We start from the raw sequence: 576,716 nt of genomic DNA on the forward strand, positions 1-576,716 counted from the left end.
GTTACTGTTTAATAACAGTTAACTGTTAAATTGTTTTACATATTAGAGTTTCTGGCCAATACATGAAGAGAAGGAAATATAAAGGTTGGATGAGCAGACTTAATCAACAGACTAAAATAAGGGATTTCAAAAAAAAAATAAATAGGGCTTCCCTGGTGGTGCAATGGTTAAGAATCTGCCTGCCAGGGCTTCCCTGGTCGTGCAGTGGTTGAGAGTCTGCCTGCTGATGCAGGGGACACGGGTTTGTGCCCTGGTCCGGGAAGATCCCACGTGCCGCGGAGCGGCGAAGCCCGTGAGCCATGGCTGCTGAGCCTGCGCGTCCGGAGCCTGTGCTCTGCAACGAAGAGTAGCCCTCGCTCGCCACAACTGGAGAAAGCTCACGTGCAGCAACGAAGACCCAACGCAGCCTAAATAAATAAATTAATTAATTAATTAAAAGTAAAAAAATAAAATAAGGGATTTCAGTAAGGATGGTGAATATCTGATCAGTTTTTAAAAGTTATTAGTCTTTATCAACTTTAGCAAAACCATCTAGAAAATCCAATAGAAAATAAGATAGCATTTTTACAGTATAAAGCATGTAGGATATAACAAAGTCTTTCCTGAGAAAATTTTAAACTTAATTACATATTTTAAAAGAAGAGCTGAAAAAACAGAAAGATATACCATATCTTTGACATTTAGTTTCCCTTAAAATTACCTATAAATTCAGTGTCAAAATTATGGCAAGGATTTTTTGAGGCCTCGACATACTTACTCTAAATTTATACAAAGGAATAAAGGTTCATGATACCTAAGTCAATTTTGAAAAGGAAGAGCAAAGAGGAGGGATTCACCTTCCCAGATAAAAACAGTGTGGAACTGGTGCAGAAGCAGTCAATTAAATCTATCAAAAAAAAAATAGAACATTAGAGATAGAACCAGGTCTACATGGGAGGCTACGGGGATAAACATGGTACCATAAATCAGTGGGAAAAGGACGAATTGTCTAAAACTCACTACTTGGTAGTAGGGAAACAGCTCATTATACAAAGAAAATAGATTCATTCACTATCTCAAGCATATACAAAGGAGAAATCCAGTGTGAAAGTAAAAATATAAAGCTACTAGAAGAAGGTACTGGAGGTGTTGAAGAAGATCCTCCAAATCTAAGCTATAAGTTGAAAATTTAGTAAATTTGACTACATTTTAAAAATTAAGAATTTCTGTTAGAGGACAGACACAATAAGTAAAGTTAAAATGTGACAGAATGAGAAGAGATTTGTAATATCTAAAATTCACAAGAGATTAATATCTAGAAGACAGTCAAGAAGCTTCAGTTTCCCCATTTTTAAAATGGAGATTGCTGTACACCTGAAACAAATACAACATTGTAAATCAACTATACTCCAATAAAATTTTAAAATAAAATAAAATGGAGATAATAATAATAGAAAGTGAAGTGCTCAAGGCAGAGCCTGGCATTAATTAATGCTTACCATTTGTTTTTATTAGTTTATCTGTTCTTGTCCTCTCTGACAAAACATATTTTTGTGGTGAGCCTGAATTTCCAGTTTCTGCGTGGTTTTATGTTACTAGTTTATGGAGTTATGGAGAAATGTATGTGCAAATATCTAGCTAGTCTCACTGTCCACAATCCTGTTTGATAAATATCCCTGGATAAGCCAATGGTTAAAAGAAAAGAAGGGAGATATTAGTCGCAGCTCCCATGACACGGAGGTGAGCAAAATGCTACATGCACCACTGCAGCTGTGGAACCAGCTGCCAAGGGCACCTGCCAGGTGATGTAGTAAGAAGAGTATGCTTCATGGCTTGAGGTGTGGATCTTGTAACTGTCATGTTCCATCCTGCCTGAGGCTGGGACCCGAGACTGCTGTGGGCAGAGGATGGAAAGACTAAGTGAAGCAGCTCCCCACTCCTTAGCTCTTTGTCCAGGTGTCTTGTATGACTGTGGTTGGTGGGAGGACCACATGGATCAGCCCTGTCCTGCTGGGTTTCCTGGGGACTCCCATCCCGGGGGGACAGGCTGGCCACAGAGAGATGGCTTTGCTCACGGCCAACCAAACCTGCTCTCTGAAAGCAGAGCTTTGTCTTTTTCTGCTTTATGACCTCAGCTTCAGGGAAGGCTTTGGCTCCACAAGTGTGGCCCAACCAAAAACATGGATGATGACACACAGGACAGAAGGCAGTGAGCTCTACTCAGCGGCAGTGACCTGAGCTGGGTTCCCTCCTTGGGCTTGGGGGGGAGATAAAGCTGTCCTTCTGAAAGGGAAGAAAGGGAAACTAATGATAACTCTGTGCTGGACACTGTTCCACACACTGTCTCCTTCAATTCCCTGCAAACCTGTAGGATGAATGTTCTTATCCCCATTTTACAGATGTGAAAACAGCAGCTAGAAAGGGAAAATTTCCCAGCTTGTAAGTGACCCAGTGAGATTTGAACCCTAGGTCTGTTTGACTCTGAGACTCACGGTGATTGTTTTGTTTGGTTTCTTTTTCACTGCACTACTCTCTTTATCTGTGGACTTGGGCTGGAGCAGGTGGGGCTGGGATGGATCTATGGCTTGGTGGAGTCCAGGTAAGAATGTATGGGTAGTCCCATCCGTATCTGATCTTGGCGGGCAGTTCAGTTAGGTTATAGAAAGATAATTACACTTAGTGCTAGTTTTAGCTGTGGCTTTGATTTCTCAGCAAAAACTGTGTTCCTATAAAATAACGTCATCCTTGAAGTGTTGTCCTTTGCTTGTCATTCAGAGAAGCCCACACTTCCAGGAGACACTCTGTATCCCAAGGATGGATTCCCTGCCCAGGAAGGAAACCAAGCAGGCCTTCCAAGACAGAAAGCACTTGCTCCCAGGTGGAATTTCATTTCTCTGTACTTTGGGGATCTGACAGGTGCTTTGAAGAACTGGCTTCACTAGCCATTAACAGAGACGTCTTTTGTCCACATATCTGTAACTGACTTTTCTTTGCGCTTGAGAGATCACATGTTTTCTGTACTGTGCTTTTTGGAGGTCAGCAGGGTTGCCAGAGCCACACGTTCTTGTCCCTGTCTCTAAGGCCCAAGTCAATGACTAATAACGATAACAATCATGATAGGGATCACTGCAAACCATTGACTGTGTATTTGCTATGTGCTGGGCCATGTAGCAAGTTCACTTTATATTCACAGCAACCCACTGAAGTACAGGCATACCTCAGAGATATTTTGGATTTTGTTCCAGACCACTGAAATAAAGTGAATATTGCAATAAAGTGAGTCACACGAATTTCTGGGTTTCCCAGTGGATTGAAAAATTATGTTTATACTCTACGGGAGTCTATTGAGTGTGCAATAGCATTATGTCTAAAAAAAATACATACTTTAATTTAAAAATGCATTATTGCTAAAAATGCTAACCTTCATCTGAGCCTTCAGCAAGTCATAGTAGTAACATCCAAGATCACTGATCACAGATCACCATAACAAATATAATAACGAAAAAGTTTGAAATATTGTGAGAATTACCAAAATGTGACACAGAGTCATGAAGTGAGCAAATGCTGTTGGAAAAATGGCACCGATAGACTTGTTTGATGCAGGGCTGCCACAAACCTTCAATGTGTAAAAAAATGCAATATCTGTAAAGCCCAATACGTGAAGCCCAGTAAAACGAGATATGCCTGTGTGTATTGTTTAGGATTGGCTTGATTGCAAGTAACAGAAATCCAGCTTCAATGGCTTAATCAAATGAGGGATTTGTAAATAAATAAATAATCTGCAGTCTGTAAAAAAACAATGAGGGATTTGTTTTTCTCATGTGATAAGAAGTCTAGCATCAAGCACTTCAAGGGGAGTATGGGGGCTTCATTATGCCATCAAGAACCAAGACTCCTTTTCTGGGGGCTCTCTTCCTCATATTTGCAACATGGCTGTTCTACTTCATGCATTACAACTGATTTTTAGACAGAAAGAAGGAAGAAGGGAAAAAGCTAAGTGGGAAAAACTAAAATGGTGGATGTAAGCTGAATTGCCCCCTCTAACAAGCTTTCTCAGAAACCCCAGCTGACACCTTCAGTTGCACCTCACTCTCACTGTCCAGAACTGTAATGCGTGCCCACATCTAGCTGCAAGGGAGTCTGGCACCCAAGATTATATAAGTGAGCACCTTGGTTGGGAAGGAAGAAAGGAGGAATGGGTATTGGCTAGGTAATCAACAGTGCCTGACTTATCTAGTTAATACTTGTTCAAAACTTACAGATAAGAAAAATGAAATTAGAGAAGTAACTCTGTTACTCCTAGCTAAAAAGTGACAGAGCCCAGACCCAAGTCCAGGTATGTCTGATTCTGAAGCCACATTTCTAAAAGTTCTGCTAGAATTTGTTCCTGATGCTTGGGGGTATCTGTGCTAGAGAACAGAGGACTTTAGGGGGCTCTGTTATGGAACAGAAGAGGGATTGATTTGTCAGCTTCTTGAGAATAGTGTGAAGATCAACACGTGAAAGATATGAAAAGGCAGATTGTGGCACAAGGTGAGGAAGTGATTTCTAACAATTAGTAATTAATTGTTCTATGGGCTGGGTAGCAAACTCATTTGTGTAGAAATTAGATTACCCATCAGAGGAGATCCCTGAACTGACTGCAAGCTTGGGTCTAGGAAGCAAAAGCAGCTGAGATAGAATAATCATGATTAGAGGAAGACTTCTGGATTAAATGTAGAAGACTCCTGACTTGTCAGAGCTATAGTGATCATACAGTTAATTTATGGTCCAACCTAGGGCATTTTTTAGAGTAAAAGGGGGATTTATTGCTAATTACACTGGGACAAATGGCATATCCCAGGATCATCACAGACCTGTGGGTTCCCTAGGCAGAGGCTTCTGATGGATAAAGGAATGGAGAGGCCTGGACTTCATAGCAGGAAGCAGCTAGGGGAATCATCAGAAAGGTCAAACACCCCCAAGCCAGATCCCATTTCCATAGGCTGGATCTTCTGAGAGGCCCTTCTTTGTCAGTGATGGAGTTTAGGGATAGGTGTTGGAATCTGATGGGCGGGACAATGTGTGACATTGAAATATTCACCTGACACAGACGCTTGTGCCTGAGTCTCCTCTAACATGACTCGTTTTTAAGAGACATTAAGAGACACAGACCTACTAGAGAATGGACTTGAGGACACGGGGCGGGGAAGGGTAAGCTGGGACAAAGTGAGAGAGTGGCATGGACATATATACACTACCAAACGTAAAATAGATAGCTAGTGGTAAGCAGCCGCACAGCACAGGGAGATCAGCTCGGTGCTTTGTGACCACCTAGAGGGGTGGGATATTGAGGGTGGGAGGGTGGGAGGGCGGGAGACACAAGAGGGAAGAGATATGGGGACATATGTATACGTACAGCTGATTCACTTTGTTATAAAGCAGAAACTAACACACCATTGTAAAGCAATTATACTCCAATAAAGATGTTAAAAAAAAAAGAAGAGACACTGAGCTTGGATCATGCTGTGTTCCTTCCTGAGTCATGAACCAGAACCGTTCTAGGCTAGGAAGGAAACTGGATTTCACATATCCCCAAATCCTTCTGAGCCTTTAAAAACTGCCTTTCTACTTAGCTCAGTGACCTTGGGCAAGTCACAACCTCTCTCTATGCTTTGGTTTTTCCTTTAGTGGAAATAGAATGGAAATAATTGTTACCCAAGAGAAAAAAGTGATTCAAGATTTTCCAATGAAAAATGCCACATGGAGCCAAGTGATATTATTATTTTTACGATAGTTATTAGCAGAGCTGCTTCTTGTCCCATCCCCTCTCATTAGGCCACTGAGCATGAATAAACATGTGTTCAGCCAGTGGCTGGTATTTGATGATGTTGGCACTGGAGACGAAGGGAAAGAATTTCTCTCTGGTTTGTGTTTCACTATTAACCTCCTCATGCCTGGATCTCAATGTCTACTTAGTGTGGAAACTGGAGACCAGCGGGAGTCTCAGCTAGTGGTTTCATAACAGAAGCAGCCTATTCAGGAAAACTTTTAATAATGATGCTATTAAAATATTGTCTTCAACCCTTCCTTAATTCCTTTATTCGATAGACATCGATTGTCTCTGTGTGCCACGTTCTCTTTCCCAAGCATATGACAAGATGTATAATGGCAAACATTAAGCTCTCTGATGTTTGTTGAATCAAGGAATATGGCGGACATGTAAGGTTCAGAGAGCTGGTCTTCTGCTGTAATTTTACATCTCTCTTACCTATCTTGATGCCTGGAAACATTTCTAAATGCAAAACTGCTTTTTTACCCATTTATTAAAGAGTCAAGACCAAATTTCTTTTTTTTTTAAATTGAGTTATAGTTGATTTATAATATTATGTTAGTTTCAGGTGTACAACATAGTGATTCAAAATTTTTATAGCTTATACTCCATTTATAGTTATTATAAAATATTGGCTATATTCCCCGTGCAACACTTTCTTGTGGCTTATTTATTTTATACATAGTAGTTTGTACCTCTTAATCCCCTACCGCTATCTTGCCCCTCCCCCCTCCCCTCTCCCCCCTGGTACCAAATGTCTTAATACAGCATAAAAGAACCTTCAGGATTTGGTCCCTGCTCCCCTTTCTGTCTCATCTCTCACCAAGCCTCTTTTAGGACCACCAAGGTCCAGCAATTGGGACTGTCCTACAGGCTCCTGAATATTTAGTAAACATACTAGATTTTGTGCGTCTTGTGGTCTCTGTTGCAACTAATCTCGGTGGTGCTGTTGTAACGTGAAAGCAGCCATGGACAAAATGTACATGGGTCGGCATGGCTGTATCCAAATAAAACTTTATTTACAAAAACAGGTGGTAGGTCAGATTTGGTCCATGGGCTCTAGTTTGCTCAACTCTGCTTTAGATCTTAGCTCATGCTATGTTCTTTCACCTCCTACATTAAAGACCTCTTCCTCCCCCATTTATCTGGCTGCTACCTATTTAATGTCACCTCAAGCCTGAGGCCTTTCTCTACTACCCTGGGTAGCACTGACCACTCACACCACTGTATTCTATATCTACCACCTGCCTATCTGTGTTTTCTCCCCTTACTTGATTGTAAGCTTTATTCCTTCATTCATGCATTCATTGATTCATTCATTCAACATTGTTTAATGAGCGCACGCTATGGGGCAGAGTTGATGACTTCTTAGTCTTTGTACAGCACCTAGATGAAAGCCTAGCACATAAAACGTGACTAATACATGCTTGTTGAATAAAAGGATGTAGAAAATAAAGACGTCCATTGCCAAAGAGATACTTGTGTCTTTGGTGTAAGTGCCTAAAAGTGGGGAATGGTCTTGATTTGGAAACCTCTCCGTTGTGCAGAAGGATTAGGACAGTTGATTGCACTTGGAGTGTTCCTTTCAAGGTTTCTATAGCCTGATCTGGCATAGTTTGGTGGCTCCTACCTGTTGTCCAGCCTCATGCCCTTTCCTAAGTCCCCAGGGTCCTGCTTCTGGTGACCCTGTATGGCAGGATCAAGGGCAGCAGCACCAACTCCCAAACTCCTTCATGGGCAGGGCTCACGTGAGTTTGAAGTTTACCAACAAGGTGTCAGCATAGTGCAGTGGTTTTTTTCTTTCATTTTAAATAGAAGATCTTTTAAATGGAAGCATTTCCATTGCTTCCTGAGCAAGCAGGGCTATAAGAAGCTTAAACAGCTCACAACATGGGTATATTGACATTGCCTCCTTGCAGAGTCTGAATCAAATTTTTTTTTCATCCACAGTCTCTGGCTCTTTGAGAATGACCCTGAGGTAAATGTAAAAATGAAGCTCCTTGGTTACTCATACTACAGCAATTACTTCATGGTGCCATGGACCCCAAAATATTTGAAGTAGGGCATGAGCCGTTTTCTTAAATTTGCAACCCATCTAAATGTAAGCAGAACATTTATTTAATTGGTTGTCACCAACAGAACCAAAATGACTTCATTCCGTTCAACCTGGTCAGATGTAGCTTTTCAGTGGTTACCGGAAGGTTATGGGTTTGTAGTCAAGAGGCAGAGAAAAGAAAATGGTTACAGCTGGTGACAAAACAAACACAAAACCTCTACACGTTTCTCATGTTACAAGAGCAAATAGGAAAGGAGCCCCATCTGGAGATTGTAGCACAGAGTGTGTGCTGGGTAAATACTAGAGAAACTGGAGAGAAGGTTCTGGGTCTCTTCACCTATTTTATTTAATTTATTTTTTTTAATACAGGAAGGCAGCAAGGAAAGTGGCAGCTGAACAGAGTATGAGGTTGTCATTCATGAACCCACTCCCACAGGTAATAGAAAATTAAATAAATCAAAGTTCCATTGTGACAGGGCCCCTTTCATGGATGCATCCGTAACCTGCCTGACCTGACATTTTAAGAATGGTTACTTTTGTGAGGGAACGCTGGTGAGAAGAAATGATGTGCCTGGTGATTCGGAGGAGGAAGGGAGGGAGCAGGGTTGTAAACTGACCTTTGGTTACAGAAGAAAAACAAAGCAGTGTTGCTAAATGACCAAGGCCGCAAAGGGTAGTAAACACAGCAAGGACACAGTGGAGAATGTGTGGTATTCGTGAGCTAACCCCATTGCAACACTCACGCACTGTGGTGGTAAGAAAGTTCTGGCAAGTTCCTCCTTTAGTGAGTTGTTCCCAAAGCACATTTTGAATGGATTCATAATAACGTCTGTGTGTGTGTGTGTTTAGGTGGGCAAGACATTGGCAAACGAGTTTCATAAAAAAAAATGAGCTGCTTGCCTGAGGTATTAAAAAGTTTAAAATAAAATACAGCCTTTGCCTTGTTTCTGGCATGAACAAATACTTTACTTTTGGCAATTCTCATCAAAATTTGAGTGTCACTGTTTGATAATGTCTATCAGAATTAAAATTCACATATCTTTTGACTGCGATTCCATTTTAAGGCGTTGATTCCTCACTCGATTCAGATATGTGCAAAAATACGTTTGTGGGAACAAAGGATTGGAAACCACCCATTTGTCTATCGGTAGGGGGCTGGGTAAATTTTGGGACATCCATACAATGGAATATGGTGCAGCTGTTGAAATGAAAGAGGTAAATCTAAGTGTAAGGATTTACAATAAACTCCACAATATCTTGTTAAGTTTCACTAAGGAACGGAGGAGTATGTATAAGAAAGGGAGGGACACATATGCTTGTATATACATAGAAAATTTCTGGAAGGATACCCAAGAAATATAATAGTGGATGCCTCTATGGAAAAGACTGTGAGACTGGGTTCCAGAGGTTGATAGAAATTTATTTTCCACTCCTAATGTTTTGCACTGTTTGAAATTTTTATTGGCCTGGTATGCAAATCATTTTTAAAAAAGAATTCTTCCCAATTAATTAGGGTTTTGCTGGTGGTGATATCAGTGCCCAGTGAAACAGGCTGAAATATATGGTTTGATTCATGGACTAAATGGTTTAAAACCCTACAGAAGAAGACATCTTTCAGTTAAGTGTGCATTTGGGAAGAGGATTTCAGTAACTAATGAATAATAAAAACATTGATTGGGGGGTGCTATTTTTATGCTGACAGTTTGGAATCCTAGAGAGCTGTGTAGAAAGCCCAGTACCTCTCCCCAGTAAGTCATGGCAAATGTCCTTTCATGTTGAAGGGTCACCCTGACCTGCAAAATCATTAATTAAAGCCTTCTAACTTCTCATACATTCTAATTCCATAGCTATTAAAGAGTCATCATTGCCATTTCTTTCTTTGCCTGTGGATGGCTGAAGAATGATTGAGAGGATAAACACCCATTGATTTATCTACATTAAATAATACCCTGCTCGTTCCCAGGAGCTGATAAACTTGGTGGCCTTTAGAAACTAGTCATATGACAGCAACCTAGCAACCTCCCTCTGAAGTCGGGCTCACGGGTTGGGTGGGCAGGGTGGGTGGGGTGGGGGTGATGATAAGTGCAGAAGAGTGGCAACTAACACAAATTCTTTTCTGCTGAATCAACACATTGTGTTTTGGGAGAGGGTATATGACAGTATACCCTTCATTTAACCTTTGGTAGCCTGTGTTATCTCTTGTAGGTTTACTGTTCATTAATGCTTCATTTGTCTATGCCTTCTCTCTTCTCAGAGTGTGAGCTCTTTAAGTGCTAGACTGGTGTCTTCATTCATTCATTTGTTCATTTATGGAACAAATATTTAATGCATTGCTGCCACATGTGGATCCTTCGCTAAGCCCTGGGGGATGTAAAGATGAATAAGACATATTCCTTGCTTTCAAGTCACTCACAGTCTACTAGTCTCTTCACAGTCTAATAGTCTCATTCAGATTTGTATCTCTCAAAGTTACTGACACAGAAATGTTCAACAAATGTTGAGAAATTGAGAAACTGCTCATGCTATGAACCTATGACCGTGCCATGATACTGTGGGTGCACATTAAATTTTTACTGATGAGATTTCGGTAAATCACCAATTTCTTGAGACCTCTTCAATAATAGCGTTTAGAAACACAGTTTCTTCCATAGGTCAGACATTTCTAGACCTGGGAACGAATGCTTTTAGGGCTGGCATTGAGGACAACAATTATTCTAACCCAACAATAACCAGGGCTATAACCTCCTGAGGAAGTGGGTTCATTTTCACATGGACAAACAGCTACACCAACAAAGAGCACAGGAAGAGGGAAGGCGATCAGGGAAGCTAACATTTCCTGAGTGCTCACTCATAGCCTGAAACTCCACATGCTTCACTTCATTTAGTGAACAAGACCCGAGGAACACAGTAATACTGATGTGGAGAATAAGAAATGAGTGTTTTCAATATTGGCCTGGGGTTAATAGGTCACAGATATATTTGTAGGTATGTATACATATACTTATAACTTAAAATTAAATATTTACCAAGCACTCTTCTAGATGCTGGGTGCCTAAAGAGGTATAAGCCATAGTCTGTGCCCTCAATTAGGCAAATGATATAAAGAAACACATACGAAGGTAAATAACCACATGAAAATTATATAACAGTACCCGAGAGGATTTTAGAGCTGCTGGATCCATAGTGAACATTTAATCCAGAGTTTGCTAAAATGGTGTGTGCACCTCACAGGTGGCCTGCAAGCTGATTTAGATGTTATAAAAGTATTTTAAAATTTCATTAGGTATTTATTTAAACACGTGTTAGAAAAATCTATAATTACCATATCTAACCCTTGGCTATACGGATATTCCCTCTTACTGTGAGGCTACATATGAAAGTGAGTTGATTTGAAGATTATCTGAAGGAAAATATCAAGTAAGAGCCAGGATGTGATTCGGGGATATGGTAATGATTCTACAAGTGTTATTTGAATAACCTGAGTTTGGAAAATGCAGATAAAGTCCAATTTCTGGGCTGCAGAGAGGTGAATGAGTTCTCCAAGGTCAGAAAGTCAGTAAAGAACACAGACCAGAATCTGGTCACCTGACTGGTCCTCTGCCCCCACATCCTCATTCAATCACTGCTTCCTATTTTGCAGATGACGAAACTACAGCACTGAATTACATGTCCTCTTTTGGTGCAACAACTCACCTGAGAATCTGCAATGTAGAAAGGATAGAACTGGTCCCATGAAAAATCAAAGTTGACATATTTCTAGAGTACTCAACTGTGCATGCCAGTATTATAAAAATATCATACTTACTAATTTATGGTCATCCCCAAACCACCCTGTGAGATATACTTAGCTATTTCTACCATCCCTCTTTTCATAGGGGGAAATTAAGGAACAAAGATCAAATACCTTTCCTAAGATTATAACTTGCAAAGCTGGGATTTGAACCTACATCGTTCAGCTCCAGAATTTATTCTTTCAACCACCACACACAGAGTTCACCAATAAGTGAAGAGGTGGAAGAAGCAACGTCTCTCCCTGGTGAAATGGGAAAGAGTCTGCTCAGACAATATATTACTCCCTGTTTCAAATTCCGTAGTTAGACCCTGGTTCGCCTCATGAAACATATTGTTTCTTCTAACCATCACTTTTTAAAGTGCAGAAACTCCCAAGAGGAAGCAGTGATTACCAAAAGCAACACTCGTATAAGAAAAATTTGTTAGATCACTATGATAAGGACTATAAAGAAATAGCCCCACCCCAAAAGGGAGGAGAGGGAGAGAGTCACTGGGAGGTGAATGGAGAGAGGGATAGTTTGGGGACAGGGTGGGGCTGAGAGCGACCCGGGAGAGGAGGCCCCTGAAGCACTCGCGTGCACTGCAGGGGGGTCACCGGGTGCTGTGAAAGCCCTGCCTGGTGCCCAGCGCTCGGCACAGCACCTGGCACAGAGCAGGGGCTCAAAAGCTTTGTGGAGTGAGTGGAAGCCTGGATGGAAACAAAAGCCAAACCGGGAGGCAGGCACGGGTACAGTGATTGGAGGTGAGAGGGCATAAAACCCGCTACTTTATAGCTCTGCTCCAGGTGGGCTCGAGGAGAGCACACGATGAATCTGTCATCAGACAAAGGGGCTGTGTGCTAACCATTTAACAGTGCTCCTGGCATGTCTAGGATGCCTTGCCCTATCAAAGCAGTCCCAGTTCAATCTTCTGGCCTAGACTTCCTTCGATGAAAAGTCCTCATTCCCCCTCTCAGCACGGTGCTTCATGGTAGACCGAGGCCATCTAAGGACCAGAGCCAGCCTTCTCTGTGCTGCCGCCAAAGAGGGATCAGCCCCTGGCAATCGTCTTCGCCTCACCGGCAGGTGCCAACACCTAAGCCGTTTCACGCGCCTTTGGGGCAAAGAACTGCCGCAAACCAGAGCCAAGTTCGGAGCCTGAAAATTCCTCCGAAGGATGCGAGGAGAAGCCTGAGGGCGTGCTCATGCATTACATAAGCTGTGGGTTTGTGGAGCCCCGCTGGTGCATGGAGCCCTGGGCCTCTCGGAATTGCACAACGCTTACGCAGGAGCACTTGTTAAGTGTTGCAACATGACTCCACATCTTTATCAAAAATGTGAAACATCCACCCAGCACACACTTAGAAAACACTAAAGCTCTTCACCAGGTGGTTAAGGCTGCTTGATCCAGCTGACAGGAGAGGAGCAGCCTGGGCGGGAGTCGGGCGGGGGGGGGGGGGGGGCTTACTTACTGTAGCTCTTGGCCCAGGAAGCTGAACACGCAGTACCTTGGACCCCACTAGCCTTGGGCAGCGCAGGCTTCTGATAAAATGTACTTTTTTGTGTGTTTGTTTCTCCTGGCAGTCTCATTTTGGGTTATAAATGGCTCATTATTTCTATCCCATAGATCCATTCTTGCCTCTGTTGTGTTCTCATCTTGCTTCCGAAATAACTGAAAGGTTGGTAAAATCATCATTGGTGATTTTAGAACTGCCTGTTCTGACCTTGAGCGGAGGCTGAATTTCCACATTGCTCAATGCTGTCTACAGTTGCTCCAATGCGGGAGCGGTTGGCTGGAAAGGCCCCCCGAAAGCAGCGGATATCATTCTATTTACACTAAAGTACTTGGTGCCCTTCAGTGCCAGGAAGCGGCATGGATTTTCGTTTGCTCCAGTTCTTCAACCTTTTCAGAGGACTGTCGGGCAATCGTCAGAGGTTACAAAGTTGGTACAGCATTCCCCCCAGATAGGTCATTTTCCCTGCAGGACAGCCTGGAGGCAAATTTTATTAAGTATCACGTAGCTGACCCAAAGCATTATAAATAGCAAGAGAGCATATGACAAACTCAGAATTGAATGTGGTTAAACCCCAGGCTGAATACGTGTAATGTGTTTACTGTCATCGGCACCTGCATGGAGATGTTTGCCCAGCAACCATCCAGGAAAGGTGTTGAACCGTAGAAATGGTTCAATCTTAGAAAAATAATTTTCAGGTTCAGTCTTAGAAAAATAATTTTATCACTACGTTTGAAAGCTTGCTGACTATACAGTTATCCCAGGGAAGGCACCTGCAGATAGGCTGAATGTGTTTTTTTTTATAGATAAAGACTGACCCTTGTAAAACTCCCAAGTTCATCCAGGTAAGAGCCAGGGAAAAGGGATGGAAGCCTAGTTTATAGTGGGTAGGAACCGTAGGCAGTCATTATCAGGCAAAATGGACCCCAAAATGAGAATTTTTCAAGGGAAACCTGGGGAGAATTTTAATTTCCTGTTTTCCCCCGTTGTTCCCTATCTTTATTTTAAGGAAGCAACACAGTATAAACCATGCCCTAATGGATTGATCAGACCACAGATGATTGAGTGGTGAGAGGCCTCTGAGCTTTCCAAGGCCAGTTTCCTAAACAGGCTGCTTTGTCCAGTTCTGTCCCTACTGGCTGGAGTTGTTGACATTCCAGAAGATAATCTTGTGTTCTTATAATGATGGAAGGAAGTTCTGGGAAGGCATAGTGTAAGACTGATGTACAATGGAATCTGTTGAATGTTTCTACTCAGAGACAACAAATTTCCAAGGCCTCCCTGGTCTTTCCTGCAACTGCAGTTTCCAGTATCCCTCGTAAGGAAAGACTTCTGCATCATAGAATCAAAACTCCAAAACTATTTTAAAGGGTGACAGCACTGTTAGGGTCTAACCCCTTTGAAGAAGATAGTAGCCTCCTGAATATATCAATTCTTGTGTGTTTATTAAAAATCGGTATCTTTACTTTGTATCTAGAACCGAGGCAAAAAGAGCCATAGGTGTTCAGAGGCCAGAGTGACCATGAGGGGCTGATGTAGTTAAGAAATGCTGCTCGGAGGGTGTGGAGCCTGGATGAGGCCCTGTCCTTTTCCCAGGCTCACTCTGACTCCTGCAAAGACTGTCGGCTCTTTAGCCAATATCCTCATTTCTTCCTTAGTAAAACAACTCTGTCCTGGCTGAAGACTGCATTTCCCAGCCTCCCTACCAGTAGGGGTGGCTAATGAGGCCTAAAGAGTTGTCGGGAGGGCAGCATTGCCAGATAAGATATTAGTTTCCCAGTTAAATTTGAATTTCAGATAAACAATGTATAATTTTTAATGAGTATGTCCCATGTAATATATTAGTATTTTCATTTACCAAATTGGCAACTCTATGGATGAGGCTTCTGAGAAGCAAGCTCGAACACTCCTTTTGCCCTTTTCCCCCTTTCTCTTCTTTCCCCTTTCTTGGGATATGGATGGGATATCTGGGACTTCAGACCATCTTGGATCATGTGGTTAAGGATGGCAGAAGACAGAGAAGGAAGTCTTGGGTCCCTAATGATTGAACACCTTCCAACTTGATGTGTAAGAATAAACCACCGACTTGCTTTAGCCACTAATAGTACCTCTGTTATTTGCATCCAATTGCTATTCCTAACTGATATAGTCATAAAAACAAGTGCACTGTTAATTTTGGTGTTAAGTCTGTTTACCATGTGTCATCTTTGATAAACCACTCCACCTTCACTTACTGTATTTTTTTAGGACCCCAAGAGGGATGGATGGTGCTCCTTATACCCTTTAAAATGACAGCCCTCAGCATGAGTTTCTACATGGCATTATTGCCTGTTTTGCAAATAGCATTTAGGTATTTTGAGTACTTGCTTCAGGTGATTAATAATAGCATTTCTAAAGCAGAACAGTTCTTATCTCAGCACAAAGATTTGGTCGTCTGAAAACTCAAGTCCCATAAAATGATACTCTGAAACTCCAGAACCATTATTTCAAAACAGTAAAATCACATTTGAGTTTTGACCTTCTGCTTTGAGAAAAAAAAAATTATATAAAAAAAAATTATATAAGTCTGCATTGGCCCTTGCACTGACAGCCTTTCTTCTATGTGGTAAAGTTTAGCTGAGGATAGTCACGTGCACAGGTAAAGCTGATTGGCAAAGCTCCATCAGTAATTCAGGAATGATGTAAAACCTAACTCCTCCAGCCTTGTTAGCAAGTCGGCTTCTTTGAATGTTCACTGTGAGGCATGCGGGGAAATGCAGAGGGTCATAGGATTGGCTTCTTTATGTATAAGACCAAGCTAAATAGCTTAGCTCGGCTGAGTATGCAGAGGAAAAGACGTTCCTGGGCTGTGAACTGTATAAATACCTGCCCTTCCTTTTGCAGTCGAATCTTTCGAAGGTTAAGTAATAGTAAATAATCAACTAAGATTTCTCAGATTGGCTGTGTTTACCTTTCTCTGAAAAAAAATTTTCCCCATGAAGACAAAGCAACTTTGGAATGAGAGCAATATTTCCTTTTAGGCCTCCCTACTTCAGGCATTCAGAGAACAAGATCAGGCCTGGCCTGGCTGGCAGAAGCTGCCTGAGGCAGACAGCTAGACTTGCCATGTGGGTGAGGGGAGGTGAGTTAGAATTTAACAGAAGGGAGGGAAAGAAAACTCCCATGTCATGTTATAAGTTTCTGCAAATGATCAACTCCTGAAATCTGACTTCTATGTATATTTTGTAAGATATACATTGATGTATATAATTTTATATGTATATATGTGTGTGTGTATATATATATATATATATATATATATATCTCACACAAAGGAACAAGTAATACACAAATGGAGTAAGACTGACTTAGAAGATCTGGCCTTGGTGTTTGGTGACAGGTCACGATGTCGTGAGTATTAGCTCAGCAGAATTGACAGATGAGCCTATTTGTATACATCCATGCTACAGATGCAAATAAAAGTTGCACTGATGTGAGCTGGGGAAAATTTAAAAGCAAACCTGTTTATTAGTATTATCTATACAATGTTAAGGGGGAAAGAATGTGTTTTTTTGGTTCAGAGCACATTGATTTCTATTCTGTCCACAGTATACTGATTATATATATATTGAATACCCGTTCAGCAAGCATTCATTGAGTGCCTACTATGTGCCCGGCACAGTGCTGGGTGCTGGGAATGCACCCAGTAGTATAGTGCCGATAGCAGAAAGGATAATAATGCCTTTGAACTTCACAGGTAGGTTAGAATTTTACAAGGCCCCTCTATTCTCTTCCCCTAACAAGAGCACAGCCAGAGCCAGCCATCTACCTCTTACTGTGACCTCTTAAGATAATGACAATTGCTGTTTAAAACAAAAGTGCACAATGGGCATATTTGCAATTTTTTCCTTTCTTTTAATAGCCTTATTAGAAGCCCTGTAGTAAAAAATTAAAAGACCAAAAATTAGGAGACCTTTTTATGATAGAAATCTTTTCTCTGCTAGTGAATAATAACAACTTTGGTCAAGTTTTTAAATTTCTCTGGGACTAACTTTAAATATTTATAAAATGAGATGGTAGAAACTAGGACTAGGTTGAGTTAATGATTCAGTTTTAGAATAAGCAATAAGAGTAGCCGCTAACAAACTGTATGATCTCAGGGTAGTTACTCAAACCTCTTAAAGTCTCAGTTTCCTTATCTGAGAAATGGAAATAATGTGCTATTTTTGTTAGGATGAAATGGATTAACAGGTAACACACCTGGTTCAATGTAAGGCATAGCAGAAATCCACCTGTGAATATAGCTATTTTTATCCTACTAAAAAATTATTTGACTCTTGGTCTATTGTAGGTATGTATGTATGTATCTCTCTCTCTTGCTCTGTATTTATCATCTATCATCACTGATATCCTAGTAAGTGGTTAACTGAAGGATGTCAACATATTAGGGCACAAACGTGTAATGGATTCTTTTTTTTTCCGAATCAGTACTTTCAACGATGCTGTATCTAATCCCTTTTTCTATCCTTCAACAAAATCTAGGGCAGACTGTAGAAATTTACAGCTTAAAAAGCTAGGTCCATATAGTTGGAATCTTATTCTGCTTCCCAGCTTCTCTCCTCCACCCTTTCCTAGGCTCGGGCTCCTCCAGTGCACTGGGCAGGGAGGAGGGAGAGAGGAAGGGACCAGCACCTCTTAGCTGCCCACCCACGCCTGTGGTTCTCTCACCACGGTGGGTACCGTGTCTCAGGCTACCCCTGCTGGCACGTCGCTGCCCAAAGCTGGCAGCACACTGTGGGTCTTTGGAGGCCTTGTGGGCGTTCTGACTGTGTAGATCAGTGACCTGCAAGACCTGGCCCTGAATGGGACTTCCTCCACTCCTCAGCTCCCGCCCTGGCTGTTACCCTCCCAGACTCTTCCGCTACAGCGCTATCGTCGCGCCAGCGTCTCGCGAGTAGTCTCCACGCTCGGGCGTGATTTCATTGGTATTTGAACCGTGTTGCAAGAATGTAACTTTTGCCCTTTAGATGCTTAGAGCTCCCATGGGTATCTACTTCTGGCTGAGACACAGTTAATTGAATAATGACATGAGGGGTTACATTGTGGTCTTGATTTAATCCCAGTGATTTACTTGTCTTTCATTAGTTTGGATTCAAAGTCCTTTATTAAAAACAAGGGAGTTAGGACTTCCCTGGTAGCGCAGTGGTTAAGAATCCACCTGCCAATGCAGGGGATGCGGGTTCAAGCCCTAGTCCGGGAAGATCCCACATGCCACGGAGCAACTAAGCCCGTGCGCCACAGCTACTGAGCCTGAGCTCCAGAGCCCGCAAGCCACGGCTACTGAGCCCACGTCCCACAGTTACTGAAGCCTGCGTGCCTAGAGCCCATGCTGTGCTACAAGAGAAGCCACGACAATGAGAAGCCCGCGCGCCCCAACAAAGAATAGACCCTGCTCACCGCAACTAGAGAAAGCCCGCACACAGCAACGAAGACCTAACACAGAAAAAAAACCCCAAAAAACCAAAACAGTGATCCCAAAGAGGCGGAGTAGGAAAAAAGGGAATGTGACAGGGAAAGAGGGAAACCCAATACAAGGATGAGTTGTTGGTTTGACCACTACTGCAGACAACTCTGTTCTATCTCACTGGAACCTTCTGAGGAGCCTTATGAATTGTGTCTCAAAAATGCCTACCTGGAAGACAAAAAAAAAATAAGGAACTATGTATTCATTAGCTTCTGTCATCTGTTGGTCAATGGTGGGCCCATGGCATTATTGACCCTCTTACTTCTGGGTTGCAATGTGGTAGTGCCAATATTCCCCTTGGTATATTGCACCTGGCATAAGAGAAGCCTTGGGATGGGAAGCAAGAGGTGTGTGATGGAGGCACAGGTGAGACACTATCAGATTTACACCCATGGGAAGCTGGACAAAGACTCCATGGGACTTGATGCTGCAGCGGTGGGGGCTGTAGTAGGAGATGGGGCTGAGAGGATGTGAAGTGGTGTGTGACAGGTATCCAGTACACACACCATGAATGTTTTGGTAGTGTAGACCAGACTGGGAAACAGTTTCCAGTAACATGCCTCTTCTTGTAGCAGATATTTCAACCTGAACCCAGGCCTCTTCTTTTGCTGGAGTTCATGTTCAGGCATGTTTGGCAAACTAGTAAGGCAGACCTGAGAGAGTCTATTTGTATGCATCAGCATGGAAGAGCCTAGAAAGAGACATTAAGAGATGGAGGGAATCAGATGGTATCCCATGACAAAGTCTGAACTCTATGGAAAAAGGGGCTCAGGCAGAAAGGGCAGGATCTGTTTTAAGAGGGATCCAATACCTTCATACCCAGCAGTATAAACTCTGCAAAGGCCCTGGTGATAAACCAGTAGGGAAGTTGAGCATTATTCCCACTTCTGCATGGTTCCACAGGGAAGATCAAATGTTTATAGTGCAATAAACACAGTTTTGGTGCTTCCAAGAATGCTGTTCTATGTGGCCCTGTATGTTTAGGGACTGAGGAGGTTTTTTTAGAGATGTTAGTAGCTGTCATAACTGGGGATCGGCCAGTGGGTGTGGAACTCAGAGTCTGAACCAGCCTCCAGAGGTAGCACAGGGTTGGTCCAACCAGTAGGCAATAAGAAGAAGGCTTGACAAGTGTGTAGAGATCAGTATTTGGTTGCAGATAGCTCTAGTACAGGTGGCTATTCAACTGAAGAGTGGAGACCCAGTGATGGGAACTTGGTAAGGAGGTTACACCGGGGTTTTTCCAGGCCCAGAGGAAGTAGCACGCAGGGTGCTAATCTAAGATGCAACTCAGCAAGGCATGAAGAGGAGTCAAATAAAATCCCAAATGGGCTGAATCCAGTCACCAGAAATAATGAGCCTTGAGACTGACCGGCCCATGGCTCCATTTAGTTCATCTTCCTGGGGTTTGTCTGAATGCCCAGAGGGAAGTAAAGAGGCTGTTTACTAGCTAAACAGGCAAGTGGGCAGCAGGGGCAGTGAGTCAAGCTGCTCCTCAAAGTTGAATTATCGATAAGCTCTGTGTGTCTGAATCCACCAGGATTCACGAAGCAGGGCCCAATTTGTGAAAGCCTGTAAAGGCCTTATAAAAGAAGACTTGAATCACTTATCCTCTTCTTCCAGCAGAGCTACTTTTTTTCCTTTTTCTTTTTCCTTCCAGTTTTATTGAGATATAATTGGCATACAGCACTGTATAAGTTTAAGGTGTACAGCATAATGATTTCACTTACATACATCATGAAATGATTATCACAATAAGTTTAGTGAATTCCATCATCTCACATAAATACAAAATTGAAGAAATTTATCATGTACATTACATCCCTAGCACATACTTATAACTGGAAGTTTGTAAACTTTTGAGTGCCTTCATCCAATTCCTCCTTCCCCCATCCCACCTCTGGTAACCACAAGTCTCATCTCTTTTTCTATGAGTTTCTTTGTTTGTTGTTGAAGTATAATTGACCTACAACACTATGCTATTTCCTATTACACAGCATAGTGTTTTGATATTTCTGTACCTTTCAAAATGATCACCATAATAAGTCTAGTTATGATATATCACCATACAAAGTTATTACATAGTTATTGACTGTTTTCCCCACACTGTACGTTTCATACCCATGAATCATTTATTTTGTAACTGGAAGTTTGTACCTCTTAATTTCCCCTGCTAGTTCAATCCTCCCCCCAACCCCCTCCCTCCTGGCAACCGTTTGTTCTCAGTATCTATAACTCTGTTTCTATTTTGTTATGTTTGTTCATTTGTTTGTTTTTTAGATTCCACATACAGTATTTGTCTTTCTCTGTCTGACTTATTTCATTTAGCATAATACCCTCTGGGTCCATCCATGTTGTTGCAAATGGCAAGATTTCATTCTTTTTTATGGCTGAGTAGTATTCTATTCTGTGTGTATGCATACATATATATGTCACATCTTCTTTATCCATTCATTTATTGATGGACCCTTAGGTTGATTGCAAACCTTGGCTATTGTAAATAATGCTGCAATGAACATAGGTATGCATATAACTTTTCAAATTAGTGTTTTCATTTTCTTTGGATAAATACACAGGACTGGAATTGCTGGATCATATGGTAGTTCTAATTTTAATTTTTTTTAATAAATTTATTTATTATTTTATTTTATTTTTGGCTGCGTTGGGTCTTTGTTGCTGCACGTGGGCTTTCTCTAGTTGTGGCAATCAGGGGGCTACTCTTCGTTGTGGCGTGTGGGCTTCTCATTGCAGTGGCTTCTCTTGTTGCAGAGCATGGGCTCTAGGTGCACAGGCTCAGTAGTTGTGGCTCGTGGGATCTAGAGTGCAGGCTCAGTAGCTGTGGCGCACAGGCTTAGTTGCTCCACGGCATGTGGTATCTTCCCGGACCAGGGCTCAAACCCGTGTCCCCTGCATTGGCAGGCGGATTCTCAACCACTGTGCCACCAGGGAAGCCCTAATTTTAATTTTTTGAGGAATCTCCATACTGTTTTCCATTGTGGCTGCACCAATTTTCAATCTCATCAACCGTATACAAAGTTGGTGGAAATGTACACATATTCCCTTTTCTCTGCATCCTTGCCAACACTTGTAATTTGTTGTCTTTTTGGTAATAGCCATTCTGACAGGTGTGAGGTGATAGCTCATTGTGGTTTTGATCTGCATTTTCCTGATGATTAATGATATTGAGCATCCTTTCATGTATCTGTTGGCCACCTGTATGTCTTCTTTGGAAAAATGTCTATTCAGATCCTCTGCCCATTTTTTAATCAGGTTTTTTGTTTTTCTGATGTTGCGTTGTATGAGTTCTTTGTATATTTTGGATATTAATTCCTTATCAGATATATTGTTTGCAAATATCTTCTCATTCAGTAGGTGGCCTTTTAAATTTGCTGATAGTTTCCTTTGCTATTCAAAAGCTTTTTAATTTGATGTGATCCCATTTATTTTTGCTTTTGTGTCCCTTGCTTGAAGAGACAGACATATCCAAAAAAAAAAATAAATCAATAAAACCTATGTCAAAGAGAGTACTACCTATGTTTTCTTCTAGAAGTTTTATGGTTTCAGGTCTTATGTTTATGTCTTTAATTGATTTTGAATTTATTTTTGTGCATGTTGTGAGAGAGTAATCCAGATTGACTCTTTTGCATGTAGCTGAAACATGACCTAAGCCCAGCCAATCAGAGTGCTTTCTTTATTCCCTTGGTTTGGGGAAAGGCAGGAAACCTAGAAAGGCCAATCAAATTCTTCCTTGAGATTTGATATTCAGGTGCTTAGACAGAGAGCAGAGCTCTCTCAGTCTTGGTATTACAAGCTGTAAAGACAATGTAGATGGAAGTTATTTTCTGTCACCTTTCCTGGATGCATGAGGAAAACCATCTACAGTTAGAGAGAATGAGTTCAACATTCAAAGAAAATAAGAAATGAAGAGAGATGAGAGAGAGGTAGAGAGAGACAGGGTCCTAAGGACGTTACTTGGGCTCTGAATCCAGCCATGCCTGAAGCAAAAGCAATCCCTGCTCTTTCATGCACCAATAAGTTCTCTTCTACTTAAACTAGTTTCTAGCCTATTTCAATCGGGGTTCTGTCGTTTGCCACGTACGGGAATCAGACTAATTTATGCATTTATTCACTGCTTCATAGCAGGTACATAACTATTGCCTCCATTCATAGCTAGCCTGAAATTTAGAGTTTGGATAGAAAATACTCAAGTCTGGCCTCCATTGCTCTTCACAAGGACACACTGACCACTTGGGTGAACATATAGCTAATACTTCCTATCTGGCAAAATCTCTGTGATATCATATCTTTGTCATTGCCCGGCACTGCTTTCTTTTTTTTTTTTACATATTTATTAGAGTATAATTGCTTTACAATGGTGTGTTAGTTTCTGCTTTATAACAAAGTGAATCAGTTATACATATACATATGTTCCCATATCTCTTCCCTCTTGCGTCTCCCTCCCTCTCACCCTCCCTATCCCACCCCTCCAGGCGGTCACAAAGCACCAAGCTGATCTCCCTGCCCAGCACTGCTTTCGACATTTGCTTGTTCTTTGGAGTTCACTCCTCCCTTTTTGCCCTTGGTCTTCTCTGACTGTGGATGAAATCCTCAGCCCTTTCCACTTTGAATCTTCCTTTTTGCCCATGAGTTTAAACCTACGACTCAAATCCTGACCTTTCTCCTGAAACCAGGTACCTGTTTTTAATTATTATTTGTGGGTTCAATGATCAGCTCACACTCACCAAGTCTGAGACAGAGGTCAGCAGTCTCCTGGTAGTATTGATGGCACCACCATTGCACCTATCATCTGCTCCTGACAAGCCCGAAATTATCTGGGCAGGACTTCTTTCTCTCATCCTCATGTGCACTGAGTCAAGGAGACACCCTTCATGATGTCTGTATGTGCCAGGAGCTGCGTGAGGTGCTGTAGGGAGAAGAAAAATATCAGTCATAGTCCCTGACCTGAAGAGTTTGCCTTCTAGCAGAGGAGCAATCCAAGGCAGAAAGTGCTGAGTGCCAGAATAGCGGCAGCAAAGAAAGGATGGAGTCAGCCTGACAGAAGGCAGCATTCATGTCTCCTGCTGGGGAAGAATTTCCACAGTCCATGAAGGGACAAGGACGTCATGAGAAAAGGGAGCCGTGAGAGCCATTGATTGAAGTGCTCTTGGAATGATGACTTGTGTTTGCTGGTTCATGGGCGTGGCTGGGGAAAGCGTTGGGGAACCATGGTTGAGGTCAACAGTGTGAGTGTGGCACAGAAAAGCCAGTCAGAGCCCCCTTCTGTCTTGTCTTCCCATATTATGGAGCTAGAAAACTGAAATACCAGCTTCCCTTGCAATTATGCATGACCAACTAGTGGCCAAAGAGAGTAAAGAGAGTGTAAGCTGGTGGAAGTCGTGGGAAAGCATTTAAAAAGTAGACAGGCTGTGCTGGCATACTCATCTTGGGTTCCACTCCCCACTTCTTCCTACTTAGGAGCACACATCATTATTTGTGGGTACAGCAGCCATCCTGGCACCATGAGACCCTCTAAGAATGAGGATATGTTTGCAGGATGGCAGAGGAGAAAGACAGAAATATCCTGCTTTCTCAATGACATCATCTAGCTACTGTTTTCCCCCACATGCCTTGTGTATTAATAAAAAAAAAAAAGTCCTGGGACTTCCCTGGTGGCGCAGTGGTTAAGAATCCGCCTGCCAATGCAGGGGACACGTCTTGACTCCATCATGTAGATCATAGGGTTTGAGCCCTGGGCCGGGAAGATCCCACATGCCACAGAGCAACTAAGCCCGTGAGCCACAACTACTGAAGCCTGCGCACCACAACTACTGAAGCCCACACACCTACAGCCTGTGCTCCTCAGCAAGAGAAGCCACTGCAATGAGGAACCTGCGTACCACAACGAAGAGTAGCCCCTGCTCGCGGCAACTAGAGAAAGCCCACATGCAGCAAGGAAGACCCAACACAGCCAAAAATAAATTAATTAATTTTTAAAAATCCTTATTTGAGTAAAATCAGTGTTAGTCAGATTTTCTTTTGCTCACAGCTGAATAAAAATGCTAACTTATAAGCCATATGTTAGAAATACTGCATGCCATTCTTGAGAGATTGAAGTTTATTCTATAAGCAAGGAAGAGGCAGAAAGCTCTTTACATAGAAGTTAGGAGGATGCCATTAACAGAAACCCCTCTCCTTTTGCTATTCACTGTCCATACCCTTCAGAGCTGAGTTCAGTCTCCTCCTATTCATGGAAGCTTCTGTCTCTTGTCTTAGCCACATTTATCCTCACTCCCTGCTGGGCAATTATCAAGTGTAGCTTAGTGACATGTACTGTTACTGATTCTTCATGAATGTATGTTATGCATGCCCAGTAGGACTGTAAGTGCCTTGCAGGTAGTGGCCACGTTTTATCCTTTCTCTCTTGAAGTGCCCAGGCTGGAAAAAAAATCACACAGTGATTAGGTGCTCAGGCACTGGAGTCTCGGGTTTGAATCCTGACTCCATCATGTAGATCATAGGCAAAATTTTAAACCTCTCTAGGCCTCAGTTTCCTCGCCTGGGGAACAAAGACTGATAGTAGAACTTACTCACAGGGTTATTGTGAGGCTCAGATGAAATATTTTCATGAATTCCTTAACATCATTTTAGTCATCGTTACATACATAGTTGATGGATTGCATTAATGACCTCCCTGTGTCCATGTGTGTTCCAGTGTGACTTTGCTGCTCTTCCCATCATGAGGTGGACTCCACTTCCCTGCCTTTGAATCTATATTGGCCTTATGACATTCTTTGGCCAGTAGAATGTGGCAGAAGTGAGGCTGTGCTAGTTCTCAGTCTAGGCCTCAAGAGGCCTGGCACATCTCCACTCTCCCTCTCGGTGCCCCTGACTTTACCATAAGAACAAGCCCGGGGGGCTGCTGGAATTGAAACACCTCATGAATTAGACTTGGGTCTTCCCAGAGGAGGCTCTTCTAGACCAGCCAGTCTGCCATTTAGCTACATACACATGAGAGGGTCCAGCCAAGATCAGAAAAACCACTCAGGAAACCGATACACTTATGAGCAATAATAAATGCTAATTGTTTTAAGCCAGTAAGTTTGGGGGAGGTTTGTTATACAGCAAAGCCAGCTGATATAAGTTAGCTAAGAGATATGTGGGACTTCGCCTGTTTCATTCACTGCAGTATTTCCAGCACCTAGAACAGTGTATCACACAATCAGTTGCTCAATAAACATGTTGAATAAATTCTTGAATGTAATTATTACTATTATTATTATCTTAAAGGACCATAGTGACAAGTAAATGAGATGATGCAGGAAGAGCATTTAGCATTGTTTCTGGCGCACAGCAACTTCTCGATAAATGTTAGCTATTAATGGGTGGTCCACAATGATCAATTGACGAACACATTTTGTATTAACTAAGACTAGCTGATGAATAATGCGGTCCTAAGCCCAGTAACTCAAGCAATCCTGTCTTTCAGAAAACCTAACACGAACCACAGTAGGGTCTTTAGCTTGTAACTTTAAATAACTAGATCATAGATAAATAGATAGGTAGATACATAGGTAATAAATTAACTGCCCCAGGCCACTATGTGTTGAGTTCCCAACTCTTCTCAGTATGCTGCTTCTTTCCCCCAGATGGTGGGGAACTCTCTCCCCTGTGGCACTGCTGGTGACCATGGGGGTAGGTGGTGTGTGTGGGGCTGGTCGGATGGGAGGTGGGGCATGAAGCCTGTGGTAATTCCTCTGTAACTGTGCTAAGGGGCTGGTTCCGCTTGTTAGCTCTGCTTTGCTATTGTGAAAAGAGGCCTTTTCTTCCTCACCAAGCAAAGGTTCACACTTTGTAATCACTCAGTGACCTCCCTAGTTCCCAAATTACATTTGGCTGCTAGAAAGATGAACACATTGTACCCTCTCTGTGGGACTCATTATTTCCATTCTGGAGACTGTCATTTATGAAATTCTGGCTTTTTTTTCATTTTGTATTTACACTAGACAAGGCTAAGAATATTGTAATTGTCTGCAGTGTTTTGAAAACACTTGTCACAAACCGAAGCCAAATGCTGATTAATGTTAAGTGTTTTGAAGAACCAAGCTTTTGGCTCATTAACTGGACTTGAATGGCATTACCCATCAGCTTCAAGTTCTGATAATTGCTCATCACAGATTGGTGCTAATTTAGTAAAAATGGTGCTGACAGATTTGTATATTTTGCCCACACTGAACATTATGTACATATAAAGGCTAGTGTGAATGCCAGACCCAGAGTGAGAAGACCCGGTCCCAGATTTGCCACAATATAAATGTGAGCAAGTCAGCTGACCTATTCTGTCTCCATTTCCTTATGTAAAATAAGGGACTTAGAGGAGATGATCTTCAATATCCTTCTTACCAAGATTCAGTGGTGTCAATATTATGTGGTTTGGTCTTGAGTCACACAATAAATACAGATTCATTTTAGGAAAGGCACAAACATGGGGCTAAACTGATATACACAGAATATGGGCAAGGATGTCAGTTTATTTCCTTTCTGCTCTGCATCTTTTCTATATTAAGAGGGAAAGAAATGTTCCCTGTTGGGCATGCAGGATAAGCCTTTAATCAAATGTTACATACCATCTGTTTGAGACAGTATTTGGTAAGTCAACTTAAGTAGCTATAATCACTGTGGAATCTGAAACTGTTTCCTGTTATCCTGTCTATTTTCTAAAGCAGAGGGAGGTAATCTAGTTCCTTAAGCCAGCACAAAACAGTAATATTCCAAGGAAGAAAGACCCTTTTTTTTTTTTTTTTTTTTGCGGTACGCGGGCCTCTCACTGTTGTGGCCTCTCCCGTTGCGGAGCACAGGCTCAGCGGCCATGGCTCACAGGCCCAGCCACTCCACGGCATGTGGGATCTTCCCGGACCCGGGCACGAACCCGCGTCCCCTGCATCGGCAGGCAGACTCTCAACCACTGCGTCACCAGGGAAGCCCAGAAAGACACTTATTTTGAGGTTCATATTAATACTTTGGAACTGCTTATTGAATTTGCCTTTCCTTTTCTCCCTCTTCTCCCATTTATTTACACTGCTTCTTCCCCTCATCCTTCTGTATCAAAGTTATCGACCCCCTCAGTGCGACTCACTGTCTTCCTCTCTATTCCCATTCCTTGGCATAATCCTTGGGGATTTAATGTACTTGTTGATAATTCTTACCCTGGCATTAGAAGGGGGCCAGGTTCAGAGATGTTAATGATTGGGTCAAGATGGCATCTCTGGTTCACGCCAAAGGATGGTAGATTGCCATAAAGATTAATTCAGTGTATATTGAGTGTTTCATGGAGTGTGGGCCCACAACATGCTCCCCAGGTGTTAGAATCACAGAAATACAGAGCTTAGTCAGGCCTAAGAGTTGTTCTCTGTAACTCTCTGCTCTGGGAATTTATTTCTCTACTTTGAAGATTAGGAAAGTAGCTTCAAAATCTGCCTTATTTTTCGTTCCAACAATAGACATATTTTCTTAAAGGCCCTCTTTCTCTTCTACTGCCTGGATAACATGTAACATACTACCCTTTTCTATTTGAAAGCCTGGGGTCATCCTCTGGAGTCACTGGCTATTTCCTGCTGGTTGGGGTGATGGTGACAGCCAAGTAAATGGTGGAGATCATCTTGAGTTTACCACTGGTCCAAGTCCATGGGGTTGGGTTACCTGGGTATGGGCATCCTCATAAGTCCAATGCCTTCCAGGATATTAAGTGTCATGTAAACACAGCCTCACCACTGCTGCCCATGAGAGTCTTGTCATCTGTCAGAAGGTAATGCCATGGGCTGTTTACTTGATGTAGAGACAAGATACCGCCTCTTCCTGGGGCTTTTCAAGTTCTTAAATTCTGATCCTGGACAGCAGTAGTGCTGCAATATCTGGAACTACCAAAGAACACTGATGCGAGAATGTGGGATTGTTGAGGACATGAACTCGTAGGACTTACCTTGCACATTTGGGTGTAGTAGGGATGGGTGAAGATGGGGGGTCTGGAGGTACAGATTGCCTTTCCATGGTCAGAGAAAGGTCCTGGGGCTGAGAGAACTTGATGATCTGATCTTCTGTACCATGTTATGCTGTGTGTATGGGGAGAACTACCCTCTATGCTAGTGCCTGCCCCAAGGGCCGTGTCAGCTTTACTTTAAAAACCAACTTAAAATGGTGGATACTAGGTAGACATTGTTACTCCCACTCCAAAGGTGAGAACACTGAAGTCAAGGGTCTGGCCCAAGGTCACCCTGCAAGGTCTTATCGAAGGCAGAAATAAAATCTGAGTCTCGACTCCAGATCCAGATCTCATTGCTCATCCCAGAGTGCCATGGCCAAAGTGACACGACAAGGCATTTAAATGTGAGAGCCAAGTGCTAGGTTCAGGTTATGTCCTTCTGTTCTTTAACTTGGCCTATTGCTGCTGGTTCAGGGCAGCTCTGTGCTCTGACTTACTGCTTGTAAATTTTGGAGATTAATCCTTTGTCAGTTGCTTCATTTGCAAATATTTTCTCCCATTCTGAGGGTTGTCTTTTGGTCTTGTTTATGGTTTCCTTTGCTATGCAAAAGCTTTGAAGTTTCATTAGGTCCCATTTGTTTATTTTTGTTTTTATTTCCATTTCTCTAGGAGGTGGGTCAAAAAAGATCTTGCTGTGATTTATGTCATAGAGTGTTCTGCCTATGTTTTCCTCTAAGAGTTTTATAGTGTCCGGCCTTACATTTAGGTCTTTAATCCATTTTGAGCTTATTTTTGTGTATGGTGTTAGGGATTGTTCTAATCTCATACTTTTACATGTAGCTCTCCAGTTTTCCCAGCACCACTTATTGAAGAGGCTGTCCTTTCTCCACTGTACATTCCTGCCTCCTTTATCAAAGATAAGGTGACCATATGTGCGTGGGTTTATCTCTGGGCTTTCTATCCTGTTCCATTGATCTATATTTCTGTTTTTGTACCAGCACCATACTGTCTTGATTACTGTAGCTTTGTAGTATAGTCTGAAGTCAGAGAGCCTGATTCCTCTAGCTCCGTTTTTTTTTTTTTCTCAAGATTGCTTTGGCTATTCGGGTTCTTTTGTGCTTCCATACAAATTGTGAAATTTTTTGTTCTAGTTCTGTGAAAAATGCCAGTGGTAGTTTGATAGGGTTTGCATTGAATCTGTAGATTGCTTTGGATAGTAGAGTCATTTTCACAATGTTGATTCTTCCAATCCAAGAGCATGGTATATCTCTCCATCTATTTGTATCATCTTTAATTTCTTTCATCAGTGTCTTATAATTTTCTGCATACAGGTTTTTGGTCTCCTTAGGTAGATTTATTCCTAGATATTTTATTCTTTTTGTTGCAATGGTAAATGGGAGTGTTTTCTTGATTTCACTTTCAGATTTTTCATCATTAGTGTATAGGAATGCCAGAGATTTCTGTGCATTAATTTTGTATCCTGCTACTTTACCAAATTCATTGATTAGCTCTAGTAGTTTTCTGGTAGCATCTTTAGGATTCTCTATGTATAGTATCATGTCATCTGCAAACAGTGACAGCTTTACTTCTTCTTTTCCGATTTGGATTGATATATGTTTAATTAAAATCCCTCTATTTGTAATACACTTAGATTGGCAGTGGGCAAGTGGACAGATGCAAAACTATGTGGCTTAATTTTGCCCTCAAGGAGCTTACACTCTGGTCAGTCCTTTGGGAAATAGCCCAAGTAAACTTGGCCAGAGCAATTGCAGGAAAGTAGGCTGTTCTCTTTCTGTATCCATCTGTTGGTCTCTCACTCTCCCTCTCTGTAAAATAGGACATAAGTAGTGAATGGAGAAGCCAGCTAATGTTCATCCTCAAACTGAATCCTAAATTATTGAAAATAACTAGGCTTTTATCCCAGAAGTCAGAAAAGAAATAAAAGTGCAATAATTATTTTAAAATTGTACATTAGGGCAAAGCAGCTAAAATTCTAAATAATCATTATACATACCTTTTAGGTAGAAAACAGTAGATATTCGTTTATGTATCTACTGGAAAAGTAGGGCTGCCCTTCCAGGCTATGACATTCCAAGTTCTCATTTGTATACAGGCAGGTACAATGAATGCCCTTCTAGTTCCAGGTGTAGAAGGGGATGGTGGGCCCATCAAGCATGTCAATGGATATACTAAAGGATCATCTGGGCATATATAAGTAACAGGCATTCCTTCCAGCCAGAGTACCCAGCTCATATTCATAAAAAGAGGAAGAGAATATTTCCAGTGTGCTGTCAGTAAGGCATGAACTCCTAGTTGTTTTTCTTTTATTCAATTACTTATTGACTCATTCATTCATTCACTCACTCATTCAGCCAAGGTGTTCCAAGCCCTATACTAGGTGCTGAGCTTCAGAGATGAATGTGATACCATAGCCGTCCTCGGTGAACTAATAGTTAAACAAGAGTGCTTGCCCTGTGGTCCATAGATTCCCAGGGTCAAAGCTGGACTTTAGAGAATCAAGAAATCCCTTGAAATTAAATGAAGTCATTGGTTTGAATGTGTGTATAAAATTTTTTCTGGGACAGGAGCCCATATCTTTCATCAGATAATCAAAGGGCTTGAGATCCAAAAAAAAGTTAAAGAATAACTGGCCTAGAAGGGAAGAAAACCCAGCCCAGCTCCAACAAACAACCAACCGCTCTGTAACCCTGGCTGGAAGCCAGGTAGGAGGTTTCCCTTGTCCCCTGCTCTGGGGCTCTACCATCAATGTGTCTCCATCCATGGATCTCTCTTCTAGTTCCTAAGCTACCCTCTCCTTATATCTTCACTTTGAATTCCTAATAAGCAACATTTGATCAGTCCCATAAATTCCCATCATTTCTATTAGGGCAGAGCCTTCTTGCCAGGACACCTCAAAGGTTTTTGGCTGCCAATTGACTGCCTTTGGGTCAAGCACCAAAATGGCTCTAATCAGTTATGCCAGGTTGGGTGGGGGAGTGTCACTGGGAACAGATCATGGCCACTGCTCTCAGCCCTTGTCAGGAATCCTCCCTGGAGAGCTAGTAGATGAGGACATTCCCTGATAAGTTATTTGTAGGTGTGACAGTCCCTGCTCTCATGTATATGGAGTCCTAAATCCATCCATAAAAAAGGTATGGTTAGAAAAGTTGGATCAAGCTATCCATTAACTTGCCAGATCCCTGTTGAGATTGGTTAGTAAGGTGATTAGTCGTATTCCATTGTATGGCTATGGAATACAAGAAAGCTAACTGTGCTATGCATATTTAAAACCTGGAATTTTGGCCTTCTTAGTCTTAGCTCAAGCCAGCTAACTGGTAATAGTAACTGTGAAAAGCACAGACACTAGAACAAAGTGTCGTTATTACGGGTCCACCGTAAACTCATACTTGTCCCAAGTCAGGGATCCAAAACCAAATAGGATTTGCAACCTGTCCTTTCAGGGATCACATAAGAATAGAAGTTATATTGTTTGGCATAAATAGCTGAATTGAAATGCCAATGGGCTGGGGGCCAGAGGGCCGGAATTCTGGTGTCAACTTTGCCGCTTACTGGTTGCATAGGCTTGGCTCTACTATTTGAATGCTCTGAACCATAGTTTTCTTACTTTAAAATGGGCATAATGAAACTCACTCTGCTTGGCTCTATGGTTATCTGAGGAACTAAATAAGATAATATATGTGAAAATGCTTTACTTAAAATTGCCAAAGCAAAACAAGGCTTTAAAAAATTATTGCCTTTGTTTTGGGTATTGTTGGCAGAACCGAACCATTCATTACTGGTGCCATGCTAGCTCCTATCCTTAAACACCTTCTTTGTCCTCTCAAGGTCTTTGCAAACAGGTTTAAAAGACATCTGATCATATTGGAAACATGTGTATTTTAGTGGTGTGCATTTGGTTTCAAAGAACATCTGATAAAGGCTTTAAAAGTTTAAAAGTACAAACTGAATATTAAAACACCAGTTAAAGTTAATGAAGCAGGGCCCATCAGGAAAAAGAAGCTGTTTGCTGAGGGTGAGACAGTGCCACTGTCTTTTGCAAGAAATTTCAGACTCTCAGAATTGTGCTAGAAATTTCCAAAGGGATTGATTGGATTCCAGTCGTAGTAAATTTCATAGAAGATTTTTTGACCATGGCACCCAAAGTTCCAGAACAATTATGGTTCTGAATGGTTTATTTATGCTGAGTAAAGTGTATGAACAAGAGTTCCTTTTCTGATTTTAGTGGTAGGATGAGGTCTGTGAATTGGTCATTCACATCGCAAAGCAGAAAGTGCTTTGTTTTGAGGACTTTTGATTGTCCACATATTCTTAGTACTGTCTGGGCCATTGAGGGCTTAAATTGTTTATGTTCTTGAGTATTACTGAACTTTCTGTTTTCAGTATCCCCGGTGGGAGAGTGAGATCCTTGGGGACAGGAACTGTATTATATTCCTAAAAATACTTAAAGTACTATACTGGATATCACATTAAGAGAGCATAAGCCGTGTCAAGGCAAAATTCTGAACAGGAGATAGTTATCTATTTTTGCCCTTTCTGAGTTTCCAGAGTCTCACTGAAAATAGATATGGTTTGCTGGATCAGGTATCTGTATGTAATAGCACCTGAAGTGGTTTCTTAACTTTGGGTTTAATGAAGCCAACAAAAGGATCTCTGGAAATACCTATGTCTACGCATTGAACTGAGGATTGTACATAGTTTACTAGTCATATTTAGAAACAGGGAACTAAAAAAACACCATAGTGTGGTGGTATTCATCACCAGTTAACCCTTTACTAAGGACTGGCTGTCATGATCAACCAGCATTGGGGTTAAAGAACTTAGGGCCTGGAGTCAAGCAGACTTGAGTTTGAATTTCAGCTCCACCACCAATTAGCTGTGACCTTGGTCAACTTACTTAATTCCTCTAAGCCTCTGTGTTGCCATCAGTAAAATGAGGACAATAATAGCACATTCTTATTAAGAGCTGTTGGGAAGATTAAATGAGGTGATATATGCCAAAGTGCTCAGCAGTGTGCTTGGCACAGAAGATGTGATTAATGCCTGGTAGCTATTACTGTTAGCCGAGAAAGTAGTCTTTGAGCTGGTCCAGGTTATAGCCCACTTAATGTATTCCTAATTGTCCTTGTCTCAAGGGTTCTGTGCTTGGGCTTCTATTCTTGCTTCTTCCTTTATTAGTCACTACATATTATTCTTCTCTTTGTGTTTGAACCCTGGGAATGGCTGCACAATGAAAGATCTCTCCCTACCCTGAGTTAGGATTGGATACGTCTCATCTACTGACTGCCTGCCTGGTCAGCAGAGTCCGCATGCCATTGTGATTGGAGAAGGATTTAAACCCCTGTAGGCCAAAAGGAGTCACTTTCCACTGGGAATGTAAACTGAAAACAGATTCCCCTTCAACTCAGGGTTGGTGATGTATAGCACCATTAAATAACCCAGGAGTAGAGGCTCTGGACGTGATAGTTTAATCACTTCATGCCCAAAGCCATATGGTGGCAGAAAGCAGCTCAACACTGGATACTGAAACTGCTCCATTAAACAAATGCCTTTTAATTTAATAATTATGAGCATTACATAGTTGCTGACTTCAAGTATGGGCTTGAGAGAGAGGTGAAATCTGGAATGCTTTTTAAAGTTCTTTGGAGATAAGCTTCTGTCTGAATTGACATCTCTTGAGCTAGCCCAGAGTGAGTGTACTTTTTGGCTTTAAGGATTATTTACCTCATAGAAAACCTGGTTACTTACTGGGCTAGTGTGCCACTGCTGTGAGCTGGATGTCAGAATCTCACTATGGGCTCTGAGGTTTATGCCAAACCTGGTTAGTTTGGCCAGGAAGAATGTTAAGAGAGAAGATGTGAGTCATCTCAAGTAAGCTTGTAATGGGTTGATACAGCTCTGCTGTGGGAAAAACCTAATCCCGGGAACATGGTATCTTACCCTAGACCTGTTGAATTAGAGGAAAGCAGAGCTCTCTTTCTATGAATTTATGCCTGTTCTTTGCTGAAGTACCAGACTTCTTCCAGTCTTCCCTCTGCTTTCTCTCCCAGCACTGTAGGCAGACTGAAGGCTTCTAGATTCAGATCAAGGAATCATAGTTACATCTTGCCCACTAGGTTAGTGTTACAAATATGTCAGCAGAGCCCTTAAGCATGGAGGAATGATGACGGTCCCTGAGAATTTTAATATAGTATGAAAATGCAATAAGGTCTGTAATGTTGCCAGATGGCTTCCAAAGAGTCTAGTTCTGACTAAACTGACAGAGTGAAGATTGCTTTCAGTGTTTGTATTGGCCACATCTAGGCAATGGCAGACCCACTATACATGTTTATTGAATGGATGGATGGAGCTTCTGTAATGTGCTAATAAAGGTACTGTAGTTTACATTTGATGGAAGAAGCAACATGGAAAGGAATGAAATGGCTTTCCAGAAAGACAGTAGTACCAACAAAGCAACATGGAAGTATTCAGGGAAGGTGAAGAGAAGACAATGAGGCCAAAAAAAGTAAGTCTGAGAAAATAGAAAGTCACAACTAAAAACTGAGAGAGAAAGTTCCCTTCTAAACAAAAAGTAAAGCCTATTTTTCATTTTAAAGAAATACTCTAACATGACTGAGGTTCCTTTCTTGAGTCAAAATGTTTTTGTTTCTGTTTCAGAATAATTCCCTTATTTCCATACTGTATTTTGAGCATATTTTTATCTTTTTATGAAGGAAGGGGGCGAGAAAAATGTTCTTTCTGCAGAAAAAAGACTCACCTTTTCTCATCCGTTCATTAAAAGCAGGATTTCCAAAGTGACATATTGAGACTATCCCAACAGTTTCCTCCAGAAGCAAACATGCAGAGGAAGGTTTGAGGTGAATTTAGTTCTTGAATCCCACAATTTCTACTGTTCTTGTAAATATTTTACTACACTCTAATAAAGTTCCTCTGTTTTCCTAGGATGAAAGATAGCATATGCTTCCTCTTTGCTTTCAGCAGCCTCTCTAAGAACATAAGAGGCATTAAACCTCAGTACATTGACAGAGGCTACTGAAGATTTAGTTTTGAAACCATCAATTACTCTCAGCCCCACCTTAGAAGTATTAAGTGAAAGCCATCCTGTAAAGTTATAATTAGAGATCGAAAATGCTGACCAGGAAGCTCATAGCCATTTTTAAGTTGCTCCCAGGAGCTTGCTCAATTTCAAAAGGCTATTGAAAGAACGTCATTAAAGTCAACAAGGGAAAAAATGCTCTAAGATTTTCAGGGTGGGAGAAGGGTAGCAGCCAGAAGTAATATTGATTAGAAATTTATCCCCACAGCCTTCCTCTGAGACCACCAATGAAAAGTGCTACCACATAAGACTGAAGGACATCCAGAGTTTCTTTCTGTATCAAACCTTTTGGATGCAGACTTAGGCAGCTTCATTCTACTGTGTGGAAGAGCCAAAAGACTAGTGCCCTTATGGGAATTATTTATGGTATGAGGAATTAGCAAGAGCAGGGCCCAAGCACATGCCTAAGAACTTGGGGAAAATTTGCTACAACCTCGAATAAGGGGTCTGTGATTTTCAGCACACTTGGTCAATAATTTAACTCATAAATGCATACAGAGGCCCTACTGTGTGCTAGGAGAGGTCCTACTGTGTGTTAAGCACGATGATGGCATGAGGACAAAAAGACTGGCCTTGCCCTCAAGGAGCTCCTTGTCTCATGAAGGGAGGAAGACAAGTAAATAGGAAAGTGACTGAGATGAAAGTAAGATGTTCAGAGAGGGGCAAGTACAGGGAGATAAAGCAATGGTTCTGCTTGTGTGGAAAGTGGCTGCCCTCTGATGGCAACACCATCCGAAGGAACCTGAAATACCACACTTGGTCACTTGTAACCCTTACTCTCCCAGTGAGAGGCCTGAACATACCTTGCTTCCTAATTCTTTGTCTAGAGCCTAGGGCCAGGATTGGGAGTGCTGCCTACTGGAATGTGTTAGAAAGAATGGAAGAAGAGTGTAGTAATCAATTACTGATGTCTGCCAAGGGTGTAGGAAATGGTGGGTGGCAGTATGTGTGCTATGCATTTGCCAACCCTGGACTAGGGCATATTCTCAGTGAGCTATGTTTTGCAGTGTAACTGTAGCATATAAAGCTAAAATTCATTCAGTTGTAACTCGAGCTAATAACGGTTTTGGCGATTTGCACTGACATTGAGAATTTTCACTGACTTTACCAGCACTTTGTAACTGTGACAGATACACTTTAGTAGATAGTAACAGTCTTGGGATCAGATAGATACACTCCATTGTGGAACAGGGATGGTTCATTTGGATTGTTTATATCCTGGAGAATGCTTCTTTCAAGACCTTTAAATTTCCTGTGTTCTGGTTTGATACTCAACAAATACCCTTCTCAGTTGCTAATCTGATTCTTTGTTTCTGGAAAGGAAGGATCCTGGTTGGTTGAAAGCAATATTATTGTTACTGGAAAGCTATTTCCCAAAGGGGAACCGTAACAGTATCTCCTTGAAAATTGTTGGCATTTGGGGATATATGCCAATTCTTTCTAAGTGTAAATTTTAAGAGGATTGATCACTCTTGGGGGTTTGGTTAATTAAGTTTCTCAGTTTGGTTCTCCCACCACAGGACTCCCACCCCAGGAATACTCTCTCCCATAGATCTCTAACTACAGCAACAATAGGGGCTGGTTTGCTTGCTTGTTGGTGATTGAAAGCTGATCAGTGTTCTCAGCAGCATTGATAAAAATGCTTGTCACCGCTGCTCTTAATAGTAGATGATCTTATAATTGGTGGCAAAATGATTCAATTACATTGATAGTAATATACCTTTTTTGATAATATATTTTTTAGTTCATAAGCTTTTTTGGTTAAAAATGTGATTGCAGGAAGAGTCAGATTTGGGGTGTGCCCAAAATTTTGTTATTAGTGAATTTTAATGGTCCCTTAAAAATGTTTTTAATGAGGAAACATCATTATTAATGTTGGAAATTAATTACCTTTTCGTGTTTAGCAGCAGAGTAAATGAAAAGAAGTATGAGAACAATAACTTTATATTCTAGAGTGTATAATCTAGTTGGGGACATAAAAGATAAAGATAATAATTAAACAAGGTAGTATATACTTTATTGCATATATAATTAAATATGCATGCTGGAACTGCTCATACTGGCTTGCAAGGAGCCGGCTGCTAAATTTTCCAGTTTTGAGAGCTGGTTGCTAAACTCAGCCATTATTAAAAATTAAATTATATAAACTTATGATTAAATAAATTATATTAAAAACAAAGGTAATAAAGAACTGAAACTCATCACTTCCTAATCATTCTACTACATTTTACTATCATCTCTAATCTTGAGGTCATTTATATCTACTGTGTCTATATGGTGTGCCGTGTGCATTTCTTCCAACTAGTTGGGTGATGTCACGTTGGTGGCTTGAACTCAGCCATGGTGGGAGTACTTACTCCATAGAAATTAACAAGCACTGAAAACCAGGACTTCCTCCCTCCACCTCCCACCCCCAGCCAGTTGTTAAATATTTACCAGCACACCACTGGATATAAACACCAAATAGGGAGAATAGACTCTAAGAACTATCACTGGGCAGAGGAGGATGAGGTCACTTCAGGTTTGGGGGTCAGCGAGGTAAGTTTTTGAAGTTGGCTCTGAAGCCAACTTGCATGTATATGTATGGGTCAGGGCCAACCTCAGGGGCATTTAGAACCAGGACAAATCACAGAATGCCCACATGTCCCTGAACATTTCCATATAGATGAAACCAGGTTAACATGAATATTATAAACCTCTTTGAAGACAAAACAAAGTAAATAAAAAATCAACAGTCAGCTTGAGGGGTGTGTGTGTGTGTGTGTGTGTGTGTGTATGTGTGTGTGTGTAAGGTTGTAAGCCATGAAAGGCAGTCTTGCCAGTTCTGGCTGAGGGGTTGTGAGATGGTTAGATAACCACAGTGATAGCCAGTAAAGAGTTAAAGTGCTTTCTGTGCTTCTCTTCCTGCCAGGAGCTGACACCCCAGAGATAAGGTATTCCCTTTCATCTTGCTGTATAATAGAAAAAAAGAAATTTAAATTAAAAAAAAAAAGGTAGTCTAATAGAGTATGTTTAGGTGGCTTCCTCCAAGTGGGGGAGGGACACTCTTTGAAGTAGCATCCTGGATCACTGTTCTTTTCTACCCCCACGTCTTTGCAGACCTCTACCTGCCTCCTGGGAGAGAGCAGTTACTCATTTTCAATCAATGGAAGTTTTTCTTGATGTAAAGAAAAAGAAGCTTAAGGAAAAAAACATAAAGAGTAATAATAGTAGGAACAAGATGGTGATGGTGAGCCTTAAGGAGTTTTGGAAAAGGAAAAAAGAAAAAAAAAAAAAGCTTGAGTCTTAACAACTGGCCATGGAGTAGGCCAGTGTGAGGCGTTAGCTGTGCAGCCAGCCCTGGAGGGACCATGGTGGAGCACAGGAAGGAAGAGACAGAGGAAGAAGAAGACTCCAAGGACACAGATAGAAACCATTCACCACTTGGGGCTACAGCTGCTGTCAGGTGAGGAGAGGCTATTGATTGCATGCAGTCCTCATCTCAAGAATACAGATGCTATATTTCACCACTGTGGAAGTGCCCTTTTTCTTACAATTTAACAATTTTGAAATCAGGATGCACATTATAATTGATGGTGTCAACATCACTGTTGGTCAGGTGGCAGATGTGACAAAGTGGTCATTGCTATGCATGTGGAAACTTGGTATAGATGTTTGTATTGTGGTCATGTGTTGATTTAAAAACACATATCTATATCAAATAAATTTAGCATAACAGAAAATGAAAATTTCTAATAAGAAAGCATGGTGTCATCGTTCAATGGGCATTTTTTTCTCCATGACAGATTAAATAATGGTGTGTCTTTACGATTAGTGGCACCTTAGATTCAGTGAAATACAAGTTAATTTGCTGTTTAGATATTCTAAATTAACTCTTTATGAAATTGTGTTCCATTTACACACAGTCTTAGGTCTTCATTGAATACCTCTGTTGAACCAGAAATGTGTGAGTTAGGTTGATCAAAATAATCACCCAGAGGTCACTATTCTGTATACAGAATTGGCCAACCATTTACTGAATTTGGTTGTTCATTTATAACAATGCATGTATAAGTAGGAACTATTTGGCTTGGTACTGCTGGATGCTAAAAGTTATAATTACATGGAGATAGGTGAGTTTCTGAGGTTTTTGCTTAGCATCAAAGAGTTGAGGCAACCTCTCATCTGTCCTCTTTATGGCAGTGAACTGCCACTCACTACATCAGACCAGTGTCCTCCAATGTGGGTGGCTGGGAGAAATTGTCTTCATTTTGTATCCACTCCAAAATGACTTTGCTAGCAGACTGAAGGATGTAGTGATCAGAAAGTGAAAATTGTTTTTGGTAGATGGTGGGTCGATCATTTGCCTGGAGTGGATTGGGTTTGTATGGGAGAAGGGTTACAGGTAAAGATGGTGAGTTAGACTGGTTCTGTGTATTGGACTAGGTGAGAATCTCTGGATACAATGTGCGCTGACATTCACCCACAAATCAACACACAGCAAATTTTTTGTTAAGCAGAAGGAACGGGCTAATGAGGGAAAAGAAAGCTTCAAGGCAGTGATGCAAAATTCTTGGCAATCTTTGTGTCAAAAATGAGGGCTTCTGTTCCAGGTGCAAAGTTGCAGGGCATAATCCATTTCACAGCTGGTGGCCTGTTTTATTTTTCAGAAGGGATTGGAGACGGGGAGGTGGGGAACCTCTCCCCTGATGGCACAGCAGAGGTGGGAGGAAGGGGATCCAGCTCATTTATTTCCCTTTCATTAGGCCCCTGCAAAATTAATGATGAAGGATTTAATTGCACTGTTTGCTTCTATCTCTAGAAAAGCTGAATTAGTAATTGCATTAACTTGCTACTATGCCTTGCTCTTACAGGGTAATAAAATTTTAACTATTGCTTACTAATTACAGGGTTTTCATTATTCTGAAAATCCCATTCAGCATGTGTTCCATTTTCACTTTTACGAAGTGCTTTGTGGAAAAACGGGGGCTGCATCTTTGAAAGACCCAAGCTGAGTTGAAGCTGTGACTTGCCTAAAGCCATTCCCAACTATGAAGAGCAGGGTACGACTGTGATTTTTATCTTTCTTTTGATGAATAGCGCTGTTGGCAGAGACCATATGTGCTGTCGCACTCTGGAGTCCCATGGCACTGCACAGCAGAGGGATTACCACATTGAGCCAGTGATGGTTTTTGTTGGGTGGTAGTAATGGCAGAAGTAATGGCAGTCATTAAAATCATGCTGCCAGTGGCATTGGGCCTTCAGACCACAGTTAACTCAGGACATGTCAAGGACAGGTCGCTCCCAAAAGCTCTCTGGAAGGGATTGCCCATCATGCCTTGTTCTTTCCATGGAGAGCTTTGCATCTGAGAATTACAAAGCTCGCAGGGGCAGTGATAGGCCTTGAGTCTTTGCCATCTCTTGCATCTACATTGTGGTGCTTTTGATGTTTCCTGAAGATCTTCCTTAGGTGAGAATCAAAGTGGACTCATACAAACCTGAGTTCATTCATAGAAAGGTAGCAGGAAATATCCTTGGGATGTCCCACTCCAAAGTCAACAAATACAAATTTTGCAATACCGGAATGCATATGCAGTGCTAAAAGCTATGATGGATTTGAAGATTAAAATGGTTACTGTTCTCTGGGACCTACTCTCTGGGGATGGAGGGATCTATTCACAAGGAACTCTAATGGAAAGCAACATATGATATCATATATGTGTTACAAGAGAACTGGATTAGTGGCGGGGGGTGTGAATTGGTTCAGACTACAGTGATTTGAGAAGGTATATGTGGGGTACAGGGGGAAAAATACCTGAGTTAAATTTTTCTGCAAATTTCACAAAGGTGACCTTGAACAAATCATTTAATCTCTTGTTTGTCAGTTTTGTCATCTTTAAAAAGGAAGTAGCTATCTTAAAGATTATTGGTAGGGCAAAGAACCACTCAATGCCTCCCACCGAAAATTTGATTTTAACAAAGCTCTGAATTCTAGGTAGGATTGGACAGGTAGATATGGGAGGGAAAGGAATTCCAGGTGACGGGGACAACATGGATAAGGGCCCAGTGGTAGGAAGGTGCTTTTCTGGTTGTAGCATAGAGTTTGTGTTGATATTTGTGTCTATGTGTGTCTATGTTGTATGTGTGTGTCTCCTTTCTTTGTGAGGATAATCTTCCTTTACCCTCTTCCTTTACGACAGCACCTTTAAAATATTAAAAAACCCTAAGACAGAAGCAAGTTATTTCTCTCTCTTTTTTTAACATCTTTATTGGAGTATAATTGCTTTACAATGGGGTGTTAGTTTCTGCTTTATAACGAAGTGAGTCAGTTATACATATACATATGTTCCCCTATCTCTTCCCTCTTGTGTCTGAAGCAAGTTATTTCTTAAATTATATCTGCAGAGATACTTGCACAAAAATGAAAAAATGAATAAATAGATAATTCTTAGATTTCCTGACTCATACAGAGTTATGCTTAGATGATGACTCAGGGACAAACTGAAAATGTATTGCTCTTATCTTAACAAAGGGAAAACATTGTTTATAGTAGATAGTCTGAGGTCTAATAAATGCATTTTTATAGTCTGGTTCTAACCCACAGAATTCTGCCTGTAGGAGCACAAACACTTGTAAAAGATTGTAGGAAAATAATAAGATTTAGCATAAAAATTAGAATAAATAGAATTTTATAAATAACATTACCTTACATTTATTTGGTGCTTTTTCATTTACAAAGTGCTTTCTTCATTATCTAATTTTATGGTCACCACAAATCTGGAAGAGGAGTGTTTCTGATATTACTCTGCCCATTTTCCAGATGTGGAAACTAAGTTTCCATGAAGTTGTGTGACTTTTTGTGAATTTTACACCTAACAAGTGCTAGAACTAGAACTTGAACTTTGGACTCTTGCTCTAGGATTCTTTCTAGCACATTATGTTGTCTTAGGATGATGCAGTCAGCCCACTCCCCCCCACTTTTTTTTTTTTTTGAGTAAATAGGTCCAGAGGGTTGAAGTGATGCACTCAAGATCACATAATTGATGGCTGCATTGGACCTTAAGCCCAAATTTCCTAACTTCTTGCCCAGAGCTCATTTTATAACACAGGCTATAGAGAACACAGGTTCAAACTAAAAGCACTGCAGAATCCTTCCACACAGTATGGATCCCACAGGACAATGCCTCTGTAAATGTCAGGTGGTAAAGTTCCTATAGGTAATTTCAAGGAAAGTAAATAAGAGCTGGAATATATGACACACTATGCACTGAGCTCTTGAATTACTTTACATTAACTCATTTAATCCTCCCAAATACCGTCTGAGGTAACTGTGGTTATTATTTTCATTTTTTTCATTAGAGAAACTGAGGTACAGAGATGTTAAGTAATCTGACCAGGGGTACATAGCCAGAAAATGATAGGTGGGAATGCAGAGTTAGGTAGTAAGGCCCTGGAACCTGACTCTTAGGCACTCAGCTATTAAGCCAAAATGCACCAATAGTTGGAATTGAAACAGGTGCTGAAATGAAGTCACATTTGCTTAGGAAACCCTTTTAACAAATTGAGCAAATTAATCATGAAAAAGCAGTGTAGGGTAAATGTTCAGACCAATTAAGCATATAAGTAACTAATGTCAATTATCCATCATCTTACCTAGTCACTAGCTAAATACATCTACTACTTGGTTCCTGAGATCATAGCATGTTTGGAAGCTATATGCTGTTGCACTTTTCTTTTTTTTTTTTTTTCGGTACGCGGGCCTCTCACTGCTGTGGCCTCTTCCGTTGCGGAGCACAGGCTCCGGACGTGCAGGCTCAGTGGCCGTGGCTCACGGGCCCAGCCGCTCTGCGGCATGTGGGATCTTCCCGGACCGGGGCACGAACCCGTGTCCCCTGCATCGGCAGGCGGACTCTCAACCACTGCGCCACCAGGGAAGCCTGCTGTTGCACTTTTATGTTTATTTTTTAAATTGAGATATAATTGGCATGCAACACTGTATAAATTTGAGGTGTACAGCATAATGATTTGACTTACATGTATCATGAAATGATTACCACAGTAGGTTTAGTGAACATCCGTCTCATATTTCTCATTAAAGAAATAGAAAAAAATTTTTCCCTGTGATAATTCTTAGTGATAACTAAGTTATAACTCTCTTAACTTTCATGTATAACACACAGCAGTGTTAATTATATTTATCATGTTGCACATTACATCCCTAGTAACTGTTTATCTTACAGCTGAAAGTTTGTACCTTTTGACTGCCTTCTTCCAATTTCCCCAACCCCAATCCCCCACTTCTGGTAACCACAAATCAGATATCTTTTCCTATGAGTTGGTTTGTTTTTGAAGTATAATTGACCTACAGTTACTATGTTAGTTCCTGTTACACAACATAGAGGTTCAGTATTTCTATACATTTCAAAAATGGTCACCACTGTAAGTCTAGTTGCCATTTGTCACCACAGAAAGATATTACATAGCTATCAACTGTATGCCCCACACTGTACCTTCATGTGACTCATTTATTTTACAACTGGAAGTTTGTACCACTTAATTTGCGCCACCTATTTCACTCATCCTTCCACCCTCTTCTCTCTGGCAACCACCTGTTTGTTTTCTGTATCTGTGACTCTGTTTCTGTTTAGTTATGTTTGTTTATTTATTTTGTTTGTTAGATTCTGCATGTAAGAGAAATCATATGGTATTTGTCTTTGTCTTATTTCACTTACCCTTTAGGTCTATTCATGTTGTTTCAAATGGCAAGATTTTATTCTTTTTTGTAGCTGAGTAATATTTCATTGTACACCACATCTTCTTTATTCATTCATCTATTGATGGACACTTAGGTTGTTTCCATATCTTGGCTATTGTAAATAATGCTGCAACGAACATAGGGGTGCATACATCTTTTCGAATTAGTGTTTTTGCTTTCTTTGGATAAATGCCCAGGAGTGGAATTGCTGATTGTATGGTAGTTCCATTTTTAATTTTTTGAGGAACGTCCATGTTGTTTTCCATTGCTGTTGCATTTTTTTAAAACACAGTCTATGCATTGCATTTGTGCTCATTCAAATCAGCATTTCTAATATTAGTCTGACCTACTAAAGTTTCCTATCCATTCTACACTTGACTTCATTATCAGATAGTAACAATACCTTGGGGTTATAAAGAAATTTCTTCTATGGACCATGGATTATTTTATTTAATTTATGGTACATCAGAACAGTTAAGATTGCATGGGCTGTTTCTCTCTGTGTGTCAGAGATGGGGAAATTGAATGAGGGTGCTTCAGACGCCCTGGAGTGAAATGGTCAGAGGAGAGAAGCAGGGTAACTGCTCCTGTCTCTAGGATGCTGCTGCAGGGTTCGGTGGAGGGAGCCTCATTTCTGGAGTCACACAGACAGCCGGTCATATTATCTTCTGTTCCCTGTGATGAACTCAGCTGCTATCTATAGATTCTGCGGCCAGTACAAACACTCAAGGAATTCCTCTGGGCTTTGTATGTTCTGAGGCTGGAGAGATGTAGTCCCCTTGCTAGAAAATTTTACTAACTCAACCGAGATTGAGTGAACAGTGAGTGAACAGACACCTCTGATGTCCATAAAGCATTGCATTTCCACGTGATACACCACCCAGGAAACCTCTCTGCATTGTCAAAGGTTAGCTCCTTCCTGAAGATGTGCAGCTTGTGGAGAGCTGATTACTCAAGAGTCCTTGGGAGAATGCACATATAGAGCCAGCTAGAATCACGACAAAGGAAAAGAGCCCTCATTTTTCCCTTCTTTTTGTCCCCTTATTTCCATAAGTTCAAATTCTACCAATAACTTTAGTAGTTTAGCAGTTCCTGAATTACAGGAAAGCCAAAAGCCATTGATTCTGCTTATTACTTATAAAAAGCAATAAAAATTTGAGGGGTGTCAAGATTTTATGGCTACATTTGTCTTGCCTTTACAAATAAATTTAAATGGATAAAAATAATAAGTTAATTGCTTATTTAGTCCTTGCAATGTGGCAGACACTATATAGAACCATGGTCTCACTCCTTAGCACAACCAGAAAAAGTGGCTCCTTGGACGTAGAACTGAGATCACTTGTACCAATATGATTTAGTTATTGTTCCATGAAAACTTTTCCTGGGAAAGGTAAGACTGAAAACCAATAAATAAGTTCTCTGTTTGCGTCAGGAAATTTCTGCAGATCAGTTTATCTGAGATAACAGTCTGCTTGTCATGGGCAGACTTCTTGTTCTCATTAAACCACAGTTACCTATCAAGACTTGCTTTAAGACTCTCACCTCCCTGTATGCATCAATCCTAAACAACTATGTCAGGATCTTAGCCCAATTTTAGGCTGTTCCCTTCTTGAAAGACCTGCTTGAGTTCACTTGAACCCAGAGCCTAAACCCTATAAAGATCCTCCCCGGACTTCCCTTTTCTGAGATACTATTAAGACTTTGTCCTAGGAATGCCTCCCTTATTCAGTTGTCTGGTAATATTTTGGAGAGTTCAGTAATCCTTATTTTACAGTTGAGCAAAGAGAAGCCCAGAGAGTTTCAGTAATTTGTCCAAATTCACCCACTTAAGAGGTTCCTATCCGGGACTGTCTGACCCCATCTCATGTTCCTCATCACTCTGCTATTCTGCCCTTCAGTTGGAATTAAAGTCTAATTTTTCAGTTTTACCCCTGAAATTATTTGACTTTCTAAGATTTATATATATATATATAAAATATGTCAATGATACCTCAGTTTTTTAAAATGCTCATTTTCAAAAGGTAATGAAAAACTATCATTAGGCAGTATTGCAAGAAAGATCAGCAGCAAAATGTTAACTGGTGGGAAATCTGATTTATTGCTTATCTTATAAAGCAAAACTAAACAAAATTTGCTACAAGTTCATAATCTCTGTTACATTAATTCTGCTATTCACTAATGAACTCTAATATTAATAAATTAACTTATATATAATAAAAAAAACTAAGTCATTATCTTGGTAACTGCTAAATAAAAGGAAATATTAAGAAAAAAAAATCCGAACAATGGTCTAGTTTACAGTCCCAAGAAAGGCAGTCGCTGTGTGCCCTTATGCATTTAAGTAGCCGCAGAAATTTAACACTCAATTTCAAAATAAATTCCAGCAATGGTAACTCACCAACATTCTCTAAATGAAGAATATGAGTCACGCGAGAGCTAGGAGAACCAAGCTCATAATTGGTGTGACTTTTTTAAGCTATTAGTAAATTATTCAGCTGGCATATTCACTTCCTAGGGCTACCGCAAAATTGGTGACTTAAAACAACAGAAATTTATTCTTTCACAGTTCTGAAAGCCTGTGTCAACAAAATCAAGGTGTCAACAAGGCCATGTTCCCTCTAGAGGTTCTGAGGGACAATCTGTTCCATGCCTCTCTCCTAGCTTCTGGCAGCTCCTGACAACCCTTGACATTCCTTGTTTTGGGGCTCATAATTCCAATCTCTGTTTCTGTCCTCATGTGACCTCCTCTCCTTTTCTGTCTCTTATAAGGACACTTGTTGTTGCATTTAAGGCTCAGTCTAATCCAGGATGATCTCATCTTGAGACCCTTATCTTAATTACATCTGCAAAGACCCGTATTCCAAATAAGGTCACGTTCTGAGGTTCCAAGTAGACACATCCTTCGTGGGCCACAATTTAACCCACTACAGCTGGTAACGTTTATTACTGACCCTGTGTTATCATCAGCATTATCATGTCTAAAATAAAAATGCCAACCAAAAATAATACAAGGAATAATGTAACAATATCTCCTTTACATATATGCACTCTTTGAAAAAATTGATATTAACGTACTTTCTATGGAGTATTCCAGTGATCATATGATGTTTGATTATGGAAATGCATATATGGAATTTTAAATACCTTATTCATATCACTGATTGTGATGTAGATACAATGACTTTGTGAGCAGATCATTTTTCAGAAATGTATCAAATGTTTATCTAGAGCCTTTGATGTTCCAGGCACTAAAGAGGTACCTCAATGATTACAGTATTGTCAAGGCTCTTGCCTTCTGCAGTTTGCAAAAAAGAGAAAAGTAAAAAGGAAGATGATGAAGTGGTAACTTGGTCCCAACTTTAAACCATCAGTGGAAGAAAATAGTAATGCTCAAAATATGATTCCTGTAGATGTTAACAAAATTATTTATAAAAACTCTACTGTGTTTTCTTCATGTTTCACCTCCACATTGACAGTATAACAGGGTAATTTCTGAACCACAGAATTTAGTCAATCAGAATTTTGCAAACTGTTTGACCCTGTAGAAATACATTTTACATTGTGATCAAGTATATGTATCAGTGAAATCAGTTTCACGAAACAATATTTACTGTTATAACCATGATGCCTTCTGATATTTTCTATTCCATTGTATTTCATTAGTGATCTAAATTCAAAACGTACTAATGGGTAACCACAGTTTATTAAATAACATTACCCCCTCCTCTCCATATCTACCCAACACATACATATTAACAAGACTTGGTAACGAGTGGCATTCTTGCATTTTGTGCAGTAAATATTTAGATGTAGCCTCATTCACATGACTTTGGTAGGAACGATATTTCTGGGACTTTAAAGACACAGTTAAATAGTTGAAAAAAACCCCACATTAGGTGATTTTACATTAGCTTGCATACTGTTAGAACAAATTTTTTCCTGAATATATTAAAGCCTTCACATCATTAATAAATAACACTCTGCATCTTTCCTCCATAAACCAATTTTTACGACTGCCCTATAGTAGCTTCAGCTTGCTCGCAGCTTTGGGTTGCCATGGCACTGACTCTTGCTATCTCTGGGTTAGCTTATAATTCTCCAGCTCTCTGCTGGCTCAGTCACTCAGAGCTTCTGTGACTCTATTCCAAATTGTTAGCAGAGAGGCTCTGGGTTGTTCACTGTGGTCAGCTGCTCACATCTGGTGTGGTCAGCAGTGACCTGATTGAGGGGCTCATGTAGGACCAGTGTTGCCTTTTCCCCGGGTCTCTAGGAGGGTAGGTAGCAGTCAGGGTTCCAGCAGAAGTAGATGAGGCACTGAAATTGGGAAAATTGGGGTAGATTTTAATAAAAATGTGATTTACAAAGGTCCTTGCAGGGTGTAAGAAAACCACAAGAAACAACAAGGGAGATTAGTACAGTGTCTTTAGGTTAGTAATTATGGGGTGCCACTACCATGACTTGGCCCAAAGAGGCAATGGGAGGGAGCAGTTACAAAACTTGGGGAAAGAGAGATCTGGGTGGAGAGGTCTGCTCCACAGTAATTATGACCTTTGGTCAAGTGACCCCACAGGGAGGGCACTCAACTTCACTCTCTTTCCCTCTTCCAGTTTCCTGCTGGTTCTCCCCCTATTATAAGTCCAACAGGACTGGAAGCCAGAGGGCAAGAAGGAGCACATTGCTGTGGGTCAGGATCCAGAAGCAGAGAGCAGGAAGGAGCAGGGCTCTAGAAGAACAAATGCAAAGTATCTTGAAGCATAGGAGGTACGGACAAGGAGGGAATGATTGGCATCTCAAGTGCAGGGGGAGGTCAGGAAGGTTTCTAGAGGTACTGGCATCTTTAGTTTTATATACTGCCGCTAAAGATTTAGGGGACCCCCCCACCCCCACCCAGTGTCAGGTACCATCCTAAGAGCATCATCTGTTTTAACTTTTTCCAGTCTCCACCACCCTCAGTGGTAACTACTATCCTGGTTTCTAATGCCAGGAATGATTCTTTTTTTTTTTTGGCTGTGTTGGGTCTTCGCTGCTGCTTGCGGGCTTTCTCTAGTTGCGGTGAGCAGGGGCTGCTCTTCGTTGCGGTGCACAGGCTTCTCATTGCAGTGGCTTCTCTTGTTGCAGAGCACGGGCTCTAGGCACGTGGGCTTCAGTAGTTGTGGCTCATGGTCTCTAGAGCGCAGGCTCAGTAGTTGTGGCACACGGGCTTAGTTGCTCCGCGGCATGTGGGATCTTCCTGGACCAGGGATTGAACCCGTGTCCCCTGCATTGGCAGGCGGATTCTTAACCACGGCGCCACCAGCGAAGCCCCGCCAGGGATGATTTTTGCCTGTGTTTTACCTTTATGTATTGACATCATATAGCACTAATTCTTTTGTGTGATCTCTTTGCTCAATATTACGTTTGCCACAACAGCCTTATTTTTTTATTGGAGTAAAATACACATAACATAAAATTTACCATTTTAACCATTTTTTTCCACCTTTAATGAGGTATAATTGACAAAAATTGTATGTACTTTAGTTGCACAACTTGATGTTTTGATATACGTATACATTGTGAAATAATCACCACAATCAAGTTAATTAACAGGTTCCATTATCTCATATAGTTATCATTTTCTTTCTTTCATTTTGACTGTTTTTAAGGATACAGTTCAGTGGCGTTAAGTACATTAACACTATCGTGCAACGATCTCCTCTATCCATCTCCATTACTTTTTCATCATCTCAAACTGAAACTCTCTACTCATTAAACAATACCTTGCCCCCATTCTCTCCTCCCTCCAGCCCCTGGAGAAAGCTCTATTCTACTTTCTGTCTCTATGAATTTGCCTGTTCTAGATTCTGTGAATTTGCTTGTTCTAGGTACTTCAGATGAGTGAAATAATACAATATTCGTCCTCTTATGTCTAGGTTTTTTCACTTAGCATTATGTTTTCCAGTTCCAAATTGTGATCTTCATTTACAGATGAGGAAACTGAGGTGCAGAATCATTAAGGAAGCAAATGGTGAACCCAGGCTATGAACCCAAGCAATCTGGCTCCAGAGCCTGAGTACTTAGCGCTTCATTAGGCTGTTCATCAATGGATCTTGCTTTCACAGTCAGTGATAGCTGTTTAAATCATGGGCTAGCTGGATGGCTCTGACTACTTCTGAGTCTACCCACCCAAAGTCAGACAACTTGAAATCCACATTTTCTCTCCTGTGTTACAAAAAGAAGAGTTTCTCTTTGTTGCCTGTGTCTGATTAAAAGGGCAAACTTTTCCTTCTAATCTCAGACTCTTAGTAGACTGCTTCTGCAGTCCTGGCCATTTGTCAGTTTCTAGGATTACTGTGCTCTCATCCCTAGTCTGATTTCCCACTCCAAAGCCAACATTTGGTTGTCTCAACTCCCCATTGGGTAGAACTCATCTTCCCACCACTCATAACGGCATACAATTTGCTCAGATTAGTTTGGTGCAGAACCTGCTGTTCACATGGGAACCAGATCAGTCCCTTTTGAAGCCAAAGATGCCAGTCTGGCTACTGTTAGGAATGAGGGAGCCCAGTTGGCAGACTCCAATCTGTCTCATCCAAAGTGAATTCAGGGGCCAACAGAGCCCAAGTCCAAGCTCCTCCCTGTCTTTGTGCAGTCAAACCACAGAGAGCTCATGCGAATTTACAAACAGCCCACACATGTCTGACTTTTCCATGCCAAACCCCTCGAATTCCCACATCTTAGAATGCTGGATGCCGAGAAAAGGCAGGTAGCCATAACTATCTTGGATGGCATGACCCAGTGTGCAAGGGAGCTCTCCAGCAAAGAGGTGCTGTCCTTTCAATACAGGGAAAATGCAACAGCACCATGTCATAAGTGTATTTTTTAATTTGGGAATTTTCAAACATAAGGCCCCCTACATACCTATCCCCCAGATTAAAAAATTATCAATATTCTGACAACAGATTTTCTTCTGTAATGGAATGAATTACATTATCTTTCTGGTCCCATTTGTTATCAAAGACAAGTGACAATCTAACTGAAATGCTGTATCCTCCTCCTATATTGGGTCTTTATACAGTGTGTTGTGGCTCAGTCCTCCTCTCTACACTCTCCTCTTGTGTGATCTCACCCAAGTAAGGGGCTTTAAGTGATGCTTGGACTTGTCAGAAATCACTTGGCTGCAAGTAACAGAAACTCAACTCAACTATCCGAAGCAAAAATGGGAATTCATTGATTCACATGATCACGAAATTCATTTCTGGAATAATAGCATCAAGGGACTCAATGCCACATCAGCACATTGCCCATCACCCTTGGTCACTTGAATCTGTTTTTTGCCGTGTTGACCTCATTCTCATTAGGCTATGACCACAAGGTGGTTAAAAAAAAAAAAAAAAAAAAACCCTTGTGTCTCTAAGCTTTTACTGTACCAGTTTAGCAATCCTGCCAGAAAGAGGACAGGACTTTTGTTCCTGATTATTCCATCAAATATCTTTTGGCTAATTCTTATTGAATTGACCTAATTCATTTGAGCATCCCTTAAGAATCACTGTGACCAGGTGGATGACATATGCTGACTGTCCAGTCTTGCTACTTGGCCAGAGGAGGGTTTGGCACTTTGATTAACAGCCCCATCAAGATTATTAACCAAGAAAGAGGAATATTTCCCCAAAAGAACATCAGGATACTTTTATCAAAAGACATGGGACATTATGCTAGACACCACTATTCCATCTACATGTTGATAACTCCCAAATTTATTTCTCCTTATTCTAGGCTTCAACCCTGAACTCCAGGTGCAAATACCCAACAGCCCCCTTGACATATCTCACAGACATCTCAAACTTGACCTGTTCAACGTGTATCTCCTGGTTGTGAGCACCCTGCTCCCACTATGTCTCCTTCCTGTATGCCCTTTGGTTACAACAAGAACTGGCAGAGGGAATGTATTGGAAGGCTTTGGGACTCACAGAATTGATTGGAGGCTGGAGTCCTGGGCTTGGGCAATAAGAAGCACAGCAGCTGCCTTATGAAGGAAAACTTTGTTAGGAAGCTGAATTACCATATAATCCAGCAATTCCATTTCTTCATACGTACACAAAAGAATTGAAAGCAGGGACTTGAACAGATATTTGTACACCAATGTTTATAGCAGCATATTGACAATTGTGAAAAGGTGGAAGAAACTCAAAAGTCCACAGATGAATGGATAAACAAAATGTGGTATATACATACAATGGAAAATTATGCAGCCTTTAAAAGGAAATTCTGATACATGCTACAATATGAATGAAACTTGAAAATATTACGCTGAATGAAATGTCAGACACAAGAAAACAAATACTATGTGATTTCACTATATAGGGTGCCTAGAACGGACAAATTCATAGAGACAGGAAGTAGAATGCTGGTTGCCAGGGACTGTGGGGAAAATGGGGAGTTACTGTATAATGGGTACAGAGTTTCATCTTGGGATAATAGAAAAATTCTGGAAATGAATGGAGGTGATGGTTGCACAGCAATGTGAAGATATTAATGTCACTCAATTGTATACTCAAAAACAGCTAAAAAAATTAATTTTATATTTATATATATTTTACTGCAGTAAAAAACAATGATAGCTTTCTCACAGGGTAGTTTCAAACATGAGCGAGATGATGCATGTCATCACTTACCATAGCTGGTATTCAGTTAAATTGGCGTGAAATAAGTGGCAAACAAGGACAATCTTTTAGCCTTGAAACATTTCTCAGCAGGGACATGATGTGCACACAGGACATAGTGAACAGCATCCTAGTAAAAAGTGTTAATGGATGAACTGTGTGCCTGGTGACCTTTACCAACATCCATTCTGCCATAGCCTGACCCAGGTTGAGTGGAGGGAAGTCTTTCCCCTGAGAGCACACTGGATCCTTCTCACTGTTTTACTCTAAAGCAGGCTAACAGGCCTTGGAAATAAACTCACTTTGAGAATAGTGACCAAATGCTGGGATGTCCCCCACAGTCAACAACAGAGGCCTTCACCATCTTCTTACATGGGTGGTGGTGGGCTCAGGGTTGGGATTGGGCTTCTCTGGACTTTCTTCTGCGAATGCAGCCCTGCCTGCAGCCTCTTCTGTAATTCCCCTTCTTGGCAAAGAAACGTCACCCACCCATCCCTTTAAGTGGAAGAAACTGATCCTTAACTCCAGTGCGAACAGTCTCAGGGAGTGACCAGTTCACAATATGTAATAACAGGGACTCTGAATTTAGAGAACTGATGCTTTGCCTCCCAATGGTGCCTCTGCTTCCAAAAAAGCCTCTCGATTTTCCTATCAGCTTGAGCTCTCTTGCTCCCATTCCCCAGGTCCTAGAGAAAACCACACTCTTCCTGGCAGGTTCTAGGCTCATGTCCTGGTTTAGATAAAACTGTTCTTTGATTACCTTCCTGTGTACCATCCAGAACTGATGCTCTTCCTCTTGGGTCCCCAAACCAGTTCTTCCCAACTAGTGTGGTGTTTATGTGTCCAGCTTAACCCTCCAAAGCTTCTCCTGCAGCCCCCCATGCCTTTGTTCACTGAATCACTTCAAGTCTGAACACCACCTCACGGGCTTTTCCATTCACGGTTTCATCTCTAATCATTTCTTTTACTTGTTAGTTTAGGGATGACTTCTCTACCTTCTGGTACATGTTTGCTGTTGACTTCAGTCAGGTCTCTAGCAAGCCTTGGTAGATTGCATGTAGAGCAGGGGAAGAACCCTAATCACTCATAAATATAACCCATGTGAAACTGAAGCACCTCACTTCCCCATCTCAAGGCTGTGTGAGTAGAGGTGGGAGAGCATCACCGCCTAAGAGTACAGGCTCTGGGGCTAGCCTGTCACTCATAAATTGGGTAACCTTGGGCACATATCTTTCTGTGCCTCAGCCTTCCTCTCTGAAAATGGAAATCATAGTAATAGTACCCATTTCATGGGACTGTTGTGAGGATTGTGTTAATATATGGAAAGTACTTAGAATAGACCTGGCACGTAGTAAGTCCTCGATAAATATGGCTTCATCAAAAAATTTACAGAGATCTGTCCTTAACTGTTTTGAGGCAGTGGCAATGGAAGGGTGGGGGACGCATTCACTTGTATTGCACAACACGTAACCAAATCTCTGGTATTCGGACTCTTTTGGTTACAAGTGACAGAAACTCAATTTAAATCATCCTAAGGAAAAAAGTGAAAGGAAGAATTTACACTTTTAATGATACTTTTACTCTAGTAAACATACTAGAGCAGCTCAAGGAAAAGCTTTAGGAATCTCTGTTTCAAAAACTGGGATTTTCTTTCTCCCCTCTGTCTCTATCTCTACTCCTTATGTTTTCTCCTACTGCAGATGGCATAGGCTTTTCTGCATCACAAGGACTATGTCTGCTGACCAACCTAGCATAGCCATGTCAGCAGGAAAAATGTTCCTCCTCTATGCTGTATTAGTTAAAACAGGCCAGGATGATGTAACAAACATACCCAACTATGTGGATATGTTCACAGTATGCTTCAGGGTGGGTTCTCCAAGAAGCAGACTCTGAAAGTTTGGTGTGTAGGATGTTTATTAGAGAGTATTCTTAGATTTAAAATCTGTAGAAAAGAAGGAAATGAAGCAGGATTGGGCAAGACAGAAGCTGAGCTCAAGTCAGGCCTGGTGACAACCTTGGTCATCCCCACAGAAGCCCTGGAGCTGAGGTGGCTTGTTAGTGATGCCCCGAGTTAGACTGCAGTGGCTGTACATGCACTCTTGTGTCGGTTGATCTCTGGGTGTAGGCTTCCCCCAAAGGGTATGACCTTGGGTGAGGCAACTCTCCAAGAGCTGAGGCAGTCCCTGAAGGGGCTGACCACACTCCCTCAGTTGGGATAATAAGTCTTTCATTGAAATGGAACCTGGGTGGTGGGTTGCAGTGTCCATCATACGGTAGAAATTTACCTCTTGCTCATATTATAGTCCTGGCAGGTGTTCAGCTAGGCAAGTAGGCTCTCTTCCATGCAGTTATTCAAGAACCCAGGCTCCTTCCATCTGTGGCATCACCAAAACATAGAACCTCATTTTCATCTGTATCCAGCTGCAAGAAGATGGTAAAATGTGGAGAAGCACGTGGTGGAGGATTATATAGGCCAGGTCTAAAAGTGGCACACATCACTTCTGTTCATACTCTTTTTTTTTTTTTTTTTTTTTGCGGTACGCGGGCCTCTCACTGTTGTGGCCTCTCCCGTTGCGGAGCACAGGCTCCGGACGCGCAGGCTCAGCGGCCGTGGCTCACGGGCCCAGCCGCTCTGCGGCATGTGGGATCTTCCCGGAGCGGGACACGAACCTGCTTCCCCTGCATCGGCAGGCGGACTCTCAACCACTGCGCCACCAAGGAAGCCCTGTTCATATTCTTTTGACATAGTAACGCTAACTGCAAGGGAGTCTGCGTACCAAGAAGAAGAGGAAATGGATCTTGGTAAACAGCTATCAGTCTCTACCCTCCCCATCATTCGCTGGCTTCTGACACCAGACCTTCTCACTACATAAAACCTCCTAGAAAATGGTTGTGTCTCCCATGGGCCTCCTGCTCACCACCTGCTCCAAATCCTGATGCACATGGTTCTCTCATTACTGATTTATGTCCTCCAGATCCTCTTGGTTTACTTTTCACACTGAAGACTTTAAGTCTTCTTCGGAGTAGGTAGAATCCCTTGATAATGCTTCTTCCATAAGCCCCATTACCCTCCTCTCCTGAGAGCCTTTCCAATCTGGCAGCTCCCCAACCTTCTTTTCTTCTCCCTCCTTCTCTCAAGTTAAGACATGGAACTCACACAGACACACACCTTTGTCACTGACTCCTGAAACTTGCCTTCCTCTTGACTATGCTTAAGACACCGAACTCTCATGGGTTTCCCCTTATTTTTTTTTAAATTTTTACTGTGTTCTGTCTGACTTAATGTTCAACTGCTTTCTACATCTGGTTTTAAGGGTCCAACTGGAAGGGAATCTGAGCCTTTTATACAGGTCCTAAAAGATAGGCATTGAGTAAGTTCTTCCCTCCATTTCTGCCTCCCGTCCTTCCTCCCTCTCCCTGTGGCAGAGGTAGCTCACTGACTACCAAAGGCTCACACTCTCATTCCATTGTGTGAGTTCTTATGACTAAGCAGTGCCATGAAACTAGTTTGGGCCAATGGAATGAGGGCAGAAGTCATTTGTGTCACTTCCAGCCAAGGTAGACTGTGCCTTCCCCGTGCTCTGTTTCCTGTTTGCAGCACCCTTAGAGACAGACCACATGTTGAAGATGGCAGTGTCACAGGTCAGAAGAAGGCTGGATCCCTGGGTTACCACTCAGAGTAGAGTTGCCCAGCCAGGCACATCTGCTTCAGACTTGCATGAGTCTTTGCATAAATTGGGCTTGTTACTGGACTTGCATTTAGCCTACTCTTAATACACACTCTTTCCTTTATTTCTTAGCCCCTACTATTTGTCAAGCACTATGCTGGGTATTAAGGGTGCAAAGATAAGTAAAACATAGCTCCTGCACTCAAGGATCTCACAATTTAGGGGGAGAAATCAATGTATACTTAGATAATGATGTAACACTGCATTAAGTCCTGCATTTCCGATACGTACAGAGTATTATGGGAGAGTGGAGTAAGATATGTAAGTCAGCCTGCATGGGGATGGTAGTGGGCATGGAAAGGATGGTTAGAGGTCAGCTAGGTGACAGGTATTCCAAAAAGATGGGCATGAACAAAGGTGGAAGCCGGGAAAGCAAGTTCATGGGTATATATGTGTGGTCAGGAAAAGGGGTAAGAGGATTAAAAGAACAGGAAGTTTTCACTAGGATGTGCTATTAGTGTGATTCTAAAGGAGGAGAATTTTACTCAGCAGAGACAATTGTAACAAATTCTCAACTTTAATTAAAGCTTTACTTAAAAGTAATAGTTGTCCTGTGGGACCACAATACCTCTGACTGTCCAGGGGAAAATGTTATTGGGACTCAACCTCAAAGGTTTATTTTCACATAATCCTTAAACTCTAATGAGTGCTTGATTCCAGTGGAGCATAACTCTACTCAAAGGGAATCAAACTGCTATTTTAGAGACAGACAACTACATATGTTTTTTATTTCCTGTGTGCTTAGCAAATCTGCTTTTTATGGGGTATCACCTGTTCATGCTGCTTTCCAAAGAGTTCTAGTAGCCAGTGGATGACACAAGCCTAGCTTAAGTCCTGGTTCTACTGATTGTATCACATTGAACTATATGAGATGGTCAGTATTTGACCATGTTGTACCTAAAAGATGACAGTTTCATAAGGTTCTGCCTGATATAATCATGGGTGGAGTGGAAGGTTGAATTCTCGGTCTTAATTCTTTATTCCTTGTAGTAATATTATACATTCATGTACACATTTATATATATATATATAGCACATAGTATTATGCAGTCATAGTCCAATAATAGGAACAGTATACTTCCCCACTCCCTGGCTTAGGGTCTTGCCTTGGAGTTTGCTTTGGGCAATGGAATGTTAGCAGATGTGATGTAAGCAGAGGCTTGAAATGTGCTTGTGTAGTTGGACTTCTCTTGTGCTTCTGTATCACTAAGAGAGGTACTTGTTCCCAGGTAGCCCCTGCGCCTTCTTGCTGGGCCTAGAAGGAGGGAAGTTTTATCTTGATTCTAAAAAGGGAGCCAAGATAGGGATATTCCTTTTCTACCTCTCGTGGTTATCATCTGCATGTTGATTGAATATGGGGCAGCTGTCTTGGGACCATTACGGGAAACTGCCTTAAGAAGATAAGCCATTATACAGAGGATGGTAGAGAGGCAGTACGGGAGAAATATCTGTCATGGTAAAGTCACTGAGCTACTGAATTCACCAACCCTGAAACCACCCTGTCTCCACACTCTTGCTATATGAGATGATAAACATTCCCATTTTTTAAACCACTTTGCTTGGGTTTTCTATTCCTTGTAGTTGGTATCATCCCAACTGATCACTCAAGAATCATCAGGGCTTCCCTGGTGGCGCAGTGGTTGAGAGTCCGCCTGCCGATGGAAGGGACACTGGTTCGTGCCCCGGTCCGGGAAGATCCCACATGCCATGGAGCGGCTGGGCCCATGAGCCATGGCCAATGAGCCTGCACGTCCGGAGCCTGTGCTCCGCAATGGGAGAGGCCACAACAGTGAGAGGCCCGCGTACCGCAAAAAACAAAAAAAGAATCATCATCATGACTTTTAAGTGCTAAAGATGTTTAAGGTTGTAAAAAATCATAAGTAAAAAATTGAATAATTATCTCCACCTTACAAATGGAGGTCCTTGTTAGCCATGGTTAGAAGATGATACTTGAAAATGACCTTTGAGGGTTGGATCAAGTCTGACTTCTTTTGGCCTGAACCAGTCATTTTGGTTCATCATCAAATTCTGTCTGGTGTTATCACTTCCACTCTTTTTTAAAGTCCAGTTTCCTTAAAGGAATGAAACGGGTCTAAGGGTCTAGAAGTTGTGTATCATACATTTCGTTGGTCTAGAGCTTAACAATTGAAGCTAATTCATGATTAATGTTCACGCACAGCTTTCACCCCTCTGGTCCCCACCTTAGGGAAAAGGTAACACTGCATAGTTGAAGGAGCAGAGTATTTGGAGTTCATTAGTTCTGAATTCAAGTCTTGGCTAGGTGGAATGATCTTGTGCAAGTCACTTAATGTCTTTAAGTTTCAGTCTCATTTGTAAAACAGGGATAATTATGTGGACTTTTAAGTTTGGGGAATAAACTATAAAGTATCTAATATGAAGTATAAAGTACATAATAGGTGCTCTGTAAATGATCATTGTCTTCCTCCTCCCCATCTCCCAGGGCAAAATATTTCTTTGATTATAAAGAAGACAAGCCTAAACATCATGAGTGGCTGGACTTGGAAAAGCCCATGCCTTACTGCCAAAGTCAATAACAATCATTTTTGTAAACCAGGAACAAGACAGAGCCATCCTTCTAGAAAGCACCGTATGCTCTCAGGAAGAAAGATGGAGCAGTAACAGAAGGAGGTATTATAGCTGCCCTCACTTCTGTCCCCCAAACCATGTATTTATTTTTAATGTAAAATATATAACAACCTGGACATTTTTTAATACGGCAATTTTAAAAAGATTATTCTGCCATTCACACTCAGGTTGTATGCTTGTTTTCCCCAGAACTATTCTAAATGTCAGGACATTTAGAATTTTTCCTCAGGACATCCCTCCCAGTTAGGCTAAGATTATTTTTTAGTTGTCTAGAATTTGGTAGAGTGAATGCTCTTGTGTGCGTGTGCATACACACACATACACACATACATCCTTCAAAGCTATGTGGAGGAATTCAAGCTTTGTGGACCAAAGTGAAATCTCCTGTCCTCTGTGGAATCCCTGACACTATCTCCTGCTGGTTTCTTTCTACCTTTTCTTTCATCCCCCAACACTGCCTGAAAATCAGGAATTGCCCTTGGGCTGCAGGAGCTAATGCTATAGCCCAACAGGTTAGGCAGCTCATGATGTCAAGTACAGAGTTCAAAAGCTGGGATGGGGCCTCTGGGTGGAGAATCGACTGAGGTCGAATTATCAACTTACAGACTTTTTCCAGAGGGAAAATTAAGCATAAAGAGGTAAAAATGACTGTCTAATCTCAAGCTGTCCAATGCCCATGAAAGGCAAGATGATTGTAAAGGTTTTGTAAGATCCCTCATCACACATTTATTGTGTGTCAATTACCATTACAGGCAGGAGGGATACAGAGGTGAGCAAAATCCTGTCTTTAAGAAACTTACATTCTAGGGAAGAGAGACAGATAATAAATAAAGAAAATAAGTAACAGATACAGCACAAGGGCTTTGGAAAACAAATAAAGCAGAAAAGGGGCTAGGAGTAAGTATGAAGAGAATTTTGCCATTTTAAGTGGGGTAGTTTGGTAAGCCTCACCCAGGTAACATTCGGCAAAAGACTTAAGAGGGTGAGATCTAGGGGACAAGCATTCCAGGCAGAAGGAACAGCCAGTGCAAAAGCCTTGAAGTGGGAACATACCTGGAATGCACAAGAGAAAGCAAAGAGGTCTGTGAGGCTGAAGCAGAGTGAGCAAAGGGGTATCATCTGATAGAATCAGGGAGAGGATGTGGTCCTGATGTGGGGCTTGTAGCACTGTAGGAAGCACAGTGTTTTTACTCCAAGTAGAATGGGAAACTGTTGGCTGATTTTGAGCAGTAGAGTGACATGATTTGATTCACATGTTATAAAGATCCCTCTGGCTGCTGTAGTAAAAACAGATTATAAAGTGAGGAAACCATGCAAAAATCTGAGTGAGACGTGAGGGTGGCCTGGACCAGGCAGGTGGCAGTAGACGTGGAGAGAAGTAGAGACATTCTGGGTTACATTTTGAAAGAACTAACAGGATCTCTTGACAGATTGGGTAAAGGGTGAGAGAGCCATAGAGAAGTCAAATACGACTCCAAGACTTTTGGCTTGAGCACTTGGAATGACAGAGTTGCCATCAGCTGGCATTGGGAGGACTGTGGGTGGAACAGGAGTTTGGGGGGAAGAGCAGAAGCTCAGTTTGGGATGAGTTTGAGATGCCTTTAGACATCCAAGTGAGGATGTTGGGTGGGCAGCTGCTTATATGGATCTGGAGCTCAAAGGTCCTGAATGCGAAGTCCCCAGCCCAGTGTCCAGATGCTCAGTAAGTGGCAGTTCCCACATCCCCAGTGTCCAGATTTGGTTCATAAATACTGCATGGAAGAGAAGACTCCCAAGCCAGTGCTGATTGTCACACTATGTGGCTTCTCTTACCTGTCCAAGCCTGGGGTTGCTTTATAATAAAAGAATGTCTTGATCCAAGGAACCAGTTTTTCTCTTCAACCTCATCTTTATAAAGAGGATGACATAATTATGGATGAAATTCCTTTTCCTGCCTTCCAAAGGAGTAGTCAGCAAAAAATTTCAACACCCTTACTCAGTGTTCTCTGTACATCTCTCTCTAGCCCTTACGCACTACCTTGTGCCAGGGGGACGATTTCCTCCCTGGATCCCTCAAAACAGCTGTCCTTCATTTTCTGCTTTCCCCCTTGCCCCAGTCAGTAGTTTTGGTTTCTTCTTTCTTGCCTTGAAATAACCTTCATCTTAGCCCTCTCCTTTCTCTACTGCTCCCCACTTTTCCTAAACCTAGGATTTAGTCATCCTTTGGGGTTCTTATTTCCACAGTCTTCTTTGTATATTGAGTCCTGATTTCCTTGGGCAAAGTGGCAAGGAATTTAAAAAAAATTCTTCTGGAATTGACTGCTGAGGGCAGAGCTGCTAGAGGAGTCTCAGATTGTCCAGTGGCCTGTGGGCATTTGAGTGGTGAAGGTGGTCCTAAGATACTGTGTTTCTGTTCCCAGGGACAGTATGTGCTCCCACCCTGCAGGTCCTTTTGGTTTGCAGATGCTGGTCACCAACCAAGAGATAGATACCATTCAACTTAGAGAAGTATTTCACCAGCATTTACTTTGGGGTGGAAAGTTTTACCAGGAGGTCAGCTCCTCTGGAGTTTCAGGCTGTGAAGATGGTCCTTGAAGTGTGGGGAAAAAACACTAGTGTAGGAGGAGTTATGAGGGGGCACATCTGGAGGCAGCAAAGCCCTCTTACCTCCTGACTTCTCCTCTCTGTGCAAATGGGGGAGGTGTTGCAGGAGCCCAAGGGCCCCATGGCTTTTCTCCCAACTTTCATGCTTGGTACCATCTCAGAAAAGTCCTTGTTTCCAGGGTCAGCTCCAAACAGGAGGCACAGGTTGTCTCCTGAATGGCTCATTGGGTTTTACTTGACAGGTGTGTCCCATGGCAGGGACAACAGCTCAAGTGTGGCTGAGCCTTGTCAAGAGGGCTTGTCGGCTTGGTCCTCCCTTCTGTTTCAGCTGATCCTTGGCTCCGTGCTTTTGAGCATCTGGGGAAACTGGGCATGGAAGTAATCCCACACTTTGTTCAATGACTAGCAGACACACAGGCAAGACAAGCCAGGAGCCCAGCCAATTCCCTTAGGAGTGTGAGCAGAGACCACGCCAGGGGGAGGAGCAGGGAGAGGGGCCCTCAGCGCTGCCACCAATGCACCCAGCCAAGCTGGCAGCCTCAGCATCTGGCATGGGCTTCGAGTCTCTGACCCCCATCTTATTCCATCCTTCCTGAGGATTCATTAAGGGGAAGACAGAAGGCTTTTTATAGGCATCCTGGTTCAGCCTCGGTAGGGTTGCTGAGAACAAAAAATATTTCTGGAGTGGACAGATCTTTAGAAACATCCTTGCCAAAATATTTTATTTAAATCTTCATCATGAGACATATTGATGCAAGCAGGATTTCCCTAACACCTTCAGAGCTCGGAGGGCTATTGTGTGCATGAGCTGTTTGTGTGTCAAGGAGACAGGAGCACAGGGGAGGGAGGTCTTGGCTTCAGCTCTGACACTTTTAAACCGGTGGAGATCTCTGGAATCACCAAGCCAGGTCCTGTGGGGATCCTCAGACACACTCATCATTGCCATGGAAACAATAGAGATTTCTGATATAAAATAGAAGGCAATCTATGGTCATCACCCTTAAAAAGAACAAAGGTCTGGTTTTCATCTCTGCTTCTTGAGCTGGGGCCAGCCTTTCCTGTTCTCTCCTTTATGGACTTTGGAATAAGGAGCTAAAGGAAAACTCCTAAATGGGAAAAAGACTTCCTCTCTGAGTCCAGACAGGAGTGAGTGAACCAGTTTCAAAGTAGCCAGTTTTAACTAGCAGCTTCACTCCAGCATGTTGGAGACCCTACATTGAACTTGATTTTAAGTGGGCCTCTGAGTTTTTCTTCCTGTTTTTCGTGTAACTGTCTGGGCTTCTAAATTATAGGGGGAACAGCCCAGGAACAGAAAAGCTGCTCTCATCTGCTTTCAGGCCTGCCGCAGATGAGAGAGAAGCTGTGAGTACCTTGAAATTTCCAGTGTGGGCTCTCAGACCTGCTGGTTGGAATAATCCTGACGAGATTTGGAGAATAGGCACAGGCACATGAGCATTTATACGCACTGAGTAGAATCTTTATCCCTTTCAGGTTCATCGGACTGTCAGTGTCACTACCGATAAATCAAGTGTGTCATCCTTTCCACTATCTCAGCACCTCACGTAGAGAGCATGGTGTAATGGAAGGACCCCTGCAGCTGGGGTCAATCATGGGTTCTGTTCTCAGTTCTGCCTCTGTGAGCTGTGTGACCACGCATGAGTCTGTTACCTTCTCTGGGCTTTACTTTATTCATCATTAAATTGTGTATATTTGGGGGGTTACTAGATTATTCTTTTTTCTTTTTTTAATCGTGGTAAAAAACACAACATAAAATTTACCATCTGAACCGTTTTTAAGTGTACAGTTCAGTTGGGTTAAGTATATTCGCATTTTTGTGAAACAGATATCCAGAACTTCTTCATCTTGAAAACTGAACTCTATACGATTGAACAGCAACTCCCCTTTCCCCACTCCTCCCAGCCCCTGGTAACCACCATTCTACTTTCTGTTCTGTGAATCTGACTATTTTAGATACCTCATATAAGTGGGATCATACGATATCTATTGTTTTTTGTGACTGTCTATTTCATTTAAATTAATGCCTTCAAGGTTCATCCATGTTGTGGCATATGTCAGAATTTCCTTTTCTTTTAAAGGCTGAATTATATTCCTTTGTATGCAGATATCATATTTTGTTTATCCATTCATCTGTTGACAGACATTTGGGTTGTTTCCACCTCTTGGCTATTGTGAATTATGCCGCTGTGAACATTGGTGTTCAAGTGACTGTTCAAGCCCCTGCTTTCTTTTGGAAATATATATATATATATATATATGTAATTTCTGGGTAATATATAAAAGTATATATGTAATATAAATATATATATATTTATATATATGTAATTGCATATATATATGTAATTTCTGGGTCACATGTTCTATTTTTAATTTTTTGAGGAACTGTCATAATGTTTTCTAAGGTGGCCACTCATTTTACATTCCCACTAGCTGAGCACAAGGGTTCCAATTTATCTACATCCTCATTAACACTTGCTATTTTCTGTTTTTTTGATAGTTGACATTTTAGTGGGTGTGAGGTGTTAACGCATTGTGGTCTTGATTTGCATTTCTCTGATGATTAATGATGTTGAGCATCTTTTCATGGGCTTATTGTCCATTTGTGTATCATCTTTGGAAAAATGTCTATCCAAGTCCTTTGCCCATTTTTTTTTTTTTTTGCAGTACACAGGCCTCTCACTGTTGTGGCCTCTCCCGTTGCGGAGCACAGGCTCCGGATGCGCAGGCCCAGCAGCCATGGCTCACGGGCCCAGCCGCTCTGTGGCATGTGGGATCTTCGCGGACCGGGAAACGAACCCGTGTTCCCTGCATCGGCAGGCGGCCGCTCAACCACTGCGCCACCAGGGAAGCCCTCCTTTGCCCACTTTTTAATCTGGTTATTTGATTTTTGTTGTTGTTGAGTTGTATATTAGATATAACGATTGACTGTCTTTAACATTTATAACTCTACATTCTTACTATCTTCAACCAACTTTTTCATTCTCTTTCCTTCCTTTAAAGGGACAGATAATGGTTAATTGTCATATCATATGTTTGTAAGAAATTGAATCCATCAGTGACTGACAGATTTTTTTTTTTTGCATACTTGGATTTTTTGCTGAATGTGACAGGAAGTGAAGGTGCATTGTTCAAGGTTTGATATAGCTAGATGTCCTTCGTGAAAGGGAAACTGTGGCATGGGAATCTTTTTCCTTCTGAAGGAAATGCTTCTTCAGGACTGACTATAAACTGATCAATTTTCTAAGTATTTTACATACATTAACACATTTAATCCTCACAGCAACAACAAATTTATGAGGTAAATACCAGTATCATCCTCATTTTACAATGATGAAACTGAAGCACAGAGAGAACAAGTAACTCACCTAAGGTCACACAGCTAGTAAGTTGAGGTCAGAGGTCTCTCTGCCTCCTGTCCCTCTCATCCTTAGCTGCTGCCTTGAATACAGACCTCTTTAGTCTTTGTTCTATTATACAGTATCATCCCCCGATGCTTTGTTGTCTTTATCCCCTGCCTCTCTCCCTCAACTTTCCAGCCATGCCCTCTGGAACCCTATTCAATGATAAACAGAGTCCCTGTATCTTTAACATTTCTACGAAATGTTTCCCCTAGGACTTCCCTGGTGGCGCAGTGGTTAAGAACCCACCTGCCAATGCAAGGGACATGGGCTCCATCCCTGGTCTGGGAAGATCCCACATGCCATGGAGCAATTAACCCCATGCACCACAACTACTGAGCCTGTGCTCTAGAGTCCGCGAGCCACAACTACTGAAGCCTGCACACCTAGAGCCCACGCTCCACAACAAGTGAAGCCACTGCAATGAGAAGCCTGCACACCACAACGAAGAGTAGCCCCCTGCTCAACGCAGCTAAAGCCCGTGCCCAGCAACAAAAACCCAACACAGCCCCCCTCAAAAAAAATGTTTCTGATATTTTCTGTTGTCAGCTGAGGCCCAAGTCTCTCCGGAGGTTCCTGCTTTTCTTTAATCCTTTTCAAGGGAAGGGGGCTCACTTTTACCTACCTTCTGCCCCTCAGGCTGGGAGTTGGGAATTAGTGTCTCCTTTGCTCTCCAAAGCTGTTGCCAGGCTGCAGTTCCACCCCTCTTGCAGAAAATTCCCTTTGGCTTCGAGGCTCACCTCTCATCCCCATATCATCCCTGTCATGTGTCAATCTGCTGATCGGTCTCTGTGTTCACAGAGGATTTTGGCAGCTGGCCCATGACCTCTCTGTCCCCCAGCTTCTGCCAACTGCCAACTCCAGTGTCCAAAAGATGACCCTCCTGAACCCACTGGCTCCTCTGATCTTTAGCTTCAAACCCAGTGTTTTCCACTTGGCCTCTACTTCACCATGCTGGTCTTTCAGCAGCCCTACCCTGCTGTGTCATCACTCAGGATGGCCCTATCCCGAAATCTCAAACTCCAATGTCCTTCTAGCTCATCATTCCCTCACCCCTATTAGTTAGTTCATGAAGGTGTTTAGAGCCTGGACCATCATGTCCACCCAGTCTATATCCCCTTCCTCACTTAACCCTGACCCTAGGGTGATCATCTGAGCCGTTTTCTTATTAACAGCTTCAGCAGCATTAGTCCCCATCTCTGCCTTCTTTCCTCCTGTTTTGGAGAATGAAGCATCTCTCATTCCTTCAAATTTAATACTTCAACCTGTGTCCCCTGCCACTTCTCTGGGGTCCTGCTCTGTCAATCATTCCCTCTCTGCCATGCATCTTCACCCTCTTCCTTTTCCCTGTGAACATGCTCAACTCTCTCCATTCTCCATCCTTCCCCTGACCCTGCATCCCTACCCCAGCTTCTGTTCAATCTCACTCCTTCCCCTTCTCTAAATTTCTGGAAAGAGAGTCCCTACTTACTCATCTCCTTTTCAACTCTCTGTTCATCACAATTTGGCTTCTGTTCACAGGGTATTTGGGTACATGTGAGACTGGGTTAGAAATCTTAAGTAGTGAATGGCTGATTACTTCCATTGACTTGATGGAGGGCAAGGCCACACTGATGCAAGACAAGGTGACAGGCAAACCCGAGGAGCATGGGAACATCTGTGTGCCTGTCGGAGGGGGAAAGAGAGTAGAAAAGGGCTATGACGTGCCGCTCTGTGCATCTTAATTGAGGGTTCACTTGCACAGTGCTTGGAACATAGAGGATATTCAGTAAGGGAGCCTCCCCTCTTGTCCCCTTTCTTTGGAACTCAGTTATCTTTGTACAGCGTGGGGCTGGACCAAATGATCATCAGACACCTTCCAGCTCTGTCTTCATACAACAGAATTTCTCCTAGCAATGTCTTGAGTTTGTAACCGCCTTGGAGACAAGCCTTTCAAAAACGGCTTACGAAAAGATCTCTGTTCTTTCCACAGAGCATTCTAAACAAATATCAACAAAAAATGTTTTTAAGAGACATTGAAACTCATTGCCTAATCGCCTATTACCTCATCATGCTTCTTCTTGAGTAATCTAAACCAATGTGTGTGTGGTGACAGTGGTGTTATGAGGATTAAAGCTGTGATGTGATTTCCATCCAAGTTAGTATATATGCATTTCAAAGGGATCTTTAGGGTCTAGCACATAAACCTTAAGGAGAAAATATGACTCAGTTAAATTTGGGGCTAAATAAAGAAAGGCTGATGGTTTTTAGACAGATGGGGGCTTTTGTGGACAGAGCTGGACAAAGAGTATGAAAAGAATGCAGAATTCAATCAGGCAGTAAAGAGATTGGTTGAATCCATCCTAGACTAGGGGTTGCTGAATTCCATCTACCCAAATTAAGCTTCTCTAAAAAGGGCCAGTATGTTTGCTATTTCAAGAGAATGTAGCATACTCGTATCCTCAAAGCCTGTCACTGTGATCTCAATATAAAACGGGTAACATTTTAATCTTGAGATTCTGAGTTGAAAGGTATATGAGATGTTGATTGAGTTTGTAAACAGAACTGGAATATTTGAGAACTCAATTTATTACATATATATATATTAATTAATGTATTATTTATTTTTGGCTGTGTTGGGTCTTTGTTGCTGCGCTCTGGCTTTCTCTAGTTGCGGAGAGCGGGGATTACTCTTTGATGCGGTGTGCGGGCTTCTCATTGCAGAGGCTTCTCTTGTTATGGAGCACGGGTTCTAGGTGCGCAGGCTTCAGTAGCTGTGGCTCGCAGGCTCTAGAGTGCAGGCTCAGTAGTTGTGGCGCACGGGCTTAGTTGCTCCGCGGCATGGGGGATCTTCCCAGAACAGGGCTCGAACCCGCGTCCCCTGCCTTGACAGGCAGATTCTTAACCACTGTGCCACCAGGGAAGACCTCAATTTATTATATTTTTAAGTTTATTTGATTAGAGTTGCAACAAGAGAGCTTTAAATGCTAGGGAAGCTTTTTTTTTGTTACGGTCATAAATTTGTCCTGTAAGACAGTGGAGGCACGTAAAAATTAGTTTGAGTATATTACACTTATAAATGCAGTTTAAAATTAAGACTATTTAATTGATGAAGTTTATAGATAGAACTGATTATCTAAGCAGTTTAGTCTGTCAACAAGAGTTTCTGGAAACTTGTCAGAGAAAATTTGAAGGTGATTTTCTTATTTTACTAGTTTTATAGAGTCGTAGTTTGGACTGAAAGTAATGAAAACCAGGTTTTTACATTTGTAATTTGGGAACTTGAATATTAATTTAGAGTAAAGTAACTGAAAACCCTTTCTGTGGAAAAGGTCCCCGTTAGGAATAGGATAAGCCAAGACAGGAAGGATGAAAAGGTATGGAGTATATGGACAAGGAGAGCTGTTTGGGGCGCAAGAAAATGGGTACCCCAGGGATGTAATGGCAGATATAATGGGGAATACTGGAGTGTACTAAGGCTTGTGGCCTGAAATATTTTCTCTTAAGGTGAATACTTTTTTTAAATTTATTTTATTTTATTTTTTTAGCCATGCCACATGGCATGTGGGATCTTAACTCCCTGACCAGGCATCCAATCCGCACCCCCTGCATTGGAAGCACAGAGTCTTAACCACTGGACCGCCAGGGAAGTCCCAATAATGTGAGTACTTTTAAGAATGCTCCAGTTCTAATTTTTATCTTTGTATGCCCTTTTTTGACATGATATTTGATATTTAACAGATTAAGATTAAATCAGAAGAAGGTAACACTCAAAATTGGATGACACATTAACTCCATGGGGAGTATTGATTGGTTTCTCAGTAGTTCACATACAATATTACCTCACTATTAAATGATTTTCCTATTTTGACTCTTCTAGAAATTGGGGTCCAAAAAGAGGTAAAGAAGAAGTGAGCAAAAGGTTTTAAGTAACCAGCTGATAAAGTAGAATTCGTACTCATTTCTGGCTCTCCCAACTGACTTGGACCAAATGGTGAGGGAGCAGAAGCAATTGTCCTTGAGATGCTCCAGGTTTCCCATTCTCTTTCCCCACGTAAAGTTATGCTTTTGTCTTCTCCACTCATCAGATTCCATTCTCAGGGAGAATTGGCCTATTGGTTGATATTTTAATGTGAATTTAAGATCAAGAGGTAGTTTTTCTCTAAGTCTTGTCTTTAGTCATAGAATGAAAGAAAGGCTACAACAAGGTCATCACTGTTGGGTGAATTAAGTGACCACCACCTTCACTGAGAGCACCTTAAGGGAGGGTGAGGTACATGTAGGAGAGCACATAATGTTCATCTCTGCAGAGAGATTTTTGTAAGAGAAGGGGGGGTCTGGTAATAATTATTCTGGGACTGTCCTGGTAGATGGGAGAGATGGTGGTCCTATGTATAGGCCAGTAGTTCCTAAACCTGGCTAGCCATCATAATTACTTGAAGAGATGTTTTTAAAACATACTAGGCCTGGCATTCCTCATTCAGATTCTTATTCAGTTACTCTGGGGTGCGTTTGTGGTCAGCCCTGGGGAGGGACAGCTATTATAAAACCGGTGATGAGTTTAATATCCTATAACAGTTACTTAAAGAAGTGGGTGTATACTCCATTGCTTTCTTTTTTTTTTTTAAATCTTTATTGGAGTATAATTGCTTTACAATATTGTGTTAGCTTCTGGTGTACAACAAAGTGAATCAGCTATTATGTATACATATATCCCTATATCTCCTCCCTCTTGCATCTCCCTCCCACCCTCCCTATCCCACCCCTCTAGGTGGTCACAAAGCACCAAGCTGATCTCCCTGTGCTATGTGGCTGCTTCCCACTAGCTATTTTACATTTGGTAGTGTATATATGTCCATGCCACTCTCTCACTTCATCCCAGCTTACCCTTCCCCCTCCCCGTGTCCTCAAGTCCATTCTCTACGTCTGCATCTTTATTTCTGTCCTGTCCCTAGGTTCTTCAGAACCCTTTTTTTAGATTCTATATATATGTGTTAGCATATGGTATTTGTTTTTCTCTTTCTGACTTACTTCACTCTGTATGACAGACTCTAGGTCCATCCACCTCACTACAAATAACTCAGTTTTGTTTCTTTTTATGGCTGAGTAACATTCCACTGTATATATGTGCCACAGCTTCTTTATCCATTCATCTGTCGATGGACATTTAGGTAGCTTCCATGTCCTGGCTATTGTAGATAGTGTTATAACAGCACAGTTACAATTTGGGGGCACAGATTTCCTCCACTCTTACTCATAAGCAAGCAGAAGCCCTAACTATTATAGATTCTGATGATCTCTAAGCTGTTTCTGTCTTGCCTTTTCTCTCTCTTTATGTCTGTTTCTCTGATCTTTCTCTTTTCCCCCTTGTGTTTTTCTATAACACACTTATACGCTGCCTGAGGCTCTTTTCACTGGCTCTCTGCTCATATTGTTTTTCTATTCTTCAAAATAAATAAAGCTGAATATATCCCTATTATTTATCCAGAAAAAGGGGCTAATAATCTTATCTCCCCCTCTGAGATGAAGTGATAGGACTACTTACTATACACCAGACCCAAGACTGGCAGTTTTACATATATAGCACTTCATTTCATCCTCAGCACAACCGTGGAAGACAGGAGCTATATTCAAAAAAGTTAACTCTATTGCCCAAACTGACTCTGCCCAGGAATGACTAATTTTAGTTTCTTCATCACCAGCAAACAATGATTGAGCACCTAGCACAGGAGGGGTTCCTAGCACAGGAGACCAGCCTAGGCTGTTCTGAGCTTGCTAATTAGATCATGCTGCTCTCTCCTTGGTACACTGTGTCTTGTGGTATTGATTAAAACCAACACATTAAAAATAAAACTTGACGTAGAGAATGGAGTTGAAGACACGGGGAGGGGGAAGGGTAAGCTGGGACGAAGTGAGAGAGTGGCATGGTCATATATATACTACCAAATGTAAAATAGATAGCTAGTGGGAAGCAGCTGCATAGCACAGGGAGATCAGCTCGGTGCTTTGTGACCACCTAGAGGGGTGGGATAGGGAGGGTGGGAGGGAGACGCAAAAGGGAGGAGATATGGGGATATATGTATAGCTGATTCACTTTGTTATACAGCAGAAACTAACACACCATTGTAAAGCAATTAAACTCCAGTAAAGATGTTAAAAAATAAATAAATAAAACTTGAAAATTTAACTCTTTGCTTAGCTTTTAAAAATCATTATTAATATCATATTCCCTTCAATTCTACAAATGCTACAATTTGAAAAATTAAAAAAAACATACACAAAGGAAAATCTAAACATCACCAATAATTCTATTAATCAGAGGAAATTACTGTTAACTTTTTTGTGTATCACGGCCTGCGTTTTGCTAAATACATGTGCACACACATTTATAGCATCCTTATACTTTAAAAATACAAATTTGATCATGCTAGGTTTTATGTATAATTTTATACTTTTCCACAGTGATTGTAGCATGTACAATGGCTGTATAAACCAGGATTCCATTATTTAACTGAGCATAATTTATCTATTTATCCTATCCCTGATTGTTGCTTACTCAAGTTGTTTCCATTTCCACTTTTTTTTTTTTTAACATCTTTATTGAGGTATAATTGCTTTACAATGGTGTGTTAGTTTCTGCCCCATAACAAAGTGAATCAGTTATACATATATCCCCATATCTCTTCCCTCTTGCGTCTCCCTCCCATCCTCCCTATCCCACCCCTCTAGGTGGTCACAAAGCACCGAGCTGATCTCCCTGTGCTATGCAGCTGCTTCCCACTAGCTATCTATTTTACATTTGGTAGTTGGACTTCCCTGGCGGTCCAGTGGTTAACACTCCACGCTTCCACTGCAGGGGGCACAGGTTCGATCCCTGGTTGGGAAAGATCCTGCATGCCAGACAGTGTGACCAAAAAAAACCCAAAAACCAACAGGCTGTGTTATCTAGCCCAGCAGTTCTTTAAATATTAAGACTACAGGCAGATAGCTTTAAAGATTTGAGAAGTCAGAATATATATAATCATGATCCCATCATAAGAAATCTCCTGGATGATGACCTGTATCCTATCAAGAGATGACTGGGGAAACAGCAGCAAAAGCACTGATAATGAGCACTGATTACACTTAAATGTAGGTCTAAGACTTAAATACAGATGGGGAAAAAGTGGAAGAATAACATGTAAATATTAAAAATTCTGATAAATTAGAAATAACACAACTAAAAGCAATGGAGAAGAGAAAGGGAAGATAAGACCATTGACTGGCACGTAGGTAATGCATAATATAAGTGGGAGTCAAAAGATACCAGATAAAAGTCTAAAGCAATTGTAGAAGTCCATGTAAGGAAAAATGGGATTATGACCATTAAAAAACAAAATATTAATATGAAGGTAACCATCACAATAAAAATATAAACTTTCTTAAATTTCAAAATATATAACAATGATAAAAAATGGAAAATAGTTTCTTATATTTGCAAAAATAAATATGTTAAGGATAATCTACAAGTTCATAAAAATAGCCACCTAGGAGGGTTACAGATGATAAGGGTAGAAAGGATAGGAATGGAAGTGAGATTTCTCTGAGTTTACCTTTTTATACAGTTTTGACTTTTGAACCATGTAAAAATTATGCATATTTTAAAAATAAAATTAAATCCTTTAAGTCCAAAGAATAAAAAAAGGCAAACATTAAAATTGAGTGTAAACAGAAACAAATGAACCTAATTGTATATCAAATTGTACATCAAAGGAGTTCCCTGATGGTCTAGTGGTTAGGATTTGGTGCTTTCACTGCCTTGTCCTGGGTTCAATCCCTGGTTGGAGAACTGAGATCCCACAATCTGTGCAGCACAGCCAAAAACTTAATAATAATAATAATAAAATTGTACATCAAATATAACTACATAGAAAATGGAATTAATTCAAGTACATTTTTAATATACCTTCATATAGTATATTCTATGAACAGAAAGAACTTTAAATAAATATTTTATTTTACTTAGTTTTTTTTTTTTTTTTTTTTTTTTTTCTTTACGCGGGCCTCTCACTGTTGTGGCCTCTCCCGTTGCAGAGCACAGGCTCTGGACGCGCAGGCTCAGCGGCCATGGCTCACGGGCCCAGCCGCTCCGCGGCATGTGGGATCTTCCCGGACCGGGGAACGAACCCGTGTCCCCTGCATCGGCAGGCGGACTCTCAACCACTGCGCCACCAGGGAAGCCCTTTACTTAGTTTTTATTTACGTAGTAAGTAATACTGAGATTATTTTGTGTGTGTTGAAGCATATAGCAAATGAGAAAATATCTTAACCGTTTTGGAAACTAGAGTTCTCACTCTGGGAGAAGATAAAAATATGAAATGAGGAAAGGGAGGAAGATTTCTATGATATTGGATTTGAATTGGAGGTATTAGTCTGAACTCATGATTTCTTGAAAAATTATACTTCTTGGCTCTTTGCACTGAAAGTGTCTAGAAATAGTGACATCCCATTAGCAATGAGCACAACTAGAAACCAGATACTGGTTTTTAAATATCATTTTGCATTTAGAAGAACCAGGGTTCCTTGGAGAAATAGCTGATTCTAGGTCTGAGACAGAAAAAGTACAAGGTGAGCCTAGAACCACTTGTGCCACAAAGTAAGGAAGTACTCAAAGATCAATGGGACAATGTCAAAATTATGCAGAAACCAGACTATAGGGGCTCCCACTGGACAAATCTGGGACAATTTCAGCATCTAAAAGAATAATGGTGGTGATGGGGGGAAAGAATACAAAAGAATGCCAGCTAATAAATGTAGAAAGAAGGAGAGAAATAGAAAATTACCAGACATGATAACACTGCAATGCATATACCTTAACAGAATTCTGGATTAAAAAAATATATATTATAAAGATCATTCTGGGGAAAACTGGGAAATTTTTTCTTGAATTCTGTATTAAATGATATTGCAACAATTTAAATGTATTGAATGCAGTAATTGTGGCTATGAGGAGGATGTCCTTGTTATTAGGAGAGACAGGCTCAAGTGTGTAACAGTGAAGTATCATAATGTCTGTAATCTAATTGGAATGAAACAGCAAAAAATAAGTACGTAGAAGAGAGTGATAAAGCAAATGTGGCAAAATGCTAGCAACTGGTGAATCTAAGTGAGCATGTATGGGTGTTCATAACTTTGTAACTTTGACATTTTTCAAAATAAGAAGCAAGGTGGTAGGTGAAAATTGCTTTATTATAGAAGAAACAGATCTAATAAAACAATGTTATTATGCAATTACAACATCACCATTTTAAAATCTCTAATGAAATAGTGGATCTAGGCAGTGATCACCAATCACTACTAAAACCATTAGGTGAAAAGTCGATGAGAAAGTATAAATTTGGGAGATTAGGCTAAGAGAATTTGAATCCACTAAGCAATGTAAATATCACTAAAAGTGGGGTAAACAGGCTCTGTGTGCATTTGCTGTGATACAATATGAAGTGTACAGAGCCACCTATAAAACATTCTTGCCAAAAAAGAAAAAGAAAAAAAAGAAAGGATCTGAATTCAACCAAGACTCTAGCTCTGACTTCCAGTTTTGAGGAGATAGAGGAACATAATAAATGATGCAATCAGCCAAGTCCAGAATATAAGAAATTCTACAGGACAAAATAACCTGATTTTTTCAACAAATAAATGAATAATACAAAGTGAAGAAATTGTTATAGATTATAGAGAATAGAAATAACAACTAAATCCACTATATAGAACTTGTTTGATGCAGATTTGAACAAACTGTTAAAGATATTTTGGAATTATATGTGAATGGGCATCAGATGATATTAACAAATTATTGCTAACTTGGATAGGTGAAAGAATGATATGAGGGTAATGTTAATTTTTAAAATCCTTATATTTTAGATATTCAGACAGATATATTTAAGAGTCAAATGCCAGGGATTTGCTTTAAAATATTTCAATGACAACAGCAACAACAAAGAATGGTAGGGATAAATGAGACAAGAACTGGGCAAAATGTTGATAATCAATAAAGCTGGGTGGTGGATGTATGGTGGTTCGTTATTCTTTCTACTTTTGTGTATATTTGAAATTTTACATTATAAAAGTTTTTAAGCTATAACGGAGTTTGAAGTACATGTATCTTTGTACACCTTTTTGATTATTTATTAAACTCTGAAAGTAGAATTTTGAGGCCAAAGAGTATGCTCCCAATGCAGGGGGCCCGGGTTCTATCCCTGGTCAGGGAACTAGACCCCGCACACCTCAAGTAAGAGATTCCTGCATGCCGCAACTAAGAAGTCTACATGCCACAACTAGGAGTCTGCATGCCACAACTAAGAGTCTGAATGCTGCAACTAAGAAGCCCATATGCTGCAACAAAGATCCTATGTGCCGCAACTAAGACCCGGTGCAGCCTAAATAAATAAATAAATAAACAAATAAATAGAAATAAGGCAGAGAGGAAGAGAGGAAGAGAGAATGCCTGGTTGCTATCCTGGGCTGTGTGTTATAGTCACTCATGATGCTTTCGTAAAAGTAGATTGTCTCTGAGCCAGACTGGAAGCCAAGCTCTCATGTTTCTAAAAATGACAACAAAAGTTCATTATCTTGTTTGTGCTTATTTTAATTCATGAAAGTGACTGAATGTTGACACGGAGATGCCGACACCATTGACAAATGAATTTATTACTTACATGTCCTGAAAGGAGTGGCCATGCCATGTCACACAGGTCCACATAGAGAGCACCAGGTTTGGTCAGGAGGCAGAAAGGAGACAGAGGAAAGCCTAGACCAGAGACTTTATTGGGGTTTCTGCAGAAAAGACACAGCAAGGCAGAGTAAACAGCTAAAATGGGCTAGTTTGACTAATTCTGACGGGCTTTGGGTTATAGGGGTGATCTCCAGTTGCCTGGTACCTGGCCCTGGGATGATTTAGGGCAGAGGAAATATTGGCTTGGTGTGTGAGAGTTAGATAACGGAGCTGGTTGGGGGATGGGGGCTCAGGATTGGTTAGTTTGCATATGAAAGTTGTGTTCGTGGGTAAGGTGTTATCTTCAGGAATTAGCTAGTCCTGAAAGGGGCACACTTTCTCTCTAGGTCTGTAAGGTCCCCCAAATCTCAAAACATACTTAGATACACACACACAAAAACATAATTAATACAACCATTCATCTGGTCCCTACTCTCATTCCCTGGTCCTTCAAACTTCAGCGTCCTCTGAAAAATAGATGAAGTCATAGGCATCAAGGTCAAGTGCACAGGTCAAGCAGTTTTTGGTAAAAAAGCAAATCTTGTATGCTCTGATAGGTGATACTAAAAGTAGCCTTGCATTGTCTCTCAGGTTCTGTGGTGCCACAAAATTCACAATCTGTTTATAGCCTGCACAGAGAAAAGAAAAAGAAAGACAAAGAGTTCAAAGAAAACCTATTGCAGCCCACCATATCTTTTGGTTGTGCTACCGGGCAACCAGCAAGTTCGTATCAGCCCTGCAGCTGCCTGTTAATGGTTTAGAATCTTCAGTTTGCATTTTGGAAAGGAGTCTATGTTATAACTGCAGATTTCACCATATAAAATGAGACAAAGGCAAACACCACTTAACTCCCACTTGCACAACAGCATTCATGTGAATTATTCACTGGGTCTGATTTTCTTTTATGGCAGCGATTTTTGTAGCAGGTGTAGAAGATTTAAAAGACTGAATCAAATCTCATAGTGCAGGCTTTTACAGAGACTCATTAACTGATGCACATATTCCCAAGCCTTGAGCATATTATAGAGTTATGTTGCATATCCACACTTATTGCCAAATAAACCGGAAACCCAGGCTTTGGGCCTGTTTTATTATCACAGACTCATACTTGGTCTCCAAGATGCTATTTCCACTGTAGTTTATCTTGCATGTGTTCATGGGTGACTTGCTGATATAGGTCATCAGGTTTTTGATGCAGTAAAACAAATCTTGAGACCAGCGTGTTGACAGAATTACATTTATTCTCAACCCTGCACAAGAGCAGTTTCATTTTTTCTAACAATACTACTCATATATGTTGCTTTGCTCTTTAATATATAACATGATCTTTCTTATTTATTGAGCACTTAATAGATTGTTAGGGCAGTTCATATTTTTTATATACATCTCACAAGCAGTTAGTTGTAGTAGGCACATACTGGAAACTAAAATGAGTACTTGATTAGGTAATTGTCTTACTACAATGTTTCTCAAGGTGTTCTTCATGGTCCACCTAAGGTCTGAAGGGATTCATCTGATGGGCATTGAATGAATTAATCAAACAATACAAAACCTTTCTATTCTAGAGTTCCTGGATTTTCACTATTACATACTACGGCCTATTTATTAGTAAATAAGTGAGTTTATTAAAGGTTTCTAAAATTAGGTATTCATATTTTTATTGAGTTTGTTGGGTATCCCACTAGAGAATTCTAGAGTCGATTGCGTATTCTGCTAACACAGCTTGCTCATGTGGAATACTTCTCAACATTGCAAACTCCCATTGTGTGCACACAGATGCAGGCAGGTTGTTGGACTCCCCGTTTTATTTGGGAAGGGTTTTTGTTATCAGTGCCTCACAGATTCTGCCTTGAGTTGATCATGCTTTTCAAGTGCTATTATCCTTGATTTAACTAATGTTTTCAAATTTTTGCTTTTGTAGTCTTTGTATTATTGACTTTCTTCCACTGGAAAGGGGAACTGAGTAGAATATGCAGACTGTAGAAACTTTGGCCTGGTCTAAGCTGTCCCCAGTCAAAAAATGTGGAGAGCTACTGCTCTAGACCTGAGTTTCTCATGTCATAATTGATGTGATTAACTGTGAGGTACAAAAAATTCATTACTGCTAATAATTGAAATACCAAGTTTGTGAATGATTTATATTTCTGTATAAGTTAATGAGGACTCAGGGTTAACCATGGAATAATCCTATTCTTGCTTACTGCCTTCAATATGCTTTCTTGAATGGGAAAGAAAGGGGAGAGAATTATAAAACTGGAAATAGTATCTATTATAACTTGAAACTACCTTCTCAAAGCACATCCTGCAGTGAGTGACTTGCTGATATTCATAGTAGTGGCAATTACCAATTACTGAAGTGCTTGTGAGCTTTATGCCTTTTTCAGGTTTTTTAAAAAAGTCTTTCTCCCTGAGTATGAGATGTGAGTTATTGAGGGCTTCAGGAATGTTCCCATCTCCTAGCTGCATTGTAAATTTCACTTTGGCTTGTGTGCTCACTAACACAATGCTCCATTTTCTTTTTAATTCTATCCATGGACAAATATGTAATAAAGAAGAAGGCAAGGGAACTATGATGATTTCCTAGAACTGAACAGCCATGAGCACCAAACTACAGGCATCCAGAATGAGCTTGTTCCTGAAAATTCACACCATCATTTTATTATTTCTCAAAAGTCTGTACATTGTAAATGTTCAGTTTTAAACAGTGATTTTTATATGCTTATTTTAAAATATAACTTACATCATTAACTGACTTAACAAATTTTGATTCACACATTATGTGCTAGATGTAAAATGGCCAACAAGGCAGACATGGGCTTGTCTCTCCTGAAGCTTGTATATACTGGAAGGTTGGGGTGGCATGGGGACAACAAAGTGAGGTGGAAGTGAGGGATGGGGCCAAGGATATAGATAAGGAAACAGGCAACTGCAATATAAGAGCCTTGGTAGGGTACATTTGGGATCCCATGGGGGCACATGGGGAGGGACATATAACCCCAAGTGAGGGAGTCACAGGGAAGCTTTTAAGAGGGAAGTTATGCTTAAATTGAGATGCAAAAAATGGAAGCAAATTGACTTCTGATATTACCTATCAGAGTAGAAGTCTAGAAAAAAATCAAGGCTCTTTTTCCAAAATATAGTTTAAAAATTTGAAATTTGATTTGCTATTTTCTTGTAAGATATATTTTCCCTTATAAGAGCTTTATAAGGGATTTTTAAATGGCTGATTTCATCATTCACATGTTTGTAAAATGCTTCTGAATTCCATGCTCCATTGTCATCCATATCAAAATGGCACCATTTGTTTTATTTGCCAGAAAATTAGTTTTAGAATTTGCCTGATCTGTATATCCCCCATGGGAGTGTGCCCTGCTTGAGAACAACACTATTATGTGTATCACAGTGAGAAAAGAAGATTGAGATTTGTTCACTCTATACTGACTATTTATTGAGCACTTACTATGTACCAGGCAGCGTTCTATGAGCTGGAGACCAGTGCAATGTCTAAGCCCTCATAGTACTCACATCTAGTGCGGAAGATAGAGAAAAATAATTTAATGTATAAAATGTCAGGTAGGGATGAGTATCATTTAAAAAAAAGGCAGATAGGGAGTGATGGGGTGAGAAGAGGCCATTTTTTTTTAAGAGGCCATTTTTGGTAGAGTAATTGGAGAATCTCCTATAATGAGGTGACAACTTAGCAGAGACCTGAATGAAGTGGAGGGGTGAGCCACAGTTCTCTGGAGAGTATTCCAAGTAGAAGGAACAGCAAGTGCAAAGGCTCTGAGGTAGGAATATTCTGTATTTAAAACTGACTGACCAGAGGACAGTTGGAAAGTGATGTGGTGGAACGAGGAATAACATTCTAACCTGGCATTTTTACGAGAAGAGAGAAAGATTTGAGTAGTCTTATCTTTCAAAGTTCTGTAAAGAAGCTTCAAAATTATGCTTTAAAGAAAGTAACAGTTCTGTCCAGAGTCTAGATCATTGGTTCATATACCCCAGAGTATTTTTATTTCTATTTCTGATGTTTTATATACCTAAAATAGTCCTCTTCTGCCTTTACCTTCTTCTGTTTATTTGGATGTGTGTCCAAAAACAGGAGGATAGGCATTTTTCTTATAGTCACTGGTCTCCTTCTCACATTATCTACACATATACTAATCCTACCTAACTCTTCATCCTAGCTGGACTTTACCACCCACTTTCCACACTTTTCATAGGTCAGGAACCCAAGGCTCAGAGTTGTTAGGCAACCTGCCTTAATCAGCTCAGGGGCTGCAATATCAAAGTACCATAGACTGGGTGGCTTAAACAACAGAAATTTAGTTTTTCACAGTTCAGGGTGCCTGCATGGTGGGTTTCTGGTGAGAATCCTTCATGGCTTGCAGACGGCTGCCTTCATGCTGCCTCGTGTCCTCACATGGTAGAGACAGAGAAAGCTCTCCAGTGTCTCTTCTTATAAGGACACTTATCCCATCATGAGGGCCCCACCCTCATGACCTTCTCTAAACTCTATTACCTCCCAGAGGTCCCATCTCTAAATTTCTTTATAATGGGGATTAGAGCTTCAACATATGAATTTGGGGGTGGGGGAACACAATTCAGTCCATGGCATTGACCAAAGCATATGGTGAATAAGTAGTGAGCCCAAGACTCAAACTTGGGTCTTTAGTCCTCATGCTCAGTGCTCTATCATATTGCATGTTTTTACAATACAGGCAGTTTGATGATTAGTGGAGCTGATTCAGTTTACTATGAAATACTAGATGAAGCAGTATCTTATGCCTAAATGTTAGTTCCTAATCAAGATATTTCTGTGGCTTTTTCTTTCCACTGCTCTCAACCCACTGTCCCTTGCATCTTGCGGTCAGGGGGACTCATTATGCAGCCTCTGGATAATGTACCATCAACTTGAGTAGTTCCTCTGTCTGTGAATTGCAGCAAGTAATTATGGAAGAAATAAATTCACAGTAGTAACAAGTGGTAATACTGACCATAGTTACTCAACAGAGAACAATTGTTCAATAAGAAAAATGCTTAGGTCACCTGTTGATGTTTTCTTAGCAACTGGACCAACAATGTAGTCAGCTTTTTAAAATTAACTAATTTTTATTGAAATATAGTTGATATACAATATTGTTAGTTTCAGGTATGTTACATAGTGATTTGACATTTGCATGCATTATGAAATGATCACCACGATAAGTCTAGTAACCATCTGTCCTCACACAAATTATTACAATGCTATTGACCATATTCCTTATGCTGTATATTACATCCCTGTGGCTTATTTAATTTATAACTGGAGGTTTGTACCTCTTAGTCCCCTTCACCTATTTCGACCCCCACCCTGAGCCCCCTTCCCTCTGGCAACCACCGATTTGTTCTTTGTATCTATGAGTCTATTTTTACTTTGTTTTGTTTGTTTTGTTTTTTAGATTCCACATATAAGTGTTTGTCCTTCTCTGTAAAACTTACTTCACTTAGCATACCTTCTAGATCTATCCTTGTTGTTGTAAACTGCAAGATTCATTTTTTATGGTTGAGTAATATTCCTCTGTGTGTGTGTGTGTGTGTGTGTGTGTGTGGGCATATACCACATCTTCTTTATCCATTCATCTATCAATGGACACTTAGGCTGCTTCTATATCTTGGCTTTTGCAAATAATGCTGCACTGAACATAGGGGTGCATATATCTTTTTCAGTTAGTGTTTTTGTTTTCTTTGGATAAATACTCAGGAGTGGAATTTCTGGATCATATGGTAGTTTAATTTTTAATTTTTTGAGGAACCTCCATACCATTTTTTGTGGTGGCTGCACTAATTTACAATCTCACCAACAGTGCAGAAGGGTTCCCTTTTCTCTACATCCTCACCAACACTTGTTATATGTTGCTTTTTTTTTTTTTTTTTTGTGGTACTCGGGCCTGTCACTGTTGTGGCCTCTCCCGTTGCAGAGCACAGGCTCCAGACGCACAGGCTCAGCAGCTATGGCTCACGGGCCTAGCCACTCCACGGCATGTGGGATCTTCCTGGACCGGGGCATGAACCCATGTCCCCTGCATCGGCAGACGGACTCTCAACCACTGCGCCACCAGGGAAGCCCATATGTTGCCTTTTTGATGATAGTCATTCTGACAGCTGTGAGATGGTATCTCATTGTGGTTTTAATTTGCATTTCCCTGATGATTAGTGATGTTGAGCATCTTTTCATGTGTCTGATGGACATCTGCATGTCTTCTTTGGAAAAATATTTATTCAGGTCCTCTGCCTGAACAGACATTTTAAAATCAAGTTTTATCTTTTTGTTGTTAATTTATATGAGTTCTTCATATATTTTTTGATATTAACCCCTTATCAGATATATCATTTTGCAAATATCTTCTCCCATCTAGTAGGCTATCTTTTTATTTTGTTGATCATTCCTTCACTGTGCAAAAGCCTTTTAGTTTGACATAGTCCCATTTGTTTTTCTTTTGTTTCCCTTGCCTGAGGAGACAAATCAAAAAAATATATATATATATATTGCTAAGACTAATGTCAAAGAGCATACTACCTGTATCTTCTTCTAGGAGTCTTGTGGTTTCAGGTCTTACATTTAAGCCTTTAATCCATTTTGAGTTTATTTTTGTATATTGTATGAGAAAGTAGTCCAGTTTGATTCCTTTGCATGTAGCTGTCAAGTTTTCCCAACTCCATTTATTGAAGAGGCTGTCTTTTCCCCATTGTACATTCTTGTCTCCTTTGTTATATATTAATTGATCACATAAGTGTGAGCTTACTTCTGGGCTCTCTACTCTGTTCCATTGATATGTGCCTGCTTTTGTTCCAGTACCATACTGTTTTGATTACTGTAACTTTGTAGTATAGTTTGAAATCAAGCAACATGATACCTCCAGCTTTGTTCTTCTTTCTCAAAATTACTTTGGCTATTTGGAGTCATTTGTGTTTCCATGAAAATTTCAGAATTCTTTGTTCTAATTCTGTGAAAAACAATGTAGTCGATTTTAATATAAAAGATCATACAGAAACGTTTTTGGAACTATAGGAAAAGAGAATATGTCTTCTACCTAGAGCTGTTGAGAGGGTAAAATGTAACTCAATAGCCAATAGACACTGTTTTGTCATCATAAGAGAAGTACTACCTGAGAATGGAGTCAAGCCAGAGGAGAGCGGAGCTGTGACATTGGTTGAGAACCTGGATCTGGCCATATGTGCCTCTCCTTGGTCTTTTCATTTATATGAGCCAAAGAATTTTGGCTCATATAAATAAGCCTAATATAAATTTTGATCAAAATTTACATTTTTCTGTGTTTAAAATTTTTTCTTTGCTTGGGACAATTAGGTTGGGTTAATGTCACTTGCAAGTGAAAGAGTATCATTCATTTGACTCCCTGCTGGCATGTCCCAACAGGATATTATACCATCCAAAGAATGAGAGAGAATGAGGGGAGACCTGTACCCCTCAATTGCAAAGATGAAAAATGTAAATGGTGGAGATATAATAGGATCATCCAAAGCACATGAATCAGTTAGGTCAATTTTGTGAGTTATCACATTGTTCTTTTTGCTCTACTACTACTACTGGAGTAGAACAAAATTCCTCCACAATCATGTCTAATCTGAACCCTGATCTCCAAAACTTTTTACTCTTGCAAAGCCAGTGTTAAAAATATATCCTTCAGAGAAAATACATACATTGGACTTTATTAAAATTAAAACTTTTGTGTATCAAAGGACACTATCAACAGAGTGGAAAGACAACATATGGAATGGAAGAAAATATTTGCAAATCATATATATGATAAGGGATTAATATCAAGAATATGCAGGGACTTCCCTGGTGGTTCAGTGGTTAAGAATCTGCCTACCTATAATGTTTTGTCTATCTGTCATATATCTTTCTATCACTGGCATGAATAATTAAGACTACAGTTTTCTCTTTAAACCAAAATGTCTTACTAGTTTTATAGTGAGAAAAGGCGTATCTTTAGAGAAATGAGGAGACAGAAGCAGAAGGGAGTATGATGGGTTTGGAAGTAACATTTACCCAGAACCTGTTATATGTTAAGCTCTGCGTGAGGCACTGTGCACAGTGAGAGAGGAATTCTTATTCCCAGTAGATACATGGCAAAACTGAGGCTCAAAAAGGTTTAAGTTCAGTAACTAGTGCAGGTTTAGTTACCCAGCTACTAATGAAGAAGTGAATATTTGAACTTGGGCCAAAGCCCATTCCTTTCCTCTATACAAGACTGTGTGAAATGCAAATCTAATAGTAAAGCCTTTTCAACAACTGAAAAAAAAAAAAAGAATCCAGTGCAGAGGACATGGGTTCAATACCTGGTCCGGGAAGATCCCACATGCCGCAGAGCAACAAAGCCCATGCGCCACAACTACTGAGGCCACGCGCCACAACTACTGAAGCCCGCACGCCTGGAACCCATGCTCTGCAACAAGAGAAGCCAGTGCAATGAGAAGCCCGTACACTGCAACAAAGAGCAGCCCCTGCTCGCCGCAACTAGAGAAAGCCAGCACACAGCAATGAAGACCCAACGCAGCCAAAAAATTAATTAATTAGTTAATTAATTTTTAAAAAAGAATATGTAAAGAACTCCTACAACTCAACAACATAAAATGTCAACCCAACCAGAAAAATGGGCAAAGGACTTAAATAGACATTTCTCCAAATAAGATATAAAGGTGCTCAATATCAGTAATCATTAGAGAAATGCAAATCAAAGCCACAATGAGGGCTTCCCTGGTGGCGCAGTGGTTGAGAGTCCGCCTGCTGATGCAGGGGACACGGGTTCGTGCCCCGGTCCCGGAAGACCCCACATGCCGCGGAGCGGCTGGGCCCGTGAGCCATGGCCGCTGAGCCTGCGCATCCAGAGCCTGTGCTCCGGAACGGGAGAGGCCACAACAGTGAGAGGCCCGCATACTGCAAAAAAAAAAAATAACCCACAATGAGATGCCACTTCACACCTATTAGGATGACTATTATCAAAAAAACAACAACAAAAAAAACAAAATAAGTGTTGGTGAGGACATGGAGAAATTTATATGCATTTGTATACAAATACTTGCCTTAAGCAAGTAATTACAAATATGCATATTACCAAGAAGACAATCTCATTTGGAGAAAGTGACATTTAAGCTGAGAACTGAGAAAATGAATCAGATACAAGAGATGTTGGTCAGACCTCTCACCTGCAGATTTGGGAGCAAGCTGAGGCAAGGCCGTGTATGCCTTCTTGGATTCCTCCAGCAGTACTTAGCATCTTGCCCCAAACAAAGTCTGCATTATCAAGTATTTCTTCACTCAGTTGAAATAAAGGTACTTAATTTCCTCCCTATTGCTGACTGCTTCTGGTAGAAATCTTCCTTAGTAATTGTTTGTAAATCAAAGTCTTCACAGTGCCTGTGAGGTCACAGAACAAAATTCTCTCAGTTACCTGAAACTTACAGCCTAAACTAATTTCAGTGGAAACCACGTGTATTTACTTGACGGGAGAATTTGGTCGATGGGATATTGCAGAGTAATTCATGACAATTCTAAGCCCTTCAAATGCACATCTCATATCTATAATCATTGTTTAAGAAGATTACATGCCACATGAATTAGAGGTTGTGGAGTCTGAACCACCTTCACGTTTTGGTAGTTGTACATTCCTTATCCTGTTCCCCAGTTACTTTCTTTCTCAGATTAACTCCATACTGTTGTTATTTTTTCTGACACCTTATTTTCCAGGTTTAAAAACAAGAACTAAAGCTTACGGGATATTTCAAAGATGGAAGTGCTTTCTGAATTGAATTGTAGGGGAAAAAATACCCTGCCAAATATTGCTCCCTGAAGATCTTTACAGATTGGAAGAATGGTCCATCCAGAATGGCCCAGCTGGGGTCTGTCAGCCGTGGACCCCAGGGATCCATTCTGGCATTGTGAATCCGTTCTATATTTTCTTAGCACCATGCTCAGGAAGGAAATGTTGTTGTTGCCTGCTTAGGCTGTGGTTTGGGATCTGTGAATCATCTGGGTATCTCTCTGTGTGTTAAAAAGTATTTCAAACAAAGAATGAACTTGTAAATGTTTAGTGACAGGAAGCTACAGGCTATGGCTGCAATGTATCAAAACAAAAAACTTTTTAAAAAAATCCTCTAATAATATTCTTACATACCTCCTATTCCATTTACCTTTTTTTTCCCCTTTACCTTTCTTCTCTGTCTCCTCCACTCATATTGTATGATGGAAAAATATTAAATGAAGAGTTTGGAAACAGAAGTTCTGGGATGCAGTTCTGCTATTGACTTTGGTATCAGAGACAAGTCACTGAACTTCTTTTGGGCCCGATTCCTTCTTCTGTTCAACAAATATTTGTTGAAAACCTACCACAAGCGCTGTTTTACTGGGTTTTCAGTGGTGAATAAAATATACACAGTCCCTGCTCTTGTGAAGCTGACATTCCAGTAGGAAAGTGAGATGTGGCCACGAAGACAGGAAACCCGACCTTGTAATGTAAAGTCAGATAAATTGTCCAAACTTCTATGTGTCTGTGGCTTTTTTGTCTATAAAACTGTGTAGCATTATATAACATTAAAGCATTATTGAAAATGCTGCACTTCAAAGGATCTAGAATGGCCAAGACAATATTTAAGAAGAATGAAGCTGGAGAACTTATTCTACCTGATTTTAGGATTTACCATAAAAGGTACAATAATCAAGACAGTGTGGTAGTGGCATAAGGATAGACATATGGATTAATGCAACAGAGTTGAGAGTCCAGAAATATACCCACACTGACATGGTCAACTGAGTTTTCATAAAGTTACCAAGGTAAGAAATAGTCTTCAATAAATCATGCTGGAATAACTGGATATCGATATTAAGAAAGGTACCTGGGCTTCCCTGGTGGCGCGGTGGTTGGGAGTCCGCCTGCCGATGCGGGGGATGTGGGTTCGTGTCCTGGTCCGGGAGGATCCCACATGCCACGGATGTGGCTGGGCCCGTGAGCCATGGCCGCTGGGCCTGCGCGTCCGGAGCCTGTGCTTCGCAATGGGAGAGGCCACAGCAGTGAGAGGCCCGCGTACCCCAAAAAAAAAAAAAAAAAAAAAAAAAAGGTACCTAAACCTTTTCCTCACAATATACACAAACTTTAAGTCAAGACAGATCATGGGCCTAAATCTAAGAGATAACACCATAAACCTTCTGGAAGAATTTAGGAGAAAATCTTTGTGACTTTAAATCAAGTAAAATTTCTAGCATAGAATACAAAAAGCATGAGTCATAAAAGAAAAATTAGTAAGTTGGACTTTCATAAAGACTAAAACATTAGCTTATCAAAAACACAAGAAATGAAAAGGTAAGCCACTGATAAAGAGAAAATACCTGTAAGGCATATATTTGAAAAAGGACTTGTATGCAGACAACATACCGTTCTCTTACAACTCAATAAAAAGAAAACAATCCAATAATAAAATGAGAAAAACACTTGAATAGATACCACACGAAGAAAAATACATGGATGGTCAAAAAGCACATGAAAAGATTCTCAGCGTCCTTGGTGATCAGAGAACTGCAACTTAAAACCACAATGCCACTACACCTCACCAGAATAGCTAAGATTTAAAAGACTGAAAATAACAAGAAGTGGTGACAATGTGGAACAGCTAGAAATCTCATACACTGCTGGTGGGAATGCAAAACTATACAGCTATTTCAAAAAATGAAGTTTCTTAAAATGTTAAAATACACTTACCATGACCCAACAATTCCACCCTTAGGTATCTACCTGAGAGAAATGAAAATATATGTATATGGAAAGACTTACACATGAATATTCATAGTATCATTGTTTCATGATAGTCCCAAACTGGAAACAATCCAAATGCCCATCAACTGATGTACAGATAAAAAGAAAATGATGATATACAATGGATTAGTAAAAACTAAAAAGAACGGAGTGCTGATACAGCAACATGGATGAATCTCAAAAGTATCATACTAAGTAAGAAAATCCAGAAAAAAATTTTATATATAGTGTTCTGTATGATTCCACTTACATGAAATTCTAGAAAAGGCAAAACTATAGCGACAACAAGCACATCAGTGGTTTCCTGGGGCATGGGGTAGGGATGAGGATTAATTACAAAGGGGCTTGATGAAAATTTGGTGGTGACGGAAGTGTTCTAAAATGTGATTGTGGTGGTAGTTACATGACTATACATTTACTAAAATTCATTCACAGTTAATATTGGTGAATTTTGTTGCATATAAATTATATCTCAATAAAACTTTAGAAACTGTTAATTGAGAATAAATTCTTGGAAGTTATAGAAAGCAGCACATTCTACACAGTAATATTTTGGCAGTTACAGAGGACAAAGGAGAAGTTAGTACGCAACAGGAGAATTTTTGAGGTTCGTTCAGAAGAAATTTCCATTTGTAATGGAACCTCAGAAGTCCTAGGCAGTATAGCACCGGGCTTGGGATACTGTCTGGAAGCACAGGCAGAAATGTCAGGCACCAGAAATAGGTTTCTTATCACCCACATAGAAATCTCTGTCAGAGACCACAGGCTGTGGCTTCACTGCTTTATCTGGCTAGATAAACCCTCAAGGGTTTCTCCCCATCTGCTCCCTGGAGGCCTGAAGGTGAGAAGGCAGAAAGTGTGGAACTGCCCTGTCTTCCTGGTCTGGGTTGGACTCACTGACATGTAATGTGTCCTCTTAACTGTGGACTTTCTGCAGCCTCCAGCCACTCATGCTGTTTCTTTGTGGAATGCCACATTTTGTAGGGTTCTGTCACTGCATGTTCTATCTGAGTTAGATGTATCCTGTGGTGCTGATTTCTTGAAGGAATCAACATCCCAAGCAGACAACAAAGGTTTCACTGACTGTAATTAACACAAGGGTTTTCTTTTCTTTTCTTTTCTTTTTTTTTGTGGTACACGGGCCTCTCACTGCTGTGGCCTCTCCCGTTGCGAAGCACAGGCTCCAGACGCGCAGGCCCAGCGGCTATGGCGCACGGGCCCAGCCACTCCGCGGCATGTGGGATCTTCCCGGACCGGGTCACGAACCCATGTCCCCTGCATCGGCAGGCAGACTCTCAACCACTGCGCCACCAGGGACCCCCGAACACAAGGGTTTTCTAAGAAGACCCTCCAAACTTGAGCTCGTTTCCCCTTCCTCCATTCCTCAACTCAATTTTCTGCTCTTCTCCCAACTTTCTTCTCTTCCACTGTTCAGTTGGTGGCCATCTCTCCCAGGAAGTGTTGGTGAAGGACATAATTTCTCCCTAAAACTCTCCTTACCTGAACAAGCACCTGAGAAACTCATTTCTTCTTTCCACGTACATAGATCCATAATATCACAAATTACTAGAATCTAAAAAGACTTTACAGGAAATCTGGACCACTGTTTTCCAAAATGTCATCCTTAGAAGTGAGAGGTATTAATAGAGACTCTCAGTGGAAAATAGATTTTATGATCAGTACATTTAGACAATGGCAATTAAAAACAGGTTTACATATACTGAATACCACAAGAAGTCTCAATATGCTCACTTTTTTTTTAACATCTTTATTGGAGTATAATTGCTTTACAATGTTGTATTAGTTTCTGCTGTATAACAAAGTGAATCAGCTATACATACACATATATCCCCATATCCCCTCCCTCTTGCATCTCCCTCCCAATCTCCCCATCCCACCCCTCTAGGTGGTCACAAAGCACTGAGCTGGTCTCCCTGTATGATACAGCTGCTTCCCACTACCTATCTATTTTACAGTTGGTAGTGTATATATGTAAATGCTACTCTCTCACTTTGTCCCAGCTTACCTTTCCCCCTCCCCGTGTGCTCAAGTCCATTCTCTAAGTCTGCGTATTTATTCCTGTCCTGCACCTAGGTTCATCAGAACCATTTTTGTTTGTTTGTTTTAGATTCCATATATATGTGTTAGAATATGGTATTTGTTTTTCTCTTTCTGACTTCACTCTGTATGACAGACTCTAGGTCCATCTACCTCATTACAAATAACTCAATTTTGTTTCTTTATGGCTGAGTAATAGTCCGTTGTTTATATGTGCCACATCTTCTTTATCCATTCATCTGTTGATGGATACTTAGGTTGCTTCCATGTCCTGGCTATTGTAAATAGTGCTCCAGTGAACATTGTGGTACATGACTCTTTTTGAATTATGGTTTTCTCAGGGTATATGCCCAGTAGTGAGATTGCTGGGTCATATGGTAGTTCTATTTTTAGTCTTTTAAGGACCCTCCATACTGTTCTCCATAGTGGCTGTATCAATTTACATTCCCACTAACAGTGCAAGAGCGTTCCCTTTTCTCCACACCCTCTCCAGCATTTACTGTTTGTAGATTTTTTGATGATGGCCATTCTGACCAGTGTGGGGTGATACCTCATTGTAGTTTTGATTTGCATTTCTCTAATGATTGGTGATGTTGAGCATACTTTCATGTGTTTGTTGGCAATCTGTATATCTTCTTTGGAGAAATGTCTATTTATATCTTCTGCCCACTTGTGGATTGGGCTGTTTGTTTTTTGATATTGAGCTGCATGAGCTGCTTGTATACTTTGGAGATTAATCTTTTGTTAGCTGCTTTGTTTGCAAATATTTTCTCCCATTCTGAGGGCTGTCTTTTGGTCTTGTTTATGGTTTCCTTTGCTGTGCAGAAGCTTTTAAGTTTCATTAGGTCCCACTTGTTTATTTTTGTTGTTATTTCCATTTCTCTAGGAGGTGCGTCAAAAAGGATTTTGCTGTGATTTATGTCAAAGGGTGTTCTTCCTATGTTTTTCTCTAAGAGTTTTATAGTGTCTGGCCTTACATTTAGGTCTTTAATCCATTTTGAGTTTATTTTTGTGTATGGTGTTAGGGAATGTTCTAATTTCATTCTTTTACATGTTGCTGTCCAGTTTTTCCAGTACCACTTACTGAAGAGACTGTCTTTTCTCCATTGTATATTCTTGCCTCCTTCATCAAAGATAAGATGACCATATGTGCATGGGTTTATCTCTGGACTTTCCATCCTGTTCCGTTGATCTATATTTCTGTTTTTGTGCCAGTACCATACTGTCTTGATTACTGTAGCTTTGTAGTATAGTCTGAAGTCCAGGAGCCTGATTCCTCCAGCTCCATTTTTCTTTCTCAAGATTGCTTTGGCTATTCAGGGTCTTTCGTGTCTCCATACAAATTGTGAAAATTTTTGTTCTAGTTCTGTGAAAAATGCCAGTGGTAGTTTGATAGGGATGGCATTAAATCTGTAGATTGCTTTGGGTAGTATAGTCATTTTCACAATGTTGATTCTTCCAATCCAAGAACATGGTATATCTCTCCATCTGTTTGTATCATCTTTAATTTCTTTCATCAGTGTCTTATAGTTTTCTGCATACAGGTCTTTTGTCTCCTTAGGTAGGTTTATTCCTAGGTATTTTATTCTTTTTGTTGTAGTGGTAAATGGGAGTGTTTCCTTAATTTCTCTTTCAGATTTCTCATCATTAGAGTATAGGAATGCAAGAGATTTCTGTGCATTAATTTTGTATCCTGCTACTTTACCAAATTCATTGATTAGCTCTAGTAGTTTTCTGGTAGGGTCTTTAGGATTCTCTATGTATAGTATCATGTCATCTGCAAACAGTGACAGCTTTACTTCTTTTGTAATTTGGATTCCTTTTATTTCTTTTTCTTCTCTGATTGCTGTGACTAAAACTTCCAAAACTGTGTTGAATAAGAGTGGTGAGAACAAAGGGGCAACCTTGTCTTGTTCCTGATCTTAGAGGAAATGGTTTCGGGTTTTCACCATTGAGAGCAATGTTGGCTGTGGGTTTGTCATATATGGCCTTTATGTTGAAGTAGGTTTCCTCTATGCTACTTTCTGGAGAATTTTTATCATAAATGGGTTTTGAATTTTGTCGAAAGCTTTTTCTGCATCTATTGAGATTATCATATGGTTTTTATCCTTCAATTTGTTAGTATGGTGTATCACATTGAGTGATTTGTGTATATTGAAGAATCCTTGCATTCCTGGGATAAACCCCACTTGATCATGGTGTATGATCCTTTAATGTACTGTTGGATTCTGTTTGCTAGTATTTTGTTGAGGATTTTTGCATCTCTGTTCATCCATGATATTGGTCTGTAGTTTTCATTTTTTGTGACATCTTTGTCTGGTTTTGGTATCAGGGTGATGGTGGCCTTGTAGAATGAGTTTGGGAGTATTCCTCCCTCTGCTATATTTTGGAAGAGTTTGAGAAAGATGGGTGTTAGCTCTTCTCTGAATATTTGATAGAATTCACCTGTGAAGCCATCTGGTCCTTGGCTTTTGTTTGCTGGGACATTTTTAATCACAGTTTCAATTTCAGTGCTTGTGACTGGTCTGTTTATATTTTCTATTTCTTCCTGGTTCAGTCTCAGAAGGTTGTGCTTTTCTAAGATTTTGTCCATTTCTTCCAGGTTGTCCCTTTTATTGGCATATAGTTGCTTGTAGTAATCTCTCATGATTCTTTGTATTTCTGCAGTGTCAGTTGTTACTTCTCCTTTTTCATTTCTAATTCTGTTGATTTGAGTCATCCCTTTTTTTCTAGATGAATCTGGCTAGTGGTTTATCAATTTTGTTTATCTTCTCAAAGAACCAGCTTTTAGTTTTATTATCTTTGCTACTGTTTCCTTCATTTCTTTTTCATTTATTTCTGACCTTATCATTATGATTTCTTTCCTTCTGCTATCTTTGGGATGCTTTTATTCTTCTTTCTCTAATTGCTTTAGGTGTAAGGTTAGGTTGTTTATTTGAGATTTTTCTTGCTATAAACTTCCCTCTTAGAACTGCTTTTGCTGCATCCCATAAGTTTTGGGTCATCATGTTTTCATTGTCATTTGTTTCTATGTGTTTTTTGATTTCCTCTTTGATTTCTTCAGTGATCTCTTGGTTACTTAGTAGTGTATTGTTTAGCCTCCATGTGTTTGTATTTTTTACAGTTTTTTTCCTGTAATTGATATCTAGTCTCACAGCATTGTGGGCAGAAAAGATACTTGGTACCATTTCAATTTTATTAAATTTACCAAGGCTTGATTTGTGACACAAGATATGATCTATCCTGGAGAATGTTCCATGAGCACTTAAGAAGAAAGTGTATTCTGTTGTTTTTGGATGGAATGTCCTATAAATATCAATTAAGTCCATCTTGTTTCATGTGTCATTTAAAGCTGTGTTTCCTTATTTATTTTCATTTTGGTTGATATGTCCATTGGTGAAAGTGGGGTGTTAAAGTCCCCTACTATGATTGTGTTACTGTCGATTTCCCCTTGTATGGCTGTTAGCATTTGCCTTATGTATTGAGGTGCTTCTATGTTGGGTGCATAAATATTTACAATTGTTATATTTTCTTCTTGGTTTGATCCCTTGATCATTTTGTAGTATCCTTCTTTGTCTCTTTATTTTAAAGTCTATTTTGTCTGATATGAGAATTGCTACTCCAGCTTTCTTTTATTTCCGTTTACATGGAGTATCTTTTTCCATCCCTGCACTTTCAGTCTGTATGTGTCCCTAGGTATGAAGTGGGTCTTGTAGACAGCATATGTATGGGTTTTGTTTTTGTATCCATTCAGCTAGTCTATGTCTTTTGGTTGGAGCATTTAAATCCATTTACATTTAAGGTAATTATCGATATATATGTTCCTATTACCATTTTCTTCATTGTTTTGGGTTTGTTATTGTAGGTCTTTTCCTTCTCTTGTGTTTCCTGCCCAGAGAAATTCCCTTAGCATTTGTAGTAAAGCTGGTTTGGTGGTGCTGAATTCTCTTAGCTTTTGCTTGTCTGTAAAGGTTTTAATTTCTCTATCTAATCTGAATGAGTTCCTTGCTGGGTAGAATAATCTTGGTTGTAGGTTTTTCCCTTTCATCACTTTAAATATGTCCTGCCACTCCCTTCTGGCTTGCAGAGTGTCTGCTGAAAGATCATCTATTAACTTTATGTGGATTCCATTGTATGTTGTTTTTTGCTTTTTAATTTTTCATAGTTTGATTAATATGTGTCTTGGCATGTTTCTCCTTGGATTTATCCTGTATGGACTCTCTGAGCTTCCTGGACTTGATTGACTATTTCCTTTCCTATGTTAGGGAAGTGTTCAACTATAATCTCTTCAAATATTTTCTCCGACCCTTTCTTTTTCTCTTCTTCTGGGACCCCTATAATTGGAATGTTTGTGCATTTAATGTTGTTCCAGAGGTCTCTGCGAGTGTCCTCAATTCTTTTCATTCTTTTTATTTATTCTGCTCTGCGGTAGTTATTTCCACTATTTTATCTTTCAGGTCACTTATCCATTCTTCTGCCTCAGTTATTCTGCTATTGATTCCTTTTAGAGAATTTTTTATTTCATTTATTGTGTTGTTCATCATTGTTTGTTTGCTCTATTGTTCTTCTAGGTCCTTGTTAAACGTTTCTTGTATTTTCTCCATTCTATTTCCGAGACTTTGGATCATCTTTACTATCATTACTCTGAATTCTTTTTCAGGTAGACTGCCTATTTCCTCTTCATTTGTTTGGTCTGGTGGGTTTTTACATTGCTCCTTCATCTACTGCATGTTTCTGTCTTATCATTTTGCTTAATTTACTGTGTTTGGGGTCTCCTTTTCACAGGCTGCAGGTTCATAGTTCCCGATGCTTTTGGTGTCTGCCCCCAGTGGGTAAGGTTGGTTCACTGGCTTGTGTATACTTCCTGGTGGAAGGGACTCGTCCCTATGTTCTGGTGGGTGGGGCTGGATCTTGTCTTTCTAGTGGGCAGGGCTGTGTCTGGTAGTGTGTTTTGAGGTGTCTGTGAACTTACTATGATTTTAGGCAGCTTCTCTGCTAATGGGTGGGGTTGTGTTCCTGTCTTGCTAGTTGTTTGGCATGGGACGTCCAGCACTGGAGCTTGTTGGCTGTTGGGTGGAGCTGGGTCTTAGCATTGAGATGGAGATCTCTGGGAGAGCTCTCACCAATTGATATTATGTGGGACCAGGAAGTCTCTGGTGGTCCAGTGTACTGAACTTGGCTCTCCCGCCTCCGAGGCTCAGACCTGACACCAGGCCGGAGCACCAAGACCTTGTCAGCCACATGGCTTCTGTTTAGCTGCTATACTGCAAAGGGCTGGCATGTCTTTTTCTAAATTGGAGAGCTCCTAGCACAGGTCAGGTGGTTCTTTCCGAAGCACCGGGAAGATGGGAAGACGGCCACCTCAATATGCTCACTTTGATAATGAGCATCATGTCATGGGATGGGCATGGGGAAGGTGGAGGTGGGGTTGTGATATACAGTGATGTGATCAGAGAGATTTTTTTCTTCTGATTGTAGAGCTGCACTGTCAAACAGAAATACCCTGCAAACCGTATCTGTAGTTACATACACAATTTTCAATGTCCTGGGAGCCACATTTTTAAAAGTAAAAAGAAATGGGTTGGCCTACTTTTTTATATAAAGTTTTGATTTATCTATAATTGTTTAGAGCTGTTTTAGATTCACAGCAGAATTGAGCAGAAAGTACTGCGAGTTCCCAGGTGCACCCTGCCCCCACAACAACCACAGCCTCCCATTCTATCCTAATTTTAATAACATTTTATTTAAGCCAATATATAAAACTATTATTTCAATATTAATCATATAAAAATTATTGAGATACCTTATTTTTTTTTCTGTACACTGACCTAGTTTTTACACTTTAAAATGTGGCCCCAGCTACTTTTCAAGTGCTCGACAACCATATGTGGCTAGTGGCCATCCTATTAGTGCAGAAGAGGTCAAATGTCCCAAGGCACATAGTTTAGGAAATGCTGATCTAGCCACACCCACCCATTGTACAGGTGAAGTTGAAGAGCCCTGAAAGTTTGATGTGACTTTCCTGAGTTACAGACCCAGTTAGTATCAGAGGTGAGATCAGTACACAGGTTTCCTGACCTTCACAGGGTAGTTCTTTCCACTCCATCATGACTCAAACACAAATCTTTTCCTTTGTAGGAGGGAGAATTCAACTTCCTTTCTTTGCTCTGCAGAACTGTCTTCTATTCCTTCTGGAGTGAATTAGAATGGATCTTAGTCTAGGAACAGAGATGGCCTGAGTTTGCAGTGACTATCCACAGCCTTTCATTCTTCTGCGTGCTTTTAGGAACCTGCACTGTCTCTTAGGATTTGCTCAGTATCCATTCTTATTCATATCAGGGGCTCTTTCAGGCCATAGTGCACTAGGATACCTTACCTTGGGATCATGGTGATGGCCCATGGGCACTGGGGCCCTGGATTGAGGAAGGTAGAAGGGGTCTTTCATTCATCATTGATACAACAAATACTTATTGAACATCTACCATGTGCCAGGCCCTGTTCTTGGTGCTGGTGACACATCAATGGACAAACCAAGTTGTTGGCCTCTGGAGTTTAGATTCTAGTGGTGCGAGACAGACAAAACAAATATGTAAATATATGACACCTTAAATGGGAATTAGTGTTATTGAGAGAAGATAAAACAAAATAAGGGGAAAAGAGAGTAAAGAATAGAGGTAGGTTGAAGAATGGGAGATTTTTTTTTTTTTTTTTTTTTTGCAGTACGTGGGCCTCTCACTGTTGTGGCCTCTCCCATTGTGGAGCACAGGCTCCGGACGCGCAGGCTCAGCGGCCATAGCTCACGGGCCTAGCCACTCCGTGGCATGTGGCATCTTCCCGGACCGGGGCATGAACCCGCGTCCCCTGCATCGGCAGGCGGACTCTCAACAATTGCGCCACCAGGGAAGCCGGGAGATTTTTTTTTAATTCTCTAGTCATTGTGCTTATAGATGGAAAGGGGAAATTGATTTAAGGAAAACATTCTTCTTAGCCTATATTATTAATGTATGTTTAAATGCCTTCAACCTTTATGGACATGTAGGTCCTCTTAAGTAAATAATGAGAATATTTATTAACAACTAAAGCACATGCTATTCACTAGGCACTGTGCTGAGGACATGAATGGGTTTAGCAGTATAATGAGAAATCAAGGGTCTTTGCTGTCTTAGTATTCATTCTCTAAATTTCTGTAGTTAAGAGGTGTCAGGAAAGCAAAAATTGTCATAGTGAGCTGGCCGTTTATTAAAATCAGTCTTCATTCAAATAGCTCTTCCTGTTTTACACTAGCATCTATCCTGACCAGTGGGTCAGTCACCTTTGTTGGTCACCGCTTCATTGTCAGATATTTATAACATGAGACTGTACAATGAAACTACAAAGCAGATGAATTGCAAATGGAGCAATCACAATTTCCCAAACATTTAGAATTTCATGAAATTGATGAAAGTGATACAAGAGAAGTACTAGAATTCCCTGCAAAGCCATTGGCAAATGTGGATTTGGCATGATTTGTGCTTCAAGAGGGAGGATTCAACACCAAAGGAACAGGAAAAGTTGTAGGAAGCCAATTAAGCCCCAGAATAGTTTTGCAAAATGTATATCCTGTTCCTGTTTCTTTGAAGGTCAAATATGAAATGAAGGATGTATAGTGCTATTGTGAAGTTTTGTTTGAAAATTTTAACAAAACTCTCCTAAGTAATTTATTTGTCATTTTTCTAAAATAAGTATAGAGTTGAAACTTTAAATTTGGTTAAATGTAAGACAATTTTATAATTTTTAGTTCATTTTTCAAGGAAACGCTCTAATAACACCTAGTTTTTTCAATGACATTTTGGGGCATTTATTGTCATTGATGTTTTCCAGGTACCAGTTACCCTTGAATGATAGGAAATACTCTGCAGGTGCTATTAGTATGTCTATTTTTCAGGTGAAGAAACCGAGATATGAAGAATTTTAGTAATTTTCTCAAGGTCACATAGGTAGTAAAGGTAGAGTCTACTGGAAACCTAGCTGAGCTGAATCCAGACTGCATCTCCACTGCACAGTGCTGCCTCCTAGAGGGGTCACTTTGGTTTAGCTTATTCTGGACAAAACTCAGACTAAAAGCCTTGCATAAAAAGACGTTTAGTACCCATTTCTTGTGGATCTCACAGGTAGGAATGATTCTACATTAAAATTTCATCTCGAGGTGGTTTTGAGCAGTAAATGAGCACATTGTCTGTTGTCTCATGATCATAGTTCATACTGTCTAAGAGGTCTGAAGTCTAAACCTCCTAACTGCTAGTTAAAGTCTATTATCTTTGTGTTTGCGTAACCTCTGCAGGACATATCAAGGAAGTTCAACATGTCTGTTATAAAAGTTGGGTATCTAATTGCCTTACGTTATAGCTCAGCCAGAAGGCAGACCCTAAATAAAGAAAATCACCCATCTCACAATGACATACTGTCTTTGTACATCTTTTAAGCAGAGGAAAGATAATGGCCATGTATGATTTTAGGCAAGACTGCTGATTTGCAGTCTCTTCAGGAAATTGTAGTGTTTCCAAGGACAATATTCCTAGTCAAAATAGATTAAGCCTGAAGCCAAAGTGATGACCACAGTCAAAGTAAATGATACTGTGTGTTTGGTTGGAAACAACTAGAGGAAAAATAAGTTGTCATAGCAGATGATTCACCCTATAATCCCTCTTTACTCTCTGGTCCGTATCACCAGTGGGGTGGAAGAAAGTAAAGTTTTTGTAGATAGGGCAGAAAAGTCCTTCACTGTGATGAAATTGAGTCTAGGAGAGGAGGAGATATGTTTTAGTGGAAGACTTGCTCTTACCCAGTTTCAAATTTTTAAAGACTGCAAGGCAGTCCTACAACATTGTCCTAGATACAGACAAGGAGGATGGTGTCTGCTCTCCGGTAGCCACAGACACAGCAGCTTGACAGAGGAGACAGGAGAGGAAGGCTTCTCTCATAAAGCTGAGGAATGGTCAAGATTAGTAGACCACCAGCAGTTCCACTTCTGGGAATATACTCACAAGAACTGTAAACAGGAACTCGAGAGATATTTGAACACTCATGTTCATAGCAGCACTATTCACAATAGCCAAAATGTGGAAACAACCTAAAATGTCCATTTACTGGTGAATGGATAACAAAATATAATAAAATAACAAAATATTATTCAGCCTTAAAAAGGAAGGAAATTCTTACCCATGCTATAACATGGATGAATCTTGAGGACACTGTGTTAAGTGAAATAAGCTAGTCACAAAAGGGTAAATACTGTATGTCATTCATGTGAAGTACTTAGAGTAGTGAAATGCATAGAGACAGAAAGTGGAATGGTGGCTGCCAGGGTCTGGGGGGAGGGGGGAGAAAGGGAGTTGTTGTTTAATGAGTTTGGGGTTTTAATTAGGAAGGTTGAAAAAAATTCTGGAGATGAATGGTGGTGATGAGACACAAGTGTGACTGAACTTAAAGTCACTGAACTGTACACTTAAAATGGAACATTTTGTGCTATTAATATATATAAAATGTATAAATATAATATATAATTAATACATATATATATTAGTGGGCCAAAGAGTGGTGAAGGTGGTGCTATCAAAGGTGATGGGGATGAAGGTAATAAGAAGGAGCGAAGAAGCACAGCTCTAAGATTTTTCCAACTATGTTATGGCATGAAAATTATTTAAAAGTAAAGGGAAGTCTCACTAGGTGCTAATAGTAATACTTTATTGAGTGCTCACTCAAGGATTACACTAAGGGCTTTACATGCATTAACTCATTTATTCTTCACAATGACCCCACGAGGTTGGAAACTACTGTTATACTCTTTTGGGATTTAGCAAAAGTAACCACCTGATTAAACCATGGAGGCCAAAAGAGCTAGGATTTGAACTCAGGATGTCTGATGAGCCCAGTGGTTCTCAAACATTAGTGTACCTTAGAATCACCTGTAAGACTTGTTAAACCATAGATTGCTGGGCTTTGCCTGCAGACTTTCACTGGTTCTGGGGTGGGGCCCAAAGATTTGCATTTTTAACAAGTTCCCAGATGATAATACTCATGTTGCTGATTGGGTACTGCACTTTGAAAATCAGTGTAGTAGCTTATCTTCTTAACCACTACAAGGTGATAGTAGAAGGACTTGTTCTGTCCAAGAGGAATCCTGGGGAATGGCACAAGATAACTGAGGTGTTGGAAGGAGTAGGTTGGGGGGGTAAGGAGCAGAGTTCACTACACTTTCTTAGCTGTGCCTCCCTCTTTGCTATAACACAGGGGCAGCTGCTAATGTCCATTACCAAGGTATGAGTTTTAAGGTGTTTTTCCCTGGAAAGAATAGACAAAGACTGATAGAGTCATACATTCTCATGAGTCTCCTTCCTCTAGTCTATCTAAATATTCTACATCCTTCAAGCTCAGGATGAAATCCGATCTAAGGTTGATCTCTTGGTTTTCACAGCTCAGATTGTTTTTAGATTGTGTCACACAGGTTAGAGATGATTAATCTCTAATTGACTTACGTGCTTTTGTCTTTCTTCTCCAGTTAGTTTAAAAGTTTTCTGAGGTCAAGGATAGTGGCTTATATTTATCTAGGACTTCCAATATGGCTAGAACAGTCTTAGACTAGCTATGTAATTGATGATTATTGAAAAAAATGGTTCAGTTAGTGAGAGATTACCATTATGTCAATATTAATAAAAATTACAATGACATATATTAGAATATAATGAAAATACTGCAGAGTACTAAATGCTGATTAGGTGCTGGCAGTCCTGCTGTTAATCCCAATGATGACTTTGGAGGAAATAGATAGAGGCACCTCTGTTCAAGACACTTAACTGGCATCCATACAAAGGTAAGAAGCCTGCAAGGGGACGGTGAACCCTGGAGTTGTGCAATACGTACCTTGCAGAACTCTAAGACATGCCCTGTGTATTGGGTGAATCATACAGGTTCACCGCTCCATTCCAAAGCAGGTGATGGTCTTAATAAATATTAGCCCAACAGCTCTCCCATTATATGCGGTGCATATATCTTAACTGGATTCACGCTAGTCTACAATTTTCTAATCCTTGGTCTTTCTCCATTATATTAATGAGAGTTCTAAGGGTAAGGACTGTGTCTTTGTATCCCTAGTGTCTAGGGAAGTATACTGCATGTCGTAGACCCTCATAATAAATGTTTGTTGAATGAAGTACAAAGTGAATAAGTATAAATTGTCATTGTCAGTTTATTTGAAGCTCTAAATATGATTATATGGTAAAATGCTTTGAAATTGCTTGCAGAAATAGCAAGACGATAGGCAAGTTCAAGGGAGAAAAGATTAATGGTGCCATCTGAGTTTTGGTAGTTTACCTTTGCTGAGTCCTACAATGAGTTTTCTTAGCATTCTCACCAATGATCTAGATGGCAGATGAATAGTTTCTTCCTCCACTTACACATGAGAAAATTGCTCGTCTCAGTTATATAAATTCCACAATTTTTTGGTATTATTTTTCCTTAATGATGTTGTCAGATCAGGACACCTGTTTCTTCAAACAATTGTGATGTTCATGTTGAAGGTCTTTATGGGATTACTCCATCTGAGAAATTACTGTGGAAATACAGCAGAGCTCCTAAGTGCTTTATTCTCTTGAACATACTCCTTCACTTGATGTCCTAAAAATTCCTACTTTTCCCTCTGCCTTTGTGTTAGTCATCAGTGCTGTTCACCAGGTGTTGTCAATACCCCATCTGCCCTTATCACCATATGGCCCAATTGTGCTTCTCTGTCCCCCTGGAAGTTAGGTAAGCCATGTGACCTTCTCTGGCCAATGAAATGTGAGTGGGAGGGGATATAAGTCACTTCCAAGTGGAAGCTTTAGGAGCCATGTGTGATTCCCTACTTTATCCTTCCCACTGTGCTGATGATGGATCAAACTGAAGCCTCCATCAGCCCGAGGTTTCTGAGTAATTTCTGTGAGTAATATCTTCACATTTATTATTAATGAGAAGTCAAAATGATCAAAGGAAGTGTTTCTTTGAAGTGCCTTAGTGAAATAACTGGCTTAGACGTGTATGTTTCAATTTCCCCCTTTTGCTTTGAAGATGTTACTTCATAGTGCATTATAATCTGCGTGAGCAAGGGCGGCTTCAAAGGCCTATGCAGGGTCAGCAGTCCTTCCCAGAGTAAACACAAGTCTGCTGTATCTTTGATTAGTGCCCTTCACAGCCATCAGTCCCTGTCACTGTTAGGGACCCCAGACTCACTGTCAGAATTACAAGCTTTTCTCAAAAGAAAGGCATTTATAAAATTTTATTTTATTGAAGTATAGTGGATTTACAATATTGTGTTAGTTGCTGCTGTACAGCAAAGTGATTCAGTTATACATATATGTACATTCTTTTTCATATTCTTTTCCATTATGGTTTATCACAGGATATTGAATATAGTTCCCTATGCTATACAGTAGAACCTTGTTGTTTATCCATTCTATATATAATAGTTTACATCTGCTAACCCCAAACTCCCAATCCTTCCCTTTCCCTCCCTGGCCCCTCCTTGGCAACCACAAGTCTGCTCTCTATGTCTGTGAGTCTGTTAAAAGAAAGACATTTATTCTCAGTCCAAAGAGTTATCTGAGAGTTATCTCTGTTCCCTAGTCCTTCATACTAGGTCATCTTTTGTTTCTCTTTTGTTCTTGATTTTTTCACGTTAGCTCCCTGCACAGAGACCCACTGCTATCTTTTATCTGCCTGTATCCAGAGCTGGGCTGTGAAAGGAAAGATACCCCTAAAGTACAGGTGACTGGCTAACCATTGGACTTTGTGGCTGCTAATCTTGCCTTTTCCCCTTGGGTTTGGAGCCAGGGCTAAGCTTGGACAAAGTATTAAGTAGGTTAACCTTGTTCTCAGGCTCACACACCCCTGTTCAAACTTGGGTGACAAGATTGCATTAGGCTACTGGGGATTGAATCTTGCACTACGCTTACCAGCAGTATGATCTTGAACAGACAAAATCTCTAAACCTCAGTTTCCTGGTCTCTTAAATGCTGGTATTAGTCCCGATCTCAAGAGGTGGTTGTAAAGGTTAAATAATGTAATACATATAAATTCTTAGCACACTGTAATCTCTCAATATATTTTACCTTTTATTATTATTAGTAGTAGTAGTATTAAGATTCAAATGACTGACAAGGCATAGATGTGCACCTCTTGGGCTGTGAGGAGCCTGGTGTGCAGGAGGCCATGTGTCTCCAGGGAGAGTACCAGTGACAACAGAGCACGGACACCTCATCTGACATAGTAATCATGTCATTCCTTTGTGAAAACAAAGTTTTAAAAAGGATATCAGCTGGTGCCAGTGATAAGAATAAAGGAAAAGTAATGAGCTCTGAGAAAGTGATGGTTCTTAGCCAGAAAATCATCAGAAGTTTGGGATAAATGTAAAGTGGAATATTCAGCTGGGCCGTGCCCAACACTGATGAAAGGATTAGTCCACCACACACACTCTGTAAAAAAAAAAAGGAAAACATTGTTTGTGGAACTGTTTTAGTAAGGACTCATGCTAGCACAAAAATTGCTTATTATGTGACACACTAAACTGTAGCAAAAGCTGGAAACTCAAAAGAGGTGTGAGACTCTGTGCAGGAACTATGAGTCTTGATGGAACCGAGAAGTGGGAGAAAGCACTTTCTTAACATTTGTGTTCACAGACTGAGGGATTCGTGCAGGTGTCAGGTGTGCTCCTGTCCAAAGTCAAGGGTCAGTTTTACTTTGTTGGCTTATGTCTGCTTCCGCATTGGCCAATGAGCTGCTGGAGGGGAGGGTTCTGTATTCATCGCTGTTCTCTCTCCAAAACTAGCCCGGTGCCTGGCGCATGGTAGGTGTTGGGTATTGAATGTGTTCAGTGAGTGAATAATTGAGTGGATCCATCTCAGGAACCAGGTTCCAAGGACTAAGCAGGACAAGCAGATAGGAAGTTTGTGGTCAATTATGAACAGGGTGAGTGGAGGCACCTGGAGTGAGGGGAGCCCTCCCTGAGGCATCCCAGGTGAGAAGTTTGGAGTTCTGCAGGGACCTTGAATCCAGCATTGCAAAGGCTTACTGGTTCCATTGATGAAGATGCGGGAGAAGGTGCACTAAAGACCCCTGGCCAAGCCAGCCAGGAGGTTAGAGGATACCCACAGCTCTGTGGGAAGCATGGAGGCAAACCGGTACCAAACCCTCTCAGACCTCAGAAGGGCGCCCCCCCACCCCCACCCTTGCTTTGGGGATTAAGTTCTCTGTATTTAGAGCACATTGTAAAAATCCTTGGATGAGGTACCCAAGGCTTTTGCCTGGATATGACAGTGACCACTTATTGAGCACTTCCATTATGCTAAGTGTTTTCTTTACTGAATTTAATTCTCACAAAGGTGGGTAATAATAACTCCATTATTCTCATTTTAAAGATGAGAATTGAGGGTTACTAAAGTTAACTACTACACCATAGATCAGGGATTCAAATCCATGGCTATATAACTGCAAAATTTCATGCCATCAACCATTAAGAAAAATTCCTAACTTTATTTTTAGGTTAGGGTGTGTGAGTATGTGCATAGATATAAAATACCCTCCCTCATTTTATTGTTCTCCTACAAATGCTTGCTTCTATAACTCCTTAGCCATACCCTTAAATTTCTAGGGCTACAGAGATATGGACTGAAGCAGAGAAGCTTTATGGTGGCCCCCATGATCTCTGCTTCTGATGTTCACACCCTCATATAATCCCTTCCCCTTGAGTGTAGGTAAGACCTGTGACTTTCTTCTAACCAATGGACTATGGCAAAGAGGATGGAGCATCACTCCCATGATTGTGTTAGGTTATGTAAGTTCATCTTCCCAGTAGACTCACACTGAAGTCTCTTTCCCTCTCTGTTGCTGACTTTGAAGAAGCAAATTGCCATGCATCCTACAGTGGCAAGGAAATAAATTCAACAGTCTGAGGGAATTTGGAAGCAGATCTGTCCCCAGTCAAGCCTCTGATGAGAACTCAGCCTTGACCAATAACTTGATGCAGCCTCATGAGACCCTGAGCAGAGGACCCAGCTCAGCTATGTCCAGACTCCTGACCCACAAGAACTATAAGATAATAAATGTGTGTTGTTTTAAGTCACTAAGTTTGTGTTAATTTGATACACAGCATAGAAAGCTAACACAGAGATCATAGCTTAGGGGAAAAAATCCCTGCTATTTGATGACCAGGCAGACATGTACATAGGGTTCAGAAGATGATGCAAAGCCATTCTTGGTCTTTTTTCCATTGATGGAAATTAGTCCATCATTCCATAAGAACCCTCCTTTTTGGTGGGCGACAGGGGCCTTTGTCTCTATTCTACCTCCCTTTGTTCTCAGTTGGCCCTCTCCTCCTCAGTGGTCCCTCTGGAGACCTAGCTCTCAAGCCCTCAGTAGACACGGGCAGTGGACGGAGGGTTCAAGTTTCTTCCATTTTGCCCACTGAAGGGTCATAAGAGAAAATGGTTTACCTGGTTCAGCCTCAGGGTGGAGCATCTCCAAGATGAACATCTTTAATCACTCCTAACCATGCATTGTCCTGCATTATTATGCTCGGGAGATTCTCTTCCTTTCTCCCATGTTACCAAAGACCCCTTTCTAATGTTTTAGTTGGCATAAAACAGAGTCCAAAGGAGTTGTGAGTTAATTTCCTCACCCCCAGGGGAAAGAAGAAAATTCCATCAGGCTTCCCTTCTTGTCCAGAAAAAAGGTTTATATTACTGAGAGTAGGCAAATTGCAGGTTAAAGGCTAAATTCTTTTGGCTATAATGTAATAATAAAGCTTTTTTTTTTTAAGAATCAAACAAAGCCTGTGCTTAAACCAATAGCAGGTGCAAATACAATCACTATCCCTCTTGCTGTGACATGTTTGTACTGGCTAAGTCTGAAGTATTCGAAGGTTCAACTGCACGGGGGTTTGGGTGGAGGGCTGATCCTGAGCAGAGAGGGCAGGTGACCTCCTGACTGCCTTCAAATTCCCTCCCTGCAAGCAAAACAATGGTGCCATCGTCATTCCTCCATCTGCCCCCTCGAGGGGCAGTGGGAGAGTATGTTTTGCCTGCTTTGTTGCAAGGAGGAAAGGGAAGGTTGCTCTATCCTAGATAAGGAGGCAAAGGTGGCATTCCTATATTTTTGTTGGATCTCTTTGCATGAACAACCTCACCTGTCAAAACATGATGAAAAATGGAATTGGCAAAGGAGAAAAAGGCAGGAACCAGTGAGAAGATGGATTGAGCCAACCAAGACCTTAAAACACCATCTGTAATTTCATTTTATAGCTGCTAATCTTACTGTTTTTAGCAAAATTGTGTTTGTGTATGTGCATGTGTGTTCATATATTTATCTTTTATGACAAACAATAGAATCGTTGTCTCTAAGCCAGTGGATATCATAACAGACTATTGTGGGTGTGTAGATATCATAAATGAGTAACTTCTAGACAATGAGGATCAAACATATTAACTTGATTTGTACGATGTCTTTTGTCACCTGACTATATGTATCTAATAATTCCCAGATCTTTAAAATGCAGTTTTGTAAACAAAATGTTTTCACAGTTATCTCGTTTAGTGACCTTGACATGTGCTTACCCTCTTCTTCTCTGAGGATGCCCCAGAACTGCTTCTCTTGACTTCCAGGCCCAGTCCAACACCTGTGTATCCCTTAGAATTTCATGATGTCTGAGTCTGTCCCTTGGGCTCTGCTCTCCATTTGGACTCCAAGTTCTCCCCACTCCCAGCACTTCTGGGACTCTGCAGCTGCCCTCCTGCCCCTTGCTCTGTGAGCAGCTAATGCAACAATTTCTCCAAATATTCCCTTCCCGCATTTGCCTTAACAGAAACCCAGAAGTCTCCTGAGAACGTTTCTTCCCCTCTTCCAGCTTTTCATTTCATTTGTTGTTTTTTGCTTCACTTATTGCTTTTTACCTTTCTCATGCCCCCTGTACCTTAAGACTGAGAAGTAGAAAAAGCATCCTCCTGGCTCCCCATGGTGACTGCAAAGCATTTCTCTTCCCCCTCTCCTGAAAATACTCTCTCTTGCCCCTTTCTCCCGCCTTGGACCTGTCATTTCCTTGACTCATTCAAGGAATTTACTTGAGCCCCTGACCTACACACTTCCTCTCCACCCACGCCTGCCGTCATCCTGCGACTCAGCTCTCACAGGTAACCTTCTCTACACCCAGCTCCTTAACCCCATCACCCACCTCCACTCCAGCTACACACCCTCTTGGCAGCCCCTGAACCTTTATTCACATCACAAGTAACTGCTTCCTTTCTGAAATCTCCAGCTACTGCTTCCTTCCTGGTAATCAGCTGACTTGCTTTGTAGCTACTTATTTTACCTTATGAGTTGAATCTACCACTTAGAAAGAATTATTTGTAGTCATCCTCTCATGTCTGTTTTCTTCCTCATCCATCTTAGAGTCCATATCCATTGATATCACTTCCTTGAAAATATTCTTGGCTCATTGGGCATTCATAGTCAGAAATAAACCTTCACCTAAACCTCACACCTTATACAAAAATTAACCCAAAATGGATCATAGATTTAAGTGTAAAATGTAAACCTATAAAATTTTTATAAGATGACATAGAAGAGAGTCCTTGGGAGACAGGACTTGATAAAGAGTTCTTTGATATGATAGCAAAAGCACAATCCATAAAACAAAAAATAGAAAAGTCAAACTTCATCAGAATTTAAAAGTTTTGCTCTGCAAAATCCCCTATTGAGGATGGAAAAACAAGCTAAGATTGGGAAAAATATTTGTAAAACACATATCTAACAATGGACTAGTATCTAGAATATATAAGGAGCTCTCAAACTCAACATTTAAAACATTCCAACTTGAAAATTGGCAAAAAACATGCAGAAACTTTTCACTAGACAGGATATATGGATGACAAATAAGCAGTTGCAAATATATTTGATATCATCGGCCATTAAGGGAAATGCAAATTAAGACCATCGCTCTACACATATTAGAATAGCTAAAATTAAAAAGTGACAACTTACTGATATAAATAAATGGTTGAATAAATAAATGAAGAGAATAAATAAATCTGCCATCCAAATATCCAAATAATTTATGTCAGTACTCCACCCTCCAGGAGATGGTATACTTAAGTGTGGGCTACACATAGTGACTTCCTTCCAAAGATCACAGTATGGAGAGGTGGGGAGGGGGAGTGGAGAATAACTTTACAACGGAGAATTAACAAACAAGTCTCAGCCAGGTGATCAAGGTCAATATGAGCCGAAATAAAGTTATGTTGATAGTATGTACCCTTGATAGGATGTGATGAGAATAGCCGTTTACCTGTTCTTGCCAAAACCACAACCCCAGACAAAGCATCAGAAAGCATCAAGAAATCAAATAAATGATTTGAATACAGACTTGAACCCAGTGTTTCTGTCCCTAAAGCTTTTTCTACTTTGCTTACTTTACAAACGGAAAGGTGCTTTATGGTGGATGTCAACTCAACCTACAACTATACCTACGCTCAGGCTGCTTTGGATCACATGACATTCAGAGATTCCAAGACTAAGTGCCCCACAGCAGTGGTCCCCAACACTGACCAGGGACAAAGTTTTTACTTGCCCTTAAAACCCCTATTGTAGAAATGTCCAGCTTCCCTCTGTAAGGTAGGGAGGGCCATAATGGTTCTGTCCTAAGACTGAAGAGCAGTGACTGGGGAGCATCCTTGGCTTACTTCCTGTGGCCTCAGCCACTCACCTAGTCTTCCTGTCTGCCCATTGTGGGCAAGGTGGAAGAAAGGGCTTAGCAATGCGGGAGCTGTTGTTCCTTAGAATCTTGGTTTGCCTGGACTATTTCAAATTAATTGAAACACTTTGAAGACTGATGATTTCATTTTTAAAATTCATTTTACTGAAATACAGTTGATTTACAATGTTGTATCACTTCTGCAAAGTGATTCAGTTATACATATATGTACATTCTTTTTCATATTTTTTCATTATGGTTTATCATAGGATATTGAATATAGTTCCCTGTGCTATACAGTAGGACCTTGTTGTTTATCCATTATGTATATAATAGGTTGCATGATTTCATTTTTGCTCATATCAGTATGAAATGGAATTTTTTTAAAATAAATTTATTTATTTATGGCTGTGTTGGGTCTTCGTTGCTGTGCGCGGGCTTTCTCTAGTTGCGGTGAGCGTGGGCTACTCTTCATTGCGGTGTGCGGGCTTCTCATTGTCGTGGCTTGTTGCGGAGCAGGGGCTCTAGGCGCGCAGGCTTCAGTAGTTGTGGCTCGCGGGCTCTAGAGCACAGGCTCAGTAGTTGTGGTGCACGGGCTTAGTTGCTCTGCGGCACATGGGATCTTCCCAGGCCAGGGCTCGAACCCGTGTCCCTTGCATTGGCAGGTGGATTCTTAACCACTGTGCCACCAGGGAAGCCCTGAAATGGAATTTTTGATAGTGGTAGTAATAAAAATGAAACACCAAAACAAGTTGCATGTTATAGCCCTTCTTCGTGGGTGAAATCAAATACAAATGTATCAAATACATATAGTACTACCAAATTAAAAGAAAACTTATACCAAGGAAACATAACATACATTGTATTATAAAATAAATTTTAATGTTGTAAATGTTTCTGTATTTTCATATAACTAGAAATATATCCTTTTAAAATAATCTCTGGCTAACAAATAGTGTTTCTTGGGAAGAGCTCTCTTTTGTTCTGAAATTATGAATTTCCTATGTTTTTGGTGTTGAAATTTCCTTTCCTTTTTGAAAGGATGGAAAGGTAGCTTTTTGTGATTGTTGTTGTTGGCAAAATGAACAGTTTGGCAACTCTGTGTTAGCTCTCAATTGCTTTCAATTGTTTTACTCTCCTGAGAAAGTTAAGTCTGAGAACCACTAACCTAAAAATGCTATCATTATAAAATACAGGAGGAATAAAAAGACGAAAATAAAAAGAATTCTATGTAAATTAAGAATTCAGAAAATTTGGCTGGTTTCATAAGTTTGTGTTTCACGTAATACACTGTGTAAAATTTCACTTTCTTCTGCCACTTCTTTACTAGGTTATTTTTATAAACAGCAAGTCATAAAAAGACTTAAATGGTAGAAACTGGAATATAGTATAGCTACAGAGTATATATTTTTCAAGGATTAATATGTTATAAATGTTTACTGTGGTCGTTTTCATTTGTTGCTGGTCTGTGTGTTTGCTTTGATGGTTCTGCTCTAGCTGTCACATGAATCCTATGCAGTAGTGGAGATTGCAAAATGTTCTCTATGATGGTCACAGTGGTTTCCTATGTTTGTATCAAAAAAAACTAAGCTGATGAAAAAAATGGAAATGTGCTTCTGAGGTTAGTCATTTCCCCCCCTTTACACTGTACAGTATAAGCAATATGGCCATTCCATGAATATTGAAAATAATTTCCTCATGAATTTTGTATCCTACTTGAGAAATTTTGAGTATGGGTGTACTTTTGCTCTGCTCAGGTGCTCAAAGACTTTGTAAGGATGTAAAAAATGGGGTACTTATTGGATTTTCTGTCCATGCCCCAGTTCAAATGAATCACATTTTGCCTCATTAGAAAGCAGACCCCTTTACTCCATTCCATTCCATCTCCATTTCAGTGAGCTGTAGAAGAAAAACACAATTTTCACGACACCTGTCGTTACAGAATGAGATCATTTGCAGAGGCTGAGTGTTTCACCCACATCAGGTAGTTTTACATTAACCTGGTATTAATAGCAAAGTTGGAAAAGGTACCTTGTGAGCGGTTCCCTGCTCAAGCTGGAGACGGAAATGTGCAGCATTGTGCCCTCTATTTTTTTTAAAAATTCATTCCCCTTTAGATTAGTTGGGCATTCCAAAATTTACTTGGACTGTAGTTTTTACTGTTGATATTTAGAAACAACTTAACAATGGCTACTTAGAACTAGCATGTTGCAGTTACCACAATTTAATTACAATTTAGTTTTTATTACAAATAAGTAGATGAAAAGATGTAAGTTCTTAATTTGGGTAGCTCCTTATATCCAAGCAGACAGAGAGAAATTCTTTATTGGTGTCAACTTCTTTCAAATATTGAAATATCTGATGGATACTTCTTTGTAAAAAAAAGGGATTTAGGAAATATTGGTGAGGTTGAGGACAGCAAGAAAAGATTAAGATCTCAATGATAATGAATACATGAAAATATAAGATCAAGAACATTTGGAGGGAGATCAAGTTTGGAGATGGGAAATAAATTTGTAGAAAATCACTGTAGGACACCAAAATTCCCAAACATTTTAACCTGAAATTATGTATATGTATTAAGTTCTTGCTAAAGAATAGAAGAGGTTAATATTTTTAGCAGGAAAGAACCCTTAATAGATTCACAAATTATACTTTTATTTATTCTTCCATTGTGAAGGATACACATTTGTTGGCTTAAGTAAGATCTCCTGCCTTATACAGTTTCACTGTGGAAAAAATAATATTGACCAAGTCTCTGATCCTGCCTGACATGAAATTGACTTAGAATTATGGAATTTTTCAGCTGGAAAGTACCTTTGGATGAGATTTAAAGGCATTAAATAACTTGTGACCTTCACCACAGTTATCATTTACAAGAAGTAACAATAAACGTCATAAAGATAGAAAGTTTAAAATAATTATACTGGACAATAACACAAACGGGGTCCTAGTTAATGAACTTGCAAATTCTCTTTCCTACAACTGGGTAAAGCCCTTGCACAGAATTCTAAACTTTTTGAAGTGGGCAACACTTTGGAGATGACGATCTGGCTGTGCACAGAGAAGGAAACTGAGGAAAGAGAAAGGACAGTTAACAACACGAAATCTCAGAGCCACTTAGTGATAAAGCCAAGCTCAGCAGAAGGAAAGACCATAGACTTTCTGCCAATGGAGAATGAGGGCCCCTATGCAGGGAAGCAGCATTCTGCATAGACCAGGGTAGCCTCTGAGGAGGGTGGGATATACTGAAGAACTCGAACAAACCAAGGGGTGAGGAACCCAGCCCAGACCTAACCGTACTTTGAAAGGCTCTTTGTTAATCATCTCCTTGGTGAAAAAAACTGTTAACTTATATCAGAAACTGCCAGAGTATGATTTATAACTTGCAGTATATAAAGGAACTTAAATTAGCTGTTGGAAGCCCGGAGATAGTGTACTCAAGTGGTCAGGACCTTGGGCCCTGAATGTCAGCTGTTTGGGTTTGTCTGTAGGGTGTGAGAGAGAGAGGAATCTCTGTGCTAGTCTTTGTAAATCATGCCAAAGATTTTTAGTTTTAAAATCCTAACAGCATTGAGAAATCACTTCAAACCGAGCGTTTGAAATGGAGAAGAGTGTGTATGAATTTGTACTTGAAAAGCATATGTGACTCCTACTACTGTCCATTACTAGTTGTGTGAATTAGATATAGATTTTGTCTGTGCCTTGGATTCTCCATCTGTAAACTGGCACTCACCTTTTACTGTTGTTATGAGGATTAAATGAGACCATGCTTTAGTGCCTAAAACAATGCCTGGGACACGGCAGGCACTCAACGGATGATAATGGCATTCCGCTTGGTCCACATTAGGACCAAGTGGTCCTAATGCGTGGGGAAAAGAAAAAGACTCAAGGGGAACAAAAAAGTTAATGCTAGAACAAGAAGAAGAGAGGACATTAGTTATAAGTGGGAAACTTAGAGGGGGAGATGCTCTGGGTTTTGAAACTGGACTTCAGAGAACTGTCACCTTTCATCCACAGCCCTTTGAAATACTGAGTCATCCATTAAGAGCATCCTTTGCTCTTCAGTGCTGATAAATTTTCAGCAGCTCTACTTTGAATTGGGCTGTTTGCCTGGAATGTCTAGTGCCCAGTTTGTTCTCTGAACTACAAGAAGAGTAAGCATAGAATTCACGTGGAGGAAAGACTAGGTTTGGCATATGAAGCTCACTGTAACCCAGGCCCAACCTGAATCCAATTCCTACAGCCCTCTCAACCTAAAGAATGCTTAACATATTGCACTTCAGTGGCTCAACATTAAGCCGAGGCTCCCAACATGAAGCCATCAGGACCCTCCCCATCCAGCCTCTGCCTGTGTCTTCCGTGTCATCTCACAGCGACACTAAAGGACCAGTAGGTTCTGTTCTTTCTCCCTACATGAGAGCATCTTCTAACCTGTGTTTTTGCTCAGAAGGGTCCTACCCTCCCTGCCTGCCCATTCCGGCCCAGGTGACTCCTATTCCTACTTTTCTGCCCTCCCCCACCCTGGGAAGCCTTCTCTGATGCCTGTGACTGGGAAAGGTACCCCTCCCCTCATATCCTGCTCTCACAAATCACACTCTTGGTTCCTCCTGTCGGCTTTGAGCTCTTGGTATCAATTGTATTCAGTGCCTGGCTTATAGAAGTCTTTGTTACAATGAGTGCGCCCTTTGCTCCATGCCTAATGGCTTACTTTCTGTCCCTGGGCTTATTCCTCTTGTTGGGGTAAATTTCATTTTCAGAATTACTGAAACTCTTGCTCTGTATATTTTGCGCCTCTTTGTATTGCTATTTATTTCACTATCTGTAAATTAGGCTTTTCCCATAAACCAAGTATTTGGAGAAAGACAGCAGCTTGTACATCTCTTTATCCCAATAACATTTTTTTATCCCAATAACTTTAATTTAATATCTAACCCATGGGGTGCTTGGTAAATAGTGGTCAGTGATGAAGACGCTGGTTTCTGTCTTCACTCTGGTTTCTGTCCTCCAGCCACTAAATCCCACCCATCCTTAAAGTCTTCCTCTTCCACGGATATCTGCAGTGTTTACTGCTTTTATTTTTCTTTGGAACACTTAATCATTCACTATTGTTTACTTTTATTTAGTTACTCTGTGTATCTCTTGTATCTCATACGTGTTGTTGTTGTTTTTACCAAAATTGGGTCTGCGCCTCATATTCTTTTTGTAACACTTCCCTCCCCTAATATGTAAAATCTTTCTTGTTAACCTCATTACATTGAGATGAGCAGGAAAGGAAATGATGAAAAAACAAAGGTGAATGCCTTGTGTATACATATGTTTGGGAGAATATGATGTATGGGTCTGGTTGGTTTGGGAATGATAATGGGCAACTAAAAGGACTTTTTATAGATCTATATCTAAGGATTAGTTGCTTAAATAATTGTTGTATTCATTAATGAAATGTTGAAAACACTTCAGAAAAGTGGAATTAAATTGGTCAAAAGTAAGAAGCATAAACCATTAGTTGGTTAGAGAAAGCAGTGACATGTGGTGGGTAGAGCTTGGGCTTTTGCATCAATCTGGGTTCATTCACTGTGGGACTCAGGCAAGTGATGAAATCACTCCAAAACTCAGCTCCTTTCCTGTATAATAGAACTGAGAGTACCTGCCACGCAGGATTATTGTAACAATTAAATGAGCTAACACATACCGAGCAGTTAATTCGAGACCTGGGGCAAATTAGCTATTAATTATGATGATAAGGATGAAAGATAAGGATAAGGATGCCAGAGATTGAAGGGTAGAATTATTGTTGGTTGGAAATTAAGGATGCAGGAAGCTTTTCATGGGGCCTAAAGAAGGGTATGAATGAAACTCGAGGCAATGGGGGAAAAAAGATGAATGAAACAGTGAAGAGCTGCTCACTAAAGGAGCAAGCACCTAGGGGGAGAAAAATTAAAGGAAAGAAGATCAAGATGTGAAAAGTTAAAAGTGGGGCTTATTAGAAAGGAGTATAAAGAGAAAAGGGAGAAGCAATGAACTACGGTATGAGAAAATATCCGAACTACCCAGAGCAACATTGCCACTCATTCAGGAAACACAGAGGGTGCTCTGCCCTTGGTCAGGCAGCGCGAAAACCAGCTGATCCAGAGAGAGGTAATCCAACAAGGACAGTGAGTCACGTTGCTATGGAGACTGTGGTCAGGGAGGCAGAGACAGAAGAGATCTCAAAGGTTATGCAGTGGATCATCGGGCTCTGCCCTCTTAACTCCAGATCTATGCTCCATGTCTATATAAATAAATATTTCTAGTCCAGCAATTTACCTACCAACACCCAAAGAAACAGCATGTGGACAACACTTCAAATTCTTCATATCCAAAACAAAGCCCATTATCATCTCTCCAAAGCTCTTTGGCACCACCTCCTTCTCTATCTTGGTTAATGGTGCCAATTCCACTAAACTCTAGGCTAGGAAAGTTTTCTTCATCTTCCATCTCTCCTTCTCTCGCATGTTTTGGCATCAGGTCAATTGTCTCTGCAGTAACTCTTGCATTCATCTTCTTTTCCTCTCTCACTGCAACTGCCTTAGTCCAGGCCTGCATTTGTCTAGAACTTCAGAGCTGGAAGAGACTTCATTTAACAGAGATTCAAAGTGGTGAAGTGAGTTGCCCAAAGTCACACAGGCAGCCAGTGGGCCAGTCAGACCAGTACGACGAGCCTATGGGTCAATCAATCTTTCTTCCAATTCCTGATGTTTGAGGTGTATAAGGATATGCGCACAGCAAAAGTGAGTTAGTAGTCCTCAGGGTCTCCAAGGGCAAGCTCATGGCTTTAACTTGTACCTCTCAGCAAATGACTGCCAAATCTATCCTCCATCCAAAATCTTTTCCTGAGCTTAGTTTCACATTTCCTATAGCCTGCTGGACATCTTCAATCAAAAGTCCTGCCAACAGGGCTTCCCTGGTGGCGCAGTGGTTGAGAGTCCGCCTGCCGATGCAGGGGAACGGGTCCGTGTCCCGGTCCTGGAAGATCCCACATGCTGTGGAGCGGCTGGGCCTGTGAGCCATGGCCACTGAGCCTGTGCGTCTGGAGCCTGTGCTCCGCAACGGGACAGGCCACAACAGTGAGAGGCCCGCGTAATGCAAAAAGAAAAAAAGTCCTGCCAACGCTTAAAACTCAGTATGCCTAAATGGGAATTCCTCACTTTCCTCCTTCCCACCCAGAAAGGCAGAGGGTAGCGACGAATTAAAAATTGGGATGTGGATTTTTATCTCATCTCTGCCATTTACTAAATTCACTCCATGAAGCCTCAGTTTCTTTAGTTATAAAATGGAAATAACAATAGTACTCACTTAATAGAACTACTGGGAGAAATAAGAGACCCAATAATTATATTAAGCACTTAGCATGGTGTCCATAATGCAGTAATTGCTCAATAATATTGAGAAAAGCACACCATTATCTTCAATTCTTCTTTCTTGCTTCCCAAATCCAATCAGCTGCTGAGTCCCATGACTCTAGCCCTGAGTATCCCTTGCATTCAGCTACTCCTCTCTATTCTTACTCCCAGAGAAATGAGAACCTTGGCTGATAATTTATGGACCTACAAATAATCATGCCTTGACTGCCACAAAAATAACTTTCTTCTCTACCCAGTTTTTCCCTCCCCTCCTGTAGTTTTCTCTAGGAGGACTTTGGTTGCTCAGGTGGAAGTTATATGGATTATATTTCATTTGAATAGCTTACCGTGTAGCACAGTAATGTCTCTGCACGTGATTAAATGTGTCAGGTCAGCTTTTCTGCAAGTTTTCTTCCATTGCAGCAGTAACATCCACATTTAATTTGTTGCCTTATATAACACAATTTCCTGCTTTCAGCCTAAAATAAATAAAAAGGAACACTGCCAGCAAAACACCAGTTAGCCCAACCTGCTTTGCTTTGCCCAACCCCACATTATATGTCAATTGTTTCATTATAGTCTGTTTACAGGGAAGCTGCCAGTGTCTAAGACGTAAGGCATTCAGAAAATTGTTCAATGGATTCGCAGTACCTAGAATCCCTGTGACTCAGTTTTCCACAAATGTGCTATTAGGGGAAATGCTCACAGATCAGCAACTGTGCACTTTTGCTGGCAGCACAAACATTGCTGATGTGCACAATTCCAAACTGCAAGCAGTTTCCCCAGTGGAAACAATGAGAACAGAACCATAGCATTAAACAGTTGGCAGGGAATTTTAGAGATAACTTAATCTACCCCTTTGTTTTGGACACAATCCTGCTTTAAACTATTTTGAACAGATAAAAATCCATGCAATTGTAATGGGTTTTCTTCAGATATCCCCGCCCTCCAAATTAGGGAGTAGTTCCTTCTGTTTGGAGCAGACAGTGTGGTTGCCTAGCCAAGAGCCTTTGCCCACGTTCTCCTATTTGGTAAAGAGCCAGTTTGAAGGGGTTGCCCATCCCTTCCCTATGTGTCTCAGGGTTAAATTCTGATCAGTCTGAGCTTGCCAGTGATTGCTTTGGAAAGGGCAGGTGCCCAGTTCTGTGCAATGAAATGTAACAAGAGGCCAGTGAAAGCAAGCTTCTGGGAAAGGTTTCCTTGCTCCTAAAAGAACACTTCCAGGAAAATCAGTCCTTCTTTTTGGCTGGGCATGATACTCAGAGCTGTGGGAACTCCCTTGCATCCATGAAGGGAGCCAGCCAAGGGCAAGGCCACATAGTGATAACGGCAGACCAGAGATATGGAGAGACTCTGGGTCTTTGATAATATCATTGAGCTGCTAGCTCAATGAACCTGGGGGTCAATCTACCCCAGGATTTCTTGTTATATGAGGTAGTAAATTTTCCTTATTGTTTATACATTGGTGACTATAAATTGGTGGCTTTGTTGTCCAGAATTCTGTGGGAGATGGACATTCAAATCTCCATATCCAGATAAAAGTCATTCCAGAGAATGGAACAATATTTCATATGCAAGCATTTAGAGAAACTAATGGTATAAACAGTAGGATCTACTTTGACCAAGCGTGCCAAGCTAAAATTATTTCATTTTTAATGAAATTACTAGATAGTAAATTACATATCAGAGAAAGTCATGAAAATATTTGATTTTAGTAAACTTCAGATAAAACTGCTTATAATATTTTGGTCAAGAAAATGGGAAAATATTGGGGAAAGATGCAGATGTTGAAGAAATTCAAAATGCTAAAGGAAGACAAGACTGATTGATTGGCAGGTCATGGCATTTTAAGGGTACCATGACAGCAAATAGATAATGGTACAGGCAGGCAATCAGGAGGGAGGAGGCTGACAAGTGTCTAATACAAATGGTGGGGCATACTAAAAGATGGACAGTGTACTAGGAATAGGGTGCAAATGGTAATTGGAAACCTAGGTAGGCAAGAGTTGGCACCACAGAAAAACTGACAGGTTACAGGCTTCCAATTTTTGTGTTGGATTTTAGGAGGAAAGAAGTTCTTGTATGGGGACTTAGGGGAAGCAGATGAAAAGAACCCAAGTTTTAGGAACTTCCGCAGTGGTCCAGTGGGTAAGACTCCGCACTCCCAGTGCAGGGGGCCTGGGTTCAATCCCTGGTCAGGGAACTAGGTCTCACATGTAAGCTGCAACTAAAGATCCCGTGTGCCGCAGCAAAGATCCCACAATGAAGACCCAGTGCAGCCGAAATAAATTAAATAAAAACAAAACTCTCCAAAAAAATAAAAAGAACCCAAGTTTAACTATTTTTTTTAAATGGAAGTGCTCTAATCATAGGATAACAGGGGTTATAAAGCAGCTCATCAATACAGTAATTTAAGAATAGGCCACATGGCAGAAACCTAGCTGTTACACCTTGGATGAGAGCCAATACTACACTAGGAGGAAACATGACCCAACTCTTAAGTTCTAGAGTTTAATTCTGGAGACCTTCAAATTCCTGGGATTGTTCCAAGACATATGGGCAGGCCAAGCCCATAGATGGAAATCTCTATAGCCTCAGCTATAGAGAGAGTAGATATACAGAGAGAGGGAATCAGGAAGGGCCTTACCCAAACACTGTTGATTAATTAATGGATCCATATCAGTTTTGTGGAAAATCTCTTAATTATCTGTCTAAGACCTTTGTCCATGACCCTGACCTGTTCAAATATTTTTATTATGAACTTAAATGAAAACAAAGAAGATATAAAAATCACATTTGTGGACAGCACAAAGTTGGAAAAAACTGCTAAAATTTTGGAGTCAATAATCAAAACGTTGAGTGTAGTTGAACCTGCATCTGGTTAGTAGCTGTTATGTGGCTCTTGGCAATTTTGCAATAAAATACTTAAAACGACAGAAAAATCTTGAAAACTCACAATGCAGTATACTGGGATTATGTCCAAGAACTGGTTCATTGTGAGAAATTCTCAGAGGAATTTCCATGAATTACAAGACAAAGAGAAAGTAATTGAAGGTCAGTGGTAGATCCCATTTACTCATGTGGTGAGCCATCCTGATGGAAAGGGTTTGTCTCCCATCTGCTCTGACTCAGAATCAGAAGCCCAAGATCAATCCCATCCAGAAACATATATAGTGCATTGCAGGTCTTTTGGTGTGTGTGTGTGTGTGTGTGTGTGTGTGTGTATTAGACTTATAGCTTTTATCCTGTCATATGGTGAGCCATTTTTCTCCACACCATTTACCAAAACAGTTTATCTTTTCCCAACTAGGTTTTGTTTTGTTTTGTTTTGTTTTGTTTCTTGCGGTACGCGGGCCTCTCACTGTTGTGGCCTCTCCTGTAGCGGAGCACAGGCTCCGGACGCGCAGGCTCAGTGGCCATGGCTCATGGGCCCAGCCGCTCCGCGGCATGTGGGATCTTCCTGGACCGGGGCACGAACCCGTGTCCCCTGCATCAGCAGGTGGACTCTCAACCACTGCGCAACCAGGGAAGCCCCCTACTGAGTTTTGATGCCACTTCTTTCATGGATCAAAATCTTATGGTCTGTTTCTGGACTCTATATTCTATTGTCCTATTGTCTGTTCCTGTGCCACTACCAAATTGTGTTTTTTAATTACCTTGGTTTTGTAATATGTCTTAATATATGGTAGGGGAATTCCCTCCCCAACTTTGTTCTTGTTTTTTTCTTGAGAAAAAAAATTTTTTTTTCATGTAAATTGAGCAAATACTCCCTAGCCCCCAGATTTTACTGGGCTCTTGGTGGGAATTATATTAAAATCATAGATTAGTTTGGAGAGAATTAGAACCTTTATCATGGTTAGGTTTCTCCACCTGAGCATGCCCTATATTTCCATTTATTCTTTAACTGCTTAAGTACTGTGATACTCAAAGTGTGGTCCATGGATCAGCTCCATGAGCCTCACCTGGGAGGTTTTGAAATGCTTACTCTTAGGCTCCGCCCAAAAACTACTAAATCAAAATCTGTTTTTTAAACAAGATCACCAGGTGATTTGTATGTAATTAAAGTTAGAAAAATACTACTTTAGTAGAATTTTAAAGATTTTCCAAGAGATTTTGTGGATATTTGTTAGATTAATTCCTAGATTAACATACCAACAGTTCTAAACAGTTTTTCTATTGAGTCTCTTTCAAGTTTTCTGTGACTATTTATATCACCTGAAATAATGACAGTTGAGCCTCTTGACTCTCTTTTCCTTCCTATCTTTATATTTCTTTCTTTCTCTTGATTTATGTTAGTGGCCAAGTCTTCCAATATCACATGGAAAGTAAGGGTGAGAAAAGGCACCCTAGTTTTGTTCTTAGCCTTAAAGGAAATACTTCTAATATTTCGTCAATAAATACTAAATTTGCTGCTGAGTTTTAGTGGATTACCTTATCAGGTTATGGGACTTCTCTATTCCTTGTTTTCTAAACAGCTTTTTCAAAAGTTTGAAATTGATTTAAACTTTATTTTCTGCATATATAAGAGAAAATCATGTGATTTTTGTCCTTTCGTCCATTAACATGAATTACACTGCTATAATTTCTGTCTTCGAACTGTCCTTACATTCCTAGAATAAACAATATACTGCTATAATTCACCCTTCACTCTCTCTTTTATTAGATAACGTAGAATAAAGCATGCTGCTCTTCATATTAATTAAATTGTAGGAGTTAAAGTGCAATTGAACTTAATTTTGCTGACTGAAAACATAATTTGTTCTTATTTTCTGCCTCTTTAATCAAAAGAACATGGGTGAAGGCAGACACATAAAACTTCTCAGGGAGATAAATAACTCTTGTTTGTGACCTCGATAAATATTTGGAAGAAAGGAATGAATATAATTGCTATCTTTTTCCCATGGTTTTTTGGTTCAATAACCTAGATAAACTTGGAGATTGATTCATAGAGATGAATGTTCTCTTGTGCTGCTATTTCCACAGTATAACAGGGCAGTTACCTTGTGGTCAGGCTCCCCCTTTCCTCTCTGTATCAAAAGATGATGCTCTTAATTTCAATTACCATCTCTGTATAGGTGTGGCACAGAAGATCCAAGACACAACCATTTGATATACTGCTCCTACAAGGTCTTTTCTCTACGGCTAAAACTTCTAATTAATAAAGTCCAGTTAAGCGTAGAGTGGACTGAGGCCTCCACATCAAAAGCCACCCCACTGCTGATGTGTAACATGCTAGGTAGGCCAGGGTTGTCTGTTCTCTTGATGCAAAATAGCTGAGCAAGGCCCTTGCAAGTCAGGCATCAGTGGGATCTTCTCTGTTGGCTGATTATAACAGTGCTTCTCCTCTCTTCCCAGTTTGAGTGTCTGCTTTGAGCAGGAGTTCTTAATCTTTCAAGAATCCTCTGGAAGCTCTTTCCAGAAAAATGAAAAAAAGAAAAGAAACACGTTATTTCTGGAAGTTCATAGCCATGGTTTCAAAGCCATGGTCTGAGTAGGGGTCTATGGACTATAATTTAAAACCCCTGAGATAGAGCAAGCATAGAAAAAAGGCTAAAAGCATCACAGTGGAGCTGACTTTTAGTTTCAGAGAGCCACTCAAAGGATATGCTCATTTTCTTGACAGTTCCAGTTTTGTAGGTGAATAGCTCAGCTAAACTGAACAGCAGCTTGCCATGATTTTGTGTTTGCGACGTGGTAGTGTGTAAGGAGTGCAAAGTTGCACAAAATCTTATCAGGCCTTCAGGCACTTTGAGGAATAGCGCTAACAGCCAAAAACATCCATAACTTTTTGCAGATTTACTTTGGTACGGCCTTCTAGACAATAGTTATCATGGATTACTCCTGGAAGATCGGACAAAGGCCATGGCTGACACCCAGCCTTCCCAGAACTGGGCATTGATTCTAACACCAGTTTTCTAGTCATTTGTCATATCCTGGGTTATGGCCGTCTTCATTCATCTGCTGACTCATATAGTCATTCATCTATAAAATATTCAATTGGCATCACCATAAATCCAACCATGCCCATTAAGGGTGAATATTCATCTTCTTCTTTGCCAGGAAGTGTACAATGAAACAATACCCTTTGGGGTAAAAATAGGCTAAAGAGAAAGGAATATTATTTTCATTTAACTGATTTAACTGCTATAGCATGAGTCTTCATTCAGAAAGTAGACAAGTACTGCAGCAAAGCGGGGCGTGTAAGAAAAGTAGGATGAAAGGTCTGCGATTCATTTTTTATGTCTGACATGTTGTGGCGGGAAGGACAAAATAACAGTGATAAAGTGACTTTACACCTAATCCTAATCTTAGATTTTAGATATTGAGCACTTGTATAAATTTTAAACGAAGCCAAAAAATATACCAAGGGAGAAATGCACATCTTTAAATTTTTGGAGAAATGATAGAAGTGCCAAAACATATGCCCTTTATTCGATTCTAATAAATCAAATTACACTTTAATCAAATCCATTTGTTGTTTCAAAGATCTAAAATAATTAAAACCATTGAATAAGATACCCTACTATTTATAGCCTAATGATTTATATGTTTAATTAACTTCAGAATGTGTAGTTATTTTATTTGGGTTCTGAAGAGTTTGCCCACCCTGGATCCAGAATAAAAGCACTGCTAGAAACCACCGTTGATTATATAATAGAACATCCAGCAAGGTACAAATCTGATTTTTACTTTGATTTGGTTTTGGTTTGTATGTTTGTTTTTAAATTAAAATCACATATAATTTTTGAATTGAGATTAACTTTTTTTTTTTTTCATTTTGGAAAGCTATTAGTAAAAGCTTTTTCAGGACCAGAGTATGAAGGAATCTTGAAAAGGACTGACCTTTTTTCCCTGCTCTGGAACCTTCAGGAATATAAAACTGAGATATTATACCCTCAATTAAGCTATTAATTCTACCAGTTGCTAAAATGTAATACTGTTTTTGTTGGATTTCTTCAATCATAGAAAGTACTGAACAAAAAATTTTTATATAAGAAAAAAAAGGGGAGATTAGAAATGATGTGTACACTAGAACAATACTACATGTCCTTCTCTTAGACCTGCTCTGTCTAATACTGTAGCCACTAGCCATAAGTGGTATTGAGCACTTGAAATGTAGTATCAGGAAGGAAAAACTTCCTCCATCCTTTAGGATTCAGTGACTGGGGACCTGCAAGATAAACTAACAGAAGACAGATTAATAAGAGAAAAGGCACAATTTTTACTACTATTGATGTGTACAGAAGTTCACAAAAAGGAAGTAAAATTCAAAGAAGTGATTAGATTTGGGGGCTTATATACCATCTAAACAAAGGAAAGGAAGTTTGGATTTCAAGGGATAATAAATCATGGGGAAATGACTAGGAAATATATGGGGGAACTAATGGAAGATAAGCGTTACCTAGTAAGGCCTATTGATGCAAATTCATCTCTGAGTCTCCAGTGATGAGTTGCTCTTCCCTTCCTGGTGCAGGAAGAGGAGCACCTTCACAAAGGAAAGTGTATGCTCTGCTTTTAGGCAGATTATGGGAGGGCAGAGAATTCATCCTGCATCTGTTGATTCTCAGTCGCCTTCAGTTCAAAATCATTCTTATGCCAAAGTGGCATATTTGGGGATGGCATATCTTAATTCCCTTCAGTAGGAAATCCGAATTCAGATGTGACTTAAGTATAAAATACACACTAGATTTTGAAGACTTAGTATAAAGAAAAAAAGAATGTAAAATATCTCATTAATAATTTTTTATATTGATTACTGGCTGAAATGAATATTTTTAATATTTTTTATATACTGGGCTAAATGAAATGTATTATTAAGTTAATTTCATCTTTTTTTTTCTCTCTTTTTTTAATGTGTCTACTACAACATTTACAGTGGCATGTGGCTTGCATTATATTACTGGGAGACAGTGCTGTCCTGGACATTAAATAAATGACTCAAGTTGAGGATATATTTGGTTTTTAATAGAGTGGGCTTCATTGCCAGATGTACAGCAGATGTTAGCTAATTTACTAACATTTGTTAGAATGATAGCAATTTAAACTCAAAAATGACTTAAACAATGGGAAGAGCTGCTGGCATGCTCAACACAGTGGAAGACATTTGTGTTATTGTGTTTGTTGTTTTAAACTTTCAGTGATATATGGGTAGTCTCTTTGGGGTGACACTTTTCATGTCCACTTCAAAGACAGCCCTCTGTTCTTTAGACTGTAAGACAAGGGCAATAAATCCTGAGTTGAACTGTAGGGATGAGATCAAGTTAAACAGAAGGAGGATCTGATGAAACGAAGTGTTAACTGAAGGGCATTCCCTGGTGGCTTGCATCCCTACAGAGAATGTGACCATTTATACAAACGTAATGTTGCAAACATTATCTCCCAGGTCACATCAACCTGAGACAGAGTGAGAAAGCAAGATAATAGTAATTAAAAGAAAAACTGTTACTTCACACAAGCCCCCGTCAGCTGATTCCTGGAACTTTTCCGAGACTTTCTCAATGGCTCATGATGGCTGTGGGGATGGCTGTGAGTAAAACCTAAGGGGTCCTTCGGTCCCACACATTCTCTTGGCTTCCCAATCCTGAAATGACTCCCAATCATTTCAAGGGTATTTTGGGACCAGAGATCTCTACACCTATGACCTGCCAGTCTGCACCTGCTCCCTTGGCAGTTGGGGAGCTGATGCCACTCCTCCCAGTTGCTGCCTTCAGCCAACCATGCCGGCCTCTATGTGCCCGGAGCCAGCACGTGGGAGCCTCCACACTCTACAATAGCTCGCCCCTCTCCAGAGGAAACCAGGACCTTCCTAGCTTCTTTCTGTCCCTCCTTCTATGGAGAAAGTCGACCTTGGACTTAACTAGTTTGGGCCTTGGCAACAGGTCTATCTCACTCTCAGCCTTTGTCTTGTGCTTTTGTTTGGACAATGTTGAATTTTACCTGAACGTTGAGAAAAACCTTTGCCCTTTTGTGTTCTGGAAAATGGCTTACTGCAAGAAACCACCTTTCTCAATATCACTTAAATAAGACTCACAAAGGACCCCCTGGCTTACCTGTGACAAGGCAAGACACAGACTCCAGATTCCCACTCTTTGCCTCATAAGTGACTGGTTGGACTGCCTGCCGCCACCAATCAGTCCAGACAAAGTGTTTGTCAACCTAGCTTTGCTTAAACTTCTCTCCTAATCCCAGGTCCCTGAACTTCGGCCCACCCTCAGCAGGAGCCAGCCTACACCCACTCCTTGAGGGTCCTCCTTAAAATAGGCTGGCCTCAGGGTGAAACCTCCTGTGACCTGCTATCCCATCATGCCCTCCTTTCATCCCACTTCCCCACACCCAGTTCTTGTTTATTGCTCTCCCTATCAAAGAAAACCCCTTTTTACTCACTCTGTAGACACTTGAGGACCTTGTGATCAAGGCTTCTCCCTACGACCATAGTCCCTTTCTTCCCCTTGCAATAATCCTTCTGAACAAAGCCCTTCTTGCTAAACCCAGATTTGGTTTTTATTTGATGATTTTTACAGTCAGAGGGAAGGATACCTCAGAGGAGCCCCAGCCTGAAGTTTCACTCCCTCCAGAAACCCGTGCTTACTTGCCTTAGTATGAGGTAAACCCTGAAGTTGAATCAATGTACTGTAATTTTTAAAAAAGGATTTTGCTATGTTTGCATATATTAAAAGGACTTCATAGATGTAACCCATCAGCAGAGGGTTAGTATCTAAGAATGGTGTAGTCAGGAAGTCCTAGGCTCTGGGAAACACGTGCCTGTTTTGAGTGTCACCTGCCAGCGGGGTGACATCACCTTCCTGAGACTTATATTCACCCCACTACCAAACATTGTTGAGTGGCAGTACCTGGGCCAGGTTCAGCCCCAGGTTTCCTTTATGTGGTTCACACAGTATTGAAACAATTCTTTTAATTATTTAGCACCATTTTTTAAAATCAGGAGACTTCACATAAATCTACTGGCTTCTCCTGAAAAAATGGGACCCAGAAACATTGTTTGCACCTCCCCATAGGGAACAAGCCCTCATAACTGGCCTGCTTTGCTCGTTGACGTGACTGGCCTGTGGCCTTACATTGTTAACCCTGACCATGGCATGGAGCAAATGGTACTTTCGTCTTTTAGTTGTTTTGAGGTCAAAATAAAGTGCAAAGTGGCCCCCCAGTAAGACCTCTGTGACCTCAATAATTGCTACTTCATCCTCACCTGCTGGTGTTTAGGCTTGTGGGCTTACATTGAGTTTCAAGAATTTAAATAGACTTTCTACTTTGAGTACATGGCTAATGGTTAAAAATAACAACAAAAGAAAGGTTAGAAGTGCATTTGAGAGGAAGCAAATCCTTAAGGAAAAAGAAGCAAACTTCAGAATCTTGAAAATGTGTTTGAAAGATAAACATTCTTTTTTAAGATTAAAATCTTAGACTGTAGCTATGTCTTCCAAATGAATCATTTAATCAATGAGATAGTTCATTGGGAAAATAGATGTTTGCCCTACACTGTGCCAAAGAAAAACCTGATTTAATTGATTTTTACAATAAAATTGAGGGAGGTGGCTGATTGTTTTTGCAAACTCATTCATGCCCTTTATTGATTTGGTTTAAAGTTTAGCCATTGAACATTAAAATGATTAATCTACCTTGAACTGACAAAGGCAAGGACAGTCACCAACTGAAAGCACCATACATAGTAAGCTGTGTCACAGCTGTTATGGATTTTTGAGTTCAGATTTCCTTGAAAATTTGTATCTGATCACTGGAATATGAAGGCTAGAGTACTAGGATTATGAATCTCTGCCTCAAGGTTAGCTCTGGACTACCAAAGCTGCCTCAACTGTTTCTTCATTCTAAGAGCATTCAAAAGTTTTCACAGAGAACTAACTTGCTGGTTCCATTTCCTCTCCTGAAGATTTTTTGGTGGATCCAAACCTTGAAGAGGCTTCTCCCTCTTACCAGGCTCCCTTGCGGTTCCCACTAAGCCTACTGTGACCAAGTTACCTATTTCAAAACTCTCAAGTGGCTCTTTGTCCCCCCAGGCCTTGTTGAACCCTGAAATCCAGGGTCAGTTTTAAGGATGTGTGCTCAGTTAAACAGCTTAGGAAGAATACTCCCATCTTGACCGTCTACAGGCATCTCTCCCCAGGCCTGAAAACCCTCATTTCTCAGCGTGAAGTGCAGGGTGGGGTTTGGCAGAGGTCTGCCAGCCTCTCCTCCAAGGTTTGCAACTTCTTCCAGCCTCTGGCTTCTCTTTCACAACATGCACAATATCCTCTACTTCTGGATGCTTCCCTGGCTTCTCTTCTTTAAAAACGATGCCACTTCTTTTCCCCGGGGGAGGTCTTTGAATGCTTCTGCATTTTCACAGATTGCTTTCTTTTTTTTTTTTTCTTAAACTTTGGTTATGAAGCCAAATGTGGCAAATTTAAGCATTTCATTAGTTGTTACTAAGCTGCTTCCCTGCTTGCACTTGTAAACACTTTCCAGGACCCAATGAAGTTTAGTCACTTATATTAGTTTTTTGCAGTGAACTAGCACCCTCTGTAGGCCAACCTTTTTTATGAGTATGAGACGCCACACCTCACGTAGAGTGTTAAGCTTCTGATGTCTAAGGCAAAAAAAATCACAGTGTCCAACATTACTCCTGAAAAATCCCTGAAATCATCAGGCAGCATAAAAAGCCATAAATTAGCTTCTTTTTTTTTCTCTTTAATGTGCCGGTTGCCTCCCCTTTTTCTAGAGCAGTGGAACTTCAGTGGGGGAAGAAGATTAGGTTAAATAAAGAGATGGTCTCTTTCTCCACTCCTCTTATCTCTCCTCCCCTCCACTTACTTAGAGAAGCTCATGTAGTATATTCATTCAGCAATGTTTATTGACTGTCTACTGAGCGTCAACTACTGTTATAGTTTCTAACACCTAGAGACCCCTGCTCTCATGGAGCTTGTATTCTAACACGGAGGTAAAGAAGATTAAAGTCTAGATTTTGAAAAGAGATGCTTTTTTTCTGAGAGTGAGAAGTATCCTGAGGATAATAAAACAGGAGCATGGCTTAGAGAGTGATGGGGGCAGCCGGTTTTAAATAGTTATCCCGAGCTTCCAGGAAGAGGTGACTTTAAGCAGAGATTTGGATGAAGAAACAGGTGTATAAGCTTGATGACTGTTGCAGACAATGGGGAGGGGAGTTGATAAAACTATTCTTCAAGCACTTTAGCTACCTTGTCTCTGAACTTAGTGGTTTGAGTTTGTTTGTTTATTGAACATCTTCAGGTTTGTTGAATAGCTTTTCATTTAGCTTAACACATTGTGGGTAACCATAAACAGATTGTCTTATTTACTTTAAATTATAGGATATAGTTAATAATTCTGAGCTATTCTTATCTGTAGGAAGTGAGGCTGCAGGAGTTAAGAAACAGGAAGAGCATGCCATTTCAGGATGCTCCTGCTACTTCAACCTTCGGGGTGAAACAGCAAGTCTTCCTTTCATCATCATTTGTCCCCCATCCTGGGAGCACTTCCTCAGGGTAATGTCCTGCCTTAGCCATTCTTTTCTGAGGGGACTCTTCTAGGACAGTGTAACAATGCTGTTCTGACCTTGAAGGACCCAGGGAATAGGAAAAGTAGCAGCTGAGTGCTGGTGGTCATTTGCAGGTCTGTTCCAAATTGTGTCTCTCCAACAGTGAAGAATAGAACTCCCTACCAGAGAGAGAATGAAGCTCCAGTCCCAAGGAGAGAAGTGGCAAAAGAAGAGAAAATGTTTGAGAGGGGGAAGTAGACATAAAACCATCAGAAATAAAAACATTGCCAAGTCCATCAAGAGGTCTTCTGCGATGGTACAATCCTCAAGCCCATATTCCCTGCCCCTAAGGCTGCTGTAAGACCACCCAGGGCTCTCTTAGTTTGGGATGTACCTTGCCTTAGACACCTCTTCCTATTCCACCTTATTCTTCCACCAAACATTGGCAGAGAGAACAGATTGATTGATTGACAGTATGGGCTTTGGAATCCAAGGGTCTTGCGTTCGATTTCTGACTTTGCCAGTTACTGGATACCTGACAAAACTTTCCATGCCTTAGTGTTCTCATCTCAACAATAGGGATTAAAAACAACTTCACAGAATTTTCATGCAGACTAAATGAGTAAATTATGTACAAGGCTGAGCCAACTATTTGGCCCAGAGTGAATCTGGTAGGCTTAATAACCCCCAAAGATATCCAGGTCTTAATTCCCTAACTTATGAATGTTACCTTATATGGCAGAAGCATTCTGCAGATGTGATCACCTCCTCTTGAGATGGGGAGATTATCTTGGATTATCTAGGTGGGTCCTAAATGTAACCATAACTATCCCTATATGAGGGAAACAGAGGGAGATTTGACTACAGAAGGGTCAGATAGAAGGCAATGCAATGATGGAAGCAGAGAGAGATTTGAAGATGATATGCTACTAACTTTGAAGATAGAGGAAGGGGCTATAAGCCAATGAATGCATGGAATACAGCTAGAGAAGCTACAAAAGGCAGGGAAATAGACTTTCCCCTAGAGCCTGCAGAAGGAACCAGCCCTGCCAGCATCTTGACTTTAGCCCAATGAAACTGATTTCAGACTCCTGGACTCCAGAAATGAAAGAAAATAAAGTTTTATTAATTTAAGCCACTAAATTTGTGGTAATTTATTATAGCAGCAATAAGCAATGAGCCCAGTAAATATTTGATAAATAGTAGGTATCCAATAAATGCCTATAAAAGGCAAACATGTCCCAGAGAAATATTAATAATTGTGATTTTTGAGAACTTACTATGGTCTATGTACTAAGTACTTTATTCTAAGTGCTCTACATAAAGTAAGCCATTTAATCCTTACAAAAACCCTGCGTTAAATACTATTATTATCTCCTTTCTAACATATGAAAAAACTGGGGCACAGAGAGCTTAAGTAATTTGGCCAAGGTTACACAGCTACAACCTTGACTGAGCTGGAATATGACCTCAAGAAATCTAGTCCCTAAATTTCGACTCCTAATCTCTATGCCTACTGCCTCCTACATGTTGTATGTTGAGCCATACCACGTGGGTCCCATAAAAGAAGAGATCATGAGGGACCAAGGGTAGGGTGGGAGGAATGAAAATTAAAACATTTGGCAGATCAAATTGGTCTCTTCAAGGGCTTACTTCCAGGTAGAGAGTTGCTCATGGTAGTCATAAGGCAAAATGATAGACTGATTCCCGAAAAGAAATGGTTTCTGGAAAGACATGATGATAGATATCACATGACAAGTGATCAATAAATGGTTAATGAAGAAGTATGAAAAGCAATTGGGGTTAGATAGAGTATCTGAATTATGCCATGCCATGGCTCACAATTTCTTAAGGTACTTTGAAATTGCTTTTTGAATGGTCAAGTGAGAGGTTTGCAGTGGGTTGAAATTGTATGTGACCAGAGCAAAAAGCTGCCTGTGAGATTTTTCAAGGTCTTAACTATGTCTATAAGGTGTTTTTGTTTGGGTTTTCTTCCCCCATACTTGAAAACACATTGTGTGTGAGATATTCTTTTTTGAGTTCTTGTCTTTCTTGGTGACATCTATATTCCAAATTACCTAGTTTGGGTCAATTTGGTAATTGATTGCTATTAATGAATAATACATTTCATATTATGGAATAGGCTGTCACATGCCATTTAATTGCCTAAATTCACGTCTATCTATCTATCTATGCGCAAGTCCTCAGCTCTGCTAAGAAGTGACTTGTATTCCTGATTTCGATGTTCTGGTTTTCTGGAGGCCTTTAATGAGCATATTTGTTCAATATTTGTAGTTTTTCAGGAGCAGAACTGAACCTAAAATTCTGGTTTTACAGATTAAGAGCCTTGATTATTTGTAAGTAGACCATCTTAAATATAATTTATGAATGTATGAGAAATACAAATTTACGACAGCCTTCTCAGCTGAAGTCAACACTTCTCACTCTCTGTTGCAGCTGGCTGTGGCTATGTGGCTAGTTTCTTGCTAATGGGATGTGAATAGGTGCTGTATGCCGGTTCCAGATCATGCCCTTAAAAGGCATTCCCTTGGGCCTGGACTCAGTTTACACAACTATGCAGATTCACCTACCCTCCCACTCCAGACCTTGCTATTTACCCTACTTCTGATGTGTTTCATTCCTGTGGCTGTCAGTGCCCATTTCTCATTTTCTAAGACCAATGGTTGCTTCAACCTGCCAGGCTCTGTTGTCCCCATAACTTTAGGAGCAGCCTTAGCACCCAGATCCAGAAAGGCTAGGCTTCCTCAGTGGCTGCTTGAAGGGGAAGTAATACAACTCAGAAATATAGGGGAGTGTTAACACCCCACTAGATGAACCTGACCAGTGTGAGACAAAAAGCCAGAAATTGCCGCCAGGTAAATTGCTCGCCTCTCCTACCCCTGACAGGCTGTTCTAAGACCTTAGCTACCTTGCCTTCATCTGGTAGCTTACTAGAAATGCAGGAACTCAAGCCAAACCACAGACCTATTGAATCAAATCTGTATTTTAATAGGCTCCCTGGGAGAGTCATTTGCACACTCAGTTTTTTTGTTTTGTTTTGTTTTTTTACATCTTTATTGGAGTATAATTGCTTTACAATGGTGTGTTAGTTTCTGCTTTATAACAAAGTGAATCAGCTATACATATACATATGTTCCCATATCTCTTCCCTCTTGTGTCTCCTTCCCTCCCACCCCTCTAGGTGGCCACAAAGCACTGAGCTGAGCTGATCTCCCTGTGCTATGCGGCTGCTTCCCACTAGCTATCTATTTTACGTTTGGTAGTGTATATATGTCCATGCCACTCTCTCACTTTGTCACAGCTTACCCTTCCCCCTCCCCATAACCTCAAGTCCATTCTCTAGTAGGTCTGTGTCTTTATTCCTATCTTACCCCTAGGTTCTTCATGACATTTTTTTTTCTTAAATTCCATATATATGTGTTAGCATACGGTATTTGTCTTTCTCTTTCTGACTTACTTCACTCTGTATGACAGACTCTAGGTCCATCCACCTCATTACAAATATCTCTCTAAGTTTTAAAAAGCATTGCTCTAAGACACAGCTGTTCCACAAACAAAACAAACCGAGCACCTAGACACATCATAGTCAAACTACTGAAAACCAAGGATAAAGAGAAATTTCTAAGGCAGCCAGAGAAAAAAAGACCTATTACAGAGGAACAAAGATGAGAGTTACAGCAGTCTTCTTGTCAGAAGCTATGCCAGTCAGAACACAATAGAGTGATATCTTTAATGTACTGAAAGAAAAAAAAGAAACTGTCAGAAATATCTTTTGAAAATGAAATACAAATAAAAACTTTTTCCAGCAAACAAAAACTGAGAGAATGAATTATAAAGCAATCCTGCACTCCTAGAAATATTAAAGAAATTTCTTCAGACAGAAACAATATTATATCAGACAGAAACTTGGATCTGCCTAGAGAAATCAACAGTGCTAGAAATTGCAAAAGTGAAGGTAAAAACAAAAAAATTTTATTTTCTCTAGAAAGACTGATGATTTGCTAAAGCAAAAATAGTTTCACTGTAGTATGTGTGTATAGCACACGTAAAATGAAACAGCACAAGAGTAGCACAAAAATGGGAGGTAGGAACTGGAAGTATACTGTTGAAGACATAATATTATTTAAAGTAGACTATAATTAACTAAAGATCAACCAACTTGACCTAAGTGACATTTGTAGAACACTCCATCCCAAAAGAGAATACAAAAATATGCTTTTGAGGCACATCATAAATAAACTAGATGTTAATGACAGAAAGATATCTGGAAAATCCTTAAATATTTGGAAATTAAACAACACTCTGCTAAATAACGTGTGGGCCAAAAAAGGAAGTCACAAGGGCAATTCGGAAAATATTTTGTATTAAATGAAAATGAAAAATATTGGTGACATACAATCAGTGTTATAGGGAAATGATTGAATTATGGATTCCACCCATTATCAAGGCCCTCCTGTTGGTTTCTAGATCATTTCCTAGGTTCTTCTTTGTTATGTAGAATCCAGGTAATAGGGTAAAGAAAAAAGAAAACTAAAAATTTCAAGGAGGTTCAGCTGATATCCATAAAAGTGAACTGAGGACAAGTTAAAGAAGGTGTCAAGTAGAATTTTCTGAAATAGAGGGAGACAGCGGAGAGCATGATTTTGGTGGAAGCCACTGCAGAGCACATAAGAAAACTTGATCATGAGAAAGGTGTCTAAACCCTAAAGTATACTTCAAAGAGTTTTGCTGCATATTAAAAATATACCCCAACTTCAATATTTTATCAAAAGACTGAGCAAAGATCTAAATTTCTTTTGATTTAATTCTTTTAGAGACGGCTGTTTCTTTGACTGTGAGTCTAAGACCGAATCTCATGAGGCCCAGAAATAGCCCTGTTCATTCCTCCTTTCCTTCATCCATTTCATGGAAGAGTACTTCCATCTTTTACATTCTCCTTAGACTGCAGGTTGTTCTTTTGTAATTTATGGATATTCTGGATATTCACTTTAGTTTCCTTTTTTTTAAACAAGGAAAAGCCTTCATAAGATAGAGACCCCCATGCACTCCCCTGCCTAGGAAGGATTAAATCCCCCAAACCTTCTAGGAGTGGCCCTTGACATCTCACACACACTTTGAGAATATACAACCTTTTGTTTTCATCAGGCATCTGGATGACTTGAGCATTTTGAAGTCCCATACATCCTCCTCTCACCCCCCCAACCTACCCCCACCCCTGCCAGCAAAATGATGAGGACATGACTCAAAAAGACCCAGGAATTTGAATCTAGGACATACAGACACACAGATGGAAGATGACTGGGGTTGAGTCATTTGGTTGGCAGTCTCCAAAATGTACTATTCCAGGAATTCATGGTACTGAGATCCCTGGAGCTGCCCTAGTCTGGCTCTTTCTGAGACTGGTTTTCTTCTTCAATTCTGCATTTTCTTGTATCATTTCAATCAGTTATTTAGTGCTTGAGTTAGCCAGAATCAGTTATGTTGTTTGCAAGCAAAGGACCATAACGGAGACAAATGACCACATAAAAATGGTACTGAGTGCTGTGCCAGATTCTTCTGAGTTGAGCCTGCTTGTGTTGATGTGGGCTGTGTGATGACTCAGTGCTCCTACAAGTTTCTCTACTTATTCTGCTGTGAAACCTCTGATCTTACAGTGGACAATATGTGGAGACATCATTTGTCCTTCACTTGGTGCAAAAACATTATGTTTTAAGTCCATGTTTATTCTTATTGGTCTGTGTGTCGAGCAGTGCTACTTGACACCATAAGAAACCATTTGGGTCATAAAAATAAAGAGCATCCCTCAGTTATAAAGTGGCCATTTAAATGATCCAGAATATGTTTATATATTTTTTGACATTATCATTGAAATGAAAGTACATTACTTAAAAAACATTAAAAAGTGTGCTGTGGTAGACCTATACTTTATGTTGTATTTCACAGACTTCATTCTTCTCCCTGATACATCAGAAGGGATCAGATTCAGCCTTGACAAATGTGTAGTTGAGTACCATAAGCTTAAAAAGTTAACATGCAAGGACATGAATAGAAAATTCACAAAAAAGGACATACAAAATGTCAATAGGCATAGGAAAATGTGTTCGATCTCATTAAGATCCAAGATGTTTAATGCATCAGTCAGGATGGTCTAGGTAATCCTGCAGTAACAGTCAACACCAAATCTCAGTGGCTTAAAAAAACAGAAAGGTTTATTTTTTGCTGATATCTCGGGATGGCTTAGCTGGAGGCTTTGTTCCATGGAATTAACATGGCATGTCCCTGGGCCATGGGACCCAGTCCACCTTCAGGAATATTGCTGGTAACCAACAGCCAAAGCAAAGGAGAGCTTTGTAGGATCTTGCGCTGCCAATGAAATACTCAGCTCAGAGAAATACATGTTATTTCTAGTCACGATTCAATGACTAGAACAGGTCACATGGCCCCACCGAATATCAAATGCCATGAAATTCAATCCTACTATATGCTCAGGAGGTGACAAGTCAGAAATATTTGGTGGGCAGCATTAATGGCTACATCATGTAATTTTTTTTCACAAAATATATAATTAGCTTCATCATGTAATTAAAACAATAACAAGCTATTATTTTTCAGCTATCAGACTGACAACTTTGTAAAGATAATGAAACCTTGTCTCAGCTAGTGTGTAATAATAGGCACTATTCTACATCAGGAATGAGGATTCGTACATCATTTCTGGGGGCAGTTTGACAGTGTACACAAACACACACGTGTGAGCACAAACACACACACAGTGTGCATATATACACTCTACCCTACAATTTCACTGCTAGGAATTTAACCTAAAGAGATATTCAGAATTGTGAAAAGACAGCTTTATAAAAACATTCATTACAGCATTATATATAACAGTGGGAAATGGGAACAACCCATAAATGCAAGGGCAGAGCTATGGCTGAACAGCTCACATTAAAACTGTTTGATTAAATATTATGGATCCATTAAAATTTTGCTCATGAAGAATTCATAACTAAGTAATATCTTTACTTTATAATGTTAAATGACAAAGCAGCATATACACATTCAGTAGAACTTCTCACTGCTCTCTGCAAGAGGAGAGCAACACCTCAGAGTTCTCCCTGATCTATCTGCCAACAATTACAGCTCCTTCAGCAAAACCTGTATATACCCTATTAGGGACCCCAATCAAGGTTGTCCTTCCGTGGGTGACTCTTATGCTATTTTAGAGCTCAACTGTTCCTGTTCAGCATCCACAGAAGCTTTGCTCGGAGCAGGATGGTGGGTGCAGTCTGTTCACAGAGTGGCCTCCATTTCCCTGGAGGCTCATTTATGCTCAGGACTAGGGAAGAGATGGAAATCCTGACTCCATTCCCAGAGTCTTTATAGTTGAGTTTTCCTTTCCTGAAGATCCACCCCTGCTCTCCAGGGATTAGCAGAGTACCCTGAGCTTCTCACTGAGATCTTTTCTTTCTTCCTTCCTCCTCACCTGCCTCCCTCTTCCCTCCTTCCCCCTCCCTCCCCCTCTTCCTTCTTTCCTTTCCTTCCTTCTTCTCCTTCCTTCTTGTTTCCTTGAAAGAAACATTTATTGAGCAGTTTTAAATTTGGGGCACTGTGCCCAGTACTGGGAATACCACAATGAACAAGATACTCCCTCTGCCCCCATGGAACATTCTATTTATCCACTGGGGAAAAAAAGGAAAGAAGCAATTGCAATATATCCCTGTGGTAGGAAGCTCTAAGATATCCCATGACCCCTGCCTCCTGGTATTCATGCCCTATGTAATCCCCTCTCCTGAGTGTTGGCTGGACTTAGCAAGTTGCTTCTAACAAATAGAATATGCCAGAGCAATGGGATGTCACTTCTGAGATTAGGTAATAAAAAGGCCCTGGCTTTGATCATGGGTTTTCCCCACAACCGTCACTCCCCACTCTCTCTCCCCTGGCTCTGGGGGAAGCAAGCTGCCATGTGCTTCACCACTGTGCTACACAACCAGTGTCATTTTTCAGAAATAGAAGGTAATTGTAAGTGCAATCACAAGAAAAATAAAACAATGCTGTTAAATCCTAACAAAACAAGATTGTCCCCTGAAAGCTCTAAATCTAAGATCTCCTTGTTCCCTCTCTCTGTGTCACTCTTCAGAAGAGAGGTGATAAAAACTTAGTACTAAGGACTTCCCTAGCAGTCCAGTTATTGAGAATCTGCGCTTCCAATGCAGGGGGTGTGGGTTTGATCCCTGGTCAGGGAACTAGGATCCCACATGCCATGTGGTGTGGCAAAAAAAGTATTAAAAAAAAAAAAACAACTTAGTACTAAACTGAATTTTTCTCTTTGAGGTGACATGAAGGATTAGAGAATTTAAAAAGGAATCATATGATTCTATTTTAGTTACTGCTGTTGTTCACGTATGACTAAAATTCATCTCTTATTCACGAAGCACTTTTACAACACTACCCTACCCTAATCAGCTGAGACCGTAAGCCACAAATATGGGTCAGCACTCAGACAGAGAAAGCTGTTTTTTGTTAAACTCAAGTATAGTTAATTTACAATGTTGTGTTAGTTTCTGGTGTACAGCAAAGTGATTCCATTATGTATATATATAATTTTTCATATTCTTTTCCATTATAGTTTATAAGATATTGAATATATTTCCCTGTGCTATACAGTAGGACCTTGTTGTCTGGCTATTTTATTCACAATAGCTTTGCATCTGCCAATCGCAAACTCCTAGTTTATGCCACCTCCCCCACTTTCCCCTTTGGTAACCAGAAGTTTGTTTTCTATGTCTGTTAGTCTATTTCTGTTTTATAAATAAGTTAATTTGCATCATATTTTAGATTCTATATGTGATATCATATGATATTTGTCTTTCTCTGTCTGACTTACCTCACTTAGTTTGATAATTTCTAGGTCTATCCATGTTGCTGCAAATGGTATTACCTCATTCTTTTTTATGGCTGAATAGTATTCCACATATATATATATACACCACATCTTCTTTATCCACTCATCTGCCAGTGGACATTTAGGTTGCTTCCATGTCTTGGCTGTTGTAAACAGTGAAAGCTGTTTTGTTTTGTTTTGTTTTTAAGCCAAACCTAAAGCTGTAGTTCTGTATCTGGGTGCACAGAACAGTGGTGTTCCGTGTATTTTCATTGTTTGTTACCAGATTTTGATCAATATATAAAATTGATTTCTTCCCTCCAGCTGATGATACACATTTTTATGTATGTGTGACAGGATACTATGCAAAGTGAGCTGGGCAATGTGTATCCCACTCTCCATACTTGAGAAACATCACCTCTCCCTGGGAACCGTGAATTGGAACCCTTGTCAGATCTGTAACTACTCAAAGGCTACATAGCAATAAGGGTGAACCAGGAAATAGTAAAATAACTCTAGAAAGGCGTTTCAATTTTCAAAACTTGCTTTTTTAAAATCATCATTCATCTTTTAACGTTTTTGAGCACAGTGAACAGACTTCTAGAATTCAAAAGTGTGACTAATCCTTCCACTTTAGAGTTGAGAGGCTCAACCCTAAAGTATGAAAAAGGTCATTGCTTAGAGGTCAAAGGCAGAATCCTTCCACTAGCAACCATGTCAGATTTCAGAATTTTTGCAATAAAGTCGGTGCTTTTATGGGAACAAATACTTCCTATTCATTTGTTCTGTCAAGCAATAAAATATGACTAGTGATTTGCAGAGATAAAATTCTCTCTGAAATGCTTCTTAACCTGCAACTTAATCTTTTTTTCCCTAAGATATATTATGAGAAACACTTTGAGCTTGTAAATGATTTGTTCCAAGTGACAACAGAGAATAAAATTTCCTAAAGGTACAGTGTTTTCCTTTCTCAGAATGTTGGAATCTGCCTGATATATTTCTAAATAAATGGGATCAAACAGTATAGTCAATACCCCAGAAGTGCAGAGGTGTGGGAAGAGGAGGGGCAGGGCAAGAGTTGGGGATACAGTTTTGTGCATAAGAACAGAAGAAGGTACAGGGTTAGAGAATTGTTACTACTTCTCCTCCAGTGCAGAAATGGGTCATGTTTAGGTGCCTGGAGTGAGCTTGGCAGAAAATCACTTGCTTCCTCATGCTGTTATGTTCCACAGGACTTTCTGTCCACATTACTGTCTTAGTGAATTGCCTATTTTGTAAACTAAATACCATAGTAGTTCCACATATCCAAATTAGAAGAAATATGTTGACCTGAAATATGAAAATCATTGAGATGTCAGACTTGATTTTTTCCTTGTTTAAATTTCAAAAGAGATACTTGCCTAACATCCCCCAAATGATTTTAAATTAATGTCTAACTTGGATTAAAATCTTTGAGTCCCAGACAGGGAAGAAATAAAAATAAGTCACAAGAAGAGGTTGAATATGTACCACTTCCTCTCTGAAGGAAGATGTATGACTCCCCCATCACCATTTTCTGGCCTCTAAGAAGGAGTTTTCACAGAGCAAAGTAAGTTCTATTTGCTTATAAGGTCAAATCAATAATAGGGCTTCCCTGGTGGTGCAGTGGTTAAGAATCCACCTGCCAATGCAGGGGACACAGGTTCGATGCCTGGTCTGGGAAGATCCCACATGCCGCAGAGCAGCTAAGCCTGCGTGCCACAGCTACTGAAGCCTGTGCGCCTAGAGCCCATGCTCCGCAAAAAGAAAAGCCACCGCAATGAGAAGCCCGCGCACCACAACGAAGAGTAGCCCCCGCTCGCCGCAACTAGAGAAAGGCCCTGTGCAGCAGTGAAGACCCAACACAGCCAAAAGTAAAAAATAAACAAAAATTTTAAAAAAAGTTCAAATCAATAATAGTTATATTTAATTGAGACATAACTGAGGAAAAAGGACAGATTGTCATACTCTACCAGGTCAGCCTTAAGGCATGCAGGACCTCGCTGACTGGCTGTTGAGAAGGAGGTGGAGGCTGGACCCAAGCTCAAGAATCATAATATGGCTGTGGCTCTGACCCAAAGACACTGGGTGATGGTCCAAGTTGATGTTCAAAGAGGAGGGATAAATGCTGATATCTCAGGGGGTCCAGTTTACAGACGGAGCATGTCAGCAAAGGTCTCCATACCCAGGTGAAGCTTCACGTTAACAGGGAACTAATACCATGCTTACAAATGGTTCATCTTTTTAGAGTATAACCACAGCCAGCAACTTGAGGGTCAGTGGAGTGCCTCCAGTACCCCAGGAAGGGGAATGGTGAGACTTGCCAGTGCTCTAGCAGAGTAGAGCTGGGCTCTATTCATCAGAGAAATTGAGGCAGAAGTCTAATCACACAAAACAGACCCCCACTGTGAGATTTAGGAAAGTGTTATAACTCAGTGAACCCACCACAGGCATCACAGATACTGGGTATACAGAAAGACAACTATTTCTAGAACCTACCCACTTGCAAATATGGTTCTCAGTGATGCCAGCTTTGAAGGTAGGAACCGACATTAGTGTTAGGAAACCAAGCAACTTTTCTATGGCAAGGCGGATGAGCAGTACCCATTGAGAGTGTGCTCAATGATCGCCCTGTGCTACATTTCATGGAAAGGAAGTGTAAAAGAATTTATAGAATCCCAAATGGCCAATGAACAAATGGAAGATAACCCAACCTCAATGGCAATCAGGGAAATGCAAGTTAAAACCACAACTGGTACCATTTCACACCCATCAGGTATACATAAGAATGTTACTGCAGCATTGTGAAAAAACTACAGTTACCTAAACATTCACCAATAGAATGGATGTTTGATTTAGTAACAAATATTTATTGTAATTTAAATTTTGTACTATATTTTGCAATGGAATGCTATAAAAATGCTATAAAGCAGTGAACATGGATGAACATGAGCTAGTAAAGAAAACTGAAGGCACATTTATGAAATGATATATATCTAGAGTAACACAAGCTTAAGTTATAGAGTATATCTAATACCTAAATTAATGCATAAAAGCACTTTGTTCCTACGCCTAACATAACACTCTCTAGGTTATACTGGAAATTTTTATTTAGATGCCCAGTGACCCAATACGACAGTAAGTTCTTTGAAGGCAGGAACCAAGCAGAATTCCGTAATAGAGTAGGTGCTCCATAATGTTAGCTGAAATCTTGCCGTTTGTGACAACATGGATAGACCTTGAGGGTATTTTGCTAAGTGAAATAAGTCAAATGGAGAAAGACAAATACCATATTATTTCACTCATATTTGGAATATTTTTAAATTTTTAATTAATGAATTAATAAATAAGCCAAGCCAAACAAAAATGAATACATGGATACAGAGAACAGAGTAGTGGTTACCAGAGGGGAAAGGGGGTGGGGGAGGGTAAAATGGGTAAATGGGGTCAACTGTAGGGTGATGGATGGAAACTAAACCTTTACTGATGAGCACGCGATAGTGTAGACAGAAGTTGAAATACAACGTTGTACGTGTAAAACTTATATAATGTTATAGAACAGTAAAAAATAATACTGTTAGTTGAATGAATTAGTAAGTGAATGAAGACTTAAAAGACACAATTGTGTCAGTTGCTTAACTGTCATTATTTGGACCAAGGTCAAAGCCATCATTGCTATTCCTTGGCCCCTGTTCCTCCTCCTTCCAACCTGGTCTTTTTTTGGAACCCCTGACCTTCTCTCTTTACACATTTGTTGGACCAGTCAGGGGAGTTGGGAAAGAGATGATCTGTCCCCATGGCTCACTTTCTATCCACACTTCCCATCTCAACTTGGACAGTTTGGGACTACCCCCAAGGAGAATCATATGTCTTAGAGGTGACCGAAGAATAGACCATTTTTTCTATGATATGTATTCATGTATATATGTGTGTTCTCACATGTATGTGCATAAAAGACTAGCAAGGGCTGAATGTTGAGCTTTCCCTCTACCATATTACCCCGAATTTTAAGGACACTCCAGAGACTCACACACAGAAAAGTAAATAAAACACTGTGGCTGCTCTCAAAGCACCTTGATGGGCCTTTACTATAAGAGGCGAGTCAGGGACATACCTAGAATAAATCCAAAGAGTAGCATGTGCCAGGAGGGACTGAGGCCTTTAAAAATCCTAAAAAAGGCAATACCTAAAAGAATGCTCAACCTGTATTTGAAGCAGGAGAAACAAAAAAAGGGATAAACCCACTGCCAAGGGAACATGATGCAATGTGAACAGATGGCACAGAGAACATGGAAAAACTTCATTTTGCTTTGATTTTCAAAAACAGCCTTTCCCAAAGTGGGTGCCACAAAATGCTTGTTCTTTAATGCGTTTTGCAGAAAGAAGAGTTGCATGACCAAATACATTTGGGAAACATTAGGAAAATACACAGATTTCTTTACTGCAGGACTTTTCAGATGCTTTAAGATGCTACAATGTTCTTTGAAACCCTAAAAGAGGGGTAGCGTCTTCACTGCTATTCAGACATATGTAATAATTGACACTTTTTATCTGGAAGCACCTCATGGGACTAGTGTTTGGTGGAACATGCTTGGAAAACAAGGAGAATGGTCTCTAACAAAAGTATGTGGAATAAATAGTGCAAAGACAAAGGAAACTACAGTTCTGTCTTTGAGGAAATTTGAGAGAGAGGAAAAGATTACTTAACTAGTTTCAAGGATTTCAAATCTTTCAGCCCAGAAAGTACATTCCAACTACTAAAATCAGTTTTGAGAAGTAAAAGAAAATGTTAAGGTTTCCATCAGATTGGAAATACACAAGTAATATATCCAAAGAAATGTTGTTTAAACTTGAGACCAAAATGTGATACCCATTTAGAGCTAAAACAGATTTTCATTCCACTATGATTCTTCTATTGCAAGTGACAGAAATGAATGCTGACTATTTTAAGGAAAAAGTGAATGCACTGGTGGGACTTTTACTGGGAGGAAAGATGAGAAACTAGACACTCAGGCTTAAAACCAGGGCAGGAACCAGGGAAGCCATGGGCACTGGAGCCTCAGTTGCAGTGGCTGAACTGAGTTCCTTCAAGCGTTTTTCTTCTCTATCAGTTACTCTACCAAAGATTCTAAGTCCCAGAAGAGGGAGTCAGGTTGGAACAGCTTTTTTCTCATGCCAGCCTCTTGGCCAAGGGAGAGCCAGGCATCAAGAATGCACACAATGGGGAGATATATTACCTAAAATTAAGAGGGGGTTGGTAGAAAGGGAAAATAAATGGTGAGTGCCTGAGAATCAACAAATTCCCATTATGTGTTTCCTAAGAACCAGCTATATCAAATTAATCTAATTGCCTGAGGTTGGTAAAACTCCAAAATTGCATAGAAGAACGCTATTCATTATGTTTAATTCATCCATTTATTTGTAAATCTTCAGTACCCAGCACGTAAACACAAGGCACCACGGTATACAAATCACATTAGCCCCCTCCTTAAAGCCTTCAGTGGTTTACAACTTAGGATAAAACACAAAATCCCAAGGCCCCACAGTGTCTGGACCCCTGACTCTCTCCCATCCCTCTCCCCTTGCTCTGTCCGTTCCAGCCGCAGTGCCCCAGGCTTCCCACACACTGCTGTGTCTGCTGGACATGCTTTTTTCAGTCAAGCCTGCATAAGCTGAATAACTCCTGGTTATAGTGGGCCTCCAGCTAAATGTTGGCTCCTCAGAGAAGCCTTGCTAAACGCTCAGTTCCATTCTGTCTCTCCTTTTGTTCTGGCCCCTGCCTCCCTGGTTTCTTCCTTCATGACACAATTTAACAATCTCCTATTTTGCTTGTTGATTTATGTAATGACTGTCTTCCTCAGTAGATGACACACCTCCAAAATCCAAGGACTGCATCTATTTTGTTCAATTCTAAATGCAACATGTAACACAGACCTTGACCAGTGTTGGCACACAAGAAATACTGTTTAGTAGAGATTCAGAAATGAATATGAACTCTATTTATATGGAGTCTGTATTCTAGAGACAAGAAATTATAATGATCACTGTGGTAAGCTCAATACTAGAGGCTTGTAGAGGGTACCAAAGGAAGGTTTACTTTGGCCATGAGACAATTTCACAAAGTCTCCCTGGTGTCCTTGTAGATTTCTCCAAGAGGATGGGTGAGGGTGGATGACAATACCAGGTGGCAAATGCACAGAGGGAGGGAGAAGAAGGAGGGAAGTTTGAGGGTGCACCTTTAGGTGAGTGTCACAGGATCTGGGCTTTGACCCTCTCTGTAGCATTTGTATCCAAGATTCACATGAAAACAGAATAATTATGAAATCTGCACATGACACAGAATTGGGAAGAATGACTAATGTGCTGTCTCATCCTGATATTCTATTTCATCAGGTTGGCTTTAAACGTTTATTCTACGTTGCATTCCTTAATGGAACAGTTGCTTCCTATTAATTGGTAGTGTCTTTGTGTTTAAATGTATTTGTAATTTAATTCAAATGACTTGGAATATGGGGTTCCTAAAAGAACAAGTCAATGACTTGATATTCTGGAATGTTAAATATGTTACAAAGTTAATTCATGATGGCCACAGTTAAAAACAAAAATATAAAAACCAAACGTTTAACATCTCCTTTTTCAAACGCATGCGCTGTTAGCCTTTCAATTATTACCATAACATGATTTTTATTAAACTCTTACTTTTCTTTCAGTTGCACAATTAGGCCTAAATTCAACGTTTTAACCACACCATGAAAAGGCCATTAGCAATTTATGCTTACTCAGTTGTTAAAATGAGGTAATAAAAACCAATTTCCTGGGCTGGTCTACCCTCCTTCTCTCCCTCCCCCTTCCTTCCTCCCTCTTTCCCTCTTTCACTTCCTCCCTCCCATCTCCCTTCCTTCCTCCTTCTACAAGCATTTATTAAGATCCTAATGTGAGCCTGGAGCCCTGCTAGGAGCACACATTTTGAATATATAATACTTGGATTCAGGCATATTTAACCAGCTACATCCAGAGTGAGTTTAACATGATTCCATTAGCCCATTACAGTACATCTCCAGAAGCATCTCATACTTTTTTTTTTTTTTTTTGCCGTACGCGGGCCTCTCACTGCTGTGGCCTCTCCCGTTGCGGAGCACAGGCTCCGGACACGCAGGCTCAGCGGCCATGGCTCACGGGCCTAGCCGCTCCGCGGCACGTGGGATCTTCCCAGACCGGGGCATGAACCCGTGTCCCCTGCATCAGCAGGCAGACTCTCAACCACTGCGCCACCAGGGAAGCCCTCTCATACATTTTTAAACTCCTTATTTCAGCCCAATTTGAGGTAATAGTGTTGGCCTCCCCCTATACCCCACACATTCACATATTCATCTGTAGATACTGATTGACCACCATGCTGTTCTTGGTTAGTTTATTGTTTACTCCAACTTTGGCAGAGAGCAAAATAAAAATGTACTCAGCTGACTCTTCAGTGAGTCAGTAAGCCTTCTTTTCATTTCCTAATTCAAGTTCTATTTAAGGCTGGAGTAAGCAGCTCTCCACCCAGCAATTGTAATTAAACCCATTTATTTAAAAACTACACACGGATCTTAACACATCAATTAAAATGGTTATAGGTTGTATCTAATATAACATGGGAATCAAACAGGCACACAGTTCTACGTATGACATAGACTGGGTGAATTTAATTTAGCTGATATATCACTGTGGACCCGCTTCATTGTCCTCTGCTGTTTTTGGAAATGTTTCCCTTTTCTTGCTTTGTTGTTGTTGGTATTTAGTAGACCACCCAGGTCTTCTTGAGTAAGGACAGAAGACAAGAATGTGTTTGCCTTGTGCATGGTGTTCCCCAACATCACAGTGCTACATGAAAAAATGTCCTGGAGAGTGCTGAGTTTCTCCAAATCATTCATTTTAAAATAAACTAGGAGGGAAGGAAATCCAAAAAGGGGCAGGGGGGTATATGTATACGTATAGCTGATTCACTTTGCTGTACAGCAGAAACTGACACAACATTGTAAAGCAACTATACTCCAATAAAAATTTTAAAAATAATAGGAAATTCCATATATTTAGCAGAATTACTTTACAAAGTTAAATCAAGGGTAAATCTTAGTAGACTTGTATGGGTGTAAATTGGGATTTTCCTGTTGAAAAGAGTAAGATACAACCTCAGAGGTATAAACAATAGGTAAGAAGCAGCCCCTTATTTTTTTTTTTTTTTTTTTTTTTTTGCGGTACGCGGGCCTCTCACTGTTGTGGCCTCTCCCGTTGCGGAGCACAGGCTCCGGACGCGCAGGCTCAGCGGCCACGGCTCACGGGCCCAGCCGCTCCGCACCATGTGGGATCTTCCCGGACCGGGGCACGAACCCGTGTCCCCTGCATCGGCAGGCGGACTCTCAACCACTGCGCCGCCAGGGAAGCCCCAGCCCCTTATTTTAAAGAAGGGCCCTCAACACATGTGCCCAGGTCTCACTATGAAATGGACATTCTGGTCCAGCAACCATCACTCCCACAGCCTTTAGCAGAGAAAGATGGGCAGATGCATCTTTAGGGGGACTTCCCAAGAGGAGTGAGCATGGTGGCATTTCTTCCCTGGTCTGAATGGACCATTGTTCTTCCCACTGGAACCAAGTGAAGGGAGGCAGCGAGAGAGAGCCCCTCAGCACTCTGGAGTGCCAGCCAGAAAGGGGTGTGGGGCTTTCAATCCCTGGCCAGATGCTTGCCTGGCTGGAGGAATGTGTACATTTACCCTGTGCTATTACAGTAGTGCAAGATGAGCAAGTTTTTGGAAGAATGTGACAAGGGTTCTTTGGAGTTTGACGGATATAGAGAAATCTGCACACTGAAGTCTGGCTGGAGCTGCCCCTAGTGGCTGGGTGAGGACGAGGGGTTGCAAGTTACACTCCCACCATGTGGCTGGGCAAGAATGCACAATGTTTCCCTGGGACTGGAGGGTCCCAGTGGAGACTGTCTACCCAATGGAGTGAAAGGAAAGGCCATGCTTGGCAGCTGTAATAGGAGAGGGGGGGGAGGAAGGAGATTTGAAATGGATGAGAAATTAAAGTTTAATTTGCACTTGACTGGAATTTTCCGTAGCTGAAAGTGAGACTCTTCTCACATCTGAGAGTAGCCCCAAAGGTCAAGGATCTGCCTGAAATGTCACCGGGGAGACAGGGAAGATCTGCTTGTTTGAAGGCAGTGGTGGGAGAAGACAAAGCAGTTTACTGATTATAATCACTGATTTAGCACATTTAATAAATCAGTTACAGCTGATTTAAAAAGTCAGCTATTACACCACCTATGGAGCGTTCTTGCCAAAATTTTTTTTTTTAAGTTTTTTTGAGCCTAATTTAATCAGATCTGTTGAACTAACTAACAGCTTCCAGGACAGACAGGAGATGGAAGAACCTGTTAATGACACTGGGAGGGTACCTTAGCCAAATCCAGAAGGTTAGATATTCCACAGGACAAAAGCCCCCTTTTTCTTCAACAAACACATGGCATAGAGGAAGAAAGAGAAGGGAAACTGTCATAAGTTAAAAGAAACTTGAGAATATCTGACATATGTCAGATGTTGAATTTTTATGTGAACTGTTAAAGATATTTCTGAGATAATCAGGAAATATTGAACTTGGATTGGATATTAAATATATTAAGGAATTGTTATTAATTTGGGGGCATGATAATGTTATGATGTTATTTTTTTCTTTTAGATTCTTATGCACTAGAGAAATATACTGAGGTATTTATAGGTGAAGGTTTGTTTTAAAATACTCCAGGATAAAATAATAAAAAATAAATGTAAATTATCAAAAAAAACAAACAACCCAATCCAAAAATGGGCAGAAGAGCCAAATAGACATTTCTCCAAAGAAGATTATACAGATGGCCAACAGGCACATGAAAAAATGCTCAACATCACTAATCATTAGAGAAATGCTACAACGAGGTATCACCTCACACCAGTCAGAATGGCCGTCACCGCAAAATCTGCAAACAACTAATGCTGGAGAGGGTGTGGAGAAAAGGGAACCCTCCTACACTGTTGGTGGGAACGTAAATTGGTACAGCCACTATGGAGAACAGTATGGAGGTTCCTTAAAAAACTAAAAATAGAGCTATCATATCCTCCTCCTAGGCATATACCCAGAGAAAACCATAATTAGAAAAGATACATGTAGCCCAATGTTCATTGCAGCACTATTTACAATAGCCAAGACATGGGACCAACCTAAATGCCCACTGACAGAGGAGTGGATAAAGAAGATGTGATACGTATATGCAATGCAATATTACCCAGCCATAAAAAAGAACGAAATAATGCCATTGCAGCAACATGGATGGACCTAGAGATGGTCATAATCAGTGAAGTCAGACAGAGGCAGACAAATATCATATGATATCACTTATATGTGGAATCTAAAAGAAGGGTACAAATGAACTTATATACAAAACAGAAGTAGAGTCACAGATGTAGAAAAGAAATCTATGGTTACCAGGGGGGAAGGGGGGCGTAGGATAAATTAGGAGATTGGGATTGACATATACACCCTTCTATATATAAAATAAATAACTAATAAGGACCTACTGTAGAGCACAGGGAACTCTACTCAATACTCTGTAATGGCCTATATGGGAAAAGAATCTAAAAAAAGAGTGGATATATGTGTATGTATAACTGATTCACTTTGCTATATACCTGACACTAACACAACATTGTAAATCAACTACACTCCAATAAAAATTTAAAAATAAAACAAACAAATTTCTAAAAAAGAAAAATAAATAAAATATATTCCAGGGTAAAAGAAAATAAAGTGTGAATTTGGAGAGAGGACTGATGAAAAAAGAATGGTGGAATGGGAATAATTGTTGAATTTAGGTGATGGGTACCCTGAGGCTTTATTATACCATTCTTTTTATTTTTGTAAGTGTGAAATTTTCTCATAAGATACAGCCTCAGATAAATAAATAATAAGTGTTAAAAAATAGAAATTAAATTAAAAGGCTGTTCAGATAGCAAATATCTTTTTTATTTTTTAAGGTCTGGGGGTGGTATGGTATAATGGTTAACAGCTCAAGTGCTGAAATTAAACTCAGTTTTGAATGTTGACTACAACCATTATCAGTTATAGACCTTCGGAAAATCACTTAACTTTATAAGCCCCATTTTCCTCATCTGCAAGATGAGAATAATAATGCCTATTATTGTTGCTACAAGGGTTTAATGTGATAATACGTGTAAAATATTAACAAAGCACAGAGTTGTTGCAACTAGTAATCAGTAATCTCTGCAAGTAGGCACAAAGTAAGTGCAACTATTAGCTTAGTCAAATTTCATTTTCACTTCTCTCTCTGTTTCCATTTTAAGCCACTATTTTTGATGCTATTGTTGTCTTGTTACCTTAAGTCTCAAAACTGTAATGCAGAAGTGAAAATTTGCTTAGACAGAGATCCTCAGGGGTGGGGAACTGATTTTTTATCTCCTCACCTAGGAATACATCCAGACTTGAGCTTTGATCAGTTAAAGTTCTATAATTGCTAGTTGCACAAACCAATTCTAAACAACTTAAGGGGGAAAAAAAAGGATATCTTACAGAATCCAAGGAAAATTTGAATCTGTGAAGGCAGACTCAGGGCAAGCTCAAGAACCAGAAAACTCTAGGGATCTAAGTAGCACGAAGCCATATGTTTAGTTTCTTCAGGTTACCACAATCAAGATGAATGAACTTCAACTATTTGAAGTTCCTATGTCACTTTGCTTAAGATATCAGTTTCAGAGAGTGTCTGAGTGGCTCAGTTTGGGTCACATGCCCATTCCTTGGTTGGAATGGGGAGAGGAATTGGGTACCTCTAATGATAGTCCTACTGAGACTTATATCCAAAGATTGTTTTCTCTAACAATAGTGCCTATCTAGGGAACTAGTTGTTCCCTAACGTTCATTCTTCCCTTCTTCCATGGTAATAGGGTTTTAGCTGGCCAAATACCTGCCCAGAAAAAGGCTACATTTCCAAGCCTCCCTAGAAGTTCTGTGTGGCCATGTGACTAAGTTATGACCATGGGCTATAAGCAGAAGTAATACATGACACATCCCGGTTCTGCCCTTAATAGGATTGGTTGCATGGTCCTCAAGTCTCCGTAACCCCTTCCCCTGGCTGAGAGAAGACTAGAACCTTGGATCAACAATAGAAGTAAGACTGTGCAATTTAGCAAATAAAAATACAGGACGTTCAATTACATTCGAATTTCAGGTACACAAGGAATACTTAAAAAAAAAGTATGTTCCATGCAATATTTGAACATAGAGAAGCTCAATGTATACAGTTAAGTGAGAATAGAGCAAGGGACTGAAGAGTATGTATTCATTGGTTAATGGTCTATATGCTAGTGTATGTTTAGAAAAAATCTAGTTTATGTTTGAATATGACCATCTTGTCTGTGATAAGAACAGTGATTTGGAGAGGAAGGAGAGGAAGGCAAGAGACAATGGTGGCCCAGACCAGGTGGCAGCATTAAGAATGGAAAAGAGTAGACAACTGACGTTACATACTGAGTATCAATACGTGTGTTATGAAGATATACTAAATTGTCATCAGTGGTTTTCACAGGGTGGGCAGAGTGTAAAACTATGTGGGACTTTCACATTCTAAATCATATATTTCTACAATGTTTAAATAGGAGAGACTGATATTTTTTACTTCCTAGAAATAAGAAAAATTCTGTATATTTAAAAGTACCATGATAAAAAAGAGTGGATACATGTATATGCATAACTGATTCACTTTGTTATACGGCAGAAAGTAACACAACATTGTAAGTCAACTATACTCCAATAAAAAACAAAAAGTAAAATAAAATAAAAGCACCATGAGAAGCAATGAATGAAAACTTGGGAAAATTCTTTTCAAAATACATGCTGCACAAAGGATTGATATTCCTAATATATAAAGTGCTCTTACAAATTCAAAAGACAGAGATTAACATACCAGTAGAAAATGGGCAGAAGACATGAAGAGGAAAGTGACAAAAGAAACACCTATTTCCAAAAAACTGAAAACATTCTACCTCCTAAATCGGAAGAGAAATACATATGACAACTAGATAGTATTTTCCTCCTAAATTGGCAGTTTTTTAAAAGGAACAATCCTAATATTGGCTGTGCAAGTTCCGTGAGTAAGGTTGTTATCAGAGAGTGGGATTTGGGAGTTTAATTCGTCGTCAGTGAAGTAGCTTTCAGTGATGACAAATTCAAACGTGGTCTTCCCATTCACATTGTGAATGGGAAGACTGCGGGCAAGGAATTATGATATCATGGTGTCAAGTGGGTTATCAATATTGTTCAACACAAGTAACAATATTAACCACTTGTTACTGGGTATTTAAAATGTACCAGGCAAATGCTAAATGCTCACAAAATACTATTGAAGGAGGTGCTGCTGTTCGCCACATTATACCAGGAAAAAACTAAGTCTTAGAAAGGTTAAGTAACTTAGCTAGCCTTTCTACATTTACATGGGTGGCACATCTGAGATTTAAATGACTCAGAAACACCTCATTCTTACCCACCGTGCTGTATACTTCATTCAGGCATGCAATATGCATTAATTAATTAAGCATCAAGTATTAGGCACTAAACCAGGAACTGTGGATACAATAGTGAACAAAGTCTTTATCTTTGTGTAGCTGATAAGCCAGAGGGAAATAGAGATAAGTAAGTAGGCAATTATAATACAGAGCCATATGTTGTCTACAAGAGACACCTGAAACAAGCAGTGTACTGCTTTGTTTGAAGCCAGTATTTAGCAATCGGACACCAGGAGGCTCCTAACTAGAAACATTGTTCTGGAATCTCATCTGTGAATGGTATCAGCCTTGGTCATCATGTCCTAGTGTTGTCTGGTTTGCAAGTATAGTTCTGTGCTTTAGGAGGTGTCAACAATCTCTGCCGGACTTGGAGGGTCTCTTGGGGAGGCACGGGGTCGGCTGTGGCTCACTATGGGGACAAGGACACCGGTGGCAGAGGCCCCAGGGAGTATCCTTTGGCATGACCTCCCCCAGAGGTCACCATTTTGGCAACAAGACGGCAAATATGTTTTAAAAGTAAGTGCGGGGCTTCCCTGGTGGCGCAGTGGGTGAGAGTCCGCCTGTCGATGCAGGGGACATGGGTTCGTGCCCCGGTCCAGGAAGATCCCACATGCCGCGGAGCGGCTGGGCCTGTGAGCCATGGCCACTGAGCCTGCGCGTCCGGAGCCTGTGCTCCGCAATGGGAGAGGCCGCAACAGTGAGAGGCCCACATACCGCAAAAAAAAAAAAAAAAAAAAAAAAAAAAAAAAAAGTAAGTGCGTTCCATGTACTGTTTGGGACATACTTATATTAAAAATAATTCATTGTTTATCTGCAATTCAGATTTAACTGGGCAGCCTGTATTTTATCTGGCAGTCTCAGATGGCAGTATTGAGACAACAGAAATCAGTAAATTCTGCAAATCAGACTCTACCTTTGCCTTCCCAGAGAGCTGGTTGTTAAGCATTTGCCAGCACACCACTGCCTAAACCATTAAAAAAAAGAGACAGACTAAAATTCAAAGGATGTAAAACTCGTATGCTAAACAAATACTAACCAAAATAAAGGTGGTATGACTATATTCACATTAGACTTTCAAATAGACTTTAAAACAAAAAAATATTACTGTAATAAGGTAAAAACATTGATAGAAGATTTACTTACTTCATCAAAATTGAAAAATTCTAAAGTTGTATAGGCCGCATAGCACAGCTTTAAAATACATAAAGTAAAAGTTGCCAGAATTATAAGAAAAATCAACAAATCCCCCAGCAGAGTGGGAGATTTTGATATATCATATCAATAATTAATTGGCCAATCATAAAATAGTAGGAATATATACGATTTGAAAAATGCAACAGACTTCATGTAGTGGATACATATAGACCCCTAGACCTGACAACTAGCTTACATACATCCTGTCAGGTGCCCCTAAAGCATTCATGTGAAAACTGTTCAGGTATATGGCCAAAAAGCAAGTTTGAATACGTTTTTAAAAGAACTGGCATACACAGACCATATTCTTTAAACACAATGCAGTTGAATTAGAAATGCATTCTAAAAGATTTTTTAAAACAGCGTATGTCTGAAAATTTTAAAACATACTTCTTGGAGAGGAAAATGCATGTTCTCAATGCTTATATTAGAAAGAAAAGTATACCTGAAAGTAAATAAGCTAAGCTTCAAATCTAAGAGATTACAAGAGAAAACAAAAGAATAAAACCAAAGATAGTGGCAAAAAGGGCAAAATAATGATAAACAGAAATTAAAAGGACAGAACACACAAATGAACAAATTTAGGAAAAGTTGTTAAAATTGTAAAAAATTGAATCAGTATTTAAAAATCTTCTCACGCATGCAAAGAAAACCCACCAGGCCCAGATAATTTTATAGGTGAGTTTTAACACACTTTCAAGGAATATAAGATGGGGGTAGGGGAGAAGAAACACTCTTGGACTCATTTTCAGAAGTTGGGTATGTAAAATTAATAAACAGAAACCTCAAATAAGTAGAGTCAGGAGACCAGAAGGGGGAGCTCCTACACCCTGCCACGATAGTAGAGCCCAAGGCGAGGAAGAAAGACACTGCTTTCCTGTCAAGGACTCAGCCACTGAAAAGCCATGGACTCTCTGTTTACTACAGCCCTCCCAACTTCCTTTTCCTCTCTTTAAAAGCATTCTCCTCCCCTTGCTGTGCCAGGACTTGTACCTGTCTTGCCATGGTTGCAGACCCCAAATTGCAATTCTCTGCGGATCAGGAATAAACCCATCTTTGCTGGAGAAATATCCAGCAGTCTACTTATTTCAAGTCAACAGGTATAATGGTGATATTAAAACCAAACAGTTTCAGTGTAAGAAATGCAAGTTATAGATTCTCTCAGTTTTGAACATAGATGTCAACATCCTAAAAAAATATTGGCAAACTGAATACCATAAGACATAGAAAAAGACCATACAGCCTTGCCAAGTTGAGTTGATTGTAAGGATGCAGAATTGGTTTAACATTAGAAAATCACTTAGTGTGATTCACTACATCGAGAGATTAATGGCAATATGATCATCTCAATAGATTAAAAATTCAATAAGGTTCAGCAGCAATTTGTGGTTTAAAAAGCAACCTTAACCTGATAATTTAAAAAAAAAAAGGCCTAGAGCAAACATATTTTAATGAAGTATTAAAGTCATACTTTTAAAACCAAGAACAATACCAGGATGCTTCTTATCACTGTTTCTATATGACATTGCAATGAAAGTCTTATCCAAAGCAATCCACAAGATAAAGAAATAATGACTGGAAATACATTTTAAAAACTGTCATTATTCACAAAGGATATAATAGCCTACAAAGAAAACACACAAATGTATATCTTGACTTACTTTTGGAAATAGAGTGTAACAGGATCATAAGATTTAAGTTCAAAATATAAAAGGTTAATTATATTTTGATACAGCATCTACAGTTAGAAAATGCAACAAAAATATACCTAGGAATAATTTTAATAAAAATATGTAAGACCCTTTTGTAATAAAGTGTAAGACTTTACTGAATGGTATTAAAGAAGATCTAAATAAATGGAGAGATGAAACGTATTTATGAATTAGAGGACTCTATAATTGAATATTTAATTCTTCCAAAATTGATGAAATTGTTTCTAATCAATTTCAATTAAAATCTCAACAGAATTTTTTATGTGGAATTTGTCAAAATGTTTCTAAAATTCATATGAAAAGCAAAGGGCCAAGACTAGCAAAGTTAGACTAAAAAAGAACAAGCTGATATCAAGACATATCACAAAGCTACAATAAGATAAGATGATATGAAACTGGCAAGAGATAGATCAATAAAATAGAACAGAAAACCACCCACCCAAATTACATATATGTTTATTGAAAACCCTGATATCTGGGGCTTCCCTGGTGGCGCAGTGGTTGAGAGTCCATCTGCCGATGCAGGGGACATGGGTTCGTGCCCTGGTCCGGGAAGATTCCACATGCCGCGGAGCGGCTGGGCCCGTGAGCCATGGCCGCTGAGCCTGCGCGTCTGGAGCCTGTGCTCCGCGACGGGAGAGGCCACAACAGTGAGAGGCGCGCGTACCGCAAAAAAAAAAAAAAAAAAAAAAAAAAAACCCTGATATCTGACAGAGCTGGAAATGGTTATCAGTGGGAGAAAGCAGGTACAACTCCTTATCCATGTGGAAAAATAAAAGGATGTTTAGTTTACACCATTTATAAAATCAATTTCAGATAGACTAAAGAATTAACTGTGTGGGATAGCGAGGGTGGGAGGGAGGGAGACGCAAGAGGGAAGAGATATGGGAACATATGTATATGTATAACTGATTCACTTTGTTATAAAGCAGAAACTAACACACCATTGTAAAGCAATTATACCCCAATAAAGATGTTTAAAAAAAAAAAAGAATTCACTGTGAAAGACAAATATTTTGTCTTTATAGATCTATATAAGCTGTATAATATTTTTCTATATATTGTCTATTGTCTATATAAGCTGTATATTGTCTATTGTCTATATAAGCTGTATAATATTTTTGTGACATCAGCATATTAAAGGATTTCTCAAACAATACATAAAGGGAAATATTGATACATTTAAATTCATTAAGATTAAGAAGTCCGTTTATTAACAAATAAAACAAAGACAGCGAAGGGACAAGCCACAATCTGGAAGAAGATATTTATAACACAAATGACAGACAAAATACTAATATCTAGAATATGCAAGTGGACAAAAGATAAAAATAGGAGTTTCACAGAAGAAGAAACTTAAATGTCAAATAAAACATGGAAAAATGCTCAGCCTCCCTAGGAAGTCAACAGAGACCATATGACCTGCAAAACCTAAAATATATACTCTCTGGTCCTTTATAGAACAAGTTCTCCAGTTCCTGCTATATAGTTCAGAAATGTCTTATAACAATTAAAAATAAGATCATATAAAAATATTAACATTTAAAAAGTTATTTGCATTACTACCTTACTTTAGCAGATGCCTCTAGACTAGAGATTTGAATCTACAATAACAAGCTTCTATGCTAAAGACCAAATAACATACCCTATATGTATGGTATTTTTGAGGATGCAAGGAACAATTTAGGAGCCAAATTTTCTCTAATGTGATGTGAAATAAGTCTCTGACTGAGACAGCAAAATGTTCGCACATTAAAAAGATTGTCAACTTGGATTTATCTCAATAAAGTCCTTCTTTTCACCTAATTATCAAACGGTTTGAACTGAGTTGAGTTAATATATTACTGTTAAAGTGAGTAAAGACTATTTAGGTGATAGCCTTAAAGATATCATGTCAAAAATATGACCATATTTGCAGAGTAGATGCCGTCAAGGGAGGTCAAGTGGATGGAAAATGTGTGGGAGGAAAAATCTTTTCCCTCTCCCTTCTGAGGTTCAGTGGCTGGGGCCATGCAAATTGAACTGGCAAAAGACAGATTAACAGAAGATTTATTAAATGTGCCTATCAGAGGCCTTACAGAAATGAAGTAAAAACCCTAAAGAAGCCATCAAACCCAAAGGCTTATATACCATTTCAACAAAGAGCAATACTACACTTGTGAAGTGCAAGACAAAGGAAAAGGGGTTTGAGTTTCCGGGAAGATGGAAGATAAGGGTACTTGTAAGGTCTGTCATTTAGATGGCTCTCGGTATGTCTCTGGGCTTGTGGAGCTATCTCCAGTGATTAAGATGGGAAATGATAGGTTTCTCTTCCTGGTACAGGAGAGGGAGACATTTTTACAAATGGAAATGTATGTTTTGCTTTTGGCCAAATCGGGGGACGGCAGAGAGCTTTTTTTTTTTCCCCCATGCCTGCTGTTTCTTAATTGCCTTCAGCTCAAAATAATCCTTATGCCAAAGTAGTATATTTCAGTTCTTTCAGTAACAAGTGGCTTCTTGAGGTGGAATTTATTTCATTGAGTTTTACAATCTGGATCTGGTTCTTCCCCCTTACCCCATACCCCATCACCCCAGCTCTCTTCAGAGAGCACACAGTTGTTTCCTCTCTACTTTCACCTTGAGAATGAGAGGGTAACAGATTTTCTACAGGTGCTGCTTGTTTTTCCATCTCATCATATGTCATTTCTATTAATCTCTCTGCATAAAGTTGGGCTGGAAATTTCCTCTATTCAGGCATCAATATGAGAGTTTGGCTCTCCTTTAGGATTTAGTTTACTTCTTAATTTACTTTGGGCTTGGTTACTTTACATTTCTTCCTCTTAATATGGCTTATGTTTTTATTTTTTTTGAATTTTATTTATTTTTTTATACAGCAGGTTCCTATTAGTTATCCATTTTATACATATCAGTGTATATATGTCAATCCCAATCTCCCAATTCATCACACCACCACCCCTTCCCCGCCACTTTCCCCCCTTGGATGGCCTATGTTTTTAAAGTTAAAGTCAACCATATCATGTTTTGTTTTTACTCATTTATTCATTCGACACATGATGAGTGCCTACTCTGGAACAGGCACTATTTTAGGTATTGGGGATACCGCAATGCACAAAAGAGGGGAAAAGTTCTGCCTTTATATTCTAATGGTGGGAGGAGACAGTAAACAAGGTAAGTATGTAAAATACATAATATGATAGTGATAAATGGTAAAAATGATTCTGTAGTAGTAGATGTTAAATTGTAGAAAACCAGACAGTGATTGATGCAAATAAATGTGTTTCAGCAATGCAAATAACTTTGTTTCATAGGGATGCAAATGATTTGTGTCCAGTAGAAGACATTGGGTTGTAACCCAAATATTAGTTTTATTGCCCTATGGGGCATTAACCAATTTTTATGTAATTTAGTAGTCTTATTCCAGCATTATTTTCCCTTTCAGTGACTATAAATACCTTTGTCTTCTTATGCCCCATTTGGACCAGGTTTATTATTCTGCTAATTCTCTCATTAATGAGGTAAACAACAATGAGAATCATAGTTTTTAACTTTTTGAAAATGACATATTAACATATAGAATGTGATTTAGGTAATTCTGATATGCTAAACATCTTTAATGAACAAACAAAAAAAGATATAAATATATAACATAATAGAAATTTTTTTTTAAAAAAATTGTGGGTTGATTTTTAACATTCTAATGTTGATTGAGTACTAGGCATTAGAAATGAAAATTATGAAGACCATACAGTTATAGGAGATAAAAGTTTATGAGAATGTTTTAAAAATATATAGTGTTAAAAGGTAAACTGAGACTTATTAACATTTTTAGAATTTATTTGAGCAAAAATCTATTTTAATCAGGTAATACCAAACTAGAAGTGGTTAGGAGCACTCTACCAATAGGAGCCAGGGGAAGGACTTTTATAGGGAAGAAGCAGAAGCCAAGCAAAGAAACTATTTGATTAGCCACAGCTTAAGTGTTTGCCTTATTTTGAAAAGCCTAGTTGGATGTTTGTGATAGGTCATCCTTAGATTTTGATTTCTTAACCTTAAGGCATTTCAGGCTTAGGTGTTGGTTTGCTTAGATAGGCTACTAAGATATTAGAACCACCTCAGTCTAATGGGCTCCTTATTTAATTAATTTCACAATAGATAAATAAAATAAACTCCTAGAATGATATTGCCTATTTTACTGGTTTACTAGGTATTCAAGTATTTGAAATCATTAAGAGAATAGGCTTTGGAATCAGACTACCTGGCTTCAAATCCTGGCTCAACCACTCCTTGGCCTGGGCAATATGTTCTTTTTTTTGTTTAATCTAAGCCTCAGTACCTTTTATCTTATCAGATTATTGTGAGGAATAAATGAAAAAATATAAGTAAGAAGTTCAGATAACTGCTGGTAAGTGCTTGATACGTTTTAGCTACCAGCTTTCTGTTTATTTTGTTCTTACAATGAAAAATTTACAATATACGAGGTAATGTAGAGCAAGTAAGTAACCACTGCAACTTCATATCATTATGTAAATGACTTTAAAAACAACACACAGCTCTTTCCTGGTAGTGCAGTGGTTAAGAATCCACCTGCCAATGCAGGGGACACGGGTTTGAGCCCTGGTCTGGGAAGATCCCACATGCCGCGGAGCAACTAAGCCCGAGCACCACACCTATTGAGCCTGCACTCTAGAGCCCGCAAGCCACAACTACTGAGCCCATGTGCAGCAACTACTGAAGCCCGCGCACCTAGAGCTAGTGCTCTGCAACAAGAGAAGCCACCTCAATGAGAAGCCCGTGCACCACAACAAGGAGTAGCCCCTGCTCACCACAACTAGAGAAAGCCCATGCACAGCAAAGAAGACCCGATGCAGCCAAATAAATATAATTTAAAAATAAATAAATAAAAACAACACACAATGTGCAATATTTAATAGAACAACATTATTCAATGTTGAAAAGTTTTACTTAGTGGAGAGCTTCTTTCAAATAAAAAGGGATTAATTCTTATCTACCAACATAGTCCTGTATTTTACTTCTATTTTATGGAACATTTTACAACCACAAGTAAATTTGGTTTTCTAGTCAAACCTGTGTCTCAACAACTAGTACTTCATTTGCATGAAAGAGAAACTTCTAAACTGTTGCTTGAGTAAGCAATTGACAATACAAAGAAAATACCTTGCAGACATTTCTTTAGAGGTTTAAGAGTAAATCCACTTCTTCCAAACTTTAGCAGTTATTAATTTTCCAAATAAAAGAAACAAACAAGCCAAAAAAATTAAATACAATAAAAGGAAATAAAACAAAAACAGATATAGTTCCTTTTAAACTGTTGGCACAATTATTCAAGCCAACTTTCCAATCAGGGTCAGCAAACACTATGCAGGCTTAAACAATGAGTTGGTCTTTCCTAATGTCTTCAACTTTCAAAGTCAGAGCAGATGGTACAATGGATTCCTTTATTCTATACTACCTCACAGTATTTTAAATTCACCAAGATTATCAAAATTGAGGGACAGAAATATTGATCTACCTAAAAATACCTTTAAGTTTTCAACTGTAAATTACTCCACTAAATTGGTTGTATGTGTTAAAAACAAACAAACAAACAAAAAGTGAAATTCAACCAAGTAAATCTGAAGATTCTAATTGGCTCTGTTCAACGATTCAATTAATCAGGAAGTAGCCCATTCTAGCAGCTAGAAGGGCACTCTGAGGAGTGGTACAAAATGGGATGCTTTTATAAAAAGGAAGGTGGGGCAAGGAAGTCATTAGCAGAAGAAAAGGGTTATTTTGGGCCAGGATATCTTTTTAGAGGGAGGAGAATGGTAACAGTTTTATCATGCAGATTGTCTCTTCTTCATCTGGGGGCTAGAGGGCCCACATGACAGGTTACCTCACTGGTGATGATGAGGAAATTCCAAACTGGTTGACTAAGATTACATTTCTGAGATCGAGAGCCCGGAAATAAACCCACACATATATGGGCAACTAATTTATGACAAAGGAGCCAAGAACATACCATGGAGAAAGGAAAGTCTCTTCAGTAAATCATGTTGGGAAAACTGCACAGCCACATGCAAAAGATTGAAACTAGGCCCCTATCTTCTACCATATACAAAAATTAACTCAAAATGGATTAAAGACTTGAATGTAAGACCTGAAACCATAAAATTCCCAGAAGAAAACAGGCAGTACACTTTTTGACATCAGTCTTAGCAATATTTTGGGGGGGTACCTCTCCTCAGGCAAGGGGACCAAAACCAAAAGTAAACAAATGGGATTACATCAAACTAAAAAACTTCTGCACAGCAAAGGAAAGCATCAACAAAATGAAAAGACAACCTACTGAATGGGAGAAAATATTTGCAAATCATGTATCTGATAAGGGTTAATATCCAAAATATATAAAAAGAACTCATACAACACTGAAACTGAGTACGCCTGAAACCAGGTTTCCCCTGCTGAGTTTATGATTAACCTCTCTATCCAAAACTTTATTCCCTTTCTTGTCCTGTACCTGTTCCTCTCAGGATAGAGGACTGTCAAAGAAAAGGGGAGATTGAAAATGAGCAGGATCCTGTGAGGCTCTCCTTGGTACAAAAACCTTTCTGGGACCCCCATTTCTTGCTTGTAGCAAAAGGCTTTGGTCTCCTAGGCCTTTCCTGAGTTCTAAAGAGCAGATTCAACCAGTTACTAGTTAGGGAAGTGAGGGAATGCAGAAACAAGGGAAAATCAGTGCAGAAATAAAGGAAAATCTGTCAAGAAACAATATTTCGGTGATAAAACAGTCCTAGTTCCTGCTTGACACATATCTTTGAGTTGTTCTGCAGGAGCTAAGACCCCACCCAAGTGGAAAATGGTAACTACATGCTGAGACCCCAGACTGGTTGGAACCAGAAGGTTGATGACTGAGATCCCTGGAACACCACCCTATTATATCACCACTGATTAGAAGAAAGTCATGCCCCCTGTAGCCCTCACCCCAAATGTTGCCTTTAAAAACTCTTCCCTGAAAGCCATTGGGGAGTTTGGGTCTTTTGAACATAAGCTGCCCACTCTCCTTGCTTGGCCCTTCGATAAACCTTTCTTTGCTCCAAACCCTGATGTTTTGGTTTGTTTGGCTTCACTGTGCATGGGGCACATGAACATGGGTTCAACAACAACACAACAAGAAGGAAAAACAAACAACCCAATTTAAAAATAGAGGATCTGAACAACATTTTTCCAAAGAAGACACATAGATGGTCAGCAAGCACATGAAAAGATGTTCAGCATCACTAATTATTGGGGAAATGCAAATCAAAAACCACAATTAGCTATCACCTCATGTCTGTTAGAATGGCTATTATCAAAAAGACAAGAAATAGCAAGTGTTGGCGAGAATGTGGAGAAAAGGGAATACTCCTGCATTGTTGGTGGGAATATAAGTTGGTGCAGCCTCCATGGACTTCTCTCAAAAAATTGAGTACTGTTGACTTAAAAAATGCACAATGTAAAAGCTGTGGGTCAAGTTTATTCAGTGTCTTACTGAGGACTATAACTCCAGAGTCAGACTCTCAGATAGCTCTGAGAAACTGTTCCAAAGAGGTAAGGGGGGAGGTCAGTATATATGTGATTTTGGCAAAGGGGGTACATGCAACCAAGCATATATCTTGGTAGGAGGTTGTCAGTAGTCAGGAGGAACAAATATCTTAGTTATGGTTGTAGTGCTTTTCTAAGTATGGGAAGATGAAAGAATCCAGATTTATAAAATGTTTCTCCTGAAAATATCTATTTGAAGGCCTGTTCTGCCAGTTTTCCCAGAGCACAGAGTTCTTCATTCCTGATCTCCATCCTGAACTCCTTTCAGGGTGTGTTAAAGGTAAGCTGCTGCAGTGGCTAATGATTCAATGCTTGTAGAACTGAATGGCAAGCGACATTCTTTAGTTGGTAGAACTACCATATGATCCAGCAATTCCATTTCTGGGTATGTATCAAAAGAATATGAAAACACTAATTAGAAAAGATATATTTCAGTACTATTTATAATAGCCAAAATATGGAAGCAACCTAAGTGCCCATCAGTGGATGAATGGATAAAGAAGAAGTGATATATATATATATATATATATATATATATACACACAATGTAATATTATTCAGCCATTAAAAAAAGATGAAATCTTGCCATTTGCAACAGCATGGATGGACCTTGAAGGCAATAAGGTGAAGTAAGTCAGATGGAGAAAGACAAATACCATGTGATTTCACTCATATGTAAAATATAAAAACAAACAAACAAAACAAAACAAAATGAAAACAAACAGTTACAGAGAATAGATTGGTAGTTACTAGAGGGGAAGTGGGGTTGGGGGAGGAATGGGTAAAGAAGGTCAATTGTATGGGCAGATAAAACTAGATTTGGGGTGGTAAGAATGCTGTAGTGTATATGGAATTTGAATTATAATGTTGTACACATGAAATTTATATAGTCGTCCCTCTGTATCCATGGGAGATTGGTTCTAGGAGCCCCCATGGATACACACATGCTTGAGTTCCTTATACAAAATGGCATAGTACAATGAATACAGCTGGCCCTCGGTTAACTGTGGGTTTTGCATCCTCAGATTCAACCAACAGTGGATGGAAATTTGGGTTGGTGGAATCTGCAGATGTGAAGCCTGAGAATAGGGAGGGTTGACTGTATAGTTATAGAAAAAAGATCTGCATATAAATGGACCCTCACAGTTCAAACACATGTTCAAGTTTCAACTGTATAACGTTTAAACCAGAGTTACCTAAAAAAAAAAAAAAGAAAGATTACATTCCTGGGGAAGATTAAAACTGCAGGTTGGTATTAAATCTAGGTTTAGTATTTAGCTTTAGCACAAGTGACACCATTTTGGGCTTATAGTTTTTCTTTTTAACATATGCTATCTCAGAATTTTTCTTCAGTATATAAAATGATTTAAAGATGATTTTTGTCACTTATTTTTCATCATAAGACTAAATTATTTATTATTAGCTTTAAATTTCATCCTAAGGTCTTCCAATTCAGTTGCAACATATGTAGTAGTTTCTTGAGTGAACTGTAGGGGAGGAAAAACAATTTTGCCTCTACCCTTCTGAGTTATGGGCTGGGACACTCTGTAATAAAAGGCAGATTAGCAAGAGAAAAACAAATAGAATTGTATTAACATGTATACCTCATGTACACATGGGAGATACCCAGGGAAAAATGAATAATGCCCTAGGTGGCCTAAGCTACCAGCTGAAAGATCATCTTCAGCTAAAGATAAAAGAAAGCTGTGTGAATCTGTGTCTGTGTCTGTGTCTCTGTTGGTGGGAGGAGGCCAGTTATAGGAGGTTGCCAGGAAAAGACTGGTAATGAAGGGTAAAATTTCTTATGTACATTTAAGTTGGTGCCTTCTCCATTATAAGATTCTCTTGTAATTTAGTCATTCAGTTTGTTAATATGGTGTATCACATTGATCGATTTGTGGTTATTGAACCATCCTTGCATCCCTGGGCTAAATCCCACTTGATCATGGTGTATGATCCTTTCAATGTATTGTTGAATTCGGTTTGTTAATATTTTGTTGAGGATTTTTGCATCTATGTTCATATCAGTGATATTGGTCTGCGATTTTCTCTCTTTGTGATATCTTTGTCTGGTTTTGTTATTGGGGTGATGTTGGTCTCATAGAATGAATTTGGTAGTGTGGCAAATTTAAGTTTTGCCTTTTGGAACCTTCTGGAGTTTCTTTTTTCAAATATTTTCAATCTATGGTTGGTTGAGTCTGCAGATGTGGAACCCATGAATACAGAGGGCCAGTTGAATATTTATTCAGCCAAACCTCAAATGCCAAGCCAACTCCAGGTCTTCTCACCCAAACAAGTTTGACTATATGGCCCTAGCCCATCAGATATTTTTCATTTGTCTCTTCCTTGTTCTTTATTCTTTTTTTTTTTTGCGGTATGCGGGCCTCTCACTGTTGTGGCCTCTCCCGTTGTGGAGCACAGGCTCCGGATGCACAGGCTCAGCGGCCATGGCTCACAGGCCTAGCTGCTCCGCAGCATGTGGGATCTTCCCGGACCGGGGCACGAACCTGTGTCCCCTGCATCGGCAGGCGGACTCTCAATCACTGCACCACCAGGGAAGCCCTGTTCTTTATTCTTTATTCATAAAAAATGTCTTGCTTTCTACCTCATTTTGCAGTTCTCCAAAAGGAGACTGTGAATGTCATGAAGTATTAAAATTTGTTGTATCACCTGAATTGTCTTCTTTATTTTTTTAAACAGAGTTGCCTACCCTCTTTCTTTCTGCCCAAAAGCAGGGCATACATTTATCCCCTCTGCTGTACGAGGAAGAAGAGAGCTATCCTTATTGCTTGTTCAAAGATAAACTGAGGTATATTAAAAATGATAAGGTTTATTTGAGCAAAAATTGATTTGAATTGGGCAATACCCAGTTGGAAGTAGTTAGAAACACTCCACAAACAGGAGCCAGGGGAAAGACTTTCTATAGAGAAGAGGCAGAAGCAAATCAAGGAAATTATTGGATTAGCTATAGCTTAAGCAGTTACATTGAGAAAGCCTAGTGGGCTGTTTGTGACAGGTTGTCCTTAAGTTTTGGTTTCTTAACCTTGAGGCATTTCAGGCTTAGGTTTTGGTTTGCTTATGCAGGCTGCTAAGGTATTGCCTACTGTTTCATTAACTTATAACATTGGAGATGGAGAACTGGCACTGAGATGAGTCTGCATAAACAAAACTTACTAAAATAACACTTATCCTCCATTCCTTCTACCCATATATTTTCTTGTCACTTTCCCACAATTTATCTGCCCTAGAAGCCTAAACTCCCTTTCCTTTGTCTAGTTACTTCTCTACAGTATATCACCATCTGTTAAAATGATATATAAGCCCCTGAGTCTAACCACTTCTTTGGATTTTTCACTTCTTTTTTTTGTGAAGTTATCATACACATGTAAATATTAATAAAACTTGTATGCCTTTTCTCCTGTTAATCTGTCTTTTGTTAGTTTAATTTGTATCTCCCCAGGTACTTGAGCTAAGAGGGTAGAGGAAAAGATTTTCTTTCCCTACAAGGTAAAAGGGAGAAGAAGGAGACTGTATTTTCCAAAGATTGTTCTTTAATTTTCTTCCCAGATTAATTTGTTTGCTTGTCAACTAAGTATCCATTTTATATATTAACCAAAATCTGTCAAGTAAAATATATTTTTGGATCCTATTTTTAGCCAACTAACCTGTAACAAGCATGGTTCCTAAATTACTTTTAAAGAGTGTACCATGGGCTTCCCTGGTGGTGCAGTGGTTGAGAGTCCACCTGCCGATGCAGGGGACGTGGGTTCGTGCCCCGGTCTGGAAAGATCCCACATGCCGCGGAGCGGCTGGGCCCGTGAGCCATGGCCGCTGAGCCTGCACGTCCAGAGCCTGTGCTCTGCAACAGGAGAGGCCACAACAGTGAGAGGCCTGCATACGGCAAAAAAAAAAAAAAAAGTGTACCACGTGTTATTTTTTATGTAATCTTGCAATGCTGACATCAAGTACACTATTGTAATATCATTTACAAGTGATAACATGAATGAGATGATTGCCCTGAGTTATTAGGTAGATTTTTTTCCTCCCTTAGCAAAGAAAACATTTTTTTAATACAGATAAATATAGAGGAGAGAGGGAGAGAGAGGAGAGAGAAAGAGAGTCTCTTCCACCTAGAATATTTTTTACACAATAATAATTTAACTATTAATAATAATTATATTAAGTAAAGTACTTTATCATCTCCCATTCCTCACTCATGCTACCTGTGGTGGCAAGACATTTTCAGATTAGTATTTTACAATGGACCATGTATTTGTACAATGGACCATGTATTTGAGCCCCGACCATAATACTCTGCTTTAGATTTTCAGACTATTCTAAGCGGTCTATGGGCTTAAGCAACATACTGTTTGAATTTCGATGGCCTCTGGAATCTTCTGTCACTGAGTTTCTGTCAAGTCATAAGGGGAGATGGAAGTGCAGTGGGTCTAAATTGTATACCACTCATCATTCTAATTATGCTGCCTAGGGAGGCCAGCTGGCTAGCTGTCAAGAGACCTCAGGAAGTTTATTTACATTGGTAAAATCACTGTGGTACAAGCTCTGAATCTTTGCTTTGCAGGCTCAAAACTTGAATTTCTGTCAGCACATTAAAAGTAAAATCTTCTCTTGGCAAACTCATTTTATTCAAGCGTACAGAGACTGAAATGTCATTTTATTAATTTACAATGGACAATAAAACAGTCGTGTGGACTGTTCTGCTTGCCTCAACAGAATAAGTGCATTTACTCTTTAAAGACAAAACTACCTGGGAAGCCAATTATAATTGAAAATTGGAAGGGTCTGTATTCAGAACAAGAGGAGGTAGTTGAATGATGGACCTCAGGGACAGGCTTTTCATGTAGCCTAGAGTGTTTTGAGTCTGTGATGTTCCCTTCTCACCCTTAATAGGGTTGAGTACAAAATGGAGGTACATATAGGCCATGTAGCTTAGTTTGGGGTGGGGTGAGAGTTTGGGATGAGTAGGAACTGGACAGACAAAAGGAGGGTGAACATAGGGAACATTCCAGGCAGTGGAATAGTATATGTCATGGTCTAGAAGTCAGGGAGAGACTGTGATGAGCCTGAAAACTGCAGTAGTTCAGCATGCCTGAAGCATACAGTGCAAAGAAAATAATGTCAAGTGATAAGCGGGGAGGGGTAGCCGGAGCAAAAGCATGGAAGGTCTTGCAAATCACAGTAAGGAGTTTGGGTTTTTGTCCTCAAAATGATGGGGATGGGTGAGGAATTTTAAGCAGGGGTGTAATGAAGATCTGTTTTGTGCTTTAGTAAGATCACTCTGGCTGCAGGGTAGAAAATGAATTAGATGGATGCAAGACCAAGATCAGAGATGAGTTACTTCTAGGTCAGAAAGGAGTGACTTGAAAATTGGGGCAATGTGAGACAGAATTTACAGGTCTGGGTGATTAATTAAATATGGGCAGAAATAAAAAGAGAATGGACAAAGATGGCAGATTTCTAGCTTGGGCATATGGTGGTGCCAGCAGTGGTATAGGGAAGTGAGTGAAGGGCAGAAGAGGCCCATGATGAGTCAGTTTAGAGTTGAGACATTTTGAATTGAGCTTGAGGATTCTGGGAGATATTGAAGTGAATTTGTTCAGTAGGCTGTTAAACATTTGGGTTTCATATGTAGACGAGAGAGCCAGACTGCAGATTTTAGAATCAACAGCAAATAAATAACATGTAGTAGAAACCCTAAGAGTGTCTGGTAACCCAATGAAAGTGTATGGGAGGTGGATAATAATGGTCCTGTAGCTGTAAACCTTGGTGCAATCCACCTTGTTTAGCCAAATTACTAAGATCAGCAACTAATAATACCAGTCACTCTTCTGTATACATTCTGGCAATGTCCTTTCAAAGTTGAGTAGTTCTAGTATATGACTGGGAGCTTAAAGTTTAAATTCATGACATGATTTTCCAAAGTAGGCAAATTCTTGGAAGGCATACTGAGCTAACAATCACATAATAAAGCATTCCACTTGTATTTGTTAAATAGCTTTATGCTAGCCTCAGAAGTCACACAGTGACTATTCATTTGAAGCAAATCGCTAAGTCCAGCCTACCTTCAAAGGAAGGCAAATTAAACTCTGCCTGTCGGTGGGAGGAGTGTCAAAGAATTTGCAGATATGTTTTAAAAATCACCACCGTCAGGGGAAAAAGAGGCTACATTTACACGTTTTGGAAGGTTTACCCAGTAAGTTTACTACCAACGACTGGTCTGAAATTTACATTTTCCTTTCTCCCTCCCTCCTTCCATCGCTTCCTCCCTTCCTTCCTTCCTATCTTTCAAAACTCATTTACAGATATTGACTACACACTGTGTCACAATCAATAAACTCTGAATTCAATGCTATATTGCTCATTGAAAAAAAATTTCTTTGAAAAAAAATTTCTTTTAAAAAAAGCAACACAAATTTGGGACTTCCTTGGCAGTCCAGTGGTTAGGACTCCGAGCTTCCACTGCAGGGGGCATGTGTTCAATCCCTGGTTGGGGAACTAAGATCTGCATGCCACATGTTACATCCTAAACAAACAGACAAACAAACAAAAAACACAAATTTGTTACCTTACAGTTCTGGAGGTCAGAAGGCTGCAATCAGTTTCACTGAGCTTAAGTCAAGGTATCTTCAATGGCTGGTTCCTTCTGGAGACTCAAGGGGAAAATGTTTCTAGCTCCTGGAGGCTGCCTGCATTCCTTAGCTCAGGACCTCTTCCCTGCATCATTCCAACTTCTTGGTTCTACCGTCATGTCTTCCACTTCCTCCTCTGTGTTCAATCTCTATCTCCTTTTTTAAAAAAATTGTGGTAAAATATACATAACATAAAATTTATCATATTAATCACTTTTAAGTGTATCCTTCAGTGGCATTAAGTAGATTCACATTGTTGTGGAACTATTCTCCACTATCCATTTCCAGAACTTTGTAGTGGAAAAGAGTTTTAAAATGCTGACCATTATTTTTGTATTTCCCTTCAATGGAGTATATGGAAAGAATCACAGCTTTGTAGGCATGGATAAATTCCAAACTTCTGATCCTCAGCAAACTCACCTATGATATTTAACATAGAGCTATAGACAGCAGATATGACATGTCTAGCACTGGGCAGGCTCTTTGCTCTTCATAGCTTAGATCTAGTATATATGAACATACAGAATCTAGTTTATTTTCCAACATTTCTCCAAAGGGAGGATAGCTTGACTCCTATTTAACACAAGGTCTTAACTGCTCTGCCTCTTGAGACTGAAACTGATCCACTCACTACAGTAAGTCCCCTATATACAAACGAGTTTCATTCCAAGAGCACGTTTGTAAGTCCAGCTTGTTCGTAAGACCAGCAAAGTTAGCTTAGGTACCCAGCTAACAAAATCAGCTATATAGTAATGTACTGTAATAGGTTTATAATGCTTTTCACAAAAATAATACATAAAAAACAAACAAGCACAAAAAATAAAGAAAACATTTTTAATCTTACAGTACAGTACCTTGAAACGTACAGTAGTACAGCACAACAGCTGGTGCTTCTTAGCAGTACCAGCTACATCACTGCTGCTTTTACGCTTGCTTCCGGACATCCTGGGCTTGAAATAAAGATACTGTACTACTGTACTCTATACAGTACTGTACAGTAAAGTACACAAAAGTACAACCACTTATAGAGGATGCATGCATGTGACAATATACTCCAGACACATGAACTAACTTATGTGATTGGACAGGTGAACGCACATTTGCATCTTTGAAAGTTCGCAACTTGAAGGTTCGTATGTAGGGGCCTTACTACATCCACAAGCTCCCTTGCCTTTTCGCTCCTCATTGAGTTGGGCCAGTGGAAAGCACAAGCAGGAAATCCAGAAGTTGGGAAGGGAATGAAGACAGGACATATAGTCCCTTGGTATCCTCTCTTTCACACCTAAGTGTTTTCTAAATACTCCCTACTGAAGGTCACATCTTCTGTCCTGCAGCTCTCTCTCATAGCTCTCTCTGGATTCTGGTTAACTGTTCTCTCTTGCCCCTTCGGGCACTGGTCCAACTAGATATATGGTAACTCCTGCTGCTGCTAACCTAGGTGTGCCTCACCATTTCTTACTGGTTTTCTTAACTTTTGACCATACCTATTTCAGTTGTCCCCTCCTCTAAAATATTTTCAATTATACTTTTGCTTTTGGGCCCCAGAGTGATACTTTACTTTTTTTTTGGAAACAAATCTCACTCAGAACCCTTTATGTAAAACAGGTAAAAGTGAAGCTACATCAGCTGATGCAAGGGTGAATAATGTAAGGGCCTCAATTGCTTGCTTCTCCCCATCTACTGAGGTGGCCTCTGAGGGACCACTTAGGGCTTGGAGGGACATACTTAGAAAAACACTGGACTGAGCAAATCCAAGGAAACGCTAGCCCTGACCAATGCTCAGATGACATCTCTCTACCCAATTCATTAAATCACTTCACCTGACTTCACAAACACTCTTTAGAAACATGTGAGAACAGAACTTCAGGTGTTAGTTCCATTTCTACAATTCGCCTACACCACCACCTTTTGTAGTAGTCCATGTGTTTTTTTCCATTTAGTTAGCTGTTCAGGTAGGGGGTCCACAGGTTGATCTCATTTAGAAGACTGATAGGAATGATGATTTGGATTTGATTTAACATCAATTTCATTTTGATTTACTACTGAATTTTTTTTTTCAAATAGGCAAAATAAAGAATCTTCACTAGATCAAAAAGATGAGGAGTTAACCTAGCTCCCCACTGTTTTCCTAGTTCCCCAAATGTGTGGTTTTGGAAAACCCAAGCAGAATGAGGAGTCTTTCAGGTCAGAAAGTCCCAACCATGAACTTTCTGTGTATGACTGGAGGAGTCACATTGGCACTCAAGATTTCACCCTCTTATCATAGATGGGAATTTTTTCCCCTTTTCTTTCTTCCTTCCTTTCTTTCTTTCTTTTAAAAACTTTTTTTTAATTGAAGTATAGTTGATTTACAATGTTGTGTTAATTTCAGCTGTACAGCAAAGTGACTCTGTTATATATACATTCTTTTTTTAATATTATTTTCCATTATGGTTTATCATAGGATACTGAATATAGTTCTCTGTGCTATACAGTAAAACAGTAGGACCTTGTTGTTTATCCATTCCATATATAACAGCTTACATCTGCTAACCCCAATCTCCCACTCCATCCCTCCCCCAACACCCTCCCCCTTGACAATCACAAGTCTGTTCTCTATTTCCATGAGTCTGTTTCTGTTTTGTAGATAGGTTCATTTGTGTCATATTTTAGATTCCACATATAAGTGATATCATATGGTATTTGTCTTTCTTTTTTTTTTTTGCCATGCCACACGGCCTGTGTGATCTTAGTTCTGCGACCAGAGATCCAACCTGTGCCCCTGCAGTGGAACCACTGGACTGCCAGGGAGTCCTGGTATTTGTCTTTCTCTTTCTGATTTACTTCATTTAGTTTGATAATCTCTAGTTGCATCCATGTTGCTGCAAATGGCATTATTTCATTCTTTTTTATGGCTGAGTAGTATTCCATCATATATATGTACCACATCTTCTTTATCCATTCATCTGTCGACAGACATTAAGGTTGTTTCCATGTCTTGGCTATTGTGAGTAGTGTTGCTATGGACATAGGGGTGCATGTATCTTTCTGCATTGGAGTTGTGTCTGGATATATGCCTAGGAGTGGGATTGTTGGATCATATGGTAATTCTAGTTTTAGTTTTCTGAGGAGCCTCCATACTGTTTTTCATAGAGGCTCTACCAACTTACATTAGATGGGAATTTTTGTTGTGCCACCTCTACATGATTCCATGGACTATTTTGTATTCTACCAACTCAACATGTGGTTTGAATGCAATAGGTTTAGCCAGGGCCATATATGTGTGTATATATATATGTGTGTGTGTGTGTGTGTGTGTATTCATATACATATACATATATATACATGTATATGATTTTTAGTAGCTCTTAGAACATAATTATTATTTTGGATCTTCCTTAAACCTGCTTCCAAAGAAACTCAATGGAGACTTGATACTTTTCTTGGAGTTACTCAAGTCAACTTGGAGAAAATCAGTAGGGACTTCTGTAGAATTCATGTATCTGCCCACTCCTTTGAAGTTCTCGTCTTTGCCTCCCTCCTCATCCTTCCCTCAAGGGCTGAAAGAAGCACAAATTGATACTAGACTTCAATTAGTTGGTCCAATGATGTTAACATAATTTGTTAAAAGTGAACAATTCAGTTGAGAAAAATAAAAACTAATTGCTGCCAAATAGCTGGTTAGTGGTCCTGTGTGTGTTCCTTAGAACCCCTAAACTATCTTTGCTTTACGTATACAGAGCCATCAGCTGCACTTTGCTTGCTGTGTTGTGATCTTTCATAGATTTGCTTCTAACTGGAAATGAATTATTTGGTGGTCACACATGAAATTAAGAAGGAAAAAAATTTCTAATTTACAAAAGGTGGAGAATAAGTTGTTTCTCATAAATATTGGGAAAATTTTGAAGAGTCAAGAAACAGGGCTTCCCTGGTGGCGCAGGGACACGGGTTCGTGCCGTGTCCCTGCCGATGCAAGGGACACGGGTTCGTGCCCCGGTCTGGGAAGATCCCACGTGCCGCGGTGCGGCTGGGCCCGTGAGCCATGGCCACTGAGCCTGCGTGTCCGGAGCCTGTGCTCCGCGACGGGAGAGGCCACAACAGTGAGAGGCCCGCGTACCGAAAAAAAAAAAAAAAAAAAGAAACATACACACATATATATTATATCAAAAGAAAAAAGACTGTTGAGTAGGATCAAAAGATGTTGGATCACTCTCAAGATTGTTAGATATGGACTATAGCTTCACAAGTAGGAAGATCTTAGTTTGAGGAACTCTGTAAGGCAACTGCTACAGGAATGATTACACACCCTTCTGTCTTAGTTCAGGCTGCTATAACAAAATTCCACAGACTGGGTGGCAGAAATTTATTGCTCACAGTCCTGGAGGCTGGAAGTCTAAGACCAGGGTGCTAGCATGGTTGGGTGAAGGGCCTCGTCTGGGTCACAGACCCCTTGTATCCTCACATAGAGGGACTAGAGAGTTCTTTATGGTTTCTTTTATAAGAACACTAATCCCATTCTTGAGGGCTCCACCCTCATGACCTAATCACCTCCCAAAGGCACCACCTACTAATACTGTCAGCTTTGGGGGTTAGGATTTCAACATATGAATTTTAGGTGGGCACAAACATTTAAGCCATAGTACCTTCCTTCCTTTCTTCATTCATTCATCAATAAATATTTTTTGCTAACCATGGGTTGAGCATTGTTTTAATTATTGGGGACACACAAGTGAACAAGAGACAAGACCCTTATATTCTTGTTGGGAGGGACGTGAATAGAGAAACAAGAAAAGTCAGAAATGATAGTTTTCTCTGCTATGCAGAGAATTAGAATGGGTAATGTGATAGACTGGAGACCGCTTTAGCACTTTAGATGAGGTGATCCCTGAAGCTATCTCTGAGGAGATGACTTTTAAAGTGCAGTTATGAATGCCAAGAAATTAATCACAAGATCTCAGGGAAAGGCATTTCCTAAATAGGAACTGTTTGGTGCAAAGGCAGGAGTAAGCTTTGTGCAGCTGAGGAATAAAAGTTCAAGGAAGGACTTCCCTGGTGGCACAGCGGTTGAAAATATGCCTGCCAATGCAGGGGATGCAGGTTCAAGCCCTGGTCCTGGAAGATCCCACACGCTGCAGAGCAACTAAGCCCATGCCCATGTGCCACAACTACCGAAGCCCACGTGCGTAGAGCCCACGCTCCACAACAAGAGAAGCCACCGCAATGAGAACCTGCGCACCGCAACGAAGACCACAATCAGAGAAAGCCCACACACAGCAGTGAAGACCCAACGCATCCAAATATAAATTAAAAAAAAAAAAAAGTTCAAGGAGGCTGGGGCATAGTAAGCTAAGTGTTTATAAGTGGAAGGCAGAGAAGCAGGCAGGGCCAGATCGACAGGTTGTGTGAGCCAGGATAAGGTATTTGGATTTTATTGTGATTGTGATGGGGAGCTACAATTAAGAAAGGCAGTGACGTTCTTTAATTTGCATTTTTAAAAGTTGTTCCTGGCTGCTGTGTAGTGAATGGGTTATAGGGAAGCCAAAGTAAAAGCAGAGAGACCAACCAGGAAACTATTCCAATAGTCTGGACAGGAGATGAAGGTGCTGTGGGCTGAGGTGATAATGGAAAGAAGTGGCAAATTTGGGGTATGTTTTGGAGGTAGACATGTCAGGATTTTCTGATGGATTGGATGGAGGGAGGGGATGTGATGAGATAAAGAGAGAAACCAAAGATAACGTCAAGATTTCTGGTTTGATACAACTTAGTAGCTGGGGGTAGGACATACTGAGACAGGATAACTGGTGAAGAAGCAATTCTGAAAATAAAAATGAAACAGTTTTGTTTGGGTCATATTAAGTTTGAGATGCTCATTAGACATCCAAGAAGAAATATGAAGTAGACGGTTTGTCATACAAGTCTGGAAACCTGGGGAGGTTCAGCACTGGAGATACAGACTTGGGCAGACAAGTGAAATTTACAGCCAGGAGACTGGTTGAGATCACTTCTAGGCCATGTGCCATAGACGAAAGGAGGGGCCTAGAACAGAGTCGGGGGCTCTCTAACATTAAGATATGCAGTAGAGAAGTCTTCAAACAAGTTTTAGAAGGAATGGTCATTGAGGAGAAAAACCAGAAAGTATACTGTCAAGGAAGTCAAGAGAATAAAATAATTCAAGGAGAGAGTGGTCTCTTGTTCTCAGTGTGAACAAGACTCAAATAAAGTAAAAAAAAAAATAATCAAGTCATTACTGGATTAGGCAACATGTACATCATTAGTAATCTTAATATGAGCAGTCTCATTGGAGTAGATGAGAAGGAGACTTGGTTGGAGTGGGTTAGGAAGAAAATGCAAGGTAAGACAGTGAAAGTACTATAGGTGTGAAAGCCACTTTGGGGATCTAAAAGAAGACAGGAGGAAAGTATAACAGGATTGTTGCTGGACTGTGTTGAGTGTCTGAGATCTGTGGCTGTTAATGTAAAATGAGCCCAGCAGCTTCAGCTGTATACATGTATCTCTAGTGATATTCAGCAGCTCCTGTACAGCACAGAGGAGCTGGGTAGTCAAGTTCGGGTTCTGCTAGACAAAAACAACAGAGGAAGAGAGAGCTGAAGTTAAGCATATTTGCAAAGGGTGGCAGTGCTATAAAGTTGGATCATAGCTTTAATCTGGGTTTTGACGGAAATGAGGACGCTAGGGAAATGGCTGATAGTAAGAACGTTAAGAAGGGCCAATGGACTGGAGGTCATGATGGAGTCAAAGAATTGATGGAATGTTGATGTAAAAGAATAAATGGATAGGAACTAGCAGCCAGATGGGTAAATAGGAATGTTTTGTGTGGGAAGCTGCTACATTAGTGAAGGATATTCTTACATGATTATGTCTCATCCACTGCTTATTTTCTTGGAGTTTTCAGTTCCCTAGTATATTATTCCAATGATGGAGTTATCATAAGCTGCAGGGGGAGCACACAGATTTTGAATAACCCATCTAGCTAAGCAGTAGATGAGAGTCTATTATATTAGTCAAAAGATTCCACTGGAGAATTCCAGTGGAGAAGGCCTTAGCATGTGACATTAATAGGCAGCTTTAAACTAATTTTTTTTTTTTTTTTTTTTTAAATTTTATTTTTTTATTTTTTTTTGTGGTACGTGGGCCTCTCACTGTTGTGGCCTCTCCTGTTGCGGAGCACAGGCTCCGGACACACAGGCTCAGCGGCCATGGCTCATGGGCCCAGCCGCTCCGCGGCATGTGGGATCTTCCCGGACCGGGGCACGAACCCGTGTCCCCTGCATCGGCAGGCGGACTCTCAACCACTGCGCCACCAGGGAAGCCCTAAACTAATTTTTGAAAAATAAAAACAAGTGTCACTTTAAAGGGAAAAAACTGCTTCCTTTCTCTACTTACAAGACTTATGACACCAAATGTGTGGAGTTTTTTTCCATACCAAGCAATTCTCCAATTCCCTGCACACCAACAGTGAGTCCTACAATTTAATTCAGTTCTGGCACTAACAACCCAGAGTTAGCACAGACCCCACAGACTAAAGGCTCAGTCCCACCAAGAATGCCCCCTACTTCAGATACCAGTTGAAACTTCCAGGTTGTCTTCTGTACTTTGGGCCAACTGGCTATAAATTGGGTGTTCCCACAACACTCTCCCCAGCTTTGATAATTTGCTATACTGGCTCACAGAAATACTTTACTTACTATTACCGGTTTTATTACAAAGGCTACAACTCAGGAACAGCCAAATGAAGGAGATGCATAGGGCAAGTATGGGGGTAGGGGTGCAAAGCTTGCCTATTCTCTCCAGACACTTCCTCCTCCCAGCATCTTGATGTTCCTCAATCTGGAAGCTCTCCACACCTCGTTATTTAGGGTTTTTATGGAGGTTCCATTACATAGACATGATTGATTATATCACTGGCCAATGGGGATTAAGTCTTGAAGTTCCTCTTGGCTCCAGTAGGTGGGCCAGAAAATTCCAACCTTCTAATCATGACTCAGCCCCCACCCTAAAGCTATCTAGGGACACCCAACCACTCAGTAGATCAAACATTACACCAAAAGATGCTCTTATCACCCTATCACTCAGGGGCAGAGACCAAATCTATTCAATATATTTATTATGTCACAGTTTTATTACTCTGCTTCAGTGAAAATATTTCCCATACTGTCTGAAAATAAAGTACCTGTGTCTGGAAAGGTGGAAAAGTGTGTGCTTTGCTATGTTTGCCTGGAAGTACTTAAGTGCACTATCATCAATAGTGATTAACAATGTATGAGTTGTAGGCACGACTGTTTTGCTGCACTACAGACACGACACACATTAAAAAACAGACATGTTTTGGATGGAAACAACATATTACATCATATAATGCTTTATTTACATTTTACAAAACGCTTTTACATTAAGTAATTTGAAAATAAGATTTGCTGCATTTTTTTCAGAAGGTCTGTGGGTATTTTCTGATAAGCGCTCCATTCATTGCTTGGTAGACTTCAGATCCCCACCCTCCCCTCCCACCCCCAGCAAGGTTAGTTGCATTATTCCCCTCCTCCTACTTAAACATTATTAAAGGCTTCTCTTTACCCCGCTCAGGGTAAAGTTGAACCTCTTAGCTCGTGAATACTGGCAGAATGGTAGGATTCCACAGCTGTGATTTTTGAGTTTAAATAATAACATCGTGCCTGGAAGTCAGGTCCAAGTCCACTTCCAAGTCCACGTCCTTGTTTTGGCACACTGTTTATCTGTGACCTCATTATTTTTTTCTTAATCTATGAAACAGACGCATTAAGGTAGATTCACTTCATACATCTATTGTCAGAAGAGGATTTAAAATTCCCTAGGAGAATGGGCCAAGCGTGGGCTTTAGATGGTGCAACATGTTAGCGACATCAGTCCATTATTGTTGCTATAGTCCAAAGATGACAACCGCAAACTTCTCTTACCAACTCAAATTCCAGTTTCTTCCTACCCTTTCTTCCGATTCTTTCCTTTCCCTTTGGCTGATATTAGAAGCAGGAAGGGAGTACGGAAAGGCGCCAGGGGTTGGACCAGGGGAGAAAAAAAGCCCATCAGACCGGTTAATCGTGTCTGCGATTCTCTCCTTTGCTTCCAAGCGCTTCCAGCAGAAATGAGGATCCAGTTCAGGAATGGCCAAGGCCGGGGTCACAGCGACATATTTTACAGAGTAATCTGAGGTGCCGTCGCAGGTACCCGCCCAGAGACCCCTTCTTGCGTCGCGGTCAGGGACCCCCTCCAGGTTCCCCTAGAGAGTACGCTGTCTGCGCGCGGGCGCGTCCTCTGACAGAGCGCAGGCGTGCGCTCGGCGCCCGCGTTGTCCCTCGGCCCGCCGGAAGGAGCGGCGGCGCCAGCGTCCTGCCGCCTGTCCGTCACGCAACCGCCCACGCTGCCGCCGCTTCCGATTGGCCGCAGGGGCGGGCCAGGCCCTTTCCAGCTCCGCCTCCCGCGGATGGACAGGCCGGGAGGGCGGGGCCGTGGCGGGCGGGTCCGCCCAGCTGTCAGTTACGGGGGCGGCCCGGCAGGCGGGCGGGCGGGCGCTAGCTGGCTGCCTCTTTGCTCGCTCGCGCGCGCTCCCTCTCGCCGCCTGTGGGGAAGTCGGGGCAGCCCGAGCGGCCGCCGCTACAGCCTCGCCCCGACCTCCTCCCAGTCCTTTCCTGGCTCATCCCTCCCTCCCGCGTACCCCCGAGTACTGAGTGGCCCCGCAGAAGGTTTGGAGAGTCACCGGGGCGGCGCCGGGTGGTGTTTAAACCATGTTAAGGAGGATTTTGCAGAGGGTAAGAGAGTGAAACCGTCTTTCAGGAGCACGTGAGCGGGAGAGCCGGAGCCCGGGGCCGCGGAAGCCGCCGCCTCGCTGAGTAGCAGAGGCGGCGGCGGCGTGGCCGCCCCCCCTTCAGCGCCGGCCCCTTCCTTTAGGCCCCGCAGCCCAGGCGGCGATTAGGCCTCGGTCGTCTGCTCTGGGGGCGGGCCTCGGGGGGGCAGGGGGCGGGCGGGGCGGCGGCAGGGCAGCGGGCGGGCGGGGCGGCGGCAGGGCAGCGGGCCGGGTCCCCCGCGGCCCCCGGCTCACAGGCCCGGGCCCCGCACCCGCGTGGGCTGTCAGTGCGAGCGGGCGGCCGGGCGGGAGGGTGTGGCGCCGGCGCGTTCCTTCCAGATTCTGGAATGGCAGTGAAAATGCAGAGTTAGTGCCCGCGGGTCCGGCCGGCCAGCCGCCCGCCGGGCTGGAGCACGCCGGGTGGGAGACCTCGGGAGGCTAGCTCGGCTCTTCCCCCAGCGCCCCGCCCGGCGTGCCCCGCAACTTTACCCGACACGCACCTGCTTCACGCGGATTCGTAATCTCATCTGGGCAGCACTGCAGGGTAATGTGGTGAAACCCGGCCTAACGTTGGCTCAGTCGCTGTTCCGACACAGTTTAACTGGCTAAAATCAGCTGCGAAGGAAGCTATTACTCACTGTTGGCAACTCCCCTACCCCACACACCCCCCACTTAAAAATGCGTTTTCCCCTCCCAGCCCGGTACCTTTTTGTTTGAGCCATGCAAGTATAGATCCGTTGTCAGCTTAATCCAACGGTACACTCCTTTACTTTCTGCCAGTGCTCTCTCTATGTCAAATCTGGAAAAGCCTGAAGATACAAAGATTAGAGCACTGGAAAGCTGTAGGTGTTTTGTTTAGGAATCAGTTCCTAGAATAACAAAATCTTTTCTATAGGAGTCACTGTTACTCAGTTTTCTGTTTTGGTTAGCTTTTTTTCCTCTTTTTCCCTTAATTTCCTTTTGAGACCGATGGGGTGCAACAAAATGTAAATGACTGAAAAGTTGGTGCCAAACCCATTAGTTGGTTACTGAGAGAGTAGGATAACTAGTTCCAAGGGCAAGAGGAGTTAGTGAACTTGTAGCATGCAGTCAAGGAATGTACCAAAGAGAGTTGAGTCATCCACTGTGTAGAAAGGGAGTGTCCTTGCTCCTGCATAGCTTTGGGAAATGTTCAAGTCATGTGGAACTTGGTTATATATCAGGGGGAGAAGTAGTTAACTTCTGTATCTTCCATCCTGTATTGACATTTGATGATTTTTTGCAATGTTTTGTCAGAGTTTTTTGAAATCTTGATAAGCGCTGATTTTGGCAGTAGCGAGGGCATGCCCTTTACTCTGGTCATCAGTTCCTGTGTTCAACATTAAAGACACCTGTGCGTGATTTACTTCCACTACTTAGAGATTTTTTCTCTTGTCAGACCTGACTGATTACCTCGTGCCTCAGATTGTGTTTCCGTCGCATAATTCCACAGCTGAAAATTAGTTCGCCTGTGGTTTGCTTTATAGTTTATAAATAAAGTGTTTACTGACTTAAGAGTAGCTTCTAGTAGTTGTATATTAGTTTTCAGAAATATGGACTGCTTTCCAGTACTTTCGGTTTAATGTTGTTAAGCGTCACGATTATATAAAGATCATTTTGAGGGTTGGTGCATACACATTGATGGCTACAGAAGTTTCAGCTGAAACCACAAAATTGGAATTTATTCTGGTTATTGCTGAGGTATGATAAAGGAATCATCACACATGAATAAGTCAGTTGACAGCTAAGTTTTTTAACCATGGAATTATTGGTATTTGTGACTGGATAATTCTTGGTTGTTGGGGGCTGTCCTTTGCACTGTAGGATATTGAGCAGCATCCCTGGCTTCTACCCACTAGATGTAGTAGCACCCCCAAGTCCCCTCCCCCATCTTGTAACAACCAAAAATATCTGAAGACTTTGCCAAATGTGACCTAGGGGCAAACTTGCCCTGGTTGAGACCACTGTCTTAAATTTATATACTCTTTTATAGGAAAGTTTGAATTGTTTCTCATCGTTAACCACTTAACTTCCTTTTTTTCAAAGTCCTTATATTGAGTGTCAGTAAATGCAAAGCATCTGCTAGGGGCTGGGAACCAGTTAAATAAGATATGGGCCCGCCTTTTAGGACTCACAGCTGGTTGGGGAAGTGGACATTTAAAAATAATGGCAGTTCTTTGTAATAGAAGAATGAATAGTGCCTGGGGGCCACTTTGTGGGAGGGTTTTGGGGCAATCAGGAAAAGCTTCTGGGAGGAGGGCATATTTGCTGCTCAGAAGAGTGGAGGGCAGGTTGGGCTGAGGGAACCACAAATGCCTAGACAAGAAGTTGTAAAATGGGGCAAGTAATATTAAGGGGAATGTGAACATTTAAGTTTAGGGAGTGAAATGATATGCAGGGATTGGTGGGAGGTGAGGCTGCAGAGGTGAGGCTCAGACCAGATCAGGAGAGGACTTAGAGCCACCTGGGAGGAGTTTGGCTCTTACAGATGGGTCACTGTTAATGCTCAGCATTTAATAGGGGTATTTGGATAAAGCCTTAAAGAAATCTTGTAATTTGTATTATTAGTATGAACTCCACAGGTGCTATTTACTAACAAGTATGACTTGAATCTTTAAATTATATAACATGGCAACCCATTTTATTTTACCCCACTCTGCTAATCTTATTTCTCAGCAGAGGTCATAAGATTAAAACTAAGTTTGCTGATTTAGAGATTTTGCTTGAAATGGGTCTTCATGCTTTGAAATTAAGTCGCATACCTTTAAGCATTCTGTTTTCACATGACCTTTTCATTTTACCTGTTGTAATTTTCTTCTGAATAGCGTCATTTTTTATATTTTTAAATAAATTTATTTATCTATTTTTGGCTGCGTTGGGTCTTCATTGCTGCGCAGGGCTTTCTCTCTAGTCGCTGCGAGCGGGGGCTACTCTTCGTTGTGGTGCGGGGGCTTCTCACTGCGGTGGCTTCTCTTTGTTGCAGAGCACGGGCTCTAGGTGCTTGGGTTTCATTAGTTGGTGGCACGCGGGCTTAGTTGCTCCGCGGGCATTGTGGGGTTCTTCCTGGACCAGGGCTTGAACCTCTGTCCCCCTGCATTGGCAGTCGGATTCTTAACCACTGTGCCACCAGGGAAGTCCCTGAATAATGTCCTTTAAGTAGCATTTTTGAAAGAAGAAACAGACAATGTGCTTATTAATCAATTGTAACTCAGCATCTTTGAACATCACCGATAAGGTCCTAGGGTACTTTATAGAAAATTTAGTTTCTGGTTCTTTTTCTTTTTTCCATTAGCAACTAAAAGGTGTTTCTTTGAGTCTTGTAAGAATCTGAAAAAAAAAAATGGGTGTTAGCTCCAATACTGTATGTACTGATTATTTTACTTTAATAGGCTTTGAAGAGAAATGTGGATTAAGTGCTTCATGGCTGGAAAGACATCAGCATTTAGTACTTTAGGCAGTTTATAAACTTCTTTGCTATTTCTAGATCCTTAAGTGTATTAGATTTCCTTTTATTGGTATATATCAATAAGATTGCTAAAGAAAAAAATGGGTTTAATTCTAGAATTGTGGAAATAGAAGGCTTCTTTTATGGGTAATGAGTCTCTGATTTTAAAAATGAGCAAGTAGGAAGTGAGAGATTGAGTGATTTATCTAAGGCAACACAGTTAGATGTCAAAGCTGAGACTGGAGGGCGTCCCTGGTGGCGCAGTGGTTGAGAGGTCCGCCTACCGATGCAGGGGACACATGTTCGTGCCCTGGTCCAGGAAGATCCCACATGCCGTGGAGCGGCTGGGCCCGTGAGCCATGGCCGCTGGGCCTGCCTGTCCGGAGCCTGTTGCTCCGCAACGGGAGAGGCCACAACAGTGAGAGGCCTGCGTACCGCAAAAAAAAAAAAGCAGAGACTAGAGCCAAGTTTTCCCAACTCAATCCATTTCCTTTTTTTAGCACCTTGTTGCCTTTCCTCCGCCACTCAACTCATATGGTTAGCACTATGCCAATGATTGTGGAAGATACGGGAAAAATACGAGATCTGACCTCTCTCTCAGGGAACTTATATGATTAAGTGCCAAAGTAAATTATATAGACAGTGAAGGCTGTAGTAATAACAGAGGAGGACCAGTCAGACAGAATGAACCTGTTAGAGTGAAGTGTCTCCTTGGAGAAAATGGGCAAGAGATGGGGTTTTGAAAAGGTGATTAGGAGAGGAAGAGAGTTACTTTTATTCTAGGAATGAGTTACAGTATAAACAAAGACTCAGAGGTGGGAATGATTTCATTCTTCCTGCCCTCCCTCCTGCCTTTGCTTGCATATTGCCTTTCAATAAACAAATGTTTGTAACACTGGATATGTGCTAGATACTGGAGGTACAACAGTGAGTAAAACTGATCCTTACCCTTAAGTAGCTTAAAACCAAGTGACTTAGAGAGAGAGCTCTGTTTAGAGCAGAAAGAAATTGAGAGAGAAACTTATAGATAGTGTGACACCTCATTGTGGAGATTCTTGATCATCTAGCTCTAGTCCAATGCAAATAGGAATCACATATGTAATTTAAAGCTTCTAGTAGCCACCTTTTAAAAAAGTGAAAAGAGGTGAAATTACTTTTTTTTTTGAAATTACTATTTAAAATATATTTCCTTTGACCCAATCTATCTAAAATATTTGAACATATAGTCAATATAAAAATTATTGAGATATCTTAAATATTATTGATGAGTTTTTTTTTATAGTAAGTTTTTGAAATCTGGTGTGTATTTTGCACTAACAGCACATCTGACTTTGTTATTTTTTTTAAAAATTATTTATTTATTTATTGGCTGTATCGGGTGTTAGTTGTGGCACATGGGATCTGTCATTGCTGTGCGTGGGCTCTTTGTTGCAGTGTGCGTGCTTCTCTCTAGTTGTGGCGCGCAGGCTTATTAGTCGTGGTGCGCGGGCTTAGTTGCCCCGCGGTATGTGGGATCCCAATTCCCTGACCAGGGATCTAACCAGCGTCCCCTGCATTACAAGGCGGATTCTTAACCCCTGGACCATCAGGGAAGTCCCAGCACATCTGACTTTGGACAGGCCATATTTTAACTGTTCAACAGCCTCATATAGTTGGTGGCTACTGTATTGCAGGTCTAGTTGAATACATATATAATTTTTAATTTTTTTGGAACCAATTTCAAGCTTACAAAAAGTTACAAGAATAAAATAATACAAGAAACAGCTGTATACTCTTTATCTAAATTTACTTATTAACATTTTATCCTATTTGCTTTATCATTTAAACACTTTGTTCTCCTATCCTTTTTCTTTTCTCTCTCTGTATGTGTGTACTTTTTCTTTATTTTTCCTGAATCACTTGAGGGTCAGTTATAGTTCTTCACCTGTGAATGCTTCAATGAAGAATAGGGATATTCTTTTACATAACTACAGTATAGTTGTCAACTTCATAAATTTACATTGATTCCATTTACTATTCATAATTCCATTTTTTTTTCAGTTGACCTGGTAATGTCCTTTGTAGCATTTACCCCTCACCAGTATAGGGTCAGTTTAGGGTTAGGTATTATATGTAGTTGACATGTTGCTTTAGCTTCTTTTAATATGGAACATTTCCCACAGCATTTCTTTGTAATTATGACGTTTTGAAGAATACAGATCGCCTCCTGCTTTTTTTTCCTTACAGTGTTCCTCATGTTGTGTTGTCTGACGTTTCATTGTGAGTAGATTGAGATTGTGCATTTTTGGCTGAAATGTGGCCTAGAATTTGTTGTGTCCATCTCTGGTTATTACATCTGGAGGCCCATGTGCTTTTTGTCCTTCATAGGTGATGTTAATTTTGATTACCTTGTCAAAGTTCAAGGTGTAGCCCAATTTTTTGACCTTATCATAATGATTATTTTTTCTTCCTTTGCAATAAATAGGCAGATACTTATAAGACTATGCAAATATCCTGTTCTTTATCAAGAATTTCTCCTATATTTACCATTGTTGATTCTTGCTTGATCTAGTCTTCACCATAATGACTGCAAGATGATGATTTTCCTACTGTAGAACTCCTGCACCTTTACCAATTGGTTCTTGGATTTCCTCTCCCTCCCTTGCCTCACATCTCTCCTCCCTCCCCCCCCCCGCCCCCCCCGCCCCCCACCCCTTACCTACCTTCCTTCCTTTCCTGTTGGTATGGACTCGTAAGTTCATTTTTTATAAAAATGGCCTATAACTCATCACTGTACTTAATTATTTTGGTGTTCAAATTGTCCCAGGATTTGAAACAGTGGGAGTCCCTCAGGTGGCTCCAGTGTCCTTTTTGTCATGCCCCTATCATTTTTTTGAACTCTTCCTACTTTCTGGCGTAGTAAGGTATTCCAACCTTATCCTTTACCTACCCTTTCCCAGCGCTGAAACTAGCCATTTCTCTGAGGAGCCCTATTTCTTTTAGGGGGGAATGGTATTAGAGACCAAGGTCTGGGGTAGTTTTCCTTCTTATTTATTTCTTTCAATAGACAAATCTGACATTTTGAATTTTATTCTATAGGCATTAGGAAATTAATAGGATTTTATTAAGCAGTGAAATATATTTGGTATTTAGGGGAGGAAAATTCTCCTCTACCCTCTTTGGGTCTCTGGCTGGGCCTAAGAATTAGACTGTCTAGGACAGATTAACAGCAGAAAAGCATACAAATTTTATTAAATTTTTACATGTACATGGGAGCCTTCACAAGAGAATGAAGACGTGAAGGGACCAGAGCAGGAAGTGTTTACACTTTTAGACAGAGAAACAAGATTTGTGAAGAATTGACAAGACCAAAGGGGTTTGGGCTGAGGTAGTAAATGATGAAGAAGTAACTCGGAAGATAAGGTTAGTTTAACAAAGTTTTGTTTGTACAGATTTCTCAGCCCTAAATTCTCTGGCTCTAGTGATGAGGACGTCTTCTTTACTCCTGGTATAGTGAGGGTCCTTTTCACAGGGGAGTTTTATCTCCTGCTTTCAGAAGAAAAAGAAGGGTCAGAATGTCCTTTTTTTTTTTTTTTTGACTGTGTTGGGTCTTCGTTGCTGCCTGCGGGCTTTCTATAGTTGCAGCCAGTGGGGCTACTCTTCTTCGTTGCGAGTGCGCAGACTTCTCATTGCGTTGGCTTGTTGTGGAGCAGGGGACTCTAGGTGCTCGGGCTTTAGTAGTTCTGGCACGCAGGCTCAGTAGTTGTGGCTCGCAGGCTTAGTTGCTCCGCGGCATGTGGGATCTTCCCAGACCAGGGCTCGAACCTGAGTCCCCCTGCATTGGCAGGCAGATTCGTAACCACTGCATCACCAGGGAAGTCCCCAGAATGTTCCTTCTTGTACCTACTGTTTCTTAAATGCCTTTATTAAAAATAATCAATATGCCAAAGTGACATATTTTGGTGTGATGTTCTGGTTTCCTTTAGGCACATAGTAGGAGTTAATATTTTTTGAACGAGTAAAGGAATGTTTTAGGAAGATTAATTTGTCAGTGTTGCATGAGATGTATAAAACCATAGGAGAATATAGGCAGAGATCAGATGAGATTTATTTTAATATTTTTGGCACTAAGTAATTATGATTTGCATTATGATGATGGCAAGATGAGCAGAAAAAAAGAAGTGATGAATAGGGAAGACCTTTTGGACATATCTACTTCTCAAACATCTATTATGGGTCTACTATATGCTGAAGCTGCATTGATGAGTAAAACAGACATGAACCCCTGTGGAGCTGAGTATCCAGGGGAAGACAGAGGAACTGTTGAAAGGATCACATACGTATATGGTCACATCCTTGGGTGAATGTTAGGAAGGAAAGCACAGGGAGCCCCAAGAGCGTACAGCAAGAGGGCCCTGATCTAAACTAAGATGTTAGGGAAGGCGTCCCAGATTATTTACACATTTAAGTTTGATGAAATTATTACTCATTTATTGAAGCGAATTTTAAGAAGTGGAATTTTTTCTTACTGTGTAGATTTATTTTTAGTGTGTTAAGGATAAAAAAGAGATTAAGATATAAAAGAACCAAGGCTAGAACTGTATCCTTATACTGGTGTCTTTTGCTAGAGCTAAAGAGATAGTATTGAGTTGGCCAAAAAGTGCCTTCGGTTTTTAAGTAAAAATAAAAGACACGTTTTTCATTTTCACCAAGAACTTTATTGAATAACGTATTCACCCTTTTGTTCCACTACTTCCTGCCATTTTTCAGGCAACTTCATAATTCCATCTTCCCAAAACTTTTTATCTTTTTGAGCTAAGAACTGTTTCAGGTGCCTTTTACAGTCTTCCACGGAATTGAAATTTTTTCCATTAAGAGAATTTTGTAAAGACCTAAATGGAAATCCAAAGGTGCAATGTCTGGTGAACACGGCTGATGAATCAGAACTTCCCAGCCAAGCTGTAACAGTTTTTGCCTGGTCATCAAAGAAACATGTGGTCTTGCGTTATCCTGATGGAAGATTATGCGTTTTCTGTTGATTAATTCTGGACGCTTTTTGTCGAGTGCTGCTTTCAGTTGGTCTAATTTGGAGCAGTACTTGTTGGAATTAATTGTTTGGTTTTCTGGAAGGAGCTCATAATAGAGGACTCCCTTCCAATCCCACCATATACACAACATCACCTTCTTTGGTTGAAGACTGGCCTTTGGTGTGGTTGGTGGTGTTGCATTTCTCTTCCCCACGATCTCTTCCGTTGCACATTATTGTACAGTATCCAGTTTTCATCGCCCATCACAATTTGTTTTAAAAAATGGAACGTTTTCATTACATTTAAGTAGAGAATGGCTTGTGGAAATACTGTCAAGAAGGTTTTTTCTCCTTAACTTATGTGAACCCAAACATCAAAGCGATTAACATAACCAAGCTGGTGCAAATGATTTTCAACGCTTGGTTTGGATATTTTGAGTATGTCTTTTGAGTATGTCGGCTATCTCCTGCATGGTATAATGTTGATTGTTCTCAGTTAATTTCTCTATTTGATCGCTATCAAATCGCTTCAACTGGTGTACCTGACCCTGAGCATCGTCCAGTGAGAAATCTCCAGCACAAAACTTTGCAAACCACTTTTGACATGTTCAGTCAGTCACAGTACCTTCTCCATACACTGCACAAATCTTTCTTTTTGCGTTTCGGTTGCGTTTTTACCTTTTTTGAAATAATAAAGCATAATATGTCGAAATGTTGCTTTTTTTCCTTCCATCTTCAACATTAAAGTGGCTACACAAAAATTCACTGATTTTGTTTGTTTTTTTTTTTTTTTTTTTTGCGTTACTCGGGCCTCTCACTATTGTGGCCTCTCCTGTTGCGGAGCACAGGCTCCGGACGTGCAGGCTCAGAGGCCATGGCTCACAGGCCTAGCCGCTCTGCGGCACGTGGGATCCTCCCAGACTGGGTCACGAACCCGTGTCCCCTGCATCGGCAGGCAGACTCTCAACCACTGCGCCACCAGGGAAGCCCAAATTCACTGATTTTGATAAGTTTTTTTTTAATGCATGCTGATATGACGGCTGTCACATACAGTCTAACAAAATTGTTCTGAATGAAGTTAAAGGTGACTGAGTGCCACTAGAGCCATCTTATGGAAAAAACCGAATGAACCTTTTGGCCAACCCAATATAATTATTGGTAAAAAACCTGAACTCTGAAAAAAACAATGAACAAAAAAGAACCTGAACTCTGGAGCCAGACTGCCTGGGGTGGCATCTGCACCCTATTTACTAGCTGGGTAGCTTTGGGCAAGTAACTTGACTTCTCTGTGGCTCATTAAAATAGTCATAATAATAGTACCCTTCTCATAGAGTTGTTGTGAGGATTAAATGAATTAATACATGTGAAGGTTTTACAGCTGTATCTGGCACACAGTAAACTCTATAAATGTTATTTGCTGCTAATGTTGGTTTTTTGTTATTACATACTTCAGATTTCTTCAAGGAATGCTTTTCTTATCACTCCCTTGTTATCTTTTTTTTTTTTAACTTGTGTGTGTGTGTGTATGTGTGTGTGTAGAAAGTCATTTGTCATACTGTTGAACATTCTGTGCTCATTACTGTGCTGGGCTGGCAGAGATTTAATGGGGGAGACAGATACTTAAATAATTACAAAGCAGTGTGATGTGTCAATAGATATACAGAGGAAGAATGTGAGCGCAAAAGAAAAAGTAACTAATTCTGTGGTGAAAGGAGGAGGGAGAGAGACGGAATGGAGATTGTTAAAGGCCTTACAGAAGCTGAAGAGACTCAGGCAAGGAGGAACAAGGGAGAGAAGGCATTTTTACAGACAGTGACCAGGCAAATGCAAAAACCTGAAGCAGCCTAGCACAGCATAGGGTAATTGTGAATATTTTCACATGTGGATGGGGATAGTTATGAGATGAAACTGGAAAGGATTTTGGACTTTATACAGTAAACAATATGGAGCCACAGAAGGTTTTTAAATAATCAAATTTGTAATAAGGAAAACCCTCCAAAAATATTTTCCCCTTATAATCCTTATAAAAAGTATATCAGGTGAATCAGTCTTCTGTCTAAAATCTGTTGGTGACAACTCAGTGCCCATAGGAGATGTCCAGACTCTTTACCTTGGCATGCAAGGCCGATACTGCTCTGGTTCCTTGGGAAAAAAGATTCCTTTTCAGGCTCATCTCCACATACCCCTGTACATTCACTGACCTTGCCATCCTCACTAACTGTGTTTCCCACAACTTCCCCTGATCTCTCATCCCTTCACATCTCCATAGAAGCTCTTTATTCTTGCTGTGAGTGCCCTACCCATTACTTGGTCCACACTGCTCAGTTTAGGGGATACTAGGAGTTAGTTGCTTGCTATTTTTCTTTCTCCCAAGCACCCCATACTAATTAAGAGAATGGGCTTTTGGAATTAGACCATCATTTAAGCCCTGGCCTCCTTCTATTCATGAGCGTGAGATCTTTTGCAAAATTTCAAGCTCTTTGAGACCCAGCTGTTTTATCTGTAAATTGAGCATAATATGTACTTTACTAGTATTGTAGAAGGATTAAATGAAATAATGTTCATGAAGACTCACCACAGTATCAGCATTTCAATAAAACACTTAGTGTGTAGTAGCTCAGTATACTAGAACACTTAGTATATAGATCTCTGCAAAACTTATTCCATTGTTTTTGTGATACTTGACTTCTCCACTGCTAGACTGAGCTCCCTTAGGGTGGGTGATTTTGTTTTTCTTCCTTAGTGTGTCGGACCTACATTAATGTTTGATACTTGGTGTATTTTCAGTAATACATGTTGACTTGGTAGCTGTGTAGAGAGGATGGCTCCATAAAGGGAGAGACCAGCTAGAAAGTAATAAACGTTTTAGTTCCTAAAATTGTTGCACATTAGAATCATTTGGAATCCTTAAAAAAAAAGAAAAAAAATTCCCAAGTCCCTCCATTGAATCAGAATTTCTGCATCTCTTGTTGTTAATCCAGGGATGATGAAAGCTTGAATCAGACAATGGCTTTGGGGATAGAGAAAAAACAGATTTTCAAGAAAGGAGAATTAATAGGACTTACTGACTTGTGAATAGTCTGGGTGGAAGGAACTAAGGTGAAAAATAGAGGAGGAGGAAGAACAGGTTTGGTGAGGAAGACAAGTGTGAACTAGAGGTATGGACATCCCAACAGAGATGTTCACTAGGCAGGTGGAAATATGTAGGTCCAGCACTTAGGAGACAAGTGGAGGCAAGTATTAGACCATGTGTGAATGTTGGTAGGACGTCAATTCAAATAAGGACTGAGAAGTATCCACTGAATGGAACAGTTAGGTCATACTAGTTCAGTTTCAGGAGAGGTCATGGGGAGAAATGATTGGCTGGGAAGTAAGGGGTGTAGAAACAGGGAGTACAGACTATTCTTCCAAGATATATGGAGGAGAGGAAACAGTAATTAAATATTAAATGCATGATTGTAATCTGTCATCCTTGGACAATATTCTAATGAGTGCTTTTTATTTTCAAGGATTATAAACTTCCCCAAATCAGTCTAAATTGAAAGGAGGATTTATTGTAAGGTTTCAAAGTGATCTAAGAATAAGAATTGCTATACAGTTGGGTCTCTAGACAGTAGGACCTAGAAAGGTGTCGGGGCAGAGGCAGTACTCCCCTCTGTCTCACACAGTCTCCTGGAACCACTGGCATTTTGCCTCTGCATCTCTGTGTCCATCCTCCTTGCTACTCCTTGCTTAGTATGCTCAAGACCTCAGATGGCCATCTGACCACATGATTCTACTTGCTTTTCACCTTACCTTTGCATAGCCGACTGGCCAAATGTTGCATAGCCAACTGGCTCAATTTCCAAACCCCAACGAGAAGAATCAAAAATGTCCTCTTCATCTTTCTTGTTGGGCCATGTGTAGGTCTATGGCTGGCCAGTAATGGAGTTACTTCCTCTGGGTCAGGTTGTCTGCTGCTGGTTTAGTCAGCTGAGGTTGAGAGTGGAGTGAGGTCATTTGATTCATAGGATTCCTCCTTTAGGAATTGTGATACCATGAAACATCTTTTACAGATCATTCTAGAAATAAGCTTTACTGTGGCTCCTGAAATAGTGATTATAGTTCTGGTTAGGTTCATTTGGTTGCCAGCTAATTTTCTTACCCTCTATTCTAGTTTTTTTCCTTCATAGCTTCTGCATTCTCAAGAGTCAGTGGTGTTTTGAAACTTTGGCTGGGTTATAACTTTGATTTACTTAAGTCCCTCCAGTACTCTTATTTACCTCATGACTTTGATGTGTATCTGTTTAGTGCCAGTTTGGGTGGCTAATTTTTTTTTTTTAATATTTATTTCCTTATTGGCTGCGCTGGGTCTTAGTGTGCAGCACGTGAGATTCTTCGTTGCCGCGTGCAAGATCTTTGTTGCGGCTCGTGGGCTCTTTGTTGTGGCGTGTGGGACCTTTTTTTAGTTGTGGCATTCGGGCGCACGTGGGATCTAGTTCCCTGACCAGGGATCGAACCTGGGCCCCTGCATTGGGAGCGTGGAGTCTAACCACTGGAACCACCAGGAAGTCTCTGTGTGACTAGTCATTTCTCTTCATAGTTTGCAGTTTAAAAGGCCTAAGCATGGAGCTCAGCAGTAGTCCATTGTTCACACTGGGGTTTGTTTGGTGTGTGTGTTTTGCCACTGAGCATTTTATTGGTTGCTAGTAGCTTGTGAATGGCCTGCTTTTTTGGGTCCCAGGTGATCACATTTGGTCGTATGGCAGTAGACATGGGGTCATATACCCTGGCTGTCTCTGGACTATGTCTCTCATATGGGTTGCGGTAAGAATAACTTACTTTGGGATAGATCCATGGCCATTGATTGATCTGACATATTGAACATGAATAACTTAGTTGCATAGACATCTGTTTAAGTATTGCAATGGGTCATAGCAGCAGATGGAATTTAATAAAAACCACATCCTTTCCTCGTTTCAATGTTTAATATTAGACTATGGTTAAGTTTTTACATAAGTATTGCTATATACAAGTTTTTTTCTAGCGTCTCAGTGATACTTTATTGGGACTTTATTAGCTAAATAACATTTGGAAAGTGTTTCTAGGAATCCTGACTTTGTGTAGTGCTATGCCAAAACACACTCTGTTGTGGGGGATTAAGAGTAATTGTATTGAATTGGACCTCTGATAAAGGAAGTATGGGTTTATTTTTGGTCTATAAGACATTAATTTTTCTGATAAACCTTGTTCTATCTGTTTGCAACTTCCAAATATCTCAAAGCAAATGATTTAGTTTTAAAAATAGAATATTTAGAAATAATAAAAGAATATATTTCTGGTTAGAAAAATCATGTACATCATGGAAGTCTGAAAAGTTCAGAAAAGGAAAAATTGAGAAGCAGCATAGGGCTTGTAGCATAGTGGATGTTTTAACTTTGAGAGCATTTTGTTAAGTCAGGTGGAATCTCCAGCTCTGTGCATTATTACATTTGTAATCTTAGCTAGCAACTTACTTAGTTTCTTTAACCTTATTTTTCCCCCTTGGTTAAATGGGAACAATTCCTTTAATTTTATCCAAAGGATTGTTGTGATGATTAAATGATATAATGTGGAATAAAGATCTGATGTTGTGCCTGTCACAGAGGTTGTAAGTTAGCTATTATTTTTTTTTTTTTTTGCTGTATGCGGGCCTCTCACTGCTGTGGCCTCCTCCCGTTGTGGAGCACAGGCTCGGACGCGCAGGCTCAGTGGCCCATGGCTCACGGGCCCAGCCGCTCCGCAGCATGTGGGATCTTCCCGGACAGGGGCACGAACCGGTGTCCCCTGCATCGGCAGGCGGACTCTCAACCACTGCACCACCAGGGAAGCCCAGCTATTATTATTATTAATAGAAAGATATAATATTTCATTTAGCACACTACCAATTGACATTTCTTTAGTGTAAAACTCAGGTTTCTTATGTGCCTGATTTTGAAAGTACAAATGATCTGGGAGAAGTTGATATTCTGAGCTTTACAATACGACTTCATGTCTCTGGGTTATTTTGATTTTGTTAAGTTTTTGAATGTAAAGACACCACATCAAGTAGAGGAAATCACTGAATTTGGAATCAAAAGACTTGAGTCCACGTTCTAAATTCTGCCTATCAGTGTGATCTTAGGCAAATCATGAACTTCTCTTGGCTTCACTTTCCTTATCTGTTCAATGAGGGCACCACCTCAGGTGATTTTGAAGTGCTTTTCAGGGTAAAAGTATTAGTTGAAAATCACGGAAGTACCAGAGATTTTGAGTCTGCAGACCATTTGCAACCCCAAAGTAGCATTTTAAGTGTTAATAACAAATCCTGATACCTTTTTACCCTGTTTCTTAGCCTCTTTGCTGAGAAAAAACCACTGGTCTTCAGGAAGCAAGGCTTCAGCGATAAAATCCCGTAGCTCATGTAACATGACTATCACAGCACCTGCCACATTAGTAGGCTCCAGAAGAGAGTAGGTCTCCTTTTCTGTTGAGTTCCCCTCTGCCACTCCCTTTCCCAGTGTATAGCCCTTTATGCGTGTCTCAAATGCAAGTAAGGTACATTCATTTTAGTGGATGCTTTGGTGTGGGCCATAGATTCCCCTTCAGGATAGAGACACATTCTCGTTAGTTGCTTGGGATCATGGCTGCCTCACCCAAGTTTATGTCCCCTTCTGGAAGCCGCCTGTATTTCATTCCTGGTTAATGGTGGGGGATGAAAAGAATCATCCTCTTGCCTTGATTAGAGACTAACATGATGAAAGGGTCATTCTAGCTTACAGGACTCTTTGTAGGCTTAGTTGAGGCTGCTCTTGCAACTGTTATTGATCAATACTGGTTCAGCTTCTCCCTTGGCCCAGTCATGCGGCCCTCTGTGCCTACATAGGTGTTCTTGAGAGCACTCCCCAGTAAACCTGCTTGCAGATATCAATCTCAGACTCTGTTTCCTTGGGAACCTGAATTACGAGTCATCTGCTATTTGGATAGTCTTTCTCAGGGATTTTTTGCATTGTAAAAGATGATAATATTCAGGAGGATTTTTAATTTTATAAATATTGTGTTCTACTTCTTTGAAACTGACATTCTACATAATTTTTTTATAACAGGAATCCATAGCCAGTAGATTAGGATTTTTGTTAGATTCTGAAGTTTTTACACAGTAGGTCTTCAAGCACATTTTGGGATTTTTGAGTATGGCCCACAGATTCTCTGTTAGGAAATTTTTATTATTAGCACCTTTCCCAGCTCTCTCAAGTGATTTTAAGACATTAAAAAATGAAAAGTGCCGTGTGAGGGGACGGGAGCAGGGAGTTTGGGCCATCCTCCCTTGGGTGGGGTGTAGTCGTCGTTCCACACACACACACCCCACCCCCCGCCTCTGAGACAGGTAGGAGGGCCGCTGCGGTGAGCCTTGAAGCCTAGGGCGCGGGCCCGGGTGGAGCCGCCGCAGGTGCAGATCTTGGTGGTAGTAGCAAATATTCAAACGAGAACTTTGAAGGCCGAAGTGGAGAAGGGTTCCATGTGAACAGCAGTTGAACATGGGTCAGTCGGTCCTGAGAGATGGGCGAGCAACCTTTTTTTTTTTTAAAAACTTTTATATTGGAGTATAGCCGATTAATAATGTTGTGATAGTTTCAGGTGCACAGCAAGTGAGTCAGCCTTTCATATACACGTATCCATTCTCCCCCAGGTTCTGAATTTCTATTTTGATATATTTTTGTGTCTGTCTATCCATATTTATTGAATCAAGACACCTGATGGCCTAAACTTGCTTAAAATATGTGAATCAATTTTAATTATATGTTAGATATTTAATTACATGTTAGATATTTAAAAAGTGTTAGATATTAAAGTCTTTTATTCTTTCATTTAATATGAGTTACTTGTATGATGTCTATAAACCCAGTTTAGTTGCTAGTAACTTATCTATAATTAGTTTTGGTTGTCTCAGTCTCTTATTGACTAGGCTGCCTTTTTTTTTTTTTCTGACTTGACTGCTTTCATATACCTATTAATAACCACTAACTAAATTTTAGAGTTTTGAAAGTATTGCATAAGAAAGCTAAGCATATATAAAAATTGGAAATATATTTGACTTTGTTTCTATGGGCATGCTTTTAACGTTAGCCAGTTTAAGGCCCACATGAATCATGAATGAGAATTTTGGAGCTAGAAAGACCCATGATCTTGTCCTGTCCCTGTAGTTTGTCATTGAAGAAGTTGAGATTAGAGAAATTAAGTGTCTTGATGGGTATCAGAGAGATGGCCAAGAAATATTTGAGACAGTAGAGAAGATATTGAATTAGGACTTGGAAACCTAAGTTTTAATTGCAACTCTGTCGTTAGATAGCATGATGTCAGGTAAGCAGTTGTACTTTCTAGGGCTTCGTTTCCTCATCTATGGAGTGTTACAGTTGGAACATGATTTCTGAGATGTTTTCCAGCTTTTAAATTTTGATTCTAGGTCTTTTTTTTATGAGTGCACTTAGTAATAATGTAAGTATCTACTACTTTATAGTATATCTAACAAATGCCAGGCACCGATTTAAACGTTGTATGCATACTATTTCATTTAATCCTCCCAACAGTTCTTTGAGGCTGACATTAGTTCCACTTTACAAATGGGGATTTTGGGGCTTACAGAGGTTAAGTACTTTTACAAAGCTTCTAAGTGGGTAAACTGGAAGTTGAATGCAGGTCTGTGTGACTCCAACTACTGTTTTATGAATCAGTATTCCTAGATTTAGATGTACTTTTGTTTTGGGGATGCTTGACATGCCCTGCTGAAAACAAGAGCCAGTTGCATTTAGATAAGTATATGCTTCTCACCCCCCTTCTCTGGCATACTGTATTGTATGTATCGTAGTTTATGTCACTAGGTTAGGCAGGGAAGACTTAGGATGCAGAAGTATATTGTGTGCTGGCACTTGAGAAATTTTGGAGTAGGCTGGAATCAGGTGCAACGGGGGAATATAGCCTCTTAGAGACACCTTAGAAAGACGAATAGGAATTGCACTCAATTTACCATTAGTAATTTAACAACAGGGGTGACTATTTGATGCTTATTAAAGTTGTAGATGGCTCTAGGTTAGGCGGAACTGCTCACATTTAAAAAAATAGGAATTATTTGCAGTTGAAAGCTGATGTAAATGAATTAGTGTTAAATGTGGTATATTTGTAAAGAAGCTTACTATTGTACATGGTTTTATGATGGATAGAAAAGCATCTGTGGAGTTACATGGTGGGTCAAGGTCATACTGCAACAGTCTGAGTAAGTCTTCTACATCAGGATTTGATATAGATTGGGATATATTCGGTTTTAAGAAGAAGGTGGAGAAATGAGAAGGAACTCAGAGGACAAAAAAAAAAGTAATTACCAAAAATGAGTTGTAAACAAGTTTAAAGTTGTTAGATTTGTAATGGAGATTAGAACAAAGAGTATTAGTGACCATTCTCAAGGTTGAAGATTGAGAGCAAGCAGGAAAGGACTTAAGAGACAAATTTTATATGAAGTTTGAGGCTGACAGGAGTTAAGGATTAGGAGTATAGAAGATATAAAGTGAAAAGTAGAAGGTCCTTCCCAGTAATCAGTGCTAATAGTTTCTTGTGTATTTTTCCACAAAGTTTTAATGCATATATCCATTAACATTATACTATATGAATTTGATTTTTTTCACTTAATATAGTTTGGAGAGCTTTCAGTAGTCAGCACTTTCAGAACTGCCTCTTATTATTTGTTTATTTTTAATAACTACATTATATTTTATTATATGGATTATTAAAATTTAATCATTTCTCTATTGAAGGACATTTAGTTTGTTTCCAGTTTTGCTAATAAATAACACGGCAGTGAGCATGCTTGCTATACATATATAGGTGGTCCTTTAATGAATTTGTCCACTGGGTAATTTCCTAGCAGTGAGTGAGAGAGTATGCATATTTTTTGTATTTAGTTACACTCCCATAAACAATGTTTGAGAGTGTTGGTTTTGCAATATTCTTTCCACCAATGAGTATTGTCAAAGAAAAAAAATTTTTTGTGGGCTTCCCTGGTGGTGCAGTGGTTGAGAGTCCGCCTGCCGATGCAGGGGACACGGGTTTGTGCCCCGGTCCGGGAAGTTCCCACATGCCGCGGAGCGGCTGGGCCCGTGAGCCATGGCCGCTGAGCCTGTGCGTCCGGAGCCTGTGCTCCGCAACGGGAGAGGCCACAGCAGCGAGAGGCCTGCGTACCGCAAAAAAACCCCCAAAAAACAGTTTTTTGATTTTACTCAAATACCCTGAAAACCAGATTGGCAGTTTAGTCTTATAGTCTCTTGTTTAACTTAGAAAGTTAAAAAAGAAACAATGGAAAATAGAATAATGTAAATCTTGGAGTAGTTACATTAATTCTTTTTAATGTAATGAGAAGTATTGTGTGTTAAACTCAGGGGGTATTTTTATTGTGTCCTTACTAGGAAATTTGATGAATACCTCATTCTTTATAGGGCTTCCCATCCTCAGAAAGGTTTCCTTTTCTCTCTTGTGGAGAAGATATGACATTATATCTACTGTATCTAATTGTGTCTATTGCTGCATAATAAACCATCCCCAAACTTTGGCTTAAAACCACCATCATTTTATTTGCTCTAGATTCTCTAGATCAACAGTTTTGGGCTAGGCTAAGCTGAATGGTTCTTCTGCTGGTCTCTCTTGGAGTTACTAATACAGCTGGAGTTATCTGTTGGTTTGATTGGGGTGATAGTCTAACAGCCTCTCTCATATTGTTGATAATATTCCTTGGGTCACATGTATCCAAGGTTATCCTGGGCTTGTGTGGTGACAGAAGAGTTTCCAGCAATGAGGGAGCATATCCCATTGTGCACTCTACTTGTATGTTATTTGCGACTCTGCCATCAGCCAAGGCAAGTCTCATTGCCAGAGCCCATGTGGGAGAGGATTACACGGGAGAATTGCAAGGGCATTAAAACATAGGTGTGATTCATTGAGAGTCATTACTGTAACAATCCACCACCACTTTCTTCTTCCTTGTATTGGTAAGTGTTACAAGAGAAGTATAAATAAGAGATATAACAGTTTAAAGTAGAGAAAGATTTCTTGTCTAAGGAAGGGTTTTATTGATGTCACTTAAGTTAGAAAGACTGATTCCATCAACAGTTGCAGACTGTTGATTTTCCAGATTTTTAATTTCTTCTACATATATTAACTGACATTTTTTCTGTAAAGAACTTTTCGGTTTAAACCAGGGCGATTTGGTTGCCATGAATTTCAGCGTATACTGGATGGTCAGGATAAATGCTTAATTCTTTTTCTTTAATTATGAATTTTCAGAATAAGAATCGATACACTACTCTAGTAGTGATCAATGAGGCTTGCTTATTTGTCTTTTGACTTTCTCTTTCCTTGAGGAAAGAGAACTCACGGATTTTTTTTTTTTTTTTTTGCCTTTTAATTTTTTAATTACTCAGAAAAACTTCATTTTTTTATTTAGCTTTCTGACTCTGTGCTTGTGCTTTCAACACTTTCACAACGATTTTATGTTCCTCAGTAAGGAAAGCGTGCTTGTTCCTGTCACGGACACATTTAAAACACACATGGAACCACCATAGGCCTGGCTGATATGTTTTTTTTCGTTTTAGACAACCTTGTAAGAGCTTTGGGTCTCACAGCACAAACTCCTCAAAGTTGGCCTGGGCACACGCCACATGTGGATTTTGGTGCTTTCCTCAACCTTCTTGGTATAAAAGTAAACACCAGGGGTTTGGGACAGCCTGGTTTTGTTAGAGGCTGTATTGTAGGATAGCCTACAATGGTGTCTCAAACACTGGACCATCCTGAATGCCTCTAGATACCATCCCCGGAAGAGGAAGAAGCACTCATGGATTTTTAAATATATTTCATGAACTCAAGGATTTGTATATATTTAGTGGGTTTCAGTCAATTGAAGTCAGTGTGGTTTTTTGGTATGCAAATTGTCCCAGCTTTACCTAGTAGAAGTGCCTTCAAGGTGACTTTTGTCATTTTGACAGGACCCTGTTAGTGTTTGATAACTTCCTTGCTTTGTGGCACAACATGTGCCAGGTTCATCTAGTAAAATTTCTCCTCCAGGCTGGAATCATCCATTTCTCCAAAGAGTCCTGGTTCCTTTTAATGGGGAATGCTATTTAAATACCACTGTCTGGGCACTTAGGGTTCTCATTGCTTCTGTGTTGTCATTGCTTTTAAGCATTTAAGATAAGAACTAGGATATATATATATATATATATATATACACACACACACACACACATATGTACATATGGACAGATTTAAAATGCAAAACAACATGAGTTCAAATTAAAGTATTTTTTCCTTCTTTGAGTTTGTATTTTGAAATTTTATACTGAACATCTTGGCTCTTAACGTTAACATAATTATTTTTTCCTAAAAATATATATAACATAGCTTTAAAGTAACAATACTAATATTACTGTTAATAAGCTTACTGAATCAGTTTTACTAATGTTTTTTTAGCAGTTCTTTTTGTCCTTATACTATAGCTCGCTAAGGCTATAAAGTCAAAACATTGTGTTCTTAAAACACTTGATATAATTATCTTCTTTGTGTGGCTATAGCATTAACTTGAGATTCAGTTAGGTTTAAAATTAAAAAAAATTAAAAATTGTAACATGAAATTTAGCATTTTTATCATTTTAAAGTATAAAGTTTAGTGGCATTAAGTACATTCATATTGTTGTGCAACCATTACAACTATCTATTTCCAGAATGTTTTTATCATTCCCAAACTGAAATTCTGTACCATTAAACAACTCCTTATTCCCCCTATCCCAGCCTTTGGCAACCACTGTTTTGCTTTCTGTCTCTATGAATTTGATTATTCTAGGTGCTCATATTAGTGGAGTCATACATATTGGTCCTTCTGTGTCTGGCTTATTTCACTTAGACTAATGCTTCCTGGGTTCATCCATGTTGTAGCATGTATTAGAATTTCCTTCCTTTGAAAGGCTGAATAATATTCTACTGTATGCATATACCACATTTTGTTTATCCATACATCTATCGGTAGACATTTGGGTCGTTTCCACCTTTTAGCTATTGTGAATGCTGCGATGAACATTGGTGTACAGATATCAATTCGAGTTCAGTTAGACTTAAGCTGAAGTTTTAAATAAATGAGGATTATTATTAACTAAGCTAGAGAACATAGGAGGAAAAGAAAACTTTTTTCCCTGGGGTGGTAAAGGGTTGAGATAAGTGGTTTGATTTTGGAAATGATTCATTTGAGGTGCTTTAGGAAATCAATTAGTCTCTCTTTTATAGTCCAGGTGAGAGATGATGAAGTCTTGAACTGAGTTAATGGCAAAGGAGATGAAGAAAGGATAGATTCAAAATTTATGTTGGTGATTCAATTAACTTGGTGATTGGATGTGAAAGTTGAGAAAGAGGGGAGTTAAGGGTAATGCTTTGGATTTAAAACAAGATGGGTATGTGATGTTTCTGTAAGTTCAGGTAGAGAATGCAGATGGATAAAAGGTTTATGAGAACAGATAATGAATTTGGTTTTGAATAAAATGACTGTAGTGTGCTTTCACGGCACTCTGGTAGAGATATTTAGCAGGAAAGGAAAATATGAATTTGAAGTTCAGCAGAGATCTGGATTAGATTTAGAATTTTATTTTTGTCTGCATTGGGGGATAAGTAAAGTTAAGGGAATAAGTGAGATCACCTAACAGTGTATGGTAAGCTAAGAGGTTGAACATGAAAATTCCCTGGAAGCCCTGGAATGTTTTCCATGAGATAAGAAACTTGTCATTTGCAAATATACCTTTTCAGTTCATCTGTATGTGCAAAGTTCTTAGTTCTTTTTTTTTTTTTTTTTTTTTAAACATCTTTATTGGGGTATAATTGCTTTACAATGGTGTGTTAGTTTCTGCTTTACAACAAAGTGAATCAGCTATACATATACATATGTTCCCATATGTCTTCACTCTTGCGTCTCCCTCCCTCCCACTCTCCCCATCCCACCCTTCCAGGCTGTCCCAAAGCACCGAGCTAATATCCCTGTGCCTTGCGGCTGCTTCCCCCCAGCTATCTACCTTACTACGTTTGTTAGTGTGTATATGTCCATGACTCTCTCTCGCCCTGTCAAAACTCACCCTTCCCCCTCCCCATATCCTTAAGTCCGTTCTCCAGTAGGTCTGCGTCTTTATTCCTATCTTACCCCTAGGTTCTTCATGACATTTTTTTCCCTTAAATTCCATATATATGTGTTAGCATACGGTATTTGTCTTTTTCTTTCTGACTTACTTCACTCTGTATGACAGATTCTAGGTCTATCCATCTCATTACAAATAGCTCAATTTCATTTCTTTTTAAGGCTGAGTAATATTCCATTGTGTATATGTGCCACATCTTCTTTATCCATTCATCCGATGATGGGCGCTTAGGTTGTTTCCATGTCCTGGCTATTGTAAATAGAGCTGCAATGAACATTTTGGTACATGACTCTCTTTGAATTTTGGTTTTCTCAGGGTATATTCCAAGTAGTGGGATTGCTGGGTCATATGGTAATTCTATTTGTAGTTTTTTAAGGAACCTCCATACTGTTCTCCACAGTGGCTGAACCAATTCACATTCCCACCAGCAGTGCAAGAGTGTCCCCTTTTCTCCACACCCTCTCCAGCATTTATTGTTTCTTGATTTTTTTGATGATGGCCATTCTGACTGGTGTGAGATGATATCTCATTGTAGTTTTTGATTTGCATTTCTCTAATGATTAATGATGTTGAGCATTCTTTCATGTGTTTGTTGGCAGTCTGTATATCTTCTTTGGAGAAATGTCTATTTAGGTCTTCTGCCCATTTTTGGATGGGGTTGTTTGTTTTTTTTGTTATTGAGCTGCATGAGCTGCTTGTAAATTTTGGAGATTAATCCTTTGTCAGTTGCTTCATTTGCAAATGTTTTCTCCCATTCTGAGGGTTGTCTTTTGGTCTTGGTTATGGTTTCCTTTGCTGTGCAAAAGCTTTGAAGTTTCATTAGGTCCCATTTGTTTATTTTTGTTTTTTATTTCCATTACTCTAGGAGGTGGGTCAGAAAGGATCTTGCTGTGATTTATGTCATAGAGTGTTCTTCCTATGTTTTCTTCTAAGAGTTTGATAGTTTCTGGCCTTACATTTAGGTCTTTAATCCATTTTGAGCTTATTTTTGTGTATGGTGTTAGGGAGTGATCTAATCTCATACTTTTACATGTACCTGTCCAGTTTTCCCAGCACCATTTATTGAAGAGGCTGTCCTTTCTCCACTGTACATTCCTGCCTCCTTTATCAAAGATAAGGTGTCCATATGTGCGTGGGTTTATCTCTGGGCTTTCTATCCTGTTCCACTGATCTATCTTTCTGTTTTTGTGCCAGTACCATACTGTCTTGATTACTGTTGCTTTGTAATATAGTCTGAAGTCAGGGAGCCTGATTCCTCCAGCTCCCTGACTTGCTTTGGCTATTCGGGGTCTTTTGTGTTTCCATACAAATTGCGAAATTTTTTTGTTCTAGTTCTGTGAAAAATGCCAGTGGTAGTTTGATAGGGATTGCATTGAATCTGTAGATTGCTTTGGGTAGTAGAGTCATTTTCACAATGTTGATTCTTCCCATCCAAGAACATGGTATATATCTCTCCATCTATTTGTATCATCTTTAATTTCTTTCATCAGTGTCTTATAATTTTCTGCATACAGGTCTTTCGTATCCTTAGGTAGGTTTATTCCTAGATATTTTATTCTTTTTGTTGCAATGGTAAATGGGAGTGTTTTCTTGATTTCACTTTCAGATTTTTCATCATTAGTATATAGGAATGCCAGAGATTTCTGTGCATTAATTTTGTATCCTGCTACTTTACCAAATTCATTGATTAGCTCTAGTAGTTTTCTGGTAGCATCTTTAGGATTCTCTATGTATAGTATCATGTCATCTGCAAACAGTGACAGCTTTACTTCTTCTTTTCCGATTTGGATTCCTTTTATTTCCTTTTCTTCTCTGATTGCTGTGGCTAAAACTTCCAAAACTATGTTGAATAAGAGTGGTGAGAGTGGGCAACCTTGTCTTGTTCCTGATCTTAGTGGAAATGCTTTCAGTTTTTCACCATTGAGGATGATGTTTGCTGTGGGCTTGTCATATATGGCTTTTTATTATGTTTAGGAAAGTTCCCTCTATACCTACTTTCTGGAGGGTTTTTATCATAAATGGGTGTTGAATTTTGTCGAAAGCTTTCTCTGCATCTATTGAGATGATCATATGGTTTTTCTCCTTCAATTTGTTAATATGGTTTATTCACATTGATAGATTTGCGTATATTGAAGAATCCTTGCATTCCTGGAATAAACCCCACTTGATCATGGTGTATGATCCTTTTTAATGTGCTGTTTGGATTCTGTTTGCTAGTATTTTGTTGAGGAATTTTTTGCATCTATGTTCATCAGTGATATTGGCCTGTAGTTTTTCTTTCTTTGTGACATCCTTGTCTGGTTTTGGTATCAAGGTGATGGTGGCTTCGTAGAAGGAATTTGGGAGTGTTCCTCCCTCTGCTATATTTTGGAAGAGTTTGAGAAGGATAGGTGTTAGCTCTTCTCTAAACGTTTGATAGAATTCACCCTGTGAAGCCATCTGGTCCTGGGCTTTTGTTTGTTGGAAGGTTTTTAATCACAGTTTCAATTTCAGTGCTTGTGATTGGTCTGTTCATATTTTCTATTTCTTCCTGATTCAGTCTTGGCAGGTTGTGCATTTCTAAGAATTTGTCCATTTCTTCCAGATTGTCCATTTTATTGGCATAGAGTTGCTTGTAGTAATCTCTCATGATTTTTTTTATTTCTGCAGTGTCAGTTGTTACTTCTCCTTTTTTCATTTCTAATTCTATTGATTTGAGTCTTCTCCCTTTTTTTCTTGATGAGTCTGGCTAGCGGTTTATCTATTTTGTTATCTTCTCAAAGAACCAGCTTTTAGTTTATTGATCTTTGCTATTGTTTCCTTCATTTCTTTTTTCATTTATTTCTGATCTGATTTTTATGATTTCTTTCCTTCTGCTAGCTTTGGGGTTTTTTTGTTCTTCTTTCTCTAATTGCTTGAGGTGCAAGGTTAGGTTGTTTATTCGAGATGTTTCCTGCTTCTTAAGGTGGGCTTGTATTGCTATAAACTCCCCCTTAGAACTGCTTTTGCTGCATCCCATAGGTTTTGGGTCGTTGTGTCTCCATTGTCATTTGTTTCTAGGTATTTTTTTATTTCCTCTTTGATTTCTTCAGTGATCACTTCATTATTAAGTAGTGTATTGTTTTAGCCTCCATGTGTTTGTATTTTTTACAGATCTTTTCCTGTAATTGATATCTAGTCTCATGGCGTTGTGGTCGGAAAAGATACTTGATACAATTTCAGTTTTCTTAAATTTACCAAGGCTTGATTTGTGACCCAAGATATGATCTATCCTGGAGAATGTTCCATGAGCACTTGAGAAAAATGTGTATTCTGTTGTTTTTGGATGGAGTGTCCTATAAATATCAATTAAGTCCATCTTGTTTAATGTATCATTTAAAGCTTGTGTTTCCTTATTTAATTTTCATTTTGGATGATCTGTCCATGGGTGAAAGTGGGGTGTTAAAGTCCCCTACTATGAATGTGTTACTGTTGATCTCCCCTTTTATGGTTGTTAGTATTTGCCTTATGTATTGAGGTGCTCCTATGTTGGGTGCATAAATATTTACAATTGTTATATCTTCTTCTTGGATCGATCCCTTGATCATTATGTAGTGTCCTTCTTTGTCCCTTTTAATAGTCCTTATTTTAAAGTCTATTTTGTCCTGATATGAGAATTGCTACTCCAGCTTTCTTTTGGTTTCCATTTGCATGGAATATCTTTTTCCATCCCCTTACTTTCAGTCTGTATGTGTCTCTAGTTCTGAAGTGGGTCTCTTGTAGACAGCATATATAAGGGTCTTGTTTTTGTATCCATTCAGCCAATCTGTGTCTTTTGGTGGGAGCATTTAGTCCATTTACATTAAGGTAATTATTGATATGTATGTTCCTATTCCATTTATATATTGTTTTGGGTTCGCTACTATAGGTCATTTCCTTCTCTTGTGTTTCGTGTCTAGAGAAGTTCCTTTAGCATTTGTTGTAAAGCTGGTTTGGTGGTGCTGAACTCTCTCAGCTTTTGCTTGTCTGTAAAGGTTTTAATTTCTCCATCAAATGTGAATGAGGATCCTTGCTGGGTAGAGTAGTCTTGGTTGCAGGCTATTCTCCTTCATCACTTTCAGTATGTCCTGCCACTCCCTTCTGGCTTGTAGGGTTTCTGCTGAGAGATCAGCTGTTAACCTTATGGGGATTCCCTTGTGTGTTATTTGGTGTTTTTCCCTTGCTGCTTTTAATATGCTTTCTTTGTATTTAATTTTTGACAGTTTGATTAATATGTGTCTTGGCGTGTTTCTCCTTGTATTTATCCTGTATGGGACCCTCTGTGCTTCCTGGACTTGATTAACTATTTCCTTTCCCATATTAGGGAAGTTTTCAAACTATAATCTCTTCAAATATTTTCTCAGTCCCTTTCTTTCTTTCTCTTCTTCTGGAACCCCTATAATTCGAATGTTGGTGCGTTTCATGTTGTCCCAGAGGTCTCTGAGACGTCCTCAGTTCTTTTCATTCTTTTTTCTTTATTCTGCTCTGCATAGTCTATTTCCACCTACTTTATCTTCCAGGTCACTTATCCGTTCTTCTGCCTCAGTATTCTGCTATTGATCCTATCTAGAGTGATTTTAATTTCATTTATTGCATTGTTCATCGTTGCTTGTTTCATCTTTAGTTCTTGTAGGTCATTGTTAACTGTTTCTTGCATTTTGTCCATTCTACTTCCAAGATTCGGATCATCCTTACTATCATTATTCTGAATTCTTTTTCAGCGTAGATTGCCTATTGCCTCTTCATTTGTTAGGTCTGGTGGGTTTTTATCTTGCTCCTACATCTGCTGTGTGTTTTCTGTCTTCTCATTTTGCTTATCTACTGTGTTTGGGGTCTCCTTTTTTGCAGGCTGCAGGTTCGTAGTTCCCGTTGTTTTTGATGTCTGTCTCCAGTGGCTAAGGTTGTTTCAGTGGGTTGTGTAGGCTTCCTGGTGGAGGGGACTAGTGCCTGTGTTGTGCTGGATGAGGCTGGATCTTGTCTCTCTAGTGGGCAGGTTCACGTTATGGTGGTGTGTTTTGGGGTGTCTGTGGCCTTATTATGATTTTAGGCAGCCTCTCTGCTAATGGTGGGGTTGTGTTCCTGTTTTGCTAGTTGTTTGGCATAGGTTGTCCAGCACTATGGCTTGCTGGTCGTTGAGTGAAGCTGGGTGCTGGTGTTAAGATGGAGGTCTCTGGGATATTTCCACCGTTTAATATTATGTGGAGCTGGGAGGTCTCTTGTTGACCAGTGTCCTGAAGTTGGCTCTCCTACCTCAGAGGCAGAGCCCTGACTCCTGTCTGGAGCACCAAGAGCCTTTCATCCACACAGCTCAGAATAAAAGGGAGAAAAAGTAGGGAGAATTAGTAGAAAGTATGAGTAAAGAAAGAGGGAAAGGAGGAAAGGAAGGAAGGAAGAAAGAAGCAAAGAAGGAAAGAAAGGAGGGAGGGAGGGAGGGAGGGAGGAAGGAAGGAAGGAGGGAAAGAAGGAAAAAAAGACAGAAAGAAAGATGATACAGTAAAAATAAAATAAAGTATAATATAGTTATTGAATTAAAAAAATATTTAGAAAAAAAAAAAAGGGACGGATAGAACCTTAGGACAAATGTTGGAAGCAAAGCTATACAGAGAAAATCTTACACAGAAGCATACACATACACCTTCACAAAAAGAGGTAAAGGGGGGAAAAATCATAAATCCTGCTCCCTGAGACCACCTCCTCAATTTGGGGTGATTCGTTGGTCTAAAGGAGGGAGGGAAGGAAGGAAAGAAAGAAAGAACGAAGGTAAAGTATAATAAAGTTATTACAATTAAACTTAATTATTAAGAAAAAGAATTTTTAAAAAAAGTCATGGACGGATATAGCCCTAGGACAAATGGTGGAAGCTAGAGTATACAGACTAGATGTCACACAGAAGCATACACGTACACATTCACAAAAAGAGGAAAAGGGAAAAAAAATCATAGATCTCGCTCCTAAATTCCACCTCTTCAATTTGGGATCATTCCTTGTCTATTTCAGGTATTCCACAGATGCAGGGTATATCAAGTTGATTGTGGAGCTTTAATCCGCTGCTCTGTGGCTGCTGGGAGAGATTTTCCCTTTCTCTTCTTTGTTCTCACAAGCTCACAGGAGCTCAGCTTTGGATTTGGCCCTGCCTCTTGCGTTGTAGGTCGCTGGAGGGCGTCTGTTTTTTTCGCTCCAGACAGGACGGGGTTAAAGGAGCCGCTGATTCGGGGCCTCCGGCTCACTCAGGCCGGGGGTTGGGGGATGGGGGAAGGAGGGGCACTGCGTGCGGGGCCGGCCTGCGGCGGCAGAGGCAGCGTAACGTTGCGGCAGAGGCCGGCGTGACGTTTGCACCAGCCTGAGGCCCGCCGTGCGCTGTCCCGGGGAAGTTGTCCCTGGATCCCGGGAACCTGGCAGTGGCGGGCTGCACAGGCTCCGCGGAAGAGGGGTGTGGAGAGTGACCTGTGCTCGCACACAGGCCCTTGGTGGCGGCAGCAGCAGCCTTAGCGTTTCCCGCCCGTCTCTGGGGTCCGCGGTTTTAGCCGCGGCTCGCGCCAGTCTCTGGGTTTGCGCTTTCAGCCGCGGCTCGCGCCCGTCTCGGGGGCTCGCGCCCTCAGCCGCGGCTCGCGGCCCGTCTCTGGGGTTTCGCGCTTTTTAGCCGCGGCTCGCGCCCGTCTCTGGAGTTCCTTTAAGCAGCGCTCTTAAACCCTCTCCTCGCGCACCAGGAAACAAAGAGGGAAGAAAAAGTCTCTTGCCTCTTCGGCCGGTGGCAGGCTTTTCCCCGAACTCACCTCCCGGCTAGTCGTGGTGCACTAACCCCTTCAGGCTATGTTCAAGCCGCCAACCCCAGTCCTCTCCCTGAGCTCCGTCCAAAACCAAAACCCGAGCCTCAGCTCGCAGCCCCGCCCGCCCCCGGCGGGTGAGCAGACAAGCCACTCGGGCTGGTTGAGTGCCGGTCAGCACCGATCGTCTGTGCAGGAATCTCCCCGCTTTGCCCTCCGCACCCGTCGCTGTGCACTACTCCGTGGTCCCGAAAACTCCCCCCTCTGCCTCCCGCAGTCTCCGCCCGCGGAGGGGCTTCCTAGTGTGTGGAAACTTTTCCTCCTTCACAGCTCCCTCCCACTGGTGCAGGTTGCCGTCCTTATTCTTTTGTCTCTGTTTTTTCTTTTGCCCTACCCAGTTACGTGGGGAGTTTCTTGCCTTTTGGGAGGTCTGAGGTCTTCTGCCAGCCTTCAGTAGGAGTTCTGTAGGAGTTGTTCCACGTGTGGATGTATTTCTGGTGTATCCGTGGGGAGGAAGGCGATCTCCGCGTCTTACTCTTCCGCCATCTTCAAGGTCCCCCCTCTTAGTTCTTAATAGTAAGAAAGAGGTAGTGAGGGCCCTAAGAAATCTTTGATTATTCATTTATAGTACAAGGATCAGGTAATGTATTTAAAGCACCCCTTCTTTTTTTTTTTTTTTTTTTTTTGATAGATTTATTTGTTTTTATTTTTGGCTGCATTGGGTTCTTCATTGTTGTGCACGGGCTTTCTCTAGTCGCGGTGAGTGGAGCCTACTTTTCATCGTGGTGTGTGAGCTTCTCATCGCTGTGGCTTCTCTTTTTGCGCGAGCGCGGGCTCTAGGTGCGCCGGCTTCAGTATTTGTGGCACGTGGGCTCAGTAGTTGGGGCTTGTGGGCTCCAGAGCGCAGGCTCAGTAGTTGTGGCATGCAGGCTTAGTTGCTCCAGGGCATTGTGGAGTCTTCCCAGACCAGGGCTCAAACCCGTTGTCCCCTGCATTGGCAGGCGGATTCTTAACCACTGTGCCACCAGGGAAGTCCCAAAAACACCCTTCTTAAGGTTTGAATATAATAGATGGCTTTTCAAACTTCTTGAATTTGTGAAAATTTTTCCTAATTGGTCTTTATGGTGGGAGGAGGGTGAAACAGTGGACAAAATCAATGCTGAAATTTACATTTTATAAGAAATCCTTGTCGATATCTTGTAAGTCTCCAAGGTTTTGAGGTGTATGTCATTTAATTTCTTATACTTGTATCCTTTCCAGTTTCAGAAATAATTTTGCTAAGTATAAGGTGTGTTTAGTATCTTACAACAATTTTTTTTTCAAAGATTTTCGTAAAAGCAATATTTTATTTCTAGTCAACTCACCTTTTTTCTGGCAATTAATGTGTTACTAACTCAGCTTCTGCTGGTTTGCATTGTTCCCAGTCTAGTTTCAGCTAGAGTGGTATGGGTTGTGCATTTGCTTATTAAGCATTTACTACATCTCTTCTGTGTGCAAAGACTAGTATCCTTTTAATTGGTTTTAGTGCTTTGAAGATAGGTATGATTTAGAGATGAGGTTCTTTATTTTAGTAGCAATTAGGTTGTAAAACTGAGTTATGTTTCTCAATGAAATTATTGCTCTCTTCCTGCTTGACCTTCTCTGTAGTGAAGTCATATGTAGGGGGAGAGTTATATGTAGGAAGAATATGTTGAGTTTGGAAGCTCTGACTCAGTATATCAGCAGATATTAGAAAAACTTCTGTTATTCATCTATAAAATAGGTGTTTTTTATATGCTGCTAGATGTTTGTTTTTGATTGTTTTTCTTTGCTATTAGATTTTCAGTCATAATTGGAAGACATAGCTATTGGTTGCTTTGGATTACAGCAGTGTAGTTATGATTCTCACAAGTAGATTTTTAAAGTTGTATTTAATAAACAACTAGTCTGAAATAGATAAAATGCATTTTAAAGAAACTTCATGTTGTTAAAACTCCTTTGATAGTGATACTACCTTTTAAGGTATTGTGTACAGTAAATAGTAACTTTTTTTTTCCCGGTTAAGTGCTGTTCTTTATTCAAAAACTTGTATGTGATTGTTTGAAAGTAGTTTTGGAGAGATTAATGCTGCTTTATGTTGATCTTATAGTTGTTGGTAGTAGGAATGTATTTTTATATTATCAACAACCTAAGGTAGCCAAATATATGCAGGCATCTATTCTTATTTGGTTGAAATAAATACTTTGAATACCATATAACCTTTTTCCCCCCATGTTTTCAAATTTTGACCTGTTTGGCTGACACCACTAAGCATTAATAATAGGTGTTTGAGAACTCTAATCATTTGGATCTTTTGCTAGCCCAAATATTTTTTAATTAAAAAAAATTCTGAAAATTAAAAAAAAATATGACCACACTAATAAAAATTTTTGAGAGGAGATGGGTAGGTGGTTAACTAAATCATCAGCACAAAATCTTATTCTTTCAGCAACCTAGAGGAAAAGTAGTAATAAAAAATAGCCTGACGTTAAAACACATCAGTCTTCTGTGACCTTTCAATCTGTGTTTATTATCTTTGCATAAACTGAAATCATAATATATCCAAAACTTTTGTATTTTTGCCTGTCTTTACAAATTCAACATTATATCACATGTGTTATAATTTCTTTGCACAATCTTCACCCTTGTCACTTTTAAAAACAATTTAAAAAATTAAAAAAAATTTTGGCTGTGCAGCGTGGCATGTGGGACCCTAGTTTCTTCACCAGGGATTGAACCTATGCCCCCTGCAGTGGAAGTGTGGAGTCTTAACCACTGGACTGACAGGGAAGTCCCCCACCCTTGTCATTTTTAATTGTCAGTTTTGTTGAGTTGGGTATGTCACAATTTAGTTAACCTGTTCTTTGTTTTAAACATAGTTTGCTTGTAATTTTTCACTTAAAATTTTTAAGAATTATATGTTTCAGGTGTATAGCATTATGATTTGACATCTGTGTACACTACAAAGTGATCACCACCACAAGTCTAGTTGCTGCCCATCACCATACAGTTGACCCCCTTTCCCCATTTTGCCCACTTCCCAACCCCCTTTCCTTCTGGTAACCACTAATCTGTTCTCTGTATCTGTGAGTTTGTTTTATTTTATTTGTTCATTTTTTTTTTTTAGATTCTGTGTATGAGCAAAATCATATGGTATTTGTTTTTCTCTGTCTGACTTATTTCATTTAGCATAATACCTTCAAGGTCCATCCATGTGGTCACAAATGGCAGAATTTCATTCTTTTTTTATGGCTGAGGAGTAGTCCAGTGTGTGTGTGTGTGTATGTGTATGCCATTTCTTCTTTATCCATTCATCCTTAATGGACAGTTAGGTTTTTTTTCATATCTTCGCTGTTGTAAATAATGCTGTAATGTATAGGGGTGCATGTATCTTTTTGAATGAGTGGTTTTGTGTTTTGCAGATAAATAGGCAAAAGTGAAACAGCTGGTCATATGGTAGTTCTAGTCTTAATTTTTTGAGTAACCTCCATACTGTTTTTCATAGTGCCTGCACAATTTATAGTCCCACCACTAGTTCAGGGTTCCTTTTTCTCCACACCCTCTCAAACATTTATTTCTTGTCTTTTCTGACAAGTGTGAGGTGATATCTCATTGTGGTTTTGATTTCCATTTCCCTAATAATTAGTGATCGTGAACATCCTTTCATGTGCCTGTTGGCTGTCTGTGTGTCTTCTTTGGAAAAATGTCTGTTCAGGTCCTCTGCTCATTTTTTGATTTGGTGGTTTTTTTGTTGTTGAGTTGTATGAGATTTTTGTAGATTTCAGATATTAACCCCTTATCTGATATATGACATTTGCAAATGTCTTCTCCCATACAGTAGGTTGCCTTTTTGTTTTGATGATGGTTTCCTTTGCTGTACAGAAGCTTTTTAGTTTGATATAATCCCATTTGTTTATTTTTGCTTTTCTTTCACTTGTCTTTGGAGTCAGAGCCATAGAAACATTGCTAAGACGGATATCAATAAATGTTAACCAGACTTATTGTGGTGATCATTTTGCAACATATACAAATACTGAATCATTATGTTGTACACCTGAAACTAATATAATGTTATATGTCAAATATATCTCAAAAATTTTAAAAAGCTCAATTAAAAATAAATAATTCATAAAAAACAAAAGCAAAATAAAACTCACTGCTTAAATGACAAAAAAAAGGACTGATATCAGTGAAGTTTTCTTCTAGAAATTTCATGGTTGCAGGTCTTACATTCAAGTCTTTAATCCATTTTGAGTTACTTGTTTCATTCTTTTGCATGTGGCTGTCCGTTTTCCCCAGCCCCATTATTGAATAGACTATCTTTTCTCCATGGTATATTCTTTGCTCTTTTGTTATAAATTAATTGTCATATATGTGTAGGTTTACATTTTTGGACTCTCAGTTCTGTTTCATTGATCTGTGTGTCTTTTTGTGTCAGTACCATACTGTCTTATTACTGTAGCTTTATAGTATAGTTTGAAATCAGGGCGTGTGATACCTCCAAGCTTTTTTCTTCTTTCTCAAGATTATTTTGACTATTTGGGATTTTTCTGTGGTTCCATACACATTTTAGAATTATTTGTTCTAGTGCTGTGAAATATGCTGTTGGAATTTTGATAGGAATTGCACCAAATCTGTAGATTGCTGTGGGTAGTATGGACATTTTAACAATATTAATTCATCCAATCCATGAACACAGAATATCTTTCCATTTGGTTGTGTCTTCAACTTCATTCATCAGTGTCTTACAGTTTTCACTGTAACAGGTCTTTCACCTCCTTGGTTGAATTTATTCTTTGGCATTTTACTCTTTTTGATGCAGCCATACATGGGATTGTTTTCTTAATTTCTCTTTCTTTTTCTTTTTCGGCCATGCCATGGCACACGGGGATCTTAGTTCTCCAACGAGGGATCAAACCCGTGCCCCCTGCAGTGGAAGTGTGGAGTCTTAACCACTGGACTGCCAGGGAAGTCCCTTAACTTCCCTTTGTGATAGTTTGTTGTTGGTGTGGAAATGCCACAGACTTCTGTATGTTGATTTGGTACCCTGTGACTTAACTAAATTCAATTATTATATTATTAGTACTGACATTGTGTGCGTGTGTGTGTGTGTATGTGTAGTCTTTAGGGTTTTCTATATGTATCATGTCATCTGCAAAGAGTGACAGTTTTACTTTCTGATTTAGAAACCTGTTATTTCCTTTTTTTTTCTAATTGCTTTGGCTAGGACTTCCAATGCTATGTTGAAAATAAGTGACAATAGTGGGCATCCTTGTCTTGTTTACTGATCTTAGAGGAAAAGCTTTCAGTTTTTCATTGTTTAGTGTGATACTAGCTGTGGATTTGTCATATATGGCCTTTATTATGTTAAGGTATATTTCCTCTCTACCTACTTTGTTGATAATTTTTATCATAAATTGATGTTGAATTTTGTCAGATGCTTTTTCTGCATCTATTGAGATGACCATATAATTTTTATCCTTCATTTTGTTAATGTGATGTATCATGTTGATTGATTTGTGGATGTTGAACCATCCTTTCATCCCTGGAATAAATTCCACTTGATCATGGTGTATGCTTCTTTTAATGCATTGTTGGATTCAGTTTGCTAACATTTTGTTGAGGATTTTTGCATCTGTGTTCATCAAGGATATTGGCTTGTAATTTTCTTTTTTTGTGGTCTCCTTGTCTGCTTTTGGTATCAGGTTAACGCTGGCTTCATAGAATGTGTTTGGAAGCCTTCCCTTCTTTTCAGTTTTTTGAAGAATTTGAGAAGGATAGGTATTAAATCTTTGAATGCTCTAGAATTCGCCAGTAAATCTGTCTGCTCTGGGCTTTGATTTGTTGAGAGATTTTTGATTACTGTTTCAATCTCCTTACTAGTAATTGGTCTATTCAGATTTTTCTATTTCTTCATGATTCAGTCTTAGAAGATTGTTTTAAAAAAATTTTCCATTTCTTTTAGGTTGTCCAATTTGTTGGCATATATTCATAGATCATGAGACATCCTTTGTATTTCTGTGGTGTTAGTTATAACGTCTCCTCTTTCATTAGTTATAACGTCTCCTCTTTCATCTCTGATTTTATTTATTTGAGTCCTCTTTTTTTTCCTGGTGAGTCTAGCTAAATGTTCGTCAATTGTATTTATCTTTTCAAAGAATCAGCTTTTAGTTTCATTGAACTTGTTTTTTTTCTTTCTTTTAGTCTCTGTTTCTGCTCTGATCTTTATTATTTCCTTCCATCTACCAATTTTGGCATTTGTTCTTCTTTTTCTAGTTCCTTTAGGTGTAAGGTTAGATTGTTTATTGGGGATTTCTTGTTTCTTGAGGTAAGACTATTGAATTTGGTCCATTTAAATTTTTTTTTTTTTTTTTTTTTTTTTTTTGCGGTACTCTATCCTCTCACTGTTGCGGCCTCTTCCATCGCGGAGCACAGGCTCCGGACGCGCACGCTCAGTGGCCATGGCTCACTGGCCTAGCCGCTCCTAGCCGCTCCGCGGCATGTGGGATCTTCCCGGACCGGGGCATGAACCCGTGTCCCCTGCATCGGCAGGCAGACTCCCAACCACTGCGCCACCAGGGAAGCCCCCCATTTACATTTAAGGTAATTATTGATAAGTGTGTGTTTATTGCCACTTTGTTAATTGTTTTCTGGCTATTTTTGTAGTTCTCTTCTCTCTTTTCCTTTGTGTTTTGGTGTGGTTTCTTTTAGTGTTATGTTTAGATTTTCTCACTTTCTTTTGTGTACTTACTATAAGTTTTTTCCTTGTGGTTACTGTGAGGTTCACCTATAACATTCTATGTAAGTAGTAGCCTGTTTTAAGTTGCTAGCAACTTAAATTAGAAATCATTCCAAAGCTTTATCTTTTTATTCCCTCCCCATGTTTCCTACTTTTGATGACACATTTTACTTCTTTTTATTTTATGCATCCTGTAACTAATTATTATAATTTTAGTTATTTTTAGTACTTTTGTCTCTTAACCTTTGTGCTTGATTTATAAGTGATTGATCCTCTGCCTTTATCATACATTTACCTTTAACAGTGAGATTTTTACTTTCATATGTTTTCTTATTATTAACTAGTGCCATTTCTTTTCAGCTTAAAGAAGTCCCATTAATATTTCTTGTTGGGCCAGTTTAGTTGTGATGAATACCTTTAGCTTTTGCTCATCTGGGAAACTCTTTATCTCTTCGTCAATTCTGAATAACTTTGCTGTGTAGAGAATTCTTGGTTGGAAGTTTTTTCTTTCAGCACTTTGAATATGATCTGCCACTCCCTTCTGGCCTGTAAAGGCTCTGCTGAAAAATCTGCTTGTAGAGTTATAGGGTTTTCCTTGTATGTAACAATTTGTTGCTTTTAGGATTCTCTCTTAATCACTTATTTTTACTGTTTTAATTATAGTGTGTCTTGATGTGTATCTCTTTGGGTTCATCTTATTTGGAACTCTCTGTGCTTCCTGGACCTGGATGTCTGTGTCCTTCCCCTGATTAAGGATGTTTTCAGCAACTATTTCTTCAAGTAGGTTTTCTGTCCCTTACACTCTTTTCTTTCTGGCACCCCTATAATGCAAATGTTATTCTGCTTGATGTTGCCCCAAAGGTCCCTTAAGGTGTCTTCATTTTTCATCTTTATTTTATTTATTATTTTAAAAAGATATTTATTTTTTTTGCTGCGTTGGGTCTTAGTTGTGGCATGTGGGATCTTTTGTTGCGGTGCGGCGGCTTCTCTCTAGTTGTGGTACATGGGCTCTGTAGTTGCTGTGCATGGGCTCCAGAATGCGCAGCCTCAGTGGTTGCGGCACGTGGGCTTAGTTGCCCTGTGGCATGTGGGATCTTAGTTCCTCGACCAGGGATTGAACCCCCATCCCCTGCTTTGGAAGGTGGATTCTTAACCACTGGACCACCAGGGAAGTCCCTGTCTTCACTTTTTAAAATACTTATTTCATTTTCCTGCTCTGTCTGGGTGAGTTCCATTGTTTTATCTTCCTGCTGACTGATTTGTTCTTCTACTTCACCCAGTTTGCTGTAGAACCCCTCTAGCATATTTTTCAGTTCAGTTATAACTTCTGTTTGGTACTTTCATATATTTTCTATTTCTGTTGAAGTTCTCACTGTGCTAATTTTTTCTTCATCTGAGTTTGTTTAGTATCTTTATGACCATTACTTTGAACTTTTTATCAGGTAGATTGCTTATCTCTGTTTTGTTTAGTTCTCTTTTTGAGGTTCTGACTTACTCTTTTGATTGGAATATCTTCCTCTGTCTCCTCATGTTGTCTAATTCTTTGTGTCTGTTTCTATGTATTAGGTATATCAGCTATCTCTCTTAGTCTTGAAGGAGTGGCTTTATTTAGGAGATGTCGTATGGGGCTCAGAAGCACGATCCTACCTAGCCACCAGAGCCAGGTGCTCGAGGGGTGTCTCCTATGTGGGCTACATGCAGTTTGTGGGGCCACCACTGCCGTGGGGTGCTGGTGGGTGGGGCTGTTGCTTGGGCAGCTATGAGGCCCACCTGAGGTGTGGGGGTTGGCAGGTGCTCTCTCACCCCTGGTGGGATGTGCCCACTGGTGGAGAATTCCAAAGTGGTGCCTTCCAGCACCAGTATTAGCAAGGTAGCCTGAGATCACATAAATGGCTCCTGCCAGTGACTCAGCCCGTCGGGAGCATTCCAACTGGTTCCTGCCTCTCTGGCAGATGCTTCAAGATTAGTAGGTGAGTCCCCTTCACCTATGGTCTTATGCACTTTTCAGTTTGGTGTTTTTGCACTGGTTTTCAGATCAAGTCAATCTGTGTGCAAGTCCTTTAAGAGCAGGTTTTCTATTCCCTGTAGCTTTCCTGGACATATTTCCTGTTGGTTTGCAAAACCAGGTGTTTTGGAGGCTCATCTCTCTTGTGCAGGATCTAAGGGTTGGGGTGCCTGATGTGCTCAAATCCCTCATTCCTCAGGGAAAGGATCCGTGCCTTTGTGGTCCCTCCCAATTGTGGATTGCTGAAGCTGAGGTGTGGTTTTCATATCTTCGCCTGTCCTACACATCTCATTGCTGTCCTTTTATTTCACCCTTTGTTGTGGAGGTTCTGTTCATTCAGTTTTCAGATCTCTTTCTGGGGGAACTGTTCCATATGTGGTTGTACATTTATGTCTGTAGGAGGAGATCAGTTCATGATCTTTTTATGCTACCATCTTGAACTCCCATAATTTTTCACTTTTGTAAATAATGCTTTGCTTGGAATGCCCATTCATCCCTGCCTGGAAAAGTTTTGATCAAGCTTCAAGCCCAGACACAGTGCTTGTTTGGGTTTACAGCTTTAAAAAATTGTTGTTTATGGCAGGGGGTAGTAGCTTTGGCCAACTTTCTGAGTTCTCACAGTGGGCCTGGCTTCTTTTTACCTATCACATGTAGGGTGTTTTGGTTCCTATTATCTCATTAGAACTTGTTTGCCTCTATCTACTTTAGTTCCCAAACTCTACACTCTGTGTGTTTGTTTTATTTTTTGTCCACTGAGATACTTACCTTGTGTTTGAGCATACGTCTACAATTTTAACATTAAAAAAATTTTAATCGGCTGTTGATCGTTGATTGGAGCTGAGGCAGCTTAGTTTCTGTGCTAACTGTGAGTGCAATCTGGACTGGAGTTGTGGACACTCTCTCTTTACCATGGCATATTTCAATGTTTTATATCCCTTAGCCTATTCCACATACCCTATTCCACAGTTTAACCTATTTAATACCTGTTTGTGTGTCTATTACTTTATTTCAAACATATGTATTTTTTATCAAATACAGTGTTCTTATTTCTGCCCTGTCTGCTCTTGTGCATTTTTTTCATCTATTTGGAATGATTGTCATTTTATTTAATTAAATTTAACTTTAAGAAATAAGATTTTTTTCAGTTACCACAACTTGCATTGATCTCTTCTTTCTCATAATTCTGCTCACACTCAGAGCTCCCCCCTTTAGCATTTAATTTTTTTCAAATTGTTTCTGATCTCTTTTTTTATACATTAGCTTGGTTTCACCAGCCAAGTTGTATAGTCTACCTGAAGGCTTGCTCCTTGTTTCTCTTACATTGTCCTCATACTCAGTGTCCTCCGTCTGGCATGCAGAGCTTTATAGAATGTTAGGTGCCTCATGGGAGATGGATAAATATCTATTGAAGAAACCATAAACAAAGTGAATGTGTTTTGTACCTTTTAGTCACTGTAAAAGATATCTAAATTATGTAATAATTTTCCTAAAAATCACAATTTGGAAGATATTTATCCCCTATCATTTTAAGTTTTTAGCACAAATTATTCTTATCCCATTGTATTTACAAAGTAAAACTTTTTATAAGTGTAAATGTTAGAATGATTTATATTGTTTCCTCAGGGTCATTGTTACTGTAATTGTACTTCTCATTGAAGTGATAGGATTTTGGCAGCCTAATAATAGAAAAAGAAGTTCTTAGACAATTTAGCAACAATCTGAGGGAATGAGGGAATATGTGTAAAATATGCACATCAAAAGCATCTCATGATGATTTTATTGTTTCTTCTTTTTTCCCCATGCCTCTTGGGCTTACTTAGGTCTGTTTACTAGGATTATTTTAGGCAAATTTAAGGAAGGGTATTTTTGGTGATGATAATAGGATTATGTAGATATTTCTGTGAATTGCTTGTTCTCAGGCAAGGTAAATCTCAGGTGAGAAGCCACCTGGACTCTGGAAAAACTTAGGATACAGAATGGGGAAAGTAGTTCTTGGGAGGTACAGCTTTTGTTTGCAGTGCTTTTGGGGATGGGGTCTGTAGTTTTAAAAACCATTATGATGTGAAGCTCTGAAATGTTGATGAGTCAAAAATGAATTTCTAGTTTTATACAGTTATTTATATTAAGTATATAATTAAAATTCTCTTTAATTTTTTTTACTATTTAGTTACTTTTTTGTCACATGCATGAGTATATCATCAAATTCAGATAGCAGGCTTTTATTTATAAATTCATGTCTCAAGTATATCATTTTGAGGAAGAATTTTGCTTTGTTTTTTTGGAGGAGGGTAGCTGATGTAATAGTTCAAACATGAGAATGTTGTGGATGTTAAGTAAACACAATGAAGACATACTCTGGATAAGTTTAGAAAGAGAGTTAAGTTTTGGGAAAATATGATAGGAACATAGATCATCCAATTTGGACAACTCTGATTATTTTTAATATCAAAAATTTCTCAATGTAAAAGTAATTTAACTATGAATCTAAAATTCTGAAAAAAATGTAGCAAAAACAAAAACTGAGAAACTAAAGACCAGAAAACCCATAATTGCTTCTTGCTAAAGAAATTATTGTTTGCATTTTGGGATATTTCCTTTGAATCTCTTTTCTTATATAATTAGTTTTTATACATAATTATAATCATAGTATATACATGTTATTTCATTTTTTCTATGCAGTTTTTATAATCCTTATTTTAATTGAATAATTTTGAAGTAGTATCAGTTCATCCTTCTTTGGCATTTATGTTGAATATGTAAGTGATGTACAGGGTGTTCATGTTTTGAGACAGATGTTTAGTGATTTGTTCTCAATCTTGGGTGCTTGAGGTATATCTCAGTGGAGATGTCAAGCAGTATGAGTTAGTGATTAAGAATCAGACTGCTGAAGTTAAAATCCTTTCTTCCACTTATTAGCCATGTGACTTCGGGCAAGTAACTTAATTTCTACACCTTTATTCTCTCTTGTATAACGTGGGAATAATGATAGTGTGCACCATAAATGTTTTTGGTAAGGATTATTGAGTCAGTTCTTGTGCTCTGAATCTGTCTTTTAGTCAATATTTTACTAGATTTCCAGTTCCTTTAATGTCATACCTAAGTATAATGAATAATGTTAGATGATAAATGTTGCAGGAGAGGAAAAAAAAGGCCTTTAACCCTCCAAACTGTATATTTGATGGTGGAATATTAAGTATTGGAAACAGATTGGTAATGGTTGGCATGGGTCGTAGATGGATGGGTGACTAGATAATGTGGCCTGTGTTGATCTTTTTAGCTCCCCTCAAATCATTGTAGTTCACTTGTTGTAGTGGGGAGCAATGCAAGAGGAATTAGAATTTCAGCATTTTAGTTCTGCTTCTTTCTGATTTTTGTTAACAGTAGAATCTTGAGAAGTCCCTTAGCTGCTTTGAATTTGTTTTCTCATCTATGGATATAACATTTTACCTGTCTCTTGCAGAGATGTCTTTATGATTAAATAAGATATTCTGTAAAAGTGAGGTGAAGATGATAAAGCACTATATATAAAAGTAAACTTTTTATTAATTTAAAAAGACTAAAGCTGAGAGAAGGCAGATAGAGATCTTGATACAGTATTAGGTCCAGTCAGTCTTTAATAAAGGATAGCTTCTAGTGCTGTTTGAGAGGACATCGACCTTTATGTGTAAGGCTAGCCCTGATTACTGTTTAGGTTATTAAATAGTTTATGAATATATTGTTGATATTTACTTTTTTTTCCCCCTTTCTGCTTGTGTTTCAGACTCCTGGGAGAGTTGGCTCTCAAGGTTCTGATTTAGATTCATCATCAGCTCCTATAAACACAGTGGATGTCAATAATGAAAGCTCTTCAGAGGTATGAAAATAATAATTTGGCAATAAATATTGTTTTATTTAAGGAAAATATTATTTAAGGAAAAATCGCAAATATATGGAGTAACAATTGATAATTTTAACTTTTGTAGGGAAAGGTCTCATAAATCTTTCTTACAAATTGGAATGCAATATTTGAATCTCACTTGTAGATAGATAATAGTGCTTAGTTGTGAGACTGCGAAAGTGTATATTAAGACTGAAAAATAATATTGACAATTTATCTTTAATGTTAAAGTCATCTCAACTTAATGAAGATTTAAAATCTGTTTGTAAAGAATTACCAGTTAATTAGTATCTACTTATGTGTTTGTACTGCCATGAACGACTAAGCTAATGAAAAATTAGATGAACTATAACATTTATACATTATTTGTTGTCTTCATTTATGACTTTGTAAGAACTTCTATGTTTGATAGCTTATTAAAAATTAATGGAGAAAGTAAGTCTAAAAAAAACTCAAATTTTTTGAGGTCAGCCTTAGAAATTGCTACATTACTATCATTATTTTTAACAAATAATATATACTCATTATAGAAAAAGGAGATAAGGTAAGAGAACATAAAAACCACCGATAACACTGCCCCTAAGAGATCAACACACTCACATTTCTGCTCTGACAGTTTTTGTCAATTGCCCCTTTCTCGGCCCAGCTACCCAGTCCCCTTTTCCCTATTCTTTCCCATCTCTTGGTTGGTGAGTCTATTATGTGTATGTTTCTGGGTATTTCTCTATCCATTCATTTCTCTGTTTTGTCTCTTTTTGACCATCTGTCTTCATGTATATGTATGTTAACCATAACAAGATCGAACAAGACTGTGAGAGTGAGAAGAACAGTATCAGTTGAACTTTATTAAGAGCAAGTTTAAGGAAATATCTTTAAGGAAAACATTCCAAACTGTATTTATGATATGATGAGCTCAGAGAACTAGGTTGTAACCCTGGAGAGGAATTTAGTAGTAATTGTTGACCTCATTCAGACCAAAAACAACAAAAAAATCTCCAGTGGGTAAATGAGCAGTGCCTGATAATCCTGCTATATTTTCTTATTAGGCTCCCTTTTCTACTCTCTGTGATAGTTGTACTCTCTTCTTTGTCCTCAAACTTTCCATGTGTCTTACCTTAGTCCCGCCTTCTCACCGTCACCTTCTATACCATTGAGAAAAGATGAATGTTCTCATTTTGTCCCTAAAACTATACTTGCACCTGTATTCTCTTTATTACTTTAGTACACGGAAGACAGGTCTCTTTTCCTATCAGATTTCAGTCCTTTCCCTTGTGCTCTGGATTCCATTCTCTCTTCCATTCTCATCTTATCAGCTCTCCCTCATGCAACTTTGGTTTTTACCTATGCCACAGATTATTCCCTTCAGCATACAAATACTGCTCTAGAGGTGCCACTAACCTGGGACTCCCTTAAATTAAGTTCGGTACTTGAAATTTTGCACATTACCCACTAGTGTAAATTTCTAACCTAATTGAGGGCTATTGGTGATTATGAATTCTCAGGGGGTATTGTTTTTTCCATATGCCCAGTGTTAAGGTATTGACTTGTTAAGGTCTCAGTTGATATCTCTCCCCACCTCTCTCAATTTCTCTTTTTCTCGCTTAATCTTCCCTTTTACCCTGATGTTGGCTTCCCACTTTGAACAAATTCTAGGTTTTAACATTGTGCCCTTAGCATCCATCTAAATGGGAATTTGAAATATCATGGTCTCCAGGATTTTTAAAAAATGGTCAGAAATAAAGCAGTACCTTGCTTTAGTGCTCATATCATATTTTGTATATTATTATGTATAATAATATATATATAATAGTATTTTAGTCAGTTATAGGCTGTTATAACAAAAGCACTGAGAGGCTTAAACAGCAAACATTTATTTCTCACAGTTCTGGAGGCTGGGATGTTCAACATCAAGGATTTGGCGGATTCTGTGTCTGGTGGGGGCTTCCTTTCTGGTTTATAGATGGCTGTCCTCACATGGCAGAAGGGGCAAGAGAGCTCTCTGGGGTCTCTTTTATTATATAAAGGTACCAATCCCATTCATTAGGGCTCCACCCTCATGACTTAATCATCTCCCAAAGGCCCCACCACATTGGAGGTTAAGATTTCAACATATGAATTTTGAGGGTACATAGACATTCAGTCTGTAACAAATATATAATCTGTATAATACATAATGTAATAAGTGATATCATATCATTTGTTCTCATCAGGACAGTTGTGCAGACTATTTAGTATATTGCATTGCATAAGCAAATTCTTTGTTCACTCTTTATCCATTTCTAATCTGGCTTCCATCCTTAGTACCCACTGAAACGCACTAATGACCAGCATATTACCAAATCAGGTCTTCATTTTCCTAGTCATTTGGCTAGGGAGAGCAGACTTTTCTTGGAGCTTTTTTGGTAGGTGTCCACTGAAGTTTCCAGGTAGCTGGCTTCTCCAGCAGCCAGTCCAGAATATATGAGACGAAAAGAAAACCCAGAGTACTCACCACTCTCTCAGTCCTTGGCTCCTGAGATCCTCAGCTGGTCTGCCTTCTTCTCTTTACCTTTCAGAGTTTTCTTTTTGTTTTGTTTTATATATAAAGCCTCTGGATTTCAGCTGTACTTAGCAGGAAGAATAGAGAAGTATATCTGTTCCATTTTGTCTGGAACTGGAAATCTAACCATTTTGAAAATTGGAGTATTTATCTTTATATTAAGGTATTATAAGAGTTCTTTATCCTTTGTCAATGTTTTGATTGCCTCCTATTCATCTGATTAGTGAGGGAAGGATTCCTGTCCTAGGCTTATGGGAATAGCTAAACACATAATTAGACAAATGAGATCAACAGCAGTTTATTAGTCACATATACTCACAGCCCAGAGATGGAGGACACGGTGTGCCATGCAGGGCCACATGAGGATTGCACTTGGGAACAAAATGAACAACCAGGTGTTGTTCAGAGGCAGGCATTGTAGATCAGGAAAGTAAGGTGCCCCCTGGTTTCTAAAGGAGATGTGATTGGCTTGCTTGAATAATTCCAGGGGCTGGCAGAGAACCTTCTCAGGGATAAACAGGCCCTGTGCTTGCTGCCTGTGAAGAGGAGGGCTGTTTGGCTAGAACTCCTTATCTGTGAGAGCAGAGTGGGGAGGGGAACTTGCAGTTAGGCCTTTTGAAGCCCTCCCTGTTTCACCAGTTGTCAAGGCAACACAAAGTATTGGGCCTTAATTTTAGCCCTTACACCACAATCAGAAATATATGATGTGTATATTTTTTCTCAGTCTGTGGCTTACTTTTCATTTTGTTAATGTTGTCTTTCAAAGAGAAGAAGTTTTAAATTTTGGTGAAGTACAATTTGTCAGCCTTTTCTTTTATGATTTTTGCTTTTTGGGTACTACAAAGTTTTTTGCCTACCGCAGGGTTGCAAAACTTCCTCCTGTGCTTGCTTCTGATTAAAAAAAAAAACAAAAAATCAAGCTACAAGCATATAAATCAAGCTACAAGCAACACAGAGAACATAGCCAATATTTTATAGTAACTATAAATGGAATATAACCTTTAAAAATTGTGAATCACTATATTGTAAACTGTAACTTACATATATTGTACATCCACTATACTTCAATTTATAAAAAAGACGGAAGGATTAAAAAAATTAAAAAATCATTTTAGTATGTACATTTAAATCTATGATTTATTTTAAATTATTGTATAAGGTATGATGAGATAGCAGTTGAGGTTCATTTTTTCCATGTGAATATGGAAACCACATTTTTCCATATGCTTGTTGCAGTACCATTTGCTGGAAATGTTACCTTTTCCCAATGAATTAAATTTTCACTTTTGTGAGAAATCAATTGACCTTATATATGTGGTTATATTTTTTTATGTTCTTTGATCCAGGCATAATGAACTGATTTTAAGGTGTGCCAAGTTTTTTCTTACCTTTGAACTTTTGTATATGCTGATCTCTGTGCCTTACTTAGTTTTGCTGTTTCTTTTTTCTTGGTTAACATCTGATTATCCTTCAAGTCTCATCACAGATAATTTTTCCAATAAACTTTCCTGACTCACATGTTGGATAGATGCTTCTTCCACATGCTTCTGTGGAAAAGAATTCCCTCTCCTTTTGGTAATGATTATTAGTCTGAGATTCATTTATCTATCAAATATTTATTGTCACCAGACACTGTTTTGGATGCTGGAGGTATGGCACTGAGTGAAATAGTAAAAAATCTTTATGCTGGTGGAATTTATTTTTAATTAATTTATTTAATTTTTGGCTGTGTTGGGTCTTTGTTGCTGCACACGGACTTTCTCTAGTTGTGGTGCGGGGGCTTCTCATTGCAGTGGCTTCTCTTGAGCGCAGGCTCTAGGCGTGTGGGCTTCAGTAGTTGTGGCATGTGGGCTCACATGCCACAACTCCTGAAGTTGCCTCTGAGGAGGGGGTAGCTCAGAAAGAACTGAATGAAGTGAGAAATCATGTTGATTTCTGGAGCAAGCATGTTGCAGGCATGTGGAACAAGTCTCTGAGGTGGGAGCATGCCTGGCATATTGAAAAAGCATCCAGGAGGCTAGTGTGGCTCCAGCACAGTGAATGGGGGGACGTTAGGTTATTGAGGTAATCAGGCCCACCTCATGTAGGGCCTTATAGGCTTTTGTACAGACTTTAGTGTTTTACTCTTGGTGAGATAGGAAGTCATTGGAGAGTTTGGATCAGGGAAAGGACAAAATTTATCTATATTTTTGTAGGATCACTCTAGCTGCTGTGTGGAAAATAAAGCTGTTAATGGGGTAAGGATAGAAGCAGAGAGACTGTTAGAAGGCTTTTACAGTGATCCATGTACACCATGAGGGTGGCTTGGATCAGGGCAGTTGTGGAGGCCCTGAGGTTCTAAACACATTTTGAAGGTAGTTCTAGTAGGATTTTCTGATTAGTGGGGTATTTTCTTTTATAGCTGTTTCAAGAAGCATGCAAGCTTATTGAGGATGGGGTCTTTGCTTTATTTTACCATTGCATTCTCAACAACATAGCATAATGACATAGTAATCACACTTAGTAAATACTTTTTAAAAAAATTCTTCCTTCCTTCCTTCCTTCCTTCCTTCCTTCCTTCCTTCCTTCCTTCCTCCCTCCCTCCCTCCCTCCCTCCCTCCCTCCCTCCCTCCCTCCCTCCCTCCCTCCCTCCCTCCTTCCCTTCCTTCCTTCGTCTTAGTTGTGGCATGCAGGATCTTTAGTTGCAGTATGTGGACTTCTGAGTTGTGGCATACGTGCGGGATCTAGTTCCCTGACCAGGGATTGAACTTGGGCCCCCTGCAATGGGAGCGCGGAGTCTTACTGACTGGACCAGCGGGGAAGTCCCAATACTTTTTGAACGTATGACTGAATGATGATATGTGGAAACTTAAAGTGAAGAAATGAGTAAAGAGGCAGGCAGCATAAAGATATTGTGGTAAAAAACAATGCAACAGTACATTAATAAAAAATATTATTCTGTAGTTGTTTTTTTTTTTTTTTTTTTTTTTTTTTGCAGTATGCGGGCCTCTCACTGTTGTGGTCTCTCCCGTTGCGGAGCACAGGCTCCGGATACGCAGGCTCAGCAGCCATGACTCACGGGCCCAGCCGCTCCACGGCATGTGGGATCTTCCCGGACAGGGGCACGAACCCGTGTCCCCTGCTTTGGCAGGCGGACTCTCAACCACTGCGCCACCAGGGAAGCCCTATTATTCTGTAGTTTTAATACTTGGTCCTGTGATTGCCTGGAAGACAACCCTTTCATCAGTAAAAAGAAAAAATAAGTGAATTCACGTTCCTCACTTTCATCCCCTGGCTAATCTCTTTAAAGGGTTGTTAACAAGAGGAACAATGATATTAATGATATTAATGGTAGCTAACATTTATTGAATGTTTTCTTCGTATCAGATGCTGTGATGAGGATTTAGTATGTATTATTTAATTCTCACGAGACCCCCTCCCCCATATGGAGTAGGTGTTACTGTTACCTCATTTAACAGATGAGGAAATTGAAGGTAATATAAGCTACTAAGAGTGGTGTGAATCCAGGATTCAAGCCCAAGACTAGCTCTTAACTGCTACCCTGTCTTGCCTCTTACTTTGGAACCTTGTTTGTAGTCTTCCTCTTCCTTGCTACGATCCTAACGTACATCAAGGAACATCTTAGCCTCCCAGTTCTTAATATTATCAGTGCCAATGATCTTTATTACTTTTCTTTTCTAACTACTCAAGCCCGTGGCAGTACCTTCCATCTTCTTATCAGGCAGAATAATTTTACCTGACATGTTAAAATCATATCTCTGTGTTCCTTACCTCAACTGACTATCCTCTCAAAAACTTTCATAGTCTCACTACTTACCTTCTTTGGCCTTGCTGATTATTTTAGATTTTTAATTTTTATTTTTTCTTCTAGTCTGTCATCCTTTCTTCGCTTCGTTTCCTTTACTCTCTAACCATACATCTAATGACAGTTAATACTTGTTGAGCACTTATAATGTCTCAGGCACTGTACTAAGCATTTTATACACTGCACAATAACTCTAGACAAATAGGTGCTAATATTAGTCCCATTTTATAGATGAGGAAACTGACATTTAGCAGGGTAAAGTGAATTTTTTAAAGTCATATAGTCAGTATTGGTTGAGACTCAAACCCACATCTATTTCTGACACCAAAACTCATGACGTTATAACCTTTGTAACCTATTGTCCTTCACCACTGTCTTCATTTAATTTACTTTCTCCCTGATACTCTGAACTCCTTTATTCTCTTATCCTTTTACTGTTCCTATCTGACAAAACCCCAAACCATAGATCAGTGTAACAGCCCACATTTTAAAATACATATATTGTTAGGTATGGGGAATTTGGGAGATTGTTTTAAAATGATTTTATTTGGCTCATAAAATTAGAAGGAAGGGTAACCTACTGGGAATTATGGGTATGGGCAAGAATGGGATCTTAGGCTAGTGGAATATGGTGAAGACTAAAAATTGCTTTCATTATAACAACTTTTTTGTTGAGAACATCATCTACATAAAAGTATTTGTTAAAACTGCCAGTCGTTTCTTGATCTAAAATAAAAGCTGCCTTGCCAATACTAGCTCTTGATAAGTAAGGACAAAGTATCATAAACAAAAAGAATAGTGATATTCCGACTAAAGCAACTGGTTACTCAATAAAATTGACCAATGGGAATCTATAGCATAAGGATGGAAACTAATTTCAGAGTCCTAATTTGGATAGGTCTTTCACCTTTTGTACAGTTACTACTTGAAAATTTCTCTTCCATATACTAAAAAGAAATATACTATTATTTTCCTGTTATGTCTATTTTCATTGTTTCTATTTTGTTTCATAAATAACTTTTTGTATATATCCTCCTAAAAGTTGTTATTTCACAGGGTTTCATCTGCCCATTATGTATGAAAAGATGTATAACTGCTATTGATTTGTCGGAGCATTACCAGAAAGTGCACGCTGAAAATGAGACAAGAGGACAGGAACTTCTTCTTAATGACTCCAGTGTTACTGTGGGTCCTGAATATTTTGTTTTAGCAGCTTGGTTTTGGGTTGCTCAAAATAGCTTTGTTTTTCCTTGCCTCAGTGTTGCTTAACTTTTTCTGCTATAGGGGAATGTGGATTGCTTTAATTATGCATGCTCTAAGAAGGTTTAATAAGGAAAAGAGGCTCTTGGGAAGTTGGCTGTTCTTACTGTTTGCAGCAGTCTTTTTGTGAATCTGTAAACATATATAAAAGTTTAAGTTTATATTTTTGCATAAAATTTGCCATGAAATTTGAAATATAAAGTGAATGTTTTTTATTTCAACATTTGTAAGTTATATCTTTATTATGTAGTTAATGTTTTATTAATGAATGTTTTAAAATGCTTTAGGTTAAGATGCTTTACTCTTACATAGAAAGAGGACTTTGCATGTCAACTGTTACTGTCTTTATTTGGAAAAATATACAGCATTAGAATCTGGATCTACCACTGTTTCAGTCTTTGTTTTGATTCCCCAGACCTGTTGGAAGTGACAGAATGACATACACCTGTTATTAATCATGGGTCACCCAAATGTTCTCTGTAGTGTGTGAGGCTGGTGTATACAGAAGGCTGGGAGTGGGAGCGAGTGAGGGGAAGTGTTGCCCATTTTTAATCTGGAAAAAATTTCTCAGATGATATATCTCCTTTCTTTGAAAATTACTACAGTATTCTAAAAACAAAGGGAGACATAGCTTTTTAAAAAATTGTTTTACAAATCTTTTAAAAGAATGAAACTTTTTTTACCATGAAAGACAAAAAAAATCAGACTTACTCTTTCCTATGAGTTAATGATGTATAAGAAAACGATCTGACCAAACTTTCACTTATTTAACATTAATAGAGTACCTCTTATGTGCCAGGTATTTTGGTAGGTACAGGAGATAAAAAGGTAAATAAGATATGGTATCTATGCCAGGAAGTTTTTCTGATAGATATTTGCAAAAAGAGTACAATGTCTGATTCAGCTTGAGGGGAACTGCAGAACTTGAAGAGGGGAACAATTAAACCAGACATTCTCTAGGGTGGTGGGGAAATGAGTGCAAATAGGACACCAGTTAAACTACGGAGGTAGTGTGAGCAAAGATAGAGGCATAAAAGATTCTTGGAACTCTGCTTAGCATTTTACCAGTTGTTTTTCTTACAGAACGTATGGGTCAACTTTTCTTTATGGGTTAGCCAAAATCAAAAGTGACTATCTTACCTACCTGTCACTTAAATAAGAACTTTCCTTTTAACTGAAAGGACACTTGGTACAATAGGGTATCATAAGTATCAAGTTAACCTGAGTTCTTAGCTATGGTGGATCTGAGAAAGGATTACAGATAACTGAAAACTAACAGTAAGGAATTTAATCTTAAGTCAACACTATGTGTGTGTGTGTGTGTGTGTGTGTGTGTGTGTGTGTGTGTGTGTGTGTGTATGTGAGAGAGAGAGAGAGAGAGAGGGAGAGAGAGAGGGAGAGAGAGGAGAGAGAGAGGGAGAGAGAGGAGAGAGAGAGGGAGAGAGAGAGGGAGAGGGAGAGAGTAGGTGAGATATTTGGAATGATTAAGGGAGAAAGTGTAGCTGGCTATTTTGGTGTATTATTTTTTGCTGTTTTACTGTTTGTAAGTTATCTATCTAGCAACCTTAATTCCCTTGAAGATAGTTTAGAAAAATAGAGGAGTCTCTTAATATCCAGAATTAGTATCACAAAGCCCATGAACTAAAGGTCATGTACTCTATTCATGGGACATCCCTCAGATATTCATTCTGAGCGTATTTTACTTTTTTTAAAAAAAAAATATTTATTTTTATTTTTGGCCGCGTTGGGTCTTAGTTGCGGCACGCGGCATGCGGGGTCTTTCGCTGCAGCTTGCAGGCTCAGTAGTTGTGGCGCGCAGGCTCCAGAGCGCATGAGCTCTGTAGTTGTGGCATGCAGGCTTAGTTGCTCCATGGCATGTGTTCCCTGCCCAGGGATCGAACCGCATCCCCTGCATTGGAAGGTGGATTCTTAACCACTGGACCACCAGGGAAGTCCCTTTACTTTTATTTTAAATGAGTGATGTGGTTTAATAAACTTTTTTTCCCTTAATCTGTCTTTCCTATCCATATCAGGCAAGTGCTGCTAGAAATAGCATAGGAATAATTTTTAGAAATGATTGTTGAAAGACAAAACAGGGTGTAAGAAAAACTATAGAATGTGGGTACAGGAATTAGAGACTTGCCAGAATTAATAGAGTGGAAGACACCCATTCAGTGATTAATATTTATGCTTCTGGGACATTAAGCAAAGGTTTAATATCATCTGTTTAAGTAGGTGAGGAAGTGCATATATGTATTTTAGAATTATTTTCATCAGAAATGTCCCAAAATTGAAGTTTTATTTAAACATGCAAGCTCTAATCACGTGGAAAATTTACTTAGGTGGAATATTTCTAAATATGTATTACTGAATTTCTAAAATTTCTCTTTAGGGATGAATCAGTTGTTTCTGGAGTATTAACCTGGTAATGTTTAGAAGCTTTAAGAAAGTATGGCATACCCTAATGGGATCGTTAGCTTTTTGGCATCCTTGGGTATCTCGAGCCAAAACCTGGAAGTAAAGACAGTGGTCAAAAAGCCAAAGTTTTGAAGATTAAATAGCATAATTGGGATGTGGATTTCCTGAGGAGCACTGTAATTTGCCTTCTAGTTACTAGCAGAAGCTGAGACACGAAAGAGAAATGACAAGCTAAATATTATAGGGGTTTATGTGCTGTTGCACTAAAAGCATGTTAACTAGTGTGGTACAGCAGTTACTGGGCAGAAGTTATAAGAATACCAAATAGAGCTTAATATAGAGCCATTATGAAATATGATGGTAGATAATAGATGGCTTTGAAAAAAGATAATACCAAGTACATTAAAACACAGGCTGGGGGCATTCATTCATTCAGAAGACAGTGCTGAGCATCACATATCTGGATCCTAATGGCATTATTCTGATGTCCAAAGGCGCATCCTCAGTACTACTGTCTTTGCTTACTTTAGGAGTTTCATAAGAGATCATTGCATTCATTCACCTGTAGTGCCCCTGCCCTTCACTCTGGCTCTGTGATCAGAACATACCTCTGTTTCCCAAATGCAGCATGACTGTTTCATACCTTTTCCCTTTATCTTTGTTCATGCTCCTCCATGTGCTTAGAATGCCTTTATTTCTGACAAGTAAATTCCTATTCAGTACCTAATTCCAGTGTCTCATATAGACATATGTCTACATATATGTATATACACATATACATAATGTGTGTGTGTGTGTGTGTGTGTGTGTGTGTGTGTGTGTGTGTGTGTTTAGTTTTTGGAAAGCATTAACTGCTGCTGCAGGCAGACCTGGATATTCCTCTTGTGTTCCTATAGTTCTTTATATATATCAATACTTCTGTTATACCATTGTCTGGTAATGTTATGTTCATTGAGCCTTGATTCTGCCATATGATGTGCATAAATGATGTGAAGGTATGTTATTTGTATAGCACCCAACAAAGGAGCAGAAGTTATTTGTTTATTCTTAGTTTTTATGTGTCTGGAGTACTTATTACTTAGCTCAGTCTATCCTTTGGAAGGTTTTATAATCTGCAAGCTCTTAAAGCTCTTCTGTTTTTTTGCCAAATTCTGCCCGCCAGGTTCATTCATATTTCATTAAATAAGTACACTCTGTAGAAAGTATATGGTATGTTCAAAATACTGCACTAGCCATTAGGGAAACATAGATTAAAAGCTTCATTGCGTTGTGCATTATAGTGGATGTAGAAACTTGACAAACTGATGATGAGAATGCTGGAGGAAAAAAGCAATAGATGCAAAGGCATAAAAATGTGAGATACTGTGGTGTGTTCAGGGAAACATAGGTGCTTCAGTATAGTTGAAGCATGTTATATAGAGTAAGGAATGTCCAGAGATCAGATTGGGTAGGTCATTGGGGGACTATACCTGCAGGACCTTGTATGCCATAACTATATAATGATTCTGGGATTATTTATAAGTTTTTAATATTTTATGGGACTATATATTAATTTTAAGCTTTTATAGTGTTAATCTTAAGTTAGCAAGGAATTTATTGATGAAAATACTTCTCAACCATCGTAGATACTCTGTGGTAATTATGAGTTATTTATATTACCTTTTTTCTCAATGATCAGAGTGCTTCATGTTCTTAATATTTTGGTTATTCCTGTGCAGTAGAGTGGAGCAGATATTGTTTTACTGAGGGAGATATCTAGAGAGATGGAGGATATGATGGCAAGTCTTCTCAACTAGACTTCTAGATTAGAGCTAACTTCTTAGATTAGAATTCTATACTCTAGCCACTAATTTATTCAACCTAAAAGATGGTTGTAAGGGTTTTAAAAAACGTTTTGTAAACTGCAACCAGGATAGGCAGTGATGTGCCTTTGCACAATACCAGAATTTGGGCTTAACGCTGTAAATTACAATTTACCTGTTGGTATGAATAATACATATGACTGTATTTAATAACATACAAATGGTTATTTTGCAATACTAAATACTATTTTGAAACCTTTTTCTACCTCTTTCTGTAGGGTTTCATATGTCCGCAGTGTATGAAATCTCTTGGATCCGCTGATGAACTTTTCAAACACTATGAGGCAGTCCACGATGCTGGTAATGATTCGAGTCATGGAGGAGAAGCTCTGGCTCTGAAGCGGTACAGTATAATAGTTTTGAAGTGTAATGTAGTGAATGCATGTGATATCATTGTTTTATCAAGAATACTTAGTTTTCGAAAAGAGTAGTGTTTTTATATTATTTAATTTAAATCTATTTTCTTTTAGCATAGCCTTCATCTTTTATTGTTATAACCAATCCTATCCTTGACCAAAAACTATCTATACCAGCATCTACAATATGGTTCACTGGTTTATATTTTTAATAAAGATTGTGATTTTTTAAAAGGTTAAATTTTATTTAGCAATTCTGCTTAATAAAGAACGATATGCTTTGTTTAGAAGATTTTACAGTAAGTTGTTAAAATAATGAATTTAGCAAAGAATTAAATTGAATAATTATTAAAAAAACATTTTTTTTGTAATCACCAATATAACAGCAAGCACACATAACACATTCTACTTCTTGACAATTTTGCCTGACCATTTTAAGAATTAAACTAAAATATAATTAATTAGAACAGCATTCAACAGTATGACTTTGCTTTTCTTCTTCTACTGGTAAGGACTCTTGTCTTATATTCCCACTAAGGAAGAAAACTTGATTTTATTCTACTTGTAAAAAATTGTTTTTCATGTTTTTCTTTAAAAAAAAAAGCCTCTTACTTGGTTAATATGCTATAGCATAAAGGACACCACATTAAGGAAAAGTATTATGACCACATTTTGGTTGATAGATATGTAGAACTATAAAATATGGTTGTTTTAATTTATTAAAATATGTGGGAAAACCAGAGCTTTTGGGAAATATGAATCTTCCCTTTTACAAATGACTATTAGTGCTCTTTAGGATTTTAATATATGAGTCAATAATTTTGGGTACTGTTCTTTTGTCATTTGTTAGGAGATAGATATAAAATATATACTTATATATAAATGTTTATATATTTAGTGTCAGTTTAACAGAGTTGCTTTCTCAGCTGTGAATTAGTGCCCAATACATGAACTTTCAACATAAAAAGATCCATAGTCTACCTGTGTTCTTGCTTCTTAACTTTTCTTCCAATGTTTAGCTCACTAAAACCTGGTTTTTGCCCTACGATTCTCCTGAAAATACTTCTTCAAAGGTCAACGGTAAAAAAAAAATCTGGATTATTTTCAGTTTTTATTTTACTTGACTTCTGTTTTGGTTATCTATAACTGTGTAATAGTCCACTCCAAACCTAGTGGTTTAAAACTGTAACTCTGTATTACTTCTCATGATTCTTTGATTTGACTGGATGGTTCTGCTTTAAGTTATGTAGAGTTGAGTGCTGGGAAGGCCAGAAGGTCCAAAATGACCTCACATTCATGGCTGGGAGATGATGCTGGATGCTGGCCGTCAGCTCAGCTGGGGCAGTATATTAGGGGACTCAGTTCTCCTTCATGTAGGCCTCTCTATGCAGCTGCTTGGACTTGCAGGCCAGCAGTTGGGTTCTAATAAAGAGCATTACAAGAGGAAAGAAACAGAAGCTGCCAGTTATCTTAAGGCCTGGCTTCAAAAGTTTCAGAGTGTCACTTCTGCCATATTTTATTGGTCATAGTAGCTACAGGAGTGCTCAGGAATCTGAGGGCCAGCTTAGATTGAAGAGGCCAAGAAGTAAGCTCTATCTTTCAGTGGAGGAGTGGCTTCTGTGTATACGAAGGGAAGAACTTGATGGCAGCCATCTTTGTAGACTATTTATTACAATCTCTGCACAATTTGGTTCTTCTGGCTCTCTTTCCTTCTACTCTTCTGAGACAGCACATCATTGTGATAATTCTTTCTTGATCTGTTTAATGTACTCCCTTCCTCTATATAATGTACTTGGGGTAATATCCATATCCATGACTTCCTCCTAAACTACATCTCCAACCTAGAATTACTCCCAAGTTGCCTACTAGGTATCTTCTCTTAGATGTTCCAAAGGAACATCTCCCTGTTGACATTTGAAAACAGGGTTCATTATATTTCCTTCTAAATCTTTTCCTTACCTACTGTTACATCTTCTGGTTAATGGCAACATTATCTTTCCACCAAGTTACTAAAGCCAGAAAATTGGATATGCTCATTTTTACACACTTACCCTCCCCTATTTGATCTGTCACAAAGTTTAGTTAATTCTATCTCCTTAACAGCTCTTATAACTTTTTTTTTTTCTTTTGCGGTACGCGGGTCTCTCACTGTTGTGGCCTCTCCCGTTGCGGAGCACAGGCTCCGGACGCGCAGCCTCAGCGGCCATGGCTCACGGGCCCAGCCGCTCCGCAGCATGTGGGATCCTCCCAGACCGGGTCACAAACCTGTGTCCCCCGCATCGGCAGGCGGACTCTCAACCACTGCACCACCAGGGAAGCCCCTTTTATCTTCCCTGCTACGGCTTAGTTTAGGATTCATCATCTCTCACTCAAAAATATTTTTCAGTATTTATAGTTGGCTCTCTCCCTATGTCTTGTACCTCTTGTACCTCTCTACTTAACTCTCCATGTTGCTGCCAGACTAGTATTCTTTTTCTTTTTTAAAAAAATAAATTTATTTATTTTATTTTTGGCTGTGTTGGGTCTTCGTTGCTGCATGTGGGCGTTCTCTAGTTTCAGTGAGCAGGGGCTACTCTTCATTTTGGTGCGCGGGCTTCTCATTGCAGTGGCTTCTCTTGTTGTGGAGCGCGGACTCTAGGCGCATGGGCTTCAGTAGTTGTGGCATGCAGTCTCAGTAGTTGTGGCTCACGGGGTCTAGAGCGCAGGCTCAGTAGTTGTGGCACATGGGCTTAGTTGCTCCACGGCATGTAGGATCTTCCCGGACTAGTGCTCGAACCCATGTCCCCTGCATTGGCAGGTGGATTCTTAACCACTGTGCTAGCAGGGACGCCCCAGACTAGTATTCTTAAAATGGAAATTTGATTGCTTTATTCTGAATATTAACTTGCACTAGTTTCTCATTGGTTATGGAGTAGTCAGTGTATACTTTTCCAGGTTTATTTGTTACTATATGTGTTCTTCCCATCTTCCTGTACCTCTCCAATTTCTTAAAATTACATCCTGCCCTTCTATAACATATTGGGTCGCATGTGACTATGGGCAAGATATGTTTTCTAGATCAAAGCCCACGTGACTTAGGTGGGTCATGAAACCTTTTTGTTTTAAAGCTCTACAGTTAACGTATGACAAACTGAGAATTCCATCAACATCAATCATATATATGAAACGTGATGCGTTAGTTTTCTTGGGTCCAGATTTTAAAATTAGTTGTGTGGATAGCATATGCAGAATACAAAATTCAAATGGTTCAAAAAATTATGTGGTATATACTTGGCATATACCCTGAGAAAACCAAAATTCAAAAAGAGTCATGTACCAAAATGTTCATTGCAGCTCTATTTACAATAGCCAGGACATGGAAACAACCTAAGCGCCCATCATCGGATGAATGGATAAAGAAGATGTGGCACATATACACAATGGAATATTACTCAGCCTTAAAAAGAAATGAAATTGAGCTATTTGTAATGAGATGGATAGACCTAGAGTCTGTCATACAGAGTGAAGTAAGTCAGAAAGAAAAAGACAAATACCGTATGCTAACACATATATATGGAATTTAAGGGAAAAAAATGTCATGAAGAACCTAGGGGTAAGATAGGAATAAAGACGCAGACCTACTGGAGAACGGACTTGAGGGTATGGGGAGGGGGAGGGGTGAGTTTTGACAGGGCGAGAGAGAGTCATGGACATATACACACTAACAAACGTAGTAAGGTAGATAGCTGGGGGGAAGCAGCCGCAAGGCACAGGGATATTGGCTCGGTGCTTTGTGACAGCCTGGAAGGGTGGGATGGGGAGAGTGGGAGGGAGGGAGACGCAAGAGGGAAGACGTATGGGAACATATGTATATGTATAGCTGATTCACTTTGTTATAAAGCAGAAACTAACACACCATTGTAAAGCAATTATACCCCAATAAAGATGTTAAAAAAAAAAAAAAAAAAATTATGTGGTATAAATTGACTCCTTGCCACCCTTTCCCCCTAGCCTCTTACTTATCATCAGTTTCTTGTGTATATTTACAGAGATAGTGTATGCATGTATACACATATGCTTATATCTGTGTATATATAAAGAAATATATAAATGTATGTAATTACATAAAAGAGAAGTTCTACATTGTCCTGTACCTTTTGTTTCTCTGTGTATCTTATGGATTGTTTCATATCAATGCAGGTAAAGCTATCTCGTTCTTCTTAATGACTGCATGGAATTTTATCATTCTCCTGTTCATAGCATTTAGGCCATTTCCAGTGTTTTGTAATTATAAATGTTGTGGTATATGTCCTTGTGGACATAACATTTGCACGTTTGAATATATCTGGAAGATAAATTTCTAGAAATGGAATTTTTGGATAAAGTTTCCCTTTAAAATTTTGATTGATGTTTCCTAATTTTCTTTTGTAAATATCCTAGATTGCTTTGATATATTACACGTTTCAAAAGATTTTCTTTGCTAGGCAAATTGCTTCAAAAATTTGTTAAGTGGCACTTTTTAAAAGATTAATTGGAGTAACTGAGCCCACCCAATTAGAAGTTGAATTGGAATTATCTTCCTTTATCTTCCTCGCAATTTCATTCAATTTAGTATTAGCCTTTCAAGAATATTGTTATTAATTCCTCTCTTCATCGTTTTAGTTTATACATAGAGTTGGAAGATTAATAAAGAGTAGGGAAAACTTAAAACATATATACACTTTTCTATACACATATTAAAACTAAGTGTTCCCTGTGTTCTTCTTATATTAAGACTAAGTTGGCAGGTGGTTTCTACAAATTGGGTAAGTTCATAGGGCCACATGGGAGAGAGGGAGGGGAGGGGAGACACACACACACGAAGTAAAGAAAACTAATGAAAGTGTCATAAAAAGACAAATTTTAAGAGTCAACAAAAGAAACAGGAATCTATTATCCAGTTTTACTTTTGTATTCAGAGATTAAAGACATCACCTCAAAGTTTATCTCCATCATGAAGTGCTTGTAAGTAGAAGTGATCACTATCTTTATGCCTCTGTTTTTAAAAAAAATTAATTGATTTATTTTTGGCTGCATTGGGTTTTTGTTTCTGTGTGTGGGCTTTCTCTAGTTGCGGCGAGTGGTGGCTACTCTTTGTTGTGGTGTGCGGGCTTCTCATTGCGGTGGCTTCTCTTGTTGTGGAGCATGGGCTGTAGGCGCTCGGGCTTCGGTAGTTGTGTCATGTGGGCTCAGTAGTTGTGGCTCGTGGGCTTTAGAGCAAGGGTCAGTAGTTGTGGAGCACGGGCTTCGTTGCTCCACGGCATGTGGGATCTTCCCGTACCAGGGATCGAACCCGTGTTCCCTGCATTGGCAGGTGGATTCTTAACCATTGCACTACCAGGGAAGTTCCTATGTCTCTGTTTTTATTTTTATCATAGAACTGATGGTCTGTTACTCTTCTTTCCATGTTTATACTTGCCCCATTAAACTGAACAACTTGAGAGTCTGGCATAGACAAGTTCTGTTGAATAATGAAGTAATTCTTTACATATGAATGGCTACCAAAGGTAGAGGACTTATTTCTGCATCTTTCACATTTTTCTTTGTTGGCAATTTCCTTCTTTTTCTATTATTAACCATGTTTCACAGATGAAGCTGACTCTGTTATTTGTTCTCTACCCCCACTCCCATCCTAGAGAATAATTCTTGCACCAGTATGTCCCATTATCTTTTACTTTCTGATAATGCTTGTGCTGCTGTGGACTTGGTCTTCTGAAACATTAGAACTGATCCTGTTCTGTTCCCTTTGTACTAGAATCAGTTAACTTGAGTATTCCCAATCAGCTCAGTTCAGTTTTGTGTCTTCTACCGTGGCAGCCATTGGAGTGGCATGGAGGAAGGAGAGTCCCTTTTTCTGCTATTTATAATCCAACAGGGGAAGATATGTTCCTCATATCCACAAGAATAATCCTAAATGTGTTTTCTCATGGAATGTTTTTCCTGCATTAGGTCCTTGAAGTGTCTGCTCACCATTCTTTGTCAGACTGACAGAGAATTAGGTGAAGTGAACAGAATGTGAAGTTTTGACAGGAAAGAGCATTTCAGACTCAAGAAACAGAAAGAAGCCAGAATTGTTAGAGCTAAAGTAATGAGGGTGAGAGTGGTAAGGCAGGGAGTAGATTGTGCAGATTTTATAGTCCTTGTTCATGAGTTTAGATTTTACACTACTGCAATAGGAAGCTGTTGATGCTTATTGCTGGTAAATTAATGGGAGATATTTTGCTTTGGGCTCAGGTTCTTGACAGTCAGTTTTATCATTTTCATGAGAAAATGTTCTTCCATTTATAGACAATGTGCTTTAGGAATAAAATTATTTTCCCAAGGATTTTATATATATATGTATGCCACTATACATAAAATCTATAGTATTTTTTTAAGACCTGAGAAAATTAGAATACTAATATGCAGTCACTGGCCATGATTTGTTAAAGAACATTAACTATTAATTCCTTTTTTTTCAACTTATGTTTAGAGATGACATAACACTACTCAGACAAGAGGTCCAAGACCTACAGGCTTCACTTAAGGTAAGACTAAAAATGATTATACTTGTTTATTTTCAGTGTTTCAGGTAAATAAAATCTTTTACAATTTACTAATTAAAAACTGTTTTCTTCTCTTAGGAGGAAAAATGGTACTCAGAAGAATTAAAGAAAGAATTAGAAAAATTTCAAGGGCTGCAGCAGCAAGTAATTGCTTTTAAATACTTGAAGTGTGTTATTAGTTGTTTATTTTCATTGTTGAAAATTAAGCATAATACTTTTTTGTAAACAGGTGGCCTGATATGAATAACTTCCTAATTTGTTTCTCTGTATATTAGCCTACATGTATATCCTTTGTAGTACTAATGAATGCAAACCAATATAACTAATATGTGGGAAGGTCAGATGTAACTCCTTAAAGGTGCTCCATTAAGAATCATTTACCTATGGATTGTTTAAAACATTATTCTTATTTTCTGACAATATACCTAAATGGTTAAGAAATATAGGTTCAAACAGTAGTGAAGCTCTTCAAAGCATTTGTGTTTGTGACAAATTAGAAATCACTAAAATGTCTGTTAGTAAGGACAGAACTATTAGTAGCTGCTTACAGTTTACATTAGTGGAGATTGTTTGAAAACTTGGGAAAACTGATGTATTAATGAGGTTAAAAACATTTGTGTCTTTGTACACACACAGGCACATATATACTATACAACTTTACATAAAAATAATATATAGCGAAAAGAACAAGAAAATCATTGTGGTATCAAAAGTGGTTATTTTGAGGGATTTCACTTGATATCTTAGATTCTTTATATATATATGTTCTTTATAGCTTAATGTATTTTCTAAACAATGTCTTAACCAATTATGATTTTTATACTAAAATTACTTTGACTTTTATACTAAACTTACATAAAGAATCATAGAATAATGAATTTTACCAAATACATATATAGTTTTCATTTATAAGAATAAAACTGACACCCTTTAACAATAGCTCTAATACTTTTATAAAGTAATTAGTGATCCCTGTGCACATTATCTTAGCACATTATGACTCCCAGTTGGTCTTTTTGTCTTTTCACCAAAAATTGTGATTTAGACTAGGAAAAAAACAAATAAATGGATAAAAAAGATATCAGTCTTATTACTGCTCAGCTTCTATAATTGAGGACGCATTAAAGAGGTTTTTAGTAATCCAAAATACTTATAGTTCACTTATGTGTGTCTTACATAGATGCCATTAACAATCATTCAAACATGAGCTGTATTATTTTCCACACCTGTAAACACAGAGGAAATTGTTTACTATATTTGATATGGCTATTTTACATTTATAATAAATTAAATACATTCCCACAGTGCAATTGCCTTGATAAGAAATTTACCTTTGGGGGAAAATGTATTTTAATTACTGATGATTATTAGCAATCAGTATGTCTAAATCCAATGTATAGGAAAATAAAAAGTCAGATGTACTGTGAGATACCTTATGAAACTTTTTCAGATATATGTAATTCTTTAGAATATGGGAATAATGACTAGGTGGTATATTATTTTATTCCTAATGCATGGGATAAATTAAACCTTACGGAATACATTCTTTATTTCGGCTCCTTTAAAGATAATTTATAATCTGGAATTAAAAATTTATGTTTTTAAAGCCAATTTTTAGTAGTGTTAGTTTCATGGCATATTTCAGCTTATGAAAAATTTTGACTATTATAGGATTGAATCTTGTCTGCTAACTTAAGTGTTTGCTTTAGAATCTATTTTTATAATTGTGATAGTTTATGTTACTTATTACTGTGTTTATGGAATTTAAGATGCCATCTTGGCAAGACTCATAAAAATTTAATATATGTTAACATAAAATAATTCTTAGAATCAGTGAGCTACAGTTACATCATTATTCCAGACCGCCTAGTCATACCTTAGAGATCTAGAAGAATGTGAGCAGGCCAAGATTTGATTTTCATCAAAATCTTGCTACTTACCTGACAGAATGTGGATTTCAGAGATTTTTTTCACATTGGCAATTGTAACAGTATTGTCTTTTCCTTTTAATGTATTTGTTTATGTTTTTTGTTTTCATTGAGGAGTCTAAACCTGATGGATTAGTGACTGATTCATCAGCAGGTAACTTTACTTGAAGCTGTTATTTTTTCATTTTTCTTTTTCTTCTTTCTCATCCTTTCTTCTTTCTTTTTCTGTGATGCTTGCTACATGATTTTATTTTGTGATTATACTTTCTGGCTTTAAAACAGTGAAGACAACAGTCATATTCTAGGCTGAGAGTATCTATTACCTGTGAACTTTGTAACTTAATCAGTTAATAAAATCTTAGTCCTGTTTTAGTTTATTATATTCTGAAGTTAGAAAGAAACTTCTGAAATATTACATTAATATGGTGGTTAATGAAAATTTAGATCTGTATTAAAGAGCGATGCAGTTTTTTCTCTTGAAATAAAAAAATGGTGAAACTAGCATCTTGGTAATGGACTTTAACTGGAGGAATGCGCAATGAATAATCAAAATTATATTTTGAGATTAGCTATTGTATTTAATGTCCCTCTAAAATCCCTTTTCTTTATGAGAATGAAGTAGTAGGAGTTGACTGCATATTTTAATTGATTACTTTATTTAAGACCTTGATTGTTCTTAAAACAGTTCTAATTTCATTTCACATTGTTACATATTTCATCAGAGGTGCAGGATATATTTCTTTTTGGTCAGTTGACAGATATAGGAAAATAACTGAGAAATGTGAAGTCACAATGATCCTTAAACAAATACTTATAAATTATTTGGGTATGATTGCTAAATATTCCTTTCATTTGTTTTACATGTTTGTAAACTATGACTTGAGCCTTAAATGAATTGGCTATGCTTAATTCTCTTATTTTAAAAAATAAATTTATTTTATTTTTGGCTGCATTGGGTCTTTGTTGCTGCATGCCGGCTTTCTCTAGTTGCGGCGAGCTGGGGCTACTCTTTGTTGCGATGTGCGGGCTTCTTATCGCAGTGGCTTCTCTTGTTGCGGAGCAGCGGCTCTAGGTGCGCAGACTTCAGTATTTGTGGCACGTGGGCTCGGTAGTTGTGGCTAGCGGGCTCTAGAGCGCAGACTCCGTAGTTGTGGCGCACGTGCTTACTTGCTCCGAGGCATGTGGGATCTTCCTGGACCAGGGCTCCAACCCGTGTCCCCTTCATTGACAGGTGGATTCTTAACCAGGGAAGCCCTATGCTTAATTCTTAAAATGTGAAGGTACTCTACTAGTAATTGGCTAGTAGACACATGTTGATTGTCTTTAACTTCTACAGTGATTATAAGTAATAACAATTTAGGAAATGTAATTCACATTGTATTTGAATAATTACTGTACTTTTTTGTAGAACTACAGTCTCTGGAACAGCAGTTAGAAGAAGCCCAAACAGAAAATTTTAATATTAAGCAAATGAAAGACTTATTTGAACAGAAAGCAGCCCAACTTGCCACTGAAATTGCAGGTAAATTAAATCAGAATTATTTAGCCAATATATCAGTCTCATTACAATTTTGCCATTGTATATCCTAGAAATAAACATTGTATTTTAGTGTGATAAAGCATTTGTTATAGATTGTGGTGGTGATTACTGGCATTTAATGATAATAGAGTTGCTATATAAGTTATTTTGTTTGTTTTCCCACCACCTCCTTTCAAAGGACTGATTTTCTCTGTAAAATTCTTCTTGAATTTTAGAGAAGATGAATTTTCTTTTGGGGTATGCTTAAAGATTAACAACTAACATTTTGAACAAGTTAAGTAATATAGTACACATTTAACATTTGGTTATGCTGACAATTGCATATAATTTTTTAACTACATATACATGCTTTTAGGTAATATATTGTATGTGATTAAGTATACGTTAAAATGCTAATTAGTAATTTATCGCTGTGTGGAATTTATGTAGACAAAGACATTTGATCATTTAAAGTTTATCATTTAACACCAGAGGGCAGACAGCAGAAGCAAGAAGAACTACAGTCATGCAGCCTGTGGAACAAAAACCACATTCACAGAAAGTTAGACAAGATGAAAAGGCAGAGGGCTATGTACCAGATGAAGGAACAAGATAAAACCCCAGAAAAACAACTAAATGAAGTGAAGATAGGCAACCTTCCAGAAAAAGAATTCAGAATAATGATAGTGAAGATGATCCAGGACCTCTGAAAAAGAATGGAGGCAAAGATCAAGAAGATGCAAGAAATGTTTAACAAAGATCTAGAAGAATTAAAGAACAAACAAACAGAGATGAACAATATGATAACTGAAATGAAAACTACACTAGAAGGAATCGATAGCAGAATAACTGAGGCAGAAAAACGGATAAGTGACCTGGAAGACAGAATGGTGGAATTCACTGCTGCAGAACAGAATAAGGAAAAAGGAATGAAAAGAAATGAAGACAGCCTAAGAGACCTCTGGGACGACATTAAACACAACAACATTTGCATTATAAGGGTCCCAGAAGGAGAAGAGAGAGAGAAAGGACCAGAGAAAATATTTGCAGAGATTATAGTTGAAAACTAACCTAACATGAGAAAGGAAATAGCCACCCAAGTCCAGGAAGCACAGCGAGTTCCATACAGGGTAAACCCAAGGAGAAACACACTGAGACACATAGTAATCAAATTGGCAAAAATTTAAAGACAAAGAAAAATTATTGAAAGCCAAAAGGGAAAAATGACAAATAACATACAAGGAAGCTCCCATAAGGTTAACAGCTGATTTCTCAGCAGAGACTCTACAAGCCAGAAGGGAGTGGCATGATATACTTTTAAGTGATGAAAGGGAAGAACCTACAACCAAGATTACTCTACTGGGCAAGGATCTCATTCAGTTTCGATGGAGAAATAAAAAGCTTTACAGACAAGAAAAAGCTAAGAGAATTCAGCACCACCAAACCATCTCTACAACAAATGCTAAAGGAACTTCTCTAAGTGGGAAACACAAGAGAAGAAAAGGACCTACAAAAACAAACCCATAACAATTAAGAAAATGGTAATAGGAACATACATATCGATAATTACCTTAAACATGAATGGATTAAATGCTCCAACCAAAAGACACAGGCTCGCTGAATGGATACAAAAAGAAGACCCATCTATATGCTGTCTACAAGAGACCCACTTCAGACCTAGGGGCACATACAGACTGAAAGTGAGGGGATGGAAAAAGGTATTCCATGCAAATGGAAATGAAAAGAAAGCTGGAGTAGCAATACTCATGTCAGATAAAATAGACTTTAAAATAAAGAATGATACAAGAGACAAGGAAGGACACTACATAATGATCAAGGGATCAATCCAAGAAGGAGATATAACAAATATAAATATATATGCACCCAACATAAGAGCACCTCAATACATAAGGCAACTGCTAACAGCTGTAAAAGAGGAAATCGACAGTAACACAGTAATAGTGGGGGATTTTAGCACCTCACTTACACCAATGGACAGATCATCCAAAATGAAAATAAATAAGAAAACACAAGCTTTAAATGACACAATAGACCAGATAGATTTAATTGATATTTATAGGACATTCCATCCAAAAACAGAAGATGACACTTTCTTCTCAAGTGCGCACAGAACGTTCTCCAGGATAGATCACATCTTGGGTCACAAATCAAGCCTCAGTAAATTTAAGAAAATTGAAATCATATCAAGCATCTTTTCTGACCACAACACTATGAGAGTAGAAATGAATTACAGGGGAAAAACATAAAAAACACAAACACATGGAGGCTAAACACTACGTTACTAAATAACCAAGAGATCACTGAAGAAATCAAAGAGGAAATCAAAAAATACCTAGAGACAAATGACAATGAAAACACCATGATACAAAACCTATGGGTTGCAGCAAAAGCAATTTTAAGAGGGAAGTTTATAGCAATACAAGCCTACCTCAAGAAACAAGAAAAATCTCAAACAATCTAACCTTACACCTAAAGGAACTAGAGAAAGAAGAACAAACAAAACCCAAAGTTAGCAGAAGGAAAGAAATCCTAAAGATCAGAGCAGAAATAAGTGAAATAGAAACAAAACAATAGCAAAGATCAATAAAACTAAAAGCTGGTTCTTTGAGAAGATAAACAAAATTGATAACTCATGAAGAAAAAGAGGGAGAAGATTCAAATCAATAAAATTAGAAATGAAAAAGGAGAAGTTACAACAGACACTGCAGAAATACAAAGTATCCTAAGAGACTACTAACAGCAACTCTATGCCAAAAAAGTGGACAACCTGGAAGAAATGCACAAATTCTTAGAAAGGTATAACCTTCCAAGACTGAACCAGGAAGAAATAGAAAATATGGATAGACCAATCACAAGTAATGAAATTGAAACTGTGATTAAAAATCTTCCAACAGAAGTCCAGGACCAGATGGCTTCACAGGTGAATTCTATCAAACATTTAGAGAAGAGCTAACACTCATCTTTCTCAAACTCTTCCAAAAAATTGCAGAGGAAGGAACACTCCCAAACTCATTCTATGAGGCCACCATCACCCTGATACCAACACCAGACAAAAATACTACAAAAAAAATTACAGACCAATATCACTGATGAATATAGATGCAAAAATCCTCAACAAAATACTAGCAAACAGAATCTAGCAACACATTAAAAGGATCATACACCATGATCCAGTGGGATTTATCCCAGGGATGCAAGGATTCTTCAATATACGCAAATCAATCAATGTGATACACCATATCAGCAAATTGAAGAATATAAACCATATGATCGTCTCAATAGATACAGAAAAAGCTTTTGAGAAAATTCAACACCCATTTATGATAAAAACTCTCCAGAAAGTGGGCATAGAGGGAACCTACCTCAACATAATAAAAACCATATATGACAGACCCACAGCCAACATTGCTCTCAGTGGTGAAAAACTGAAAGCATTTCCTCTAGGATCAGGAACAAGACAGTGATGTCCACGCTCACCACTATTATTCAACATAGTGTTGGAAGTCCTAGCCACGGCAATCAGAGAAGTAAAGAAATAAAATGAATACAAATTGGAAAAGAAGAAGTAAAACTGTCACTCTTTGCAGATGACATGATACCATACATAGAGAATCCTAAAGATGCCAGCAGAAAACTACTAGAGCTCATCATTGAATTTGGTAAAGTTGCAAGTACGAAATTAATGCACAGAAATCTCTTGCATTCCTATACGCTAATGATGATCTGAAAGAGAAATTAAGGAAACACTCCCGTTTACCATTGCAGCAAAAAGAATAAAATACCTAGGAATAAACCTACCTAGGGAGACAAAAGACCTGTATGCAGAAAACTATAAGACACTGATGAAATAAAGATGATACCAACAGATGGAGAGATATACCATGTACTTGGATTGGAAGAATCAATATTGTGAAAATGACTATACTACCCAAAGCAATCTACATATTCAAAGCAATCCCTGTTGAATTACCAATGGCATTTTTTACTTAACTAGAACAAATCATCTTAAAATTTGTATGGAGTCACAAAAGACCGCGAATAGCCAAAGCAGTCTTGAGGGAAAAAAACGGAGCTGGAGGAATCAGACTCCCTGACTTCAGACTATACTGCAAAGGTACCGTAATCAAGGCAATATGGTACTGGCACAAAAACAGAAACATAGATCAATGGAACAAGATAGAAAGTCCAGAGATAAACCCACGCTCCTATGGTCAACTAATACATGACAAAGGAGGCAAGTATATACAATGGAGAAAAGACAGTCTCTTCAACAAGTGGTGATGGGAAAACTGGACAGCTACCTGTAAAAGAATGAAATTAGAACACTCCCTAACACCATACACAAAAATAAACTCAAGATGGATTAGAGACCTAAACGTAAGACTGCACACTATAAAACTCTTAGAGGAAAACATAGGAAGGACACTCTTTGACATAAATCACAGCAAGATCTTTTTGATCCACCTCCTAGAGTAATGGAAATAAAAACAAAAATAAACAAATGGGACCTAATGAAACTTCAAAGCTTTTGTACAGCAAAGGAAACCATAAACAAGACGAAAAGACAACCCTCAGAATGGGAGAAAATATTTGCCAACGAATCAACGGACAAAGGATTAATCTCCAAAACATATAAACAAGCTCATGCAGCTCAATATTAAACAAACAACCCAATCCAAAAATGGGCAGAAGACCTAAATGAACATTTCTCCAAAGAAGACATACAGATGGCCAAGAAGCACATAAAAAGCTGCTCAACATCACTAATTATTAGAGAAATGCAAATCAAAACTGCAATGAGGTATCACCTTACACCAGTTAGAATGGGCATCATCAGAAAATCTACAAACAACTGATGCTGGAGACGGTGTGGAGAAAAGGGAACCCTCTTGCACTATTGGTGGGAATGTAAACTGATACAGCCACTATGGAGAACAGTATGGAGGCTCCTTAAAAAACTAATAATAGAATTACCGTATGATCCAGCAATTCCACTACTGGGCATATACCCTGAGAAAACCACAATTCAAAAAGACACATGCACCCCAATGTCCATTGCAGCACTGTTTACAATAGCCAGGTCATGGAAGCATCCTAAATGCTGATTGACAGACGAATGGATAAAGAAGTTTTGGTACATATATACAATGGAATATTACTCAGCCATAAAAAGGAATGAAATTGGGTCATTTGTTGAGACATGGATGGATCTAGAGACTGTCATATAGAGTGAAGTAAGTCAGAAAGAGAAAAATAAATATCGTATATTAATGCATGTATTTGGAACCTAGAAAAATGGTACTGATGAACCGGTTTGCAGGGCAGAAATTGAGACAAAGATGTAGAGAACAAACGTATGGACATCAAGCGGGGAAAGCGGCGGGGGTTGGGGGTGGTGGTGGGATGAATTGGGCGATTGGGATTGATACGTATACACTGATTTGTATAAAATTGATGACTAATAAGAACCTTCTGTATAAATAAATAAAAATAAAATTCAAAAAGTAAAAAAAAATAGTTTATCATTTAATGTAATCAGAAGTATAATTTTATTGTATATATTTATGGTTATTAAAGGAATGTGAATTTGAATTAGAGTGATATATAGATATATACTGGAATGTACAAGAATTTATAGAACTGTTCTTCCCTAGAGTTAATGTCATGTCATTTGTGTAACTATCCTTAATTAGATATAAAGTCAAAATATGATGAAGAAAGGAGTCTTCGAGAAGCTGCTGAACAAAAAGTGACCTATCTAACAGAAGAATTAAACAAAGGAGCAACTATAATTCAAGATCTAAAGACTGAACTGGTAATTTAGAAGCCATTTATTAGAATGTACCTTATTTGAAATTGAAAAAGTAAATGTATACACTGATGAAACATTTTTGGAAGTACAGCTTGAGTAGAATGGAGGAAAGAAAAAAATTCCCTTTTGTTTTACCACGTAAATGTATATACTTTATATGATTTTTAAAGTAAAAATGGAATTTTATGACACATAATTTATGACTTTAACATTTTTTTTGTTTCTGTCTTAATATCGTGTCTTTTTTAGTAGTTTCCATATTTGCATCTCTGATCTTACCATCCCTTGAACTTTAGTTGTATAAATTTATACTTTTCGGGTACTTCTGATTGCATTTCTAGCTTTCATTTCAAATTCAACAAGTATAAAATCAAGTCATCCTGTTTCCTCTGTAACTGTATTTCTGTCATTGGTACCATATATTTTCATCACTCTCCCCAGGCTTAACAACTTTGGATCTGTCCTTGCCTCCTTTCTGTCCTTTATTTAGCACTCAAGAAATATATGAATAAATGAATCAACTGTATTCAACCTGCAACAAACCCAAATTATGCTTATACCTGTTCCTTCTTCATGTTATTGACCAGTTTCCTAGGATAAAAAAAATGAAGGAATTTAGCATTTATCAAGTGATTGTTATCACCAGTGGGTATACTTTGTGAAGGAAAGGAAAGCAATTAAAGTGCTAAGGATAATTGTGAATTTGTGATTTTGTACCTTGAGTGGTAATACTATCAAGTATAAGATAGAGCGGGAAAAGGAGAGGGTGGTTGGGGGAAGACATCAGTGTTTGATGTTTGGAATCTAGTAATTGATATTAAAGATTGTTTATTTTGATTTCTTAGTAGTAAAACTATTTTAAAAATGTGTGTTGGCCTTCCCTGGTGGTGCAGTGGTTGAGAGTCCGCCTGCCGATGCAGGGGACATGGGTTCGTGACCCGGTCCGGGAAGGTCCCACGTGCCGCGGAGTGGCTGGGCCCGTGAGCCATGGCCGCTGAGCCTGCGTGTCTGCTCCGCAGCGGGAGAGGCCACAGCAGTGAGAGGCCTGCATACCACAAAAAAAAGAAAAAAAAAAAAGTGTGTTATTTTAGTTTCACTGTGATTTTTTATTAAAATGTGTTGTTTCACAGCTTCAGAGACCTGGAATAGAAGATGTTGCTGTGCTTAAGAAAGAACTGGTACAAGTTCAAACGCTAATGGACAACATGACCTTGGAACGTGAGAGAGAATCTGAAAAACTCAAAGATGAATGCAAAAAGTTACAAGCAGAACATGCTCACTCACAGGTAATGAAGTTTAGTGCACTTAAATGAGATTTATGTTAACTTGTTTAGTGTGCACTCTTGAGTGAAGCCAGAATTTTTCTGAGTGAACCTATCAAGCAGTATTTGCCTTTCTTTCATCTGGTCTGAGTAATATTTGTATATAGTCAATATGGTCTGATAGTCAATATTTTTAATATTTGCTCTATGAAGCTAGAGCCTTAGAGAAGAATGTTTGCATACAAGAGTATTATTCTGTTTAATAAATGATGTATATTGTATAGAAATTATATTTAAAGTTAAATTTGCTCCAGACTAGTCAGTAAGTAGTAATTAAGTTTATTTCAATTTGGTAGGGGTAAAGGAAGTATGATTTCATTGTCTTCATTTGTATAACCAATGTTGTTTAGAAAAAGTATTTAAGACTTATTTTCTATTCGACTTCTTTTTCATTTATCAGTTATTTAATTTTGTGGTTGAAAGAAGTCATAAAAATCATCTAGTCTAACACTCCATCCAGGAATTCCCTTTATAGCATCTCTGATAAGTGATCTACAACTCTTGGTAGGTGGTGTAGGGGGTGCATATTTCTTCCTAAGTCAGCCATTCCATTGAGTTGGCATTTGTTTCCCTATAATTTACATGCACTGGTTCCAGTTTTCAGGAATTAAACATAGTAAACTGTTCTTTCCCACATGAAATATTTGAAGACTGTTCATATTTACTCTGAGTTTTTTTCTTTTCCAGGATAAACATTCTCAGTTTCTTGTACTATTTCTTGCATGACTTTGGCCTGTAAATCCCTTATATAATTATGTCAGCATGTGACAGACTCTAGGATGTGTAGTAAATATATTTGCTTAAAAATGCCTTTGTCCTTCCTACTGTATCATAGGAGGTATTTTGTTATAACTAGTACTATGTGTAGTTCTTAAGCTCCCATATATTATGTGGACCTCTGTTTTTCATGTTTTCAGTTTAAAAAGTTGTTATAGTGACATTTCAACTTGCATCTCTTTCTTAGAGTTTTTCAGCTGGTGATCTAAAAGCCACTCTATTCATAATTAGTAACTTATTAATGAGCTATGGAGTATAAATATTATAGATAACCCATGTCATCCTTTATTTTAGTTCCTCCTATATCTTATTAGTGGAGGAATGGTGAAAGTTTATGCGTACAACATGCATAGGCGTGTGAGGCTTTATGATGCTTAATATTTCAGACTTTAAAGTTTATGAACTTCAGGTGCAGATTTCCCAAAAGTGATCTTTGTAGCCCAATGACACATAGTACCACAAATTTTCAGATAATTCCAGGGAGTTCATGAATTTATCAAAGCCAATAAAAAGCTTCTAATGTGTAATCAAGGAGAGGCTGAATCAAAGAAGTCTCATGAGGTAAAATCCCATCCAGATAATGCTTATGTAGAAATTTCTTTTAACCCTGTAAGTTAAGTATTAAGTTTGTTTTATATTTAAGGAATCTGGGCTCAATGAGGTTAAATAACTTGTTCAAGGTCATGCACCGAACATAAAGAAGCTTGAATTAGAACTCAAGTTTGGTCTGAAACTCGTGTTCTTTCTATATCATGTTATTTCCCATTTTAGGTGGTCTGGTGATTGCCTTAGAAGTAAATTTGTGCTATTAATCTTGATCTAATACTTATTTTTATTACTTTTTATATCTTGACATATTGTATATTTGTATTGAGTGTAGCTTAAAATACTTTTGAGTTGTGTCTAATACCATTTCCACATGAAAAAAAATTACTGTCTAAATATTCCATCTCATTTATTTGTTTATAACTGTTTTTAGCTTCTGCTTACTCCTTGAAAACTGGCATGTATTTTATTAATTTATTAAAATTCATTTCTATTTATTCTCAGTTAAGTGTGTTAGTGAATTATATAACTTGAACTTAATAGAAAAAAACTATTTTATATATTACTGCTTTACTGAACCTAAAACATTGGAATCAGAAACAAAACAGTCAAAGGAATTAAAGAAACTAAAAATATAATGATTTGTTTGGTATTTCTAGTTGAGGCTCAAGATATACAATCTGGTATTATACATTGTTAAATATGTTCCATTCCTTTCATTAAAAATATAACTTATGAATTCATTGACATTTAAAAAATCTAGATATTTTAGAAGGCATATAGAAAAATAACTCATTCTAAAGCATTTAAAAGTACTTTTAAAATAATTAGCTTTTCTTTAGATCAGAAATTAAGGTTAATAAAAGGATTATTCCTTAAAATCTACATTATTAAACATATCAAAGCTGTCATCAACTTATATTTGGTGTTGTCTTTAATGGAAATGATTTTTTAAGAATTTTATTTGTATTCCAAATATACTTATTGGAATCCCAATTTTTAAAGCTAATAAGGTTATAAAGAGATGGAATAAGTATGATTATACTCATGCATAGTTACTAAAGAGAGCATTTAAGTATCATTTAAAAGTAAGCTAGTATAAGAGATCAGATTTAGAGGTGTGTTTGGACTTTTTATTGTATGTTCAATGTGTACTTTTGTCAGTCTTGTCTTCCACCTTTCATCCATCATTTTATTTTATTTTTTTCTGCTTTCTAATGGAGATGCTTAAACTTGAGGTAATGTGTTTTTGGAAGGCTTTTAATATTAGTACTACTTTTAATAGCACCATAGCACCATATGGCAATTTTGTGTTTTAAGGCAATCTCAGAACTTCAAACATATGCTCATTTTTGTTTTATTAATCAAGCAAATTTTTAACCATCTTTAAAATGATTATTTACTAAAACTAGTAGAATATTAGGACAATAATTATAATCTTAAAGCACTAGCAGGTTTGCGTGAAATATTTTTCCTTAATTATTTTGTAATTTAAAATTTTTTAGTAAAAATTCAATGTTAAATTCAATAACGTGGCTTCAAGGAAATGCAAACTATTTTATAGGGTCTTATATACTGTTTCCTTGTGTACAGATATCTAGTAACTTCTTGGAGATAGAATCACTCATCCCTTTAGCGAGTAGTTTTTGAATGCCTGAGTGTCAGCAACTATTTTACATGTGGGGAATACAACAGTGAATAAGATACAGTGCCTGCTCTTATAAAGCTTATATTCCTTTGTGGAAACCAAATATATAAGTAAACCAAATCATGATAGAAAGTCAGTTAATGCTAAGTGCTATATAGAAAAACAAAACAGGATATGGACAGTAGTGGGGCTGGCAATAACGTGGGACAATGTTAGATAGAATGATCAGGGAAGGTATCCTCAAAGAGGATACATGGGAGAAGAATGAAGTAAGCAAGAAGCAAGGTGAAGAAATGGGAGCAGCATTCCCAGGAAGTGCAAGTGCTAAAGATTTCTAGCCACAGATGAGCTTGTCCTATTAACTAGTGAGGACTGTCTGTGTGACTTGAAGAACCTTCTTTTTGAATTTCACCCAGTGATACTGCTATAGTGAATGTATTTATTTCCTTTGAAATTTTGTCTTCAGTCTTTATTTTTTTTTAAATAGAAACATATGATCACTGTCAAAAGTTAAAACGACTCATAATGTGCAGTAGAGAGAGTGAAAGTGTCCTATAATTCACTCCTGTTCCTCCCCTTCCCCGTAACTAAAATGTACCTTTAGGTGTATACTTTTCCCACATCTTTCTTTTTTCCCCCCTTGAGTAAAGTGAAAAATTTTAAATGCTTGCTTTTATATTTTTAAAAATTCTAGTTTAGAAGCATATACATATTTAGTGTACGAAGGATACATTATAAAATTATTTTTGTTACTGTATCTAAAAGGTATAAGATATAACAAAATAATTTTGGATACATTTGCTTTACATTTTCTTTGTTTAGTTCCTTTTATATGTTGGCATTTATCAGCAAGATAGATACTAGATAGATGTTACACATGGCTAACTGTATCTTATAAACTTTAATGTGGAATCATGGTATTTTAATGAAATATACTCAAAATTTGCATTTTAATACACTGTTACTTATTTCTGTTTGTTATGTGTGAAATATTCTAGTAATTCCTTTGAAAGAGAGTTAGAAGTAGGGATTTAAATATGACAATTTATTTTCCTGTGTGATAAGTAGGCATTTGTACTACGTGATTAAAACATACTAATTTAAAGTAGCTGGATTGTTCCTAATATTTTTATTAACATCCATAATATTGCTGATGGAAAGTGATTCTGAGGTTCAAAGTTGTTAGACATAGCAAATTGAAATAAACTTCCAATACTTACATCCATTTCAACGTTACATGACCAGTTCAAGACAGAAAGTGTTTAGGATACACTTTTTACTTGAACACAGTTAAAAATACATGAATATTTAAATATTTTCTTTGAAGTATATTTTATATACATGTTTTCTTTAAAAAATCAGGTCATAAACATCTCAGACATGCTGTCATTCCCCAAAACATTTTTGAAACCTCTTTTTATTGACTTTAAACCAGTTTGGAAAGCACTCAAAAAACTAGTTTCATTAATTTATGGTTATTAAAATAAGCCCAAGTGCTTAATCATTCAGTTCAGTTACCTTGTTTACTAGTTTGTTTCTAAAACTTTATACCTTCATCCATTATCCTTATCCCTTCATCCACAGTGGATTTGGTTTTATTATAATGAGAATCCTTTAACAAAAAAAAGGGCCACACATTCTGGAAGGCTTTCCAAAAGAAGTAGCAAAAGATCACTTGGCATTATTGTCACAATAAATTAGTAGCCTTCTAAGATTTTTTCCTTGAAGATGAAAGTACTCACTTGTAATGTATGGTATAGGTAATTGCCGATGTGTTCATTTTAAAAAATTAAGAAATTTATTGTATTCATATTATAGTTTATTTACTGATGAAGAATATAGGCAATGAAAATAATTGTAATGTTAAGAATGTAAAAAGTAAAGCCAGTAAGCAGTATTAGAAATGAAAAAGTTCTCCTGTTAATATCACTTGCAGGAAACCATACTTAAAAGGCAGTACTTAGTCTCTCTAGTGGTTGAAGCTTTCATGTATAGGAGGCTTGTATTTCTAGGCTCTTTGCTTATTTCTCTTACCTTATTTATTAAATGATTAAACCATTGTTTTCATAATAGACATTAATTTTCATTTAAACAATATTAAATGCATTAAAGCAAATTCATACCCAGCTATTATTCATGGTCATAGAGTGATCCAGGTTAATGAAACTATATATAGCTTCTGTTTGATAACTTCTTTGGACAAATACTTTTCATTACAGTCCAAAAGATGAATCACCACTTTCAAAGGTATTTCTATGTTGGTTGTTGCATTTAACATGATTTTGAAGTAAAAAAAAAGGCTGTGCACAGAAACTGGGAGGAAATATAGACATAACTTGCATATCCTTTTTAAATTCAGGAGGATTAAAGTATAGAATTTAAAGCCAGTAAATTCAAGTTTGCAGTTTGGTGCTTACTTCAGACACATAAAATAGGATGTCAGCTTTTCATTTCATGTATTATTAAATAAATGAAGTTGTATATTTTGGATAAATTTTAAAAATTAATTTTCAGCCAGAAAAGATGTAGAGCTGGTAAGATAAAGAATCAGGTTGAAATTTCTGAGTTATTTCAGTTCAACAACGATGACAAAAATGTATGTAATCTGAAAACCTTTGGATGCTTTCATTTCCTTTTTCATTTTAGTTTACTCTAATTTTCTTTTTTTCCTTTTAGGCCACAATAGACCAGCTGAGGAGTGAACTTGCCAAAGGCCCCCAGGAAGTTGCTGTGTATGTGCAGGAACTACAAAAACTTAAAAGTTCAGTTAATGAATTAACACAAAAAAATCAGGTAAGAATTTAAAAACTACATATAATGGTGAATTGATTTTATAGATCTTAAACTTTAATCTTGTGTATGTTATTTACATATTGGCACAGTACAGTATGACTTGTTCTGTGTGGTTTTTTTCTAAGTGTTATTTACATTCACATTGTTATGCAACTAATTTCAGAAGTCTTTTCATCTTGAAAAACTAAAACTCAACACTCATTAAACAACTCCCCATTCACTGTCTCCCCTGCCCCAAACCCCTTCTACTTTCTATATCTATGAATTTACTGTTCTAAGTAACTCATATGAGTGTAATCATACAGTATTTGTCTTGTTGTGTTTGGCTTATTTCACACAGGATAATGTCCTCAAGGTTCATTCATGTTCCTACCTTTTAAGGTTATATTACATTGTATGTATATATTGTATTATCTATCATCTGTTGCTTCCTTTTGGCTAGTTCTATTGTCAGTAGTGCTGCTTTCAACATGGGTATACAAATATCTATTTGTGATCCTGCTTTCATTTTTGGGGGGGTAGATACCCAGAATTGGAATTGCTGGATTGTACTGGTAATTCTATGTTCAGTTTTTTGAAGAAATCACCATACTGTTTTCCATAGTGGCTGTATCCTTTTAAATTCCCATCAACGGTGCACAGGGATTCAACAGTTTCTTCACATCCTTGCCAACATTTGTTATTTTCTGTGATTTTTATTTGTCTTTTTTTTGAGTGTTAAGGTGGTATCTCCTCATGGTTGATTTGCATTTCCCTAATGATTAGGAGGTTGAGCATCTTTTCATATGCTTGTTGGCTATGTAATTTTCTTTGGATTGTTTGTGTTTTTGTGTTGAGTTGTAGGAATTCTTTATATGTTTTTGATATTAACCCCTTATCAGATATATGATTTGCAAATATTTCCTCTTAGGTTGCCTTTTCACTCTGTTGATTGTATCTTTTTATAAAGGAAAAACACTCCTGTGTGTCTCTACTCTCAATACTGTACTACACCTTCACTTCTGACATCAGATGTGAGGATGTTCCGTATATTAACAGTTCTCAACACCAGCTGGGTGTCCTACAGTTTAGCTCAGTTCTTAAACTGCTTACCTGGAGCTAGCATCGGATTCCACAGAGGAAGGGTGCAGTCCTGCAGGGCTGCCTGAGCACCCCAACCCCACCTCCGCCACACATCCCAATTCACACACCAATTGAAAGTCCAGCTTGTTACTTGTACTTCTGACCAACTGGCTATATAAATGGGAGGTTCCCAATCCCCTGCCTCCGGTGTGATTAATTTGCTAGAGTAATTCACAAAATTTGGGAAGACATTTTACTTACTAGATTACTGGCTTATTATAGATGACCATAACATAAGAACAGTGAGATGGAGGAGATGCATAGGGCGAGATATGTGTGAAAGGGTTTGAAGCTTCCATGCTTTCTCTGGGTGCTCTCCATGTGTTCACCAGCTCAGAGTTTCTCAAAACCCTTTCCTTCCTACACAGACATGATTGATTAAATCATTGACCACTGGTGATTAATTCAACCTTTAGCCCCTCTTCCCTCCCTGGAGGTCAGGGTGGGACTGAAAGTTCTAACCCTTTCTTCAAGGTTGGTTCCCCTGGCAACCAACCCCCATCCTTAGGGCTTTCTAAAAAATCACCTCATTAACACAAACTCATAGGTGGTTGAAAGGGGCTTGTTAGAAATAGCAAAGGATATCTTTATTGCTCTTATCACATAGGGAATTCCTGGGGTTTTAGGAGCCTGGTTCCAGAAATGGGAACCAGGACCAAATGTATATTTTACAGTATCACACCTTTGACGCACAGAAGTTTTAAATTTGAGAGAATTCAGTTTATCAATTATTTTTGTTGCTATGCTTTTGGTGCCATATCCAAGAAATCATTGCTAAGTTCAGCGTCATGAAGCTTTTCTTCTAATAGTTTTATAGTTTTAGGTCTTTGACTCATTTTGAATTAATTTTTTTATAGTGTAAGGTAAGGGTCCAGTTTCATTCTTTTGCATATGGAAATTGTTTTCCCAGCACCATTTGTTGAAAGGACTGTCCTTTTCCTATTGAATGGTCCTAGATCCCTTGTTGAAAATCATTTGACCATGTATATGAGTGTTTATTTCTGGGCTCTCTAGTCTTCCTCTGTTGGTCTATATGTCTTTCTTTATGCCAGTACCACATTGTTTTGACTACTGTATGTTTCAGTAAGTTTTGAAATCAGAAAGTATGAGACCTCCAACTTTGTTCTTATTCTGTAATGTTAATATTTTCCGCCTTGGTTCTTTAAAGATGAGCAACAGATAATATTTAGTTTTGGGATAGGGCAGGTATTGGTATCAATACTTTTTTTCCCCATGTCTTTACTTTTTTGGTGGTAGAGGAGTAGGAAGTTATTAAATATTTTTACTCAGAGGTATGGTGAATTTGTTGGCTTTGCTTTAATGACTTAATTAATTCTCATATCTGCTTTTACATTTAATCTGTTGTGATATGTTTGAAGCGTGTGAAGAAAATTTAGTCTCACAGATGTGTAGTTGGAAAAGGGAGGACTATCTTAATAGTCTTTTCAGATAATTGTAGCTATTTTTATTTGATATTATACTGAAACAAAAGTATAGTTTCTCAAAAGTTAATTACAGCGTAGAATCTGAAACCATAGTCATGCAGTTTTTGTACTTTGTAACAATAAAATTTTTTTCTCTGTCTTGCCTTTTGCATGGGTCTTTCCTGTGCATGATTTTGTAACGTTATGCATTAGTCATGTGGAAAATATTGGTTCACTGAGTTATGCAGATTTTATTTCCAAATATTGACACATTTCATTGTACAATATAAAACTAATCACATTTGTCAATATCACCATCAATCTTAGAATACTTTATAGGTATGAGGAAGTGTCAAGGTCATGGTGGTGGATACAAGTTTTCCAAAATTCTAAGCTTCATTTGGAAGCTTGAATTTTATCATTGGCAACCAATACTATCAGTTCTGTCCTTTGAAGTGACAGATTTTCTTCCTCCCCAAATCTGAATAGTCATAGTTTGTCATTCTTAAAAATGGTTTTTCATGGAAAAAAGCAACTAGCTCAGTTTATAATTCAATCACATAAATGTTCTTCTGTATGACAGTTATATTATTTGGTATGCAGCAGAAGTGACCCAAATATACTTCCTATTTTTTCAGTTTTTCTTTTTTCTTGCTATTTCAAATATTGCGGCTATGAACATTCACATACAAATCTCATGCATTTGCGTATGAATTTCTGTTATGTAGTCTCATGTGAAATTGCTGGGTTATAGGCTATATACATAATCAAATTTACTAGATGATCCCAAACTATTTCCCAGAGTAATTATACCAGTTTACCATTGTCCATTTTTCCGTATACTCCTGGTGCTGATTGGTTTTTAAAATTTAATCTTTTTAACGTTTTATGAAAACCTCTGTGTCTCCCTACCCCATTTTTTTCCCTCCTGTCAAGCTATATGTAGACAACTTCCACATATACTCTAGTTTTATCTTTGTCCCTCAGTTTGATTTTTAATTTCTTTGAGCTCAGAGTTGACCTTCTACCTCTTGGAAATTTACCAGAGGTGTACACACAATGGATGTTTATGATCAGTGTAATTTATTTTGTATTTTTGAAGCATTAAACTATTAATAAGGGATAATGAAGCACAGATTGTGTGTATATATATATATATATATTCACACATGCATATATACATTCACACTATTAAAGGAAGTACTATGTTTTTTTTTATGAATAATACATGGACTCAAGACGGTTTAGTGTGGTAAAATTAGGATATTTTTGATTAGGGAATAATAGTATTTTCTACTAATCTTAATAATCTTTACATAAGTAAGACTTCAAAATTTTTTTCGAAGTGTTTTCCTGTTTAGGATTTTTTTCACTGGTTAGAGCAAGCACAGATGTGCATCTACCTTTTTTTATTATCCTTGCTCCCCCACCTCTCCTCACCCAAGTCCTTGGCAAACCATGATTGTTGACAGTGGTGATATCCAAGTGTTATGAATTTGGAAATCTCTGTGCCTGGTCTTTTTTTTTTTTTAATTTTATTTATTTATTTTATTTAGTTATTTTTGGCCGTGTTGGATCTTCGTTTCGATGTGTGGGCTTTCTCTAGTTGTGGTGAGCGGGGACCACTCCTCCTTGCGGTGTGTGGGCCTCTCACTGTTGCGGCCTCTCGTTGCGGAGCACAAGCTCCAGACGCGCAGGCTCAGTAATTGTGGCTCACGGGCCTAGTTGCTCCGTGGCATGTGGGATCTTCCCAGATCAGGGCTCGAACCCGTGTCCCCTGCACTGGCAGGCAGATTCTCAACCACTGCGCCACCAGGGAAGCCCTTGTGCCTGGTCTTTTGAAGGCTATTAATGAAATGCCTTGGGCAGCTTTTGTGGGTCATAGGCAGCATCAAGGTGGATAGATAACATTATAAAATATAATGAATTGAAAAAATAGTTACTTTTTTGTTAATGTCAAGATTTTCAGCATTAAACCAGTGTTTTTTAATCACTGGCTTTGAAAACTTAAAAACAAGCCAGGAATCTTGAAGAAATTTCCTTTTTAGTTTCTAATAAGAATCATATGCTGACATTTAAACAGAATTCTGCAGCTCAATTTAATTAACTATTTCCATATAAATTCTGAACAAAATCATATGCTTATTTAAAGCTACTAATATAACCAATATAGGTCATTGTAAGAGACTGAGTTATTTTTTGGGTCTCACCTCTTACCCATTTTCCATCCTTCATTGCTCTCCGCTTTCCCACAGTCTCAGTATTAAGATGTTCATAGGCCAAAGCAGAAGCCAGATACGGCAAGTAGTTGTATTGCTGTGTATTACCACTGTATTGCAAAGTGGTATATTGAGATGAACAGCATAGTACAGTGGTGAAAGGCATGTTTAAATGCCAGCTTTGTAACTGACTGGCTGTAACCCAGAGCCTCTCAAAGTCTCTTTCCTCTTCTGCTAAGAAGTACTGTTATACTTATTTGCCTCTTAGGATTGATATGAGTATTAAAAAAAGTAATAGATGTTGAAGTGCTTAGACCACTGCCTGGCTTAGAGTAAGCACCTCAGTGAATGTTCGTTGTTAGTGTTTTTATTTACTGTAAGTTTTGTGATACAGAGTTGAGTCAAGACCAAGGTGGATGTTTTCCTAACTTATTGCCTAGTAAATCAGGAAAGACTCTTGTTGAAGACATAACTTTTTAGCTTAGTCTTGTTTTTTTTTTTTTTTTTTTTTAAATTAATTAATTTTTGGCTGTGTTGGGTCGTTGTTGCTGTGTGCGGGCTTTCTCTAGTTGTGGTGTGCGGGGTCTGCTCTTCGTTGCGGTGCGCGGGCTTCTCATTGAGGTGGCTTCTCATTGCGGGGCACGGGCTCTTGGCGTGCAATCTCAGTAGTTGTGGCGCTCGGGCGCGGGCGTAGCTGCTCCGCAGCATGTGGGAGCTTCCTGGACCAGGGATTGAACCCATGTCCCCTGCATTGGCAGGCGGATTCTTAACCACTGCGCCCCTAGGGAAGTCCCTTTAGCTTAGTCTTTAAGGATGCTTAGGAGCATGTCACATGGCAGAGGGGTTAATGGCATTTCATTTTGAGAGCTAGATACAGAAGGCATGGGGACATGTAAGAGCACAAAATATAAGATGTTGGAGAGGTACAAGTAGTTCAGTTTGTTCTTTCTCACAAAGCTGTTTTGAGGAACAAACGAGATGAGATCCTTGAAACCACTTTGTAAGCTATCAAGCAATAAAAAATGCCATTCTTTTTGCATTTCTTCTCATTGCCTGGGCTAGTAACAAGTGAATAACAGAGTCTAATACAGGGAAATTGTCTCTGTAAGGAAATATGTTGAAAGAACAATTGGTGAGGAAGTCAAAAGAGGACTGGACATTCGGAAGGAAAGAATTTTGCTTACTCAAATGATAATTATGTTATGAGTTAAGCTTAACATTCATTTTATAATTTAAACTTGAATAGTGTATGCTTTGGGAAGCCTGAATTGACTCACGGAGTGTCTGAATTGTGTTGTGAAAACTTTATTGGACTTAGAATCATCATATGTGACTCTGCTACCTGGCCAAGTCATATCAGGTTCTTTCAGCTTTAGCTTCTTCATCCACAGAATGGGGATGATAATGTCTATCTCATCTTTTGTTGTAAGGATTAATATGGAGAAGTGAAAGTGCAATTACTGTTTTCTTTAATGGATTCTACTGTACTTAAAAAAAATCAGTCTTCAAAAACCATGTATTCACTAGACTTTCTGCTTCAGATTCCATGAGAAGACCATAATAAGGATAAAAAGTTTGTGATACTAGATATAGTAAACCTTTTGCATCTAAAAAATATATAATGTGAGTGGATTAGGTTATTTAAAAATAAAGTGGTTTAGGTTCTTTTAAATAAAATTTAATTATCTCATCTGTGCAATAAAGCAGGAAGATTTTGATTAATTTTTTTAGGATAAGTGAATTTTAAAGTGAATGGTTGTAATGTATTTTTGCTTCTTAAAGAGTAAAGCTGTCTGAGGGATCCTTTATGTATAGAACTAGTAGGATTACTTGGGCACTTTATGAGTAAGCCTATGAGGAAGGCTTACTACCTCACTACTAGACTTAATTTTTGTAGCATGTTTTAAAATTATATCCCACCCAAGTATTTGTGAGCATGGTTGCATTCATAAAATTTAGTAACTTAGAATTTTCTTTGAAAAGATGCAAGGCATTTATAATGATCAATGAATAGACTTAATTTAGCTTATGAATTCTAAAATAAATATTATTTTCTTAAAAGAAAAAGTATGAAATCAAGTCAAGAAAGATGTGGAGTTACTAACGAGTAAGACAAAAAAGTGTTTATAAAAAGAGAACTTTCCTAACAAGTAGTTTGACTCAAAATTGTTATTTTTTTCTCCAGTCTTTTGGCTCTACCTCTTTTGTTCTGTGTCTGTTGGTCAGTCAAGACACAACTAATTGCTAATTTTGCTGAAAACTTCTGGGTGCTCTTTTTACTTTGTCTCCCATTTTGTCTTTCTGACATATACTTATATCTTTTTGACACTGCTTTTTCTATAGTATATTTCTACTTGGTAATTTACATTAATGAACTTTTTCTCAGGCATGTGTTTAAGAACCATTACTGCTGCCTTTCCCACTCTATTATCTAAATTTATTACTCCCCTGTGTCCCCTCTTGCAACTTGTTTGTCTGTTCCTTTGTGTCTTTTTGTATAGAGCAGATGGCATGAGTCATGTATATATACCTTGTCCTTAACTCCTCTCACTACTTTACCAAGTTCAAACTTTGCTTTCAGGTGATTTTAACTTACTAGTTAGCCCCACCTGACTTTGCTCTTTTCATTTAAAAAAAAATAGTGCACTTGAGAAATTTAACACAGCTTTTGTATTAATCTGTTTGTGCATTATGTTTTAACTTAGAAAAAAGTTTTTAAATGTTTCATTTAGATTATAGTCTGTTTAAAGGCCAGAAGTTTTGTTTCCCCTCCACTATTTCTGTAGTATCCCCTTCTAGCACACTGTATATAAAAATGAGTATAATAAATGTCCATGATTGACTCATCAGGTGCTTATAGTGGCTTCTTTTCCTGGCTATCTTTCTTACAGAGTTGAGTCAAAATTCTGATCCATATCTTGTGTGTAAATATCTTGACTAAAAATGTTCAATATTAGTAGTAAAAACTCCACTGAGCCCAGGCTTTAACATTTGATTAGGCTGGTTGATCCAGATCTTTGATTGGAGGTGTCATTTTTATATTTTGTACTTGATAGTATTGAGTAAAATAACAAATATAAGGCAGGTAAGTGATATTTTTAAAAAAGATCATTGTTTTACACACCTAGAAAGAAATTTGAGTAAGTCTTAAACTTGTGACTCTTAAAAATGATGTTTGTAAAAAAGAGCAAAAATGAGGAATCAGTAGAATCAGGCATACTAGAGCAGTAAATGGTATTGTTATTGCTAAAGCTCTTACCAGTTATGAAATTGCAAAGCCAAAAATCAGAATTGCCATATTGTTACTTAAAGTAATTTTTGATAATAGAGGGGTAGTTTCAATTTTTAACTCAAATGGGAGATTATAAATATGTTGCATAGCCTGAAGAATCTAGTTAGTAGATTTTAGTGTTTTCATTTTATGTCAAAATTTTGTTGGTAATTCTTAAATTATATTAATAGAGCTTAGTCAAGTAGACCAATAATAAAACCATAAGTTAGTATATAACAGTTTAATTCTTCTCGATTAAATATTTTCACTGTTTAGGGCTTCCCTGGCGGCGCAGTGGTTGAGAGTCCGCCTGCCGATGCAGGGGACACGGGTTCGTGCCCCGGTGGGGGAAGATCCCACATGCCGCGGAGCGGCTGGGCCCGTGAGCCATGGCTGCTGAGCCTGCGCGTCCGGAGCCTGTGCTCCGCAACGGGAGAGGCCACAACAGTGGGAGGCCCGCGTACAGCAAAAAAAAAAAAAAAAAAAAAAAAAAAGAAAATATTTTCACTGTTTATATTATAATATTTACTAAAACATTTAGTAAGAAATGATATTGCTCTAAAGATTATTTGAATAATTAGAATAACTAAAAATATTAGGAAAGGAAAAAAATTGTTAAATTGTTATTTCAGAACTTGACTGAAAAGTTTCAGAAGAAAGAACTGGACTACACTCAGTTAGAGGAGAAACATAATGAAGAATGTATGAGTAAAAAGAATATACAAGCAAGCCTTCATCAAAAAGACCTAGATTGTCAACAGCTTCAGTCAAGGTTATCTGCATCTGAAACCTCACTGCAGAGAATACAGGCAGAGCTAGGTGAAAAGGGAGAGGCTACTCAAAAGCTCAAAGAAGAATTATCAGAAGTGGAGACCAAGTACCAGCATCTTAAGGCAGAGTTTAAACAGCTACAACAACAGAGAGAAGAAAAGGAACAGCATGGATTACTACTCCAAAGTGAAATTAATCAAGTAAGAGCTGTTAACTTTTATTTATTGTAATTCCCCCTATGGTTTCTTCTTAGTGTGTTTGATGGTTGTTTGATCATAATATAGTTCATTTAAAAAGTTGTCATTTAAAAAAAAAACTCTTAATTTTCACAACCTATAGTATTGAGTCAGATCTCATTTCTGTTAATTTCAATTTCCCTGAAAATGATAGTATCTATCATATAGTATAATTGTGAAGTGTTTATGAATTAATACATATAAATTGCTTAGAATGGTACCTGGTACATGGTAGGTACTCAGCAGGTATTAGCTATTATAATAATTCAAATTGTTGATCATTTTATTTAAAAATTCTTATCTTTTTTCTTTTCTTATTACTAAATTTTAAAAATATAATTACTGTTAAACCAATAGTATAAAAATTAGATATTTTAAAAGAAGAAAACAAATTAGTCCTAACAACTATTTTTTATAGGTAAATAATATCTCTCAGAAGTTTCATGGAAGTTTTGACTTTGCCATTAACTTAATTTTTGAATTCTCTATTCTAATTATTTCTTATAGGTAACATTAAAGTTGGTAGAAAAATGGAAATTTGGGGGAGATTAAAGTCCTCAGCCACTTTCTTGTTTTGATAATTTTCAACTATTTTCATTTATAGGGCAGTGATACTTGGCTTTGTGGCATCAGTCCTCTGTCTTCTTAGCCTGAGATACTCTTCCTATTTCTCTTCTCCCTGATAAATACAACTTACTCCACTTGTCCCGTTTCCAGAAATCTTTTTCTGCATATTGCCACTTCTCACCACCACCCGCTCCAGAGATGGCTTAAGCATTTACATATCTTTTTTTTTTTTTTTTTTTTGCGGTACACGGGCCTCTCACTGTTGTGACCTCTCCCGTTGTGGAGCACAGGCTCCAGACGCGCAGGCTCAGCGGCCATGGCTCACGGGCCCAGCCACTCCGCGGCATGTGGGATCTTCCCGGACCGGGGCACGAACCCGTGTCCCCTGCAGCGGCAGGCGGACTCTCAACCACTGCGCCACCAGGGAAGCCGAAGCATTTACATATCTTGATTGTTTTACTTATCACAGTATAGTATATTATCATAACTTATGTATCTTTCTTCACTAGACTCTGAACTCTTCAGGTGCAGAGACCATGTCTTATTCATTTTTTATCCCAACTACCTGGCATTTTGCTTATTAATCAGCAGATGTTTTAGTAAGTAAGTGAATGAACAAATGCAGGCATTCATAATCGAAGGAAACAGAGGCTTGGGGATATCAATGAATAACTTAAATATAACTTAGATATTTGCCTTTCAGTTCAAATGAACAAATGGGGCATTTATGGTTTCTGAAAGACACTATGCCTTGTTTATTAGGAGATACAGAAATGAAAAAGGAAACAGTACCTACCCTAAATGATTATGTAAATCTCATTGAGGATGAGGCAAGTACTATCCTATACCAATGAATGTGAGAATTAAAATAAAATGATCTCATATACCATGGGAATTTGGAAGAGTTCCTCTCCTGTTTTCTCCCCCCTGCCCCATAGTACTTCATATTGTATAATTATTTTGTCCTGTAAATGTAATCAAAAAAAGCTTTGTGTGAGAGATGGTGCTTGAAATTGTGAATATTGGATGGGTTTTGACAAGTAGCAGTTTGAAGGCAGGATGGTCTTCCAGGCAGAAAAGTAAACTAGAGGCAGGGAAGTATTACAAGAACCAGGGAGGGACACGCATTTGCTCTGAGGATAGGGTATGTGTAATAGTAGTGGACTATTTTGAATCCAAAGAGCATTTGGAAGTTTATTATGCAGGCTTTTGAATAGCAGGCTGAGGAATTTGGGTTTCATTTGGTTGTCAGTGGGTGGAGGGGCATCAGGAATTTTTGAGAACCTACTCAATATTTTTATTCAAAGACTTGAATGTACCTAATTATTTGGTTTAGTCACAATTCTGTACAAAATAAAGAGGTTGTACTGAAGACCTTGAAGTGATACCATTTATCTTCTTCTCTTCAGCATGCTGTCTGGATTCTACCTTCAAAGCATGACTCAAATCTGTCCACTTCTCTTCATCTATACTGCTACCACCCTTAATCTCAGCTGCTGCCATTGCTCACCTGGGCTACTGTTAGCCTTTTTACAGGTTTCCTTTCTCTAGAGACCTCCTTAGTCTATTCTCCGTGTGGAAGCCAGAGGCCTTGTTTTAAAATGTGAAGGATATCACTTTATTCCTCTGCTTGACAACCTCAGTGGCTTTGCTTACACTTTGAATTGAATCCAAATATCTTACTTGGTCATGTAAGCACTTGTGTGTAGTATGGTCCACACTATGTCTGTTTTCAACATGTGAAGCAGCCATACTGATCTCCTTTCAGTTCCTCAAACACCCAACACTTCAAAGCACTTTCCTGCCTTAGGTCCTTTGCCCATGTTTTTTTCTTAGAGTGTTCTTGATTTCAGTTCTTCATAAGGCTTGCTCAGGTATTGTTTCCTCAATAAAGCTTTTCTGGACCATTCTATTTCAATAGCTTATTTTCCATTTATTCTGGACCCTACTTTATTCCAGCAAGCTTCTTCTTTATAATACTTTATATTGTATAGTTAGTTTACTTGTATATTATCTACCATTCCCTTTGGACGGTGAGCTACTTAATTTGAGGAATCTGTTTTATTCTGTACTCTATCAGCCTCTATACTTAGAGCTTTCAGTAAGTATTTATTGGAAGAATGGAAGTGAACCTCACCTTAAACCTTCTTTCAGCGTCCTTAAAGAGTGTAGGGATGAACTGGGTTTGTTTTGCTCTCTACTGTATCCTTAGCTCCCATATCAGTGCTGACAAAAATAGATAGCTGTCAATTGTCAACAAAGGACTTGAAAACAAAGTACCCCATATTATTCATATTTGTGTTCGTGAGCACTTTTAAAATAGCCACAGATATGCAGATAATGATGTTATGTAATTAAACAATTAGTCGTCAATTTACTTTTTTAATTTTTAAAAAATTTTATACAATATTTAAAGGTTTCTTTTTCTTTACAGTTATTATGAAATATTGGCTGTATTCCCCACGTTGTACAGTATGTCCTTGAGCCTGTCTAACCCAGTAGTTTGTATCTCCCACTCCCCAACCCATATGTCCAACTTAATTTAAAAAAATTATCTAACATGCCATCTCAAATAGCATAGTGGTTTATGAGTGTGGGCTTAAGAACCAGCTTTCTGAGTTCCAGTTCTGTGGCCTACAAGCTGTGTGAGCTTGGACAAGTTATTTAATTTGTACCTCAGTTTGCTTATCTATCAAAAAGAGGATAAGAATGGAACTGTCTTCATAGGGTTATTATAAGGATTAAATTAGTTAATATTTGTGAAGCATTTGGAATAGGGCCTGGCACTTAGCAAACATTAATTGGAACTTAATGAATAAAGAATTATTTATATAAGTTTACAAAAATAAATTTCTCAGAGAACATATACATGTATGTATATCTCAAAATGTAACTTTAGGATAGACCATTATATTAATAATTCCAGGATGTATTATTTTTGCTCTTAGTTTATCATTTTTTTCCCTTAACATATTTACTCTAAAATGATATAGGCATTACGGCTTCAGGGATTTTGGCCTGCTTACACCCTTGGGCAGCTTTGATTTGAGATTCATCTCTTTATTAAAGATCAGGGATTTATCAGGATTGTACAGTAAAGAATGACAGTTATTTATAATATATAATGACAATTATTTATAATATATTATATCTCTTTTTTCACCCCTTTAGTAAATCTTCGCTTCAGAGCAACAGTTATCTTTATTTATTTAATAAAAAATTTTTACTGGAGTATAGTTGACCCACGATACCATGTCAGTTCCAGGTGCACAGAAAAGTGAACCAGCCACATGCATCCACACATCCACTCTTTTCTAGACTCCTTTCCCATATAGGCCACCAGAGGAGTATTGAGTAGAGCTCCCCATGCTACACAGTAGCTCCTCACTAGCCATCCATTCCATATATAGTAGTGTGTACATGTCAATCCCAATCTCCCAATTTATTCCACCCCCCCAGCTCACCCGCTGGGGACCATAAGTTTGTTTTCTACATCCAGAGCAACACTTATCTTTAATTTGGTGGTTCTTCACTCTGTCTGCACACCAGAATCACCTGGGGAAATTTAAGAAATTACCAATATCAAGGCCTCACCCTCCACTCGGTTATGCCATAATCTCTGGCATAGGCCTGGGCATTGGTGTATTTAAATGTTTCTCCTGTGATTGTACTGTGTAGTTGAGATTGAAAACTGCTGCTTTTTAAAGTGTTGCTTTTTGGCAAATGATTCCTGAAACTAAATATCATCTGATTCTTGTTATGAAAACATGGATTTCTGGGCTTCAGCTCAATGTACTAAATCTAAACTTCTAGGGGAGAAGTCTGATTATCTTTGTGTTAATAATGATATTGGGTGATTCTTATCCAACAAGTTCAGGAACTAGATGTAGGGGATGCCTGTCTGTAAGAGATCAAGCACTTAGATGCTTGAAATATGAATTTACTTTGAAGGCCTCCTTTGCTTTCACATACCAGGATTGGATCTATTTCTTGTAGTGAGAAGGAGAGGGTTTGGGTAGTTACTACAGTGCTAATTCACTGCATTTTAAGAAGAAGAAGAAGAAAATGGAGAGATGTCAGGGTGCTGGCTTAGGACAAGAATAAAATAAATGTCTTTTCTTTAACTCTTACTGATTCCTGTTTTAGTTAGATTGAAGCATGCTTTACTTTAGAAATCCACTTTGGTTTTCTTTATTGACGATAGAATATATTTTGACAGCTGCAGGTTGCTTCATAGCATAAGAAAATAGTGGGTGTCCACTCTTCTGATAGAACTTTATTTTTTTCCTTGCCAACTGTGAATTTTTATGGAGAAATATGCAAGTGTAGAGCATATAAGTGTATATATGACACAAAGGCTATAGACTCTTAATATTTTCAGATTTAACATGAATGGGTTTGATTGAAAGCAATTGTATAGAATGCTTGTTATTAATTTCCAGTTTTGCTGAGGCACATGCTGAGATTTGATTTAATGTGTTATGAGGCTGGGGTGTAGAAGTACTCTTAGTGTGTAAGCTTTGCTGAATGTCTTGCATCTTTATCTCCATGCCACTCTTTTTTTGTTCTGTACTCCCAGCACTTGTGCAGTAATTCTTCTAAAATTAGTACAAACTTTTTTTTTTTTCATGGACCCACCCCCAGCCAATCCCACAAGAGAAACCAGCTGTTATTTCTGGTAGTATTAGTGAAAATAAGGAATTTGAGAAAGCGATAGTTCTAGCTCCAAGAAAAATTTCTCCTTTAGTTTTAGCTAGGTGGCAATTTTAAAGTTAATGAATGAGAATCACCTAATATTTTAAGAAACTATTCTTTCCTCTATTTTATTTAGAAATTGTGTGCCAGTTTGAGGACTTGAGAATGCTTTGTGCTCTATTCAGTACCCAAATATAAGAAGTCAGTTGTGGTGGTTCATAATTATGGGAAAAGTACAAGAATCACTTTGGGATTCTAAAAACTACAGTGGAATAGGTCTGAATGTGCCTTAAGTGTCTTAATTTTTAAGTTTTGTTTTATTTAAGTTCCTCAAGTGATTACAACACATATCTAAACAAGAGCCTCAGGTTTGCTGGTTTTTTTTTTTTCTTTAAAGAGTGCAAAAACCCTGAAACCTGTGATGTTTGGTTACAGTTTTATGAGTCATAATTTATGTGATTAAAATTCAATTGGATCTTAGGTTCCTCTAAAGTATCATGAAAATTAATATATTATTTTTATATTGGTGAAAAATAAAACATTGTTTGGAAAGTAGGTGGTAGTAGTAATGGTGGTGATTGTAGGTGTGTTTATACATATGTACTTACTTTTTTTTTCCTTTTCTGAAGTTACATAGCAAACTTCTGGAGACAGAGCGCCAACTAGGGGAAGCTCATGGTAGGCTGAAGGAACAGAGACAGCTTTCAAGTGAAAAGCTGATGGATAAAGAACAACAAGTGGCTGATCTACAGCTCAAACTTTCTCGTTTAGAAGAAGAGGTAAGCTCGCATTTCAAATGAGTTTACATTAGTACATTTTTTGATAGATTTGAGGCATCTTAAATATTGTTTTTAATCTTTTTATGGTCAAGAGCTTTAATTGGATTTTTTTAACTTTAAGTTGGGACTTTTATTTCTCCCCAGTTAAAATGTCCTATTTGTTAACTGCATTAAGTCATTTTGTTGTGATTGTATTCCCTAAAGTTCTCAACAAAAATGTGCAAAGAAGGCTACTCTTCAGCTTTAGGCAGGATAAATTCTTGGGGTGAACCTGTCAGGCTGCTCAAGAAGAGTCTTCCTATCCAGGAATGACCAATTCCTAATGGCTCTGAAAAATGAACAGTTGCTGAGGGCATTAATGACATGTAGTTGGTGCATATAAACTTTGAGTTTGCATTTAAGGATTTTTTTCTCTTTTAAAAATTAAACATAAGATTGTATGCTATCCTAATTTAAGCTGTAGTTGGCAAAAATGGTAACTGCTATTTGGTTAAAGTAAAAGTTATCATTAAAGTACTTCTTTTATTAGAATTGAACAAACCCTGAGAGTTAAAATCTGTAGCTTCAGCAAAAGATTTTCTTCTAGACCCAAAATCTTAGTGTGGTAGATCATGCTTTTGTTTCCCAATTAGTGATAATTATGATTGTTGTGAAAAAAGTAAAACATATATTGATACTGTTACAAAAATAATTATATAATTAATTAAAAATTAATTAAAATATATAATTAATTCCTTGATCATATTAGTATATAAAAACAATAATAAACTAAATGCCAACCTGGAGAAAGAATTTTATACTTTTCAGTATGAGAATCAATTCTTAAGGAATAATTTCTTAATCATGAGATTATGATTCTATAAGTAATGAGATATTGCTTTTAAAGTTGATTTTTATCTGTTGTTTGAATTGAATTTTCTCTTCAGACTTGAGAATTGTGAGATCTGAAGTACTACCAAATATTTATATGCTAGCATTATGCCTTTAAGTTGTCAACTGACAGTCTTCATTTTTTTTTTAAGTTGAAGGAAAAAGTAATAAATTCCACAGAATTGCAGCATCAGTTAGATAAAACAAAGCAACAGCATCAAGAACAACAAGCTCTTCAGCAAAGCACTACAGCAAAACTTCGTGAAGCTCAGGTAAATAGTATTTGAATTTTTGGCCTTTTAAACAAAAATTAACCAAATCATTATCCTTTTGTTGTGGTGAAACTAGATAATGCAAAGTACTTGATTATGAAGAGTTTTGATAATTTTCAGTATCTGGATAATCAGAAAATCTTTTTCTTTTGATTGCTCTGTTGAAAATTTTTTCTAAAATATTAAAAAATATTTATTATAAATAGATTTGTTACTTATAAATTTATATAAAAATTTAAAATTTATTAAATTTCTGTTAAAGAAATTTATTAAATTTATTTAAATACAATATATTATTTATTTAAATTGTTATTTATACATAATAAATTATTTATTATTGTTTATTAAAAATACCTTATTTTAGAAACTAAAAATGCAAATAAAATTTCTCAGTTTACCTCAGTAAAAAATAACATTTTGTATTTCCTACAATAGAACTTACTGTTTATTGGTCATGTCTTTCCCTGTTTCAGAGCTATCATATGAACATTGGAATTGTAGGTATAGAAAATGTGACTGAGTTAAATTTGTACAGATTCTATAGTATAGCTCAGAAGATTGAAATAAGTTAAGTTTTTCTTTTGTTATGGTGAGCAGAAGACGGTACCCAGATGTTTGAAATGAATTTGAATTTGGCATTCATTTATTTCTTCGGTCTTTCATTAATTCATTGAATATTATTGAGCACTGTGTGTCAGGCCCAGTGGTAAGCACTGAAATTAGAGAGCTGAGTAAGACACAGTGCCTGCCTTCTAGGAAATGGCAATCTAATGATAGACACACAGAAGCAATGTTGGAATTGAAAGGAGGCAGTAAATAATATGCCTTTCTTTCCCTTCTGAGTTTGGATAGTGGCATGGGAGTCAGATGGTTAGAGATCCAAATATTGTATTCATTTATTTGTTCTTTCATTCAGTCAACAAATATATATTAATGTCTACTCTTAGCCAAGGAAGTGATTTTGTGGATATGGCAGCAAAGAAAATAGACAAAGATGTCTGCTCTCACGGAGCTTAGTGAGGAAGACAAATACTAGCCAAGGTAAATAGGCAAAATATATAGTGTGTTAGATGGTGGAAGTGCTATGGAGATGAAAAAAGGGACGGGGAATAGAAAGTATCTGGGGATCTGGAGGTGGGACTGCAATGTTAGATATGGTTGCCAGGGAAGGCATCTTTGAGAAGATCTAAAGGAAGGGAAGGTGTACAAGAACATCAAGAAGCCAGTGAGTGGAGTGGTGTGAGTGATAAGAGAGTTAAAAGCCATAGGGATCACAGCCATAGAGATCACAGAGGATCAGAACATGTTGAGCTTCGTTAAGTAATTTTAAGGATTTTACTGTGAGATGAGAAATCATTGGAGGATTCTGAGCAATGGAGTAGTATGATCGGACTTATAATTTCGTAGGATTACTCTGGCTACTGTATTGAGAGTAGGCCATAGGGGCACATAAGTAGAAACAAAGAAATTCGCTAAGAGACTACTATAATAATTGACACAAGAAATGATATGGCTTGGATCAGAGTGGAAACAGTGCAGGTAGTGAAAAATGGTCAGATTCTAGATATACTTTAAAAGCTGACAGATTTACTGATAGATTGATGTGGGGCATCAGCAGAGAAGTCAAGGATGATTCCAAGGATTTTGGCTTGGGTAGTTGGAAGGATGGAGGTCAAACAAGATGAAGACTGGGAATCCTACTGGATTTGGCAACATGAAGTCACTGATGACATTGGTAAGAGCAATTTGTAAAGAGAAGGAGGGGCAAAAGCCTGATGGAGAGGGTCCAAAAGCAAATGGGAAGAGAGAAGTTTGATGCAATGAATATAGATAACTCTAGGAGTTTTATTATAAAGAGTAGCAAAAAAAATAGAGTAGTAAAGATGAGGTAGAGAATTTGGTATAGATTGCAGGCAAGAGGACTTTCTTATAATGTACCGCAGAATTAAATTTATTCATCCAATCACAGACAAAGCTGGAAATGACAGCCTTTTACCTTCTTATAGGCAGGTTGTCTCTTAGACTGAGGGGAGAGCAAGGGGCTGAGTTAAACATTCTTGATTCCTTATTCCAAGCTTTCTAGTTAGTTAAATTCTCAATCTCTGGGGAGGAATAAGAAAAGGATGGCAAAGAGGCCAGGCAAAGTCTCTCATTATGAAAAGTCCTAAAAACTAATTAAAGAGATGTGATGAGTATAATTCTAGGTGTATATATGTGTATAAAATTATTATGATAGCATAGAGAAGACAGTTATGTAACTCTGATAAAATTTGGAAAAGAGCAGTTACAGAAAATTTCCTTAGAAGGGGCAGTCTGTTGCAAAGTTTGTGTAGATGTTTCTGGGTTGCAAAGATGGTGATAGTGAGTAGTATACTCCAAGTAGAAGTTACAAGGAAAAGAATAGTGAAGCTGGTATGAACGAAACTGTTAGGTTTTGCTGGAGCTTAAAGTGTGATTTAGAGATGAGTTGGAGAAGAGCCCAGAGCATTAGACATGGGTAAGTTTATGGAAGGCCTTTCTATCTATGCTTGAAGATAGAAAGGTATTGAAGGTCTTTAGAAGTGCCATAGCCAGATTTGATTTTTAAATAGATTATTCTCATGGTTTTGTAAAACATAAATTTTGGAGAGAATATTCTGAAACAGGAGATCAGTTAAAAGACTAATATATGCAGTAGTTTAGGTGAAAAATAATGATGGTCCTTTTTTTTATCAATTTATTTTTGTTTATTATTTTTGGCTGTGTTGGGTCTTCGTTGCTGCGCGTGGGCTTCCTCCAGTTGCGGCGAGTGGGGGCTACTCTTCTTCGTGGTGCACGGGCTTCTCATTGTGATGGCTCCTCTTGTTGCGGAGCACGGGCTCTAGAGTGCCCCGGCTTCAGTAGATGCGGCACGTGGGCTCAGGAGTTGTGGCTTGTGGGCTCTAGAGCACAGGCTCAGTAGTTGTGGTGGGCAGGCTTAGTTGCTCTGTGGTGTGTGGGATCTTCCCGGACCAGGGATCGAACCTGTGTCCCCTGCATTGGCAGGCGGATTATTAACCACTGCGCCACCAGGGAAGCCTAATAATGATGGTCTTAGTTTAAGCAATTGCTAAAAAATATCATAGGGACAAATATGAATGCTACTTCGGAGGTAAAGTAAATACTAGTTTGGAGGTAAAATACTACTTAAGACAAATATGAATACTACTTTGGAGGTAAATTAATAGTTGTAGGGAATGACAGAGATAGGGAATGGCTTGCAGACTGATAACATTGGGTACATGGTAAATGGAGGTATCATCAGCTGTTAATGAACTTGAGAAAGATGGCCAGTGCAGTGAGTTCAGTTTCGGACAAGTCTTGAGGCACCTATGGGATGTATTAATTTAAAACCTGAAGGAGAGGACCATGCTATATATTAGCCGTGAGAGACAGTATTTATGGGGTAAATGGAATTATTACAATAAATGTGATCAACCAGGGAGAGAGTATAATGAGAAAAACAGGCAACTGGTGACACAAGACTTCTGGGAAACACTAACATTTAAGGGATGGATGAGTAGAGGAAGAACAGCTCAAAGAAAGAATGATCAGAGCAATTAAGGAGACCTTGCAGAGTGAAAGCCAAAGGACTAGGGAGAGTCAAAAGTTGGGAGTAAGCAGCAACTTCAAATGTGGGTGTGTGGAGAGGACGCCCAGTATGATAAATGAAAAATATTCATTAGGTTAAGTAGTTAAGAATTAGTGACCTTGTGAAGCATAATTTCAATAAAGTGATAGACATGAATATCTGATTTTTGATTGATGAGTAAATGAGAGATGAGGGAGTGGGGAAAGTAAATATGCGTTACTCTTGAAGTTAAAATATGAATTGCATAAAGACTGGGCAGAAGCTGGAGTGGGACTTGGTCTGGGAAGTGTTTTTGAGAACCAGAGATACCTGAATATGTTTATAATGTAGGACAAAGGGACTAGTAGAGAGGGAATAATTGAGGATATTGGAGAAGGGGAGGTGACTGAAGGAATAAGGTACTTATAAGCTATGATGTCACTGATACAATGGGTGGTGGTAAATTCAGACTTATCTTGTGAAGGATATCCTTTGAAGAAAGGAGGGGTGTGTGTGTGTGTATGTGTATTTAAATATATTTTACTTTATTATTTATTTTTATTGTATAGTTGATTTACAATATTGTGTTAGTTTCAGGTGTACAGCAAAGTGATTAAGTTATACATAAATACATACATATGCATATGTGTGTGTGTATATATATATATTCTTTTTCAGATTCTTTCCCTTTACCGTTATTACAAAATATTGAGTATAGTTCCCTGTGCTGTATAGTAAGTCCTTGTTGGTTATCTATTTTACATATAGTAGTGTGTAAATATTCTTGAATTATATATGTTTATAATTTTATAGGTAAGAGGAAGAAACGTCATGGTAGGTCATTCCTGAAGATAATATAGCACCGCCCACCCCCCAGGTTAAGTTTGAATAGTAATAGCTGAATGTCTGGTGGACAGAGATTAAGAATTTGGAGATTAAGATTAAGCTTTTAAATGGTTATTTAGGGGAATATTTGAGGATGAGAACCCCACTCAAGTGACAGGAGTGAAAAGATGATTCTGAGTATATAATAGAGGTTGGAGTCTAGAAATTTGTGGTGGCACCAATCTATGGAGGTTTGTGATTTTGCTCTAATAGTGCTTAGAAATGTAGGTGTGGAGAAAGCAGATTGCACCATTGATCTAGGATTGGGTTTTTGTTTGGAGTGACTGTATTGGAAACTTGGGGGGTAAAAGGAAATGGAGAGTGTAGATGAAAGAATAGTTAAGGTTAGTTCATATCCATATATGAGGTTCAGGAAGAAAAGCTAGGTGTATGCTAAATATGCTAGAATAAAATTGAGGTTAATGTCTCTTTGACATTGAAGAGCAGAAATGAGGTCATGAAACTGGAAGACGGTCAGGAAGTTGTGGTCACAGAGTAGGATAATTGACATTTTTTTTATCTAGAACAATTTGAGGTGATTACAAGATCCTGCATGTGAGTGATTGAATAGAATGAATAAAGGTCCAGGAATTAAGATGATATGAATGTTGAGGCTGTACTCTTAATTCTCTATGTATTTTGTATTTCCCAGGAAATTGGCAGAAATTGGGATTGAGAGAAAGACTAAATCAGGTCTCAAGTCTTCAGTGAATGAGGTAGGGATTTACAGATGATAGCAACACAGCATAGAGGGTAGAATAAATGAATACATAATTCCCAAAGCAGCATAAACCTTTTACTTGAGGGAGAGAGTAATGGCAGTGAAGAAATCTAGAAAAAGTCAACCTCTCCTGCTTGCCCAACAGAACAGTCCTTACATATCAGAGAGGGCTGATGGGGAATCAGCATCTGTATAGAGAGCACCAAACTTCAGTTAGACTTGGAAATAGAGTGATAGTTCTAGAAAAAGCTTAGCCCTGGAACTGTGTTTCCAGAAGATTGGTAGAATGTACAGAGAGGGTTCTTAGTGGTAGGAACAGAGGATGAGAGCAGAGAGATTAGGTTGCTTTTCATCGTTTCGTGACTGAAACTTAAAGGGATGAGAAACACGTTTGAAAGTGACTGATCTTACTTTTTTTTTTTTTTTGCGGTACGCGGGCCTCTCACTGTTGTGGCCTCTCCCGTTGCGGAGCACAGGCTCTGGACGCGCAGGCTCAGAGGCCATGGCTCATGGGCCTAGCCGCTCCGCGGCATGTGGGATCTTCCTGGACCAGGGCACGAACCCGTGTCCCCTGCATCGGCAGGCAGACTCTCAACCACTGTGCTACCAGGGAAGCCCCGATCTCACATATTTTAATATTGGCACACTTCGTTGAGGGTACCAGGGGGTTGCTGGCTTTGTCTCAGGAAGGTGGTGTGGGCTGCTATAAAGTTTGCATAAGGGCTTGTTAGGGCCTTGTTCTGGGTGGAGGCTCTCTGGCTCTCTTAGAATGATTGAGGCAGAGGCAAAGGCTGTGGGTCAGATAGCTCTCAACATTAATGAGTGTTGCTCTGGATGTGGGCTCTTGCATGTGCTCTGTGTAACATGATGGTCCTTGGTGAAGTAAAGAAGAGGGATCCCTTGATGTAGTGACAGAAGAGTCCTATTGGGGTATTGAAATGATCTTTCATGAGTGTATGTGCGTTAGAGTACAGTCACTTACTTTTCTGTTCATTCAGTAAATATCTTAGAACATACAGGTCTTGGATACCTTGATGAATAAAACAGATAAAAATCTTCACCTTCTTGGAGCCTATTCTTGTGAGGGGGCAGAGGGAGGCACATAAACATGAAAAATAAGTAAATGATTTAGTGTTAGAAGATAAGTGCTGTGGAAAGAAAAAATATTCAGGAGAGGGAGTATTTGGAAAGGCTGCAATTTTAAATGTAATGATCAGGGTAGGTATGATTGAGAAGGTGGCATTTGAGCAAACATTGGAAGGAGAGGGAATGAGCCATGTGACTTTGTGAGGAAGTGTGCCAGGCAGAAGAGACAATTGGTGCGAAGGCTCTGAGGTGGGCATGTGCCTGGTGTGATTAGGAATAATGAGGAGTTCCACGTGTCTGAAATGGAGTAAACAAGAGTCGTCGTAGGTGGTGAGGTCAGAGTGTTAGAGTAAGAATGTGGTTAATTGAAGGGGTATTTTGGTTAAATTCTAGTTTATTATCAATGATATAGGTTTATATTGTTAAGTATATAGTTCTAATTATTTAATTAAATTTGTCATGTTAAAATGTAATGATTAGTAAAAAATATGTAAGACTAAGAGTTTGAGTCTTAAAATTTATTTATTATCATTTTGTTTGAGGAATAACTTTTTAAGTTCTCTATCATTAAGGTAGTAGTTTTCAATTCTTTACAGAATGATTTAGAACAAGTACTACGTCAAATTGGTGATAAGGACCAAAAGATCCAGAACCTTGAAGCCTTATTACAGAAGAGTAAAGAAAATATTTCTTTACTAGAAAAGGAAAGAGAAGACCTTTATGCAAAAATTCAGGCTGGTGAGGGAGAGACTGCTGTTCTTAACCAGTTACAAGAAAAAAACCATACATTACAAGAACAAGTAAGCTTGTCAAGTGTATTCTATTTCTAAAATTTACTTTTCAAGTGTATTCTATTTCTAAAATTTACTTTTATCTCTCTAAATCTTACTAAGTGCTTTATCTAAATGATTCTTCTGTTATTTTTAGTACTTTAAAAATTATTATGTATTTCTGACAAATACTATCTTATTTACCTTAGAGGTGGGTTGCTATTGTAGTGAAAATAAGCTAACATGATTTGATGAAGGAGCTCTCAGTTCATGTCCCAGGATGTAATTTATTACCTGTGATGACCATGAGCAAATCATTTCCCCTTGTTAGCTCATTTGAAAAGTATAGTTAGCTCATATTGAAAAGTTATTAATAATATAAACTTGCCTCATGGCATTTTGTGATGTTTTGAAAAAAGTAAATAACAAATATATTTATAAACTAAAACCACTAATCAAGTGTTAGTTGTTATTATGTATTGTTTAATAACCAGGCTTAGTGGTTACCTATATTTTGATATTGTATATGTGTTTGGAATAGCTAATAATAATTTTGGTAAGTTGCCTTATCGTTCTAACATCTATGTGTTAGTTTAAGTGAAACTTATAAAATTTAGCTTAATACATTTTCGAACTGTAAAGAATTTATAGTCACTTTTTGGAAGAATTGTCCAATGAGAGAATTCTAATTATCTAAATGAGAAAGTATTAAAGTATAAGTAGGTCTTATCACTTTTCTAACTTGGGTATTAGAATATAACACAAATTTTTCCCTCAAATTTCAAAGTTAGCCTAGGTTACCAGTTTTTATGAAGAATTATTTAGACTAGCTTTTATAGTTGAAAGTTGCTCAGTGTTCAGAACTCAGTGTTCAGTATGAGTTTTGATACAGATAAGAAGGCACATGATACCTAAAAGAGACTAAAGTGATGGGGGTGTATTGATAAACATAAAGATTGCTTCCAGGATTATAGAGCTGATAATTTCCCTCATATCTTAAGCTTTTAAACTACCAGCTGCATTGATTTAGTACTCTAATTTTAATGTTGACCTGAAACAAAGATGGCTTCTTTTTTTAGGATTTTATCTTGAACACAGTGTCTGGATTTTAAAAAGGTATTGGTGGGCTTCCCTGGTGGCACAGTGGTTAAGAACCCACCTGCCAATGTAGGGAACACGGGTCCGGGAAGATCCCACATGCCATGGAGCAGCTAAGCCTGTGCGCCACAACTACTAAGCCTGTGCTCTAGAGTCTGTGAGCTACCACTACTGAGCCGCGTGCCACAACTACTGAAGCCTGCACACCTAGAGCCCGTGCTCCACAACAAGAGAAGCCACTGCAATGAGAAGCCCACGCACCACAACAAAGACCTAATGGAACCAAAAATAAATAATAAATAAATTAAAAAATATCATATTAAAAAGATATTGGCATATCCCAACGATCTATACTGTTCTAGGGTGTGATGGCTTAGGAGTGAATGTGATTTGAACCTAATAAATTTTTTTTTTTTGCGGTACGCGTGCCTCTCACTGTTGTGGCCTTTCCCATTGCAGAGCACAGGCTCCGGATGCTCAGGCTCATTGGCCATGGCTCACGGGCCCAGCCGCTCCACGGCATGTGGGATCTTCCCAGACTGGGGCACGAACCTGTGTCCCCTGCATCGGCAGGCGGACTCTCAACCACTGCGCCACCAGGGAAGCCCTGAACCTAATACATTTTAAAAGGGTGTCAAATTCAAAACCAGGCAGATCCATCTCCTGACCCTAAACGTGCTCCTAAAGTAAATTGCTTGAGGAAATTGGATCCCAAAGATTACAGGATGGAAATTTTGGTTGAAGTGTGTTCATATTCCATTGGAGATAGAAGCCCAACTAAAAGAATTGTGGGCTGACTCACATGACAACTTGTTTTTGAAAGGGCTATTTTATCTTGAAGATTTTGAGTTTGGAGGAACTAAGGTGATAGGCAGTGGAAAGAATCAGAACACTTGAAATTCCTTAAAAATTTATTGACTTAAATAATTTTGCCAGGACTTCCCTGGTGGCGCAGTGGTTAAGAGTCCACTTGCCAATGCAGGAGACATGGGTTCAAGCCCCGGTCTGGGAAGATCCCACATGCCACAGAGCAACTAAGCCCGTGTGCCACACTACTGAGCCTGCACTCTAGAGCCTGTGAGCCACAACTACTGAGCACTTGTGCCACAGCTACTGAAGCCAGCACGCCTAGAGCCCGTGCTCCACAACAAGAGAAGCCACCATAATCAGAGGAGCCTGGGCACTGCAACGAAGAGTAGCTGCCACTCACTGCAACTAGAGAAAGCCCGTGGGCAGCAATGAAGACCCAACGGAGCCAAAAATAAATAAATAAAATAATTTTGCCTATGTTACACATAATTTAAAAAAACCCTTTACACTTAAAAAAATAAAATATACTTATGGATATAAAGAAAAACTATAATAATGGAAATAGAAGTGGAAACTAAAAATTAGAACTTCTAGAGATTAAAAAAAAAATCTGAAATGAAAATTTCACTCGATGAATATAATAGATTAAGCAAATGGAAAACAGTATCAGTGACCATTAAGACAAGGTAATTGAAACTGTCCACAGTGAAGCACAGAGAGAAAAAAGGCTGGAAAAAAAATGAACAGTGCCTTAATGACCTGTGGGATAGTATCATGTAATCTAGCATACATATAATGAGTGTCAAAGAAGAGTGGAGAGGAGGAAATATTTATAGAAATAGTGGCTGAAAAAATAGTAAATTTAATAAAAAATATGAAACCACAGATTGAAGAAACTCAATGCATTCTAACCAGAGTACCTCAAAGAAACATCAGATGAATTGGGTTTCACCTAAATGAAAAATGAATGCTCTTCAAAAGATACCATTACAAAAATAAAAGCCAAGACAGACTGGGAGAAAATATGTGTAGTACATATATCTGACAATTCAGAAACATCCAGGATATATAAGGAACTCTTATTACTCAATCAGATCGGTGATTGCCTGGGGCCAGAGGTGAGCGGAGGGTGGGTACTGAGTGCACAGGAGCATGAGGAAACTTTTGGGGGTAATCGGAATGTTCTCTTGCTTGATTGTGGTGATGGTTAAATGAATGTATATATTTATCAGCTCTCCTCAAACTGTACAATTGAATTGGGTGAATTTTATTACATCTAAATTATAGTTCAGTAGAGTTGGTTTTAAAAATAATAGGAATCTCTGAATTTGATGTGATTCTTATGATTTTGAGAGATTATGTTTACTTATTTTTGGAAAGATATGAATGTTTCTCTAAAAAAAGTTGAGATAATCTATCATAGAGCACTTTAACATTCTCATGGTGCTTAAATTTGGGTTTCTTAGTTCTTGTTACATCATTTGTGACCTTCATAATTAGAGTCTTGCTTATATGGTAGGTAACTCAACTAACGGAGAAGCTGAAGAATCAGTCAGAAAGTCATAAACAAGCCCAGGAGAATTTGCATGACCAGGTGCAAGAGCAGAAGGCACATCTCAGAGCTGCACAAGACCGCGTCCTTTCCCTAGAATCCAGCATTAATGAATTAAGTAGTCAATTAAATGAAAGCAAGGAGAAGGTCTCCCAGCTTGATATACAGGTAATATCGAATTATGTAACTTAATATGAGTTTGCATGAATAAAACACCAATTTTAGGCCATCACATATTTGAAATCGTTTCTCTCTCCCTCCCCACCCCTGCCTTACTTATTAATGGAGAAAAAATTGGGAATAGAAATTAAATAAAGTTTGTATTTAGACAGTTGTTGAGCTTTCCTGTTTGCCTTTCTCCCTTTCCCTCCGTATCTTTCTCTCTCTCCCAACAAATTACTCTTCCAGAAACTACCAGATCTTTTCACTTTTTTTTCCATGAAGCCCTTATTGTTTCCTAAGTTCAAAGTTGTTTGATACTATTATACCATTAGATTTCTGTTACATATATTTGAATTATTTTGAATTTGATTTTTTAAAAGGTTTGGTTAAAAAAAACCTTTAGGTAATTCCCTGGTGGTCCAGTGGTTAGGACACGGCGCTTTCACTGCTGAGGGCCCAAGTTCAATCCCTGGCTGGGGAACTAAGATCCCGCAAGGCTCGAGCATGGCCAAAAAAAAAACAAAACAAAAAACCCAACTTTGTATGGTACCATTATGTTTTGTTTTTTTTTTTTGCGGTACGCGGGCCTCTCACTGTTGTGGCCTCTCCCGTTGCGGAGCACAGGCTCCGGACGTGCAGGCTCAGCGGCCATGGCTCACGGGCCCAGCCGCTCCGCGGCATGTGGGATCTTCCCGGACCGGGGCACGAACCCGTTTCCCCTGTATTGGCAGGCAGACTCAACCACTGTGCCACCAGGGAAGCGCCCATTATGTATTTTAATGTGTTTTCTTTCCGAGGTCAGTATGGAAGCCTTGCTCAGTGAGTCAGTCATGGTGTGGAAATTAAGACATATTTCTTTCTTCATTCTCATCATTGGTTTTTTATTCTGTACTATAGTAGAGAAAGTTATAGAAACATTTCTAGCCTTAATTTTCTTTATTTGAGGAGAATAATTCCATCGAAAATCAGAAATGACATAATAAAATAACAAGTATACTATTAGAATTTGGAAAAAGAGGATACACATTTCTTTCTTTTAAAAATATATTTATTAGATGAGTTAAAGATAATTCAATATGTGGATGTCCAATTTTAGAGAGGGGGAAGTGTTTTGCTGTTATAGGGACATCTTTTTATCATTTATTCAAGCATTATTTGGAGTATTCTCTCCTCATTCCTGTTTGGGGGATTATCACATACTTATTTTTTAATGTCTAAATCTTTATGTTTTCTGCCAAAAGATTTAATTTTTAAAAATTATTTAGTGACAAAAGTAATGTACAGTCAAGCAAGGGGAAATCAAGAAGTAAATACAAATTAAATGACTTGTAAATTTTGTTACAGATTAAAGCCAAAACTGAATTATTGCTCTCAGCAGAAGCAGCAAAAACTGCTCAAAGAGCAGATCTTCAAAATCATTTGGACACAGCGCAAAACGCATTACAAGATAAACAGCAGGTAGGAGAACCTGATGCAATTTCTTACCATAACCTAATGTTTTGGTAGATAAATTAACTGGAAACATGTAAAAATGATACTCAGTTTTATATAATATTGTGATTGACCTGCTTATTTTCCTTAATTTCTCCCTGAGTTCAGAACCAGTTGAGTGGTAGATGCAAGAGTCAGGCAGATGGAGATAAAAGTATCATCTTTGGGAATTCCCTGGCAGTCCAGTGGTTAGAACTTGGTACTTTTACCGTGGTGGCCCAGGTTTAATCCCTGGTTGGGGAACTACAAATTCCACAAGACAAGAGTCATGGCAAAAAAACAAAAACAAAAAACATCTTTTTTTTTTTTTTTTTTTTGCAGTACGCGGCCTCTCACTGTTGTGGCCTCTCCCGTTGCGGAGCACAGGCTCCAGATGTGCAGGCTCAGCGGCCATGGCTCACGGGCCCAGCCGCTTCATGGCATGTGGGATCTTCCCTGACCGGGGCACGAACCTGTGTCCCCTGCATCGGCAGGCGGACTCTCAACCACTGCACCACCAGGGAAGCCCCATTTTTGCTTTTGATAAAGCTCGACTTGTGCAGCTGTGGTTGAGCTTCTTAATATTGTATTTCTCCCATAATATAAACCTTGGTGTGGAGCTGAAATGTTTACTCCTAATTGTTGAATTGTTGCTTCATCCCATCAAGTGCCAATGACTGGGAAAGAGACAGATTTCCACACCTGTTTTAAGTAGGTAATCAGGCTATGACCCAGATATACTTCCCACTTGGAAGCAGGAAAAGAGCACCATGTATTCCATCTCAATAGTAAGAGTTACTCTCTTTTCTTGGGGGTAGGAGTAAGTAGGGCTGGAAAGCATACACGAGTTACTCTTCTCAACACTTCTGGTAGAATAAAAGCTTCCTCCTTTAGGGCCAAGCTCAAAATGCTGGTAGATTTTTCTTACCTTTGACCAGGTAGGAATTTTTAAAGTTTACTTTTTGCTTGAGAAGTAATACTGGTTGTTGGTTCAAACAGTTTTTAAACAATATAGTAGTGTATCAAGTTAACAAAACAAAATGATTTTCTATATTTACCCTTAACCCCAATCCATCTTTTCTCCTTATATGGAAATTTTGCTTTTAAATTTGGTATGTATCCTTCCAGACATATATAAACATTGAACAAAAATATATGTGTGTGTGTATATACACACAGATCTTTTTGTTTTATACATATACTATCATTATATATGTTCTGCAACTTGCTTTTTACTTTATATTGTTATTTACATTATTGCTAAGCACATCTGGAAAGTATTTTCTAAGTATTAGGTCAGTCAGGAACTATAGTGGAAAAAGTATTTATAAGAATAACCACAGGGCTTCCCTGGTGGCGCAGTGGTTGAGAGTCCGCCTGCCGATGCAGGGGATACGGGTTCGTGCCCCGGTCCGGGAAGATCCCGCATGCCCGCGGAGCGGCTGGGCCCGTGAGCCATGGCCGCTGAGCCTGCACGTCCAGAGCCTGTGCTCCGCAACAGGAGAGGCCACAACAGTGAGAGGCCCACGTACCGCAAAAAAAAAAAAAAAAAGAATAACCACATAAAAGTTTAAAATTTACCTGCCAAAAATATTACAAAATTCTAAAGCAAGTAGCAAAAGAATAAAACATTTTCTGAAGTATGTCTGATGAAGGGTTAATATTTTTGATGTTTAAAACACTTTTACATAAGAAATAAGTGACTAAAAAAAAAAGTAAATGATCAAAACTATATTAGCAAATCCTCAAGTTCATTAAGAACCAATTACAAATTAAGACAATAATGGAATATGCCCTTATTAAGGTAGAATGTTTGTGTGTAAGTGTTTAACACTGGAAGGATTGGACATGGTGTAGAAGAACAAGCCACTTCCATACCTTGCTTGCGATAGTATACATTAGTTCAACCTTTTGATGGTGGTAGGGGAAGCTGGTTGGCAATATATTTATTTTAAGACCTTTAGGATTTTTCATATTCATTAGCTCACTTTTAGTCCTTTACTCTAAGGGAATAATCGTAGTTTTAAGCATGCTGTTAGCATATCTGCAGAAAGGTTTGTAGCAATCTAAGAATATAAAATAGGACATTTGGCTAAAAAATGGTCTTTATTGATAAAATAGAAATTTACGCAGTCATGTATAATAATATTTTAGAAAATAATGTCACAGTTTCATGATGCATTGTTATGTAAAAACAAAGGAGGTTAGGGCTTCCCTGGTGGTGCAGTGGTTGAGAGTCCGCCTGCTGACGCAGGGGACATGGGTTCGTGCCCCGGTCTGGGAAGATCCCACATGCCGTGGAGTGGCTGGGCCCGTGAGCCATGGCCACTGAGCCTGCGCGTCCGGAGCCTGTGCTCCGCAACGGGAGAGGCCACAGCAGTGAGAGGCCCACGTACCACAAAAAAACCCACAAAACAACAACAAAAAAAACCAAAGGAGGGTACAGTAAAACAGTATGTAAAGCGACCTCCTTTATTTTAAAAGTACAAATCAAAAAATAGAAACTAACATACAGAAAAGACTAGAAGGAAAGTTATCAAAACAATAGTAATTATCTGTGGGTAGTGGATTTACTAGTAATTTTTAGTTTGTTTTTTCCTGTGCAACTAGATATTCCAAATGAATTATTCAAGTTTTATAATGTAATGCCTGTAATTAAAAAATTATATTAAAAAATTGTGCTTTGAACATTGAAAACATTTAATTATAGTATAAAAGTGTTATTTTATTATTAGCCTGTTTAATATTCTGTTGTATCTTTTGGCTCCTAAAATAACTCTTCCTAGAAAAAGTTATTGAGCTCTTATGTATGTAAACGTAATATCTCAGACTATGTACAACTTCAGTTCAGGTCCTTTACATTGGTGGGTAAATATAACCTGTGATATATTATTAGACTTATCTATGGTCTTACTCAAAATAGCTTCTTAAATAAAGTTAGAGTTTTCTGCTTTACTTTGAAAAAACATTTGGGCATTACAGCAAAGTAAGCCTTACCAAAGTTATCTTTAATTGTACTTTTTATAGGAGTTAAATAAGATCACTACTCAGTTGGATCAGGTCACTACAAAGTTGCAGGATAAGCAAGAACATTGCAGTCAGCTGGAAAGTCATCTTAAAGAATATAAAGAGAAATATCTCTCTTTAGAACAGAAAACTGAAGAACTGGAATGTCAAATTAAGGTTTGTATAAAGGAAACTGTAGCCATATTTTCTACTGCTGTAGCAATGGAAATTGATGACCTAGAAGGAATCAAAGATTTTAAATTTGCAAACAAATGTGAAGTTGTGATATACCAATTAAAAAAATTACTTGTAGTTTTTTCATGTCTTAACTTTGAATTCCACCTTTACTTTTAATTTCTTCACTGATGGATGGCTTTTACAAATAGCAGTTTACATATATATGGGTTGCATTGTAATGTGTAAGTGTTGTAAAGAGACAACCAACCAAGGATCTACTCTATAATTACAAGGAACTTAGTTTTTTATTGTTGTGAAGTCTCTTCTGCCCTATCATTCCTGTCTCCTTCCCTCCTTATTCCAATGTAATATTCAGGTATGGTATATTTCTTCCTTTTTTTACATTTTACATTTATACCCTTTGGATTTTGTTTCTAATTTAATATTATTAAAACTATTATAATGTACATTATGGTAAATTGCTTCTTTCTTTAACACAACTTCAAGTGAAAGTATTGATTTATACTAAAGAGATTAAATGACTGACTACACATATTAGAGGATTTGACCTGAGTCCTTTGTCCTTTAAATTAGAACTTCTATAAGTTAAAGAAAAATTTCTCAAGTTACTATATATGTAACTTATACCTTCACAGTCAGATGAAGCACTTCTGTACAATTATAGAATCATGGGCTATGTATATTTCTATATGTGCATCTATAGCAATATAACATGGAAGAAGAAAATTACATTTACAATTCTATTTATGGGTTCCCTTTTCTTTATGGTCAATGATAATGGTATGATCAATTACGTGATGTAATGGTTGAAAAGAACAGAAAAACTTTTTTTTTGGTCTTTTTTTTTAAGATGAAAGGCATCTAATGAGAATTCTATTTGAGTATCTTTTAAAAATAGTTATTTAGGGACTTCTCTGGTGGTACAGTGGTTAAGACTCCACGCTTCCACTGCAGGGCAGGTACAGGTTTGATCCCTGGTCAAGGAACTAAGATCCCGCATGCCTCGTGGCGTGCCCCCACCCCCCCCCCCCCAAAAAAAAAGATATTTAGAACCACTAGTGTCTATTGTGATCTATGACAATGTCGGATATTTAACATTTTGTAATTATTATTTTAGGAAGTATTCCACCTGTTTTATATATATATGTGTGTGTTTGTGTATATATGTAGTTAATAGAATTAACATAGTTACGTTGAATATCCAGTGTAAGTGTTGAGTAAGAGCCACAGGTACCTAAATTGGCTTATAAAATAGTATGCAAAATTTTTACAACTATACAAGAAAAGCATTGCTTATAGATGTTCAAACTATATATTTAACAGTTTGATTTTGTAAATTTGTAAAAATACATACAGTTATATGTATATGTATGAGATAGAAGCCATAGTGTGAAGAATAATAATCTCTAGACCAAGAGATTAAAGAAGCAAAATCAGAAGTTTAATTGGCTTTATATTTAGGGTCAATAGGTGTTAATGAGAAGGATGACATGACAACTCCATTTTAGTTTTGAATATTTATAATTATATAACAGTGTTGTAATCTGAATATAAAGGATTATATATTTTATTTATTTATCTTAAAATAAATTTACTTATTTTTGGCTGCATTGGGTCTTCGTTGCTGCGTGCGGGCTCTCTCTAGTTGTGGCGAGCGGGGGCTACTCTTTGTTGTGGTGAGCGGGGGCTACTCTTTGTTGTGGTGTGCGTGCTTCTCATTGTGGTGGCTTCTCTTATTGCAGAGCATGGGCTCTAGGTGTGCAGGCTCAGTAGTTGTGGCTCGTGGGCTGTAGAGCACAGGCTTAGTAGTCGTAGCGCACGGACTTAGTTGCTCCGTGGCATGTGGGATCTTCCTGGACCACGGCTTGAACCCGTGTCCCCTGCATTGGCAGGCAGATTCTTAACTGCTGCTCTACCAGGGAAGTCCCAGGATTATTTTAAGTGGGCCCATGTGTGAACCTGTTACTTAGTTTTTTCATACTTGAGTTAATAACTTTTTTTTTGAGTTAATAACTTTTACTCAAATAATAAATATAATTAAATTTATTCTCTTATTCAGAGTTCATTTTATTTATTTATTTAATTTTTTAATTAATTAATTTTTTTTCGTGATACGCAGGCCTCTCACTGTTGTGGCCTCTCCCGTTGTGGAGCATAGGCTCCGGACGCACAGGCTCAGCGGCCATGGCTCACGGGCCCAGCCACTCCGCTGCACGTGGGATCTTCCCGGACCGGGGCACAAACCCGTGTCCCCTGCATTGGCAGGCGGACTCTCAACCACTGCACCACCAGGAAAGCCCCAGAGTTCATTTTAAAAAGTGAAAACTTAGTGACTGCCTGTCATATATAAAGCCAGCTGCTAGGTCTTCTGAAAGATTCCAAGATAAATGGCTTCTTTATTCAGTGATGGCTTCAGAATGTGTTTTTTATTATAACATAAATATTTTTGGTTATTTTTGTGTGTTATGTCAACACCAATTTGAGTGTAAATAAATGTTATAATGTTTAATAGATAGATAATCGTTGACATTAAAATGGTTTTATATTATATTTCTGCCATAGAAACTAGAAGCTGATACTCTTGAAGTTAAATCAAACAAGGAGCAAGCTTTGCAGGATCTACAAGAGCAAAGACAGCTGAACACAGATTTAGAGTTTAGAGCCACAGAATTGAGTAAACAACTTGAAAAGGAGAAAGAAACGTAAGCTAAACTACTTAAGGGAGAGGATTATAAACTAAGTTTCATAAGATTTCTATTTTGCTATCACAGTGCTTAAAGATTTATTTGATTCTATAAACTACTGATATTAATGTGAACGAAAAATAAAGCCATCACAGTATGGTTAAATAGGAGGGCTTGTGACCAGTCACATTTCAGTAGACTTTATCTTTAAAGGCCAAATACACCACTCTGACAGTTGGCCGACTGGATCTGTGTCAGGATGATGAGAGTTTTTGACTCAGTAGTAAAGCTGGAAGCTGAGAGCCTGGGAAAGGTATTCAGTACCTTTCAGGGAAATGAAATAAAACCCATCAAAGTTGATGATAGTTAAATTGTTTTATGCTTTCATGGTTTCATCCTTGTTTTGGGAGTGATGACAAAATGTTTTTGTTCTCACAGCTAGTAAATTGGGTCCTGATATTGTGAACTTGAGGATATACAGATGCATTTTGTGCCTCAAGTGCCATTTCTTCTCTTAACATCGTCGTTTCCAGTGCCTAGGTGTTTGGGGAGTACATCTGATCCTTTGTATCACCCATTGAGTGATTTGTCACCTCTGGAACCCAGTCATGTGTCTGTGAAGATGACCTTTGAGTTGGTTCTTGTTCTCTTTCCCAAGGCCCCCTATGGGCCCAGTTTTTCTTTCCATTTCTACTAAGGTTTTTAAAATTTTTGCCTTTATACTTTATGCAAACATTTCTTATGTGGGGTCCTGCATTTCTAGAGTACTACCTAAGAAAGAAGGGCTGGGTAAACACATCTGAGGTCTGACTAAACCTCACCCCTGGTCATAGGACTCAGCCCAAATAACAGGGTACAGAGCTCCGCTTTCTCAAGGGCCACCTTCACTCTGCATGCAATTCTTTCCCTCCAAATCCATCTCATAATGTATTTTCATTACTCTGCGGCTTAATGTATTTTCAAATATCCTTTGTGATTTCTTTGATTTACGGGTTACTTAGGAGTATATTGTTTACTTTTCAAATATTTAGGACTCTTCTAGATATCTTACTGTTATTCGTTTCTAATTTAATTCCATTTTGGTAGGAGAACATACTCAGTAAAATTCAGACATTTCAATTTTTCATTTAGGGCACAGTGTATGGTTTATCTTGGTTAAGTTTCCATGTACACATATATGTGTTTTTGGGTAAAGTGTTCTATAAATATCAGTTAGGTTAAGGTGGTTGATAATGTTGTTCTAATCTTCTATATCCTTGCCAATTTTTTTCTCTGGTCATTTCTGTCAGTTTCTGAGAAAGGGGTGTTAAGGTTTCCCAGATTGTGGATTTACTTACTTCCTTAAGTGACTTTGAAAAAAATAAACTAAGTTTTATAGTCACTATGCAAGCCTTTATTTCTTTTTTTTTGTACTAAAGAATTTTTTATTATTTTTATATCTAGAGGTTTGTCATGAAATGTAAAGCCACTAATTTAAAATATTTAATGAGATATGTCTCAAAGGGTTTTAGTGTAATAGAAAACAGGCATATTTAAAATAAAATTCTATATGTATTTGTGTGATATATATATACACATTTCAATATAAATAGGGATCTACTTTTAACTTTTTTACATAATAGAGAGCTGGTATAGATATAGATAGATATCAAAACTGACTTTTTTTTTTTTACATCTTTATCGGAGTATAATTGCTTTACAATAGTGTGTTAGTTTCTGCTTTATAACAAAGTGAATCAGTTATACATATACATATGTTCCCATATCTCTTCCCTCTTGCGTCTCCCTCCCTCCCACCCTCCCTATCCCCCCCACAACTAGGTGGTCACAAAGCACCGAGCTGTCTCCCTGTGCTATGTGGCTGCTTCCCACTAGCTATCTATTTTACGTTTGGTAGTGTATGTATGTCCATGCCACTCTCTCACTTTGTCACAGCTTACCCTTCCCCCTCCCCATGTCCTCAAGTGCATTCTCTAGTAGGTCTGTGTCTTTATTCCCATCTTACCCCTTAGGTTCTTCATGACATTTTTTGTTTTTTTCTTAGATTCCATATATATGTGTTAGCATACGGTATTTGTGCAAGCCTTTATTTCTATTTGCTTTCTTTGACTCACATAGTCTTATGATTTTATAATAATTACTTATGGGAAAGTTAAGTAGCATAGTAAATATATCAAGTCCCAATTTTAGGGTTGCTTGACAGGGATTTTAACTATATTAAATGGTAAAGTAATATTAGTACAATGACTTTTCTATTTAGACCTTTAAAAATCCACGAGGTACAGGATCCTGTGAATGTGCCTTCATATGTTCTAGCTACTTTTTTGAAAGTAAAAGTAAGTTTCTGGGACTAAAAGTTAGAAAACTTCAAGGTATAGATGCAGTTCTGGTATTGTTTTAATACCCAACTTCAATTATGTGGCTGGTACATTTTTTAATAACCTCTCTTTAACATATTGTTGAATTTATAATAAAGTACATTGATAGTAAAGTACATTGGAAATAGTATGCATTCTAGAAATATTACTTTGCACTTGGTTTCATTTTCACTTTAAAAAATGGTTGATCTTTAATGTGTTCTTTTCTTTTAATATGTAATATGCATAATTTTATTCATTTTATGAAAGCAAAGTCTTTAACTTTCTTAAAACAATATCTTCATTTCCTCATCCTTATAACTTTTTTTTTCCTGTTTTAAAAAATTCAAGTACAGTTGATTTACAATATCATGTTAGTTTCAGGTTCTTGTAACTTTTTAATTCATTCCAGTATAGAAAACTTATATTAAAGGACAAATGATAACAAATCTTTTATATAATCTGCTAGGCTCTAGGATTAAAGTAAATCTTTTGTCTTTCCTCCATGTTTGAAATGAAATATTTCTTCTATTTTTTAACTTTATTTTTCCTGGTTACCTTATGTGTTTTCAAGTTTAAGACCTGGCAAACACATAATGTGTTTTAGTTTTTCAAGGAAAGAGTCAGAGTTCTATGTGCATGGAGACTTAAGGTAATAAATAGGTTCTTTAGGGTACATGGGAAAACATTTCTGGCTGTCATACACTAGAGGGTTTGCTATATGCACAGATTTATTTGGTGATATATTGTGGTCAACAAGACTGGATTAAGTCATGGGCTTAGATGATCTTGGCCTTACCACTAATTTATTTGACTTGAGGAAAATCGCCTTCATCTGTTAAATCATTGGATCAGATGTTCTAAGGCATTTTTCAGTTGTGTGGTTTTATGACATTAAATTATTGTTTTTACTTCTTAACTACACAAGAAAGTTTTAAAACTCAGTAATTTATTTGAATGGTAAATTATGCATTATTAAAGAAATTGTTTCTTAAATATTTAGAGTATCCAATACAAAGTTGGATCTACAGAAGAAATCTGAAGCGCTTGAAAATATTAAGCAAATGCTTACCAAGCAAGAAGAAGAAAAAAAAGTCCTTAAACAAGAAATTGAAAATTTAAGTCAAGATGCAAAGATGCAGCACAAGGAATTGAATAACAAAGTTCACACAGCAGTAACAGAACTACAGAAAGTGAAGATGGAGAAAGAAACTCTAGTAGCAGAGCTTTCTGCAGCAAAAGAGAAATTATCAGAAGTTTCTGATTCTTTGAAGAACTCCAAAAGTGAATTTGAAAAGGAAAACCAGAAAGGAAAAGCTGCTGTATTAGATTTGGTTAGTTGTTTATGTTTACTGTCTTAGGTAGAAGTGATTTTTATTTAAAATGTAGTGACTTTTCTGCTTAATTCACTGTTGACTTTTCACCCTGCGTTTAAGTGATTTTAAGTGTTCTTAGAGGAAAGGAATTGGGATTACTTAACCTGAGAAAAAGATATTGGTGTTTGTGTGTGTAATTTTCCAATGGCCCAGAAAATTTTCAGCTGAGTATATAGTCTTTCTCTATTCTGGGTCTGGTGCTAGATTTGGGAAAGACTACAGCCTGTTTGTCCTCAGGGACACTTCCACAGAGAATATAGCTACTAGTTGAAATGTTTTTCACTTGACTATAAAAAAAAAAAAAAAAAAAAAAAAGAAGACCAGAAAGATCTAAATGATTTTTAACTCTGGTGCTATAAGCTTTCTTAATTCTTTATTCAATTTTCTAAAACTCTAGATAATACCATGTCTTAGAGATACTGTAAAAAATAAACTATAGAGAAAAAAAATCTGAGTCTCAGGAAATGCGTAAAGAGGAATGTATTCTCAGAAATATTTTAACCCAGAATAACAGCAAAAGTAAAATTCTTTTGTTCTCAATATGAAGGTCAGTGAAAGTGTTGAGTACCATAAAAAACATGATTTTTGTGTTGCTTTTATGTTCCTTTCTGTTTGGAGGAAACATCTTCTATCTGTACATCTTCCCACTTAAGTTATATGTGATTATTTCTGTTTGTTGTTTCAATACTTTAAAAAAATTTGCTTCCATTTTTTGAAGCCCATTATTCTACTTTTAAAATAGTATAAGTTAATTAATTCTGAGACATAAAACTGTGGTTTCCAAAGTATTCTAAAATCTTGTCTAAATATTATCTAAAGTATTTATTGTGACTATTGGTTGATAATAGAAACTCTTAGCCTTTTCCTCTCCCTCCCCATTTACTGCTGTAATATTTGCCTGTTTTTAGTATTGAAATGGATGATTTTGTCCCATCTTAAATCATCAGTGATTCTGGTTTATTTCCTTGTGTGGATCTTACTGAGATTGTAAACCAAAATTCTTAAATTCACTACAAATATTTTCTGCATAATGTAGTTTGCATTTTTTTAGGAGAAAACGTGCAAAGAATTAAAGCAACAACTTCAAGTACAGACAGAAAGCACGCATAAGGAACAGAATGAACTGAAAAAATCACTTGAAAAAGAGAAGGAGGTAAGATTTTTTTTCTATAACAAAAAATATGTAAAGCATAATAAGGTCTTTATATTTTCAAAATACTTTCACAATACTTAAGTCAAAAGAAGGTTTTTTCATTTGTGTTCTACCTACTACTAAAAAGTTTCAAGCTAGTTTAATAAAAGGCCCAAAATAAAGGATTATTATTAATAAAGGTAGAAAATTGAGTCAACTAACTATAGAGTTATAATTAGATAATCTAGATTAAGGAACATTACTATGGATAAAAAAAGTCTTAATAGATTTTCCATAGAAATGACATTTTAAGGGCTCTTTATTTCATGGACATTTATATTAATAGCATATTTGATAATGGTTGTATAACAATTCAGAGATTTTTCTATGATTAATGCTTCTATTGTTCTCCATCAAAACCAACAAGCAAATGAGGAAATAAATGGGTATAATATATATTGTTATTCTCTGAAGACATACCTCTAGCAGCTAGAGTCCAGGCATGTAGCTTTCTAGAGATCAGATTTGATAAAGCAGCAAAACATGGTCTTGACAAGTCTTTAGTGTGATTGTGTTCTGGTTGTTGATTGAAAGAAGACGCCTGTGCTTTATATGCCAGCCATGTAAGTGGCAAAATTATGGAGGTTTAATACCCAAGCTGTGAATCCAGATTGTGCAAATTTATATTCTGACTGTGCCAGTTATTAGCTATGCTGTCTTGCCTTGCCTTCTTAGGCAGATGACTTGATCTTTCTGTGCTCCAGTTTCCTCAGCAGTAAGATGGGGCTAATAGTAGAATCTGTGTCATAGGATTATTGCGAGAAATAAATGGGTTAATATATTTCAAAGTGCTCAGAATACCAGCTGTAACAAAATAAATGGTCAAATGTTAGCTATTACTTTATTATTGGTTATCATAACATAATCATTATTAACACTACCTGACTCCTGTTTTGCACAAAAATATTTTCCTTTGTATTGGAGATAAGCTGAAGCATCCATATATAGCACTGAAACTTTTTCAAAAGTAACTTTGAATGGTCAGATGCTCAAATTAGGTTCTTAATGAAATATGCATAAAATATGTAAACATGACTTTGGCTGGACGGGTGAGAGGTAGTGTAGTTCACCTTGGCCACAGAGGAACCTCAGTGTGACTTCTATATGATATCTAATTTTGAACAGAAATATATCCTAGTAGATTGTTAAAATAAGGTAGTAGCAAAATATGCCTCAAATCTCTAAATGAGGGAACAATTGTGTGGTATAGTTTAGTGTCATCAGACAGATACTAAACATATTTGCCAAAAATTATCTTCGTTTTATCACAGTTAATATGAAGCTATCCTTTCTGATTCACTGTGGCCAACAGGCTCATTTAGCATTTTTTTAAAAAAATTATTTATTTTACTTTCTTTGGCCCCACTGTGCTGCTTGTAGGGATCTTAGTTTCCTGACCAGGGGTCAAACCCAGGCCGGGCAGTGAAAGCGCTGAGTCCTAACCACTGGACTGTCAGGGAATGCAGTTAGCATTTTGAGAATATTCAAAACAGTAGACATTTCAGCAATCTAAAGATTGATGTTGATTTTCCCTTTTTCTATGATTTAAGAGAACACTAATCTAGCTCATTTGCAAGCTCCATCCAAATGTGTAAGTTAAAAAGAAAGGCAAGATTAAACAAATATTGAAGATTAATCCAGCATGTCATCCAGTAGTGAATGGTGTCAGTTATGAAAGCTCCATGAGGGTAGGGATTTTTCTTTTTGGTTTACTACTGATTATTTGTGGCCAATAGACTCAGTAGTTTCTACTTAGAGTAGTGCTTGACATGAGTAGGTACTCAATAAATGTGTGTCACGTGGATAAATGAATGCTAAACAGGTTTTATTTTCTTTTAGACTTCTCATCAACTGAAGCTGGAGCTCAGTTCAATGCAGGGACAAGTCATACAGGCCCAGAATAGTTTAACACAAAAGGAAAAAGAAGAACAACAACTTCAGAGTAACATAAATGAGCTAAAGCAATTGACTGAACAGAAGAAAAAGCAAATTGAAGCACTCCAAGGAGAGGTTAAAATTGCTGTTTCACAGAAGGTAGTGATATATTTGTTTACTTTTTATGGGAAGAAAAACTTTGCAGTTAAAATAACAATATGATAGTAACACAGATGAGTTGCAACAAAGAAAATTTTACATGTGCTCAAATTTTTTTCTAAGTTAAATGTATAAATGCACTTAATTACATGACTAAATATCTACGTCTGGATTTCCATTCACTATAACCATGTTGTTAGATAATTCTTATTTGAAATTCTAACACTAATCATTTGTCTGATAGGCATAAAACTACCTTTTTTGTAAAATAAGATATAACTAACAATGTTAAGAGAATAATTTATACATTTCTAGTGTATTAGAAAATTTTATAGGAATTTAAAAATAAATTATCCTCATTAAGGGAATATAATCAAGAACAAAAATCACAAATTGAGATATATTTAAATATTCAGTAGTATAGGTTTCATATAGTTATAATTGTTTGGTTTTTTAAGTTATAATGGTTTCCATTTCCAAACCTATCCTGATTTATTATTAAGCATCCATTCTTCATCCTTGAGTATGTTTTTTTTTTTGGTGGTACGCGGGCCTCTAACTGTTGTGGCCTCTCGCGTTGCGGAGCAACAGGCTCCGGATGCGCAGGCTCAGCGGCCATGGCTCACAGGCGCAGCCGCTCTGCGGCATGTGGGATCCTCCCAGACTGGGGCACGAACCCATGTCCCCTGCATTGGCAGGCGGACTCTCAACCACTGCACCACTAGGGAAGCCCCTTAAGTATGTTTTAATACTTGTCCAGACTAAGAGTTGATAAAAGTGGATTGAACTTAATATTTGAACAAAATGAGGTTTTCTCCACTGTTGATGTATGCATATTAATTAGTTCATGGAGTAGAAAGATATAAGATCCCTAGTATGTAAAACAAGCAAAATATGTCATGTTATTAATAGTTGGCTTGTCACATTACTAGAGGAAAAAAAAATTAACCGCACAAATACATATTTTATGTTGACCACTATTTTTATAACTATTATTATGGCCATTTTGCAAAAGAGTAATTTTCTAATAACACAAACAAGAATAGACAAATTTGTCTATCCTTTTTTTGTGTGTGTTATATATAATTATACATCAGGATATAATTATCATAGTATGTATTTTGTTCTATGATTTGATATCTTGAGGTCATTTTTTCCCACATCTATTAGCCTCATATTCAAGTTTTCCTTAGATCTTCATTTTTATAACAGTATGACTTAGTAAATTTAAAAAAAACCAACAACTATTTTTAGCACATTTTCTTTTTTATTAACTTATTAATTATAGTAAGATTTCTTCCAGATTTATGATTAATATATATTGCCTATACTTTGCATGGCTTTACTAGATGACACCTTAAGGATTTTGAGATTCAGAGGAAATGTTCTTATTGGTAGTTGTCTTACTTGGGACTGTTATAACAAAAATACCATAGACTTGGTGGTTTAAAAAATAAGCATTTATTTCTCACGGTTCTGGAGACTGGGACGTTTAAGATAAAGGCACTGGCATATTGAGTGTCTGGTGAGGGCCCACTTTCTGGCTTGTGGACAGCTGTCTTCTTTCTGTATCCTTATATGCTGTATCCTTATATGACTGAGATTATCTCTTGTGTTTCTTCTTATAAGGGCACTAATCCCATTCACGAGGGCTCCACCCTCATGACCTCCCAAAGACTCCACATCCAAATACCATCACATTTGATCTGGGCTTCAACACGAATTTGGGGGGGGGGGTGTCACAAACATTCATAGCAGTAGTTCACTTGTGTCAGTGTATGAATGCTAGGAAAAGGAACACCTTTAACCTTGGGGAGGATAGCATTTTGGGGGAGTGTTGGGTAGATAGCCAGTCTCTGTAAATTAGACTTGGAATTTGGAGTACGTAGAGAATCACTGAAAGGCAAGAATTGTTTGGTTTTATTGAGGAGCAGTGTACTATCATGGAAAGAAGATAAATTTTAGAGGCAGGCAAATTTGAATTTAAATTCTGTGTGACACACATTAGGTTTATGGTCACAGGAAAGTGATCCATCTTTCTGGACTAAATAAAATAGGGTCATAGAGTTGTAAAGGTTGAGATAATTTGAAGCAATTATACTTCAATAAAGATCTATTAAAAAAAAGATTGCGATAATGTATTTAAAGTACCTAGTACTGTGTGTGCCGAGTGCCATGTGGAAGCAAAATAGTTGTTGGATATTATATATAAGTGTAGCAAACTATGATCTAAGAGTGTCATTTTGCCTGGTAAACCATACAGTGATGGTCTCTGGAAACTTTTCACTGGGCCACAGTGAAATAGGAAAAACAAGGATAAAGTTTAAATGGGTATAGATGTGTATGAGTACACACACAACGCACACACCCCATGTATATATATATCTACGTTTATTTATCTATCTATATGAAACACACATATACATACATTTTTAAAATGTGATTGTGATTGTTTGGAAGTCACAGGGAAATCCAGCAAGGCTATATAAGTCATCAGTTCCTGTACCAACCTTATTTGAAACCTAATGTGGGAATACAGAATGAATAGGATATGGCCCCTATTCTCAAGTAGCCTATAATTTAATGAGGAATCAGGTATGTAGGGAAAAAGAAAACTGTAGTAGAAAGGAGAATGAGAAAAATTCAAACTTAATGGAAATTTTGACTGGCTTTCTAGAGGAGCTAGCATTTGAACTGTGTCTTTGAAGACTATCCTAATTTTGAAAGATTAAAAAAAAGAGGAAATTAGATATTTCAAAGGAGAGGAAACAATATTAGCAAAGTTTGCGAAACTTAAAAAAAATGTCGTTATAGAAGATTTGCTATTGGAATACCTCGTAAGTGGAGAAGTGAGGGGAGATAAGGCTATAGAATTGGATGAAATCAGATCACAGTAGATGTTGTATAGTTGTTTCCACTTTAAATTTTTAATATTGGAAGACTAAAGGTAAAAATCTTTAGAAGGGAGAAATGTAGTCAGACCTGTTTTAGAGCAAAAACTGATAAGCTTGTGAAGGATAAATTGTAAATGATTGACCCTCCTGTATTCTCCTTTGAAACTTTGGGTTTACTTCAGTTAAACCCATTATCAAGCTGTTACACTGATCTTTTTATTTTTTTTTAATTTTCTTTTATTTAACTTAACCACTAATAGATTTGAATTCCTCAAAGTCAGAAAACAGTGTTTTCTAACAAATAAGCTATCAATGATTTTTTAAACAATGAATGAATGAATCAGCCTGTCATTTAGAGTAAGTAAAATGAAGGCCCAAATATGAACCCAGAAGGCAATTATGATCAGTGTTGAGACTTTGTAGAGGGCTTATCTGAGCCATAAAGGTGATTGAAGAGAAAGAAAACTAGATTTGTGGGGGGGAAAATGTTAAAGAAAAGAAGTAGTATTCGACCAAAAAAAAAAAATGCAGTGTAGTCTTCAACACGAAAAACAATGTCCAGGAATTCTTCATTGTGAAGACTCTAAATTGGAGGTAATGTGGGATGTTATCAGATAATGTGTGTGGTGATGAGCCCCCTTTCCTCCATAGGCAGTTAGCACTACCTCCTGGCAATCTGCTTCCTAGCTCTCTTGAATCTATCCCCTTTTCTTATTTCCCAACTGCCACAGTCTTAGTCTAGGCTATTTTTTTTTCTCTTATGTGGACTATTATAAGAGTCTCTTAATGGATGTCCTGGGCTCTATTTGTCCACCTCCCATCTGTTTGTCATTTATTCATTCAAGAAATATTACTAGGCACCTATTCTGTGCCATGGACACAGTTCTAGGTGTTGGAGGTGTAGCTGTGAACAGACAAGGAACCTATTCTCATGGACTTAAACTTTCTTGAGGGGAAGAAACTTAAACAGGGTGATGTGAAAGACAGTGATGGGACAGAGTCCTACTAAAAGGTTGGGTGATCAAAGAAGCCCCTCTGAAGAGATTTGAGCTGATACATGAAATACAAGAGCTATCCATATAGTGGTCGGGGCGGGACAACTAGTGCAAAGATCTTAAGGCTAGAACAAGCTTGGTATTTTCTAAAAACGGAGACCAGTATAAGTTAAGTATAATGGAGAGAGGAAGAGTAATATGCGATGAGTTCAGAGAAGTAGACAGGGGTAAAGGCATAAACATAGAAACTTGAAGATTATAAGATAACAGAGAATGATGTATTTTGTTCAAAGGATAATTAGAATCGATTAGGAGATTTTGAGCAGAGAATGGTGGGATCTGACTAAAGGGACATAAAGGAGCAAGCAGGAAAGGCATGGAAAAACTATTGCAGTAGTCTAGAAAGTACAAGATGATGGCATGAACTAAAGTGTTAGCAGTGGATGATTTGGGAATATCTTTTGTAAGCTGAGTCATCAGGACTTGCTGATAGGTTAGATGGTGAGAGATGATGGAAAGAGGAGTCTTGAATAATTCTAGGTTTGTGGCTTGTACAAGTGGATAGATGGCCGTTGGATAGATGGCCATATTTACTGGGGAAAGTAGCATGTTTTTCAGGAGGAGGGTTGTTGTAAGGAATCAAGATTTCTACTTGATAGATTATCTATCAATCACTCAAGTGAAGATGTCAGGGAAGTACTTGGATATAATGAGCCCAGAGTTCAGGCAGAGAGGTTGGAGCTAGAGACATAAATTCAGGAGTCAATTGTAAATAAACAATATTTTTTAAAATACTTTTTAATAAACTTAACAAGGATTTATTCACAGGAATACTTGTAAGTAGAGAAAAATAACAGAAATGCTAAACAAACGAAATGAAGAGGATCCAAACCAACTTTCACTTTGTAGCTTTTTACCTGCACCCTGTGTGCATATATCTAGGGCACAGAGGGCCACCAACATACGCCAATACAGTGTAGGAACCCTGCATTATGTCCATTAACTTAAACATATCTTTAAGATCATGCCTTGAACAAAAAAAGAAAGCTTAGAAGGCAATATGTTGAGTGGGAATAAACATTGAAATATAGCAATCATGTCTTCAGCTTCTACTATTATCTTTATGTGCCAAATAACACTTAGGCAGCCTCTTACAGATCTTTTACCATGTAATTTAAGTTTTAGAAGTTTTGATAAATCACTAGTAGTATATAGCCATGCAGAAAGCACATCACACTGACAGCACAGAGGCAAAGATTTTGCACAGATATATCTGCTTTCCACATTGTGCAGTTTACACACAATACAATATCAGTCTTATTCCTAACAGATCCTAAAAAGATATTTCAAGCCTAGCTGTAAACTACAGTACTTTATATATTCTTAATAAAAATGGGTCTAGTTGGGATCTTCTAAATAGAGACTGTATATAGAATAAAAGAGGGCTAGAGACTGAACCCTGGGGTCACACAGTATTGAGAGATCAAACAAGAGAGGAGCTAGTAAAAGATTTTAAGATGGAATGACCAGTGAGGTAGGAGGAGAACCTAAAACACAAGATGTCCTGGAAAACAGGTTGAAGAATGTTTCTAGGAGGGGGCATCATCAACTGTTTGAAGGACTGCTGGGATGTTCAATGAGATGTGGACAAGGGCATGAATACTGGATTTTGGAACAAGGGGGTCGCTGATGACTTCAACAGCAGTTTCATTGAAGTGTATTTATTTTAAAAGCCAAGTGCTTTTCATGCTATGCTTACATATATTTTATTTATGTCATAATTTGTGCATATCTCCTGAATCTTCTTAAAGACTGAAGGTTTAGAGTTTAGAGGAGTTGCACCTTTGCAACATTTTCTTCTCTTCTTCTGCCTTGATGTTAATAAAGATGACCTGTAGAAATTTCTTGTTATTCTTGAATTTCAAGGAGTAGAAACAGTATACTTCAACTTAGTAATGGCTTTTTAATTATTTCGTGTAGAAATTTCCCATAGTTCAACCTTAAATTATATCATCTTTTAAAGCATGCAGCACCGTATCTTCCATCAGAATGTAGTTGTTACTTTCAGTCTCCTGAGACCTTGGTACTTGGGATTCTCAGTGAAATTCTTTTTTCTTTATTTAATTGCTGTTTCGTTTTTTGTCTTTTAAATTAGGACTTGTTGAATTTTGTAATTCTTTAATTTTGTAACTATAAGGTAAGTTACACTTTATTAAAGTAGAATTTTAGGGCATAACTACAATTCAGTTTGTTCTTAGGAATCTTAGTTGTGTGGATTTCATTCTATATTTGTAACTGGTTTTTGGTATGCATACTGTTTTAAATAACTATTGTATGTTTCAGACAGAACTTGAGAATAAACTACAGCAGCAGTCAACACAAGCAGCACAGGAACTTGCAGCAGAGAAACAGAAAATATCAGTGTTACAAAATACCTATGAAAAAAGTCAGGAAAGTCTAAAACAGCTTCAGTCTGATTTCTATGGGAAGGAATCTGAACTTCTTGCCACAAGGCAAGATCTTAAGGTATAGTGAACTATATTATATATCATAAAAACCAGTAAGTTGTTTGTAGACATTCATTAATGATTGATTTGAAACCCAAATGGGTACAGGAATGTTAGTATTTGTGGAATACCATGCTTCTTTTCTGTTGAATTATTATATTTGGAGAAACATGCTTTTTAAATTGTTTTATATAACAAAATATATATGTAAATACAGGCATTTAAAAATAACATCTTTAATAGAAATAATTTGGAAATTGTTAATTGCTACATTGGCTTATCTAAGGACTTTGCTGCCTTTATGTAAAAAAAATAACTTTTAAAACGGACTGCTGTTAAAAAAATCTAAGGAGTTTTTAATTTTTTTATTTTTTTGCGGTATGTGGGGCTCCCACTGCTGTGGCGTCTCCCATTGCGGAGCACAGGCTCCGGACGCGCAGGCTCAGCGGCCATGGCTCACGGGCCCAGCCGCTCCGCAGCATGTGGGATCTTCCCGGACCGGGGCACGAACCTGCGTCCCTTGCATCGGCAGGCGGACTCTCAACTGCTGCGCCACCAGGGAAGCCCTAAAAAAAATCTAAGGAGTTTTAAATGTAAACCACTTGTGAAAATGCAAGCAATTTTACAGTTGCTTGTCAAGCAATATTAACTTCAGTTTTATATATTAGTCAACTTTCCAAGACTACTGGAATGCATAATGATTAAAATTAGATTATAGCTCAAAGTAAACTTAACCTTAATTATCTAAACATATATGGATATTCTGTCCTTGGCGATACTGTTTGATTAAAGTATCATTTTTACTAAAATGAAGGCTATGGAAAAAGGGTAAACAATTTTTATGTAGCATTAAGGTATCAATTCTCTAAGTGAAATGGAACATTTGTATTCTCTCGCAGAAGAGTTAGACATTTCTCTTTTTTTTTTTTTTTTTTTTTTTTTTGCGGTATGCGGGTCTCTCACTGTTGTGGCCTCTCCCGATGTGGAGCACAGGCTCCGGACACGCAGGATTAGTGGCCATGGCTCCCGGGCCTAGCGGCTCCGCGGCACATGGGATCCTCCCAGACTGGGGCACGAACCCGTGTCCCCTGCGTTGGCAGGCGGACTCTCAACCACTGTGCCACCAGGGAAGCCCCAGCCATTTCTCTTTTTTGTCATAGTGAAATAGTATGCTTTTTGATTCTTTCCTATGTTTGGGTTTTTGTTTCTTAATTTAAAATGCCTTATTGAAAAGTTCTGTTGAAAATCACAGAATATTTTTATATGTAATATACATAAATATGCTATGTCACTTTATTCATAGGCTGCTATAGGGAAGGCTTTATGAAGGAGATAGGACTGGGCCAGGTCCTGAAGGATATAAGAATTTGAATACACAGAGAGTCCTGAGAAAGATCAGTTCACTCAGGGGCACATTTGAGAAAAGGTGCAGCAATGGGAACCAGCAAAGCCAGGAGGCAGTCACCATAATTGTCTTGCTAGAGTGCTGCTTTGTGTTTGGAAGTTCAAGTTAAAAAGGTTGGGATCAAACTGTGAGGTATCTTAGATGCCTAGCAAGGACGACTGACTGGACTTTATATTGGGTTGCGGGGGGGATGAAGAGTCTAAGCAGAGGAATAAAATGAAGAAGGTATAATTTAGGTAACAACCTGGAACTGGTTTATAGATAGCAGCTTGGTTTGGATCTGGCGTAAACTAGTGCTGGGGAGATTAGTTAAGAGGCTATCTCCCTTCCTTCCTCCATAAACTCCAGTAATCTAGCTGTGAGCTGATTAGAACTGGAGTTAAAGAGGATGGAACAGAAGAGATTAATGGGAGAGAGAATATGAAACAAAAGGGCTGAATAACGTACAGGGTGCAAGGAAGTGAAGGAATCAGTGGTGACTAATGATCTGACAAAGAAACAGGAGACTGGGTAAAAGAATTTTCATAGGGCCAACAGTAGATATTATATATATATAAAGTTCACAATTAGCAAGAGTTCTTTAAAAAAAATACCACCTGACATTTAGAAAGTGTCTTACTTGCTATATTCTCTAAGTAGCTTTAAATTATTATTAGTTTTCCTTTACAATACTGTTGCAAGTCAGGGAGGGTTTGTGGAAGAGTTTGGACTTTATCCTAAAGGCAGGAGGGAACCACTGAAAGGATGTGCTCGGATTTGTATTTTAGGCCAATAACTGGCTGCAGGAGAAGGAATGGATTGTAGGGGAACGTGGCTGAACGTTGGGATGAGAGAGGAGACTTTGTGGTAGTCCAAGTGTGGATGGTGACAGCTCGGGCTGGTAGTAGTAAGGATGCAGAATGTGCATGAATTCAAAGGACATTGAGGTGATAGAGAAGATGAAACCTAATGACTGAGCAGAAGTTCTGTAGAAATCATGTTTTTTCTTCATATGGATGTATTATTTACCTAAGAGCATAACACAGTAATAAGACTTAGATCTTTTAAATCAGTATTTTTTTCATTAAGCCAACAATTATTTTTATTATGCCCGAAAGCTACATCATGTTCTAATTTTATACACAAAAGAAAAATTCAAATGTAAACGTGGGCAAGAAGAGAAAGACAGAGGGATAAGGCTGTGTGGAGTTTAACAACTGTTGAGAGGCCGTGGATAGACTCTCTTCAAAGCTTCCTTTTGCAGATGAAACTGAGGCCCTGCTTGGTTAGTGACAGGCCTAGTGTTTGCACAATAACAGAACGATGATTGGATCTCAGTTCTTCTGATTCATAGCCCTTTGTTAAAAAAAATAATTAATTTGGCTGCGTTGGGTCATCGTTGCTGTGTGTGGGCTTTTCTCTAGTTGTGGTGAGCGGGCGTACTCTTCCTTGCGATGCGCAGGCTTCTCATTGCGGTGGCTTTTCTTGTTGCGGAGCATGGGCTCTAGGCGCTTGGGCTTCAGTAGTTGTGGCACACAGGCTCAGCAGTTGTGGCTCTCAGTCTCTAGAGCACAGGCTCAGTAGTTGTGGTGCACGGGCTTAGTTGCTCTGCAGCATGTGGGATCTTCCTGGACCAGGGCTCGAACCCGTGTCCTCTGCATTGGCAGGCGGATTCTTAACCAATATGCCACTGGGGAAGACCAGTAGCCCTTTATTGTTTTACCATCATTTCACTAGAATTTTTTTTATAAAATAGGATATTGAAATTTTTAATAAAATAGGATATTGACAAATTTTAATAAAATAGGATATTGACAAAATACCCTATTTTATTTTTTTATGAAATAGGATATTTGGAAGTTAATCCTTCCAAAATGACAGGTATCTGAACTACTTAGGTTAATTTTTTAAAAAAGAAAGAAATTCCTAGGAAAGTTCAAGTAATATTTATAATAGGCCAGAATAATGGATCAGCCATTCTTTTGCTTCAGTGATTATTATATGACCTTATGTATAAGAGAGAAAGGGAGACGTTCAGAACCTTGTAACATGACACCTAAGTTAAGGCTGCCATCTGTGGGCTGATGGTGTATACCAAGACACCAGTAGAATGGAAGACCGGCTGCCTTGATCTATGCCTTTAGCCCCATCTGCTGGATTATTTATGAAATACTGAAATTTGTTGACTGGATATTTCAAACTGGCTATGCTGTGTGCTATTCTTTGTTTTCCAGGAAAGGTAGAAGTGGCGTTTAACTGTAAATTTTGCACCCTCAGTGAAGTGAAAATTCTAGGATAAAAAGTTTAGAATTAAATGTAAATCTTCTTAGCCTAGTACTGTTCTTTATGTCATTTCATCAAACATCAAGAAAAAGTAATAACTAAAAATTTTAAAGTTTTATTTTGAAAGAGAAAAGGGAAAAATTGAACAGACCCCCCCCCAAAAAAAAACCCCACCAATAGCTACCACAGAACAGTGTAGAAAATCTTTTTTTTTGCTACATTACTATAATGTGATTGGAGTATTCAGGATCAGGGTTGGTACTTGATCTACTCAGGGATTTGCTTATTCCAGTGGCAGTGGGTGGCTTAAAGATAGCCCCAGTAAACCATCTAATGGAAGAGGGAGTTCTCCAAGGGAAAAGATGCTGAGCAGATGAAAATAATATAGTCTGAAGCAAGAAAGATAAAAGGAAAATTTGAAACGGCAGTATACTGCTGAATGATATAGATTGAATATTCAGAGGCAAGGTAGAACAACATGTCTTGGCTCAGAAAATAGTGCATATTTTGAACTTGACTTTAAAGACTTAGTCACTAGGATTTTGTGAGTTCAGAATTTTATAGGCTGTTATTTAAACCATGGACTTTGGAATTCTGTGGTTAGAGATTGGGGGTATTCTTGCTTTTAGGCTCTAGCAAGTGTGTTGGTATTCTTTAGCATTAGATCAGGACCTCTGTTACCGAATTACAATTGCTATAGACAGCATGGGCTAGGCTTTGTCAAATTTTATTCTTTTTCTCTGAAATCACACTCACCTTTTGTGATACTTAGGTCAGTTCCAATATGCCCACAAAGCCTTCTTTAAACATTCCACAGAAAATACACTCACACTCGTTTTTCTGTGCATTTGGCACATAGCAAATGCTCTAATACCCTGTACAACTTCCATTTTATACCCTGGTTCTGTTTTCCAGGCTATATGGTCAGCTTCTTTAAGTCCAGGACCATCTTTTACCCTCCTGTCTACCTTAGTAGTATACTCAATTAAAGCTTAGCTGCTTGATTAGTAAAGGACTAGATGACTTTAAGTCTTTTCCAAAAAGGAAGTCTTACAGTTTTTAGTGTTCCACTGGAAACTATTGAAAATGGAAATTTGGTTTATATCAGAAAAGACTTCTGAACTGGGTTATTTGTAAGGAATAATCTCTTTCAGGAAGCTTAAGTAAAGCCCTTTAAATAAGGTTTTCATTTATTTTTCATCGATTCTTATCAAATGCTTACTGTAGCCAAGCCTAGATAGCAGTGATTCCTCCTGAATTGTATCTTCTGCCTTTTTTTCAAAGAAACTGTATCTCCAGAATAAGAAAGATAAACTTCTTCTAGATGGTGGAAGAGCATCTTAGAGTTATTTCCCTTAGCAGCTGAGTGGCAAGGTTCCTGCCATTTTCCATTCCCCACCTGTTACCATATCCACCTCCAAATCAAAACCTAATGAGTCAAAAAGTTGCTCTTTCCCCCAGCTTCAGCTTCTTGAAATATTTGGGCCTTCGAACAGTTAGTAACTATGGACTGTGTTAACTGACAGCACTACTTCTACCACACAGATGAGAAGTTAAGAGGATGGGGGTGATGGCCTTGTTAGAAGTAGAGCCTCAGATGTCTGGTTGACTTTACTCTTTTAGTTCACTTAATCAGGTTGGCAGATTTGAAATACATTTTTTCCCCCAAGACAAAAACCCCTTTCTGTTTATTAAATAAACCTTCTAGCATGTCAAGGGCCATCATAGATCCTACAAAACATGTATGCATATATAATGTCACGTTTAACTATCTTTTTAAATTGCTTTCTTCCCGTGTCTCCCCATATCTTCTCATTATGTATATGTTCTCTGAGTGTGTTTGATATGGTTCCTACTTATTTGATATTCTTCGTATCACTTAGCTAGTAAATACAGATTATTTCTAGAAGCTTTGAAATTGCTTCAGTTTTATTAAATATTTTATACTTGCCTATGGAAAATACTACAAGTATTTTGCATAGGCAAGAGAATTAGTTATCTAGCATTCTTTCTCTTTTACATCATCTTACTGAAGGGCATAACATACTTTTTTTTTAAATTTAACTTTTTTAACATCTTTATTGGAGTATAATTGCTTTACAATGTTGTGTTAGTGAATCAGCTATACAAATACATACATCCCCATATCTCCTCCCTCTTGCGTCTCCCTCCCACCCTCCCTATCCCACCCCTCTAGGTGGTTACAAAGCACCGACCTGATCTCCCTGTGCTATGTGGCTGCTTCCCACTAGCTATCTGTTTTACATTTGGTAGGTGTATATATGTCACTGCCACTCTCTCACTTCGTCCCAGCTTACCCTTCCCCCTCCCCGTGTCCTCAAGTCCATTCTCTGTGTCTGAGTCTTTATTCCTGTCCTGCCTCTAGGTTCATCAGAACTATTTTTTTAGATGCCATATATATGTGTTAGCATACGGTATTTATTCTCTTTTTGACTTCACTTTGTATGACAGACTCTAGGTCCATCCACCTCACTACAAATAACTCAATTTGGTTTCTTTTTATGCCTGAGTAATATTCCATTGTATATATGTGCCACATCTTCTTTATCCATTCATCTGTCGATGGACACTTAGGTTGCTTCCATGTTCTGGCTATTCTAAACAGTCTTGCAATGAACATTGTGGTACATGTCTCTTTTTGAATTATGGTTTTCTTGGGGTATATGCGCAGTAGTGGGATTGCTGGGTCATATGGTAGTTCTATTTTTAGTTTTTTAAGGGACATCCATACTGTTCTCCATAGTGGCTGTATCAATTTACATTCCCACCAACAGTGCAAGGGGGTTCCCTTTTCTCCACACCCTCTCCAGCATTTGTTGTTTGTAGATTTTATGATGATGGCCATTCTGACTGGTGTGAGGTGATACCTCATTGTGGTTTTGATTTGCATTTTTCTAATGATTAGTGGTGTTGAGCATCCTTTCATGTGTTTAATTGGCAATCTGTATATCTTTGGAGAAATGTCTCTTAGGTCTTCTGCCCATTTACTATCTTTTTAAAGTATATTACTTTCCACTATGCTACGCATAACTTATGTATAACTGTTAACTATTATGTTTCTGTTGAAATTTGCCAAAAAATGACATAATAATTTGGGGAAATTGTTTTTATAAGTCTGTAGAAGAGAAGCTTTCTCTAGCACAGGAAGACTTGATTTCAAATAGAAATCAAATTGGAAACCAAAATAAATTGATTCAAGAACTGAAGACCACCAAGGCTACTTTGGAGCAAGATTTAGCAAAGAAAGAACAGCAATTGAAGGAGCAGAGTAAAGCACTACAGGATATACAGAAAGAAAAGGTATTTTATTTTCTGACTAAATCTAGAATCTTAGTATTAAAAATTAAGAACCAGCTTTTTCTAAAGGTAAGTAGGGGTGTATTTTATATAAATGATGCTAAGTTATAAAGTTGAAAGCATTGTATTATGACCAGTACGTTTAAAGATCAGTTAAAATTTTATATGAGAAATTCAAATTCTAGGAAACATTTTTTGGTTTCATAATTTAAATTTTATATTTCCATCAGCTGATATTATTCTGAAGTGTACAGTTCCTGAAGTTCTTGGTGTATTTTATTTGTGCAGTTCCTGAATTATGTGTTTATTTTTTGCTGCACTGTGTGGCTTGTGGGATCTTACTGCTCTGACCAAGGATCAAACCCAGGCCCTTGTCAGTGAGAGCGCGGAGTTCTAACCACTGGACCGCCAGGGAATTACCTCTGAATTATTTTTAAAAATTGGTGGATGTTTTTGTAGCGATGGCACTGGTGAGGCTGGCATGAAATTTATGATTTGTGCCTCAAGGTTAGAAAATTCTGACAGAACTATAGTTTAGAGGCCTTTAATTACAAGGGTTTTAGATCAGGCAGATCTTGTTTTAGTTATATGGTTCTACTTTTAATAGCTTATTTAACTGCTCTAAGTCTTTGCTCCTTTACCTATAAAATGATTAAAAAGAGCTACCTGGCATAGAGATTAGATAATGTATACTCCTCCTCCCTAGGCGCCCTATATAAAGATAGTGATGATGATAATAAGCATAAGATGGTAGTTTTAGCTAAACTTTAGCCAGGCACTATTAATTTTAATAGTTACTGTAACTATTTAATCCTTATAACGATCTTATTGTTCATATTGTATAAATAAGGACACAGAGGCAAGAGAAGGTAAATAATTTGCTCAAGTTAACTAAGGTGGAAGGGGCAGAGACAGTCATAAATAGTAGCAGTCATTTTTGTTATATTACTTTTAATTTAAAACTTTTTTTAATAAATCATTTTTTCTATAGTCACTGAAAGAAAAAGAACTAGTAAATGAAAAATGTAAATTGGCAGAGATAGAGGAAATTAAGTGTAGACAAGAAAAAGAAATTGCTAAATTGAGTGAAGAACTCAAGTCTCACAAGCAAGAAAGCATAAAGGTATGTGAAGATAATCATTGGTTTTCCTTTTGTATTAGTGTTGTTAAAAATATTTGTGTATACATATTTATTTATTTTATTTATTTATTTTAGGACATACTATGTGCCAGGCACATTGTTTTGCTGTTTTTTGACAAATACTCTCGCTCTCACAGTGCTCGTGTTGCATAATATCTATACACATATTGAAACTATGTTACCTTTGTTTTCAAATTACTGAATAAAGCAGAGTAACCCTAAAAGTTTAGATTTTATTGAGGTGATAATCGACAGAGCTATCCATTATGCTTACAGATAGTAAACTTCAAAATATGTAAGAGTTTAGAATTAAGATTATAAGGGATCGTTTTTTTAATCGTCTTTCTTCCTAAAATCCTTTAATAATCTGTTGTTTAGAACATTTTTCCTATCATTAGCATGACTGGCATGCCACCTGAAAAAATTAACTGCTTATAATTTGCTTTGTAAAGTGTTTGTAAAATGTCATTTTCTTAGAGAAAGGTTGGATTTTCCCTTGAGTGCTCTCATAATACCTCTTATGTCTATCAGTATACTTGCCATTTTGCTTTATAATTACTTACCTCTTTATGTCATCATGTTCTTCCAGACTGTGACTTCCTTAAAGCAGGGACTGTATATAATTCATCTTTATATATATATCCCTAGAACCTGACACAGTGTGTGATGCCTAAATGTTGAACCAATAAATGCCTCCTAAATGAAGAAAGGGAAAATAAGGGGTAGAAAATTCTCACATAATTTAATCAAAACATATGCATGCAAAGCATCACTTGAATTTAAATGATTGTTGAGCAGGAAGTACATAATATTTCACCTTTTTAATCAACTGTTTGAAATACTGAACTTTAAGACTCTTGTAAGAGGCTAAAACTCTTTGTTTATATTGTAATAAGTTGCATAAATTTCAGCTACATTTTTTTTTTTTTTTTTACCATAAAGGATGACTTATTTTGGCCTCACTTTCTCATAGGAGGTAACAAATCTCAAGGATGCCAAACAGCTTTTGATTCAGCAGAAATTAGAGCTTCAAGGGAAAGTAGATTCCCTAAAGGCAACCCTTGAACAGGAGAAGAAAGCCCAGCAAATGCTAAAAGAGCAGATGAAAAAGGAAGAAGATGAGCTGAAGAAAGAATTTATGGAGAAGGAAGCTAAACTGGTAAGTTAGTGGTGGGAGGTGTGTTTTTTAATTGATTTTGTAAATTAATCCAGTTAGAGAGGATTTTTCTACTTAAAAATTATGATTCAAATGCTCACCTAACATTTAATTTTTGATTTAAGACAAGAGATCTGATTTGTCTAAATAGCTGACATGTGATTGGAAATATTTTATTCTGTGATTATATTTTGGTTTATATAAGTGAAAATTCAATAAAACATGATGGGGGGGGCACTTTTAGTGCCAGAAAAACAAACAAACCGATAACTATGTAGATTGAGGTAAATGGCATGAATGCTAATCATGTTAAACTCATTTGTTTGTTCAAACTGAATGTTGATAAGGGGGAACGGAAACTTCAGTTTGGAATACAATGACCAAAGTCTACTTTTCCTTCCCTAACTTGTGCATGCCAAATGGGAAGCATCTGGCTTTCCTCTGTTGAATTAAGTCCAGATAGCCCCAGATAAATTGACTGCTGAATGTTTTCGTTGAAGAACTGCAATTTCAAGTTCACACAGTGATTTGAAGTACTGTTTTTTTGGCAGGTTGATAGAGACAAAAGGATGCATTTGGAATTTGAGACATAAGAAAATGCCAGCTCTATCTCCAGGGCACCTTGCTATCCCTAACTATGTGTTCTTCCCCTGTTCTAGTGGAAAAAAGGAAAATCTCAAATTGCTTTACTTTAGTTTGATCTTATAAGAGGCTTGCTGACCACCATTTCAGTGTTATGACCACTGTCAGTTCAAATTACACAGATGTTTGTGGAATCAGTTTTATCAGTGCCTTCTTCCCTGAAGAAGTAATATTATTTATGTTGCCAATATTTAAAGTTCAACAACTAACTTAAATTTTGCACTACTTTTTTTTTTTTTTGCACTACTTTTGTAATAGGTTTTTTACCCACTGTTTTTCCTTTTCTCAGCTTTCCGAAATAAAAGAAAAAGAAGTAGGAATGAAGCAGCATGAAGAAAATGAGACTAAACTTACCATGCAGATTACAGCATTAAATGAAAACTTGGGCACCATAAAGAAGGAGTGGCAGTCCAGTCAACGGAGAGTCAGTGAGCTTGAGAAACAGACGGACGACTTACGGGGTGAAATTGCGGTATTGGAAGCAACGGTTCAAAATAATCAAGATGAAAGGAGGGCACTACTAGAAAGGTGGTTGATGTCTAGTAAAATTAGTTTATTTCCATGCTAAGTGATAAAAAGGTTGTTGTATTCCACATTTAAAAAAATAGAAGTCTTGAGAAAAGTGCTCCTGCAGGTATTTAAGTAGCCATTTAAAAATTAACCCTTACAACAGAGTTGAAATTAATGTATTATGTTTAAAGTTACTAAAGTAGTTCATTATCTGTGTTCAGAAAGGGTCTTTAATGATTTTTTAAAAATGAATTGTTTTTGCAATCTATTTCAGGTGTCTTAAAGGAGAAGGTGAAATAGAAAAGCTTCAAACCAAAGTACTAGAATTGCAAAGAAAGCTGGATAATACAACTGCAGCAGTGCAGGAACTGGGCAGAGAGAATCAGTCCCTTCAAGTGAGTCACCTGGTGTATGAGGCAGTTTTTTAGTCTAGAATTTACCTCTTAGTGAAAAGCATATTTTCAGCATTTAAAATAAATCTCATCTTTAATAAGACTTTTGAATGGCTACTGCCTGTGTAGCAGTATTGCAGGTGTTACAGGTAATTAAATATAAGATTTAAAGAACTTATCTTAGACCCCAATGATTAGAGAGCCATATCATTCATGAATTGTCATTATTGGGAAGAGCACAAAGGAATGAGTTGCTATGTGATAAAGAAGTGATCTGATCATATGCTCAGAGTTCCAAGGAAGGATTGATCCTTAGGGTTAGAATGAATGGGAAATCACCAAAGGTTAGAAATTACCAATGCCTTTGAGGTATAAAACTTGCTTTGCTTTGCTTGATTGATTGATTTGATTGATTGATTGATTGATTGTCATTCAGACTTAATTATGTAACAACTTTTGATAATGGAAGTTGACCAAAGTATTTCTGATTTTTAAAATTTTATCCATTTTAAAACTTGGCCACCAACTTAGAAATTATCAATCATTCTTTATAGCACTGAACATTATGTTTTGTTTTTTTTTTGAATAGATCAAACATACACAAGCGTTGAATAGAAAGTGGGCTGAAGACAATGAAGTACAAAACTGTATGGCCTGTGGGAAAGGCTTTTCAGTAACCGTGAGACGGGTAAATGGTTTTGTTATATTGCTACAGTTCTTGATTTTATTTCTCAGTGACAATGTTTTAACCATCGAAATTGTCCTGCATTTGACAGATTTTTAAAGTTTTGCCATTTATTAACTTTAATTTACAACTACATAGAATTAAGTTTCATGAAATCTTGTTTCTGGTTAGTGTATGTGTTTCAATTTTAGTTTTAAATTCAGTTATTACCTTCCTACTGAGTTACTCTCTTGGATAATCATTTTCTGAACCAGTGCATCAGTATTAAACTCATGTTTTAGTCACCATAGGGTTCTCTTAAAGGAAAAAAAGCAGAGATAAAAAAATCACTTTAGGGCTTCCCTGGTGGCACAGAGGTTGAGAGTCCGCCTGCCAATGCAGGGGACACGGGTTCATGCCCCGGTCCGGGAAGATCCCACATGCCGTGGAGTGGCTGGGCCCATGAGCCATGGCCGCTGAGCCTGCGCATCCGGAGCCTGTGCTCCGCAACGGGAGAGGCCACAACAGTGAGAGGCCCACATACTGCAAAAAAAAAAAAAAAAAAAAATCATTTTAAATAATGCCATTATGTGATGTTTCAAGTTTATATTCCTATTGAAGAAATTATGCCTGAAACATTTAGTAAATAGGAATAATTTTTCACCTGATAGAAGTGCTTTATTAAGCACTTTATTAAGGCATTAAAATGCCTCCTAAGGTTCTTCTGAGAATTCCAAGATAAATTCCATATTAAATGTTTAGTACAGTATCTGATTAAATAGGAAGCATTCAAATTAACTAAGGGATTAAATCGACATACTGAGATTTTATATTATTAAATGCTAATCCCTTGAAAGTTAGTATACCTTCACAGTGAAGTTTGCTGTATTCTTGTAGTCTCATAATACTTTTGGTATAGTTTTTATGCTTAAAAATGTTTAATTTTTGTCATTTACAGCATCACTGCAGACAATGTGGAAATATCTTCTGTGCTGAGTGTTCAGCCAAAAATGCCTTAACTCCTTCTTCCAAGAAGCCTGTTCGTGTCTGTGATGCATGTTTCAATGACTTGCAAGGATAATGGGTTATCGCAACTTCAGAGTAATATTACACTAACATTAGATTTTTAATAATACACTTAATAGATATCTTGGACTACTACTATTCGGTTTGGACAGTGGTTGCAATACTAAACCAAATTAGAATTCATATATTTTGGAATGTTATCAAGTAAAACTCTTCTATTTTTGTGAGACTCGAGCCCATCTTTCATTACTTTTTTCCATTTACTCCGGAATAGCTTTCATGCCAAGTTTAGAAGTAGCCAATGAAATGTAAATAAATTTTGGATGGAAATAAATTTTGGACGGAAAATAGCAATGTATTTTTTTAAATATACTTTCATTGTTCAGAAGTGACATGAATGCTCTTCCATAGCTTACTTCTTTCTCCCACATTTAGTATCAAGAAATGTACATGGGTGATGTTACCATATCAGATATGTTGCACAATAACACATTAATTCTATTAAATATTCTCATTGTGAAATGCATAGAACTATAAAGCTTTTCCCTCATACACAGGTCCATAGCTCAGTTGCATTGTTATGTTACAATTTTACTACTCAAGTGTTCCAAATACAGATTATATTTAAATATTAACTATGAATTCAAACATGGTTTTTATTTTAACAATATTGATTAAATTCTCTTGGGTGGATTTTATGAAAACCTCTGGAAAATTAATTTGCTTATTTTATGGTTATCCTCGGGTTGTATTTTAAACATTAGGGTTAATTTTTCTTTTTGTCTTTTTCTATCTCACTTTTAAACTCCCACATAGTCTTAAGAATCCTACAAAACTTCCCACCCTCATCCCCAGTTGGAAGGTGAATAAAAGAAGTTGTATAATGGTCGTATTCTCTGTTTAAGTGGGAAGTCTTCTGAGATTAGCCTTCATTTTATATCCTCATTTTGTCTCTCCAGCATCTTCAAGAATGTGAATTTGCTTTTTTAATGGATCTGCCTTTTTCAAGGTAATTTGGTTTAACCTTCTCAAGCATAGCTCAGCTTCACTGTAATTGTTTTATAGATTTTGCATCTTAAAGCTAGTAACTGATATTGCTATAGTCTTATCTGTGAAAACAAATACAAAATGGTAAGGAGACATTAAATATTCTGCTTCATATTTTCTGCTTTATATTCTCCTTTTACCTAATAGGGAAGAACTTTTTAAAGTTTTAAATTTGACTTAAATTTTAAAAGGTTCTGAATTTGGGGTTCCATATCAACTAGGTATCTGTTTACTCTGCAAAAATAATGCTATGAAATTACCTTGAAATAACAGTTGGATAATAGAGTATCGCCAAAAACAGGTGTATTTAGGAATCCCCAAATTATAACTAGAACTGAAACAGACTGGCAAATTGAGGGTAATTAAAAATTAGCTTATTTGGATGCTGAACAATGGAATTGAACTTTATCAGTCTTATTAATTTGGAAAATTGGAGAACATCTGAAGAGAGAACTCATTCATATTGGTTTATTACTCTAAGAAGAAAGTAAAGCTATATATTCATTCAGTGCAATCATTTGGTAATAGGGAAGGATGGGAGCTAATATTTCATTTACAATACATAGTTTATAATGTACACTTGCTTTCAAATATCATGCTGAAATTATGTTTATGCTCTTCCTATAATGTATACAAACAAAGAGGTTGCCATATATTCATTTAATTATTTAAAAAACCCATTTAAGTAAACTCTGTTGTCAGTGGCTACTAAGGACCCTGATTGAGTCCCTGGACTCGGATGAACATATATCCTTGAGCGTATAGAACGAAGAAATACAGTGGATCTTTATTAAAAAATAAGTTGGATAATAAAAATTGAGCTAAAATTACTTACGCATTTTCATATAAATTCTTTCAAATAGTCTTAATTCTACACTTATAAGTAAATTAATAAGCATGTTGGAAAAACATTCACAGCACCATTGTTATTACTTTTTTATGATATGAAACTTTACGGGAATTCTTCTGGCTTAGAATATTTGTTCACTCATCTCCCAGTTGGGTGCACTGAAGGCCTATCCCTGTCTTGTCCCCCCACCCCCATATTCATAAAAAATTGTGGGGACAACAAATATAACCATATGTATTTGAGTGATTTTCTATTTTTCATCTAGCTAATCTCACTTCCTAGGCCCCAAATAATTAGGCTATTATATTTAGAAATGAAACAATATTTTGCTATTAATCTCACCAGTAAGGTGTTTTGGAAACAAAAATTAAACGGTTTTCTGTTTCTTTTAATTAAAAAGTCATCTTCTGAGTGCTTACTGGTTCGACATTTTAGATGTCTGCTGGTACTATTTGTCAGTGATTTAGAGCTGGCACATATGGAGTCCCAGCTCTCAGCTCTAATGCAAAGCCTATTGGCATCACCTGTTAGTAAATTCTAAACCCAAGCACAGAAACGTGAGTTAAAATCAAGTCTTGCTGGGTTAGTGTATACTAAACTACACCTACACCTACAGAATTTTTAGTAGAAAGAAGACAAAGCTGCTGGTATAGGATTTGTTTATTTTGAAGAGGGAAACAAACACAACAACCTCAATGCAGTGTGTAATTTTGTTCAACTACCTCTTAATGTGGAATTAGCTAGTTTAATAGTTTCTTCACAGTAGTGTTACATAGTAACTGCCAAATTTGTTAGTTCCCCATCTCTCTTGAAGAGGCTTTATGATTATTTTATAGTTTTGGGAACTTTAAAGCCACTTTTTTTTAACCTTGCATTTGCATAAAGATGTTTAGCTTTTAAGTGGAAAGCAAATTATGATCATATATTTTGATATTCATGACCTATTTGACTATAGCAGTTTTTTTTAAATGCACTTTGGCTATGAAACCATGGATGATTTGATCCATAAAATTTAAATGTGCCATCAATTTAGTATTCCTAGACAAGAGCTTGATGAATGGTATTCTGTAATTATATAATGTACCACACGTTATTGTCTTAATTGCCCTTTGCCTGAATTTTAATGATCAGTTATTGTTGCAAATGTGAATACTGTGCATAAACTTACTAAATTTATGTAAAATTGTATAAAGCAGAATTGGAAATAGCTAGGTCCTCTCCCTGTAGAAATAGTGAATTTACTGTAACATGATGCAGTTATGTATATGACATTCTGTACTTCTTGAACTGGATCATATATTCATAAAACTTCTGTAGATACTTTTGCATGAATATTTTGTTTAGTTTTTGGATTCATTGTATTGTTTACTTGTGATCATGTAGTTGTGCCTTATTTGTGAGAGAGTTTAGCTCAGTAAATACTGTGGTTTCTAAACTCAGTGAGTGGAAGGTTATTGATTATAAATGTAACTGATAAATTATATAACATTTGAATCTGTATAAAGAACAATGGAAGAATCCTTTATTGAATTGTTGCTTTTTTAAAAAAATATGCTAAAGATATTAAAAATAATTTCTAGTATATTCTGTGACTAAATTATTTTGTCTATTTAAAAGATTAGCCACTTTACATTAATTTATTTACAGATTTAGAACTTTGCACTTGGATATAGACAATGGGTGTGCTTTATTATTTTAAATTAATTTTTATTGGAGTATAGTTGCTTTACAATGTTGTGTTAGTTTCTAGTGTACAGCTGCTTTACAATGTTGTGTTAGTTTCTAGTGTACAGCAAAGTGAATCAGCTATACGTATACATATATCCCCTTTTTGGATTTTCTTCCCATTTAGGTCACCACAGAGCACTGAATAGAGTTCCTTGTGCTATACAGTAGGTTCTCAGTTATCTAGTTTATAGATAGTATTAATAGTGTATATATATATATGTCAAGCCCAACCTCACAATGGGTGTGCTTTAATGTTCAACTAAGAATAGTAATTAAGTTCATATTTCAAGAGAAATTACTAATGCTATTTTGTTCGAGACAGCCCCTTTTCATTTCGTTCATTATTGAGAAAAATTAGCAAAACTAAAAAATATTAAACAATATTAATCTCTTCTTTCATTGTACATTTAATACCCAGGTGACCATTTAAAGGCTCAATGTACCATTGCTTTTTAACTGATTTTTTTTCCCCTGGGAACCAAAGTTCCAGAAGTGATTTTTCATTTTACTCTGTGTTTCCCTCTGAAGACAATAACATGTATATCCTCAAGCACTTAATATATTAGATATGCTCTTTTGTGAGCTTTATAGAATTTCACTTTAAATACATAGTATATTCTTTTAAGTTTATCTTATTGTGGTAAGAACAGTTAACATGAGATCTACCCTCTTGACAACTCTTGTAAAAGTGTACAGTACAGCAGATCTCCCGAGCTTACTCATTTTGCTTAACTGAAACTTTATGCCCAGTGATTAGTAACTCCCCATTTCCCCCTGCCCCCAGCCTCTGGCAACTACCATTCCACTCTTTTTGATTCTATGAATTTGAGTATTTTAGAAATCTCATATAAGTGGAATCATGCAGTATTTGTCTTTCTGTGACTGACTTATTTCCTTTAGCATAATGTCCTCAAGGTCATCTATGTTGTTTCATATTGCAGAAGTTCCTTCTTTTTCAAGGCTGAATAGAATTCCATTGTATGTACGTACCAGAGTTTCTTTATCCACTCATCTGTTGGTGAACATTAAGGTTTTTTCCATATCTTGGCTATTGTGACTAGTGCTGCAGTGAATACAGAAGTGCTATACTTCTTTGTATATTGAATATTTTTAAAGCTGTTTTACATCTTAACTAATTTACATGTTAATTTAGTCAATCTTTTTCTCCCTTTAATGAGATTTAAGGGAGAAAATAGTTTTTATACATATAAACAAATATATGTTTACTGACTCAGACTAAAAGGAATCTTGGGAGATCACCTAGTCCATTGCTCTTTTCCTAAGTTGGCTGATATCTAGAAATCCTTGCAAGACAATTGTTAATTTTTTTCTAAAAAAATACATATTTTTCATCTCTAAGAACTCACTTGAAATTTGTTCTCCTGTACTATTGCCTTTTTTTCTCATTTATTCTTAGGCATTGACCATAGTTACTGCCTTCCTGATTTTCCCTTTCATTTTCACTACTCCTAATAAATATGACATTATTATACATGGGCTGTGACCCTCCATTCTAATGGTGCTTGGCCCTTGAAAATAACTGTTATGCTGCACTTGTCTATACTTCCTGGTTTACATGGTGAAATCACATTTTTCTAAAAGAATTAACTGTGCATGTGACTTCCCCAAGCATCATCCTTTCTATCCCATTCTCCAGCTTAAGGAGATCAGTTAAGGTATAATTTGTCTTGCAGTCCAAGTTGATAAATTTACTACTTCCATTTTGGAAACTGCAAAAGGTATCATGTCTGAAATTGAAATCTGTGGATTTCCTTTTGATATAATCTGACTATAAGAACTAGTTCCTTACATGCAGTTAATAGTATATTCCACCATGATAATAGTTCAAGCTCTCTTTCTTAAGAAATTCTAACGATGTTTCAAGTCCTGCCAAATAAGACGAAGTCACTGTACTGTGCTCTCTCTCTCTCTCTCTCTCACACACACACACACACACACACACACACACACACACACACACACTCAAAACCAGAAAGAAGTTTTATGACAAATTCCACTGTTCTTCAAAAAGTGAGATTTAGAGAAAGATATCCTACTATTTCTATGAAATTTCCCAAGTAAAACTGTTAACTGGTGAAACTGGAACAGATATTTGCTTTTTCTTTCTTAAAACAATGAAATTTAGTCTTTGGGATTTTCTCCTTCCATGTTAAGAGTTATATAAAGTATACCTGAGATAAATAAACTGTTGGCGACTAGGAATTTAAAAACTGCTACTAAGATGGAGACCTTATTATTCATTGCTTAGTATGTTAAAAGAGCAATCAAGCTTTATATGAGGTAGGGCTGTAGAGCAGTAAGGCTGATTTATAAGTCACGTAGGAAACTTGGTTTCATTACAGATATACACAAAGTAAGATGCTAGAATTCATATCAGATGCAAGCAGTGGGCATTGTTTTCCTCCTGATACTGCATTTACCTGATTATTCACCTTTTACGAATTATAATAGCATCATACTTCCCTTACCCCTCTTGCAAGCCTGACTGAAGCATTATAACGTAGTCTGGATATCAGCATGTATACACTTACCAAGAAATTCCTTCTGGTTCAAATTTGTTGCAGCCATTATTACTCTACGCTGAGAAATTTCCTAGCTTAAATTCTGGAACTTCTTTAAAATGCACATTTTCTTTTAGCGCATCACTAGGTAAGTGTTACAAGTTTGAATGAAAGAATACCTTAATCCCCAATGTGTAAAAAGGTGTGCCACTTGTTTTGGGTCCTTAAATTTCCAAGGATTCTGCAGGCAAAGTGAATATGGACATCTTCTTGGTTTCCTGACTCTTGGTGAAGCAAGAGATTGCTGCTGTTAATTGTGCAATCCATGTTTCTGTTAAGAAAGAAAAATATATAGAGAGAAGAGAATGTTAAATTTCTCACATATTTGGATTAATATTTTCCTTTGTATTTGCTGACTTGCTCTTTAAAACACTTGCCTATGTTTCCCATTTTCTTTCTTAAATCGAATATATCATAAATATCTCTAATCACATATGAAAATGCAAATGGATTAGATGAATATGGTATGCAAGTTGGATAAACAATTGTGAGTAACCATAATAGTCAATGACGACTAATTACAAAGATGAATACTGGGAATATAAGTAGTTTGAAAGCTGAATTTCTTGAATTTCCACTTTGTGTAGTAACAGAAGTTCTTAATCAGTGGCATAACTTGAAAAACAGACTGAGGGAGGAAACTGACTCCTTGAAAATAATGTAGTCTTCCATTAATTGTCTGGCCACATTGCTGCCCTGATGAAAGCCTACCAGGGGAAAGAAAAAAATGGAAACTTCTAAGATAAAGAAACCAGAGTCAGATAGGCAGCTGTTCTTCGGCTCCATAGCTGTAAAAACAGTAGCATAGTTTCAAAGGGTGAAGAGAAGACTTGACACAGTTCATTTCTGCAGGAGCCCCTCACTTAAGCTGGCATCATACTGTGTGCATACTGGGGCTTTGGAAATTGATCGGAGCATCTTAAAAATCAAGCATGCAATCCAAAGCAGTTCTTCCCCCATTTCCTACAGACCTCCCAGAAGTCAGAGGCAGCTCTTGAGCTTCTGCCACAGGAAAAAATGAGGGAGGCTGTGTCAACACTAGGGATGTAAGAAGATGGTCAGTTCTGAGGTTTCTGAGCCTGGTATGGTCTAGATATTCATATCCTTCCCCTCCTTCCAACCTCCCCCCTTCCCAAAGCAGGAGAGGAAAATACACAAAACTTTCCATTCACTGTTCCTTAATGAGCTTGGGGTGAGATTTTTTTCCTTAAGTCTGAAGAATCAAAACCTACAAAATTGAAATACATACCTTGATGTTTTCTGTTTGGGCTTGTAATAAGAATGCTGCTATACACTGTCGATAGCTGTTTTCATGTTGTATGAGGAAAGAATTTCTCAGCCCAAAGACTAGAAAAAGATTAAAGACAAAAAGCCAAAGCATTTAATATGAAATCCAGTTCCTCAGTACATGAACCTGGATTTTTGTTTATTAATGAGTGTGGGAGGTTTATGTCGATTAAGAAAGAATCTGATTCCAAGACCAAGACTTTACTGCTATGTCCAAAGAGAGACCACTTAAATATGAAAACCTTTTCTTCCTTAGCCAATGACTTCTGGGGCTTGAGGAAATGCATTTATGGCTTAAGTGATGGAAAATGTATTCCTTCCCAAGGAAAAAGCTTAGCATAATAGGTAGATTTTGTGTGTGTAAAATATAGATAATACAAATATGAAAAATAATACAATCATTGTTTCTTTGACCTCCACCACTCCTTTTAAAAATGTTTTATTTTTGTACTTAAAGGGCAGTCACATCAAAACAACAGTTAAACAAGTAAGATGTAGCAAAAATACAAAACCACCTGAATGCTTCACAGCAGTCCAAGAAAAGCCAAAAAAACGGACTCAAATAAAATCCAACATCCACCAAATTATGTGAAATGTAAAACAAAACAAAAAATGTTGGCATGGTTTCTGTGTTTGAAAAGAAACAGTCTGTTCTGTCATTTCCTAGCTGGTCTCTTAAAGAAATGATAGGAGATACTGGGAGAGCAGATTTTCCTCTTTTTATACAGCTGGAGCTCTTAAAATGAAAGCTTCTTCCTTGAATTATTTATACAGCACCAGGAATAAAATTTTGCAGCCTATACATTCTTTCTACAGTCAATTTATGTTCAGGAACAAACAAAACCAAACCAGGGCTGGCTCTGGGTCCAAACAAGTACTTCAGAGAGGAGGAGGAGAACACTGACTCTTCCTGGATGACCATTAAGCTGATGCTTGCTCACACTCATTATTTCTGTTCCTTGAAGTTTGTGTTTTGTTTTGTTTTGTTTTTGCGGTACACGGGCCTCTCACTGCTGTGGCCTCTCCCGCTGCGGAGCACAGGCTCCGGACGTGCAGGCTCAGCGGCCATGGCTCACGGGTCCAGCCGCTCCGCGGCATGTGGGATCTTCCCGGACAGGGGCACGAACCCGTGCCCCCTGCATCGGCAGGCGGACTCTCAACCACTGCGCCACCAGGGAAGCCCAGTTTGTGGGTTTAATTCAGACTCACTGAGGCAAGTTGGGCCTCATTTCAGAATCGAAGCAAATGTGAGACTTTTATTTTCTTAACTGCAAGAACTACTTCACTATTACAGATTGTAATAGAGTGAACCTCATAATTCCTAAATTCTACCACAACAAAGCCTGTCAAGGTCATGAAATTCTGTCCAGCTTCTCTGGGATGAGAGGACTTAAACCTATTAAAATGACTTTCTGGAAAAAAGATCTGGCTGTTTTTGTTTTACTCCCTGATTTTTCTCTTTATAAATTCCCTGTAGTAAGTGAGGCTTTAAAGATCAGGTTGTTGTTCTTGGTTGGATTTCAGATTCCATGTTCCTCAAAATTGTAACTGTAGTTCTCAGTTATTTAAGGTATCCCTCATCTGTTTAGTTTGTAATATGGCTACTAAGGGCTTAATAAACAAAAGGACCTGGTATGGCTAGGCTTAGAAAATAAAATAAGGAGATAATAAATGGTCAGGAATAGCTTTTTTCTCTCTGATGTTCTAATATAATGATTAACAATTAATAGTTGACATCATTTATTCAGCACCTACTATGTACTAGGCACAGTGCTATGTATTTTTTTCCTTTTTGTGTCATTTAAACAACACAGCAACTGTATAAGATAGGTCAACTAACTCCAAATAGCCAAAACAATCTTAAGAAAGAAGAATGGAGCTGGGGGGGGATCACACTCCCTGACTTCAGACTATACTGCAAAGCTGCAGTAGTCAAAACAGTATGGTACCAGCACAAAAACAGATACAAAGATCAATGGAACAGGATAGAAAGCCCAGAAATAAACCCAAGCACTTATGGTCAATTAACCTACGACAAAGGAGGCAAGAATATACAATGGAGAAAAGACTGTCTCTTCAATAAGTGGTGCTGGGTAAACTGGACAGCTATTGTAAAAGAATGAAGTTAGAATGTTCTCTAACACCATACACAAAAATAAACTCAAAATGGATTAAAGACCTAAAAGTAAGACCAGATACTATAAAACTCCTAGAGGAAAACATAAGCAGGACACTCTCTGACATAAATTGCAGCAACATTTCTTTGGATCCATCTCCTAGAGTAATGAAAACAAAAGCAAAAATTTTTTAAATGGGACCTAATTAAACTTAAAAGCTTTTGCACAGCAAAGGAAACCATAAAACAAAAAGACAACTTACAGAATAGGAGAAAATATTTGCAAATGATGTGACCGACAAGGGATTCATTTCCAAAATATACAAAGAACTTATAAAACAACCCTCAAAAAATGGGCAGAAGACCTAAATAGACATTTCTCCAAAGAAGATACACAGATGGCTACAGGCACATGAAAAGATGCTCAACATCACAAATTATCAGAGAAATGCAAATAAAAACTACAATGAGATACCAGCTCACACTGGTCAGAATGGCCATTATCAAAATATCTACAAATAATAAGCTGGAGAGGGTGTGGAGAAAAGGGAATCCTCTTAAACTGTTGGTGGGAATGTAAACTGGTGCAGCCTCTATGGAGAACAGTATGGATGTTCATTAAAAAACTAAAAATAGCATTACCATATGATCCAGCAATCCTACTTCTGGGCATATATCTGGAAAAGACAAAAACTATGATTTGAAAAGCTACATGCACCCCCAGTGTTCACAGCAGCACTATTTACAGTAGCCAAGACATGGAAACAACCTAAATGTCCATCGATAGATGAATGGATAAGGATGATGTGGTGTGTGATGTGTATGTATGTGTATATACATACATACACACACACACACACACACACACACACAGGAATATTGGCCGTAAAAATGAAATAATGCCATTTACAGCAACATGGATGGACCTAGAGATTATCATATAAAGTGAAGTAAGTCTGACAGAGAAATACAAATATCATATGATACTGCTTATATGTGGAATTTTAAAAAGGGATACAAATGAACTTATTTACAAAACAGAAGTAGACTCACAGACATAGAAAACAAATTTATGGTTACCAAAGGGGAAAGGTGGGGGAGGAATAAATTAGGAATTTAGGATTAACAGGTACACACTACTATATATAAAATAAACAACAAGGACCTACTCTGTAGCACAGGGAACTAAGTTCAATATCTTGTAATAACCTATACTGGAAAACAATCTAAAAAAGAATATATATGTATGTATAACTGAATCATTTTGTTGTATACTTGGAACACTGTAAATCCACTATACTTCAATTAAAAAAAAAAGGGTCAACTAATTCCCACTTACAAATAAGGGCACAGATTAGGTGAATTTTTCCAAGGTCACACAGCTTGTGAATAATATAGCCAGGATTTGAAACTAGGTCCCTGTCACTCCAAAGCACAATCTCTTCTTTTTTCACACTTCACACTCTCACTCTACAGCTATTCTACCTCATGCACTGTGTCTGAACAGTTAACCACCAGAGCAATGAGAAAAATATTTAAAAAACAGAAGTGAAATGGTAGTGGCAAGTCAAAAAGTAACAAAAGATGGTGGAAGTATGGTTTTTAAAAAGGTATTGATTTTATTTAAAAAGAAAAAGAAAAAGGAATACAGGAGAAAAAACATGCATCTCCTAAGGGAATCCTGTGATGTCAGATTTCCCATAAAGTCCAGTTGGCTGGCCGGGCTGTGGCTGACCTGAGCCCATGCTGCTTCCCTCTCTTGCTTGGGGGATCTGACACCTTCCTCCACTCACATCCGTTTATCATGGCAGAATCTTCTAACTATGGCCACTGTAGTAAGAAGGTTGTGCTCCTCTGAGATGCCCCCTTTTAGGCTTGCTCGGGAAAGCTCTCTGGTTTATGCAGACTTTGGCCTGTGACAGTGATTGGTCCGTGCCAAATCTGATCTAAGAGGCCTTAAGGGCTGCCCAGTTGCTTTTCAGCAAATCTTAGTAGACACAGAAAGAATAGACAAAAGAGGCAGAAGACTCTAGTTCTGGATACAGGTTTCCCCTCATTGGAGCCCTGCTGCTCTTGGGGAGAGAGTTTGCATCCATTCACGAGTTAAACATTTAAATATACAACTTACATAACTTAATGATGTGAATTTTTGCTATTATTATTATTCATTGGTGTATTCACTGTGTAATGTGGCTCTGCTGAGTACAAGCAGGTCCTGTGCTAATGACTGGTGCTCTGGGCTTGGCTGCTGGAGTGGGAACTGCAGGACATGGATGGTGCTCCCTCTTTTCCTGCTCCTCCCTTGGGACAGGAAGGCACTCCGCTCTGCCTGGCTTTGCTGGTCTTCTAGGAGCCTGTACCCAAGAAAGAATGATGGATGCTTCCTTCTGAACACTGCTGCCACCCACCCAGTACTAAGTAGGCCAGAATGTCCTTCAAGTCCCTCTGAGGCCCAGGGCTTTCCTGACAGGATTTATTGATCTTTCATTGCTCTGAGAGCTCCATCTTTGTAACTCCAGGGCACTTACAGAGTGCCTGGTTCACAGGAGACGCTCAGGAAATGCTTGAAAAATAAAAATATACATTTCTGATCTATACACATGATGTATATGTGTATATGTATGTACATGTACATATTTATGTATTTATTTCTGGCATTTTTCTATAGAGCAATTGCAATAAAATATCTTAGGCTTGCTTGCATAGCATGTCATGGTTTACCAGTGCTTTAACAATAGCAATAGTACTAAAAATGGTTAACAGAATAACAATCCTAATAATAGCTATCATTTATTGAGTGCTTTACCTGCATTATTTCATTTAACTCTCATGACAGCTCACTGGGGTAGATATTATCCTGATTTTACCAAGATGAATCTGTGGCTTAGAAAATTTAAGTACCTTCACACAGGGTCACACAGCTAGCAAGTGGCAGAGCTGGGTCATCCAAACATTGGAAGCAAGTCCAATACTCTTTCCATAAGTAGCCTGTAGAGTGAGTGATATTTAGCTACACAGGAACCCAGTATTATCTTTCATGAAGATTTAAATTAGATTCATGTCGTGTTACCAAAAAAGGCCAACATAAAACTCTGGGATAGCAATCAGATGAGCTGAATGATGAAAATAGACACACACCTGACATGTGGAGTGGATCGAGACCTCTGACAACCAATCTGCCTAGTGGAATGGGCTGACTGAGCACCATACATGAACCACCTTCTTTGATTACTGTTTGTAGCTCAGGAATAAGTGAAGGGCACATTAAACCCGGGTCTGAGCCTCCAAGTTTCTAAAATTAAGGAGGAAAATAATGCAATAAGTAGGAAGTAAATATTGATGCACATACTTCAGGTACATCCTTAAGTAAACTGATTTTTAGAAACAATTGCTTGAAATCCAGCTTACTATTCTTTCTGGGTCTCGAAAAGCATTTCCCAAAGTACACAGTGATTTAAAGCATAGTGTTTCTGATCCCCAAGTTTAATTACCTGAATAAATAACAGTGTAATTTCATAGCTGGGAAACATTTAAATCATTATCACACCAATGGGAAGATCTTCATTTACAGTAGTATATCCCTCTATGGTACTGAGTTAAATGAACAAGAAAGAGAAGCCTCATGTTGGCCAACTGTCCATGGGATCTTATACTAAAATCTAAATAAATAAATTCCATGCTGTATGATTTGTAAATAACTGAAATTGTTTTGAATATATAAAATACTGAATTTTTTAAAAAAGGGTGTCAGAGATTGGGATGTACGTGAAGTAATTTGTGCATTAAATAGCGAAGAGAAATTTAAAACAGATAATATTCCTTATTTCTTCTTCCAAAAAAATAAATGAAACCTGGTGTCTTCTCCAGGTGGTTCTCTCAGATTTATCAGACGGAAGAATTTAAAGAGGGATTTTTTTTTTTTTTTTTTTTTTTGCGGTACGCGGGCCTCTCACCGCTGTGGCCCCTCCCGCTGAGGAGCACAGGCTCCAGACGCACAGGCTCAGCGGCCATGGCTCACGGGCCCAGCCACTCCGCGGCATATGGGATCCTCCCAGACCGGGACACGAACCCGCGTCCCCTGCATCGGCAGGCAGACTCCCAACCACTGCGCCACCAGGGAAGCCCTAAAGAGGGATTTTAAACAGATAACATTACTTATTTTGGAATCAAGTTGTGAAGCATGAAACCAGAACATTATCTTATAATATGGCCAATAATGGGCTGCCACTAGTTCATGGCTCTGATTTGTGCCATTATGTAAAGAGAAGGTAAGCTGTGCTTAACGTCAGGTTTTAGAAGGGGACAGAGATTTTTCAGAGCTTGCCTGTCAGACACGCTAGCCTGGGTAGCTGAAAATAAGAGGCCATCCAAGTCTCAAAACTGTGACTTAGTACTCTCCAACACCCATTCCCCCCTCAACCACTGATCAACTATGCACAGATTAATGGGTGTCTATTTTATTGCTTAAAGACACTTAAATTATTTAGCTCAACTAACCAACATGCCATCTAAAAGCTTAGGTTATTGAAAGATCTGAGAGATCTAGTCTCATAATCTTACATCTGTGTAAGGCTAGTTGTTTAGTAAAGAAGTGAGTGCGTTAGAACAACATTAGCTATCTCCGACAGCCAAAAACATACTGCAGATCCTCTTCCCATCTCTAAGGGCAGGTGTCTGAGAGCTGTAGAGGAGGCCTCTTCCTGAAAGCACTCACACACACCAGTCAGGGAAACTGTGAAATGGGACATTAGATAGAAAGCCTTTGGTGGACCATGAGACCCATGGCTTAACGGGGAGTAACAACAGTAATGGTAACCATTAATACTTAAGGGAGAAATCCCTATTCTTAGAAGGGATTTTGTGGCTCTAGCCCCTGGTGACTCATTTTTTCCCTGTGATGCCAACTGTACGTTTGTTTGGCTTCTGCAGTTCTTAATTATAGGCAGACACTGAGAGACCAGGGCTCCTTCCCACCTGCAGCCCCCAAAGCATCATTTCTCAGGAAGAACGTGAGAAGGGGTGGTGGATATCACCTCAGCACTTGGCCGCAGACAGTTTAGAGAGGGCCCTGCTCTGGCAGCTTTTGTTGTGGTAGTCAATTTGGATGAGGAAAAGGCGGATATGGACAAAAGTATCTTAATTTTATTTGCTGAGGCAGGCCAGGCATAAAGTCCTGTGGCTTCTGGGACTCTCCTCGAAAGTATACAGACTAAGTCATTCTAAAAATATACACACCCTTTGACATCCTTAAGAAATGGGACTTGCTTTTGTTACTGTTTTCAGTCCAGCACTCTACGATGGAAAAAGCCAGTATTTTTAAAATGCCTCCATTTTTTAGAGGGTAAAGTCCGATCTGATGTATACGAAACTTTTCTCTTTTTAACTCAACTTATTCAGAAATATTTCTAAACTCATTTAGCAGAATTATTTAGAGACAACAGCATTTTACCTTTTTGTTGTGCTTAGTTTTCGTAACTAAGAGGAAATCATCAAAGAGAAACAGAAAAACATCTAGGAATCTTGTGCTTTCTGAGGAGAGAAAGAAGATGAAATTGGGGCTGGAAACAGTAAGCAGAGTTTTTTTTTTTTTTCTTTCCTTTAAATCAAAGAATCCCTTAGAAACAACACAGGCCGGGGATCAGGGCACACGAGGCTTGCAGCTCAGGGGGCTACAATCACGTGGGTCAGAAAACTGCATTATGGTTGAATTGATTTCTCCCCAAGGCAGGGACTTGATGTGAGCCCACCCTTCCAACTTTAAAGACATTGTATTTGTAAGGCATTTCATGTGGATCTAAGGTTACCGGGATGATATTTGTTGTGGTTTCAGCTAAGCCTAGGACACATCTATTGACTAACAGAACTCCAGCATTTTGGCCTCTTGACTCATCTGTGTGGTCATTGGCAAAGGTATACATTACCAGAAAAAAAGGGCACTTTGTCATAGCTGTGGACTGAATTGCATCTCCCCCAAATTCTATGTGGAAGCCCTACCCCCCTCCCCACTGTGTATTTGGAATAAGGAAATAATTAAGATTAAATGAAAGCTTAAGGGAGGACCCCTGATCTGACAGGGTGAATGTCATCCCCAGAGCATGCGCTCTCCCTCTCTCGCTCTCTCTGCCACGTGTGGACACTGAGAAAGCTGGAAAGAGAGCTTTCACCAGAAACTGAATCAGCTGGCAACTTGACCTTGAACTTCCAGCCTCCAGAACTGTGAGAAATAAATGTCTGTTGTTTAAGCCATCCAGTCTGTGGTATTTTGTTATGGCAGTCCTAGCTGATTAAGACAGTCACTAAAACAATTTGTTTCTTAAGTTTTACAATGTGTCTATACAAGCATTAAATAATCTTCATGAAGCATTATATTTACAAATATATTTCTGATATCACTTTTGATAATAACTGAAGGCAAATAGGCTTTTCTACTTTTCCCTAAGAAGGGGATACTTGTAGAAGAGAAATAAAATATTAGAATGAGATATCCCCCTCTCATTTTAACTCTATCCCTTAGAAATTAGAAAAAGAAATGTTTAGTGAAGTCAGAAAGAGAAAAACAAATATCGTATATTAACGCATGTATGTGGAACCTAGAAAAATGGTACAGATGAACCGGTTTGCAGGGCAGAAATTGAGACACAGATGTAGAGAACAAACGTATGGTCACCAAGGGGGGAAAGTGGCAGGGCGTTGGTGGTAGTGGTTGGATGAATTGGGAGCTTGGGATTGACATATATACACTAATATGTATAAAATCGATAACTAATAAGAACCTGCTGTATAAAAAAATAAATAAAATTTAAAAAACAAAAAAATTTAAAATTAAAATTTTTTAAAATTAAATTTAAATTAATTTTTAATTTAAAATTAATCTGACAAAGGTTACCCTTTCTAAAAGTTCCAAAAATAGTAATTTATATTAGCATACCAAAAAAAAAAGAAATGGTTAAATTTAAATGATTTTAGAGGAACATGCAGTCCTTGAGGGGGATGTGACAGGCACTTAAAGTACAAGAAAAATCAGTAAATATTTTTTACTATTCTATTTTATTTATATTTTTCTAGAAGTTCTTTCTCTATACATTTACCTGTGGAAACGAGACGTCCAAGGTTAAATTAATAAATAAAATATCTGGGATTCATTTTTAGTCTAAGTTTAGAGGAAAGATACTTTCTGTATTTGCATAGAAGAGAAATTAGATATTTTATTCAATCTTGAATTGTCCTTGGATAGTTTCGTTTTAATGTTTTCCATCACTACTAGAAACTCCTTTTTGCAAACTGGGCTGCAGCAAAGACTGCTGGTTGTCCCTTAAAAGCCATTCTTCCCTTCTGTTGTAGTAATGACATTTCCAAGTTTTAGTGGGTAAACGCTTGCTGTGAATAAATACTACATCTCCCAGCTTTCCTTGTAGCTAAATATGACCAAGTGACTAAATTCTGACCAATGGAGTATGAGCTAGAACGTAGGCACACTGGTGACTCATCTTGGGGCCACAGAAGAAAGCAGTCTCTAGCTAGGATGGCAGAGCAAAAGGACATAAGAAACCTAGATCCCTTGTGGCTTCATGGAGTAAAGCTGTCATATAGCTCAGAATTTTACATGCGAGATAAATAAACCGGTCTCTCTCCAAGAGCTGGCTTAATATCCTAACTAACACATAGGGTGAGGAATGGGGCTAGACCTTTAAGACCTGTTAAATACTGCTTTCCTCACCCTCTGCCACTCCTATCTGATTAGGTGAATGACCATTGTCAAAATGAAGTAGCTTTGTTTTCTCCTTCTAACTTCAAGTATTTTAACAAACAGGTATGAGCATCTTCTATGTCCTAGACTTCATTCTAGGAAATGATGATTATTTTAGCTACCGTTTATCAAGGCCCTAGTTTTCCACCAAGCAGTCAACAAATACTGAGCACCTCCTATGCATCGATAAGACAAAATCTCTCCTTCAAAGAGCTTTAATTATAGTGAGAGCAGATACATAATAAACAGAAGCAAGATTTTAGATAAATTCAAGAACTGATAGTGCTAAAGTAAATACGGGATTACGAAAAAGGACGACTAAGGAGGAAGACTGTAGGCATAAAGTTAGAGTATTCACATTTATTATCCCAGGAGTTTCAAGCTATGTGCCACGCAACCAGATCTGAGACTTACAAACGTGTGCAGTTCTAACTCGATTAGGTCTTTATTTTTTCTCGAAGAGTCTGGCCTGTGGGGTTTTCATCACACTGCTACAGAACAGAGCAGCGTCACTGACTTATTCTGGTTCTGCAGCAGCTTGAACAACGTGTGTTCTCTAGGTGCTACAGCTGCTGTGCCATCCTATTTGTCTGAACGTTACCTCTTTTTCTATTTAGAAATACCAGTCTGCGGGGAGTAATGCATTTGTGAAGGGTGTGCTGGCATGAATTCCAGTGGGAAGCTGGTTATGCTCCAAAAGTTATAAAAACTTGGACCTTCTGGGAATGAGAAAATGCACTTCATTTCAACACTACAGTTTTTAAGGCTAGAAGAAATTTGAAACATATTAAGCGGTAGATACCATCGTCATGGTTATCACTATCACCATCATCATCATCATCATCAACATCAACATTTACAGAAGAGATTAAGAGAATTTAAACAATTTCCCCAAAGCCCACAGTTGGGGCTAGACCCCCTAATTCTTGGTCCAATGCTTCTTCCATTCAAAATGATGTCCTGTTTCTTTTAACACTATTACCCCCACCGACACCATATCTCTATGCCAACTCCGAGCCAAAGTCCCAGTGACTTTAAACTTGATTTGACACTACTATACGACACACCCCTCTCTGATGAAATCTGACTAACAGCATGTGCTGTCAGACAGGAGCCTGGTGTTAGTAATGGTTACGTAGGTCATCCCCATTCTACCACATCTGACTCTACAAGAAACTTTTCCTGAAAAGTTGGGTTGAACCATAACGACTCCTTCTTAGGCCAGTCTCCCACCCATGCTTCCATGACAAGCACCCCCATCCCACTTGGTATGTGAATACACATCTGACACGGCTTTTCACCAAGAGATTTTTCATGGTCATGTTCATCCAGCCTCTACATGGCCTCCCATCACGTCCGCACCTGAACGCTAAAACTGACTCCCTGACCCACTCCCTCCGCCACCCTCAGGGTCATCTACCAACCTTTCAGGTAGATAGATAAGCACACTTGAAGGTCTTCGACTCATTTCCTCTTCATTTTATCAATCATAAAGCTCTCCTGTTTTTGCCTTTGAAATAGCTCTCACATTTATCCTTTTCGATCCACGCCCATTTCTAACATTTTAGGGTAGGCTGGTGGGTCTCACAGTTGGGAATTTGGTAGACAGAGGGAAGAGGGGAAATAAAATCTCTGGCGATTCCAGGTGGAGGCCAGCTTTGCAGGGACAGGCACGGGATTGTACACAGAACTGTGTCTTGCTTCATGACTTTTGGTTTTGGTTGGATTTGGCTTTGTCACAATGATATAATTATTTTTGAAATTGTAAAAGAAAGGGTAAGATTGTTATCTTTCCAAACGAAAGTGGGAGGGGAGTGGTCTACAGGTGGAGAATGGTTGAGAAACACAGGCCCAGGCTCTTCCCACCCCATCCTGCGTCACTGTGGTGCCTTCAGGCTGGCCTCTCTGCTTTGGTCTCCTCTTCTAGCCATTTTGGGTACTGCTTCCCATAGCTCTTTCTCCAGCACCCTTTTAAGCCTCTCATGTCCCCGAGCGCTCAGCGGCTTCCTGTTGCCTGCAGTGTCCTGGCTGGGTCCCTCTGGCTTTCAGGGCAGTGGCTATGGTTCTGGAAGCCTGCTAGGGTGAGGCAGCCTGGCCTGGGTCTGGATGCTGCCATTAGCTTGCCAAGGGACCCTGAGCATGACAGACAACCTCCCCAAGTGTCCCCTGTGACATGGGATGAAATGTAACTTCTCTGCATAACTCACTGGAAGGAAAACATGCATGAAAAAGCCCTTTGATGTAAAAAGCTGGACACGTCTATCTTTCGAGTTGGCAGTTGTCTTGCAGGGGTTATGTCCCAAGCTGACATCTGGCGCTATCCCTAAAAGAGAGCAGGTTCTCAACAGGTGTGTACTGAATAAGGAATTACTGCCTGGCACCCCCCAAAAAGATCTCAGGCAACCTCACATCCCACAGGGCTTCACACACCGCAGGTGCTCAATCAAGATTTTGTGAAGAAATGAATCAATGAATGAATGCAAATCTTATTTCAGTCGGGTAGCCCTTTCTGATAATATTTACTGAGCCCTGACTCTCTGCCAATGGTTCTTTCAAGTGCTTATACATCCATTAGCTCATTTAATCCTCACACCAAAGAGGGGACACTGCAGCATGGGGGGATTGCTGTTAAGTGGCCCCAGGTTACACAGGTAGCAAAGGCTGAGCTAGGAAGGGAAGCTGGCAGGCAGCCTCGGGGATCTCCCTCCTAACCATGCTGCCGTGAGCCTATTCTCTCAAGTGGCTTCTGCCTCCAAGCCTTTTCTCTTGCTGTGCTTTTCATCCGGGATGTCCTCCCTCCTGTCCTTTCACTGAACTACACCCTTCTATCCCCCCGAAGCCCGCCTCCAGTCCCATGGACCACATGAAGCCTTCCCTGGGTACTCCAGCATCAGACTCTCTTCTGGACTTAGACTGCAGGTCTGCTCATTATGGCAGCGCTTCCCAACTAGAGGGAAAAGATTATCCAGAATAGTGACTTTTCTATCCTCCAGTGGTACCTACACAATGCAACGTGTGTTACATAATAGGTTCTCAGTCAACACTGAGAGTATGATTGCCCAGCTCACTGGAGGAGTAAAATGAGGGTGGTAACAGCTGACATTGAGTGGTTACTATATTCCAGACCTTGAGCTAAGCTCTTCACATATGTTACTTCACTTTAACATCCAGCTTGTAAGACAGATATCGTTATCCTATTTTACAGAGAGAAAATGGAGGGCGTGTGGCTAGTTAGGTCGTGGTTTGATCAAGCTGGAGTCTGTGTGACTCCATAGGATGCTCTCTGATTCACATCTTCCATCGCCTTGGCCATACGGAAATACAATTCTTGCCACCCTTTGACAAGCAACAGTTGGACAAATCACAAGGTAGCAAAGATGTTGGGTTTGTAAAGGAAGCCGTTATTTACCTGCAAGAGTTAATTTTCCTTCATAGAGAAGGTGTCTGTTGGTTGCTGACAGGATGTTTTCTGCCATGTGTTCTTTAAAAACGTGTTTCAGGCACTGGCAAAACAAGGGAGGAAATCAAAGAGATGTTGTTAGTGATGGGAGGACAGCATATTCTAGAAGCTGGGGCAATGTACTCTGTCTAGAAAGTTCCTGACATTTGGAAATGCCAGTAAATGCACATGGGAATGGGAAAGAATGGGAAAAATGCTTAGAAGGACCAGTTCAGGAATGGCATGAGGAGGTCAGCCTCCCCACACACAATGTCATGTGGATGAAGGCTTTACTTCTTGCTAGATTTTTAATTCTAGTGGGCAGCTGGGGACTCTGTAAGACTAGTATACTTCCACTTGAATGCCAAACGTTTAGAAAGGGACACAGGTTCTAATTGATCCTTTCTGTACCTCTGGAATGAAAAACCTTTTATCTCTATCCCAAAGTGGAGGCCACGCTATAATCTCCTGTAGATGTCTGCATTTTTGGAAATTGTCAAGCCACTTCACTTTTCCTTCAAGATCCCCTGAAAGACAAGACACATCCAGTATATGTTTAACTGCATGAGGCATTACAGCATAAAATTCAACCAAGATCCACAGGAATCATTTAGAGATATCGACCGCCCCTGGAGCCAAACCATATCTTAGGTTCATTTAACATACTTCCTGCTGTTTAAATGCCTTAGAAAAACTCGCTAATTTGAAATCAGCCTCTTGCAGAGAAAAATGAAGCTGAACTAATTTAACTCAGTAAGTTGGAAATGTATTGTGCATTTTTATTTCAATAATACTAACAGTTCCCTTAGTAGCTTTCTCATATTCCCTACATCACACAGCTTGTGATTACAGAAAGGAAAAAAAAATCAGACTAACAAGGACAAACATATCCTTTTGTCTTAATCATAAAACATATATTCACTTTATGGTAAGGTTGATTATTTCTTTTGGTAAGAACTCATTTTCTCTTTGAAGGTCTATATTAATTTTCCAATGTTTTTTTTTTTTTTTTTTTCCCCAATGTTTTTTAATAACATATTGCTATTGAGGTTTTGAAATGATTTTTGAAAACATGGAGGGCAAGTCGTAGACCCTGAGAATCACATGGTTAGGGAATCCTTGAGAATTCTCCATCTTCAAGCTTTAAAGGAAGGCCACAGGGATCTCTTTCCCCAACAATGAGAATTCATTTTATTGAGAAATTCCTAGAAGAGATGTTATCTCCCTCACAAACTTATCAAAATGAGTAATAATCTGCAAAATTACTTTAAAAGTTTAAAAAAGTCTGTCTTTAACTGATTTTTTTGTCTTAATCACTTGATAAGCTGAATTCTAGTTCCTTGGGTTATTTTAGAATTTCAACAAAAAATTTTAAAAAAGGAAAGAAACTCCTAAGTGAATGGTCATTTTATTTTTAAACATGCAAAAGACAAAGAAATATGTCATTTCTGTACAGCTGATTATCATCATTTTGAATTGTTCCCTTTTGATGCTCCCCAGGAAATCTTGGTTTATGGACATATACCATGAACTTCTTTATTTGAATTTGATTATACAGAGCTACCCAAATAAACTTAAGTCATCACAGGGCTTTCTCTTTTCCTATTCCCAAATTTCGGGTCTAAAGATTGCAGTTGGCATTATATTTAGATTGGCCCTGGATTTCAGTGACCTAAAAAAAAATGACGGATGGTAATTTATTCTCCAGAAAGGCTTCCCATGCTGTTTACTCCCATTTGCTTTGTGTGTGGGTTCAGTATGGATGTTAAAAACAAAGTACCTTCATCATCTGGGAAGTAGAACTTTTCCTGCCTGAACTCACATCTGAAAGCCTTGGAGACGGGGCCACGTCCTGCGTGAACTTGGAGTTAAGATCTCATAGGGGGACTTCCCTGGTGGCACAGTGGTTGGGAGTCCACCTGCCAATGCAGGGGACGCGGGTTCAACCCCTGGTCCGGGAGGATCCCACATGCTGCGGAGCGGCTGAGCTCGGGCGCTACAGCTATGGAGCCTGCGCTCTGCAGCCCATGAGCCACGGCTGCTGAGCCCACATGCCACAACTAAAGCCCACGCGCGCCTGGAGCCTGTGCTCCGCAACAAGAGGAGCCCCCACTCGCTGCAACTAGAGAAAGCCTGCACGCAGCAACGAAGACCCAACGCAGCCGAAATTAAAAATAAATAAATTTAAAAAAAAAAAAAAAAAAAAAAAGAGTTCTCATAGGGTTCGCCAGGATGTGACTGGAGCCCATTGTTTTGAGCGTGTTTGATTTACAATGCAAACTCAAACTGGAATCCACATTTCGGAAAGCCATGACCTCAAGGCAATGGAATTACCTCCTAGGATGGAAGCCCAAATGGTTCCCAGGAGCCAGAGGGTCCCCCAGCTCTTTGATTAAAGCTGACACTGGAGCTCTGGGTCACTCAACTCAGGGACTTACAGATTGACTTTTCCACCTTTTCCTTGATGGAGTAGATCATGATTTTCTCCGTAGAGTCTGTACTCCTTTTCCAGATGCTCTTCAGCAACAAGGGGTATCGAGTCAGCCTGTGTAGTGGGGCCACTAGGAGCTCAGGTAGGTGAAGGCGTCTGCACTGTTCATTGTCCTCACACCACTGGGGAAGGCAAAAGCAGGTGGATCAGAACATCACTTCTCCTGTCAAGACACTGAGAAGTCCGGACACAAGAAACCCTTAGAGATTTCACTCAGTAATGACATGACACACCTGTGAGCTTGCTAGGAAAATTTATAAGCCATGGACTAGACTTTGCTTTTGAAAATTCCATATTAAATTGTCATAGCAAGCATCTATCTACCAGTACTAAATTCAGGGTCTGAAATGGGTTTTTTCAATGTGCTTAAGAAGTATTATTGAATATTACTGACTGAAACATTGCTGCTTTCCAATTAAATAAATGAAAGAATCTTCCTTCAGATATCTTGCCTTCCCAGCAATGGTGATGAAGGAAGAGGTCATCAGCACCACCTATAATACCACCCCCTCAATCCTCCTAAATGGGGAAACTGATGTCAAGATTTGAATGCATAGGAAAAGTTTGAATTTGGTTAAATCCCCTAGAAATTGCATACTCCATCAGTGGCCGTGTAAGATGTGTTAATACACATATTTCAGGCTTGTTTACCCTTGTCACTGATGAGTTTAGTTTTGCCCCTTGCCTTCTCCTTTTCCCTGGCCCTTGGGGGAGATTTCTGGTTTTGCCAACTGTGCTCCCACTCTTGCTGCAATGCAGTTAGGAGAACTGAGAGTCAACACTACACAGGTAGACAGGAAAAGGAAGGATTTTTGCTTCGTGGGTCAGTTCCTTGACTCCTTTGTTGGAGGGAATCAGGATAATGAAGAGAAAATGAAAACAGAAGTTGAGGACGCTAAATTGTTCTACATGATATAGAAAAGAGAGAGGGAAAAAGACGTAGACAATTGTCAATAGGGAGAGTTTGTTCAAAGAGGCAGTTGCCAGGAGTACACACAATGGGGAATACATGAAAGGAAACTTTAGTAAGTATTGCTATGGGTGATACATTGGATTTCCATAAATGGTATTTTGAGAAATGCAAGCAACATGAGAATAGCTCCTCCATTTGTTTCATCTGCTGGACTGTTTCTTTGAATGTGACACTGAACCTGAGGGGTCCCAGCCTTTGTGCAGGTGACACATGACGCCTGGAGCCAGGTCTGTGGCTACTGCACACACAGGTACATCAAGAAGTATTATTAAGGGTGTGCTCACTTCCTCTTCTCTCCTCCCACCTGCTCACACCATACTGGTCCTGAGTTCAGCTCTAAATGGATCCTGCTCTCACACTAAATATTTTTCTTGCTGCGGGCTCTCGCCAATTCCCTCTTTCATGCTCACTTCAGGCCCAGGTTAAGTCCTGACCCTCATGACCCAGACCCTCAAGACCAACCTCAGGTAGGTCAAGGTACAGTCGGTTCTACTATCTGTAGGTTCTGCATTCTGAAATTCAATGAACTGTGAACTGAAAATATTTGGGGAAAAAAATTCGAGAAGGTTCCAAAAAGCCTGAATTTGTGGCCCAGCAGCAACCATTTACATAGCATTTCCACTGTATTTACAATATTTACATAGAACTTACCTTGTATTAGGTATTATGAGTAATCTAGAGATGATTTAAAGTATACGGGAGGATGTGTATTGGTCATATGCAAATACTATACCATCTTATATACGGGACTTGAGCATCCTCGGACTTTGGTATCTGGAACCAATACCCTGTGGATACAAAGGGACGACTATGCACTGCGGAAGGCTCCCTCTGCTTTCCCAAAGATATCTTCATACATCTTTATGCCCAGGTGTCAGCCCTTGCATTTCAGAGAGGTCGGTACAATTGGCTCAAACCTCCAACAAGTCCAAAACTCTCTTAGATATTTATAAACAGATATTCCAATGGCTTCTTCTGGCCCCTGGGCTCCTGTTTGTACACATTCTGTTTCTTTGCTGAACAGCATGGGCCAAATGCCACACTTAGCCCTTTGGTAGGTTTCCTGTGTCAGTTTCCACTGTAAACCCACTCATGCCAAACATTTTATGAGTGTATGTGTTCATTTTACTGAAGATTTCAGATCATGGGGAGGGCTCACAGCCCACAGTCACCACCCACCATCCCATTTTGCTGGCTCCATTCTCTTCTTTGAAGGGAGAGAGCTCTCTCTCTCTCTTTCCTCTCCAACTTTCCCCTTTTTCTCTCCTAGCCTCGTGCTTTGCAATTTGTCCTGGTCTTTCATAGCCTGACCATGTCCCTGGAGGGTCGTACCCTCCTACACTAGCAGCTTTATCACATCTCTTTTAAAAACATCCGGGACTCTTCCTTACAGGAGTTCTGCCGGGAGTGATCTTTCCCACCTCCCCACCTACAGATGGCAGGTCAGAAAGGTGCGTGGAGGATGGAGCTCTAGGGGCCAGGCTTCAAGGTGGAGGACCAGCCCCCCGTCTCTGCACCTCAGATTCTTCTTTAAAATGGGGGACGGCACTAGATGACTTCCCCTCATCCAGCTCAAAATGGCTGTGATTCTCATTGGGGCTGGAAGGGATGAAGGGAGCAGGGACTGCAGACGTGGAAAGGCTGGAAGTGGGGAGGAGTGGAAAGAGGAGGTGTGGAGAGGCTGTAGTCTGTGGCCTTAGTGGCTGATTTCCATGCTGAGTCACTAGCAGCAGCATTCCAGCACTACCTGCTGGTCCTTGTGGGAGGCTGGGGAGTTCCAGTAACTGATTTCTCAGCAGCAGTTAGGGATTCCCTCAAAACACACAACCCTGAGCCACTGCTCCAAATTTCCATGTTGTAGGGAACAGCTCTGGCTGCCAGTACCCACCGGTGTTCAGGGTAAATATAAAAACACCTAATCTCCCCCACATATCAATCAGAAAAGAAACACCAGTGGTAACAAAGATCCAGGCAGAGATACTGGAAGCTTTTAGTGTTTTAGAAGGTCTCAGAAGAGCAAAAAAAAAGATATTTGATGATTCTAAAAGTAAAACTATAAGTTTTTTTTTCATCTCTCTATTGGCTTTACTTTTTAGAAACATTAGGGAAAGAAAAAAAATTCTCTGTCATGAGAGATTGGACATAAAAGTCCTTTTCGTGGATGGGTCTAGATCAATGGACCCTGCATCAGTTTTATAATAAATAAACTTATAGGTGGGAGATCAAGATGGTGGAATAGAAGGACATGGAGCTCAATGACGCCCACAAATACATCAAAAATACATCTATACGTGGAACAACTCTCACAGAACACCTACTGAATGCTGGCAGAAGACCTCATACAGCCAACACTGCGAGAAAGATCACCGTGTAACCAGGTAGGACAAAAGAAAAAAAAAGAAAGCAGGACGGGACCTGAACCCCTGGGAGGGAGCTGTGAAAGAGGAAAGGCTCCCTCACCCTGGGAACCCCCTTCACTGGCTGGGAGATCAGCCGGGACAGAAAGGGAGCTTCAGAGGCTTGACAGTGCAGCAACCAGCTTAGAGCTGGCAGGAGAGAGAGACACCAGCACACCTGGTCCTGGCCACCTTGCTGCACTCCCCAGCCCAAGACATGTGTGTCTCCTGGTATGAGTGGAAGCTGGGTGCTGGAACTTGGGCTTCAGTGGACAGAGCTGGGGAGAGGACTGGGGGTGGCTCTGTGGAGAAGCTGGAGGGGCTGGAGTGTGGCCTGGGCTGCAACTGGGGCTGTGTGCAGGATGAAGCCTGGGTCCACCAAAGAAGCCCCACTGTTAACAAGCCCTTGAAGGGAGGAGTGGGGCCCCGCCAGAGCAGCCTCACCCTCACAGTGCTCGAAGTGGGCAGGGCTCCGCCTCTAAGAATTCTGTGCCAATGGATCGGCGCTGGTGGCTTTGTGAGCACAGCACCTGAGGGACATCCAGCCTGATTGCCTGCATTCCCATGGCTGAGGAGGACCTGAGGGCAGTGCCAGCAATGGTGTACTTTCTGAGCACGCACAATGGGTGATAGATGACACCACAGATCACACTTGCCGGTGGACAGCTCCTGAGGAGGAATACTCAGTGACTCCCAGTGGGAGTGCTCCAGTACTGCCTACCTCACATCACAGCTCAGAAACAGACATGGGGGCTTCCACCCCAACAACTGGGAAGCAGACCCTGTCCCAGCAAGGCTATGACAAGCACAGAGCAAAGAGGAGGCCCCACTCAGGCTCTGGTCACCACAGAAACAATAACACCCCCCATCAAGGGGATAACAACCAGCATACATGGAGGAAAGACATGGCGGGCATGCATACTAAAAACAGCCCTTGCACCAAAAATATTAGACTCACACAGACTACAAAGGGAGGCTTTCACGTAAAAACAGCCCTTCAAGACCACAGTAGATAACTGTTTCTCCTAAATTCATAGAGTCAAAGAAATATAAGCAAAACAAAGAAGCAGAGGAGAGTCATTGACAGGAAGACACTGGATCTCACCAAAAAAGATACCCCACATCCAAAGAAAGGAGAAGCCACAATGAGGTGGTAGGAGGGGCATAATCACAATGAAATCAAATCCTATAACTGCTGGGTGGGTGACTCACAGACTGGAGAACACTTATACCACAGAGTCCACCCACTGGAGTGAAGGTTCTGAGCCCCACGTCAGGCTTCCCAACCTGGGGGTCCGGCAATGGGAGGAGGAATTCCTAGAGAATCAGACTTTCAAGGCTAGCGGTATTTGATTGCAGGACTTCGACAGGACTGGGGGAAACAGAGACTCTACTCTTGGAGGGCACACACAAAGTAGTGTGCACACTGGGACCCAGGGGAAGGAGCAGTGACCCCATAGGAGACTGAACCAGACCTACCTGCTAGTGTTGGAGGGTCTCCTGCAGAGGCAGGGGGTGGCTGTGTCTCACCGTGAGGATAAGGACACTGGCAGCCGAAGTTCTGGGAAGTACTCCTTGGCGTGAGACTTCCCAGAGTCTGCCATCAGCCCAACCAGAGAGCCCAGGTAGGCTCCAGTGTTAGGTCGCTGCAGGCCAACAACCAACAGGGAGGGTACCCAGCCCCACCCATCCGCAGTCAAACGGATTAAAGTTTTACTGAGTTCTGCCCACCAGAGCAACAGTCAGCTCTACCTACCACCAGTCCCCCCATCAGGAAACTCACACAAGCCTCTTAGATAGCCTCATCCACCAGAGGGCAGACAGCAGAAGCAAGAAGAACTACAGTCCTGCAGCCTGGGGAACAAAAACCACATTCACAGAAAGATAGACCAGATGAAAAAGCTGAGGGCTATGTACCAGATGAAGGAACAAGATAAAACCCCAGAAAAACAACTAAATGAAGTGGAGATAGGAAACCTTCCAGAAAAAGAATTCAGAATAATGATAGTGAAGATTATCCAGGACCCTGGAAAAAGACTGAAGGCAAAAATTGAGAAGATGCAAGAAATGTTTCACAAAGACCTAGAAGAATTAAAGAACAAACAAACAAATGAACAATACAATAAGTGAAATGAAAATACACTAGAAGGAATCAACAGCAGAATAACTGAGGCAGAGGAACGGATAAGTGATCTGGAAGATAGAATGGTGGAATTCACTGCCACATAACATAATAAAGAGAAAAGAATGAAAAGAAATGAAGACAGCCTAAGAGACCTCTGTGACAAAATTAAACACAACATTCGCATTATAGAGGTCCCAGAAGGAGAAGAGAGAGAGAAAGCACCCAAGAAAATATCTGAAGAGATTATAGTTGAAAACTTCCCTAATGTGGGAAAGGAAATAGCCACCCAAGTCCAGGAAGCACAGAGAGTCCCATACAGGATAAACCCAAGGAGAAACATGCCAAGACACACAGTAAACAAATTGGCAAAAATTAAAGACAAAGAAAAATTATTGAAAGCAGCAAGGGAAAAACGACAAATAACATACAAGGGAACTCCCATAAGGTCAACAGCTGATTTCTCAGCAGAAACTCTACAAGCCAGATGGGAGTGGCAGGACATATTTAAAGTGACGAAAGGGAAGAACCTAAAACCAAGATTACTCTACCCAGCAAGGATCTCATTCAGATTCGATGGAGAAATCAAAAGCTTTACAGACAAGCAAAAGCTAAGACAGTTCAGCTCCACCAAACCATCTCTACAACAAATGCTAAAGGAACTTCTCTAAGTGGGAAACATAATAGAAGAAAAGGACCTACAAAAACAAACCCAAAACGATTAAGAAAATGGTAATATGCACATACATACTGATAATTACCTTAAACGTGAATGGATAAATGCTCCAACCAAAAGACACAGGCTCACTGAATGGATACAAAAAGAAGACCCATCTATATGCTGTCTACAAGAGACCCACTTCCAACCTAGGGACAGATACAGACTGAAAGTAAGGGGATGGAAAAAGATACTCCATGCAAATGGAAATCAAAAGAAAGCTGGAGTAGCAACCCTCATTGCAAATAAAATAGAATTTAAAATAAAGAATGTTACAAGAGACAAGGAAGGACACTACATAATGATCAAGGAATCCATCCAAAAAGAAGATATAACAATTACAAATATACATGCACCGAACATAGGAGCACCTCAATACATAAGGCAACTGCTAACAGCTATAAAAGAGGAAATCGAGAGTAACACAATAATAGTGGGGGACTTGAACACCTCACTTACACCAATGGACAGATCATACAAACATAAAATTAATAAGGAAACACAAGCTTTAAGTGACACTATACACCAAATAGATTAAATGATATATATGGACACTGCATCCCAAAACAGCATATTACACTTTCTTCTCAAGTGCACAGAGAACATTCTCCAGGATAGATCACATCTTGTGTCACAAATCAAGCCTCAGGAAATTTAAGAAAACTGAAATGATATCAAGCATCTTTTCTGACCACAACACTGTGAGATTAGAAATCAATTACAGGGAAAAAAAAATGTAAAAAACACAAACACATGAAGGCTAAACAATACATTACTAAATAACCAAGAGATCACTGAAGAAATCAAAGAGGAAATCAAAAAATACCTAGAGACAAATGACAATGAAAACACGATGATCCAAAACCTATGGGATGCAGTAAAAGCAGTTCTAAGAGGGAAGTTTATAGCAATACAATCCTATCTCAAGAAACAACAAACATCTCAAATAAACAACCTAACCTTACACCTAAAGGAACTAGAGAAAGAATAACAAACAAAACCCAAAGTTAGTAGAAGGAAAGAAATCATAAAGATCAGAACAGAAATAAATGAAATAGAAACAAAGAAGACAATAGCAAAGACCAATAAAACTAAAAGCTGGTTCTTTGAGAAGATAAACAAAATTGATAAACCATTAGACAGAATCATCAAAAAAAAGAGGGAGGGCTTCCCTGGTGGTGCAGTGGTTGAGAGTCCGCCTGCTATGCAGGGGACACGGGTTCGTGCCCCGGTCTGGGAATATCCCACAGGCATCGGAGCAGCTAGGCCCGTGAGCCATGGCCGCTGAGCCTGCGCATCCAGAGCCTGTGCTCCGCAACGGGAGAGGCCGCAACAGTGAGAGGCCCGCGTACCGCAAAAATAAATAAATAAATAAATAAAAAGAGGGAGAGGACTCAAATCAATAAAATTAGAAATGAGAGGGAGAGGAGCTTCAAGATGGCAGAAGAGTAAGACGTGGACATCACCTTCCTCCCCACAAGTACATCAGAAATACATCTACACGTGGAACAACTCCTACAGAACACCTACTGAATGCTGGCAGAAGACCTCAGACCTCCCAAAAAGCAACAAACTTCCCAAGTACCTAGGTAGGGCAAAAGAAGAAGAAAACACAGAGACAAAAGAATAGGGATGGGGCCTGCACCAGTGGGAGGGAGCTGTGAAGGAGGAAAGGTTTCCACACACTAGGAAGCCCCTTTGCAGGCAGAGACTGCGGGTGGCAGAGGGGGGAAGCTTCGGAGCCACGGACGAAAGTGCAGCAACAGGGGTGCGGAGGGCAAAGCACAGAGATTCCCGCACAGCGGATTGGTACCGACCAGCACTCACAAGCCCGAAAGGCTTGTCTGCTCACCTGCCAGGACGGGTGCGGGCTGGGAGCTGAGGCTCGGGCTTCGGAGGCAGATCCCAGGGACAGGACTGGGATTGGCTGTGTGAACACAGCCTGAAGGGGGCTAGTGTGCCACAGCTAGACGGGAGGGAATCCAGGAAAAAGTCTGGACCTGCCTAAGAGGCAAGAGACGATTGTTTCTGGGTGCACAAGGAGAGGGGATTCAGAGCACCACCTAATCGAGCTCCAGAGATGGGCGCAAGCCACGGCTAACAGCACAGACACCAGAGACAGGCGGGAAATGCTAAGGCTGCTGCTGCAGCCACCAAGAAGCCTGTGTGCAAGCACAGGTCAGAAGCCACACTTCCCCTCCCAGGAGCCTGTGCAGCCCGCCACTGCCAGGGTCCCATGATCCAGGGACAACTTCCCCGGGAGAACACAGGGCACGCCTCACACTGGTGCAATGTTATGTTGGCCTCTGCTGCCGCAGGCTCACCCCACACACTGTACCCCTCCCTCCCCCCCGCCTGAGTGAGCCAGAGCCCCCAAATCAGCTGCTCCCTTAACCCCGTCCTGTTTGAGAGAAGAACAGACACCCTCAGGCAACCTACACACAGAGGCGGGGCCAAATCCAAAGGTGAACCCCAGGAGCTGTGCGAACAAAGAAGAGAAAGGGAAATCTCTCCCAGCAACCTCAGGAGGAGCAGATTAAATCTCCATAATCAACTTGATGTACCCTGCATCTGTGGAATACCTGAATAGACAATGAATCATCCCAAATTGAGGAGGGAGCAACGATATATACATTGTTTTCCCTTTTTGTGAGTGTGTATGTGTATGCTTCTGTGTTGGATTTTTGTCTGTATAGCTTTGCTTTAACCATTTGTCCTAGGGCTGTGTCTGTACATTTTTTTCGTTATTTTTTGCTTTTGTTTTCTCTTAGTATAGTTTTTAGTGCTTGTTATCATTGGTGGATTTGTTCTTTGGTTTGGTTGCTCTCTTCTTTCTATTACTGAAAAAAATATTTTAATAATTATTTATTTTAATAACTATTTTATTTTATCTTCTTCTTTCTTTGTTTTTTCTACCTTTTATTCTGAGCCGTGTGGAGGACAGGCTCTTGGTGCTCCAGCCAGGCATCAGGGCTGTGCCTCTGAGGTGGTAGAGCCAACTTCAGGACACTGGTCCACAAGAGACCTCCCAGCTTCATGTAATATCAAATGGCAAAAATCTCCCAGAGATTTCCATCTCAAGACCCAGCTCCACTCAATGACCAGCAAGCTACAGTGCTGGACACCCTATGCCAAACAACTAGCAAAACAGGAACACAACCCTACCCATTAGCAGAGAGGCTGCCTAAAATCATAATAAGGCCACAAACACCCCAAAACACACCCCCAGACATGGACCTGCCCACCAGAAAGACAAGATCCAGCCCCATCCATCAGAACACAGGCACTAGTCCACTCCACCAGGAAGCCAACACAACCCACTGAACCAGCCTTAGACACTGGGGGCAGACACTAAAAATAAAGGGAACTACAAACCTGCAGCCTGAGAAAAGGAGACCTCAAACACAGTAAATTAAGCAAAATGAGAAGACAGAGAAACACACAGCAGAGGAAGCAGCAAGGTAAAAATGCACCACACCTAACAAATGAAGAGGAAATAGGCAGTCTACCTGAAAAAGAATTCAGAATGATAGTAAAGATGATCCAAAATCTTGGAAATAGAATGGAGAAAATACAAGAAACGTTTAACAAGGACCTAGAAGAAATAAAGAGCAAACAAACAGTGATGAACAACACAATAAATGAAATGAAAAGTACTCTAGAAGGGATCAATAGCAGAATAACTGAAGCAGAAGAACGGATAAGTGACCTGGAAGATAAAATAGTGGAAATATCTACTGCAGAGCAGAATAAAGAAAAAAGAATGAAAAGAACTGAGGACAGTCTCAGAGACCTCTGGGACAACATTAAATGCACCAACATTCGAAGTACAGGGATTCCAGAAGAAGAAGAGGAAAAGAAAGGAACTGAGAAAATACTTGAAGAGATTATAGTTGAAAACTTCCCTAATATGGGAAAGGAAATAGTTAATCAAGTCCAGGAAGCACAGAGAGTCCCATACAGGATAAATCTAAGGAGAAACATGCCAAGACACATATGAATCAAACTTTCTAAAATTAAATACAAAGAAAAAATATTACAAGCAGCAAGGGAAAGACAACAAATGACATACAAGGGAATCCCCATAAGGTTAACAGCTGATGTTTCAGCAGAAACTCTGCAAGCCAGAAGGGAGGGGAAGGGCATATAAAAAGTGATGAAGGGGAAAAACCACTAACCAAGATTACTCTACCCAGCAAAGATCTCATTCAGATTTGACAGAGAAATTAAAACCTTTACAGACAAGCAAAGGCTAAGAGAATTCAGCACCACCAAACCACATTTTAAACAAATGCTAAAGGAACTTAGCTAGGCAGGAAACACAAGAGAAGGAAAAGACCTACAATAACAAACCCAAAACAATTAAGAAAATGGTAATAGGAACATACATATAGATAACTACTTTAAAAGTAAATGAATTAAATGCTCCAACCAAAAGACATAGACTGGCTGAATGAATACAAAAACAAGACCCGTACATATGTTGTCTACAAGAGACCCACTTCAGACCCAGGGACACATACAGACTGAAAGTGAGGGGATGGAAAAAGATATTCCATGCAAATGGAAATCAAAAGAAAGCTGAAGTAGCAATACTCATACCAGACAAAATAGACTTTAAAACAAAGACTATTACAAGAGACAAAGAAAGACACTACATAATGATCAAGGGATCAATCCAAAAAGAAGACGACAATTGTAAATACATATGCACCCAACATAGGAGCACCTCAATACATAAGGTAAATACTAACAGCCATAAAAGGGTAAATCAACAGTAACACAACCATAGTAGGGGACTTAACACCCGACTTTCACCAAGGGACAGATTATCTAAAATGAAAATAAATAAGGAAACACAAGCTTTAAATGATACATTAAAGAAGATGGACTTAATTGATATTTATAGGATATTCCATCCCAAAACAACAGAATACACTTTCTTCTCCAGTGCTCACGGAACATTCTCCAGGATAGATCATATCTTGGGTCACAAATCAAACCTTGGTAAATTTAAGAAAATTGAAATCGTATTAAGTATCTTTTCCGACCACAACACTATGAGACTAGATATCAATTACAGGAAAAAATCTGTAAAAAATACGAACACATGGAGGCTAAACAATACACTACTTAATAACCAAGAGATCACTGAAGAAATGAAAGAGAAAATCAAAAAATAACTAGAGACAAATGACAATGAAAACACGACGACCCAAAACTTACTGGATTCAACAACAGCAGTTCTAAGAGGGAAGTTTATAGCAATACAATCCTACCTTAAGAAATAAGAAACAGCTAAAATGAACAACCTAACTGTACACCTAAAGCAATTCGAGAAAGAAGAACAAAAAACCCCAAAAGTTAGAAGAAGGAAAGAAATCGTAAAGATCAGATCAGAAATAAATGAAAAAGAAATGAAGGAAACTATAGCAAAGATATTAAAACTAAAAGCTTGTTCAACCATTAGCCAGACTGATCAAGAAAAAAAGGGAGAAGATGCAAATCAATAGAATTAGAAATGAAAAAGGAAAAGTAACAATCAACACTGCAGACGTACAAAGGATCATGAGAGATTACTACAAGCAACTATATGCCAATATAATGGACAACCTGGAAGAAATGGACAAATTCTTAGAAATGCACAACCTGCCAAGACTGAATCAGGAAGAAATAGAAAATATGAACAGACCAATCATAAGCACTGAAATCGAGACTGTGATTAAAAATCTTCCAACAAACAAAAGCCCAGGACCAGATGGCTTCACAGGCGAATTCTACCAAACATTTAGAGAAGAGCTAACACCTATCCTTCTCAAACTCTTCCAACATACAGCACAAGGAGGAACACTCCCAAACTCATTCTATGAGGCCACCATCACCCTGATAATAAAACCAGACAAAGATGTCACAAAGAAAGAAAACTACAGGCCAATATCACTGATGAACACAGATGTAAAAATCCTCAACAAAATATTAGCAAACAGAATCGAACAGCACATTAAAAGGATCATACACCATGATCAAGTGGCATATATCCCAGGAATGAAAGGATTCTTCAATATATGCAAATCAATCAACATGATACACCATATTAAAAAACTGAAGGAGAAAAACCATATGATCATCTCAATAGATGCAGAAAAAGCTTTTGACAAAATTCAACAACAATTTATGATAAAAATCCTCCAGAAATTAGGCACAGAGGGAACTTTCCTCAACATAATAAAGGCCATATATGACAAACCCACAGACAACATCGTCCTCAATTGTGAAAAACTGAAACCATTTTCACTAAGATCAGGAAGAAGACAAGGTTGCCCACTCTCACCACTATTATTCAACATAGCTTTGGAAGTTTTAGCCACAGCAATCAGAGAAGAAAAAGAAATAAAAGGAATCCAAATCCGAAAAGAAGTAAAGCTGTCATTGTTTGCAGATGACATGATACTACACATAGAGAATCCTAAAGATGCTACCAGAAAACTACTGGACCTAATCAATGAATTTGGTAAAGTAGCAGGATACAAAATTAGTGCACAGAAATCTCTGGCATTCCTACACACTAATGATGAAAAATCTTAAAGTAAAATTAAGAAAACACTTCCATTTACCATTGCAACAAAAAGAATAAAGTATGTAGTAATAAACCTACCTAAGGAGAATAAAGCCCTGTATGCAGAAAATTATAAAACACTGATGAAAGAAATTAAAGATGATACAAATAGATGGAGAGATATACCATGTTCTTGGATTGGAAGAATCAACATTGTGAAAATGACTCTACTACCCAAAGCAATCTACAGATTCAATGCAATCCCAATCAAACTACCAATGGAAAATTTCACAGAACTAGAACAAATAATTTCACAATTTGTATGGAAACACAAAAGATCCCGAATAGCCAAAGCAATCTTTGGAAAGATAAATGGAGCTGGAGGAATCAGACTCTCTGACTTCAGACTATATTACAAAGCTACAGTAATCAAGACAGTATGGTACTGGCACAAAAACAGAAATATAGATCAGTGGAACAGGATAGAAAGCCCAGAGATAAACCCACGCACATATGGTCACCTTACCTTTGATAAAGGAGGCAAGAATATACAGTGGAGAAAGACAGCCTCTTCAATAAGTCGTGCAGAGATGAGGGATAGATGGCGGAAGAGTAAGATGTGGAGATCACCTTCCTCCCCACAGATACACCAGAAATACATCTACACGTGGAACAACTCCTACAGAACACCTACTGAATGCTGGCAGAAGACCTCAGACCTCCCAAAAGGCAAGAAACTCCCCACGTACCTGGGTAGGGCAAAAGAAAAAACAGAGACAAAAGAATAGGGACAGTACCTGCACCAGTGGGAGGGAGCTGTGAAGGAGGAAAGGTTTGCACACACTAGGAAGCCCCTTCACAGACGGAGACTGCGGGGGGTGGAGGGGGGGAGCTACAGAGCCACGGAGGAGAGCGCAGCAACAGGGGCGCGAAGGGCAAAGTGGGGAGATTCCCGCACAGAGGATCGGTGCCAAGCGGCACTCACCAGACCGAGAGGCTTGTCTGCTCACCTGCTGGGGCAGGCGGGGCTGCGAGCAGAGGCTCGGGGTTTGGACGGAGCACAGGGAGAGGACTGGGGTTGGTGGCATGAACACAGCCTGAAGGGGTTAGTGCACCACAGATAGCCGGGAGGGAGTCCGGGAAAAGGTCTGGAGCTGCCGAAAAGGCAAGAGACTTTTTCTCCCCTCTTTGTTTCCTGGTGCGCGAGGAGAGGGGATTAAGAGCGCTGCTTAAGACACAGCTAAGAGTGCGGACCCCAGAGACAGGCAGGAGACGCTAAGGCTGCTGCTGCCTCCAACAAGAAGCCTGTGTGAGAGCACAGGTCACTATCTACACCCCTCTTCCAGGAAGCCTGTGCAGCCCACCACAGCCAGGCTCCCAGGATCCAGGGACAACTTCCCTGGGAGAACGCACGGCGGGGCTCAGGCTGGTGCAACGTCACGCCGGCCTCTGCCACCGCAGGCTTGTCCCACACTCCGTACCCCTCCCTCCCCCCGGCCTGAGTGAGCCAGAGCCTCTGAAGCAGCTGCTCCTTTAACCCCGTCCTGTCTGAGCGAAAAACAGACGCCCTCCAGCAACCTACACGTAGAGGCGGGGCCAAATCCAAAGCTGAGCCCCCGGGAGCTGTGAGAACAAAGAAGAGAAAGGGAAATCTCTCCCAGCAGCCTCAGAAGCAGCAGATTAAAGCTCCACAATCAACTTGATGTACCCTGCATACGTGGAACACATGAATAGACAACGAATCATCCCAAATTGAGGAGGTGGACTTTGAGAGCAAGATTTATGATTTTTTTCCCCTTTTCCTCTTTTTGTGAGTGTGTATGTGTATGCTTCTGTGTCAGACTTTGTCTGTATAGCTTTGCTTCCACCATTTGTCCTAGGGTTCTATCCGTTCGTTTTTATTCTTAATAATTTTAATTATTTTATTTTACTTTATCTTCCTTCCTTCCTTCCTTCCTTCCCTCCCTCCCTCCCTCCCTCCCTCCTTTAGACAACGAATCGCCCCAAATTGAGGAGGTGGACTTCGAGAGCAAGATTTATGATTTTTTCCCCTTTTCCTCTTTTTGTGAGTGTGTATGTGTATGCTTCTGTATGAGATTTTGTCTGTATAGCTTTGCTTCCACCATTTATCCTAAGGTTCTATCTGTTTTTTTTTTGTTTTAAATTTTTTTCTTAATAATTATTTTTTAATTTAATAACTTTATTATACTTTACTTTACTTTATCTTCTTTCTTTCTTTTTTCCTCCCTTCCCTCCTTCCTTCCTTCCTCCCACAGTCCCTCCCTCCCTCCCACCTTTGTTTCCTTCCTTCTTTCTTTCCTTCTTCCTTTCCTCCTTCCTTCCCTTCTTCCTTCCTTCTTTCCTTCCTACTTCTACTAATTCTTTATCTCTACTTTTTCTCCCTTCTATTCTGAGCTGTGTGGATGAAAGGCTCTTGGTGCTGCAGACAGGAGTCAGTGCTGTGCCTCTGAGGTGGGAGAGCCAACTTCAGGACCCTGGTCCACAAGAGACTCCCAGCTCCACATAATATCAAACAGCAAAAATCTCCCAGAGATCTCCATCTCAACACCAGCACCCCGATTCACTCAACGACCAGCAAGCTACAGTGCTGGACACCCTATGCCAAACAACTAGCAAAACAGGAACACAACCCCACCCATTAGCAGAGAGGTTGCCTAAAACCATAAGAAGTCCACAGACACCCCAAAACACACCACCAGACGTGGACCTGCCCACCAGAAAGACAAGATCCAGCCTCATCCATCAGAACACAGGCACTAGTCCCCTCCACCAGGAAGCCGACAGAACCCAAGGAACCAACCTTAGCCACTGGGGACAGACACCAAAAACAACAGGAACTGCGAACCTGCAGCCTGCAAAAAGGAGATCCCAAACACAGTAAGATAGGCAAAATGAGAAGACAGAAAAACACACATCAGATGAAGGAGCAAGATAAAAACCCACCAGACCTAACAAATGAAGAGGAAATAGGCAGTCTACCTGAAAAAGAATTCAGAATAATGATAGTAAAGATGATCCAAAATCTTGGAAATAGACAAAATGCAAGAGACATTTAACAAGGACCTAGAAGAACTAAAGATGAAACAAACAACGATGAACAACACAATAAATGAAATGAAAAATACTCTAGATGGGATCAATAGCAAAATAACTGAGGCAGAAGAACGGATAAGTGACCTGGAAGATAAAATAGTGTAAATAACTACTGCAGAGCAGAATAAAGAAAAAAGAATGAAAAGAACTGAGGACAGTCTCAGAGACCTCTGGGACAACATGAAACGCACCAACATTCGAATTATAGGGGTTCCAGAAGAAGAAGAGAAAAAGAAAGGGACTGAGAAAATATTTGAAGAGATTATAGTTGAAAACTTCCCTAATATGGGAAAGGAGATAGTTAATCAAGTCCAGGAAGCACAGAGAGTCCCATACAGGATAAATCCAAGGAGAAATACGCCAAGACACATATTAATCAAACGGTCAAAAATTAAATACAAAGAAAGCATATTAAAAGCAGTAAGTAAAAAACAACAAATGACATACAAGGGAATCCCCATAAGGTTAAGAGCTGATCTTTCAGCAGAAACCCTGCAAGCCAGAAGGGAGTGGCAGGACATATTTAAAGTGATGAAGGAGAAAAACCTGCAACCAACATTACCCTACCCAGCAAGGATCTCATTCAGGTTAGGTGGAGAAATTAGAACCTTTACAGACAAGCAAAAGCTGAGAGTTCAGCACCACCAAACCAGCTTTACAACAAATGCTAAAGGAACGTCTCTAGGCAAGAAACACAAGAGAAGGAAAAGACCTACAATAAGGAACTCAAAACAATTTAGAAAATGGGAATAGGAACATACATATCGATAATTACCTTAAATGTAAATGGACTAAATGCTCCCACCAAAAGAAACAGATTGGCTGAATGGATACAAAAACAAGACCCATATGTATGCTGTCTACAAGAGACCCACTTCAGACCTAGAGACACATACAGACTGAAAGTAAGGGGATGGAAAAAGATATTCCATGCAAATGGAAACCAAAAGAAAGCTGGAGTAGCAATTCTCATATCAGACAAAATAGACTTTAAAATAAAGACTATTAGAGGACACAAAGAAGGACACTACATAATGATCAAGGGATCAATCCAAGAAGAAGATATAAAATTGTAAATAGTTATGCACCCAACATAGGAGCACCTCAATACATAAGGCAAATACTAACAGCAATAAAAGGGGAAATCGACAGTAACACATTCATAGTAGTGGACTTTAACACCCCACTTTCACCCATGGACAGATCATCCAAAATGAAAATAAATAAGGAAACACAAGCATTAAATGATACATTAAACAAGATGGACTTAACTGATATTTAGGACACTCCATCCAAAAACAACAGAATACACATTTTTCTCAAGTGCTCATGGAACATTCTCCAGGATAGATCATATCTTGTGTCACAAATCAAGCCTTGGTAAATTTAAGAAAATTGAAATTGTATCAAGTATCCTTTCTGACCACAACGTCATGAGACTAGATATCAATTACAGGAAAAGATGTGTAAAAAATACAAACACATGAAAGCTAAACAATACACTACTTAATAGCGAAGTGATCACTGAAGAAATCAAAGAGGAAATTTAAAAATACCTAGAAACAAATGACAATGGAGTCACAACGACCCAAAACCTATGGGATGCAGCAAAAGCAGTTCTAAGAGGGAAGTTTATAGCAATACAAGCCCACCTTAAGAAACAGGAAACATCTCGAATAAACAACCGAACCTTGCACCTAAAGCAATCAGAGAAAGAAGAACAAAAAAACCCCAAAGTTAGCAGAAGTAAAGAAATCATAAAAATCAGATCAGAAATAAATGAAAATGGGGGGGACCTTGAAGATGGCGGAAGAGTAAGACGCGGAGATCGCCTTCCTCCCCACGGATACACCAGAAATACATCCACACGTGGAACAACTCCTATAGAACTCCTACTGAAGGCTGGCAGAAGACCTCAGACCTCCCAAAAGGCAAGAAACTCCCCACGTAACTGGGTAGGGCAAAAGAAAAAAACAGAGACAAAAGAATAAGGACGGCACCTGCACCAGTGGGAGGGAGCTGTGAAGGAGGAAAAGTTTCCACACACTAGGAAGCCCCTCCGCGGGCGGAGACTGCGGGAGGCAGAGGGGGGAGTTTCGGGACCGCGGAGTAGTGCACAGCGACGGGTGCGGAGGGCAAAGCGGGGAGATTCCTGCACAGAAGATCGGTGCCGACCAGCACTCACCAACCCGAGAGGCTTGCTGCTCACCCACCGGGGCGGGCGGGGCTGCGAGCTGAGGCTAGGGTTTTGGTTTTGGACGGAGCTCAGGGAGAGGACTGGGGTTGGCGGCTTGAACATAGCCTGAAGGGGTTAGTGCACCACGACTAGCCGGGAGGGAGTTCGGGGAAAAGCCTGCACCGGCCGAAGAGGCAAGAGACTTTTTCTTCCCTCTTTGTCTCCTGGCGCGCGAGGAGAGGGGTCTAAGAGCGCTGCTTAAAGGAACTCCAGAGACGGGCGCGAGCCGCGGCTAAAAGCGCGAACCCCAGAGACGGGCGCGAGCCGCGGCTGAGGGCGCGAGCCCCCGAGACGGGCGCGAGCCGCGGCTGAAAGCACAAACCCCAGAGACGGGCGCGAGCCGCGGCTGAGGGCGCAAGCCCCCGAGACGGGCGCAAGCCGCGGCTGAAAGCGCAAACCCCAGAGACGGGCGCGAGCCGCGGCTAAAACCGCGGACCCCAGAGACGGGCGGGAGACGCTAAGGCTGCTGCTGCCGCCACCAAGGGGCCTGTGTGCGAGCACAGGTCACTCTCCACACCCCTCTTCCGCGGAGCCTGTGCAGCCCGCCACTGCCAGGTTCCCGGGATCCAGGGACAACTTCCCCGGGACAGCGCACGGCGGGCCTCAGGCTGGTGCAACGTCACGCCGGCCTCTGCCGCAACGTCACGCTGCCTCTGCCGCCGCAGGCCGGCCCCGCACGCAGTGCCCCTCCTTCCCCCATCCCCCAACCCCCGGCCTGAGTGAGCCGGAGGCCCCGAATCAGCGGCTCCTTTAACCCCGTCCTGTCTGAGCGAAAAAACAGACGCCCTCCAGCGACCTACACGCAGAGGCAGGGCCAAATCCAAAGCTGAGCTCCTGTGAGCTGTGAAAACAAAGAAGAGAAAGGGAAATCTCTCCCAGCAGCCACAGAAGCAGCGGATTAAAGCTCCACAATCAACTTGATATACCCTGCATCTGTGGAATACCTGAATAGACAAGGAATGATCCCAAATTGAAGAGGTGGAATTTAGGAGCGAAATCTATGATTTTTTTCCCTTTTCCTCTTTTTGTGAAGGTGTACGTGTATGCTCCTGTGTGACATCTAGTCTGTATACTCTAGCTTCCACCATTTGTCCTAGGGCTCTATCCGTCCATGACTTTTTTTTAAAAATTCTTTTTCTTAATAATTAAGTTTAATTGTAATAACTTTATTATACTTTACCTTCGTTCTTTCTTTCTTTCCTTCCTTCCCTCCCTCCTTTAGACAACGAATCACCCCAAATTGAGGAGGTGGTCTCAGGGAGCAGGATTTATGATTTTTCCCCCTTTACCTCTTTTTGTGAAGGTGTATGTGTATGCTTCTGTGTAAGATTTTCTCTGTATAGCTTTGCTTCCAACATTTGTCCTAAGGTTCTATCCGTCCCTTTTTTTTTTTTTTTCTAAATATTTTTTAATTCAATAACTATATTATACTTTATTTTATTTTTACTGTATCATCTTTCTTTCTGTCTTTTTTCCTTCTTTCCCTCCTTCCTTCCTTCCTCCCTCCCTCCCTCCCTCCCTCCTTTCTTTCCTTCTTTGCTTCTTTCTTCCTTCCTTCCTTTCCTCCTTTCCTTCTTTCTTTACTCATACTTCTACTAATTCTCCCTACTTTTTCTCCCTTTTATTCTGAGCTGTGTGGATGAAAGGCTCTTGGTGCTCCAGCCAGGAGTCAGGGCTCTGCCTCTGAGGTAGGAGAGCCAACTTCAGGACACTGGTCAACAAGAGACCTCCCAGCTCCACATAATATTAAACGGTGGAAATATCCCAGAGACCTCCATCTTAACACCAGCACCCAGCTTCACTCAACGACCAGCAAGCCACAGTGCTGGACAACCTATGCCAAACAACTAGCAAAACAGGAACACAACCCCACCCTTTAGCAGAGAGGCTGCCTAAAATCATAATAAGGCCACAGACACCCCAAAACACACCACCAGACGTGAACCTGCCCACTAGAGAGACAAGATCCAGCCTCATCCAGCACAACACAGGCACTAGTCCCCTCCACCAGGAAGCCTACACAACCCACTGAAACAACCTTAGCCACTGGAGACAGACATCAAAAACAACGGGAACTACGAAAGTGCAGCCTGCAAAAAGGAGACCCCAAACACAGTAAGATAAGCAAAATGAGAAGACAGAAAAACACACAGCAGATGAAGGAGCAGGATAAAAACCCACCAGACCTAACAAATGAAGAGGAAATAGGCAATCTACCTGAAAAAGAATTCAGAATAATGATAGTAAGGATGATCCGAAATCTTGGAAGTAGAATGGACAAAATGCAAGAAACAGTTAACAAGGACCTACAAGAACTAAAGATGAAACAAGCAACGATGAACAATGCAATAAATGAAATTAAAATCACTCTAGATAGGATCAATAGCAGAATAACTGAGGCAGAAGAACGGATAAGTGACCTGGAAGATAAAGTAGTGGAAATAACTACTGCAGAGCAGAATAAAGAAAAAAGAATGAAAAGAACTGAGGACAGTCTCAGAGACCTCTGGGACAACATGAAACGCACCAACATTCGAATTATAGGGGTTCCAGAAGAAGAAGAAAGAAAGAAAGGGACTGAGAAAATATTTGAAGAGATCATAGTTGAAAACTTCCCTAATATGGGAAAGGAAATAGTTAATCAAGTCCAGGAAGTACAGAGGGTCCCATACAGGATAAATACAAGGAGAAACACGCCAAGACACATATTAATCAAACTGTCAAAAATTAAATACAAAGAAAGCATATTAAAAGCAGCAAGGGAAAAACAACAAATAACACACAAGGGAATCCCCATAAGGTTAACAGCTGATCTCTCAGCAGAAACCCTACAAGCCAGAAGGGAGTGGCAGGACATACTGAAAGTGATGAAGGAGAATAGCCTGAAACCAAGACTACTCTACCCAGCAAGGATCTCATTCACATTTGATGGAGAAATTAAAACCTTTACAGACAAGCAAAAGCTGAGAGAGTTCAGCACCACCAAACCAGCTTTACAACAAATGCTAAAGGAACTTCTCTAGACACGAAACACAAGAGAAGGAAATGACCTATAGTAGCGAACCCAAAACAATATATAAAATGGAAATAGGAACATACATATCAATAATTACCTTAAATGTAAATGGACTAAATGCTCCCACCAAAAGACACAGATTGGCTGAATGGATACAAAAACAAGACCCTTATATATGCTGTCTACAAGAGACCCACTTCAGAACTAGAGACACATACAGACTGAAAGTAAGGGGATGGAAAAAGATATTCCATGCAAATGGAAACCAAAAGAAAGCTGGAGTAGCAATTCTCATATCAGACAAAATAGACTTTAAAATAAGGACTATTAAAAGGGACAAAGAAGGACACTACATAATGATCAAGGGATCGATCCAAGAAGAAGATATAACAATTGTAAATATTTATGCACCCAACATAGGAGCACCTCAATACATAAGGCAAATACTAACAACCATAAAAGGGGAGATCAACAGTAACACATTCATAGTAGGGGACTTTAACACCCCACTTTCACCCATGGACAGATCATCCAAAATGAAAATAAATAAGGAAACACAAGCTTTAAATGATACATTAAACAAGATGGACTTAATTGATATTTATAGGACACTCCATCCAAAAACAACAGAATACACATTTTTCTCAAGTGCTCATGGAACATTCTCCAGGATAGATCATATCTTGGGTCACAAATCAAGCCTTGGTAAATTTAAGAAAACTGAAATTGTATCAAGTATCTTTTCCGACCACAACGCCATGAGACTAGATATCAATTACAGGAAAAGATCTGTAAAAAATACAAACACATGGAGGCTAAACAATACACTACTTAATAATGAAGTGATCACTGAAGAAATCAAAGAGGAAATAAAAAAATACCTAGAAACAAATGACAATGGAGACACAACGACCCAAAACCTATGGGATGCAGCAAAAGCAGTTCTAAGGGGGAAGTTTATAGCAATACAAGCCCACCTTAAGAAGCAGGAAACATCTCGAATAAACAACCTAACCTTGCACCTCAAGCAATTAGAGAAAGAAGAACAAAAAAACCCCAAAGCTAGCAGAAGGAAAGAAATCATAAAAATCAGATCAGAAATAAATGAAAAAGAAATGAAGGAAACAATAGCAAAGATCAATAAAACTAAAAGCTGGTTCTTTGAGAAGATAAACAAAATAGATAAACCACTAGCCAGACTCATCAAGAAAAAAAGGGAGAAGACTCAAATCAATAGAATTAGAAATGAAAAAGGAGAAGTAACAACTGACACTGCAGAAATAAAAAAAATCATGAGAGATTACTACAAGCAACTCTATGCCAATAAAATGGACAATCTGGAAGAAATGGACAAATTCTTAGAAATGCACAACCTGCCAAGACTGAATCAGGAAGAAATAGAAAATATGAACAGACCAATCACAAGCACTGAAATTGAAACTGTGATTAAAAACCTTCCAACAAACAAAAGCCCAGGACCAGATGGCTTCACAGGTGAATTCTATCAAACGTTTAGAGAAGAGCTAACACCTATCCTTCTCAAACTCTTCCAAAATATAGCAGAGGGAGGAACACTCCCAAATTCCTTCTACGAAGCCACCATCACCTTGATACCAAAACCAGACAAGGATGTCACAAAGAAAGAAAACTACAGGCCAATATCACTGATGAACATAGATGCAAAAATCCTCAACAAAATACTAGCAAACAGAATCCAACAGCACATTAAAAGGATCATACACCATGATCAAGTGGGGTTTATTCCAGGAATGCAAGGATTCTTCAATATACGCAAATCTATCAATGTGATAAACTATATTAACAAATTGAAGGAGAAAAACCATATGATCATCTCAATAGATGCAGAGAAAGCTTTCGACAAAATTCAACACCCATTTATGATAAAAACCCTCCAGAAAGTAGGCATAGAGGGAACTTTCCTAAACATAATAAAAGCCATATATGAGAAGCCCACAGCAAACATCATCCTCAATGGTGAAAAACTGAAAGCATTTCCACTAAGATCAGGAACAAGACAAGGTTGCCCACTCTCACCACTCTTATTCAACATAGTTTTGGAAGTTTTAGCCACAGCAATCAGAGAAGAAAAGGAAATAAAAGGAATCCAAATTGGACAAGAAGAAGTAAAGCTGTCACTGTTTGCAGATGACATGATATTATACATAGAGAATCCTAAAGATGCTACCAGAAAACTACTAGAGCTAATCAATGAATTTGGTAAAGTAGCAGGATACAAAATGAATGCACAGAAATCTCTGGCATTCCTATATACTAATGATGAAAAATCTGAAAGTGAAATCAAGAAAACACTCCCATTTACCATTGCAACAAAAAGAATAAAATATCTAGGAATAAACCTACCTAAGGATACGAAAGACCTGTATGCAGAAAATTATAAGACACTGATGAAAGAAATTAAAGATGATACAAATAGATGGAGAGATATACCATGTTCTTGGATGGGAAGAATCAACATTGTGAAAATGACTCTACTACCCAAAGCAATCTACAGATTCAATGCAATCCCTATCAAACTACCACTGGCATTTTTCACAGAACTAGAACAAAAAATTTCGCAATTTGTATGGAAACACAAAAGACCCCGAATAGCCAAAGCAATCTTGAGAACGAAAAAAGGAGCTGGAGGAATCAGGCTCCCTGACTTCAGACTATATTACAAAGCAACAGTAATCAAGACAGTATGGTACTGGCACAAAAACAGAAAGACAGATCAGTGGAACAGGATAGAAAGCCCAGAGATAAACCCACGCACATATGGACACCTTATCTTTGATAAAGGAGGCAGGAATGTACAGTGGAGAAAGGACAGCCTCTTCAATAAATGGTGCTGGGAAAACTGGACAGGTACATGTAAAAGTATGAGATTAGATCACTCCCTAACACCATACACAAAAATAAGCTCAAAATGGATTAAAGACCTAAATGTAAGGCCAGAAACTATCAAACTCTTAGAAGAAAACATAGGAAGAACACTCTATGACATAAATCACAGCAAGATCCTTTCTGACCCACCTCCTAGAGTAATGGAAATAAAAACAAAAATAAACAAATGGGACCTAATGAAACTTCAAAGCTTTTGCACAGCAAAGGAAACCATAACCAAGACCAAAAGACAACCCTCAGAATGGGAGAAAACATTTGCAAATGAAGCAACTGACAAAGGATTAATCTCCAAAATTTACAAGCAGCTCATGCAGCTCAATAACAAAAAAACAAACAACCCCATCCAAAAATGGGCAGAAGACCTAAATAGACATTTCTCCAAAGAAGATATACAGATTGCCAACAAACACATGAAAGAATGCTCAACATCATTAATCATTAGAGAAATGCAAATCAAAACTACAATGAGATATCATCTCACACCAGTCAGAATGGCCATCATCAAAAAATCAAGAAACAATAAATGCTGGAGAGGGTGTGGAGAAAAGGGGACACTCTTGCACTGCTGGTGGGAATGTGAATTGGTTCAGCCACTGTGGAGAACAGTATGGAGGTTCCTTAAAAAACTACAAATAGAATTACCATATGACCCAGCAATCCCACTACTTGGCATATACCCTGAGAAAACCAAAATTCAAAGAGAGTCATGTACCAAAATGTTCATTGCAGCTCTATTTACAATAGCCAGGACATGGAAACAACCTAAGCGCCCATCATCGGATGAATGGATAAAGAAGATGTGGCACATATACACAATTGAATATTACTCAGCCTTAAAAAGAAATGAAATTGAGCTATTTGTAATGAGATGGATAGACCTAGAATCTGTCATACAGAGTGAAGTAAGTCAGAAAGACAAAGACAAATACCGTATGCTAACACATATATATGGAATTTAAGGGAAAAAAATGTCATGAAGAACCTAGGGGTAAGATAGGAATAAAGACGCAGACCTACTGGAGAACGGACTTAAGGATATGGGGAGGGGGAAGGGTGAGTTTTGACAGGGCGAGAGAGAGTCATGGACATATACACACTAACAAACGTAGTAAGGTAGATAGCTGGGGGGAAGCAGCCGCAAGGCACAGGGATATTAGCTCGGTGCTTTGTGACAGCCTGGAAGGGTGGGATGGGGAGAGTGGGAGGGAGGGAGACGCAAGAGGGAAGACATATGGGAACATATGTATATGTATAGCTGATTCACTTTGTTGTAAAGCAGAAACTAACACACCATTGTAAAGCAATTATACCCCAATAAAGATGTTTAAAAAAAAAAAAAAAAAAAAAAAAAAAAAAAAAAAAAAAGAAATAAATGAAAATGAAATGAAGGCAACAATAACAAAGATCAATAAAACTAAAAGCTGGTTCTTTGAGAAGATAAACAAAATTGATAAACCATTAGCCAGACTCATCAAGAAAAAAAGTGAAGACTCAAATCAATAGAATTAGAAATGAAAAAGGAGAAGTAACAACTGACACTGCAGAAATACAAAAGATCATGACAGATTACTACAAGCAACTATATGCCAATATAATGGATAACCTGGAAGAAATGGACAAATTCTTAGAAATGCACAACCTGCCAAGACTGAATCAGGAAGAAATAGAAAATATGAACAGACCAATCACAAGCACTGAAATTGAAACTGTGATTAAAAATCTTTCAACAAACAAAAGCCCAGGACCAGATGGCTTCACAGGGGAATTCTATCAAACATTTAGAGAAGAGCTAACACCTATCCTTCTCCAACTCTTCCAAAATATAGCAGAGGGAGGAACACTCCCAAATTCCTTCTACGAGGCTACCATCACCTTGATACCAAAACCAGACAGGGATGTCACAAAGAAAGAAAACTACAGGCCAATATCACTGATGAACATAGATGCAAAAATCCTCAACAACATACTAGCAAACATTGACAGGGCGAGAGAGAGTCATGGACATATACACACTAACAAACGTAGCAAGGTAGATAGCTAGTGGGAAGCAGCCACATGGCACAGGGATATTAGCTCGGTGCTTTGTGACAGCCTGGAGGGGTGGGATAGGGAGAGTGGGAGGGAGGGAGACGCAAGAGGGAAGACATATGGGAACATATGTATATGTATAACTGATTCACTTTGTTATAAAGCAGAAACTAACACACCACTGTAAAGCAATTATACCCCAATAAAGATGTTAAAAAAAAAATACTAGCAAACAGAATCCAACAGCACATTAAAAGGATCATACACCATGATCAAGTGGGGTTTATTCCAGGAATGCAAGGATTCTTCAATATACGCAAATCAATCAATGTGATAAACCATATTAACAAACTGAAGGAGAAAAACCATATGATCATCTCAATAGATGCAGAGAAAGCTTTTGACAAAATTCAACACCCATTTATGATAAAAACCCTGCAGAAAGTAGGCATAGAGGGAACTTTCCTCAACATAATAAAGGCCATATATGACAAACCCACAGCCAACATCACTGTCAATGGTGAAAAATTGAAAGCACTTCCACTAAGATCAGGAAGAAGACAAGGTTGCCCACTCTCACCACTATTATTCAACATAGTTTTGGAAGTTTTAGCCACAGCAATCAAAGAAGAAAAGGAAATAAAAGGAATCCAAATCAGAAAAGAAGAATTAAGCTGTCACTGTTTGCAGATGACATGATACTATACATAGGGTATCTTAAAGATGCTACCAGAAAACTGCTAGAGCTAATCAATGAATCTGGTAAAGTTGCAGGATACGAAATTAATGCACAGAAATCTCTGGCATTCCTATACAGTAATGATGAAAAATCTGAAAGTGAAATCAAGAAAACACTCCCATTTACCATTGGAACATAAAAAATAAAATATCTAGGAATAAACCTACCTAAGGAGACAAAAGACCTGTATGCAGAAAATTATAAGACACTGATGAAAGAAATTAAAGATGATACAAGTAGATGGAGTGATATACCATGTTCTTGGATTGGAAGAATCAACATTGTGAAAATGACTCTACTACTCAAAGCAATCTACAAATCCAATGCAACCCCTATCAAACTACCACTGGCATTTTTCACAGAACTTGAACAAAAAATCTCACAATTTGTATGGAAACACAAAAGACCCCGAATAGCCAAAGCAATCTTGAGAACGAAAAAAGGAGCTGGAGGAATCAGGCTCCCTGACTTCAGACTATACTACAAAGCTACAGTAATCAAGACAGTATGGTACTGGCACAAAACCAGAAATATAGATCAATGGAACAGGAAAGAAAGCCCAGAGATAAACCCGCACAAATATGGTCACCTTATCTTTGATAAAGGAGGCAGGAATGTACAGTGGAGAAAAGACAGCTTCTTCAATATTTGGTGCTGGGAAAACTGGTCAGGTACATGTAAAAGTATGAGATTAGATCACTCCCTAACACCATACACAAAAATAAGCTCAAAATGGATTAAAGACCTAAATGTAAGGCCAGAAACTATCAAACTCTTAGAGGAAAACATAGATAGAACACTCTATGACATAAATCACAGCAAGATCCTTTTTGACCCACCTCCTAGAGAAATGGAAATAAAAACAAAAATAAACAAGTGGGACCTAATGAAACTTAAAAGCTTTTGCACAGCAAAGGAAATCATAAACAAGAGCAAAAGACAACCCTCAGAATGGGAGAAAATATCTGCAAATGAAGCAACTGACAAAGGATTAATTTACAAGCAGCTCATGCAGCTCAATAACAAAAAAACAAACATACCAATCCAAAAATGGGCACAAGACTTAAACAGACATTTCTCCAATGAAGATATACAGACTACCAACAAACACATGAAAGAATGCTTAACATCATTAATCATTAGAGAAATGCAAATCAAAACTACAATGAGATATCATCTCACACCAGTGAGAATGGCCATCATCAAAAAATCTAGAAACAATAAATGCTGGAGAGGGTGTGTAGAAAAGGGAACACTCTTGCACTGCTGGTGGAAATGTGAATTGGTCCAGCCACTATGGAGAAAGTATGGAGGTTCCTTAAAAAACTACAAATAGAACTACCATATGACCCAGCAATCCCACTACTGGGCATATTACCCTGAGAAAACCATAATTCAAACAGAGTCATGTACCAAAATGTTCATTTCAGCTCTATTTACAATAGCCTGGAGATGGAAACAACCTAGGTACCCATCATCGGATGAATGGATAAAGGAGATATGGCACATATGTACAATGGAATATTACTCAGTCATAAAAAGAAACAAAATTGAACTATTTGTAATGAGGTGGATAGACCTAGAGTCTATCATACAGAGTGAAGTAAGTCAGAAAGAGAAAGACAAATACCATATGCTAACACATATATATGGAATTTAAGGGAAAAAAATGTCATGATAAACCTACGGGTAAGACAAAAATAAAGACACAGACTTACTAGAGAATGGACTTGAGGATATGGGGAGGGGGAAGGGTGAGCTGTGACAAAGTGAGAGAGAGGCATGGACATATATACACTACCACACGTAAGGTAGATAGCTAGTGGGACGCAGCCGCATAGCACAGGGAGATCAGCTCGGTGCTTTGTGACCGCCTGGAGCGGTGGGATAGGGAGGGTGGGAGGGAGGGAGACACAGAGGGAAGAGATATGGGAACATATGTATATGTATAACTGATTCACTTTGTTATAAAGCAGAAACTAACACAACACTGTAAAGCAATTATACCCCAATAAGGATATTTAAAAAAAAAAAAGTCGTGCTGGGAAACCTGGAGAGCTACATGTAAAAGAATGAAATTAGAACACTCCCTAACACCATACACAAAACAAAACTCAAAATGGATTAAAGACCTAAGTGTAAGGCCAGGCACTATTAAACTCTTAGGGGAAAACATAGGCAGAACACTCCATGACATAAATCACAGCAAGATCCTTTTTGACCCACCTGCTAGAGAAATGGAAATAAAAACAAAAATAAACAAATGGGACCTAATGAAATTTAAAAGCTTTTGCACAGTAAAGGAAACCATAAACAAGACGAAAAGAGAAGCCTCAGAATGGGACAAAATATTTGCAAATGAAGCAGTTGACAAAGGATCAATCTCCAAAATTTACAAGCAGCTCATGCAGCTCAATATCAAAAAAACAAACAACCCAATCCAAAAATGGGCAGAACACCTGAACAGACATTTCTCCAAAGAAGATATACAAATTGCCCACAAACACATGAAAGAATGTTCAACATCATTAATCATTAGAGAAATGCAAATGAAAACTACAATAAGATATCATCTCACACCAGTCAGAATGGCCATCATCAAAAAATCTACAAAGAATAAATGCTGGAGAGGGTGTGGAGAAAAGGGAACCCTCTTGCACTGTTGGTGGGAATAGAAACTGATACAACCACTATGGAGAACAGTATGGAGGTTCCTTCAAAATCTAAAAATAGAACTACCATACGACCCAGCAATCCCACTACTGAGCATATACCCTGAGAAAACCATAATTCAAAAAGAGTCATGTACCACATTGTTCATTGCAGCTCTATTTACAATAGCCAGGACATGGAAGCAACCTAAGTGTCCATCAACAGATGAATGGATAAAGAAGATGTGGCACATATATACAGTGGAATATTACTCAGCCATAAAAGGAAATGAAATTGAGTTATTTGTAGTGAGGTGGATGGACCTAGAGTCTGTCACACAAAGTGAAGTAAGTCAAAAAGAGAAAAACATACTGTATGCTAACACATATATATGGCATCTAAAAAAAATAGTTATGATGAACCTAGGGGCAGGACAGGAATAAAGAAAAAGACGTAGAGAATGGACTTGAGGACACGGGGGTGGGGGGAAGGGTAAGCAGGGATGAAGTGAGAGTGTGGCAGTGACATATATACACTACCAAATGTAAAACAGATAGCTAGTGGGAAGCAGCTGCATAGTATAGGGTGATCAGCTCAGTGCTTTGTGACTACCTAGAAGGGTAAGATAGGGAGGGTGGGAGGGAGGGAGCCGCAAGAGGGAGGAGATATGGGGATATATGTATATGTATAACTGATTCACTTTGTTATAAAGCAGAAACTAACACACCATTGTAAAGCAATTATACTCCAATAAAGATTTAAAAAAATAAATAAAATGGGAACAAAAAATAAACTAAAATTAGAAAAGAAAAAGGAGAAGTTACAACGGACACCGCAGAAATATTAAGCATCCTAAGAGACTACTACAGGAACTTTATGCCAATAAAAAGGAGAAACTGAAAGAAGTGGACAAATTCTTAGAAAGGTATAACCCTCCAAGACTGAACCAGGAAGACATAGAAAATATGAACAGACCAATCACAAGTAATTAAACTGAAACTCTGATTAAAAATCTTCCAACAGGGCTTCCCTGGTGGCACAGTGGTTGAGAGTCTGCCTTCTGATGCAGGGGACACAGGTTCGTGTCCCGGTCCGGGAAGATCCCACATGCCGTGGAGGGGCTAGGACCGTGAGCCATGGCTGCTGAGCCTGCACGTCTGGAGCCTGTGCTCCCCAACGGGAGAGGCCACAACAGTCAGAGGCACACATACTGCAAAAAAAAAAAAAAAAAAAAACTTCCAACAAACAAAAGTCCAGGACCAGATGACTTCACAGGCGAATTCTATCAAACATTTAGAGAAGAGCTAACACCCATTCTTCTCAAACTTTTCCAAAAAATCGCAGACAAAGGAACATTCCCAAACTCATTCTATGAGGCCACCATCACCCTGATACCAAAACCGGACAAACATACTACAAAAAAAGAATATTACAGAGCAATATCACTGATGAACATAGATGCAAAAATCCTCAACAAAATACTAGGAAACAGAATCCAACAATGCATTAAAAGGATCATACACCATTACCAAGTGGGATTTATCACAGGGATGCAAGGATACTTCAATATAAGCAAATCAATCAATGGGATACACCATATTAACAAACTGAAGATGAAAAACCATATGATAATCTCAATAGATGCAGAAAAAGCTTCTGACAAAATTCAACACCCATTTATGATAAAAACTCTCTAGAAAGTGGACAAACAGCGAACCTACCTCGACATAATAAAGGACATATATACAACAAACCCACAGCAAACATCATTCTAAATGGTGAAAAACTGAAAGAATTTCCTCTAAGATCAGGAACAAGACAAGGATGTCCACTCTCATCACTATTATTCAACATAGTTTTGGAAGTCCTCACCACGGCAATCAGAGAAGAAAAAGAAATAAAAGGACTACCAATTGGAAAAGAAGAAGTAAAACTGTCACTGTTTGCAGATGACATGATACTATATATAGAGAATCCTAAAGATGTCACCAGAGAACTACTAGAGCTAATCAGTGAATTTGGTAAAGTTGCAGGATACAAAATTAATGCACAGAAATATCCTGCATTCCTATACACTAATGATGAGAAGTCTGAAATAGAAATTAAGGAAACATTCCCATTTACCATTGCAACAAAAAGAATAAAGTACTTAAGAATAAACCTACCTAGGGAGAAAAAAGACCTGTATGCAGAAAACTATAAGACACTGATGAAAGAAATTAAAGATGATAGAAACAGATGGAGAGATATACCATGTTCTTGGATTGGAAGAATGAATATTGTGAAAATGACTATACTATCCAAAGCAGATTCAATGCAATCCCTATGAAATTACCAATGGCATTTTTTACAGAAGTAGAACAAAAAATCTTAAAATTTTTACAGAGACACAAAAGACCCCGAATAGCCAAAGCAGTCTTGAGGGAAAAAAACGGACATGGAAGTATCAGACTTCCTGACTTCAGACTATACTACAAAGCTACAGTAATCAAGACAATATGGTACAGGCACAAAAACAGAAATATAGATCAATGGACAGGATAGAAAGCCCAGAGATAAACCCATGCACCTATGGTCACCTTACTTTTGACAAAGAAGCAAGAATATCCAATGGAAAAAAGACAGCCTCTTCAATAAGTGGTGCTGGGAAACCTGGAGAGCTACATGTAAAAGAATGAAATTAGAACACTCCCCAACACCATACACAAAATAAGCTCAAAATGGATTAGAGACCTAAAGGTAAGACCGGACACTATAAAACTCTTAGAGGAAAACATAGGAAGAACACTCTTTGACATAAATCACAGCAAGATTTTTTTTGATACACCTCTTAGAGTAATGGAAATAAAACCAAAAATAAACAAATGGGACCTAATGAAACTTAAATGCTTTTGCAAAGCAAAGGAAACTACAAACAAGACGAAAAGACAACCTTCAGAATGGGAGAAAATATTTGCAAATGAATCAATGGACAAAGGATTAATCTCCAAAATATATAAACAGCTCCTGCAGCTCAGTATTAAAAAAAACAAACAATCCAATCCAAAAATGGACAGAACACCTAAATAGACATTTCTCCAAAGAAGACATACAGATGGCCAAGAAGCACATGAAAAGCTGCTCAACATCACTAATTATTAGAGAAATGCAAATCAAAACTATTATGCGGTATCACCTCACACCAGTTAGAATGGGCATCATCAGAAAATCTACAAACAACAGATGCTGGAGAGGGTGTGGAGAAAAGGGAACCTTCTTGTACTGCTGGTGGGAATGTAAATTGATACAGGCACTATGGAGAACAGTATGGAGGTTCCTTAAAATCGAAAAATAGAATTACCATATGACATATCAATCCCACTACTGGGCATATACTCAGAGAAAACCATAATTCAAAAAGACACATGCACCCCAACCTTCATTTCAGCACTATTTACAATCGCCAGGACATGGAAGCAACCTAAATGCCCATCGACAGACGAATGGATAAAGAAGATGTGGTACATATATACAATGGAATATTACTCAAGTCATAAAAAGGAATGGAACTGAGTCAATTGTAGAGACGTGGATGGATGTAGAGACTGTCATACAGAGTGAAGTACGTCAGAAAGAGAAAAACAAATTATGTATATTAACGGATATATGTGGAACCTAGAAAAATGGTACAGATGTACCGGGCTGCGGGGCAGAGACCGAGACAAAGAGGTACAGAACAAATGTATGGACACCAAGGGGGGAATGTGTGGGTGGTGGTGGTGGTGGTGTGCTGAATTGGGCAACTGTGATCGATATACATACACCAATATGTATAACTAATAAGAACCTGCTGTATAAAAAAATTAAATTAAATTTAAAAAAAAGCAGAGGAATCACTCCCAATTTATAGAACATGAGATATCCCCTGAAAGACCAACAAACAACGAAACAGACCAGTCTATTATACTAGATCCCAAGTTCAAAAAGGAGGTAATAAAAAGGAAACTGTAGAAATTAAGAAAGGCTATTGAGAGGAATGAAGATTACTGTAACAAGGAACTAGAAACTATAAAGAGGAGCCAGTTAAAATTAGAAAACTCATTTGCAGAAACAAAAGCCAAGCTAAAGGCAATAAATAGCAAACTAAACAATGCAGAGGAACAAATAAGTGATCTAGAAATTAGAATAATGGAAATCATGCAATCAGAACAGCAGACAAAAGGACAAATGTAAAAGAATGAAAGCTATATACAAGACTTATGGGATAATATAAAGCAAGCCAATCTACACATAATAGGGATCCCAGAAGGAGAAGAGAAAAGGGAATCAAAAATGTATTTGAAGAAATTGTGGCTGAAAAATTCCCAAATTAAAGAAGGAAACAGATATCCAAGTACAGGAAAGTCTCAAACAAGATGAACACAAACAGACTTATATGAAGATGTATTAAAATTAAAATAGCAAAAGTTAAAGAGAGGATTCTAAAGAGAAAAACAGAGTTAGTTAAAAGGGAACCCGCATAAGGCATTCAGCTGACTTCTCTACAGAAAATGTTGTAGGCCAGAGGGGAGTGGAAAGATATGTTCAATGTCCAGAAAGGGGAAAACCTGGAACCTAGGATATTCTACCCAGCAAGATTATCATTTAGAATAGAAGGAGATATAAAGAATTTCTCAAACAAAACTAACAAAACAAAAAGAAACAAAAACTAAAAGAACACAGCAATACTAAACTATCCTAAAAGAAATATTGAAAGGTCTTCTCTAAATAGAAAAGAAGAATCTATAGGAATAAGAAAATCACAATTGGAAAATAAATCACTTAAATAAGCCAGTATATAGATTACAGTTATTTTGTGTGTGTGTGAAAGCAATGATAACTACAATAAAGAGCAAAGTGATAAACACAAAGATATAAAAGAGGACATCAAAATCATAAAATGTGGGGGGAGGGGTAAGAAAATGTAGACTTTTTTCAGAAGACTTTTTTCAGAATATGGTTGAACCTATATGACTATGACTCGAATACAAGTAGATATAGTAATGGGTTAACATACTTGTAAAACAGGGCAACAAAAAATCAAAAACATACAACAGATTCAGAAAAACCAAAAACAAAAGAACTCAAGCATAACACTAAAATCATCAAACCACAAGAGGAAAAACAAAAAGAAAAAGAAAGGAACAAAGAGGAAATACAAAATCAACTGAAAAATAAGGTTTAAAAATGGCAATAAATACATATCTATCAACAATTACCTTAAGTGTCAATGGACAAAATGTTCCAATCTAAACACATAGAGTGGCAGATTAGATAATAAAAAAGAGTGGCAGATTAGATAATAAAACAAGAGCCTACAATATGCTGCCTACAAGAGACCCACTTTAGGGCGAAGGATACACAGATTGAAAGTGAGGAGATGGAAAAAGGTGTTTTATGAAAATGGAAATGACAAGAAAGTGGGAGTAGCAGTACTTGTATGAGACAAAATAGACTTTAAAACAAAGGCCATAAAGAAAGATAAAGAAGGACACTATAAAATGATAAAAGAATCAATACAGGGCTTCCCTGGTGGCACAGTTGTTGAGAGTCTGTCTGCCGATGCAGGGAACACGGGTTCGTGCCCTGGTCCGGGAGGATCCCACATGCCGCGGAGTGGCTGGGCCCATGGCACGTCCGGAGCCTGTGCTCCGCAATGGGAGAGGCCCCAACAGTGAGAGGCCCGCGCAAAAAAAAAAAAAAAAAAAAAAAAAGAATCAATACAAAAAGAGGATATTACGCTTGTTAACATATATGCACCCAATATAGGAGCTCCTAAATAGAGAAAACAAGTAATAGGAAACATGCTAGGACACAGAGCATGCCTGACTATATGTAAGACGACAGAAGTTATTTCAAGCATCTTTTCTGACCACAACAGCATGAAACCAGAAATCAACCACAGAAAGAGAAACGAGAAAAAAATGATTACATGGAGACTAAACAACAGGCTACTAAAAAACCAATGGATCAACAATGAAATCAAAGAGGAAATTCAAAAAAATCTTGAGACAAATGACAATGAAAACACAACATACAAAATCTCTGGGATGCAGCAAAAGCAGTTCCATGAGGCAAGTTCATAGTGATACAGGCCTTCTTTAAAAAATAAAAAAAATCTCAAATGACCTAACTTACCACCTAAAAGAATTAGAAAAAGAAGAACAAACAAAGCCTAAAGTCAGCAGAAGGAAGGAAATAGTAAAGATCAGAGAGGAAGTAAATAAAATAGAAATCAAAAAAACAATAGAAACAAATCAATAAAATCAAGAGCTGATTTTTTTTGAAAGGGTAAACAAAATCGACAAACCTCTGACCAGGCTCATCAAGAAGAAAAGAGACAGGACTTCCCTGGTCATACAGTGGTTAAGAATCTGCCTGCCAATGCAGGGGACACGGGTTCGAGCCCTGGTCTGGGAAGATCCCACATGCCACAGAGCAACTAAGCCTGTGCACCACAACTACTGAGCCTGTGCTCTAGAGCCCGTGAGCCACAACTACTGAGCCTGCACATCACAACTACTGAGCCTGCATGCCTAGAGCCCATGCTCTGCAACAAGAGAAGCCACCGAATGAGAAGCCCACACACTGCAATGAAGAGTAGCCCCTGCTTCCCGCAACTAGAGAAAGTCCACACGTAGCAACAAAGACCCAATGCAGCCAAAAATAAATAAATAAATATTAAAAAGAAAAATCAGTGAGGAAAAGTAGGATAATCCATTAAATTGGACTCAGAGAGGTTGGGTAATCTGCCCAAAGTCACACAGCCCATAAGTGGTGGGTCAGTGATTCTGTCTGACTTCGAGTGTCTGATGTTCTCACTCCACAACTTGTGCTTTTAAACATTTCGCTATCCTTGTCTATCTCTGTACTACCAAGGCTTTGACAGGGCACTGCAAACAGAAGGCATCAATGAGTGAGACCACAAAGCCATGCAGGGGGGAAAAAAAAGAGAAGAAAAGAGAGGACCCAAATAAACAAAATAAGAAATGAAAGAGGAAAAACTGATACTGCAGAAATACAAAAAAAAAAAAAAAAAGAGAGAGAGAGAATAAGTAAAAAAGAGAATACTATGAACAAATATATGCCAACAAATTGCATAACCTAGAAGAAATGGACAAGTTTTTAGAAACATACAGCCCACCAAAACAGAATCAAGAAGAAATAAATAAATTGATCACTAGAAGTGCAATAGAATCTGTAATTAAAAAAACTCCTTGCAAACAAAAGTCTAGGATGAAATGGGTTCACTGGGGAATTCTACCAAACCTACAAAGAAGAAATTATACCAATCCTTTTCAAACTCTTCTAAAAGACTGAAGAGGAGGGAACACTCCCAAATTCATTCTATGAAGCCACCCTCACTCTGATACCAAAACCAGAAAAAGACACTATCAAAAAAGAAAATTACAGGCCAATATCTTGATGAATACAGATATAAAAATTCTCAACAAAATGTTAGCAAACCAAATCCAACAACACATAAAAAATATCATACACCATGATCAAGCTGGATTCATCTCAGGGTTACAAGGATGGTTCAACATATGTAAATCAATCAATGTGATATACCACATCAACAAAAGACAAAAACCACATGATCATCTCAGTAGATGCAGAAAAAGCATCTGATAAAATCAACATGTATTCATGATAAAAACGCTTACCAAAGTAAGTACATAACTCAACATAATAAAAGCTATTTATGACAAACCCACAGCCAACATAGTACTCAACAGTGAAAAGCTGAAAACCTTCCCATTAAAATTTGGAACAAGAAAAGGATGTCCACTCTTACCACTTATATTTAACATAGTACTGGAAGTCCTAGTCACAGCAACCAGACAAGAAAAGAAATAAAAGGTATCTGAATTGGAAGGGAAGAGGTAAAACTGTCCTTATAGGCAGATGATATGATACTATACATAGAAAACCCTAAAGACTCCACACAAAAACTACTAGAACTGATAAACAAATTCAGCAAGGTAGCAGGATACAAGACTAACACACAGAAATCTGTTGCATTTCTTTACACTAACATGAAATATCAGAAAGGGAAAGTTAAAAAATCCTTTTTAATATCACATCAAAAAAAAAATACTTAGGAATAAACCTGACCAAGGAGTAGAGGGAAACAAGATGGCAGAGCAGAAGGACCTGAGCTCACCTGCTCTTACGAGCACACTAAAATCACATGTAACTGCTGAACAACCATTGATAAAAAGGACTGGAACCTACCAAAACAAGATTCTACATCCAAAGACATAAAAAAGAAAACATGAGACAGTAGGAGGGGTGCACTCATGATATAATCAAATCCCATACTGTCCGGGTGGGCAACCCACAAATTGGAGAATAATTATATCAGAGAAGTTCTCCCACAGGAGTGAGAGCTCTGAGCCCTACGTCAGCAGAACATATGGCTTTGAAGGCTAGTAGGGCTTGATTGCAGAAGCTCCACAGGACTGGGGGAAACAGAGATTCCACTCTTGGAGGGTGCAGACAAGGTCCCATGTGCACCAGGTCCCAGGGCAAAGCAGTGACTACATAGGAGCCTGGGCCAGACCTACGTGCTGGTATTGAAGGGTCTCCTAGGGAGGCAGGGGTGGCCATGGATCTCTCTGGAGTCATAAAAGCTGGTGGTGGACATAGCGGGGACCTATGTGAACTCTGGCTGGAGGCAGACATTTTGGGTCCTTGGCACTGAGACCTGGCCCCATCCAACAGGCTATTAGCTCCAGTGCTGGGATGCCTCAGGCCAAACAACCAACAAGGTGGGAACACAGCCCCAGCCATCAGTAGACAGGCTGCCTAAAGTCATCCTGAGCCCACAGTCACCTCTAGCCACACCCCCTCACACAGCCCTGCCCACCAGAGGGCAAAGACCCAGCTCCAACCACCAGCCCCTCCCACCAGGAAGCCTGCATAACGGCTAGAGCAGTGTCAGGGGTCAGACACCAGAAGCAAGGAAACTACGATCCTGCAGCCTGCAGAACTAAGTCCACAAACATAGGTCAGAACCTAACCTGGGACCAGTTGGTCCCTGACCCTTGACTGATGAGAGGGAGTGTACTGTTGGCACGTATAGGACTTCCCCTTCAGGGGATCACTTATCCAAGACTGAGAAATGTAACTAAGCTACTACATACATAAAAATACAAACAGAAATTTAAACACAATGAGTTGGCATAGGAATATGTTCCAGACGAAGGAAGAAGATTAAACTCCAGAAGAACAACTAAGCAAAGTGGAGATAGCCAATCTACCCGAGAAAAGAGTTCAGTGTAATGACCATAAAGATGATACAAGAACTCGGGAAAAGAATGGATATATAAAGTGAGAAGTTACAAGTTTTTAGCAAAGAGTTAGAAAATATAAAAAATAACCAAACAGTTGAAGAATACAATAACGGAAATGAAAAAATACACTAGAAGGAATCAAGAGCAGAATAAGTGGTGCAGAAGAATGAATCAATGAGCTGGAAGACAGAGTGGTGGGAATCACTGCCGCAGAACGGAATAAAAAAGAATGAAAAGAAATGAGGACAATTTAAGAGACTTCTGGGACAATGTCAAACACACCAATGTCTGCATTATAGGGTTCCCAGAGGAGGAGAGAGAGAGAAAGGACCTGAGAAAATATTTGAAGAGATAATAGCTGAAAACCTCCCTAACACTGGAAAGGAAACAGTCACCCAAGTCCAGTAAGTGCAGAGTCCCTTACAGGATAAACCCAAGGAGGAACACGCCAAGAAACATAGTAATCAAATTGACAAAAATTAAAGACAAAGAGAAAATATTAAATAAATACAAGGGAATCCCCATAAGACTATCAGCTGATTTTTCAGCAGAAGTTCTGAAGGCCAGAAGGGAGTGGCATGATATATTCGAAGTGATGAAAGGGAAAAACCTACAACCAAGAATACTCTACCCAGCAAGGCTCTCGTTCAGATCTGACAGAGAAATCAAAACCTTCACACAGAAGCAAAAGCAGAAAGAATTCACTGTCACGAAACCAGTTTTACAACAAATGCTAAAGGAACTTCTCTAAGTGGAAAAAAGGGCACAACTAGAAACTAGAAAATTAAAAATGGTATGGCTCACCAGACATTTAGAGAAGAGTTAACACCTATCCTTCTGAAACTATTCCAAAAAACTGCAGAGGAAGGAACACCCCCAAACTCATTCTATGGAGGCACCATCACTCTGACACCAAAACCAGACAAAGATATCACAAAAAAAGAAAAGTGCAGGCCAATATCACTAATGAATATAGACATGAAAATCCTCAACAAAATACTAGGAAATCAAGTCTAACAATACATTAAAAGAATCATACGTCATGGTCAGGTGGGATTTATCCCAGGGCTGCAAGGATTTTTTAACATCTGCAAATCAATCAGTGTGACATACCACATTAACAAATTGTTAAATAAAAACTTTATGATCATCTCAATAGTTGCAGAAAAAGCTTTCGATAAAATTCAACTCCTGTTTATGATAAAAACTCTCCAGAAAGTGGGCATAGAGGGAACCTACTTCAACATAATAAAGGCCATATATGACAAACCCACAGCAAACATCATTCTCAATGGTGAAAAACTGAAAGCATTTCCTCTAAGATCAGGAACGAGACAAGGTTGTCCACTTTACCTCTATTATTCAACATAGTTTTGGAAATCCTAGCCATGGCAATCAGCGAAGAAAAAGAAATAAAAGGAATACAAATTGGAAAAGAAGTAACTGTCACTGTTTGCAGATGACAGGATACTATACATAGAAAATCCTAAAGACACTACCAGAAAAATACCAGAGCTCATCAATGAATTTGGTAAAGTTGCAGGATACAAAATTAATGCACAGATATCTCTTGCATTCCTATACACAAATGATGAAAAATCTGAAAGAGAAATTAAGGAAACACTCTCATTTACCACTGCAACAAAATGAATAAAATACCTAGGAATAAACCTACCTAAGGAGGCAAAAGACCTGTACTCCAAAAACTATAAGATGCTGATGAAAGAAATCAAAGATGACATAAACAGATGGAAAGATATACTGTGTTCTTGGACTGGAAGAATCAATATTGTCAAACTGACTGTACTACCCAAGGCAATTTACAGATTCAATGCAATCCCTATCAAATTACCAATGGTATTTTTCACAGAACTAGAAAAAAAATTAATTTGTATGGAAACACAAAAGACCCCAAATAGCCAAAGCAATCTTGAGAAAGGAAAATGGAGCTGGAGGAACCAGACTCCCTGACTTCAGACTATACTACAAAGCTACAGTCATTAAATAGTATGGTATTGGGACTTCCCTGGAGAGTGGTGGTTAAGAATCTGCCTGCCAATGCAGGGGACATGGGTTTTAGCCCTGGTCCAGGAAGATTCCACATGCCACGGAGCAACTAAGCCCGTGTGCCACAACTACTGAGACTGCTCTCTAGAGCCCGTGAGGCACAACTACTGAGCCCTCGTGCCCCAACTACTGAAGCCCGTGCACCTAGAGCCATGCTCTGCAATAAGAGAAGCCACCACAATGAGAAGCACGCACACTGCAATGAAGAGTAGCCCCTGCTCGCTGCGACTAGAGAAAGCCCGCACACAGCAACGCAAACCTAACACAGCCAAAAATAAATAAATAAAATAAATTTATTAAAAAAAAGAGTTGTTTGAGAAAGTACTTGGCAAAACATTATGCATTATAAAAGTATCATATGTCATCATTACAACAGTGCATCCTTTATTCCTTTCCCTAAATATCTTTGGATGCTATATATATTTTATATATAAACTTCTGTGTCACAGTTGTTACAGGATTTTCCAGTTACTTGAAAACAATGTCTGAGCCTTGTTAAATTATTCTCTGCCCTAGCATGGAAGGGAGAGGAATGAACCTGGATTCTCCCTAGTTTGGGGGCTTGGAGAGGGTCTCATCCATAAGCTTCCAGGGAAAACTTTTGCAACAAGATTGTTCATACCCTGGAAATCTAATGAGCTTTCAGGTTTTGGTTTGAGTAGCAAAGAAAACATTGAAAGGATGAAGCTACAAAAATAGAGCCAAGTCTCTTTCCAAGATCAATCATGCCACGCCCAGGTTTCCTGGCACATCCTGGCCATGGCAAAGATGCACCAATTCACAGCAAAGTTGTTGGAAACTGTGTGTGGTGGCCATTCCTCCCACAGCTCTGAGGTGATGCTCTGGCAGGTGCTTCCTGCAGCTGCAGGGAAGAGCTGGTTTTCTGGAAAGGCTTGGACCACTTTCTTGGGTCATGAAAAGGGCTCTGGCATAATAGTGAAAGGCTGAAAGGTACGGTTCAGACTAAAGACATGTCAAAAAGGGGTTAAAGGAAGTAGGGAAGGCACGGAAAATTCGTTTCAGTTTTGCTTATTAGCAAACACTGAAGGTCCCTAGCAGAGATTCCTTGTTCTAATAACACTTTGGGACCCATCGCCACCATGCTGGACAACTTCAGGGGCAGTGTTTACACTGTGTGCTCTGACGTCCTCCAGGAAGCACCATTCACACAGAATACAAGGTAAATGGTGTGCCCAGCTTTTGTGCAATAGGACCTTGCTGGGGCCAAATCCTGCAAGAGCCAAACCTCTAGTAACAAACAAAGCCTCAGTTCCTACTCTAGTTTTCTCACCAATTCCTTCCAAAAACAAACCAATGAACAAATAAAGCACTGTAAAGCTCCAGCCAAAATCTCAGGAGGGACATTAGATGATCAGTGTTTCCAGAAGTGCACCATTTAAAATCCTAAGTATGCAGAGGATGATGTCTTTATAAGGAAAGCAGGTTTGTAGTTAAAATGTATGGTTGATCATTTATTTTCCTTCTTCCCCATTTAATTTGGGTCTAATAATCCCTAGTACCTGTTATATCCAAAGAGTCTCAGGAAAAATATAAAAGAAAAGAACCTGGTACTTTACTTTTAAATAAATTCCGAAGTCCCCTCTCTGCCTCAGACTCTCAAGATAAAAGACAGCAGCTGAGTAATTCAGGCAGTAGGTCTGGTGGCTCTGACACAGGCTTCCTTGGAAATACTGCAAGAGGAGAAGGACAGAAGGAGAATGATTGGAAGCAAAGAGAGCACAGACAGACTTTCTCTTTCTCTTCACTTTTATCAGCAACTAGAACAGGGAAAGTGGAGAAGGCACCATTATCAAGTAGGAGCTATGACTGCATGGATAGTAACAGGTAATCTTCAAAATAAACATTGTTTTAAAAAACCCCGAAATCCCCATAATAAACAGTTAACTCCTCAATAAGCTGCCTTTTTTTTTTGCCCATAAAGAAAATTCTATTTAGGACATACTGATTTAATTCACCCTTGCACTTATGCTTTGTTGAGGTCGACACACACTGCATGGAACCTGATAACAAACACCTCCTTTGGTTTCACTGCTCATGTTGTTGATGTCAAGCTTGTTTTCGTAGTAAGTGATTAAAGTAACAACATCTGACCTTTCACTAAATCTTCCTCAAAAATATCCGCATACTGAATTTTCCTTCCAGCTTCTAAAAATAGAGAGTCAAATTTGGGGCACCTCTACTAAATGTAGTTTTGTAGCGTGCGTTTTATGTGCTTGTCTTACCCAATCTAACACTTGTGTTCCTTCTTCATTATGCTTATGTAATGCCTAAACTTGCTATAATGACTACACATTCGTAAGCCATATCAAATTCATTTTAAAATGAGGCAAGTGGCCAATTCGTATGTATACATTCATATGTATAATGGTCAAACTGGGCACATCTCAGTTAAGTGTCTGTCTCGGGAATGACAGTTATTCTTTTCTCTTCACCAATGTTTCTGGCTCCTTACTGGCAGACACTCTCTTTAGGAATCCATAGTGCCTACCACGTTGCTAAGCCTACGTGCTCCTTGACAGGTTTATTAATTAGTATAATGAGTAATGGGTTCCATTAGGGAATTTCCAATTGTGTCATAATGTGGTGAATGGGAGAAGGAAGACGCACTTGCTGGTAACATTATAACTGCAGTGAGTAGAGACAGCAGACCAAGCCTAACAGGCCAATAAAGGAAGTGACAGTAGTAAAGGCAGAAATAACAAAAACCTAGAAAAATATTTTGCTATAGGACCTCAGAAGACAAAACGCTATGGGGGGAAATGTCAAGTTTTGCCTTCAAGAAGAAGTAATTTGAAAGCTGATAATGTGAATTAATTTTTTCCTGGGGGGTTGGTGATAGCTGGGGGCTTGGAAATAAACAGAAGGTCTTCTCACAGGTCACCTTGAGATGCTTGAGAAAGGCCATTACGAGGAGCCTGCTGTGAAGACCATAAACGGTCAGGCTTAGAAATGCAGCTCTACAACCCACTGGCTATGTGAACTTGGCCAAGTGATTTAACTTCTCCAAGCCTCAGCTTCCTTCTCAGCGACTTCTCAGATGGCTTTTGTGTGGATAACAAATGTCCCAATCTTCCACTGGTGAGCTTCTTCTGAGACACCGTGGTAGACTGTTATCACTGCTCATCTAGTTCCCTTTCCTGGGGAGGAATATATATGCTCACTCCACTGAGGGTAAGCTTGGCCATGCGACTTTCTTAGGCCGATGAAATGTGAACAGACATGCCAGAAACTTGAAGAGTCAGTAAGAGCTCTGCCTCAGTCTCTTACGTCTTTGCCCTTGAGACTGGCAACATTCCAGGTGGTGGGTGCTCCCTCAGCAGCGGTGCCAGAGCGAGGACAAAGTAGGAGCAGAGCATAAGTGAGATATGAAACCAAGCCACTGAGATTTGGAGTTTGTTCCTGTGGTATAACTGAAATTAACCTGACTCATGTAGGCCTTTTTAAATTTACGAAAAACTTTTATAGCCCATCTTTACACATCTGTAATGTAACAGGAAGCATTCCTATGTGGGTATTATTGACTTTCAGCAAAGAGTCTATGCTGTAGTAGGCTGTAAGCGCACTTACGCTATAGTCTGAATATGTGTGTTCCCCTCAAATTCACATGTTGAATCCTAACCCCCAATGTGACAGTTTTAGGAGGTGGGCCCTTTAGGAGATGATTAGGTCATAAAGGTGGAGCCCCCATAAATGAGATTAATGCCCTTATAAAATAGGCTCCAGACAGCTGTCTAGCCCCTTCCACTATGCAAAGGATACAGTAAGAGGTCTTTGACTGGAAGAGGGCCTTCACATGACCTGGGCACCACCCTGATCTCAGACTTCCACCCTCCAGAACTGTGAGAAATTGATTTCTGTTGCTTATAAGCTACCCAGTCTGTGGCACTTCATTATAGCAGACTGAGCAGACTAAGACAACTTATGTGTTTTGATGAGAAGTTGATATTTCTCCAGACTATTTACTAAAAAGTACATTAAAAATAAATTCTAGGATGCCAGGTCTTGGTGCTAATGTCCCAAGCAAGATGTCAGGCTTTAGATGAGTATTCCCAGATATGTTTGCCACCAGCTTCTATGTCCCAAGCAAGAGCCACAAAATGAAACACCCAATATAATGGGTGTTTATGCTCTTTTGTGCTTCCACCCATTACCATGAGAAGAGGATGACCAGGCTAGTGCACTGATCCAAGGAGATGGATAGAGCCAAGTGGAGCAAAGCCCGCCAGTTGTCCTAGCCTTTGATGGAGTAAAGAAATTATCAAGAAAACCAAGGGGACTTCAGACCTTGAACCAATACACATCCAAATATTCATGTCCATTATGTAACTTACTAAGGGCTCTGCCCCTTTGTCTAACAAAAACAAAAAATGTGATGGTCCTAAAAAAAAAGATAATTTCTGACTCTAAAGGAATTGAGAGTGTGTGAGATTTTAGGTAATTCCCAACACTTTACATTCTTTCTCTTGTTTTTCAAAGCTTTTCTTATTCTAATCGGCTTTCGAAGGCCACTGAAAGATCTCCCCACTTTGTACCTAATTTTTGCTTGTTTTGCCTTGTTAAACTGTCCTTTTTCTTCATATCTCACCTCAAGCATCATCGCCCCAGGAAGAATTTCCTGTCTGTAAACTACTTCAGCATATGCCCCAACCTAGAAGTTTTCCTTCATAATATCTATGTTCCTTTTTTCCCCAGCATTGATCTCAATTTGATTATATAATCATTAGTGTCATCATTGGATTAACTTCTTCCCCACTAGACTGAAGACTCCCCCAAAGCAGGGGGCGTGTCTAATTCTGCACATTACTGTGCACAGGGTATCAGTCCCACACATAAGTACTTAGTAAGTGCTCAATAAACCTCAATCTATATTTTTTTAAGTGGACTGTAACAATTTAAATCTTGCTAAATGAGAATAGATAGGGACTGAATTAAAAAGCTCAAAGTAGGGGAAGAGGTTCAAATACCTACTTAAGAAAAAAAATAGCATTTACCAGACCACGGGTACAGGTTTTCCTCTTTTCTCCTCCTTTCATACACAGAAGTCTTATTAAGGGTGTTAATGGATTTGAAGGTTTATTTTGTTCCTTTCAGAGAGCCTAGCACTTTTGTTAGAAGAACAACTGAACCATGTAATTAGCCTACACAAACTACTGCCATGAATACAGCTTTAAATTGAAGTCATTTGAAAACCAGACTTGAAAATGGCTTTTCCATGCATGCAGATTTTTGTCTTAATAAAACCCACACAGGAGAGATGACAATGGAGAAACAGATTCTGCAAGTTATTTCTGAAAATGCTGATTGGTGGGGAAAGGGATAGTTCCCTTGTGGGAGGGTGCAGGTGGAACCTTCCCAGGAACAACAATAACAACGATTAAGGAGATATAAACAACTATCCTGAGAGGTAGGTGAATTTTTCACATAGAAGCTGAGATCTCCCATATGGATTTTACCTTTGTGAGCACAGAAATGAAATCCAACGATGGTAAAGTCTCAGAAGTGTCGACATAGTCCTTGAAGATGTGGAAAAGACTGTTCACAAAACCAAAGCTTGTCTAGGGCCAGAGAGAAAGAAAACAAGAGTAGGTATACTTCCAGGGGTAAGAAATAAAAATCTGATGAACTTCAAATGTCATTCTCACAGATATTTTCCATTTCAAATTTATCTCCTGGCAAAATTCAAAGATTTATTTTCCTCTACTTTCCAATATATATTTTCTTATAAGTTTTTCTTATAAATGAATTCTTGTTGGTACCTCACTTCCTTTTTTTAGAGGAAAGATATTATTTATTTATAATATATGTGAGAAAGAACATTCGAGAATAGACATTTATGGTGATGACGGAGATCTTAGGAATTTTTTTTTTGTATTTAACATCATTTATTGAGGAAATTCATGCATTCAACATTACTTATTGAGACCTCCCACGTACTCGGCACTGTTCAAGGTCTTCTGGATACAGCAGTGAACAAGATGGGTTCCTGAGCATATTCTAGAAGGTGTTCAGAGCTTGTATTCTAGAGAAAATATGGAACATTGCCCAAATTTTTGTGTCATCCTTGCATAGGAGCCATGCTAATCCTTTTATCGCTCCAATTTTAGTACATGTCCTGCTGAAGTGAGCCCTATGTTTACTTACTTAAATAGCCATGGAAGAACTTTTTAAAATGTTACTGAAGGCTAACTAATAACTGCCATCTATTGGAAAGATACCAATGGATGTGTAGGTTTCCTTATTAACCTGAACTCCCGACCATAAGATTAAATGGGGATGAAATATGGAAGAAACCATATTCCACGTTCCAATATGGAATACAAGCCAGTAGACTAAGCATGAATTTTCATTGTCCTCTGGTGGAGTTTAACACATGGCTACTGGAATCTTCCTACTTTGGCTCACCTGACTTAACTCCTCCAGGTTTGCAAAAAGTCTCCATAAATCCACATCCAGGAGATATTCATGAGTCTGTAGGTATTTTAATGTATTCATGAAGATCTTAAAAAAAAAAAAAGCACATTACTTTGTTTTTCAATTTTGATATTTGCCCTTTGCAAGAACATTAAACATAAACCTCCCGAGTATAATTTTACAAAACCACTTGGAGATCAGTATTTTCAATCGTTAAGAGGTGTGCTAAACACGAATGATGACATTTAAGCCCCCACAGAACATACGGGAGAGGTGCTCTTCTGTATGGAGCTGCTGCTGCTTTGTGAGCCCTAACGACACTCCTGTTGAACATAATCTGTTCAGATGGGCTTTCTCTGCTCCCAGTGCCAAAGAAATCGCCAAGGTCCTCTTCTTGCCAACAGCACTTACTTGAGACCAAAACAACATTCATACTGAGTTCTTATTTATTCCTTTCTCTGTGAAAGACCCAAATGTCCTTTACTTTCAGGAAATTAAAAATAGAGAACTAATGAGTTAATACCTGATAACTGGTAAGATGTTTAGATGTGGATAAAGCCATTAAATATTAATGAAAACACTAAGAGAGGCTTTATGTCATTACTTGATTTGATGTTTTCCTACAAGAGAAAAACTATAGCAAGTTAATCCTCGCAGAATACCTGCCTCTCATTTTATAAACTAAAGAGAGATCAATTTATTGAAACAGGAATACTTTGTATAAATATGATGAAGCATTCAAAGGGACCAAATATTTCAAGAACTGTAGGTGTGAAAAGACTGGACTTTAGACCACCAGCGTTCTCCAATTCCCATTTCCATATTTCTTAATTAATGCAGTAAGTGGTTCTTGAACTTGCATCAGAATCATCTAGAGGCCTTGTTAAACTGGAGGTTAGCAGGACCTACCCCAAGTCTTTCTGATTCAGTAGGTCTCTGATGGGGTCTGAGAATATGGGTTTCTAACAAGTTCCCAAGTGATTCTGATGCTACTGGTCCAGGGATCACACTTTGAGAACCACTGGCTCAGAGTTTCCCCCAGTCCAGGAAGCATCAGTTGTCTGGAAATCTGTCAATATCCAGGCATCTAAAACATGTAATTGTAAGAAACAGAAATCATTAGTTCAGATAAATTGGGAAAATTTAGAAAAAATCATCTCTGTGTTATAAGATTATTTTCTTTATAGAAATTTTTGCCATTTAAAAAAAACATTGAGTCTTTCAGTGAATTTATTATTTGAGTTACAAAGTTCCAATTTACAAGCAACTTTGGGAAATTCATATTGATTGTGTAAAGAGAGGTACTTATATACTTTAAATACACCGGGGCATTTGAAAATAAACTCAACTTGGCTTTCTTTTAAGCAGAAAAATGCTAGTTTAAAAAGCTTATGTAGCTTATAGTGGGATGGAAAGTTCTGTACTGTCTATTAGGGCAAGGGAGGTAGCAGAGCTCACAGGATGAGTGCTCTGCAGTGAACATCTATTGGGTACCACTCAGCTTCAGTGCCCCCCCTTCCCTAATATCATCCCAGTTTTCACCTCAGCATCTACTCTTCCTCATAACTTGAATGTGATCATCTTAAGCCAATGAGCACTTTCCTTCCTTATCTGGGTAGCTGGCTCAGAAGTGGGCATGTGACTTAAGCCAGTCCAATCAGAATGACAATCAAGACTTTGGCTATGAGTGCACTGAGATTCTCTCTCTCTCCCTTCTATTTCTCACTCTCTCCGTGGCCTCAAGGACAGCAGTCACTCTGTGACTCCAACAGAAGCCAGACACAGGATGACACTGATATTGTGGAAGGCAGGGATGAGGGATGAAAAGAAATTTTGTCCTTGCTTTTGATCCCCTTGATCAAACCAACCTTGAATTCTGTCTCAATTCTGGACTTTACAGTCACATGGGTCAGTAAGATCCTTACTTAAGCTAGTTTTCTGTATCCTGAGACAGTCTCTAAGTTTTAACTTTCTGAGTGTCCTTGTGGTTTAAATTTTGCTAAAGTTCTTAGCAGTATGACTGTCACAATAAATATTACTTACAGAAAAGAGCATCTGTATAGCACTTGATAGATTTCAAAGGAAACTAATCTGATCATCTCAATGATCAGATGTTATCAGACAGTCAGAGATAGTACTGTCATCTCTCTTTTATAGCTTAGAACAGGAATTGTCAAATGACAGCCTGTGGGATAAATCAGGTCTGCTACCCATTTGTGTGAATAAGGTAACTGTAATACAGCCACACACATTTCTTTACAAATTATCTGTGGCTTCTTTTGCACTGCAATGGAGGAGTTGAGTAGCTGCAATAAAGACCACATGGCTGGCAAAGCCTAAAATATTTACTATCTGGACATTTACAGAAAGCATGCGCCAACTTCTGTTTTATGGAATGGAGGACTAGACGTTCCTAAGTTCACATGGCAAGTCAGAGGCAGATCCAGGACTTGAACTCGTGTCTCCCAACACAGTGCCTTTTCCTGTGTAAGGGAGCAGCCAGGATTCAAAAATGCTTATGGGCAGAGGCAACCTTTGGAGCAATGTGGCCCATCCTCGTCTGTGGTCTAAGAACACACCGTATAATCCACCCCTCCCCACCCACCCCCATGTTACACGTGGATGGTTGCCCTGAAAATCTGTGGCTCCGTAGCTGATAAAAAGCATTTGTCTGGCACTGTTCATAAGGGAGTATAAGAGCCAAAAGAGGAAGCTGAACGAAGGTGGGATGGTTGCCTTGAGGGTGGCTGTGAGCTCCCTGACTTGAGGAGTATGTAAGCACAGGGTGAGAATCAGGCAGAAGAGATTCAGACATCACATGGGGAGCTGGAAGGTCTCACCCAATCCTAAGAGGCTATGTTTAAGAAAAGAATGAAGAGAAACCAAGTTGCAGATAACCAAAAATAAACAAAATTTCCTTAAGATCCTCTGAAAGAGGGGAGCCCACCCCATACTTCCTTCCTTCCTTCAGCATGGAAGAGAGAAACAAGTCCCTAAAGAAGCAGTGTTTTCCACCTACTACAAAAATTAAAGCCAGCATTACCATCTTAAGAACTAATAAATGGTCCAAGAAATAAGTGCATTCACTCGTGAAGAGTTCCCACACAGCCTCTTGCTGCTTTCTCAGGTCTAATTGATTAGTAGGAAGTTTTTGATGTGCTTCCACGACTTCATTCCAGGTCTTATCCTGTATGTGGGAGAAAAGGGAGAACAAAACATTTCGATGGGTTGACCTGTTCACCCTTCCTCTGACTTGCAGTACAGCAGGAACAAGCAATCCCCCAAATCATGATTTCTCACTGCAAGCCCCAGACATCCCTCTGGGTAGAGTTATCTAAACCACCGTTCTCTCTGCATGGCTTTGGGGTATCAATTCCTCCCACGCATGGGATGGACATGCTATTTTTAGTTTAAAAGGAAAACGAATTCAAATTGATGTTTTGAACTATGCTTGCGAATTTCATAAGTCCTTTTCAGTTTTTTGCAAAAAAAAAAAACAAACAACCCACCAAAAGAACCCCAAACCCAGAACTGGGAAGTCTGATCGAGGTTCCACTGGTAAAACTTGTTGAAATTAATTACTGAAGAATCATGAAATAAGAGACTTAAAGTTTTTAAGAGACCTTCAGAAATTGTCTTATCAAAACCAACTTGTTTTGTAAATGAGGAAACTAAGGCCCAGAGATAGGAATGGTTGTAACCACTATTAACATTTGTACAGGGCTTCATGGTCTACAAAGTGGGCTCACGTCCATTACCTTACTTAAGGTGAAATGACTTTCCTGAGATTTCAGTGTGCTTTAGAGCAGCGGTCCCCAACCTTTCCGGCACCAGGGACCGATTTCGTGGTAGACAATTTTTCTACAGAGGGCAGGGCAGGGGGATGGCTCAGGAGGTAATGCGAGCGATGGGGAGGGGCAGATGAAGCTTCGCTCGCTCGCCCGCTGCTCACTGCCTGCTGCGTGGCCCAGTTCCTAACGGGCCTCGGACTGGTAGGGTTGGTGACCCCTGCTTTAGAGAGAGCAGACCTCGGTCTGCCCAGGTCTGGGCTTCTCTCCTGCACTTTGCTGTTATTATGAACAAGCCAATAATCTGACAACTTAAAATAATGGCTGAAACAACAAAAAAAGCTATGCCACACAGAAAACAATGCATGAGATACCTTCAGTCTGTGGAACTCATAGTCCCTGAAGTCTGTAATCTTCAAAGAGGAGAGGCAGATATGTGCTTGTGTTTGTCTTTGCCCTCCTTAAAGATTGTTAGAAACAGGATTTTCAATCTTTTAACAACACACCTTTGGTAGCCTCGGCATCTTTGGTTCATTGTCCAACATGCATGAGAACAGACTGCACATTTTGTCTATGAGTCACTAACAGCTGAGACACCATTTCTGAGCCATAGTCTGACCCACAGGACCTCAGAATGTCAGACATGGAGGAGAGAGGCTGGTGAGGATGTGTGATGCAAATCTCTCATTTTACTAATAGGAAAAAAAAAAAAGACAGAGCTCAGAACACTCCTATAGCAAATAGATGGATTTCAGTCTAGCACATACCTTGTGGTCTTAAGAGTCCTCATATTCTAACTTTTCCAAATGTTGGATCATAGAAGCTTACCATGAGAAGGGGCCTTGGATGTCTTAGTTCAACCCCTCACTTAGTAGATGACTAAATAAAGCCCAGAGTGTTAAAGGAACTTCTTAACACGATAATTCGCAGCTGGAGAATACCAGGATATGCTAGAAACTCTAGTTTCCTTAGGATGGAACCTCTGACTCATTTTTGTTATAATTTTTATTTTAAATAATATTAGTTAAAAAATTGGATTACAGGGCTTCCCTGGTGGCACAGTGGTTGAGAGTCCGCCTGCCGATGCAGGGGACGTGGGTTCGTGCCCCTGTCCGGGAGGATCCTGCATGCCATGGAGCGGGTGGGCCCGTGAGCCATGGCTGCTGAGCCTGCACTCCGCAATGGGAGAGGCCACAACAGTGAGAGGCCCGCCTACCGCAAAAAAAAAAAAAAAAAAAAAAAAAAAAAAAAAAAAAAATTGGATTACAAAGGTAATATATGGTTATTATAGAAAATCTGAGAAACAAAACCACAAAGAAAAAAGTTACACCAAGTTACCTGTAATCTCCACCGCCCCTTCCTCCCCTCGGGGTAACTACTGAAAACCTTTTTCTGATTGTATTTATAATTAATTTTTAATGGTGTCATATTTAGACATCCTTTTGTAACTTGCTTCTAAACTTTATCATGACCTTTCAATTTTTTCTAACTCATTCAACATCCTGGTGCAATGTCATGAATTACCTGCTTAAAGAGCTCATTTTACCAACTAAACCAGGAAGAAGCTATCAAATAAGGAAGTGTGAGGCTTTCTAAAGTCAACTTGGCTGCATTTCAAATGAATATTTAGCACAAATCATTTTTCAACTTCTTCTACTGCCTCAGGGCACATGACGCTGGTGTGGATCTAAGCAGTTTGGTGGGCGTTTTCCGACTTTAGGTTAACGAGCCAGAGAAGGCACAGCTTATCCGTTGTGGGGAGGCAGCTCCCTGTGTGTCTGAAAGGAGACCCCGCAATCGGTTCAGAAAGTGCTAAAGGGCTGTGGCTGACTTCTCTGCTAGGGTTATAGCACTGAAAGAAGAAACTTACTAGAGACTTATAGGCTTCACAGTAGCAAAGGAATCCTGGAGCTGGCCGGGGACCTACACAGCAGCTGGGACGTATGCCTTTTGTTGATGTCTGAAACCACAGTGACTGCATGTTGTGGAAATTAAAAATCAGCAGCCAGTTGGAAAATAAAGAAGCTGAGGCAATGGAGGAGGCACTGGAGCTGTGGGAAAGGGGGCGCCAGCCCTCTGTCTTGAAGGACAATCACCGTGGCTTTCCAAGGGTCTGAATGACCTCCTGGCCAAAGTGCTTGGTGGATATGCTAGTGAGAAGGGAGGGGACAGTCCTCTTGGAGGAAACATTAACTCATTAGAGTTACAGACCCTTTGTTGGAACCTGTGCTGCTTCCACTATGGTGGCATTGGCTAGGAGACGCAATGAGAAGATGTGAAGGGTATCTGAGAGGATATGGAGGATAAAGAAAAGAAGCCAAGGTTAACTCTGGGGCCTCAAATTTAATAACTAAGAGGCCTGTGGAATGGAAATTTGTAGTAGGCACTGGTGACACGGAACTGGAGTAAAATGGATATACAGTCGTCCCTCAGTATCCTAGTGGGATTGGTTCCAGGACCTCTTTGGATACCAAAATCCTCAGATGTTCAAGTCCAATTTATAAAATGGATTTACATATAATCCACACACATCCTCCCATACAGTTTAAATCATCTCTAGATTACTTGTAATACATAACGCAATGTAAATTCTGTGTAAATTGTTGCTGGTGGATGGCAAATTCAAGTTTTGCTTTTTGGAAATTTCTGGAATTTTTTTTCAAATATTTTTCATTTGTAGTTGGTTGAATTCAAGGATGCAGAATGTACAGACACAGAGGGCTGACTGTATGAGAATATATGGATTCTGTAGTGGTTGACCCTGAATTGGCAAGCTGGTGGGATATGCTGCTTCGCCCGAGACCCTAGACCTGACTGACAACTGACCCTGCTTTCATTTAAATGAGGAAGGAAAAATATACAAGCAGCTCATGCAGCTCAATATCAAAAAAACCAAACAACCCAATACAAAAATGGGCAGAACACCTAAACAGACATTTCTCCAAAGAAGATATACAGATTACCAACAAACACATGAAAGATGTGTAAAGATGCTCAACATCATTAATCATTAGAGAAATGCAAGTCAAAACTACAATGAGATATCATCTCACACCAGTTAGAATGGCCATCATCAAAAATCTACAAACAATAAATGCTGGAGAGGGTGTGGAGAAAAGGGAACCCTCCTGCACTGTTGGTGGGAATGTACATTGATACAGCCACTACGGAGAACGGTATGGAGGTTCCTTAAAAAACTAAAAATAGAACTACCATACGACCCAGTAATCCCACTACTGGGCATATACTCTGAGAAAAACATAATTCAAAAACAGTCATGTACCAAAATGTTCATTGCAGCTCTATTTACAATAGCCAGGACATGGAAGCAACCTAAGTGTCCATCAACAGATGAATGTGGCACATATATACAATGGAATATTACTCAGCCATAAAAAGGAATGAAACTGAGTTATTTGTAATGAGGTGGATGGACCTAGAGTCTGTCATACGGAGTGAAGTAAGGCAGAAAGAGACAAACAAATACCAGATGCTAACGCACATATATGGAAGCTAAAAAAACGGTACTGATGAACCTAGGAATAAAGACGCAGATGTGGAGAACAGACTTGAGGATGCAGTGGGGAGGGGGAAGCTGGGATGAAGTGAGAGAGTAGCACTGACATATATACACTACCAAATGTATAATAGATAGCTAGTAGGAAGCAGCTGCATAGCACAGGGAGATCAGCTCAGTGCTTTGTGACCACCTAGAGGGGTGGGATAGGGAGGGTGGGAGGGAGACACAAGAGGGAGGGGATATGGGGATATATGTATAGCTGATTTACTTTGTTGTACAGCAGAAAGTAACACAACATTGTAAAGCAATTATACTCCAATAAAGATATTAAACAAGGAAGGAAGGGAGGGTGGAAGGAAGGAAGGATCCCAGGAGAGGCTGCACCACAGGCCCTGTCTCAGGCCTGCCAGGAAAACAGTCAAATCATGTCCCTAAAGAGTGGCAAAATGAGGAAGATTGGTGAGCAACAGCCTTGGTGACAATGGTATCATAGTTTTACTAACGGTTTATGATTTGAAACTTGTAATATTTAGACTGTGTCCCTATGGACTGAATGTTTCTTTCCCCCCCAAAAAATCCATATGTTAAAGCCCTAACCCCACAATGGTATTTGGAGGTGAACCCACTGGAAAGTAATTACACATAGATGAGGTCATGAGGGTGGGGCCCTCACAATGAGATTAGTACCCTTATAAGATGAGGAAGAGACACCAGAGCTCTCTCTACACCACGTGAGGACGCAGAGAGAAGATGGCCATCGGTTAAGCCAGGAAAAGAGCTCTCACCAAAACCCGACCATGCTGGCACCCCGATCCTGGACTTCCCAGCCTCCAGATATGTGAGAAATAATACTGGTTGTTTCAGCCACCCAGTCTGTGGTATTTTACAGCAGCCCAAGGGGAGTAAGACATTCACACAACTTTTTAACCCTTGAAAAAATAATGTGAAAGTCACTCCTATACTTGATTATGGGAACACAGTTTTCCAAGCCCTGGTTATGAACAACACTAACAATAATATGGCCAGTAACGACTGTCTCAGGTGCCCAGCTCCGGGGTGAGCTTCACTCGCATTATTTGACTCACTTGTCACAACCATCCTAAGAGGCTGCCACTATTACCATCTACTTTTTACAGGAAGGACTTGAAGCTGAGAGAGACATGGATTCATTTGACCAAGGTCACAGGGCAAGTACATGGAGCAGCTGGGATTGAAACCTCAGAGGACTTTTAATTTAGCTACAGTAGTTAAGTATCAATGTGTGTGCATCCACAGAACCTCCAAGGTAGATGTCGATAATTGGTGGCCAACTGCAGAGGCCATGTGGGCAGATTTTTAACAGAAAGAAGTGCAGTAACTACTCATAAGGCCCTCCTGGTGCTGCTGGCTGTGGTGTGTAGGTACTGTGGGGAGAACACAGTCAGTGTGTCTTCCTCCTCACTCCAGAAGCGAGGAACACTCCTTCCCTCTGCCCCCAGCATGCTTGCGAGAAAGGCTTCACTGTGGCTAACTCCTGACCTAGGCAGGAAAGAATCAGGCACTACTGATTTCAATTTATAACTCTTCAATAATTGAGGGTGCAAGAATGAATTTAAAGAAAACCCGCTAGGTCTAATCCAACTGGCTTTCCCAGAAATAGAAGTGTATTTGTGGAATCTGTTTCTGTAATATCTCATTAATTTTTCAATGTTCCCAGTATACTGGGCACAGACTGCAAACTGGGGCATACGCTTGTGCAAGTTTTCTTCATCGAGTGAGCTGTTTCCCACACTGTGTCAAGTTATAAATTTGGAGCTGTAAGGCACTGCAATATTAGGATTGCTTTGTTTTCTTGCAGAGCTCATTAACCACTGGCAATTAGCACTGTATCACTGCACAAAGTGGCATCATTTGGCAAGTTCTGTATCCACTACTATGAATGTGATGATACAATTTAAACTTCATGTGCTATCTGCTGTCATGAAAAGATAAAGTAGGATGAAGAGGCTCTTTAGCCATTTCTTACTTTCCTAGCTACCGGAGGCTTAATTAAAACAAAAATGACAATGCACAACACTCACCACTCCTCTCTTGGAGAAAGGCCATCTTGGCTCTTTGGATTCTGGTGGGTGAAATTAAAGAAGATATATTAGTACTTTGAGTAACTACTGACAGATCAATGGAGTGCTTTACAAAACCTGCTTTTCAAATGAGCCGAACAGAATTTGTCCTGCTTTAATTCTCCTTCTCTTGAGAATGCACAGGATGAATATTTATATTTATGCAGATGAGTAAATGATGTTCCAACTGAAAGGCTGGTGTACTATTGCTACCTTATGGTGATATTGCCCTGTTTCAGCCTCCTTTTCCCCCCATCGTTCAAGGAGAAATCTATAAAATGCAATAAAATGTTGAGCATTCTTTTAAGACAGAGTCACAGGACTTTAGGGCTGAAAGGACTTTGTTTTTATACTGGAAACCACCCCACCATATGCAACTTCAATAGCCTGACCAAACTTGAGACTCAGAGATTGCATCGGCCTGATGACCCCCAGGTGTGGTTGAGTGTAGATTCCTGAAATAGGGGCACATGAACCCATGTCACCAATCTTTAGGTTGGGGGCTTATTATCTCTATTGGCCACCATCCACATATTCCTTAGGAGTTGCTTTAAATTGAAAAGGAAGTCATTTTTCAGTAATACATTCTTTTGATGATCAGGAAGTAAAGAGATTAGATTCTTGATTTTTATGTCATTTGCATCAATCTCTAATGCTACCCAGAAAAACGTGGGAATCATCTCTTAGGTTTTGGTGAGATGTTCTGATAACTCAGTACACAAAATGGATGCTTTAAAGGTTCATCTCTGTTTCTACTAGTTTATCAGGAGACTGCATAATACTTCCATCAGATGAAAACAATTACCTGAGCAGCATTTACTAAAAATCAGTGTGCTTGAGGGACTTTTCTCATTGGAACCCTGGAATCCAACCGATTATCCTGCTCATTCTGACCACCTTTTTGACCTTTGTAAAGGGGAGATTAGGTGGAACCTCCCTCAGAGACAAATCTGCTTCACCTCTCTTAGGCTTCAAATGCCTGGTGGTAAATTATTATGTACAATTTGAACTGCAATAATTGGGATCTCTTGTCTTAGCAAATTTCTCTCCTCTGCTTTTCTAACTTTAGGGGTAATTTTAGGACCTTGGGAAATCTTCACAAGTATTCAGAAGAAAATTTAAATTGTGTCTCTATTGAATCCCTAATCTTTTATTATCTTTATTAAATATTAAGTTTTGCTGAATCAGAATCTATATTTCAACAATATCTCTAGGTGACTCATATGCACATCAGAGCTTGAGAAGCACTGCCTTAGACCATGATGGGGACATGAGAACTCTATTCTAACCTCCTAGAGAAGAGGGCTTGGAGGGATATGGTGAAGAATGCTGCATATCTTTTATGATGTGGTATCTACTTTGATGCCAGGCACACATGCCTAGCAGAGAACTTAACAAAGAACAGCATGCAGCAATTATGACCTTGTTCCTTAGCATGCTGGTTCTCAAACTTTAGCTGGTATCAGAATCACCTGGGGGGGCTTATTAAAAAACATATTGCTGGGCCCCATCCCCAGAGTTTCTAATTCAGACGGTGTGGCATGGGATCCCAGAATTTCGCAGGCAATGCTGAAGCTGTTAGTCTGGGACCAGTATTTCAGAAGTACTGCTTTAGTTTTTAACCAGTTTAGAGCATTTGCAAAGCATCACAGAACATGTACTAACCTCTTAAGGTTAGCTGTGCTTAGAACTAGCTCTAATTTCTAGGAGCCTGTCCTTGAGTAGATCACTTAATTCCCTCTTGGTTCATTCATTTGGGCATTTGGATTGTTGTGTCATATAGGACAGTAGATGTGAAAGGGCCCTATAAAGAGTGAACAGCTATACATATGTTAGTTATGCTTTATTCACAGCTGCCTGTGTAATGGGTGGTTGATGCAGGCTGATGGAGCGTATACAGGGTTTGGAGTCAGGAGTCTCGATCCCATTCCTCTGACACAAACCAGCTGGCACCATGGCTAGGCCACTTCTCCTTTCTGGGTCTCACTTGGGACATATGTGAATGAGGAAAGAGCTTGGTGGTTTTCCATGTGTGTTGTCACAGGCTATCCTGGGCTTCTAGGGATGCCTTGGAGGTGAGTCTTTGGGACCTGCCCCATTTTCAAGCACTACAACTCCACCTGGATCTGTTTTATAGACTGGATTTCCAAGTAAGGATTCTTTTGTAAAAAGAGCTCTGCTAAGAACAAAACCAGTTTAAAAACTACCAGGATGGATGATGATCTTGAAGTCTCCTTTTAGCTCTCAAAGGCTACCATCAGAATCATGGGAATGTGTCCTGAACACCACAATTGTTCTTTTCTTTCACAACTGAGTTCAAAATGCAGATTTATCCCTAAGGCTGCCTCTCTCTAATCTGCTCTAACAGTAATCTGCTGTCACTGGGCCCGCTGCCTCCACACGGTACCACCGTGGTTAGAAGATACCAGTGTGAGGTTGAAGGCCAGAACAGGGTGGGGGGTGGCATTACAGCAATGACAGCGATGCTGCCCACCAGCCCAGAGAGGGCATTCTGCTCCAGGATGGTGACTGTCACTGGTGTACCTGTTCCAGGTCCTAGATGTGGGGTATATTATTTGACAAGAGGACCTTTTGAGGAAAGGTCTATACCTTATCCATCCCTTATCCATCTCTGTAAGTGGAATGCCCAATACCAAGAGCGGTATTCAGCTGGTTCCAGTAACTCATGGCTGATGCTTGTCCTAATTGGTGAGACGTCTGTTCTAATGTGTCAGTGCTGAAAATACCCTTTGCTTATTATAACACCCATCCCATAGCAGGTATGTAATATAAGTATGGTGAATGGACAGGACCTGAATTCAGAAGAAGCGGGTGGCACAGGTAACTGGCAGCTCCATCTGACACCACAAAGTCCCCAGGGAACACCTCAAGTCCAGATAAGTTGAGCACCACAGAACTCCTCCTGTGCTCGTAGAATCTGTGTTTAAGAGATGGAAGGAGAGAGCTTACAGCTTACATGCCCATGCATGGGCACTCAGAAGTGACTGCTGGCAGCCTGATTAATGCCTGCTTTTTCAGGAGGCCACTCCAGGCTCCAGGCATGGAGGGCTGTGATGACCCACACACCACCCCATGTTTGACACCTTTTTGAGCCTTACTGACTGCTTATGATTTTGACTAATCCAAAGCAGAAGAGCTCACCTGGAAGTGTCAACATAAACATACTGGATATGTTCTGACTGAGAAGGACACTAGGAGAAAGCCCTTAAACACAAGAGTCTTTGCAAATTATGAACATGGCCTCAGAGGGAACAGGATGCATGGTCATGGCCATGGCCACGACACCCCTAGATATTGGAGGTCGGTTGTTTAAAGGCAGCCCTTTTGTTTTTCCTAGAGAAAAATGAGGACTGTTGTCGGAAAAGCTTAGGAAACAGGCCTATCTACCTTCTCCTTTCTTCCACACTATTTCATGAAACTTCCTGTCTGTTGGATGTTCAGAAAATAAATGCCTGACATCAGACACAGTGGGGAGTAGCTCCAAAGCCACTGGGCATTTGCTCTGTGATCACTAAGGAACAAAATGGGTAAGGAATGATTGCATCGAATTGTAAGGATTTTCAGAGCTTCCCCATAATAGCTGTTCAGATATTCCTTTAGTCTATTCTGAGAATGAGAGATGCAATTCCTTCTATTTACTGACCAATGTAACCTCTAAATTCTCTTTTCATCAACAAATAGCTTAGCATATAGGTTACTTTACATACAAAGGAATTTTGTAAGTCTGACTTAGCCCCTCCTGGCTTCCGATAAACACATTTTTAAAGCATCCACAGAAGCCTTCTATAATCTGGCCCAGTTACCTTCCTAATATTCTTTACTTTGCAATTTATTCTCTGGAAATAGGGAATGGATTGTAATTTCCCATGCAAAATGTTTCACACGTCAGTGACTTAGCTGGGAATGCTCTGCCCTCTCTGAACCTGTTTAACTCTTATTCATCTCATGAGATTTAGGGCCATGGATTACCTAAGTAACTTTACAGGAATTACTTAGATACAATCAGGCTCAGATTTATTCAATTAGCTGCATTTCCTGGCATTTTAAAATCGGTTTTGACTTGCCTTTCTCTCTTTTTTTTTTAATTGGAGAATTTTAGAGTAATGTTGCAGGCACTGCTAGCTGCCCAGCCAGCATGCATGCTCTCCACTTTTATTATTATCAAAACCCTGCTTTGCTGGGGGTGGCATGTGCCGAGTTAATGCACTGACAAGCCCCGACTCCCCTGCAGCAATCTGGCCAACAAGATTTAAATGGAAGTTGCAGGGTGTGGCTTCTGGGAAAAAATTTTCAAAGGGGACAGAGGTGGCTAGCTTCTTCCTTTTACCTTTTGCCCTTCTTGTCATGAATATGGCTTGATACCTGAAAGTATACCTGTGATCTTGCAAAGATAACAGCAGAACAGGAAAACAGAAGGAGCCTGGCAGGATGCCGACATCTGTCCTGGCCTGGGCTCTGGTTATGTTATAAGAGAAACATTCTTTATTTGCTTAGGTTGTTCTAGTTTGGTTGTTACATGCAGACAAATGCTGTCTTAACTGACACAGATCTCCTCATCCTGGACTTCCTTCTCCAAGAATGTCATCTTTCAGCATTCTGCACTCTTATTTGACTTTTTCACCATCTATTTATGATGAGGTTTGTAACAAAATCATTAAAGTTACAACTTCTCACAACTCTCCCTTTCTTGTTATTTGCCAACCTGATGTCCATGGTGGTTATGAAGTTAGAGGGGGCTGAATTAGGTGGGAGTTGGAGAAGTTACAGTAATTTGAATGAGAAATACAATTCTAGTTTCTTCATTTTGCAAACAGGACATTGGAACTGATACAAAATGAATTAACAGTATACAAATCCAGCCAGGAATTTTCACAGTGCTATGCAAAAGGTATTAGATAACATAAACTTCTTCTTGGGAGCCCCAAGAAGTCCCCTGAAAAGAAATATTAGAATCTTCCCTGTAAATTTTATACTTCTCTTGATAAAGACCCTGGAAGCATACAATGAGATTTGGTGTTTATGGGGATAGAGGGGATTGGGAAAAGTACAGTAATTTGAATGAGAAATGTAAGCTAGGTAAACTTTGGGAAAAAAGTTTACTCTTTTGAGCTTCAACTCTAGATGGTACACAATCTGATAACTATTATGAATTTGGCATGAGTCTATAAGCTATCTTTATATTCCCTGGGGACCTCAGAGAGGCCATAACTAATGGTGGGAGTGGAAGAATTAGTCTTCCCCGGCCTCCTCTAGGCTGGTTTATATGTTTCTCTTCCATGCTTCTACAGTTCTCTGGAGCAGTGGTTAAGATAATGTGGACTCAAATTGCCTGGATTTTAATCTTAGCTGTGTGACCTTGATTGAGCAAGTAACCTCTCTGGCCCTGACTGCCATCTGTGAAATGCAGACAATACTCATACCTACTTCCTGTGTGAGGATCAACTGATCAACATAAAGCGCTTAGATCCATGTCTGGAATTTAGTAAGCTGTCAATAAATGTGATTATGTTGGTTGTTGAATATAGTATAATATGTTCTATTTGTCTGTTTATTCCACTAGACTGCTACCTCCTTCCTTGCAAGAAGCATGTCTTATAATTTGTGTTGGTGGGTGCCCATTTAGTACTCAATCCATTGTTACTGATGAACACGAATGAATAAAAGACTCTTCTGATGTTGTCCTCCCTCGAGGAAAGTACCTTACTTTATAAGGTAGTTTTGCAGATTCATGTCTTATCTCCTCTCCTTTTATCCTAAGTTCCTACCTCCGGGTCTAAATCCCTGTGTTTAGTAAGGGCTCAATAAATATTTGTTCAGTAAATGAATAATAACCAAACCTGTACACACTGAGTCATCCATTGCTCTACTTTCCTGACGTGATCTCCTGCACAATGTGTACTCCACTAATAGCCAGCTACTCACTGTTCTTTAAACTCACCCTGCACTTCATGCCTCCATGCCTTGGCTCAGGTAGCTTCCATCTGCCTGCCTATCTCCACTGAGCCTGACACACTCAGATTCATCTCTAAATTCCCACTTAGATGCTCTCCCTCCAGAAGTCTTTTCTGATCTGCTCAGAGAGAGCCAATTCTCTCCCTCCCTACTTCCACCCTGCCTCTTTATAATGATTTCATTGAAGGCTCATGCTGTGTCTTACATATCATAGAGTCTAAGCACCAAGTATAGAACCTGACATAGAATAGGTAATCAAATAAGCTTGTTGAATGAATAACTATGTTGACCTACAGGATGCTATCCAGATAGTCCTCAAATGAATTTGCTTTTCCATTCTGGATCATAATTGTATAATTATATGCATATACAATACACAAAGTGCAATCTGAGTCTCCCCAACAGCCTCTAAAGGTGATTAAGTTACCCCTATCCATTTCTTCCTTGTCTGGGCTACCTTCTGACATAAGGCATCCATTTGGGAGCACACAGGGCAGGTTTTGGAGTTCCATGTGCACATATGGAGCATAGGGAAGACAACTAGCTTGCATCGTGCTTGAGCCATGACCTTGGCTTTGTTGCCTTGCTGTTCAAAACCCAGTGATGCTCATTCTGGAAAGGGGGGCATGCCCCTGGGAGGGCCTAACAGAAGCTCTGATGACATTCTTATGTCAAGAATTATCAAGAATTACATATCAAGAATTACAGTTATAACCAGAGACTTAGGAAAACAACAACAAAGAACATCTGCACATACTAACATGAAGAGACATGAATTGGTACAGAAAACATGCCTGTGCATCACCCATGCCTGGCAGCCGACTAGATTTCTGGGCACTCTGCACAGGATCCCATGCCTGTGTCAGCCAGGGCTGCTCATCATTGGATTAGTGATATTAATGCAAACAGTTGCAATGAATTCAGAATGACTTTGCATTTAGGTCTCTTGAGGGGAGAGGTGTTGGTGGTCCCAAATTGGTATTTTATTTTTGCTATTCTAAAAGGACTGCTTCTCATAAGACATGGCATGCACACAGGGTCACTGTGTCCAGTTCTGGATTGATTATCCACTGGAAGCAATCACTGTAATAAATTCAGACTTTTTATCTCCCTCCCCCAAACAAAATGGTATGTGCATGGGGTCATGGCATCCTGTGTGAAGAGGGTGGGGAAGAGAATTTTTTGGTACCTAATTTCCTTAGAGGGAGATTACACTAAGGAATGAGCTGATAATAACTGCAAAATGTTTGGGGTGTGGCTGGCAGGCCACTGTCACTGTGTAACTACAGTATAGCTTCTTGCTACCCTTTATTTGCTTGAAAAAGTACACTAAACAAATATCCATGGGAAACACTTTTTGTTGTTGTTGTTTTTGGTTCAATGCTTGGCTGTTCTGGTTCTTTGTTTCAGGACAAAATTCTGGAACCAGGAGGTTGTATAACTAACTGGGTGCCTGACCCAGACTTCGCAGCCCTCTCCGGCTTGCCAGCCACCCGACTCCCCACAAACTCAAACGCAACCACACTTTCACTAACTCTGAGCTGCGCTGTCCCAGGCCAGTCCGATCTGAAGGGACTAGTCCCATGGTTGCTGAAATAATCTTGTCTCCTTTCTGGTACCAGAATTTCTCCTTTTTCTGTCTTCTGCTGAAGATCCGAAGGTCCACGGTGTGGGCAGGGACGGCAACAATTTAGAGAATCCAGAGAATGCTCCCCCCCCTCAGCTGAGCAGGCCATACACTCACGCGTCACACTCAGGAATGAGCTTGTGCTCACGTGTTGGTGCCAGAAAAGTTTCTGGTGGGGGAAATGTGTCCCCCAGTAGATCTCAAATACATACACTTTGTAAAGAACAGATTGGTCACGGGTCACGGTGAACATTATTCTAACTTAAAATCAGCTGGCACTTCCTGAGCATGGGCTTTTACTAGACATTCTGTTAAGAGCTTTACATGCATTATCATATTGATTTTCACAAGTACTCTATGAAGTGGAAATTACTGTTCTCATTATAGAGCTGAGGAAACTGAAGCTCAGAAGGACAGGAACTCACTTAAGGTCTCATTGTTAGTGAACAGCAGAGCAAGAATTCAATTCAAATACCCAAGTCTGACTCCAAAAAGACTTGTAAATGGAAGGAGAGAAAAAGATACGACAAACCATTTCAAAGCACTAAGCGTTTTTTAAAATTGATATAATGGTAGTTATTACTTTAGATAAAAGAGGGTGTGTTGTGGGTTGAATGGAAACCCCTGCCCACCCCCTCCCCAATATATGTCCATCTCTTCACTCCTGGAGCCTGTGAATGTGATCTTATTTGTAAAAAGAGTCTTTGCAGATGTAATTAAATAAAAGATATTGAGATGAGGTTATTTTGGATTATCTGAGTGGGCTCTAAATCCCATGATCTGCATACTTATGAGAGATACTTAGAGAAGAGACACAAGTAGGAGAGAAGGCCACGTGAAGACAGAGGCAGAGATTAAAGTAATGCAGTCATAGCCCAGGAACGCCTGCATGAAGAAGCAAGGAAAGGTCCTCCCCTACAGCTCTGAGAGGGAGGGTGGCTCTGCCAACACCTTGATTTTGGACTTGTGGCTCCCAGAATTCTCAGAGCATAAATTTCTGTTGTTTTTAAGCCACCAGTTAGTGGCAGTTTATTACGACAGCCACAGGAGACGAGTGAAGGGGTCAATGCAATTGAATGGCAAGGGCACCTGACTCAGGATTGTGATTCCCAACTCTGACCTTCATTACGTGTGACCTTGGCATGTCACTTCCCAGGGCCTCAGTTTCCTTATGTGGAAAACAACTTTGAGTGAGACCCTTTCCATCCCTCATGATCTATGAATCGAGGGTTTAGGTTTGCTCTTATCTTCCCTGCCAGTGGGTGGGGCAGTAATTATGTGATGACCTTTATCTTGGCAGAAATGTTTGAAGATGAATAATTAAAGCTCCTCCTTCAGAAATATGACAAATATATCATTTGCATTTTTTAAAAAACAGATTCCTTGGGTTTAACATACACCCACCACACTATGTATAAGATAAATAACCTATTGTATAGTACAGGGAACTCTACTCTATATTCTGTGATAACCTGTATGAGAAGAGAATCTGAAAAAGGATGAATATATGTATAACTGAATCACTTTGTTGTACACCTGAAACTAACAAGAAATTGTAAATCAACTATACTCCAATAAAATTAAAAAATAAAAAAATTGCAAGTAAAAAAAAAGATTCCTTCTGTACAGGGGGCTTAAGCCAAGGACTACTGGGTTCTAATTCTCAGGTGCAAATTTTAAAGGAAAATAACAAAGATACTAGAGAATATGGGGAGGGAGGTTTGCAACTGCCCTATAGTGATGTGTGTCTTAATGGAGTAAAAATCTTATTGAAGGTACTAGTGTTTGGATAAGGCACAGCCTAATCCTTCCCCTCTGCTGTGAATGTTTCCCAATGGTTTTTTTTTTAACCTTAATAAAAAGTACAATTGAGTTTTTTATTCTAATATTTTTTCAATTTCACTGTTGTAGACTGACAATAGTAAGATAACCCAAAGGTTTTTTTTTTTTTTTTATCAGGCAAGCTTATCAGGCCTCATTCTTTGCCTGATAGTGAAATTCATGGTAAATATACCTTTTCCAGTAGGCGGTTTTCCAGTAACTGTGTGACTAGAAAAAGTAGGTGTTCTATTTTAGGAACCATAGTGTTCTACCCTATGGTAGAGATATAGTGCAAATGGGAATGCTTGCTTATAACTGAGTTGATTATACAGGAAGAGCCAATTAAGAATCAGTAACAATCTTTAAAGAAAAAAATCCCTTTTAAGAAATAATCAACAGAGAAAAATGACAACTCAACTGCCACTTTAAGGAACTGTAGCTTTCTTGGTTAAATCTGGGAAATATTTTTTCATTATGAGTCTCACAAGATTGATAGGAACTTTCCTTTGATTATAATTTCCCACTTTCTACCAAAATGTTCCATTTGCTGAAAATCCAACGGAGAAGAGAGAATGAATGGGGAGCCTCTAGCTTACTGTCCAAGGTCTGGCACAGAGCGGACACTTCATGAATGTGGAGTGAACAAATGGAACCCATCCCGACACAGTTTGAATACAGAAACAGAGACAGTCTTTGGAGTTCCAACTGCATGGAAAACACACCATGCTGTGACATTTTGGGCTCAATCAGTAATGGTTATTAAACACATACGTGTTCAGAGCACCAGGGTAGCTGCTGATACTGTTAACTTTCTAGAACTCTCGCTGTCTTTCGAGGCTACTGCCTTTTCTGGACAAGAGTCAAAATACCACCCGGTGGGATCAAACCATACTTGTACAAATCCCCAGCAACCCAACGTACACTCAAGAGATGAACACAAAACAGATTAGGAAGATGGGGGAGGTTGAAAAGAGCTAGAGAGAGATAAGATAAACAAATGGCTGGAGGAGAAAATTTCCAGAAAGGGATCATACAATTTCCCCTACAAGGCTTGACCTGACCTAACTAACCAACAAACGCACTTCCTTTTTTCTTCCTTAAACTTTCATTGAACATCTACTATGTAGTGTTCTAGACACTAGGGATACAGCAATGAACAAAACGGGCACAACTCCTGCTATCATGGAGTTTACATTGTGGGGGAGCTGATGCCAGTGCAAGAATAACACATGGTTCCTGATGTGAAAGGAAGCTGCCAGTTCCCACTCTAGCCTCCAGCCATGCCTGGATCAAGAAGGCTTCCCTGATGCCCTGAGGCTGCAGGCTTCTCTTCTGACTAATTAACAGTATTCATGTATCTCATCACAAGGGAAAAAACTAACTATGTGTGGTGATGGATGTTAACTAAACTTATTGTGGTGATCATTTTGCAATATATACATATTTCAGATCATTATGCTGTACCCCTTAAATTTATATAATGTTCTATGCCAATTATATCTCAACACAATTGGAGGAAAAAAAGAAAGCAACACAATAAAATATGATGCTGTGGAGGGCTGAGATTTAAATAAAGCAAGCAAACAATAACCAATATGCCATCTATTAATCATTAGTTAGTAACTTTCTAATAAGCTTTTAAGCTCAATAGTTGAGACAGGGCCTTCTCCCCCTATGGCATTACTTAGAGTTTAAAGACAGTGCTAGCTACACAACAGGTTTTAGGTAAAAGTCTGGGGAGGATTTAACATTGTATTGAATCTAACATTTAGACACATTAGATGAGCGTCCTGTGATCGATCATTTCACTCTGGGGTCAGAATATTTTAGAAAGAGTAAGTGACTTGCATACAGGAAGTGCTAAATGAATGAATGAATGAATGATGGTTTCTTAAAAAAGGTAACATTTAAGTTACACTATTTATCATATCAAAAGCCTATTGGATGGGTGCTACTGTTGACCCATGAACAACACAGGTTTGAACTGAGGAGGTCCACTTATATGCAGATTTTTTTTTTTTATGAACTACTACAGTACTACACCATCTGTGGTTGGTTGAATCCACTGGTTACTGAACCTTAGATAAGGAAGGCAGACCGTAAAGTTATATGCAAATTTTTGACTGCACAGAGGGTCAGCATCCCTAACCCCTGTGCTGTTGAAGGGTCAACTGTATTTGCAACTCCACTTCACAGATGAAAACTTTGAGATTTTGAGTTGTTCACAGCCTTGCCCAAGGTCACGCTGCCAGAGAAGTAGAGATAGAATTCAAACCCAGGGAGTTTGATTCCAGTAATTCTTAACACCATGCCATGCTGCAACCCCCCACCCCAACCCCCCAGGGTAACTCCAGATAAATCTGGCTTTGGGAAGCGCTTTACTGGCATTCAATGTTTTTGTCTGGTCTCTTCCTTGTCATTTTGTTTTCATGTTTTGGATATATTTAGGTTTTCTTTCCTATTTCTTTTGAGCACTGGAAGGTTAGTCTGTTCTCATAGATGTAATAGTATGTACATTTCCTTTCTCAGTTTCAGGGCTGACTAAAAAGTTAGGTGAGGCAGTTTTCTGTGATTATCGATTTTAAGGGGTGCCAGGAAGGTGTCCCTACCCACAAAATCCCCCCACTCACTTCCTGATGTTTAAAATTCCACTAACATGGCTTCACTGCTTGGATTCAAGTCATGTCCTCTGTTAAAATTCAAATACATTGGGGACAGATAAGTAAACTGTAAGCCAAGCAGCCTGCCTGTCACCCTTCCACCCATCCTTTCCTTCAGTAAGTATTCTGGAGACAGACTCTAGCTGAGTAATAGCTGCTGAGATGAAGGGTAAATAAGTGGTCTCGGCCCTCAGGAAGATCTTGTTTCTGAAAGGAGACAGATGTGAAAGAAATACAATATGGTGTTTTAGGTACTATGATGGAGGCATTTATGAGGTGTAGGGAAACCCAAAAGGGATAAATACACTGCTCTACTTGGAAAGATGAGTGTAGATATGCCTTAAGCCTGAAGTCCTTCACACTTTAGTAAGAATGAATTGTAAAGACTCTTTTCCAGGAGGCATAGTTTGGTGATAGGAGAAAAAAGTTTAGAATGAGTGTTAATTCACTGGAATGTTATATATAGGCAGAGGGAACAATAAAAAGTCCACAAGGAAAAACCTGGAATCAAAGTCAACACTGAGCTGATTTCAGAAATGAGAGGAGATTGGGCCCTTCTCATTTATATAAGCCTGCCCAATTGTCAGGCCATGTGTTAAATCACTATATTAAAAGAAAAATCTTTGCAAAAGGACTACAAGGAAAAAAAAAAGTTGCTGTGATTGACTGACAGCCACAGAGGCAAGCATTTCTTAACTGAACATACCAGGGTCAGCAAACCTTCTCTATAAAGTGCCACAGAGTAAATATTTTAGGCTTTGTGAGCCATATGGTCTCTGTAGTGGCTACTCAATTCTGTGGTTGCAGTGCGAAAGCAGCCACGGACAGTATTTAAATGAATAGATGTGGCTGCGTTCCACACAACTTTATTTACAAAATCAGGTAGTGGGCCGAATTTGGGCCATAGGCTATATAGTCTGCTAGCCCCTGGTTTATACCATCTCATAGGCATATTAAAGGCCTAAGTTAAATAAGTTTAAGTATGTTTTAAATAAAGTTTAAATAAGTTTTTGAGGTGAGTCCTCCAGCTCCTCAATGGACATCAGGGCCTCGTGCAGAGCCCTTTACCTTAACACTATCTGACTACAAGGCCTGGGAAATAGCCACCTGCAGGAAGAAGCCCTTTGAACAAATGACTGCTGAAAAGACTGCAGTGACAGGAAGGAGAGAGAGAGAGGGAGCAAAAGACAGGCAGACAGAGGATCTTTGTGCCAAAGACGGTTAGCTGTTAACCAAAAATTCATGCTTCTGGTGAACTTTTGATTAAAAAAGTATAGATTGAGTGGTCTGCAGCTGATGCAAAATTACTTCTTTTTAGCAGTAATGCATGAATGTTTATTAAACATATTGTTTATAGTTACTTAGCCTTTCATTTATTCATTCAATAAACATTGCCTACTACATGCCAAGTATTGTACTAAGTCCTGAAAAAAACAATACTGAATAATTCAGGGTCATCACCAGATACCATGATGTCTAAATTACTTCCCCTCTGATTCCCTGTTGTGATTTTCTGTAACCTTCCACTATTTTGTAGTATGTGATTGTGACATGCTGAACCTCACAGAACTTTTTAAGGCCTCAAGCCCTCTGACCAAGTTTTCCCTTTGCATCTTTTAAGACTATTTCTGTTATTGCCTCACAAAGATTCTGCAGGTCAATAAAAATTACCTGCATGTCATCTTTTGCAAATGGCTTGGTGTGTCCCATCAGTTACAGCCCTTATATCTGCTAACTCCATCTTACACACAAAGCTGGACAGACTTTACCTGCTCTAGGAAGCATTCCTTGATCAAAGACTCTCAGATATATATATCTCCATCCACGATGCTTTCTCTAGTCAACTATCCACTCAAAATATCCACTCAGATGTTCCATAGGTCTTCAAATTCAACATGTTCAAACTTACACCCCACCTACCCATATCCCCTTCTCCCTTCCAAGGTTACCTAGATCAGAGAATGGAACCATTTGCCACCTAACAGTGGAAGCCATAAGCTCGGAAGTCCTTCTTGACAACTTCCTTCCCCTCTCTCCTGATGGTCTACTATTCACAAAGTCTAGGTGATGGTATCTCCTGAACCGAGATACCTCCTTCTAACTCCACTGCCTTCATCAGAGCCTAACCTACCAACCTCTCATACCTGAACATTCTAATTGTTCTGCTGGAATCCACTCTCATCTAACTCTCATGTCTACCCTGTATCCATATGATCATATCAATCCATTCAGTGGTTTCACACTGTTCTTAGGGTAAAGAACAAAATTCCTAAACACCCTATTAGACTCTGCATGATTGACTCTAAACAACATCATCTTTTTCTGACACTACTCTCTTTTTCATTTTCTCTGACACATCTGAATTAGGTGTCATTTTAGAGCTTTATTCTGGTTCACACCTGTGGAAGATTTCCATTAAAGGACCCTTTCTTCACCAACCCTTGCATCCAAACACTTTGCCATATAATACTTAAATGTTCTCCCACTGCTGGTGACACATAATTTTTTGCCCTTGAGTTCAGCCACGTGACTTGCTTTGGCCTGTAGAATTAGACAAGGTACAGAGCCCAGGGTCCAAGAGGCCTTGCATGTTTCCATTTATCCTCTTGAACCTCTCCCCTCACCACAAGAGCATGCCCTGTGTAGAAATTTGGTTCCATGAAAAGGATGAGGGACATGTGGAGTGAACTACCTAACTGAGCGCAGCCTAGATCAACTGATCCTCAATGGACACACAGATTTATAAGAAACAATACCTGGTTGTTGTTTTAAGCCACTGAGGTTTGGGGTGGTTTGTTATGTAGCAATAGCTAGCTGATATACTAACACAATACTTTGTATTTGCCTATGGCTTTGTAAATATCCTCTACCTTAGCTGACATTTAGGTCAACTAGGGTTAAAAATATACAAAGACTGCATAGATGGATCTCATCCTTCCTACTATGAACAGCAAACTTGCTTGAGGATTGAGGTCCAGTAATAAAACAATAGCTAATTTCCTGAGGATTCCTCCATGACTTTCCAAATGAACTGAGGGCTTTCCCACCAATCCTACAAATTGGGTGGATGTAATTGGGCTTGAATCGTTCCCTTACTGCCACAGAAGCTCTTCATCCCTGAAAGAAATGGAAAATCCACTGCCACAGCTGGGGGACCAAGCTGAAAGTTCAGAGCTGGTTTCTGAAGTGACACAATCTACCTGCATTCTAGATAAAAGCACAGTCTGTCATAGCAGGCATTTTAAAGGCCATCCTCGATTTAAACAGCACATCTTGTCCCTTTTATCCTTGTCCTCTGAATTTCTCTTTGAAAAGTTGTTGAATGTTTCTGGCCTTTACATTTTCTCTTCCTGACAAAACCTATTACTGGTGGATGTTAATTAAGCCACAGGACCAAGTCATTGACAATTCAAAATGAAAACCATGCTCACCTGTGGCTGTTATACCCTGCCCCAAAAGCCACAGCAAAAGGCTGGGCGCTTAAAGGAGACTCTTGAAATTAAGACTCTTTCACCCATAATATGAAGAGTGACTTGAGGGATGTAAAACAAACTGCCCTGATTAATACACCATCAGGTTTGCTATGTCCGAACAGAAGTAAAAGACGTAAAAGTAAACAGTCAACAGACTTCATAGCACTAGAGAAAATAAAGACACACATACCTGGACTGATGCAATTCTTCTCTCTGAAATAAATTTTAAAAATACATGTTTTAGTCGTGCTCAAACCCACCCAAAATTCCAAAGCAGACATCTTGAAGGGAGAGGTCATTAACTTTCCTAGCTAAAATGTTTTGGATTTTTTCTTTTCAGGGGGAGAACGTTAGAACATTAGAAATTTAAGTAGTTTGCTCTTTTTGCCCTTTTAAACCAGCCACGCCAGGTGGTCTTCACATAGCGTGGATCTGCAAGAGGGCCACCTTTACTATCTAACGACTGACAATCTCTAGCCTGGGTTCTTTCTTAAAGTGCCTTCAAGTATAATGAAGAAGAAAGTGAGCTCGACCTCCACGCTCCTTCCTCAAACTGCTGCACCCCTTTTACTTGACAGCCAACTGTCCTAAAAACTGCGTCCCCCCAGCCGTCTCCCAACACAGCACCCCACCCCACGACCGGGCAATATGGCAACCTGGAGACCTACTATGCTTTGCATCCACCAAATGAGAGGCAGGAGGCTTAGAACTGTGTTACCGGAGGCCTGGGGAGCTGTGGGGCGCGGCTGGGTGCTGGCTGGCCTCCACTCCGTGGAAGGGAGGCCTGAGGAAGCAACCCCTCGTTGAGGGTCTGAGGCACGGGAAGGGCAAGCTCATCACTGGGCGCCATCTGGAGCTCAAACGAGTCGGCTGCGTTGAGTGCCCTTTCGGGGTCCGGAGGCACTCTTGAGTGGAGTCTCAGGGGCCACAGGGAGTGCAAAGACTCCTCTGTGCTTCCAAATAGCCCGCTGGAAAAGAAATGCGAGGAGCCGGAAGTCTCCTTTCAGCTGCCCCCGGGCAGGCCCTTTAAAGGCCGCCGGCTGAGGCGGCGCATGCGCAGTGCCGTGCGCAGGCCCGCGCACACTCTCGGAGCTGCGGCCCCTTAACCTTCTCAGTGTGGGCGAGGTGGAGACGCGGCCCGGGGCTTGCTGGTCAAAGTGGAGAAGTTTCCCCTGGTTCTGACAGTGCTTCTTGGACAGGCTTTCCAGGGGGGGGTCGAGGAGAGGGCCCGCAGTCTGGGCGCTGCACCTCTGGGAAGGATGGTTGCGTCTTCTCCACGCCACTAAGAGGCCCGGTTGCTGGAAGCTTCCAGGGGACGCCGTCAGAGTTGCTGTTCTCCCGACCACACTGAGGTTGTTCCAGTTCCGCCTTCAGGTGCCTCTCTTCCTCGGGTGTGTCTTCGTCCTTTTCCAGAGGATAACTGCAAGCAGGTGGCTGCATCTTTAATGAGGAAGAGCAGAGTGCGGAATCTGTTGCAAACAAGGAGACGGAGGTGAGAAAAAAGGTGTCTGAAATTTCACATAAAAACTTATAATTCACCAGAGCAGATAGGGAATGCCCAGTTAACATTAGTATCTGTTATGTTTTGTAGATAATTAACATAAGTGAGTCCAGTTTTCCCGACTAAATTGTTTACGTATTGAAATTTGTTTATGTTACCGAATTAAGTCGTTTGGACCTTGCTTTGTGCCTTGATGGGGGAGAGTTCTTTTTTCCATTGGGGTTCGAGTAGGTGAATACGAACCCCAAGCAGAGATGGACACAGTACAAGCTTTACTTAGTGGCCAAAGAATGGAGAAGCGGGAACCGCGTCTGCAGACCAACCTCTCGCCCACGTGGCAAGGGTGATTTAAAGAGTAAAGACAAGGGAGGAGGAGTGAGGCTAATTTATGGGGAGGCTTATGCGTTAGTCTACCAGGAAGGGGCAGGGCTTTTTCCGAGGGAGTGGGGTGCCACCCCCTTTTTATCCTTTTATTGTCCTTAATGTCTGGTCCTGGCCGCCGGTAGGTGTGTCACATAATATGTTAATATAGTAAAATCAATGTATAATGAGACTTAGGATCTGTTGGGCGTCAGATTCATGCCATCTTAGTCCCAGCTGGTTTCATCTGTTTTCTCTGTTCGTAGCTTTCTTATCTCTGGACCCTTTAACTTAAAGATTTGTGTTCACTCCTGCTAATGGTGGGGTGGGGGGCATTTGGCAGGTTTTGAGCAAGGACACTCCTGCTAACTGTGGAGGTTGATGGGTTCTGATTAAAGACCTGGAACAGCTCTGGCAACATTTACCGGTTACTTAATATCCCTTCCAGTTCAAACAAAAAAGCTTTTAAAAACCTTGGTGATCTAAGAGATTTCTTGGAAGCCATAAAGCTCATCACCGTTTGATTATTCCATTTTAAGAGAATCAAATATACATTCAATTTCCCTTACGTTCTGCATTTATATATGTATGACTATGTGTATATGTGCTTTGGAGTATTCCAGGGATATAAGGATGAGAGAACAAGAAAAATGAGAACCCCTTCCCTCAAGGTTTACATTACAGAATGAGACATAATTTCAAAGATAGTGATGCAAAGTATTTGGCAAGAGGCATTTTAGATTTTCTCCATCCCTGTGTTCTGGAAAAATAACTCACTAGTTTGAAAAGAAAAACTGCGATGTCACACAGATGATCTGCTTCTTGTGATTAGAGGTGCTTTCTGTGATTCACTAATGCAGAATTACCTCCCAATTAAGCTCTTCTCATGTTCAAGCAAATCTGATTCTACCATGGTGTAAATATGTTCATGGTGACATGGAAATGACTTACTGCTATTCCGTTATTTTGTAGTTTTCCATTTGAAGAAAGTAGTTGCCTGTGAGGAAGCATCAGTCCTTACCCATCCTATCAACTATTGCATAAGAAGCAACTCCTGATTATTTACAGGTCTGGTGTGGGACTGTGGAGCAAATAATAACTGTTTTGCCTTGCCATGGGCAACGTAGGAGGTGGTTTCAGGCTGCACATGGCTTGTTGGTGGATGGAACATCAGTAGTTGACCACATATTCTGAGATCTCCAATAATAACTGCAGCAAGTCTATAATTCTTTTTTTTGGCCGTGCTGTGCAGCTTGCGGGATCTCAGTTCCCCGACCAGGGTTTGAACCCAGGTCACAACAGTGAAAGCCCAGAGTCCTAACCACTAGACCACCAGGGAACTCCCAGCAAGTCTATAATTCTAAAGCAATCTGTAACCCTTCAGGAATGGACACATTTGGATTGCCCAATTTTAAGGATAGCTAATAATTTACTCTTTTAGTGCTGTATAATTTTAATTTCACTGACAACACCTTTTAGAACTTTTTCTACTGTGTATCATTTACATCCTCAATTTGATAATAGAGAATACTGACCACCGGAAAATTCTTGATGACCTGTCCTCCTATGTTGTGACTCATGAGACTAGATGACATACAGTATTATGACTGTTTATTGTAGTTCCATGCAGACTAATTGTTATAGGTTTTTAATAGCATATGATTATTTACCCCATACGAAATAGCCTCACACTGATGTACTCCCTAGTTTTTAGTCATTACTTCTCCTTATAGTTTTGTACTTGCCTATGGCAGATACTTCATTTCCTTTAATTTGTTTCTTCTAATATGTTTCAGGGGTAGAAGTCCAATAACCCTGTGTCAAGAGAATTAATAGACTCTTAGATTTATTCTTATCAGTAAAGGGGAAGAGCCCAACATCATGATATTGTCATGACAATTCTGTGAGATTGATTTGAGGGACTCTGTGTTCTCTTATGTTTACACCCTGGCTCTCATCTGGTTTAAAGCCAAGTGAAACTACAAGGTACTGGATTTTAGATTGGAGAGTTGTTTAAGAAACTACTTAGATACCAACTAAAGTCAGTTCGACTCTTACTACAAAAGAAATCTGAAATTCTTAATGCTGGGTTTGCTTTAATATTTTGAGCCGAGGACTCAAATGTTACAGGACTTCACATATAGAACAAAAATGTATGAGGTACCCTTATTTTGGGGGTGAGGAGAGACAGTAATACCTGCTAGGAAACTTACATTTTAGTTAAGGTGAGGTTGAACTGGTTTTGATTTTAGATTGGTAATTTCTGGCTGACACCAGCTTCACAGGAGAAGAATGAAAAGACCCATTTTGACCACTGATGAAAACAGGTGTATTAGGTCTCTCTTTTCAGGTCCTTTACTGGAGGGCCAGTTCCTCATTCTCCCAACAAACAAATGCCTGAGCTGAGGACTGGAGTTACAGGTACTTCCAACACACATACACACCCAGGGGACTTTATTCCGTTCCCCTTCATAGCATTGTCCAAGTTCTAGGCAGCAGCATGGTTAAAGGAGTTCAGTATGTTTACACAGGCACTTGTATAATAGTTCTATCAGAATTCTTAGTCCTTGGGTTTCCCCTCTGTTTTTGTGCCTTCTTTCTCCTCCTTAGAGGGGTTAGGACACTGCTTCAGATTTCCTTTCTAGTTGTCCTGACATAGGGTGTGGCAGTCTGTAGGTGGTTATTATACCCAATGGGACTTAAGGGTCATTAAGTATTGTTTACTGGCCAGTGTCTCATATATTGGAACCAAGGCAGTAGTAACTGCTGACATGACCCACGGCAGAACTGGAGAAACTTTAACTACAGCGGAGCCCTGGGAGGTCTTTTGCTGAGATGGGGAGCCCAAGCTCTAGAGTTAACCATCTGCTTGCTCTCTTTGCCTCACCAGCTAGCCCTGTGACCTGGGATAATCCACTCCCCCTCTGTCAGCCTCCAGGCCACACTTATGAAAGGATATTAAAGTCCCTCCCTCACAAGCTCTTTGCAGGGATAATGGCTGAGGCTCCTGGGAGGCCCTCCCTAAATGATTATCCCTGTGGATCTCGTAGGAAGCCAAAAGTTAACAGAAGAGTTCAGGCTAACTCTTCTCCTTTATGTTCTCTAAAAGACTAAATCAATAAATGCTCATTATAAAGTAAATCCACCAGGCTTTGACCTCCCAAGCTTTAAGAAGCCAGCAGCCACCACCCACGCTGTTAGGGGAAGCAATCTCAGTGTACTCGAAATTAAACCACACACATTAATGATTCACCCATTCTACTTAGACCTGACCGAGACCAGCAAGACAGGACCAAGAGAAGCTGGTAGCAACAGGGTCTGACCAAATGAAAAGTGCAAGAGGGAAACCCAGATAGCAGCTGAACGGCCTCTAATACCTGCAAGATGGTCTGCTTCTGAAGGTGACATTGTCCAGGTGGATCCTGACAAGGGAATCAGCAGAACCACACAGCGAGCTGCCAGGCAAGCGTTCGGAAGAACAAGTTCCACATCTGTAACAATAAACCCTCCTGGCCGAGCACAGGCACACTTGATGGGAGCTGAAATGAGGAACTGGCCTCTCCCCTCCTTAGAGACTTTTCTAATTATTTGTTTATGAAAAAGCCTAAGGGGAAACGAGTTCAGAATCTAAGACCGCCTAAGAAAAAGGTGATTTTTTTGCTACTGAACAGTGACTGATCCAATACAGAAATGAGGCAGATGTGGCTTTTTACTTCCCCTTCAGGTGCTCAGTGATTATCACTGATAGTTCAGTGAGACAGCTCTAGGTTTCTTATCCGTTTATTTTCTCCGAAGTTCTGAGAAGTCATTCCTTTCAGCCTTACTTTGCTTACATCCTAAAACATTTCATTTGGATCTATTTACTTAGTGGAATGCTTTGATAAGCATTGATTTACAAAAACAAATTCAAATGAATTATAATTCAGTCTAATTTACTGAAGTTGTCATTGTTTAGAATCATTATAGATACTTACTGTGAAGGTTTTTTTAGGTCAGTGGTTCTCAAACTGGGGTCCCTGGGTCAAAAGCATCAGCACCACTTGCGAACTTGTTTGAAAGGTGAATTCTTGCCCATTCCCACCTCCTGCATCAGAATCTCTGGGGGTGGGGCCCACAGTCTATGTTTTAACAAGCCTCCCTGATTCTTACACGTGTTAAAAATTTGAGAGCTGCTGCCTTAGGGGGAAAAAAAGTCTAATTTGTAGATGTTGGCTTTGTGATAACCCTTGCATTTTCTTTAATCCTCTCATGTTGGTCTTATTAGAACATCATTTACTTAGAACTTTGAAAAATGACTCGACCTTCTCCCTTTACCGCCATTGTCACTCACTGCCAAACCCAAAACGCAGTGTCAGGGCATTTCTCTATTTTGCCAGCATGGAGCCAGCATAAAATAGTCTGAGCTCCTGCCAAAGCTGTCTAGAAATGAATTGTTTCACTTTAGGAAAAGAAAAATGAATAAAGTATTTTAGCTTTTGGTTTGTGTAAACGAAGGTCGTACTTCATCTGCAAGTCCCCTCACGCACATGAGATTGTAAAACTGTCTCTCCTGGGGGATAATGATAATGGGATATTTGACACCCATCCCAAAATTTCCAACCTCTGGTTGTATCTTAAATAAGAAAATTAAGAGTGTACAGAAAGGTCACAAAGGATTATCAGGAAAAAAAATAGTGCAACCTCTAAAGAGTAAAAGGGACGGGGAAGCATTGGATGGGGAAGGGATACCATGATGGAAAGGCGATGCTGGGGGTCAGCTTCTCCTTCAGGACCTAGGGCAACTCCTTGAAACAAAGGTGGCCCTTTATCTCTAAGTGTGACACACAGATGTTCTCTCCAGTACTTCGGAGGGGGCAGCTTTTCTTATGTTTTTGCCTCCTCCTTACTTGATCGTGGTAAGTCTTCATTGGGGAGAAAACCACTTGGGATGTGCCCCTTACAAAGTCTAAAGCCTGGCAAGCTCTTTTTGTGTCATGAATACCTAGATCTGAGGCTGTAAGCTGTGGAATTCTGACTGGTCTTCCAGCTTTTTTTTTTAATTAATTTTTTAAAATTGGAGTAGAGTTGATTTACAATATTGTGTTAGTTTCTGCTGCACAGCAAAGTAAGTCAGTTATACATATACATATATTCACTCTTTTTTAGATTCTATTCCCATATAGGTCATTACAGAGTATTGAATAGAGTTCCCTGTGGTATACAGTAGGTTCTTCTTAGTTATCTATTTTATAAATAGTAGTGTGTATATGTCAATCCCAATCTGCCAGTTTATCCCTCCCCCACCTTGCCCCCTTGGTAACCATAAGTTTGTTTTCTATGTCTGTGTGGCCTTCCAGCTTAAAAAAAAATCTGACATTAAAAATTAGGAGATTTTAGAGAAAATTTTGGATTGCAAGGATTTTAGAAAAATTAACCATTCTGGCAACACTACATTCATATTCCCACAATTCCATATCTATATAAAAGGACTAGATTTGAGGACAGGCTCCCTGTTTCAGGTAGGACAAACAGTGACCAGTTCACCATACTCTCTGCTTCTCCCAGTTTTCCTGACACAGGCTGATGCTGTCTCTCATTTGTCTTTGTGCTTGTAAAGTTTTATTTCTTGTAACAGAACCACAAAGAATGGCCCCAAAGCAGAAACAACCCCAGTGTCCATTTCAGTAGAATGTCCATCATCAACAAATACATTGATATATTAAACTCTGAAAGTGAAAGAACAATTTCTCTAGTCCCAAACGTGATGTTCAGTGAAAGAAGCCAGACTGGGTATGTTTCTATTTATAAGAACGACAAGAATGGGCCAAGTTAATCTGTAGTATTAAAAGTTAGAATTGGAATTTTTATCTTTGGGCAATGGCAGTGACTGTGAGTCAAGAGTGTGACTTCTGGGATGGCTTATATGTTCAATCTCCTGACCTGTGTGCTGGCACTTGGGTGTGTTGTCTTTGTGCCATTCACTGGGTGCAGTTTTCTGTTTACATATGCTTTGCTTGAATAAAAATAAGAGTGTGCCTGTGCAAACAGATTATATCCTGGTTTGCTTACTTGTTTACATGACTTGCTGGCCAATACATGTCTTCGAATTGAAAAATTTCTAAAAAAACATTGTTTTCCTAGTGTTTGAAAAGAGGTGTGATTTTTACTTGAGCTATTTTTTAGGTTTTAGGGTTATAAAAGTCCAGTGCAACCATGTTTAAAATGATTAATTTCAATGCCTCCAGATACATCTCAGTATCTTTGAGTTGTTTATTCAAGAAAGTTTTCTGGGCAGTACATATTCTGAACCATTTCATATCTGCTGTAGCATATGAATGCTGGCTATAGAATTCTTGCGCCACAATATTTTCTTCTAAAAGTCTGTAGACATTTTTATAAGATTTTCAGTCAGCGGTATTTGAGATAGGAAGCCAATAGAATATTTGCTCTTTAGTGGGTACTTTAAAGATTTTTCCTTGTGATGTTGTACATATTGTTTATTAAATTTGTTTCTATATTTTTTCTTTTAAAATTTGATTTTTTAATACTTGAAGTTAGAAATGTTTAATCAGCATAGGTCAAAGTGGGTTCAGTTTTGCCTAGGATCTGGTGTGTACTCTCAGTTACTTAAAATACTTTTCCCAAATAAGCATTTTTTTCTGTTATTTGACAATTCTCTCTCTTTTGGTAGTTCTCTTTCTTTAGGGGACATCTGCTATTATCTCATCTTCTCTCTACATTATTTTCATTGCTTTTACCTTCTCCCTTGTAGTTGGGGATAATTTCTTGACATCATTTACTATTTTGCTTGTTCCATTTTCTGTGGAGTGCAAACTGCATTTAACTGCTTCTATAATGACTTTAACATCCATTTTACTTTTAAGATAAAGAAGACTATTCCACTGCAATTCTTTTTTATTGTAAATGTTTCCTTTTTCATGATGACAGACTCTAGGTTCTTGAATCATGTTGAAATATGAATTATTTAGTGTGTCATAAACTGAGGTATATGAGACACTCAACTATACACTTGTGGTCTAAAAATTAAAGTAAAAAAAAATCCTGAATCAGATAATTTGTAATTTTTCTATTTTTTGAAATAACTCTATTTCGAAGAAAGGTAGCTCTACTTAGTCATCTTAGAATCTTTTACATTATTCTTATGATGTATAGACTGTTTTACTGAGTTCTGTAGTTATTGTCTTTGCTATTCTTGTAGAGGGATATATTTACTTGCTTGGTGTCCAAGAAAGCATTGGACTGGGTTCCGATAATGTGTGGGTTTATGACAAGATATCTCAAGTAGAATTTGTTTGAAAGAAGAAATGAGAAAAATACAATTAAATCATCAGATTGCTTGCTCAGTGATTTTTAAGACGAAAAGGCATGGAGAAGTATCTAGAACCACAGCTGCAGTCACAACCAGCTCTTTGTGCCATTGCACAAATGCAGGGCAGAGCAGCTCCCCATCGTGCTCAGTCTTCTGCTTGCTGAGACTTTTGTTTATTTTTTGTTGTTGTTGTTTTGTGGTACGCAGGCCTCTCACTGTTGTGGCCTCTCCTGTTGCGGAGCACAGGCTCCGGATGCGCAGGCTCAGTGGCCATGGCTCACGGGCCCAGCCGCTCCGTGGCATGTGGGATCCTCCCGGACCAGGGCACGAACCCGTGTCTCCTGCATCGGCAGGCAGACCCTCAACCACTGCACCACCAGGGAAGCCCTGCTGAGACATTTTGCAAGAACGAAGTCTGAGGCCTTCCAACACAGAAGCTGTTATCTGTTGGCTGAGGTGAGAGGATCCTAAGGGCTGGGCTTACCAGTGAGTTCTCGACGCCCTCTTTTCTGAGTCTTAGGATAGCACCAAACTCACCTCTTTAGGTTGGGGTTTCAGTAAACATTTGTCAGTAGCCTCCCTGGATCCATGACCTCTTCCCCTTTCCAAAGAGTTGTGACTTCCATTTAGGTTTTATGTGTTTCCATCATGATCTTCCATGCCCAGCTTGAAGGGTGGAACACATGGCTTCCAACCCCCTGGCTGCAAGGATTGTTTAGAAGATGGCATGTAAGCTAAGCCAGTCCAATCAATGTGCCTCTCAGGAATTTTGCTGAGAATACAGGGACAAAGACTCTCTTTCCTGATGGATGTGGACGTGGCACTGGAAATGTTGGCAGCTGTCTTGAGACCATAGGGGTGAAGGAGCCAGTCTTAGGATATATCTGACACCAAGACTGGGAGAGTGGAATTAGAAAAAAAAAACAAAACTGGGCTTTAGTGACATCATTGAGTAGCTGAAATAGTCCTCATTGGACTCCAGAAAGACATTCTTCTGCATTTATCTTTTCCCAAGTCATTAAGTTTCTTTTATTGTTAAGCCACTTTGAGTCATGCTTTCTGTACTTGCATACAAATGGATCCTCAGTAGTATAGTGGTGTCATTGGGGGTCTATTAGTTCTTCTCCCTACCATCTAGAAACATTGTTCTCAGGAAGAGGGCAGCCTTCATCATCTTTCTTTGATCCAGGACCTCTTAGACTATATCTGGAGAATAAATTCCTGTAGATTTCTGATATGTAGGTGGCACCAGTCCTTGATTTCCAGTGGTTATGCAGATGTTTTCCAATATGATTATTTTGTTGGTCACTGTATTAGTTTTTTATTACTGCATAATGAATTACCATAAATTTAGCGGCTCAAAACAATGGACACTGATTATCTCAAGTAACTGGATTAGGAGACTGGGCACAGCTTATCTGAATCTTCTGCTCACTGTCTCACAAAGCTACAGTCAAGGTGTTGGTTGAGCTGCATTCCTTTCCGGAGTTCAGGGTCTTCTTCAAATTTCATGTGGTTGGAAGAATTCATTTCCCTGTGGTTGAAGGACTGAGGCTCTAGGTCCTAGGGCCCACCTACTTTTCCCTGACACATGCTTCTTACCATAGGCAGTTTGCTTTCAAGGCTAGCAGGGCAGCCTTTCCATCTAGTCTGGTAAGATGGAGTCTTGTAGATGTATTGTAGCATAATCACAGGAGTGACATTCCATCACCTTTGCCATATTCTACAGGTTAGAAGCAAATCACAAGTCCCATCTACACTATCAGGGAGGGGGTTACTCATTGTGACTTGGGGGTCATATTAGGCTGTGTCCACCACAGTCATTTCAATAGTAGTTTAGTTTTTTTGGATTGGGTTGTGGCTAAGATATGTACCCAACCTTTCGCACCGTATCTTTTAGTCTTTGACATCAGTTTGGCCTGAAGAATGGTTTTAGTGTTTCTGAGAGAGAGAGGCCAGTGTGGAAAAGTGGAAATAAACCAAGCAACTGATCATCATAGAAACCCAGGAGGAAGGCACAGCTAAGGTTTCACAATTCCTTAGGCTGCCCTGGCTCTGTGGCAGCCCATCTGTGTTTGCCAAGACCCAACAGAGGCACTGTGGAATGTATTTCTTCAGTTTAATTTTAGCATGGGCTGCTTTGAATTTTACTCTGATATTCGACAGGGGCTCACAGTAATGCTCAGACTTACCTGAATGAATTTGTTCTCATGTTGACTAAACCAGCAAGTCGCCTACCTTGGAAAGTATGGAGATGAGATTTAGGTGTGAAATTCATTTCTGAATAGTGCTGAAGTTCTAAGCTGCTGCTGATTTCCCCAGCATGTTTCATCCAGTTAAACTCAACCAGTTTTTAGTGATGATATTTTTCAAGTGACTGGGTTTGCCTCCCTTGTCAGAATTCTAGCTGTGAAGAAGTTAATGACTACAATAACAAGCTTGGAAATGAGTTTTAAAAGCCCAGTGGGGTGGCGGGGAAGGGGGGGAAGCAAGCCTGTGGATTTTATTTTTAACTGTAGTAAAGCTAGAACAGATAATTTGGATGAAAATTTTTCTGCTTCTCGTTCTTCTCTGAGTTATGACCCATTGTAAGACTTCATCCACTTCCCTGTGATCTCTGTTCTCAAGTCATAATTCTAGCATGATTATGTCAAAATTATCTCCACAGTAGCCAATTGTGGTGTTACAGAGAGTTAAGACTTCAGGTGGTGAATAAGCAGAAGCAGCAGGAGCCCTAGAAACAGAGAAGCATAAACCTTCTGCTCTTCTGAAAAATGTTCCTGAGGACAGTAGAAAACATGGTTTGTTACATAAGCCAGAATTATTTCTAAATGGAAGGAAGATGGATCTAATTTTCTCAAATGACATTTGTGAAATTGTTCTCAAGCAAAGGAACTCTGTGAGATGGGTCATATTACTGTCACATTATATATGGATGTAAAGCTTTTTCAAAATGAAATATATGCTACTTCCTGTACCACCTATTATATAAAGAGGTTCTTTTTTTTTTAAAGGTTAGACTTTACTTTATTGCCCAGATTCTATTTTTATCTCCCAGGAATTTTTAATGGGCTTTGCCGGTGACAAACCCCTCCTCTGCCTTTTGTCCCGTTCCTCAGAGTCATCTTTAAACTTTTATGACCAAAAAAGCACTTTACCTGATTTTATTGTCTTTGCATGCAGAAATACTTCTCAGGTATATTGTCCACGGGACTATGTAACCTGGAATTCATGTATGTGTGGAATAGCCTAGTGAGTGCATTTATTGGGGAATAATCAGTGCACAAGGCTGATTATATCATATTAGAAAGTTAAATAGTCACTCCCAATTAATCGGTTTTATTTCTCTGTCAGAGGTTGCTGTATTCGGTGGCTATGCATTTTGTTTAACCCTAGGAGTGCCCTTTGTGGGTGATTAAAGACTCAGCATCTCACAGGGTCAAACAAATTAACTCAGGAAAGGTTTCAGGGGTCCATAGGGCCTGACTGAAAACAAATCAGTGCTTTCTATTCTTATTTTCTGCTTTTCATAGATAAGGAGAATTTTAAAAATATGTAGAGTATACTTTAATACTGTTTGTGACAGAGATTCTCCTGCTTTCTTTCCGGGCAAGATGGGGAAGTGTGGGCTAAATTGGAGTTCAGGTAGGTTAATGGGGATCAGTTGTACCCCAAAAGGGCTCATGTGGATGACAGGCTATAGTGGGGGGCCACAAGTTCCTGCTTTTGGTCTGTGTTGATCAACGTTTTTATCAATGTTTGTATGATGGAATAGAAGTCCTGTTTATCACATTTGCGGATGCCACAGTGATAGATAGTGTGGCCAGTAGAATAGACAAATGAATCAAAATTACACAAGACAACCCATTCGCTGATGAGAGTGATGAAAGAAATCCAAGAAGATGGTATATGACTGGGATATACACTGAAAGTGATTTAAGTTTTTCTTTAATTTTAGATATTAAAAATGTTTAAAAATCATACAAAACAGAAAAAAGTTTCTCATGTGCTCACTTTCTAAATGCTAATATTTTGGCTGTTTTCTTATAGACATTTTAAAGTGTGTGTATACATGCTCATAGATATATTTAGATTTATATATTTTGGATGCACATAATTAATATAGAAATATGTTGCCCTGTGGGAAGATATTACAGGTAAAGTTAAGTCTTGCTGTGGTCTGATGTGCCCCCCGCCCCCCTTTCCTATGTTGAATCCTAACTTCCAGTGGTGATGGTATTAGGAGGTGAGGCCTTTGGGAAGGTGACTAGGTCATGACCAAGAGTCACCTCATTAGAAGAAATGACACTCTTGTCACTCAGGAAATTCCAAGAGATTTAGGAGTTCTGTGTCAGGAACTGGGGTCAAAGACCAAATATTAGAACAAAAGATGCTCTGAGCACCCCTGGTGCTTAGGAAATTATGAGTTTCAGGAGTTCTGTGTCAGGAACTGGGGGCAGATATGTCTCTGTCTCTATTTCTGTATCTAGATATTGTTATTTCACAAGTTTACCTGCCACTTTGCATATTTTAATGTAATCATGCCTCTATTGATATCACTGTCTCCCAATTTGTAGCAGGACATTACCAGACGAGAGTGATTTTCTTCTCTTCCTCCTCCTGGTGGTTGGATCTTTTTTCCTTTGGCTGGTGTGGGGCTGATTTTCCTTCTGCCTTCCCCTCAACACAGAACGAAACTTGGTCAGTCCAAAAACTTTTATCACCCTGGCTGCATGTGATTGGTTAGGAGTTGACAGCTGTTACAGTCCAGGTCAATCAAGACTTTTGCTGTAGTTCAAAGAAGCAGGTGCTCCCTGCTCTTCAGTCACATGCCTTGAAGATGATGTCAGCTGGGATTTCCTCATGACCATATTTGCTTTCATGTGAGAGACCTTCCCCAAGTCAAGTCACTCAAGGAAAATAAAACTTATGGATCCCTGAAGCCAGTTTTAATCCCTTACATTTAATCCCTTACATTTCCCAGCTAGGTAATATATTCTCCCTTTTAAAGCCAGTGTTAGCTGGGTTTCTATCACAGGTAACCAAAAGAGTCCCAATTGATACAGAAGTAAGATATAGTCAAGAGAAACAGAGAGATTTAACTTGTATAAATTTAGCTGAGGGCATATGAGAACTATCTTCCTGTGCTTAAAGAATTGTTGTGAGGAATTTATAGTAGTAGACTTATTATAAATGACTTCATCCCAGAATTAGATTGTGATTTAGACACAAATTTTAGCCCTAAATAAATAAAAACTTGTAACACTTAGGGCTCTCCAAAAAAAATGACGGGCTGCTTTGTAGGTATTCAAAAGGCCAGGTCCTAGAGCAGTAACAATAACAAGAAACTTATATACAAAGGATACCTGTGGGTGTGACTCATCTCCTGGTCCTCAGGTTCTTAAGACGAGTGGTAATAGCACAGAGGAAGTCCCCATTGGAAGATCAGGGCCTCCAGATTGGGACACAGCCAAAAGATGGCGACCCCAGTGTGTTGATGTCACTAAGAAGGGAAAGAGTAGTCAGGAGAAGGAGCTGAGCTAAGGTGACTGGGGAGCTGCTGATGCACTGCAATGGGGCTTATTTATTCTAAGAATACAAGGTTTTTTTAACATTAATAATGAATATATTTCATGAAATTAACAACATTAACAAAGGAGAAGAATCAGGAAATTCTGTGATCATCTGTTGCCAGTATTGCTTTATTCCATTTTCTCTCTCTCTCTCACCCATCCTTCTCAGACTCCAATTATGTATGTTTTGATTATGTCCCACATGTCTGTTATATACTGTTATTTCCGTCTCCCCCCCCCTCTTTTTTTAACTTTAGGGCTTCATTTTGGAATTTTTTTTTTTTTTTTTTTTTTTTTGCCACAGAGCATGTAACATGAAAGATCTCAGTTCTCCAATCAGGGATCAAACCCATGCCCCCTGCAGTGGAAGTGCAGACTCTTAACCACTGGATCGTCAGGGAAGTCCCATGATAGAAAAAAAAAAATTTTTTTTAACATCTTTATTGGAGTATAATTCCTTTACAATGGTGTGTTAGTTTCTGCTTTATAACAAAGTGAATCAGCTATACATATACATATATCCCCATATCTCCTCCCTCTTGTATCTCCCTCCCACCTTCCCTATCCCACCCCTCTAGGTGGACACAAAGCACCAAGCTGATCTCCCTGTGCTATGCGGCTGCTTCTCACCAGCTATCCATTTTACATTTGTTAGTATATGTAAGTCCATGCCACTCTCTCACTTCGTCCCACCTTACCCTTACCCCTCCCCGTCTCCTCAAGACCATTCTCTATGTCTGAGTCTTTATTCCTGTCCTGGCCCTAGGTTCTTCAGAACCATTTAAAAAAAAATTTTTTTTTTTAGATTCAGTATATATGTGTTAGCATATGGTATTTGTTTTTCTCTTTCTGACTTACTTCACTCTGTATGACAGACTCTAAGTCCATCCACCTCACTACAAATAACTCAATTTCGTTTCTTTTTATGGCTGAGTAATATTCCACTGTATATATGTGCCACATCTTCTCCATCCATTCATATGTTGATAGACACTTAGGTTACTTCCATTTCCTGGCTATTGTAAATAGTGCTGCAATGAACATTGTGGTACATGACTCTTTTTGAATTATGGTTTTCTCAGGTCATACGCCCAGTAGTGGGATTGCTGGGTCATATGGTAGTTCTATTTTTAGATTTTTAAGGAATCTCTGTACTGTTCTCCATAGTGGCTGTATCAACTTACATTCCCACCAACAGTGCAAGAGGGTTCCCTTTTCTCCACACCCTCTCCAGCATTTATTGTTTGTAGAGTCTTTGATGATGGCCATTCTGACTGGTGTGAGGTGATACCTCATTGTAGTTTTGATTTGCATTTCTCTATAATTAGTGATGTTGAGCGTTCTTTCATGTGTTTGTTGGCAATCTGTATATCTTCTATGGAGAAATGTCTATTTAGGTCTTCTGCTCATTTTTGGATTGGGTTGTTTGTTTTTTTGATAGTGAGCTGCATGAGCTGCTTGTAAATTTTGGAGATTAATCCTCTGTCAGTTGCTTGATTTGCAAATATTTTCTCCCATTCTGAGGGTTGTCTTTTTGTGTTGTTTTGGTTTCCTTTGCTGTGCAAAAGCTTTTAAGTTTCATTAGGTCCCACTTGTTTATTTTTTGTTTTTATTTCCATTTCTCTAGAAGGTGGGTCAAAAAGGATCTTGCTGTGATTTATGTCATAGAGTGTTCTGCCTATGTTTTCCTCTAAGAATTTTATAGTGTCTGGCCTTACGTTTAGGTCTTTAATCTATTTTGAGTTTAGTTTTGTGTATGGTATTAGGGAGTGTTCTAATTTCATTCTTTTACATGTAGCCCTCTAGTTTTCCCAGCACCACTTATTGAAGAGGCTGTCTCTTCTCCATTGTATATTCTTGCCTCCTTTATCAAAAATAAGGTGACCGTATGTGCGTGGGGTTATCTCTGAGCTTTCTATCCTGTTCCATTGATCATTTTTTTTTCTTTTTGTGCCAGTACCATACTGTCTTGATTACTGTAGCTTTGTAGTATAGTCTGAAGTCAGGGAGTCTAATTCCTTCAGCTCCATTTTTCTTTCTTAAGATTGCTTTGGCTATTCGGGGTCTTTTGTTTTTCCATACAAGTTGTGAAATTTTTTGCTCTAGTTCTGTGAAAAATTCCATTGGTAGTTTGATAGGGATGGCATTGAATCTGTAGATTGCTTTGGGTAGTATAGTCATTTTCACAGTGTTGATTCTTCATTCCAAGAACATGGTATATCTCTCCATCTGTTTGTATCATCTTTAATTTCTTTCATCAGTGTCTTATAGTTTTCTGCATACAGGTCTTTTGTCTCCTTAGGTAGGTTTATTCCTAAGTATTTTATTCTTTTTGTTGCAGTGGTAAATGGGAGTGTTTCCTTAATTTCTCTTTCAGATTTCTCATCATTAGTGTATAGGAATGCAAGAGATTTCTGTGCATTAATTTTGTATCCTGCTACTTTACCAAATTCATTGATTAGCTCTAGTAGTTTTCTGGTAGGGTCTTTAGGATTCTCTATGTATAGTATCATGTCATCTGCAAACAGTGACAGCTTTACTTCTTCTTTTCCTATTTGGATTCCTTTTATTTCTTTTTCTTCTCTGATTGCTGTGGCTAAAACTTCCAAAACTATGTTGAATAATAGTGGTGAGAGTGGGCAACCTTGTCTTTTTCCTGATCTTAGTGGAAACGGTTTCAGTTTTTCACCATGGAGAACGATGTTGGCTGTGGGTTTGTCATATATGGCCTTTATCATGTTGAGGTAGGTTCCCTCTATGCCTACTTTCTGGAGGGTTTTTATCATAAATTGTTGTTGAATTTTGTTGAAAGCTTTTTCTGCATGTTTTGAGATTATCATATGGTTTTTATCCTTCAGTTTGTGAATATGGTGTATCACATTGATGGATTTGCGTATATTGAAGAATCCTTGCATTCCTGGGATAAATCCCACTTTATCATGGTGTATGATCCTTTTAATGTGCTGCTGGATTCTGGTTGCTAGTATTTTGTTGAGGATTTGTACATCTATATTCATCAATGATATTGGCCTGTAGTTTTCTTTTTTTGTCACATTTTTGTCTGGTTTTGGTATCACGGTGATGGTGGTCTTGTAGAATGAGTTTGGGAGTGTTCCTCACTCTGCTATATTTTGGAAGAGTTTGAGAAGGATAGGTGTTAGCTCTTCTCTAAATGTTTGATAGAATTCACCTGTGATGCCATCTGGTCCTGGGCTTTTGTTTGTTGGAAGATTTGTAATCACAGTCTCCATTTCAGTGCTTGTGGTTGGTCCATTCCTATTTTCTTTTTCTTCCTGGTTCAATCTAGGAAGGTTGTGCTTTTCTAAAAATTTGTCCATTTCTTCCAGGTTGTCCATTTTATTGGCATATAGTTGCTTGTAGTAGTCTCTCATGATCCTTTATATTTCTCCAGTGTCAGTTGTTACTTCTACTTTTTCATTTCTAATTCTATTGATTAGAGTCTTCTCCCTTTTTTTCTTGATGAGTCCGGCTAATGGTTGATCAATTTTGTTTATCTTCTCAAAGAACCAGCTTTTAGTTTTATTGATCTTTGCTATAGTTTCCTTCATTTCTTTTCATTTGTTTCTGATCTAATCTTTATGATTTTTTCCTTCTGCCACCTTTGGGATTTTTTTGTCCTTCATTCTCTAATTGCTTTAGGTGTAAGATTAGGTTGTTGATTTGAGATGTTTCTTGTTTCTTGAGGTAGGCTTGTATTCCTATAAACTTCCCTCTTAGAACTGCTTTTGCTGCATCCCATAAGTTTTGGGTTGTCATGTTTTCATTGTCATTTGTTTCTAGGTATTTTTTGATTTCCTTTTTGATTTCTTCAGTGATATCTTTGTTATTTAGTAGTGTATTGTTTAGCCTCAATGTGTTTGTATTTTTTATAGATGTTTTCTTGTAACTGATATCTAGTGTCATAGCATTGTGGTTGGAAAAGATACCTGATTCACTTTCAATTTTCTTAAATTTACCAAGGCTTGATTTGTAACCCAAGATATGATCTAACCTGGAGAATGTGCCATGAGCACTTGAGAAGAAAGTGTATTCTGTTGTTTTTGGATGGAATGTCCTATAAATATCAATTAAGCCCATCTTGTTTAATGTATCATTTAAAGCTTGTGTTTCCTTATTTATTTTAATTGTGGATGATCTGTCCGTTGGTGAAAGTGGGGTGTTAAAGTCCGCTACTATGATTTTGTTTCTGTCGATTTCCCCTTTTATGGCTTCTAGCATTTGCCTTATGTATTGAGGTGCTCCTGTGTTGGGTGCATAAATATTTACAATTGTTGTATCTTCTTCTTGGATTGATCCCTTGATCATTATGTAGTGTCCTTCTTTGTCTCTTGTAATAGTGTTTATTTTAAAGTCTATTTTGTCTGATATGAGAATCGCTACTCCAGCGTTCTTTTGATTTCCATTTTCATGGAATATCTTTTTCCATCCCCTCACTTTCAGTCTGTATGTGTCCCTAGGTCTGAAGTGGGTCTCTTGTAGACAGCATATATATGGATCTTGTTTTTATATCCCTTCAGCCAGTCTGTGTCTTTTGGTTGGAGCATTTAATCCATTTACATTTAAGGTAACCATTGATATGTATGTTCCTATCACCATTTTCTTAATTGTTTTGGGTTTGTTATTGTAGGTCTTTTCCTTCTCTTGTGTTTCCTTCCTAGGGAAGGTTCTTTAGCATTTGTTTTAAATGTGGTTTGGTGGTGCTGAATTCTTTTAGTTTTTGCTTGTCTGTAAAGGTTTTAATTTCTCCGTCGAATCTGTATGAGATCCTTGCTGGGTAGAGTAATCTTGGTTGTAGGTTTTTCCTGTCATCACTTTAAATATGTCCTGCCACTCTCTTCTGGCTTGCAGAGTTTCTGCTGAAAGATCAGCTGTTCACATTATAGGGATTCCCTTGTATGTTAATTTTTTGCTTTTCCCTTACTGCTTTTAATATTTTTTCTTTGTATTTAATTTTGATAGTTTGATTAATATGTGTCTTGGCATGTTTCTCCTTGGGTTTATCTTGTATGGGACACTCTGCACTTCCTGGACCTGACTGACTATTTCCTTTCGCATATGAGGGAAGTTGTCATCTATATAATCTCTTCAAATTTTTTCAGTCCCTTTCTTTTTCTCTTCTTCTTATGGGACCCCTATAATTCGAATGTTGGTACATTTAATGTTGTCCCAGGGGTCTCTGAGACTGTCCTCAATTCTTTTCATTCTTTTTTCTTTATTCTGCTCTGCAGTAGTTATTTCCCATATTTTATCTTCCAGGTCACTTATCCGTTCTTCTGCCTCAGTTATTCTGCTATTGATTCCTTCTAGAGAATTTTTAATTTCATTTATTGTGTTGTTTATGATTGTTTGTTTGCTCTTTAGTTCTTCTAGGTCCTTGTTAAATGTATCTTGTATTTTCTCCATTCTATTTCCAAGATTTTGAATCATCTTTGCTATCATTACCCTGAGTTCTTTTTCAGGTAGGCTGCGTATTTCCTCTTCATTTGTTTGGTCTGGTGGGTTTTTACTTTGCGTCTTCATTTGTTGCATATCTCTCTGTCTTCTCATTTTGCTTAACTTACTGTGTTTGGGGTCTCCTTTTCTCAGTCTGCAGGTTCGTAGTTCCCATTGTTTTTGGTGTCTGCCCCCAGTGGCTAAGGTTGGTTTAGTGGGTTTTGTAGGCTTCCTGGTGGAGGGGACTGGTGCCTGTGTTCTGGTTGATGAGGCTGGATCTTGTCTTTCTGATGGGCAGGACCACATCCGGTGGTGTGGTTTGGGGTGTCTGTGACATTATTTTAGGCAGCCTCTCTGCTAATGGGTGGGGTTGTGTTCCTGTCTTCCTAGTTGTTTGGCGTAGGGTGTCCAGCACTGTAGGTTGCTGGTTGTTGAATGGAGCTGGGTCTTAACGTTGAGGTGGAGATCTCTGGGAGAGCTTTTGCCGTTTGATATTATGTTGAGCCGGGAGGTGTCTGGTGGACCAATGTCCTAAACTCAGCTCTCCCACCTCAGAGACCAAGACCCTGTCAGCCACGTGGCTCAGAAGAAAAGGGAGAAAAAAGAAAGAAAGAAAAGTAAAATAAAATAAAGTTATTAAAATAAAAAATAATTATTAAAAAATTTTAAAACAATTTAAAGTATAAAAAAAGAAAAAAAAAGAATAGAGCAACCAAACCAAAAAAAAAAATCCACCAATGATAACAAGTGCTAAAAACTATACTAAAAAAAGGAAAACAAAGCAAACAAAATGGACAGACAGCACCCCAGGACATATGGTAAAAGTGAAGTTATGCAGGCAAAATCACACAAAGAAGCATAACGTACACACTCACAAAAAGAGTAAAAGGAAAAAAATATGTATATCGCTGCTCCCGAAGTCCACTGCCTCAATTTTGGGATGATTCATTGTCTCTTCAGGTATTGCACATATGCGTGGTACATCGAGTTGATTGTGGAGATTTAATTTGCTGCTCCTGAGGCTGCTGGGAGAGATTTCCCTTTCTCTTCTTTGTTCGCACAGCTCCTGGGGTTCAGCTTTATATTTGGCCCCACCTCTGTGTGTAGGTCGCCTGAGGGCGTCTCTTCTTCGCTCAGAGAGGACAGGGTTAAAGTAGCAGCTGATTAGGGGGCTCTGGCTCACTCAGGTTGGGGGGAGGGAGGGGTACAGAGTGTAGGGCGAGCCTGCGGCTGCAGAGGCCAGCATGATATTGCAACAGCCTGAGGTGCGCCATGTGTTCTCCCGGGGAAGTTGTCCCTGTATTACAGGACCCTGGCAGTGGCGGGCTGCACAGCCTCCCTGGAGGGGAGATGTGGATAGTGACCTGCGCATGCACACAGGTTTCTTGGTGGCTTCAGCAGCAGCCTTAGCGTTTCCTGCCTGTCTCTGGTGTCCGCGCCGATAGCTGCAGCTCGCGCCCGTCTCTGGAGCTTGATTAGGTGGTGCCCTGAATCCCCTCTCGTTGCGCACCCAGAAACGATCATCTCTTGACTCTTAGGCAGCTCCAGACTTTTTCCCGGACTCCCTCCCGTCTAGCTATGGCACACTAGCCCCCTTCATGCTGTGTTCACACAGCCAACCCAAGTCCTTTCCCTGGATCTGACCTCTGAAGCCTGAGCCTCAGATTCCAGCCCCGCCCGCCCTGGTGGGTAAGCAGACAAGCCTCTTGGGCTGATGAGTGCTGGTCGGCACCGATCCTCTGTGTGGGAATCTCTCCGCTTTGCCCTCTGCACCCCTGTTGCTGCCATCTCCTCCATGGGTCTGAAGCTTCCCCACCGCCCAATCCCCTGTCTCCAGCAGTGAAGGGGCTTCCTAGTGTGTGGAAACTTTTGCTCCTTCACAGCTCCCTCCCAGAGGTGCAGGTCCCATCCCTATTCTTTTGTCTCTGTTATTTCTCTTTTCTTTTGCCCTACCCAGGTACGTGGGGAGTTTCTTGCCTTTTGGGAGGTCTGAGGTCTTCTGCCAGTGTTCAGTAGGTGTTCTGTAGCAGTTGTTCCACATGTAGATGTATTTCTGATGTATTTGTGGGGAGGAGGGTGATGTCCACATCTTACTCCTCCACCATCTTGAAGGTCTCTCTCCATTTTAGAAAATTTTAATTGACCTATCTTTGATTTCATTAACACTCTCTTCAACTTCTGGTCTGTCGTCAGACCCACTCATGAGTACTTAATTTCAGGTATTTGTTCAGTTGTAGAAATTCCATTTTTTATTTTTTTAATAGATGTAATTCTGTGTTATCTTTTCCTCATCTTTCTTCCATTTTCATGAACACATTTATTAGATTTATTATGTTATTTTAAAGTTTTTGTCTCCTAACTCTAATATCTGGGCCATATGCAAGCCTGATTCTATTGTCTCTTTTTTCTCTTGGTTACTAGCCACTTTTTTCATGCCTGTTCGCATGCCTTGTAATGTTTGATTGGGTGTCACACATGCGTTGTATATAAAAGAAGCAATATTATTTTTGACAGGGAGTATCTGTCTTTTCCTCTGGCAGCTAGATTGATGTGTTAATCACCCCAATCTAATCAGATTTTATCTGTGTTAGTTAGGGTTGGGTAGCAGCTTTGGTTAAATTCTGTCTTCTGTTTTCAGATGTCTCAAGGATGAGATCTATGGTATGCTTGTTACAGAGCACTCATTCTAGTGGAATTTTGTTGCCTAAGAATTGTGGTATGGGGATTTCATTCAGTATTTCTACCCCACCTCTGCCTCCTGCTGCCTCTGCACTTGGCAAATGCCTTATGGGAAAAATGATCATGTATTTGGGGCTGTTTTGGATTTCATCTGTTATGCCAACTCACGTGACTATCAAAAGCTGGGCTGACTTTTCTCGCCACTAACAGTGTCCCTTTGCCTATGTCAAGCTAGTCCTCGGCTCATACCAGATTGAGCTAATGTCCTCAGGGAAGAAAATAGCTAACAGTCTCAGTTCACACAGGAAGGTCTTTTCATTTTTTCCTAGTGTTGCAGCTGGAATGATGGCTTGCTGCTATTACTGTCTCCTACCTGGATGAAAGGGATGTCTTGGCCCCAGTAGTTCATAGCAGCTTCCCCTAACCACCTCTACTCTGAATTCATACAGAGCCAACATGCTTAAACACCCTAAGTCATTTGGAACTCACAAATAAATGGACATGCAAACAACCTTTTGGCACTTATTTTTTAATCTCCCAGGACCATGTACATGCAAGTTACAAATCTACAAGATAAAAACAGTTGAGCATGTCCTATATTTTAGGGTCTAAGCCCTTTCTCAAAAACTCCATGAGGAGGGCATCATTACATCCTTGTTTTACAGATGTAGAAACTGAAGCTCCAAGAGGTAAAGTATGAACAAAGTCACTCAGTTCTCAGCTAATAAGTGGCAGAGCTGTAATTCAAACCAGCTTTATCTGACTTCTTTTCTTCTTAATCATTATATGATAAATATTATCAAAAAAAGGACATGGGATGTTATAAATCAGAAGGCATCATAATGGTGCCTTGTTATACAAAACAAATTTATCTGCACTGAAAAGCAGATGTACGTATGTCCATAAACTACCATATTAAACTCTCATTTAAAGCCATACTGTGAAGAACATGTGAATAATGTCTTGACATTTATCAGGAAAAATCCTTCATATAATTTATTTCTGGTATTATTTCAAATGAACTCTTGCTATTCAATATGTGGTTAAATTTTAAAGTGTTTAAGTCCCAATATTTAAGCACTAATTTGACTTCTTCATAGTTTCTCATCAGCAGAACCATGTATTTTTTAGTGTGTAGGAAAGATTTAAAAGCAGTTTTAATTCAGGGTTTTCATAGAGTAAGGCTAGATTTGCTAAGTTGTGTTAAGTTTTAGTTGTAGCTATATCTTTCCTGATATTAGTATCACCCAGAGATGAGGGACATGGAAGCATCCTTCATGCATTGTTCCTGCGTGTTTTCCTTGGTTCTAAGTGTGTTTTTACTTAAATGTTTTTCAGACACAATTGCCTCATTAGAAGGTCCATGACTGTGTTATCTTGGGCTCATTATATATATTTTCTCACATTTTAGTTTTTTTTAGCTTCTAGGTGCCCTTGGTCAAAACTCCTGTGAGTGCTTCCTTCCTTTCCCATGGTTTTGCCTGCAGCAAAATCAGTCTCAGAAATTTCCAGCTAGCAGAGAACAAAGGGAAAGTCACAGAAAATACAAATGGTGACAATATCTGTTCCTCCTGGAGCAAGCTTCTCAGGGGAATGAACTTCTTAGGCTCCACAGGCAGCAGAGAATCAAAAACTGGGAGGAAGGTACAGAGTCACCAGGGTGAATCCCTTCATTTTTCAGGCACAGAAACAAAGCCCAGAGAGTAAATGATTTGCCCAAGGTAATTTAGCTTCTAGTGTGATGCTGAAATTAAAATCTGGGTTCAGCGTTCTTTCCAAAGATCATTACTGACCAAGCCCTTGTTATGAAGCCACTCAAAGTAATGCCAGGAGGATGACACCACCATTTATATTTTGTGACTTGTTCCTTCATAGATTAACATTTCAGGAATCCTCATTTTTACCTTGACATTTCAGGTCAAGACAAGACATCCAAGGACCTTATAACCATTATCTGTGACATCAAAGAACTTAATGGGAACATTTTTTCTGGTGGCTTTGTCTTTGACCCTTTTTAAAAGAATTTTATATCATGTGAAGGTCTGAGCAGCACAGAGAGATCATTCTAATCAGAACTGGAGAATTGTCTCAGTATCCAGTCTTGTGTAAGTCCACAGCACCTGTACTCAGCTAAAGAAATAGTGAGAAACAGTACCTTTTGGTGTGTGAGAAGCAAAATGAAGGTGCAGTTATAAAATATCTCTATTTTATGGATTTATTTATTTAATATTTTTTATTTTATGGATTTATTTGACTGTTTTAAATATTTGATCTGGTTCCCCCACTTCTTACATTATCTCTGATATTTGGCTCCAATAAGCTTACTGTACTGATTCTAATATTTGGCTCATTAGCTACAGTACTTCCTAATCAAATAGTGCCTCTAAAATATACCAGTAAAAGTCTATTTAAAGCCATGTTTAGTTTATACTTTGCTTATCTGCTTTACCCTTTTTATTATGCTCCAGTGTTATAAAAGTTCCATATTGGAGGTAAAGTTGTACTGAAGTTAGCATACTAATTTACTAGTTACATTTAACAAGCATTTAAATAATAACAAAAACAATGACAAAAACAGCCAGCAACAATAATAACAACAATCATAGGGTTCTTACTTTGTGTCAGGATTTAGAGGCCAAAAGATGAATAAGACACTGTCATTGCCAATTTGCAGGCCCCTTGAGGATAGGCCTGGGTCCCATTTATTTAACTCTTCCTTCCAGTACCTGGCCCTGTTCATGTTTGCAGCAGAATTGGGTTTGGCTAAGCAGAGAGAAGGCAGAGGCCTTTTCAGTAAAATTTGCAGTTGAGTATGAATAGGGTGTGTAGAGGAAGGAGGCAGGCATGAAGTGGTGGCCGGACAGAAGGGTCATGCTGCCAGGGAAAGTTCAGCAGAGGTGGGGTCAGCCATATCTCTTCATTGACAAGGCCAGGATGAGGCAGCACGCTAAGGTGGTTTATGTAAGGACCCTGGTGCCCAGGAGAGCACAGTCGGAGAGAGCCAGACATTGCATTTTAGCACAACTCCCCAGCATCCTGGAGTAAGAAGAATAAAATGATGATGGTGATGATGATAGCTTTTATTTATCGATCATTTAATATGCACCAGCTACTTTCCATACATAATCTCTTTGAATCTGTTTGCCAGAGGCTCACACACTTAATCTGGGCTACAAGTTTATTTTGTTTGGTCCTCCCAGAGAGTTTAATTGACTTGCTCGAGGTCACATGGCTAGTAAATAGCAGAACCAGGTTTAATCCCAAATATGTCCCATCTGGTCTGTGTACAAATAGCCAGACTGCCCTCCCTCCCTAAATATTCTTCCTAAGACACCTTCACAACTGGCTGTTCTTGGTCAAAGTCTATTCACAGTTGGGAGTGTCACAGGGGTGAGATCCCCTATTCTATTTTAAAACAGAGGAAAACTATCAACTGCAAAATCTTAATTAGTAGATAATCAAAATGAGTGACAGACAACACAGCAGACACAAGAGAGCCATCCTCTTCCCCCTGCTTCGCACCTCCTGGTCACATCACAGTTAAGGAGCTTCCTAAAGGGTCAAAGAAATGGTCTGGAGAAATGTTGAACCTGAACTCTGCGGTCTTCTTTTGTTCTGAATACACATTTGTTGCTAGTGTGGAGAGTTATTTATGTGCTGATAAATGATCTTCTATATTTCTTTTCTCTACACTGAGGTTGTAAAATAATTTCCTGCTCAAAGATAGCTTCTCGTTTCCTATAGAATGGATCCAAGATCTCTTCCAGCCTCCACATTCTGGCTTCAGTGTGCTTTCCCAATCTTTTTTCTCATTTCTATCCCTTTAGTTCTGGGTCCTGAAACAAGCATTTTCTGCTGACATATACCTGTACCTCTTCTTTGCCCATGCTGTCCCCTTTGCCTGGAATGCCCTTTTAAAATCCAACCTCCTCACTTAAGATTTCATCAGTATCTGTAACTGGAAGTAATCCTGTTCTTTCTATCTAAAAACTCTATTTTATCTTCTTGGGCTTATCACAACAACCTTGTAATAATACAGCTGTAGCAAGGTATTTAGTGGATTACTTTAACAGCTGGCACTGAAATAACCCTTAGGGAGGTAAACACACTGATATATAGATAAGGTACATGTAGGAAGAAAATGGTGCTGGTTTCAGGGGGAGCCAGGAGAACAAAGGTGATGGGTATACTCTTTTGAAGGAGACAATGAGATGAACGTCTTTGAGCTTTTGAGAAGAAAAATGGAAGGAGAGAGAGGACAGAGAAGTGAGAGGGGTTTTGTGTGCAGTTAGAAGCCAAGCAGACATGTACTGTGGCTGGGTTTACTCGGGGGTGAAGTGGCTAGTTGAAGTTCTTAGATGCTTGGTTAGCTAAAGGTATATTAACAGAGAAATCTAATGTCTAACCTGAACCTACAATTTGGTTTGAAGTGGAATGCACCACGAGGTGTTAACCTCTCCTTTGTAAACCCACGGTAAATTAAACTATAACCAGAAATCTTTTTGGTGTGTGGTCATGTACGTTTGTGTGAAAATATCAGAAAGGGCTGAGTTTCATGTCTCTGTTGCAGTGGTACCAAACTGAGCCAGCTTAGGAGGCAAAGCAAGAGCCTGGAGCCAGGCATGACCACATCAATGACCCACTGAAAGTGACAGAAATCTTGGGTGCAGAGTTAAACCTTGGAAGGTGGCTCAAGCCAACCTCATTTAGGTTCCAGGAGAGAGTTATTTGTGTACTTACCTTATTTACTAAATGACATGCTCCTGGAAGACAGAGCTCACACATATTTCGTTCATCTAAAAGATCTTATGATGTAATATTAGTGATAATAGTAAAAATAATGAAGACGATACCATTGCATCATTGTAGACACATTGTAGGTATATTAAATTCCGTCTACTGAGCACTTGCAAATGACAGAAAGAGGCATGTACTCAAAAGATCTAGATTTGATTTCCAGGTTTTCTGTTTTCTAGTGATGTAACTTTAGGCAATTTTTCCCCATGAATCCCTGATTTCACGTCTGCAAAATGGAAAAATACCAGCTCTAACTCATAGCTTGTTGTGAACATCAAATTGAGCTGTTCACTCAAGTATTATTGTGACCTTCTACTTGCAGAGGTTTCCCTCCTCAGTCTGTTCCATCTCCTCCACTGCAGTCTCCCTGCTGTTTTTCCCCTAATCGTGGGGGCATGCTGTCATCCCTCTTGACATCACCCTGGATGACTTGGTTGTCTTAGCTTGGTCCTGACTGCTTTCTATCCAGTGGTTGTCTCATGATGGCAGAGATAAGGGCTTTCATTTAAAAAGTATTGAAATGTTTTTTCTTAAGCTTCCAAATCTGGTCAGCACACTCTTAATTTCATCCTGTGCTTTTAAAGTTATGCTCTTTGCATTTTACCCACAGTTAATGCTTGATACAAAGTCAGGCTAAGCTGGGAAGAGAGAGAAGTTCAGTGACACTGTGGTATCAAACTCAAAGCTCCAATCACCATCCTGTGTCCCTGGTACTGCTCTGGTTCTCCTTTCTCCAAGGATGTATGCCTTCCCTGCCTGGTCTAGTGCCCAGAGTCTACAGGTTGGGGTCTTTGTTCTTTTCTTGTTTGGGAGTCAGTCTTAGAGGCTGACTGTCAACTATAATTTGCCATTGTTCTTGCATTCAGAACAATCCTTGACATGCCTGATTCCAGAGCAGACACTGAGAACAGGCTTCTTTTTAGGAACCTTGTAACACCTGGGTATTTCTTCTCTCTTCAATCAAAGTAATATCTGTTGTCAGAGAGCAGAGATAATTTCCAGGTGGGTCTCTGTTTTCCTTAGCAAACATGTGTTGAACACTTATTTTGTCCTGGACATGTTACTAAGTGTTGCAGAAGCATTATCTTAATTCTATATAAACCCTGTGAAATAAGTACTCTTGGTGTCCCCATTTTACTGGGGGTAACCAAAGCCTAGAGAAGTTAAGTTACTTGCCCAAGGTCACACAGCAAAGAGTGGATTCGGATTTGAACCCAGTTCCTCTGATTCTAGAGCCCTTTAACCATTTTGCTCTTTTGCATGTGGCTCTGGGCTCTGGGCCTTTATCCACAACTTTCCAATGGGGCTGGATGTGGAGTGATAGGATTCAAGTGCATCAACGTGATGATAATATTATCCTAGGCTTGTCCAGAGATTCCATTCTGATCCAAGGAGTGTTGCAGAGGATCAGGACAAAATCAGGAACTTCTGTGGAGACTTTGGGACAATCCAAGTAGGCCCTTATAACACGCAACCTCTGACTTCATGAGCTTCTTGACCCCCAGTTCATGTGCTTTGAATGTAGGGGCTGGGTCCTAGGTTTTAGTAAGCCCTTTGAGCCTGCAGCGAAGTGGACAAGGCCAGCCTAACGGTGAGGGGTTCCCATTCTGTGGGGTTACAAAGTCCTCTTGGAGATGGCCAGGCTTTGCTATTTTGTTGTCCTTGGTGTGCAAAAACAGAGGAATTGCCGAGGTGACAAACCCTCATAGATCACCTGGTCCCAGTCCCCTCATTCAGCAGCTGTGCATAAGCAAGCACAACATGCCTCTGCACTGCGTTGCCTCCTTGTTAATCGTAACCTGGCTGTCTGTTTTTCCATCTCATTTGCATAGATGGCTCTAATTAGACTGAAATTGCACCATGTGGAAGCATTGTAAGGGAAGGGTCAATCTGGCCACAGTTTCGTACGCACTGCTTGTTTCTGGAATGTGCAAATGTGATCCCTAAAGCATGAAAGTCACTGCTTCATTTTCCTTATGAATCTGGGTATTATACCTGCTTTCTCCTCTGGGGAAGTTAATGTGCTACTCTTGGCACTACAGTTTGTCCAGCTTTGGAAAATCATTTGCATTTCAGGAGGTCTTCAGCATCACCATAGTAATCAAGCATGCCCTGAGATCCAGATCCTTATCACTGTTCATATATTAATTGAGAAAAATATAGTCCCTTTTGGGGAAGGGATTGAGTGTGTGTGTGTTTGTGTGAACAGGAATATACTATATTCATAGTGGTGGTCATCCCTGTGACCCACCATTGAAGACCGGTTAATTACCTTTTTTTTGTTATTTTTTATTTTTGCGGTACGCGGGCCTCTCACCGTTGTGGCCTCTCCCGTTGCAGAGCACAGGTTAAGGACGCGCAGGCTCAGCGGCCATGGCTCACGGGCCCAGCTGCTCCGCGGCATGTGGGATCTGCCCGTACCGGGGCACGAACCCGTGTCCTCTGCATCGGCAGGCGGACTCTCAACCACTGCGCCACCAGGGAAGCCCTTAATTGCCTTTTTATAGTGGGGTTAGTTTACAGAGGCTTCTTATTCTCTCTTTTCCAGTGCCAAATGTAGTCATGAGCTTTTCAGAATTTGAGAATTGAGTTTGAATAAATGGGAGAGAGGGAGTATTTATCTGCAAACAGTATTTTTTATGTGAAGAAAATAAAATCCATAGAGAGGCGATTATAATGTGGAAGTAACAGATGCTGAAAATAACTCTTAATGATTAACTATTTAATGATAAAATAACTCAGTGATTTCTACTTTCATATTCTGTCAGGAAATAAATTGTTATATGCGCTCCAAATTGGCTCCATTGCTATTTCGTAAAGCAAAGCCAGTTTTCATTCCTCTTCTGCTAGAGCAGTTAACATTTAGCACAATAATTCTGTAGTCTGTGAATAAAGACACATCTTTATTAAGTATACAGTACATTTTAATGCAATTCTGTTTGTTTATTCATATCATTGAGCTGACAGTTTGTGTCAGTATATAAGGAAAATATATCACATATACGTTTCTGTATAGATTTACAGGTTTAAAGAAGAACAGAAACACACACACACAAAAGATAATAATTTAATAGAGGTCCTCAGATATGCAGATGATGGTATAAGACATTAATTTGCTCTTCTTAAAGAGGCAGGTACTGGGCATTAAGGGCAGTGAAAGGAGAACTCTTTATATTTAAAAATCTCAAATGGGAAACAAGATGGAGGAGTAGAAGGACGTGCTCTCACTCCCTCTTGTGAGAACACCAGAATCACAACTAGCTGCTGGACAGTCATCGACAGGAAGACACTAGAACTCACCAAAAAAGATACCCCACATCCAAAGACAAAGGAGAAGCCAAAATGAGATGGTAGGAGGGGTGCAATCACAGTAAAACCAAATCCCATAACTGCTGGGTGGGTGACTCACAGACTGGAGAACACTTATACCACAGAAGTCCATCCTCTGAAGTGAAGGTTCTGAGCCCCATGTCAGGCTTCCCAACCCGGGGGTCTGGCAATGGGAGGAGGAATTCCTAGAGAATCAGACTTTGAAGTCTAGTGGGATTTGATTGCAGGACTTCAAAAGGACTGGGGGAAACAGAGACTCCACGCTTGGAAGGCACACACAAAGTAGTGTGTGCATTGGGACCCAGGGGAAGGAGCAGTGACCCCAGGGGAAACTGATACAGACCTGCCTGCTAGTGTTGGAGGGTTTCCTGCAGAGGCAGGGGGTGGCTGTAGCTCACCGTGGGGACAAGGACACTGGTAGCAGAAGTTCTGGGAAGTACTCCTTGGCGTGAGCCCTCACAGAATCTGCCATTAGCCCCACCAAAGAGCCCAGGTAGGCTCCAGTGTTGGGTTGCCTCAGGCCAAACAACCAACAGGTAGGGTACCCAGCCCCACCCATCAGCAGTCAAAGGAAATAAAGTTTTACTGAGCTCTGCCCACCAGAACAACAGTCAGCTCTACCCACCACCACTCCCTCCCATCAGGAAACTTACACAAGCCTCTTAGATAGCCTCATCCACCAGAGGGCAGACAGCAGAAGCAAGAAGAACTACAATCCTGCAGCCTGTGGAACAGAAACTACATTCACAGAAAGATAGACAAGATGAAAAGGCAAAGGCTATGTACCAGATGAAGGAACAAGATAAAACCCCAGAAAAACAACTAAATGAAGTGGAGATAGGCAACCTTCCAGAAAAAGAATTCAGAATAACGATAGTGAAGATGATCCAGGACCTCTGAAAAAGAATGGAGGCAAAGATTGAGAAGATGCAAGAAATGTTTAACAAAGACTTAGAAGAATTAAAGAACAAAAAAACAGCAGAGATGAACAATACAATAACTGAAATGAAACCTACACTATAAGGAATCAATAGCAGAATAACTGAGGCAGAAGAACGGATAAGTGATCTGGAAGACAGAATGGTGGAATTCACTGCCACATAACGGAATAAAGAAAAAAGAATGAAAAGAAATGAAGACAGCCTAAGAGACCTCTGGGACAACATTTAACACAACAACATTCGCATTATAGGGGTCCCAGAAGGAGAAGAGAGAGATAAAGGACCAGAGAAAATATTTGCAGAGATTATAATCGAAAACTTCCTTAACATGGGAAAGGAAATAGCCACCCATGTCCAGGAAGCGCAGAGAGTCCCACACAGGATAAACCCAAGGAGAAACACGCCGAGACACATAGTAATCAAACTACCTAGGGAGACACATAGTAATCAATCAAAGTTAAAGACAAAGAAAAATTATTGAAAGCAGCAAAGGAAGAACGACAAATAACATACAAGGAAACTCCCATAAGGTTAACAGCTGATTTCTCAGCAGAAACTCTACAAGCCAGAAGGGAGTGGCATGATATACTTTAAGTGATGAAAGGGAAGAACCTACAACCAAGATTACTCTACCTGGCCATGATCTCATTCAGATATGATGGAGAAATCAAAAGCTTTACAGAAAAGCAAAAGCTAAAAGAATTCAGCACCACCAAACGAGATCTACAACAAATGCTAAACAAAATTCTCTAAATGGGAAACACAAGAAAAGGACCTACAAAAACAAACCCAAAACAATTAAGAAAATGGTCATAGGAACATACATATCAATAATTACCTTAAACGTGAACGGATTAAACGCTCCAACCAAAAGACACAGGCTCGCTGAATGGATAAAGAAACAAGACCCATATTTATGCTGTCTACAAAAGACCCACTTCAGACCTAGGGACACATACAGACTGAAAGTGAGAGGATTGAAAAAAATATTCCATGAAAATGGAAATCAAAAGAAAGCTGGAGTAGCAATACTCATATCAGATAAAACAGACTTTAAAATAAAGAATGTTACAAAAGACAAGGAAGGACACTACATAATGATCAAGGGATCAATCAAAGAAATTATAAATATGTATGCACACAATATAGGAACCCCTCAATAAATAAGGCAACTGCTAACAGCTATAAAAGAGGAAATTTACAGTTACACAATAATAGTGGGGGACTTTAACACCTTACTTACACCAATGGACAGATCTTCCCAAATGAAAATAAATAAGGAAACAAGCTTTAAATGACACAATAGACCAGATTGATTTAACTGCTATTTATAGGACATTCCATCCAGAAACAGCAGATTACACTTTATTCGCAAGTGGGCACAGAAGGTTCTCCAGGATAGATCACATCTTGGGTCACAAATCAAGCCTCAGTAAATTTAAGAAAATTGAAATCATATCAAGCATCTTTTCTGACCACAAAGCTATGAGATTAGGAATGCATTAAGGGAAAGAAACGTAAAAAACACAAACAAATGGAGGCTAAACAGTACGTTACTAAATAACCAAGAGATCACTGAAGAAATCAAAGAGGATATCAAAAAATACCTAGAGACAAATGACAATGAAAACATGATGATCCAAACCCTGTGGGATGCAGCAAAAGCAGTTCTAAGAGGGAAGTTTATAGTGATACAAGCCTACCTCAAGAAATAAGAAAAATCTCAGATAAACAATCTAACCTTACACCTAAAGGAACTACATAAAGAAGAACAAACCCCAAAATTAGCAGAAAGAAATAAAGATCAGAGCACAAATAAATGAAATAGAAACAAAGAAGACAGTAGCAAAGATCAATAAAACTAAAAGCTGGTTGTTTGAGAAGATAAACAAAATGGATAAACCATTAACCAGACTAATCAAGAAAAAGAGGGAGAGGACTGAAATCAATAAAATTAGAAATGAAAAAAGAGAAGTTAAAACAGACACCACAGAAATACAAGGCATCCTAAGAGACTACTACAGGCAACTGTATGCCAATAAAATTGACAACCTGGAAGAAATGGACACATTCTTAGAAATTTATAACCTTCCAAGACTGAACCAGGAAGAAGTAGAAAATATGAACAGACCAATCACAAGTAATGAAATTGAAACTGTGATTAAAAATCTTCCAGCAGGGCTTCCCTGGTGGCGCAGTGGTTGAGAGTCCGCCTGCTGATGCAGGGGACACGGGTTCGTGCCCCGGTCCGGGCAGATCCCACATGCCGTGGAGTGGCTGGGCCCGTGAGCCATGGCCACTGAGCCTGCGCGTTTGGAGCCTGTTGCTCCCAACGGGAGAGGCCACAACACTGAGAGGCCTGCGTACCGCAAAAAAAAAAAAAAAAAAAGAAATCTTCCAACAAACAAAAGTCCAGGACCAGATGGCTTCACAGGTGAATTCTATCAAACATTTAGAGAAGAGCTAACACCCATCCTTCTCAAACTCTTCCAAAAAATTTTGGAGGAAGGAACACTCCCAAACTCACTCCTTGAGGGCACCATCACTCTGATACCAAAACCAGGCAAAGATACTACAGAAAAAGAAAATTACAGAACAAAATCACTGATGAATACAAATGCAAAAATCCTCAACAAAATACTAGCAAACCGAATCCAACAACACATTAAAAGGTTCATACACCATGATTAAGTGGGATTTATCCCAGGGATGCAAGGATTCTTCAATATATGCAAATCAATCAATGTGATACACCATATTAGCAAATTGAGTAGTAAAAACCATATGATCATCTCAATAGATGCAGAAAAAGCTTTTGACAAAATTCAACTCCTGTTTATGATAAAAACTCTCCAGAAAGTGGGCATAGAGGGAATCTACTTCAACATAATAAAGGCCGTATATGACAGACCCACAGCAAACATCATTCTCAATGGTGAAAAGCTGAAAGCATTTCCTTTACGATCAGGAACAAGACAAGGATGTCCACTCTCACCACTATTATGCAACATAGTTTTGGAAGTCCTAGCCACGGCAATCAGAGAAGAAAAAGAAATAAAAGGAATACCAATTGGAAAAGAGGAAGTAAAACTGTCTCTGTTTGCAATGCCATGATACTATACATAGAGAATCTTAAAGATGCCACCAGACAACTACTAGAGCTAATCAATGAATTTGATAAAGTTGCAGGATACAAAATTAATACACAGAAATCACTTCCATTCCTATACACTAATGATGAAAAATCCATAAGTGAAATTAGGGAAACATTCCCATTTACCACTGCAACAAAAAGAATAAAATACCTAGGAATAAACCTACCTAGGGAGGCCAAAGACCGGTATGCAGAAAACTGTAAGACACTGTTGAAAGAAATTAAAGATGATACCAACAGATGGAGAGATATAGCCTGTTCTTGGATTGGAAGAATCAATATTGTGAAAATGACTATACTACCCAAAGCAATCTACAGATTGAATGCTATCCCTATCAAATTACCAATGGCATTTTTTACAGAAGTAGAACAAAAAATCTGAAAATTTGTATGGAGACACAAAAGACCCTGAATAGCCAGAGCAGTCTTGAGTGAAAAAAACGGAGCTGGAGGAATCAGACTCCCTGACTTCAGACTATACTGCAAAGGTACAGTAATGAAGACAATATGGTACTGGCAGAAAAACAGAAACATAGATCAATGGAACAAGTTAGTAAGCCCGGAGATAAACCCACGCACCTATGGTCAACTAATCTGTGACATAGGAGGCAAGGATATACAATGGAGAAAAGACAGCCTCTTCAGTAAGTGGTACTGGGAAAACTGGACAGCTACATGTAAAAGGATGAAATTAGAACACTCCCTAACACCATACACAAAAATACACTCAAAATGGATTAGAGACCTAAATAAGCCCGGACACTATAAAACTCTTAGAAGAAAACATAGGAAGAACACTCTTTGACATAAATCACAGCAAGATCCTTTTTGATCCACCTCCTAGCGTAATGGAAATAAAACCAAAAATAAACAAATGGGACCTAATGAAACTTAAAAGCTTTTGCACAGCAAAGGAAACCATAAACAAGACGAAAAGACAACCCTCAGAATGGGAGAAAATATTTGCAAACAAATCAGTGGACAAAGGATTAATCTCCAAAATATATAAACAGCTTATGCAGCTCAATATTAAGAAAACAAACAACTCAGTCCAAAAATGGGCAGAAGACCTAAATAGACATTTCTCCAAAGAAGACATACACTCCCATGAAGGCCAATAAGGAGCCCACATCAGAGGGCCAAGAAGCACATGAAAAGCTGCTCAACATCATTAATTATTAGAGAAATGCAAATCAAAACTACAATGAGGTATCACCTCACACCAGTTAGAATGGGCATCATCAGAAAATCTACAAACAACAAATGCTGGAGAGGGTGTGGAGAAAAGGGATCCCTCTTGCACTGTTGGTGGGAATGTAAATTGATACAGCCACTATGGAGAACAGTATGGAGGTTCCTTAAAGAACTAAAAATAGAATTACCGTATGATCCAGCAATCCCACTACTGGGCATATACCCAGAGACAACCATAATTCAAAAAGACATATGCACCCCAATGTTTATTGCAGCACTGTTTACAATAGTCAGGTCATGGAAGCAACCTAAATGCCCATTGACAGACGAATGGATAAAGAAGTTTTGGTACATATATACAATGGAATATTACTCAGCCATAAGAAGGAATGAAATTGGGTCATTTGTTGAGACGTGGATGGATCTAGAGACTGTTATACAGAGTGACGTAAGTCCTAAAGAGAAACACAAATATTGTGTATTAACGCATGTATGTGGAGCCTAGAAAAATGGTACAGTTGAACCAGTTTGCAGGGCAGATATTGAGACACAGATGTAGGAAACAAACGTATGGACACCAAGGGGGGAAAGCAGTGGGGGGGTGCGGGTGGTGGTGTGTGAATTGGGCGATTCGGATTGACATGTATATACTGATGTGTATTAAATTGATGACTAATAAGAATGTGCTCTTTAAAAAATAAATAAAAGAAAATTCAAAAATTAAAAAAAAAAAAAGAAAATCTCAAGTGCTCAGCTCAGAAAGCCTTGCTCACCATCATATCAGGGACCCACAAAATTCCAGTATTCCTCCACAGATAATTACAGGGACAAGAACATTAAAAGGAGAATCTGCCAGAAGAATTTGAGGTCACCATTTGGGGCTCAACCATGGACTTTTCTCTTTATTGTATTCGCTCTCTGTTGCTGCAGAACAAATCATCCTATAAGTTTGTGAGTTAAAACAGCAAATGTTTATTATCTCATGGTTTCTGTGGTTCCAAAACTCAGGGGTGGCTTAGCTGGGAGCCTCTGACTCAGACCTCTCACAAGGTTGCAATCAAGGGGTTGGCAGGGCTGCATCATCTCAAAGCTCCATTGGAAGAACATCTGCTTCCATGCTCACTTACGTGGCTGTTGATGGCCTCAGTTCCTAACTGGGCTGCTGGCTGAAGACGTCACTTCCTGTTAAGCAGACCTTTCCATGGAGCAGCTCACAACACGGCAGCTGACTTCATCTAGAGCCAGCGAGCCAGGAGAGGGTGTGTGTCCAAGACAGAAGGCACAGTCTTTTCGTGACCTAATCTTGAGTATGGCATCTCATCACTTTTGCTGTATTCTATTCTTAGAAGTGAGTTACTAGGTCCAGCCCACACTCCAGAGGAGGGAATTACACCAGGCATGAAAACCAGGAGTTGCGGATCCTTGGGAACACCTCAGAGGCTACCTACTGTACCTCTTGCTTAATGTGATGGAATAGGGAATTGGTCCCCCAAAATCACATAGCAAGAGAGCCCAAGGAGGAAACAGAAGCCAGGAACCATCAGTGGCTCCTGCTTTGTGGGCTCCTTATTGGCCTCTGAGACTTTCCAAATGAAGAGAACACAGGATTTATATCATTACTACTGCAGGTAATGTCTCCAGCCCTTGGTTCTTTTTCCAGCTCTGAAGGTCGCATCGGCAGTGGTTGGGGGCAGCTGGCCCAGTGTGGCATCAGGCAGTGGAGCATTCCACTCCCAGTGGTAGCAGCTGGAAAACCGCCAGACATCTTGGAGACGTCTCCTAACACAGGGCCAAGCCACTGAAAGGCTTTCCTGTCCCTGGGAATCAGAAGCACTAACTTGTAGATAACTATCTTAGAGCCTATAATTGCAGACCAAAAAGTATTTCTTTCAAAACTAATTCTTACAGAGATCAGACCTTTGGGTTTACTTGCACCATTTTAAGGCAGCACAGCAAAGTGGTTGAAATGGTTTTCAGGGTCAGAGTTGAATTTGAATGCTGGCTTATTAAGTGGGTAAATGTGGACAAGTCAGTGAACCTCACAAAGTCTCCCTTTTCTCACCTGTAAAGTGAGGGTGACATTAGTGCTGCCCTACCAGGGTTGGTGGGACTGGGCATCGTCTGTGGGAGGGTTTAGTCCTTATGGCTGTGGTTATAATAATGATGATGACATCTGTGGGAAATGTACTCCTCAACCCTTCATGTTTTGGTAGAAGGGCTGGGATTTTTACTCCAATTCCCAGAAATAGAAAGAGCGGGAAGAAGGCTTCCAGCTTCTCTCTGTCCCTGCACTACCTCCCTCCTGGAAAAGGAGGCATGGCATCCTGACTGAGACTGGGGAGAAGAAAGGAGCACACTCAGCTCCCGTTTGTTGGCCTTTCTGCAGAGGAAGGACTTTTTCATTTGCTCTTCACTCTACTGAAAGCTTATCTAGGCAGATTCTGCCCTGTCAGAGGGGAGCCATACAGTTTTGGGGGGTAAGTTCTTTTTTATAGAGGGGGATATTCAGGAAACCTAATGTGATAACATTCTCCCATCCAGCTGTTATCAGTCGTAAAACTGTGAGTTTGATCTTAACTATCTGTATTTTTATTTTATTTTTTTTTTTTTTAAACATCTTTATTGGGGTATAATTGCTTTACAATGGTGTGTTAGTTTCTGATTTACAACAAAGTGAATCAGCTATACATATACATATGTTCCCATATGTCTTCCCTCTTGCGTCTCCCTCCCTCCCACTCTCCCCATCCCACCCTTCCAGGCTGTCACAAAGCACCGAGCTAATATCCCTGTGCCTTGCGGCTGCTTCCCCCCAGCTATCTACCTTACTACGTTTGTTAGTGTGTATATGTCCATGACTCTCTCTCGCCCTGTCAAAACTCACCCTTCCCCCTCCCCATATCCTTAAGTCCGTTCTCCAGTAGGTCTGCGTCTTTATTCCTATCTTACCCCTAGGTTCTTCATGACATTTTTTTCCCTTAAATTCCATATATATGTGTTAGCATACGGTATTTGTCTTTTTCTTTCTGACTTACTTCACTCTGTATGACAGATTCTAGGTCTATCCATCTCATTACAAATAGCTCAATTTCATTTCTTTTTAAGGCTGAGTAATATTCCATTGTGTATATGTGCCACATCTTCTTTATCCATTCATCCGATGATGGGCGCTTAGGTTGTTTCCATGTCCTGGCTATTGTAAATAGAGCTGCAATGAACATTTTGGTACATGACTCTCTTTGAAGTTTGGTTTTCTCAGGGTATATGCCAAGTAGTGGGATTGCTGGGTCATATGGTAATTCTATTTGTAGTTTTTTAAGGAACCTCCATACTGTTCTCCACAGTGGCTGAACCAATTCACATTCCCACCAGCAGTGCAAGAGTGTCCCCTTTTCTCCACACCCTCTCCAGCATTTATTGTTTCTTGATTTTTTGATGATGGCCATTCTGACTGGTGTGAGATGATATCTCATTGTAGTTTTGATTTGCATTTCTCTAATGATTAATGATGTTGAGCATTCTTTCATGTGTTTGTTGGCATTCTGTATATCTTCTTTGGAGAAATGTCTATTTAGGTCTTCTGCCCATTTTTGGATGGGGTTGTTTGTTTTTTTGTTATTGAGCTGCATGAGCTGCTTGTAAATTTTGGAGATTAATCCTTTGTCAGTTGCTTCATTTGAAAATGTTTTCTCCCATTCTGAGGGTTGTCTTTTGGTCTTGGTTATGGTTTCCTTTGCTGTGCAAAAGCTTTGAAGTTTCATTAGGTCCCATTTGTTTATTTTTGTTTTTATTTCCATTACTCTAGGAGGTGGGTCAGAAAGGATCTTGCTGTGATTTATGTCATAGAGTGTTCTTCCTATGTTTTCTTCTAAGAGTTTGATAGTTTCTGGCCTTACATTTAGGTCTTTAATCCATTTTGAGCTTATTTTTGTGTATGGTGTTAGGGAGTGATCTAATCTCATACTTTTACATGTACCTGTCCAGTTTTCCCAGCACCATTTATTGAAGAGGCTGTCCTTTCTCCACTGTACATTCCTGCCTCCTTTATCAAAGATAAGGTGTCCATATGTGCGTGGGTTTATCTCTGGGCTTTCTATCCTGTTCCACTGATCTATCTTTCTGTTTTTGTGCCAGTACCATACTGTCTTGATTACTGTTGCTTTGTAATATAGTCTGAAGTCAGGGAGCCTGATTCCTCCAGCTCCTTTTTTCGTTCTAAAGATTGCTTTGGCTATTCGGGGTCTTTTGTGTTTCCATACAAATTGCGAAATTTTTTGTTCTAGTTCTGTGAAAAATGCCAGTGGTAGTTTGATAGGGATTGCATTGAATCTGTAGATTGCTTTGGGTAGTAGAGTCATTTTCACAATGTTGATTCTTCCCATCCAAGAACATGGTATATCTCTCCATCTATTTGTATCATCTTTAATTTCTTTCATCAGTGTCTTATAATTTTCTGCATACAGGTCTTTCGTATCCTTAGGTAGGTTTATTCCTAGATATTTTATTCTTTTTGTTGCAATGGTAAATGGGAGTGTTTTCTTGATTTCACTTTCAGATTTTTCATCATTAGTATATAGGAATGCCAGAGATTTCTGTGCATTAATTTTGTATCCTGCTACTTTACCAAATTCATTGATTAGCTCTAGTAGTTTTCTGGTAGCATCTTTAGGATTCTCTATGTATAGCATCATGTCATCTGCAAACAGTGACAGCTTTACTTCTTCTTTTCCGATTTGGATTCCTTTTATTTCCTTTTCTTCTCTGATTGCTGTGGCTAAAACTTCCAAAACTATGTTGAATAAGAGTGGTGAGAGTGGGCAACCTTGTCTTGTTCCTGATCTTAGTGGAAATGCTTTCAGTTTTTCACCATTGAGGACGATGTTTGCTGTGGGCTTGTCATATATGGCTTTTATTATGTTTAGGAAAGTTCCCTCTATACCTACTTTCTGGAGGGTTTTTATCATAAATGGGTGTTGAATTTTGTCGAAAGCTTTCTCTGCATCTATTGAGATGATCATATGGTTTTTCTCCTTCAATTTGTTAATATGGTTTATCACATTGATAGATTTGCGTATATTGAAGAATCCTTGCATTCCTGGAATAAACCCCACTTGATCATGGTGTATGATCCTTTTAATGTGCTGTTGGATTCTGTTTGCTAGTATTTTGTTGAGGATTTTTGCATCTATGTTCATCAGTGATATTGGCCTGTAGTTTTCTTTCTTTGTGACATCCTTGTCTGGTTTTGGTATCAAGGTGATGGTGGCTTCGTAGAAGGAATTTGGGAGTGTTCCTCCCTCTGCTATATTTTGGAAGAGTTTGAGAAGGATAGGTGTTAGCTCTTCTCTAAACGTTTGATAGAATTCACCTGTGAAGCCATCTGGTCCTGGGCTTTTGTTTGTTGGAAGGTTTTTAATCACAGTTTCAATTTCAGTGCTTGTGATTGGTCTGTTCATATTTTCTATTTCTTCCTGATTCAGTCTTGGCAGGTTGTGCATTTCTAAGAATTTGTCCATTTCTTCCAGATTGTCCATTTTATTGGCATAGAGTTGCTTGTAGTAATCTCTCATGATTTTTTTTATTTCTGCAGTGTCAGTTGTTACTTCTCCTTTTTCATTTCTAATTCTATTGATTTGAGTCTTCTCCCTTTTTTTCTTGATGAGTCTGGCTAGTGGTTTATCTATTTTGTTTATCTTCTCAAAGAACCAGCTTTTAGTTTTATTGATCTTTGCTATTGTTTCCTTCATTTCTTTTTCATTTATTTCTGATCTGATTTTTATGATTTCTTTCCTTCTGCTAGCTTTGGGGTTTTTTTGTTCTTCTTTCTCTAATTGCTTGAGGTGCAAGGTTAGGTTGTTTATTCGAGATGTTTCCTGCTTCTTAAGGTGGGCTTGTATTGCTATAAACTTCCCCCTTAGAACTGCTTTTGCTGCATCCCATAGGTTTTGGGTCGTTGTGTCTCCATTGTCATTTGTTTCTAGGTATTTTTTGATTTCCTCTTTGATTTCTTCAGTGATCACTTCATTATTAAGTAGTGTATTGTTTAGCCTCCATGTGTTTGTATTTTTTACAGATCTTTTCCTGTAATTGATATCTAGTCTCATGGCGTTGTGGTCGGAAAAGATACTTGATACAATTTCAGTTTTCTTAAATTTACCAAGGCTTGATTTGTGACCCAAGATATGATCTATCCTGGAGAATGTTCCATGAGCACTTGAGAAAAATGTGTATTCTGTTGTTTTTGGATGGAGTGTCCTATAAATATCAATTAAGTCCATCTTGTTTAATGTATCATTTAAAGCTTGTGTTTCCTTATTTATTTTCATTTTGGATGATCTGTCCATGGGTGAAAGTGGGGTGTTAAAGTCCCCTACTATGAATGTGTTACTGTTGATCTCCCCTTTTATGGTTGTTAGTATTTGCCTTATGTATTGAGGTGCTCCTATGTTGGGTGCATAAATATTTACAATTGTTATATCTTCTTCTTGGATCGATCCCTTGATCATTATGTAGTGTCCTTCTTTGTCCCTTTTAATAGTCCTTATTTTAAAGTCTATTTTGTCTGATATGAGAATTGCTACTCCAGCTTTCTTTTGGTTTCCATTTGCATGGAATATCTTTTTCCATCCCCTTACTTTCAGTCTGTATGTGTCTCTAGTTCTGAAGTGGGTCTCTTGTAGACAGCATATATAAGGGTCTTGTTTTTGTATCCATTCAGCCAATCTGTGTCTTTTGGTGGGAGCATTTAGTCCATTTACATTTAAGGTAATTATTGATATGTATGTTCCTATTTCCATTTTATATATTGTTTTGGGTTCGCTACTATAGGTCATTTCCTTCTCTTGTGTTTCGTGTCTAGAGAAGTTCCTTTAGCATTTGTTGTAAAGCTGGTTTGGTGGTGCTGAACTCTCTCAGCTTTTGCTTGTCTGTAAAGGTTTTAATTTCTCCATCAAATGTGAATGAGATCCTTGCTGGGTAGAGTAGTCTTGGTTTCAGGCTATTCTCCTTCATCACTTTCAGTATGTCCTGCCACTCCCTTCTGGCTTGTAGGGTTTCTGCTGAGAGATCAGCTGTTAACCTTATGGGGATTCCCTTGTGTGTTATTTGTTGTTTTTCCCTTGCTGCTTTTAATATGCTTTCTTTGTATTTAATTTTTGACAGTTTGATTAATATGTGTCTTGGCGTGTTTCTCCTTGTATTTATCCTGTATGGGACCCTCTGTGCTTCCTGGACTTGATTAACTATTTCCTTTCCCATATTAGGGAAGTTTTCAACTATAATCTCTTCAAATATTTTCTCAGTCCCTTTCTTTCTTTCTTCTTCTTCTGGAACCCCTATAATTCGAATGTTGGTGCGTTTCATGTTGTCCCAGAGGTCTCTGAGACTGTCCTCAGTTCTTTTCATTCTTTTTTCTTTATTCTGCTCTGCAGTAGTTATTTCCACTACTTTATCTTCCAGGTCACTTATCCGTTCTTCTGCCTCAGTTATTCTGCTATTGATCCTATCTAGAGTGATTTTAATTTCATTTATTGCATTGTTCATCGTTGCTTGTTTCATCTTTAGTTCTTGTAGGTCCTTGTTAACTGTTTCTTGCATTTTGTCCATTCTACTTCCAAGATTTCGGATCATCCTTACTATCATTATTCTGAATTCTTTTTCAGGTAGATTGCCTATTTCCTCTTCATTTGTTAGGTCTGGTGGGTTTTTATCTTGCTCCTTCATCTGCTGTGTGTTTTTCTGTCTTCTCATTTTGCTTATCTTACTGTGTTTGGGGTCTCCTTTTTGCAGGCTGCAGGTTCGTAGTTCCCGTTGTTTTTGATGTCTGTCTCCAGTGGCTAAGGTTGTTTCAGTGGGTTGTGTAGGCTTCCTGGTGGAGGGGACTAGTGCCTGTGTTGTGCTGGATGAGGCTGGATCTTGTCTCTCTAGTGGGCAGGTTCACGTCTGGTGGTGTGTTTTGGGGTGTCTGTGGCCTTATTATGATTTTAGGCAGCCTCTCTGCTAATGGGTGGGGTTGTGTTCCTGTTTTGCTAGTTGTTTGGCATAGGTTGTCCAGCACTATGGCTTGCTGGTCGTTGAGTGAAGCTGGGTGCTGGTGTTAAGATGGAGGTCTCTGGGATATTTCCACCGTTTAATATTATGTGGAGCTGGGAGGTCTCTTGTTGACCAGTGTCCTGAAGTTGGCTCTCCTACCTCAGAGGCAGAGCCCTGACTCCTGGCTGGAGCACCAAGAGCCTTTCATCCACACAGCTCAGAATAAAAGGGAGAAAAAGTAGGGAGAATTAGTAGAAGTATGAGTAAAGAAAGAGGGAAAGGAGGAAAGGAAGGAAGGAAGAAAGAAGCAAAGAAGGAAAGAAAGGAGGGAGGGAGGGAGGGAGGGAGGAAGGAAGGAAGGAGGGAAAGAAGGAAAAAAAGACAGAAAGAAAGATGATACAGTAAAAATAAAATAAAGTATAATATAGTTATTGAATTAAAAAATATTTAGAAAAAAAAAAAAGGGACGGATAGAACCTTAGGACAAATGTTGGAAGCAAAGCTATACAGAGAAAATCTTACACAGAAGCATACACATACACCTTCACAAAAAGAGGTAAAGGGGGAAAAATCATAAATCCTGCTCCCTGAGACCACCTCCTCAATTTGGGGTGATTCGTTGTCTAAAGGAGGGAGGGAAGGAAGGAAAGAAAGAAAGAACGAAGGTAAAGTATAATAAAGTTATTACAATTAAACTTAATTATTAAGAAAAAGAATTTTTAAAAAAAAGTCATGGACGGATAGAGCCCTAGGACAAATGGTGGAAGCTAGAGTATACAGACTATATGTCACACAGAAGCATACACGTACACATTCACAAAAAGAGGAAAAGGGAAAAAAATCATAGATCTCGCTCCTAAATTCCACCTCTTCAATTTGGGATCATTCCTTGTCTATTCAGGTATTCCACAGATGCAGGGTATATCAAGTTGATTGTGGAGCTTTAATCCGCTGCTTCTGTGGCTGCTGGGAGAGATTTCCCTTTCTCTTCTTTGTTTTCACAGCTCACAGGAGCTCAGCTTTGGATTTGGCCCTGCCTCTTGCGTGTAGGTCGCTGGAGGGCGTCTGTTTTTTCGCTCAGACAGGACGGGGTTAAAGGAGCCGCTGATTCGGGGCCTCCGGCTCACTCAGGCCGGGGGTTGGGGGATGGGGGAAGGAGGGGCACTGCGTGCGGGGCCGGCCTGCGGCGGCAGAGGCAGCGTGACGTTGCGGCAGAGGCCGGCGTGACGTTGCACCAGCCTGAGGCCCGCCGTGCGCTGTCCCGGGGAAGTTGTCCCTGGATCCCGGGAACCTGGCAGTGGCGGGCTGCACAGGCTCCGCGGAAGAGGGGTGTGGAGAGTGACCTGTGCTCGCACACAGGCCCCTTGGTGGCGGCAGCAGCAGCCTTAGCGTCTCCCGCCCGTCTCTGGGGTCCGCGGTTGTAGCCGCGGCTCGCGCCCGTCTCTGGGATTTGCGCTTTCAGCCGCGGCTCGCGCCCGTCTCGGGGGCTCGCGCCTTCAGCCGCGGCTCGCGCCCGTCTCTGGGGTTCGCGCTTTTAGCCGCGGCTCGCGCCCGTCTCTGGAGTTCCTTTAAGCAGCGCTCTTAAACCCCTCTCCTCGCGCACCAGGAAACAAAGAGGGAAGAAAAAGTCTCTTGCCTCTTCGGCCGGTGCAGGCTTTTCCCCGAACTCCCTCCCGGCTAGTCGTGGTGCACTAACCCCTTCAGGCTATGTTCAAGCCGCCAACCCCAGTCCTCTCCCTGAGCTCCGTCCAAAACCAAAACCCGAGCCTCAGCTCGCAGCCCCGCCCGCCCCGGTGGGTGAGCAGCAAGCCTCTCGGGTTGGTGAGTGCTGGTCGGCACCGATCGTCTGTGCAGGAATCTCCCCGCTTTGCCCTCCGCACCCGTCGCTGTGCACTACTCCGCGGTCCCGAAACTCCCCCCTCTGCCTCCCGCAGTCTCCGCCCGCGGAGGGGCTTCCTAGTGTGTGGAAACTTTTCCTCCTTCACAGCTCCCTCCCACTGGTGCAGGTGCCGTCCTTATTCTTTTGTCTCTGTTTTTTCTTTTGCCCTACCCAGTTACGTGGGGAGTTTCTTGCCTTTTGGGAGGTCTGAGGTCTTCTGCCAGCCTTCAGTAGGAGTTCTGTAGGAGTTGTTCCACGTGTGGATGTATTTCTGGTGTATCCGTGGGGAGGAAGGCGATCTCCGCGTCTTACTCTTCCGCCATCTTCAAGGTCCCCCCTTATCTGTATTTTTAAATTAATTTCACACAGGCAGGAGTGGTGTCACTTCTCAGCTCCCCCAGCCCCCCTCAGTGATCATTATTAGTGTTTAATCAGCTGTGCAAACTGCCTCAGATATACATGAAGGCAAAAACAAAGGTGAGAACATCCCCCACTGCATCTTCCTTTGTTTCCCTGGAGACCTCTTGCACCTTTGCGGGGCGATGCGGGCCAGATTTGGGGATTAAATTATCCCCCGCGCTTTTCTCTGGTTCTGTTTGGTGTGTATGCAGCACGTCTGACTCCTGCAGGCACATGGTGTTACTGCAAGCCTGGGGGCCTTCCCGCAGAGTCCCCCACCTCCCAGGGCAGATGTGTGGGAGTGAGCTTGCCTGATGCTGAGGCTGGAAAGCTGGGCACGTGGCCAAGGGGGGCTTTAGTACTTGATCATTAAATTTTCTAGCTCCTGGTTCTCAAATAAGAGTCCTGTGCATATTGACTTATCTCATCATCCCCCTCCTCCCCTTCCTTCTGCTCTGTGGTCACTTTCTCAAACCCCTGGTCTCAACCATGTGGGTTTTTCCCAGCACTCATGGTGTGTGTGTCACTGAGGGGTTATTCACCTACTGCCCCCTCCCCCCAAGACTGTAAAGTGGATGAGGGGACCCTTCCTCTGAAATTCTGACTACAATTTGGGAGTGATATGACTTGCCTAGAGGGCCTTCATATCTGGTGGCGTGGACCAGTGAAGTACTGTTTCTGTTAGTTTTGTTTACTCTTATTAAGGCTCTTATTATTTTTTCATCCTGGGAAACATTGGAGTACAAAGTCAAATACGATGAGGGTCCTATGGAAGCTTTATAAAAAACCAGGTCTTTCAAGACTTCCCTGGCGGTCCAGTGGTTAAGACTCTGTGCTTCCACTACAAGGGGCATGGGTTCAATCCCTGGTCAGGGGAACTAAGATCCTGTATGCTTCGAGGCTCTGCCTGGGGGCAGGGTTGGGAGGGGTGGGAAGCAGGGCTTTGGATGTATATAGGCAAGAGCAGCTATATTGGAAGGTAATCCTGATAACCCACACTCATCAGTATTCTGCTCTAAGCACTTTTCAGTATTTACTCAGATAATCCTCAGAGCAACTCTAAGAGATATTACAAAGGAGGAAACCAAGACAGAGGTAAGATGTCTTCTTACCTGGCATGCTTCTTGTAAATGGAAGAGCTATGGTCTTAACCCAGGCTGCTTGAATCCAGGACCTGCCATGTTGATAGTAGGAATGGCTTCTCAGAAGAGGTGGCCTTTAAGATGAATCTTGAAAATTAGATAAGATTTGGATTTCGGGAGACTGGTGGTAGTTGGGAGGGGAGGATATTACAGGTGAAGACAAAGACAAAAGGGGTGGGGAGAGGTGGGGCATAGGTTCCTGAGCTTGGCTGGAGTGGAGGGTAAGGAAGGAGAGAGAGAGATCATGTTGGGATGGTAGGCCGGAGCCAGAGCCTTGAGTGCTGTGTTCTTCGGGTTTTTTTTGTTTTTGTTTTTGTTTTTTTTTGCGGTATGCAGTCCTCTCACCGTCGTGGCCTTTCCCATTGCGGAGCACAGGCTCCGGACACGCAGGCTCAGCGGCCATGGCTTATGGGATCTTCCTGGACCAGGGCACGAACCCGTGTCCCCTGCATCGGCAGGCGGACTCTCAACCACTGCGCCACCAGGGAAGCCCTCTCAGTTTCTTTCTTACATTCCCCAAACTCTCTCTGGATGGACCCAGGCTTCCTCCTTAGGACTTGTAAGTTCCTCTCGAGTCTGTGATTCTGACCACAGTGCACAAGGAGGAGCTGTTGAGAGTGGAGATGATAATGATTCCCCCATGGAAAACAGGGTCAGGGCACTTAGGGGAGCAGCAGCCCTTGAATTGCATTGATTTTTATCTTTTAATTCTTATTTTGTGTCTGGCTTGCAGCACTGCTTTCTCTTTTAGTGGCTGGCAATCACATCTAGTACTTCATCAAGAAGCCATGACCCCTGGAACCAATATAATGCTCTCTGTCAATTGTATCTCAGGAAAAAAGAAATAGAGGCCAAGTCACTAAACTACACGATGATTTTCTTACAGAGTTGCCAATGGGTGACTCTGCTAATCTGAAAGCTTTGTTACTCTTCTCTCCTGCCTCCTCCCTCTTCCCCCCCTCTTCCCTTCCCTCTCTCTTCCCCTCCCTCTCTCTTCCCCTCTCTGCCCCTGCTCCTGTGGAGGAAAAGTGTATTGATGAGTCAGACTTTACAAGTTCTGCACACCTTCACAGTTTTCAGAGGGTGTCCCCAAAGAAGAAGAAATGTGTGGTCTACCAACAAGGTCATAATCATCTTCATGATTATGTGGTTGAGGTTTTCTGGCTAAATGTATTCAGGCTCTCCAGTGTCCTGGCCAGTGCCCTTTGCAAGACTGATCTGCAAATTCTCCTGAACTCTCTCTGGGGTCTTTGTCTTTTATAAAAGAGGTTAGATCCAGCTAAGAACTGACATCACAGATGGGAAGGGAGTGCCAACCCAAGCACTCAGAGACCAGAGTTCCCGATTTCTACCCAAGGACTCAGACTCAGAATCACCCAAGGGTGGTAGTGGTTCCATTTAAAAGAGCCCTCAGAGGAATATGGCACTCAAGCCAAAGGTCAGAGCTAATTTTGATACAGAAAAGTCACTCTTCCAGGAACTACTTTTCTTCCTGTCTTTAAAAAAATCCCTATGTGTTTAAGGATGTGTTTTTCCTGGCCTATATTTTCCCTTTCCAAATTATTATTTTATTAGCTGAACTACTGTGTTTCTAACCTACATTCAGATCATGTTGACAAAACCAGAAAACAGCAGAGCCTTCTGAAGCTCCAACTGGCTATAAAATCTCTTCTACGGTCAAAGGATCGCTTTCCATTTAACAAGGGAATCCACAGATCGGTATCCTCCAGCTTGGTGGTCAATGGAAGGAAAAGGAAAGGCCTCCACTTCCTTCTACCAACAGAATTCAGAGTGATAGCGGGGAAAACACAGATGCTCATCTGAGCCAAGTTAAGTTGATTTGGGAGATTCAGGGGCAGGAACTTGTGATCTCCTTTGCAACCATATCTTTCCTGAACTCACTCTCATCCATCAGCTGCTGTCAACAGCATACTGGCTGGGAGTTAATTTCAGCCTTGCTGTTACTTTCTAAAAGCTATCAATTCTTCTGACACTTAATAATTGCATGGTGGTGTGGCATCCAAGGTCAAGGCCCATCAGTATCCTAAAATATACCACTAGGGGGTCATTAATAATAATGAAAATAATAATAGAAAAGTACTAAAATATTCACTCAGTTTTAGTCTGGTTTATTTTAGAATCTTTTAATATCTTTCATAATTTAAGACCCATTAACTTATGTTAATTCCGGCATAAGTGGGGAACCAACTTCTTGTATTTGCGAGAGACCTAGAATTGAAGTCCAGGGATGGGATTCTAACGATGGTGTGACCTACGATAATTTTATTCATCACAGTGTACCTCAGTTTCCTCATCAATATAGCAGACATATTATCTCCCATACCTACTGCACAAGGTATTGGCAGTAAAAGAACTTTGGCCAGTACGAAAACTGTGTGTAAGTGCGTTGGACTGTTGTTGTCCTTTCTTATTTTCAGAATTTTCCCCCAGTTTTATTGAAATATAATTGACATACCTCACTGTATGAGTTTAAGGTGTAAAGCATAATGGTTTCACTTACATATATTGTGAAACTTACATATATTGTGAAATGATTACCGCAATCAGTTTAGTTAGCATCAATTATCTCACACAGATACAATAAAAAGAAAAAGCAAAAACAATTTTTCTCCTTATGATGAGAAGTCTTAGGATCTACTCTCTTAATGACTTTCCTACCCTACAGCAGTGTTAACTGTAGTCATCATGTTGTACATTACATTCTTCCTTATAAGTGGAAGTTTGTACTTTTTGAACACCTTCCTTCAATTCCCTCTCCCTTCACCACTCCTGCCCCCCACCCCCTGAGAATGTTTTTTAGTTAAAAAAAAAATCATTCCAATATCAAACACAAGCAGAGTTATGTTCTTATGGCTGGGGAGGAAATACACAGAAAATACACGGTCTCAGCCTTGAGGGTCGGGCCTGGGAGGGAAGATGGGGGTATGTGGGAGGGGCCTCTGCGGATGATCCATGACTGACAGAGAAGCAACACCCAAAGAGCTCCCCTCCCACCCAAACTTTTAGATGGAAGGTTAACTACCAACTATCTGTGGCACTCTTTTTACATTCCTTCTTGTGAGGATATTTAATACAACTTAGCAATCATTATGTCAACATAGTTGGTTAAAATTTTTTGAAAAGGCATCGTTTTGGAGAATGTGCTCAAGTCCAGCAGCTCCAAACCAACCCTCGCTCCAGCTTTGTCACTACAGTTGCATTCTTTTTTTTTTTTTTGCGGTACACGGGCCTCTCACTGCTGTGGCCTCTCCCGTGGCGGAGCACAGCCTCCGGATGTGCAGGCTCAGCGGCCATGGCTCACAGGTCCAGCCGCTCCACAGCATGTGGGATCTTCCCGGACTGGGGCACGAACCCGTATCCCCTGCATTGGCAGGCGGATTCTCAACCACTGCGCCACCAGGGAAGCCCTACAGTTGCATTCTTGCTTCTGCATCAAATGTAAACAGAGGGTTAGCCTGGGAGTGGACAGATGTGACGAGACAGTGACCTTCCTTCAACTAGGAGGGCCTGTGACACAAAATTCCACGTCATTAGGAGAGCAAAACTTACCAGTCTAGGAGTTTCTGGCAAGCAGTTGGTTACCGGGTTCAAGTCTGTTCAGGGGAGAGAGAAAATAGAGAGCTAGGGATGGAAGGTAGAGGATTGGAGATACGACTTTCACAAGAAAAAAAGAGGTGGAAATCAGTAAATATCGTGCTTAGACCTGCATATGGAGTCACCCTCTGTGAGAAGGGAGGGGCTGGAAAGGGGACAGGAGGAAGACTGATCTGAGAGATTCATAGGCCAGGTGGGATGGACAGTTACGTTGTCTTATTGTTATTGTCCCCTGATTGTCATTTTGGCCAGGTTTGATGAGTTGTTGTAGAGCAGTGAAGCGTTTCAGGATCACACCTTTGATCACTAAAATCCCAAGCAAATGGCATTACTCAAGACCCACAAATACAGGTGCTCTGCCAGTACCTGCTGCAGTCTGTTAGCACCCCTGCAAGTGCCTGGTCAACAGAAACTAAACAGGTTTTGCAAATGCCTGTATTGTTCCAACGATTTTGTCTCCTAGCTAGGATTGAGACAAAACTTGTTTGATATAACAAATCTATGTTGAATCCACTTCCCGTATGCACTTTTCACGTTCTCTTACGAAAAACAAATGAAGAAGCATTTTTTGCAACTGTAAAGGTGACAACTTAAAAAATATTATTAAAATCCCGTTAGTTATGTAGGATATTATGTATGCAAATTTAGATGGAAGGGGAGGGAATTGAATGTCATTTTATATAGATATTATGCTTCAATTAATAAAAGTATAGTGATTTCTCATGTTCTGTGAGTTGTCAAACATATTTATCTTCTAGATTATTCTCAATAAAGTTTCATGAGTTCTTTTTTTGATTTTTTACTGCTAAGAGAGCTAGATGATCAAAACTTACATAATATGCTAATTTCAAGGGCTGCATAAGATATATTTTGTTTATTCTCAATTCTCATGTGCAATATGAATAAAATGTATACAAAATATAACAATTGGTCAACATAACAAGGGAACTATTAAGAATTTCCCACATTGGAAGAGAAAACTGACATTATTGTCCAAACTAGAAATCTCTGCAGGCTCAGGAGCAATATGTCTGCTATTAGGTGATTGGAGGAGTATTTTTACACCTTGCCTTGAGTACTCATAACAGTTTGGCAAGGTAATACTATTCCCCTCTGCCCCCCCCATTTTACAGATGGGGAAACTGAAGCCCAGAGAGATGTCACTGTTGTAAGGGAGCACAGTTAGCAAGTGGGTAATACGAATTTAAACCAGGCCTGAATCCAAATGCCCTGCTCTTTTCGCTGCGTGCCTTTCCTTCTCAGTAGAGGGGACACTGAAAATACTGATCATCTTAACTCTTCCCTTAATTCAGTAGGTTACAGCCACAGGCCTATATGTTTGTATGATGGAGATCTTGAACCAGCATTACTTGAAAGGAACCCATTTGGGGAAGAAAAAAGAGAAATCCTAAAATAATCTTCTGGTGATATTTATCTTGTAAGTGGATAAGCACACCACATTGAGAGGTATAACCTGTGTAATTCTGGAGCTTACAAAAGACTCAGGTGGCAGACATTAAGTTGCTTCAACGTCACACCCTCAACCTGTCTCCAAGCTTTGTAATATTATACATAGTACTAGGACATCAACTGACGAATCCATTCTGCTTCTATGTTGTTCTTTCTATTTTATAAAATGTTTTTCCATTGATTATCTCATTTTGTCCTCACATATGCATATAAAACTAAAGAGCTAATAAAGACAAACTTTTAATGATTCTCCATTTAGAGGTACAGAGGGTTTCAAAGACTTGCTCTGTGTCCCGTAGACAGTAGGTGGCAGAGGTGGGATCATCCATCTTTGTCCTAGGAGGGCAGATCCACTGCTTTCCTGGGGCCCCCTTGCCTCTCATTGCTGCCCTGCAGTTCCCCTGAGCAACTCTGTCCTTGGGTTTTGCCTGTGGTGTACGATAACTTTTCAAAGCTTGCAGGAAAAACATTTGCTTCTCCCCTCATGATGCAGTGTTGGCCACACAGGGGATGGGGAGCTCCCCAGGATGGGGATTTTGCTGCTCTATTTTCAGCATTTAATATTTGGCATTGGTAACTAAGTGAAATCTGTTAATGGTGTAAGTATCCTGTTCTTATTAAAAGCTTATAAATTGTTATCTATTCAGAACAAATGAGGACATAATTACTTTTTCTGGATAATCTTAAAGAAGTATTCTAGTGTCTCTCCAACTCTCTTTTCTTTATTCTATTCTGCTATATTAAGTTGGCTCTGGGGGAACATCAGACATTTTATGTCCTTTTTCCAAAGGTTTTTAAGGATGAAGGTGTCATTGGATACTTTTCTCAATTCTAATTCCTAACATCTGTAGTAGAGATTCAATCTCTGCTCTTATTTTTCTAAAACCTTGCTATGAGTCTCTTAAAACACCACTGGCCAGTTCTTGTGCATTATTCCAGGTAATGTCATTTAGAAATTCTCTATTGAAATGTTTAGCCTTGTGATTTGTTTCCAGCTAACCATTTACAAACTAAAACTACTGCAGGGAGTAGCATAATTTTCTGGACCAACTCCCCTAATTTTTAATCTGAATTTTAAATGCGAAAAGGAAATGGACATTTTCAAGAGTACAACACTGTGTATGTGGGTGTGTGGGTGTGTGTTTAGCTCTTCAAACTCAGAAGATTTAGCAAGATCAAAGGTGTTGACTTTGGTTTATGACCCTGGTTTTCACTTGGAAACACCAAATGTACTATTTATCAATCAAACTTTATATGGTGTAACTTCTGCTATTTTAATTCAAGCCTTGTGTTCCATAATTGCTTTGAAAATCTCTGATACCCAAATCTCTTCCCTCTGGTAGGTACCTTTCCTCTGGTAATTTTCTTCCTGTACCTTAAACCTGTGAAAATATGGTTCAAATGAATTATATTTCTTTTTGAAGCAACAAATCAATGTCGTCATCCATCCACATTCTCATCTGGAAACTTCAGATGTTTTCCTGCTCCTCTGTGTCTCTCACTACCTTCATCCAATCAGTAGCCAAATCTTGCAAATTCTAATTCAAGGTGAAGATTCCCCTTCTTTCTTCACCGCCAAGGGCTCAGCTCAAGCCTCACAGTCTCCTGCCTGCTCTATTCCCATCAGCTTCCTCTCTGGACTTCTGGTGTCTGGTATCACCTTGCTCCAAATCATCTGCTACACCCCATCAGATGATTTACCCCTAGGCATAAAACAATAAGAACAACAATGACAAAAACTAAAACAGGCAAACAACCTCACATTTGATTATTTTCTGATTCAAAAGTCTCCATTACCTATATGGAAACTGTCAAAGTTAAACAAAGCTGGATACCAGTTAAATTGGAAAGGGCAGATTTTAATCAGTAATGTACTATTGCCATAAGGAAAAGAGTCCAGCATGAACTGAATTCAATTTTAATTGGTAGAGAGGAGACTGAACATTTTAAAGGAAGAATGAGGGAATAGGGAGGTGGTGAGCAGGGGCTCAGTAGACAGGGAAGTGAAAAGTTATAAGAAGTGAGAAGTGGGAATTGGTCCATGTGAAACCCATCTGGGTTTACTAACTGGCACTTATTAAAGTTAAGCCCCTACCTTCCCACAGAGGCTTGAAGACAGGGGCCTTATCTTCACCTGCTGGTTAGAACAAACAGTAAATTCTTCTGGCAGCCTTGAATTTCCTCAGGCAGACGTTTTAAGGGGAACTAGGGTCATCCTAGGGATGCAGCCTTGAGTTGTTAGAAATTAGTGTTTGTTCAAGTCTTTTGCAGGCCAGAGTTGAGGCCTAGTCAAGAAGAGGCCTTAGAGGAGCTGGCTAGAATTTGGTCAAGGAGAGAATATCTGTGAAAGCAAATGCAAAATCTTGGGCTTGGCAGTTAAGACCTTGTGTATCTAGACTTCCTTATGTCTTATTAGTGCCCACTCACCCCATGATCTTTATGTTCCGACCATATTGATTTTCTCCTTCAAATGCATGCACTCTCTCAGACCTGTACTTTCAAATGTAGTGATTCCTCTTCCTGAAATCCCTCCTTCAGCAGAGGAAAGTGAAATCGCTTCTCTGCCAAGTTCTTCCAACTCTGGGGCCATATATCCACTTTCCTCTGGATTCCTGAAGCATTTTACTCATAATTTAAGCATAGCACACTCTACCTTGTCCTGTTGTTTTCTGTTTCTTTGTATGTCCTTCCTGCCCCCAAAACTGAGTGGTGAGACAGAGGGACTATGTTATTCCAGCTTTTGCTAAATGTCAGTATTTAGCATACATACCCCCTTTGCAATTTTTGCAGCCATGATGTTTCAGTGAATGGTTGAAACTGAATATTGGGATATATAGGAAAAGTCAGTATCTACATCATATACACTAACTGCATTTCCAAACAGTATGGTGCCTGAACATCCGGCAGTAGACAGAAGAGAGCCAGCAGACAGAATAAGGCAGTGCTGAGATGGAATATTGTGGAGACAAGTGAGAGCGTGTGGAAGAGATCTCACATCAGGGTGGAACCTTGGACCCAGTGGTGCCTGATATGCCACTTCTGCCTTCCCTGGCATAAAGTCTAATTGTGCAGAAATTGCAATGTGTTTATCAATACTCATTTCCTCCTCCTCTGGTGCACACAGCTAGACTACAGTTCCCAGCTTCCCTTGTACTTGGATACGGGCTTGAATTCTCACCAAATGTGCTGACACACACAACCTATTTCCAGGCTTAAACCATTAACACATCCCACAAGGAATCTTTCATTTCCTTTTCTTATCCATTGGGTAGGAGGCTGAAGTCTTGGAGAAGGGTGGATCCTGTGGCCATCTGACTAGGATACCACCATGGAACAGTGAGTGGCATGAGCAAAAAATAGATGTTCATTATGTTAAGACACTGAGATTTGGGGGTTTAACTTTTTAAGCAACTAGTGATTAATACCTTAACTAATCCATGTAGAAATTAACCTTTCATTGCTTAAGCTAATTTAGGCTACGTTTCTGTCACCTGCAACCAGAAGGGCCCTGCTAACATTTGGCCACTTGAATGCAATTAAAACAAAGGAGTGGCAGTGTGGCAGTGGAAAAATACTGGACTTAAAATCAGAATCCCCAAGTTCCTTGTCCTTGATCTGTTCACTTTGTAATTTTCATTAAGTGCATTTGGGGTTTACATTTGTAAACTGATTTAATTTCTTGGGTTTGACTTTACCATGATGATTTAGCTAATCTAATCTCCACCTCCATTACTTGATTCCCTCTGCTTCCACAGTGGCATGGTGGAATTTACTGGTTATTTGAGCAGGCAATCAGGCCAGTGATTGTACAGTCTTTCTGTTTTGTGACTGCTTTCTTTTCATGTACTTGGAAAAAAAATCGCAGAAATAATCTTAAGAACTTCTTCCTGTGTGAAATATTTTAAAAAATTATTTTGGAAATTTTCAAACATACACAAAAGTAGAGAGAATAGCATGACAAACTGCCATGTAGCCATTATCAGCCTTCAAATATTATCATCATAATATTTTGCCCATTTTCTATTCCCTGTCTTCCCCTTTTTTTTTCCATTGCTGTAGTATGTTAAAGCAAATTCCAAGCATAATATTATATCATGCCTAAATGTTTCTGGCTGCATGTGTACATGTATGTCTGTATATGTATGTGTATTATATATACATTTATATATGTATGAATATATGTTAAAATATATAAATATATATATATGTGTCCCAAACCTAAGCACAGTGCCTTTATATCTCACAAAATTGGCAGTGATTCCTCAGTGACATCTAACTTCATTTAAAATTTCTCCAGTTAGGAATCCTTTTACAATTGGTTTCATTTCAGTCAGCATCCAAAAAAAGCAAAGATCCACATATTGCATAAGGTTGGTGCATCTTTTGAGTTTAATCTGTAGGTGACTGTAACAGTTACCTTTAGCTGCTGGACCACTGCAAAACTTGGTGGCTTAAATAAACAGTCTTTTATTTAGCACAGGGTTCTGTGGTTTGACAATTTGAGCTGGGCTCGGGTGTGAGTCCGTGTGAGTCAGAAGAAGTCTGGCTGGGTGGAGGTAGGGGGCTCACTGAATGGTTCATCTTTGCCCTGTGTGGTCTCTCATCCCCCGGAGGCTGACCTAGGTTTATTCACGTGGTGCCAGGTTTCCCTACACAGTACGTGGGAACTCCACAGCTGCTTGGAGCCTCAGCTTGCACTGAACATACTGCGTTGTCACATTCTAATTGGCCAAAGAGGTCAGAAGGGCAGCTCACATTCAAGGTGTAGAGAAGTAAACCTTACCTTTTAATGTGAGAAGTTGCAAAGTCACATTACAAAGGACATGGCTACATAAGAAGAACCCACTTATAGACACCTTCTATTTCTTCCCAGGCAAATATATTTGAACTTCTATAACCCTTAAAAGCTGTCAAAGAATACTTATTTCCTAAAGTTTATATATATATATATATATATATATATATATATGTATATATATATTATTGAATAAAAAAATATATTTTTATTATTTATTTAACAATGTTGTGTTAGTTTCAGGTGTACCTAAGTTTATATTTTAAGTGCAAACTAACTTCTTGAGCTAGTAGAAATCGATCACTTACTAAGTTCTGAGGAACACTGGATTAGGAGCCATAAGATATTTTTGTTCCTATATAAAAATTTTATCTCATTTCCTTCACATAGCAAGTTCAATTAATGGATGCATTTATTTCAAACACACCTTTACAATGTCTGAAAAAATTCCTTAAGATACATAACTAGAGCATAATAAAAGGTTTTGAATAATTTTAATTTCAGCATATGTGTAGCAGATTCTTTTTTTCTTCTTCCTAGAGGGTTACCAAATGCATGGGAACCATCAGGAACGGAATTCTGATTCTCTGGTCCAAGGCAGTAATTCAATAGGAGACAAAGAAAGCTATTTATAGAAGCTATCTGTAGACCAAGGGCCTAATTTATGTGGTGGGAACATTTCTGCCAAATAATTTGTAATAAAGAAAAATTATCAACTGTTAAAGACCTTGCCAGGTCAGCTTAATTTGGTAGTAAAGGGAGGTGATGAGAAGGTTGATAAAACAGCTATAAATCTTTACTGAATATACAGCTTTAATTGTCTGGCATTAAACTTACAGACTTCACTTGTGATGTCCTGGAGCCAGTTTGTACCAGCTGGTGAGATCCAATTGTATTTATCTCTTTCTAATTCCATGTTCAATAAAGTCACATTGTTAGCTTGAAATTGGCCAGGGTGGGAGTATACACCTTGGGGATTGCACAGCCAATTGTTTTTGTTGTTTTTTTTAACATCTTTATTGGGGTATAATTGCTTTACAGTGGTGTGTTGGACAGCCAATTGTTAAACATTTACAGCATACCACTGGCCATTAACCACATAAAAAAAAAAAAAGGTGCTACTTCCTAGGAATATTCAAAGGAAGTTTCTTCTGCAGTGGAGGACAGCCATAGTACAGCAGAGGAGGGCTTCCCTTGGCATCTTTTCCATCAACCTGTGTCTCTAGATTGCTGGTAGCCCAGTTTGATGTGGGTAAAGAAAGAGCACCTTTGATAAATGAAAAGAAGCAGAGATAAGAGAAAGGATCAGGAGTTGTGCTTGGTTCTTTGCTTATCCTATCAACTCAGACTGTCATCAGACTAAAGCTAGATGTGCTTAAACATCCCCTGAGTCTTAAGGAAGAAACAAGAGATTAAAGCAACACTTTCTACATTAGAGGATTCTGCCATTCAACCCTGTGTGACTCTCTTACCTGCCACAGTTTCTCATCTGTGAAACAGAGACAGGACACCTGTTCCTCCCCACTGTGCAAGTAGTTATGGTTAATGCCACATTGCCTCACACTTTAGGGTAAGAAAGGGTAACGATCTCATCCTATTGTTGAGGAGATTGTTGAGATTTTGAGAAGATTGTTGAGAAGAGTCAGGGCTCTCTGGAGAAAGAGTTGGAAGTCATCAGTTAAAAGTTGAGTCATCAGTTGAAAATTCATGTGCCAGCAGTATTGGCATCCCCTGGGAGCTTGTCAAAAATGCAAAGATCCCATCCGGACTTCAGAATCAGAATCTGCATTTTAACAAGCTCTCAGGGGATTTTTATGCACATTATAGTTTGAGAGTGATTTAAGTGGTGGTTTATTCATGGCACGAGAGAAACACCTGTATGTTTTCTTACAGAGTGCATTTTGATCTTATTGTTAGCTCCTTTTTATTTCTTAGTCTTTGTTTTTCCACTTTAGGTTCCCATTTAAGCTTCATGCTTAGCAAACGGCTTGGCCTTTCCAGGGAAAACATTTACATAGTCATCATAGTAGAAAATGTATATTGATTTACCTAAAATAGTGGAAGGATGGGGATGGTGAGTGTTAACTCTTCATCGATAATAGGAGACATCAATAGATGAGGTATAAAAAAGGAAAGATCAAGAAATAGCTTTCTTTTTATTGTATTTATATGCGATGATGGATGTTAACCAAGCCTATTGTGATAATCATTTCACAGTATATGTAAGTCAAACCATCATGCTGCACACCTTAAATTTATACAGTGCTCTATGTCAGTTATTTCTCAATAAAACTGGAAAAAAATATCAATATCGGCATATTGTTAAGAAATATGAAAAGCAGCAATCAGGATTAAAAAGAAAATGGCTAAATGAGTTAAAGCAGTTGTTGGCTCTGGAAAGTGGGGCTAATCTTAAAAAAAAATTCTGACTGGATTATTTTTTTCTTTAAAAAACTTTTTTTTTAATTTAAGAATTTTATTTTTTCAATACAGCAGACTTATTAGTTATCCATTTTATACATATTAGTGTATATATGTCAACCCAATCTCCCAGTTCATCCCACCACCACCAACCCCCGGCCACTTTCCCCACTTGGTGTCCATACTTTGTTCTCTGCATCTGTGTCTCAATTTCTGCCCTGCAAACCGGTTCATCTGTACCATTTTTCTAGGTTCCACATATAGGCGTTAATATACGATATTTGTGGGCTTCCCTGGTGGCGCAGTGGAGGGTCCGCCTGCCAATACAGGGCACGCGGGTTCGTGCCCCGGCCCGGGAGGATCCCACGTGCCGCGGAGCGGCTGGGCCCGTGAGCTGTGGCAGCTGGGCCTGCGCGTCTGGAGCCTGTGCTCCGCAACGGGAGAGGCCACAGCAGTGAGAGGCCCGCGTACCGCAAAAAAAAAAAAAAAAAAAAAAAAATATATATATATATATATACGATATTTGTTTTTCTCTTTCTGACTTACTTCACTCTGTATGACAGTCTCTAGATCCATCCATGTCACTACAAATGACCCAATTTCGTTCCTTTTTACGGCTGAGTAATATTCTATTGTATATACATATCACATCTTCTTTATCCATTTGTCTGTCGTTGGGCATTTAGGTTGCTTCCATGACCTGGCTATTGTAAATACTGCTGCAGTGAACATTGGGGTGCATGGGTCTTTTTGAATTATGGTTGTCTCTGGGTATATGCCCAGTAGTGGGATTGCTGGGTCATATGGTAATTCTATTTTTAGTTTTTTAAGGAAACTCCATAGTGGCTGTATCAATTTACATTCCCACCAACAGTGCAAGAGGGTTTCCTTTTCTCCACACCCTCTCCAGCATTTGTTGTTTGTAGGTTTTCTGATGATGCCCATTCTAATTGGTGTGAGGTGATACCTCATTGTGGTTTTGGTTTGCATTTCTCTAATAATTAGTGATGTTGAGCAGCTTTTCATGTGCTTCTTGGCCATCTGTATGTCTTCTTTGGAGAAACGTCTATTTAGGTCTTCTGCCCAGTTTTTGATTGGGTTGTTTGTTTTTTTAATATTGAGCTGCATGAGCTGTTTATATATTTTGGAGATGAATCCTTTGTCCGTTGATTCATTTGCAAATATTTTCTCCCATTCTGGGGGTTGTCTTTTCGTCTTGTTTGTAGTTTCCTTTGCTTTGCAAAAGCTTTGAAGTTTCATTAGGTCCCATTTGTTTATTTTTGGTTTTATTTCCATTATTCTAGGAGGTGGATCAAAAAAGATCTTGCTGTGATTTATGTCAAAGAGTGTTCCTATGTTTTCCTCTGAGAGTTTTATAGTGTCCGGAATTATATTTATGTCTCTAATCCATTTTGAGTTTATTTTTGTGTATGGTGTTAGGGAGTGTTCTAATTTCATTCTTTTACATGTAGCTCTCCAGTTTTCCCAGCACCACTTATTGAAGAAGCTGTCTTTTCTCCATTGTATATTCTTGCCTCCTTTATCAAAAATAAGGTGACCATATGTGTGTTGGTTTACCTCTGGGCTTTGTATCCTGTTCCATTGATCTATATTTCTGGTTTTGTGCCTGTACCATATTGTCTTGATTACTGTAGCTTTGTAGTATAGTCTGAAGTCAGGGAGTCTGATTCCTCCTGCTCTGTTTTTTTCCCTCAAAACCACTTTGGCTTTCGGGGTCTTTTGTGTCTCCGTACAAATTTTAAGGGTTTTGGGCTTCCCTGGTGGCACAGTGGTTGAGAGTCCGCCTGTTGATGCAGGGGACACGGGTTCAAGCCCTGGTCTGGGAGGATACTACATGCTGTGGAGCGGCTGGGCCCGTGAGCCATGGCCTCTGAACCTGCATGTCCGGAGCCTATGCTCCGCAACAGGAGAGGCCACAACAGTGAGAGGCTGGCGTACCGCAAAAAAAAAAAAAAAAAAAATTTTAAGGGTTTTTGTTCTAGTTCCTTAAAAAATGGCATTGGTAATTTGATAGAGATTTCACTGAATCTGTAGATTGCTTTGAGTAGTATAGTCATTTTCATAATATTGATTCTTCCAATCCAAGAACATGCTATATCTCTCCATCTGTTGGTATCATCTTTAATTTCTTCCATCAGTGTCTTTTAATTTTCTGCATACAAGCCTTTTGTGTCCCTAGGTAGTTTTATTCCTAGTATTTTATTCTTTTTGTTGCAATGGTAAATGGGAGTATTTCCCTAATTTCTCTTTCAGATTTTTCATCGTTAGCGTATAAGAATGCAAGAGATATCTGTGCATTAATTATGTATCCTGCAACTTTACCATATTTGTTGATTAGCTCTAGTGACATCTTTAGGAGTCTCTATATATAGTATCATGTGATCTGCAAACAGTGACACTTTTACTTCCTCTTTTCCAATTTGTATTCCTTTTATTTATTTTTCTTCTCTGATTGCCGTGGCTAGGACTTCCAAAACTATGTTGCATAACAGTGGTGAGAGTGGACATCCTTGTCTTGTTCCTAGTCTTAGAGGAAATGCTTTCAGTTTTCACCACTGAGAATGATGTTTGCTGTGGGTTTGTCGTATATGGCCTTTATTATGTTGAGGAAGGTTCCCTCTATGCCCACTTTCTGGAGAGTTTTTATCATAAATGGGTGTTGAATTTTGTCAAAAGCTTTTTCTGCTTCTATTGAGACTATCTTATGGTTTTTCTTCTTCAGTTTATTAATATGGTGTATCACATTGATTGATTTGCATATATTGAAGAATCCTTGCATCTCTGGGGTAAATCCCACTTGATCATGGTGTATGATCCTTTTAATGTGTTGTTGGATTCTGTTTGCTACTATTTTGTTGAGGATTTTTGCATCTATGATCATCAGTGATACTGGTCTGTAATTTTCTTTTTTTGTAGTATCTTTGTCTGGTTTTGGTATCAGAGTGATGCTGGCCTCATAGCATGAGTTTGGTAGTGTTCCTTCCTCTGCAGTTTTTTGGAAGAGTTTGAGAAGGAATGGTGTTAGCTGTTCTCTATATGTTTAATAGAATTCACCTGTGAAGGCGTCTGGTCCTGGACTTTTGTTTGTTGGAAGATTTTTGTTTTTTTTCTTTTGTGGCACGCGGGCCTCTCACTGTTGTGGCCTCTCCCGTTGCAGAGCACAGGCTCCGGATGCTCAGGCTCAGCGGCCATGGCTCACAGGCCTAGCCGCTCCACGACATGTGAGATCTTCCCAGACTGTGGCACGAACCTGTGTCCCCTGCATTGGCAGGCGGACTCTCAACCACTGTGCCACCAGGGAAGCCCCTGTTGGAAGATTTTAATTACACGTTCAATTTCATTACTTGTGATTGGTCTGTTAATATTCTCTCTTCTTTCTGGTTCAGTCTTGGAAGATTATACCTTTCTAAGGATTTGTTCATTTCTTCCAGGTTGCCCATTTTATTGGCATAGCGTTGCCTGTATTAGTCTCTTAGGATGCTTTGTATTTCTGTGGTGTCTGTTGTAACTTCGCCTTTTTCATTTCTAATTTTATTGATTTGAGTCCTCTCCCTCTTTTTCCTGATGAGTCTGGCTAATGGTTTATCAATTTTATCTTCTCAAAGAACCAGCTTTTAGTTTTATTGATCTTAGCTATTGTTTTCTTTGTTTCTATTTCATTTATTTCTGCTCTGATCTTTATGATTTCTTTCCTTCTGCTAACTTTGGGTTTTGTTTGTTCTTCTTTCTCTAGTTCCTTTAGGTGTAAGGTTAGATTCCTTATTTGAGATTTTTCTTGTTTCTTGAGGTAGGCTTGTATAGCTATAAACTTCCCTCTTAGAACTGCTTTTGCTGCATCCCATAGGTTTTGGATCGTCGTGTTTTTATTGTCATTTGTCTGTAGGTATTTTTTGATTTCCTCTTTGATTTTATCAGTGATCTCTTGGTTATTTAGTAACGTATTGTTTAGCCTCCATGTGTTTGTGTTTTTTACGTTTTTTCCCTATAATTGATTTCTAATCTCATAGCATTGTGGTTTGAAAAGATGCTTGATATGATTTCAGTTTTCTTAAATTTCCTGAGGCTTGCTTTGTGACCAAAGATGTGATGTATCCTAAGAAAGTTTCATGTGCATTTGAGAAGAAAGTGTAATCTGCTGTTTTTTGGATGGAATGTCCTGTAAATATCAATTGACTCTTTCTGGTCTGTTGTGCCATTTAAAGCTTGTGTTTCCTTATTAATTTTCTGTTTGAATGATCTGTCCATTGGTGTAGGTGAGGTGTTAATATCCCCCACTTATTGTGTTACTGTTGATTTCCTCTTTTATAGCTCTTAGCAGTTGCCTTATGTATTGAGGAGCTCCTATGTTGGGTGCATGTATATTTATAATTTTTATATCTTCTTCTTTGATTGATCCCTTGATCATTATGTAGTGTCCTTCCTTGTCTCTTGTAACATTCTTTATTTTAAAGTCTGTTTTAACTGATGTGAGTATTGCTACTCCAGCTTTCTTTTGATTTCCATTTGCATGGAATATCTTTTTCCATCCTCTCACTTTCAGTCTGTATGTGTCCCTAGGTCTGAAGTGGGTCTCTTGTAGACAGCATATAGATGGGTCTTGTTTTTGTATCCATTCAGCAAGCCTGTGTCTTTTGGTTGGAGCATTTAATCTATTCACGTTTAAGGTAATTATCGATACGTATGTTCCTGTGACTATATTCTTAATTGTTATGGGTTTGGTTTTGTAGGTCCTTTTCTTCTCTTGTGTTTCCTACTTAGAGAAGTTCCTTTAGCATTTGTTGTAGAGATGGTTTGGTGGAGCTGAACTGTCTTAGCTTTTGCTTGTCTGTAAAGCTTTTGATTTCTCCATTGACTCTGAATGAGATCCTTGCTGGGTAGAGTAATCTTGGTTTTAGGTTCTTCCCTTTTATCACTTTAAATATGTCCTGTCACTCCCTTCTGGCTGTAGAGTTTATGCTCACAAATCAGCTGTTAATCTTATGAGAGTTCCTTTGTATGTTATTTGTCATTTTTCCCTTGTGGCTTTCAATAATTTCTCTGTCTTTAATTTTTGCCAATTTGATTACTTTGTGTCTTGGCGTGTTTCTCCTTTGGTTTATCCTGCATGGGACTCTCTGCACTGCCTGGACTTGGGTGGCTATTTCCTTTCCCATGTTAGGGAAGTTTTTGACTGTAATCTCTTCAAATATTTTCTCGGGTCCTTTCTCTCTCTCTTCTAGTCTGAGACCCCTATAATGCAAATGTTGTTGTGTTTAATATTGTCCCAGAGGTCCCTTAGGCTGTCTTCATTTCTTTTCATTCTTTTTTCTTTATTCTGTTATGTGGTAATGAATTCCACCATTCTGTCTTCCAGGTCACTTATCCCTTCTTCTGCGTCAGTTATTCTGCTACTGATTCCTTCTAGTGTATTTTTCATTTCAGTTATTGCAGTGTTCATGTCTGTTTGTTCTTTAGGTCTTCTAGGTGTTGTTCTTTAATTCTTCTCGGTGTTTGTTAAACATTTCTTACATCTTCCTGATCTTTGCCTCCATTGTTTTTCTGAGGTCCTGGCTTATCTTCACTATCATTATTCTGAATTCTTTTTCTGGAAGGTTTCCTATCTCCACTTCATTTAGTTGTTTTTCTGCGGTTTTATCTTTTTGCTTCATCTGGTACATAGCCCTCTGCCTTTTCATCTTGTCTATCTTTCTGTGAATCTAGTTTTTGGTCTACAGGCTGCAGGATTGTAGTTCTTGATTTTGCTGTTTGTCTTCTCATGGATGAGGCTTTCTAAGAAGATTGTACAAGTTTCCTGATGGGAGGGACTGGTGGTGCATAGAGCTTGTTGTTGCTCTGGTGGGCCAGGCTCAGTAAAACTTTAATCTGCTTGTCTGCTGATGGGTGGGGCTGGGTTCTCTCCCTGTTGGTTGTTTGGCCTAAGGCGACCCAACATTGGGGCCTACGTGGCTCTTTGGTGGGGCTAATGGCAGACGCTGGGAGGGCTCTTGCCAAGGAGTACTTCCCATAACTTCTGCTGCCAGTGTCCTTGTCCTCACAGCCACTCCCTGCCTCTGCAGGAGACCCTCCAACACTAGCAGGTATGTCTGGTTCAGTCTCCTATGGGGTCACTGCTCCTTCCTCTGGGTCCCGATGCGCACACTACTTTGTGTGTGCCCTCCAAGAGTGGAGTCTCTGTTTCCCCCAGTCCTGTCGAAGTCCTGCAATCAAATCCCGCTAGCCTTGAAAGTCTGATTCTCTAGGAATTCCTTCTCTTATTGCCGGACCCTCAGGTTGGGAAGCCTGACGTGAGGCTCAGAACCTTCACTCCAGTGGGTGGACTCTGTGGTATAAGTGTTCTCCAGTTTGTGAGTCACCCACCCAGCAGTTATGGGAATTGATTTCATTGTGAATGTGCCCCTTCTACCATCTCATTGTGGCTTCCCCTTTGTCTTTGGATGCGGGGTATCTTTTTTGGTGATTTCCAGTGTCTTCCTGTCGCTGATTGTTCAGCAGTTAGTTGTGATTCTGGTGTTCTCGCAAGAGGGAGTGAATGCACATCCTTGTAGTCTGCCATATTGAACCAATGTCCTCTATTTTTAGTTTTTTATTTTTTTAATATCTTTATTGGAGTATAATTGCTTTACAATGGTGTGTTAGTTTCTGCTGTATAACAAAATGAATCAGCTATATGTATACATATATCCCCATATCTCCTCCCTCTTGAATCTCCCTCCCACCCTCCCAATCCCACACTTCTAGGTGGTTACAAAGCACTGAGCTGATCTCCCTGTGCTATGTGGCTGCTTCCCACTAGTTGTCTGTTTTACATTTGGTAGTGTATATATGTCCATACCACTGTCTCACTTCATCCCAGTTTACCCCTCCCTCTCCCAGTGTCCTCAAGTCCATTCTCTACCTCTGCATCTTTATTCCTGTCCTCCCCCTAGGTTCTTCAGACCTTTTTTTTTTTTTTTTTGGATTCCATATATATGTGTTAGCATATGGTATTTGTTTTTCTCTTTCTGACTTACTTCACTCTGTATGACAGACTCTAAGTCCATCCACCTTACTACAAATAATTCATTTTCATTTCTTTCTATGGCTGAGTAATATTCCATTGTATATATGTGCCAACATCTTCTTTATCCATCCATCGATGGACACTTAGGTTGTTTCCATGTCCTGACAATTGTAAGTAGAGCTGTAGTGAACATTGTGGTACATGACTCTTTTTGAATTATGGTTTTGTCAGGGTGTATGCCCAGTAGTGGGGTTGCTGGGATTATGGGATTATGTTTAATTTTTTAAGGAACTGTTCTCCATAGTGGCTGTATCAATTTACATTCCCACCAAGAGGGTTCCCTTTTCTCCATACCCTCTCCAGCATTTATTGTTTGTAGATTTTTTGATGATGGCCATTCTGACTGGTGTGAGGTGATACCTCATTGTAGTTTTGATTTGCATTTCTTTGATGATTAGTGATGTTGAGTATCCTTTCATGTGTTTGTTGGCAATCTGTATATTTTCTTTGGAGAAATGTCTATTTAGCTGTTCTGCCCATTTTGGGATTGAGTTTTGTTTTTTTTTTTTTGATATTGAGCTGCATGAGCTCCTTGTCAATTTTGAAGATGAATCCTTTGTCAGTTGCTTCATTTGCAAATATTTTCTCCCATTCTGAGGGTTGTCTTTTTGTCTTGTTTGTGTTTTCCTTTGCTGCGCAGAAGCTTTTAAGTTTCATTAGGTCCCAATTGTTTACTTTTGTTTTTATTTCCATTTCTCTAGGAGTTGGGTCAAAAAGGATCTTGCTGTGATATATGTCATAGAGTGTTCTGCCTATGTTTTCTCTAAGAGTTTTATAGTGTCTGGCCTTACATTTTTGTCTTTAATCCATTTTGAGTGTATTTTTTGTGTATGGTGATAGGGAGTGTTCTAATTGCATTCTTTTACATGTAGCTAAAAATATGGAATGCTTCACGAATTTGTGTGTCATCCTTGTTCAGGGGCCATGCTAATCTTCTCTGTATTGTTCCAATTTTAGGATATGTGCTGGCAAAATGATCACTGGACTACTTTTTTAAAAATATGTGCATCTATAACTTTGATATCATTTAATGATTTCATGCAATCTTGTATTTTATGCATTCCTGTAAACCACCTTAGATCCTTTCTGAGAACAAGGTGGAATATAAACAACTATGCAAAACCAAAAATCTTCTCCAGGGAGAACAAGTAGCCTATGATTGTGGCTAAAATAGGAAACAATGGTTTATTCAGGAAAAATGTGTCAAGTACGGTAACGTAGAGAGGAAATGAGATATTCATACCAGTGATGACCTTATATTGATGACCTTATATGTGTGGGATGAGAAGAGGAAATCTGGGAATAAGAAGACAGTTGGAGAAGCTATATGAAGTTGTGGTAGTATAATATTCCTGAGAGAAGTCCATCTCACCAGGAGAGTAACTTTTCTCAGAGACTTTTCCCCTTGTAATTTATTTGCCAGAGATGAAAGACTGATGTGTTCTGCAAGAGGCAGAAACAATGAAGTTTGGGAAAACAAACCACAGGACAGGAATGGACTTTAAATTCATTTAGGGCAGTAGTTTCCAAACTTTATTTTAGCTGTTGAAGTTTTTTTATTTTTCCTCCAAATGGGATCTTACTCTGAACTCTGATGTAGTAAAACAGAAGCAAGCAGAACTTCTGAAATTGAAGCAGAGAGATGGAAGGTCTGTGGCCGGCCTGGTCCCATGAACCTCCATCTTGCCTTCAAGATGCTGAGAGCTCTGAGGAACATAAGCAGAAAGTAAACTAGGTGGCAGCTCACAAACATCCCTCATCTTCCTAAAGCTTGGGGAGATGCTTGTGGTCACATATAAGGTCAATGGCAGAGCCAAGTCTTGACCTCAGAGTTCTTGACTCTGAGTCCAGTGTTCCTTCCGGTGTACATTAGCGCTGCCTGACACAGTTGGAGGGGCAGTCAGCTCCAAGAGACTCTAAAGTCTGCGAAGACTGGAATTAGGTTTACTTCACTGTTGTAGAATGCTTGGCCTGCAGTAGGCCCTCAAGAAGTATTTGTTGAATAAATGAAATAGGTGACATATACAATGTCTTAAGTTGATTTACTCCTTGATGCTTTTAGGGAGTGAAATGGAGCTGAAAGATGTGAGAGTCTCTTCTTCAGGAAGAGAGGTTAGTTCCCGGAAGATAAATCATTTACTATTTTCATCTCCGTGAGCCTAACATGATCCTTGCGCTGTTCCTTTCCAGTTTAGTACTCCTCAGCCAGAGTGTCTTCACTTGTTTAGGTTTAAGATCTTTTTGGTCTTCCTGTCTTTGAATAGCCCAGAATGCAGGCCGTTTTTTAACCAGCTCGTTTATAAGCTTTCGTTCTATGGCGATTGACTTTAGTTATGGAGATAGATCTCGTTTCACAGATCTGGAAGTTGATGTGAAGGCATCCCCACAGTAGCATCTCAGAAGAATCTTTATTCAGTTTAAGCCAAGCCCTCTTCAGCTTTTATTTTGCAACAAAACAGAAGTGGCACCTGGGCATAACTCAACTGTGATCACTCACTGTAATTGCCTTTTAATGGCTTATCTTGAGAAGGGGACTTGTGCACAAAATCTGTGTGTTGGTGTCAGAGTTTCCATTCAGCTCAGGTTTACCTGAGATGGAAGCTAAGGGCAATTTATTTGGTGACTTCCACCTGTGTCTTAATAGGTGCCTCACCCTCTCAGGTGTCCTGGGCAATTGACCATAAGAATGAACATCAGGAGAAATGCACTGAGAGGAGAAAGGAAAGGGTGAGCAGCTATCAGCTTTTCAGATATCAGAGTTACAGGCGTTAGCTTAGCTTGGCTGCCAGCACATTCTCTAGGGCCCTGCAGTGTCCATGTTCACTTTGTTTTTCTTTGGAAGAATTAGCAAAGGTATTGGTTGACCTACCGGCTGCTCCCTGTGGCTGAAACAGCCTGTTTCGGTCAGAGTAAAATGGTTAGTTATTCCTCCACCCTATTAGTTATTCCACCACACTAAAGTTACCTTTCCAAAGAAGCAGCCTCAAAGATCATTTTATCTGCAGTGCCAAGGGGTGGACCAGAGAAGGCACTGCCAAGATTTGGAGTGGCTGGGGATTACGGGCTAGTTTTTATGCAGGCAAATGGATCAGAGGGACTTTTAAAAGTTGGCGTCAGGACTTTTTCTCTGTTTTTTTCTTTCTTCTGACAATAATGAATGACGTGTGTTAAGACTCATTTTCAATTATGCAACAAGTCCCCATTCATTAGAAACCCAAGGCAGTGATCCCAGCTGTATTTCAGTGGCTTTGAAAATGCAGCTCCCTATCTGACCCAAGGTTGAGCAATTTCAGTGCGCAGCATCCATGCTGCTAGCTCAGGTATCCTGGGAGCAATTAAATGTTTGCATATTCAGGAAAGAAAGCTGAATCTTCCCCACTTGAATTTAGAGCGCTCACGGCTTGTCATTTGTTTCTGGGATATGGACAAATGGGAAATACAGTTCCAATCTCATCCTGTGTTACAAGGGAAGGGAAGTGTTATGTAGCCAGGTGGGTAGGACCCTTGGATGGGTCCTCACAGTGATTGCTCCATATACTAAGACTGTGGTTTTGGGAATTCGTGTTCTTATGGCTAGGAACGTTGAGGGAGTCACTATAAATCTAGAGTTTCGGATACTGGGGAGGATGACAGTAGATAATAGTTGAATCTGCCTATATTCCGTAGTCTTAAACTGCCATCGAGTATCAGATATACCCTGATTTGATAACATCTTTTTTTGGAGGGAGTTGGGGACTGGAGAGAAGAAACAGAAACATACATGTTGATTAAAAAATATACTTCAATTTCAGAAACATCAAAATGTGAGAAATTGCATTTTAGCCTTGAGAACATAAGTGTATTATGAAATCATGGGGAAATAATGTTATATTGGAACTGCATAATTAGACGCTAGATGAACTGGCTCTTTCTCTTCCAAGTGTCCAATGAATCTTTGATGGTTAAGGTGAGCTTAAAGGTTTTGTTGCTTCTTGAAGGATTGGAAAATTGGAATTAATAAATGTAATCACAGCAATAATAATGACTACCACATGGAATAATGACTGTGTTCAAGACAGCCAGATGCTTTGTCTATACTGTTTCCAATTTTTTCTGTAATCTGGAGAAATGGTTATTATTCACCCTGTTTTACAGGTGAGGAAACTAAGGCTCAGGAAGTTTACATGACTTGGCAAAAGGTCACAGAGCGGCTAGAGGGTTAGGATGTGATTGGAAATGTGCTCTGTTTGGTGCCCCCAAAGCCAAGTTTCTAGGGTAGCAAAAGATGAAATGTTTAAGCCTCGAACCAGAGAGCAGCAAAGTGGAAAGGGAGGGCCTCTTTGTGACTTTGCAGAGGAGAGCATGGTTCTTTTTCTTTTTTAAAATTTATTTATTTATTTTGGCTGAGTTGGGTCTTTGTTGCTGTACATGGACTTTCTCTAGTTGAGGCGAGCGGGGGGTACTCTTCGTTGCGGTGCTCAGTCTTTTCATTGTGGTGGCTTCTCTTGATGTGGAGCCTGGGCTCTAGGCGTGTGGGCTTCAGTAGCTGTGGATCGCGGGCTCTAGAGCTCAGGCTCAGTAGTTGTGGTGCATGGGCTTAGCTGCTCAGTGGCATGTGGGATCTTCTTGGACCAGGGCTCGAACCCGTGTCTCCTGCGTTGACAGGCGGATTCTTTTTTTTTTTAGGATTCCTAATCATTTTTTATTCCAAATAAAAGATAAAGATTGAGATTTTTAACCCAATTTTTTTTAACATCTTTATTGGAGTATAATTGCTTTACAATGGTGTGTTAGTTTCTGCTTTATAACAAAGTGAATCAGTTATACATATACATATATCCCCATATCTCCTCCCTCTTGCGTCTCCCTCCCACACTCCCAATCCCACCCCTCTAGGTGATCACAAAGCACCGAGCTGATCTCCCTGTGCTATGTGGCTGCTTCCCACTAGCTATCTATTTTACGTTTGGTAGTGTTTATCTGTCCACGGCAGGCGAATTCTTAACCAGTGCACTACCAGGGAAGCCCAAGAGCATGGTTCTTGTCTTGGCCCCACGATAATAGCAAGGTTTATTATGTGGCAGGTTCAAGGCCAGGTACTTTGCACGCATTGTCTCGTTTAATTCTTAAAATAGTCCTGAGAAGTTATCACTATTCCCATTATACAGACAAGGAAACTGAGGCCCAAAGTAGTCATTTAGTTGGTAAGTTTAAACGGTGGTCTGACTTCAAGTCCTGTGCTCATGACCAGTAAATTATTTCGTAACAAATGGAATTATGTTTTTCCTGATAAGTTAGGACATCCCTTCTAAATTATCTCCCAAACCTCCGTTTCGCCTTCAGCCCCTGCTCCAAGCCCCCTGTGGTTTACCTGACCATTTTGTCAAGCCCATGCTTTGTTTCTGAGCACACAAGAAGGAACCACAAGGTGTCAGTATAACATTACACAGTTCCAACATGGGGGAAAGGGTTGTGCATCTTCCCAACTGCATTAACCAGGTCAGACTTAAATCTCAGACAGACACGCCATTGTCAGCAGGACTGGCCTTCATAGTTCATCCTTTTCTACATGCAAACACATGGAATTAATTCCCCACTAGCTAATCCTAAGGGCAAGGATCCCAGAGACCTCAGCTGAGTGACAGTGGGGTAGCAGGAATAAATGCTCCACCAAGACCTCGAAAAACCAGGAAAGGCTATTTTTAAATTTTTATTTAAAAAATATTTTGCATCCTGACCCTCCACTGCCCCTCCCTATTTAGTTTTTATGGAATTTATACTTCAAAAGTACAGAAGCTGTGGAAAGAGCAAGGAGAATAGGAGAAAGGCAGAGAGCCAGGCTTTGTTGTTGAAGGACAAGGACTCAGAGCTCCTAGGTTCCTTTCTAGGTGATTTTGACCTCGATATCCAATACCCTTGGACTTGTTTCCTCATGCATGAAGTGGGAGGATAGTGTCTGCCTTGCAGATTGTTGGGAATGTTAAATAAGGCTAAGTCATGAAATATGTTTAGGTGCTTAATCATGGAAAATATGTGCTTTCTTCAAATGTTTGTTTCCTTAGCTTAGAGACTTACGGCAACTAAGAGAAAGACCAAGATTCATATTAAAGAAGGGAAGAGGATGACGTAGCTGGGGTAGAAATCAATACACAGTGTATGAACAGAGAGAATTCCTGTTGAGCTAATAACAAAAAATATTTACCAGGCTGACAGAACAAAAGGAATTCTGTTTGCTTCTCTCTGTACCATTTTGTAGTTTGTCATAATATAGTGGCAACAAGAAATGACCATGTTTTTCAAGAGGAGTGGGAAGATATGCATATAGAAATATGTTTGATTTCTAAAGGTTCTTAAGCACCAGTTAAGTTTTATAGATGCGTATCTCAGATCATTCTTCACACGTGCCAGGGTTATCTGAATATAGACCAGGGTCAGGAGCCTTGAGCTCTGTTTCACACCCAGCTCTGTTCTTTACTGGCTTTATGATTCAGGGCCAGTTGCTTAACCTCAAAATTACAGTAGCTCCTACTTTAAAGGGTGAGATAAGGATTATATAAGATAATGCATGTAAAGTGCTCAACACATAGTAAGCCCTAGATAAATGCTGATCATTATTATTGATAACTTTGCACAGTTACATAATAATAGCGATTTTCATGGGCCAGGAATTCAGTCACAGCTGGGAATCTGGTAATATCTGAAATTGCTTAGCAAACAATAAAGAGAACAAAAACCTAGGCTCCTCCTTGCAGAACTCTGCTGAAAGACTTCCTTATATCCTTTTATATTCTTTCAGGGTACTTGCAGCAGTGCAAGGATGTGGTGTCTTCTCAGGCCAAATTGACTTCCCTTTGCACTTAAATTACATTCTTGGGGACCAGTTGGGAACCCACTAATGCTTTGAACTGGAGACTCCAGCAAGCCAGTAGGGTCAGAGGAATCTCTGGTTTCCAATGATTCACAGAACAGATGTGGCCACAAATAACAGCACTTTCGACCATAATTTCAATACCTTTAATTCCCATTCCTCACCTTTTACAGAGACGCTTCCATTTGAAATCAAGCACTTTTATGTTCAGTAATCAAAAATCTCCCATCAAATAAAAGCCTGGGAACATATGGCTTCAAGATGAATTCTGTCAAACATTTAAAGAATTAATTCCAATCATCCTCAAACTATTCTAAAAACTTGAAGAGGAAGGAACATTTCCAAAATAATTTTAAGAGGCCAGCATTTCCGAGGTACTAAAGCCAGACAAGGACACTATAAGAAAAGAAAAGAAAACAGGCCAATATCCCTGAATAACATAGATGCAGAAATTCTCAACAAAATACCAGCAAACTGGATTCAAGGACATATTAAAAGGATCAGTCACCACGATCAATGGGAGTTCATCCCTGGGATGCAAGGATGGTACAACATATACAAATCAATAAATCTGACACATCACATTAACAGAATGAAGGATAAAAATTGCATGCCCATTTCAAAAGGTGCAGAAAAAGCATTTGACAAAATCTAGCATCCTTTAATGATTAACAGCTATCAGCAAATTAGGTATAGAAGAACTGTTTCTCAATATAATAAAGGTCCTATATGACAAGCCCACAGCTAACATCATACTCAGTGGTAGAAAGTTAAAAACCTTCCCTCTGAGATCAGGAACAAAACAGAAATGCTCTCTCACCATTTCTACTTAACGTAGTACTGGAAGTCCTAGCCATAGCAATTAGGCAAAGGAAAGAACTAAAAGGCACCCAAATTAGAAGGAAGAAGTAAAAGTATCTCTGTTTGCAGATGACATACCTTATATATAGAAAATCCTAAAAACTCCACTAAAAAAACTATTAGAACTAATAAATGAATTCAGTAAAGTTGCAGGATACAAAATCAACATAATCAGTTGTGTTTCTATATACTAAAAAAGGACTGTCTGAAAGAGATGTTAAGAAAATAATCTCATTTACAATAGCATCAAAAACAATAAAATACTTCAGAATAAATTTAACCAAGGAGATGAGAGACCTGTACACTGAAAGTATAAAACATTGATGAAAGAGATTGAAGAATATACAAATAAATGGAAATCTATCCTATGTTCTTAGATTTGAAGTATTAATATTGAGAAAATGTCCACATTACCCCAAGTGATCTACATGTTCAATGCAATTCCTATCAAGATACCAATGACATTTTTCACAGAAATAGAAAGCACTATCTTAAATTTGTATGGAACCACAAAAGACCCTGAATAGCCAAAGCAATCCTGACAAAGATGAACAAAGCTGGAGGCATCACACTTCGTGATTTCAAGCTATATTACAAAGCTATAGTAATGAAAACAGTATGGTACTGGCATAAAAAGAAGCACATAGACCATTGGAACAGAATAGAGTACCCAGGCATAAACACATGCATGTATGGTCAACTAATTTTTGACAATGGCAACAAGAAGGCACAATGGAGATAGGATAGTCTCTTCAATAAATAGTGTTGGGAATTAAAAAATGGGCAAAGAATCTGAACAGACATTTTTCCAAAGAAGACATGCAAATGGCCAATAGGTATGTGAAAAAGTGCTCAACATCACTAATCATTAAGGTAAATCAAACGCTTAATGAGATATCACTTCATAGCCATTAGGATGTCTATTATCAAAAAGGTAAGAAAGAACAAATGTTATTGGCAAGGATATGGAAAAAAGGGAACCCTCCTATGCAGTTGATGGAAATGTAAATTGGTACAGCCATTATGGAAAACAGTATGGTGGTTCCTCAAAAAATTAAAAAGTGAACTACCAGATGATCTAGTAATCCAACTCCTGGATATATTTCTAAAGAAATTGAAATCAGTATCTTGAGAGAGATCTGCACATCCATGTGTATTGCAGCATTATTCACAGTAGCTAAGATATAGAAAATACCTGTGTCCGTCAGTGGATGAATGGATTAAAAAAAAATGTGAAACATGTATATACAATGAAATATTATCCAGCCATAAAAAAGAAGGAAATCCTGCCATTTGTGACAATATGGATGAAACTGGAGGGCATTTTGCTAAGTGAAATAAGCCAGACACAGAAAGACAAATAGTGTATGATATCACTTATATGTGGAATGTAAAAAAGTCACCTTCCTAGAAATAGTAGAATGGTGGTTGCCATGGGCTGGGGGTGAAGGAGAAATGGGGTGATACAGGTCAAAAGGAACACATTTTCAGTTATAAGAAAAATGAGTTCTGCAGCCTTAATGTGTAGCATGGTGGCTATAGTTAATAATACATTAGGTGTTGTGTACTTGAAAGTTGCAGAGAGTAGATCTTAGCATTCTCACAACAACAACACAAAAGGAGTTTATGTGAAGTGATGGATGTGTTAATTATCTTGACCTTGTTAATCATTCCACAATGTATACGTATATCAAATCGTCATGTTATACACTTTAAATATACACAATTATATTGGTCAATTATTTCTCAATAAAGTTAAAAATGAAACAAAAAAATCCCCAACACTATTATGTTCTACTTCCAACCATCCTCAGGGAGTTGAGCATTTCTACAGAAATATCAGTTATGTGGATTAGGTGTTTTCAAAGTATGATCCCTAGACCAGCAGCATCAACATCATCTGGGAGCTTGTCAGAAATGCAAATTCTTGGGTTCCATCCAGCCTATTAATTCAGAAACTCTGAGGTGGTAGGGCCCAGCAATTTGTGTTTTAACAAGCCCTCCACATGATTCTGATGCTCGCTCAAGTTTGAGAATTCCTTCCTTGAGCCTCCAAAATAGGTCACCCCCATCACCATGGAGATGCTTTGGTGCTTGTTTCCAAGCATCTGGCTGTTGAGGTTAGATGCATGATGTTTTTCTTGATGGTTTATCTTTATTTTGTCGTATTATCTCTTATTTTTCCTGTAGAGAAACCAATAGGATTTGGAATTCTAATTACCAAATCCAGCTGTCTTACTCAGCCTGCATATGCATAAATATATTTGACTTATTTCCCTCTATTACTCATTATTGCAAACTGCAAGGTTGAAAATTTTAACTGAATTTGCCCTTTTAAAAAATTTACAGTAACAGACTATTTCATTCCCTAATGATTCTTTTGTGTGTGTGCTTTTTTCCCTTCAGGAAACAAAACAGTGTATCTTTGTCATCTTTAATCCTGAGGCTGAAAATTGAGAACTGGTTGTGGATTTTGCATGGATATGTATATGACAGCACTTATGATTGCTTCAAGTATTGTGATACTAATAACACCAGTGCCAAAACTAATATATTAAATAAGGCTAATACACCCATATAATTTACAAAGTACTGTTACATGTATTTTCCTATTTAATGCTTACTTTGCTATAGGTACTATTTTTACTTTAAAAATGGGAGAAACTGAGCTTCAGGGGTTACGCTTTCATCATTGAACATCATATGATTTTTTGAGGAGAACACCATATGATTTTTTAAAACTTTTTGTTGGAGTATAGTTGATCTACAATGCTGCGCCAGTCTCAGGTGTACAGCAGAGTGAACCAACCATACATTTTAAACAGAACTTTCTCTTGGAATAACAATAACAACTAAAGCATACTGCGTGCTATTCAATATCTATGTGCCAGGTACTGTGATAGGTATGTTCTGTTTTATTTGACCCATGAAACAGCCCAGTGAGGTAGTAGATATTCCTGTTCCCGTTGTACAAGTGGGAAAACAGTCTTACAAAGGTTAAATAACTTGCCTATATCATATATATTCTTTCTTATTTTTAAACAACTTTATGGGAGTATCATTGCTTTACAGTGGTGTGTTAGATTCTTTGCCTTATAACAAAGTGAATCAGCTATACATATACATAAATCCCCATATCTCCTCCCTCTTGCATCTCCCTCCCACCCTCACTATCCCACCCCTCTAGGTGGTCACAAAGCACCGAGATGATCTTCCTGTGCTATGTGGCTGCTTCCCACAAGCTTTCCGTTTTGCATTTGGTAGTATGTATTAGTCCATGCCACTGTCTCACTTTGTCCCAGCTTACCCTTCCCACTCCCTGTGTCCTCTCTGCATCTGCGTCTTTATTCCTGTCCTGCCCCTAGGTTCTTCATGAGAAGAAGATGCTTTTTTTTTTTTTCTTTAGATTCCATATATATGTGTTAGCCTGCGATATTCATTTTTCTCTTTCTGACTTACTTCACTCTGTATGACAGACTCTAGGTCCATCCACCTCACTACAAATAACTCAATTTGGTTTCTTTTTATGCCGAGTAATATTCCATTGTATATATGAGCCACATCTTCTTTATCCATTCATCTATTGATGAACACTTAGGTTACTTCCATGTCCTGGCTATTGTAAATAGAGCTGCAGTGAACATTGTGGTACATGACTCTTTTTGAATTACGGTTTTCTCAGGGTATATGCCTGGTAGTGGGATTGCTGGGTCATATGGTAGTTCTATGTTTAGTTTTTTAAGGAACCTCCATACTGTTCTCCATAGTGGCTGTATCAATTTATATTCCCACCAACAGTGCAAGAGGGTTCCCTTTTCTCCACACCCTCTCCAGCATTTATTGTTTGTAGATTTTTTGATGATGGCCATTCTGACCAGTGTGAGGTGATACCACATTGTAGTTTTGATTTGTATTTCTCTACTGATTAGTGAAGTTGAGCATTTTTTCATGTGTTTGTTGGCAATCTGTATATCTTCTTTGGAGAAATGTCTATTTAGGTGTTCTGCCCATTTTTGGATTGGGTTGTTTGTTTTTTTGATATTGAGCTGCTTGTCAATTTTGGAGATGAATCCTTTGTCAGTGGCTTCATTTGCAAATATTTTCTCCCAATGTGAGGGTTGTCTTTTCGTCTTGTTTGTGTTTTCCTTTGCTGTGAAAAAGCTTTTAAGTTTCATTCTGTCCCGTTTGTTTATTTTTGTTTTTATTTCCATTTCTCTAGGAGGTGGGTCTAAAGGATCTTGCTGTGATTTATGTTATAGGGTGTTCTGCCTACGTTTTCATCTAAGAGTTTTATAGTGTCTGGCTTACATTTAGGTCTTTAATACATTTTTAGTTTATTTTTGTGTATAGTGTTAGGGAGTGTTCTAATTTCATTGTTTTACATGCAACTCTCCAGTTTTCCCAGCATCACTTATTGAAGAGGCTGTCTTTTCTCCATTGTATATTCTTGCCTCCTTTATCAAAGATAAGGGGACCATAAGTACATGGGTTTATCTCTGGGCTTTCTATCCTGTTCCATTGATCTATATTTCTGTTTTTGTGCCAGTACCATACTGTCTTGATTACTGTAGCTGTGTAGAATAGTCTGAAGTCAGGGAGTCTGATTCCTCCAGCTCTGTTTTTCTTTCTCAAGATTGCTTTGGCTATTTGGGGTCTTTTGTGTTTCCATACAAATTGTGAAATTTTTTGTTCTAACTCTGTGAAAAATGCCATTTGTAGTTTGATAGGGATTGCATTGAATCTGTAGATTGCTTTGAGTAGTATAGTCATTTTCACAATGTTGATTCCTCCAATCCAAGAACATGGTATATCTCTCCATCTGTTTGTATCATCTAATTTCTTTCATCAGTGTCTTATAGGTTTCTGCACACAGGTCTATTGTTTCCTTAGGTAGGTTTATTCCTGGGTATTTTATTCTTTTTGTTGCAGTGGTAAATGGGAGTGTTTCCTTAATTTCTCTTTCAGATTTTTCATTATTTGTGTATAGGAATGCAAGAGATTTCTGTGCATTAATTTTGTATCCTGCTACTTTACAAAATTCATTGATTAGCTCTAGTAGTTTTCTGGTGGCATCTTTAGGGTTCTCTATGTATAGTATCATGTCATCTGCAAACAGTGACAGTTTTACTTCTTCTTTTCCGATTTGGATTCCTTTTATTTCTTTCTCCTCTCTGATTGCTGTGGCTGAAACTTCCAAAATATGTTGAACAATAGTGATGAGAATGGACAACCTTGTCTTGTTCCTGATCGTAGAGGAAACGCTTTCAGTTTTTCACCATTGAGAGCGATGTTGGCTGTGGGTTTGTCATATATGGCCTTTATTATGCTGAGGTAAGTTCCCTCTATGCCTACTTTCTGGAGGGTTTTTAATCATAAATTGGTGTTGACTTTTGTCGAAAGCCTTTTCTGCGTATATTGAAATGATCATATGGTTTTTATCCTTCAGATTGTTAGTATGGTGTATCACATTGACTGATGCACGTGTATTGAAGAATCTTTGCATTCCTGGGATAACCCCACTTGATCATGGTGTATTATCCTTTTAATGTGCTGTTGGATTCTGTTTGCTAGTATTTTGTTGAGGATTTTTGCATCTATGTTCATCAGTGTTATTGCCTGTAGTTTCCTTTTATTGTGGCATCTTTGTCTGGTTTTGGTATCAGGGTGATGGTGGCCTCATAGAATGAGTTTGGCCTTGTTCCTCCCTCTGCTATATTTTGGAAGAGTTTGAGAAGGATAGGTGTTAGCTCTTCTCTAAATGTTTGATAGAATTCGCCTGTGAAGCCATCAGGTCCTGGGCTTTTGTTTGTTGGAAGATTTTAAATCACAGTTTCAATTTCAGTGCTTTGTGATTGTTCTGTTTGTATTTTCTATTTCTACCTGGTTCGGTCTTGCAAAGTTGTGCTTTTCTAAGAATTTTTCCATTTCTTCCAGATTGTCCATTTTATTGGCATATAGTTTCTTGTACTAATCTCTCATGATCCTTTGTGTTTCTGTAGTGTCAGTTGTTACTTCTCTGTTTTCATTTCTAATTCTATTGAGTCTTTTCCCTTTTTTCTTGATGAGTCTGGCTAATGGTTGATCAATTTTGTTTATCTTCTTAAAGAACCAGCTTTTAGTTTTATTGATATTTACTAGTGTTTTCTTTGTTTGTATTTCATTTATTTCTGCTCTGATCTTTATGATTTCTTTCCTTCTGCTAACTTTGGTGTTTTTTTGTTCTTCTTTCTCTAATTGCTTTAGGTTTAAGGTTAGGTTGTTTATTTGAGATGTTTCTTGTTTCTTGAGGTAGGATTATATTGCTATAAATTTCCCTCTTAGAACTGATTTTGCTGCATCCCATAGGTTTCGGGTCGTCCTGTTTTCTTTGTCATTTGTTTCTAGGTGTTTTTAAATTTCCTCTTTGATAGATTCTTCAGTGATCTCTTGGTTATTTAGTAGTGTATTATTTACCCTCCATGTGTTTGAATTTTTTACAGTTCTTTTCCTGTAATTGATATCAAGTCTTATAGTGTTTTGTTCCAAAAAGATACTTGATATGATATCAGTTTTCTTAAATTTACCAAGGCTTGATTTGTGATCCAACGTATGATGTATCCTGGAGAATGTTCCACGTGCACTTGAGAAGAAAGTGTTTTCTGTTGCTTTTGGATGGAACGTCCTATAAATATCAATTAAGTCCATTTTGCTTAATGTATCATTTAAAGCTTGTGTTTCCTCATTTATTTTCATTCTGGATGATCTGTCCATTGGTGAAAGTGGGGTGTAAAAGTCCCCTACTATGATTGTGTTACTGTCGATTTCCCCTTTTATGTCTGTTAGCATTTGCCTTATGTGTTGAGGTGCTCCTATGTTGGGTGCATAAATATTTACAATTGTTGTATCTTCTTCTTGGATTGATCCCTTGATCATTATGTAGTGTCCTTCTTTGTCTCTTATAATAGTCTTTATTTTAAAGTCTATTCTGTATGATATGAGAATTACTACTCCAGCTTTCTTTTGATTTCCATTTGCATGGAATATGTTTTTCCATCCCCACACTTTCAGTCTGTATGTGTCCCTAGATCTGAAGTGGGTCTCTTGTTGGCAGCATATATACAGGTCTTGTTTTTGTATCTGTTCAGCCAGTGTATGTCTTTTGGTTGGAATATTTAATCCATTTACATTTAAGGTAATTGTCGATATGTATGTTTCTATTACCATTTTCTTAATTGTTTTGGATTTGTTATTGTAGGTCTTTTCCTTCTCTTGTGTTCCTCCCTAGAGAAGTACCTTTAGCATTTGTTGTAAAGTTGGTTTGGTGGTGCTGAAGTCTCTTAACTTTTGCTTGTCTGCGAAGGTGTTGATTTTTCTGTTGAATCTGAATGAGATTGTTGCTGGGTAGAGTAATCTTGGTTGTAGTTTTTTTCCCTTTCATCAGTTTAAATATGTCCTGCCAGTCCCTTCTGGCTTGCAGAGTTTCTGCTGAAAGATCAGCTATTAGCTTTATGTGGATTCCGTTGTATGTTATTTTTTGTTTTTCCCTTGGTGCTTTTATTATTTTTTCTTTGTATTTAAGTTTTGATAGTTTGATTAATGTGTCTTGGCATGTTTCTCCTTTGATTTATCCTGTATGGGACTCTCTGCGCTTCCTGGACTTGATTGACTCTTTCCTTTCCCATATTAGTGAAATTTTCAACTATAGTCTCTTCAAATATTTTCTCAGTCCCTTTCCTTTTGTCTTTTTCTTCTGGGACCCCTATAATTCGAATGTTGGTGCATTTAATGGTGTCCCAGAGGTCTCTGAGACTGTCCTCAGTTCTTTTCATTCTTTATTCTTTATTCTGTTCTGTGGTAGTTATTTCCACTATTTTATCTTCCAGATCACTTATCCTTTCTTCTATCTCAGTTATTCTGCTATTGATTCCTTCTAGAAAATTTTCTTTTCATTTATTGTGTTGTTCATCAATGTTTGCTTTTTAGTTCTCCTTGGTCCGTTTTAAACATTTATTGTATTTTCTCCATTTTGTTTCCAAGATTTTGGATCATCTTTACTATCATTACTCTGATTTCTTTTTCAGGTAGACTGCCTATTTCCTCTTCATTTTTTTGGTTTGGTGGGTTTTTACCTTGCTCCTTCATCTGCTGTGTATTTCTCAGTCTTCTCATTTTGCTTAACTTACTGTGTTTGGGGTCTCCTTTTCACAGGCTGTAGGTTCCTAATTCCTGTTGTTTTTGGTGTCTGCCTCCAGTGGGTAAGGTTGGCTCAGTGGGTTTTGTAGACTTCCTTGTGGAGGGGACTGGTTCCTGTGTCCTGATGTATGAAGCCAGATCTTGTCTTTCTGGTGGGCTGGACCCTGTCTGGTGGTGTGTTTGGGGGTGTCTGTGAACTTACTATGATTTTAGGCAGGCTCTTTGCTAATGGGTCGGGTTGTGTTCCTGTCTTGCTAGTTGTTTGGCATGGGATGTCCAGCACTGAAGCTTGCTAGTCGTTACGTGGAGCTGGGTCTTAGCGTTGAGATGGAGATCTCTGGGATGGGAGACCTGTCAGAAGGCTTGTTTGATGAAATGAGGCAAAGGATGGTGACATTCTGTACCCAGGCTGTACTCGCGAAGGGAAGGGAGTGCCTCAGGAAGCCGAGTGCGCGCTTCCATGGCTGAGGCGCACAGAGGCATGGATTCTCCTCTAGGTCTTAATGGGTCACATAATGACCCAATAATAAGGGAGTTCTTATTAAAACGTACATAGATACACACAGACACAGACACACACACAAATGCCTAAACAACCATAAAAACTTCCCTAAGCTCAAGCATTAATATTTCATAGAATGTTCAAATGAAGGAGGGCACTTTTGACAGCCTATTCCAGAAGGTACTTGTATATTAATTTTGCAAATTTAAACATGTCATGTGAAAATAATTTAGACAGAAAAAAACCCAAAATCCTCTCTAACATTTAAAAAGACCTCTTAGTGAGCTTTGACAGGCATAACTGAGGTTGAAGAAATTGCACACTTGTGATTGAACAGGTCATCATCAGTGAGTTTCTCTGGGCCTACAGTTTCCAGTCAAGGGCTGTTGGCCTACCCATGGCCATCTGCTGAGGATCAGTCATAGATAGACACAGTTATAATAGCTGACACTTATGGAGCCCTTCCTAGGCACTAAATATAGTGCTAAGTTTTTTTCATGTGTTATTTAATTTAATCCTCACAACAACCCACGGAGATAGATGTTATAATCACCCTCCTTTTATAGAGGATGCCTTAAGGAATTTGCCCAAAGTCCCACAGCTGGTAAATGGCATAGCTGGGATGTGAACCCAGATGTCAGGTCAGAGCTTGCCCTCATATTCTGTGCCATGTTACTCTCCATGCTGCTTTTTTCCCTCAGCTACAGCTTTCTGGGAAAGCATTGATTGCTTGAAGCAAGGGTAGCAAATCCATAGCCTGGTGAGCAGTCAGCGGTGGGGCCTGGTAGAAACAGCTGTGTCAAAATTGGAACAGGGGTTGTTCACTAGGTCAGTCAGGTTTCTTCTTGTGAATACGGACTGAGGAATATAGTAGAGTATTCTAGAAGGAAGGGGCTGACACCAAAAACAACTATGGAGAGAACTCATATAACTGAGGCCATAAGGCCTAGAGGTCTAGAGAAGTTGTGAATGGACCAAAGCAGTGATCAGGCAAAGGTATTAGTAAGCAGAGGTGTAAGGTAGGGAAAAGAGGCAGAGTAGAGGACAAAATGTATAGTCCTGGAGGAGAGAGATTATGACGTGACAGAGAGCTTCAGTGAACTCCGACGGTCAAGAAGACAGAGACTGCCTCCAGGGTCCTGTCCATATTCCCTGATGCTCAACAAATGCTGGTGGGTTGAATAGGGAAGGAAGATGACTCATAGGAGGGTGGCTGGGTCCTGCTGGTGGCAGCACACCTGACGGCAATGCAAGAACTCTTACTGCTGAGAAGCTGAGATTTCTTAACCTCTGCAGCTGAGTGACTTTCAGGGGACACTTCTCTCTCTTCTTTGCCTCCTTTTTTCTCATGAGATTTCCTTCTCCTTTATTGACGAGAGTACCGTTTGATAAAACCCCATTTCCATTTCTTGACATTGCTTGAAGCTACTTTTTTTTTGACAACAACTCAATGGCAAAGAACACTATTTATGTGAAAAGAGGAAACAATTTCTTTATACCCCCTTCAAACTTTCCTGTTTCCCTCATTAGGGATAGGAATAAGAATAGTCAATTCCACCTGCGAGTGATAGCTTTTTAAAATCAAAGCACAGAAAGTTAAGGTTTGCCTAGATTTCTTCACATCTTAAGTGTAACAAATTTCAAATTACCTTTCAATAGTGAAAGATGTTTTGTTTTCTTTCTTTTGTAAGAATTCAAGATTGATCATAGATTTGCATGAATGATCTAGATAATGACTTTTTATTAGAATAATTTATAAAATTATGTCACATATTCTCCTGCACTGTCATTTATATGCTTCAAGAATGGAGCTCAAGGCCAGTTTTATATAAAAGTTTACATCCTCCGGTTTGCTCCCTGGTACCCAGTCTTGAACATGTATTTAAAGGATCAGCTATGCATCCTAGGGGGCATACTTCATGGAGAGAACACAAGATTTTGATTCAATAGTGCAGATTTCTAGTCCCAGTTTTACCACTTTTCTGTAGTGATCTCAAGCAAATCACTTAATTCCTCTGAGCAGCAGTTTTCTCATATGTGAACTGGGGTACGTAATTGTAAATTTAGTAATAACTATTTAACATGATTTTTGTTAAATTTTGTTTTTGACTTAACAGCAATTTTGATAATGATCTATATGTGAAAGCATTAACGTAATGATTATGATGTTCCAGATTTCCCCTTAATGCTGATTATTGGCTACAAGCTGCATTATTAATATTTGCTATACACATCTTTATTTACTGAATGGGTGACTTTGCGTGAGTCATTTAATATTCTCATCATTGTTCTTTGGACAAAGACCAAAGTCTTTGGCGTGGCTTGTCTCTCCACCTCAATACCACTTCCTTCCCTCGTTGTCAAAGCTGTAGTCATACTGGCCTTCTCACAGTTTGGAAGGAAGCCTCTTCCTTTGTACCTGAGAGCCTTGCACGTGTTGTTTCTCTGCTTGAAGTGCTCCCCAATTGCAGTCTTTCTCCACTTCTCTCCTCTCTTAGTTAATGCTTATAAGTCTCAGTTCACATGACACATGTCTGGGGCAATTCTTGCCAATTGCTGGATTAGCTCAAGTCCACTGTTATCGGTGCTTCTACCAAGTGTATACTTCTTCCTTGTACTCTTCACTGTAGATTTATTAGTGGGACAGTTGCAGTGGGACTAAGCATATTTACTTAGTCAAAGAAAATTAATATATACTAACAACTATCTCAGGTAGTAGAGAGAGTGATCAAATGCATAAAGTAATTTATCTATTGATTATATAGTAATTGGGTTTGTCTACAAGTATATATAATTACAAGCTAACATAAAATAATTAAAAATTGGTACCTGAGAATGTATAAATATACAAAGGCAAGGTCAGGTAAAAAGATACAATAAATATTTAGACTATAAGGTCCAATAGGGTTAGTAAAATTGAGCTGCAAATGTGATTCTAAGCTTGCCAGGGGCCAAAACAAAAATGAAAATATGATCTGTTATGTGATGGTCATTGACCTGAGGGAAAAACACTCTAGTCTTCTGGGGAAAAGAAAGCTGTTCATGGCCCTTTTTTTTTCCAGAAAAAAATTTCTTTGACGGGAGAGAACTTATTTTCTCCATGGCTTCTTGAGCAGCTTGGCAGCTTTCCAAAACCTGCAGCATTAGAAGGTCAGAGGTTCTGTTCCCAGATCTCCTCTCCCCAACTCTCCCCTCCTCTTTTCTACTCTTCCCTCCTCTCCCCTCCCCTCCCCATGTTTCCTCCTTTTGTCTCCTGAAATTTCTATCTCACTGCAATTAAACAATAAACTTCAAATAATGTGGGTTTTCCCAGAGCTTGGGCGGTAGTGGGGGAATGTCTGAATCTGGCAGGTCCTAATCCGGTGGTGTGTGTAGTGAAAACAGTCCGACAGCCCAGCTGCAGCACTCACTCCACACTCACCTGGACTGAATCGCTTCATCTCCCTGCGGCTCAGTTTTTATGTCTACAGGGGCTGCTGATGCCTGCTTCAAAGGGCAGCTGAGAAGCTGAATGAGAGAACACCTGGGGCTGTGCATGGCTGAGCCCATATACCATAAATGTTCTCTCTTACGTGTTTTTTCCTCCCTCTCAGAACTGGCATAAAGATCCATGGAGATATGTGTATTTGAAAAACTTCAGTATGAGTGTGAGCGTGTGTATATTCTAGAGGCCCAAGGAGAGGAGAGACCCACTCTTCTAGTTTAACAAACAGCCAGGGAAGAATTGCACTTATTTCTGTTTACTAGTGGTCTCTTCCCCTGATTGTTACTTTTTATATATTTTCACTTAATTTTTACCTAAAGCAAGACAACAAAGAGTGGATTCATAGCCTCTAATCTTTTCATTATATGTATGTAATTTTAAAGTGTATGTGTAATATATTTTTAAAAATCCCTATTTCTGCAAAATAATAAGACATTGCATCAGTGTTACATGCAAGTCAAGACAAAACAGGAAGTTGTGGGACCAGCTGTTTTCATGGCCAAGGGTCAGGAATGACTTAACAATTGAGCTTTAATTGGGGTTCCCCACCTTCACCACCTTTTTACTGAAAAATTGGACTCTGACTTAGCAGAACTGAATCACTGCCAGAGATTTTCTTTAAAATTCTCAGAATGTTTATTTGATCTCTTTTGCTAAATTTCTGTACAAAAAAAAAAAAAGAACTTGATTAGATTATGAAGCCTGTGAACCCTGAGTCAATTCTTCTTGCCTTTCTAACTTATTCAAACCAGATTTTTCCATTGGGGAAGGTCATGAGGAATGCGCGTTTTCTATAGGAGCCACCTCAATTCTGGTGGTTTCTATGACAAAGCTTTGGGAGTGACAAAGTATATTGCCTGCTGGTTACCAGCACAGTCCAGAGGGACATGATTATTTGTACAGTGATTTCCTCTCATTTTTTTCTCCTGAAAGAAAATATCCTGGTAGCCCACCAAATCTAAAATTGGATACTCTGTATGTATCTCATTATGGTTTGGGGGATAAAGGAACTAAAAACAATGGTAGTTTAAAAATAAAATTGCTTTGTTTCCTCTGGCTGTGTCAGAAATGTAGACTCTGTCACCAGGAGAAAAGGGTACTAATTGTGTGGTTATAACACACTAGCAAAAATGTCTCTAGCACCAAGCGTTATAACTGGTAAAGGCTGAGTGGAATTATACACAGAAATCCAGGGTATTTATCTCTGTTAAGAATATTTAGAATTAGTAATCTATGGATATTATTGAGAAAGGTTTTAATGATCAGTATCCATCCAGAAGTGATATTGACTTGACTGGAAGGCCATTCTGTTTTGAACATCTGGCATTTCACTGGGTTCAGCAATTTTCTATCTTTACATTTTCTAAACTTGGAATAGTAACCCCAAAGGCAGCCACTGAGGGCAGTTCTTTGTGGCCTGTGAAACTCTATTACACAGTTCTGCTTTGGGACTGGCAAAGCAACATTTCCAGCACAGTGAAGTTAACACAATATTTACTGTAGTTTCTACATCGTATCTATATAACATGTAATAAAGGCGAACATATCATCTTCCCGTCATTGAGTACTTACTGTGTTTAGTACTACTCAAAGTCCTTCACCTATATTATCTCATTTAAATCTGAGTTGGTATTATTATCATTCCCATTTTACAGAAGAGGAATTGAGGTTCTGAAAGTTTAAGTGACAGTTGGTGTGTAGCACCTGGAGCACACATTCCAATCCAGGAGTCTCTGGCTGTGGATTCATTCCTCTAAATTGCCACATGTGTCACCCCTCAAATGTCTGGTTAATAGTTACTGAGTTATCAGTAGGACAGACGAATGAAGACTAGTTTGTGGTCTTAACTCTCTAGCTTATTTCCTATGTGACCTTGGGCATGTTATTTATTCTTCGGCCTTGGTTTCCTTATCAGTCAAATGTGAAGAGCTGAACTGGATGTTTTTTCAGATTCCCCTTATCATTCTGTTGTATGAGCCTATGATTAATGTGAATTGTTTGGGCAGTATGGATAATTTGAGTAAGCAGTGACTGTTGTGATCTGCATCGAAGCTTTTTATCTGCATCACAGTGGCTTCACCATGATACAGGGCATGATAGATAGTAGAAAAGTACCCTGGGCTAGACATCTGATGACCTTCTGGAAGGAAGTGAGAAGATCTGTGCCTGGCATGGAATCAGTGCTCCGCAAATGTTTGTTGGAAGACTGGGGGCCCTTGCAGTCTATTTAGGTGTATGACACAAATAGAGCATGTTTATGTAATAACACCAAAAATTATAATGAGAATGATAACAACAACAACAATAATAGTGATTGCTTACTGAGAACAAAGCACTCGCCAACAGAAGGTTATTACTTGCATACAAACCACTTTGGGACCATTATACGTTTTACCCCTTTTATTGTCTTTTCCAGGCCAAATTTGGACCTTTGGATCTGGAATGACAAATTGATGCTTTCAGCCTGGTAGAGCTGCCTCTCAGCTGATAGTTCAGTTCTGGCAGCATCCTCCATCTTAATCTTCATAGCAGTGGCTTATGTAATAATTTGAATTTTATTCCACTTTTGCACTTATTTAGAAAAATGCATGCAATGGAAAAATGAAAGTAAAAAGCTGATTTTAATGATAAATAATTTGATCCCATAAATTTAATTCAATTTAGAAAAAGATGGAAATTATCGAGATGCCAGAGCCGAGACAGTTTATCCTTAATTGGACATTTATTGATTTTATGCATGTCAACTGTGGTTCAGTTGTCAGAGGAAAGAACAAAATTACAGACATGCAAAATTCTAGAGACCCATAGTCAAAGATAATGTTTAAAATGGAATGTAATTAAGAATTTTATATTTCTTATAGCACATGGAACATGGAGTCTCACTTATAAAATATGTGATGATACAGTTAAGTTTTTAAAATTTGATAATTTGCAATAATACAATATGTAAGAAAATTGTCAACTTCATGTTTTATCACAATGCATATTTTTGCACAGATATATATACACCAAGGAATATATATTCACATATATACATGTATCCCAACATTTTCATTAGTAGCTCATTTTCCCAAGTGTTTAGAAGTCATTTATCTTGTCACTGCAATTGCCAGCATAGTAAAACTTGGAAGTAAGCAGGTCAACTTCTGAGAAGCGAAAATGGATGCTGAGTACCACTTGAGTATTAGAGTTTGAGTATTAGAATTTAACTCATAGGAACATCCCTTCATTGTCAGTTAGAGCCAACAGACTCATTTCTAATAAGCTTAATAAACCTGATTTTCAACCTGCAAATTAGAAAAGGTTTGATCCAAATATGTATAAAGAAAGCAGTGAGTGAAGGTAGAGATAAATGACAAAAACAGCACAAAACTTACTGGAGGCAGAGCTAATTTCATAAGCTTTCATAAGCTCTGAAGATATCATTTGCAGGGACTTAGGTTTATACCAGTGACCCAGAGTCAGAAAGAAAGAGTTAAATGGCATCTATAGTTTCTATTTAAGAAGGCAGATTAATGGGTCATGTATCATAAAAAGATATCTATCCAATATGGCAAAATAAATTGTAAGGGAGGATGAAAACTGACACATTATATCTTTGGAAAACGAAACGCTGTGAACTATTTCATTTATTCACTTATTCATTAATTCCTAGATGATATATCAAGCACCTACTGTTTATTCATTAATCCAATAGATATTTATTAAGCACCTGCTTCATGTCAGGCACTGTTCTATATTCTAGGGGTACATCAGTGAACACAATAGATATAAGTATCTGTCCTTGTGCTGCTCACATTTTAGTTGGTGAAAGCAGGTGATAGAAAAAAAACTAAGTAAACATATAGAATGTCTGTATAGGATATAGACAGTGTTGAATGCTGTGGAGAAAAATAAGGCAAGGAAGGAGGAAAAGGAGTGTGGGAGAGAGTGGGATTGCAATTTAAGGTAGGCTGGCCAGGGACACCCTCATGAAGAGGGTAGTGTTTGAGGAAGGACTTGAAGGAGGTGAGGGACTGAGCTCCTTGACTCAAAGAAGGAAGAACATTCCTGGCTGAGGGGATGGCAAACGTGAAGTTCCAGAGTCAGGAGTACGCCTGGGGCAGCAGAGCAACAGCACCGCAGGCAGCAGGGCATCAGCAGGGAGCTGGGAGGGGAGTAGTAGGAGATGCTTTGGGTAGAGAAGGGTCTGGTAGTATAGCACTTTTGCCCTGTGAATGCGGGAAGCCATTTCAGGAGGACTGATGTGATCTTAGATTTTTAAAAGGATATGCTGGCCAGGGTGTGAACAGACTAAGGAGAAAAATCAAAGGCAGGAGACCATTGCACTGTTCCAGGCAAGAGGTGATGGTGATTTGAACCAGGGTCCTAGTGTAGAGGAGTGCAGAAGGGATCAGCCTTGGATTCTCTTTTGAGGGTACCATTGACAGGATTTACTGATGAATAAGATGTAGGATGTTGAGTGAAAGAGATGAATTAAGGATGACTAAGGTTTTTGACCAGAGAAACTGATGGAGTTGCCATTCATTCAGAGACTGGAAGACACAGGTTTGAGGGGAATGGTTAGGAGTTAGGGGCTGGAATGTGATGTTTAAGATGCCTGTTAGAAATTTTAGTGGTGATAAGGAGTTGGTGTATGGATACACAGGACTAGAGTTGCAGGGAGAGGACTGGGCTGAAGGTGTAAATTTGGAAAGTGTAAAAGTATAAATAGTACATGCAGGTCCCAGGGACTACCTATGGAATAGGATGCTATTAAAAAATGATTGAGATACACTATTTCCCCTTAAAGAGTGAAAACAGAAATAAAAATTAAAATAAGAGGACAGAATTCCACAAATACGTAAAAGAAAAAAAGTGGCCATAAACTTACTGAGAATTATGAAGATGCAGTGAACATGATCAGTGGAACGTGATACAGTAGAATGTGATCAAAAGGCTTCCTTAAGAAATCAAGGAATGCTTCAGAAAGAAGATGGAATTGTTTAGTCAGTCTTAAAGGGAAGATAGAAACTTTGACAGAAAGAAATGGGTGGAGAAATACAATCCAGGTTCAAAGGTAGTCATTAGTGAAAGCACTAAGAAATCAGTGACTATTGTTGGTGAGTAATGAGAATTAAGAACATTTTTGCGAGATCCTTATCTCTAAGGAACCTTAAATTCTGTATGATGAGAACTGTTCAGCAGGCTGTGTGGCACCATTTGCTAAACTTTCTCTTAACGAGTTGTATAACGTACATACTGAAAAATGCACAAATCCTAAGTATACAGCTCAGTGAAATTTTACCACCCCAAAATACCTGTGTAACCAACACTTCAATCAAAAAAGAAGCAGCACCCCAGAAGCCTCACTATTCCATCCCTACACACAAAGGAAACCACTGTTGTGACTTCTAGCACCACAGATTAGTTATGCCTGATGAAACTTTGTGTAAATGGAAGTTACTCTTTTGTATCTAGCTTTTTTCAATCATTATGTTTGTAAGTTTATGTATATTGTTGCTAGTAGCAGTAATTTGTTACTTTTCATTTCTTTAATTAATACAGTTTATTTTTCAAATCTATTGATGAGCATTTGGGTCATTTTCAAGTTTTGGCTATATATATATTACGCTGCTATGAACATTCCTGTGCATGTCTGTTGGTGAATGCATGCATTTTTCTTGGGCATTTCCTTGAGAACAGAATTGGTGGAATACAGGTAATGTTAATGCTCAGCCTTTGTAGGTAATGCCAGTTTTCCAAAATGTTTTTACCAACCATCATTAAACTACCACTAGAGTGCATGAGAATTACAGTTCTTCACATTCTTGCCAACACTTGGAATTGTCAGGCTTTATAAGTTTTAAGCCATTCTGGTATGCACAATGGTAAGTGGTTATGATTTTAATTTGCATTTTCACAATGACTAATAATATTTAGCACCTTTTCAGATGTTTAGTTATATTTGAATATTTTACTTGTATCAAGTCTTTTGCCCATTTTTTATAGGTTGTCTGTCTTTTACATGCAGATTTATAGGTATACTTTATATATCCTGGATATAAGTACTTTCCCAGATATATACATTGCAGATATCTTCTTTAAGTCTCAGTGCATTTTCATTTTCTCAGTAATGACCTTTAATAAACATACTTTCTTAATTTTAATGAAGTCTCAATTATCAACTTTAAGTTTTACGTTTAATGTTGTAAAATAGGTACCTACCTCCCTACATACATTACATATTACATACATACATACGTACAGCACCCTCATAGACACACCCAGAATAATGTTTGACCAAATATCTGGGCACCTTGTGGCCCAGTCAACTTGACACATAAAATTAACCATCACAACTCTATTACAATTAAAAATCTTATTTTTCATCATAGAATTAATACATGCAGTTAAGAATTTTGGAGAACTGGTAAAAAAGTTTCACAGCTCAATACCTAACACAGTACCTCGCACTTAGTAAATTCTCCAAGAGTGTATGCTCAGTGAATGGTAAATGAATGAATATACCTAGAAAAAAAACTTTGTTAATATATTAGTGTTAGTCCTTTTATTGTGTATTTTTTTGTTTTATACATTTTGATAATATTGTATGTATTTTAAAATCACCTTTTATTTGGACTATTTGATTTTCAAAGTGTTGAGTCTTCTTTCTACTAAACAAGTGTGAAGATTTATCATTTGGCATATTCTCATTCTCCAAATAACATGATGTGGTTTATCAATCCCTCCTTCACCAAAATCTCTTTATGATAAATATAAAATATTCCTGGACATATGTCTGTTTTTGTGTAATGCAAACTAGCTGAGGCATGTGATCAAGCACATTTTTTGGAATTTCAGTGGTTATCAGGAAAACTCAGGAATTACCTGTGAATGTGAACTATCTGGCACTGTGAACGGTAAGAGTAAGAAGCATCTATTTTGATTTATTTGACTTTGGCTCCAGTTCCATAGGATTTGGGCTTCCTGTGATTGGGTCTAAATAAGGAGAATCATATGAAAAAATGAAAGATCAGAAAGCAAGACTTAGTGCCTTCTTGGCCAGGGGACCGAAGCCACAAAGTGCCTCAGGCAGAAGAGCAATTCATTAATTACCAATGGAAAGAAAAGTTGAATCTTGGTCACAGTGTTTTTCTTGAAGAGATGAGAAGGACTTCGCAGTTGGAGTAGCAGAACTGAAAACAAAAATGTGCATTGAGATATTATTTTGTTACCAATACATTGGATTAGGAAGACATTTTATCTTTCTTCACCATAGTTTCCCTACTGTAAAATGAAGAAGACATTTAGGGGATTTAATTTTGACAGATTAATTCTAAAAATAATTCTAAAATATAAAAATTACGGAAATCACTCAAAATGTGCATTGGACAGCTATGATATGCATGGTACCATATTTGTTCTTGTAAAATGCCAAAAAAGTGTAACCCTCCTGCTGTGGACTGAATGTGTCCCCTAAAATTCATATGTTGAATATCTAACCCCCAAGGTGATGGTATTTGCAGGTGGGGGTTTGGGAGGCTATTAGATCATGAGGGCAGAGCTCTCACAAATGGGATTAGTGCCCTTATAAAAGAGGCTCCCCAGAGATCCCTCCCCCCTTTCCATCTTATGAGAACAAATTGAGAATTCTGCAGTCTGCAACCTGGAAGAAGGCCTTCATCAGAACCCAGCCATGCTGGTACCCTGATCTAGGACTTCCAGCTTCCAGACAGAAATAAATTTCCATTTTTTATAAGCCACCTAGTCTGTGGTAGTTTGTTATAGCAGCCTGAATGGACGAAGGTACCTTCCTATCTTTGTGGTACCTCAAGCAGGGCTCTGCACACAGCAGGTGCTCAATAAATGTTATGTGAGGGTTCCTACCCTCACAAAGCTTACATCTATTTGGGGAAAGTAAAAGACACAGCTACAGATTCTACATTGGTGTGGCAGTCCTGCAGCCATGTGATACACATAGGCTTTGAACAAGCACCAGATGAGTGCCAAGATAGAGAGAACCTGTGGGCAAAGGTGGCTCAGGAGGCTTTATGGGCCTAACAGGGAACTATGATTCAAACAGGTGGGAAGAGAAGAAGGGTGCTTGAGGCAGGGCAAGCAGCCACTGGCAATCATGTAATTTGTGGGAGTGGAGCATCTACGTGCAGCAAGGAGCTTGTTTAGAGAAATAATGGGAGGTGCAGCTGCAAAGAGACTGGGCTGCCTACCTTGGCCCTGGGCTGTGGAATGGGGATTTTGTTCTTTATCCTGTAAAGAGCAGCTGCCTTTGTTTTTGTGCAGAGGAGTGACAAGATTAAACTAGCAATTTTAGAAAGCTCTACCAGGTGTCAACAAAAGGAATGAATGAGAGGGGACCCAAACTGGAAGCAGGATGCTCTTAAGAGATTTTTAGCAGAGTCTAGGTATGCGATGATAAGGGTCTGCTTTGGGGAAGAGGGAAGAGAAAAAAGTTATGTTAGTGAATGAACTAATAGAGAACTAACAGAGTTTGGTAACCTTGGGAAGGTGAAGTGGGGAAAGGAAGAATGAAGGATAATAACATTTGAAGCTCAGGCGGCTGGAAGGATAATGTTAGCCTTTGACAGAAATAAAATAGCAGAATAAAGAAAGGGAAGCCAGACAAAAGGCAAAATATTGATAGATTATTTCACTGTTACACTAATATATCATGATTAATGGTACAACATCTCATTCAGTATTTATATAATATCTTGTAGTTTGCCAGGCACTTTTCCGGGGATGGTATGTCATTTGTGATGATGCAGTAACCCACTAGAAATGCACAGGTGGTTAGAGATATGCAAATACAGGTGGAATGAAAGTAAAAGGCTGAGGAATAGCTTAGAAAGTCCTCCATGTGGAAGTGTGCAGAGCCAACAGCACAAAATGCCTCGTTTTAATCTCCTGTTTAGTTCTCATTTGTGTTACTTAGTTTGAAACGGTGTATGCATGACTGAGTGATTAAATCTTTAATGTTCACTTCTTTCTGCAATAGCCAGTGAGTCAACCAGCGTTTTGAAATAATTCTTTCAAATAATGTTTGTATCTCATCTTAGCATACATTTTCTTTAAAAAAATGTTATAAATATATATATATAAAATATATATACTTTTACATATATATATATATATATACACACATCTATAATTTCCATTTGCAGATTCAACAGTATACTGGAACAAAACCAAAACAGAATCTGCTGTTGCGTGTTTTTATCAGCTAGTGCTGGGGAGAGTGATTGGCAAACTGAATTACAGTGGTATTATTAAAATTCATGAACCGGAGAGTTACCGACGTGTAATATTCAAAAATGCAGTGGGTGCTAAGTATCTTTGACACATTCCCTAAAGCTTTAACCATCTTGGGAAAAAAATGTTAGAAGTCTGTCAGGAACATACTGGATTTTCCTAAAGCATATGGTGATGAAATAGAATATCATTTTATGAGAAAATATTGTCATATTGGCTTCCTGGCCCAACATGTCACAGTCATTTTCTATTTCTGTTTTGTAGTTGCCTTTTTCTTGTGCTCTTTCTTTCTAGGATGAATTTCGTTCCTGGTCTTGGAAGAATGTCATTGCTTCTCCCCCTCTCTCTTTTGGCCATTCCTTTGTTTTCATTCTTCCTTCCAGAGTCTTTTGTTCTCCACAATAAAGTCTTTATTCTATGTTTCAAGACTGGGAAATGTGTGCTTTGATCAAGTTTTTGTTTTGACTACACTAAGAGAGTTTTCATCTTCCAGCCCTTTCTCTCCTCCATGGTTTGTGTGCTGCTGTTTCATCCTTTTTCTGAAGTAGTTGCTTTCATCCCAAACCTGGCTGGGTTGCAAGAATGGAAGTGGTTATTCTCTAGCTTGCATTTTTAAAAAATCCATTTTTATTTCAAGAGGATGATAGAAAAAAAAGCCACTGGACCTTTTTACCACTTTTTCTGTTTGGTGTCCTTAGACTCTTTATAAGAATTGAAAATGTTCCCGGTGTTGGTCTAACCCACAACACCCAGTTGGTTGCAGGCAGTGTTGTGGGTTGGCATCCTCTAGGGGTGGCTGGTTGGTAAGCTCAATTTCCAAGTTACTGGAATTGTCATATTGATCTGTTTTCTAAGGCAACTAAGGAGCAACACAGTCTTCCCCAAGGGCTTTTATTGTTTCAGAGTTTTAGAGGCCAAGTGGGCATTTCTTGCTGGCTGTGAATTTCAAATTCTTTGCTCTATACTCTCAATAATTAAGGCCTGATGAGCTTGGATAATTGTTCCTCAGCACAGCTCCCTACTTGAGGCATCTGTGATGCAGGTCATAATCCCCTCCACTCTCCCCCAGTGAGGACAATAGAAGCCTCCCTGCAGAGGCATTTGAAACACACCAAGTTTTAAATTTCATACCAGGAAGTGGACTGGGAAGACATGGCTGAAAGCTGGACGAAAACAAAGGTTGGGCCCACATCACCTGGGCCACATCCCAGTTTTTGATATTCATCCCGGAGCTGATTCAATCAGCTATAATGCTGGGAGAGACTTATCGTTGACTTGAAGCAAGATAGAGACGTAAAGTCACAGCCTATTCAGGGCAGGTAGAAATGGTGTGGCAGACAAAAATTCCTTGCAAGCAAGTTAATTCCAGAGGAATGACTTGGATATAAACCATTTAAACAAATACTATTTAAAAAGCTTTAAACATTAAAAAATAGATCACCATTAAGTGATTCCCCAGCTTCCCTACTTTCTGGATTCAGTCTGTTCTCCATGATATTAACAAATACATCTTTACTTTGTGGTTTATCCATTTGGGACCTGGATCACACTAAAAGTACTTAGATTGGCCCATAAATGTCATTGAAATATCTAAAATATAATACTGTTGATGCAAGAATTATTTTCTTTCATAAATTTAATTTAAAATGGTTAAATTCCACCAGTCCTTTCATTTCTCCATCTTTGAGCCACTTTATTACCTCAGTTATACTGTACCACCCAAGCTGATTCATCCTTCTAGAATATTCTTTCCCCCATTCCTCAACTATTGAAACCCTTCTTATTGGTTAAAGTTCAATGCAAATGCCACTTCTTCTGGAAGGCCTGCTTTCAACAAATATTTATCAAGTGCCTTCTCTGGACCAGGTAGTATTCTAAGGTGTGGGGACCCATCAGTGAATAAGGATAGAGTCCCTGCTCACATGCAGTTTACATTCTGGGAGTTGGAGATAGCTATTGATAAATAACCAAAAAAGTAGATATGTAATTTATCAGGTAAGTAGAGGAGGTAAGGTAATAGGTAAAATAAAGGAGAGGAAGGGGCCAGAAAGTGATGGGGGAAAGATCAGTGAGGAGAATACAATAACTTTGCCTTTTGTACTCCTATAGGATATAATCATACTTTTAAAATTACGTACTTTTTTATACATGAGAAAATGACATAAGTGCCTTAGTCATTGTAAGCTGCTTGCAGACAGAAAGTTATTAAGCTTTACATTCACCAGTGCCTTGTATACAGTAGGTACCTAGTCAGTGTGCAGTGTACATGACATTGGTGGCACACAGGAAGCTGACAGTTTATCCATAACATCATGAATATATGTTGATGTTGTGTGACCTAAGTCAGATCAAGAGGTGGAGAAAGAGTGTCTTGTCGATCAAATGGGGAGCGAGAAGTGACAATGGAGACAGAAGTCCATCTTCTAAGGCTGGAGATGTTCAGTGGTGGAGGTCAGAGAAGTGCAAGGAGGCAAGCATACAGCTGAGAGTGTGCTGGGAAGGAGGTAGGGGAGAGGCAGGTTGATGCATCAGGGGGACTAAAATAAGAGTCACTTGTGATGCTAACCTAGTAAATAAAGGTCCCTCCTCTTCACCCTGATTAGTGAGCCTAAGGACCCCCGATGACTGAGATTTTGAATAGCATACTGAATTTCAGCTTCCATATGGTACCCCTCTAATTTAATGCATTAATTAGCTTATGTAGCATTTAATACTAAAGGCTATTTCCTATTAACTAAGCATCTTTTGTGAATAACCTTTTGGTAAGAGTGCTAGAAAGACCAAATCTGGTTTTTATTTCAGCCATTTCCAGAAGTATTAGAGTGGGATAAAAAGTGAGTGGGGAGCAGGGCAACCACGGAAGTATTCTGTGTAGCTAATTACTAAGAAATTCATACTAGAGTTCAGTACCATGGATCTTAGGAACATTTTTTTTTTTAAATGAACAGGACATATGTAGAATTTACAATGTACCATGCACTATTTTAAACGTTGTACATATCAAATGATGTCTTGCCTTTGTGGCACTCTTCTCAGTGTTCAGATAATTCCATCTCTCTACTTGATTTTTACAACCACCTTGGGACATAGTATTCACTCCCTCTGGCCTTCAGATATGTGAGGGGTGCAGTCACTGCCAGTGAGCTGGGCAGAACCCCTCATATTCAGAGGGCTGTGGTCTCTAAACCCCAGTGCTCATGCCTCATATTGAGCAAATTTGTGAATCTATATGTTTGAAATGGGGGCCAGATATTGGCCAAGGTATTATGTTACTTTCTAACTTGAAAACAAGCCAGATTCCTCTAGCACATCAGCTGCCCAGTTAAATAGTGTGGTCAGGGTGTATTCATTTTGAAGCTATGTTTAGAGACATGATCCTGTCTTCCTCTAGAAGCCTCTTAGTTTTTCAAATTGTCAAAAAGTTATGCTAGAGAATGGTTGTCTATTTATGGAACTTTAAAAAAGTTGGAAAATTTTTTTGTATCTTAAAGAAGGCAATTAGTGCCTCTTTTTTCTTGGTATCAATGTAGTTTTGTAGTTTTGACTATCTTTAAATGTAGAAGGGAAAAAATCTAAAATAAAGTATGTTTTAAGGAAGTAAATAAGGGCCTTAATTTAAAAATACGTATCTATTAGCAGTAACCTGAAGGTGCTTACAAAGTGACTCAAAACTGTTTTCTTTATTTCTCTCTGTCTCATGAGGCATAAATAAGGCATAAGAAACCAAAGTGATTTACCCAGGTTTTACTGAGTTGGTAATAAAATTTTGGACATAGAGAACATAGGTTGGGAAAAACACACTTTTCTCTGCTTTCTTTACTTTATGTGAATACTGGTTCATAAAGTTGCTATTATAGCCTTAAGAAATGTCTTACTCATGAAATGAGGTATTGATTCCTTGGTTTATCCTTTTTCTCCTCCTTACCCAAATTCCCTTTCAGTTCCACAGTAAGGAAGGGAAGAAACGAACTACTGGGACTAAATACTGAAATAATGAAAACAAAGACTGGAAACCAAGAATGCTAAAGTAAACTAGCTTTAAATATGGTTTGATTATTATAGTAAGACTTATTTTCTTAGAAAAAAGTTGCCTCGTATTTTGAAAACTAGCATGTATAGTAGTTATATGTCATTAAGACAGTTTTTTTTTTCCCAAAGGACGATGACTCCTGGGCTTTAGGTAGATAGAATCACAAACTCGAATACTTACATAGACCGAGTTATAGGAGAGAGTGAAGTGGATCAAGTTTGAGAGAGAATGAGATTTGCCTGGAGTGTGGGGACTTTGACGTGCAGGCCTCAGCCAAACATGGTCTGGCTCTGATGCTCCAGCTGATTGCTTCCAAGTGCAAATGTGGGCCCTTGGCAGCTGGATTTCCCAAATTTTCAAGCTGGGTATCTAGATTTTTATGTGGAAGCCCAATTAAAAATTGGTATCCAATTCAATAGTTGGTATCTGGCACCAGAACACACCAATGGGCTGGCCTTAGCTTCGGAAGGGCCTGGGTTTAGCTTCTAAGATAAAGGATGCCTCTGCACTTTTTTATTGTTTAATTTTATTTCAAAGCCAGAAACAACAGCAATGAAGGCTTGAAAACATGGGAACAACTGTTGAGATATCATTCTTCCAAAGGAGTTGCCTGTTCTCAAAGGTTCAAAGGAATGCTATTTTAGAGGGGAGTCATAAGAAGGCACTTTATAGTCCAAATGAACAGCAGTTGCAGTGTTTGGAAAGCATACTAGGCAAGCAAGTGGAAATGCATAAAATTGTGCTAATCTTTCAAGGCCATTCTTAAACCCCACTTACTCTTGACCCGTTTGCTTTAAAATCAAATGTGATATCTATGCTGTGCACCAGACAACTGTAATACTTACATCTAGAGTGATACTTAACCATAGGTTTAACAATACGATTGTCGTGGGTAATGACGAACCAGAAGGTCTACAGCCTTTAAGAAACCAGTTCAGTTATGCAATGCACATCAGCTAAATATAAACCCTGTCTGTATCATACCTGAGTGTCCTAGAACTTTGTTACACTAAGGGTAGACCTCAGACCAGCAGCATCAGCATCACCTGGGTGCTTATAAGAAATGCAGAATCTCAGGCCCCACCCCAGACCTACTGAATCAAAATATGCATTTTAACAGGATCTCAAAGTGGTTGATATGCACATTACAGTTTGAGAAGCACTGTCTTGGATCACTTTATAGCTCTCTTTGTCACCTACCATATCCTGCTTTGTATTAAAGGTCTTTTGTCACTACTGGTAGACTATTAATTTGTTGAAGGCAAAAGCTACATTGAAAAAAAAATCCTACTACCGTGCTTAGCAGTAAAGATTGAAAAAGTTAAGATTGCAAAAAAATATTGAATTGAAATGGCAAAAAAAAATAGTCATAGCAATACTTATAATCAGAGTAGCTTACATTTATTGGGTGCTTTCTATGTGCCTGATGTGGGGGTTAAGTATTTTACAAATTATATTTAATTTAGTCCTCACAGTTAGGTAGAAGATAGAAAGCATTATTATATTTATGTTACAGATGAGGGTGCTGAGGATTCAAAAGGTTAAGTACTTTCTGCGGGGACATGAAGGGGCAGAGAGGAGACAGCTTTGCCTGATGCCAAGCCAGATCCTGCACCATTAGCAGACTTGGGTTGGTAGATGTGAATGAAAAAAATAAGAGAAGAAGATTGGAAGAAAACTATTTCAAGTTTGTGAGATGAAGAGAAGGATGTTTTATTCTTGATGGTATTGGAGCATTCATCAATAGCTGTCTTCAGGATCATGTCTCCGAGATGAAATGCTTCCTTTTATAACAGAGAATATCTGCTGGTGAACACTCATACTTGGCCAGAAGATGGAGCACTTTTGTCTTCATATTTTATTGATTCATCTGCCTGGAGATGAAAAAGCAAGAAAAAAATTTTCTTTTTCTGCCTGTGACAGATGTTTTCCCTTTTCTCCTAGAGGAGTGAAAGGGATTAAGAACTCTGCTAAATGTAGGAAAGATGATTGAGATTGTGGAGAGGAAAAAGAGAGGAAAATGTCACTTGGCTTTTCAGACCCTTCCAGTGGCAATCAAAGAGCTCAGTAGATTCTGTGGCACAGGAAGACCTAGTAACAATTTAATGGGACCACCAGACAGTACTGTTATGGTGGTGATAGGCAGTATGTAATTATTTTTAACATGCGTGTATGGTTACGGCCTGACATGTATCACAGTGCTGTTCAATACTAAAGAAGTATAGATGAAATGAACAATTCTCCCTGTGTGCTGGAAAAGAAACCAGCCTGATAACCCACTGGGGGATAAAAACATGCAATAAGGAGCTTAATGAAATTGTCTCTGCAAGAGAAAGTGAGAATCTCTTTTCATAAGCAAGCTCTGAAACATTTTCAGATTCTCTTAGGAGGAAATGTATTAGATTATTCACAAAACACTCACATGGAAAGAATTGTCTCAAGCCACATTTCCATCCTGTTTTAAGAACTAGATGGTGAGCCCTGCACAGATTTTTGCCACCTACCAGCAGTTAGTTTCAGGAGATATTTAGTTAAACATCACTGTAAGCAAAACAAAACAAAACATATTGATGTTCATTCCATAACCATGTGTGCCATTGCTCCTACAATTTAAGGAGCCCTTACAGCAATATCCAAGAAGAATATTATCTGCAGAATCTGTTAGCATAAAGTTAATTTCAAAATATCAAAACTTTTATACATATATTGTCAAAAGTAGATGAACAGGTCTCAGGAGTAATTTCTTAGATTTCAAGGTAAATTAATGTCATAATAATTTATTTTAAACCCATATGCAATCACACATCTAAACTTCCATAATTATCTCTTCTGGGATAAAAATAAAGAATTTGCTCCTGTCGAACTCTTCCCTTTGATTGTTTAGAATCTAACATCCTCTTATTGGATGCTTAGGTAATTTAAATGACAGCTTCAAACATAAGATCTTATTGTAAACATATATTAAATTCAGTTTCAGGTTGAAATGCAAACATTTGTAATTTGGGATTTAGAACAATTTAAGTCATGGAAATATTTTTTAAAACTTCACACTCTGTATTTTATTATATGAAAATTAAACAAAATGTATCACAACATACCCTTTAACTGTAAAAGGGTTTCCTACCTACAAAATACTAGAGGTTAGTAAGAATCCTATTCCTACGTAAAGGGACCTCTAAAATGGCTTTACATTTTTCTACTTAGGACATGAGTGGAGAGAGGGACTCCAACTGTCTAGCCTTGAATTGAGACTGACATTAATTCTCCTTTCACATCTCTCAGTCTCCTAATCTAGAGAGCTGCCATGCCCAGATGTGCCTTCTTTTGGCAGCCAGAACTCCTGTTTCACGGGGGAGACTGCCACCTTGCTGGTTAGGAGTTTAAGCTTGGGAGACTGGCTTCACATTATAGTTTTGCCACTTATAGTGATGTGGCCTAGGGCAGATTACACAAACTATGTCTCATTTTCACCATTTTGTAAAGGGAGAATAATAAATAACAACATCTGCATTGTGAGAAAATTGTGTGGATTAAATGAGATAATGCAGATACAGGACTTGGCACCGTGTTCTTCCAGAAGTAAGTGCCCTCAAACAGCTCTTTTTATTATTAATAGCAGGAGAATGGAACCCATCATCTCCATTTAGTCATTAAATAAATCAACTTGGATTGTTACCATTTAATTTTATTTTTGAAATAACATTTTGTATGTATTTTATTACATGAGCGATACACAGACATTATAATTACAAATTATAATTTCACATAAGCAAGAAGAAAAATCAAAGTCTTACCATCCAGGGAAGACATTTATAATGACAACAACAACAAAAACACACACACACACTTTTTTCTCCATGCAAATATGTGCTTCTATTTGCATAATTAATCCTATTTAAACCAAAGTGGGATTAAAAACTCTATACATGTTTGTCAAAAGCACATGCACTGGAGCAAAACTGCCCTGATTTAATTCCACTCAGTAGACTACATAACCTTGGGAAAATTATTGACCTCTTTTATGTGTTGGTTTCTTCATCTGTAAAGGGAGAATGACTAGAGGATGTCCCCCAAAGTGTTGTGAGGGTTAAGTAAGAATTATGTAAAGCATAGTGCTCTTTATTATAGAAATCCCTGTGTAGGATGTATCTTTTAAGGATCTCATTTTAAAGGCCTTTTTAAGGGTAAAACATCAGGATCTAGTGTGAATCTATTCCCATTACTATCAGTACTTCTCTCTCTCTCTAGGCATTTAATATTTCACATGACCAGTGTTGAAATTCCTCTGACTTATAGGTGATTTACAAATGGAAAAGTCTAGCTCAGTTGAGCTACTGTAAGTGCCTACAGTAAGATTATTTTTTCCAATAAGATTTAATCAGGTTGGAAGTAGTAACTGTGTCTTATACTTCTTCATATTCCCCATGTATCTACAAACTATGCTTTGAATATTAAAAATGTGATGATTTTTGAAAGAGTAATTGAAAAGTCCATAAAGTAACATTCATCAACTGAGAAAAAGTTTACTCAGTGTTCTGAGTTGCTTGTATTTTCTTACTTTAGGAACAGGCAATTGAATGTGCTGATAAAAATTTTTTTATATAACATTGCTTGAGCTGTATTAGAAATTTTTTTGGCTTTGCTTTCAGGTCCTTAAGCATTAAATATCTTTTCTTCAATTTGGCATTTGCTGTTTGCTATTTGTCTGTACAAAGTGTAAGGCAAAAGATGAAAGTGATGCTCTAAAAAACTGAAATCTCTCTAAAGACAATTGCAACAATAATTATGCATTGCAACTTTATAATTAAAGTCCTTGATGAAATGTACATGTTGAATGAGTTATTTGAAGAAGTCCCCCTTTTTGCCTTCTCCCTTTTAAAAGATTAATTCATTTAACTGAAACCAACCAGAGGAAGGAAACAGTATGCAGGCTTGAAATTTCGTTTGGAAGCAGTTAAGTTCTGTCTTTCCCCAAATATAGATTGTGCAATTAATAGGGAACTTGGCTAGAACAAGACTGTTGACAAAATGTAGCTAGAAGATTTGAGCTATTTTTAGTTATTATGCTGTTTGTACTTAATAACATTTAACATGAACATTTACTTACATGGAAGTTATTCTTTTAAGATATAATGAAGAAATATTTGGCATACGTTTTGAGAAAATATCTAGTTTTCAGTAAAAAAAGAAACCTACATTCAAAAGAGATAAATATCTTCATTGACTTTAAGTTGGGGGAAATTGTTTTAGGATATATAACACTCACTTAAAAGATTCATTACATGTAAAACTTACTCTGAAGAAGTAAAAATTTTCATCTATAAAACATTTCAATACTTTTTTGCTTTCAAATATATCTAGTCACTGAATGTCTAATAAAATTTTGTCTGGTAGAGAAAATTAAGGGAATTGCTTTAATAAATAAAAAAGATTTTTAATTAACATTGTCAGTAAAAGAGGTCCTTCTAAAGTCCTTGAAAATACTTAAAAACAGCTTCCTCTCTTCAATAGATTTTTTTCAATTACAATCTTTATCTCACTATTTTTCCTTTCATAGGTAGTAAAAAGAGTTTGAGTTCTGTCCTTGTTAAGTATCACAGATTTCTAGCAAGTGGCGTAGGAAGAAATGAGATATGAAACACCTAAAGAACTTTGCTGTAACACTTCAGTATGTCCTTCCCATGAGTGGATGTGTCAACCAAATCAAAGAGAGTCTGTGTTTTATCTCTGAATCTTGCTTCACTGTACTTGGAGCTCATGGTTCCCTCATGTCCTGGCTTCTTCTGAAGATCCTGAGAGCTCTGGAACTACCAGTGGATCTGCTTCACTGGGACCCTGGTTTGTGCTCTGGATCCATTAGATGGAGCCAACCTGGGATCTAAGCAGATAACTGTGGGGTCCCCCTAGCACTGGCAGCCCTGTTCTTGGCACTTCCAACAAACAGAAGGGCAGAGGGTGCTGTTTTCCTGCTGCTGACATGAGTGGTTTAGGAACCCAGGCAAGTCTGGATGGGGGAGTAAGGCCAGTAGGGGGCATCATAACTGCCTCCCTCTATTCCCTTCTGTTTAGTATTTGCTAGGGCTGTGTGTGTAACTTATATCAAAAAAACCCATATACATGGCTCATAATCATAAAAAATCACAAAATAATATATTTACAAGGATTATAATAAGATAAAGACACTGCCCAGCCCCACTTTACGCCGTCCCACCTCACGCCATCCCTTTTCTAATCCCTTACCTCGGAAGTAACTACTTAAAAATCTTTCAATTTTGTATTTGATATTTACTTTCTATTTCTAAATAATAGCTACAGATATTTCTTGATTTCCAATTTTAAATATTATCTGTTGACTGTCTACAGATCTTTCAAATATAATTATATCACACATATATACACATGTAAATATTCTTCATAGCTGAGCCATGTAGTGTACTGATTAATTTCCTTCTATAATTTTCTTCCCTTGATGTTAATATTGTCTCAGTTTATTTTTTAATGAACCTCTAGTAGTTCCTAACACATATTTGGCAAGTGCTACATGCCTAGTATTGTTGTAAATGATTTATAGGTAAGAAGTTAGGGGATGGGAGGTGGGGCGTAAAAGGACAAAGTTCAGGTTCCTTGCTTTGTCGCAGTAGATCTGGCCCCCGGCTGTCCCCCCAGCTTCATTCCTTGTCTTCGTCTTCCCCTTATTTTACATTCTAGCCCTTCTTGACTCATTTTAGATCCCAGAATTTACCAAGCTCGCTCTTCTTCCCTGGCCTTTCCACCAGCCTCTGGCTATCTGAGTCACTCTTCTGTCCCTGTTATTTGCCTCTTATTCATCCTCAGGGGACAATCTTCCATGACCGCTAAAAAATGTTAGTGTGTCCTGCAATGTATTGCTGTAGGACTGTGTTCTTCTCACTTACCACTCTTTATTTTATTACTTGGTTGACATCTGTTTTTCCCTCTGAACCATAAGCTCTGTGAAGGCGGGTCTGGGTGGTCTTGTTCCCCGAAGGGGTCCCAGCATTTGGTATCTAAATTTTTGGCTATTTATAATTTTAGCTATTATGTGATGGGGCCTCTAAGGAGAATGACAGGAATGCAAATGCACATGAGAACATTGCAGTGATTCAGGCTGAGAAAATCCTGTGTAAGGGTAATGAATTGTTTACTCACATGAAGTAATGTTGTTTCTCCTTTATAAGTTGCCTAACCTTAAACTGGCTAAGACTCATTATAACTACAAAGTAAGAGGTGATGTGGCTTTAGACCTTGGGCAATGGGTCTGAGAATCCAGTTCTTATTCAAATTTTGCAAATGATCCTAGGAAGCCTTGAAGAACTCAGTTAACATCTTGGAGTGTCAGCACAGCTGGCCATGGATTCTCTAAACTTCCATCTACCATACGCACTGGAGGGGTAGGCTGTGCCAAAAGCTGTGGTTCTCTGAGCAGTAAAACCAGAGAAACCAGTTGGGGCTGTGCCTTCATGGAGCCTCCAGTCTGGGAAGGAAGACAGGTAATATGCAGCTAAACACATACATAAATACGTACTTGCAGATTGAAAACGTGGTGTTAAACCAGAGACCAAATGGTGATGGAGAATAAAGAGGGAGCTCTACATACGTGGTCAGGGAAGGAGGACCTGAGGATGTATCACTGGAGTAAAAAGGGAGGGACAACTGAGGGAAAGCAAGTTCAAAGTCTCTAGGACAGGTGACCGTTAGGGTTCTGTCTCGAAGACAGCATGGTTATGTCTAGGACCCAAAAGGAGTCCATTGTGGCTGGAAGAGGGGGGATGCAAAGGAGGGGCTCAAAATTAAGTTTGAGAGCCTCATTATTTGGGATTGTGAAGCCAGTGATACTCCATTTGTGGTCTGCACATGGGCTGCTGGTCTGCGAACTATTGGCTATCTGTCTGTGACAAGAAAAAGACATAATCAACCATGTCAGACAACTTTGTGCAGACGTAAATCAACTATGTCACCTAGAACATCTTTTAGGTATGCTTATATATACCCACGTAGCAAAGGCTTTCTCAGCGATGAAGGAGTGGGAAGTTTTACATTGCCGTCCCGACGTAAATTTCTTACCTTGTTGCAGACCAACACTTTGAGCATATGATGGGCAAACACTGAAGGATTTTCAGTGCACGTGAATGTGTATTTGGTGGTGAAGGAGCTGATGGGAGGATGTGATGTTATGATTGAATTCACTTTTCAAAATGATTTCTGTAACTACAGAATAGAGTGTGGAGTGAGAAGAGGCAGGCGAAGAGATGAGTCAGGACCAGCAGTCTAGGAAAGAGATGACAATGGCCTGGACCAAGATGGCCGCAATGGAGGTGGAGGATTAGTGGGACAGATCATGATCTTTTTGGAGATAGAATGGATAGGATTTTCTTATGGATTGGGGGATGGGGAGTTAAGGGGGCCATTCACACTCGACCTCCAGGTTTCTGCTCTGAACGACCTTTTGAATATTCATGCCACTGATTGAGATGGTAAAGGTTGAGGGCGAATGAGTTTAGAATTGGGGAGGTGTGGTATACCTGGATATTAACAACAGTAGTTATAATAGTGGATTTTTAAAAAACAGGAGCCTATATGAAATCTTCAAACTAATAAATAATAGCACAGTCCATATTTTTTCTCATAAAATGCTTCTTTTGAGTTTTTGTGCCCTTGGCAGTGAAAGCATGGAGTCCTAACCACTGGATAGCCAGGGAATTCCCATAAAATGCTTCTTTTGAGAGCAAGGAAAAGAAAGATAAAAAGTTGTGTTGAGGTATAGATGTTGGAAGGGGTTAGACTCATTCATGAGCTGAGGGATCTTTTCATCAGAAGTGATTTAGGTATATGACTAAGCCAAGTTATATAGTTATCATGATCTTGAAGAGTGCTTCTGAATGGTTGAAATTATAAATCTTATATACACAAATACCAAGGGTACGTCCAGGGTGAGGAGTAAGTTTCATCTTAAATGTCAACTCTGATTAATTTTTAGTGAATTCTCAGAGAACTCTTTTGGAGGCTACATCTGGATTGAGTGAAAAGTCTGCTGTCATCGATTTTTTTAGTGTGTAACTTGGATACAAGGGGGACTGTGGCAGCAAGCAGGCCAAGTATTTGCTGACCCTCTGCATCTTTCAGTTATAGAAAGTGAATTGGATAAATGTCTCAACATGTGTGACACTAGATACATCATTCCAAAAACTGCAAAATGGAACAAGCACTAAACTTTGAAGGGGACTGTCTGTGTGATTAAAACTTGGAATGGATTCCAAGAGCCGGAGTACAATGTTGTAATTGTTCCTTCCTCTGACCATGATACTGGAACCAAAGCTGGCTGTTAATAACGAAAATGCTCTCTGGGATGTTGAAGCAATTTTGCTCTGGGATCCATTAGGGATAGGAAAACAGCACGATAAAGACTGGGCAAATTCCACAGGTCTGCCTGGGCTAATTGCTGTGGAATCCAATTATATGGCTGCACCTGGTGATATGGTGGACCATTCTCAATTTCACCCATTTTATTATATGCACAAAGACTGTTTCACTTTCTCTTCACTCATTTTAATTTAATTTGGCTCTGTCACCCTGTCCACTACTTCTGAACTTTTCCCAGCAAATGGAGGCCTTTTCTTCCCTACCCAAAAGAAGATTCTGGTGACCGTGTAAAGTATTTTGGGTTGCCAAGGAAACTGAAGACTAGTTTGGATTCATCAGAGAGTGGCAACATTTTGATGGAACATTGGGAAGGGTGCTGCCAACCTCTGCTAAGGTTGTGGAGACAGGAAGGTTGATATATGGTATTAGAGATGACTATCCAAGGAGTCTGCCATGATTTCATGAAAAATAATGAAGCAGAAGGGGAATAATGATTTGAGGAAGTTGATAAAACAAGTCACATCAGTTTTATGGCCAAAATTCATGAACAGCTTCCTTTTCTAGTGGAAGAGAAGACACTGGTGATTTTTGTAACTTAGATATATTTGTCAAGGTGCTACCAAATCCACTGCTGAACAAGAGAAAGAATAGGTCAAATTCAAAAGAATTACTTTTAATTTACCCTGAGATGTTTGCTGTGGGTGTGAAAATGAATTGAGAGAGCAAGTGAATGCCTGTTCATTTGTTAATATTTGGGTAGACTCATAGAAAAACTTGTAGATGTTTGAGGTCTTCTAGTCTACATGGTTTCAAACACTTTATTCTTTATAATAGCACAACATTAAACAAATAAACTTTTTTGTGAACTTTAAAATAAAACAGTTAAGGACGTTGTTTTGTTCTATCTGTCAGAAACCCAATTTGAATCCAACCTCTTTTGTAACTGGATACTGTCTAGGATAGCCTCATCCGCCAGAGAGCAGACAGCAGAAGGAAGAACTACAGGTCCTTCAGCCTGTGGAACAAAAACCACATTCACAGAAAAATAGACAAGATGAAAAGGCAGAGGGCTATGTACCAGATGAAGGAACAAGATAAAACCCCAGAAAAACAACTAAATGAAGTAGAGATAGGCAACCTTCCAGAAAGAGAATTCAGAATAATGATAGTGAAGATGATCCAGGACCTCTGAAAAAGAATAGAGGCAAAGATCAAGAAGATGCAAGAAATGTTTAACAAAGACCTAGAAGAATTAAAGAACAAACAAACAAGGATGAACAATACAATAACTAAAATGAAAAATACACTAGAAGGAATCAATAGCAGAATAACTGAGACAGAAGAACGAATAAGTGACCTGGAAGACAGAATGGTGGAATTCACTGCTGCAAAAGGAAATAAAGAAAAAAGAATGAAAAGAAATGAAGACAGCCTAAGAGACCTCTGGGACAATATTAAATGCAACAACATTGGCATTATAGGGGTCCCAGAACGAGAAGAGAGAGAGAAAGGATGCGAGAAAATATTTGAACAGATTATAGTCAAAAATTTCCCTAACATGGGAAAGGAAATAGCCACCCAACTCCAGGAAGCGCGGAGAGTCCCACACAGGATATACCCAAGGAGAAGCATGCCAAGACACATAGTAATCAAATTGGCAAAAATTAAAGACAAAGAAAAATTATTGAAAGCAGCAAGGAAAAAACGACAAATAACATATAAGGGAACTCCCATAAGGTTAACAGCTGATTTCTCAGCAGAAACTCTACAAGCCAGAAGGGAATGGCATGATATACTTTAAGTGATGAAAGGGAAGAACCTACAACCAAGATTATTCTACCCAGCCATGATCTCATTCAGATATGATGGAGAAATCAAAAGCTTTACAGACAAGCAAAAGCTAAGAGAATTCAGCACCACCAAACCATCTCTACAACAAATGCTAAAGGAACTTCTCTAAAAGGGAATCACAAGAGAAGAAAAGGACCTACAAAAACAAACCCAAAACAATTAAGAAAATGGTCATAGGAACATACATATCGATAATTACCTTAAACGTGAATAGATTAAATGCTCCAACCAAGAGATACACGCTTCCTGAATGGATACAAAAGCAAGACCCATAGATATACTGTCTACAAGAGACCCACTTCAGACCTAGGGACACATACAGACTGAAAGTGAGGGGATGGAAAAAGATATTCCATGGAAATGAAAATCAAAAGAAAGCTGGAGTAGCAATACTCATATCAGATAAAATAGACTTTAAAATAAAGAATGTTACAAGAGACAAGGAAGACCACTACCTAAGGATCAAGGGACCAATCCAAGAAGAAGATATAACAATTATAAATCTGCATGCACCCACATAGGAGCACCTCAATACATATAAGGCAACTGCTAACAGCTCTAAAAGAGGAAATCCACAGTAACACAATAATAGTGGGGGACTTTAACACCTCACTTACACCCATGGACAGATCATGCAAACAGAAAATTAATAAGGAAACAGAAGCTTTAAATGACAAAATAGACCAGATAGATTTAATTGATATTTATAGGACATTCCATCCAAAAACAGCAGATTACACTTTCTTCTCAAGAGCGCACGGAACATTCTCCAGGATAGATCACATCTTGGGTCACAAATCAAGCCTTGGTAAATTTAAGAAAATTGAAACCATATCAAGCATCTTTTCTAACCGCAACGCTACGAGGTAAGACATCAATTACAGGGAAAAAAACGTAAAAAACACAAACACATGGAGGCTAAACAATGTTACTAAGTAACCAAGAGTTCACTGAAGAAGTCAAAGAGGAAATCGGAAAATACCTAGAGACAAACGATAATGAAAACACGATGATCCAAAACCTATGGGATGCAGCAAAAGCAGTTCTAAGAGGGAAGTTTATAGCTCTACAAGCCTACCTCAAGAAACAAGAAAAATCTCAAATAAACAATGTAACCTTACACCTAAAGGAGCTAGAGAAAGAACAAACAAAACCCAAAGTTAGCAGATGGAAAGAAATCATAAAGATCAGAGAGGAAATAAAAGAAATAGAAACAAAACAATACCACAGATCAATAAAACTAAAAGCTGGTTCTTTGAGACGATGAACGAAATTGATAAACCATTAACCAGACACATCAAGTAAAAGAGGGAGAAGACTCAAATCAATAAAATTAGAAATGTAAAAGGAGAAGTTACAGCAGACACCACAGAAATACAAAGCATCCTAAGAGATTACTACAGGCAACTCTATGGCAGCAAAATGGACAACCTGGTAGAAATGGGCAAATTCTTAGAAAGGTATAACGTTCCAAGACTGAACCGGGAAGAAATAGAAAATATGAACAGACCAATCACAAGTAATGAAATTGAAACTGTGATTAAAAATCTTCCAACAAACAAAAGTCCAGGACCAGATGGCTTCACAGGTGAATTCTATCAAACATTTAGAGAAGAGCTAACACCCACCCTTCTCAAACTCTTCCAAAAAATTGCAGAGGCAGGAACACTCCCAAACTCATTCTATGAGGCCACCATCACCCTGATACCAAAACCAAAGATACTACAGAAGAAGAAAATTGCAGACCAATATCACTAATGAATATAGATGCAAAAATCCTCAACAAAATACCAGCAAGCAGAATTCAACAACACATTAAAAGGATCATACACCATGATCAAGTGGGATTTATCCCAGGGATGCAAGGATTCTTCAGTATATGCAAATCAATCAGTGTGATACACCATATTAACAAATTGAAGAATAAAAACCATATGATCATCTCAATAGATGCAGAAAAAGCTTTTGACAAAATTCAACATGCATTTATGATAAGAACTCTCCAGAAAGTGGGCACAGAGGGAACCTACCTCAACATAATAAAAGCCATATACGACAAACCCACAGCAAACATCATTCTCGTTGGTGAAAAACTGAAAGTATTTCCTCTAAGATCAGGAACAAGACAAAGCTGTCCACTCTTGCCACTGTTATTCGTCATAGTTTTGGAAGTCCTAGCCACGGCAATCAGAGAAGAAAAAGAAATAGAAGGAGTACAAATTGGAAAAGAGGAAGTAAAACTGTCACTGTTTGCAGATGACATGATACTATACACAGAGAATCCTAAAGATGCCACCAGAAAAATACTAGAGCTAATCAATGAATTTGGTAAAGTTGCAGGATACAAAATTAATGCACAGAAATCTCTTGCATTCCTATACGCTAATGATGAAAAATCTGAAAGAGAAATTAAGGAAAGACTCCCATTTACCATTGCAAGAAAAAGAATAAAGTACTCAGGAATAAACGTACCTAAGGAGACAAGAACTGTATGCAGAAAACTATAAGACACTGTTGAAAGAAATTAAAATGATACAAACAGATGGAGAGATATACCATGTTCTTGGATTGGAAGAATCAATATTGTGAAAATGACTATACTAGACAAAGAATGAACAGATTCAATGCAATCCCTATCAAATTACCAATTGCATTTTTTACAGAACTAGAACAAAAAATCTTAAAATTTGTATGGAGACACAAAAGACCCTGAATAGCCAAAGCAGTTGAGGGAAAAAAAACAGCTGGGAGAATCAGACTCCCTGACTTCTGACTGTACTACAAACTTACAGTAATGAGGACAATATGGTACTGGCACAAAAACAGAAACATAGGATCAATTGAACAAGATAGAAAGCCCAGAGATAAACCCACACACCTATGGTCAACTAATCTATGACAAAGTAGGCAAGGATATACAATGGAGAAAAGATAGTCTCTTCAATAAATGGTGCCGGGAAGACTGGACAGCTCCATGTAAAAGAATGAAATTAGAACACTCCCTAACACCATTCACAAAAACTCAAAATGGATTAGAGACCTAAATGTAAGACCGGACACCATACAACTCTTAGAGGAAAACATAGGAAAAATACTCTGACATAAATCACAGCAAGATCTTTTCTGACCTACCTTCTAGAGTAATGGAAATAAAAACAAAAGTAAACAAATGGGACCTAATGAAACTTAAAAGCTTTTGCAAAGCAAAGGAAACTACAAACAAGACGAAAAGACATCCCTTAGAATGGGAAAAAATACTTGCAAATGAATCAATGGGCAAAGGATTAATCTCCAAAATTTGTAAATATCTCATGCAACTCAATATTAAAAAAACAAACAACCCAATCAAAAAATGGGCGGAAGACCTAAATATACATTTCTCCAAAGAGAACATACAGATGATTAAGAAGCACATGAAAAGCTGCTCAACATCACTAATTATAAGAGAAATGCAGATCAAAACTACAATGAGGTATCACCTCACACCAGTTAGAATGGGCATCATCAGAAAATCTACAAACAACGAATACTGGAGGAGAAGGTGTGGAGAAAAGGGGCCCATCTTGCACTGTTGCTGGGAATGTAAATTGATACAACCACTATGGAGAATAGTATGGAGGTTCCTTATAAACCTAAACATAGAATTACCATATGATCCAGCAATCCCACTACTGGTCATATACCCGGAGAAAACCATAATTCAAAAAGACACATGCACCCCAATGTTCATTGCACCATTATTTACAATAGCCAGGTCATGGAAGCAACCTAAATGCCTGACAGACGAATGGATAAAGAAGATGTTGTAAATATATCCAATGGAATATTACTCAGCCATAAAAAGGAATGAAATTGGGTCATTTGTAGAGACGTGGATAAATCTAGAGACTGTCATACAGAGTGAAGTAAGTCAGAAAGAGAAAAACAAATGTCGCCTATTAACGCATATATGTGGAACCTTGAAAAATGGTACAGATGAACCAGTTGGCAGGGCAGAAGTTGAGACACAGATGTAGAGAACAAACGTATGGACACCAAGGGGGGAAAACGGTGGGGGGTTGGGGGTGGTGGTGTGATGAATTGGGCTATTGGGGTTGACATGTATACACTGATGTGTATAAAATTGATGACTATACTGCTGTATAAAAGAATAAATAAAATTAAAAAAAATAAAACAATTAAAAGCAAAACTCATTGCGTAGGAGATGGAGTGGAGAGTTGAGAGCATGACCCACTTGGGTTTGTGCCTTTCTCACTCACCTGGTTTTTCCATGAGACACCACTGTTCTAAGGACTCAGCTTGAAAACCTCTAATCGAATGCAGTCTCCTCATTTTATAAACAGGGGATAAGATGACTTACCCAGAACCGTGCAATTAGTTCCCGGGTGGACCAGCTCCCTGTAAATATGATCTTTCCATTACATCATACTTGGAGTGTCAGTGATGACCCTGAGCTTCTCTCTATCCCTTCCTATTGCTCCTGTCAACAGGGTTTTATTTATAATCTTCTTCTTCCCATGTTATTTAATAGACTTCATCCCCATCACTGCAGTTCTCATAACAGCTTAAAGAAAAACATATCTGACTCCACATGCCTATGAGCGTGCAGTAGGGAACATTGGATATGACTTCCTCAGCGGCTGTTGCTCCCGAACATGCCCTGTGAGCAGGGGTCCCAGTCCATGACCAATACTGGTTGGGTGGTGGGGCAGGGAAGTGGAATCTGTCTTGTCATCTTGTATTGTACTCCCCTGCTGTGTGACAGAATAGAGTAATGAGAAACTCTCTGCAGGTCTTGGGTTGTTTGAATGCTGCTGTCTTTCTCAGAGCTGACATTGTGTCTGGCCTCTGATAAATGATAAATTCTCATGTCCTGTTTTGTGAGATTTTTAATCATGTGTAGTTAATAGACAGACTGTTACAAAGCATAATAGTATCTATCACCTGAATAAAATAAGAAGTGTTAATTTTATATGGAATTGTATTTCTAAGGATCACCGATTTTTGGAGGTAGATATCATCTTAGAGAATTTGTCATCCATTTTTTTTCTCTTATAATAAGGAAGCTTATGCTCTGAGTGGTGAAGAACTGTGTCTGTGATGAGTCAGCTAGCTCAAGGTGTAAACTCAGTCCTCACTTAAGACCCATTGTTCATCCCACTCTTTGGTTAGATTTGATTGAAAAAATATGCATTGTGCGTCCTCTAGTGCAAAATATCTGTGAGAGAGAGATTTTCCTATTTCTTTCATGGGGAGTGGGGAGGGGTAGACAATAAAGACCCTCTAAGAGCTGAAGTCTTCACCTTATTTACAGGAAACCTGCTTTCTAAAAACATTGTTTGCCAGGCCCTTTGTTTTTTTTTTTTTTTTTTTGTCTGAGAGAAGAGACAATGTTTCATGCTAGGAGTTTAGGCATGATCAGTGGTCCTGGATATAATTTTTAGATTAATGACTGCATGCTTGCTTATACATTGAATAAGATACAGGTTGATTCATTGGTTCAAATACTGTCAAGGCCATAGGTTGCAACTCCTTTGAGCTAATTTGCTAAGACCAGACCCATGGCCCCAGATTTCACCATCAAATATGGGCAGCTATCATGCACATATGGGACAATAGATCTATACAAGTCTAATCATCTCTCTTGGAGAGATGAAATAACCTATGTAGGACAGTGATGAGACAGTGATGAGAGGGAGGAGCTTTCATTGTATTAAAGAGTAAATTATTGTTATTTTTCCTATCTTTGAAAGCATTCTGTTAGAGATTTAAGAGTTTGGGCTCTGGAGCTAGACTTCCTGGGTCTGAATTCCAGGCCTGCTTTTTACTGCCTGTATGACCTTCGTTGACTTAGTTAACCTCATTGTGCTGAATTTTTTGCCTCTGTAGAGTAAGTTAATAAGAGTAAACACCTCAGAGTGTTCTGAAGATTAAATGTGTAAATACATGCAGCTACTAGAATAGTCTGGCATATAGTAAGCACTTAATAAATATTACCTATCATATGGATTTAAGGCACCCTCTAAACTCAGATGCACATCAAACTTCTAATTGTTTGAAACTGGATATGATAAGTATTTGTTGTTTGAAGCAGCTACATTTTGGAATAATTTGTTTTGCAGCCGTAGATAACCACACACTAACCGTGATTAAAAGTCACCACTGATATGGAGATAGTCTAGACAGAGCAGGTCTGATGTCAAATTCTTGTTTTTTCGTGTACTTATTTAATATGGATTTACTCTGTGCTAGGATTTTTGGACACAAAAGTTAACTTTTGAAAAAGACACTGTCCTTGCCTTCTTGGAAGAAACAAGCTTGAAAAATTTGTGGCAGACCTGTTTATTCAACGTCACTATTTTATTTTAAACTATGATTTGTTAGCTGTTTAATTTGAATAATTTATTAAATATATAATTAAATATCTTTGCTCTGTTAAACAAACAAACAAAAACCTTCTTCTAATTGTTTTAGTGGATTCCAGCAGCCATCTCATTTTCTATAATCAGGAAGCTTTTAGACATTGCCAAGCACTGGTAGCCTCTTCTGGGCAGGCTTTGCTTGTTTGTGACCAGAGTTGGTGGAAGGTCTATTTTCTATGAATTTATTCGTTTGGTGTACATTCTTGAGTGTGATTAACGTGGCACACCCTGAGTCAGGTGAACCTGGGATTGGGGGAGAGTGGGATGGGGAGGTAGGAGGGGGAGGACAAAAACCTCAGTGAGATATAGTTTCAGCCCTCAGAGGGCTGGGCGGTGTGAGAGGTGGGGTACGGTGAGGATGAAAATAAACACGGAATGGTCTTGCCTTCAGAGAGCTCACTGTCTTGAGAGAGATGATCCGTAAACAAGTAGTGACAAAGCAGTGAGAGCCCTGCAAAGTGCTAAGGGGGCACAGAAGAGGAAGTGACTCAGACAGCCTAAGGGGACTGAGGAAGGCTTTAGACAGGAAATGACATACAAAGTGGGTCAAAGGATGAATCACTGTCGAATAGAAGAGAGAGGGTGAGTTTTCAGGCAGGGGAAACTGCATGCACAAAGGCAGGGAGCCAAGACTCACAACAAAAGTAGTCAGTATTAGGGCACTACCCAACTTCAATGACACGTCATTGCCCAAGCTCTTTAGCTCAGCTGGCAGAGTCTGGTGTGAGGCAGTCCGTGCCCACCTTCCCAAGTTGTTTTTGCTTCATAACCACTAACCACACTAGCCCCCCCCCCCGCTTTTTTTTTTAATTTTTATTGGAGCATAGTTGATTTACAATGTTGTGTTAGTTTCAGGTGTATAGCAAAGTGAATCAGTTATACATATACATATATCCACTCTTTTTTAGATTCTTTTCCCATATAGGCTATTACAGAGTACTGAGTAGAGTTCCCTGTGCTATACAGTAAGTCCTTACTAGTTACCTGTTTTATATATAGTAGTGTGTCTGTGTCAATCCCAATCTCTCAGTTTATCCCTCCCCCCCACCCTTACTCCCTGGTAACCATAAGTTTGTTCTCTACATCTGTAACTCTATTTCTGTTTTGTAGATAAGTTTATTTGTACCCTTTTTTTAGATTCCACATATAAGTGATATCATATGATATTTGTCTTTCTGTGTCTGACTTACTTCACTCAGTATGACAATCTCTAAGTCCATTCATGTTGCTGCAAATGGCATTATTTTGTTCTTTCTTATGGCTGAGTAATATCTCACTCTATATCTACACCATATCTTCTTTATCCATTCCTCTGTCGATGGACATTTAGGTTGCTTCCATGTCCTGGCTATTGTAAATAGTGCTGCAGTGAACATTGGGGTGTATGTCCCTGGATCATCATAAGCATGATCACTCAGAGCCTCTGTCACTATACCTTGTAGTTTCTCTATACTTCACCTACATCTTTGTAGATAGTCTATTAGTCTCTCTTTTTCTATGCCAGTCTGTTTCCTGCCTGGATCTGGAGAGATAGGAGAGGGCTGGGGACCAAGTTAGGAAAGGCCTTGCATGCATGTAAAGATCTCAGACCATGTTCATTTGGAAGTGGAGAGCTGTGAAAGATAGGTCTTTATGCAGGGGTATGACATAACCCAAAGAGTGGGGTAAACACATGGGGTCAGTGTAGATCACCTTCTTTAAACTTTTGATAGTGCACTCCATTGTTGAAAAATGAGGACTTCCCTGGTGGCACGGTGGTTAAGAATCGGCCTGCCAGTGCAGGGGACATGGGTTCGAGCCCTGGTCTGGGAAGATCCCACATGCTGTGGAGCAACTAAGCCCACGAACCACAGTTACTGAGCCCGCGTGCCACAACTTCTGAAGCCTGCGTGCCTAGAGCCTGTGCTCCACAACAAGAGAAGCCACCACCGTGACAAGCCTGCGCACTGCAACGAAGAGTAGCCCCCGCTCGCCGCAAGTAGAGAAAGCCTGTGCGCAGCAACGAAGACACAATGAAGCCAAAAGTAAATAAATAAAATAATAATAATTAAAAAACAATGAGCATGTCCTCATAACATATGCATATCTGTTTATTTGCAAGTTATATCCATGCATTGTTTTTTATTGAAATACAGTTAATTTACCATATTGTGTTAGTTTCAGATGTACAGCCAAGTGATTCAGTTAAATATATGTATATATGTTTCAGATTACTTTCCATTAAATGTGATTATAGGATATTGAATGTAGTTCCCTATGCTATACAGTAAATCCTTGTTGTTTATCTATTTTATGTGTAGTAGTTTGTGTCTGTTAATCCCATACTCCTAATTTATCCATCCCACCTCCCTTTCCCATTTGGTAACCTTAGGTTTGTTTTCTACGTCTGTGAGTCTGTTTCTGTTTTGTGTGTGTGTGTGTGTGTGTGTGTGTGTGTGTGTGTGTGTGTATGTGTAAGATGTTTTGATGTGGGCCCTTTTCAAAGTCTTTATTGAATTTGTTACAATATTGCTTCTGTTTCATGTTTTGGTTTTTTGGCCAGGAGGCATGTGGGATCTTAGCTCCCCAACCAGGGATTGAACCTGCACCCCTTGCATTGGAAGGCAAAGTCTTAACCACTGGACTGTCAGGGAAGTCCCAGATTGCTTTATATTATTTTTTACGTTCCATGTAAGCGATATCATGTAACATTTGTCTTTGTCTGACTTCACTTAGTATGGTAATCTCTAGGTCCATCCATGTTGCTGCCATGCATTCCTGTACTAACAACTTTTGCACAATGTAAAATATAAAAGTAGATAATAAAAGGAACAAGATAAACTATATTTAAAAGATTTCAAGTTGATTTTCAATTTTTCTGTCACTAAAAACCACGCTATTCGTGTTCTGATTGCTTCGTCTTTAAGGGTCTCGCTAAAATTATAGCTAGTATTTCATTATACACTTAGAGTGTCCTTCATTGTCAAGGAGGGTGCATATAAATCCGTATTCCAGATAATCTTCTTGATAACTTCAGTTGGGTAGAGATAGGATAATCTCTTGTCAGATCTAGTTACGTTATAATTGTTTTGGATATGTAGTGTGGTGACAGAGTGCTTCTACCAAGTGTAATTTGCTAATTTTCTTATTGTTTTCCATATTTCTAGCAAAGAAAACAAAGAAATTATAATAATAACAATTAATTAAACTCATAATTTGGCCCGCATTATTTAATACAGACTGAGAATCAGGAGTTTATGTACCATTTTAAACTCACACTAAAAAAAAAGACCAGGAGCTTTTGATACACAATCTAAATAAAACTTCAGAACAATCATGCAAAATCAGCATTATTTTTAGCTTTTTATAATGAGGAAACTTTTTATAAACATGGGAAGATCAAGGAACTTGCCCAGTAGCTACTAAGTGTCAGAGAAAGCTTCAGTTTAAACTCAGGTCTGTCTGTGCCTGGAGAACTTGCCCCTAACCTACCTATAAAAAGCTGATAAATAAAAGGGAAATTTGGAATGCTTTAATTAAATGGCCTTGATTTTCTCATTAAAATAGAAGAAGAGGCTTAGTGGACTTACAAGGCTATGTTCAGATAAAACTGGTGTGAAATGTGATTACCCAGCTTGAAGGCAGAGTACCTGAAAAGCTACTCTTAACTCTTCTCCACATTAAAACCAAGAATCTGACACTCTCCATACAGCAAATTCACTCTTATTCCATCCTGGTTTCCCTGTGGTTCCTTCCTCCCCAGCTGGAGGTACCTATACTTGGCACTTACAGTTAATGCTATAAGTGAGTAAGGACTTGGCTGGGGAAAAGACAAAGAATGCATGTTTCCTTTACTTGTTATTTTTGGTCTATTGTTCTTGGACCCAAGTTGCAAGATGTTGAGGTGCATGTCAAAAAATGTTAAGAGTTCTTAGGGAGGAAATGACAGGAGGCCTCTCAAGAAAACATTGGAAAGAGAAGGCCACCATTAGAAGATACATAAACCTTGACGAGAAAGTCTATTTTGATAGCTGGGCAGGTGATGCCATTAGCATAGTTCCTGTGGAGCTGTGGGCACCATCATATCTATAAAATCTCTTGAGTCTGACAAGTCCCTGTCTTCTTTTGCAGAGCCCAGCACTCTGAGAGGTCATGATTATTGAAAAGGGTGCAGGGATGGGAGTTTGGGGGTGTCCTAGCACAGGTACGAAGATAGCCTAGAGAGTAAGGGGGATGGAGAGTGAGATGTGAACTTGGATGAACTTAGGAAGGGCAACGATGGGGATGGGTAATAGACCAAGGAATCAACCAGAAAGGAACAGGATAACCGCTGATTTGTACATGGAAAGAGCCCTTCTAATGTCCTAGCTCTTTAAACACTAGGCTTTCTACATGCTGTTGTGTGCACCTTCAGAGAAGGCGGGTGGAGAAACAAGTCACTTTGGCTCTTGATTAATACGTTTTTCAAAGATTATAGTCTAGGGTGGGAGAGAAAACAAACAGAATTTTGTTCCTGCAAAGTAATTCATAGTAATCCACTGGGATGCCACAGGAAATTCAAAAGCATTATGTTAAGTGCTTGAAAAGGTAGCACTTTTAATATATTTTCCATTATTTCTGACTGATTAGGTCAAGCAGTTCCCATTGTTGAGTACTGGGCTTTTATTATGGCTTGGGCAATTTTGAAAGGTGTTAAGATTCTTTAATAAGGCCATAGAATATAGTGTTTCTACTGGCACATAAACTTAAGGGTCTACACACACAAAGGCACACTCCCTTGTAACTGAGGACAACGAGCCACTGCTGTCTTCCTGCATTGGGCCTCTCAATCTCCTGCTGGCAATAAATAGTGCATCACTCTGGGTCCTGCATTTGGGGGGCGGTGGGAGAGTGGATGGGGGAGAGGATGAAGTGGGTTAACTCATTAACCTTGAGTTGTTAAATGCTGTTGGAAAAACTCACTAAATCTAGAGACCTGTCTGCTCTTTCCTACCCTCAGCCCTCACCAAAGCTAAGTATTCTTTCTATGTTTTTTAAAAAGTATATATAGTTTTTAAAGATTTTTTTTGATGTGGACCAGTTTTAAGGTCTTTATTGAATTTGTTACAATATTTCTTCTGTTTTATATTTTGGTTTTTTGGCCGTGAGGCATGTGGGATCTTAGCTCCCCGACCAGGGATCATACCCACACCCCCTGCATTGGAAGGTGAAGTCTCAACAACTGGGCCACCAGGGAAGTCCCTAAGTATTCTATTTATCACCTATTGATTCCTTCTTCTGTTTCGTTGGCAGCCACTGTAATACGTGAGTTTTCAACTCAACAACGTACTCCTCACTTTTTCTTGTTCCTTCTTCCACCCCGTTCATCACACATTGCTGGCCTCCTTCTCTCATGGGAGATGACCTGCTCACCTGTTTTCCTGGGAAGATTTGTTTGAAATCACCTTATTTATTTCCTCCTCAAAGTCTTCTGCCTTCTCACTCTTCTATTCGGCATCTCTCCTCTTCCCTTTGCCTGGATTGGAGGTCACCTCCATTGCTAATCCCAAATCCTTTCCCAATGACATCACTTCCTCTAGGTAGGTGTATGCTCACTTATCCCCTTTTACTCACAATATCTGTTCCCTCTTGAAATTTTAGTTCTCTTTGAGAAAGAGATACCAGCTTGAACTCATAGCAGCTGAACTAACAATGACTGCTAAAAGTTTTCAGAAAGGATATATTTTATACTTATCCTTTCTATTTCATGATTTATGACTTTTAAGCTCTTTCCATTCTTTTAACACCACATGTTGAATGGTTGAAGGACAGAGGGATATTTAGTTTGGAGAAAGGACTCAAGTTTGCCATGTAACTTGTGTTCACATACAGGGCTCTCAGATGAGGGACAGATTACTTTTCTTATAAGCCTAAAATGGAGAATTTGAATTAACAAGTAAAAGCTACAGTGAGGTAAAATTTTAATACAAATCAGGGTGAATTTTATTATCACTGGAATTATCCAGAGATGAAATGGGTCGCTGTGGGTAACAGCAAGTTTCCTGCTGCTGGAGGTATTCAAACTCAAGTTAGGTTGTTGTAGAATCGATTCAAGCATCAAATGAGCTCTTACACCAGGGTGCTTCTGAATCCTGAGATATTGTGATTGTCACACAGTCATTTCCAAGTTTTCACTCATTTGACTTGTTTGCAGCCTAAGCCATCACTGTGTTCATGTTATGTTTATCTTTTTGTTTTGCATATATATGAAAATAATAATGGTCATTGTGAAAATTTTAAAATAATACAAAGTGTAAAATGTCTGAGCCCTCCTCGTTCTTCCCCATTCCTTTCCACTCACCAAGTTTGGTAAGGATTGTTAGGTACATATGTAAATATCTTTCTATCTAGCTGTATATGCATCTTTAATAAAATAGGCTTATACTATATTGAATGCTTTGCAACTTACTTTTTGTTCGTTGTGGAAAATGGTGGGCTGCCATCCAGGTCAGTATATAGTTCTCTCTCTCTGTTTTGATGGCTGTATAGAATTCAATAGTATAAATCAGGGGTCACAGACTTTTTCTTTTAAAGATTAGGGAGGAAATATTTTTATGTTGTCATCCCTTACAGTCTCTGTCCTAACTACTCGGCCCTGTCATGTAGCACAGGGGTCCCCAACCCCCAGAACGCAGACCAGTGCTGGTCCGCGGCCCGCTGGAACTGGGCCATGCAGCAGGCGGTGAGCAGCAGGCAAGCGAGCGAAGCTTCATCTGCCGCTCCCCGTCGCTCGCATTACCTCCTGAAACATCCCCCTGCCCCACCGTCCGTGGAAAAATTGTCTTCCACGAAACCAGTCCCTGGTGCCAGAAAGGTTGGGGACCACTGTTGTAGCATGAAAGTAGCCACGGATAATACATAAGTGAATGCATATACCTGTGTTCCAATAAGACCTAACTGATTTACATTAAAATTTGAATATTGTATAATTTTTAAATGTCATGAAATATCATCCTTCTGATACTTTCAACCATTTAAGAATATAAAAGCCATTATTCTTAGCTTGGGGCTGCATAAAAACAGGTATGGGCAAGATTTGGCCCATGGGCTGTAGTTTGCCAAACCCTGGTTTAAACTGTTAGGGAGGGTTATTTATTCTTCACATTTGGTGTGCCCTTCCACTCTTATGCTAATTAGTGAGCTTCATTAGCATAAGAACTTGCCTTCTCCACCCCTTCACTAACTCTGCCCCAGGGGAGATGGAATGACATGAAATGATTGGTGAGGTTACAGGAGAGAGTGGGCATGCCCTTTTCTCTTTTCTTTCTCTTTGAGAACCAGCTGCCTGCAGGGCTCGTATACTTTCTATGACATCGTCTCCCTAGACCAGCATTGCATCATGGGCAGTCTGTCTAATTCTGAGCCTTATTATGAAACAGTCCACGTGCCTTTCTTATTCAGATAGAAACCGCTTTATCCAATATCAACTTCATCAATAATAAAGATAATATTTGGTCTCTAATCTGTTTTTACTCATTTGACTTATTTTTCAATTGAATTAGGCATAGAATAGACACGCTACTTATTGAATCATCTAATAACGTCAACTTGGATTTACCATAATTTATTTAGCCATTCCACACCTTTTCATTCTTAATACTGGGTTGGCCAAAAAGTGGCTTCCATTTTTAAGTAAAAATAAAAGACACATTTTTCATTTTCACCAAGAACTTTATTGAACAATGTATTCACCCTTTTTAAAATTTTTTAATTTAATTTTATTTATTTTTTTATACAGCAAGTTCTTATTAGTCACCAATTTTATACACATCAGTGTATACATGTCAATCCCAATCTCCCAATTCAGTACACCACCATCCCCACACCCCTGCGCTTTCCCCCCTTGGTGTCCATACGTTTGTTCTCTATATCTGTGTCTCGACTTCTGCCCTTCAGAGTGGTTCATCTGTACCATTTTTCTAGGTTCCACATACATGTGTTAATATACGATATTTGTTTCTCTCTTTCTGACTTACTTCACTCTGTATGACAGTCTCTAGACCCATCCATGTCCCAACAAATGACTCAATTTCATTCCTTTTTATGGCTGAGTAATATTCCATTGGATATATTTACAACATCTTCTTTATCCATTCGTCTTTTGATGGGCATTCAGGTTGCTTCCATGACCTGGCTATTGTAAATAGTGGTGCAGGAGGGAGACGCAAGAGGGAAGACATATGGGAACATATGTATATGTATAGCTGATTCACTTTGTTATAAAGCAGAAACTAACACACCATTGTAAAGCAATTATAGCCCAATAAAGATGTTAAAAAAAAAAATAGTGGTGCAATGAACATTGGGGTGCATGTGTCTTTTTGAATTATGGTTTTCTCCGGGTATATGCCCAGTAGTGGGATTGCTGGATCATATGGTAATTCTATTTTTAGGTTTTTAAGGAACCTCCATACTGTCCTCCATAGTGGCTGTATCAATTTACATTCCCACCAACAGTGCAAGAGGGTTCCCTTTTCTCCACACCCTCTCCAGCATTTGTTGTTTGTAGGTTTTCTGATGATTCCCATTCTAGCTGGTGTGAGGTGATACCTCATTGTGGTTTTGATTTGCATTTCTCTGATAATTAGTGGTGTTGAGCAGCTTTTCATGTGCTTCTTGGCCATCTGTATGTCTTCTTTGGAGAAATGTCTATTTAGGTCTTCTGCCCATTTTTGGATTGGGTTGTTTGTTTCTTTAATATTGAGCTACACGAGCTGTTTATATATTTTGGAGTTTAATCCTTTGTCCGTTGATTCGTTTGCAAATATTTTCTCCCATTCTGAGGGTTGTCTTTTCGGTTTCCTTTGCTGTGCAAAAGCTTTGAAGTCCCATTTGTTTATTTTGTTTTTATTTCCATTACTCTAGGAGATGGAACAAAAAAGATCTTGCTGTGATTTATGTCAAAGAGTGTTCTTCCTATGTTTTCCTCTAAGAGTTTTATAGTGTCCGGTCTTACATTTAGGTCTCTAATCCATATTGAGTTTATTTTTGTATATGGTGTTAGGGAGTGTTCTAATTTCATTCTTTTACATGGAGCTGTCCAGTTTTCCCAGCAACACTTATTGAAGAGGCTGTCTTTTCTCCATTGTATATCCTTGCCTCCTTTGTCATAGATTAGTTGACCATAGGTGCGTGGGTTTATCTCTGGGCTTTCAATCTTGTTCCATTGATCTATGTTTCTATTTTTGTGCCAGTACCATATTGTCTTCATTACTGTAGCTTTGTAGTATAATCTGAAGTCAGGGAGTCTGATTCCTCCAGCTCCGTTTTTTTCCCTCAAGACTGCTTTGGCTATTCGGGGTCTTTTGTGTCTCCATACAGATTTTCATATTTTTTGTTCTAGTTCTGTAAAAAATGCCATTGGTAATTTGAGAGGGATTGCGTTGAATCTGTACATTGCTTTGGGTAGTATAGTCATTTTCACAATATTGATTCTTCAATCTGAGAACATGGTATATCTCTCCATCTGCTGGTATCATCTTTAATTTCTTTCCTCAGTGTCTTATAGTTTTCTGCATACAGGTCTCTTGTCCCCCTAGGTAGGTTTATTCCTAGGTATTTTATTCTTTTTGTTGCAGTGGTAAATGGGAGTGTTTCCCTAATTTCTCTTATAGATTTTTCATCATTAGTATATAGGAATGCAAGAGATTTCTGTGCATTAATTTTGTATCCTGCAATTTTATCGAATTCATTGATTAGCTCTAGTAGTTGTATGGTGGCATCTTTAGGATTCTCTATGTATAGTATGTCATCTGCAAACAGTGACAATTTTACTTCTTCTTTTCCAATTTGTATTCCTTTTATTTCTCTTTCTTCTCTGATTGCCGTGGCTAGGACTTCCAAAACTATGTTGAATAATAGAGGTGAGAGTGGACAGTCTTGTCTTGTTCCTGATCTTAGAGAAAATGCTTTCAGTTTTTCACCATTGAGAATGATGTTTGCTGTGGGTTTGTCATATATGGCCTTATATTATGTTGGGATAGGTTCCCTCTGTGCCCACTTTCTGGAGAGTTTCTATCATAAATGGGTGTTGAATTTTGTCAAAAGCTTTTTCTGCTTCTATTGAGACTATCTTATGGTTTTTATTCTTCAGTTTGTTAATATGGTGTATCACACTGATTGATTTGCTTATACTGAAGAATCCTTGCATCCTTGGGGTAAATCCCACTTGATCATGGTGTATGATCCTTTTAATGTGTTGTTGGATTCTGTTTGCAAGTATTCTGTTGAGGATTTTTGCATCTATATTCACCAGTGATATTGGTCTGTAATTTTCTTTTTCTGTAGTATCTTCGTCTGTTTTTGGTATCAGGGTGATGGTGGCCTCATAAAATGAGTTTGGGAGTGTTCCTGCCTCTGCAATTTTTTGGAAGAGTTTGAGAAGGGTGGGTGTTAGCTCTTCTCTAAATGTTTGATAGAATTCACCTGTGAAGCCATCTGGTCCTGGACTTTTGTTTGTTGGAAGATTTTTAATCACAGTTTCAATTTCATTACTTGTGATTGGTCTGTTCATATTTTCTGTTTCTCCCTGGTTCAGTGTTGGAAGGTTATACCTTTCTAAGAATTTGTCCATTTCTTCCAGGTTGTCCATTTTGTTGGCATAGAGTTGCTTGTAATAGTCTCTTAGGATGCTTTGTATTTCTGTGGTGTCTGTTGTAACTTCTTCTTTTTCATTTCTAATTTTATTGAATTGAGTCCTCTCTCTCTTTTTCTTGATGTGTCTGGCTAATGGTTTATCAATTTTGTTTATCGTCTCAAAGAACCAGCTTTTAGTTTTTTTGATCTTTGTTATTGTTTTCTTTGTTTCTATTTCATTTATTTCTGCTCTGATCTTTATGATTTCTTTCCTTCTGCTAACTTTGGGTTTTTTTTGTTCTTCTTTCTCTAGTTCCTTTAGGTGTAAGGTTAGATTCCTTATTTGAGATTTTTCTTGTTTCTTGAGGTAGGCTTGTATAGCTATAAACTTCCCTCTTAGAACTGCTTTTGCTGCATCCCATAGATTTTGGATCGTCGTGTTTTTATTGTCATTTGTCTCTAGGTATTTTTTGATTTCGTCTTCGATTTCTTCATTGATCTCTTGGTTATTTAGTAACGTATTGTTTAGCCTCCATGTGTTTGTGTTTTTTATGGTTTTTCCCTGTAATTCATTTCTAATCTCATAGCATTGTGGTCAGAAAAGATGCTTGATATGGTTTCAATTTTCTTAAATTTACCAAGGCTTGATTTGTGACCCAAGATGTGTAATCTGTTGTTTTTGGATGGAATGTCCTATAAATACCAATTAAATCTATCTGGTCTGTTGTGGCGTTTAAAGCTTCTGTTTCCTTATTTATTTTCATTTCACTGGACACGATCTGTCCAGTGGTGTAAGTGAGGTGTTAAAGTCCCCCACTATTATTGTGTTACTGTCGATTTCCTCTTTTATAGCTATTAGCAGTTGCCTTATGTATTGGGGTGCTCCTATGTTGGGTGCATATATATTTATAATTGTTATATCTTCTTCTTGGATTGGTCCCTTGATCATTATGTAGTGTTCTTCCTTGACTTTTGTAGCATTCTTTATTTTAAAGTCTATTGTATCTGATATGAGTATTGCTACTCCAGCTTTCTTTTGATTTTCATTTCCATGGAATATCTTTTTCCATCCCCTCACTTTCAGTCTGTATGTGTCCCTAGGTCTGAAGTGGGTCTCTTGTAGACAGCGTATAGATGGGTCTTGTTTTTGTACCCATTCAGCAAGCCTGTGTCTTTTGGTTGGAGCATTTAATCCATTCACCTTTAAGGTAATTATCGATATGTATGTTCCTATGACCATTTTCTTAATTGTTTTGGGTTTGTTTTTTTAGGTCCTTTTCTTCTCTTGAGTTTTCCACTTAGAGAAGTTCCTTTATCATTTATTGTAGAGCTGGTTTGGTGGTGCTGAATTCTCTTAACTTTTGCATGTCTGTAAAGCTTTTGATTTCTCCATCAAATCTGAATGAGATCCTTGCTGGGCAGCGTAATCTTGGTTGTCGGTTCTTCCTTTTCATCATTTTAAGTATATCATGCCATTTGCTTCTGGCTTGTAGAGTTTCTGCTGAGAAATCAGCTGTTAACTTTATGGGAGTTCCCTTGTATATTATTTGTCATTTTTCCCTTGCTGCTTTCAATAATTTTTCTTTTGTCTTTAATTTTTGACAGTTTGATTACTGTGTGTCTCGGTGGGTTTCTCCTTGGGTTTATCCTGTATGGGACTCTCTGCGCTGCCTGGTTTGGGTGGCTGTTTCCTTTCCCATGTTAGGGAGGTTTTCAACTATAATCTCTTCACATATTTTCTCTGGTCCTTTCTCTCTCTCTTCTCGTTCTGGGATCCCTGTAATGCGAATATTGTTGCGTTTAATGTAGTCCCAGAGGTCTCAGGCTGTCTTCATATCTTTTCATTCTTTTTTCTTTATTCTGTTCCGCAGCAGTGAATTCCACCATTCTGTCTTCCAGGTCACTTATCCGTTCTTCTGTCTCAGTTATTCTGCTATTGATTCCTTCTAGTGTATTTTTCATTTTAGTTATTGTATTGTTCATCCTTGTTTGTTTGTTCTTTAATTCTTCTAGGTCTTTATTAAGCATTTCTTGCATCTTCTCAATCTTTGCCTCCATTCTTTTTCCGAGGTCCTGGCTCATCTTCATTATCATTATTCTGAATTCTTTTTCTGGAAGATTGCCTGTCTCCACTGCATTTAGTTGTTTTTCTGGGGTTTTATCTTGTTCCTTCATCTGGTACATAGCCCTCTGCCTGTTCATCTTGTCTATCTTTCTGTGAATGTGGTTTTTGTTCCACAGGCTGCAGGATTGTAGTTCTTCTTGCTTCTGCTGTCCACCCTCTGGTGAATGAGGCTATCTAAGAGGCTTGTGTAATTTCCTGATGGGAGGGACTGGTGCTGAGTAGAGCTGACTGTTGCTCTGGTAGGCAGATCTTAGTAAAACTTTAATCCGCTTGTCTGCTGATGGGTGGGGCTGGGTTCTCTCCCTGTTGGTTGTTTGGCCTAAGGCAACCCAACACTGGAGCCTACCCAGCTTTGGTGGGGCTAATGGTGGACGCTGGGAAGGCTTATGCCAAGGAGCACTTCCCAGAACTTCTGCTGCCAGTGTCCTTGTCCCCATGGTGAGCCACAGCCACCCCCCGCCTCTGCAGGAGACCCTCCAACACTAGCAGGTAGGCATATTTCAGTCTCCCCTGAGGTCACTGCTCTGTCTCCTGGGTCCCAGTGCGCACACTACTTTGTGTGTGCCCTCCAAGAGTGGCGTCTGTGTTTCCCCCGGTCCTGTCGAAGGCCTGCAATGAAATTCCACTAGACTTGAAATTCTGATTCTCTAGGAATTCCTCCTCCCATTGCCAGACCCCCAGGTTGCGAAGCCTGACATTGGGCTCAGAACCTTCACTCCAGTGGGTAGACTTCTGTGGTATAAGTGTTCTCCAGTCTGTGAGTCACCCACCCAACAGTTATGGGATTTGATTTTACTGTGATTGTGCCCCTCGTACCATCTCCTTGTGGCTTCTCCTTTGTCTTTGGATGTGGGGTATCTTTTTTGATGAGTTCCAGTGTCTTCCTGTCGATGACTGTCCTGCCGCTAGTTGTGATTCTGGTGTTCTCACAAGAGGGAGTGAGAGCATGTCCTTCTACTCTGCCAGCTTGTTTCCTCTCCCATTCACCCTTTTCTTCCACTACCTTTTGCCATTTTTCAGGCAACTTCATTATTCAGTTTTCCCAAAACTTTTTATCTTTTTGACAAAGAACTATTCCAGGTGCCTTTTACAGTCTTGTAGGGAATTGAAATTTTTTCCATTAAGAGAATTTTGTTAAGACCCAAATAAATGGAAATCTGAAGGTGAATATGGAGGATGAATCAGAACTTTCTAACCAAGCTGTGACAGTTTTTGCGTGGTCATCAAAGAAGCATGTGGTCTTGTGTTATCGTGATGGAAGATTATGCATGTTTTGTTGGCTAATTCTGGGTGCGCTTTTTTTTGAGTGCCACTTTTAGTTGGTCTGATTGGGAGCAGTACTTGTTGCAATTAATCGTTTGGTTTTCTGGAAGGAGCTCATATTAGAGGACTCCCTTCCAATCCTACCATATACACAACATCACCTTCTTTGGATGAAGACTGACCTTTGGTGTGGTTGGTGGTGGTTCATTTCGCTTGCCCCACCATCTCTTCCATTCCACATTATTGTACAGTACCCACTTTTCATCACCCGTCACAATTTGTTTTAAAATCGGAACATTTTTATTACGTTTAAGTAGAGAATTGCATGTGGAAATATGGGCAAGAAGGTTTTTTTCACTTAACTTATGTGGAACCCAAACATCAAAGCAATTAACATAACCAACCTGGTGCAAATTATTTTCAGTGCTTGATTTGGATATTTTGAGTATGCCAGCTATCGCCCATGTGGTATAACATTGATTGTTCTCAGTTAGTGTCTAGATTTGGTTGCTATCAACTTCAGCTGGTCTACCCAACCATGAAGCATCATGTATCAAGAAATCTCCAGCATGAAACTTTGGAAATGACTTTTGACATATTCGATCAATTACAGTACCTTTTCCGTACACTGTACAAATCTTTTTTTTTTGCATTTCAGTTGTGTTTTTACCTTCCTTGAAAGAATAAAGCATAATATGCTGAAAATGTTGCTTTTTTTCCTTCCTTCTTCAATATTAAAATAGCTACACAAAAATTCATCAATTTTGATAAGTCTTTTTTTAAACGCACGCTGATATGACAGCTGTCGCATGAAATCTAACAAAATTGCTTTGAATGAAGTTAAAGACAACTAAGTGCTACTAGAGCCATCCTATGGAAAAAACTGAATGAACCTTTAGCCAACCCAATACTTCCTAATCCTTTGGTTAAGCATTCATGATCAAGTCTGTGGACTGTTTCTGTATTCCTTCTTGTTTCTCATGCCATCTAAAAGACCCATGTCTTATGGGTCTCTCTTTGAAAACTCTGATAGATATCTCTAGAGATGACCTATGCAGTCTCTGTACCCTGAACTTTTTCCTCTTTTAGATTTCTTTTTTTAAAAAAATAATTAATTAATTTGGCCATGTCTGGTCTTAGTTGCGGCACGTGGGCTTCTCTCTAGTTGTGGTGCACCGGCTCTAGAGTGCATGGGCTTAGTTGCATGTAGAATCTTAGTTCCCTGACCAGGGATCGAACCCATGTCTGCTGCATTGGAAGGCGGATTCTTAACCACTGGACTTCCACTGGAGGGAAGTCCCTCTTCTAGATTTCTTGCCTGCTTTTACCAGCTTAATATTCCTACAGAATGGCTTTGAGATGTCAGATATGTCATACATACCAGTCTTTAATGAATCTCCATCAATAACCAGATAAAGAATAATTCCATAGGTGATATTCAAAGCCTTCTGCATTTGAACCTTACTTCTTATTCTAGCTTATCTTTCATTATTCTTAAAAAGTATTATTATAATGTAATATATAATGTAATGTAATGTATCATGTAATGTAAAATGTTTATAATAGTGCCTGGCATGTAATAAACACTCAACACATCAGCTGCATTGTTCCATTGCACACACTCCAATCACTTTCCAATCAGAGTGACAACTTATTATTTATACATATACATATTTATATATACAAATTGCTTTCACCTGAATTTCCCCATGTATTCAAGTAATTTTTCAAGCCATCATCTTTACCAATTGAAATCTTATCCAACCTCCAAAGCCTGCCTGATGAACTTCATTCTCTGTGCATTATAATCTTAGACTTTCAGAAATCTTAATTCAGCAGAAGAGCTCAATAATGGTAAATTCTTGCAGAGCACTGTGTGAAGGCCTTGGGACCCCAAGATCACAATTATGTGGTAGAAATTGACATGTGAGCAGAAAGTTACTACACAGTGTGTGATGGTAAATTTTATGTGTCAGTTTGGGCTAAGGGATGCCCAGATAGCTGGTAAAACATTATTTCAGGTTGTGACTGTAAGGATATCTCTAGAAGAGATTAGCATTTGAATCAGTGTATGGAGTAAAGAAGATCACCCTCACCAATGCAGGTGGACGTCCATCATCTAATCCAGTGAGGCCCTGAATAGAACAAAAAGGCAGTAGAAAGGTAAATTCACTCTCTCTGCTTCAGCTGAGACATCCATCTTCTCCTGCACTCAGACATTGGTGCTTCTGGTTCTTGGGCTTTTGAACTCAGACCAAGAATTCAACCATCAGCTTTCCCAATTCTCTGGCCATCAGACTCGGACCAAATGATACCACCAGATTTCCCAGTTCTCCAGGTTGCAGACAGCAAATCATGGGACTTCTTGGATTCCATAACTGCACCAGCCAATTCCTATAAGGTCACCTCTTATAGGTCTCTCAGTGTATTTCATCACTTCTTTTTCTCTGGAGAACCATGACTATACAGGGAAGCAGAGGGTTAGGTGTGAAATGATATATGTGATTTCAAGGTAAAATTTTTTAAATAGAAAGGAGTGATTCACAAATTGCATTCACAAGTATTTATTGAATGCTTACTACATGACATGTCCTGTACCAAGACCTGCATTGTGAGTAAAAGTAGACCTGGTACTGTTCTCACAGGAATTTACCACCTGTAGAAGGATACAGACATTAATCAATTAATCTCACATATAAGAAAAAAACTAAGATTCAGGCAGATGCAATGAAGGAAGGTACGTGGTTCTATGAGAGGGTCAGATAGAAGGATCTGACTAGGGTGGTGGGTGGACATGAAGGGAAATGGATGGATCAGAGATACCGTTTAGAGGGATAGGCAGCAAGAGAGTAGATATGGCTTCCCCATCCTTTCCATCTCCTAATCAGAGTTCTGAAGGAGGAATCGGGGTTCAGCAAGTAGGTGTGTGGAAAGAAGGGATTTCAAATTAAGGAAGTACAGTATTCTTGAGTCAGGAAGTGTAAGTTATTTAGTACGGCCAAGGTACTGGGAAGTGGTAAAAAGTGAGGCAGGACAGGTAGGTAAGAATGACCAGATAATGAAGGATCTTGTGTGTTATTCTAAGGAGATCGGACTCATCATGAGGGTAGTAGGGAAACATTGAAGAACTTTACACAGTGGAGCTACATGACCATTGTGTGGAAAATGGTTATAGGAGGGATAGTGGGGAGAAATGAAACAAGTCTGGAAAAAGGGAGACCACTTAGATGATTACTACAAAATCCCAGGAGGGAGATGTTGAAGACCTGCTTGGAATCTTGGGCATTGAAATCTCAGTGTGTTACCCTCATTAAGCATTGTTAAAATGAGGGAATGTTTCTGGGCTCATACTCTTTCTAGGTCTGGCTCTTGGGATCTGGGTTTTTAGATGGGTTCCATCCAGGCACGAGTTTCTATGATTATTTAAGTTTAGGTTTTTCAAAAGCAAATCTCAGAAAATATTTAAATGCAAGCTGATTATTTGGAAGGTGATCCTAGGAAACGTTGTTAGGCAAGTAAAACAGTGAAGGAAATACACCCAATAAAGAACATATTAGAGATGAGATGACTGCTGTGGGCAAATGGGATTCAACCCCTCTAGGGTTTCTGGGAGACGGTATAGACCAGGCACCTCAGAATTATTCCATCTTAGGGTAAGGCAGCTTGTGTGTTTATTCAAAATTCTGTTATTACTTGAGGGATGGCACATCGGGACTGTCCCATTGCAAGAAGAGTGGTCTCCTACGTGCTGAGATAGCCATCAGGCAGTGGAAGTCAATGGTATTTCTGTAGGCTTCCTTCTAGATCTGTGGTCTCAAGTGAATGAAGTCTTTGAAGTGTCCTGAGAAATTCCAGGTGCATTATAGGGATCTTCTGGGTATCACAAGAGATTTTTCTGTTTAAATGTCTGGCAGTCTACCCTGTGGACTCTACTGCAGTACTCTAAACAAGGCATAACTATGGCTCATTGTAGCTTCTATAGCGTACAATTGGCCGGCAGGCCAATTTTTGTGCACCATGAAACTTTGTAAAAAGAAGTTCCATTTGAATTGGTCCTAGGAATTGTCATCACTGGTTTCAAAGAAGGTGCGTTTATTTAATATTCTATATCTTTGTATTGTTTCCAGTTCATCCTCTGGCCTGAGATGGATTTGACTCAATTCATTTATTTTTATATTTTGCTTTGTAAAGAAGGAGGTGGTAAGGAGAGAAGAATTCCAATGTCATTTTTATTGACAAGAAACTTAGTGACCATTGAACTCTACAGACTTCTGTAAAGGATGATTCTGCATGTGTATAGCTTTATCTTTTCACTGTCATTTTGATATTTCCAAGAAGAGATGGATGAAATGAGATGACTATGGCTAATTTGCATTTAAAAGGACTTTCTTAGAGTGGCAGCTCAGCCCAAGAAGATTGCAAGTTCAACATAAAAGGTCAGAAATATTTGTCCACCAACCAAGATAGTGTAGCTAAGGAGTGCTGGGATTGTTCCCGCTGCCCTGGGAAGTCTTGATTTAGGAATGCATTCTTCTTCTTCTTCTTTTTTAAAGAAAAGTTGTGACCAAATTTTTGTGTCCTGGCAGGAGAAAAGAATAAGACTTGACCTCCTTTTGTTGTAACAGTTGTCTGCAACTGCCTTGTTCCATTGTCTCAATGTGTGTCATCTGTCAATCGTCAACTCTCCTTCCAGGACAGAGCTGCATTCTCGTTGTGTTATCACTTTGCTATGTGGTGTCCTTTCTCATCTGGTTTTGGAATTTAAAGGAAAAAAAAAAGACCATGAAAAATGTGTAAGTTGGATGCTATTCATTCACTTATTTATAAATAAATGGAAGCTGACAGGCATCTCTTCAGAAAATGTTTACTATATGGACAAGTGTTGATGACATGGTCTGAAAGACACAGTCTGGTGCCATCGGGACCAGCTGCTCCTTCAGTAGTTATCATTGTGCAGCCTCGCTTTCGTTTTGGTTTGGCACATGCATTTTCAGCCTGCCTTACATTGTGTCTCCAGGATACTCTATCTCTGGCACTGTCTGCCAGAGACAATAGATGGGCCTTTATACTAGGCTTGAGAGCTTGGTCTTTGTCTGCTCTTGATCTTTGGTAATACTGCTGCTTGCATAATGGACCTTGCCTGATGCCAATGGATGCATCTGCTCTTGGCCCAGTAACTTCGCTTCATGGAAATGGCACTTGATTTTCTGTTCTTCATGCTGCCGTGCTGACATTTGCTAAACTGGACAAATGTTTTTGTTTCCAGTGGAGAAGAATCACTGCTCATTGCTTAGCTAGGGGAGCAGTGGATAGATCTCAGACTGGCTTAATTCATAGATCCTGAATGATTCCTCCACAACTACTCCAAGGGTTACCATCTGGGAGGCTGTTGGGGAATTGGTAGTTGGGTTCCTTGGGAATCTGCTGCTCCCTGTATGAACTTTAGATTGCACAGGCCTGTTACACAGTTACAACAGAGGACTTAAATCCTTGTCTATCCACCAATCAATAAATCAGTTGATTAACCAACAAGCATATATTTAACAGCTGCTTGAATGCGGGGCACTGTGTTGGGCTCTGAGAATACAGAGGGGAATTGGTTACAATCCTTGCTTTAGAGGTTTACAGTTGGATTAAGAAAAATTGTAATGTACACAAATTATACACAGACACATACACATAAGGTACTGTTAAATGTATTCAGAGGAGGAATTTTAGAAAGTGAGAGATCACCGTGAGCTGAAATGCCTTGGGAAGACATCCTTGGGAGAAATGAATTTTAAACCTAATATGAAAGACTAACTGATATGGTGAGGTTGAGGGTTGAGTGAACCCAGATGGATAAAAATACACAGTCATAAACAGAGCTATTCTTGGATGTACAGTGGTTGTTTTAGAGATGAAAACACCCTATGCCTTTGAACATCATATTTTTAATCCACAGGTTGTGCCATGTCATTTGTGTTTATTTGCTATACTCTCCAGAAACCTTAATAAACTGAGGGGAAAGGAGAGAGGACTGACATTTATTAACCACCTTTGTTTGCCAAGCACTGTGCTATCTGCTTTACATACGTTATCTTACTGAATTCTTCTGTAGTCCTGTGAGCCATGCATTACTGCTCCTATTTATAGATGACGAAACTGAGGCAGAGAGAGGCTAAATTACTTGCCCAGGTCTCATGGTTATGAAGTGACAGCCCTCTACATAATTTACACACAGCCAGTAACTTATGTGATTTTTAAGGTAGTCAAGAGAGTAGGGAAGTTCAGCATCAATGCTGTTTCTAAAAAAATATTTGAAATGCTGCTTGTTAGATTAATACATTGTCAGCAATTACAAAAATGGATTAAAATGAAAAAAAAATAACAGAGACTTCTTTGGTGGTGCAGTGGCTAAGAATCTGCCTGCCAACGTGGGGGACATGGGTTCAAGATCTGGTCCGGGAAGATCCCACATGCCGTGGAGCAACTAAGCCTGTGCGCCACTACTACTGAGCTTGCGCTCTAGAGCCTGTGAGCCACAACTACTGAGCCCACGTGCCACAACTGCTGAGCCTGCATGCCACAACTACTGAAGCCCATGCGCCTAGAGGCCGTGCTCTGCAACAGAGAGAAGCCACCTCAATAAGAAGCCCATGCACCACAACGAAGAGTAGCCCCCACTTGCAACTAGAGAAAGCCCGCGTGCAGCAATGAAGACCCAATGCAGCCAAAAATAAATAAATTTATATATATATAAAAAATAGCAAAAAGAAATAAACTAAAACAGTTGATGAGAATACTTTTGGGACACAAATGTCATACAGTATGTCACATGGCACAGGTAGAACAAGATGTGTGTATGTGTGTGGTGTTGCGGGCTATATTCCTTTGAATTTGGTGCACTCTGCACATTTTAGGTACTCACAAACAGGGTCAATATCTGATATATTAGAATTTTGTTACAAAATGATGAACAGTTCCACTCGGACTCTCAAGGTGACAGATGTTCTATAGCTAAAATATTGCTTTGGAAAAATCAAAATAGACCCACTGCACCTAAAATAATCAGCCAAAAATATGAGGGAAAAAAATAGAAAATGGAGACCTGTGGCAAGGCTCAATTGTATTTGGGCAATTGTTCTCAAAATCTTCTCTGTGGGTCATACTCTGGCCTGGACCATCTGTCTACCATGGGCTTCCTCCTGGGCCTTTCACACTCTTGGCTTCCCAGCCCCTGCTATCTTATGTGAATGGAGGAGCAGAGGCTCTTGCATGCCAGCCCCCAGGGCAGTGGCTCAAGGGGCAGCAGACTAGGGAATGTAATGATGTTACTTGTGCAAGCAGTTGCTTGCAGACTGTAACTTTGCCCTGTGTCCTTTAGCTATTCTTGGTGAATTTCCAGAGGGATAGTCTCTTACAGTAAAGCCCCACTCCCTCCATGACCCCCGGCTGGAAACATCATCTGGCCTCTGTGTGCTCTGCTCTTGCATTGGGCTCATATAGGGACCAAAGTGAGTAACCTGAGGCCTACAACCCAGGCTAGGGAGAAGATGACTTCATCTCATCTGGGCCATTCTCTCAAGAATTTGTCCCTTTGGATTTTGCTGAAAAGCAGCTCAATGTAAATGCCTCTCTCACCAGGACCACCTGCCTCTATAATCTATTGCAGGCTGTATTTCGCTGCAAGAAATGGTGAGACTTTTCTTTGAAAACTTTTTCATTGTGACCTATGACACACAGAAAAGTGCACCACACAAATTTATACCAATGAATTATAAAGTGATTGCTCATGTAATCACTACTTGGGCAAGGACTAGAACATTGCTAGCACCTCAGAAGCTTGCTGAGTGTTCCTTTCCAACACAGCCATGTCTTTTTTCTCAAGATAACCCTTTTTCTGACCTGGTTGGTAATCATTTCCGTGTGTATGTGTGTGTGTGTGTGTGTGTGTGTATTTTGATCGTTTTATCAATATAAACTGTAGTCTGGAGACTGGCCGACTTTTTAAGCCTTTGACCTTCTTCAGCTTAACAAGGAGAGACTCCATAATCAAGTCTGGGATGCTGCATGGAGGGAGACTTTGGTCTCAGACAAGGTTGGGGGCAAACTCCTGCTTTGCCATTTCCTAGCTGTATGGCTTCAGCAGGTCACAAATATCCTCTAAAGTTGAGTTTCTTTATTTATGCAATTGAGATGACAAACTCTACAAACATGGCTATTGTACCAGAAGCAAGGTAACACAGGAAGCTACCTAACGTGTTGTCAGAGACTTGGTTGCCCTCAGGAGCCCTTCTTTCTCAAGAAGAATGATGAGAGGTGCCTTCTGATGACACATATGAAGTCTTCCTTTGCTGCTCCTGACCCCAGTAAAGCTTCTACCTTCCGTCTCCTGCCCCAGACAAGGCTCTCTGAGTTGTGCGTTGTGGTCATTCACCAGTCATTCATTCATTCAGTGCACTGGGGTGGGTGTGTAGAGGTATACAGTACCTGACAAATAATAGTCATGGAATAATGTTGGCTGAGTGAATGAATAAGTGAATGAGTCACTTACCCTGTCCCCTTTCTGAGACTTTATCATCTAGTAGAAGCAGTAAGACGTGTACAAAAATAATGAGGAAAGCATATATGAAGAGGCTGTATGAAGTATCGGTTAAGAGTGCCAGCCCAGGGCTTCCCTGGTGGCGCAGTGGTTGAGAGTCTGACTGCTAATGCAGGGGACACGGGTTCGAGCCCTGGTCTGGGAAGATCCCACGTGCCATGGAGCAACTGGGCCCGTGAGCCACAACTACTGAGCCTGCGTGTCTGGAGCCTGTGCTCCACAACGGGAGAGGCCGCAATAGTGAGAGTCCCTTGCACCGCAATGAAGAGTGGCCCCCACTTGCCACAACTAGAGGAAGCCCTCGCACAGAAACGAAGACCCAACACAGCAAAAATAAATAAATAAGAGTGCCAGCCCAACTGCTCCACTTACTAACTGGGAACTGGGATAGTTTATTTAACAGTCTGTGTTTAGTTTCTCCATCTGTAAAATGGAGCTAACAACAGTAACTCCCTCAGAGACTTGTTGTGAGGCAGAAATGAGAAAAACAGGTAAACTGCTTATAGAAGAGAATGACACATTGTAAGTCTTAATTAAATGTGATTGTTGTTATTGTTATCATTATGAAAAGGTGACAAAATGCTAGAAGAATTCGCAGAAAGGATGTGGTAGGAGACAATACCTGAGGGGAATTTTTAGAAAGTTTTCAGAACTTATTTGCGCTGAGCTTTGAACCTATGTAGGATTTAGATTTACTTCTTTTCCATCTTGGGGCACTCAAAAGTGCTGCTCTCTCATCTGAGTTGTCTTTTCTCCACCTTCCGTGTCTGTAACCCCTGCCTGTCACTCAATGTCATTTGCTCAAAGAAGACTTTCCCCTATCTGCCTGACAAGGTTAAGATACTTGGTCATAAGACATGTAAAGCACTGCAGGCTTGGTTGGTTTTTAGAGCACTGATTGCAGTTTGGATTTATAAATTTATTCCTGTAGTTATTATTTAATTTCTAATTCCCCCACTAGATTGTAAGATTCTTGAGGGAAGTATAAGTGCCTTTGTTTTCCCCATTGCTTCATTCCCAGTGCCTGTAAACACAGTAGTAGACCCCAATAAATACTGCCTGGAGTAGATCCTAATAAATACTTACTGAATGATTTCATTTATATAAATAGAAGTCGGGGAAGTCATTTTTGGAAGAGGGACAAATAAACAGAATGAAGAAATAAAAAAAGAATCATAGATGTGGTTTGTTTAATCTGAAATTCATCTAAGTAATGTACTCTAAGAAAGAGAATGCTCCCTTTCAGATAATACACACGGACGTTACAATTTCACAGAGACCCTGCCTCTACTACTGTTTTGTAACCAACAAGAAAGTCTTGGTGGGAATAGGGGAGGTAAAGGTAGGTGGACAGAGGAAGTAGAGCAGACCAGGGAGTGGCCATCTGAGACCAAGTAAATTGGTCCCTGTAAATCCTACTTTTGCTGAGGACGACCCAAATAAAGGGCAGTGTGGTGGTTTAAGAATTGAAACGTGAGTGATGTCTTGGAGAGGCAGAGAGCCCAGTGACTGGGACCCTGGACCTGGGAGTCAAATGCTCTGCTCTAAGCCAGTCTGGCCTTGGTGCTATCCACAAGGACCTGGGGTCGTTGTAAGGATAAATAACACACATAAGTTACTTAGCCCAGTGCCCAGCATTATGGTATCTGCCTAGTAGTTTCTAGCCATGATTACTGTTTCCAGATTTCCCCTATTCTGTGATGCGTATTCCTCTATTTCATTTTAATGTGTCTAAACTCGGAACCAGACTTACAATCTAAGTGTACTTTTATTATAATGGTTCCTTTTTACTTAATAATGCTATCATTATATTGAAGGTGAATTCTAGAATCAGTAGTGTCTTAGAATTGATATATAATTTTATTATTATATTTTTCCTCAGAAAAATGGTTCTTATAGAGTTGCATCTTAATTTGAGAGAAAAAAAGAGAAATGTTAAAAGTTGTCACAGAGAAGTGTTATAAATGTTTCTAGGTATATAAAAGGAGACGATCTTGGGGAAGCTTTCCAGAAACTAGTAGATTATGGGAATGGGCAGCTTTTGTTTCTCTCCAAAGTCACTTGTGTAATACTTTTTTAAGAAACATGAGACATTTACTTAACTAGTGAAGGACCCCACAAGATAAAATTCTATTTATAAACACTCCTCTGCAAGAAGTTCAAAGTGCTTGGCAGATAGTTTGTAATAAACTCTTACAAAATGCATGTGCAATGAGGCCTAGGGTGGAGAAAAATAGGAATGCAGGACTCATTTGTACTTTTCTGTTTTAGAACACATTTAAGTAACTTCCCAAAGGCCAGAAAATCAGGGACAAGGCTGGGAAGAAACTGAGTTTTCTAATGCCAAACTTATTTGTTTGCTGAATACAATTACCATTTCATCAAGTATTTTTGTGCTTTTTCTCCCCTTCATTCTACTTATTTGGATAAATTTTCAATTTTTGATTTAGAAAAATTCAGATTTATTAACTAGCCAGGTGAGCTACAACTGTGATTGGCAATTTGCTTATCTAATGACTTAAGTTAAAACCTAAACTTCAGAAAGTAACATAAATGTCAGCAATTACTATTAAAAACCTATCTCATAACCCTGAAAGTTGGTTACTGAATGTGTGTATCTTTAGATATAATTTTTAGGCCAGTATTTTCAAAGTGTCTATGCTAACTGATGTTATAAATACAGGATAAATATAGTTAGAAATTAGGATTCCATGTGTGTTGGGTTGTTTAAACAGTGGGGATTTCCTTTGAAATATTTGAAATTAACATTATACATCATTTTCACTACCAAACTGGCAAAGGCTAAGTCACACAGTGTTGATCAAAGGAAGGCTCAACCATATTCTCTTGTAGAAGCTGTGGGTATAGAAATAGTTGCAGCCTTTCTGGAAGGTAATTTGGCAATATGCATAAAATTGCAAAGGTGATACGTCTCTGACCCAGTAATACCACTTCTAGGAAACTCTCCTAAGTAACTAATTATGAATGTACAAGTTATAGCTAAGGATGATCATCACAGCATTGTTTACAATAGCAAAACAATTAGAAATAGCCTACGTGTCAAATATAATATATTGATTAAGAAAGTTATGGTACAATCATGTAATGGAATTCTGTATTGCCATTAAAAATGTTACCATTCTATGCTATATTGGTTGATGTAAAAGATACCACCGGAAAGAGCAGGTTACAAAATAGTGCTCGGACTGATCATGAGGATATGTCTGTGTGTATGGACACACATACATGCATAGAAAATATCTGTTAGCGTATACAACAAAAGTTAACAATCATTATTTCTGGGTAGTGGGTGATTTATATTTCCTCTTTTTCCTTATGTAGGTTTTCTAAATTTTTCTTCTGTGAACAAATATTACAATTAGAATTTTTAAAAATGTAACTTGTAATTTTTAAAATATTAAAAAAATTTACGATATTATTTACAAGAATGGTGTGGGCAGATAGGTGTGTGCACAGTCAGTACCAGTATTGGATTGTTTGTCCCAGTAAGGAAGGGGCCTGCCAATGAGAGACAGCACCTAAGACCAGAGTTTGAGAATTTTATAACATCTCCTGGGGAGCCCTCAGGGATTTTAATAAACCACAGAGACCAAGTTACATGCCCTACTGTGTGGCAGGACTGAGGACAGTATCTCTTCTCTCAGTATTTTTCTTTGTATCTATATCCAAAAAAATAAAACACTTCATTTCCAAGAAAACTCTTCAAATCTTTGGAAGGTTCAGGTGATCTTGCAAATCACCTTCTGTTAGTTCTGCTTGTCTTCCTCTCATTAGCCAGAGTGTGTGACTTTACTGAAAGATTCATTTTTGGCTCCTTTTTTTGGAGAAAGTCATTCCCTGTGCCCCATCGATTCGTTCTAATTCCTTCTCTTTTGGCCACAGTGTTATCAAATTCATGACTTTCTTTTTTTTTTTTTTGCGGTACGTGGGCCTCTCACTGTTGTGGCCTCTCCCGTTGTGGAGCACAGGCTCTGGATGCGCAGGCTCAGCGGCCATGGCTCATGGGCCCAGCCGCTCCGCGGCATGTGGGATCTTCCCGGACCGGGGCACGAACCCATGTTCCCTGCATCGGCAGGCGGACTCTCAACCACTGCGCCACCAGGGAAGCCCCATGACTTTCTTTAGTGTTCCACAAAGGTGTCCTGGTATTTTTCCTCCCTCCTTCCCTCCTTTTCCTTCCCTTCTTCCCTCCTTCCATCTTTTCCTTTCTCCTCCCCTCCCAATAGAAGCAAGAATATCCCTCCTTATGCAAATCCACCCATTCTGTATCTCTGGAAAGCTCTGACTAAGGGCTTGGACAACCATCTTCCTTCATTGATTCCTCATTTATATTTTTGGTGTTTGAAGACTTGAACACTCTCTTCCCAGGACTTCAACTGAGGATCATGCTATCCCCACACTTCCCACCACAAACTAGTGACAGTTTGCAAAGGTGTATCCATTTTTTGGTTGTTACCAAGACTACGATAGTCTTAACATTTAATGAAAACAGTCAGGAATGTTAAAAATCCTGCAACCTATGGGGCAGTTCTGCTCAACAAAGAATTGTTCTGCACCCTTGTTGAGAAACTGCAGAGTGCCCAGGGTCAAAAAGTAAGTGAGCCAAATGCAGTCATCAAGTCCAAAGGGCAAGGGAATGATGGAAAAGAGACGACAAAACCAGAGGGGGCAGCCAGGCAGTCCTGGGGCTGGTGCCAGCCAGGCTGAAGGGATGGCAGTGAGAGTGGCTGCTGTGCCCACAGCTGGTGGTCCTTGGTGTCCACTCTGTAGGGCACAGTGAGTCTGGGCCACTTTCAAAGTTCAGGGCAAAGAAGAAACCGACGTGGATGTCATGGGAACCCAGGAAGAAAGAGACTGTGTGGCATTAGGTTCATTGTTCATTTATTTATTCCAGTAAACAGGTAGCGAGCATGTAATTTTCTGGTTGGTGCTGTAGTGAGCAGGAAAAGAACCCAAACACATCAGATAATTTGTGTGTTCTGAATGCTAAGAAGTCAATGCTAAGAAGTTGGTGCAGTAATGATTTGCCATATTCTAATTTTGGCTGCTCTACATTTGAACCTTATCCTATGTAGGAATTCTTTACCTTTTAAGTCTTGCTGGGCCAGAAGCCATCTCTCATGTGAGAAGTTGAAAATGCTAGATATCTACTTTCCCACTTCCCCTGCAGACAGGCCTGGAGAGCTGTCCTGGATTTTAAACTGGAAAGTTGTTACCAAAGAGCGGAGGGAGAGGGAAGAAGTGTTTTCCCTGATGAATGCTGGGGGCTATTTGGGGCCTCGGTTTCTAGCCACAAAGATCTAGAATTTGGATCTTCAGGCTTTCTGGTGATTCAGGGAACTACTCAACATCCTTTGAATACATTCCTTTCTTGCTTAAATCAGCCACAATTCGTTTCTTTGGTAGGTAGATACCATTACCTACTATGTACCAGTTGCTGGGAAAACAGATAAATCAGACAATGGTGCTGTGTTCCTAGGATGACAAACAGGTACTGGGTCAGGCTCAGGGAGTGCTGCCATGTGGGCAGAACCAAGAACCACAGAAGCTCAGAATAGGAAGTGATGATAACCTGTATTGGGCTCAGTTTGTAGGGGAGGCTAAGAGCCAAGGAGGCTAGTGTGAGACAGTAAAAATAAATAAGATGACGGGTGAAACTTATGGACATTCTGTTACAAAGCGGTACAGAAATGAGTCACAGGATGTGCCAGATCAGCTTGACTTTCAAAGGCAAATGCTGGAAACAGTGATTGCAGTGGGACAGCGACTAGGGAATGCTGGTTTCCTGGCCCGCCTTCCAGGGAAGCGCTATCTGTCGCCTCAGATTTCTCCCCACTTTTCTGTGAACATAGAGGATGAGAAGCTGTACGTGGCAGTCAAATTTTTGGCCCAGTTTATCTATAAATTTCCAAAGATTGTGCTGTTTCTTCCGTTGTAAGTTTGAAATCCTGTGATTCACAGTGTCCAATCCAGCCTGCTGTGGTCTGTACTATCTTGTGTAAATTCAATAGAATTTTATTTAATTCTATTAGATAAAATTTAATAGGTGGGGAGGTTGGGGGTGAGGCGTGAGTTCAGCGCTCTGATTCCCTTTTGTTACCTAACCGTCATTCATTGGGCATCTCTTCCATGCCAGACTCTTTCCCACATATTATCTTCAATCTTCAAAACAATGCTCCAAGCAGGTGTTATGAGGTTAGTTTTACAGGCGAGGACTTGTTCTAAGGACTTGTCCAAGATCACAGAGCTGGTTGGTGACAAAAACTCTGAATACAGGTGAGTCTGGCTCCAATCTTCCCTGCTTTCCATGACACACACCATGTGTCTCCTTCCCAGTTATTCTAAATCAAGGATCATGTGTCCTTCCCTGGGAATAATATGTTCACTGATCCATCTTAAGTTCATAACTCATTCCTGGCAGGTGTGCCTGAGATATGTGTCAAGCATTCTTAAGGGGTGGATTAATATCAGTTACATAATCTGGAAAGGTCAATGGTGAATAAGTCTTTCTGACTTCAAAAAAAAAGTGGATGATCAAGACACTGGGTTGTAAGAACTCTTCCAGGCCTGATTTCTCTGAATGCTGATTAGCTTGGTTGGTAGGATAGTGCTGTTGCTGGGGGGTAGGGGTCGGGGTGTTGCTCTGAGGCCGAAGGCACAGCAGTGGGCCTGTTAGCTCAGACTTGCCAGACGCTCGCCACTGCACCAGGGGGATATGGGCCACCTAGTGTGAGTAGACTGACTGTTAGTGGTAGTGGTAATAATAACAATTAACATTTTTTGAGCACTGACTACGCGTTTGCACTGTATAACGAACGCATTATCTTTAGGCCTCTGCACAAATCTAGGAGGTTCCACTTTTTAAATGAGGAAACAAACTCATGGAGATTTAGCAACTACATCACACAGGCAGTAGGTGAGCTATCTGGGGTTCAAACCCAGACCTTTCTGCTTCCAAAGGCCAAACCGAAGGGATCATGTGATATTAATGGTAGATGATCAGTTCCAGGTATACCCATGAAGAATTACTTTAAAGTCATTACTTGCTTATTCAGCAACTACTTTTTAATGCCTACCTTAGGATGGGCAATAGCCTCCTGAACAAAAGAGACATGGCCCCTGCCTGTCTCATGGTGGAGGGGAAAAAAATCAAATAAGTACACAAATAAACATATAATGACAAACCATGCTATGTGCTATGATGGAAAGGCACAGAAAGATGGGAGAGGCCATCACAAGGGGACCTAACCTAATCTAGCAGATCAGGGAAGACTTCCTGGGAGCAATAGTGACTGAGTACCAGAAGGATGAGTGTAGTTAACTGCGAGGAAGGGAGGGGAAATGGGAGAAGAAAATTACTGGCAGAATGAAGGACATGTGCAAAGGCCTGAAGCAGAAGGAAAGAACTTTTAGTCTGTGGTCACTAGACACTGCTGGCCTGGAGGATAAATTTAGTTTGTAGATGTTTGTTTTGGCTCACAGACTCTTCTGGAAAATTTTGAGCCTCAAAGAGGAAATGTTGCGTAAGTATTCTGACTTCAAGCTCCTTTTGAAAAAGTATAAGATCTGACAAACCCTTGGCCCTCAGGGCTTCATGGCGACAGTGACAATCAATGAATGTATGATCAGTTTAGGTGGGGCGCACACTCTCCATTTCATCAGTCTTCCTACTCATTATTGTCTCCCCGATGCTGAAGCAAGCTTCAGTTACTACCTGTCATCGTGTTTGCACTGTTGCATTTCTTATACTGGAGAATTATTTCTTTGTATCCCAGTCTTGTTAATAAATGAAAGATAGACCAAGAGAACCATGTGCTTGCTTTTCCTCAAACTCAGCATGTACCGTATTTCTTGGTGCCTGTGGGCACTTAAATTCCTCCCACTCTTAACTTTTGGAGGAAACAGAAAAAAGGCTATTAGTGTGTACCATTATTTAATGGCCTAAAATACGTTGACTTTCTTGTCAACTGCAAATCCTTAGTGAGAATAGGACATGCTTTATACATTGTGAACCGCCCACCATGATAGGCATGAACAGCTGAATATACATTTGATTTTTAGTCAAAGGTATAAAAAATGCTGGTTCTACACTTCTAAATGTAGGACAGTACCTGTTTTTAATTGCTACTCAATTTATTAAGCATTTCTACTATATTAAGCACGATAGATCATAAGATAGCCCTTGTCCCAGAAACATATGTTACTTATTCCTTCCTTGGTCAGATAAATTAATCTTGCCATCTCCAAACCACTGTTCCTTATGTATTAGCAAGACAGCACAAATTAATTTTGAACTTTTCCTAAACATTTATAAACATGTCAAGTAATGCAGACATCTCTGGTATGGTATAAGAGCCCCAGGCTGTGATGCAAGAAACCACTTTACTTTATACAATTAACATGTTCCCACAAGACAGAGTGTAAATCACACCACACGTTCAGAGCACTAGAGAAACTCACTGGCGGAACTTGTGATGAATCATTTTGTAAAGCAGGGAATTTGAATGTAATATGCAAAATCCCTAATTATATACTTTTTGCAAGAGCAAAGCATTCTATTAAGATTTAATAAAGTACGTATGCATCATATTATGTGATATGATGCCTCAAATGTCAGTTTCCTTATATGTAACTAAAATTAGTTGATTTTTGTGTTTGCCTTGACTTGCTTTCTTTTCTTCTTTCCACGTGTTGTCAGTGTGACTAAGCCCTGTACAAATCAAGTCTTCAACTCAAACTCAACCAGCAGAGGGTACTGTTTGAGCATTTAAGTGGACTTCCCATCTTTGTCTTACCCATCCAAAGAAACAATATCTGAATAATAGCCAGGGACGATATTCAATAGGCAAGGTTCTGGCAAGATAATAGACACCAATGATCATGTTTCAGCATCATTTTACAGGAAACTCCCTTTGTTCCCTGCTGCTCACAAAGGACATTCCATGCAAAATGCACCTGTAGGTAGTGATAAATGTCTATGAAAAGTAGATGAAGAAGGGTGGTGGTTGTAGAGTAGAATCTGCTTCTAAGTTTACCAAGTACTTATATTCCTTTTAGGTTTAGGGTTCTGAATCAAGATATCAGCCCCACATGTTCTCAGCTTGCTGGTGAATGTTAATGAATAATTCCTGCAGTAGTAAATGTCATAATAAAATAATCAGGCATTCCGTGCACATTGTAAATCAGTGAGCACAGATGTCTCCAAATGGAGGGGATATTTGAAGATACTTTACATCTTGCTGGGTTTGGAACACTTGACGGTTGATTAGTGCCTGTTTATCAAAATAAAGTGAGCATCTCCCCATTCTGAAGTCAAATGCAGCATTAAATATAATTAAATATATTGTAGAAGAAGACTTTGTCCCGTAATGTTTACATAAATTTGATCAATATGTGCATAATAGTGGATCACATATTTCTTAGTAAAATTTATACATTTGTATTTTTACATTAATAATTAAAAACTTTTATCAAAACAAAAATCACACATGGTAACAACAACAAAAAAGATAAAAGCACTTGCACTAAAAAGCAGTAGTTCTCTGTCTACTCCTTCTTATCTTCAGTCTCTTCTCAGATATAAATTTTAACTTTTATAGTATTTTTTCCTTTGGTTCTTTACCTCTATATCTCTAAGCAATATTGTTATACTGCTAAATCTTGGGTTATTAGTTTTAGGTATTATATGTTTTCTTCCTATGCAGATAGGTGAGAATGTAACATGATTAAGTCACTCAATACCTCCTTTAGTCATATCTCTACTTTAGATCTTTATTGGTTACCTATGCAATTTTAGATAAAATACTTATTCCTTTTGCAACTTTAAGTGAAACACTTATTCTTTTAACAAGAGACAATTTATTTTGTGTCCCCATCTTTTCAATTCTCCTCTTCCATTTCTCCCTCCCAATCTGTACCTCTTGTAATCTGTATTTCTACAGTGTCAAGGTTATTAACATTTGACTTCTCTCTCATCATCATTCTACCATCTTTGTCTATCAGTTGATTCTAAAATTGTAAACCAATAGTAGTGTTTATATTGAGGCTCAATCTTGTTTATTGCAGTATCACATAGTGTATTATACTTCTTGTACAACTTTAAATTTTTCTGGAGTTTCTAATTGCCTTTTTTTCCTTATACTACTTGCCTTTTTTGTGTTCTAATTTTTGTTTTTTTGACCATTCAGAGATTTTGTTAAATTTTTCTAGAAACTGCTTTCCTTTGAAGCTCTTCATCTTGCTATTCTTACCTGTACTTGTTATATAGGCCTGCTAATAGTGATGATCATCTTGGTGTTACTTTTGTTTCCTCATTTCTGGAACTCGAGTCCTTTGCTTTCATTGTTTACTTCTTTTTGCTGCAGTACATACTCATCAAAATTCCTAAGAGAGGATATGTGAGATGCAACTTTTCTGATTGTTTGAATGTGTGAAAATCAGCACATGCAAGTGTGATCTAAGTTCACACTTGAATAATAATTTAATTAGGTATAGAAAATATAAAATTCCTCACAATTTCAAAGGCAGTTTTCCTTTTTCTTGATGATCAGTATTGCTGATGTGAAGTTTCATGCCAGCTTGATTCTTATTCTTTGATGATCTGCTTTGTCTTTCTGCTTTTTTTCTTCAGGAACAATCATCGATGGAGGCCTTTTTACAGCCATTGGTGGGCTATTCCAATCTGAAGTGTTAAATCTTTCTGCTATCCAAAATTCTCTTGTATTAATCAAATTAACAATTTTCTCCCTTCCATTTTTGCTACTCATTTTCCATAATTCCTAATAATTATCTATTAATTCTCCTGATTTGATCCTTTTGTCTTTTAAAATTTTATTTCCTGGGAGAATTTCTCAATTCTGTATTCTAAAATTTCTTTTTCTTTTTTCCTTTGACACTCATATTCTTTAAATCAAGGTTCCTTCTTAATCTGTTTGTTCTTTTTTCATACTATCCTGTTCTTGTCTTATGAATGCAGTGTATTCTTAAATCTTTCTAAGGATGTTAGAGTTTCTGTAAAAATTTCTATTCTTCACATTATATCTTTTTATTTTGGAATCAGTATTCCTGTTTGTTTATTTTGGTCAGAATCTCCCACATTGGGGACTTTTTCAAATGTATGGGAATCTTTGGTATTTTGTTCACATTTGAAAGTAAGGAAAACACCATGACTGGTTTGTGATTTACATAGTGATGAAATCAGCTGTCCCATAAACAGAATTTGCATCTATTTCCTCTATTTTTCAGTCTCATGCGTCATTCCCTCCCCTATTGTATCTGCATTTTCAGAATTCTGAGCATCTCAATGGTTCTTCTTGGCAGCTTATTTCCATCTCTGTTACTACACCAGCTACTTCCCTTTCATTTTACTCTAAGCTCACTTCTTTATATGCCTTTCATCTGTTAGTATATCTACATCTACTTGTCATCTTCCAAAAATTTAAGTCTTCTATGAGCTAATGACCACTATATATTTTTTTTTTTTTTAATTTTTAAATTTTTTTACATCTTTATTGGAGTATAATTGCTTTACAATGGTGTGTTAGCTTCTGCTCCACAACAAAGTGAATCAGTCACACATATACATATGCTCCCATATCTCCTCCCTCTTGCATCTCCCTCCCTCCCACCCTACCTATCCCACCCCTCTAGGTGGTCACAAAGCACCGAGCTGATCTCCCCGTGCTATGCGGCTGCTTCCCACTAGCTATCTATTTTATGTTTGGTAGTGTATATATGTCCATGCCACTCTCTTGCTTTGTCACAGCTTACCCCTCTCCCTCTCCATATCCTCAAGTCCATTCTCTAGTAGGTCTGTGTCTTTATTCCTGTCTCACCCCTAGGTTCTTCATGACATTTTTTTTCTTAAATTCCATATATATGTGTTAGCATATGGTATTTGTCTTTCTCTTTCTGACTTACTTCAGTTGGTATGACAGACTCTAGGTCTATCCACCGCATTACAAATAGTTCAATTTCGTTTCTTTTTATGGCTGAGTAATATTCCATTGTATATATGTGCCACATCTTCTTTAGCCATTCATCCAATGATGGGCACTTAGGTTGTTGCCATCTCCTGGCTATTGTAAATAGAGCTGCAATGAACATTTTGGTACATGACTCTGTTTGAATTATGGTTTTCTCAGGGTATATGCCCAGTAGTGGGATTGCTGGGTCATATGGTAGTTCTACATGTAGTTTTTTAAGGAACTTCCATACTGTTCTCCACAGTGGCTGAACCAATTCACATTCCCACTAGCAGTGCAAGAATGTTCTCTTTTCTCCACATCCTCTCCAGCATTTATTGTTTCTAGATTTTTTGATGATGGCCATTCTGACTGGTGTGAGATGATATCTCATTGTAGTTTTGATTTTCATTTCTCTAATGATTAATGATGTTGAGCATTCTTTCATGTGTTTGTTGGCAGTCTGTATATCTTCTTTGGAGAAATGTCTGTTTAGGTCTTCTGCCCATTTTTGGATTGGGTTGTTTGTTTTATTGTTATTGAGCTGCATGAGCTGCTTATAAATTTTGGAGATTAATCTTTCGTCAGTTGCTTCATTTGCAAATATTTTCTCCCATTCTGAGGGTTGTCTTTTGGTCTTGTTTATGGTTTCCTTTGCTGTGCAGAAGCTTTTAAGTTTCATTAGGTCCCACTTGTTTATTTTTGTTTTTATTTCCATTTCTCTAGGAAATGGATCAAAAAGGATCTTGCTGTGATTTATGTCATAGAGTGTTCTATGTTTTCCTCTAAGAGTTTGATAGTTTCTGGCCTTACATTTAGGTCTTTAATCCATTTTGAGCTTATTTTTGTGTATGGTGTTAGGGAGTGATCTAATCTCATACTTTTACATGTACCTGTCCAGTTTTCCCAGCACCACTTATTGAAGAGGCTGTCCTTTCTCCACTGTACATTCCTGCCTCCTTTATCAAAGATAAGGTGGCCATATGTATGTGGGTTTATCTCTGGGCTTTCTGTCCTGTTCCATTGATCTATCTTTCTGTTTTTGTACCAGTACCATACTGTCTTGATTACTGTAGCTTTGTAGTATAGTCTGAAGTCAGGCAGCCTGATTCCTCCAGCTCCATTTTTCGTTCTCAAGATTGCTTTGGCTATTCGGGTCTTTTGTGTTTCCATACAAATTGTGAAATTTTTTGTTCTAGTTCTGTGAAAAAAGCCAGTGGTAGTTTGATAGGGATTGCATTGAATCTGTAGATTGCTTTGGGTAGTAGAGTCATTTTCACAATGTTGATTCTTCCAATCCAAGAACATGGTATATCTCTCCATCTATCTGTATAATCTTTAATTTCTTTCATCAGTGTCATAATTTTCTGCATACAGGTCTTTTGTCTCCTTAGGTAGGTTTGTTCCTAGATATTTTATTCTTTTTGTTGCAATGGTAAATCGGAGTGTTTTATTGATTTCACTTTCGGATTTTTCATCATTAGTGGATAGGAATGCCAGAGATTTCTGTGCATTAATTTTGTATCCTGCTGCTTTACCAAATTCATTGATTAGCTCTAGTAGTTTTCTGGTAGCATTTTTAGGATTCTCTATGTATAGTATCATGTCATGTGCAAACAGTGACAGCTTTACTTCTTCTTTTCCAATTTGGATTCCTTTTACTTCCTTTCTTCTCTGATGGCTGTGGCTAAAACTTCCAAAACTATGTTGAATAAGAGTGGTGAGAGTGGACAACCTTGTCTTGTTCCTGATCTTAGTGGAAATGCTTTCAGTTTTTCACCATTGAGGACGATGTTGGCTGTGGGTTTGTCATATATGACCTTTAGTATGTTGAGGAATGTTCCCTCTATGCCTACTTTCTGCAGGGTTTTTATCATAAATGGGTGTTGAATTTTGTTGAAAGTTTTCTCTGCATCAATTGAGATGGTCATTTGGTTTTTCTCCTTCCATTTGTTAATATGGTGTATCACGTTGATTAATTTGCGTATATTGAAGAATCCTTGCATTCCTGGAATAAACCTCACTTGATCATGGTGTATGATCCTTTTAATGTGCTGTTGGATTCTGTTTGCTAGTATTTTGTTGAGGATTTTTGCATCTATGTTCATCAGTGATATTGGCCTGTAGTTTTCTTTCTTTGTGACATCCCTGTCTGGTTTTGGTATCAAGGTGATGGTGGCCTCGTAGAAGGAATCTGGGAGTATTCCTCCCTCTGCTATATTTTGGAAGAGTTGGAGAAGGAAAGGTGTTAGCTCTTCTCTAAATGTTTGATAGAATTCCCCTGTGAAGCCATCTGGTCCTGGGCTTTTGTTTGTTGAAAGATTTTTAATCACAGTTTCAATTTCAGTGCTTGTGATTGGTCTGTTCGTATTTTCTATTTCTTCCTGATTCAGTCTTGGCAGGTTGTGCATTTCTAAGAATTTGTCCATTTTTTCCAGGTTGTCCATTTTATTGGCATAGAGTTGCTTGTAGTAATCTCTCATGATCTTTTATATTTCTGCAGTGTCAGTTGTTACTCCTCCTTTTTCATTTCTAATTCTATTGATTTGAGTCTTTTCCCTTTTTTTCTTGATGAGACTGGCTAATGGTTTATCAATTTTGTTTATCTTCTCAAAGAACCAGCTTTTAGATTTATTGATCTTTGCTATGGTTTCCTTCATTTCTTTTTCATTTATTTCTGATCTGATTTTTATGATTTCTTTCCTTCTGCTAACTTTGGGGTTTTTTTGTTCTTCTTTCTCTAATTGCTTTAGGTGCAAGGTTAGGTTGTTTATTCGAGATGTTTCCTGCTTCTTAAGGTAGGATTGTATTGCTATAAGCTTCGCTCTTAGCAGTGCTTTTGCTGCATCCCATAGGATTTGGGTCATCGTATGTCCATTGTCATTTTTTTCTAGGTATTTTTTTATTTCCTCTTTGATTTCTTCAGTGATCACTTCGTTATTTAGTAGTGTATTGTTTAGCCTCCATGTGTTTGTATTTTTTACAGATCTTTTCCTGTAATTGATATCTAGTCTCATAGCATTGTGGTTGGAAAAGATACTTGATACAATTTCAGTTTTCTTAAATTTACCAAGGCTTGCTTTGTGACCCAAGATATGATCTATCCTGGAGAATATTCCATGAGCACTTGAGAAAAATGTGTATTCTGTTGTTTTTGGATGGAATGTCCTATAAATATCAATTAACTCCATCTTGTTTAATGTATCATTTAAGTCTTGTGTGTTCTTATTTATTTTCATTTTGGATAATCTGTCCATTGGTGAAAGTGGGGTGTTAAAGTCCCCTACTATGAATGTGTTACTGTCGATTTCCCCTTTTACGGCTGTTAGTATTTGCCTTATATATTGAGGTGCTCCTGTGTTGGGTACATAAATATTTAAAATTGTTATATCTTCTTCTTGGATTGATCCCTTGATCATTATGTAGTGTCCTTCTTTGTCTCTTCTAATAGTCTTTATTTTAAAGTCTATTTTGTCTGATATGAGAATTGCTACTCCAGCTTTCTTTTGTTTTTGTTTTTGCGGTACGCGGGCCTCTCACTGTTGTGGGCTCTCCCGTTGCGGAGCACAGGCTCCGGACGTGCAGGCTCAGCGGCCATGGCTCACGGGCCAGGCCACTCCATGGCATGTGCGATCTTCCCAGACCAGGATACGAACCCGTGTCACCTGCATTGGCAGGCGGACTCTCAACCACTGTGCCACTAGGGAAGCCCTCCAGGTTTCTTTTGGTTTCCATTTACATGGAATATCTTTTTCCATCTCCTTACTTTCAGTTTGTACGTGTCTCTAGTTCTGAAGTGGGTCTCTTGTAGACAGCATGTATATGGGTCTTGTTTTTGTATCCATTCAGCCAATCTGTGTCTTTTGGTGGGAGCATTTAGTCCATTTACATTTAAGGTAATTATCGATACGTATGTTCCTATTCTCATTTTCTTAAGTGTTTTGGGTTCATTATTGTACGTCTTTTCCTTCTCTTGTGTTTCTTAACTAGAGAAGTTCCTTTAGCGTTTGTTGTAAAGCTGGTTTGGTGGTGCTGAACTCTCTCAGCTTTTGCTTGTCTGTAAAGGTTTTAATTTCTCCATCAAATCTGAATGAGATCCTTGCTGGGTAGAGTAATCTTGGTTGCAGATATTTCTCCTTCATCACTTTAAATATGTCCTGCCAGTCCCTTCTGGCTTGCAGAGTTTCTGCTGAAAGATCAGCTGTTAACCTTATAGGGATTCCCTTGTGTGTTATTTGTTGTTTTTCCCTTGCTGCTTTTAATACGTTTTCTTTGTATTTAATTTTTGACAGTTTGATTTATATGTGTCTTGGCGTATTTCTCCTTGGATTTATCCTGTATGGGACTCTGTGCTTCCTGGACTTGATTAACTATTTCCTCTCCCATATTAGGGAAGTTTTCAACTATAATGTCTTCAAATATTTTCTCAGTTCCTTTGTTTTTCTCCTCTTCTGGAACCCCTATAATTCGAATGTTGGTGCGTTTAATGTTGTCCCAAAGGTCTCTGAGACTGTCCTCAGTTCTTTTCATTCTTTTTTCTTTATTCTGCTCTGCAGTAGTTATTTCCACTATTATATCTTCCCAGTCACTTATCTGTTCTTCTGCCTCAGTTATTTTGCTATTGATCCCATCTAGAGTAGTATTTTTCATTTCATTTATTGTGTTGTTCATCATTGCTTGTTTCATCTTTAGTTCTTCTAGGTCCTTGTTAAATATTTATTGCATTTTGTCTATTCTATTTCCAAGATTGTGGATTATCTTTACTATCATTATTCTGAATTCTTTTTCATGTAGACTGCCTATTTCCTCTTCAGTTGTTAGGTCTGGTGGGTTTTTATCTTGCTCCTTCATCTGCTGTGTGCTTTTCTGTCTTCTCATTTTGCTTATTTTACTGTGTTTGGGGTCTCCTTTTTGCAGGCTGCAGGTTCATAGTTCCTGTTGTTTTTGGTGTCTGTCCCCAGTGGCTAAAGTTGGTTCAGTGGGTTTTGTAAGCTTCCTGGTGGAGGGGACTAGTGCCTGTGTTCTGGTGGATGAGGCTGGATCTTGTCTTTCTGGTGGGCAGGTCCACGTCTGGTGGTGTGTTTTGGGGTAATAATAAGTCTGTGGACTTATTATGATTTTAGGCAGCCTCTCTGCTAATGGGTGGGGTTGTGTTCCTGTCTTGCTAGTAGTTTGGCATAGGGTGTCCAGCACTGTAGCTTGCTGGTCGTTGAGTGAAGCTGGGCGCTGGTGTTGAGATGGAGCTCTCTGGAGATTTTCACCATTTGTTATTATGTGGAGCTGGGAGGTCTCTTGTGGACCAGTGTCCTGAAGTTGGCTCTCCCACCTCAGAGGCACAGCACTGATTCCTGGCTGCAGCACCAAGAGCCTTTCATCCACACAGCTCAGAATAAAAGGGAGAAAAAGTAGAAAGGGAGAAAGAGAGAAAGAAAGGAAGAAAGGAAGGAAGAAGGAAGGGAGGGAGGAAGGAAGGACGGAAGGAGGGAAGGAAAGAAAGAAAGAAAGAAGAAAATAAAATCAAGTAAGATAAAATAAAATAATTAAAATAAAAAATAATTATTAAGAAATAAAAATTCGTTTAAAAAGAAAAAAAAAAACGGACGGATATTACCCTAGGACAAATGGTGGAAGCAAAGCTATACAGACAAAATCTCACACAGAAGCATGCACATACACACTCACAAAAAGAGGAAAAGGAGGAAAAATCGTAAATCTTGCTCTCCAAGTCCACCTCCTCAGTTTGGGATGATTCGTTGTCTATTCAGGTATTCCACAGCTGCAGGGTACGCCAAGGTGATTGTGGAGCTCTAATCCGCTGCTCCAGGGGCTGCTGGGAGGGATTTCCCTTTCTCTTCTTTGTTCTCACAGCTCCCGGGGCTCAGCTTTGGATTTGGCCCCGCCTCTGCGTGTAGGTCACCTGAGGGCGTCTGTTATTTGCTCAGACAGGACGGGGTTAAAGGAGCAGCTGCTTTGGAGGCTCTGGCTCACTCAGGCCGTGGGGAGGGAGGGGTACGGAGTGTGGGGCAAGCCTGCGGCGGCAGGCGGCGGCAGAGGCCGGCGTGACGTTGCACCAGCCTGAGGCGCGCCGTGTGTTCTCCCGGGGAAGTTGTCCCTGGATCCCAGGACCCTGGCAGTGGCGGGCTGCACAGGCTCCCTGGAAGGGGGGTGTGGATAGTGACCTGTGCTCGCACACAGGCTTCTTGGTGGCGGCAGCAGCAGCCTTAGCATCTCATGCCCGTTTCTGGGGTCCATGCTTTTAGCCGCGGCTCGCGGCCGTCTCTGGCGCTCCTTTAAGCAGTGCCCTTAATCCCCTCTCCTCGGGCACCAGGAAACAAAGAGGGAAGAAAAAGTCTCTTGCCTCTTCGGCAGGTCCAGACTTTTCCCCGGACTCCCTCCCGGCTAGCCGTGGTGCACTAACCCCCTGCAGGCTGTGTTCACGCTGCCAACCCCAGTCCTCTCCCTGTGCTCCGTCCGAAGCCCGAGCCTCAGCTCCCAGCCCTGCCCTCCCTGGCAGGGGAGCAGACAAGCCTCTCGGGCTGGTGAGTGCCGGTCGGCACCGATCCTCTGTGCGGAAATCTCTCTGCTTTGGCCACCTCACCCCTGTTGCTGTGCTCTCCTCCGCGGCCCCGAAGCTTTCCACCTCCGCCCCCCGCACTCTCCGTCCGCGAAGGGGCTTCCTAGTGTGTGCAAACCTTTCCTCCTTCACAGCTCCCTCCCACTGGTGCAGGTACTGTCCCTATCCTTTTGTCTCTGTTTATTCTTTTTTCTTTTGCCCTACCCAGGTACGTGGGGACTTTCTTGCCTTTTGGGAGGCCTGAGGTCTTCTGCCAGCATTCAGTAGGTGTTCTGTAGGAGTTGTTCCACGTGTAGATGTATTTCTGGTGTATCTGTGGGGAGGAAGGTGATCTCCACGTCTTAACTCTTCCGCCATCTTCCGCTGGTCCTATATATTCTTATGAGTTTATACCTACTTGCATTCTTTATTGACATTTTAATGGGCTTCTGGATGGAAAAGAATATAAATACATGTGTACAGTCTGTCATCTTTAACTGGAAGTCCATGTTAATTTTTGAATGCATATTTGTATGATCTGAAATTTCTAAATGCTTTTTAGTATTTATTTATAGCCCATGTCATTTGTAAAAATGTATTTTCAGTGGACTTTTTTTTTTAATTTATTTTTGCTGTGTTGGGTCTTTGTTTCTGTGTGTGGGCTTTCTCTAGTTGTGGCAAGTGGGGACCGCTCCTCATCGCGGTGCGCAGCCCTCTCACTATCGCGGCCTCTCTTGTTGCGGAGCACAGGCTCCAGACGCGCAGGCTCAGTAATTGTGGCTCATGGGGCTAGTTGCTCCGCGGCATGTGGGATCTTCCCAAACCAGGGCTCGAACCCATGTCCCCTGCATTGGCAGGCAGATTCTCAACCACTGCGCCACCAGGGAAGCCCCAGTGGATGTTTTTAAGATATCTTTTAGTATGTGTCATTTCTCTGGCTATTTTCTTAATATGTGAAGGTAGACTAACAAGCCAAAATTTATTTAATCCTTTTGAGATATAATTATTTCAAATGATTATATTTGTTCTTTAAAACAACCCTGTGGAATAGGTATTGCCACGACTCCATTTTACAGATGAGAAATGGATTTGATTGATAAGCTTAAGATCAGAGAGCTGGTGAGTGCTGGCCTGGTACTTAGATCCAAACCTTTCATTTCTTTTCTCTGAAGACACAATATGTCTCTTAGATACCACTTAATAAAACCCAATAAATACAATAGCATAAATTAATAATGTAATCGGTCTACAGAATAAATTCCTAGTGCCATAAAGCTTCACGTGTTGTTTTAGTTCTATTCTTGGTTGTATTTTTAAAATAATATTTAAAACTATTTCTGAATATTTAGTAAGGATGTAGCATTCCTAACTTCTCCCAGTGAACTCGTGGATAACTTCCAATGATAAAATAAGTCATGTTGTATAAAGGAAGAGCTATTGTTTGAAAACATCAGGGGCAAGCCTAAGGTAGAGTCAGACTATTCTGATTGTCTTCAACTATTATATACCTTACTACATTTTAGGTCAGATAATTTGGCTCTTAACATTCAAAACTGTATTAATTATGGGATTTTATAACGAGGTTATACAGTGTATGTTTGCCAATTGGGAAAGAAAGATAATTACGCTTGAATGTAGGTCACATTTAAGAAACTCTCTTAGCCTAATGGGAACCATGTTTCCTTAAAAATCAAGAATTAATAATATTGAAGAAAGTGGTGTCTCTCTCATCCTGTGACCCAATTCTTCTGGTCCAAGATTTTTTTTTTACCGTTTTTGTTTTTTTTGGTTTTTTTTTGCGGTACGCAGGTCTCTCACTGTTGTGGCCTCTCCCGTTGTGGAGCACAGGCTCCAGATGCGCAGGCTCAGCGGCCATGGCTCACGGGCCCAGCCGCTCTGCGGCATGTGGGATCTTCCCGGGCCAGGGTGCAAACCCGTGTCCCCTGCATCGGCAGGCGGACTCTCAACCACTGCGCCACCAAGGAAGCCCTTTTTACCTTTTTTTTGGCGGCAGTTCTTAGGAAGAGAAACTTGCATAATTTCCTAAAGGCAGTTTGGGCCACTTGTGGTAGCTGCTGAATTGGGTCTTGTTGGTTTTAAGAAACTGGTGACTGAAGAATTATCAGTGAGGATGTTTACAGGGACATTTCTAGGGTTGATATCATGAGCAGATAATTCTCCTAACTGCCCCCAAAGTGTTTTATGTTGACTTGTATGAGAAGGATCTTGGTCTTTGCCCTTGAAAAATTGATGGTGTGTTCAAACTGTCAGTGTTTTTTTGATTTTTTTTTTCTCCTGAGCTTTTTTTTGTTTCAGTATTACCAAATGGCAAATCTAAAGAACATCATTTAAAATGGGAGTGAACTCTCCTCAAAACTAAGGAGTTTGACATAAGGATTTGATATAATTCTGTAGCATTTAAGGAATCTCTGTTGCATCTAATTAACCATTTTAATCGAGGTATGAAAAAATGCTTCACTTGCAAATTTCCCAACCACTGCCCCACCCCTCCCAAACTTACCCCTCACCACCAGGAGAAAGGCTGCAACAAAATAATGGACTGTTTATTAAAATTCATTGCATGGTCAAAAAAGGAACAAAGTTTTCTAAAGGTGTAGCTGGGTTTCCTTGGAATGGTGCAAAGCAGATCTCAACTACAAAAGCTATGATTTCATCACTATAATTTAAGTGGTTTTAGTGGTTTAACTTGTGTTGGGGTTGGGACAAAATTGCTTTTTAAAAAAGAGAGAGAGGGCTTTCCTGGTGGCGCAGTGGTTGAGAGTCCGCCTGCTGATGCAGCGGACATGGGTTCGTGTCCCGGTCTGGGAAGATCCCACATGCCGCGGAATGGCTGGGCCCGTGAGCCATGGCCGCTGAGCCTGCGCGTCCGGAGCCTGTGCTCCACAGCGGGAGAGGCCACAGCAGTGAGAGGCCCGCATACCGCAAAAAAATAAAAAAAATAAAAAAGAGAGAGATTGGAGAGAGGGAGAGAGAGAGGGAGGGAGAGAGAGAGAGGGAGAGTGAGGGAGGGAGAGAGAGATCGGAGAGGGAGGGAGAGAGGGAGGGAGAGAGAGAGGGAGAGGGAGAGGGAGAGGGAGACAGATCAGAGAGAGGGAGAGAGAGAGGGAGGGAGAGGGAGAGAGAGAGAGAGGGAGAGAGAGACAGATCAGAGAGAGGGAGAGAGAGAGGGAGGGAGAGGGAGAGAGGGAGAGAGAGAGGGAGAGGGAGGGAGAGGGAGAGAGAGAGAGAGATCGGAGATCTAAATTTACCATTTTAAATGGTCTGGGACTTTTGTCAGTTTGAAATGTGCTTATACCCAGTGATTGTTTTCATCTGTGCCTTATCTTATTATTAATGGAATATTATAGTCAACCAGTCAGCTGATGAACTAGTCTGAGGATGAATTTTGTAGCTTGTGTTTCTTTTTGTCTCGTTTCCATCCTTCAAGAATTAAGGTACTTTATTTAACAAGCTGCTTTAAGGAATTAATGGTATTATAAAACACACTGTACTTTAAGATTATCAGGCATTTTTTCACTACAGGTGGGAACCAAGCCTTGGAAAGATATATGACACGTGAAGGATGATTGGGGCAATGGAAAGATCTAGGTCCTGAAATAACTCCCCTGATTGGGTCCCCTCACCCTTCCTCCCAGCAATTACTTGGCCCTCAGGACTGAGGCTTAGCTAGCCAGAATCCAGAAGTGAGAAAATAAGGTTCTTCCCAGGCCTATTCAGACCCATCTAGATATTAATTTCCACTTTGGAGTTCTTTTGTAATGATGCGTGAGTGGTGTATGAATTCCTCAGGGTTTTGAGTTTTCTGTGAATAAGGAACCCTGAGATCATCTCTTACAAATAGGTGAGCTGTGGCACAGTAATCCAGCTGCTGCTTGTCTTTGGGGTGTAGTATGCTTAGCTAATCCTTTTGACTATAATTCTAACCGGGTGGCTCTTGTTAAATCTTTGAGCAAAAGATGTAATCTTTAGGCGAAGGGCACATGAAGAAAATACTCCAGCAATTCTTGACACTCCCCAGGTCTCAAAGCAAGAACTTTTTTTTTTTTTTAAACAAGATTTATAAGCTGCCCAGACAGATCTCCACTTGAAGGCTGAGGTTGGAACCTAACCAGGATAGTAGAAACACTGCTTTTATTGAACTGGGCATTGTTCAAGTTGTAATGCAGGATGAAGGAGAAGTAATGGATATCATGCCTTAAAGACATGTCTAATTGCTAGGAGATCATTCAGTCAGCGACCCAGTAGCTCTGCCCCAATGGTTTGTGGGAAGATGTTCTTAAATTCTGGAGAGAAGCAAGACTTATAAGGGGGAAGGATTGTGTTTAGCTGAGTCTCCTTAAATTCTTTTTAAAGCCCTAGGATGACTTGTTAGGGTGTGTACATGACAGAATAAATGCAAGTGTTTCTGAGACTCTAAGACTTTGTAAATAAGGGGATTTTAGGTAGATTTAAAAGAATTTGAGGAAGCAGAAATGGTAGGAGTTGGATAAAGAGTCTCACAGGGTGAAAGTAAGTTGAAGATTCTGTCTTTCCCTGTTTGAATAACATTCACTGGTTTGAAATTATAATTGTGAGAACTTTGGAGAAAATTTTAGACTCAAGAGCGAGGTGTCTGTTTTAATATTCAACATAGCAAGTTATGTCTATGAGGAGATGAGTAATTTTTGGATGATATTTTGAGTTTTAGAACACCGTATTTGGTAACCCTATTATAAACTTTTGGGTATGTACTGCACTCCATAAAATAGCTAAAACAGTTTGCATTTGTTTTTTAGTGGCCAGAGCCATTATATGCTGTAGCACTTGGATTTGATCCATGATGCTTCGTAGTCTAACGGCAGTCTCTAGAGCCCAGAGCCCTGGGACAGATTCCAACCAAACAGTAGGTCAGCACTGGAAAAGAAGTTGTTGCCCAGATTGCCACAAATGGAAATGAGAGAAGAGAAATGCTTATCAGGGTAAATAAACTCAAAGCCTTATTATTAAGAAGGGGGTGGCGAGTGAGCAGAAGGAGAAATAGGCACAGGGCTGACATTTACTGAGGACTCACTCAATGTCTCACACATTATTAGATGCTTTTATGTATCAGTTCACCTAGTCCTCACTAAATCCTAAAAGTTTTATTATGTTCATTATTACAGAGAAGGAAACTGAAGAGAGAGGTTAAGAAAATTGCCCAAGGTCACACAGCAAGCATAATGGTGATATTTGTTAACTCTTAATTATACCTACCTGCCATAGGTAGGTATAATTTAGGTGGGTTGTTATTAGTGTCTGCTGTAGATCTATAACTGTTTAGATCAATGTACAATGGCCATGGGTGGTCAAATCATTCTGTTTTCTGAAGCTTCAAAAAGTCAAGGTAGAAAATTCATGGAACCTTGATAATCAGAATTAATCACACACCTTTGGCTTTATTCAGTCATTCAACAAATATTTGTTGATATAGTATATACTGCAGCAGAAAAGAAGAGAGATGCAATTCTTATACTCTGGAAACAGTAGACAAGTAAAGAGGTAAACACATTCACATCCATGAAGGGACTAGTTCAGTGAGTGGAAACATAATGTTATCCTGATATGCCAGGTTGCCACTGGAATGAGATGCACAAGTAACCTGATATTCTGGTTATTTACACAGACTTTATCAGAAGTGGATCTGGCTTCATTGCATGGCAAATCCCCAGATGAGGATGCCCTCATCCATGGACTGTTTCATCCACGGATGAGCTGCTATAAAATTGTTCTCCTCATCCTACTTTGTATATACCACTCAACCTGTTGCTCCTTTAATTTTTTTTCCTAGTCTTTTCCTCTGGGGGACTTGCTTGATTTCACTGATACTAAAAGGGGAGTAGTAGAGCACTTCAGTAGGGTTGTACCATCTCCATTTGGAGTGGGAGTAGTTTTTCAAGATAGGGAATGTATTTTTCTTCTTTTAAAGGTCACAGTGTTTTGATTTAGCATGCCCATGAAAATATATAGATTAATTAAACATTTGCAAATTAATATAATAAAACTTACTTAAAAATCTATCAAACAATACTGAATATTTTTTTTAAATTTATTTATTTATTTATTTAGGGCTGTGTTGGGTCTTTGTCGCTGCGCACCGGCTTTCTCTAGTTGCGGCGAGCGGGGGCTACTCTTCGGGGGCTACTCTTCGTTGTGGTGCGTGGGCCTCTCACTGTAGTGGCCTCTCCCGTTGCAGAACACGGGCTGTAGGTGCGCGGGCTCAGTAGCTGTGGTGCACGGGCCCAGCCGCTCCGCGGCATGTGGGATCCTCCCGGACCAGGGCTCGAACCCCTGTCCCCTGCATTGGCAGGCGGACTCCCAACCATGGCGCCACTAGGGAAGTCCAATACTGAATATTTTTAAAGGTATATACATATGCAGAAAAACATCTAGAAGGAGACACACCAGACCCTGGGGAGAAACTTGGGATTGCAGCTGGTGGCCAAAAGGGATTTTGTCTGATTCATGCTATTATAGTATTTTACCTGGAGAATGTATTTGCATATTATTTTTATAATAAAAAGTAATAATGTGAAAAGAGTTAACTTGAATGGAGAGCAGCTAGGAAGCTGTTGTAATAGTCCAGAAAAGCTATGATTATGATCTGAAAT

At 39.3% G+C, this 576,716-nt stretch overlaps 3 protein-coding genes, 2 non-coding genes and 1 pseudogene across 6 annotated transcripts; 1 reads left to right on the plus strand and 5 right to left on the minus strand.

The window, feature by feature from the left end:
• Positions 1–176,825: 176,825 nt before the first annotated feature.
• EEA1 (early endosome antigen 1) lies at positions 176,826–318,984 on the plus strand. Its single transcript, XM_032645166.1, has 29 exons — positions 176,826–178,093; positions 220,090–220,182; positions 232,309–232,433; positions 238,937–238,991; positions 239,088–239,153; positions 241,052–241,091; positions 242,346–242,459; positions 248,171–248,292; positions 249,420–249,575; positions 255,259–255,375; positions 264,044–264,382; positions 270,310–270,459; positions 271,482–271,601; positions 278,479–278,682; positions 282,080–282,280; positions 283,619–283,732; positions 286,772–286,927; positions 289,511–289,650; positions 292,993–293,323; positions 294,417–294,518; positions 296,397–296,591; positions 302,824–303,006; positions 309,790–309,975; positions 310,964–311,095; positions 312,087–312,272; positions 313,201–313,439; positions 313,696–313,816; positions 314,403–314,501; positions 315,436–318,984. Exons 1-29 carry the CDS (start codon positions 178,070–178,072, stop codon positions 315,556–315,558), a joined length of 4,233 nt encoding a protein of 1,410 aa, XP_032501057.1. The 5' UTR covers positions 176,826–178,069; the 3' UTR covers positions 315,559–318,984.
• Positions 178,087–178,928, minus strand: LOC116760362 (basic proline-rich protein-like). 2 transcript variants are annotated; one of them, XR_004351717.1, is made up of 3 exons: positions 178,834–178,923; positions 178,629–178,743; positions 178,087–178,470 (listed from the first exon to the last, which is right to left on the minus strand). XR_004351717.1 is itself a non-coding variant. In XM_032645167.1 (2 exons), the coding sequence occupies exons 1-2, from the start codon at positions 178,653–178,655 to the stop codon at positions 178,210–178,212; spliced, it is 288 nt and encodes a 95-aa protein (XP_032501058.1). In that variant the 5' UTR covers positions 178,656–178,928; the 3' UTR covers positions 178,087–178,209. The 2 variants fall into 2 exon arrangements, 1 of the variants encoding a protein (XP_032501058.1); XM_032645167.1 differs by having other exon boundaries at positions 178,629–178,928.
• LOC116760364 lies at positions 198,074–198,450 on the minus strand (annotated as a pseudogene).
• Positions 318,985–321,244: 2,260 nt separating the features above from the next.
• Positions 321,245–417,223, minus strand: PLEKHG7 (pleckstrin homology and RhoGEF domain containing G7). Its single transcript, XM_032646926.1, is given in 20 exon segments — positions 321,245–321,981; positions 322,956–323,057; positions 328,252–328,405; positions 330,563–330,642; positions 336,270–336,363; positions 336,711–336,826; positions 338,738–338,912; positions 381,227–381,340; positions 385,124–385,225; positions 386,073–386,168; positions 389,125–389,268; positions 390,244–390,302; positions 390,305–390,326; positions 395,450–395,490; positions 398,302–398,426; positions 411,233–411,255; positions 411,761–412,082; positions 412,123–412,256; positions 412,258–412,482; positions 417,218–417,223. Coding segments are annotated over 20 exon segments (2,241 nt in total). The 3' UTR covers positions 321,245–321,874.
• On the minus strand, positions 385,695–385,796 carry LOC116761385. Its single transcript, XR_004351960.1, has one exon. It is a non-coding gene; the product is annotated as a U6 spliceosomal RNA (small nuclear RNA).
• A 61,818-nt stretch (positions 417,224–479,041) lies between the features above and the next one.
• LOC116761434 lies at positions 479,042–479,148 on the minus strand. Its single transcript, XR_004352001.1, has one exon. It is a non-coding gene; the product is annotated as a U6 spliceosomal RNA (small nuclear RNA).
• Positions 479,149–576,716: the final 97,568 nt, after the last annotated feature.

Source organism: Phocoena sinus, chromosome 10, assembly GCF_008692025.1.
Source record: "Phocoena sinus isolate mPhoSin1 chromosome 10, mPhoSin1.pri, whole genome shotgun sequence".
Lineage (NCBI taxonomy): Eukaryota > Metazoa > Chordata > Mammalia > Artiodactyla > Phocoenidae > Phocoena > Phocoena sinus.

What these genes read in the sequence shown, in the direction of transcription:
- EEA1 (XM_032645166.1), top strand. Translation starts at nt 178,070, where the DNA reads ATGTTAAGGAGGATTTTGCAGAGG. An exon ending in CACTTGAAAAAGAGAAGGAG is followed by an intron (nt 294,519 to 296,396) that starts GTAAGATTTTTT and finishes ATTTTCTTTTAG; the next exon opens with ACTTCTCATCAACTGAAGCT. An exon ending in CCACAAGGCAAGATCTTAAG is followed by an intron (nt 303,007 to 309,789) that starts GTATAGTGAACT and finishes TGTTTTTATAAG; the next exon opens with TCTGTAGAAGAGAAGCTTTC.
- LOC116760362 (XM_032645167.1), bottom strand. Translation starts at nt 178,655, where the DNA reads ATGAGATTACGAATCCGCGTGAAGCAG. An exon ending in TACGAATCCGCGTGAAGCAG is followed by an intron (nt 178,471 to 178,628) that starts GTGCGTGTCGGG and finishes CTGCCATTCCAG; the next exon opens with AATCTGGAAGGAACGCGCCG.